Source organism: Labrus bergylta, chromosome 18, assembly GCF_963930695.1.
Source record: "Labrus bergylta chromosome 18, fLabBer1.1, whole genome shotgun sequence".
In the NCBI taxonomy this organism is placed as follows: Eukaryota; Metazoa; Chordata; class Actinopteri; order Labriformes; family Labridae; genus Labrus; species Labrus bergylta.
In genome coordinates, this window is record NC_089212.1 from 13,028,891 (window position 1) to 13,574,171 (window position 545,281).

Genomic DNA, 545,281 nt, shown 5'->3' on the forward strand with positions numbered 1-545,281 from the left:
AAACATAGCCAGAGATCAATACACAGGAGGCTATCTTTGGAGATAACATCTATCCATTACTGTCTTCAAAGTTGGACACACTTAATTCTGCTTTCTAACTCAAACATCTCACATACAAACAGCCTTTTGGGAGAGGAATGTTTTTCTTGGTGATGCAAAATACCACCTCAAACCATCTTTATAAATAATTATACAGAACGATCAAAGAATACATATAAATCCTACTGTTTGGGTCAATAAAATGTTAAGATAAGCGTTAAACGAGGAGAAAAAAATGGGGTTCAGTCAGGGGCATTAACTCTGGCAGGAAAATAAAAAAAGAATTCCAGGCTTCTGTTTATCCCATTTCCTATACCATCTTTATGTATCTAATATTTCTAATTTACCACCGTCCAGGAAAAGTGACACAAGAAGCCATAAATTCCCTTCTAATTCCAAATAATTCCGATTACATGGACGAGTAGTTTTCAATCAGAAAGATAATCTGGATGATAGATGGTGGGATAATTGGCTGTCTCTGCCACGTAAATATTGTGTCGTTCTATTAATCTTGCTGAATGAAGTGTCAAGCTGTCACTCATTCGTCAAACTGAATTAGGAAATATAACGAATAAATAAATGCAGGCGGGTGGCGGTGGCTGCGTGTGTGCTTTTTTTTGTGTGTATTTGAGTGTGTGTGTCTGTGTGTATGTGTGTCTGAAAGAGGGAGTAAGAGATAAGATGAGATGAGAGCAGATGAGGTTGCCCAGATTCAAAGTGAGAGATGGGGGAAAAGGAGACTCAGAGGGATGAGTGTGCTGGATTTTTTTGGTTTGTTAATGTTTAAAAGGAAGTGAAAGATGGAGCAAGATATAATATTCAAACATAGACATGTGACTGAACCTTTCCTCTAGTGAGTGTGGAATCATGTGAGGCGTTCCAGTTCTTCTAGTGTGTAACAAAAATCACTGCACTTATAACATCTTTATGTATTAAGTCGAGACGTCCAGAATTACATTGTCTTCTTTTGTAACAGATGTGGAGAATATATTCTTATAACAAGTAATAAATGTTTACCTGCTAACGGAAAGCAGACAATAACATGAAGCAAGCTGGGAAATGGCTCCTTTTTAGAATTAATATGTGGGAGATGAGTCGAGAGGTGATAAATATCTTATCTACTCTTTAACCTGTAAGACAGGCAGATAAAAAAAAATCAAGCAGTGACAACCTCTTAATTTAATTTATAAAGATCATAATTAACGACCTGCAGGCTGCACGAGACCCCATTTCAGACCGCAGACAGAAAGGGCCTGAGCCATAAGAATAAAAATGAAGTTTTCATTGAATTCGGAATTAAATCTCAAATATCAGTAATTTCACAGAAAAGGTCAGCTCTAATGGAGTGCCTCCCTTTTTTTTCTTCATATCCCATATTTCTCTTGAAGGCGTCCACCTGGTGTGACGTCAGTCGCTAATTGTGGTTCGCTTAATTAATGAAACCATCAGGTGTTTGCAAAGGCAAACAAAGAGCAGCGCGCTCCTAAATCACGGCTGCCCTTCGACATGGTTATTATCCGGCAGCAGGTGAACCCTCGCCTTGGCGCATGACAGATTAGATCTTCTCAGCGGATGGGCCGTCCATTTATCTGCCTGATAAACTCAGAGCTTCTCTCCATTTTCAATCATCAGAAAGGAAATGAGATTAACAATCTAATGATGCCAGTGCGCACACACTCACACGCACGCGAAACAATACTCATGAGCAAATGTCCATTTATCGAGGCTATGATTATGAGCACGGGGAAATGCGTCTCCTGTGATATATGATCAAATCATAATTTATGATATGTCAGAAAACACAGAGCGTTTTTTATTTGATGCAGGAGTCCTATTGTCTGTGTTCCTGTTAAACCACACAGTGCAGCACGGGCTCACACAGAGGTTCCGGACCTGTCATTTCACAGCACCCATGCCTCACACCTAAATTTACAACACAGGGCTTGTGTACCTCCCTGTACTCCCCCTCTTTGTGGGTCAGCCCCTCCCCTGCTGTCCCTGACACGCATAGCAAGCATCCCAGCCCTCATAAAGCTGACATCTTCACTAAACTATGCTAACAAGGCTGTAGTGATTTGTATATGCACACCCCAGCGGCACATGGCGATGGGGGCTGGGACACAGAGGAAGGGATCACGGGTGGAATCTACATGTGTGGCTGGGGCAGCTAATCAAAGTGCCGCCACATGCATCGGTTCCAGTGCACACCGAGGCACACAAATGCACCAACAAAAACACATATCTGAGGGATCACATGGTGTAAGGTGACAAGAGGCAACCCGAGGGGTCCAGGGAACATTTCGGCTCCGCGGTAGGATTTATAGACTTCAGGCTGAATGGCTGGTGCAGGTGCAGAGAGCAGACAACTGCTCCGCTCTGCCGATGCAATATATTACTGAGCAACAAACATCAGCCAGGGTGTCAACCCGAACAACTCTTATTATTTAAGGCTGTGTCTTTTAAAGGTGATGAGCTTGAATGGCTGGGATGGCGCAATCAAGTGTGGGGCCTCAGTGTTGTTCACAATATTTACGAGAACTGAGGGGTCGAGAAATTGAATTAGTTTGTTTTATTCAGCTCATATGGATTGAGATTAACTAGAAACCAAACAGTTTCCTTTGCCCTGGAGCGTCGATAGATACAGTGTGAAAAAGCAACTGATAAAAAGGACTAATCACACACAGGTGAGCACGTTATTTGATCAGTAAGAGTCTGTTTGTCATCACGCCTCTGCCTGGGTCTATTAATACCTGAACACGGGGGGGGGGGGGCACAGACATGTCCACTGCTCACTCGCTGGTGATTGAAGGCCCTGCGTGGCCTTTTACTAGCCGACAGGTGAGGCTTATTCGAGGGCATCAATGAGAGCAGCAGCCCAGTCATGACCCAGTCGCTGCTAATTTGAGAGACTCACAGTTAAAATTATATTACACTTCATTAAAACCGTTTCTTTTTATCATGGCAGGAATGACATTCAGGAAGCGCTTGGTTAATAAGATCATGCTGCTGAAAGATCCTTAACTTTGAAGTGAATGTATAGCGTGGTACAGAGGCAAACCTCAGTTGTGCAAATAGGTCTGGAAAGCTTTAAGTATTTTTCTCACTTCACCGTGAAAACAACCAGTGTGGAACTTTTTAGCCATGTAAGAGGCTCTGAGGAAGACATTGCAGGTCTTTTGGGTCAGTAATCCACCTCTAAATATGTCAAAAATATTTGTAAGGATTGCCTTGAAGTTTTGTATAGGCATTCTGCAGCTTACAGCTACAGATGCTTACCTAATCCTTAGTCTTAAAATCTGCCACATAACCATTTCCATGCATGCTTTGATGTATGCATGTTATATACAACTTAGTACATTGGTAGAATATACACAGCAGTTATTTAAAGGGATAATTAGGATGTTTTTAAATAAGGTTGTACCTCTCTACAGTGGCTGACAAATGCAAACAAGCTGCAAAAGCCAAAACTATTTTCACTATTCACAAAAAACAAAAGCAACAGAAAGGCGCTGCAAATGAGAAAAATGACACTAAAAGCCAAAACAGAACTGTCAACATTCCAATAAAACACACTGTCATCTGCATCTTTCGCCTGCTCCACTTTTCCCAAAATGTGTGCTCAAACAGGCTGTTTGGAAATGTACCCTTTATGACATCACAAAGGGTCCTCGCCTAGGTGGGTGACACTCCCACAACTAGGAATTTATTTATCCTTATGAGTCTGCTTTCTCACCATACCCAATAGGGCATGGTGTAAGAAAGCCAGCACCAGAGGATAGACACAGCTCATTTGCATTTAAAGCTACAGACACATAAACAGCCTGTTGTGAGCAGGGCTGAAGTAGTGGGGTTTATAGACATGATGAAATAAAGGATCACAGTTTATTTTTGGCAAGAAACTTCATGATTTGTTTTGGGAATTTCTGAGACTTATTTAAACTGGTTGAAAAGGAGGATAATATGTGACCTTTAAATAACTGCTACTACTTTGACAGCGTGTATTAGCACGAGTTTATTCCTGTTTAACTAACCAAGAAGAGAAAGAGAGGCCACCATGAAAGATGTAGTGCAGATACAGATTCAATGAGTGCAGACTGCAGATTCTCCTTGTATTGTTTTTCCTAACACCTTCCTACATCAAGAGTCACATTGCATTTATAAATTTGACTTTTCAGATATACTTAATAAAAAACAACTGACATTAAAATTATGTCAAGATCAGAACTCTGCAAAAAGGCTTTGACCTAATAATCATTTCACAAAATCATAAGTCGAACAGAATCTTTGATAGGCCAGTTGCCAGTTTGCTGGGTAAAATATTATGTTTTAAATTGCATTTTTCGCTTTTAAATATGTATCTTTCTTAAAGATAACATTATCTTAATGCCGGTTCTGCTGAATAATTTTGATCCTATCAGTCAATTATTGTTTTCCGTAAGATAAAGACATTTAAAGACACCAGATTATGTTTGTTCTTTACAGGTCACTCTCCCTGACTGTACAGCTCTCTAACCGTCTCCCTGCCCGGGGTCAGCAGTAGAAGTAAACGAGCGGCCGCCTGATCTGCTGCGAGCGAGGCTGTCAGCGTGGCCCTGAGTGGGCTGTATGGAGCTTCTGTCAGAGGGTGTCAAATTTCCACGGTCAACACTGTGGCCCTCTGTCCTGCTCGTGGCTTCATCTCAATGGGCCCTTTGATGGGCCACCCGAGGCCTTTCATCATGCACCTTGCCACAGGGCACGAGGACCAGGGAGGGGGATCGTGCTGCACAACACCTGGCAGGTATGCAAACCCACGTGCCCAAGACAAAACAAAAGACACTCTGTCAGGCGTTTATTGGAAATTAATTTCCTCTCCCCCATCTTTTTGCATTCATAAAACTTAGGACGGAAGAGGACATGATTACAGGGGGAAGTACTCAAACACAAGAAGTCACAGAGGACTCGAGCAACAAGTTCGGAAAGAAATCACAAGACTCACTGGCATAAAGTCAGTTTACAAAAACAGATTATTTTTTGCACAAATCATCTAGATATTTCTGTGTTTGAATAGATGTGTGCTATTTGCTAATTACATACATTTAGCAAATGAGGAAGAATAAATACATGATGTAATAATGGATAAAGTAAGAAAAGTAAACCATAAAAATAGCCATTAAAGACGACATCCATTTTAAACCAGATAAATTAAAGAGGGAACTGTAAATTGCACAGTTGCATCCCATGCCTTATCTTATTTGGCTTTCTTGAGTTCCACTACGCCTGCCCCAGCTTCTCTACCCTTCTACCCTTTTGCCCCTGGCCCATCCTCTTCCTCCCTTATCGGCAGTTCAAAGCCTGATGACTGAATTATCTCCGGACGGTAAGAGAGAAAGGAAACAACTGTCGGCAGCTCTCCGCTGGCCGGAGAGACACTCTTCTCCGACAGCTGCTTGGTTAGCTGGCCTTTACTGCCTAATCCTGAGCAGGAGGGATGGGAGAGCGGTCTAACGACACATCAGCGTCTGACTGAGACAAACAGGTCCACTGTTTCTACTCAGAGAGAGCGGTGTCATGGGATAGTGGATGTTCTTGGCTAGAGCGGAAGCAGAGGTCTCAGGTTTGAGTGGCCACAGAGAGCGCTTGACTGAGGTGTTGAGAGGAAAGGTGTGGTGTTCAGGCCCACAGGAGCCTAGATTATGCTGCACTATAGGATGAGTGGAGCCTATTGAACCCAGAACACCTGTGGTCCCAGATCAAATGTAATGTCTTCTTGTCCATGGTATGGTTCTAAAACAGCCACACTGTCTTCATAGTAGCTTAAGAGACGCTTAACTTAATAATGTTGATGGTTAGAAAACACCTGTGTCTGAAGTACAACATTTAAATACAATTCTCAGAGCTCCACTTACATTTCTATTGGTACATAGTCAGAAACAGTAAAATAAAACAGGACATACAAGAACAATGAACTGAAAAAAATGTAACTGAAAATTGATAACAAGACCCAACCTTTAAGTTAGACATAACTAAAGATGTGGCCAGATTGCCTGAAATTCTGCAGATGCTTACTGCAAGTAATGCAAGTATCACACATATTAAGAGGTATACTGACTGACCAACTGGTGGTAGGAATTGGACCATTTTCAGTCTGCGCCATGATCAGTGAGTGGTTAGTCCTCTCTAATATATCGGATTCTGTGCCGATCTCAGATTAACAAACACGAGCCTAAAGTATCATTCCACGGACACAGTGACACAGACATTAACTCAGCACTCACAAACACTAAAAACCTCTAACAAGTCGGCATGTAGTGTTTTTTTTATTAATATTCCTGAAATATTATTCCGTTTTGGAGGGACACTTATCATTAAATGATAAAATTTCAGCATGGGAGCATGTGTTTAAAAAGTTTGACCTGGCAATCGATGCATTACCTTGCAGGACCATAGATTATACATATTGATAATTAATGGATATGAAACAAGATAAAAACTCTTTGCAGCCGCAGATAATGCTCATCAAGGCATTGAGAAAACTCAGAGGCAAACAGGTAAGAGACTTCAAGCAAAGGCCAAATAATCTAATCATAAATTTGAGTTATTTCATGTGTAATTCATAATCCCTTCAGGAGTCAGGGAGAACGCAGCTAAAGACACTAAAGGTTTTACTTCACATGTAACCTGGTGCAGTGTTGATGTGTTTTTGAATGAGCAGTAAGCCTAATTCATTTAACAGTCAGTGTTTGATGTTGAACACGCAAATGAATTTCTATTATAGAAAGTCACAGGCAACTACACGGGGACCACCGGCGTCCCTCTTCCTTCTTAAACAAGATATCTGGCTGTAGTAACGAAAAGACTGCTTCTTTACAATCATCTGATGCATTTCATTCTCCAGCTGCTCACCCTCCCACCAAAGATGTTGGCGGGCCATAAAGCTGCAAGTTCACTTCAATCCACAAGCTCTCTTCTCTTCTTAGTGTGTTCAACAAAACCGCTCCAGTAAGCTCCCAACACCAACAGAATCCTATTCAAGAAGAAACACTGTATCTAACAAGCTTACAAGGCAGTTCATGAACAGGCCCGGAGCATAAACAAGAGAACTAAATAGTATAACTCAGAGTCCACCAACTTCTCACTCCTCTCATACTCCACCATCTGGTTTGGAAAATCTTATACAAAAATCTTATACAAATTGTAAAGGAAAAAGCTGATATAAATACATCACACACAAACATCAATGACGTTTCCATTAACATTTTCTTTACCTGAATCATACATTTCTGCTGTGCTGTTCCTTTATGTTTAACCATGACCAGGTGATGGCCAGAAGCATATTCATACACATTTAACCCAGCAAATTAACACTGACGACATCAACATGACCAGTCAGCATTAACACTCCACCACCGTATGGCTCGACCCTTAACTACAGTATGGCCTGTTAGATACAGTTGATTTAAAGAAGCCAGAGTCCTCCACATCCACATAGATCTGCCCCCCCTCCAGGCCACATCGTCTGTCTTGGCTCTCTGGCACACAAGGTCATCCCCTAGCCAGTCACGACACTCCAATTAAGGCGACTGATGGACGCAGCTAATTGGTAGGATTTATAACCTTCTTTTATTATGCTTTATGAGGAAGGCAAGTGGAGGGCATTACCATTTATAGGCCCCAGGCTCCATGCTGGATCACTGTCATCCACCACTGTCCGGCCGACTTCTGAGTACCGCAGAGGAGGAGTAGCTGGAGCTGGGACGTCCGAATGTCTGTTCCTCTTTCCTCTTTGATGTTGTCTGAGAGAATAAGAAAAGGCTGTATGAACGTAAGAAATAGGAAAACCTAACTGAAGATGCTGGACGATTGAACAGCACAGAGTTAAAGATAGGGTGAAGTATGGAGGGAGGCTCCACGGGGCAGGAAGGCAAGAAGGCAGGCAGGGCTCCCATAATGAGTGTGTGGTTATTGATTGTATTGTCAGGGTGGCTGACCAGGGTCCCGTGTGCTACGGGGCCCAGTCCATCTGTGGACAATGCAGTCAGTTACACCTCACTGCTCCGTCTAATAAAGAACAGGCAGATTGATGTCACTAGTATGGTTGAACTCTACCTAACACTCAGCAGCGCCGCTCAAAACACACACACATATACACACATATATGTACGGAGGGAGAGTTGTTTTATTTCCCTAAGAAATAAAATAGGAACTGTTGTTTACAGTTATTTATATTCTTAAATACATCTGCAACAAACAAATGTTTTATTTGTAATTTAAGTCAATTATTGAACTATGATTTTTTTAATTGTTTAGCCTATACATAGTCATGAAGAACATACACAGAAATGGCTTATTTGCAACCAGTCCGTGTAAACATCTGCGGGCTACTCTATTGCTGAAGCATGTTTTGAAAGCACAACTTTTAGCAGCAACCAACATATCAGCAACCTTCCTCATTCTTCACTAACTGACTGACATCATACCAGGTCAGGACCTTTTAACAAACGATGAAAAAACTGCAGGGGTAATGACGGCTCTGTGTTCTACTGGTTAAAGTTGCCTCTTTTAGGAGGAAGTCAACACCTCCACTCCACCTGAACATTTGGCTGCACTGGAGCCCCCCCCCCCCCCCCCCCCCCATAGCCTTTGCAGTAGCAGCAGCAGTGGCAGCACGAGCGATTACACCTGCGCAGCCAGCCAAAACACAAAAATCAATAAACAATCTCAACGTTTCTGAGGGCCTTTCGTCTGACTTAATAAATGTCTCAATCCACTGTTATGACTTCATTTTGCTTTAACGTCTTCTTCATGTGCATCTTTTGCTGATCAATTAGAGAACGCAGTGCCCCTGCTGTCACGACACATGGCCTCCATCTACTGCTGCAGCACACAGACAATGACACACACTTAGCATGACAAAGTACAAAGTGCAATTCTATTTTAATCCCTGTAATCAGATAAAAAAAATTCAACAACCAGTAGTCCCAAAGATTTAATTATTTCATGTTACTCTACATCAATTGCTTATTTATTATTAATGTTTCTTGTCTAAATAGGTAAGAATGTTTTTTTCCTGGTAAAGATGTTGGCCTCTTTTGCATCTGACAGAAAATATTTTGAGCAGCTTGGTCAGCCTCCAGGTCTTCATGGACCACTTGAAGAAACTGGCTGTTTCCAGCTCGGCGTAATTGTCAAAGGGAGAAGGAGTGATCTGACATTCCAATCCTCCATTAACATTTCCCTGTTATTTTAACGGAGCCAAAACCCAGAGTCTACTGTATTTGCTTGCTTGATTTTACCAAGTCCTATCTGGAGTCCTATGTGACATTTCCATGCTGCAAAAGGAAGAAAAAAAGGGGGTAACTGTGCATTCCTGATAAGAAAACAAGTGACATTTGTAGTCCTTTTCAGTAACTTGTTATTTTTGAGTTTGTCACATCTATGTAGCTTAAGTGTGCAGGAGAGGCACAACTTCCTTTCTGTCAGTGACGATGACAACCACTGCATCTTCCTCTTCGAGCGTCTCTCGCTGTCACAGGCCCTAATCCTGGTGCAGCGGGGATGACAGGTGAGTGGTGCCAGAGCCTCTGGTCTGTGACTGGAAGCTCCTGGAGAATTTCACGTGCACCCCTCTCTTGTCTCCCATCGATTCTGCCACTTCCCATTATTGTCAATCAGAGCGCCGGCGTCTCCACGGGAAGGAGCTGTACAGCAGGCGATTGCCAGGGCAGCGGGGTGCAGAGAGCGAGCAAGCTGCCATTACGCCAGCACGGGGACCACCAGCGCCCCTCTCAAGGGGGCTGGCCAGGCAGGATGCCAGGACTAAAACTGAAACCTTTTGCCTTACAACACCTCATGCACATGGTTAAAAAGCCTCTGGAGCGGTTCTGTGTAGACAAAGGAGCAGCTGAGGCCCCTGGCTGCACACATAGTTTTAAACCACTGTCAGCAGGAGAGAAATGCTGCTCTTTCCGAACCGAACGCCTTGTTAGAAAAATGATATAATAACAATGAAAGGAATAATGGAACATAAGTGTGCTGCAGGTTAAGAAGGGGTTTGGGTTGTGGCAGCTCTCTGAGTGATCTTTCAGTGTGGCCATATCCCCTTCTGGCTCCTAACCCTGAGTGGGCCACTAGTGTGGTACTGTGCAGGCGTTGTGGTCAGGTAAGGCAACCATGCAGCAGCTATAAGCCCCGGAGATTGATGGGAGCAGGGCCCTCCCTCCCTGTGCTGTAAAAGATTATCCGCTCACCCGCTGGAAACAAAGCTGTGATGGAAATTCGTCTCGCATCATCAGCAACAAAATATCTACACAGCGGAGCGGGAGTCTCTCATTTTTCATGGGCTATATATTAAATAAAAAAGAGCATTAAAGAAAAAGGGAAGGGGTGGTCTGAGTGATGGCACTAGTTAGTGTTTTTTTTTTTTAAATGGGCCACTTGAATCAGGGAGATTATACAGTTTTTATTGGCTGTCAAGAAACACAACTTTCTGCGTACTTCACCCGCTGCAGCTCGTAACGCTCTGATTAGAATGCCAGCAGAAATGAAAAGGGATGGTGCTGGTGTAAGGACATGAGAAACCGCAGGACAAGCACAGATGCCCTGAAATCTGCTCCCCCTCAAATACACTAGAGGACCATGTATGCACACACCAATGAAGCAGAGTGAACAGGCCACACACCCAGAATTTACAAACCAAGTTTCACAGTCAGATCGGGTGTAAACGACGGAGCAGTGCCTTTTCTGAACCAGATACAAGAGACACATCAAGCAACAGTGTTATCGCTTGCTAAGTGAATATTGCATTCAGCTGATATGTGGTATTTGAATTTTCCATTAAAGAGGGGTATATGTGTCGGAGTGAAAAAGCTCAGTGATGCTTGCTCATTTCAGAGCAGGCAGTGAAAGGAAACCTGGCTTCACAGTTGCAGTGTGTCATAGCGGTGATAAGGATGAAGTGATGGAGGGGGCTCCAAGGGGGGGGGGGGAACTAGTAAGGAAGCTGACTGCTGTTACTCACAGGGTCACCTACACAGGAGCTCACAAGTCGGTTTGAAGACTATCTATCATTTAAAAAGGAACTCAACTAACTCAACCTGATCACTGTGATCTTCAGCAGTGGTTTAGAAGTGTTTTGTAAAGGCAGAACTGATAACCTCACAAGTGAAAGTGGCAGATCGAATTCGGTCATTAAATCGACTTGAGCCACTTCAGTCTGTTCACGTCTGTCAGCTTGTTCAAACTCAGCTTTCAATTTCCCATTGCCGAGGGAGAGTAAGAGAGGGTAACATCAAACTCCCAAACATGACAGAGCTGGCTCTTTCTGACGAGAGGAAGCCATTGATTTTTCCTCTATTTCACCATCAATCTGGTGGAGAAGAGGTGGCTGCTGGTGCTCAGACAGCTGATGATGTGATTTGTAACCGTGGACCACTGGTGAGCAGAGAGAATTGCTCCGACTCTCAACACTTGGCCGAATGACTACGGCCGTCTCCAGCATTCAGTCGCAAGATTAACAGTGGGGGATCTAGTGATAATCTCCATCAGCCAAGGGAGTATTTTCTCTGTGAGCCACACTAACATCTGTATTCAGCAGGGCCGCTGTCAAATCTTGTGGGGTTTCTGTCACTCCAGGAGCAGCCCTATGGATGGTGAAGTCGGCCTGTCAGCTGTTGGGTCTGTCCACCTCTTCAGTCCAGATTAAAATATCTCATCACCTACTGGATGTGTTGCCATTATAATTTAGATCCCTATAGATTCTACCAATTCTTCCTCTTGTGCCACCATGAGCTGTTACATTTGTAGTTTAGAGCTAAATGTTTCCAAATCCAATGGATGTAGTGCAATGAAATTTGGTACACAAGTTGATCTTGGTGACACTTTTATACAGCTCTCGGCTAATTATATTCCTATGAACATCGACCGTTGACTTTTGAATGCTAATTTGCGAATGTTAGCATGCTAATACTTTTAAAAATACGGTGAGTATTGTGACCTTACTGTTACTTCTAGCGCAAGTGGAGGTAGTCAGCTAGGTCCCTGCTTAGAGATGCACACTACTAAAGGTACCAAACAAAAACTATTTCGGTGCATTCATAGAATTAAAGAGCAGCTACAATCAACTTTCTATTGAAACAATAACACACAACTCCAGTTAGCTAGCAGCAGCCTGTTAACTTAAGCGTATATTTGCGTAAGGAGCACGTCTATTACAAAAGTAGCTTACTTTAAGTACACACCATTAAGTTACAGTATTATGCAGTGGAAATTCCCTTTCTTCGTCGTCCTCATTGTCGTCTTTATTATCTTCAATGTTACGCATCGCACTGTCTCGCCTCGTTGGCAATCGGCATTCTCAAATTGGCAGTACATGAATCCGTAGTCACTTCTCCTTCATGATTAAAGTACCGCTGCCCACAAACAGCTGGTTGGCACCAAATTGTCATATTTCACTGAATCAACTTGGCTTTTTTTACTCTTGGACTAGAAACAGTTAAGACTGCAGTGTCTTTATATTGTCCCAAACTTAAAAACTCACACACAGGTACTCAAATTGCACAACATGCAGCACAGGTCAACGTCATCATCACTCGCCTCAATTTAACGTCACTGCGTAAATTAGGAGTAAAATCAGATTTACATTTGTTCAACATAATTAGAAGCTCTGTCGTACTTGTAACATTTTCACTCAAAGAATAAATCACACAATCATGATCAATCATTTATTGCACACAAATCAGCATTTGAAATAAATAGATACTGTAGTACTTATTCCTATAAATACTCATAACATGATTTCAACATCACAAGACATGAAGATAAGACATTACATCATTAGAAAAATCCTGTTGCATCACTTTGAAAACAGGCAATTGTCTAACACATTACAAACTTGAAACAGTTTGAACCCATAATAGCTCATTATTATGTGTATACAGCAGAGAATCAACCTCGTACTGACATGTATTTTGACAGTTCATAAACGCTGCACTGCAGGTCAGATTCCTTTTTTTAAATTTTAATGTCTCTCTAATATCTAGCGACAACATGCAGGCTTTCTGAGTGAGGAGTAATCCTCTTTAGATCATTTGCAAAGCAATTAGGCATGCCTCCGCTCCTATTAAATATAAAGATAACAGCCTGTGAGATAAGATGCTATTTGTACAACATATCAAATGTGGATAGCTGCCTAAGAGCACTGATAACATGGAGATATATTTAAATCCTTGTAAATGAATTTAAAATTACGCCAGTAAAAAAACAGGGACATAACTTTTATCTATTATTAAATTTAATTTAATGTCCTCAGCCCAAAATCCTCAATTAATGAACCTGTTATGATGCTTAAATACAACACATTTAAAACAGTGAAATCACTTTAAATGCACATCTCATAAATTGACTCTGACATTCAACTGAACAAGGCAGATATATACAGTTTTAGCTGCCAAAACACATTACATATTGTATAATATATTGATTCTTGATAGTGCTGTATTGCCACACTTACAGTCACCAGAAACCCTGACCACACAAGGTTGGATTTTATTGTGAGCAGGGTTTCCGGATCAAACTGGGATTCTTTTGAAACCCAAAGTGAGTTGAACTACGGTGACTCGCAACATGCATTTGTCAGCAGGAACCAGAGAGCCTCTTTTGCATGTGTTTCTATCATCACTACAGTCTACACAGCAAGAACAAACGCCACTGACAAGAAAGGAGCTACACACACAAAAAAAAAAGCAAATTCCCCACTGACCTGTGACCCTGAAGGGGACCGAGGGGGCTGCCCTGCATGCATACAGAGGAGGTTCAAACAGAGTTTATGACTGCATTATCTCTCCTCTTCCTCATCACTTCTCCACCCATCAGTGGACACTACCAGCCACGGTGCTGGAGCAGACAGACCAGGCATCACTCATTCACTCGCCTCCTAGGTGCCTTTGTCAGGTGATTGCTGGCGGAAAAAGGAAAACAGATCAATACATCTCCCATGGGCCTGACAGGTAATCTTTACCTTGGATGAAATATGAGTGGTACCAAGCCGCTGGATTCCTTAACTGTAACAGGGCAATTGACTGGCTGTGCGGAAGCCATTCTCCCAACTTCCTGGCCATTGGAAATTCATTTTGGGGGCATACAGTCTGTCTGAGATGTCGATATGGTGGCTGCTAATTACCTGAGAGGCAGGTGAGGTGTTTCCCATGCATACTTCTCATGTAACACCATCTGAAATGCTGCGTCCTCCTCCCCTGTCAAGGCTTTGTCACCGAAACACAGACTGACAGATAATGCCACAGCAAGAAGAGCTTCTGAAAATACCATACAGTCAATACCTCAGCATCAAGGGGCATATGTCTCAAAGAAGTCCCCAATATATTTATCAAAATCTCTCGTTTTTTATTTTATTATTACCACGATCAAACGTTGATATTTCTATCAATCTGCTGTGTTTCCTGGGCTGGGAAGAGCCCACAATCGGACTCCAAGGTCCAGCTCGAGCAGCAGATACATGAAAAGTATCTTGGGCAGGAGGGGGTGGGGGTTGCTGCCTTCCTCTACACTTTGACTGATTCCTGTGGCAGGATGTCTTGTGTGAGGCATCCATTTAGACGAGTGTGCACACACAGCATTTATAAATGTCATCCCTGGCCAACATGATCACATAAAGCCTTCTCAGACGGATTATTGCAGACATATAACTCATGTTAATTGGCAAATCTCATTCTACTAAAGAGATTCTTCTCTTAAATAAGACTTTAAGGTGTCTAAGAAGACATGCAGTGTGCAGCTGAATGTAATACGGTTGGATTCACTAAAAAGGTTTCTTATGCGCTTATTATAGTAAGTGCTTACCTGTGTAATATGTACTAGGAGGATTTTAGATACAAGTTTTTTTTGGGGGGGGCATGTTAAAAAAATAACACAAAAAAGAAAACGGCTGCCCCTGTAAAATACTTTTCAGGATGATTGCAAGCAAGCTGGCTATGTGCAGAAGTAGCACTTCTGTTTTTAAAAGACTTCAACACTTATCACCTATACTGTAGAGTCCACTTTACTACAATAAAAAAAAAAGACTCTAAAAATGCGGCTTGTTTTCCAGCTTGGAAAATTGTTAGCGTTTGATCTCACTGTATGCTGCCATTGATCCTTTAATGCATCTGATGGGGCACGAGTCAGAGAAATGTATACCCCAAGGGTAGGTGAAAAGACGGTGTACGACTCTCCTCGCTGTCTCCAGCAGCTCCTCTGACTCCTTTTCTTTGCCTCTCTCTGCACAGCGCCAAAAGCAACTAATCCACCACTACCGAAAAAAAAGGCCTGTTCAAACGGATTTGCAGCCGGCCTTGAACTTAAATGCATTTGGGCAAAATTTGAATATGGAAGGTAAGCTGAGGAGAACAGAGGCAGGCCTCCGAGGATGGCGACCACACTCCCTCTGTGTTGTGCTAATGAGCACCTTTGTACACACTGTAGCTTTTTAAATCCATGTTAATAGGAGGCCTGTACTTTGTGTGGCTCTCTACCGGTGGTTGCCTCTCTGAACTTTGTAGCAGCATGTGGCAGCTAAACATTCTGATGCTCAAATGTGTCTGGAAGCTAGCTACGTGCTGCTGAACTTAGAGCAAAAAAAAAACTGCACAGCCGCCAAACATTTACCTGACCCCCTTCCCAGTGTTCCCACTGACAATCGCTGTGCTACTAGAGTGGACATAATTGCTGTATTTTATGGTAGCAGGTGGCCTGGAGACCATGTGTGTGGAAACAGGAGGAGCTGTCAAGTCTTGAGTCAAACAAGGGGCCTCTTGAAGCTGCTTTCTTCCTTGAGGAGATGGCGGAGGGTTAACAAGGCTTGATTGCATTAACATTTGTCATGCTTAATATACTAGCAGGAAAGAGTGGATCTGGCAGTCACATGCTGATTTTAGGAGAAATGATTGTATTTTTTTTTTGTCTTTAAGATTCCGTAGGAAGTGGAGGATCACTCTTTTCTTCCTCTGGTTCTGTAGCTTTGCTTTCAGCACGCTCGTCCAGACTTAGGTGTGTCTGTCCAGCCTCGTTTATGGTCCCCGCTGTAAGAAAAGATAAACTCTCAGGATGTGCAGAGGTGAATGACTGGGAAAATTTGGTGTTTGGTCCCACAGCCTCTTGGGTGGAGGTGTTGCTGGCTCCCTGTGCCTCCTCCCCCTGGTGATCCTTATGAAATGGGTTGCTAGCTGCAGGGAGATAAAAAAAAAGAAGCCCATATTGAATTCTAGACGTGTAACACAACACAAAGAACAAACAGTAAAAGATAAGCACATAAATCACATTTTCAATGGACAGCCTCTCAAATAAAAATCTAATTTGGCCCACGACTCATGGATCGCCCATTCTTTTAGGTATATTAAAATAAAACTTTGAAGCAATCCTCATCTAATAGGTTAAATATTAATGAGGTTTTGGTCAAGTGAGCCAAATCCAATTTGGCCCCATATGACTTGTGGACATGGTTATTAAAAGGCCAATCTGTGCTGCTCTTATGGCTTAACTTCCCCCCTCTCTGGTTATGGTGTGGAAGAAGCTGTAGGTTTTTAACTGTTTTTAACTCCATTCATCACAGGTTCACATCTCACTGACCGCACTCTTTTTTTTTTTTAACATCCTCTTTCTCTTAATCTACCTCACTTTTAAAGCTTTCAGTCATTGAGAGTGAAGGGAAATATCTGAAAGTGAACCAGAGCCAATTTTGCAGCAGACAGAAGAACTCTAAAACAATTGCAGTCCCTAACATGCCTGATAAATAAATCTTTCCTGATCTCGACCCAAAAAAGAAGTTCGCGGCGGTCACACAAGACATTGGGGAGGCGGTCCCGGGAGCAGAGGACGAGGGAACTAGAAGTGACATTGTGGCTCTGGGCTGTCTCAAAGGATTAGGCATTACAGCATTCACTGGCATGTGCTTTTGCTCCTTCCCATTATATCTGCTTGTGCCTCTTTCCAGATGACTTCTTCCCCAAACTGATCCGGCGGGCAAGATAATTGATTAATATTTCTTGAGGGAACGATGACTAACCGTTGCTGAGGTTCAACCCAAACACTCAGGTTAAACAGAGTCAAAGGCTTGGATCAAAATTCAGCATTTTTCTTATTAGACCGATACAAAGAAGAGCCTGTTAACATTTTAGTTTGTGGGTGTGTTAACATGTACAGGGCAGAGCAGATAAGAGCATCTGCTGTAGTTCAAGGTCACCAGCAGGACACAGTATGCATTTTTTCACTGAAAGAATAGACAAAAAAAACTTTTAATGATTCAAAAAGAGAATGTCATAATTTAATATCGTTACATTATTCCTGCTGATTGTTGGGCCTGTATTCAAGTTTCTCTTGCGAAGCTCTTTGTACAGTGGAAAACCGTGCGCGTGCTATTCTTGCGCAACAATAGTAGCAATTTAAATATGGTACGTCACAAGTAAGTGTCCTGCACTCTCTCACATGTGGTTACTGTTTGTATTATAAAAGTGCTGAAGAAATGGCCCATGTGACTTGGTGTATTGATTCTTAATTGTGTTATGTGATTTTTTAACTGATTCATGCATGGTTAAGCAGCATTTAGCTTTTTTGGAAGGTTAATTGTGGTAGTCTGGTAACTACTTCATTCACAATGATGTAGTTTTATTGAATGGTTTCCATGATACGTTGGGAAATAATCGCTCTAATCTTGTGAAATCACTCTTTGGGCTTCAAACCGTCTATAAAATAAAACGGTCTGAAAATCTGAAATTTGCAGAGTAACAAGGACACCAACAGGCCCAAATGTTTGAGGACTACTTGTTTCATTTACATTGTGTTTTAATAAGAAGAAGAAAAATCCTCTGAAATGAACCAAAGTTGTAGTTACTAAAGCAGCCAGTAGACGTTTAGTGAATAACAAAGTGCAATCTAAAAATACACTCATTTACACTTAAGTTAACATACTTTGTTCCTCTGCTATTTAAAAACCCATTTAAGACCTTCACATACACCATCTCATTACAAATATTTATCTTTTTATTATAAGAAACACAAGTGATGAACGTTAATCAAACGCTTACATAAAAGATGGCCAGAACACCTCCACTCAACTGGTTTCACATCAAGGTCAATAAAGACATTACAACGTAAAGGTTTTCTGTCAATGGGAGAATTACAGTACATGCATTTATTGTGGGTGATAATGGGTGGCTGAATGGAACCATCGTACCATCTTAATAAGCTCTCGCGTGATGCTCTCTAAAAACAATCATTACAGGCCTTCCTGGAGCACTCCCCTTCCCCCTGTTTATTAATCAGCTAATTACACATTGACAGTAATGGGCCTGCTGATTCCCACACTTAAATGAACAGGGTTGAATAGCTCTTTAATGATTAGCCTTTGTGTTTCTCTCTGCAGCTCGCTCTCCTCGGCTCTCTCTCTCTCTCTCTCTCTCTTTCTCTCTCTCTCTCTCTCTCTCTCTCTCTCTCTCACACACACACACACACACACACACAAACTAACGAGTGATTCCTTAAACAGCACAATTGACAAAATAGGACGTTCAAATCAGACCTCCTGGTGAGAGGGTCTGTTCCCAAACAAGTCAAGAAGCACCTGACAGCCTGAGCTATGATTAAACTCATCTGGCCCCTTAAATATGAAACAAAACAATTAGAGTTGTGACAAAAGCAGCAAAGCCCATGGCTACACTATGTCAAATTGGGTGTGGGTCCCAGAGAAAAGCTCACCCTGCAGCTACAGCTAAAAAAAAAACACCGTGAAAGTTTGGTGGAGCAGCGCAGGCAGGTGCAGGTGGAAACGGAGGAGATGGGTGGGGGCGAGGTAGGGGTTTTCTTTGAAGGACGCAAGCAGGGTGTGGAGTGGAGCCGGAGAGGGCGAAATAGTGCGGTGGGCTGCATTTCTGTCAGCAGAAGTGATGGCTGAGTGGTAGCGTTATTTGTCTTGTGCTGCCATACGGCCCCTCGCACCAGCCTGGGCATTAATGAGAGGGGGCCGGACCGCCGGGCAGGAACATGGCGGGCCTCCGACGCAGGTGATCTGTCAAGCAGCCGTCTTGCTCGGGCAAGGAGACACATGAAGAGAGAGGGGAGAGGAGAGGCGGACCGAGCTGACCGAGGGGTCCGGCCTCAACATGTGCACCAGCATGGGGCTCTGTTCCGACATTCAGAGATAACGCACTAACAGTCTGACGAGGTCAATCACACTGACTGCAACCAGCTTATTAAGTCCAAACTCTAACTCTGACTGAAATACAGCACACGGGATAAGTTCAAGTTTTGGTTTATTGCCATCATCCCTTTATAGAGATAGAGATGAAGGGCATTATCAGCGACAGCAGGGGAGGAGTAAGATTGCAATAATTAATTAGTCTGTGAGCGAGATCAGCCAAGGCTATTAAAATCCATCAGGATCTTTACACTCACTGATTCATCTTTGCCTTATAAATAACTCTTCTCAAACCACGGTGAATGTAAAATTAATTGATTTTATTGTAAGTTATTTGGGAAACATGTTGTTTTCTTCTAAATTTTAAAATATATAAATATTCGAAGAAATTATTTCTCATGGACAAATTGATCTAGCTAAAGTGACAATTTTAATCTGTACTTTTTAAAATAACACCTGATAACACAGAACATGAAAAAATTTTTGTTCCAAATCTAGTCGGCACCTGTTGGATTGAGTTGGATTGCTGGATTGATGTTGGTGTGAAAAGCAGAAAACAGGCAATTTAAGGCTGAGAAATGGAGCGGTGATCTAATCCAAACAGATACCTGGCTTGATAAGTGTTTTTGTAGTTTTTCTTTTCTCTCACAGCCAGCATCAGCAGTGCCGTGGAAGTGCTAAAAGGGTAAAGAAAAAGAAGACGAAGCAACAGCTGGGTACCGCCTCAGTAATTCCCAACGGAGCCCTGTGAGACACCTCGCACTGCAGACTATTTTCACTCCTGATTACAGAGTTTCAAATCAACCACTAAAAAAATACAACAATCCACTTCCTCTGGCCAACTCAAACAAAGACTCAGCTGTCGTATTCACTAAGAGCAACACAGGGAGCCATGCTTTTCTGTCTACAAATTGGAGTCTTTCTATGCAAACAGGATGTTTACCAGAAAAAAAAAACCAACACTAATAAATCACTGAATGTGATTTTTTTTTTGTTTCTGTTCTGTATACATTCATGGCAGAATGGCAACAAAAAATAAAATTTGTACACGGAGAGTGAAAGCTTGTCAGAGTGAGGGTGCATTTCCTGGTAGTGTTGAGATTACTGAGGAGAGACATGGTGCAGCGGGCTGCCAACGTAAAGATTTATACAGAGCAGTTGCAGCTACAGAAACTGACATTGGACGACATGGGATGCATGATAAATCACGGTGGACAGGGGGCACTAGACTCGAGGAGCAGGAAAACACTCTGAGCGGGGCTTTTGGTGTGTGTGTGTGTGTGTGTGTGTGTGTGTGTGTGTGTGTGTGTGTGTGTGTGTGTGTGTGTGTGTGTTAGACCAGGAAATCTCTTTATGCAAGTTTGCAAAAGCATTCTATTTTTGAAACTTACACCAGAACACTGACAGTAAATTATCTTATAGGACAATCCTTTATAGTCAAAGCTTTCCATTTAGCTTTTTCGGCATGATGACAAAAAAACATATTTCAGAAGAAAATGAATCAGGTACCTGTTTTTTTGATTTTTAAAGCGTCCCCCCAACTTCGTCACCCTCTAACACCTTTAACAACTGACTCTGGGTCTGTTAACTGTCGAAAAACTGAGGGATGCCCCTCGCACCGCATGTTGAATATGAGGGGTCCTTAGGGGCCAGGGGTGAATCCTTTTTTACTTTTATGGGAAGTGGTTGAGCGCTGGGGAGGTGAAGGACAGAGTCGCCAGACGTTCCATCACTCAGTGCAATAAATGGATGCAATCTGTATCCAAGTAAAGCATTGGCTGTTTTTAAATTCCACCTCTTTTATCCAAATGAATGATGGACCCTGGTACAGTGCACTGTGCAGCGATATTAATATACATCACAGGTCTGTAGCCCTCACTAAATCAGGGAACCACCAGCATTTGTTATTTAAATGACAAACAGAAGCTGGAGCATGGAGAGGGGGCACGGAGCAGAAGAAGAGGTGGACAAACCAATTCAGATTTCAATCCGGGAACGACACAAGGCCCCGAGCTGTGACTCTAATGAAAAAAGGCAGCTTCACTGGTCCAAACAGACACAACAGCTGCTGCTCAGTGCCACCTCAAATAGGGTGAACTCCACATCACACTATTCTTCTTCCACATTACAAACAAACGGAACACAGCTAGCAAGTCGAACGGTGTCTTTTCCTCTGCTTAAAACGTGTTTCTTTTTATTTTTTTAAGACTTTACTTCCATGCCTGCTCCGCTAACTGTGCTGTGTGGGGTTGCACAAGGTCAGAGTGACTGTTTGAGCTAAATGCTAACATCAAATGCTAACATCATACTTTCTTACAGTGATCACATTGTTAATATGATCTTCTATTAGGTTAACTATGTTAACCTGCTGGGTCGGCTAATTGTTTCTCAAACTTTTTCTGTCATGGTCTCCCTTTAGAGTGGGAACAATCAAGCCACTACAACCTGCAAATAATCAAATACGTATGTTAGCAAAATAGCTATAAAAAAGAACTCTTGCTTGTGTTTGTCCCCCACATGATTTATTTTCAGGCGTACCCCCACTTATTAACACTAATTTCTAATGTTCACCAAATTAGAATGTTAATACTTGCTTTACACGACTTTTGACCCGATGGTGGTGCCTAATAAGTCTATATTAGAATGGACTTTTATCAGTACTTACACTATGTGAAGTGTTGAATGAAAATTGATAATAGTAATTCCATTGAGAGGTATGGAGAGGCCAGAGATTCAATAGTAGCTCATGTGTGGATGGTGTTACCTGATGTTGTGGTAGTTGCAGCTCCTCTTTCCCTCCTCCTGGACTCTCCTGTGCTCAACAGTCCCAGAGAGACGTTAGTCTGCCTGGTGGGACACAGAGATATAAAGATTAAACGATACTAACCATATGATAATGCTGCACCCACAAGTTCCAATTAAACATATAGAAATGTTATAATTTCACATAAGTCAATAAACGCAAGTGTTTCTAATCACTACATTTTCCCTCAGTCTGGTTCATATTTTATTACACCTTCATTTTCCTTCATTAATACATGTTAACACCAAAGGGACTACTGGATGAGGAGTGGTGCCTGCACAAATCACACCTGCTCTATGCCTCCTGTGTCATATGTCAAAGCCCTGAGATGGGAAAAGCCCCCTCACCCCCTTAACAGCACTGGGTTCGGAGATGTAAAGTTAAGGTCAAGGTCCGTTCCATCACTAGTGGGGTGTGGGGGGGGGGGGGGGGACAGCTGATGTGCTGGGGTATGTTTGTGCACAGGAGGTGGAGTGAAAAGAACAAGAAACAAGATGTGATGGCAGGAACAGAGTTCCAATATTGCACGTTAAGATATAATAAACTAGAAGCTAGAGAATGTTTAAAAAACAACATTACGTGCTGGTTTGAAATGCATAAAACAGAACCTGTAAAAATGAGTTTATGACAGATTTCAGAACAGAAGAGAGCTCCTTGTTAACCAGCTCAGCTTATCTTAGTCTGCAGGCTACAAAGAGCTCACAGCTCTAACAGACACATGCTCCAATCAGGCCCCGTCAGGGCAGCCTCTTAACAGGCAGCGCGTTCTGTGACCTCAGCACCCATAAATCACATGACGGCTGTGCAGGCACAGGGTGTCGGGAGCTGTGCCGGGCATGCTTTGAGCGAAGTCTCTATGTTGTATAATCAATAGATATAAAAATAAATGGCGTGACCGTTATTCTCTCCCTGCTACCCCTCTCTAATAAAATCCCAGTAATGCATATTTCATTTACTTTTATACTTATTGATTACCTGTACTCCAGTTAGTAAATCACGCGCCTATCGATCCCTCAATCGTACCTCTGTCGGACAGCACATAACCAGCCATTTGCGCCCCTGATAAAGAGCTCAGGCATTGAACTCCCCACAGTAAATCTTTGCAAACTAACTTTTTAATTCCAAAATCGATCGACGTTTAAACGTCGCATTATTTCACGAGGCACGCCTGAGGTATTAAAAGTAATACCCTGATGCATTTGGTCTTAATGTGTGGAGGTCCATCCCTCCGTCTCCTCCCTCATTACACTGAGGCCGAGTGGCTCAGGGGCCCCTGCAGCCTGGAGGGAGGTGAGGGCCCTCCCCTGCTGCTGAGAGCTGAGGGGTAGAGCCGCTGCGGGGCCACCAGAGCCCAGAGACGCTCAGCACAATGCTAATCAAACATGAGAATACCATCAGCTGGCTCATTAACCAAGGCAAAACACCACCATTCATCTCTGAACAGAACCCAAAGGCTTTTTATAAGCTTGTTACGCAGCTCAGTGTAAAACTGAGACAAGTTGTAAAAAATGAACAACACTGTTTTTATATTTAACATCTGTTCCTTCATCACTTTTAAAAGCTCGACAGATGTTGGCCCCGTTGTTTTGTCCCCTTAATATACAAAAACTGTGATGAGAAAACAAAGAGTGACTCAGAAGCATTAAGCGATGAAAAAAACACAGCTCATATGTAATGAAGACGGCCAACAACAACGGAATTCGAAAGACACAAGGACACTGAGGAAAAAGTCTCCAAGATGGATTTTTCAGGTCATATGAGACACTTTTAAATGCTGTGCGGTCCCTAAGGGTACAGAGTAAAACAGCACTGACACAGGGTCAATTGTAATTTTGGCAGCCACATCCAAAAGCAAATATATCAATTAAAAATAATAAATCAAAAGAGGAGTGAGATGCAGTTACAAAATGGCCATCTATTTTCATTAGGGTACACAGCGCTTCAGGTGTGAGCAGGATCTCAAGATTAATAGAGGTATTCAAATGAATCAGAAAGGATTAGGGTCTCCAGGGAACATGATCAATAGCCCCAAATCAATAATCAATAGGCCACTCACACCAATATACTTACTGCTGACACCGAGATCTCACAATTAAAATGAAAACTGGGAAGGGAGTGGCGTAAGACTATGATTTATCTCACAGCACAAGTGTCATTTAGAAATAAATAAGTCAATAGATAAAAGCTGCTGCTGCCTGGCTCAGGTGGGAGGCAGTTATGCATTTTAACGTGGGCGCCGGCCCCGAGCATTACAGCCAAATCCCACAAAGCATGGCGCCCGTTCACAAGCCGATATGAGGATAAACAGCATGCAACCTCATACAGCCTTTATCACTTAGCATCAAATCTCTGATTGTGGCCGTCAACCGGCGGCAAACAGGAGATGACAGCTTTTATTAATACAGTATCATTTCAACCTGGCCGCAGTACAAGATTAATGCTTACACTCTGCCCACGGAGGAAAAATCTTTTCTATCAGGGGTGTTTGGAAACAAAGAAAATCAAATATAAGGGAGCTTAGTAGACCTGAAATGGATCATGCAGGGAGGGCGCTCTGATGAAATGAAAATATAGTTAACTTAAATCAGGAGTGGACGTTTCAAAGTTTATTAAAAGGAATTGTAACACTATTCGTTGTCATGCAAACACATTTCTTAATATTCTGTTGTGTTTGCATGCGAGTGTGTGTTTTGGAGGAAGTTAAGGTAAAGTTAAGGAAGTGGATGGGTGCCATGTGTGCAGAGCCGGGTTGTGAGGACAGAGACGCTCTCTCACTGGAGAAGGGATTTGAGCAGCTTGGGGAGATGGATTCAGCTTGTGCCGTCCGACGGGACACATCAGAAGCCCCTCTCGTCAATCCCCCCTCTCTCTCTCCCTCGTTCATTTGGGAGTATGATTTATACTTTTTGAAGTGAAGGGTCTTGAATCCCACTATAAAGGAATTAAGAGGTCTCCCCTGAGTCCGCCATTCAAATGAGAGCATGGCAGGGATATGAGGGCTTTTTAATAGAGAGAAATTAGTATTCACAATGCCTCAAACTGGAATCTGAAGGAACCTTTCAGGTGGAGAAGAAAGAGGCCAGTTTAGAAAAAGAAAGCCCTAAGAAGTCGGGGGCTTTTCATAGCAGTCGTGTTTTTGCCCCTCATCAAGGAGTGCTGGAGCTCTCTGTAAAATAACCCAAGAGAGAGGCGGGAAAAAGAGTGTGTGAAACAAAATTAAGAATGCACCATAAATAGGCAGAGTGAAAACAATACAATGAGGAGTCCTGCAGTCCTGAGGCTGAGGGAGCTAAGCGGCTTCTCAACAGTCCCCCATGCAGATCCAACAGATCCAGGGATGACTGGGAGCCATGAGATGCTTTGACAAACACCTTCTGGATAAAGATTATTATTATTTTTTTTTTTTTGTGCAGTCCCAGAAATACAGGGTTCTGAATCTGCATTACAACTATGTAAACACAAAGTATTTCTCTATTTGGGAACACTGACCTTGAGAACTATTGAATTATTGTATTTGACTGTAGCTGTCTGTCGTAGCTTCAGTTTATACTTCAGGCCTGGATTGACATTACACTTATTTTCTGTTCGGTGTCAAGGAGACCCGAGGGCCTCTTTAACAGCTCAAAAACAAACTTTAAACTGTTCTACTGTTCTCATAATGCTCAAATTGACAAATGAACACACCATGCATTACTCAAATGTTGGTAAAACATGAAACACTGCCTTTTTTGGAATCCAAATCGTGTTTAAGGATCAATACAACATTTTGTCACCTTAATAAAATGCAAGTTTATTAAAAAAAGGAAGACTAAGAATTGCAGAAATGCATCTATTTGTAAAATATAATGAATCAAGATGTTTGTGTACACACATTCTTATCTGTTTATCCATGTCAATTATGTACCACTGCATGGAGTATGCATCACATATACATTTAAAAATCCTTCTTTAGTGTATTTAACATGACTGTCCTTATTTTAAGACATAGATTGATTACACTTCATTCTGCAGCAAACAGGACTTACAGTCAATCTCTGAAGTTGTTTAGTCTCATGGACTAAAATTTCCCTTTTTTTAAACTTCAGAAGGTCTACACTTTTATTTATTTTTATGCACAGGTCTAATTTTTCCAATGTTCCTTAAACAGTTTATAGGTTCCACTTAAATTGCGCGCATATATATATATATATATTTTTTTTTTTTTCCTGAACGGGGTTATGTACATTTTTCTTTGTATTAGTCTATTTTAATTGCACAGGTTTCATTTTATTTCATGTAGGGGCTTACTTACATTTTTGTTTCGGGTTAATATATATGTATGGGAAGGGGGACAGCGGTTTTATGTTTATTGGTAACAAATGCTTCATGTCGTGCATGTCTTTTGTAAACTGCTACTGGATGCTTTAAATTTGCCTCGGGATAAATAAAGTATCTATCTATCTATCTATCTAAATAAACATTTTCAGTCCTTTACAACTAACCGACTTCCATACACAGAAACACTGAACAAGATTGGTCTAGTTAACAACAACGTGTGCTCTGCTTCATTTGAATGACACAGCAACAGCATGGTCCATCAATATATTGAACTTTGATTGAAAAAGACTGAATGGCGTCTCCAAAAGGCCCTTGATTAATGACTTTGTTTAACTAGTCAACTACCTGTTTCTGCAGACTGACGAGGGACATCTGAGACGGGAGCTCTCTGACATCATGTCAATAGGACACAAAGGCTTCGACTGGAAATTGAGAGAATCAAGATTTAGATTTTTAAATGACACCATTTAAGTCTGAAAAAAAGTGAAAGTAAAATACGATATAAAAACATACCTGGGATCGTTCTCGTTTCCCAACAGAAGGCAGCCAAAAACTAAAAGAAGAAAATGGAAGTTCAATTAAAAAAGAAAACAGATGAATTTAATAACACAATAGTTCTACTATGTTTTAAAGACTTTAAGGCAGTATATCTTACTCTCTCTGGTACGAATCTTGAGAAAAGTGTCGGAGTCTCTTGACAAACACTGGCATGCTGTTTGCCTATAAAAACACAAACCAACAGCCTGAGTAAGAAACAAACACCATAAAAACTGAATTGTTTTATACTAGCGAGGAAGATGTCTGCTTGCTTTAACCTTGCTGGGCAGCCGTCTTCTATCCTTCCTAATGCAGCAGGAGGCAGCGCCAGGCACTCGTTTCAGGTGTGAATGATACCGATTCCCTGGAATTGCAAAAGGATCAGAAAAGATGTTTCAGAAATACAGGAAAAACAAACGCCTCTGCCACTGATAGATCAAGATGGCTCTGCAGTCAAGTGATGACTTATACACAAAATAATGTGCAGCAAGGTCATTTTTTATCATGCAAAGTAATGTTCTTGATACTGGAAGCGATGTACTAATTAAAGGACAAATCCAACATGCAACACCTGGCTTGCTTCTTCTATGGAACAACACACACATTTCAACTACAGTAGTCCTTTCCACTGCCCTCATACAGTACCTCTCTGAGAGGGCCGTGCAGGCTGCAGGAAGGTGGGCGAAGGATTATCCTCAAGGGAAAGCTGGTTGTCTGAGTCCCAGCTGGGCAGCAGGCCGGCCACACCAGCTCCAACTCCACAGTCCCCTTCAAAGAACCAGTCACTCTGCTCGTCATCGCCTATGACAGGGGAAATGTTGTGTCAGCCCACGTCACTGTTAAAGCCTATTCATACTCAACAAACCTAACTTTTCCTACAATAAAAAACTCAAGGCTTCACATGAGTCATGGCAGCACCCAAGACACATCAATTCACCAAGTCAGTAATTAAAATGCTTGTTCAAAATGATTCCAACAAGTTTTGGATAATACAACACAACTAATCTCTTTCAGCCCAAAAGTCTATCTTTAAGCAAGTAGTCTTGTCCCTGAACTAACCCCAATTTGAATGCCATCAGGCAGGCGCTACAAAGTCCCTTTGGCCTGGAAAAACAAATACAAAAATCCTGAATTCCCTCTACAATAACTGTCCTGAGCAAAACAAAACATCATAAAAACTACACGGAAAGATAGATTTAAAGCTCAGATAACAATCTTTCAGCCGAAGAAGATTTTTGTTGTTGGATACAATATAGCCCCTTCAAACTTCAATATATTTTAGCACTTCTTTGAGTTATTAATATTAAGGTAAAAGTCAATCGGGAAAACCTGAACTGATGTCTTGTCATGGTTTTAGCTGTGCTAGCTGTAAAGTAACACATAGCAACTATCTAGTTGTAACCTGATAAAAAAAAAGTGATGTGTGGAGCTGCAATCAGATTTCTCTGCTCCATTAGGCTAACATTCGGGTGTTTTGTTGGTTAATGCAAAAAGTGATAAAGCTTTGTGATAGCAGGGTGTGTTTTTAGGAAGTCAATAGAAGATAAGCTTCTATATGTTTGGTGGCGCCTCCGAGAAACTTCAGGGGAGCTTTCACTGACACGTGTGTGCACAACAAACTGCAGCCCTAACACACTACCAGACCAGCAGACAACACCCGTCCTGTCCCCAGACAACCAGCCCATATCAGACCTGTCAGTCAGCAAAGGAACATGCAGGAACCATGCTCCTCACAGTCAAGGTGTAGTGACAACTGTTAAATCAGAGGCCGCCTGGCCCCACCACAGCTAATGAGATTAGCAAAGGCTTCAGCGCTCATTAACACGACATGACAACGTCTTATTAGAGTCGCCTGGGTGCCCAGCAACCAGACAATTGTATGGAAGCCTCCCTCTGTATAGCCTCAGCATTCCCTCAGTTGGGCAGGGTGTCATCCAAACCTGACAACACTTCATCTTTCTCTCAATGATCAGGAAGCTCAAAAAGTGGGTTCTGAATACTCAACATTAGATCAAACTGTAAAACCCAGTTTGAACAAAATGAAGAGATCAAGTTGTTGCGCTTTGTAGTTCCCCTTATGTCGGAGTTGTTGTTGTTTTTTTATACCTTGTCTTCCCTCATCATTGGTGAACAGGCCGGGGTCACTGCTGCATGTGCTGCTGGTTTCCCTGAGAAGAAAAAAAAAAACACCACATGTGAATGATCTTCGCTGACCTGTTTCTTTGATCTGAATGACATTTGAGAATAAAGACGTTTTGATTTTTCATATTTCAAAGGATTGAATCTTTGGGTCAGACAATGTTATAGCATCTGAAAAGTGAACAATGTGAATCTTAGATTTACAAGCCCCCGTAATGTCAATGTTTAACATGTAACATTCAATAATAAAAATAATGAAGAAGTCCAGAGCTAGAGGTCGACATAAATGGAAATGACACAAAAAGACAGAACCTGGCGTGTTCTCCCTTGTCGCGATGGCAAACACAAAGGCATGAGGAGAGGCTCTGATCGAAGCCACTGAGTGACATGCACAATCTAATTGAATATCCTCCGCTGTCAGCTCCAATCTAATCTGGCCTGCGTTGTGGAGGATGACAGGAGAGCGAAACACACTCCCCCCTGCCCGCCCCCTCCCTCTGGGTGTGCCCCACACACAAAGTGGCCCACAGACGTGCCGCTTCCACACAACTGGCCAGCATCTGCTGTGTGGGCTGTCGCTTCTTCCTGCCTAGACTGCTCCGTTGCCGGCAACCCCCGGGCAACCCCTGTTACACTGCCTCCTCACCCTCTGTGCCCCCTCTGCTACCCGAGACCACCCGGGGTTTTTCAGCCTTTCTCACACCTCTGTCACCTTGAACAAGGACCTCCAGACACTCCAAGGTCATTTGAAGGATGGGGGTGGGGGGTGGGGTGGGGTGACAAGAGCTGGAAAAAACAATGTCCTGTCTTGAGTTATACCAAATTGTCAAATTGATGTCTTTGCATCCTTCAAAAAAATGTAACAACAAGCACATCTGTTCAATAAATATCTTAATAATCACTTTGTGTTCTTTAAAGTTCTATTCTTAATATCAGTCAGCTTAAAGGACAGCTGACAGGATAATATTGAGGTCCTTCATTGGTTTATTTCCACTCACTCCTGTACACAGTATATTTGATTCTCTCTAATGTGTATTGATCCGCAGGTGAAAATAGTAACCAACAAACGCACTCTAAATCCAAAAACCGAGGTGCATAGCTGTGAATTTTGAAGTGGTTGTTTTATTAAGAGTGTGTCTAAACATTATTTTATTCTTTACTGATCTTGACATGGTTGTTTTACCTTCAACTGTATTTTATTATTAGTTATCAGATGTAGAATAATGCCAATCAAAACATGAAATAAGGCTCATTAAAACTTCTCTTTAAAATAAGTGGTGCCCGATGCTCCTGATTGCCTTGCATTTTGCTTCCTGTTGATCAGCGCTGACCTTGCTCACAGGAAAAAGCTGGAGGGTCAGATATGCGCTGATACGGTGCTTTGCCATATTGCAAAGGCCTGCAAGAGACGGCAGGATCAGAAAGACGTCCGTAAAGCGTACACGTCGTCTTTCTGGCCAGATGGTCCTGCATCATCTCCCTCTCACATCCGAGAGAAGCAGATGTGAGTGGGAGCCGGCCTCTCCGGGGAATCTGGAAGATGTCTGGCCCGGCCGAGTCATCCCAGGCTGATTCCCCAGGCCTCCGCTCAGCTGGACCCAACCTCTGGACACATTGGCTGGCCACTGGAGCACACAACACTCCAGCATCAGTGTGAAAAAAAAAAAAAAAAAAAAAAAAAAAGGAGCTCTTTAACAACTATCACCACTTTGTGTCTAAAGATTTTTGACCTGAAGTGTGACATCTTCTTCGACTTTCTAAGTTTGAAAAATATGGATGTGCTTCTTTCTGCAAAGTTTGAAAGAAGAATCACAGGTATTAACAATTAATTAGAGACAAACATTAAGAATTTATCCGTATTAAAGGTGTAATGTGATGTCGCTTGGAGCGGCACAGGGCCAATGTGAGACCATTTCCATTAAGTACTACCTAATTAATGCCATGAATAATTGAGACCACCATTTTTCTTAGGGACCAAAAGAAACATCTCTGCTTTCTTCAGCAGTGACCTTTGGCAAGAAAAGTTGACAAACATTTAGGGCAAACTTAGTCTTTCACGCAGGCATAAAATAGTACTTCCCCCCCCTTAAGTCAAAAATAAGATATTCTATTGTGGATTAGTGCTACAGAAACAAATAAGTCTTAATTAGATAAAGCACCATATGTCCATGGTGAAACAAAGCCAAGGGCAAAAACTAAAAGTGCATTCCAGCATTTTAGAGCCGAACCCCACATGGCTCTATTGTCTCTATACAAGCCAAAGAGGTGAAGCAAAACACAGTATCCAGATGAGCACTAATCATTAGGATATAATCCCCAGCTCCTGGGAGAGGCAGAGCAGTTTGCACAGAGATTACAGCCTAGCCGCCATTTATTGAGCCGGGGCTCATTCTACAGAGGAATAAAGAAGAGGCAGAGACGGAGGGGGGCAAAGCGCTGATAACAATGGATCTGTGGGCTCTTCAAACAAGCCACCCCAACCCGAATCCATGCCCTCTTCCATGGGCGTCTGATTATAAGGTTATCCCACCATCCCTGAGCAGCAGTAATTGGATTAGTCTCAGAGATTTATGAAAATTAACTTCAGCAAATGCTGCACTGCTTCCCCCCAAAAAACTCCTCGTAGAGTTTGCAAAATATACATTACAGCGAGACGAAGCTGAGTGTGAGAAAAGCACACACAGGGGCTTTTTATTTTTTTCTGGTGGCAGGGTTGGAGTCACCAGTAGCAGCTCACATCTGGAGACGGACGCTGAGCCCGGGACAGCGTCTACCCCACAGGTGAGGCCGGCTTGCTGGGCCAGCCTGGGCGCCAGGTGGCCTCACTGCCAGCAGGCTGGGCCAGGTCTAATCAAGGATGTGGAGCCCAACTGGAGCTGCCAACATCTGCTCTCCTTGCACTCGCGTGGCTGTAGGCAAAGCTCGGCTCAGTAAGAGGAGTGACCTTGAGGAGAGGCTGTGGAGACCGCACACTCCTCATAAAAAAGGTAAATAAAATGAATGGCATAGAAATAAAGAGTGTTTTAAAAGACATTTCAACAGTGGCATCGGAGTCCAACATCCACTGGACCATACACTGTCTGAGTGGAAATACTTCTGTTGTACCACTGTCAACCCCTCATCACTGCAGCCATTTGTTCATTTCCTTTGCCCCTGCCTCAGTTTAACCATTAGATTGTTCAGCCCTTTGTTACTGTGGCAGTCTACTGAGCAGCAATCAGGAGCATTGGCCTGGTGTAAGTGAGAAATGATTGACAGCATGCCATGGTGTTCCCATTTATTTCTTCTCCGGAGCTGTTTTCTGTCAGAACGGCTATTGATTTTTCCATAAAGTAAGAAAACAAGTACCATTTAGGGGCTGGAGAGGTCAGCACAAATTAAACCAGAAGATGTAAAGCCTTCTGTCTGTCCCATTACCGGTTACCTCAAATGTCTTCTTCTCAGAGGAAATACATTCGGGCCAGAGCACGGCAGGGCTTTGGGTAGTGGAGCTCCCTGGCTTAAAAGACTTATTGAATGTTATACTTACACGACTGCAATGCCCACCGGTTATTATCTGATTATTTTACATTATTACACATTTGGACCATGGGTGATATTTAAAGCCAAGAACATATTTTTGTACCATGAAAAGATACAACCATTCCCCTTGGTAATATGTGATGGTAATGATGAGGTCTGAAACATTTGAGGTTACCTTATCTTTGCCTGTTTTTATGATCCTTTATTAGTCAGTGTCATCTGTATGCAACATACCTGATTTGGACTGCTAAAATGTGTAGATTATTTGTTTTTTTGTTTTTTGGCAATGTCAGTCAGTGTGTTGGTCAATCACTATGACTGAAACATCTCAAAGTTTGCTCTACGCATTGGAACATTTGGTACAATCATTCATTCACACAAAGACTTTCTCATATAATAAGTTTGATTGAGCTTTGTCTTTCCCTCCAGCGCCACCATGGGGTTGAGTTCCTTGTCATTTTGTTCTCAGAGCCTCTTACTGTACGTGCATACTGAGCTGTGCTTTGCCTTTTAAGTGCCCCAAAATCAGAGAAATATTTTTGTTTTACAGACACTTCAGTTTGTCCTGCGAAGAAATGTAAGGGCACATAAGCAAATGCTATCATATGAGGGCACTGAACTTTAGTCTGTCAATAGATGTTTATGTTGCCAAAGTAAGCATTTAACTCAAAGTTCAGCCTCACACAGCAACAAAATTTAATTTTTGGGGGGATTATTTAACAAACTATTGACCAAGATGACTGTTCACTGGAAGATGCTGTATGAATAAAGCTGCTTTATCCTGCAAATTTAAGTCTTTTAGTTTTTGACTGTTTCTTTGACAAAACATTCAAAATTAAAATCTGATCTAAAGGATATAATGATGGGCCTTTTTCAAGACAACTTAAAAAAGTCATTGTTAGTTGCCGCTCTTAACAGTATTTTTTCTCTTCCTCATTCTACAGTATAACCTCTGCCTCACGGTGATGGTATAATCTCCCTATCTGCCAGCACTGAGAGCCACATTTAGTTTTACTAAGTAGAATGCACACAAGAGGGTGCACTTTGGGACACTGGGACAGGCCCAGCTTTAATTACCCAGCCCGAGACAAGAATTCATTTCAAAACAAATCAATAGCACACCAAGTCACTTATTTATTTGTGACAATATTTCTTGAAAGGAAATAATGAGCTTGCAGATGCCTGGAGGCATAACTATCAAAGAATCCTCCCTGGTGATCATTTCAGCTATAGGAGATGAAGATGAAGAGACTCTATCATTCATTTTTAATGTCTACTCCATACTTTAAAGTGGGCTGGTATGATTGTTATACTTTCTTTTTTTGTCTCGTTGAGGACAGGCTGAATATTGACAAGTGGCTCCATGAAGACAAGCAGTATAGATCATCTTAAATGTCGCCTTGTTTAATTGCCTCTGTCTGATTTTAGTTATGCCCATGACTTTTATGTTATGGGTTTAACTGCCTTTGTAACTTTCCATTTAAAGGGTAAAAAGGGCTTTTAGAGTTTAGAGCTCCTTCTCCAACATGTTTTTAATCTTGACTCTTTGCACATTGACAGGGTTAACTGTTGCTGAAATACAGCAAATCAAATTTAGACTTTTGGAAACTGGAACTGCTTATTTTTCACACATAATGCATGCAATTCATATTGATAAAACCTTTAAGGGACGCCAGAGGTGGATTGGATATTGTCTTATTGGGCTTAAATGTAACAGATTTATAATAAATGAGGGGTCTGGTTGCTTACTTAACCACAAAAAGATGAGGAAATCATGAATATACATCCTTGAAATCTAACATTACCCCTCAGACATGTTATCTTCTGCAGCATCTCGGTGTTTCTTGGCCATCTTCCTCTTCCACCACTCGTTTCCCATCTGCCTTGCTCCCTCAGTCTGGTGATCTGCAGCAACCCAACCACCAGACCTCTTCTTAGATCCGGAAAGATGCTGAATCCTAGAAGGCCTGTGTCTCCGCCTCCTATCTACACCTGAAACCTTCAACTTCTGCTGCAACGTTAGTGTGATGTCTGGGGTCATTCTTTTGACCTTTCTCCTCCTCCTGAGCTGCCGTCCAGGATTATTCTCAGTGAAGGAGTCAGACTCTGGCCAGGAGGGCTGTCTAGTCCTGACTGGACCTCTCATGACGGAGCGCCATCGGCAGGTTGATGTCACGTCATCCGAGTCACTGCAGTTGGCTAATGAGGCAGCGACTGTTGAGGAGGAGTTCCCTCTGAACACTCTGGCTTCATCCAAGCTGGACTCAGAGGCTTCAATCCAGTATCGTCTGTGCTCCAGAGAATAGAGGGAGGAATCCCGACAGCGCTTGCGGCCTCTGCGACGGCGGATTTGTCGGCGTCGCTGCAACGGACTCAGGACCATTTCCTCCCACAGTTTCCTCTGCTCTGAGGGCTGCTCCAGAGCAGACACCAGGTCCTGTACCAGCTCATCCATCATGGTGCTGGAAACCAAAGACACACGATATAACAGAATGAACAGAAGGGCACACTCACACTAAGCAATCCGTACTGTGCCCAAACACCTTCAACTCCCCAAAGTCCAATTTGAGTAGTTTGACTAGTGTAAGTGGTCCATACTGTGCTAAAGCATGGTACACTTCCTTGGCCCTGGCATGGTTGGAAAAAGTGGCTTTTGGGAAATTACAGTTGCAAGAGTACAAGCACGGGTTCACAATGTGTTCCTATCCACAATCACTTAAACAGTGGGTTCATGTCAGTCTGATGCAGAGGTCGAGTGTTAACTTCAAATTTGGGCCGACCGTTCAGAGTCAGTTGGATAAAACCCAAATGAACTCGGGGGTCTTTGGGAAAATCTGTGACCATCTAGTAAAAAGACTTGATGACGTATATGTACAAGAAGTAACTGTGCTCAGGCCCTCGTGCAATGTGAGTGCAGGCCAGCAGGGGACTGAGGAGGGAGTGCTTCAGCTTGGTATGGAGCAACAGGGCCTAATGTGGGTGCGCCCTTAATCATGTCAAGGAAAAGCTTTCAACACCATTGATGACATCAAAACAAATAGCAATATGCGAGTTTCTAGAGAGCACTGTCAATACCAGGTTTTCCATTACCAGTTAATAAGGGTCTGAACCTTTACACACTTTAAAACGTTTCTGAGGGGCAAGTTAATTTGGGTTAGTCCATAAAATTAGATCAAGAAAACTGATCGTGACATCACTGACTCCATAACCTTTTCATTACCAACGGATTTTGAGTTTCATTTATAGGCCAACATGAAATAATGATGGGACAGTATATCCAATTATGAAAAAAAAAAAAAAGGTTTATTGTCAGAAACCTTGCCATGCTGTTCCTTAAGTCCTTTTGTTATTTTACAGTACTCTGAGTCTCAGGGCAATGTAAGCAAATCAATAACAACACCAGTTGTATTGCCTCAGGTATAACAATACAATGTTTCATGTGATTTACAGAAAATAATAATGCAATATTTTTTTAAATCTCAACACATATTACATTAACTGTCTTCATAATGCTTATGTGTGAGCCTCACATCACCAACTACTTCTTTGTACATTGGAACTGCTGAACTGAACTAATGTGACATGACATGTCTCCAAAAAAAAACAATAAAGACCCTGATATTGAATAGACTGTGTTCTGTTGTTGATACCGGAGTTGACAGATTTTCCTGCTGCGGTGGTTATCTCTGGATTCAGATGTGACTACAGCATGTACCTCTACGATAGCGTTTTTTACGTATCTTGTAAAATATTCTGTTCTCGAGATGTAAGATTGTATAATTCACACTGTGAGCTTCTGCAATACAAGTTAAATATATATATTTAGCAGCTGTACAACATCACTGCTGGAGCACAAAGCAGAGGCAGCCTGAGCTGTCTGCATGCTGTGTGCAGGCTGTTACATAACAACATCTTACACGTGAGCGCAGCACAAGGACGGCGCACGCAGACGCAGACACACACACACACACACACACACACACACACACACACACACACACACACACACACACACACACACACACCTTCCTTCAGTTCACTAGCCGCGAACACAAAGAGACAGCTTAACAGCGTTTTACAGAGCAAACGTGTTTTATCGATAAGGTTCTTTCTATTTATATTAAAATGACGTAGGTGAAGGCATACAGTGTACTGTGAGCACTCACCAGTCGCAGCTCGTCTTGTTTTGTTTTCAGTACAGCTGGGACAGCAGACGCACTTCCGCCCTGCGCTCTCCAGCCAATCAGGTGTCTCCTCCTCTCTGTGACTCTGCTGCAAAACATCCCGCCACCTCTCCGCCGCGGTGTTCATGCAGATAGGAATGAAGTCTGCTGAGCTGTAGATCAGACATTTAACTTCCCCAATCGGTCACCATAACACTCATACAAACCGCTTTGAAATTATTATTCTACTGGTGAGAACATGCCTAAAATGCCCCGTATGCAGTTTTCCACAGGCCATGTATTACTGTACAATTCTCTTCAGTAGCTCATAGTCTCTAGTCTATACAGTTTGTTTCTGTAATGAAGACCTTGTAGGCTATTATAACCACTTGTATATCATTTAAACTATCAGACCAGTAGCTGGGATTGTAGCCAAATATATTTAGCCTATAGGCAATTTTAAGCCAGTCAACCCCTACAAAAGACCCCAGCCCACCTATAGGAAGGGAATTCATTTGATTTGTCATTTTGAGATGTGTGACTACATTTTCTGTATGTTGGGATAGAGTACAATCCACTGAAAAATAAAACCTTTTCTAAACTCAACACCACCAAATAAGCAAAGTGTCAGAGCTTGAGTTTCTAACTTGTGATTTCTTGCAATAAGTCCACATAGAAAACATCCTTTTAGACAACGTATGAGGAAATGACATCATGAGGACAAAACGTTAGGAAACAAGGGACATTTGAAATAAAATATTAAAGAAACAAGATCTTCTTTCAAACCCTCCTCAAAGCTACTTCTCAGTGACACTTTGTTAAACTTACCATGACACATTTTGTTGGAACCTACTTAGGTATTGATTCATTACAGTTAAAAAATGCAATCCTTTACTGTAATGAATGATCATCATTATCCTGTCAAGTGAAGCTCTTCCAATCTTGTTCAGTGCAACATGATTAAATTCACATGAGCAGCAAGAATGGGTTGTCCACTAATCACAGATTTAAACATGTACTAGTAGTTCAATCAGATCAGAAATAAGCACAAGTTGAGTCGAACCTGACAAACGTATGACAAGTTCCTATTACAAACAGTTTAAGTATTAATCTTATAAATCTGTAACATGCTGTTAATATCTTCAAACAAAATCTCAAACCATGTCAAGGTTCTGATACGTTTTTATTGCATTAATTATATTACCTTTGAAACATTTAAAACCCTGTATGAATTACTGTTTTATATGTAACAGCTATCAGTAATGAACAATTGTCTTTCAAAGCCGGTGTGATGCTGAATAAAACAGAAAGTCATTTAGCACTTCTTTATTCCTTTAGATGAAGGCAGCCCATATAAAAAAAAAAATAGAAGTCTGTGAAAACAAGCACAAAAGCCATTTAATCGCTCTCATCTTCCTCTTAATAACTGCAAATTTCCCCTTGGGCCCCTGGGAGAGGGCCTCTCTGTGCCTCTGCCACCTTATCTGTCGCCTCCATATTTCAGCATGCTGAGGAGCTCCCTCAGTACCCAGCCCCCGGCCCTCTCTCGCCGGGGCCTGTGGGGAAGCTGGGCTCCTGGGCCCGCCATTGTTCTGGCCTGGGAGGAAAGTCCGGAGAGAGCCCTGAAAGCTGGAGAGTGGGAATATATAAAAAAAAAAAAAAAAAAAAACTTGAGCCACTCCTTCATTAAGCAGAAGCCTTTCACAAGCAAACATATCTGAAACGGCCCCCTTTCAGAGGCAGTAATTAGCAATTTGGAAACCTTGCCCCCTCAGGATATACAGTTTCAATTTACTCAGCAGCTTTAGACTCCTTGGCACTTAATATTCATTGTTTCTGCCATCTTCCCAATTTCTCGACGTACATTGTCTAGTCTTTCACTGCCGATAAAGTGTTTTATCTTTCATGTAATTCTTCTTTTCAATGAGTCCTTTGCAGGAGAAGTTAATTTTTATAAATAATTTTCAAAGGGATTTGTGAAGAATGTGACGGGTGTGATAGCAAAGTGCTCTTCAGGAAGTGCCAGGCTGAATATCATATGGAGCTTGTGCTTGATTGATTAAGTCTGGCTGTAAATAGTGTGTTGGAAAAGTTCCGGCAACTTTTGAACCAAGTTTTAATACTTCAAAATCCGGAAGAACTGATGATTAAATAAAGGATATTTAACTTTGAATTGTAAAACTTGAAAAAAAGGACTTTCAGATATATTAACACTGAAAATTATCATGCTTAAAAAAATCTTAAGATTGCAAAACTTCTAGCTTGACTTTGCCTCTTTGTTACGGTGATATATTGATTACGCATATTCTACAAGTACTGAATTATGAAAACTCTTATCATGAATTATTTATCAGTGTTTGTATTGGCAGGGTAAAGCTTTTGCTTGAGTTTAACGGTAAATGTTTGCAAACTGCTTATTAAGCCAAACCACATATTGTACCTCAGGGGGGGAAAGACTGACACTTATCTTTGCCACCATGAAGCCTTTGTTTCAAAACGCGACCACTTCCATTCATTTCCAATCAGCATTGTCTAATAGAAATAATTGATTTTCGCCTCTTCTCCACAAATGAAAACGCTTGTGATTAAACATTTTGTCTCGAAATCTAAATTCCAAGATCCCCATCAACACTTGAGAAAAATAGGCAACTCATTAAAGCAAAAAAATGGGGGGAAAAAAGGGAGTAGCTGAGATGTGAAAAGAGGAGGCAGGGAATGAAATAATGAATGGAGTCCAAGTGAGCTATCTTTCCCAGGCAGAGCGCCACTAGGGATGCAAACTCTCAGCCACCAGAAATGAGCTACCTATCTGTGAAAAGAGTGACTGCTCCATCCTATTTGATTTGGCTCTCCTATCATCTCTTAAGAAGATGTCAGCCTTGCTTCTTCTATTGCTCTGAGCCTTTATCAACCCGGAGACGATTTCCCTGCGAAAGAAAAAAAAAAAAAAAGAAGAAGAAGAAGAAGAGGAGGAGGGGGAGACGCATTTGAGTGCCTTTCAGGGAGCAACACTAAAGAATAAGTGTTATGCGATAAAAAGGGGGTTGTTAAATAGATCTGTCTATTTGTATGGTAATAATGATCGCTTAAAGACTCGCAGCTCCGTGACTTGTAGAACAAGGAAACAAATTTGTATTCAGGTGTTGTGTTAACATGACTCTCCCGACGACCTTGTGAAACTTTCATACAGTAAAAAATGAGTAGAATTCCTGAGTTTTTTTTCCCCGTCTTTGTTTGTCTCTTTCTTTCCCTTTAAGAGCAGAGGGGACCCACTGAGCAGAGCTGCCCAGCTCTAACGACGGCATCTCTTTGCATTTTAAATGATCTTTGTCAGAGTTGTTACTGACTGATCTGGAACAGATTCGTCTTTTTCGGGCTTTAATTCAGTATATAGGCAAGAAAGGAGTAACAGAGGTCCTGGTAGTCAGATGTGTTTGGATGTCTCTGATGTTATGGGTTTCTATCCCTGATCTTCGCTTCACATCAGACACCATTCCATAAAAAAATCTGTTTTTAAAAATCTTTGAAATTGGTTTTGAACCAAGACAATTATGGACAGGAAGTGATAACAACCCTTTCATAGGAGTTACTTCTAGTTTTGGAAGAAGTTCTAGGATACTTTATCTCAGAAAAAGTAACAATGCCACAATGACAAGACAATATACTTAAACTATCAAAAGTAAAAGAACTCATTACTCACAGTGTTCCCTTATAAAGGATATATTTCTTATATTTTGAGGCAGATTTTTAAGCAGGAGAATGCAGTCACTTTTTTACAAAGCTTTGGGCATTTTAATTTATATGAATCATACAGTATAAGATAATAGTATGTTTTGTTTGAATTTGTCGTTTTAGTAAACAAGAACTATAGCAGTCAATTATGGTAAAAGGTATTTGAGTTAAAAAGTGAATTATATCACAGAAAATTTTAAATAATAATAAATAATTGCTACTTCTATTCACACTACAATGATACCTGCTATGTGTCAAAAATCAAACCCTGAGGTCTCTCGTCAGGATCAAAAGTTTTCTGTCATCAGTTTTCATAAACTGTTTATAAAATATCTGGAAAGATGAAATAAGAAAAGAGAAAATAAAGCAGAAAGTCTGCATCACCGCTGTGAGTAGCCATGTTGATCTGCGGCTATAAGGTGCGTCTGATATGTCGATTTAGAAGGAAGGTCGACGCTGAGTCTGTTTAGTTGATCCCTCATGTGCTATTTTGATATCTGCATGTATTTCATGGTACATAGTAACAGTTCAGCAGAAAAAGTATCTCCCATGATGATGGGAGCAGTGCAATGGATTTTAAAGGCACATCAGCAGAAGGATAGATATTAGGGCGGTTAAACGAATCAAAGTTTTAATCACAATTAATCGCTAAATTTCAATAGTTAATCATGATGAAACGGGTGTATGAAATTTGAGTATTTTGCATTTAAAAATCAAATTTTTTTCGGCTTTTAGTTAGATTTTTTGTACTATGTATTTCAAAATATAGAAAGGACCTATAGTAGAAACCATCTTGCAAGTCGTCGTTATCAAACAAAAACCATCATCATTACCATCATCATCATCATCATCATCATCATCATCAATAATATCAAGACCATCATCATTAAAGGGCCCATATTATGCTTTTTCTGGTTTTATATGCTCTTTAGTGTGTTTTCCATGTGTTAACTTCTGTAGCATGCCCACGATATGCCGTAGCCTGCGGTAGCGCAGTAGTGCTAAGGTGCTAATGCTTTTGCTCCCCGGCCCTCGGAGCCAGAGTGGCTGAGTGACTGACCAATTACGGCAGAGCTGACAGGCCGACTAATCAGATCAGACTTGGCACACGTGGGGACTCTGAACGTGGGCACTTCAGAGCCTTAGAGAGAGAGAGAGTCAGAAGCGAGCCGGTGCATGGAGCGGCAGTAAACGTAAACAGACACTTTTTTTGAACTTTAGCTATTGTGAACATACTTTAGTAGGTACATAGATTAAATATATGAACCCTAAAAAGGGCATAATATGGGCTCTTTAAGTTAAGTTAGTAGGTATTCATGAAAGAGCTGGATCTTTAGCTTTTTCTTAAAGGTGCAGAGGAACTCTGCAGATTGAATGGAGTTTGGAAGTTCATTCCATCACTAGAGGAGAGTCTAGTCAGAGACTTAGGACTCTGTTGTGAAGGTTGGATCAGGCGCCTTTCATTGGCAGAGCGTAGTGGGCGGGAGGGAGTGTAGACCTGGATGAGAGAGTTTAAGTAAGGAGGAGCCGTTTTTGTCGCTGTTTTGTAAGCGAGCAGCATTAACATTACATTAACAAAACCGAGAAAAAGGAACTCGCTAAGGATCAAAAACTAAATGAAAATAGCTCAAAGGTAAAAAAGGGAGATGTTTGATATAAAATGGATAGGATATGAACACAAAAGCCTGGAAAATCTTATATAATATTAATATATATATATATATGATCCCCAGCTGAGCAACATGTCCTTGGGCAAGACACATAACCCCGCATCATACATCGCCACTGAAGCAGGGGGTACTTCAGTGGCGATGTATGAATGGATTAGTGTTATACTTACTCTCTGATGTATGTCGCTTTGAATAAAGCGAATAAATAAGTGAATTGTAACATTGTGACATATTGATTTTTTTTTATTAGTTTGATCATTTTTGCTGTTTGCATTTCAATGCGTTACCTTTTTGGACGTCAGTCAATGCAACTCAGAAGCTAAACATGAGCAACACCAACCAAATGAAACAGGATGCAGAACTTATTCAACAAAGACAAGTAGGCATTATTTAAGGTGACTACAAAGACTCTCGCCACTTACAAAGTCATCACCATATTTATTTTGTGTTCCTTTCCCACATCTGTAAATCTCTTCACATTGCCCTCTGCTGAATAGAGGAAGGAGGATGCAGAATACGCGGAGCTATTCAGCACTAGAGCCAGACTGATTAGCGTGCTCACTTCGGCTGATTAATCAGGGTCTGTTAGGTGGAAACGAGCACCATTTATGGCTGATTATCTTCCCAGAAGGCAACATCTTCAGGTACAATCCACAGAGGAACTTTTCAACCTCCATTTAAAACCAGCTCTTTCCATTTAGTACTTCAGTAAAAAAAAAAAAAAAAATGCTGCTTACACCTGCTTTCTCTACATCTAATCCATAAATGTATTTAGTTAAGTGTTTTCCTCCCACATTAAGTAAATATAAGACCATAAGACATCTAAATCCCTTACCAGTCAGAAGCCTTCAGGAATGAGCTCTTCATTATTTCAGGATTTAGGCTCCTTAGGTGGCTGAAGAAGATCCTGCATGAGTGTTCAAATTATTAGAATGACAGGTGATCATATACATGATCTTTTGATTTGTCTTTAAAGTCAAACACATTTGCTCCTGATTAATCTTACTTTTTCAAATATCTGTAACTATATTAACTATATAACTATATTGTTGTATTGTTTGATTTTATGGAGACAAAATATCATCAAGTGTACAGCAAACGTTTTTATAATGCATGAAGTGAAAGAGAACATGCTACAAATGATCAAATAGGTGAGATATTATGCTCTTATATGGATTTATGCATTGACTTTGTTTTACCTTTATTCAACCCGGTAATTAACCCATTAAGATAGAGATCTCTTTCACCTGGACAAGAAGGCAGCAGCACAAGTCATAACAAACATTACATGATTAAGAAATACTTCACAAACAATTAAAATGTGATTATTGGTTCACAGACAGAGTGCAGAAGTTGTGATCACAGATTACAGTTAAAAAAAAACACACAGGCACTGTCCATGAGGTTTTATTGTCTTTAAGATTGAGCCAAAGGATTCAAGGAGATGAGATCTGCCAGTTTCATTCTGGAGAAAGTTTGCTGCCATTAAAAATTAGAACCTATACTCCAATTAAAAAATGATATGTTTTGAATTCACATATTTTCGTGTTCCTACTCATTCTGATTTAATATTTTTCTTTCTGTTTGGAAGTACAGAACACAGAATTCGCATCATTATGTAGTATCTCAATCTTAAATGCAGAGCAATTCAAACATTCTTAGTCTCAGAAGATGTTTTTTCTGCTTTTCTCTGTATAACATGATCATAAACTGAATTTATATTGCTTTTGGACTTGTTCAACACAGCCTCTTAGACTCCTAAAGACTGGGACTTTTAAAATCAAGATAGTAATTAAGCTGTGCTTCCAGTCCTTTAATGACTGGTTTTACATTGCATCATAAGAAGCTACAAGACAGCAAGAACTAACTAACTTTATGCAAGTCGCTGTTACTCTTTGCACTGCAGTGAGATGGATATTGGGAGTAATGCTGACACTTGCAAAGTGAAGAGTGAACACCCATCAATCCAAAGACACAACTGCATTCACACTTTTCATCAGGTGGAGTTCATTCTGAATGGAGCTGGACCGAAGTGTGACTTCTACTCTCCTCTCTGTCAATGGCATGGGTTTAGTCTTATCCGCTCATATTCTGTTTTAACGAAGATAAAGGTTCATTTGTCACAGATTTTTCTCTATACAATAGGCCCTCTCTTGTTCCAGGCCCCTTGTTTTTGTGTGTTTAATGTTCACCCCACACCTTGTGCTATTGTCCAGCCCTGCATCCAGTGCTCGACTCCAGAGTGGCCATCCTCAGCCTGGTCACTTGATTCCATTTATCTACTGGGATAACTATAAAAATCTGTCAGGAGCAGGGTGGGTTCTTTCGCTCAGCTAAGCCTGGCTGGCAGATTGAGAGCCCCCTGTAATGCACAAGTCTGTTTTTATTATTCTTGCTGGGGGAACACTATTTCATCAAGTGCATGATTCCACAGAGGAGAGGAGATAGCCCCAGCCCGGCTATATTTCTTCCAATCAAACATTCCAAGGAGAAAAAATGAGTGGGTGCCATCAAATCCCAGAATAATGCTGCCAGATTTTATGTAAAAAGAAGGACTGATGGACAAATACAGGAAGGCAAGACAAGTTTAATGACGTGTGTTCAGGAGCTGAGATTGGAAAACTGACAGAGAAAAGCAGCCTCTTTGCCAGAATATAAATTGTTGTGCGCTGTAAAAAGGCTTTTATCTGGAGTGAATATGGGACGAAATACACAGGTCAGGGTTAAGTCATTTTCTCCGGCAAGTTAAGCGAATAATGAAGGCGAGCCCGCGCGGAGAGGAGCACTGCTACTGCCAGTTTGTCTTCATTTATTATGCCAAATCTCATGATTTTGGCGTTGGCGCAGTGAGTGCTCTGGCGCGCACCGGTGGACGACATATCGCTTAATTTACACAAGGTAATGAAAGCAGGGAATGGGAGGACAAAACAATTTACCTGCTGACACGGGAAGAAGTGATTTGCGAACATGGGGGGTGAGCAAAAGAGCAGGCAGAGGGCTAGGGCCAAGGGGTGGAAGAGGAGCAAAGATAGGGATGGGGGGGGGGGCGGGAGGCAGGGAGGAATAAAGGAGAGGGAGGTGGAGGAAAAAAACAAAAGGATAAAAACTGACAGACGGAGAGGCAATTCAGGCTTCAACCTCCGCTCGTCAGGTGATGATGATGGCTTCAATGAGGCAACAGTAAACTCTCAGTCTCTCCCTCCCCCAGAGACACCAACACACACACACACACACACACACACACACACACACACACACACACACACACACACACACACACACACACACACACACACACACACACACACACACACACACACACACACTTGCAATCAGGGGGCGAAATTGACCTCAAATCTGGAGGGTCTGTGTTGACAAGGCCCTTGTTTTACTCCTCCTTCCACAACAATTGTAATCACTTATCAGAGAGCCACTTGAGGGGCAGGGACAGTTGCTTGAACATCATTCTGGAGCCGCAACAGGTATTTTTGGCCCAAAGAGCAAATCTTTGACAAATTTTGCTGACCAGTTCTAGTAATGTACGTTAATATAAGTCAAACTGGCATCATATAAGATTTTTTTTAAAGGGGGTTTATTTGCCATGCAAAGTTGGCACCAGCGAAAATATTTTTTTTTAGTTTCCACATACATTGTAATCTTAGTCAAAGAAGTTATCCTTTGGATATGTGTACAAATAATCCTAATCTAATTACTCAATCAATTTCAATGCATTGATAGATGCATTGAAAAGAGAGCCCGATTGGCCATTCAGTTGATGGTCTTCAACAGAACAGAAAAGAGTCTGGATGAGACTACCTGACAATACAGCTTGAGCAGCCCTGTAATTTTCCAATCACTGGCCCTTCAGGCCGGCCGCTCCTTGGGGCAGTAAGATCAAATGAGCTGCTGCATTCTCTTTTGCAAGAGTCCAAACTCTATTTGTCTGCTCGCAGGAACAAAAACAATCAAGGAGCTGAGAGAGAAAGTGACCAGCTTTTTGGTCTCTCTGGAGAAGGGCCAAAAGACAGCGCTGTGGTGGGGGGGAGCCGAGTGGGGTGACACAGATAACAGAGAGCTCTCCCCCCCCCCCCCAACACCCCCCAGCCCCCACTCCCATCTATCCCCCCCGCCTGTCCGCTGTGGGTGGTTGGTTTTGGTGATGATGAACGGGGGGACGTGGATCAGCACCAGGTCCCTGCTGTCAGGGCTCTCTGCAGGACGAGACAGAGAGAGGAAGTGTCACTCTCTGCAGGCCTGCTGGGCCAACCTGGACTCTGCTGGGTCCTGCTGCTCGAGTCTTCACAACAAATCAAACACCATAACACCCACCCCCCCTCCCGAAACACGGCCACACACACAGCCACACTACCACTGTCTGGAAGAATGTGTTGGAAAGCATAACCAGGCTGTTAACCATACTGCCTCTGAATATCTGCTTCTGTTTGTTCAGTGTTTGCTGGATTTCTGCTGATATTTCCAAGAGAAACTCGGCCTTGTGCTGCGGTTGTAACGGGGGGGGCTTCTCCGTCCCCCACCCTCCCCTGGCTACAGCCCTCTCCACAGGCTTATTTCCCCTCACAATGAGAGGTGACAGTGAACAGTGAAACTCGTCAGTGTGAATAACACACAGTCATGCTTGGTGAGACCCTCTGGTGGAGCGCAACACACACACACACACACTCGCAAATGGCGGCACACATACACACACTGAGGCTCAAGGGCTCAGCAGTGGGCGCCCTGTCAACCTCGGTGCACTTGCCTTCCATAACAGTTTAGCGGCGGACAAATTGAGCAATCCGAAGGGTTAAATCTGACAAGTTTGCCCGTCTGACCTGTGTCTGTTGTACAGTGGAGCACTCCAACTTCAATGAGCTGAAAACAGTGAGCTCCACCACTTAAATTGAGTTCTTCATGAATGCAACCAACAAAACAAAAAGGTCAGAGTGACACTTTTCAAGTTGACAAACTCAGCTAAGCTCACATTACTGTACCATCAGGCGTCCCTCAGCGATGTGCTGTTCTCTTGAGTCTTGCCGTGTCCTTCAGTGGCACCTTATAAGAGCAGTCCATAACACAAGCAGTGGTCAGGCTTAATTTACCCACTTTCTCTGTCCACTGCCCCATCAGCATATAGTATCACATAACTGCTAATGGGCTAATGGAGGGAGGGGGGAGGGAGCGGGAGGAAGACAGCCATAGTTAGGGAAATGGTGCTCAGGTTCATCCAAACATTTAATAACTTATCCAATCCGGAGCTTTCACCTCTTACTGGGCTAATTATATCATTTAACTTGCCTGGAAGAAGGGGGCCCAGCGTGGACGCTCTGTCTTACGGTGTCATCACATAATTATGACTTATGCCAGCGCGGCCCAGCAAGCTGGATGAAGTCAGCTTGCCATAAATTTTAATGATCACTTCGACAATACGAACATTGGAAGAGCTTCGGCGGTGTTAGCACAGAGCAGACGCAGACGAAAAAGAGGTTAAAAAGGAAGGAGGATGTCATAAGAAGCAGAAGTGGAAGATGTCGGTGTGACACGTTTGGGAGAGTTGAGTTTAAAGCTGGCAGACGCAGGCGCTTGATTGTGTGAGATCAGGTTCTGTGGTCAGCGGGCTGCTTAGAGGCCGATGGCAGGCCTGTCAGAGGGCTAAACACCTGAGTATAGTCTGCTTCAATGGAAAAACAGCAGCTGACACTCAATGCTTGTGAGCTGACCTCATTCTACGAATAAAACACACTGGACGAAGGGCATGTTAGAAGGCCTGGCGCGTCTAACATGGAAACATTTGTTCTTCAGTGCAGGAGAAGTTTGAATAACTTTAAGATGTCTCAAAAAAAAAAGAGAAAAGACAATTATCGTGGGGAAATAGACAGGGTATAATAAAAAGTGCTCACTGTCCTTTTTTATTGCTTTAATATGGCTTTAATTAGACCAAAACGATTGATCATTGTTGGAGTGTGTATCGGGAGGTTTGAGTCTCCTGGGCTTTAATAGTTTAGTGGTGAAATAATTTCACATTTCTGGAGTAATTAAAAAATGTCCTGTGACCTTTGTGACCTTTGAGTGTCATATGTGAAATTATTTTTAGCCTGGGACTCACGTTTTCTTATAAATATGACATTTATATAAAACGTAGCTGAGCAGTTAATATACGAGTGTAAACCTATACTACAGAAAAAGGAATATTGATTTGAAAATGCAGGAGGCCCAGCCAGATATTATGAAGAACAGAGAGCAGTCAAAGGAGAATCTGATCTCTCTTTCACTTAATATTAATGTCTGTTTTGCTACTATCCTGTTTCAGAAGGACCCTGCTCCTGCGGTAAAGGGATTGAATGACAAAGATTACCTGTTTGGAAAGCCTCACCAGACAGCTGATTGATAATGCATGACACAAAAATGTTTTTGTTTACCCACAGATGTGGCTGTGAGCCGGGTTTCAGTTTCTTGTTTTCTTTTTTTTTTTTCTACACAAACCTGATTCACGGGCCAGAAGTGGATTGAGCGGAACGTCACGGGTTAGGATGTCTCGGCTGGGACTCCACTGCGGCGTCTGGCTCCATCTCTACCTTCTCAACCAGAGTGGGGGCGGGGGGGGGGGTCATCCACATCATATTCATCCCATTTGGCCTGTGTTGTCCTAAAGGGGGATGTAACATGAAAACATAATCTCACACCACAATTTCATTCCTCCAGCAGCTTTAGATGAGATTGAAACTTCCCTGCACACTTCCTTGGGACTGTCAAATGAGCTGTCAGTCATGTGTCAGAGGCAGCCCCTGCTCATTTGCTCTAATACATCACACAGCCTTTTATATGGATCAGTATGAGGGGGACTTTCTACACAAACGGCAGCAGCTTCACCACTGGGACGCATGGTGATTGATAACATTTCCCCGGCTCTTCACACTCATGCCCATTTGTATAGTAGGTTGGAGAAAGGGCCCCTGGTCCACTGACATCTACAGTGCCCATCACTGCCTCGCCGAGAACATGACATCAGCCTCGGAAACGCCGCGCCGTGCTTTAATACGTGCCAGGAACAAGCAGCTTTCCATTCATAAAGTACAGTCTGACAGCCATTGACAGATCGCTTGTACTACATAGTAATATTTGTATTTCTCATCCAATGAAAGCAATACAGGAAGCTAGCCCAGGTGCCACTCGAAATTAAAGACGCTGGCTATTAACTCCCCCACTTAACCTTCATATTATCACAGTGGATAAATGTTTATTGCTCATTAGTATGTGCGTACAGTTTTAATGCTTTAGAAATCAGCTGCTGACTTCCAGTCTGAGTGTTGAAATCACTGAGGGGAATCCTGGGTCTGTTTTTGTGTAGCGTCATATTGGCATATTGGTCGGGCTAATGGCCACTTGGCACATAGACAGCTATCCATCCCAATCTCAGCCTCACTAATCCAATTGAGGCAACCTGCTTGGCAAGAGAGAGACTCATCTGTCTTTACTGTTCATTAATGGGGCTCCTCTTCGAGCTCAGAGCCCATTCACATTCCTTCGAATCGGACCGCGAGCAAACCCTGTCATAAAGACACTGGATGTTTTCTGGAGGAGGGGATATATAATCACTTGTGAGATACATAATCACTGCTGTGTGTGGTAAACTATCTGTAAATATGAGACCTGCCTAAGGGTTGAGCCACATATTTTTTTACAGAGAGCATATAAACACTTGCCTATTCAGGTATTTGATTCAGCTCAATATAACAACCACTACACTCTCTCCGTCCTGAGTACAGAGCTCTATAAAGATTGTTGTTTTTTACCCTCTCCACGGCAGAGCTTTATGTCTAGCGGTGGAATGATAATAATGTTTCTAATCTTGTTACATAGCACAAAGAATTGTCTTCCATGTTAATGATGGACTGGCCCCCTCCCTGCTCCACTGAGATGCTTAGTTTCAATTTGTGTACTGTCATCTCCCCGCCACATGGCTGAAATTGATGCACCCTCTTTCTTTTAATTAAATCAAAGACAGTCGGGGGTCCGGGCAGGTGGGGGTCCTGCTCCCGTGTACAGCCATCACAAAGACCTGGCTGACTCCTGGATGAATCAGAGATGTGCCTGTTTGTCTTCCTGTGTGTAACTGTGTATGATTTTGCTGCAAAGCTATACCATAAATACTTAATTTTAACGTTTAAAACTTAAAACACAAGAAGGATTTAATCAAGTTAAATCAACAAAATTTTGAATCTCAATCTTTTTAACTATTTTGGGCACCACTTTAGTCTAACTTTCTCATAATATTGATTTCAGTCAAAAACATGTGGACATTCTTCCAAGTAAATACAAAAATAACAATCCTAGAAATTCTTTCTCAGGTGGGTTTGCCCCCAGGCAGAGCTGGAAACGGAGTCTAAGAAATAAGAGCGTAAAATTCCCACACATTAGAAGGTGGATAATTGGATTTCCTGTGTCCTGTACGGTGGGCGGTTTGGTTCCTGCAGCTGTGACATTATCAAGGTAACATAACCTGAAGGCTGCGGTGTAGCAGCACAGGCCCCGCAAGGCCTGTCCTCCAGTTCCACATCACTGCCTGCTTGGCTATTCATCCTGTAGACCCTGCAAATGAAATTATGGGAGGAAGAGCAAAGGACATTCTTTGGGAATTAATCCCATTTATGCCTAAACTCACTTCAGATTTTTATGGTGAAGCCCCTCTTTTAGATGTAAGACGCATTTACAATTAGACAAGGCCTCAGAAGGATTGAAAGAAACACAGTGTTTTGGTTTGTTTGGTGGGTAACTTGAAGACACAGACAAAAAGGAAACGCTTACAGGAATAAAATATACCCAGTTATTTTGAGGGGAAATATCTGTTGTCTAAAAACTCAACTAGACCAGTGTCTAAATGATTGTTTTATTTTTATACTAGAAAATAACAGACACAAGATCTAAATAAGAGATGACCATAACTTTCACAGCCCCACTGACAAACTAATCAAATAATTTCATCTGAAAACAGATAATCCAAAAAGAATTTTGTCGAGTTGATTATCACAACAGCCGTATTTCCCAGAGTTATTGTAATAAGATAGAATAGTAAAGGCATAATGTGGAAACTAACCCTGGTGTCTCCAGTCAAATCTCATGCAGCGCTGACAGGAGCACATACACACTGTAATGTAAAAAGAAAATCCATAAAATACCTACTATAAAATGACTTCCATACTATGTCATGAAATAGTTTTCTTAAAATGCCCAAGCATTTTTTTTTTCTAAATTGTCAGAAAAAAAAAAATCGAAATGTTAAACAACACTTTCCTAACTCAACACTCTGTATGCTGTAGCCTTGAGATTTACACTGACATTAACTGCTATGGCAATTTCTTACAGAGCAAACAAACACGTTAGGTGTTCAGAGAAAGTAAGAACAATAAAGTTTTCAGGGCAAAACAAAAACAAAAACAAAAACAAGGAAAACTGAACCATTGGCTGCCTCATTTACTGGATATTTTGTTGTGTTTTCTTTAATATGACTGATATCTAATTATTGTTTTTTGAGCAAAGGGCTTCAGTCTCACAGGTAAGAGCTTTGTATTCCTGAAAAAAAAGGTACCCCGACTTTAACAAAACCTCTATGAATACTGTTTTAATGTAACAGACAATCAAAGACAATCAGCGTTTATACTAGCCTTCTCAAATGTACCTTAAAAAGGGTTTAAGAAGTCGTCATAAGCCCAACACAATGTGAAAATTCAAGTGATAAAGTTTGAAAAAGCTTACTCGTTGTTTTAAAACCTGATTTTGTCTCTGACACAGATGCTCTCGTACAGTATTTTTGTTGTAATACTCTGCTTTGAAACTCTGGTAACCCTCACATCTAGAGAAAGCACCTGACATCAATTAGCCCCGTCTGTCTACTCTCGCGATTTTGCAGATAAACACTGCCCCCTAGTGGCGACACGGGAATACAGCTATTTAAACTCAAATATAGTCCACCACCGGTTTGTAGACGCAAGTGTAAAGTCTATCGTTTTTGAGGATTTAAAAAAAAGCCTTTATTGGTTTAAATTTTAAGAGGGTTTTTTTTTTTTCATTTTTGTCTCCTCAAAAATAATGAACTCATAAACCAAAAAACAGGAACTGATTGTTTCTCACTTTCACATGACAAAATTCAGATGTTTGTTTTTTCTTTAAAGATCATATTTAAAAAGAAATGTGAGTTGTCCATGCAAAATGTTTAATAATACTGGTTTGATTATATTCTTAATGTATGCTCTGCATTCGTATCAAATGAATACATTGGTTTTTCAGAAACCTGGAGATTCAAATCCTGACACACACACACACACACATATACACACACAACATCCAGGTCTTAGTACAAGGGCCAGGCTGATTACAGCTCCTTCAATGTCCTCATCAAGCCCAGCGCAGACCAGTCAGAGATGAGAGGCCCCAAACGAACAGACACACAGAGCACATACAATAATATGTTCTCTACACTGCACACACACACACACACATACTGTACATATAAATACACACAAACAAACAGAGACAAACACACATGCTGTAGGAGCCTCCTCAGGCAGCCTCAGAGCCCCGGCAGGTCCCTGCCATTATCCCGTCCTCTACCCTAAACACGCAGTTTTAATTTCAAAGCTCTGATTAGCTGATGATTGCATGACAGCCGCCGACCAGGTTCCCTTTTCGCCCGGCTCCCAGACTGCAACTCAATCATGCCCAATTAGTGGGTCCCCAAACACTCTCTCTTATTAGAGGACTCATAATCGACTCATTGTGTCCTGATTTGGCAAATAAATCACTCTGGAGGCTGCTCACTACCGCCCTTCTTTCTCTCTCCCCCACTTCTCTCACCCCGTCGTTCACTGCCCACTCCCCTTCTTTTCCTTGTCCAGGGGTTCAGTGACAACATTTTCAGGCATGCTTTTCATTGGAGCTGACAGCTTGAGCAACGCCGGACTCCTTTTTTTTATTCCCCCCGAAGAATGAAGAATAATTTAGCAGCTAAGGCAAGGCAGGCAGCATGCGGGTGTCCTTGTCCTACAAGGTTAAGAATCCATTCCATCTGAGAAAGAAAGGAGTGAATTAAAATAAATGATGGCCAGATATTTATTGCGAGTTTTTAGATGAAACCAAGTCACTTTGGTGGACCAGTGGGGGCCTCTGCTGCTGGTGGCTCATTGTAGCCGAGTGACCTCTCTACCTCAGCCTGCATTACAGGGGAATAACACTCAATGTCACATTACTTCTATCCGGTATTTAATATATTTATTTATTTTTCTATACCTATCTATATCTAGAAATGCATTTATTACAGAGAACACGGTAAATACAGTAAATGAGATAGCAGGACTTATATGAAACTATGCGGTTGGTGGAGGCTAAAAATAATTGTAATCTGATTGAACGAGAGGGAAACGGAGATTCAAAAAAACCCAGACAAGGAGATCCTGAATGAGACAGGACAGGAAACATGGAGACATAAATGTCCTTCATCTTGGAGACACATAACTGAAGGCTGCTCTGACATGTACTAAATGTGTTATGAAGTTTAAGTTGAGGAACAGCTGCTTCTTTACACCCAACTTTTTCAGCCCGGGCCGTCATGGCAGATGACTGTCCATCAGTAAGTCCGGCTTTTGTTGAGTTTTCTGCCTGTTAAAAGTACATTTTCTCGGCAACTGCAGAAGAAAGTGCTTGCACGCTGGTGGATTAATGTTGGGTCTGTGTAAATAAATGTCAATTGATTGCTAAAGTTTTAAACGACTAAAGGGGCCCACAATTGGAAGGAGCTTTTACAATACCACTCTTCCCTCCAGAATTCATAGCACCATACAGTTCCTTAGGACAGAGATCCAACATGAGAACTCTACAGACTCAGTGGGTAGACCAGTTTAAGCCTAGGGGTTCACAGAGCAATGGGAGTCCTGTGATGTCTCGCGCATGCAGGAAACCGATGGACTGTGATGTTGTGGACTCAGAGTGAGACCCAAAGAGAAGCTTTAGCAGTGTCCCGCTGTGACAGTGAGCTCACTCTGCAGGCTCAAACAGCTTCTCCTACAGTAGCAGATCCTGGGAAGCAACCTGAGGACGCTGCTTTCCTTTGTCCGAACTGAGCTTTTTCCACCTTCATTGTCTCCCCCTCCTCCACTGTGCTGAGGGCTATGTGTTTAGTGTGTGTGTGTGTTGAGTGGTCATTAGTCTCTGTTTACAGTGGAGAGAGCCTGGCCAGCTGGCATGTGACGTGTGATGTGCCGCTCTGTGGTCTACCACTGTGAGACCCCCGTGGCAGAGTCGAAGAGGCCCAGCTACCCACTTCCCCAGGCGGGCCGCAGAGACCGTGTCAACCCCCTCGGCAGATGGAGCCTCCAGCGTTTCTCTCATTTCTCTTCTACGAGCTAAAGGAGAGGTGAAGCAAGCGCTGGAGGTGGGACTGGCCCTGGCCCCCATCACAGATGCCAGGAGAAGGCTGAGACTCTGCGCGAGGCCCTGCTGGGAGGGTGCTGGGCCGGAACAGGTGCAATCTCAGCCCCCTCGATCCCCCTCTGTCAGCACCTCAGTGGTGGAGCCCGTGCTCTCTTCCTGTCCTCGCTCCGTCTCATTCACACACCTCGAGAGGTGTCGTGAGGTTACATCAAGCCCCTCCCTAACATAACTCAGACACCAAAAAATTCCAACCAGACATCGTTTTCATGCTCCCAAAAGACCAAGACATTAAAAGTACCGGACTTAAAGTACAGTAGCAAAAGGTGTGTATTTGTGACCCTCAAAGGGCAAACATTGGAGTTTTGTTGGCTCAGGTGTTTTTCCTCTTCCTGCCTCCTCTGCTGACCTCCTCACTGCTGGGGGGCCAACACACCCAGTCTCCCATCAGCCCTTACTTTATCGCCAGTGGCTACAAGACAAAGAGGTTCTGCTGTGTACCTGGCTGCAGGCGGCATTATGTATGATGGAAAGAGTTTATGACAGAGGGGGGTGGGTGGCGAGGCCCGACAAGCCACCTTGACCTGCCCCTGCACACAAGACCTTGGTGAACCCCCAGCCCCGCACAAGCGACCCGACCACTCCAGCCGCCACTGAGTTATTATCATAATTTCCCGGAGAGGCATTGCAGGGCCTCCACAAGCAGAGAGGCATCCGTGTTTTACAGAATGTTTTGTGTTTTATTGCCTTTAAGTCACTCATAGGCCAGCGGAGAGGGCCCACAATGATAAGAAAACCAGTCATGTGAAAAATGAAGGACCTCGCCAACAGGACTGAGAGGTGAAGAAGGGAAATAATAAAATACATGACAAATGTGGAGCTCAGCTGTATTTCATGTTCAAACCCCCATCCCAGCCTCAGCTTCACTAAAACATATAAGGAGGAAGCAGGAATAATAATAATGAATTCAGCCACTCTCAATGTTGCAAAAAAGAACAGAAGCTTTTTTTTTCTCATAGCTTGTACTTTAAAAAAAAACCTCTGAGCCCTCTCACTCCCTCTCCCGGGTAATTTGACAACATGACGGCTGTAAGATGCCCAGGGGCATTCCAAGCTGCAACAGTCCCAGCCATTTCATGTCCAAGCCCACCTGGGGTAAACAAAAAAGGACTTGGAGCGATAGAATATTAACTAAAGAAGAGAGGACGAAATACTCCTGACAAAACTGAAAATACTTTTCAACCCGTCAAACTTTAGGTCTTAAAACACACCGCTTTCATTGTGTCTCTTGTGGCGCACTGCGCCCTCCTCTCCCATAACCCCCTGCGGTGTTTTTTTTTTTTAAAGTGCCGTGTATCTAATGAAAAATAAAACATCTGTCTAATCTAGCTATTTCAAAAGCAAATCCCCTTTTGATCAAAAAATGATATTGATCTGACTGCCTTAGTTGTGTGTGGCAAGAATTTCTCCTTTAAACTTGAAATATCATGGAGTCTTTGAGGCAAATCAATACTGCGGCTGCTTTTTGAGGCTTGTTTCAAAGGGCACAGGATCCATTTGAATACAACTGATGATATAGTTGAGTTAGTGTTGTTATAAATTAGTGTGTAAAACATGATCTGGTCCTGGCTTAAAAGGGGGATGTTTTTATTGTCCTGCCATTTCTCCCTAATGATTATAACCACCTCATGGTCGGTTCATGGCATCTGACTGATGCAGTGATGACCGGGTCAGCGACAGGGAACTCGTGACAGGCACGCCACTGCTAGTGAAATGAACTGGTCCTAATACTCCTTGAGCTTTAGCATGTCTGTCCTCACCCCTCACTCTGTGTCCACGGGGCCCTGTCATTGGGCCCCAGCTATCTCCACATCTCCCCATTTTCTTTAATTACACCTCAGCATATTGCTTTTGGGCCATATGGAAGGCAGATATTGAGACCAGATAAGATGTATAAACTTCTGTCAACACCACATCATATTGGCTGGAACTGGAAACACATTATCTCTAGTCTATCCTTCCAATTAGCGCCCAATATCAAAATACATTAAGGCGAGCCAGGTCGACCAGGAGCAGGAAAAACATTATATAAATGATGCCTGCGTAATTCTTTTTAAAATTTAAATTTAATAACTTCCTTGCACATGTTTACTTTGCCAATAAATGAAAAGTCATTTCCCCATGAGACTTGATAAAAACACAGATAAATTACCCATTCACACTCAATGGCCTGAATTAGCTGTGCTCACCAGAACCTAAATTGCCTTGAGGTTTTACAGTGGGCCTCAAAAACAAACTATACTGCCTTAAATATAAGCACGAGTGGAAACTTCTTTCCCTACATATTTCTGAGATTTGTTGCAACATGCGGCTGCATGTGTTCCATCAAAACCGAACGGTTACAAGCGTTGTGTCCTTACTGGAACACTTTGGGTGAAATATCGGATTATAGATGCATGCTTTGTGGTTATGTGGATTCTTGCAGCAGAAATGGCTCCATTATTTTAATAGAAAAATGTCATGAAAAAACAAATGACACCCCAAACCCATGTGAGGCCTGTATCGTCTGATCTGATATCCACAGCATCAACTCACCTCCCATTGACTCTGTTCATGAGAGCTAACGCTATAACCAAAAAGCTTTCGAAGAACAAAACTGTATATATTGTAGGTGCTTTGACTTGATTGAATTTACTGCACCCAGGCAGTGAGAGGTCATTGAAGCCTGGCTGCAGCATCAGGATGTACTGTATACACTAAGAGACATGGAGGGAATAAAGGAGAGGATTAGGCAGTAGAGAGAGGTCACTTTGAGAAGCTGGATGCAAGCACATGCCAAACAGCGTCTCTGGATCTCTCTCTCTTCCTCTAATCCCCTCTCTGATCCACCGACGCTTGGGCCAATCATTTGAGGCGGCACGCAACCCGTGATCACTGGGCCCTAATCTGAGCCCTCGGCCCATCCGCAGTCCACCTCAGACAGCACCGGCTGACTGCCAGCAGAGGAGTGGCAGGCTTAGCCTTCTCCAGAGAGACAGCTAGAGGTTGTCTCTACATGGATGGGCACTTCGCAGCTCAGCGGGGGCGGGAGGAAGGGGCAACATAGCAGCTGCTCCGGGCATATGGGCAGAATTCATTAAGTCTGGCTAAATAAGCCAATTGTGGAGGCGGTAAAAAGTGTGCGTTTGTATGTCTGATGGAAAAACAAACAGAGATCACTCACAGCGTTTGAGCACTGAGCTCAAATATTCCTCCACACACACAATTATTCTGAGTACAAATATCCCATGTGATGGCTTCATCCTGAGGAACTACACTTAATGAAGTTGATTCAAGGCCCAACAAACGAAAAAATCTGGATCTATTTGTGATGGGCTGTGATTGAGCTTTTAAATGCAAAGATTATGTGTCCTCGAGGACTATTCGCTGTGCATCTCCAAATGTCATGAGATTGCTCTCTGCCTCTGAAATAAACCTAATCACAATCTGTAAATGTTACAGCTGTTTCTCTAATAGACCTGGTCAGCATTGGAGGCCAGCATTTATATTCACGCACATGAACTGAAGACAAAACTGAATGCTGATACATGTGACAAGCACGAGCTGAGGCCACAGTATACAACACATTTCATACGAGATCAAATTCTGTGCAAATTTGCCTGACCCAATGTTGACTTTATATTCAGAGCTGAGAACACACCCCGTCCTGTAGCCTGTCAGCTTTATATTCAGTGTCCTCACATTGTTGAGAAAAATGTGTGTACCTTCATTTTAAAGAACTCACGCCTGACAACAGTTTCTGTCTTGTTTCAGACCTACATCCATTCCACATTATCCAGTAAAAGGTATAATGTATGCTAATCCCCCAGGTGTCAATAGGAACTCTGTTCAATGCATTTGAGATAATAGTGAAGAAGGGGTTGCTCCTATCGAAGACCTGGAAGATAAAGTCAATGGCACAGTCAATAACAATAAGGTTGTAGGCTTTAATGATGAATGTTAATTTGAACACAATCAACTGGATTTCAGCTTAGCTGATTATCAACCTTGGACTTGTACAAGGCTGTTGATAATGCTGGCAGTACAAGGAGGGCTTTTTTTTTTTTTATCTGTGACAGCTTCTTTTAGAGGAGCTTTCCACACAATATCAGTTTGCCTTTCAGCTGTTTTAAGTTCAGAACTCTCAAACAAAAGAGGGTAAAATACCACACACCTAAACAAAGAAACACTGTTCATCACACAGTGAATTTTATTTAGAAAATACAAGACACACTTTACATGACATCAATTCACGATAAGAAACAGTAATTAAGGATACTGTAACCAAAGTCACTGGCCATTCTGTGTTATGGACATTCACCAAGTTCCCACTGGAGTAATTTAAAGTCTCAGTCCAAAACTCCTCCTCATGTTACAGGCAACCCAGCCTGCTCCTCATTCTCTCCTTGATCCCATTCCATCAGCAGCTCTGAGGACACCTCTGTAAACAGATGATCCCAGTCCCAGCGCACATCATCCTGCAGAGCAAAAGAGACACAGAAGAGGGAGGGAAGAAGAATTAAAGAGGCAGAGGGAGACAGACCAAGAAAGAGAGCACGGGGAACAGAGGGGAGTATTGAGAACAGAATGGGGAAGGAGAGCAGAGGGTGTTAATGTACACATCATAAATCTTGATTACCTGGGAGACAAGAGTGGCAACCTCCCCTGGTGCTCTAGAAACAGCTGGACAGGTCTTCTCTGGGAGCTCACAAGCTATATTTACTAAAAACTGACTCACCTCTTTCACCTCCTGCTCCGGCGCTAAAACCTTGGTGAGGAGCTTCAAGTCGATCTCTCCATCCTGAAGAAAGATAGCAGTAAAATTCAAAATTAAATGGACTACCTTGGTGAGGAAAGAGGCAGGAATATTAAAAAAAAGGTATGTAAAAATGAATGTACTGGACTTACTAAGGTCTGGAACGCAGAGTAATACTTTAGATCGTTGTCCAGATCTCTGTAGGTCATTACTCGATTCACCTGGACACTGACAGGATGACAGAAAGGCAGAAATTGATTCTGAATCACTTGCAGATTAGTATTTCAATTAAGGAACTTTGTCACATAAAAGAAGTAGCCAGCCTGACTGAGATACTTTCATGCAAACCAAGAATTAAAAAAATGGCTTTCCAGAAGTTTTAAATTGTGTGAAATGAAGATCCAAGACTTGAAGCAAAGACCACAGAGAGAAGGAGATGGTTGCCAAGTGGTAAACGCTTCAAATTGAAACCCAGCTGCTTATCTGTGGGTTAGAATTAAGTGGGGGGGCTCTCAAAGTGGCCGGGGCCTAGCAGTGCATGCCAGTCCTACTTACTGCACATTACACGCTACATTGCCCCCGCAATGAGTTCAATGTGGATATTATCTTGCACAGAGAGCAAGCCCCAGCCTAATAACCTCCACCGCTGTCATAGCCTTGCTACATATTCGACACATGTCGGCGTGTCTCTCACTGCCCTGTAAATCAAAGGGCCCGGTTACACAGGACCCTGTAACAGAGCTGCATAAATCACATCCTACTGTTATTTCTCCATTTCAGCCCAATAAAGCAAGACACTCTGCAATGGCACCAGTGGAGGACAGGTAAGTATCAAAGTCACCTGAGAAGGCTACTGATCTAGTGTCCTATGCACGGACATAGGTTAAATAGGTCAGAATAAATGTGTGCGCGTGCGTGTGTTCTTCTAGTAATAAGAATGAACTAGAAGAGTTAAAAGCTTTCACTACTATACACTGGTGGAGCTGCAATTTGCATGGTGAGATCCTCTTCCTGCACTTCATCAAGGTCTGGAATCACTGGGATATCTGGAAAAAAAAATTAGAGAGAGACCAAAACATTAAACCAATAACATCATTTTTATCAGTATCAAAAGTATCAAGTATCAAAATCCAGATTGGTAGCCAAATGACAGGATCATTTATGAAAAATAAAGCAAACCTCCTGTGTCTGCTAGAAGTGCATATTTTTGTGTGAGTATGTGTGACCATGTCTGTGTTGCACTTCCTCCCTCCCTCTCTTCTGCTACATCCTCTTAAGAGCTGCCCTGTCACAATAGCCATGCTGCCATGAATATTCAGGAGGCAAGGCGGCAGCTCTTCCTGCTGTGAGAGGGGCGCTGGCCAGGGGCTCCCCATAAAGCACCCCCTGCTACCTTAGCATTTGGGCCCTGTCAGCGCCGCCCACCCCCAGGACCTGCAGTGGCCGGTAGGCCGACCTCCATGTCCACTCTGCCACTCCGACTGGGGCGGCATCCAGCCATGTGCAAGAGTATTTGCTTGTGGGCCCATCTGTGTGGGGTCGGAAGTCAAAGTGCGGCCTGGCAGGAGCTGCGGTGCCAGGAGCCGCCAACCCGCTGCTTTAACAGTGGGAACCCGCTTTAATTGGCAAAACACAACAGGACAGAGGATGGCTCCTCTCCCAAGAAGGACAGGGCAAATTTTCAATGTTTTCAGATAGACATTTTTTGGAGCAGGGTATAAGAGAGGCTGAATAAGCAACGCAGAGAGATTTGATGAAAATAAGCTGAATAACTGAATTTGATTAGACACTTATTCAAATATATTTAAAGACTTTCACTTTTGGTCTGATGAAAGTTATCATCACAAGTGACAGAAACAAAAGAGGAATGTAGGATACAACTTCAAAGAGGAAGAGAAATGATCTAAGTTTTATCAACAGTTTACTTTACTGGCTTCTCTTAAATGAAATGTGTAGCACTGGTTGTGATGTAGCTTCCCTGAACAATCTTTACTGTTTGTAAAACAGCCTGAGCATCCATAATAACTCTACAGCTGAGTACTGACAGTGAAGGAGGGAGACAGAGAGAGGGAGAGAGGAACAGACAGACAAAAAGAGAAAAAAAGAGAGCTGGACTGCTTGTAGAGGGGTGTCAGTAATCTCTAACCACAGTACTGCACCCTGAGGGGAAAGTCAATAGAGGAGCTAAATAGAGGTGAAGAGATGGAAGTCTGCATCTGATGGGAGGAAATATCTTGGCATCTTTATCACCATTCCTTGAAAATTACTCCTGAGAATAAACCGTAGCTAGGTAAGTACTAATCTTTGTCAGAACAATACATTTTCTAAAGTTTAAAAGTTATGGACTTTGAGATGAAAAGAAAGTTATTTTGATTCTAAACATATTTTAGATGGACAAAAAACATCGGAATACAACTTGTTCAAAGGCTAACCCATCAACTTTCAGTCGATAACAAAAGCTCAGCCTCTGTTGATAACTTATTTCTTTCTCTTTTTTTTAATTAAACCAAATTAAAAATGCCACGCTCGTTTAGCCGCTGACAAGATTCATCTGTGTTTCTGATATCCAAATAAATGCGGGCGCTGGTATTTCATATTCATGAGGCCCCGGTGACACTTTGTCCTCTCATTTACAAAGCACAGCGTTCAGCAGAATCCGTCCCCCCTGGACCCCCAATCAAATTTAATGGTCTTAGTGCAATGACATCAAAAAGCCTTGCCATCCGGCTCTTTGCAAACAGATTCCTGGGGTTGTCTATTCGTCCATGCTCACCCTTTTTTCATTTCAGCCAGTAATACACTATTAACACACTGCATGAGAGTTCAATGTGAAGCAGAGAGTCAAATGTTGTTTATATGCAAACTCTATTATTTAGTGAAGAAGAAACAACACTTTTAAATGAGCTTTAAATGCAATCCATTACTTAAGGTCAAGTGGGGCATCCAAGCCGCTGAAAACAAGCGAGTGTTTTCTTTTCACACAGAGGGCAGTTCCATCAGAAAACATTGTCTCTCCTCAGCCATACACACATCACCTACACTGACTTTCTTCCCTTGGCTGGACATGAATCAAGGTGGCTTTAGTCTGGAAGTGAGCAGGCCACGTGTATCCTTATTACACAGCCCCATCTAGCTTCCTCGCTGAAGCATGTAAATATCAAAAGTGGATAATTCGCTGTGAGCGTGGACATACTCCCGGCAGGCACCTGCCAGTCAGCGACTTTAGGGAACAGGGCGTCTCTCCACATCACTTCAATAATCTGCGTGGGGTCCGGTCAAATGATTACCGTAGCACAGAATCGATTTGAATGGCTTGTGGGATAATATTCAAAACATCACCAGGTACAGAATAAGACATGTAATAGATGAGTGTGTTTGCGATACTGGTGCTATTTTAAGTGAGCAGCCAGGAGGCTGTGGGGGCAGCTAATGGGAAGATGGGAGCAGGGGACTGGGTGAGCCCCCTCCCTCTCTTTTTTTCTCTCTGTGCTTGTAGCCAGTGGACATAAGGGATAAGGGTAGGGGACATAATCAAGATCGCAGGGGCTATCTCACTAACCCTCAGCACTGTAATTTCCACTGCCCCTGCCTCGGGCTCTGTATTAAGAGGTCTCCCTCCACAGAGTAATAATCTTTCCGGCGGCATTAACTGCGAGAGAACCAAACCTCTGGATTCTTCATTCAGCTGGCCATATGAGCCAGTGCATGCTACACAGTGACAGGCAACATGTCTGTGTGCAGGTGAACATAAATGTAACGGAGACACACACAACACAGATAAATGGATTTGACAGTACCTTAAACTGAACAATTCATTCTAATTAATCAACAGATTTTATTTTATTGAAAGTCATAAAAATACAATGATACCTTTTCTTTTTAAATGATATTTTTCCCATTTCAACAGAAAGCACCGGCAAAGCCGAGTTTAAATACAGAAAGAAATGTTAATGTTGCAGGTAACCACAGCAACATTTCGAAGAACTAACTGATACGTCATTTTTATTTCTAACTTGAAACATGTACTTAAACTATATCTCAAATTGTAATTAGACAGTATTAAAATAGTTCACATAAAGTTCTGAAAGAAGAATAATAAGTTAAATAAAAAAAATAATAAGTTACATTAAAAAAAAACATTCAAATCCATGGGTAGTAATACATCATGTCATTGTAGGTTTATTTTGAGTTGTAATTAACTTTTCATTTATCCTCTTGCTATTCCTATGCTAAAATTTTGAAAAAAAAAGCACAGGCTCACATATTTTTAAAGTCGAGTTAAGATAAGCTAAAATAAGTATGTAAACGGTTTGATTAATACAGCATTTGTTCATTTGTTCATAATCAGAATTCTTTAATACTACCTGAGGTGCTGATGTGTAGAAGTCTTTCAGTGTTGTCGAATGAGCGTTTTATGCTTCTAAACTATCTTTACTGAGGCAGTTTGACCCCATTTCCCCAGCTGCCTGCTGCTGCAAAATAGAACAATTATTCTAGGCAGCGTTTACCTTAGATTTCCCCCCCTCAGTCCTGACATTGTTTGTGGTGTGCAGAGTTGGGCCCTCAGGTGATGCAGTTAAAGCTACATCTGTATTCAACAGCACCTGCCTGACTCCCTGTAAGAGTGAGTATATGTGTGTGTGTGAGTGTGTATGTGTTTGACTAACTGTGACAATTTGGGTGGTGACGGAACACTTAAATCGTGCCATACACTTCTCATTTCACTAAAGACCTTGCCTTAATTAATGAGCATATTCAATGTCATTTGCAGAAAAAGGGCCTTGTTAAATGGTGTCACACACTGGTCAAAAGGAAGAGCACTGGTCAAAGGCAGAGCTCGAACACATGAATCTATAAAAGGTTCAAGGAGAAATATGGTGTGAGCATCAGTGGAAAGTGATGATCTGACTGCCTGCTTATCTGCTCTACTTCCACAGGATAAATGTGGCGGGGAGGCACCGGAGGGCTCTCTGCCCATGAGGTGGAGACACAGAGTTGGGGATAGTCGGGTGACTCTTACCTCCTTCATCATCTGATCCCTGGGGTGTTTGTGGTCGAAGGCGGCGGCTGTAGAAACAGGAAGTGAGAAAGGATGAATTATTTAATACATTCAAAATGTAGCTCAATAATGAGGTCATCATAGGGAGTGAGTGAGGTTGCTACTTTGCCTCGAGAATTTTCTCGTTTTGTATCTTGTCTCTGTGATAGTTAGGATACTTGCTTGCTCAGTCTGAACAGGTTCCTCAGACGGGGCTACGGGACATTGTTGAGCTGTATGGGTCTCCAGTCCGGCAGCCTTAGACAAGATCACCTCTATGTTTTTTTTGTTTTTGTTTTTTATATTCCCAGCTGGAGAAGCAGTCTGAATAAGTTTAACTAAGACAAGGTAGTTGTGACAAAAGCAAAAGATAAGGGATTTCTGCAGGGGCACAACTTTAGACACAAAGTCAGTGGCTCACTATACGGCCAATCAGGCACCAGACCCCGACTGCGATGATGAGTAAAACACAGACAACTGCGTCCTCTACCTGCCTCTCCTCGTGATGTCTTTCTATTCTCAGAGTGATGTGGGGGCAAGGGGAAAAAACTGGAATAACAGGAAAACTTGGCTACCAATAGCAATAAAAGTGATGACAACTCAGTCACACTGTTTTTTAATCATGTTAAGTGATTGTTCTTGGAAGGCAAGGATTAGCTGCAACCAAGGACAATCGGAAAGCACAGCGCTATTTCCACTTTACTGCAAAAGGAACAAACATTTTAACTGAACTATTTTTATACAAGCATGCAAAAATATAACTGTCGTTGCATACTATTCACAAGTGCAAGAATACAAAGACGTATAGACGTGAAGTAAAGTGAACGTACTCTTCAAGGTCTTCAGCTGCAGGCCTCCTCGATGATCTATAAGGGAACAAAAAAGTTCAATATCAAACTGAGACTACAGTATTCAGTCCTTCAATATACCATACATGAAAGCACAGAACTCAATTATACATATAGAATTTTGTATTCCAGGCACAGAGGTATTTTGATGAATACCTCCTCCTCCTCTATATCTAATGATAGTCATTCTGCTACATCAGACACATTGGGATCTACAATGGTTGTTTCACTCCTCTCTGTTTTCTCAGCCTCATCTCCTGCTGGATCATGCAGCTATTTTCAGACTTTTCTCATTTACACAGCTCAGCTTGAGCAGAGCATGCCAGACACCAAAATACTGTGTTTGACACATCTCTGCCTCAGCACAGTATTTTTAGCATTCAGTGTCTGTTTCAGGAAAGGTAGTAATAACACCTGACATCAGGGGAAAAATAAAACACATTACCACATCATTATATGAGTATTAAGTATTTATCCAGATCAATAACCATATAATATGAGTAAGGGAAAAAAGCACAATACACTTTAAAATGTTTGAATAAATAACCTTCTGAAAAGTGTATAAAGGTTCTATCTTTTTTCAAAATGCAAAAAGGTTTTACAACTTCTCCTGGTTAAGTAGTGCCCCCTACTGGTGTAAAAATGGAGAGATCCAGCATTGCAACACTCCTTTCTTGCTGTCATTTTCATTTTATTCTGCCAATTATTAAGACATAGGACCTGCCAAGTACATTTATATATAATAGGTTAATTTTGTATGATCATACAGTTCAACATACAAATGAGAAAAATTATATATAATATATTTCATATATATTTCCAAACCAATGCACATCAGGGCATCACAGGAAATGTATTCTTGTCATACTGTACAAGGCAATACAGGGGAAAAAAAACAAGAAATTTTTGAAGACTTTGTGATGTCATTATTTTTTTCTCACAACACAATTAAGTAGGAATTGCCATAAAGTAAATTAAAGCTCCTTTATCCAAAGTTACACCTGTACACCAACCAAAAACCACTACCTTATTTCTGATAAGGTTGTGGTTACCTTTTGTTTCTTCCTTTTTTCTGGTCATAGATTTGCTGAAGATTATGCTACAAAGTCTATTAAGCCCTACGTTATTGTTGTTATTGCCTCAGAATTTTGATCCAGGACTTTAGGCCATCAAGGCTCAAATGACTTCATTATCAGTGCAAGCAGTAGAACAATTTGGACGGGAAAAAGTAATCCAACCCAAAAGAAAAGCAGGAAAAAAAAATCCTTAAGAGAAATGCCCTTTTGAGTACACGGCTAAATCTGAATATAGTCATCACATTAACTGTCATTAATCTAAATACATGCAGACATTTAAGTTAAGATGTATTTGTTATGTGCAACAGAAAAGGGGGGAAGCTAATCAATTGATTGGTCTATTTCAAGGAGGAGAGAATGATATAAAAATACAATTAACTGACAGCCAAAAATGTTTACGCCTGTATTTTGTGTCTTAACCACAAATGACCTAAAAGGTGCCAGAGTACAACCAAGCAGGACGGAGAGGAGCTGAGAGAGCCTACCTGCCTGCCCTTGGACTGTGTCCTGTCTGGTGGGTGGGGGTGGCGACACTTAAGACACATTACAGACCCCTTGATTAAGACTCATGTAAGGCAAAGCGATAGACATGGTAAAACTGTCTGGAAAAAGTTGTTAGGGATAAAATATATTGTGACAACCTGGTTTCAAAGGTTCATCAATAAACTGACAGATCATTTAGTGTCAATTAGAAGTGATAGATCGACAAATCCCGGGATTTCTGCGCTGGGATTAGTGGGAGGAGGGCGGCGGTGATTGAGCATGAGGGGTGACATTGAAGGGAAAAGTCCTTGCCGATTCCAGGGGGGACCATTACTTACTTTGTTTTAGAGAGGATCAATGCGCGTGCAAACCCCTTTTACACCTCCTGTATTTCAATCGCTTTGAGACTGGGAATCAAGCTGGTTCGCAAAAGCAGAAAAGCGACACACTGACCTTCTGTGAGAAAGGAACGATCTATTGAGTTTGCTGTTTTCCCTACTTGCACTAACGGTGCAGTAAACTACACAAATAAGCACAATTGACTCAGCCTGTTCACTTCAGCGAACCTCCTATAAAGAAGTGGCAGATGGAAGAGAAGACAAGAGAGGTTGTTCCAGAGTACAATAAAGTCTTATGCTGATGCATACATGTAAAGCATTTAGATTTGGAAACAGTTATTTGTAGAGGCAAGCTTTGGCCAAACACTTTCCATCTGTTCCAAATATTTTATAAATTCTCCATGTTGTGCTCCCTGTGTAAAGAGCAGAGTGCGGTGGTAAGGGTTGATTAAGTGGCTTGTACCCCTGTGATGAAGTGGCTAGCTGACTAACAGTGCCCTCCTGTGGCTGATGCATTAACCATGTCAATTACCGCCTTGCTCACAGATGAAGACGAATGGAGAGTTGCCTGCTCGGACAGGCTCCCTCTAACCTTGTTGATACACAGCCGTAGTGCCAAATATGCACTGATAAATAAGCTCATTCAACAGCATGAGAGTTCATTAATAACATATAACTCGAGACCACGGCTCACAGCCGTCGCCTTCAGTGCAGCCACTGGAGGCGGAAGGAAAGGTGAGGATACGTACTTGGCCGAACCAGATCCAGAGCTTTCTTCTGCCCAGCCGCCCTGACGCCGGGCTGGTTTCGGGGGAGGGCCCTGAAAGAAGAGATGACTATGATTGTAAACAGCTTCTTCAAATGATTACTCAGTTACATATAAAATAAAAAAAGCAGATTGTTAAGCATTCTATGAGTTATCAGGCTATAATTCTGGAAATAAAGCACAAAAATACCATGTTTTTATAAGATATGGCTTAAAGGTTTTATGTGTAACAATTTGCCTGTATTGTGTAAAATATAAAGGTAGAGTCTAGACCTCAAAAACCAAAAAAGAAAGTTAAAGTGAAAATGAAAAAGTAGTTGACTCTCTTTCCAAAGGTCAGAAAAGAAATAAATCCCTCCATAATGGTAATGTAAAGGTAATATAACAAGTATAATTGTCCCGCTAATTCTGCAGGGACAATTCTATCTGAAGTTCAACTCTGAGCCTATACTCCAATCATCAAGCTACCACAAAGCTCCTGAACAATGAACAATATGTCTGGTCTATGCAGCGGAGTCATCCATATGCACTGCACTCCATTGTTTTGTTTATTTTACCTTTCAATACAATCAATTTCCTTTCAGCTGAACATATGCAGCAGAGTGTGGGAACTGCCAGGACTCGTGAGTCCATACCGAAAATAGATCCCCAGGAAAAAAATGACCCTCTCCCTCTCATTCTTTGATTCTGAAAATAGTAAACTGAGTATGCATTTCGATCCTGAGACCGGGACCCTGAGAGCAGCACTTGAATGAATTGAATTCCTCAAGGCACACAAGTATGAGCACTAGACAAATGAATTAGGAGGGGGGGAAAAAGGCACAACATTTCTCATTACTAACTTGGGTCTGCAGAGGACAAAGTGCTCGTGAAGAATTTCCTTCGTTTATGATGGAAGAGGAAATAATCTTTCATGGCTGGTTCCTTCAGCAAAGCCATTTATAAATCTGAATGTCACCATTAAGCAGGCCAGAGGGAGGGGGAGCCACTCTGCTCTGTTGTATATTACCATTAATCGAGAGAGCTGAGGCTGAACTGGCTCCCTCAACTTTATGTAATTAGTAACTGTCTCTTTATTTACAACAAGGGGGATTATAATAATGACAATTGAGTCCTTTTCAACAACATTACAAAAATTCCTTCAAGTGATATGAAATCCCTCTGCAGTTAGTGTTTGGTATTTCTGACACATGAGAAAAGAAAATAAGGTCCAGTGTCCTTGAGTGTTAAACATTCTTCTCCTGATAGTTATTTAATTCTACAAAATTGTAGAGGAACATGAATATCCCGGGAAACAAAATACACTTGAGCCTCCACTTCTTCATGACCAAATATGACTTTCACAGTTGTAGTAAAATGTTTATGTCTGTTAAGGTAATTAGCTCAGCCCTCTTGCTTTCTAATTTAGGATTCTCTGATAGTCCCTAGGGCAAAAAAACTTGTGGTGGCCCAACCCTATGAGCCTATAAAAGATATTAAGTCTTTGTTTAAAAGGATTTCAGGAATGTGACCAATCAGTTGGGTATTTTAGGCCAAAGAGGCAAGGGTTGATAAACTAAGACTGCAAATAAACCCACCCAGTCGCACAACACTCTGAAAAAATGTATTGCATGTGCACAGCAGGTCAGAGAGGGCGCGAGAATGCTGGTTCATACATTGGGAAGTTGACCTAATTTGGGAAGATTAGCCTAAAGCAAAAGAATAGCTTGAATTTTTTTTTGCTTTTGGAATGTTGGATCGTTTATGGTTTGTCAATCAAGGATATGTGACTGATTCCATAAATGCCAAAGATAGTGAAGTGCAATTATTTGTTCTATTTGAAAGATTATCTCTAATTTGACCTCGCTCATATATTTTGTGCACTATATTCAATCCAAAGTTAGAAACACTTACTCAAATTTGTTTTAGGAGGTAAGGATCACTGAGAAAACGTTATGGCAACATCTCTGTTCAGACTTAAAATGATTCCAAAATAAGGACAGAATTTATGAAAGTTGTTGAAAATGTTATAGAGACATCAGTGATGTATGTTGCTTATTTAAAAAAAATAACGTTTTTTAAGAGATCAACTGTAGTGTTGTGTGATTGTAAAGTATAAAAGAGTTTTAGAACTTCTATGAAGTAACACTTCAAAACATCCCATGCAAGCACATGAAATCCAATGCACACAGTACAATAATGAAGGGCGGTCACAGTTTTAGAACAATGACTGATTATGCTGTAAAACACACGAACATAATATATAATAACTCAAAGTCACTACCTAAATAATCAGTCAATTAAAACTTAGAATCATGTGTATCAAGATGGTGTTGGTGTGTGAACTACAACATGAGAGCAGCTGAATCTTAACAGGCCTTGATATCTACTTCAACCAGACAAACTCAGGCAAAAGTTTGGCAACTTGTATTAACAGAGCAGTTTTTTTTTTAAATAAATAAAAACATAATGTCTGAAACATTAGCAGCAGAAGCCATGCAAAGTCATCTGAGCATTTTTCATGCTACCTACCTCGTTGTCATCCTGTGATTCATGTATGAGGAAAAAAAATGTATATTGATGAAGCTTATTGAGAGAGTAAATTACAACATGCAACTAACAATCAACTGTCTTTGTTATGATCACATACTTCTCCCATTGCAGCTGAGGTGGAGGACTTCCTTACATATCTGGTATCTTCAAACGATGATTGGTCTGCTGCCAGGCGTGCTCTTCGTCCAGACTTAACGACCTAAGAAATGTTCAGGATTAAAAAAATGGTAAATTGATTCTGGTACCATAAAGGCAGAAGCTGGCATTTCCAACAACTATCAAGGACTTTGTGGGTTTGCTTTGCCATATGATGAGATGAAAACATGTTAGATACACATTATAGTAGCAATTGACTCTACCACTGATTAAGGCCAGAGCAGGCAGCACAAGAAAACATTGAATCCTCAGCAGACCTTCTACTCTATACCTTTGAAAAAAATACACATTTGGTTACTTCTATGTCAACACAAATGAAGTAATATTTATTTGTCATCGATGAGAACTGTAGTTGGTTTTAGTAAATGTCTTCTTAGGTCATGAAATAGTTTTCTTTGCAAGTAGTTTCCAACACTACACTATCCTTCTGTAAACACTTTGGTCAACATTATTTAAATGTGCACCAGAAATAACGTTTTATGACAATAAAGGGAACGAACTTCCACTAATCCCACGAATAGAGGAGCGAATGTACCCTCAAGTTTCCTAGCAATTAAAGCCATGCCATTGCATAAGTCGAGAGTAAAAAATACATCATTAGAAAGTCGTTATTTTTAAGAGAAAATACATGATGGCATGTATACAGTAAATGTGAAATGTTATGGGCGTTTTATATAAGTTTTTGATCTCGAAAGGGCGAAAACAACTGTGGTCCTAACAGATTACACGTCAAAACATTGATATGTACATGTCGAAAAGTAGCTAGACACACTAGCTAGACGACAAGTAGACACACTTTTCTACTTCTGTAACTCAAATCAATGTCCCATTGCTAGTAACGGATAGGTTAAAAAGCTATCCTACCGACGCACTGGCTAAAAAAGTACGTTTATGTTAACTTAATAGCATAGCGGCTACCATTAGCTGCACTTCGTCGGAACGTATTCTCACTTAATGTAACGAGCAGCACAACAAACATACGTTCCCAGTGCACTTGCTGCATTGCACACTGCGATTTGAACAAGTTACGTACGTTTCTTACCGACCCCGCATCTCTAAACTGAAAGTTATCGTCCATTTCTCGTGCTACGTGCTAGCACAAGGACAACGCCATTCTGGATAGCCACCAAGCGTCACTTGGCAACGCTCTCCATGGTAACGCCAATCAGAAGCATTAACAGTAGGTACGTAATGCCATGGAACATGTACGTCCCAGTCCACGTTGGGTAAATACAAACCTACAGATGATTAAGTGTAATACATTGACACCAGTTAACGTTAGTCTTACTGGAAACTTTTGACAGTGTTGATGATTAGAAATGCCAAAGTTTAACTGCGGTGAAGTTGGTTTTAAGTCAGATATTCGACAGACATTCACGCTGGGGCCAGCTACGTAAACCTCTCACTCGGTAACTTCCTCTCCCGGAGCCCTAGCCGACGGAGACCGACTTTAGGGACCATCAACAAATTACTGTTTCATAGGGGCAAAATCCATATTTTAATCATTTTTCTTCAATAACTTCCATATTTTATGACTGACTATCCTCAAATAAATATTTATAATTAATATACACTTGGAGGAATATGACACACCAACTGTTCTCCAATTTAAGTGGTTTTATCTTATTTTATTAATATTTTACTATTAATAAATAAATATTTTCAAATGTTTTCTTCAATAACTTCCATGTTTTATGACCGACTGTCCTCAAATCAATATTTATAACTAATACTCTCTTGGAGGAATAAGACACACCAACTTTTGTGTAATATTAGTGGCTTTGTCTTTTTTTTATTAATATTTAACTATTAATAAATCAATATTTTCATCATTTTTCAATAAAAAAAAGATAAAGCCAAAAATATTGGAAAAAAGTTTGTGTCCAACTAGGCTACATCTGAAAGCTCATGCCTACAGTTGCATTAAAAGGGTGGGCCAAATACTTTCTCAGAACTGGGTCAGTAAAAGATGAGGACGGGCACTTGGGGATAGTAAAAAATGATGTAATCTAAACAGAGTTTGCCTTTTACCAAACAAACAGCATCTTTCCCACAACTCCCTCATCCTTAATCAACTAAAGGGCCCCACACATTATCTCATCTGCTGCACTGGCCTGCCACTGTCACTATGCACAGACAGCTGCAGCAGTGCAAGAAAGGAATGGGAAGGAAAATGTGACCTGACGTTTTCCACGATGCCCACTAGATGTCGCTGTCGCACGTATTTATGATATGAGGAGAAAGTGAACGGTAGCATCCGCTAGGGGATCACAGCAGCTGACTGGGCTCCCAGTGCACCTTCAGGAACTCCTTTGTTAACTTTGGCCTTCCATTTGCATTTGATTTTCCTCCAAGATTTTGTCTTGGATTTGGTCAATATTGTCTTCATACTGTCTTTCTTACAAAAAACGTATGATCATTCCAGTCTGTCATGGTCCTTAAATGATTACACTTTTTGCACACTCAGCATGACGCTTTGCTTGATTGTGTTCACGTCTGTTCGTGCACAAAAACACAAACAAAAACAACAAACTTGTAGTGTCTCCTCTAAAAAGAAAGAAAACAACAATGTTTATTTAACAAATCAGTCTGAGTGCTTTCTTAATTTGTGAAGCACTCTCGCCTTGCCCGATCACAAATAACCAAACATTAAGCACGTTTTCTGAAGTGTGACAAAAAAAAAGTCGAAGTCTTGATAAATGCATTTGAGAGTACGATCGCTCTCACAGTCAGAATTGAGCCTCTGAATTGCTGCCCCTCCCTCATATAAACGTCACAGATCGTGGCTATAAAGTTCAACTGAGAGTAGAAGGCGGTGAGTGTCTTTGAGGCTGGACTGCAGGAAGCTTGCCGAGAGGCGCACTGACTCCACACGCGCAAGTGGATGGAAACAGCCCAGTGCAATGGATAAAGTAATCCGCGGTGCAGACATCGATGTCCTGTAAACTCGGGAAGGCAAGAGGAGAAGCGTGCATGAGACAAGGGGAATGAAGAGTAGAAGAAAGAGTTTTAATGAAGAGTTGAAAAGATTTTACAAAAATGGCACGGATTTGCTCTCTTGCAAATGCGCATTTTTCAAAGATGACATAGCACTTGAGAAAATGGGAATCCTCAAGGAACAGAACTCACTCACTACCTGAATGAAAAGAGAAAAAGGGATTCTACTTAGATCGGGAGTTTAGTTTTTTTTTTTGTATTCTTCTTTTACTTGACAAGCCTGGGTTGTAGGTGAACGGAGAGTGAAATATGAATCTGGGCAAAGTACTTCTGTTTGTCCTCCTTCTAAATTGTGTCACAATGACTCTGTCGCTGTCCACTTGCACCACTGTGGACATCGACCACATCAAGAAAAAGAGAGTAGAGGCGGTCCGGGGACAAATACTCAGTAAACTGCGGCTGACTAGTCCGCCCCAGACAACAGGTCCGAGTCAAGTGCCGTTTCAGGTTCTGGCCCTTTATAACAGCACCAAGGAGCTAATTGAGGAACTGGGGAGGAACAGGCATCAAAGTTGTGGACAGGATAACACGGAGACTGAATACTATGCCAAAGAGATTTACAAGTTCAACATGATCACTGGGACGCCGGAAAACAGTAAGTGCATCGTTTTAAATCCATGTCTTTTTCACCCCACCGACAAGCCTTACTTATTCTAGATTAAAGTAAATCAGCGTTTACGCACAGACGCTCCCGTTAGCCACGCGCAATGGACAGGGCAAAGTAAACAGTCTAATTGGAATGAGCCCCATTCCTCATACATACCTCACACCAAAGCCATGGGAACTCCAGCCTAAGTCTGACACATTCCTAAGCGGGGAAAATTCTCAGGCAGTTAAGTCTAGTATTTATTGCCAAATGCAATACCTCATTTCCATTTTCTGGCCGTGAGTTACCCAATCATTTTCATCCATGAGAATCTCTCTCACTTTTATTCCCCCCTCTTTTGCTCGAGTAGCACGAGTGTTATGATCCAATGCCCTTGTTCATCCATATTTGTATTTCCTGTATAAACTATGGTCCATTAATTGTTCCAGAAATCAGAAACAGAAGCTGACTAGCAGCAGATGCTCCAGGGAAAGTCCCCTTTTTAAGTGGAAGAGTTGGATTTGTGCCCATTCAAGGTCAAAGAAGATGGTGGTGGTGTTACCATTTTTAAATCAACAGGTGTTTTATGCTGCACTGTGACATAAAGCAGAGCTTCTGCCGTTTCCTGCATCAGCTCTGAATCAAATCCATTTCACGGGTCCTACAAAGTGCTTCCGACATTCAAAAATACACAACTTGGGGGTTTATCCACTGGTCAGAGGTAGTCAGAGCTCCCAAAACAAACAGAGGTCTAAGGAGGGGGATCAGTGATGGCCATGTGCCCAGGACACATCAGGCCGGCATCCCATTGTACAGTATACTGTTGGTGATAAAACAAGATATTACCCCTACCTTACTATTGGCTACACTTTATGCACCAAATAGCTTATCCAAGGAGGGTATTCATCAAATTAAACCCAGCTTCCAACATACATTTATTTGCACTTTTCTCAGCCCTTCCATTATGTAATTTTAAAGAGCGCAGGCCATGTTGCAGTATGTACATGTCTGTCACCTCCATAATTTTGCAGGGTAGTTCATTTTCATTCCTGCTGGACATAATGAGTTTTACATTCACAGTTTTTGGAAGGTGGGAGTGTTTGGGAATATTGTCAAAAGTTTGGCTTTTTTCATGCTGAGTTGAACAGTTAAACAGAAACGTTTCTTTCCACTTGCTGCAGACTACTTTTCTCAGACACTTTGTTCAAATACAAATCAAAGAATTAGCCATTTTTGATTGGACTAAGCATTACAGAGACTGGGGAGCAATAGATCTCCCTTTATGGGTCATCATAAATCAAATGCTGTAAAAGAAATGGTATAATTGCATAATTGAACTAAGTGATGACCTTTGGCACAATAACATTTTGAGGACCTGCTGATGCTTAATTTAGAACCATGATGCACTGCACACTGAGGCAAGATTTCAAGCCAATCTTTGACTCAGTGTTGGGTCAGTAAAAACTAGTGCTGAGGACAGCGGGGTATCTGATCTATTGGCAAGTAGAAAGATGATGTCATCTGAAAAAACAAAGACAGAGGTCTCTTGCCTCTCAAAGAAACAGCCCCCCCCCCTACATACACACACACACTCACTCACACACACACACACAACTCCCACGCCTTGACCATTTCTTGCTTCCTCATCCTCAATCAAGTAGGAAAAAGTGTTTTTCTTCAGAGCAGAGCTGTATCCCATTATCTCATCTACTTCAGTGACCTGCTTCGGTCAAAGTCTTGCCTAGTAAAACGTAGAGAAATCAGACTCTCTTCTCTTACAAAAGCTGCATCTGGAATCTGTATTATGAAACTAAATAGAAGCATGATGCAAGATACTTTTTTAACTAAATAATAGGACAATCAAATAACATTTTCTAAGAGTTTTCCGCTGTCTTCCATGAGAGCTAGACTTCTCTGCAGCTGGCCTGCACCTGCTGCCTTATGCTACCTATTTCCTGTGTTTACCTCAACAAAGCTCTGGAGAGACTGACATCACAGACAATCCCCAGGGCAAGAGGGCAAAAAGAGGTGATTCCTGGGAATTCTTTTTTCAGGGAGTTTCTGTGTCATGAGAGGAGAGGATCCCAGACATAGGAGGGTGAACCTATTTTTGAAGTTGTGGTTGATAGCGTCTTGGTTACGCACTTAATGGGAAGGCAAACCCCTGTCACTAGAATTTGTTGTACAACTTTATCTCTGAATCCCTTATTCTAAGCTCATCTAGATTAAAGCTTGTAAGGGTTAACATGAGAACGAGATTCAATTTAAGTCATTTAATCATCCAGGATTTTATATGTGACTAAAAATACAGTTTTGCGGTCATGTTCATTAGATTTTCCTACAATAAAACACAATTCTCTGTTCAGCATCCAATCTCAGAATAGTGTAATTAACTAGATCAGTAGTCATAACTGTGGATTAATGATGTTTATTCACATTAAATGTGGCTTCTATTTTACACTAAAAACTCACATTCAAAGTGATTTTACCTTTAAAAGTAATAATCAGAGAAGGTTATCAACATTTACAGTATATCTGCTTGTTTGGAAAGTATATGAATAAAACATATGTCAGCATCCACTTAAAGAGCCGTCATCTAAATGCATGTCTTTTTAATTGTGCGAGCAATCCCCCCCACTAACCAACTTGGAACAAATTACCCTTCAGACCTTTGGCAAAAATAAGCCATAATGTGAAATCCACCTAAAACCAGTGCAATGGGAAAAAATGAGGTCATCCAAAATGGAAACGAAAGACTTGATTAGAATTTCAAATCTCCTCTTGTAGTGGGGCTTTCCACCTTCCGTGGGGGAGGTAAAGGGGGGAGGCTTGAGATGAAGCAGTGAGTGAGGGGAGGAGAGAGAGCTGCTGATATTTTGTCCTTATAGATTATGGATGTGGAAACACTGGACAGATATCTGGCAGGGGATGAATGAGGCAAAGGTCACCTATAAATAGGGAAAGTTGAAAGAAGAACTTTATGGAAATATCAGATAATGACTTGGATGACTTGAACGGGATTAAGGGTCAAATGAAGTACAGATACTTAGAGATGTATGAGTTCCTTTTGCGTGACACGGAAACAACAGAGCTTCTGAGTTTCCACTTTTGTCAAAACAACTCAGGGTGCAAATCAGCTAGAGTGCAGTGCCCCTTTCAGCCACCAGCAAATCTCAGACTTGCTAATAAAGCTCAAGTTTGTGGTGATAAATTAGCCATGGCTTGGCTGTAAATGACTATTTCCACTTGGCCCATAAAAAATGTGCTATGTGCTTGTTTTGCTCGGCACTGCATGTGCTTGGCCGGTTAAATTAATAAACTGTACAATTGTATTATGGTATAAAAGAGAGGGGACAGGAAGCTTTTCAGATAGCATCACAATGTGACCATTTATTAAGCTGATTCTACTAAAGGTCACAACCACACACACACACACACACACACACACACACACACACACACACACACACCCCCACACACACACACCCCACACACCATGTATACAGTTACCTCTTGTAAAAGCATGCCCTTGCATTAATAGTGTCCCCCTCCTCAGTGGTTTCTCAGGTATTGTTCTGCTCCAGCACATGAGCCCACATGCTCCTCATGGTTCAAGGGAATACTTGGCTGCTGTCCGAGTCCTCTGAGCACCTGTTGGGCTCACGAGGTGGAGGGGAGGAAGAGGGGGAGCGCTGCTGTCCCACCGCAGCCTGTTCCACCACCACATGGGACATTTGGTTTTCATTTCATGACTTCAATTGTTGCTAACTTGGACCGCATAAAGCACAAGCAGATGGCTCACACTAATGGCCCATGTCCCTCTGGAAAGAACTAGAAAAAGTTCGAAAGAGTAAAAGTCTTTTTATCTGTACACTAGCTAAAGGTGAAAAAGGGAATCCTCATAAAAAAATAATCAATATCCAGAGGGTAAGCATGTCCACCTCTGTAAGGATGTCAGTAGAAATACACACAATGAGCTAACAGATGGATTACATATAAAGGAATTCTTACAGACAGAGTTCCAGTATAAGCTACTTAATCACTTCATTTCCTCTTTACCTGCAGATGACCTCCCCTACTGCCCTAAGGGTATCACCTCCAAGGTATTCCGCTTCAACGTCTCGACCATGGAGAAGAACTCCACAAACTTGTTCCGAGCCGAGTTTAGAGCCCTGAGGATCCCCAATTCCAGCGCCAAGAAAAACGAGCAGAGGATTGAGCTCTACCAGGTGTGTGAACTGACCGTTGCCGACCGCAGGGGGGGTAATGTCCCCTGTTTCTCCCCCCGAAGGCCTGTGTAGGTCAGCGAGAGGGATGAAAACATTCATATTAGAATGTCCAACTCCCTCTCTCTCCTCTTTCGCATGCACTGATCATTATTCCATGTGCATACAGTCAAATGGATTCCACATTAGGATGAGTTTAAGAGCTTGCACAGCCTACTTCAAGAAAACCGAGATTACCATTGGGCAGTTTCTCCTTTCGAAGCCGTCAATCTCAAAGCAGTTGTCCATCCTTGTTAGATTAAGTAAAGTGTTGTACTTTCGACAGGCGGTTTATGGATCTGCACTTGCATTTGTGTGTTTATGATCAATTTTTTTGTGAGGTGTTAAAGAAAGGATCTGTTAGATGTCTGAATGTGTGTGGGATGGTATGAACAGATTTTCTCCCCCTTTGGTTTCCTTGTTAATCTCCCGTGAGAGACTAGGAGTAATGATCAGGTTCCAACATTTCCTTTCAGGGAGACAAGCGTCTCCGGACTACATACCCCCTCACCAAGGCAAGGCTCTGGCCAGCGCTGAATACAGACTGTCAAGGCCCTCTCAGATTGTTTCCAGGGGTCTAGGAGGAGATAGAGGCAGGGTCACCCACTGGGGGGAGTAAATGGAGCCGCTCACTTGCTCGCCCCCACACTTTTCAGGCTGGAGCTGATTGGCAGAGGGCTGGCGCTGGCGGTCCACTGGCCCCTCATTCCCACAGGAAGCCAGATTAGATCCTGACAATGTTCAGGAACTTGGTTATCCATAGCACTGCTATGGGGCTAAGTGCTCATACCAACCATCCAAACACACACATTTCTAACTACTGATAAACACCTTTGTTCAGGGAGGTCCTGATGGAGATAGGATTGTAGGAATGTTTTTGAGTTTCACGTATTTGGGGCCTCGACCCCGTTGATCCAGTTGGGACATAAATGCCTGTGAAGATACCTACAACTTGGACATTTTTCAGGTTTTTATCTAGGAGCCGGGGTAAAGACAAAGTTTGAACTGCTGATGTGAAGGACATCCAGGTTCTTATTGGCAGGAGGGTAACACACAGGCATTAACTTGCAAAATGGGGATATCAACACAGGGAGTCACTTTTTCCATGAGGAGTAGACATTTGGCCCAAGGCATACTGGAGAGTCTGGCTCAGACAGACAGCTCTGGTTCTGCACGTGTGTATGTGTGTGTATGTGTGTGTGTGTGTGTGTGTGTGTGTATGTGTGTGTGTGTGTGTGTGTGTGTGTGTGTGTGTGTGTGTGTGTGTGTGTTTAAAAGAAAGAGTTTTTGCAGCTGGGTCACATTTTCATCTTTTCCTTGCAGATCCTCCAGAAAGACGACCCCAAAGCCAAACAGCGCTATATTGGGGGCAAGAACGTTCTGACCAAGGGAACTCCTGAGTGGGTCTCCTTTGATGTGACAGAGACAGTTAGGGAGTGGCTGATGTACAGACGTGAGTGTGAGACCTCAAAGTTTCCTCATATCACACCTTATTACATGTCCTTTTTACATACCGTTTAAAGGGTTACGGCTGCTTTGAAATGAAGAAAAATGGCCTCAGGGGGGAAATGTCAGCCGCTCACATCCCTCTGCTCCTGATTCCTCCCTCAGAGACCAATCTCGGGCTGGAGATCAGCGTGCACTGTCCCTGCCACACCTTTAGGCCTAATGGTGACATCATCGAGAACGCCAATGAGGTTCTTGAAGTCAAGTTCAAAGGTAAGACTGCAATTTATACCTGTGATGTGACAGAAATAAGGAATGATAGGAACTGTATCAACAAGAATTGTTGTTTGCTTGTTATTAGCCTGACTTTCTACAATATACATACTATATACACATTTGCTTGGTTTCATGAATGTGTTTAAATGGCCAGCGCTCAGCCTTCAGCCCTATGAGGATTTCCTACCAATTCCACTCATAATGTCACTACCTTTACCTCCTGCTGTTGATAATGACATAAATAAGGGTATCATGAAAATAAGTTAAATGGCCAAAGATGTTCCTTTTCAGGGGCATTTGTTTGTAAATTCTTCAGTTATTTGGATATTGTGATGCATCATTATGATAGTCTTGCGAAATATCAATATTCTCAGATTCGCTACATCTCAAAATGATCATTATCGTGGACCATGTATTGTATTGCACTTTTTCGCGAGTTACCCTGCAATTCCAACCGCTACTTTTGAAGAGGTGACTTGAGATTCTTTGCTGTGATATTTAGTGAGTGCTCTTACTCTTACTGGCAATTCCTCAGAAACCAAAAATTCTGATTTCTTTTTGGGCTTTTTATGCCTTTATTAGAGACAGGAAAGTGGATGTCGAGTGGAGTCGGGGAATCAGGGAATGACATATGGCAAAGGATCCACAGGTTGGAGTCGAACCCGGGCTGTCCGCCTGAGTACCTTAGCCTCTTATCGTCTAGTCTCTGTGGCTAGATTGTGGTCATGAAGTCTGCATTTGTTTTGGATCCCTCTCTGCTTTTGATCTCTCATAGTTAAAATACACTCTACCAGTTTGTATTCACAGATAACATTTACCTTTGTGTCATTTGTCTCATGTTCCAGATAGGCATCTCATGTTTGTTGAAAAATGTGGTTTATTCTGATTAGCGGTGTTGAGGCAGCGCTCGTTTTAGGATGATTTGCATTAGTGGGTCTAAGGAGTAAGTATAGCTGTTAGACAAGGAATTTGTTTTGGGTTCCCGTTTAGGCTTATAGTGATTGTCTCAAATGTTTAAAACATTTTTTTTTTCATCTGCAATGGTTTTTTTTATCACTAGTTTTCTGTGAAAGCTTTTTATACCGTGTGTTGATTGGTGTACAGTACTTGGCAGGTGATTTGTTTACCTTTGAAGTAAATTGTAATAGTTTGTTTTCTAGATTTGTCTTTTTTTAACTGGAGAAAGGCTCAACAAAAGTTTTTTGTTTTATTGTTTTTACTGCCAAGTTAAGTCACTGTGGAGGGTATGTTATTATGCAATGGTTCCTTGCATATGTCTATTACACAATAGCACTTGGAATACTCTCCTTATTTTAAGTATAGTCTTGAAAAAAAAAATGTTTCTTTTCATCTTCATGTTCCTGCGGCAGCAAAGCCGTATTGCGGTCTTTTTGGTAAGATAATGGGTTTCCTTTCTAAGAGGAAGAGCAAGACACAGAGCATGGGAATACAATTGATCTGGTATCTCACTTAGCACAGGGGCCCTCGGCCCTGGGAACACTCTTGACTGGCTCGGCCACAAGGAATGTGCTGCCACGGCGCTCAGACACTTGGCCTCGAATTAAAGAGAGGCGTACACATCCACCAGCAGCATCTCTCCTGAGATATCCACTGCTTTAACTATCAGGGGCAGATTGGATGAGCAGACGTAGGTTAAGGGGGGGGGGAGAAGGAAGTTAGGGACCTGTATTGAAGGGATGAAAAGTGATATAAGGAAAGTTCTGCCTGGATATTACTGTAAAATTGACAGTCTTTGTGCAGTTTTTCTTTGTATCCACCAGACTAAACTGACTTGCTCCTGCAGGTATGGAAGCTGACTATGACGACGTAAGCCGTGTGAAGAAACAAAAGGAGCAGCTGTACCCCCACCTTATCCTCATGATGCTCCCACCCCACAGGCTAGATGCCCAGTCTTCCTCCCGCAGGCGCAAGAGGGCACTTGACACCAATTACTGCTTCAAGTAAGACACAGTTCCTTCCTTAATACACTATATCTAATGCTTTTTGGTGATTTCCTTTACAAAACAGTTTGGCTAGATGCACCTACAGTATTTGGCTGGTAAAAGTATAGCCAGTTAAAAGTGGCTGTTTTTACTGTCTCACAGGCAGGGGAGTATGTTGTTATAATAGCATAACAGCTGAGGTGACATGAAATGGAAATATCAGCTGTCACATCTCAAATAGATGACATCGAAGAGTAGTACATGGGCATAGAACAAAGTTGTTAATTGCTTTGAAGAGCATGACAGCTGTATTAGCTGATACATGTCAGGATCCGTCCTGAAGCTAGCAAACCCTACCTCCTCTTACATGGCGTCTCCTCAGCCTCGATTCCCTCTGTCAGCCTGACAGGCAGCACCAAAGACACCTGGGCGGACTCCAAGAGGGAAAACAAGGGCACACCTAAGAGTGGAATTTCTAAACGTGTCTCTCATCTCCGGCCGTGGGGAGGAAAATGTATACAACACTTAAAATATTCTGTCATGTGTGGAATGAAGTGTGTAACCCTTTCTGTCTTCTCTTGTTTTCAGCAATTACGAGGAGAACTGCTGCGTGAGACCACTATATATCAACTTCCGGCAGGATTTGGGCTGGAGGTGGATCCATCAGCCTGAAGGGTACTACGCTAACTTCTGCTCCGGTCCTTGTCCTTACCTCCGCAGCGCTGACACCACACACAGCTCGGTGAGACGAAGCACTAAAACATGTGATGAAACATGTCATAAACTTTATAAAAAGATGGATGACGTGAAATAAGATAGAGGCTAAACATTTGGAGCACCTGACTGGCTGCAGTATATATATGCTCCGCCTCCTCCATGTTTACATATGGTTCATGGGTCAAATTAGACAAGGTTAAGGGTACACACATCCAAAGAATAAAAACAAGGGTGTTTGCTGTTTGCCAAAAGTTAAATTTGTGTTTTGATTAGCAAAAGGGGTGGGATGTGAAAATCATGGCAGAGTCTACAGCATCACTCTGGCTCCAAATGAAGTCACTAGCACACTATGTTAGCATCCATCGTGGGGGGTATTTTGGCTTCACTTCTATACATGGAAGAAGGTGGCGATTTGTTGTCCATAATTATATATAGTCAGTTGGACAGGTCATGAATCTCTGAAGGAAGTTGGGTTCCTTATGATTATCTTCATTTTTGTTTTTATCAATAGCTGCTGAGTCTCTACAACACCTTGAACCCCGAAGCATCCGCCTCACCCTGCTGTGTACCTCAGGACTTGGAGCCCCTCACCATCCTCTACTACGTGGGCCGCTCCCCAAAAGTCGAGCAGCTCTCCAACATGGTTGTAAAGTCCTGCAAGTGCAGCTAGACTTCAGGGCTTTCAGGGCCTGACGAGAGATATGGGATGTGACTTCTACCGGCACTACTCAGGAGTGGGTACGAGGGGTTGTTCCAGTTCATTCTCCAAAACCCCTGCTTCAACCTCCACCTGAGCTCTCATGATTAAAAAAACAAAAACTTGCAAAAAAAACAAAAACAAAGATGCAGACCACCGCTCAGCTACATAATTATGGCAGCGTTTGCCAAGAAGACTCATCAAACACCACTTCACTAACAGTGCCCTCAAATCCATCAGACCTCATCGCAGTCGCTTTTTCTCGTGTTGTCATTTTCCAGCATTAAGAACAGCACGTACCTCAATGTTGGCATTCAAGGCATGTTGTCACTAAAAGAGGAAAAGAGCAGCAATCCTGCAATGACCACTGCATTCTTAAAGACATCTAATAATGAAGCTAAAAAGAGAACAAGAGAAAGAATGCAGACTGAACTCAGCATGATAGGAATATGTCAGAGAGGGTGAAAGAAAACATCCTTGTTTCTCACCTGACCTGAATGTGCACACCATGGCTCCTGACACTGTTTGCTTATGATTGAATGCTGTTGAATTAAAATGACTTTAGGAAAAAAAAAAAAGAATACATGCTGGAAACCAACGTTTATTTCAAAGTAGTATTTCCATGGTTTTGTTTACCTCTGTAATACAACAGGAAAGTGATTCCAGGGATTGTTTTTTTTTTTTTTGTAAAGTGAAGCCTTTCTGTTGTATGAGACTTTGTATGTCACTAAGTGAACACTTAACTAGATCACAAACTGTAAATCTTTTTTTCTTATTACTCTTGGAAACACCTTTTTTTTAATTAAAAAAAATGGACAGTTGGATGGAATTGCTCTACTTTCTTGTTTTTGATCTTTTTGTATTAAGTATTTTTTAACACTTTATTTACTTGAAAGGTTAATACATTAAAACCAACTGGAGGGGTTAAACATTTAAACCAAGGTCCAGTGAGTGTTCACTGCACATGCTGTACACTGGAAGTTGTCACATTTACTGATATGATATGTATGCTTCATGGTTTCTAGGTATAAATGTCAGTGGGTTTTTTTTTTTTTTCAATAGACTGCCAAGATTATACCAAAAATATTACATTTCCATGCATGTGTTGCAAACAATTGGCAACAAAGCAGAACAAAGGACAAGGCTGTAAACAACTTTGTATCACCACAGGAGAACATCACATGGATTTGGATTGTACTGTTGTATTCTTGTTAGACAGCATGCACTGGCTTTAACAGTAGAAATCCACAACATGACTGCAAGATCACAGTCACAGAAAAAAAAAACATACAAGTGTATTAAAACCAGTTCTGTTGTACTGCATTGAAAACTAGTCTGTGCAAAATCCCTCTGATGATCATCATCAGTTGCTATGACAAAGACATGCATAAAATTCAAGTATTTCTGACAAAGTCATCATAAACATTTACAGATTTTTTTTTTATAAACATCCAAGATAATTAACACACCCTGAGTGAATCACTATAAGGTCCCAAGCAACAGGTAATCCACAAGAACACTGGTCTGCTGGTGCAGCTTTAACCCTCATCATAGGAGAAGGCTGTGCGTAACCATGACTCCTCGTCATGTTATGCTTTCAGCTACAGAAACTGCTAAAACTGACGTCTGTTGGACAATTTACAATAAATAAATACTCATATAATAACAATTATTTACCTAAAATTAGTAATAAATTTGGTCCATCCACTAAAAATCCACATTAGCATCTCAACAGTAAATAACCACAACTATGATATAAAGGGCCAGACACCAGTGCTACATTGTCCTTCTGATGAGGTAACAAGGCTGCAACAAATCAAGCTCTAACAATCACAAACATTCTAAGCCTATAGGAAAAGGATGCTGTACTTTAACACATCATTCGGCGATGTTTATAGAATCTGATTTGGCAGCATTTTGGCCTCCAACAAGGACCAAGAGTTGGAGTGTTTAATGCCAGAAGCCACACATGAAAGAAGCGTTCTTACCATTGATGGAAACAGAATGAGAAGCTGCTCAAGCAACCTCTGCAATACTTATCAAAACCCACATTTTTCCTGTGTTAGTAACTTTTTTAAAGACAAACATCAAACATCGACTGTGCATATGCCACTACATGAGCAAAGAATAAAATGTTGAATCCTGTAGTTAAAATGCTCTGTGGGGCTTAAAGAACCATCTGCTGAAGGGCATCTGTCAGTGAAATCTCTCTGTGGCATCAGTAGCACTGAGAGAATGAGGGCAGACAACTGTTGGTATATAGGCTGTGTGTAATCAAGGGGGAAGGAGTGGAGGGGAGTGGGGCAGGGAGCTGAAAAGGCCAACTGATGTTGAGCTGCGGGAACAAAATCCCAACCTGCGTCAAAGCTTGGCATTCCTGGCGTCGCAGCCTCTCCTCTCGCATGTCTGTAGCTGTATCGCAGCGAAGTTCATAGAGCCCTGTTCGATGTCTGGCATGCTTTCATCTGCGTCTGTTGTCCTTTCCCAGAATACATCTCTGTGGGGATGTGGTTACATGCAGAGACACCTGTCAGGCCAGCAGAGGGGCAGGACGCGCCTCTGGTTGCCTTCTTGTCATCTGTGAGCGGGCTCCTGACTCTGGAACAGCTTTTGGTACACAGAAAGACCTGGGAAGCAACAGATGGAAGTGAAATAAGTACATTTGATTGAGAAGGTTTCTCCCACAACACCCACAAAGAAATGTTGAAGGCCAACATGAAAGAGTCTCACATCAAAAAGTGAACCTAAATCCTCCAGGTTCATGTTTTTGTTGATCTTTGAATTATTCACAGTCAAAGTAGTTACAAGCAGTGCTTAGTGCTTTTGTCCATCCGTCCCCTCCTCCCTGATCAAGGCCAAGCATCCAGCAGAAAAAGGCATTCCACGTACAGTTAGAGCTGCCGTGTTTGTGCTCTCGAACAGTATTCCCTTTCATTCCCCCCTACGCACACTCTGTTTATTTTGGTGCTCTTTTACACCATGGGGCCTGACCGAGCAGGAGAACGAAAACATCGCGCTGACTTCCAATCTGATGACAAGACCGCTGGAAGCAGCTTCCTCTCGAAGAAAGATAAGGGGCAATATTCTCCCTAACATATCACACTCCAAATGACACTACCATAGAGGAAATGATGTCAGCAGCCTGTTCACTGGACATTTAACCCCAAAAGGTCGAAAAGATTTAACTGTAATATATTGTTTAAAGAAAATGATTCTCCAAGAAAACATGTACCTGCTTTGAATCAAACGTCCAATAACTTACATAACACACCTCAAAAGGGGATGACAGCCAATAACTATCTTTCTTTCCCAAAAAGGCACCACAGTCTTGTTTCGACAGCAAGAGGGGCCTAAGCTATCCATCCCGACATAATCAGACTCCCATTATAAAAGGGCACAAGTGCAATAAATGCAAAAAAAAAAAAAATGAAAAGAAGAAATCTCATCACAGTCGCCCTTAGAACTAGGAGAACGCATCAAGGGAAGCATTGTAAAACACATGTGGCTGATATAATCTGGGTTTGTAAGCTCTGATCGGCCTCGCATCATAGCACTCGCCCTCGTCTTGTTTCAAAAAAGCTGAGTTCAAGAGAAGAAGTGGGGAAGGAAAAGAGGGGGGAAAGGGGTGAGAGAGCAGTTAAAAAAAAAAGTTTTCAGAGGATAAAGGGGGAGTTGTGTGCGCAAAGAGAGGAAGAGATTAAGAGAGAGAGAGATAAAGGGAGAGCGTGATTAATGATGGTTGACAGCTGATCATAGAGAATGCTCTCCATTTGGACCCGCTCTATCTCCCTGTCACAGTCGATCAGGCGAGCTCAGTCATCTCGCTACAAAAGGTACACTGGGCAGGCAGAAAGACCTGACGCACTCCTAAGCTCCACAAAGGCTGTGCCCCTTCTAATAACACCCTCCTCCCTCCTGCAAAACGCCACACTGAGTCTCTGTTCAACTCCCAGTCCTTTTCATGGCTTAACCTGCCTTACTTACTGGTGTTGCTACTGGGATTTTTTTTCTTCTTTGCTTCAGACAGTCAAGAGTGATACATCTCTCCCCCCCACCCCACCCTTTGCGCCCTGAACGTTTGGAAAAAATGCATTCATGAAATTCAGAAGCTTCTCCCAACAGATCTAGTTACAGTAATTGATGAGTTTATAAGATGTTTGTTAACCTAAGCCAGCCTTGCCGAGTTTGAGTGTGTGTGTCTGTGGCCAGAACATTTCTCTTCATTCTTCCCACCAATTTTTTTTTTTTTGAGGGGGGGGGGGGGGGGGGGGGGGGATTTGGGGGGTGGACTGGGTGTTGCCCAGCTACCGTGTTTTTCCGACAAGCTGATCTCTGTGACACTCATGTGATTTGATGAATGGTATGATCTGCTAATGCTAATGTATGGTCGGCCCATGGAAAAAAGGCCCCTTGATCAGACAAACAGATGTGTGCATCAAACTGCTTAATATCACTGTTACTGCAATAAGCTCAACACTTTGCTCAGAATGGAAACAGTTGTGGAAATAGGGCAGGATGACAGGGTGCACGTGAGCACATGTACTCACAACTGCAGAGCATAACCCATAATAAATCTAGCACAGAGAGAGTTACATTAGAGTTCCCTTACTGTGATTTTTTTTTTTTTTTTTGGGTTGCAACTTGCCAGCACTTCTCAGGGATTAGGACTGCATAGGATTGACCTATACATGGAAATCCCCTGAAATGTTTTCCATCACCTGATCTTCTCACAAACGAAACATCACTAAAACTGTCATAATGCAATGACTCTCTGTCCTGCTGCTGTAATCTGACCTTCATTCTTGGACAAGTACATCCGATATGATTGTGGAGCACTAACTGCACTTGACAGCTTGTTTATGTCTATTTAAATCCGACTGCTTCAACACAACTTGCCATAAATAATAATGAGGGTCATGACACAACTAAATGCTTTATTATAACCAATTAAACTTCACTTGCGCTCTTCTAAAGATGTTGTGATTAAAAGCTGTACTCTGTCATTATCATAACCATGCATTTAAGTCAATTGTGTGCAAATATATTTACACACACCGCCGAGCATCATGAGCAGGCTAAAAATATCTAGTGGTGTTTATCAGCCGTCCATGGGGAATGTCCACGATGCCCGGCTGTAATCACTGACACCAGCATACAGCGGGCATAATCTCTCCCCCTTCTTTTGAGCATCAATCAGGCCAAGTTACAGTGTGGTACAGAAGTGTGGTGAGAACTGCAGCATACCCACCTGTTTTACCACAGATGGCATCGTATGCTGTATGCTGGCTGCTAGACACACTTCCACTCGCTGAACTCTCTGCTGACGTCTGCCTGTAAATAAAAAATGGGTAAAGTGTCGATTAACAGCAAAATAAAACATTTCCAAAAGGGCTGACACAGTGACAAATTGTACCTGAAAAGCAACACTGTGGCTTTATCCAAGTGAATTGTTCTATTTCAAGCTGAATATTTAAACAATCATGTAAGGACGACTGCTTTGATAGCTTGGGATTGTTTTCAGTTCATTTTTGGAGCATGGTGTCTGATGAGTCATCTTCTGACAGGAGAAAAGTGGAGTCAATTTCAAATAGCCTCTAGTCAGCGGAGTCTAGTGGGGGTTAAGTGTTTACTGAGTGCCTCTCATGAGCTATTGTGACAAGCAGGGGGCAAATTCTTGCTCCTTGTCCTGGGTGATGCGATTTTCTCAAACGAAAGATTACTCTGGTGATTATTGACTATCTGGACCTGTGGCCAATCACTACAGAGAGAAACAGAAAAAACATAAACATACTCAGTACAGTGGTATATATCTTGTATGTTTTAGCCCACAGGGTTTCAACAGAAGTCTTGAGCTCATAGTCAAGGAATTACACAGCCCTTTTCACATAATCACACAGCGAATACAGTGTTTTCACAGAGTAAACCATTATTAGAGCTACTGAGGCGTACAGCACACGCACGGACACGTCTGTAACTTTATACATTAAATCTGTTAAGCATTTTTTAGGGGGAACAATAAATAAAGCTTAGCTGGCATTAACCTCTCGCCTCATAACAGCAGCTTGCCAAAGGAGCATTAACAAGGTAATGAGGGTACACACTGCCTCCTTGTAAGGGGCTGCACAGTTGTTCTTTCATAGCATTGCACAACCACAAATAGAACTGGCCCACTTTAAGCGTGGCATACCTCGACAGGAAGTGACCCCTTTCGTATTGAAAGTGAAAAAAAAAACAACCTAAACACTTGACCTCTGGGTTCTTCACGTCACTGTCTTTGTCAACAGTTTCTCACTCTGTCATTTTAAGAGGCAGACAGCACTGCAGCTGAAAACTAAATCTGTACTTGTACTACCTCAGAATGATATTTAAGCCTAAAGTTAAGGAAATGTCACACTTCTCAAAGAGAGTTGAAATCCTTATGTAAACATAGCTGATGTGCATGGTTTTTTTTGTGTGCTTTCAAGGTAGCTAATAAGTCCTAATGTTATTCAGACTTGCCAAAGGGGTCTAAGTTTAACCATAAACACACTTCTGGCAACTTCTGAGTATATACAGTATCCTGTGAAAATAACTACTGTTGTGGCTGATTAATAGTGAGCGAAAGCAGTGGCGGGCCTGACATTAATGGTGCTGCTGTAATTGTCACCCTATTAGTAATGCCACACGACAGCCCGCGTTTCCGTAGTTACAGCTATGTCTAGCCAAACCTTGCAAACAAAATACCAAACAGGCTCATTTATTTGTGTTACAAATTGGTCCTTTCAAAGCCTTCATTGAAGTCATACCACTTGAGATGTTGCAGCCCCTCCAGTTGGAAGCTGTGGTGTGGTGATTGACCAGAGAGCCCTGCCCTGCTGACTAGATACCAATGAAAAGAACATTTTGTCCAAATGTAGTGTTTTGAATGAAAGATGAAGTTAAAAATCATCATTTATTTATTCAGATCCTCGGAAAAACCCATTGAGGAGAAGAACCCTAATTTACAATTATGCCAAGGCACAGACAACAACAAAAACATACAAATACAATCAAGTGGATACAAATGCAATCATCAGAGACGGCTAGGGGTAGCAACAAGGTCAAAAAATGTTGAAAGCAAAAAAACAATAAAAGTCAATTAGTCAGAAATTAAAACTTTGAATAGTCTCAATGTTATGAATGTGGTCAGTTTAAAAAACTGCAATCTCTTATTATTGCTAGAGCAGGAAGGCTAATTTTTGGTACACAAGACAATGATGAGTCTCATCTCCGGTAATGAATCTGAGGGCAGAGGGATAGAGTGCATCTAACGGTTTTAGAGTAGTACTGGCCGCAACTACCGTAACCATCACCAGAATCCAAAACAGAGGGGAAAACTGCACCGGAAATTATTTTCTTGATAATAATGAGACAATATCATTAATAACTAGGTAAGTGGAAATAGTGCTGTGCTTAGGCCTGAACCACAACTGTAATGGATTAAATATGGACAAGGGACTCAAGGACAACATAGTTTTGAAATGGGATGATATTTAACAAGAACAGAATTACAACCATCTTTTGAAGAGGAAGAAAAACTGTCGGGAGTAATGAGAGTTTAACAGTGAATGGCTCAGGTTTATCATCACAAGTAGTTTTTTGTACATCAATTTAGCATTTCAGTCACATAACTATACATATGGATATATGGATATTGGAGTCAGTCTAAAGGATTGGTTTAATCCAATAATTGACACAGGGAAAGATGGCCTTTGTTTTTTCAAAACATGTTTAGTATTATCACCAAGGCTTTCAAATAGATGATCAGATGAGGCAAACATATTGTTAAAAGCAGTGCAGTTTTCATTAATATCAGCTATCTAACACTGACCATTTCCAACATGGGTAGTTAGCGTAATGCTGGTTTTCTTGGAGGTAGATTTGACTATTTTCCAGAATTGACCAGGCTTGAAGGTCAGGAAAGTCTACCTTGTTCATCCAGGAGGGAGAGTTGTTTTGACTGCACTGAGGCAACAGAGCAAAGTTCCATGATCAACTCTCCTTAAGTTCACTCTGCAGATTGGTAACATCGGCCTTCAAGTGGGCAAAGGTAGGATGGCACTACACTCACACAGCCATACTGGTTGATAAGACCATGTCTTTAGCCACTGGGTTACAACCTGGTTTAAGTCCAGTAGCTAACCTGCAAGCCTACCACACGGCTTAAAAACAACACGGTTAGGCTAGCAGGAGCCGAGGTAGTCCAGAGAAGTAGAGGGGACGAGTAAGACCAACAGTAAAAAAGACTTAAGTCCATAAAAGCATATAAAAGCTTAAAACCAACTGTTTAAAATTCTTGAGCAAGGTTAAAACAATAAAATATTCTTAGATCATTCCTAACATGAGGGATGAAAATCAAGAAAATCTAGCCACCATGCTAAAAACAATAAATAAATAAATGAAGAAAAGGCACTGTTTATCAGAAATCCTGCAAGTGTGTCCACTGGAGTGTAACCTTGTATAGTCCAAAGTGAGGTACATCTTTAATCTTCAGTTACAAATCGAGCAAACTCAGTCCAATAAATGGACACAAGTCAGCAGTTTAAGGAAAATGTTGACTGTATAGCACTATTCCAGGAGTTTTCAGGACTGCAAAGAGAGGAAATCATTTGCCTGAATCAACAGAAATCCTCACGCCATTTCCTCTGCTAAACAGGGCCGATAAAACCGCATGTCATTAAGATAAAAAAAAAAAAAGCTGTCTGTGATCATCAGTAGTGTTTTACTATGAGGAAAAGCCAGTGCTAGTTTGTATCAAACAGCAGTTATATAGTCAAACAGCTGGCTAGAGGAAGACGTTTGGAGGACTAGATAACCTTAAACCGTTTAAGTTCACCCATCTCAGTGATTCTATACAAAGCTGGAAAAGCTCAGGCTGATACTGAGATGTATTTCAGATGTGATTTAAATAACTGAGGTATTGAGTTGCCCCTGAAAAGAGTACTGGAAATAAAGGGAAGCAACTTATTATCCCACCATTCTCTGCAAACAATCATCTTTTTTTTTCCTCTCCTGGACAGACTTGACTTTTCAATTATTTTGTATTTTTTTTCTTTTCCCCTTCTCTTTATTCTTTCTTTTCATTGTTTCCATCGGTGCATTTTTGGTCCTGAAGCTTCCGTTTTTCCCACACTCTCCCCTGTCACACTGGTCGACCACAAAAATGCAGGACATAGGAGAGTGTGAGGGGGCTCTGGAATTCCACATGCAGAGGGTAAACACAGCCTCTGCCAGGAAGACACACACACAGGAGCAAACACAGCACCTTCTCGGCTGCCCTAACCTATTCAACAACCCCTGAGCTGCCCCTACTGCACTCTAAACTGTTTTTTGCCAGGTACAGTTTGTCCGGTCGAGTGTGATGAAAGCATTGAACACGTCAGTTGAGTTATAGAAGGACTGCAAAGTTACAAGAATTAATAAGAGAAAGAAATTAATGATGTAAAAAAATGTCCAGTTGTGCCCTTCCTTTAATGCATTAGAGTATTTCAAAGAGTCTTTCACAACTGCAACTGTGTGCTTAAAAAAACAACCAGCTCTAGTCACAAAGGTTTACTGTTATTGTGTAATATTGCCAGATGCTGGAGTAACAAAGCGCATAAAGTAATTGAGGGAAATAGCTAGCAGTTTAGCAGTGTTTCATTCCTTTCATTTTATTTTCTTCTCTGTGCTCCTCAGCTTATCTCCAAACCAAACAGGATCTAAACGACGCTTGGAGCCGGGGCCCTTTCACTGAACCAATTTTTTGTTTATGGTTCAGGCAGAAATCAGGCCTGTGATGAGGTTGTTTACCGAACAGGCAGATACACCCTGAGGCCAAAAGACTGTGAGCACTTCACTACACTCATACTCAAGATCTCATTGGCTTTGGCTGTGTCAGCTTGAACTCCCCAAACCCATGCACTTTTTGTCCTTGATCTACAAGCATAAGCTAAACAATGCAAACCCCCTGAAATGTAAATGTTCCTCAAATTAAATGGCAACTTTGTTAAACTCTTAGGTATAATTATAATAGGATGCATCCAAAGCCAGAAAGATAAAAATGAATAGTAAATCCACTCAGTTTTAAGGGTTAGTCTTACTTGATGAGGCGCTTGGTTGCTGTTTTCCTGGTGGGTCCCTCTCTGGCACTGCTGGGTGGCTTTGGGGTGTGAACAGGACTTCCACAGGTTTGGATATGGCTGTGACCATGACTGTGACTGGGCTGAAAATGAAAGCCAGGAGGGGGGCAGCTGGATGAGTTTGGGGGAGCCTGGGAGTGTGGAGTCTGGTCTGGAAATGGAGCCTAAAAAAAAGAACAGCTGTTAATAAAGTTCAATATTATTGAGAAAATCAAATTACTTAAGACACTTTACCTAAGTTAATTTACAATGATAACTAGTTAGTTCAACAAAAGCAGCTACCTACAACAACTACTCTCTCATTGCATCACACATTTTTGATCCAAGAACATGTGTACACAAGCTGATTTTTTTAATACTCATTGTCAATCAACAACACAACATACTTCAGAAGGGCTTCCAAAAGGGATTATTTAGGTTAAGCTAATTTCTCAATTTTTAGAACTTTCTGTTCTGTTATGGACTCAACGTGGAAGTGAAAGTAACCACCTGCAACTGACTGGTGTGAATTTCTTAAACTCATCTCAACTAAGTAAAAAAGTGTTGCTACTTGAAGAGTTAGAGCCAAAATACTACTTAGGACCACTAGTGGTGAGAAAGCACAGATTACTGAAGTGATACCAAGAAACGTGTGAAAATCCGTTGGACAGACATTTTGAAGGCAGCATTGCTCTGCCCTAGCAATGTCACCTAGCGTATCACCAACTATTATTACTGGTACATTTAAATCTTTTTGATATGATGATGTCAAACATGTCCTATAAGAAGTAGGAGCTCTAGCTTTTGGCGTTCCACAAGGATCAATCCCAGGACCGTTTATTATTTGCATATACATTCTTGGACGAAAAATGCTGTAACTGAATACCTGACAATCAAACTTTCTTAAAAATCTATGTAAGATGGAAGAAAAGCTTTTGTGCATCTATGTATCAATCAGGCAATCAAGTTTATATAACTTACACTATGGTAAGTTCCCAAGAGCTTTATAAAGGGGATGTAAAAAAAAAAGTTTGTCCTTGTCTAATGAGTGTATTTCTAAAGTATTTAACAAAGCTCTACTATTTAGGACAAAATAAAAAACACAATTCCAAAAGCGGAATAAGGAAGTGCAATCACTTTTGCAATGGGTTTGTCATGTGGAAAATATGTAGCCTCTGGCCATTAAGGTGAAATACCAAAGTGCTTGACATGAATTAAAGCAGATATAAATGAAATGCCAACCAGTATCAAAACAAGCTCAACATTTTTTTCTTGCAGTTGGCTGCACTGAGGAGGAAATTCTTCAGATTATTTATTTGTTTTTACAAGATCTCTTCAAAGGCTTGGGAAGGTTGAAAATGCCGTTTTCTTTCTGACATAATATTTAAGAGCCACATTTCACTCTCTCCTCTCAGCGCTGGGGAATGCTTTTTATAAATTCTTTCCACATCTCAAGCCTATGCTATTTTCTCTGCAGCTTTATACGGCTATCTAACAAGCTAACGGTTTTCCAGCTTCACAATGCTGCTGTTCAAAGGGCCGGCATTGTGACAGGGAATATCTGATGTAATTTGTGTGTTGACAAATGAGAAGTTGAGTTTCCAGGTTGCAAGGCCTATGGCCACAATTCAGTTTGAGCGGGGCCAGGAAGGGCACCTTTCTTTGGATGCCAGGTGGCCTAGGGCCAAGCCTGTAGAGGAGCCGGGGAGTCTGCACCCAGTAACTGAGCGTGGAGTGGACTGCAGGGCTGAACAGCCCCCTGTCTCTTTCTCTCTCTCATAGAAAAACACACTCTTACACATGTTTTTATATGAGCACTCATATTAACTGAAGCACTTCCTTTTGTGACTTCGGTTAAATCTTAAATGATTTATTAATTTTCCCATGAGGACAGGAAAGCTGTGTGAGATCATTGATATTTAAAGAAAAGTCAAGTCAGGTTACTAACTCTTGGACAAATCTGTGTCAATGTGCTTCAGAGAAAGTTTGAGACAACTTCCTAAGGACTGTCGTATTGGAGTAATAATGACGATTAAAGGGAAGGATGTCTTTTTCTGGTGGTGAGACAACTTTATTCAGTGTCACGCTTCTGATGACCTCAGTTTGTAAAGGTTGGACAGTAGACTGACTCTTATATCAAGATCACATTCAGTTCTCAGCTCCACAAACCTTTTCCAATTGTACTAGATTTTCCTGGCCTGGGAGGCTGGGAGTTTGATGGGACATGTTACTGATAAGAAAAAACTTGGTAAGTGTCTATCGACTACAGAACAAGGTGAAAGGAAGCATGAACCAAGGGCATGATAAAGGATCACTCTCATAAAGGTCTTTGCGTGAGGCTGAAGGACCAAGTCAAGAAAAATATGACCTTAGCTGCTTTAATTATGGCACAACCAAGATGATGAAAAACTCCAACTGCAATACTAACTGACTGACCAGAAAAAAAAGCAGGTGTATCCTGTTATCCCACTGTGTAAGCTCCCAAATGGCACTTTACAGTCTCAATTTCTCTCCATCCAAGGAAAGACTTCATAAATCCTCTGAAAGATAGAGAAATTCCAACTTTCTCATAAAATTGTCTTTTTAAAGCAATGTATAGAAAGATGGTATGCCTTGATTTGACTTATGCTATGCAGGAACCTCCGGTTCAGATCACTCTGCAGAGTAGGTTCCCCCGTGTAAAAGAGACTCGCATTGGATGCAGTTTTGACTCCCGGCCCTGATGCTGTGTGGTGCATCACATCCCTCATTCTCTCTCCTTACATTTCCCGTCTCTCAAGCTGTCCTGTCTAATAAATGCATAAAAAGCAACCCCCCCCCCCCCCCCAAGATGAAATAAAAAGTTAAAGCAATAAAAATGTCGTGTGACAAGACCACTCTTTTATCAAATGTCCATCTTAAACCAAACCAAGCCAAATCACATCTAGTTAGGCATGACTAAAAGCTTTTTAGTCGCTACATTACTTCTCCTGAGAAAATCAAACCCAAATTTGTATTTATGTTTCACTGGGAAAACAAATGGAGCTCAAATCTGATATGAACTATAATGGGAAGACTTCAAACCTATAATAGACTTTTGTACCAGGGTCTCTCTAGTGCCCCCATTGGCAGCATTCCATTATTATTCAACTTTCAATATAAGCCTAGACAAGTCTCTCAACCAAACAATGTACCGGTAATCTATAAGCTAGGAGTCATTGGCTCACCAGGAACTAGCTTCTGTTGAGGATTTTCCCACTGAGCACTATTGTGTTAAATGGTTTGGAAAAATATTCTCAAAATAGCTGTGCAACTGCTAACATAAAAGCTTTCCTCTTGACATACGTGTATTTTGGACTATTTTGGACGGCACTGTGCTTAAGTAAGGGAATATTTTGTACAGACACAAATATTAGGGTTTTCCTGAGTAATGGCTCAATAATTTCAGACATATTCAGTCTTCATCCAGGAAAAGACATCAAACAAAAGATGTGCCACAACCCATTTCTCCTTACCTTTTTACTAAAGCAAAATTGAACATTGGAGGTTTTAGCAGGAATTTAAATAGTATGAACTACAAATCCCAGAAACATGATTCTGTTGAGACTCACAGCTTTTAACACCAAAGGCAGTAATGAGAAAGAAAGAAGAAACTTGGCCTTTATCTTAGCTAACCATGCTCTATGGACGAGGTGTTCTCCTTTAATTATAATCAAAATAATCATGTATTGTGAATTAATGAGGGGTTGAGGCATACAACATCTGTACTATACCTGGTGTCTGCAATGGCTTTGGTCCTGAAATTGTTGAGACTGAAGTCTTTGCTGTTGTAGTTTCTGGATGGCAAACTGAAGCTGGTAACTTCCTTGTGTGGGCTGGTAGTGCTGCTGAGGGTTCACCCCGGTCACCAAGCTGTAGGCATTCTGCATCTGGACATCCCAAAGACTCTCTTGATCCTTCACTGGCCTGTGGCTATGAGAACAGAAAAGAAGAGAGAGGTCAGTGAGAAATTTCAGAGAATTAAAAACCACAGACACACCTGTTGCACTGTAATATAAATATGTATCTTTTTTTTTTTTTTTTTAAAGAATTTTGGTTGAATTGGGGAAAATGCTCATCTTCTGTCTCGACGAGAGTTTGATGAGAGGATCTATACCACTTTAATTTATGTCGGTTCAAGATGAAGCTTTAGCCAGCTTGTAGTTTATTTAACTAAGCCAATAAAGATGAGGCAGCTGGAATGGCTCTGGTCATGCTAGTAGATAGATTTTGATACCTTTGGACTGAAGAAAGCTAGCCGTTTCCCCCTGTCTGGTATTTATGCCAAGCTAAGATTATAAAAAAACTTTATTTCCAGTTCTATTTTTCATCTGGTAATTGGCAAAGAAGTAGAAGAAATTATTCAAAAAAATGTCAAACTAGTACTGCCTTACACCTTTATTTGTAACTATTATGACTACTAATAGTATTAGTAGATAGATAATAGTTTAATATAGGGGGATGAGGGTTAATCATTTTTATTTGAATTGAGAGAGAAAAGTACAAGCATAATGTTTAAATGATGACATACAAAAGTATTTCTTCTAATAAAATTATGAGGTTAGATGCTGGCAAATTAACAAATGCTGCTCTCCTTTCCATAAGGTTCTTCTAGAACAGACTGCTGGCTAAACAAATGACCTATATTTACCGTTGATCATAACCGGAAGTATTACAAGATGGTGCAAGCTCAGTGGCAAACATTGAGTCATAATAGTAGCACAGTAGTTGTGACAATCTTTTCCTTCTCAGTTATTCCATCATCCAAAAAAGTGAAAAGACAAGACAGCTCACAGCATCCCAGTCGGTGGCTACTGAAGCTTCAAGTCAAAGTGTGCAAATCAGAGTCAAAGTGGAGGGCAAGCCCGTGGCTTACATCAGCTGAGCTTTAAACCTTTCCTTTTTGCCTCAGCGCTCCCCGAACTTCATGTTCCATTCACATCACAAAGCCACAACCTGGAAAGAAAACCTTTTGACGAGCTCCACGAGTTTGTAACTGGATTATCTGTCATTAGAACTAAGCCTGTTTCAGCTTCTTCTTTTTTTTTCATTTCGGCCTCTGCTGAAGCAGTGAGGTGACCAGCTTCCCCCTCAAACATGCTGAAACTAAGCCTATGTGGAGTCTGGTGTGCTGCTGTAGATTGACCACCTCACCCAAAAATAATGCCATAGAAAGCCCTGTATCGGGAATTGCAAGGAAAATATAAATTAAATGTGAAAAAAATAGGGATAAACAAGAACAGCTGAAGTAATGGCAATCCTTGGGGATTATATGGACAAAAGAGATCATGGAAATTCCTTCTACATTACTTGCAAAAACATTTTTCTATTGGTCTGCAGTAAACGGAAACATTGTAGACTAAAATAACAATGGCTGCTTTATTTTTAGAACCAAGCCATGATAAGCTCTAAAATTAGAATTCAATTAATCTTGAACAACAATGCCCACTGTGGGATAATAATCCTGTGTCACTCAAGTGAAAACAGATTCCTATCCTGTGTGGCCAGACAAAGACACAAGGGATCTTAAGCTCATGTGAACATGCTATCCGCCCATGCATTTCTCAGTTCACAAAATAGCATATATATTACAAAAACAACTGGTGTGACCAGGGGCCAATTCATTTTTCTGGAAACAAAGACTTGTCTGTGAACCTTGCAAGGCCAGAGATCCTGGAAATGCCAGGAGACAAACAAAAACTGGTTCTTTGTTTACAGCAGTCATTTCCTTCAGCTTGGCTGCAGTTTGCACACTGGACCGCAGGGACCTTCAGTGCTACCATTTTATAAGTATACGGCCTTAAATGGAATCATTTTTCCGGTCAACAACATATGCTTTCTGTGAGTACAAGTTCTTCTTTTGCAGAAGGACCCCAAGGAGAGATCATTTCAAACTGCGACTGTCAACACAACACCACGCAAATAATACTACGGATCACCATTGGATGAAAAAAAAACAGAGAGGGATCTTAGTTCTACAAAGTGACGTACAATTCGTTAAAAGAGGTGATAGAAAAGAACAGCTTCACATCTGACTTTCTCATCACAGCACATGTGTGGAGCTCCAACTATCTGGGACTTCCCTTCCTGCCGGACTTCTGCGAGCTGGTGTCAGCTTTCTCCCCGCTGCGCTCCCGATCCTTTAATATGCTGATATGACTTACTGTAGAACAACACAGCAGTGCGAGTCGAGCACATGTGCCGCATCAATCTAACTCAGCGTGAATGTGGGAAAATGGACAGTTTGCGATGACATCATGCCACAGCTTCTCAAAGCCCTGCCTGCATGGTCAGTGTAAACATCAACTCGCCAAAGAGTATGATGGTATTTCCAAACATTGCCCAGTGTTTGCTTACCTTGTTCTAATGAAATTAATGACACCCAATAGAACGATAAGAAAAAAGGACCAAAGTTTTGGGATTCATTGCGGCATAAGTCTAGAGAGATGTTGTTGGTTTAGTCCTGCACTGAGCAAAATGGCATGCTAAAACTTCCAGAGGCCTGCATCAGGTAACAGGTTTACGGAGTTATTAGGATAACTTTACTGAGTAAAACATAAATTCTGATGATATATGAATAAAGTTCTGATGTCAAATGACCATTTCAGGGTTTGATGCAGGGTAAACAAACAATTGAAACTAACTTGCCAACAAGACCCCTGTAGATTGAAAAGTATAGAAAATATTAACACATCTGAACTTTCAACCAATCAATCAATCCTGAAGTGTATAGCACCAATTCATAAGAAAAGTTATCTCAAGACACTTTACAAAAAGAGCAGGTCTAGAATGCAAAATAATAATAATAATAAAATAATTACTAATATAACAAAGAGTATGGCGCAAGTGTTAAGATGTTTTTACATAAAGTGATGTAAATATTTTCTTCTTAGCTTGTACTAATTCACTCTGAAAATTCCAAAAACAACGGCAACAACAATATTATTCATGAATATAGCTTGATCTCTAAGTTATTGGCACTAACTCTTAATGTATCACTTGGCCCCTGAAAACAGTTTTATTTGAAAAATGTACAGCTGTAAATGCTGTAGAGACTAACTTCTCTTTGTACTTTCTTTTTTTTACTGAATCACAGTACAGATGTTTCCTTACAAGTCACCAGTTTTAAAGTTAATAGTTTCTAAAAAATAAACTTAGGAATGACTTAAAAAAAAAAAACCTTACGTCTGGCTTAAGCAACTCATGCTTAACAACAATACTTCACACTGGGATGTACTGTGGTGTAGGTGCATGTATCTGCTGAATAACCTAAATCCATTCACTGGAATCTCACCAGTTCTTACCTTAAGGGTTCTCATCCGTTCAACCACATCTGGTTCAAATCAATGTGAATGAAATTGTCTTTTCGTTTAAATCCAAAGGAAGAGACACATCAAACCAATTTTGTGGAAACTTTCTCCACCATCAAAGACGTTTTAAATTGTCGCCTGATTAGCTGAGCTGTTGGTTCTGCGAATGGGCTGTTATAAAATCCTTTGGAATGGTAAATCCTTTTTAAAATTCGACCAAGTCAAACAACAATGTACCAAAATATTGAATAAGCTAAAAATACCTTGCACAGGCCGAGGTTCTGGTACCTCTTAATGTGTTTGGGGGAATGTTGCACCGCAGAGATGATAGTTACCGGTCATTTGTACGTAGAGGGAGAAGATAATAGGGGAGGCAATTTTTATGTCAAGGGTGCAGAGAGAAGCAGCCATGTCCTGCTACTGACTTTATAAAAGACAGACTTGGAGCTGGAATCCACAACTGTATAAGCAAACCAAACCATTCCAAACTGAGAGGAATAAGCCAAAAAGAGAAGAATTGACTTCTTAAAACACCAAATTATAACAAAGATGAAAGAGTTAGTGTTGTAACTGCTCAAATCATGAAACAAGTGGGTTGAATAGTCATCACCATAAATGTAACACAAGGCCAAACACCAGATAAGACCCCAGAGTTTGGTTGTTGTTGTATGAAGACGTGCAGAGGTGTGAGGCAGCAGCTCTCAGAGTGCTGATGCAGCATACCTGCTAGATCCTGGCAGCGGCACTTCAAAGAGCTGTGCTCCCCTTTGAAACCCATCGTACTTCACCCCTGTGGTTGCTTTAAGAGCCAGTGTGCTTAACAGTTTCAGTATGTTTGGCACAAACCCTGAGCCTGAGTGAAGGAGGGGGGACGACTCAGGAAATTCTGTGTTATAAGAAACAGCGCCAAGGTGAAATCAAGGCAATTTATCCTTATATCTTATTAAAAAACATTTCACTACAATAAGAGGTGAAAGCCAAAACCTTTGCTTGCTTTGTACGGCAAGCCAGTGACTGATTGGAAGATGTATGGAGCTATGGATTTTTCTGGACTGTTTTAAAATAACTGAACTGCTACTGTATGTAACTCCATCGTTGATTTATTAGCCTGAAATTTAAAAAGCTGAAAGCTGTACTCATTTATTCTCTGATTTATGAAGTGTCAAAGCAATGTATGTAGAGAATTTTTTAAAGGGAAAGACTTAATACAAAGATGAAATAGAGGATCAGGAACAACAGAGCTCTAAAGTTTAAAAGAAGTATCATATTTTAAAGCTACAAAAGGTTTTCTTTGAAATCACAAATTCTATAAAACAGCTTTTTTTTTTTTTTTTTTTCGTTTGTGGAAATAAAAACGTTTTGAAAAAAGGAGAAGGCCAGACATTCCAGGAATTCTCTGACAGCTTGATACACAAGGAAGAGCTGAACTGGAAAAACAGAGGCCAAGATCAAGGCCAAGCTGTCTGAGACTTTGTCACTCAAATATCAAGACGAAAATAAAAAGGGAGTAGACGCTTATCCTTCAATGAATTACACTTTCAGTATCCAATAGGTTTATTATCCTGGCGTGGAGCCGTATAGCATGACCGTGGGATCACACTCGGCCCTTCTGTTTCCTTCCTCCTCTCTTCAGAGCAAAGTGAGAGGGGTGTGAGGGGGTGAGAAGAAGGGGGAGGGGTGGGGTTCAATGGGTACTGACTTTGTCCCCTTACTAACGCCTCCACCCCGTCAGCATGCTTCACACACTCCCCCGTACTCAGCGGCCAATTCTACTTTTACTTAACTCCAACAAGCAGAGTTGAAAAAGGGAACAAAACGCCAGTTTCCATAATAGTGTTCAATGAGTCTGCCCAGAGGTGTGTTGGCACCCTGGAGTTCTTTTCCAAACACTAATAATGTCCAATCTAAAAAGTCGTCAAAGACCATTTAAAAAGCCTTTACGTTCTATTGAGTGTGACCAAACAGGCTTACACAATCTGAAATGGGTAGAAAGTTGATTACACAGGAAGTCTTCAAGACATTAGTTTGGCCAAGTGAATAATACTTAATGGATGAATATTTTAATTCTCACAGAGAAGACACAAACAGCAGCTCCCCTGCAGTTTAACACTGAACTAGAGCACCTGAGCTCTGCAGACCTCACTGATGTCATATTCTTAAAGAGAAAATGTACTGTGTTTTCAAACTTCATTGTTGGTGTAGTTGTACATGAGCAGGTCATCACAAACTTTAAGTTATAAGACCGAGACTTCAGCCGGAGAGTCTGTTTGCTTTTGTGTTTTGTAGCAGGAAGGATGGTGTCCCTGCTTTATGTTAGATCTTTCCAATATCATGTTCTCCCATATTTTTTCCCAAAGGAAACATAAGACATGGCAGTATATCTATGCTGAAGCAGACAGAAGTATTTTTGTATTATGCTTAGGGACATTTTGACTTATATAGTACAGCTGATGAGAGACAAGAAATGAGTAGAGGAAGGTGGGCGTGACGCATCAAAGGTCCGACATGGAGAGTCAAACCTGCAGCCGATACGTCATTCTATTTATTATGGAGCTTTCAACTTCTCTGTTTGAATGATTTAATTAAAAAAGAAAATACCCCGTTTAAAGAGCTGATTAAAATAATAGTTTTGTAGGTGCAGTATTGCTTAACGTATGTTTTCAATTCAAATTTATGAAAAATATAAAGTCCCTTCATATGTTTTGCATAATGCGACATGTTTTCAGACTCACCTAATGCTGCCACAGAGATCCTTTCCAGAGTGAACAGCTTTGACTGGCCGATGGGTGGTAGCAGTAGCATGCCCCACTCGGTGGTTTAGTGTGAAGCTCTCTCTGCCCAGCATCCTGTTGGCCAGGTTCAGGTTCGTCAGCTGTGGAAGGAGGAGGAAAAACTTCAACAAATGATTTAACACAAACACTGAGTCACTTCTATCAAACAACAAAAACTTCTAGGCGTCTGAATGTCTAGAGCAGTGGACATGTATGATGAATAAGCACTCATATGCTGTTCCTCCCTACGTCCACCATTCATTCTCCTGTGTCTGGGGGCTATGTGAAATGTACACACAGCACATGGCACAGCTAGTCTCCACTCAGCACTAAATCCAGGTGGCCCCCTCCCCGTTCTCCATCTCGAGCAGGATCAGTTATCATGACTAGCCAGCTCAAAAGTGTTTACAGCAACATCAGGACTTCTGTAGCAACTGCCCCTCTGTCCTGCTCTGCACTGCCGTGTGAATTATGTGCAGAGAAATCTAAAGGGAGAATGAATTATATCGCTGTGGCATTTTATTTACTTTATTTCCTCTGGTGCACTTAATGGTGGATTGGGAAAGTTGTAATGCTGCCAAGCCTTGTACAATGTGAACAATCTGTAGATTACTTTTAAAAGGTAGACCGGTTGTATTAAAAAACTTAGGGTAAACACACATGAAGGTGCCAATATCTCTGTGTTTTTAGACAGCATCTCATATGTTACTGATGGTGTGGTGAGATTGAATTGTTATAGATGAATGTATTTATAATATAGCCATAATGTCCTATAATCTAAGGTCACATGTACCAGCCTGTGAGACCAAAGAGTTACACAGGTGTCTTCTACACAAAGCAGCCCAGGAGTATATTAATTTTATAAGAGGTGGCAATGCCTGGCTTAACTCAATTTCACGTTTTGTATACATGTGGCTTAGCATGAGAGAAACTAATTACTGAAACCTCAGAGGTCACCTACTTTAGTGCAACAGGGTGTTGTTCATGTTTACAAAGTTCTCCATTTAGTGCAGCAAGTGGTTTATTGACTTCCAATCTGAGCCCTTAAAAAAATAACACAGAATGTACCCTGGACCTATAAGTGCAGAAACACTAGATTATATAACTACCCAAAATAAACTGCTGCCAAGCCCTGGATTAAGTATTCATTTGAAATACAGAAAACACCCTTCAGATAGACAGAATAACGTACAGTCAGAAGGGAGCCATAAAATCAGCAGTATGTGTGGTCTGGTGCCATCACACACACAAAAAAAAACTTTGACAGAAAAAAAAACCCAGTGAGGAGGAGAAGGAGGGAGGAAAGTTTGCAGGGCTCCCCTGGCGAAATGACAAACCTTTGGGGAATATAGGAGGTGGTGGTGATGGAGCCAACTGAGCTGCCGCTCCTCCGCTCAGTGCCAATTTGCCACATTCCTCTATTTATAAGCATTAATTACCACAAAAAAGAGGCTGCTTTTTTAAGTATCAACAGAAATCACTCCCCCATGGTGAATCTGATAATGAGACCTCACACGGAGCGGAGGCTTGATGCGGCTCACCACTGTTTAGGGCCAGCCAGCTACAAACTCCCACTTCCAGAATCCCCCCTCATCCCCCACCTTCCTCCTCAACGGCTGGAGGAGGAAGGTGCACGGTGCGAGGCACTAGACCCTCTGGCTCCAACAGGTCTGCTGAATGAATGAATGAGCAGCTAGATGCGGCGAATCAGCATGGGGTCAGAGCCAGTTTTTACACATCGACAAAGACAAATATCAGAGACCTCACAGTGAGAGACTACTGCACCAGGGCCAGTTTCTTCTTCTTTACAATAAACATTACACATCTTGATTTACAGGTCGTTTAATATCTCTACATTCCTTCTTATTCTTGGCTGTTGTCTCAGGTTAGAAATATGATGAACTCACATGCTGTGTCAGCAGGTTGATGTGGCTGGAGCTGGCCGAGTGGCGAGCGACCTGCTTGTTGGCCAGCTTCTGCAGGGCGGAGATGAAGGCCTGCTGGTTAGACTGGGCTTGGGCAGACAGGGAGTTTAATTCCTTGATCGTCCCGGCTGAGTTTGACTTCAGCTTACTGGAGCTGCCCCTCTTGATCACTGATAGACAGAATAACAAATGTGAGAACATGGGATGTCATAAACAACTGCAGGTAGAGTAGAGAGTTTATATTTACCTTGTCCTGCTGAGGTAGGTCTGGAGAGCTTCTGGCTGTAAATGTGTGAGGCACTCGGGAGGGACGAGCCTGCTCCAGAGCTGGCTGTTGATGAAGTGAAGGACTGAATTCTCCGGAGCACCTGGGTAGGTTGCCCATTAGCGACTGTGTTAGAGCCAGAAGAAACAGCTGTCCACACCGCTCGCGGGGGCTGTGTTACCATGACCATAGATGAGTACGCAGGAGGGTTGGAGAGAGCCTCTGATAGACAGAACTGAGACTTTGCCAAGGACTGTGCATAGGACGGCGGCTGAGGAGGTGGTGGCGGCGGCGGACAATGCAGAGGCTGGGATGTTTGAGCCGAAGAGCAATGCTGATGATAAATATGTGTGCAGTCTAAAGTCGCAGGAAAGCTGGAGCAGTGCTGGGAGGCCTGGACCTCCGGCTGTGATTTAACCGTTCTGAATGCTGACTGATCTTCAGTAAGAGCACAGACAGAAGGCTGACTCTCAGCGACCTTGATGTCTAGGTCACTGCTGACTTTCCCCGTGGAGAGCGATGACTCTGAAGCGCTGGAATCCTCTCGGGCCACAGGAAGAGCTGTTCAAAGGAGGAGAGAAGCCAGAGCTCCTTTATCATTAGTTAGCCATTCTTCAGCCCTGACATACATTTGTTTTCCCTGGGTGAGTGCTAATCACTGTAAGATGACCTTTATCTTCACTCTAGATGACTCAATTTTTTCCTCTTTACTTTACAACTATAAACAATTCCTGTGTACTGTGCTTGAATGATAAAATATTTAACATAAACCAGACCTACAGTTAAAAAAAGAAGGGGAAAAAAACAGAAGTAACTCACTTTTTGGAGTAGAACTGTTGCCTGAATCTCCTGCGGCATTGACTTCATGAACCTCTCTCTTCACACTCCTCACTTTTGTTCCAAGGAAGACGGTGGCTGATTTATTTTTTTGGGTGTAGAATGTCAGTACTTCCTCAAGATCGTTTTCACTATATTAAAAAAAAAAAGGCGACAGGGGATACATTTGTAAAGTAGATTGAACTGACACTTTCATCAGTAGCACACACAACTGGAGGAGTAAAGATCCAAGAACCGAACAATGGTAGGTGTGCTTGCCAATTCACTAACCTTGCTGTGGAGATGTACTCTTGAAAAACACTTGGGTTTACACAATGCTCCTCTTTGATATCCTCTTGTTTTTTCACCATACAGTCAGTTTCCTTAGAAGATGGGAAACAACATGACAGCAGGTTAGCTCCATATGCCCAATGCTTTGCATCTTACATCACCCGTTAGCATCGTGGTTCTGTGGTTAAGCTGTAGTCTGGACATGCGTACCTTCTTGTAACAGTGAATAAACTCCCCTAGTTGGTCGGACAGGATTCGTCTGCGTTCTTGGAGTGGAAGCTGGCGGTTGGGCAAGAGCACCTTAATGTCTTGTTGGAGGTTACTGGCTGCTCTCTTCAGGAAGCGAATCACGAGCTCCTGTGTGGATGGAAAACATCTTTTACTATCACTGCACTGAATCATTCATTTGTCCTGCTGCTCTTTTTTTTAAGCTGCCTCTGTGTGTGTTTTCTCTTTTCATGGTTTAAAGCCATTTAAAACATTGAGACACTGAATTTAATGGCCCAGAGATCCATTTTGCGAGTTTAAAATTGATTTTCCCCGAAAGTTTGAGGTCACAGACGACGATGACGACGATGATTTATGCCGTTACAATGCAGACTTTCCAATCAGGCTGACTTTAACAGAGACCACGTTTTCCTTCCATGGAGCCAGACGGATTTGTTTACATTTCACCTACAGCCAGGGTACTCATGAGTAAGTGGACGATAATAAGGGGAAATCTGGTTTATCAGGAGAGGGGGGATAAAAAAATATCATCACTGTACCATTTGGTCATTGTCCTTGTCTGGCCATGCTGGGATTGCATTTTCTCTGCTCTCTGCCAACAGTCTTTGCTGAACTCGCTGCAGGTAGGAGGAAAAGGCCACCCGGGCCTGCACTTTACTGGAGAGCAAAGGAAGAGAAAAAAAATCATCAAGAGCATGAGCAGGAGAAGGAGTGAAAAAGAAAAGACGCAACAGTAGATTAAATTGACAATAGGACTGAATTTGCAAAACATCTGTTACAAAAGAAATACAAGCAGTCGTAGTCTTTCCACTTGCTGACATATCCTGCAGAAAAGCGAGAGAAAACAAAAACAGGTATGTATCACCTGCTGCCAAAAGTTTTTTGAAACACAGCGTACTCTGTTCTGCACTGCTATTTAAATGATAAGCTGTCTTTGTGGCCCAGGTGAACTTGGAGGGAGTACTGTCAGAACATTGTAGTAAAAAAATAAAATAAAAATGATTTGGAAAAAGCTGTCAAACGCAAACAATGATGATGGCGTACTATAATTTTCCTGCTTCACGCACAGTCCTGGCAAGTGCTGAGGAATTTATACAAAGTCAGACTTGTTATTGTGATTCTTTCTCAAATTATAATTTGGGGCACATTTTTAAAACAAACATTAGACCACATTCTTTGTTCCTGTTACTTTAAGAAGTATGTTTGTACACTGTATTGTATGTGTTAAACAGTATATAGCAAAGCTCATCAATAACATCAACTACTGTTGCATATCAAATGTTCTTAAAGCTGCCTGATCTTCAGCAAATGCAATGGTGGAAACACATAAAGAGCTACCTCTAATTGAATCCCAGTTGTCCTTGAAGTTATGTAGTCATAGAAAATAAATAAAAAAGCGCACCCGTTTAAATAAAAAAAAACAATAATGCTATTGAAAATAAAAGCAAAAAAAATAGAGCAGATGGAATGACAATGAACAACGGAGACAATCTTTGTAAAGAACAGATTAATAATACAAAGTTGTTTTTGGGAGAGATCTACAAGATAATGGATGGAAAATCTGTATCTTTTTTCTTAATCACAAGAATGCTGCACACATGATAAAAGGAGGTAGTTAATCATTCACAACCTCTTTTATACTTCCTATTTAATAGGGAAAGGGAGGGAAGTGGGGGCCGAAAAAAATACAGTAGGGGAAGAAGATGAGAGCAGCAGCCAGCTTGAGCAGCAGCCCAGAATACCGACTGACCTGAGGTCCCAGCCCTGCTGAAGGATGTGGAGCAGGTTGACTGTGGGCCTGGCATTGTGCGCCGCTGCCTCTGAGCTGGACGGAGCCTCACTGTGGCAGCGCTCCAGTGGTGTGGCCACTTGTTTTCTTAGCTCTGCTACCAAAGCCTTGTGTGAGCCTGGCTCTAGACCTCGCTTCACCTCCTCTCCCTCCTGACTGCCGCTCGAACTCGGGGAGGCCTTGGCTTCTTTGCCTGAGGTATGCAGCATTTTAAGGAAAGACAAATGTCAGTTGCATCACTGGCATTTAGAATCAAATACACACATGCACTCGAAATAGAGTTTTTATGTTGCTGCAATGAAATGAACTCACTCAGAGTCATATTTGGCTAACCTTACAGTGACACAGGGGAGTTATTTATTGGAAACAAAAGTGCATTAGCGTGTGATGTTGTCCCACTTAGCTCTACAATCCTCAGTATTAGAAAAAAAAAGCAGTTTCCTGAATGGAGGCAGAACACATCAGGGCCTACCAGATTTCTTCCTCTCAGCAGCAGAGCGATGAGTCAGGTGGCGCCGTCTCCTCTTACGTGCCTCCAGAGATAGCAGCTTCCTCTCGTACTGGACAACATGACAGCCATGGACGGCGTCCACCTGCAGCTGCACATTCCCATTCACATTTCTAAAAGAAAGAGCACGACACGTCAACACAGTGATAATAACAACAACATGAATGATTAATAAGTGTTTCATCAACAATTACAAAGCCATAGTTACAAACTCTAACTGGAGCCAGTTGTGAGACAGTGTGGTTTAGTAGCTCTTCCAGAAGCTGACGTGAGAAATAGTGATGGTCCAAAGGAGAAAGGATTAATGGTAAAAAAAATAACAGCAACCGAGGTCTTAGAGAAACAACTGTCTCCATAATCTGGCCAGCTAATGAATATGGAAAAATCATAAACAGGCTTATTCTGGGGACAAATCTCCATAAAAAATTGTGCAATAGTAAAAGCTGTGGTTAAAACTTGAAGGCCCGTACTCATTCAAATAACATAAACGCATGTTGAATAGCAATAACACAAATGTGGTTCAATAAAAGGAACTGCACATTTACAACTATCTCTCCCCCTCTTGCCCCCCTGAACTTGACGGAGCAACGCCACATAGACAAGCTGGAAATGTTGACTGTGCAACATCTCATCAGCTGTTCCTCTCACCTATCCAATGGACAGACCAAACAAACGCCACGTTAGAAACCAGTAGTTTCCACAAACTGATGGAGAGATTTATTCCCTCAAATCCCAACCACAATGGAAAGCTCACCTTCCATGGAAAAGTCGGTTTGCCAACATGGAGTTCATTGATGTCTTTGACTCCAGATATCCGCTGAGGGAAGAAGAAGACAATCAGCAAATGACAACAATAAATCATCAAGGAAGGAGCCCCCCGATTAGATTAGAACACATTGTTTGCAGCAAGTGTGTCAAACGAATGTCTGTGACATAGCAGTAAGCAGCCATCTATTATATCCTACAAGGCTCAATAATATGCTTTTACAAATGCCTGCTAATAAGATCAGCCAATCAGGTACCGGTAACTAAGGGTCCAATCAGGTGACAAACCTCATATAGGTACACAAGCACAGAAAGTTATTGGAACACATACAGAGTTAAATCAATGCCAACTATGTTTCCATGTTAACCTGGTGGTTCAATTAGTGACAAACAAGAGGTGTCATGTGTCTTCTAATTACATTTGTTTCTTGTTGAATCAAGCCGCTTGCTTGTTTTGTTCACTTTTTTTCTCCTATTATTAAAAAAAAGATTTTATTTTTTACTTTCAGTTTAGAATGGTTTTAAATGTTGTGTTTTTCTCCATGTGATGTTGTTTTGTCAGTCTCTTTGGGCTGCATCCTTCCATGACATTTTCTTTACAAAGTTATTATAGTATATTTTATAATGAAAGGGTCTAGCTGTAGGTATTACAGCATCCATTCAGTCTAAACGCCCGACTTATCTAAAGACATATTTTAATATGAGTTTCTTCATAGAATCATCCCTTGGATCTTGCAAGTGATCCGTCTGTTCCTCGTTGGCTCAGCTTACCCGTAGAGCTCCCACGTTTCTGCGGTGGGAAAGATCCTGATGAAGCCTCCTCGTCTCTCATACTCTTCCTTTATCCTCCTCAGCACCTTGATCTGAATAAGTCAAAGACAACAAAAGACTCATTATGAAGCAGGTTTAAAGAGTCAATGTGCTTTGGATATCCAATAAGGTCTTAATTCAATCAAATCCACAGTCAAGGCTTTACCTCCTCAGCAGTTAAGCTCAGGGTGCTGTCTGCTTGCTTGCCTTTGGAGCCCTCTGTTTCTGAGTTACTGGCTGATGCAGGCCTCTGGCGCTACAGGGGAGAGACAATGTCACTCTCAACTAATGCAAACCATCTATAATCGTTCCTCTTCCAGCTTAACTTGAGCTAATGCTAAAAAAAAAATAGTAAAAGTAACTTTAAAATTTAAGCTTGTAGGGGAAAAATAAATTCATATATTGTTGGTAAAAAAGTGTATTTCTGAAAACCAACAAATTGGAAACATAATTCCTATTAACATATGGAAAATGTTGAACCTACACAAAACACCCTCCCTTCTTTTCTCTCCGTTACATAAATGGAGCATTTTTGTTGTGCACTGGCATTCCTGGCTGCCTCCACGCTGCATGTACTACCAGGCTGTGATTGACAACTTTGGCATTTGAGTTGAAACCTGGCCCAGCCAAGGGGGGGCATAACCCCACAGGATCGCATACAGAATTTGTCATCCAAATAGCAGGGGGATTACATTTAATTTGTTCGACGTGGCTGGGGGGATTCAAAGGACGCCAAAAAGTGACAAGGCCTAATCCCTCAGAAAAAGACCCAACTGTTGGCCCTCATCAAAAGTAAAGGCAGAGGATGGGTTGTCTGAAGGCCCCTGGAGTGCTCAACATGTGTGACAGCTGCTGCTTCAGTGCCAGGCTTGTTTTAGGTACATCTGAGTAACTGACTGTATGAATAAAGTTTCTGAGTTTTTAATCAGGAGGTGCATTGCAGTATTAAAAGCACTTTCTTTATTAAGGCCACTAATGGAATGAGAACTCTCAATACAGCATTAGGAATCAATATAAGCAATCTGTCTGTCACTGTGAAAAATAGCAAAGCCACATAATCAAATAAGCAGAAAGCAGAATGCAGAATGCAATTTCTTACCGGCAATGTAAGTGGCATCAGAAGGGTTGTAAAAAAAGGAACAAGGCAAAAGAAGATTAATATGTCTGAGTCTGAAAAACTCACCATTCTGCTGTGTGCACAGGCTGTGGGTGCAGAATGAGGTTTCTAAGAGGAAATAGGTGAACACAATGAGACTTTGACGTTAATGTTCCTGAAGGCAACATCAAACCCCAAGCATGCTACATTTACATGCAACAATGCCGAATTGTTCCTGCATGTCTAAATAGGCTCTTTACACAATATAAGGTGGGGTAAAAATCTGTCTGATTTAGTTATCTCCCTCCAGCAGACTGTGCGCCAACTCTGGGTGCAGTAGTTAAGGCGATGGAGCCAAGTGCATTTGCTGTTGTGGCATCATTAGGCAACAAGCCCTACAGAGAGCATTAGTCATTTGATTAGAAATGATAAAACAATAAGTCACAGAGCGTAGCACTTACAAACTGATGTCACTCAAACAAGATAATTACATTAGCAGTTGTTTTGCATTACAGTGGATTTTCCATGAGGGTATGAGAGGAGCTCAATGGCAGTGGCAGGAATGTAGTGTAAGCAACAGAGAGGTGAAGACAAGAATGGGAATGTTTCACAAGGAAGGGTGAATGAGTGCAGTGCTTGGCCTGGGTCTTTGCTCTGTGTGTGTGGTGGGTGTGTGTGTGTGTGTGTGTGTGTGTGTGTGTGTGTGTGTGTATGTTTGGTGTGTGTGTGAGAGCATCCAGTACCTGTGTTCTCTGGGCTGCTGGGTGCTTCATGCTGGGGTCCAGGGTGACTCGTTCAGAGCGCGGCTGTCTCGACAGGGGGTCCTGACATACAAAGCCTGTGGAGACACACAAGAGTTATAAAAGCGTGTATATATATATGACATCAGATGTTAAATATGTTACTCATTCTGATGACCTTCATGCATTGCATCAGTTTTTACGACAGTGGAGGGAGAGAAATAGAGCATTTTACATGGACATAGAAACGTTAAGAAATATAATTTGAGTTTAAAAACATAATCATTGTTTCCTTAACTTTATAGAACAGGAAGAAATATGTAGATGTGGTTACATATTACTGCCTGATACAACAAAATCCAACAAACATGAACCCCTGATCTTGCTTAAAGGGAGGGTTCAACATTTTTGGAAAGCACTTATTCCCTTTCCTACCAGTAGTTCGAAAAGAGGATTGATATCACTCTCCCATCTGTACATTTAAATGCAAAGCTGCATCATGAAGTATGCAAGTTTAGCCCATAGGAGAGGTATCGATCTTTTTCGCTCTTTCAGAAAGTACATTTCAAATATTTACCAACGCTTTGAACTATTCTTTAACTTTGTTGTCAGGTTAAGACGGTACCTTTATTTTGCAGCTCAACCCATTTACATTTAAGTGCACCTTTGTTTGTTAATAATAGAGCAGGAAAATTTTTGTAATTCCCATTTCCCACTAATATGTTTGCCCTGAGAACTATGATGAAAAATCTATGATGTTGTTTAACATTTCTCAAACTTCCTTGAAGCTAATTTGTTTAAAAGTGAAATGCTAAAGAAGAACGTTCATTTTATTTCTTGCAGTCAACACTCCAGTCAAATTAATTCTATTGACAGCTTGCAGCTTGAGGCTGTTTGTTCTACATCTTCCAAGCCGTCAGGTAAGAATCAGGCCCCCGCCGTGCTCTTGCTGAAATACTGCAATTATTACAAACATGGGTGACACACGGCTGACAGCTACACACAGGCAGAAAATAAATGCTAATGGAATGCTGTCATTATTTACAGGTCTGGGATGCAGCCCAAGTGTTATCAGCCAACAGCGACTTAGTTTGTTGGGTACATAATAGATGTGCTATGTTTTACATGCCACTGCTCATTTTCCCCCGACCCGCTGTAACGTCTCCGTCCAAAGATAACTGGCAATTTATGATTCTACTCTTTCATTTAATGAGCCTGAGGGGAGGGTTTCAAGCCACAGCACGGCCTAGGCTGAGACGCACATGCATATTTGCACTCTCACGCACTCACAAACACACAGACAACAGACAATATTGCCATTCCTATAATATCATTAGCCTGGAACCGCATGATAGATTTACAGTCCAGTGTCAGTTTAGATGGACGCCTGCAAATCAGGTGGCTCCATGCATCCTGTGAACAGTAACAAGGATCAATCATAGGATGAAGTGAAGTTAAATAATCAAGAGATGTGGAGCTTTGGATAATGTTTACTTCATGTTCACTTTGGACTTTCATCTACGAGGAAAAAGAAAAGATCTGACTGTCTGTGGTAGTAAAGAGATTATGAGATTTTCCTCTGTTTTAACTAGCATTTCAAAAATATTAAAAGCTCTTCTTCTGCAAAAGAACTGAGTAATTAAGAGGGGAGACGCAACAGAGACACATCTCGTTCCCTGCTGCAACACTTCAGTGTAAACAGTATTTATCTCTGCCTTGGGCCCGGCAATTTAATGTCTTCATGCTAAAGATTGCTGCACTTTGACAAGTCGGATCCAGTTTCTCAAGAGAGCTTAATGACTTCAGAACAACAAAGGCCTCTGTCAGATATTCTGTCCGCAAGTCATTAACTGTCAATTAATGAAGGCTGTGGTTTGTTCTCTCAACACTGGAGCTACAATTATGAAGCCGTACAGCTATTATCTACAGTTTGCACAAACTCAACAAGGGAAACATTACACAATGCACAATGGACGATTGTCTACACCTGCTTTAAACCTGTTGGTTACAAGAAGGGAAGACTGGAGTTTACAGCTTTGGAGTGAGGCTAGTAAAGAAAAACCTGCTTTAATTACAGCCATTTTTACAGAAAACAAAACATTTCCAACATACAAGCTAATATTTATTCTTAAATGACAAATTCCTTTTTTTAAAGTTTATTTTTGGGTGCTTTTTATGCCTTTACACGAGACTCGATAGAGTCAGAAATCATGGAGAAAGAGAGTGGGGAATAACATAGGGGAAAGGAGCCACATGTCAGATTAGAACCAGGGCCAACCACTTGGGCGACTATAGCCTCTGAACATAGCAAGAAGCTACCGACACACCCCCAAGAAATGTATTTTTAAGAATGGAAAAGACTGATCATTACAAAAAAATAACTGACTCTTCCATTACTCACAATGTTTTAAGTTAGTTCTACATTCTGTTCATTTATTTCAAATGTCTGTATTCGGATGAGGATGTTTATTTGTTAGGATGATGATGATTTCATGTATAAACCTTCTTCTTCTAACATTTAAGTGTGGTTCATGACAGAACAGAAAAAGTCAAAGTGTAAGCTTTTGTGTTCTCAGATTTTTATGGTTCAGTTATTTGATATTCAGCATTATACACAAGCACATAAGTTACAAGTGTTTTCAGAAACATAACACAGCTATAAAAAGTGAATTTATACAAAGTGAACTTTTATCACGTGCAATCATTGTGCAAAACTTTGGAATCAAACTGCTTTGAGTCATTGTTCCAGCATGCACTCACCTACAAGCGATAACATGTCTGCAATCATGCTGGCCTTTATCTTCAGATCCAATGGAGCATCACTGTAAATAAGCAGAATTCTTTTTTTTTTCAAACGAGGCAACAAAGAAGACAAAGATAAAAAATGACAACACATACACAAGAACAGTGGAGAGCTGAGGGTAGAACTGTCATAGAGGTGGGGACAGATTTCTTGTTTCACCTTGAGCAGCTCAGATATAACATCGTTTTTTTTAAGAAAAACAACATTAGTTTGTAACAAGCAAAACACAAACAATCACATATTCTATTAAAAATGTGTAGAAAGTCCCCAATTTCCAGTAGCTGAGTAGTAACAACAGTTTCAGTAAGGAAGACTCTTAAAAATACAAAATGAAGACAAAAACAATCACAACAGTGTCACTCACCAGGCCAGGGAGGGAGAAAGGTTCACCTCTAACAACCAGGGTTTGAGGTTGGAGTCAATGAGCACATCAAAACCATACAGCTCTACAAAGGGAAACACAAATTAATCAAGTTTTCTACATAAACATGGCAACTAGCAGAGAGAGAGGCAGAATTAAAAAAAAAATATGTAATAGCAGCTAACTCAAATGAAAGATGAAGGGTATCAAAGTCACAAGAAAGCATCGATGCTCTGTTATGTTGAAACATGGCCTTTATATCATTCTGCCTTTCTGCTACTGATTACATGCACGTTATATATCCAATCACTCAAGAGAGGAATATTAAACAAAGCCTGCTACCGAGGGACTGGCTCAATTACATTAACTAAGTACAAACACATTTCATCTGTCTTAAGACTGCTCACGTAAGAAGGCAGATCAAAAACACCCCGCGGCGGTATAGATGTTTCATACATACAGTCAATAATTTTCTCATGTCAGTGAAGGTTAAACAGTCCACATAATGTCAGTGCCTATTAACAAGAAGGACCGTGCAGTGTATGGGGACCAGATTAGTATTTTTCCCTCGACATAGAAGTAGTATCTTGTACAACTAGTGCAATAAAAGCTAGCTTTCAGAAGCACAACGTTGAAAATGTGACAGTGTGACCCCAAGGACAGAAATCAAGGGAAGTAGAAAACCTTGAGCCATAAATTGTGTAACATATGCCTTAGCATTAAGTTACACAATAAAAGGCTTTTAAGAAAGTGGTCAAAAAGTTCCCTGTATAAAAAATACACCCATTCTATTCCAATTTTGCCTCTCGTTTCACTGATATACGGCTCCCTGCGACAGAGCTGGCTTATGTGCCCTATGAAAGCACTCAGGCTGCTCTGGGGAGTGTCACCATATGAGCCAACGACCCGCCGGCCCGAGCTGCAGCGTGCAGGGAAACCACAATATTTTACTGGGATAGGGCAAAGCCCCACCATCAAGCCAGGAGAAAAATCCTTATTGCACTTCAAAAGAAAAGACTGTGTTGAGAACAGGCCAGGGGGGTTGGGGGTTTCAAAGCTGCCAGAACCAGCGCTGTTTGTTCAGGGATCTCAGGTCAGTGCCAGTGTTAAGCATACAAAAGCCAGCGAGACAGGGAGCTATGGCTTGATACTGCACTAAGTTGAATAAAGGGGGCTGAGGAATTGTAGTCAAGCACAATAACTTAACATTTTTTTGAGAGAACAAATCTCCACCCTGACCATAAAGAATGCGGAGGCAATGCAATAAATCTGTAAGTTAAATTGTGCGTCTTATTCTAAATGAATCTATCTGGGGCTACACGGGTGCTGCTCCAGAATTAATGACCAGAATTGCAGTTTAAGTGCAAAACAGATTGTTTGCACAATCAGCTACTTTCAAGCTAGTTGGATGCTTGGTCAAGTCTCTGCAAGTAGTTACATGCTATTCAAAGTCTAAGGCCACATTATCTGACTTTCCATTCAACAAGCACTGATTTTACACAAAAAGATTAGTTTACTCATCATGAGAACTGAGAAAACGGTTAGCCGATGATGTCATCGGGGTTATCTCATCTCAAAGACTACAAACCTAAACCAGATAGCCTGTGCTTCATCGAGTTTTAGAGGCATGGGCACCTACCAGACAGGGAGACTCTTACAAAAGATGATATCTTACTGCACTCAAGGAAATTTGGATCCAGTTTTTGTTTCCAGGCTACTTCCATTTAGACCACTTGATTTTCTAATCTGTCTCTTGTGAGTCCCCAAATGTATTGGAGTGTAATATTTAATCATGTGACTGTTCTTTTAATACTTAAACATATTTCCTGAAACCTTAACAGAATGTTTTTTCTCCAATTATGTTTTCATAACACGTATTATGAGAAGTAGGAGAAAATACACATTGCATTATGTTCAATGGTTTATATTACATGGGTCAAGAGCAAGTGCTGCTATTATGTGAGGTCCAAATTGGTGTAACTGCAGACTTTATTTTTATGATGGAACTGAAAAAAAAGTTAGCCATACATCCCTGAGCCAAGACCTGCAACTGAATCTACCACTGCCATCTTTAACTTCTTTAACTCCCGAGGATGGACTGGACTCCCACTGCTAAGCTGTACGTGCTTAAGCAGAGCACTCAGGTTCTATTTTCCACTTGCAGGTTTATCCCTTTCTATCCAATTCTAGTATAAAAACAGAGAGAGAGAGAGAGAGAGAGAGTTTGTGTGTCATGCATTAGTCTTAAAGAACGGAGAGGAGAAATAAGTGGGCTTGAGCCTGCAGTGCCTCACCAGTGGCACCACAACAACAGGGGGAAAATAGGGAGGTGTTACGCTGCCTCACCAGCCCTCCGACAAGCAGGCTCCATGTGCCGTGCATTTTCCCCCAATTAGGAGCAGACGCCGCTCCTGCCCCATGAGCCTGCAGAGCCACTCGCTGCTGCTAGACAAGTTTGTTCTACGGCTCAACCGCTGCGGGGGGAGCGCTGTTAAATGTGCCCGCAGAGAGAACCACAACAAGCATCACAGACAAGGAGAGGAGAGGAGAGGCAGCGAACATCTACATCACACCCATTAAAAAGGGAGGTAGTGAAAAAAAAAAAAATGTGAGCTAGAAAAAAGGGATGATGAAGAAGATTTTTTTAGATTATTGGATGGGCGCTGCTGGAAACTTCACCACAAGAGACAAACGCCCAAAGACAATAATCTCCCCACCCTTGCCATGCAGCCTGTTGGCTCAAAACAACATAAAGAATCTCCTTCAAGTGTGTTTTCTTCATAGGCAAGGACAATTGAATTACTCTTGCATCATGCAGGGGTAAATGATTGCTGCTGAACTGTTTCACTGCTGTTTCAGGGAGCAGCTTGGAGCCACAATCATTTAAAAACACTCTGAGAACAACAAATTAAAGCTACAGCTAACGCTCTACAGTCTTATTATGATAGCGAGAGCCAATCCATTAATCATCCCTGAAAAGATTTTTGAATAATACAGCAGCCACACTGTCATCACAGGCACACCAGCTCTGCGCTGCAGTGAATTGTGGGAGTATCTGACAAATGTAAAACAGAAAGAGTGGTGCACAGACGAGGGATTCGACCACACTCAGCACTTAATGAAGGACGTTCAGTGGAACACAGGACCAGTAAGTGGAATGTTTTGTGTGTAATAAAATAGGCCTTTGGCTTGGCTAATCAGATCTTAGTCAAAACATCTCGTAATCAGCATCCCTCAGCAGAAAGCCTGTCCATTAATCACACTGCAGCAGCAAGGAGCTGCATGGGTGGCATTTTCTCCCCACAGACACACACACACACACACACACACACACACACACAGAGTTCTTACCAACGCAACACGAAAAAAATGTTTTTATTTCTTCCCATTTGAGACATTACAGAGCTATAAAAAGATTTTGTAACTGTATGCCCATCTAGATACAGATGTGTGATTTACGCAAAGGGCAGAAATCCCATTTGAAAACAATAAACAATGTATTTAAGCCATTAATAGACATAAAAAGGCCGGGTTTAATTTGCAGTAAATTAAGATTAAGGTGATTTACCATGTTACGTGGCTCCCTTCCAGCAAAGGCAGAGTCTGTATAAAAACAATAGCTGCTTTGATCTGTGCATTCACTGCCCTAACACACATGTACACACTGCCCTACATTCTGATGCTTTACCTGTTTACTATTACATGCAGCTGTTGAGGCCAACCGTTAATGCTGGGTGTACTGTGGGCTGTAGGAGGAGTGGGACCAGTAGATGTAGGAAAAGTGCAAGAAAAGGAGAAAGTGAACATGGCTCCTTGGTGGTTTTGGTGGGATTTATTTAAGAGACAAGAAACAGAACACAAAGATACTAGACTGGACTCCCTGAAGCTTAGTCCAACCTGCTTGTTTGTAAAACCGGGTTTTTTACACTGGTTCCTACATGTCTCTGTATTCATACAGTCCATACATTCTCACACGAGCACGGGGAGTTTGCATGCAATGGGACCACACTGTAGGAGGAGAAGGGTGGTCCTCTTGAACCGTCAATGTCTGTCTTTGGAAACTTAATCCTGCAGAAAGACTATGAATGCTGTAATTAACTTGCCTGGGGCCATCTGAAGACAACACAATTACACCAAATTCAATAGTAAAGTGATATGATTGAAGTGGGGTAACGTGCATGTTCACAGCAGACCACGGTGTATTATGTTCATAGTAAAAGGTGTAGAGCCTAATTGCTTTTGTACTTCACAATGACATCGCGAGAGTATCTATGTCTATACATGTCCCTTTAGGCTAACATATAAGATGTCAGGGTTGTTCTGCCAACACAGACATAAAAGATGGCAACAGTGCAACAACGCCCGTAATCTTGACTCTTTTAATCCATGTTCACAACCTTTCATTCTCCATTTTAAGACTTTTACTTTGTATTAGCTTTTCTACAGCATCAGATGTTTTTTTTTTTATGTAGAAGAATTTAGTTTAGTGAAGTATCTAAAGGTCATGCAGTGTGGAAATGAATATGGTATGACTTAACACCCTATGAAGCATTTATTTTGCGTGTAGGACATGTGTGTGATAGCAAATAAACCAGGCTATCCAAGTGAGAAACTGAATGAAAAAAAGAGCAAACTTGTTTTTCCATTCTTGATTTGGACTCTTACTCCAAAGATCTGCATTCCCTTGTTTATTCATGCCGATGAAGTGCGTATGTGATGAGCCAGGTGGAAGCTTGGTAAGCCACATATCCCCGTAAATACCAGCATGGTCAACTTTCACACTCATTGCCCAGGCTAAAGTATGTTTTTCAACCTAGCAATGATGCTCCAGGTGCAGATAACATCTATATGCAGGAGAATGTCTGATGGTGTGAGTCAATGCTGCTATGCTCACAGCATACAACCAAAACAATCACCAATCATGGGGGGCTATTATGTCTACAGAAGCCTGTCACATCTGCACAGCCCTTTATTTTTCTAACACGTGAGAGGTGAAAGAGAGTGTGAGCAGTGGAGTGTGGACAATAAACAAACAGAAACAGCAAGAAAAGAGGAAAAAGAGAGTGAAAGAGAGACAGCAATGCTGAGGGAGGTTTGGTCAATGGGCTTTGCGAAACCCCAAATCTCAGAGAGACCGCCAGACAGAGGGGGAGAGCGCAGACAATTAGTGCCAACACTAACATGGGTAATGGCTCCAAAATGGAGTTCACACGAGCCTGCTGCGAGGCAAGAGGAGCCAAGAAAACAGTCAGCCTAAATCAGGCAGACCTGAATGGCAACAAAGAGGAGGAAGCAGATTCCTGGTTCGGTCAATAGGCTCTCTGCAACCCGGCAGACAGTCAAAGGGCAAGGACGGGCAAGACGGCTCCACACTGAGGACTGACTGTCTGCGAACTCAGCTCGGCTCAGTGGAGAAAAAGTATAGAGGGACTGCTGGACAATGAATGTGAAACTGAAAGGAAATGAGAGGGGTGTTGCAGAATGGATGACTCAGGATGTGTGTCTTTGAACTGTGAGCAATAGAGGGAATTTGTGCAGAGTTCAGATTTTAATCAAAGGAAAAAAAATCTTGTAAAGCTGACTTTTGCAGGACTTTTAATTATCATGTTCCTGCACAACATGTTTTTCTTACTATCAGTCTACTCGCTGAGGGCTAAGAAGAAGGTTTTCTAACCACTAGGTCACAAAGGTTTCAGTAAAATTCGGTAAAATGAATAAAAAAGGATTACCAAAGCAGTTTGTCTTGTGAGGAACAAACATCTTGCAGGCAGTGGCGATCTGTAGCTCAGCACTCAGTACAGCTTTGATGATGAGGTCCTCCACCTGTCTCATCAGCACTGGAATAGACGAGATTAAGAGATTAATATTAATCAAAGACTCCTGTTGAGCAAGGACTGATAGAAACTTTGAAAAAAGTAGGTGTTAGAAACAGCAAACAGGAGAAATGTTATTTTATCACAGAACAAAGGAAATTATGAAAAACTGAGAAGGGAAGAAAAATGAAGAGTTGACTCACATGTGGTGTCCTTTCCCTCCTGCTTCAAATACCTCAACACTGCACTCATACTCCACTTGTTCCCATAATCCTCAACTTCAGGGTCATCGCAACTGAAAAGAAAGAAATGCACTTCAAATGGTCCAGTTATGATAAATGGATGAGTCTATCCAGCTTCCCATAACAGCTGCACAGTGGATGTATGTTTGATGTCTGATGGACATTACCTGACATAATCACTGCTCTTCTTGTTCAGGCTGTAGTTAGTCAGATGCATGAACGTGTTCTTTATGTTCTTTGCTGTCCGGTCATACTTGACTGTAGCAAATCTAAAGACAGAAATACATTTTTATTACACATCTATCTACCATAATGACCACATCCAAAAAGCTGACACTTGTTTTTTTTTTTTTTTTTGATAGGGGGCACTTTGGGGAGACATTAGTCTCTGGCAGCATTTAAGAGGAGTGGATGCCACATGTGCAATAATGAGAATTCCTTGGCACGCTCTGTGTACCTGAATACCAACACAACCCAAAGGAATGTCAGGAGATAAAAGTGGGATTCAGAATTTGGCTGTGATTTATTGCTCGCAGCTGATAATCAAACCAGCAAACAAGAGGGCGGTGGCACTCTGTTTCCAGCACGAACCTCAAGCCGACCTGTCGTCCCATAAATCATCCAACCTCTCCTGACCTACCTGCGCCTGTCAAAATAACCCCTCTAGGATGAGTGGATTACAGTTTCACTAAATACCAGCAAACCAATAAATAATATGCAATCACACAAAGACACGATCAGAAATATTTGTTAAGCACATCCTGAAACTGGAACAATAGAGCGCTTTGTTTTAGAGTCCCCAACACAGTGCACACTTCTCATCAGCCAATGTGAAGTGTTAAGGCTGCCCTCTGCTGGGCACTGAAGGAGCACCTGTGACTGTGCCTTAAGTGCAGGAAACATGGACTGTGTATTTAGCTGTTGGACTCAATAGTGAAGCCAATGTAGAACTGCCTTTAACCTGCCTTTCTTTAATGGACTGACGGGAACACTTCACTGGATGAAAATAAATAAATAGTGTTTTTCTATTGAAACAGGAGAAAATTGTCCAACTTTTGTTTCTTATCGTATCCAATCATATCAAATGATCCTACTTTTCGGTCGATCCAATACATCTGTTAAAATTTTCCTAATGAGTTGCCTTCAAGTCCTCAGATCAAATAAACAATACAGCTATATACCTGTAGGGCATGTCTGCCACAGATTGAGAAGAAGCTACCACAGCGACCCGTCAACCATGATAGAAGGAGTAGTAATATGTATTCCCCTTATGTCGAGGTGACCACACAGTGGCTACATCCACTTCTTTTTATGTGTAGTCTTTGGTATGAACCAGGTAGATTCTAATGAAAAACTGCAACATGACTTACTTTTAAAGGACCAATATGTAAGATATCTACTGAATTAAATCATAAAAGTGAACTTACTACATCAGACATTAATGAAACACACTATGTTGCAGTGCTGGCTTCTCTGACAACAATGCAGCAGCCAGTATGTCCTCCTTCTAAGTTTCGAGAGGTTAGATCGCAGAAAGGTTTCAAGACCAATGCAGAGCTGGCTAAACACTGAAGCTTCTGTGTCTGCAACATGGCAACCTGCGTGTACATCGACTCTGGAGGGAGGGGGCGGGGGGGCGGGGGGGACAGCTCTCTTCAATGTTTTGAAATTGGACTGCAGTACCAATATCTAAACGCTTCATGTCAGAGTCACATATACTGTAGCTCCTTTGATCCACAGATGTGCTGTAATAAAAAAAAAGTGTAGTCTCAGGTAACTTCACGAGCAATGAAAAAAATCCAAACGCAGGTCACCTGGCGAGGCCCTCCTCATACACATAGATGAGGAGTGGATCGTATGATGTCACCAACACATACAGCCGCACATCAAACTTGAACTCTGTAACCAGAAAAAAAGAAACTTTCAAACTTCAGTCAGAATCCAAAAACACTGCTAACAAATTGAGCTCTGTCTGAGAAACTCACCATCTATCAGCAGTGGATTGTTTATGTAGCGAGACACCAAGATGTTTTCATCCATCGCAATCTGATTTGGCTGCAAGTGACACAAAAACAAATAGAAGAGAGAATAATAAGGCAGTATTTATTATGATACATTGTCATCAGTTAGACAAGGTTAATACTTGTATTATTATTGACTACAGTAATTAGGTCAGATGACACTTTCAACTGGACAAGTTTCAAGAGCGCCTCACAATCTAAATCAACAGTATTAATAGTATGTCTCTGACCAATGCACTGTTTTGAATGTTTCCCATCCCTCCACCATATATTCATATAAAACAGCATTAAATACTGAATTCCAAATGCATGATGTGACACTGCTGTTAACCATTAACATCCAACCTTCATTACATCCAGAAAAAGTTGGAGACTGCAATGACACTGGCTATGGCGGGTCAGCATTCAATAACAGCCTATAAAAACACAATCTGGTGGTGGGAGAGGGGTCATTTATGAGGTTGAAATGTGTTGCAGGTGGCGAAGTTGAGAGGACATGTGATGGGGGAGGGGAAGGGGGGGGGGGTGCAGTGTAACCTCAGTGCTGGCTACAGTTCAGAGAAAACCTTAACACACACCAAAAAAAATGAGCGTATTTCTTCCTTCTTCTCTCCAAATATCGCTCTGACATTCTTTCCACTCTTTCATAAAAATGCCTAAAGAGAAGAAGAAGAAGAATCGTGCACGTGTTTTCCAAGAGTGAGAACCTTGTTGAGCTCCCCCAATAAGCCCGGGCCTTGGAAGAGTGTGATTTACTCCACAAAGCCTATTAATGTCTGAAACACTAGTTGATATTTCTTTCAAAGACAGCTGCATCTGTGCGCCCCCATACAAACACACACACACACACACACACACACACACACGCACACACACACACGCACACACACACACGCACACGCACGTAACATCTGGCTGAGTGACTGTTTCAGTTCACACAGTATTTTTTTAAGTCTGCTAACAGTTAACTCCCTCTAGGTTTATCATTAATGAAAATCTGTGTTAAAGCCTGAATTAGGGGGAACATTAAGCTTATTGACTCAGTGAGTAATATTTAGTTAGTGTAGCTTAGCATAAAGCTGTTTCCTGTGTTTCCTGTCTGCGAGGACCTGAGCAAACTGTCTGCTGGCTGTAGCTTCAGGGTTATTCCAAAAGTATGTGAGTGGTATCAAACTTCTCACCTCACTCTCCATATGCAAACAAATAAGCGTATTTCCCTTTATGTCAATTTCTTCTTTGAACAAACAGCTTTACACATAAAGATCTCGGTATGGACCCTTACCCTTCCTCTAGTGTTGTAGCACTCGACATCTGTCTTGGTCTTAAGACCGGTCTCGAGACCACTTTTTGAAGGTCTTGGTCTCATCTCGGAATCTTAAGCATTTTTACTCTGTCTTGTCTGGGACTCAGACTGGGCGGACTCCAGATTTGAAATCAAGACCACCACTGACAGGTTATTTTTCCACGTCTTTACTGTGATTAGAATGAAAACGTCGCTTACAAAAAGAAAAAACATATATTTTTAACCCCCGGTTACAGCCGCAACTTCCCCTGTTAAGGTTTAAGTGACACTCTGCTGCACACAAGATGATGCATTTTCAGTGACATTTATGGTCTTGGTCTTGTCTCGATCTCTGTCCCTAAATGTCTGGGTCTTGTCTTGGTCTCGGAGCACTCTGGTCTCAGATATGTCTTGGCTTCGGTTAGTATGGTTTCAACGACAACACTACCTTCCTCTCAACTCGTTTTTCTATTTCTGTGTGTGTGATAGTTTGCAATGTGTGCCATTTTACATTTTACATGTCAGTCAAAACGCTCAAACCTCTAACAGAGGTCTGCATCCGTGTTAAAGAGGAGATAGAGCAGTGCTTCCCAATTATAGTATGTATTGAAGAAGCAAATGTAGCCACCCTAAAGTCACCCAATGGTTTGAGGACTGCTGTTTAAAGCCTCAGCTCGGCATTTGTGCTGTCGACATGTTTCTGTGGAGCTAGAACTAACAACATTTAAATATGTTTACTTAGGTAAAAGAAATAAGTGTAATTCTCTTGAACAATCTTCTAAAGGGTTCAGATTTGTAGCTTGTCCTTGTTTTATATCAAAGAAAACTGACATAGAAATGATCTTTATTTATCAATATTACTATTTTCTGCTCACGTGGGTGCCAAAACTTACAAGTTACTTGAAAAAAACAATAGGTTGGTTGATCTGATTGTTGGTAAATTAAGATAAATTTCTGCCATCTCACAAGGCACCTTAAAAATCTTCATATTAAACATCCCAAACCAAACAAAAAGCTCTCATCTGCAGAAATAATCTGTGATGAGGCGTACACTACTTTCATTTTACAAAAGGCTCAAAGAACTGAGAAGTCCAGTGCCTCAAATCACTCACATTGCTGACCAGGTAGATGCCCCGCCCTCTTGAAGATGCTACTGGTTTAATAATCCAAGGGCCTTTGTCCTTAGCAAAACAATCTGAGAAAGAAGAGAAAAGAACATTTATCAGGTCTATGTTTGGACTGGATGTGGACGTTTCATAAAGAGAGAGGTAGAGTTGGTGTGAGGTGTCTTACTGCAGAACTCCTGGTATTCAGAGGGAAGCACAAAAGTCTGAGGAACAATGTGGAAGTTTTTGAAGCCATGAGTCTGCTGCATTCGCTGGATGTTTTTATAGAGCCGGTCTTTGCGCGTCAATTCATACGACCTAGAAAATGAGCAGAGCTTCAAGTTTAAAATACTCCAGCAATCCGATAGGCAGCTTTGAAACTGACAGAACAAAAAGAAAAGCACACATAACAGCAATAGATCGCCCTCTGCCTGACAGTATGATTCATTTCATGTTTCAGAGAGGCACTGTTCCAAACTAAATGCGCTTTGCAGTGGAAGCCAACAAACACATTGCCTGAACTGAGTGGCTTAGAGTGGCTCAGGGCTGATATTTATAACACAGAAAACAGTGGCAGTGAACTCATACATTGGAGCTCTCTATCGTACCTGGGAAAGTGGTTGACCTTCTGAAAGTCTTGAAGGCTGCGGAGAATGTAAGGCTTGAGGTGGGATCCTGTCCACATCAGGTTAAAGTCATTACTGTTTGGGTGAACCTGAAACACAGACAGATGGACATGAAGAAGAAATATTTAAAAAAAAACATGTTTTAATATCATCAGAGAAAAGGAATCACCTTAAAATGACAGCAGCAGTATATTCCGATGTCTATCAAAAATGGCAGCTTTATGAAATCAAAGAAACAAAACAGACACTCTGACACCAACCTGAAGAGATACTGCCTGCTCTTCAGAAATTATTGCAAAAGGAAGGCACACTTGCAGATTTTCATTGCCCTCATATTATCTAATCAGTTTTGTTTTGTTTTATTCCAACAATTCCTTAAGGGGCGGAGCTAACACGGCAGCTCAGTGTCATGGGGAGAACCAGATGTTTGCAATAAAGTCTTATTAAGTTTGGCTCAGTCACGGCCGTGGTAGACACTCGTCTGCCTTTGATGATGGGTTAACGGGAGTCAAGCAGCATTGAAGTGAAATAAAAAGGGAATTATTGTAACTGCTTTGGAAAAGAAAAAAAAAAACGGGGATTTTGTGCCCTCGTGAAACAGGATTAATGCTCTTGAGGTCATTTCGTTTGTTTTTTTTCCATGAGTGCATTGCCTGGTTTTGACATCGACATTATCAGTCAAAAGAAATCAAAACAGTCCTACTATCACTGATCCTACACAGCAAGGAGGCACATAGATATCAGGTTTAGTGGAGAACGTTACCTCACTGAATCCATGATTGGCGAGTATTCCTCGTACCAGGCGGCTTTCTGTGCGCACAATCTTAAAGGCCAAACTGTATCGCTCTAGGCAAATGAAACACATGGGACAACAAGATATTCTTAGTATCCAACTTTTTGAAGGTGTCATATTCTGATGGTGTTATTATTTGTTTTCATTTCGGTTGTTTACCTCCAATAGAGCAGATCTTGCCATCTTTGGAAACGGCAGCTTCAGGGACAAACAAGAGAACTGGAATTTTCTTGCTAAGGCCACACCAGGCGATGCAGGGATGGTCTCTAGAGAAATAACAATGAAGTCACAGTTAGAGGCAGATTTTCTAAATGTTCCATAATAATCTGATAGGAGAAAGTTTTCACTTGGATAAAGTTCCCTGTAACGATATCATAGAGACGCATGCCGAGGTGAACTTCACAGCTTGAAATGTTTGGCATTCATTCCTGGATGATGTGAAATAGCTTATATGGGTGGTTTACCTAACGCCCGGGGAATGTATCCTGAGATGCTGTTTGTTTCAGATGGACAGATAGAGACAGAACCACACACATTTTCTGGAGCTGCTGGGCAACAACAAATTTATATGCTGTACGAATAAACATCCTTGTTAACCCTCAGACTATCTGATAGTACCAGACACAGCCTGCTTATCTAAAAGCTAAAAATAAGATAAGGTAGCATTATGATGGAGTAGCGCTCAATCAGGCATGGACAATTGTGATAAGAGGGAGAAGCATGTAAACAATTGCTGCCCCTAGCTGAGGTATCCAAGTATGACTGACAATATGGCAGCTTTTTCTTCCTCTGTGCTGGTTTTGTTGCAAGCCCTAGAACACTTCTGTAACATTTCAGCTGGTTGTTTGATTGAATATATAACAACATCAAGACTGTTGAGAGACTATGCACAACAAATGTTTCAAGTCTTGACAAAAAGGCCACATTGTTAGCAGCACAGTAATATTAATGCAGAGCTGTTTGAAATGTGAATGAAAAGAAAGGAAAGGAAGGAAATATGTGTAACACAAACACTAAGTGTGAACTCAAAGGTGAAGAGAAAATACAAGATATTTTCCAAATAGTTCTTATCTCAAAATCTTTGTACTTCTTTGATGTTTGCTTACCGTAACACTTCAAATAAAAGCTCATCCCGATTTAAGGCCCAGTCTTTTTAAACCAGCCTGGTGTTGCTGCAAGTTTTGACAAATAAAGGCAGCTCTCTCAAATAGATGCCCACTATGTATTTAGAGTTAATTCATTTGCAGATCACAATTAACAAGAGTGTCTCCCTCTCTCACTCACAGCGCAGCAGCTTTATTGTGGGTGGGCTGTCTTACAAAGTAACTTCAAATCAGTGATTTGTGAGTTGTTTTTTTCCCTTTACCCTAACTTTGTACACATTTAAATGTTCTTTTATTTAAATGTGTACAATCTTAGAGTCTCTCCCATCTTTGCAGAGTTTTGTTTGACAGTAATTAAAGGCCTATCTTCTTTTGATGCATGTCCCAAATAAAGGCAGGGTCATTTTATAGACCGTTGTAAATAAAAGCACAGGCTATTAATTGAAGGTAGTCTCAGCTCCCGTGTATATTATTATGCCTATACAATTTTAAACAATATTCAAGTTAAAATGCCAAAGAATGCCCTGATTCCAGCAAAGATATGCTTCTTTTCCGTTATCAGAAATATCCTTTAGTTTAAAGACTCTTGTTCTCTACTTTGTGTTAATCTTTTCCAAAATAGTGCCACATTAGTATCCATTACAATTTTTATTGACTGTTTCTGATATTTTAAAGAAAACAAATACAAATAATGTGAATACCAGATGTGCTGTGTTCTTTTGGTTTACATAAAGGTCTTTTTGTACATGTGAATTATTTTACATGTGTTTGTCTTTATGTGTGTAGGGACCCTCTGTATAGGCCTGTAATGCTATATACTGAGTAGGTCTTGCATTATTCAGAGATGTCTGTTGCCATAAACTTTCACCTTACATTAACGTACACTTATATCAGCTCTTCCTAATGAATCAGGCAAGAAAATAGGAAATAGCCTTAAAGTCAGAGTCAATCAGAAGGAATCAACATCTTCTGCAAGGGATGTGTGTTTGCCGATAAGATGGACAGGGTGAACTGTAATATGCAAGTGTGTGAGTAGATATTTTTTGGACAAGCTCATCTACCGACAGTAGTATTTAAAAGCTTACCAGCCACTCCAGTTAAAACAACACTGGGCACCTGAAGGTTAAACCCTAATACTAAGCAATCCACACTAATTCAGGAGATGGAAATTGGCTCAAAAACAGGCACAGTCAGCTCTCACTAAGGTATAACTAAGTGTAGCTCAAGTGGTGATTAGACCAACTGCTGTCATGATCCAAAGTTAGATGCTTTATAATGTGACATTACAGTAGAATATTTTGAACAGCTGCAAACTTGGGAGTATTAACACTCACTCTTGGTCGTCATCTGAGGAGGACTCGGAGTCTTCCTTATCCCGGGATACAGCCGGCATCTTCACAGTAAAAGTGGACGAGCTGCCCGGTGAAATGTCCCAGTACAGGCTTGTAAAGGCTTCTGCAGCATGGCACCTACCATCTCCAACTACAAAAACAAAGGTCATTGAATAACACTGCTCAGTTTAACGCCAAGTACATTCGTGCAAAAGATAACATTATACCCACGTTACTAAGGCTCTCTAACAAAGTCCAAAATAATGCTTTTCAGAAGTCAAAAACAACCGCTCCTAAAGGACTCTACATGTCTTATGAACGTAAATTAATTAACAGTATATTTCAATTAAAGGTTACACTCTAGTTAAGATGTAACCAAGACAGATATCCCAACAAACGAATATGAGACTTCACCGAGGTTACCGACGTGTTACCTTAGGAATGGGAAGCTAACCGGGCAAAGTGTACTTATTTTGAGAAGGTCTCATTGCTATTTTAAACGCCGTAAATAACACCAGCGTTGACTTATATCCGACAGCATGCTACCTCCTAGCTAGCTCGCTAGCTGATGTCAGCCCAGTTGATCATCGCGGTTAATCTTCCTGGTAACTACAACAACTGAGTAGCAACAGAGGACGGCGCATGCGCAGTGCGCACTCGTGGACAATTCTTTATTTGGCCACTTGACCAAACTGAACACTGCGTCCTGTAGGTGGGTGGCTGTGACTGTTTTCAAACGGCGAATATATTCTCTTGGATAATTTGAATTGTGTGCAATATACTGGAAGTAAATAACAAACCAACCAGCTTAAGGCAATGTGGGAATTATTTTTATTTTTATGACGGCTTGATACGAATGTTTTTTTTTAACTAAAGGAGCCACGGAGATTAAATAAAAAAGTAAATGATGAACGAGAACATATGAAAATAGAGATTTAGTCCTTGAGTTAAGATATCATATAACAAGTTAAATCAGTTATTTATGTAAAAATATCATATAACAAGTTAAATCAGTTGTTTATGGTGTAAACATATCATATAACAAGTTAAATCAGTTGTTTATGGTGTAAACATGAATTCAAAACAATTGAGTAGGACTCGGGCCAGGTCTTTACAGAGAACTCTCTCGTTTCACATGTACTCTTTGGTTGAATGCAGCCTAGTTTACAGTCTACAGGTGACTGGGTTTTCTAAAACTATTGGCTGACGAAGAAAATAGGCGGAACCTAAATGCCAATAAGGGCCAATCATATAAATGGTACGATTTGATGGAACCATTTCCTAAGCCCTGTTATTGGTCAGAGCCACAGTCCAAGCTTGACATGTTTTATTGTGACTATAACACCGCACACAGCTGGCCCGAGTCCTACTCAATTGTTTTGAATGCATGTTTACACCATAGTTAATAGACACTGAAAGGTAAATATACGAACCATTCATCTTATTTTGTCACAATGTGTCCTCTGGTTGTACCTACCAGGTTATAGCTGTCATGTTAGGTTTCTCAGTGCTGTATTACTATGTGAGCTGACAGTGACTGTGATGTGTAAGTAGGTCTGTTATTCTGGCTGCAGCAGAACCAGCTGCTTGCATAAGCGTTCAGTCTGATTGTTTTTTTTTTTGTTCTGCACTGACCACACTGACTTTTCCTCAGGTGCGTTTGACAGAAAAAGATGAGTCGCTTTCTGAACGTCCTGCGGAGCTGGTTGCTGATGGTGTCCGTCATCGCGATGGGAAACACCGTGCAGAGTTTCAGAGATCACAGTTTTCTGTCAGAAAAGCTTTACACAGGCACACCTGAGTTTGGTGAGAAAAACCATGTTTGACTGACCATATTAAAATGACTTTAAAGGGTGCCACTATAAATAACACCATATCTTTTTTTTAGGTCAATGCTTGTGAGATTTAAAATGATCTGATTTGATGTTGTCTTTGCTTGAGCATATAAACATACACAATTAGATAAGACTTTTTAAAAACTATATGCATATATGACTTCATTCTAAAATGGACCATTGAGTCTTGTTTTTTTTATTACCTAAGCAGATTGATTGGGCTCTTATGTTAAAAAAAATGAGTTATGGCTTATTTCCCCTATTATTTATTCTGCTTTATTTGAACTCTTTTCCCTAACCCCTGCCATCCTGACTTTCATTTTCTTCCAATTTCCTTAGTGAATGGTCTCCAAGCTCGAACTTTTGGTATTTGGACGTTACTGTCATCGATCATCCGCTGTGCATGTGCCATTGATATCCAGAACAGAACGTAAGACAGTTCTCAATTCCTAGGAGCTGCTTATGTTGGCAGACGTAATGTGTTCTTACTTTGTGTCGCTCTGGGTCCTGCAGGCTGTATCACATCACATTATGGACGTTTGTGCTGGCCCTGGGCCACTTTCTGTCTGAGGCATTCATCTACAAAACTGCACCTCTGACGATAGGGGTCATGGCACCTCTTATTGTGGCAAGTGAGTGAGGAATGAACACATTTCCAGTCTTTAAAAGGTTTTACCACATCTCTAAAAAATCTTGCTGTGTTTCTGTAGGTTTCTCTGTCATAGGAATGCTGATTGGATACCAGTGTATTCCAGAGTCACAGGAGGAAGTCGGAGCAAGACAGAAGAAGCGTAACTGAATCTGGGTTGTCAGATTTTCCTTTGGTCCATTGAACCCACCTCCACAATAACCACTGGACACTTGTGGTTTGGTCCCACTTTACTCCTGCTTGTTGCCTTGAAGAACATCAGATCTGGATGAGGATAACATCTTAAGACTTTGTACATCTCTAGCTGGTCTGTATTACATGTTTTCCAAGTTTTGCTGCTGCAATCAGAGAGCTTTTTGTTACAGAAGCGTATGTAACACGACAGTAAACAATTTGTTCATCATGAGTTCATTCTCAATTTTGTAATATGTAACGAAGTTTGTGAATGTTAAAGTCATTGCTTGAATGACCTTCATTCATAAATAGTTGTGCTCATGGTTTCATTTTTATTTAATTGTAAACTTTTGGATTTATGGAAATGACAGTGATGTTTTTGTTTTATCAAATCATACAACAAGTTCATATACTTAATTTTATTCATGATTTTCTTAAGAACTCTGACAACTTTACAGTATAAAACTATGTTCTTCATTACGAAGACTCACATCTCTCAGCAAATTCTTTTCATGTTTGATCTGTGCTGTAAAAAGTTTGTAAAACCTTTAAGATGACCCACAATTATTGTTCCATAAAAGTTTTATTTAGTGATGTGATTTTTGACATATTTATTAACGTTGTGAACAGGTTGTGAGACATTTTTATTTCATTGGTGTAGACGAGTGCTATGCACCATATTAGAAAAAAAGTTGTTATTCTATGCTGCTCAGTTCTCATATTTGGGTAAAAGTAAGACGTTTTACTACATGATTTCTGTCTTAAAACTCTGGATTTGGTTTAGGATAGATTCAAACGCAGTTAAGAAGTGCACAGTGTTTTATCCAAAGATACAGTTCAAATATTTTAGGCCATCCAGTAAAATATGGAGCAAACAGACTCCAGAAGAATCCTGTTTTTAATGTTGTCTTTTTAAATACTTGACTCGTTTTCTCTTCTCTGTAAAATTCAAGAAGAAATAAAACAGTAATCTCTATGCAGTCTAAAATAAATCTCACTGCAGCATGAACTTCTTTATAAACTGGGTAGAGGGTGTAGAAACCTTTTTAACAGCACAGTAAAATGTTCTAAAGATGCCACGGAAAATATGGCACCTCTTTAAATCACATAAGTCAAAATAAAACAGGAACTAGCCACATCAAGCAAAACATTGTACACAGCATGAACTACATTTCTCAGTAACAACTTTACCATCTAAGAGGATAATGCATCAAAAACATTTGATTGTGCAAAAATGATGATCAGAGCATGCTTTGCCTGATCCTTTAATCATGTTTGTGCTGTTCTGATATGCTTAATATTCCAGACACTGACATTGTGTTGATCCACTAAAGATCCCTTACAGTCTTACAAGGACATTCGCCTTTCAAAATTGTGATCTGATGCATTATCATCGTTCATATTTAAAATCAGCAGTTCACAAAGAGTAAAAACATCCATGAGATCCTGATCATGAAAACCATGACCGGTCACACTCGACAGTCTGCGTTAGACTTGCTCCTTCAAGCAATGAAACGACAGAGGCCAGTTACACAAAATATTGGTCCACTAATAGGACTTTAAATATTGCTAATTCATTTCAAGAACACTCTATAAACAGTAATCAGAGTAGGTTGGAAAAATCTTGGGAAAAGTCCATTTCAGTTATTGAGTGTGGAGTCATTTGGAGTCAGTGTGAAGGCATCTGCACAGCACTAAAACGTATCAAATGTCGACATTAAATAAAATAATAAAATAAACATTTACTAAATATGTTGTTTTAAAACTTGTGTAGTTCCAAGTGTGTTTCCCTTACGCATGATTGACTTGTGCTTGCTTTGGGATGAGTTAAGTTGCACTTGGGATATCAGCCTGTCTCTCTAGTGTTAATGCCAGAGAGGCGAGTTGTACAGTACATTTAAAGCCTCACACATCGCTGCTCAGTATGAACTCAGTCTCATGTGCTCAGTCTTCACAGCAGCTTCTATTTGCACATGTATGTACATTGACGTGTCAGTGTTTGGATTTTTTTTTTTTTTTAATCTGTGAGTGAGGTAGTGTCCTCAGAACTTCCTCTCATTCAGGGTTACAGGTGCAGAGACGCCTCCTTCTTCTTCTTCAGCTGTTTTTGTCTGTAAAGGACATAAGACAAAAAGAAACTATTATAAAAACCCACAGTTCAACAAATGGATACATTTTCTTTAATAAAGGACACAAAAATGTTAATTTATCACAGAGTTCAGAAAGACAACAAAACAATAACAACAGTATAGCAATAAGTAAGGTATTTTACCTGCTTTTTGTAACATAACAAAGAGTAAGGTCTTTTTACCTGCTCTTTTGTAAAGTGTCTTGAGATAACACTTGTTATGAGTTGACGCTATACAAAATAAATTGAATTGAATTGAAATTGAATAACGCGGACAAAAATTCAATAACATCCTATTCCCTTTCACAGTTCTTACCGTCATTCATTACAAATGTCAAATGATCTGTTACAAAAGTTTTTTTGATCAATGCAAAAAAGCTTTGAAACAAAATAACTTGAAACTGCTAGAAACATTTTTTAACACTAATTTTATCTTTAAAGCTCCTGTGAGGAATTTTACCTGGTTATGAAATAGACCGAAACAAATTTTGATTCTTGTCGACGGATCATGTTTTATTCCACAGTAAAAGCAAGTGATGCTCTTACTGAAAACCTTGTTATGAACTGAAATACAATTTAACTCTTTTTAGTAGAAATGAACATAATGCCTGTCAATTAATAAATATTTTTTTTGTAAATTCAAACACATTGTGCTTTGTAACTATTTAAAACCATGGCAACAGGTTCTGTGGCACTTTGAGAAAAAAGTGTAAATTGTGCCCTTGTCCTTTATATGTGTGTATATAGTTTAACTACTGCAGCGTGTTTGTGCCCCTACCTTCCCAGGTGTGTTTTGGTTTTAGTGAGCTTGTGGGTTTATGTCAAGACTCCCGTTGCCAGGTGGCACTGCACGTTGTGGCGCCATAGTCCTGTACCGACGACACAGAGTCTGTAGGCTGGAACGATAGCTTTGGTGTCACACCTCTGAGAGCCACCTTCATGATCCTTCACACACACCATCTCCACTTTCAAACTGCCTAACTGTGAAGCATTACTGCCGTGCGACATGCACTGATATGTTGTTCTATCCTTTCATCACGCAGCAAATCATGCAAAATATCACATCATTTAGGTGTACTTTTATTTAAGGTTCTCGTTCTCATTTGAGTTCTGATATTTTGCAGGATTCAGCTGCTTTATTGTTAGAATTGTACGTTTTTGAACAGGCAAAGAAACACAGCAGCAGCTTTTTTTGAGCAAGGCAAAATGTGAGCAGCAAATTTGTTGTGAGAACATTAAAGGCAATCGTGAGCAGCTAGATGCCACTTAGTTTTATTTGGTATTACTTAATTTTAATCGGAGATACAAAACATATCAGCTATTAACAAAAAACATTAATCATAATGCATATATCCCAGATTAATTAGATTAAACCTCTATTTTGTATTAAAGGTGTTTGTTGGTGTTATTCACATAATTTTAGTGACTTATAAAATGGATCATTTCAGAGTACTGATCTGATTGACAGCTGGCAACCGCACCCATAAGAAAGAGCAACAAAGCTCGTCTTTGCAAAAACTTAAAACAGAGTTTGGTTTTCACAGGAAATATATAAGAAACACGCTGTTATAGCCAGTGGCAGAGCTGTCAGACAGAGCAGAATTGTGCGTTCTGCAAACAGTGTGTGAGAGGATGCTTTTAGTGAGATTAGAGGAAAGGTTTGAACCCGTGCCGCAGTGCCACCCTGCATTCCCAAAGACTTTATAATACAATTTATAATACAGTCTAAGTGCATTCCCTGGTTTGCATGCTTCAGCGTGAGGACTGCTACAGCGCAGAGTCAGGGCGGCATCTCACACGTTCCCTCTCCACAGGGATGTGAAGATCCCACCTCTGACTTTGTGTAACACACATACACACATGTACTTACACTCGCTGTCTGCACCTCAGCCTGCAGGTTGGCCTTCTGTCGCCTGAGGTCAGATTTGATGAATCCTGTGGTAAGAACAGAGGAGAGGGAAAAGTTTTATGACTAATTGTGTTTAATTTGTAATCGAAGAAAGAAAGCCGATGAGTGATGACTCACATCTGCAGTACAGTGTATTTTAGGGCTCAGAAAGGTTGAAAAACAGAGAGGAGGCTGGAAAGTGCCATGCTATATCTCAGTGTTACGTCAAATTGCAAAGTATCTACAAAACAAATTAGGTCTCCTCTTTCCAAGATAGTTTAGGAGCCAAATTACAGCATTGATGTCAATAGCTTTGAAAGTGGTAACTAGCAGGTTGTTATGTTAAAGAATATCACCGACATTAATCATAGGCTTTGGCTTTAGGTACTAGTAAAAAGTTTCAAACGTTATACAGAAAGAGAATAATTTTGGAAGACACATCAACTCATGTTTGCAATTCAGCATGAACAAAAAGGTAAGTGACTATTTTTATTGACTTGTGCCTGTGATAAATACTGATCCTTCTTTTGGCCACTAGGGGGCAGCATTGTCATTAAAAATAGATGAGACTCCATGTGTAACTTGCTGTAAGCCCTAAGGATTGTGAGGATTGTGTTTTGCCCAACCTCTACACAAAGAAATGTTATTTCTTAGTGCCTCTAATAATAATAATAATAATAATAATAATAATAATAATAATAAATTAGATTTATATAGCGCTTTTCTAAATACTCAAAGACGCTTAGAGAGAATGTGACATGCTTTGTGTCCACAGCTGCTGGTCTGAGGTCAAAGTTCACTTTTGTTTGGGATGTCGTTAAGTGTAGTTTAGTGGAAGTGTGCTGAGGAATTAGAGAAAGGTTAATATCTTACCTGTCATTACTGATCCTATCAGCAGAAAGACGCACAGGAAGATGTTTCCAGTTAAAGTACCCCATTTATCAATAATCTTCCCCTGAGCGATGGTGAAAATGATTCCAAAGATCTGAAATGAGAGATGAAAAACATGGTATCCGGTCATATGTTTAGTCCACACTTTCATTTTTTTCACACTAAAAATGCTAATAATGCTAACCTGAGCTGAACAGTTAAGCAGCCCCGATGAGGTTCCCTCTGATTCTGGATAGGTGAGCTCTACGGCAAATTCAAAGCCCAGGGGGAGATATCCTGTCATGAAGAAGCTACAGACAGACAGACAGACAGACAGACATTTTCATCAAAAGCCAGCAACAGAAAATCAGCTCTATTAATGTTAAAGTAGGCCGCGTGTATGTTCCTGTATAATACATTCTGTCTGAGTTTCATGGAATAAAAGCCAGACAGAGGATTTGCTATGGAAACCAGCTCTGGACATAATCAGTTTACCACAAATAGCAATCATTAGAAAGACATGGCAAGTAGACTCAAAAATGATTGGAGCGATAATTGGGCTTTGACAAAGTAGCACTAATGCCAGATGAGGAAATATAAAGAAACATGAGGTGTACCAGAATATGTTTATAATAATGACAGAAATCTCTTAAGGCATTATTAGTCAAATGAAGATCTTTACGGATCAAATGTGAGAGACAGGGGTGTAATTTTAACCTCCAGATTAGAAGGCTAAAGATGTTCATGATAAGTGTATAACTGAACCCAAAAAGTGAAGCTCCTTATTCTGTCAACTTTGAAAGCTATATATCGAGACCTCTAGTGTAGATTGACCATAAGAGTTCAAGCTTTAATATCTGTGTCGAGCTGGCTAATAGTTTCCCTATCTTACTCGAAAATGTTATTTAATTTCATGAATGGCTTTAATATTTGTCCAATTCAAGGACTCAAAAGTGTCATGATTTAAATTTAAAAAAGGGGTGTTTTTCACATATATTTTGAAGGACCAATATTTTGCAAAATACATTTTAGTTTTTTCAAACATTAATATGTGTCCCTAGTCAGTTTTTTAAAAAAAAATTATGAGAAATGTCCACACTCTCCGTCTTTTGCCTGCTCCACGTAACAGAAAATGTGTGCTCAAACAGGCCATTTAGAGATTTTCACTTTGTGACATCACAAAGGGAAGTAACCCCTCAGCCAGGTGGGTGACACTCCCACAGCTATGCATTTGTTCTGCCATCTAAGTCTACTGCTGCATTCATGTGGTGTTGGAACACATTGGAAAAACAAGTTTCCGAGTTCTAAAATGCACATGAACACCTGCTCAAGTCGGAACAACAACTCTGAAACTCAAAAGAATTAGGTGCCTGACTTCCCGACTTGACATCAGAATCATCATCACATAGGGGGAAAAATATGTTTTGTTAATGTTAACCACTTTTTTATTAATTCACGTATTGCACATCAACTTTTTGCTCAAATATAACTTACAATATTCTGACTTTCCAGAACTGAAATCACTTGAACACACTAAAATCAGAAGAACAACTTCCCAACTCGGAAACCCGAGCAGCACATGAATGCAGCACACTTTCTCACCGTAAACAATAGGGCATGGAGCAAGAAAGCCAGAGCCACATCCCCCTACAGAGGGGTGTGGTCAGACCCAGCTCTTGCATTTAAAGCAACAGACACAGAAACAGCCTGTTCTGAGCAGGGCTGAAATAGAGGGGTTTATTGAATTAATGAAATATAGGATCAGTGTTTATTTTTAACAAGAAACCTCACAGACATGGTTTGGGGAGCTCTGAGACTTATTTAAACTGGTTGAAAAGCAGGATAATATGCAAGCTTTAAATATAATGCCCATTACTATCTAGTATTGTCTGGAAGTTTTACTTGCAGGGGTTATTTTTTTTTACAAATATTTTGCATGTTAAATTGCATGGTTTTGATGCGTATAACATCTGTAATGGTGACCTACCCTAAAAGTCCTGCCATGATGAACACCAACCACAGGTGACCCAGGTTGAGGGTGACGGCGTAGACCAGCATCCCAATCAGAGAGAGGAGATAAATGCCCAAGGTGGTTTGTCTGAGGAGACAGGAGAGGAAAATGCATGAAACAGTGACTCTCCAGCCGAGATGAACATTGCTTACAGTATTTCTGTGTCAACACTGCAATACTTTACTCTACAATCATTAAAGAAATCCAACTCAATCTGATTTTATCTTAAAATAAGAGTTTAAAATCCAATTTGTTTGCTTCATGCCTGGAAAAGATGATCAGGATAAAGAAATCAGTCATGAAAAAGCTGTTCTGTAAAAACATGCACATATCTGTAACGCCTTTTGATTTCTAAGGGGAAAAATATTTCCCTCAATGTCATGAGTTCTTAGAAATAAAAATAATGTAGACCTCAAATTCAATCTGGAAGACACTGAAATTGAATAGCATGTGTAACCTCTAGCGCTTCTCTTTGACATTCAACATGCATCATTTCAATGTTTTAAACGTGTAGAGAGAATTTTACAACACAGTAAACAGATGTCATAACTACAAAAATCCTGCATTTTTTTCATGAAAAGATTACAACGTATCAAATGTGTTTTTCATTATAACTTCATGGTGAAATGCATATGTAATGAGCAGTCCCTTTCTGAAAACTCAACATCAGAAATATTTCTGAATTGCTGGAAACCCCTTAACATAACCCAGACCACCTGCACAAACAGGCTTACTCTGGTGAAGCTCTCTCTTGCACAACCATGCGTAGAAAAATGCTGCAAAACATTTTCGTTCATTTAATAAAGTCTTTGTTCTCTATTTGGGACAATAGGAGTGTGAGGGTGAACAACATGGATCTATGGGCTCGAGGGCTTAAACAGTCAAGCATCCTGATGGCATTTAAGGAATCTGAGGACTGAAGAATTGTTTTCCCAGTCGTATTAGTTTGCATGCCAGTTCACTGAAGGTAGTATACCATATTTAAATGTACTGTATATTACTAAGAAAACAGATGAAAATGAGCCGTTGCTCTTAGGAGAAAAGTAAAAAGTATTGAAATTGATGATCAAGAGCAAAAATATAGCATTCATAATCAGACACCAGTTGAACATTTCAGATATTAAGATTGAATTATTACATTTTCAATGTTGAATGGAAATGCAGAAAGGCTGGGATCCGACTTGGGAGGAGCAGCAGAGTAAAGCCTGTCAGTTCAGATAAGCCGAGAGCGACTTCAGATCTTAAACGCAGTTCCGCAGGATTTCTCATTCGTGCGCTCACTTTGAACAAAAGCTTGGATTCACTCAGACATCTCACAGTGAACGGTTGATTTAAGACAGCCAAACAAATGTAACAGCACAGTTAACAATGTAACAGCACAGTTCAACCACTTCCTCAGAATTTTGGTATCATAGATTCACTGGAAGTACATGAAGCAAAGTTGACTTTTTGACATGTTAGTAGTGTGGATGGATTTTTAAACAGACTGTTATGGTCCCCCAAAGGGTTGATCCTAATGATGTCAAAACCATGACCCTTTCCTTAAGGACCATCAAGTATTAGACATTAGTGTAAACTTTTTTTCATTTTGAAGATTAGCATCATTCCAAGCTTGCTTTTGTATTTAACTTGATGCTCTGCTTCAAAAAGCCTCTTGTCTGCCTAAGTTTTCTTCTTGTATTAAAAAAAATAACTTTGTAGTTTGCAGTACTATAAAATATAGAAGCAGATAAAGTATAGGCCTACACGGATGCTCCAATAAATCTCTGTGGACACTCCCTTTATGAAATTCATAGGTTTGTATCCAGCCTGAAAGATGATAAGTTATAACAATTGGAAACCCAGAGGTATTTGTATAGCGGACCTACTGAATATACTTTAATGGAGAACATATATAGTTTACTGATATTTCCCCTATTTCAATGTAATGGATGTAGGTGCAAAACAGTAAACTATATACCAGCTGTTAAAGGATTTTTCTTTTGTTTCTTTGAGGCTTTCAGGAAATGTTGGGAACACGCTCCTCATCTTTAGCCTATAAGTTTAAAAAAAATAACAGTTTTATTTGCAATGGTGATCACAAAAAGATTGTGAAGAGCATGTACACTAAGTATGATTCGTGTTTGGGAAAGTAGAAAATTCATAACATCTGAAATGACTGAGATTTAATAATTAGATTGAAGAAGAATGTTTGAAGATCTGGTATCTTGTACTGATTGTTTTCTCTCACTCTATAGAGAGAGAAAACTCTATGGAGAGTTTGACTGAGTCTTGTTTCCTTCTAACTGCATTTAGGTATTTTTAAGCTCAGTTTGGGAAAAAAAAACATTTGACCCTTTCAAAGTGTATGGTTTAAAAGTAAAAATGTATTTTAAAGAAACATCTTACTTGTAGGTTTTGGTCTTGTCCAGCCAAAGTCCACATATGAGCGACCCTACCATGCCAGCAATGACTATTGTCAGACCAATTCTCCCAGCATTCACCTCTTCACCCTGAGAGGAACGACAACGTGAACCACATTAGAAATTTCTCTACCTACATTCATCTTGTCCTAGAAGCTCTGAGCCATTAACAATGAAAAGTCCCAGACCCCTTTTATCTGTGTCAGGGTCTTCTACAGTGCAGCTTTACAGTTATTAGTGTAAAGAAGATCAAACAAAACGTCAGCCAGCCAGGCGTGACACTGAGTATATGAAAGAAATGAATTAAAAAAACAAGGTAAAGAAGCTAAGGAGGCATAAGACTGTAGCACTTTTTTTTTTTTTTTTTAAAGAGGGACACACTGGGACTTACAGGATACTGTTCAATGATCATCCGGTTCAACAGTGTTGAAACAGCATAGAAGCAGCCAACGTTCAGACCTGCAGACAACAAACACAAAACTATTATGAGAAGGCCTGAAACACAAGGACAAGGTCCAAATGTCTAAGTGATCCATTTGTAAAAGTTCACATTTCTGTATTCTTCCTATTAGCAATCATTTACATGACGTCATTGTAATGTGACCTTTGAGCAAAGAGACGTGACGACTTAAAGTCACACATCGGCCGTGTACCAGATGTCCATGTGTTACGATGACACATCCTCATATCTGTAACAACAGTTGATAAAGACGATGTGTTTACACATGTTTGTGTAAACGTCTATTTTGAGTCTTGTATATCTCTATTACCTTTCACCTCAATAATGCTCCAACATTCCAGCCTGGATTAATGATAACATAGTCATCAAAAAGGACCTCCGCCTTAAACTTTTAGCATGAGCGCTTTATCATGATCAGGTAGGAAAAACCTTCCACTTCACATATATTATTTTATCTATGTATTAAACACTCATTACACTTTATTCTACTTTGAGTTTATTTGAAAATCTTGTTCGACAGGTGTCTTCTTTTTAAAGAAAATGTGCTTTATTAAAAACTGCGAGGGGACATTACATTTTTACGCCGTGTTAATGACACATGCTACACACACAAAGGCTGAAATACACACACATGCACAAACAGGATGCTGCAGACATGCACTAATGGAGAGATGTCAGAGGGAAGGGGGCTGCCCACAGCGGGGGAAAAGGTGCCTTGCTCAGGAAGTGAACTGGCAACTCTCCAGCTACCAGACCAATTTCCAGACATGGTCCACACCGAGAATTGAACCCGCGACCCTCCGGTTCCAAACCCAACCCAGCCAAACCCCTAAAGCACCTTTCGTTTGCCTTCACAGAATTCATCCAGCTCTTATTATGGCTGCCACTTGTTTACTTTTGGGTCATTTCACTCAGCTCTGAAGGGGTCAAAAAAAAAGAGACTATACTTGTCTGCAGCATGTGAGATGTTGTCTGACCTGCATGTCACAACGATGTCATCAAGACACACAACCTCCTCCTCTCATATCTATGTGATAACATTTAACATGACCTTCATATGACCCTACAGCGATATCACGCTATCTTTGGAGGTGATAAGACCTAAGTAAAGTCGTGTATGCTTTGATATTACTTCATCCAATGTGACGTAGGATGTTCCTCTGTTACCTGCTTCTCACATGTGAGGTTCTGTTTTTTTTTCTGTTTGGGATCATTATGACTTTAACTATATGACTTAATGACTTATTATCTCTAAGATATTGACTGATAGAAAGATAAAAACCGACTAATGGTGTCATTATGGGACGGATATTTTCTTTTTTTTAAACTATATGGCCTTACTGACTAAATAAATTAATAAATAATACTGTAAATAAACCATTAGAGGCACAGATAGACAAGTGTGTAATGTAGTGTGTAACATTAACCTAAAACAAGTCTGTAAATAAAATGGAGGGGCCCACCATAGCTGACCACCAGGAGCATGAACGGTTTGTTAGTCAGCAGTCTCAAGATAGAAGCCATGTACGAGTAGTCCTCAGGGGGGATGTTCCTGGCCTGAGCCTGGGCCTGAGTGGGAGGGATCTCCGGTCGCTCCTGAAACACTGGATAAAACACACACACACACACATATTTCACAAGATTACTTTTGCGTTAAAGATATAAGAGGTTTATGATCTTAGAGAGAAAAGTATTCCTTTCATTTAACTCGAAGTGATCACCTGTTCTCTTATGGTAAAGAAACTGGTGGGGGGAAGGAGGACGAGGGGAGCAGCTATTGCTACATATTGTGAAGTCATTTGTAATGCTTGTTCCTCCGCTTTTATAACTGATCTAATGAAAATATAAATGTCTACCTTCAGTGTCAATGTAACCTGGCCCAGATTAGCTTCTGCACACACAACACACTCAACATAAACATTTACAAACATAAACTCCCTAATGTCTTTAGTGTTTTCACATAACACTACAGTTGCTGGATGACAACTGAGCTGGATAAATCCACACTGAAAGACTATAAGATGCAGTAAAAAAGCTTCTAAAATAGCTCGAAACTGGACTCGGAGTTAAATTAACTTATCTCTGCTTCAATCCCATGTGAGTGGTTTCAAATGTAGACTATTCACTTTGAAACAAAGTTTTTCTTTCATTTATTATAATTCACTTGCTAAATCTGTTTGCAGTTCTTCCTCATTTTAGAGTCTCTCTGGTTATTAAAACTTAGTAAGTAGTCATGAAAATGAAACTATGTCTTGTGTTATGTTTGGAGTCTTTAAATGGGGTTTATTAATCATAGAGTCTTGAACGCAGTGAGCAATTCGTAGCAGATTGCAGTGTTTCCCCTAGGTTTACAGCTTTGGGGGGGTGGGGGGGAGGGGACACACACGCCGACGCGAACACTTGAAGGAATCTTGGTGTTCATGCGTTACTTTTAATGACAGCTGTCCTTTTCTATCGGAAAGGTATCCTTAAATGACTTCTTTCCCTGATTTCTGACTGTATCCACTATCCTATTTCTACAATAAAGGCACAAACAGCCCAAAAATAAATCTAAAAAAATATATATAATATAATATATAAATATAAAATAATATATAATGGTAGGGTTAACACTGGATTATGTATAAAAAAAAACTGCAGTTACATTTACTCAAACTCCGAGTCAACATAATGTTGTGTTACATACTTTAATTGTAAATGGTAAATGGACTTGAGCTTGTATTGCGCTTTCCTAGTCTACGGACTACTCACTTTTACACCGCAGGTTACACCTACCCGTTCACACACTGATGGCAAAGGTTGCTACGTAAAGTGACCATCAGTATTGACTTATCACATTCATACGCATTCCGAAGCAGCAGGAGCAACTTGGGGTCAAATGTCTTGCTCAAGGACACATCGGACATGAAGCTGCTGGAGCCAACTGAGTCACAGCCTCCCAAAACTTCAAAAAGTTCAGTTGTCTGGGGAAGGTAACTCTTGTTTGTATACAATACAATAAATCAAATCACTCTGAATAATATATTAACATAGCACAAGGGTTACGGTGCAACAATGAATCTGACCAGTGGCCCTTTTACCTTAACCAAGGATCTTTCTCTGTAACTATCAGGAAGAAAAACTCTCTAACTCTGTCAGTGAGTTTTAGTGAAAGGAGGATTTATCTGAGCTGAGGGGAAAGATGATTACATAAAACACTTCCATGGCTTCCTGACTCCTTGCTTCTATTTCACATTGTGTCAAAGCACATCCCATCTAAAAAGGTGGACAATTACAGCAATTACTGCAGCTGCTGCTCTAGTGAGCTGCAGCGATGTGGAGCTTTCAGTAGAAAGCACAGCTCAGCGTTTCTTCAGCGCTGCATGAACAGGCCAGCAACCAGACAAGAAGCTGGACCATCAAGTAATGAATGACACTGTTAACAAAGAAGACACCCTAAAGCTGCAAAACAAATTCACAAGAATAATTTGTTGCCTAGATAATATTACAACACAAATTAAAAACACAACAGGGTTTATTATATGAAACTGAAAGGAACATGCAGTCCTACTCCCCCATACTCCCCTCAGGCCACAGATACAGATCTCTCACTTTCCGGACTAATCGAGCCATGTCAAGCTTTGCTCCCACATCTATCAGGCTCATAAACAAATGATCTATTTCTTATTTATTTTGTAAGACCACTCATTTAACCGCTCATAACAATTATTTATGACCTATCATGCTTTTAATAGAGCCACTTGTATGTCTGTGTTTCTGCTGTTGTTTTTGTGTCTAGCTGTATGTGTACTGATGCTCTTTTACACAAATGAAGTTCCTAACGGATAAATAAAGTTATTTGAATTGAGTTGTTGTTCTTGGCATGAGTGAGCAAAGAGCTCTGACTGCTCTGATCTACTCTATGAGCCTGTATGTGAATGGATCTATATTCAGCTTCACGCGTGGACTTACCGATGATGACAAGGATGAAGATGACGGTGGCCACTCCTGCACTGATGTAGAACATGATTCTGATGTGTTGTGCTAACTCATCCATGTCGTCCACATTAGGCACAAGGATAGGTGGGATCAAGAACCCAATGGCAATACCCAGCTGTAGGCAAGAGATAGAAAATGTAAAAAAAAAAAAAAAGACCCTGCACTACTAGCTGATTAGTACACACAGACACACAAACACACAGTAACAGCAGGTAGACAGCCTTAGAGGGAGAAAGAATCATTACAAGTTCAGAAACAGCAAACATATAAACAGAAAAGTAGTAACAATCACAAAAGGGATGTGTTTGAGTCTCTGTTATACATAATTTGACATTATGGAAGGCATGCTTATTACTTGGGGAGGTTTATGACTCTCACATCTATCCTTCAGTTAAATGCAAACAGTCAACACTTGACCTCGGTCTGTCCATCGCCTGCAACAAAAAATGATTTTGTAATGCCATGAGGAGATGAAGTGCAATGAATAACAAATATATGTGTACAGATTAGATATAGTCTACTGTTCCTTTGTCTTACTGCTGTTTTACAAAGTGCATATGGTGTGCTGTTCTTCTTCAGGGCAATGCATAGTATAGCCCACGTAGTAATGTATCCATCTGATAAGTCAAATGTTTGCATGCTGACTGTGGATTAATGGAGTCTATTTGTTATTTAATTCAGGTAGTCTTTTGCAATGTGTACATGTACATGTCCTTAATTTGATCATCAATCTTTAATTGTATTGCCAATTCATAACAAATGCTATCTCAAGACACTAAGCAGGTAAAAAAAGACCTTACTCTTTGTTATATTACCAACAAAGACTTAACATTAATCCATCATGAGCACAGCACTAAGCAACATTTAGCGAAGTTACAGTGGCAAGGAAAAACCTCTAACAGAAGCATACTCAGAGGAACAGCCATCTGAACTGTGCTGGGCTTGAAAAATTTGGATTGACGGAGGGAGATGCAGGATGATGTGCGTTTGTTGTGCAAGCCTGGTCCAAATGTTACAGGATTCAAATCAAGGACCCGCATCAAAACATCATGGTCAAATGGAGGGAAAACAAAACTATCAGTTTACTCTTTATGTAGAGATACCAGACTTTCAACAGTGACAATACAAATTATTTACCCCTCCCTTTAAAGGTGCTAGGAGGTCAATTTAGTTTCAGTTGGGGTCTGTTGGGACCGATCCTAATGCCAATCTAAGCCAACAAGCTGTTTCAATACGTATGAGAAAGGCAGCAACCATCTCATCACCATCTCAACTCTGTCAGAAAACAAGCTTCAAAATGCACAGATAATCCAAGGGGACATACAGTATGGGTTGGGACTAAAATTTCCAAATTTGAGTACCACATGAGTAGTGCCAACTTCCTCAGCTTCCTACAGCCTCGAAAACATTCCAGAGGGGACACCAGCCGTGGCCCCTCTGCTCTGAGGGAAAGGGGAGGGACAGAAAGGGCTAAAAGCTGACAAGAAATGTTCCTTAAGGTGTGTGCAGGAGGGTATGTTACAGCTGCCCAGATATATTGACCTGTCACTCGCTACAGCAAAAGGACACATCAGAAATTTTTGCTATATTGATGTTATGTGTCAATGGCTAAATGAACAATCATGACTTCACCCTGTCGCCGTTTGCTAGAGATATCAAACCGTAATTGTAAAGTCATCTGTTTAATTATAGTGACGTTTTTGAAGGGAAAGAAAAAGACAGCATTTCCCTATTCTGAATGAGTAGAGCAAGTCTTGATAACTTGTCCTAAATGCAAAGCTTATTCTTGCCTCTTTTATGAAGTTATTTTTGGAACACAAACCCTCATTCTGTCTGATCTTCAAAGCTTTGCAGAAATCCTGCCTACTCTCTGCTAATGTGGACTACTTATAAACATCCAAGTGGATATGAAAAAGAAAGGAATAAAGTCTTGGTGGGCAAGTCAACAGCATCAACCATGTGCCCTTTTGTCTTAAACAGCAGGGTTCAGGATTTAGGGACAAAACAAGAACATGTGCAACAATGAGCGGTATGCATTGTTTGGACTAAGGCAGGTGAGAGAGGACAAACTTCAACGGAAGGGAAAAAAGGTTGACGAGGTTAACGACCATCAAAGGCTTTATGATTATGGTGCAACCACAAAAACAACAAAACAACTCCTTTCGGTGGACTGTCACTCTACTGCAAATTGTCTGCATCCTCTGCATGATCTTTTAAGTTGAAAGTCATGTGACACCCAGGTTTTTTCCATTCCCACAGCAAGGTAAACAAAGTTCTACATGTGAAGTTGAAGGAAATATGACCTCAGACCACATTGACATCAGTCCTGGCTAGCTTGCAATGGATGTAGCTTTCAAATTTAATCATTATTTTACCCCAACCATGGAAGCGTCGGCGGTCCAAGCAGTACACTATACCTGCCATAAACATCTCCACTTGTTGGGGAGAACAAAACACACATACACAAACAAACTTGGGACAATCAGAAGAAACATCACCCTCTCATCTAACTCTTGTTTGAGTTTGGGGAAGTTTCTATCACACACCTGTTCTCCCGTGTTCTTAGGGAGTGTTTGAAGAAAGAAGACCTGACATTTCTTTTGTCATATAGGAGGTAATGTTCAAACTGTTTTACTTCAAGGAAACCTTTGAACTCATTCTGTTAAAGCTTTATTCATCACCTTGTATTATACTACATGTGGTAGGGTACAGTAAAGTAATCTGAGAAAGCCTGAGGCAGTTGTGAAAGAACTGATAGGAAAAATTATGAATGCTTAAACTGCTTGCCTCTGCAAGATGGCATACTTATAAACCGAGGTAGACCCCATAAGCACTTTGAACACATGGACACTTTCGGCCTCCAACTGCAGAGAGAATGGTTGACTATGATCAATGCTGACTCGTGACTCAGTCAAACATTCAATGGCAGACGCTGACATGTACTTGCCTGTTTTAAACACACTTACATTAAGATTCAGGGTAAAGCGTGTTAAAGTTGAGCTCTCTTTCACTCTACAAGATTTTGAGCCTCAAAGGTAAGAAGACACACACCTGGCTTCCCAGAACTCCAATGGCACAGGCAGTAGATACCTCCTGCTGCCCAAACCACAGGGAAGCAAGTTTGGATGGGATCCCCAGGAGATAAACGGTTGATACTGAACACACAAATTGTCCGAAGAAGGTCATGGCGAACATGCTGGGGTGGGCTGTGCTCGTCTTGATCCAAGCTCCGATGCAGTTGAAGGCCGAGCCGACCACAACCACATCCCTCATTCCCCGGTTGTCGAGCAGCCAAATGACGGGCAGGATGAAGGGGATGTAGGTGAGGAAGTAGATCATGGAGAGCCAGTCGATGGCCATGCTGTCGATGTTATAGAAGCGCATGAAGATGTTGCTGATGATGCTGTACTGCAGCCACATGAAGGCGTTGCTCATGGAGTAGGCGCTGAAGATGAAGAGCATGACCCATCGCCGCTTGTAAAGCTTCGTCTCCATCAGAGGAAGGAGCTGTGTGGTGTCCGCAGCTGAGGCCTCCAAACTGTCCTGCAGAGGCAGTTGGTTGTATTCTCCCAAACTGGTTCTCTCTTTTGTAGTTGTCCAATCAGTGTCTCTGGTTTTGACACATCCATCTGTCCACTCACCAGAGAATTCATCTTCAGAGCTCATAATGGAATGCGTCCCAGGTCCTCCAGCCATCTCCTAACTGCTACAGGGAATAGAAAAACATTTCTTCTCGGTTGCACACTTTTAACACTGTGGCAGTTTACCTGACTAACCCCTCCCACCCAGCAGGTATTTCCTTCATGCTGATCAAAAACAAGCGCTCCTGCTGTGCCTAAAGTGGAGATTACTGCTAATTAGTCCTTCTGAGTTAGCAAAGGTGGATCTGGTGTGCAGTTTCAAATATAATGAGAGGTGTTGGCAAGTCATCAGCCACAGACTGAAGCTGACAACGGTGACAACGCTCTCCTGCCTGCTCTGGTGTTCAACACCTCTTTAGTCATGTGATTGGTCTCTTTAGTTAGTTTCACTCCTCCTTTCTGCTTATGTCATGGATTCAACTAGTACTTGACAACAGCTCTCTATGTGAATCTGGAGGGACAGTCAAAGAAAGCAGCTTGATTTTATTGTAAAGGTAAGGCACATGGTACTCACACACAGTCCCAGAGATGTGCAAAGGAGCTAAAGTCCATTAAGCAAAGACAAAAATGATCAACTAGAGCCTGAGACGTTTGTGGTTGGTAAAGATGCAGAGCTTTCAGCCACATGTAAATAAGTGAAAATATGAACCTAAATCTGCAGCAGTGTATACTTATATTAAACCATTTAATCATGAGAATAAATCTTTATGTTTCAACTGTAGATTTAAAAAATGTAAACAATCATCTTAATACACTATAAAACAAGTTAATGATTTGTGTACCAGTGCATGTCTGAAGAGAGGAAGTTAGCCTCTTTGCTTAAACAGAAGATGACAACATGTGGCTGTTCAAAGACCAGTTATTAAATCACAGTGTTTGTGGTTCATTAATTGGATTTAATAATGCCCAATCACTTCTTATCACATTGTTTGTCAAGGGCGATAAAATACTGGCAGAGCTGAGGCTAACAGATTTTTAAAAAAAAAGTTGGATTATAATATTTATGCTGTCAGGGAGTCTTGGCACAGTGGCTGAATTTTTACTCTTTTGGCTTCAGTGCACTGATTAAAAAACACCCCAGGAATAACACTTAATTTGACCAGATTATCAGAAAGGAGCCCTTTTATATGCCGTCCTCCACAATCCTACATAACAGCCATAATCAGCCACAGTGATGGAAATGCTATCCCTATTCCTCACGTTTTAATTCCCGCAATAATTATTTACAGGCAGGATAGTTAATTTAAGCATGAGTACCAGACATATACATGTATATTATTAAAATAATTATCATCACAGGCATAATTAGCATGCTATTTATGGAAAAAGTGACACACTGCTGCTTTATGAATTACAATAGGCCTCTTCCATCAAATACACTATGTATTCCCTGTATTTATACTGTATGCCTGATTACACAAAATGGATTGACTTGGGTAGAAAGTCAATACACTGACACGGTTAGATGAAGACAGCAAGTGCAAGAAGTCACTGATCGTTTCAAGCATTCGGTTATTGTCTTTCTTGTAGATAGAGACATCAGACTGATCGTTGAACACTCTATAAAGAGGTTTTAAGTACTGAGGTGTGAGAGAGCATGATCAGAGTTTGAAATGAGATGTTGTTGTGGTTCTAAAGGCTAAAGTGCGGAAGCGTATTGCAATCATGTGGGGAATTATTTTTCTCTTGGTGTCTTGTTATGACGAGATTTTTATCTCGTAATAACGAGAAAATATCTGGTTATTACAAGATAAAGATCACGTTATTACGAGATAAAGATCTCGTAAAGATCAGGCATCTGAAGGCGTTAAGGTTGTTCAGACGGAAAGCAAAGCACACTCTGACCTACTTGACATAGCGTTATTCTTCAGGAGCAGTTAAATAGATATGGTATGCTTCACCGATATAAAGTCATGCATCTGAATTGCATTCAAGCTGGCTATGTGGTGTCTCAAGATACGCTTAGGCATTTACTATAAATACTTTAACCCCATGAAAAACAACTGCGGCGCTGGAATCGCCTGCTATGGTGTTTCTACTAAAATGTTGTTATGAGCTGCCACTGGTGTACTGTACACTCCTATAAACAAAACCGCACCTCTTCATCACCACCACCCTAATACTTTTCCAAAAAAAAAAATTCCCCACATCAATGCAATATGCTTCCGTACTAAAGTGTGGAAAACAGTGAGTCAATATCAAACAGAGTGAAAACTTATTTTTCATGGATATCTATTTCTTTGTGCAGGATTACCACTGTGGTAGGATTTAGGATACACACCATTTTTTTTAAGATACATTGAGTTAATGTTGACAATACCAATCAATCATCAAATATGGAACATTTAAAATACCTCGTATTTCTGACTACATGTTCATTCTGCAATAAAAAGTTCATTCATTGATTACAAAAACAAAGAAACAAGGGAACGTTGTAGTCCATTGGAATTACTAATCACTACAATACAGCTTTTTCTATATTGTGAATTTGACTTAAGTTAAAAATTGTCATTTGAAAATGCAAGATTTTTACAGGATATCTGATTTTTAAGGATTATTATTTTGATAATTGTGTTCTTATTGTGAACTCAAAGAAAGAACAGTTCAATGTACTTAAATAATGGGAACAATATGTGCTTGTAAGTTATTTGGAGTGGACATTCATATTTAGATATTTTTCTATCTCTATTCAGAGTTTTAAAAGAACGGCTGAAATGATTCTGTAGGCATGTGTTTTCTCTGTTGTAGCTGTGCCTGTCTAAAAAAGAAGCTTAAACTGACTGAAAGTTTCCGATTGGCAGCAAAGTGCCCCTGCTGCCTGTAGCCCCCTGCTAGACCACGTCTACCTGCATGGAGCCATGAAGCCATGAATGGAGGGAGTGAAGGGAATAAAGGGAGAACCGAACAATCTCTCACACAGAAACTGCAACCCCAAATCCACATTATGTTAACTATTCTCAGAAGTTTGAAAGTGAATTGCTACACCAGGAGCCTCATTATTAAGTCCAGGATACAACATATGTTGAAGGCGGAGTAATCGCTTTGTTGGCAACCTACTCGCCGTATTTCCGCCAAAACAGCGCAATAAAACGCGTAACAACTGCAGATAGATCGATCGATCATAAAACAATGTCATGCTCCTTAAACTCCATAAGCCTATCTCAAACACTGTCGCTATCTGGGCTACAAACTTCCTCGCGATCATATTACCCTTCCTGAAAGTCTCATGAGTTGTAAACATGGCTGCAACCCCCCCACATGCTACGACTTTATGGACGTTTCTCCACAATAACACTCACAAAAAGGTTTAAAAAAAAAGAAACGTCAGATGACCATACCTGGAGCTCGGCAGTAGCCTATTTGACTTACTACGATACACAAACATTACGGACTGTGCTAGCACAGGATGACTAAGGTGTACACGTCATTTCCCATTTGGGTGCCGGCCTCAAAACAAACAGGCATGGTTTAAAGGAGTTAGAAACTGGTTTCCAAAATGCACATATTAAGTCCTACAAGTGAGGGCCTTTTGTGGAAATACAAACACGAAAAAGAAAGGAGACCCGGGGCATTAACAATAATCACTCAATGCGAAAAGGGAGAAGTGCGTAAAATCAATGCGCAATCTGTTTCCCTCGCGCTTTCTCTCTCTCTGAGTGACTTGCTGTCTGTTTACAGGTGAGAGAAGTCATTCTATATGATGACGTCATTATATGTGCTGGGCGAACTCCTATTATTATTCATTCATATGAATTCTGGGGACTATTAATAATTATTAGTAATACTTATTAGCAGAAGCTCATACAAATTTCGAACATTTAATTTTACACTTCAACAGCCAACAAAATTCACACTGAAAGTTCGCACAGACGGGTCCTATCATCAGTTTATAGTTTATAATAATAAGAGCAGTGAGGGCGCAGTCAATGCGCGCTCGTCGCTGGTTGGGGCTGTTTGGACAGCCTCAGTCTGTTAACAGTAACTACAGTCTGCACTGAAGATCACACTCGTCTCTGGTAAACTAAGTTACATTAGAACAGACGATTGAAGTTTCTGTTTCATATCTCTCCACCTCTGTGCGCAAAGTTTCAGTGTCCCTCCACCTCTGTGCGTAAAGGCACACTCTCGTACCCTACTGAAGAAGTGCTAAGTCCAACCGCTTCAGGATCATGGTGTATGTATGTAAGAAAATATTTTTAAATGATATCAATGTTAGAACTTAAGACCCAACAACATGACATATTAAAGGGACTTTGACAGTGGATTACTCAAAAAGTACACAGTTAAAGTACTTTGGTGCAAGTCGTCTAAGTATTTAGTCCAACCATGTCAGAGCCATGCTGTACTGAAGGAAATATTTTTTTAACAGAAAGTTCACAGGAAAACTGTTTTTCCTGTGAATGTAAACACCTTATTTTGAAGAAAAGGGTGTTACCGCAGACTCACACTTACTTCACCGGAATTCGAAACCATTCCTTGTACAGTATTTTGTGTGCTCCCGTTTCATATACGAGAATCTCAGTTTTATTCCTTTGGCCCATTTGCAGATGTCTGATTTTCTTTGGCAGTTACATCAAAGAGAGACAACCTCTTCATTTCTCAGAAGAAAAAACAAGTTAGGTGGCCCATAGAGGACTAGTACTTCAGATTAGCTCTACTTGGATCAGCTGAATAAAATGCTTATTAAATTGGACTATTGGTGTAAAAAAGACTATCAGTTACAAGGGTTTTTTTTTCTGTTGAGCTTTGCTACTTGAAGTACATTTTGTTGTTAATCCATCTGTTCTTAGGTTTAATTCGATTCTAAAAAGCTGACAGGATTTGTACTACTAACTGATTGATTTACATTTGATAATAACTGCTTTGCTTAAGTAAAACCTGTAAGTAATTCTTCCACCACTGAAGAATGTTGGGCTCAACAGGAAGTCAGTGCAATGCTCCAACAAATCCATCCGACACAGCCCACCAAACCAAGGGAAATTCATAAGCCCTGATAAGCTTTTTCAACATAAGCAGGCATTGTGAGTATACAGATAAGCTTCAACATGTTAGCTTGAATACACCTGGCTGTCTGTTTCCTTACCACAGACTATGAGCAAACAAAAGTAAAACATATCCGTTAACTGCAGAGGGATTTTACCAGAATGCATTAAGGCTCAAATATCCCTTGAGCTTATTCTCGCTTGATACACATTTACTCCAATGGTGAAGAATAACAAAAAGTTAGGCAGTAATATAGATGTATCAAAAAATATTAAAAGTCAAGAAATATGGTGACAGCGTGATATACAAACTTTTCAATATCAGACAAAAAAAAACAATTGCTTTATAGAAGACTGTAACGCATTTAAAGGGATGCTCCAGCCTCACACTTTACTCTAGGATCATTATGCCTCAGTCATTTTTGGTAGATTATCCTAAACTTCAATATTTCCCAAATGTGAGGTCAAAGGATCACTACAGATCTTTTTTTTTAAAGGAATCTTCTTTGTTAGGATTACAAAAAAACATTTTGAATCAGATGAAAAGCACAAATGGGTGCCCTGTTCAGGTTTGGGTAGAGAACTGGGCAAAGCAGCAGCATAAAAATCAGGTCTTGCGACCATTGATGTTTAGAAGAATTGAAATTTTTAACTTCTTAGAATATCAATTGATTTTGAGTCGATTGCATTAAGTGATTGCAATATCGACTGGGTATTGTCCCATCAAATAGGAACCAGTCAGTTTCTGGGTGTCTTGGTAAGGGTGGACGGTTGGGGCCAAACAGACAACATTTGCCCGAGGCCCACTAAAAGGGTTCATCCAGCCCTGGGGTTTGGTCTACTTAACGCTAGTCTGGTTGAAGATGCACATTATATAATTTCCCTTCTGTTTTTTGGAACCGATAATATACATCAGAAAAAAAAAGTTGTGAGTCACCTGATTTCCAAAAACTCCAATTGAGCAGGCTGTGGACACTTCATCTGCCCCAAACCACTCGGACGCCAGGCGGGAGGGCATCCCGAGGATGAAGACCTGGCCGAGGGAACTTGCAAACTGTCCGAGCATGGTCACCCAAAATAGGTTGGGATTTGCGCTGGCCACCTTGATCCACGTCCCGGCGCAATTGAGCGCGTTGGCAAGCAGTGCCATGACCCGCAGTCCCTTCTTATCCAGCAGCCAGGTGACTGGAAAGATGCAGGGAATGTAGGTGAGCATAAAGATCATGGACAGCCAGTCTACAGCGAAGGCTTCCACGTTGTAGAACCTCATCATGATGTTGCTGATGATCCCGTACTGGATCCATTGGTACGCGTTGCTCAAGGAGTAAGAGCTGAACAGGAGCACGATCATCCAGCGCTTCTGGTATAGACGCGTTTCCAGCGGGGGACTACTCGCTCCGTTTGGGATGCCGCTGCATTCAATGTGGCCAACTGCCTCTGGATCCTTCGTCCCCAACTGTGGACATGTATCCCCCGTCTCCTCTAGGCCCATGTCCTTTGTAAAATGAACATTATCTTCCATTTTTCAATTAAAAATAGATAGACAGAAGTCCTCCTCCACTGTGAACACCTACTTGGAAAAATGTTAAAACTTTAGTTCCCCTAGACAGTCCAAAATCATCCAGCTCTCAAAGCCTTTACCACAGGACTGAGGTAACTTCAGGTTTATCAAATGCTTGCTCCATACTAAAGGACTGACCTGCTCTCCAGAGGTTCATTTAATAGTCGTGTGTGAGCAACCCCTACACAACATGCATGAACTAGGTAGAAGCTGATGACTTTTACTCCACCCAGCTGCTGAGAGAAGACATGACAGCAAGTGGCACACATTTCTATATCAGTGAATCAAAACAGACAAGTCAAGCTAATAGACAAAGACAAACTAAAACACAGATTAGGTCGCCTGTGGTACAACATTTTGTGACTATTTTCACCTGTTTCAATGTCATCTCCCACAGTAACACGGTCGATTACAGATGTTAGCATTATTCTATACATATTGTAAACACATTATATGTTTAATCAGTTTTAATGTTACTATTAATACTGAAATCGAAGTCTACAGTCTAACTTGTTCCAGTAATCCTCTTCTTAATGTCACACATGTTTAGCACATGTTTCTAGGACTCATGAAGTCAAGTAAAAAGAAACTAAACATTTATTTTTGAGTGGAAATACAAAATGGGATTTTTTTTAATAGCTTATATGCTTATATAACATCATATACAAAAGTATAAAAAAAAACATAACTGGCAGTAACAATATGGTAACAGAAAATAAAGTACAATGTAACCAGTTCATATATATGTGCATACATGACGCCTGCGCCAAAACATAACAAAGAAAAAAAGATCAACTGCTCTGAAAAAAAGAAATATTAATGTTTTACCTGTGGGTGTAAGAACTTCCTTTAGAAATATATAGACTTTACTATTTTTTTTGAAAATTTGAAAAAAAATATGTATGTGATAGATAATATACTAGAAGTTATTTTTGAAGTTCTCCTAAATGTATCTATTTAGTCCAGTTACCCCAAACTGCCCTCTTTGAGTTGTACTTCAGGTATAATTCCTATGAGACCCAGAAAGTATTGTATCAATGGCAAGACAATCCAAGAAATGTTAGCAACTCCTCATTGAACTAAGATGATGATTTGTAGTCTGATCCCATTCAGAATTACTTCACTATTAAGTTGTCACCAACTATCTCACACAGGAAACAGTTTTGTTCTGCTGTAGAAACAGGTAGATGTAAACTGAGGTGTAACAACACGACAATACAGATCTATAACGGCCATAGGGTAGGTTCTGTAACTTATCCGTAGGATATATGGGCAAAACTGGATCAAGGGGAGTCTTCACTGAACACTTATCCTTTCATTAAGGCACACATATCTTGTGTTGATTTCAAACTATGAATCAATCCTATGACTGACAATTTAATATCATCCATGTAAAGTAAAAACATTGATCTGTATTCTTATCTGTAAGAAATGCCAACTGATACATTGGCAGATCATAAGGAATTTACATTTTCTTTTCCTTATATTAAAAAGAATAAATCATCTCTTTAAATGCCTTGATGGGTTCAGTAACTGATCACATTAATGTTGTTGTTGTGAGTTGATACAAATGTAACTGATTGTATTGAATGGGTTTAAAATACAGAAACATTGTAACAACAGGCTCCCCGATTGAACTGAATCTTTCTTTGTGTTATCTTTAAGATATTAGCATATAAAGTATTATTGTCTAAAGAATCAATACATTATGCTATACAGATACAGTAACCATGGCAGCGTAATCTTTACTGCTATTTGATCAACTCAAACTGGCTATAGCAGGTTTGATTTGTTGTTTTTTTTTTTGTAAATCTGCAAATAATTCACAGAGAAGGAAGCTGACATTACCCTTCTGTGCTTTTGATTGGGGAGATTTTACTGCAAACAAACTTCATTTAAGTGTGATGTAAATATTTTGAAATGATACCATGCTAGCTAATGGCTAAAGCTAAGCAAAGACACACGTAAAGAACCTATGTAACACAATACAGTGAATGTTTGAAATGTAAGGTCATCATAAGGAGTTGTTGCTTTCAGGTTCACCTTCATACTGATTGATGCTTAAGCTCTGATGATCAAAGTTAGAAATAAAGGGGAAAGCAAGAGAGGAACAAAAAGAGTAATGTCCGATCTTATTGGATCTACATTTTTTTTTTTTGGTATAATGCTCTTTGACTTAAGGTTGGAGGATTTGGCTGGTTTCTCCTCCGTGACCAAAGGCCAAAGCTAAGTGCTGTTTTTCGATTCTTCTTCTCTGCTGTAAACTTTACTTGGCCTCCAGCTGCTGCAGCAGTGGGTTCACCTCACTCTCCGGGGTTTTGACGCTATCAGTGCTGACAATACAAGTGGGGCGATGGCGGTTCAACATGAGGATCAGCTGCTGTCGTTCCATCTTCAGCTCCTCGATCTGGGCTTTAAGGTCAGAGTTTAACATCTCTAGTCTCTCTGATTCCTGCGAGAGGAAGGAAGGGGAAGAGGACAGAAAGACTCAGTTAAGCAGAAAGGTTATTTGGGGATTTTAAATAGAAAATAATAAATATACAGTATAAAGTTGAAATTACGACTGAATAATACTCCAAGTATGTCTCACCTTCTGTAAATAATCGGTCCGTTCTTTCTTCTTGTTTCGACATCGAGCTGCAGCCACTTTGTTTTTCTCTCGCCTTCGTTTCCTCCTGTCATCCTCTTCATCTCTCTGAAAATCAGAGCATGTCCAAAAGTTTGAGGTTAAAGGTGTGGAGGACTAGGCTTTACTTTCTGTGACTTTCAGTGTTTCAGTACAACATTCTGGTAACATTTTCAAAAAGTATCATTTTACCCTCTTTAAATTACATTTCCACAAAACTATATACTCATTGGTTAATTTTCCTCATATTCAATTTTTCTTCTCACATTATTTTATTCTCATTCACTGTATGCAGTAAAGCACTAAACTAAGTGACCCATTAAGTTTATTATTGTCCTTTTACTTGCTTTGTTTGTATCACCACCTGCTTACATGTGAACAATGGAAACACAAATACTTGAATACACAAACACCAAGCAAAAAACTTGACTCAAGCAGAAACTCCAAAACTGTGTGGCTGCATCCTGGCGCTCTCTCATACCCGACTCAGAATATTCAAGGTTATCATGTCATACTCTGTCCATTAGGTGTCCCTGTTGACTAAGACAATGCTAGAGTCTCTCAGTTCAAGCAAACCTGTTTCTTATATATGTGAAACATTTTGAAAACATTTTGGCCAGAATCTGATAGATTAGTTCAGAAAACTGAACTTTGGTTGTTATATCTGTGCGTCTCACTGTGACTTAATCCCGTAAAAATATGGAAGCGACTAGTGATCAGAATTCAAATGATAAAGCTGAAACGATACACATTTTTTGACTAAATTAAAATGAATAAAATTACATCTTCTTTTTCGTTTTAATTTAGTCAAAGAACGTGCATTTTTGAAGTTGAAAACTAAAATGCAAATTAGATAAATTAGTCATCATTTTATTTTGGAGTCAAATAATACCCCCCTATTCTGAAAATTAAAAAGCATTTCTGTTAATGCATTTTCATTTTCAAATTAGCTTTATCATTTGAATTCTGATCACTAGTCTCTTCCATAGTAAAAAAGACCAAAAATCTTCAAACCCAATTAGGTAAAAAAGCAGTTTGATAGTGTAAAAATCCAAACACGTTGTCACATAAATATTCCTTATCAGCCACTTGTTTTTCTTCCTTTACCTCTGTCTTGATGACTAGGGGCCTCTTCCCCAGACTGTCCAGGAAGTGCAGCGGTGACAACATCGTACTGAACTCTTGGAAGTCACTGAATTTGAGCTTGTCAGTCAGCGTGGTGGCTGAGATCCCAGCCAGTGGGCCAAGGCTGGGCAGGGAGCCTGCCGTCACCGAGGGATCTGGAATTTGTCCTGGCATCGTGTCAGACTTGGTCGTGACCACAGCTAGGAGGCAGAGGGAGAGAATGGGAGTCATACTCAAGACTGCAACGAACCAGATCAATGAAAAACACAAAACACCCTTTCTTCAGTTTTTTTTTTTTTTTGTCGTACAAACTGGAGCATTATTTAATGCTTGAAGCTTGGAATAAACATTGAAATCAATAAATTGGAGGCAAACAGATTTGTAAGTGTGACTTTGACCCACAGTCTGTTACAGGGCTTCTGGAAGGTATTTGCCTGAGGTGTGCTGCCTCTTTCCATCAATCAGACTCACCTCACTCTGATGAATTGCTGGTCTGTGTTAGGAGCCAGATACTGAGGCTGCTCTCATTAAGTAATTTTATTATTTTGCTTATTTTTCTGGAATGAATATACTACCATTTACAGACATCTTGGGGGAAAAAGTACCTTGTGTGTACAAAGAATTCTCAGACAAATTCCCCTTTATATAAAGAGAACGAAAGCTAGCCTTTGCCTAGAAATACCCGCTGCACACAGTGGTTTCCTCCTTATTAGACTTAATGTCAGGGGTGTAAAATGGGGCCAAATTGAGCATAATGTATTCAAGTTGGATCCCCAGTACTTGCTTTGTTTAGCGTGTCAAACTGAAGATGACACTGTTTACTTGTGTTTATGTTTTGGAACAATTTTGAATAGTTCCACCTCTGTCTTAACAGTCGTCTTAATTTTCAAAATGCTGAGCCTCAACATTTAAATATGTTCAAAACAATGCAAGAGGAGTGTGCACAAAGATGGCCAAAGGCACAGGAAATGACTACAACAGGTCAGCAGATCTCCAAGCCACATGATGCAGCCAAAAAGATATAACGATCTGAGGCCAATTACAGACCTTTAGCCTCCACTGCAATCAACAGACTATATCTGATAGAGATATCACAATGAAATGAACACACCTGGTAAGTTAGCACTTGCAAAGCTGATTCTAAAATTCTTTTGAATTTAGGTCTAATAACGTATGCGTATTGTTATGCAATGCACAGGAACTTAAAGACCACATGAGAATTACTTTCAATTTTAACACTTCCCCAAAAAGGTCCAAAAACAAAAAGTTGATCTCTGCATGCTTTTTTAGCCCATGATGGCCAAATGCAAAATTCACCTTCAAAGAGGTGCAAAAACAAAAGGAAACTTGAGGCAATGTGTATTTACGTGCTTTAGAATTTCTTTAACATTGGCCAAAGCAAAATATAAAATGATTGTTCTTCAATATTTAGTATAAAACGAAAACCCATGTATGCAATTATTACTAATAAATGATATCCAAATACTTAATGGTCCACGGTGGAGATGTGATTTTAGCAGCTGTTAATTATTCTCTTAAAGATCAACTTTATTGAACACTCATAGTTCAAGAAACCAATGCACTTCCACTCTGGCTATTATCACCAGAGCTGTCCATTCAGGATAGTGAATAACAAAGACTTCTCAGCAGTTCATAAACACGTGTAGAGTCATCTTGGATCAACTGTGTTGCAGCATGCACTGAAGCCAATTGGTCAACGTGAAAGCGGAAGTTTTTCTTCAGTGCGGCATTCATCTCGACGTTACGTAACTTTGTCATCCCATCAGAGAGCTGCAGTGATAAAAAAAACGTTACAGCTTCACGTTCAGAGGCGATTTCTCCTCAGAAATAAATCACATTATCAACGATCAATGCACGTCGTCATTAATAAACGACAGACAACTCTGAATAAGGACATTTTGTTCTGATATGTGCACGCCGCTGGTCCGCTGCAAGAAGCATGCAAACAAAAGAAAGTGGTCTATGTGAAGCATGCTCAATAGCATGTCAAGACTGCCTGGCACACCAAAAAAAACGCGTTGAACTCTGAGAATGGAGTTAATAGTAGTTTATAAGTGATAATATTACAGACGTGCTTGCTGTCTGTTCACAAACTCTGCTCGTTATGACCTGTGCGCGGCGCGGCAAGAAGCTGTTTACTATGCAACAAATATTCAGCTCTCGACTTATGAAGTTTGGTGTACTGACCTGACTTTGATCCCAGGTGCCAAAACTGTCCTTTCTTGTGGTCAGCCGAGGGTCGAGAGTAGATTTTAAAAAGTGGAAATCGTTGCATCAGCCCGATTTAAAACGTGATCCCAATCTGGGAGGATTTGGGAATGCGGAACTTGTGCTATGCCAGCCAAACGTAAGCAGGGATGTAAAAAAAAAAAAAGTACATAGTGGGGGCAGAAGTGGGGAAGTCGCGCCGCTCCTCCCATACAGACACACTGAGGCTGCGGACAGCAACGACATAACGAGGCTCAGATGAAGGCCTGCAATAAAGATACAGTGCAGTACACTCCAAATCCTAAGGCACACGTCAACCAAACATAAAGCTTGATCATTTCAAAAATGATTTAGTGACAGTTTAAGTTACTCTCATCACACCATGTCATCCTTTGTGTGTTATCATGACATTATACTGAAAGCACATAGAACTAATGAACATTTTCCATCTTGATTTCTACAAAAACAAGCACCAAACACCACTCTGAATGTAGGTTTATTTTAATTTTTCAGCAGCTTAGGTAAGCAATCAATGCTCATTTCACTTTGAAATTTAACAAATAAGTCAAAATCTGAAAGGTAAAAAAATAAATGATAAGTTACATCTTGATAAGATATATATATATATATATATTTATATATAGCACTGGATGTTTTCATGGAAAACTTTCAATGAGGTCAAACCACAGTTGATGACGTTGAGGTATGCAGGTACTCAAACATGAATGAATATGTAAATACATTTACTGCAATCAATACACTGTTGACACCAAAACACTAAACCATACTGTAACATTAAGTCTCACATAACATCTTAGATCTAGTAACAGATCAGATATATATAAGCTTTGAAAATTACATGGAATTTCTCTGCATGCGTTTTTAAAACGTACTTCTGTCCCTTCTGTAAAAGCAAAAGCCATGCTTTTAGCTACATCACTTTGTGGGCTATTAAACTGGAGGAAGTTTATGAGTTTTGCTTCATCATCCACAAGACATTTCAGGAATCCTTCAAGTGTTGTAGCACACCGTGATATCATTTCAAAGTCATGAACCTGCAGAACAGAGAAACCAGAGAGGTGAGACAGATCACATCCCCCCGTGCATTATAAGGCGAGGAGAGTTGGAGAGTTAAGAATATCAACAGATTCAGCTTTGCCTCCTCCACCTTTATGGCTGTCTAGTCCCTCTGTGAGAGAGTCCAGCTCAGGACATGCAAACGTGAACACCGACAGGTAGCTGCTGCAGGTGGGTGTGGAGGTCACCACGGGAGTGCTGAGAGGCTCCAGGTCGCTGGAAACAGACTTGTACAGGGTCTCCCAGTCCGAGACCCCGAGAGAGCTGCTCAGGTCTATGTCTGGCACAGATCGAGCCGTCTCCATGGGGGTTTTATCCTCCAAAATGGGCAGCATATTCTCCAGGAGCCCTTCCTTAATGTCCAGAGAGGGCTCCATATCCCAGAGGTTGATATCAGCACTGGCACACAGGAGAATATTTGAGTTCCCAGAGATGGCTGTGGAAGGATCGCTGGGAATGTCCATGTCCTGGAGCGAAGGAGCTTCCTGGATGCCATCCTCTGGAAGCCGGTCGTCGTCTGGACTGGGTGGTGGCTCTGGGGACCCCGTGGGCTCCTGGAAAATAGACTCCGGCTCTTCTGATATCTGGCACATCGGTTTATGTGTAGAAAGCATACATTCAAGCCTTTCTTTCTCCTTGAGGAGGTTTGCTATCTCTGTCTCCAAGGCTGCTTTTTCCTCCTCCAGCTTGTCGGTCTCCTTCAGATAGATGAACATCCAAAAATCATCCACATTGAAAAAAAAAAAAAACACAAAAACAGTGTGGTGCTAAATCACAGCTGAGAAAGTGCTTCACTGTTTACTTACAGCTTGCAGTGTGTCTGTGAGCTCCCTTCTTCTGTTGCGACACTTTGCTGCGGCCATTTTATTCCTCTCCCTCCTTATCCTCTTTCTCTCCTCCTCCTCTGGAGACAGCTGGGATGTGACAGAAATAATTCAGTTATTACCTTGAAGAATCCAGCCATTTCATCTTCTAATCCGCTACATCCGTTGCCAATTCCCCCTCTGAAGACTGGCAAAAGCATGTTTCGCTGCAATGCATCTAAAAATAGACCATTGTTGTAGACTCTCTGTGACCTGAATACAAATTGAGTGCCTAAGGAAGGCACACAGCCGGCGCACACTACCAGAGCGGCATGCACAATAGCACTGTTGCACACAAGGAATTCAGATTGGCATATGTAAATATACACTATTGACTCTTCTGTCCAATAGCAGGTAGACTTCATCTGAGCAAACCTACCTGCTCTGTTTTTCCCTTTCTGACAGCATTTTTCTCCTTACTCCCGCCCTCTTTGGGTGTTGCCTGGTGAGAGCTTTGTGCTTCATTGGCTTGCTTGCTACCTAGAGATGAGGAGACAGCTGTAATGATCGTAGGCTGGACCATCCACTGGAAATCTGGGGTAGAGGAAATTGCAGTAACTGTTGGCACAAATGGAGTGTCTTCAACGCTCATGTCTCGACAGAGCTCCTAAAAAAAAAAAAAAAGGGACATATATTGACATTAGAACTATAATTGAGATTCCTTTTTAAATAAATACATATATTTCAGAGCTATTGGTGGATTCAAATTGTTCTTGTTGTGAGATCAAACATCACTAAATCATCCATCGATATGTTTAGAGGGTAAATCAGAGAGTGGCCTGCATGGTTTTAATTGCGTCTTTAAATAAACCAAACCAAAAATAGCCTTCTCCAGATCAATATTTGACTTTATCATTGTTTCTGACGTCAACACTGACGCAGAGATGCTGTGGAGTCTCCTGAATGGATTTATTTTTCTCAATGAACCGCTGCATCGACACGCTCACATTTGGTCCCAGGACGTCGGAATCAAAACAACCTGACCAGCGCTACCATGAAGTCACGTCTCCATCTAACTTCACATCTAGTGTGACACATCATCAAACGTGTCAAATAAAGAAAAGATGTTACAAATTTAAGCGCACCCAGTTAATTAAAACCTTATCAATCAGTAACCCCCCCCCCCCCTCCCCCCTCCCCCCCACCATGGAAAGCATCTGTGGATCACGTTGAATGGGATATTTCATTTGCCTGTCAAGTGCCCCCTCGGCTGCATGTTGAATACATGAACATCAAAATCCTTCCATACCTTTGCATTGCTCTCTGAGGAGGGAGCAGGGGAGATCGTCTCTTCTGGCGTCTTCTGGCAAAGTGTCCCGGTAGGAGATTCTGTTTGGCAGGTGGGAGAGACTGAATCCATGTCAAGCGTCAGGTTATGATGCATCACGAGGAGAACAAATATCACTGATCAGTGATAAATATAGCTCTGGCCTTCCGCTGGGCAGAGCGGCACGGGTCTTTTCTCCAGGTATATACCTGGTAACTGGACGGCTAGAATGCAAGCCCCTCCTTTTATGCTCTGCTAGAATTTTATGAATGAACCAAGACTGTACCATCGCGGAGAAGGAGGGAGGGGGGGGGGCGGTAGACTGACGGTCACACGGGTCCATATTTCTGAGTAACAAAGCAATATTTTTTTTACATGTACGCCTATCGTCTTGGTTTATTTTTTTCCTCCCCCCCTTTATTTACATTTCTTGTTTTGACACATTTTGTTTTCATTTGATTCGTAACGTCGTCAGAGCACGACAAGAACCTTTAACTCCCATTCACAATTATCCGCTTAATATGAATGCATGCGAGGTGAGAAACGTGAGACTATTTTAAACACACATGCGACCATTTCCTGTGCGATTGGTGCATTCATCAAGTCAAAGGTAAAAAATGATATAAATAGATAGTTAATAAATAGTTATTATTTAATTGCGACTCTTACCACCATATGTCGACTATACGTATTTAGTTTACAGATCAACTTATTCCCACATACATATCTCCATATCGGTTTTTATGGGGGGGGGTGAAACGTGCTGCATTTTTTTTTTTTTTTTTTTCAATTCACAGTCTGGCACATGTCTCGGTATAAGCTCAGCAATTTGGGCCTTCCTTTCTTCAAAGATAGGACTCGATGGCTGCTAGCAGACATAATGAAATGATGCTGAGTTGTTTACTAGGGGAGGAGGTGGTGAGGAGGAGGAGGAGGAGGAGGAGGAGAGATTGCACATGTGGGGGCGGAGATGTGACGCGACCAGACCAAGAACTGAAGGGGAGGAGGAGGAGGATGAAGAGGAGGAGGAGGGGGACTGCCTGTGACAGGAGCAGCATCATCCTTCACCTCCCTCACAATAGAAAAGGGATTAGCACCAGTCGAGACTTTTCCCCCCCACTGATCTCTGTCCTTTTCACAACTGGTGTTCAATGCACAAATCCAACTGTCGACCAACTCTTAAAAATGTCTTCAGGAGGACAAAAAACTAAGACTGTTCTTTTCACAGGTAAGCAGGAAGTCAGCGAGCAAGAATCTAAAAGTGATGAGAAGGTTCTTGTGTGGCACATAAACAAATGACAAACCTGCTCAGGTTGTCATGCAATGTTCAAGTCATTCATTCCTGTCAGACATTTGGTCACCGCATCCTCAATGACAGAGACATTCTTGTTAATATAAACTCTCTCTATCCACTTAAATTGAATACCTTTTTACCAGAAGCCAAATTACAAAGCTCTTTCTCTCTTAATAATAAACTATTTCATAAAATTCAGAAATAAATTGTCAATACTGATTGACAATTTTGAGTACAGTGTATTAATCCAAACGGGCTCCAATGCTTCAATGCCTGCTGACAATTGTGTCAACAGCAAATAAGATGAGGCAGAGAAATCCCAAAATCGAAACACTATCAATACTTTTCACTCTTACAATCTCTTTGCCAGATAGCAAGAGTAGAGGAACGGATTCCTCTTACACCAGGTGCATTTAAGACATTTTAAACGACATTCTCCAAGTCATGAGCGGCAGAAATGTTCAACACAATAAATGGAGTGATATTCAGTGCTTCTTGGCATTAAGAAACAATTGAATGCATGTGAGCTTTCCTGATTGAACCGCTGTATCCTGTCCTAACCAGCTTCGGCCACTTCAATGAGACCTGCTTTTTGAGTGCACATATTCCAGACAAAGAAACTGATCGATTGAAATGTTTGTCAAGAAAACCAGAGGCGTAAAGCTTTGTCATCAAATGTGCAGCAATTTTTTTGAAACATTGAGACGATTACCACAATGCACACTTTAGTATTTACCTGATGATAATGTCATCAATGTATACTTGTTGAAGTCTTGTTTTTTATGAGCTTACAACACAAGGTGTTACTCATTTCTGGTTATGAAGATCACTCCGTCTTACTTTGAATTTGCGGTTGCTTTATTAGCACACAACATTTTTTACACTAAGACTTTAGGGCTTTGTTTGAAGTTTTCAACCATTTGAGCCATTTAATGTCACAATTCATAAAAACTGCATATTTCATTTAAAATGTATACCCACTTATCTATCTCCATATAGTTTCCATGCCTTATATAGTCTTTTCAGCCTTCCGAGGTTGGGTTTCTGCAACTCCTGTAAGAGAAAGAGTGCTGAGTCACCACTTCACTGCTTTGCTTTACAATAACCTAAACACTACATTTAACATAAAGTCAGATGTGCTCCTCCACAGTTGTACCTTCTGGTCTTTGTCCAAATGTAGGATGTCTACTAACGGAGCAATGGATGGACGACCATGGGCACACTGGAAGGGCAGCTGGCATGAGGACAAGGACGCCACCAAGCTGCAGCATTCATCTCTGCTCAGGCTGTCATTGAACTTGATGGCACCTGATCAGTGTGTACATGTTTAAAAATGATTTGCATGAAGGTTTCAGTTGGACACTGACCTATGACGAACCACAAGTGCACAAACAACAAAATGAATGAAGTTGAGGCGTAATGAAAGCTTACCATGGCATGCTATGGAGGCTAGCACCTTCAGCACAGTCAGAGGCAGGGTCCCTTTTACTCTTCCTGTTGTGCAAAGTAACTGAGACATGGAAAAGAACCATGGAAATAAATAGTTATTGTTTGTCTTTGTTGATTTATAAGATACTTTTCAGTCAACGAGGTTAAGAAGCTCAAGAGACTTTTCCAGCTTACCTCTATCTGCTCTCGAAGATACTCCTGATTCCAAGGAAAAAGCAGAATGTAAACATGAGGGCTCGAGTAATACAATAGATGTTCTTCAGACGGAGGTTTCAGAAGTCTTACCTCCACAATAGGCTTGATTACAGAAGGTCTCCCTCGCCTGAGCTCATTACTCTCCTTTTCCATGAAGCACAGAGGTACTTTCCCAACAAAAACGTGTGGAGCTACTGCCCCGGAGAACGTCACTTCCAGGCCCAAACTCCGCAAATTGGGCTGCCAAGACCTGTGAGAACAAGGGTCAATGATACGTTAGCGAAACAGAATACACTGCTTGAAATAATGTCCGTAGTGTGACACAAAAAGGTAAACAAAACAAAAACATAACAATGGGCAATTATAACCATTTTGTATGTAATTGTGTCTAGTTATTCCACAGAATTGTAACGGTTGAACAAAATAAAAGGACACAGACATGATGAAAGTGCATTCAAATGATTTAGAGTCAGGGCGCCTGCTGAGTTTAGTTGGTGGAGCAGGCGCCCCATGTACAGACGCTTGTAAGAACAACACTGAAGTACTCTGGAGTACTGAAGCTACTCAATGATGGCATATGAGCCAAAGTGCCCCACAACAGCTCCGAGTTAAGACAGGGATGAAATGAGGCTGCGTCACTACACCCACTCTTTCTGTCATCTTTATTGCTACCATCCTTCACCTCATTGCCAAAATCTTCTGCTGGCTGTCTCGGATGTTGTAAAGAGGGGATTGCAGGCTCTTAAATCCCAATGAGTTTAAGACCAAAATGCATGGTCAGTAAATCCGTGAACCAATGACAATACAATTAAACAGAAGAAAAAAAAAACAGATTTTTCTATACACCTTCAACAATTCATAATAGACTGTAGTTCCCGAACAAACAGCAGAAGGCAAAGATCCTGCATCATTCTCATTTAAAGTGAAAATGTAGACTTTTCCCCTTAAATAGGAAGAATACTCTGTTTAAAATGTAGTCCTTTTCTTAGAGATTTGGTTAAACAGGGATTTCCATTTTCTTGTTGCACTTATTGACATATTGAAGACCAACCTGAGAAGCCTTAGCTCCTCCTCTGTAACACTCATCTCAAGAGGTGGAAAAATGGTCGATGAACACAGACGTCTCTGTCCTGGTGCATCTGGATCATCTTCATATGAATCTATGAACAGACATACCATTAAACATTATATTCTCATTGTTATGCTTGCACTATGCGTTTGTTTTTTTTTGTTTTTTTTTTCACCTGCAACTAGATTTTCAAGACGAACCCTCTCGTGTGCAGCATGTTGATCCACCAGCACCAGAAGGTTTCCTGGGATTTCAAAATAAAAGCGCATGAGATGTTGTTTGAACAAAACAAAACAAGAACTGTGAAGTTCTTCTCCATACCTTTCGTTTCAGTAAGTGTTAATGGCTCTTCTTCTCTCTTGGTTTCTTGCGTATTGATAAGACAGGCAAGAAACTTCTTATCCACTTGATGAATAACCTATAAGGGTAAAACAATTAGGTCATGATATAAATGGCAAAAGGGCGTATAGTAAAAGAATATTCAATAGAGAAACACGCCTTCATTGAGAGAATCATGTCCTTTGAAAAACGGTAGGGAAACAGGATGTTGTGGACTTTAACAGCTAGTCCATCAGCTTGCCTGCTGGATATGTCCACACCAACCTGTCAATACAGCAGATGTTACAATGTCAAGAGTCTCTGTCCTCGGAACACAAATAAACAAACGCATTTTGATAGTACACACAGAGTTCTCATTTACCATAGGAGGGCGGATGAACACAGGATTATTCCATTTCGAGTACAGTGAGGTGAGTGAGTTTTCTGCACTGTCTTCTGTTAAAACAGAACAGATTATAAATGAACACAAACAAGCCAGAATCCATCTTGTTAACACGTACTGTGTCTTATGTTGGCTTCCATCTATCGTCTATCTAATCTGCCTGTGAGGTACCTCTGTCATCAAGCCCTGAACTAATCACTCTCTCTCTCCTGGATTTAGGGAGGAAGGGCAACACTAGATCCACCTGAAACGGGTAACACCTGTGCTCCATCCCTACAGTTTCAGGAACAACAATGACAGTGACAGTGAATGTGTTTTGATGTAGAGATCTAGACTTTGTTAAGACGCAGAAAAAAAAAAACTACTCACCCATTTCAGAGATCACACTAACTGCCATATTGGTGACATCAGATGTACAGCGCACTTGTGTTTCTTCAGTATGTGGGTCCGTGTATCGGCTGAGCCCGGTCACTTTGTTCACGTAAACCATCTTTCCCACGGACTTATCATAGTGATGAAGCCAGTCTCCAGATTTTGTGGCCTTTTCTCTCTCAGCTAGCAGGGGATTTGTACTGCAACCTGGCTCAGGGTCCAGTGCAGAGCACCAGGGATTTTCATTGTCATTGCGGTCTTCGGTGACGTCATTACTGTCCTGTGAGGCGGTCTTGGACAGTTTTGGAGATGCATTTGAATTGTCTTTTCTGTGTCGTTTCAATTGGCAGAGTTTGGTTGCCAACGTTTTCTTGGTTTCATTCTCGCCTGAGACTGGTTTTAACTTGGTGAAAACTGAAAGGGCTGCTGGACTTCCCGTTTCTTCTTTTTCTTTTCCTATAACGTCACCATCTTGCTGTTCTTTCTGGCATACATACAAATTCTTGGAATTTGGAGCAAAGCTGTTTGTCTCTGGAGGTCCAGCATTATTCTCTTGCCGAGTCTCTAGAGAAGGTAATTTCGGTTCGGCAGATTTACAATACTCTCTTCTAAACTTCTCAAGAGATCCAGACTCCTTACATAAAGATAACTTGTGACTAGAACCAATCCTGGGAATCTTGGAGGGAATAATAGGAACAAAGTCTCCGCATCGTTTCTGACAAGATTGGTCATCGTCTGCATCCAGTGAGATTTTGTGTTTTGATACAAAGGCTCTAGCTTCACATTTTCTCTCTAAACTCTGCTGCTGAAACAGGAGTGCGTACTTTTGGGATGAACCCTGAGTCTGTAGACTTTCATGAATGTAAGGATCACTTACACTTATCTTTTTGTTGCTTTTAATAGACTGTCCTTTAACCTGGAAGTCAGGTAATAGTCGCTCAATTCTGTTTAAACCAGGCTGAATTTGTTGAGTGATGTTATGTTGTAAAGTCAGATTGTTGACTGAGGTAGTATTCTTTAATTGTATCTCTCTGCCACATATTTCACTTTCTGGTTGTCCGATCCGATTAGACATACATACATTTTGAGGGTCTTCTCCAGCCTCACTAACCGTCAGCTCCACTTCTTCAGTAATGTTTCTATAAGATTCAGGTTCCACTCTGTCCGGATCACCACCACACTCTTTGTTCCCTTCACCTTTTTCCCTTTCCAGCCCATCTGCAGTGACCCTTTGCTGCCCTATTTGCTCAGTCTCTTCTTTTCCCTCCGTCGTACCAGACTCCTGGCAAACAGTGTCTTCAGATACACTTTCATCTTTGTGCTTACGATGAACAGACTCAGATACCAGTTTCATCCCAACACTGCAATCTAGTGTGGAAGAACTGTTAGCTTCTTGGCCGCCATTGCTATTTTTTTGTCCCTCTTGGTCTAAAGTGTGAGCGCCAAACAATTTGGGAGATAAATAATCCACGTCATCTTGAGAAAATTCAGCCACCAAGTTCTCTTTACTCAGGAAAGCTTTCACCGCCTGCTCCATGCAGAGCAAAATGCCATCCCAATCGCTGAACTCTATTAGAGTTTTGGCAGGCTCAAGACATATGTCATACTCTGAGTAAGAGCATTTAATATTGATGATATATACTCCATGCTGCTCTTGGCTTCGTTTGAGCTTTGGACTCCTTATGGCGGACTGCCCATCTGGACTGTCATTTTTCTTACTTGAGCTGCTCAGCCTGCGCAGGAGAAAGTTCAACAGCTTGTGCAGCCGTGTTTTCAGGAGCAGTCGGTCATTAACATACAAGTACTGCAAGCTGTTGTTGTAGTGGCCTTCTCTGCCTATGTAGCCAATCACTTCAAACTGTCCATGCGTGTAGCTGACTTCTCCAAGTTTCTGTGCTCGCCCGAGGCCATGCACCTGAACAAATCTGTGGTAGGTGTTTCTGGCTTTAGGAAGCTGCACCATCATAGCTCCTGTGCAGTCATTCTTCAAAGTGAAAGACACCGTGGGGTGCATCAGAGAAATAGCCTCCACTCTGTGTCTGATCCTCTCACCCTCCAGGACAGCATCCATCCTCTTCCTGCGGACTGGCATGTTGTGGAAGAAGCTACAAATGACAACAGTCGTCCCTGCAGAGGGTCGACTATTCTCGGCTTCGAACACCTCCATGCTCTTGCCATCCTTGAAAAGTTTGACGTGAGTTTTCACTGATGATCTTGTCCGGGATGAGATTTCCACAAGGGTGGCTAGAGACACTAGACTTGCCAGGGCTTCTCCTCTGAACCCATACCACCTGAGGTGATCCAGGTCTTCAATGGCGCTGCATTTGCTTGTGTAATATCTGTTCCCCAGATTCTGCATATCTTCAGCGTTTATCCCAGATCCGTTATCGATGACCTGCACCTTTAAAGCCTCCATGTCCAGTCTGACCCCGACACAGGCCGCCTCTGCATCAATGCTGTTGAGGATAAGCTCCTCTACGCACTGCTGCAGGGAGGGCACGGCGACCCCGGAGCGAAGTTTCCCCTGAATCTCTGCAGGTAAACACTTAATCATTGTATCCACTGGGATTATCACCTGTCCTGGTCGGCTACACAGTAAAGGTTAGAGAGTGAGTGAAGAGGAGCTCGACATTGTTGTTAGGTAACTAATTCCATTAGTGCAAAAAAACCGTTAAACATTTCAAAAAATACACACTTAAAAACGAGTTAAAATATATTTTTAAAAAATGGTACCGTCGAAAAACCTAAACTTAGCTGATGTTTACAATCAACGTGAAACAACAAGAGATACCCGAAGCAGCGTACAGGCGAAACTAACAGTGCCCCCGTCTGGAGCGAAGGACGAACAGCGTCTCTTCTTCTGTCTGTCTGTCGTTGTTTGCAACAAGCGTTTAACGTCTACCGCCACCTAGTGGAGCAATGAGGGACCCGCTGGCTCTTGTTATTATGGTTTACAGGGACTTCAACTTTTTTTTGTTCGTGTGTTTTTAACCGCCACTGTATAAATGTATTTACAAGTTAAATTGTGTTGAATAAATTCGTGAATCAATATCAAGTCGATCAAGTTTTTTTTTTTTTTTTTTTTAGATGTGTCATATTATCAGTTTCATCCTTCGTATAAACAACACAGTTTCCAAAGGTCAACACTTTTATTTTTTACATTCAGGTCTAATTACAGATTTTTTTTTCCTCAACTGTTTATAGGTTCCTGTTTAAATGTCACATATTTTTATGTACATTTCTTCTATAAGTCTATTTTTTTATTGCACAGTTTAAGTTTGATTCATCTAGAGGTATTCTTTAAATCTTTTTTTTTCGGGTTATATATATATATATATATATATATATATATATATGTATGGGAGGGGGTGGGGGGTGTCGGTTTTGTGGTTTAATTTTTAACAAACGTTTCATGTCATGTACGTCTTTGTAACCTGCTACTGGATGCTTTGAATTTCCCTTGGGATCAATAAAGTATCTATCTATCTATCTATTAGTATTCAAGCAAGTTAATGAGAAATCACATACATTGATCCTTTATCTTTGGCTATTTTAATCAGACTTTTTTTTAAATATCCAGCTGCAAAGCTCATTCCTTGCCAGAGGAGGGCAGCAGGATTCTGACGAGTATTCATTCAGCAGGCGCCCACATCTTCCTTCAGTCAGTCTTTGTAGAGGCAAATGAAGACTCTGGTGACAGACTTTGGTCATACTACTGCCTGTTTGTGCAGAGAGATGCTTTCTGGTATAGCTGCTCAATCTAGGTCTCTATCAACCCTTTTGTTATGCTAAATCGAGTCATTTGTGCTGATAAAATAAACACTCAAACACTCCAAACACTTTGAAGTATTCTGGAAGCAATTCCTCATTTATTAGTGTAATTACATACTGTAGATGTTAAGGAGGCCTAACATAAACAAAATCTTGAGCTGCCGTCCAACCAATAAAAATCCTAAATAAATATTACATCTTCTTCTACCCCAATATTATAAGCAAACTGTATGGGTTATTCTATTTTACAACGTTAAAAGATGAGTGTTCTAGACTTTCAACTCCTTTCTCGTTCTTGAACTCAGCTTTGGTTATGTGTGACTTGGGGCTCCCCGTGGATCTCAACCATTCTTGCATTTCTTTCACCTTGCTGCTTGGCCCTTGTAGCTGCCCCTGGACCGTTCCTGCGCCAGTGTTTTGGACCCATCCTACGAGGCCAAGCTTCTTCCCTTGTGCCTGGAAAATGAAACAAAGTGAACAAGAAGATCGGCGAGATGGGAAACTTGGAAGAAATAAATGTAAGAAAAGTGAAACTGGATGGGTATTGAATTGTAATCATTGCTGTCATTAAGCATCATAAAGCCTTAAGTAGCCCATAGGTCAAAGACTACTTGTATTTTCCAACACATAAGAAATAATAACCGAAAAGATGCCGAGCAAGAAATGTCAGGCCCCTACTCTTGTATTTACATCCTTATTTCTTCATTACCCTTTAATATAAATCAGTCACAACAAGGACACTCCAGAAGACCATGAGATAAGATGTAAGCTTCAGGAAAAAAGCGTGTAAGTAAACTTGATATAGCCTAGGCCAGGGATGGGCAACTTTGGTCACAGCAAGGGCCGCATTCATTTAATTCTGACTGCCAGGGGGCCAAATTGTAGGATACAAAAACGATAACAGTCAATTATGTCTCAAATTTAACTCAACATATACCAGTGAATGGAAATATTTCTGGTTTTCATGATTTCATGGCAGATTTTGTCATGTTTTCTTCATGTTTTGATATATAAAAATGGACCTGAGGGCCACATAGAGGGGTTGACGAGGGCCGCATGTGGCCCACCCCTGGCCTAGGCTATACACCTTACTGCTCGAAAACTACTTTTACCAAGGCCACATATGTCAAAGGCTTCCATGTCAAACTCACTTGAGTGTATTTCCGAAAAAATACACCTTGTACTTTTCCAAAAATTTCATAATCCACTGAAATGAGGTCTTCGTTGGACATACTGGACCTAGAAAAAGAGGTGTACGTTAATGACGGTGTTGTACGATGCATGTTATTTGGTCAATATTAGTCTACATTGTATTCGCTACTGCAAGCTATGCTAACGCAATTTCTGAATGCTAAAACGAGTAAAAACCTAAACTATTCAAACGCGCAGCTTCATATTCGTTGAGTTTTAATGAATAACACGTTTAATAGCCTTAACTATTATTCACCTGAACGCCGTCTAGAAGCAGTGAAACAAGGACGCGGCTCCGAAAGATCTCAAAACAAACGTGACGGTGCTTCCGGAAGTGATGTTACATAGACCAATCAGAGAAGGTCTTTGGTTTCTAGGCAACGAATGCAAACGGTGAGGAAGAGAGGGAGTCATCACTGTTAGTAGCCTATAAACATATACCAGTAACCTATATATATTTGAAGCCAGCTTAAATAAACGTGTTCAGCATTTTCACAGACGACAGACAACAAACAAATCGGTAAGTGTCGGACACTCCAGTTGGGTTTAGGGGACATATTTTGAGTTCTAAGTATTAGCCTACAGCTTATCTAACATTGACCTGACATTTGGCAAGTAGCTAAATAGTATAACCTACATGAATTACAAGGATGGATGGATTAAACATGTAGTTTCACATGCCTGTTTTGGGGCTAAATCAGACCTACTGGGCTATATTGCAGATATCTCATTTTGTCACTGAACTACAAGACAACAACCTTTCAAAATGCTCTTACTTCCATATTTTGGTACTTTTGAGCACATTACATGGTCATCATGTTCAGAGCTTCATCTAAAAATGTATACACCGATAACACTTAAGCCAAAAATGGCATTTTATTTGGTCAAAAGTTACAGACAAAGTTGTGAAGAGTTTTGTTAGTTGTTTGGGTCAAGAGAAAACGGTCCATTTCAACCTAATGCCCTGCAGAATATTGTATACGTAGCGCATGCTGCATCATCCAATCAGGCTTCCTTGTTGTCAATCATTATTGGTCAACATTAGGATTATAGAGATTTACCTGAAATTGCTTCTGTAGCTTGAGACTAAAGCAAAGTACTTCTCATTCATGTGGCCTTATTTTATAATCAGTCATACATTTCAGCTCTGCCAACCGGCAACAGTTCTCTTTCTCCTTTGAACTTACTTTATTCATCATTTTGTTCTTTCTTTATTATCCCATAAATTATACAGGAATGAACCTCCAGCAGCTGGTTTCATCCGCAAAGATCCTTATACACCAACAGCACACAACCTCAGAGATATGATCTTCAGCAACTGATGAAACCATGAGCACATACACAAGGAAAAGACACAGTCCTCAAGGGCGACTGCATGGCAGCATCTACACTCAAGCACAGCATGGTGTAGTAGCTGGAAGAAGAGCAGATCAAGACAGTCAGCCGTTTACAAAAAAGCCTGTCAGCCACAGAAGACCGAACAACCCCAAGACACAAGACTCACATGATCTGTCTGATTTTGAAAAAATAACTATTACAAAACAATCAAGGGGCCCTTTGCCACCCCAAGAACGCCATTCAGATGGTAGAGACACCACCGGATCCCGACATCCAAGAAAAGACTCACACAAGCTGCCCAGTGGAGAACTGGAGATGACTAGAGCAATTCATGAAAAACAGCTGGTGCTACAGGAGAAGCTGTGGAGGGTGGAGGCAAAAGTAAGACAAAAAATCCAGAGAGCCAGAGATGATGCTGCTCAAAAGGATGACTATGACCAGGGACAATCAGAAAGGGGGAAAATTCAGACAAAAACCAGATTTTTGGAGCAGCAGAGGAGAGAACCAGTAGGAAGCAGAGGGCTGATGATACAAGACAGAGGACAAGAGGCTGTAAAACAGCAGATGATGAGGGACAGGATGAGACATGCAGATGAAGAAGAAAGGGCATGGAGAAGAAGAGAAACAGAAGTTGAACAGTTTGAACGAAAAGGACGTCAAGGCACTCATGAGATCACAGTTCGTAAGCAAGAAGTGAGAGGAAAGCAGAACCAACCGAGGTGGGACAATGTGAAAGAGCATACTAGAAGAAAAGGGAGCTTTGAAAGGGATGACGGCAATTGGGGGGAAAGAGATGGAAGGTCAAAAGAGAAGGCAAAAGAAAGGCAACAAAGTACTTCTCATGGTGATAAAGATTGGACCAGAGAAAAGAAATATAGGGAAGACATGCAAAGGGGGCTGTATAATTCAGACAGAGAAGATCAAATACCTAGAATAAATCAACACAAAACTTCTCATCAAACTGCAACACAAAACCACAGAGGTGGAGAGAGAAACCTGTACGAGGAACAACTGCTCCCGCCAGCTTCTAGTTCGTCTTATTCCAGGAGACAAGAAGAACAGGAGGTCAGCCGCACAGACGGCGGCCCCCAGCATGTTCCTTGCAGAGTATGCAACCGAAGGTTTACAAGCCAAAGGTTAGAGACGCATGTCCTAATCTGTGAGAAGATTAAACAATCAAAACGCCCAGTCTTCAACTCCTTCTCTAACAGAACCAAGGGATCCGACTTAGGGGAGTACCTGAAGACCCACTACAGCTCAAGAACTCCTGAGGTAGGTCACTAACACTTTTAAAGCAGAGGTTTATCTTAAAGGTGGACTGTGAAGTTTCAAAGATCTTTACCTTCCACACTCTGTCTTTACATTACCTTTTATAAAGTATACGGCTTGGCTACTACTTATTTTTTTATTAAGGCTGCGTCATAAACTGGGATGTTAGGTAAGAACAGTATTCAATATCTGGGGAGAGTTTAAAGAGAAGATGCTACCTGGGAAAAGAAAAGTAGCATTCAGGGACCAGATAGCTTGGCCAATGTTTTGTCAACTTCAGCTATTTGTCCTTCCCCCCCCCCCCCAAAAAAAATTCTAATCCCAACTACATTGGGACTAAATGCTAAATTGATCATTCCATGTAAAAAGTTTTAAATGTTTGTGTTTTTATTCAGGTTTTGAAGAAAAAGAAGCAAAGGCAGAACAACATGGCAAATACAAAGACACCGCGTGAGGTCCGACTCCCAGCTGGAACTTCAAAACGGTTCAAGTGAAGCAACCCAGACACAAACGTATACTTTGTCCTGTCTTTTTGTGATATACTTTGTCTACATTATTTGAATGAATTCCCCGTCACAGATACTGTCTAAGATAGTTTTTCCTCTTATAAGGATAGCACGTTACATATAAACAAAGTCTCAGAGCAACAATATAATGTAGCTCACAGAGGGAAATACAGACCACTTGTAAAATAAGACAGCGGTTGGTTTTATTTAGAAGTCTTACACAAAGAATGACTCAACAGTGCATCTGTGAAAGGAGTGTTTATACAGTTGATACATCTCCACAATATCTGATTAACTGTGAAAACAAACCATATTTTGAAATGCTGTCAACACATTGTGTATAAAAACAACCTAAGGAGACCCTAAGGAGAAGCATTTTTTCTTTTACACTTATTTTGGTTTCAATATATTGTTAAGGCATTGTAAATAAAACAACATTTTACTGTGTGAAATACTGCCAGTGTTACATTGTTGACATCTGACTATTCATCGACCACAGGTCAACAGCTTGTACGCAAACTGACACGTTTAGAACACCCAAATATCATGACACATTTCTTATAACACATAACACAATAAAGACAAATAATAATAAAATAAGATATCTGCTTTAAAAAAAATGATGCAAAATACAACATTATTCAAAAAGTACCACGGACTACAATGAATGAAACGAAAGAATGCGAGAAGAAACAATAATAATGCAGCTTTATGGTTAGCTGTATTACTTTTTTTTTTTTTTAAAGGTTTTTTGTGCTGCAGGAACAAGAATTCAAAAGAATTCTCAAAAGAAAGCTGGAAGAAAAAGTAACCACAAGCTTAAACATGGTTTAAAAATGAATCAGTAGTTTTGTGTTTCACTCAAAGACTTGTATATGACAACAACAACAACAAAAAAAGCAAACTTGCACAATATTTGAACGATAATATGAATATGTTCGTTACAACTAACATGTCTGACAAATACAAAGAACATTTTTTTAGAGGCTGTTTTGTCTTTGGCGCTTTAACTTTTCAATATTATGAAATAAGAAGGAGAAAAAATTATACCTCAAATCGAATGTTTCCTCAATGGAAGATGGTGCTACATGAGCTCAAATAAATCAAGACATCATGCCGGCTCCACGTCTCTTAATAATTAAGGACAACAAACAGAATCTTGCATAAATCAGCAAACGTTTTCCTGATAGGAAAAGCTCTTCTGATCTTTTATGCTATAAATACTATTATCTGAGGCACTGATGGCTGAAACCTCGATGCTGACATCCCTTAAAGCCAACACTAGTACCACCTAGACTTTGACTTTAACATTGCACAGTAACACTATGACCAGTAAATGATTTGTCTCTCGCAGGTCCGATCCGTCATGTTGAATCCAGCCAACATTTGAATCCCTCCAAACAGGTGTGCATGTAAGAGTTTACAATGTCATTTACATTATTACTAATGCAACTATTTGTAATCATCCAACTCGTGGCTCTGTCAAACACTTATACTGTAATGTAACAATTGTGACTGAACTGAGGCAGCAACACTGATCCCCTCCATCTCCTATCTACCCAACTTGTTTTATTCCACAAGTGCTAAATGTTTCAATGTTACAATTCACCCACGGTGAAGACATGATTTAAATCTCACACACCGGCTCCAGCAGATCGGCCTCCATGATGTGTGAACCCACCCCCTTTTCCCCTTCCATCACGGGGCATTCCATCAGAGTGAGTGTTCCTGTTATTGTCACATCCTGCATCTTGCAGCGTTGAACGACTGATTGCTGCCAAGAGCCTTTCATTCTCCTTCTTTTGCTCGTCAACCTAGACACAGCAGGAAAACATGCTCAGGGACAAACGTTAAAATTAGAACGGGTCGTAGGGTTATTTATGTGGAAAGTCTCACCTGCTTCTCAAGCATCTGGATCCTCATCTTTTGTTGAGCCACTGTTTCTCTCAGCTGCAAAACAAGTTCTTGTGTCAAACACTACGGATATGCACTGATTGGATCATGGTGTGCACTGTTATTGTGCAGATGTTATACCTGTAAGACTTCACTACTTTCTTTACAGCAAGCACCAGATTCTTCTTCTTCTTCTTCTATGTAGAAGTCAGCCTGCAGTCCATTGACTTTATCACAGCTCATTCGTTTAGTCTGTTGGAAAAAAAAAAAAAAACGTTTCGGAACACGGATGTATTTCAAAAATGCAGAATGAACAACAATATGCATATACTTTAAAATCTTCAATTTGGTATTACCGATAGGCCAGTGTTAAAGCTGACTGCTGCTGCTGCTGCTTTCAGCCCTTTCAGCTCCTCATAAGGAAGAGTGACGCTCTCAGAGTAAGAAGGGAGCTGGTCAGGAGAGGGCAGATCTGAGTCGTGTGGAATGGGGATGAACTCTGCGTCCTCAAGCTCCTGTTGGATGAGAACCTCTCTGAATGAGAACACTGCAATCTACATTTAAATGTTTCTGTCCTATGACATTTCTCTACTCGTGTTAGATTTGAACAAACCCTTCTAAGCCAGAGCGGGCAGGAGCTGTCCCCAGTCTGATTTGCCCCAGACATCGTCCCCATGAAACACTCCTCTGTATTATCTTCCATTGTCCCCCCAAGACCCCTGTCCTGACAGTCTGTTTCTGAACCAGGTTCTATGTCCAGATCCACTGTGGATGTTGAAGCCGCCTGGTCCGGTGCTGTATACAAACACACACAAAAACAATGTAGTCTTGTCCCCGATAATCAAGTCAAGCTTATTAATCAATATACAAAGTGACAAAAGAAAAGTATTTACCACTACCGACTGATAGTCCACTGCTGTTTGATCGAATAGTCTTGGAGTTGAGCACTTTCTCTGCAAAGAAAGATGAAAATGTATAAATTTATGTGTTTGCACCAGTTAACTGTGCATGTGTCAGGTTGTGATCACAAACCCATTATGATAATAGTGTGCCAGCCACGGCAAGACAAGTCTGGTACATGGTGGAGGGAACCGAAGATGGGCCTTGGCATGGCAGGGCACACCTCTGATCCAAATCCCTTATCAGCAGGCATCCCCAGGCGCCCATTTCCTGCATTTCCCCACGCAAAGATCTGATTGTCTACAAGAAACAAAAACACATGATGATAGTCAAGACTACAAATGGCTGGGGAAGTGAAAAAAATGGACAAAAACTGTGACATGAAATCAAAACTATATACAGTTGAAGACTGTTTGTATTCTTACCTTCAGTGGCTGCAATGGTGAAGCCGTCTCCACAAGACAGTTTGTTCACAATCTTCCCCCCAAAGGGTCCAACAAGGACTTGGACACCCTGGTGTTTCTTAAAGTCCTTCACACCCAGCTGTCCATACTTGTTGCAACCAAACGTGATCAGACGACCTCGTCCTGCAAAGAAAAAAAACAACCTTAACTCAAGGTTTTTTTTTTTTTTAAATAGTTATAATTGGAAGCTAATTATCAGACTATTTTTGTGGTACCATCAATTGCAGCTGTATGAGTTTTTCCTGGAGCTATGGCCTGAATCTTGAACCGTGATAGCTGCTTTGCCAAGGTCAGTGTGGTGATGTACGGAATCCCCTGGTATGCCTGGTGTGATGGCAAGGGAAAGGGGGTAAATCAATAGCTGTATCAGCTAAAGTCTCATTATTGACCGCCTTAAAGTGTAACCTAGTACCTCTCCAAGGTGGTTTTTGAGACCAGAGATTCCCTGGTTCAGTCCAAGCTTATTGAATTCGTTGTTTCCACATGCCAACACTTTGCCAGCTTCCGTCAAAAAGAAGGTTCCATCACTGCCACACGACACAGAGGAGATTGTGGCGCCTTTAGGGATTTCCACCTGGGAAAAACAGATAAAATAAAGTAATTGAAATTACTATATAAACTATTCTTTTAGAATGCTTAAACCCTGAGCAATGTAAAGGCTCCTCAATGATTTAGCATCTTAACATAGAGTCAACAACAAGCAAGAGCAGGAAACAAAATCTGACCTGCATTGGAGAAGAGAAGTCATCCTCACATTCCAGCCCCAGACGCCCTGCAGCAGGAAAATAGAGCCATTTTGACTTGGAAATCTAAGTATGACTGTACTGCACACTAACAAGGTCTCTGTCTCCATCTCCTGGCTACAGTTAGAAGGAGAAAATCAACCAGGAACGTGCTCACAGTTACAGTAAATACAGGAACCCTTCGTACCATACTCTCCACAACCCCAGGAGTAGATGTCCCCAGTCTGAGTCAGCACCACCACGTGGTTGTCTCCGCATGAAACCTGACGCACAGGCCGCTCCTCAAAAAACTCCAGAAGCACGGGCTCCAAAATCTCACTGCCGAGCTCGTTCTCCACTCCAATGCAGCCGTAATAGTCCGACCCGAACATGTACATCTGGTCCTCATCTGCAAAAGCAGCAGCAGAACAGCTCAGAGAAACGATGAGTTTTTCTTAAAAAAAAGGTTCTATTTTTTTTTTTACAGAACGTTTATCTCACCGGTGACACAAGCAGTAAAGTCAGCCCCACATGCCACCTGTCGGATGGCCTTCCCCTGCAGCTTCTCCACCTTCTTAGGCTGTCGGTAAGAGGCCTGGTCTCCGTGCCCAAGCTGGCCCACCATCTTTGCTCCACATTGGACATTCTGAAGGAACAGTTGGAATCAGTAAAATGCAACAACAACTGAATCCAGTAAACCCACCCCCCTCCCTCCAAAGTGATAGATCAACACTCACAGCCCAAGTATACAGCTCTTTTTCCACTGACACCACCGCGAAGTGACTTTCCCCTGCACACACATGTTGGGCACTGCTGCCTCCTTTAAACGCATCCAGTTTCTGGGGGGTGAACTTCCCACCACCCCAGAAATATACCTCCCTTGAGCGTGTGGTAACCACAGCAACAGGGGTGTCAGTCACTGTGCTCAGCCTTTGGACAAGAAATGGTTTTAATAAAAGTACCATAGACATAAGCTTTACAGTGGAGGATATTAAACAAATGTTTACAACTTACTTTGGTTTTTTCATCGCTGAATTCAGCAGGGCAACTCTCTCTTCATGCTCCCTAACAGAGAATTCAGTTTTCAGTTGTCATGAAGTTTTGAATTTCATGGCAATCATCAGAATGTGAAATATTTTCCTATGTGTGAAATAAAAAAATAAAAAAATAATTCTTCCCCCTTTTCACCAACTCACTGTCTGTGGCAGGAGATGAATGGCTGGTCCAGAATCTGCTCCCCTGTAGGTCTCTTTGCAGGATCCTGCAACAAAAAGGATCACAAAACTTAACAGTGAGATATTCTTAAAGACTTATTTTACTATCTCATCTGAACCAACACAATTCTCTGATTAGTCTCTTCACTCACTTGATCGAGACACTCATACACCAGGTTGATCACTTCAGGAGAATAAACATCTGAGTTCACGTCCATGGTCCAGTTGCCCTGGACTATTTTAACACAGAGGTTCAGAGGGTTCTAGTGGACAAAAACAGAAGAATGTATTATTCCTAGTGGGAAAAAAGATCTACATTTTACTGATTCATGCCATCAATAGCAAATATATCTTCACTCTTACCGTTGCATCAAATGTTCTTGTGAGAGTTAAGACCTCAAAAAGTACACAACCCATGGCCCAGATGTCTGATTTGAAGTTGTACTTCGATCCCTGGCACAACTCAGGTGACATGTAATATGGAGTTCCCACACACTGGATTTACAGAGGAAGAAAGGATAGAATAACTCAGTGTTTCACGCTGATGCTGAAGGAGGGATATCAAACAACTGTGAAGTGGAACATGACTAAACTAGCAAACTATCTATAGTCTGATACAATATGTGATCAACTCCACCATCTCAAATCTCATCATCCATGGGGATGACAAAATATTTACTGAATCTATGCAGTGTTGTCTTCTACAAAGTGTGTTTTCAACTGATATTGGGAAAAAAAAAAAAGAATGCACAAACCAAAGACCATGAGAGTATTTAACCATATAAGACAATATGTTTAAATAAAACATCTTAACTTACAGTCTCCGCCATTGAGAATTCAGAGTCTAGCTTCTTCGCAAGGCCATAGTCGCCCAGCTTGATGAGGTCAGTCTTTGTAAGGAAAATATTCAGAGTTTTGATATCTCTGCAAGAAAATGAGAATTAAAATGTCAAGGCCCGTCACATTTCTTCTTAAAGGAAGAATATGCAACATTTTAAGGATAAATACAGCAGAAATCAAGTGTATCATCCTCTGTAAATATCTCTCTGAGTCATGACTGTCTTCAATGAGAGAGAAACGCGAGTCTCGCCAGCTGTGTTGTTGTCGGAGCTGTGTTTACATCATGTTTACATGGACGGGACGGCCTCGTGTATAAAGCTGTTTTAGTGAAGGACTAGAGAAAAGAAGAACAACATTTCCTACTCACTGCTTTTTGGGATGTCACGTTAAGTGTCTTTAGATCACGGTAATTCCGTGTCCATTTATGTGCAATATGAAGCTACACATTAACCAAAGTGTGCTAACATTAGCCTGCTAACACAACAATGAAGGCCACTGGCAATTGCAACTCAAGCAAAGGACAATTTTGTCCGCCGCTTGCGCTTAATGGTGCTTAATTATGGTGTGTTAATATTGATAACTCCTTTGTGCGAACACGAGTGGAGAGGGGTTGGAGGTGTTGCGCTGGAGGAGAGCGGAGGCTTCAGAATAGGGGAGGTGTCGCCAAACAGCTGTTTGTTTTGGTCAGTGCTCAAGGGCAACATCTACGGGATCAAAAAGTTGCACATTCTTCCTTTAAAGGCAGGAAACAAGCTGAACATCTAACCTGTGTAAGATCCCAGCCTTGTGAATATGGGTCACTGCTGAGGCAATTTGGTACAGGTACCAAATGACAACCTAAAGAAACATGTTCAAGGTAAATATGTCGCAGTTAATCATCTGTTTTGCAATAAAATTCATGCCTTTCAATGTTGCCACTTACATCTTCACTAAAAAGTTTCCCCTCCCGATGGATGATTCTGTCGTAAAGATTTCCTCCTGTGGAGATAACACCATGTAACAATCTGTCACACATGATCAACTTTCAAACGTATCCTAATCACCAGTGGACACAGTCACAGTATTCACATACCATTGCAATACTCCAGCTCAATGAAGAGGGTGTTTTTATCCATGAAGTGATTGAAATAGGCTATAATGTTGCTGTGCTCGAGAATGGACAGGATGCTTATTTCGTTCATAACGTCTCGCCGGTCCTTGTCTGAGAGCGAGTTCAGTTCCACTTCCTTCCATACTACCAGAGAGTTGTCCTATGGGAAGCAAAAGAGGACACATAACACAAGTGTGAGCCTTAATGTAGTATTAAAAATCAATGTGACAGTAAAACAGTCTTACTGTCATATGGACAATAAGTAATTACTAAATTAATACAACATACATCATTAATTGTAAGTGGAACATATTTATACAAGACAAAAAAAAATCAGTATATAAGCTTTAATATGTAAAATAAATGTGCATAAATACATAAATTAGGATTAAATAAGGAAGCTGAGTTATTAATTCAATGGAGAGGGGATGGGATTAGATCAAATTTATGCTTTCTTCCCACTACTCTTTAAACATGTAATTAGAATGACGTGTTGTCTTATGCACTTTTCTTTTCTTTTGTTTGTTTTTTTTGTCTTGAAAAAAAGGCACAACAATCAATATTTAAATCGTAACACTGTTGTGAATATCATGAAAAGAAAATGGACTTGAGTGTGTTAAGCAAAGAAACAGCTGTCACAGGATAAAGAGGCAATGTATGGGAAAGGTATGCATCTTGTTGCGCTGAAGAATTTCTCACAGGGGCAAGAACACTGAGGAACACTGAGGAGTTCAGATATCCGGACATTATCTTCTAGCCTACAGTACACAGTAGGCATTATTACATGTAATAATGAGCCACCATTTAAAGAAGGTGTGTCACAATTAACAGATTTATTATATATCTAATTTAAAAAACTTAAATATTCTATATGTTATAAAAATAACATGTCTGAACAGAAAAAAAAAAAAAGTTGTGGAGAGTTTGAGAAGTTGCAGGACACGTTTTCTTATGAGCTGCATCTTTAAAGATACATTTTAACTACTACGTGCTGCATGGCATTATGCACGCTTCTTTGTACCTGGTTAGACACAGACTGTATCTTACCTCTGTTCTTCTGTACAGGGTTGCTTCACCAAACGCCCCCCTCCCGAGGATCCGGATAGGAATGTAATGCAGCTTCTCCTCTTCGCCATTAAACGTGCTCGACGCTGATCGCTCACTGACCACAGAGCCGCCGTCCAAATCTGAATTCAGCGAGTCGAAATGTCTTTCATAGTCAGTGAGTGACATTTCGGTTCAGGAACTTGTTTGCCCGTGGCCGTGATGGAAATAACCCGCACAGGCCTGACGACAACTTCTCTCGAAAGACGTCTACAAACCCGCATACACGTCTACCATGTTACCTGTGTCGTCTGACAAAAAAAAAAAACAACAGTCTGAAGCACAAGTATCTACTGAAGCCTTAAGGCGGCTCTATATCTGAAAAGTAAGAGAAAAAACAACGTAGCAAAATACGTGAAACTGTAGTAGTTAGACTACTGTCAAGCATGTCACAATAAAAACAGGACGGTTAGTAAACCTTTTGAACTTTCAAAATAAAAGCTGCAACCTCACACGTGTGCCGGTGTGTTTTACTGTGAAGGCAAACAAACGTCACTTCCTGTTTTGTCTTGTTAGTTACATGTTAACTTGAATGTGCTGACAGTCACGTTAGGAAGACGGAAATACAGCGCCGCCTAGCACAACAAAACACCAAACTAAAACTTTTATCCCCACCAAATTGAGTCGTTGAGTCTGCAGAGTGATTTGTTAAATATTTCTGAAACATGGTGGTCTCTTCAGACACTAAAGGCAACACAACGAATACCTGTCTCTACTTTCCTCAGCTCAAACCCGGAAACTGTCAAATAGGTCTCCTCTCCGTTACATGGCAGATTACATTTTTTAATATACTGTCCTAAATGTATTTACATTTTTACAGTCTATGGTATTTACATAAAAAGATTGAAGGAAGTCAGTTCCATTTCAGGTGCATTATTGGCATGAATGTAATAAAAGAGTACCAATCATTGTATAACAACATTGAAAATACAATAAGACTAATATTAGGCAAGTTATTGTGATAATAATAGTAGCAGCCCAATGCAATTCATATTCAAAAAATATTAAAAAAATCTTCCAGTCATACAAAACAACAAAAATATTGCATAAATATTGAGTGGAAGAAATGTAATTCTTCAAATTTTGTGTTCAGGGGTTCCAAAAGTGTCAAAACACATCTGTCTAAACATCTGTCTAAACGTCTTATGTCGTTGTATTGTACTCTCTGTCATCTTTATCTTTAGTCTTTGTTTGACTGTGCCGTTATTCTTTTATTCTGTCTTCTTTCTGTTCATTGTAGCCTCTGTGTCATCTTCATGTTTCAATGTGTCGTTGTTATTGTCACACTGTGTCGTTATCCCTTGACATTCTGTGGTTGGGTTGTTGTAATGACATCGCTGCAGAATCACAGGATATAACGACAAGGCATGACAACACATTGAAACGACACAAAGAGGAGAATACAAATGTTTTTACAGATGTTTTTTTGGCAGTTTTGGAACACCATAATAGTTTTCCTAATTTTCTCTACTCATGCAAAAATAGGCTACTGCAGGAAGTTAAATAATTAAAAAAATGTATGGAGGCCTTTCATACACATAGCTATTTCCGTTTAACTATGTAAGGCTTATGCGACACAGGCCTATAATTTAAAAAATGCCATGAGTTTGAAACTCATAATATGAGATGTTGAACTAAATGGATTAATATAGCCTATTATATTAGCCTATAGCCTATATATTCATATTTTGCATTTAGATGTATCACTGTTGTAAATCTTTACTGGAGAATTAATTGAAAACTTTAATTTGAATTAGATCATTTGGATCACTCCGCCAATGTAATCCTTTGCCTTCGCATTGATGTAGGCTATTGGTTGATTTATTTAGTGAAAGTGAAAAACTAACCAGGTTTGTAGGTCAAAACCAAACCTTCAAGACATATCTTAGGCCAGTGGTTCCCAAAGTGGGGGTCGGGAGACACTGGGAGGGGGGTCGCAAGGTGCCTTCCAAATACAAATATAAATTTAAAATGACTTAAACTTGCATATTTTACCCATTATTTTTAAAACGTCCTTAAATGAGATTTGTGCTGAAATGAAAGTAAACAATTTGACTGTAACACTGTAGGTACCCGTGTTGCTCTTTGTCAATAAAAATACACAAAGACACACTGAAATAATCTAATTATTTTAAGGCTGCTGTGTTCTTTTGTGTTGTTCTGTTGTCAGTGTCTGGATAGGCCTATTAGTGCATGCTGCTGTGTGCAATGTTAAATACTTTAATCATTTCCAGGGACAGAGGGGGTCCCCAGTACAATTATTATTTTGGGGGTTGCTGGATGAAAAGTTTGGGAACCCGTTTGGGAACTTAGGCTCGGTACACACACTGTAAGAGGCACTTTATCTAAACCAAAACTTAACACACACACACACACACACACACACACACACACACACACACACACACACACACACACACACACACACACACACACACACACACACACACACACACACACACACACACACACACACACAATTGCAAACTTGCAGTTTTGGATTATTGACACAGCAGATAAAAGTGACAAGCTGTGGAGGTTTTGTGAAGACCCAAGAGTTATCCAGACATGATTTTAAATTGTGACAATAACGTTGATGAAACTACTAATAACCCTGGAAACAAAGGTAGGCCCAAATGATCAAAACTGCCATTGTCATTATTAACGAATATACTGTATTATTTTCCTGCCGTGTACTTTCAGCTCACAGTCAAGGGTCTGTTTGTTTAGGATCGATGAGCAAAGTCAGAGTTGGGTCCAGAAGTTTCCCACTGTATCCAGTGGTTATCGTCAGTTTGGGGCTGCTTAACACTATTCTGATGTTAACTGCTGTTGTTATTGGGATTTACTGTGAGTACAACCAATCCAATGAAGGTGTTGTAGTGCTTATGACCTTTTAGAGTCACTTTGTGGTACACCATGATTAACAATTTCATTATTAATCTTGATATTAAACTTTCAACAGGTTTACTAAGCTTGTATCAACACAAATCTATCTTTATATTTCTGCTTACAGGTGGTATATTTAGTGAGGTGTCAGCTTCAGACCAAAATGCACAAACCCTTATAATAGAGTTTAAGACACTTTGTGAAATGTTTGCCGATGTAATCCAATCCCAAGAAGAAGCCAAGCAAGCATTACAAAAGGAGCTCAGAAACAATGAAAAGAATAAACTGCAGATGGAGCAGAACAAGACTCTTTGTGACCGACTCCAGAGGCAGATTGAGAGTCTACATGTGGAGAAAGCAACACTGCAGTCCAAGTTATCGGATATACGTGAGAAGCTGCTGGATTCATTCATGTATTCTGACATAAACTTCTCTTTGATGATGTAACATTATTACTCTCCCATTTTCTCCAACAGAAGACAATTGTGGACGATGCCTTCCAGGATGGCTATTAATCAACCACACCTGCTACTTCCATTCTATATCGGAAACCAGTGCCCTTAAGAACTGGTGGGATAGCAGGGCGGACTGTATCAGCCGGGGGGGCAATCTTACTGTGATTAATAGCTTGGAGAAGCAGGTGAGTTTAGTGTGCTCTGGGTGGATATCAAAATAAAGTGAAATGGTACAACATATTTATGTTAAAGGAGCTACAATCTGTTGGAGCTTTTATTATTTTCCCTTCTGTAAGGAACGTTACTTGTTACCTGTGGTTTAAAGACATCCTGTGTGAGTTTTTTGACTATAGGGCTGGATAGTATAATGTTTAAAATGAATGTCCTGCACTGTGTATCATTGTTGACACTTACAGCAGAAGTCATACTGTAAATGTGAAGCTGTTGTACAGACACACAGAGCAAAAGGTGTTTTACAGGAAAAACAATTTATCATGTCAAAGTGTAACAGGGCAGGTGTTGACAATGAAACAAAAGGTGGCTTAATTCTAGATAACAGTGTAAATTGAATAACTTAATGTAGATTAACAACCGAAAGCCCCTAAAGCTGCAACAGAAACATGGGGATGTTTAGCTGTTTTTAGGAAAATGAAGAAGCCATTTTTTATGTCACAGGAAGAGCATCATAGTCCAAAGATACAGAAGCTAAATCAAAATGTTCAACGATAAATAATCCTTTATGGACCCACCATCTGTAGCCTCATTTTCTGATGTTCTAGATAACAACAGTCTAAATGTAGGACAATGCAGAAGTATAAAAAAATGCAGTTCCTTAAGTGTCCACTTGCGACTAAAGCAAGTGAAACCACATTACAACCAATAGTAAGTACCCATTTTTACAGCAGCATTTAAAACGTTCACCGCCTGGTTAAGAAAAAAAACGGTTTTGTTTGAATAGCTAATTTCTTTATTTGTAACAGTGAATTATTTTTTAACTCAGTTTTGATAATAAAGGCTCAGAATTATACATAATTAGGGATTAGTTGATTTGTCTGACTGGTAGGTGTGTTTTAGCTGTTAGCCAGGAGGCTATAAGCTTTAGCTAAATCCAGTCAAGGATTTCAACTCAATCAGAGTCACTCAACTCCACCTCTTTGCCCTGTTAACAGATCGGTCAGAAGTTAATTAACATCATGAATGTATTCTGTTAAAAAAAAGCTAACGTAACTTGTGTTTAAACCCTGTTTCTACATAGCTAAATCTTCACGAGTTTCTACCAAAAGGTTTGCAACAAAGCAAGCACAGGGGAGCCTGGATTGGCCTAACATATGATCGGACAGTGCACAGATGGGTGTGGTCAAATGAAGTGACTCTGAGCGATCAAGGGTAAGAGCTCTAAGCCACTCTTTGCATGTTTGGAAAAGTTCCTTTGTTCCCTGGAATTCTGTGTTCCCTAGATTTATATGGTTCATGGGAACATGACATTGGGGTCCTATTTTCCCCAGTTTAACATACATGTGCTTTACCAAGTCTGGGTTGTCAACCTAAATCTTACATCGTGATAGAAAGGGACACCAACCTTTTCTGTTTGCACATCTCACCATTTTGTAAATTTGCCACAAAATACATAACAAAAATTAACAAACATTTTCCTTACTTTATAATCCATTCATTACAATAAACTTAACAGTTTTTTTTAGGTCAACCCAGACTTTGCCAGGAAAACAACGTGAAGCTAGATACTATTTACAAAATATTTTCACTTTAAACGCGTCAAATTTGACCCAAGCCCAATAAAAAGTTTAATGTGTGTTAACAGAACATTGAACATTGGAACCCTCCCTTACTGTGCCTGTAGCCAAGACATAGTATCAGCATGTAACTTCTTGTTTAAACCATACTTTTCGTGTTTCCACATGTTGAGTTAAACTTTACAAATGCTTACAAGTGAGCTTGCTGACTGGCAGCCCCTCGTTAGCCCCCAACTTTATGCTAAGCTATTTAGTGAACAACCTTGTGGAATTGATATTGTCATTTACTCTGAACATTAGTATAATCAGACTGTTTCATATCAGATGACTTAATTAACTTCATAAACTGTAATGATCATGAATTTTGTGAATGATTATATGAATAGTTTTAAAATCATGTATTCAATTCAAACACAAGTTGATATATAAAAATGTATATATACCGATATATACAGTATGTGGGTTTTATATTAAAGAAACTCACACATATGTTAATTGGAGAGATTTGCTTTATTAAAGTGGACACATGTAATTCTTAGATGATGACATGTTAATGACCAGCAATGTTAGCAAAGATTTCAACTTAAACGATATATTATAGACAGTTATATTATAATTTACAGTAAATAAATTACTGTTTTTACTTTACTTTACTTTATACTTTATTTCAGACCCATAGGTCCATATCGTTTTAAAAAGCACAGATAAATAAATACATCTACATGTATTATTCCATTCCTTTAGGTACTGGAATTCTGGGGAGCCCAACAACCAAGAAGCACCAGATGGAGCCTGTGTGGCAATTGTAAACAAGAAAACCCCGACAAGAACGTGGTTTGACACAAGCTGCGATTGGGAAAAGGAATGGTTATGTGAAATGGAGCCAAACTAGTTGTGGAGAGAGTGATGGTCAGGGTTTAAGTCTCTCCATTACATCAAACAAGCTGGGAAGAGAAGAAACAGTCATTTTCCTTTCTTTATTAAAGGATGAATTGTCTTCAAGTTTCTTTGTTTTTGAATAAATATATGGACCACGTGAACAAATGTGGTTTCTTATTGCAGTTGTGCTGTTTTCTGAAGGGGGTAATTTCAAAGATATAGAGGAGAGTGGTATGGAATGACAGTATCCCAAAACGGACATGCATTCATACATTTTATCTACTTCATTTTTCTGGTTGTTTTCTAGATATCTTTTTTTGTTGTGTTACAAATGTTGGTTTTTCTGTGATAATGACATCACTTCAGTTGTTTTCTTGAGACCTCATATTATTTTCCTAATTTTCTCTGGGTAACATGGCTGGTTTTCCCATTTAAATGGATTTGGTTATCTAGTTATATCAGGATAACAAACGTGAGTTCATTTGTTGTAATACAGTTGTAAGGTGTATTATCTATTCACAAGGTGCCAGTTGAAATATTGCATGTTAAGTAGTGAGCATAATAAAATGCTGATAGCATGTTATTTACCATCAGACAGTCTAACTTTCCTGCGACCTTATGCTAAGCTAAGCTAGCCAGCTGCAGGTTCAGAGAAATGGGAGTGGTCGAAAGCTGTTGAAAGCCAGTATTTCATGATTATGAATCAGCATCTCAATACAACATTTATCTGATGTTTATCTCTGTAAAAGTTTCCAATAAAAGAACATAACGAAGGTTACAATAATAAAAAAAATGTCCAATGATGGGAAAAAATGCATTTAAGCTTACAAACACGGTTGATAATGGTGTAATATTTTAGGACTATCTTATCTTTTGATTTGAAATCATATGTACCACAGCTCAGCATATATTTAAAGTTGTATCATTTGTTACTTAAATGTGTTGCTTAGATGTTAAGGTAAAGAAGCACTGAAAATAATCTATATAACCTACAATATTTAACATTAGTTAATGCAGTAATAAGCCTTAATTAATGGTTACTAACGCAGCCTATCATCAACAAATAGACACAAAGGTAAAACAAGGGTTAAAATACACACACACACACACACACACACACACACACACACACACACACACACACACACACACACACACACACACACACACACACACACACACACACACACACACACACACACACACACACACACACACACACACACACACACACCTTATCACTGGTATAAGCAGGGGACGAGCGGATCAATAGTAACTGTTTGCACCAACATAATGGAGGAGTTTAAGTCGCAGACAGAAGTCGATGATAACGTTTTATTAAGACAGACGATTTCTCGAAATTTCAATCACCATGAGCATGCAGGCTCACACCATGGACTATTTGGAGGTACAGAAAACCTTACAATTTAACTTTTCTGCAGTTTTTGACTAAAGTCCACCTAGATTAACGTCTGCGTCATTCTACTTTTTCTCTCTTTTCTCTTGTAATCAGATTCTGAGATTTCACAAACTTTAATTACTTTAATTACACATTTCAGCAATGTTCAGTATATCCATGGTTTTAGATTTCACATTGTTGTTTATAATTCTTATCAAATCTACCAATTTCTCTATCAAGAGGGTGAATAGTCATCATGCTGATGTTCTTAATCTGTAGTTTTAAGCTTTAGTTTAATATTAAATAAACATTTTAGATGTTAACTCAGAGGACTGTTATTACTGTCTGTTCACAGGAGGAAGCTGTTTTGCATTACCACACCATCGACTGGTCATACTGAGTCTCGGCTTGCTGAATGCTGTTCTGCTGATAGCTTCTGTTGTCCTGGGAATTTACTGTAAGTATGAACGTTTGCAGAAACTGCTGCTTTCCTGGAGCACATTTCCGGTTCATCTTTTTTTTAATTAGATGACTACGATAGTTGGTTCATGTAATTCAATTCAGCCCGGTTTTAATGCAATACAATTTGATGTGATACTGCAGGGCTGTGTAACTATTTACAGCCCTGTATCATATTATTTCAGAATACAGGGCTTATTTATACATTAAATTCATGGTCCAATATTATGGATAGTTAAATTAGACAAAACATAAACAAATACTGACGTTTCGAAAGCCTTCACTAAAACAAGCACTTTAAATGCTTAATAAATCATCCAAACTGTTATTTATATTCTGCCAGTCAAGTACTGGATTAATGGATCTTTGAGCTATTTCTGTCAGCTCCTCAGTGGATGACCAACCAACAGACCACTATAGGTGCTTGCAACCCGCATCTATTTGACCACATCTCTTTCTGTTTGTTATTTTGTGTTTCGTGCCTCAGGTGCCAGAGCCAGCTACTTTCAGGTTCCTGTTTCAGCTGCCACACCCCTCATCATTGAGATGAATTATCTCCGCAACCAAAGCGGTATAATCCGAGCGACACTGGAAGCCAGGGCGGCAATAGCAAAAAAGCACACCGATCACGTTCAACTAAAGCTAGAACTGAAGCAGCACAAGATCACCATGGACAGACTTCAGAGACAGATTAAGACACTGCACGATGAGAGGGAAAATCTGCAGTCCAATAAATCTTCATTAGGTGAACAGACTAACAAGTTTTCGCTGGCTGCAAACAGTTCAATATCATGATTGAAATGATGCAACCTTTAATGTAGTGTATAACAATATTTAAATGTATTATGAAACAGCCTACTGTGTGACAATAAATCACTTTTTGTTTTTATCGAATCTCCTTTTGCATCAGAGGATAACTGTGGCAGATGCCTACCAGGATGGAGACTTCTTAAATTGTCCTGCTATTATTTTTCTTCTCGCAATGAGTCCAACCCCAAGAAGAACTGGCTGGATAGCAGAGCAGACTGTGTCAGTAAAGGAGGAGAACTGCTGGTGATCAATAATAGGCAAGAGCAGGTAAAATAACAAACCAGCATTAAAAAATAAATAAAACTCAACTGGAATTGAAAACAAATGGTGTTAACAAAATTAAAATAAATACTAATTAAACATTCAAAACTATTCTAACTTTGTATGTAACCCGTTGAGCATGTTTGGGATGCTCTGGATCGGTGTATAAGACAGCGTGTTTCCAGTTCCTGCCAATGCCACAGTCATTGAAGAGGAGTTTAGAGTTTTTAGAGTTTAAAAAAAAAACGGTTTCTATTACTCTGTGTGTATTTGAGGTATACCCATCTTAAAGTCTCTGAAAGCTATATTAGACCAGGTTTGTTTCATATTTATATTCATTTTTAACACAGGATTAAATTAATTTCTTAGATTTTTTTATTTCAACTCGTGAAAAATCAAGCAAAAACTATAGTGTTGCATTCATATTTTTGTTAGTGTATGTATGTGATAAGACAATAAGCCATTAGAGTATAAACTCATGTGTCTGCTTTCTACAGCAACTCCTCTCTGCCAGCTTTCCAACCCAGAGCGGCAGTGGTGAGTGGTGGGAGAAAGGATTTTGGATCGGCCTCACTCATGTGGCTACAAATGGAACATGGGTGTGGGTGAACAATGTGACTGAATTGGAAACAATGTAAGTATCTTACAAGAGTGTCAGCACATTTTATTTCCTTATAGTGTTATGAAATATCCTCAACTACAATAAATAAATGGGAGATAAATTATTATTTTGAATGATTTTCATTTATAAAAGTTACTGGAGAAGTGGACAGCCAAAGACCGATGGACCTCAGAGTGGGAACTGTGCAGCTTTGTCTAACTTGTATGACACCACCAGGATGTGGTACAATGGGAACTGCCAAGACCATCAATATAACTGGATATGTGAGAAGCAGCCAAGCCCAATATAAAATCAAAAGAACGGCAAGATGATATGTACCAGTGCAAAATCTTTGAACTGCACCTTACCAAATTAGCATTCATGTTGCATTTTTGTTTATTTGAATTTTTGAGGATGTGTACTACAGACATTTGTGTTCAGTGCTAGTATATAATAGTTGTCAATGGAAGGAAATATATTTGCCAAATAATCATTTTATGAAACCCTGCTTGAATAAATAAAAAAGTGTCGTCTGAATAAATGTCATATCATGCTTGAAAGTTTAAATAAACAAGGAAATAATAATGTGTTCAGAAACGGAATCCGCTCTCCAAATTGCCTCTGCGCCCTGTAAATATGTAACAAATGATCTAGATCTTTGTGTTTGTAAAGTAACACGCACACACTCTTACACACAGGGCAATGTCCTAACATATAATCTCTTTTGGACAAACACAAGAGTCTGCCTTCCAGTTTGCAGTCAAAATGGAGGACAGAGAAAATTCAGGTGGTAGTTTCGGTGGCAGATTCAACAAACTGATAAGTGAACATGAATTCAGTGCAGATGAGAATACTCCGGACTCAAACCAGGAGACGCAACAAGGTAAAGACAATGAATTAATCACTGCTAATCTCAGGAAGAATTTGTGCATTCTGTTTTTATCTACTCATACCAGGTCTTTAAATAGTCAAGGAAAACACACAATTTACTACTTTATATACCATTCTTAATATGCATCCTCGGCTTCCTATATGGTGTTAAATGCATTTTTTTTTTTGGCAATTTTTCATTTGTCTTTATATTAATTTATGGATGTTGTATTGTTACAGTATTATGATGAGGTTTTGGCTCTCATATTGATTCACCACTTCTCTGTGTAGTGTCCATGTCAATGGTGAGGCCTGAATCCAGTCTGAAACATTACAAACTGCTTGCAGTAAGCCTGGCAGTGCTTGCTGTCATTCTTCTAGCAGTTGATATCAGCCTTGGCGTCTCCTGTAAGTCACTGTTCATTTATCTATCTTCAGTGCCAGGGTCTAGTCTCACTATATTCCAGGACCAGATCTGAAAAGTCCTTTCAGTTTGCTGCTCGCTTTACTTGGAATGAATTACAATAAGACCTGAATCTTATAGAGCTGCTGTCAATGCTTTTGAGCTGATTTGGAGGCAAGCATATCTAAGTGTAGATATTCCTGCCTGAAATATTTTTCAATGTGGTCAATATTTGCCGTTTATCCTTTTTTTTGTAAAGAATATTTAATATATCACGTATAATTGTTTGTCAGAAAGTTTGACTGTGCTACTGACTGTCTTGAACACTCTTGAAAAAGAGATTTTAAGTTTAATGAGTTTTATCCTGGCAAAATAAAATAAAAATAATTAAAACACTCCTAGATTTACAATATTGTTAAGATATTGTGGCGTTAGATGGATATGTATAGACATTTCACTCACAATCCACGTCATTAAAACTAATGTTTCAGACTTTGACTCAAAGGTGGAGCAAAGGTCATCTTAAAATAGCAAAAGTTTGCTCAACAAAAGGAGGTGGTCCTACAGTTAATAAAAGTTTGATTTAAAAGCTGTAAAAGAAATACAATATGTGCTCAATTAAGACTGCTTTCATCACGTAACACTTACATCAGCGGCAAAAGACCCTAGATCAAAGAGCTACTGTTAGCTACTCGCTTAGCATCAAACAGCAAAAAAAAAAAAAAGTGAAGAACTAGATGGTGAAGATATTGCAAGATTTAGCAGATAAAGAGTCAAACACTCTCATAAGGAGTTGACAGAGACCAAACAGAGCTTAAAATGTGAGTTCAGTTGTCAAAACCTACTTTAAAAAGTATGTTGATATTTCTCCATGACAGCTAGCAAATGTTTGCTAACAATAGTGCTAGGATAACTTTATTGGACAATACAGTATGTCGGATTAAAGCTAGATTCCACTATCCTCCGTATGATTGAAAAAAACACAATATCTGAATGTATGAAATATTTAAAATAAAATGTGAAAATATGAATATGTATCTACATTTGCAAGAACCCCACATAGCCTATCAACAGCTCAGTGTCACACCTGACTACAAACTCATTTTCTAGTGCTCTATATGTCAAAATAATCTTGAATGACATAAAGATGGGAAAGATATTAATGTAGGAAGTGAACTGTAAATGACTGTATATGTACATTTTAACTGACAAAAACCTAAACTTGCTGAAGTCACACTTCATCTCTATTATTTACAGATTACAAACTTACAGATGGGCTCTATCTAGTAACGGACATCAACAGTGAGTTGGCCAAACTACATGCTTCTTACAACACCGCGATCCAAAGACGAGATGAAGCCAAGAAAGAGTTGGCCAATACAATCAAAGAGCAGCAACTTAGAGAGTGGGAGAGAGAACACCTGGCGAGTACACGCAAGTCCTATGAAAAGGAGGCCGACAACATTCAGCTTGAAATTGCAACGTTGAACTCACACCTGCCAATGATCAGTGAGATCTTTTATATCTTGTATGAATGCATAATCGTCACAGTTTTGTTACTTGACCAATAACACATCATCTGTCCACTCTCTTCGCCAACAGGGGAAGGCTGCAGACACTGTTCAGCAGGATGGACTTTCATGAACTCAGCGTGCTACTACTTCCCTTTCTCCAATGTTTTAGTAAGCAGATCATGGCAGGAAGCCAGGGATTTCTGCAAGAAGCAAGGAGGCGACTTGGCAGTGATAGATAGCCAAGAGAAACAGGTAAGACTCTTCAGTTCGAAAAAGACATTAATATTCCTGGAAAAACATCTGCAATTCAATTGTTGTTATTTTTGACAAATGTGTTACCAACTCAACAAAATAATTGAATATTTGTGTGTGTGTTTGTATGTGCTTGTCTGTGTGGATATGTTTCTGGTGTTATCAGCTTGCATTAAGTGAGTTGATAAATAAATATAGTGCCCTTGCGGGGTACATGGCCCTAAGTGGTTTCTGGATCGGACTGAGAGATGTGGATGAGGAAGGGACTTGGAAATGGCTTGATGGAAGAAGGCTGACTGTCAGGTAACCAGACAGTTACCAACATATTCCTATATTCTTGGTTATGTAACTATTTTAAATAAAGACGTAATAACATTTCTTATATGGAAAGCATACTGAAGTGTTTTAACCTACGTTTGCAAAAGTATTATTTTAAACGTGACCTGTAATTTGCTTCAGCTTCTGGATCACTGGAGAGCCCAACAATCAGGGTAACGAGGACTGTGCAGCTACGTATCCCAGAAGCAACCCTTTTTTTGCCTGGAACGATGCTCCATGCAATCATCACCTTAAATGGATTTGTGAAATGGCACCAAGGTTTGCCAGTTAAAGCTTTTATTTAATAAATAACCTTTCGTGTAATTCTTTAAACCTCACTGTTTTAGTTACATTCTTCTATATTGTTCTTTTTATTGTCACATCCACGTTGTCGACACTACAAAATAACATGAGTACAAATATGAAAAATACATTACATTTATGAAATGACCTATAAAATCTAAATTTCCTCATTCACTGTAATAAATTCAATTTTTACCTTTCCAATATAGACAGTGTCTGTCTCAGATCTGTACACTAAGTTACCAGTTGATCATAAAAACCCACCTTCACATAAACTGTTCATTATATGAAAAAATCAGATGACGTCTATCAATCCTTAAAGGGATACTTCACCTATTTGCATTAAGCTTTGTATCATTAGAAACCTGGTAGTATTTTTGAATGGTCGTGCATCCCGCCCTCATTTTCCCGAGATGGGAAATCTTTGTATTTCTAAGTCTGAAAAGCAGCTTCCAGTGACACAAAATGACGATTTTTGCGTCACTTGAAGCTGTTGCGGTTAGCGGGGTGAAACTACAATGCTAGTTCCTCATATTTTTGACCACTGAAGCTACAGACCAATCACAGATCAGTGGGTGGGAACTCGCTCCCAGAATCGAAACTTAACGTCCGCCATATTGCTTGTAAGCTATGCTAACTGGCTCTATGGAGAAAGCTGATAATGGCGAAAAAATATAAATATAGCAGTGAGACAGCTGCTGCCGACAGGCCGGTCTTGTGTTTTGGCTGCTGCAGCCGCTGCCCGCGGAGGCCGCCACTGACCGCTGACTGCTGCCTGCCGACCGGGGGCCACTGCTGGCATAGAGTCTGTTTTCTGCCAGGAATTTCCAAGATACCAATTCCTTCTGGAAGAAATCTCAGAATCAGTTGAGGAAATGGCCTCATGTGTTGAAGTAAATATGTCTGTAAAGGTTTTTATTACTATATTTCTACTGCTATATTGTATATTTTGGAGAAACTGTAACGATCGAATTTCCCTCTGGGATTAATAAAGTATTTCCTTAGTGGGAGTGGCCTGCTGTGCTGTGCATTCTGGGATTTGGTGTCTTTCATCCACATGAGCCAAAAAGACACTTTCTGCCTTTTCTCGGCCAAGAAGGCACCAACTTCAAAATTTATTTCACATTTCTACTACATATATGACCCAATGTCAATACAGATTCATGTTTCAACGGGTGAAGTATCCCTTTAAAGTTGCAGATAGTTATAATTCAATATTAGGTTATAAACCACTGGATCATTCAGCAGTTTCCGTTATTTACCTCTTCAAGGATTCTTGGAATTGACTAAGAATGGTGCAAACAGCTGAGATGTACCTGACAGTGGATTCTGTAGGTAAGAGCAAACGTAAATGCTGCAAATGAAAAATACATGCCATAGAGGCCAGTCATATCAAAATTACATAATTTTATCTAAAAGAGCACCACATGAAACTGCGCCACAGCACATTACACTAAAGGAAGGTGCTACTGATACGCTGGTAATTTAGTGAAGACACCATTTATACAAAAAACTAAAGAATTTGAGTGTCTGACTAACCTGCCAACCTTCAAGCCTTCAAGTTTTACCTACCATTGCACTTTCCCTGCTCTGTGTTAACTTTCTATTCAGACCACACCTTGCTTTTTAAAGAATGCTTGTCGGTGTCTCACAGCACAGCGAAGTGCTGCCGAAGCTGCCGCAGAAGCTGCTGAGTGTCGACGTGCTCAGGAAAAGAGTCCTCAGACTTTTGTGCTGCAGTGTAGCTGCCCTGAAGGTCTCCAATCTGGAAACAAAGACACAAAACATCTCTTCAGCTAAAGGAAAAAAAGTATAATCTCTATGAATCGGTCTGCTACTGTACCACTTAGATAAATTGATAACTTAAGTAGTATGACATTACCTTTTCAGTGAGAATGGAGAGATTGTAGTGTGGCTCATACATGTGAGGGGCTAGTGATTCAGCAGTCTGCAGGAAGGCTTTAGACTGTTGGAAAGGAGAAACAGTCATTGATTTTTAACTCTAATATTAGATTACATTCTGAGAAAAAAAAGGAAATCTCACAGAAACGGTGCTATTTGCATCTCAAGAGCGTGATCCCACAACTTTTGACACATTTCACCTCATTTAAAAGTCAGAAATCTGTTTTCAATTCTGACATCCATCAGAGACATAATTGTTCCATTTTGTTAAATGGGAAATGGACAGGGACTTTTATAGCACTTTTCTAGTCTTCTGACTAATCAAAGTGCCTTTACACTACATGTCAGATTCACACACTGATGGCAGAGGCCGCTATGTCTCTGTTGGAGCTGTCCAACAGTACTACTCCATTCACCCACATTATGCGTCACGCATTCATATCAGACGTAGCAGAAGGAGCAATGCTGGGTTTAATGTCTTGCCAAAGGGAGGACCCATTGACATGATGGCTGGAGCTGGGGATCGAACCCCAACCGTCTGATTGTGAGATATATGACTCAACCACTGATCCACAGCCACCTTGATCACTCATTGTCCGTAAAGGTTGACAGCCTTCATGGCATGATGCCTTGTTGCAATCAGCATTTCAAGGCAACTATTATGGATCCCATTGCAGCAAACACTACACTAGGTAGAGAAACACATCCTTTTTTATTAGCAAACTATTTAGCTTGAGTTAGCATGCACTGACATTAAGCTAAGGATGGCCCCTGGCTACATTTAAGACTCATGACCAATTAAGAATTACTATTAAATTTAAACTGAATCATGATAATGACAGTTTAATTGCTCTAAACAAATCGGCTGTGTTACATCGTATTAATTAGAGGGCCATAAAGGACACCAATGATCGTATACCTAATTTTATTCAAAGTGAAATAAAAGCCATATAAACAATGTTTTCACCTGTTCAATGCGACCTTTGCGCAGCTCCAGCACAGCCAGGTTGTTGTAGGCCTCAGCATGGTCATTATTGAAAGCCAAAGCCAGTTTAAAACACTGGTAGGCCAGAGTCAAGTCCCCAATGCCCTGTAAAAAACGAACAAACACATGTGGACTTCTTGCCAACCTACTTACATCTATCTAATGTTAACGTGTGAGTTCTATATGCTAAAAAAAATCTATATTATTTTGGTCTTAAATAAATTAAATAATTGTTATTCTAGGCTGTATTAAGAGATCATTTACTCACCACAGCCACGTGTCCAATGTTATACCAGACATCAGCCTGCTCTTCATCGTTTGCCACCAGAGCTAGTGCTCTCTCAAAGGAGGAAAGCGTCATGTCGTACTGCTGGGCGTAGAAGCAGGACAGGCCCAGGTTGTTGTACAGCTGACAGTTATACACCCCCATCTGGAGCAACCGTCTAAAAGTGACAGAGAAGCTCATTGAATCACAGATGCCAAACAACTTCATAATACACATACGGAAACAATGAATCACAACAGTTGTGTGAAAATGCTTGTCTGACCTGTAGAAACGCAGAGCAATCTCAGGCTGATCAGTGTAGAAGTGATTGCTGCCTATGCAGGCGATAGCCTCAACATGAGTGTTGTCCTGTTTCAGGACATCTTTGTAGTACTCTGTGGCTGATGAGATGTTGTTCATCTCCTGCAACATTTGCACAGTAAAGACAGTGCATATGGTTTCCTTGTATCTGCACTCAGGACTCAGTGGACTCTATAGTAAGAACTACGGTGACATTAAGTACCTCATGAATGCGGGCGATTCCTGTTAGAAGGGTAACCTCACCAGGAAAGTGATCCAGGCCTTGTTTGAAAAGGTTGAGAGCTGTTATTGGTTGATCCAGCCGCTGATACACCTACGGGAAAGCATGCCAAGGTACTTTATAAAAAAATATACAAAGAGTATTTTCAATTGTAAAAAAAAAAGTGATTGACATGAAGTGAAGTAATGATGATCCTTACCTTTGCAAGATAGAGAAATGTGTCCACCACCTCTTGCTGGTTGAGGGCTGATCTGAACTGTTTTTCTGCTTCCCGATATAAACCTAGCCTACAAATGACAGAAACATTTATTTCATCCATTACAAAACATTACAAGAGTAAAGAAATATTAAGCTAACTAAATTTGGACTGCGGTTGAGTTACTTGCCTGTAGTAGCATTTTCCCAGCTGAACCTTCCACCACCAGTCTTTGAACTGAGCATGCTCAGTAGCTTGAGCAGCTAAATCTAAAGCCTGGACAAGAAAGACACATTTTGTGTCACATGGGAAAAACTTATAAATCTAAACATGTACTACAACCTTTTTCTTTATAACCCAGTTTTTGGCAACACTTACATTTTTCACATCATTTTCATGATGGAAGATGTACTCAAACAGTGTCTGGGGAAGAAACAATATGGTTACTTAACATGCATGGAAAAACCCAGTGATCGTGACAAATTTGTGAAAGTCACAGTCTCAGTCTTACCCTGGATAAATTAGGCTTTTGGGAATACTTGGCCAGATTCAGTCTGGACAAGTTTATAAATGGTCCTTCTGGATTGGTAAGCATTGAAGCCTGGAGAAACAAAGGGAAAAAATGTAATGATATTAAACTTTCTTTGCAACCAACACAGTAAAATAAAACATGCAACATTTTAGAAAAGTTGCAAAGATTCAGTGCACAAATGGAATTTCTCTAACAGTATCTACTGTTTATCATAAGATATAGGGGACAATACTATAAACATAAGTCAATGAAATATAAATATTGTGAAAAAAAGTATTAAATTTGCTGAGCCTCTTATTAGAAAAGCATGATTGTGTTTCATATGAAACATGTTTAGTCTGTGCAGAGACACAGACATATTTACTCACTGTTCCCAGGCGAATGTATCTACCCGAAGCACTTGTAACAGGACGCGCCGTGCTTGCAGTGCGTGGGGTTTTCATAGCCTGCTCCATTGTCCCAGGACGCCCTGACTGTGTGCTGGGTCTCACAAATCCTGTGATAGGACGCCCAGTTTGTGTCATAGGCCTTCAGAAATCCAGACAGAAAAATCAGATCTATCTTCTCATATATTTTTCTAAATGTCAGCCCTAATACAAATTCTGAAGTATTATACAAATATTGTGTAGTACCTGACAGCTTGTGTGGGACCCCCACCCTGACTTGTGCCAGGAAGCCTAAGTGATGTTCCAGGTCCTTGAATAAAGTGAAGATGTATTGATCAAATAAATTCAACCATTGAATAAACAAAACCATAAAATACTGACAGGAGTCTTAACTCACGTGCAACTTGAGCAATTGAGCTTTCATCCAGCATCATCTCAGCAATTCCTTCCTGGTCGACCTCAATTTCATCAATGTACACCATCTCTGTAAGAGCACGGGTTTTCATGCTCCATGCAGCCTACGAAACACACACAATGTCAATGGTGAAGTTTGTCCACGTTTTACATGCAGGAACTGTGTTGTACTATCCACATGAAAAAGGATGACAACGAAAAACAGTATGCAGTCACAGTTACCTCAGAGATAGGCAAGGAGGAGTCCTTAAATAGCATGCAGTGAGTTAGTGAGAGAGGAAGTGAGTTGAGGACAGGTATAGAGAATGAATGGAAGAAGGATACAGAGAAAAACAAATGTTTGAAAAAGTAATGCAGACTTTGTCCATGCAACAGTAAAGATGTATTTTGGTGCACAGAGCAAATTCAATATTAGTCACACTACATTTAAATAAACTACAGTGACTCGACGAGACAGGATTATACTGATTCCGTGCGATAATGGCAGCAAACAAACAGGCTTTCTCGAATGGATTATCGGTAGCATGCGAGGCTAGCCCTGCTAACCACTCCACAGTACCTGGTCGTACGGGTTTTCTTGCAGAATTTTTGTGCAAATTTCTGAACATTGCTGGAGCTTTCGCCTCCTGAAATAGCTCCAAGCCAAAAACAAAGGGTCCATCGTCACCTCCATTGCTTATCACAAGCTGTAAAGGTCGGCTAACGAGCTGCTTAGGAGAGCTGAAATGATGGTGACACCTAAGCTTCCTCTGTTGCTCGGCAACGGCAGAGGAAGGCGGAACTTTATTTCGTAGTTTCCGCTGATTTAAAAAAAAAAGAGCAAAATACATTCGAATAAAATCTAACATTTGTCAAAATATCGTACAAAACTCTGACACACAAAGTTGTTTTGTTTACATATTCTTTAATAAATTATGAAAATTGGAGATATTTTGAAAAATAATAGATTTTAGGAAATTAAGCCTACCCATATAAATAAGTGGAGCTGCAGTGACTTATATTTTTGTTTTGGGATTTTTATGCTCTGTAATATTTACAGTGTATGGGTCTTACTCTGAACTAATATGCATGTTGCATTTTCTGCTGTGAGTGGTCAGGCTGTGACTCCATAAGCCTACTGGGTCGTTTTTTGTAGCCCTTCCCTTGTACCCTGTAACTGTAAAATAATAGTCCTGTAGTCTATTTCAATATTAGCATACTGCAAAATCTGGTTTCCTTAGATAAAACAGTCCAACATCACAGATATAGGGTCTTCAATTTCCAACACGAAGGTAATTGGGGTTTTGATTTGCAAAATAACAAATGCAACAGTTTGTGATGCTGAATGTATAATGAACAAGAGGATAAAATATTTATTTTGTTAGTAGAATACTTCTAACATTAATATTTAATGTAAAGTAAAAAAAGGATTTATTTTACATATTTAAAATACATTTAAAATCATCACTGTTAGACTAGCAGTTCAACGCTGCTCGCTGCCTTCAATGCGACATATTGCACAGCCTGACTTCATATTTTTCTCTCGTCTTAAATAGTGCAAAAGGGAGTTTTTTTTAAACAGGAATGTTCTAGAAAATTAACTTTGTACAGTGAACTGCTGACAGGAATAAGTATTGTATAGGGTGCCCCCTTTGATGCAATTTCACTGAAGAAAATGTGGAAGTCTGCTAAATGATGCCTTTAAACAGCTCAGACAGCTGGAGTTAGCTAGTTGTATTTACAGCCATCAGCATTTTGTTTTAGAACATATCTGAAACAAATCAAATGAAAGTTGTTTTTTTTTGTTCATTTCGATTTTATTTACGAGACATCTATTTGGTTCCTATTGTAAGAATGTCTGTGTTTGAGTTACTAAATTTAAATGGAAGAAAACATGTATTATTCTTTGAATTAATGATTATAATAGATTAATTATGTTGTTTTTTTATTATAAAAAACTAATGTGGAACTGTGGTTTTTCTATTGTAAAAAAAAAACAACTAAAGACATTACTGTGTAGCTAAATATCCCACAATTTGGGTTACTTGCACAACAATGAATTTTGAAAATTAAAAAAGTTTTAGGCCGATCACAGTCAAACTTTTATACAGTCTATATGTTTAACTCATGGCCTATAATAACTTGTTTTAGTGTTGATTGCGTTTATCTCTCCTCCTTTCGCCTTTGGAGGATAAGTTAAACGATTTGATTGGTTGACAGGCTGATCCGTCATCTTCGAGGGCGGTGCTTGCGGAATAACAGTGCCGCTCCATCTTTGTAGGATTTGACAGGAGCTTTGACCTGTGTCGAAGAGGACCACGAGCCCGGGGCTGAGGAAGTGCAAGACGATTCTCACCATGAAAACAGCCGCTTAGAAACCTGTTTCTTCACCAGAGACAGAGGCTTTTCATCTCGTCAGACAGCGAGACGTTGAATTCACATGACCCCCAAAAATTGCACATTTCAACGCTCGAGCCGGACTGGTGGAAATGCAACGGAACTAATGGGACACGCGGGCTTAAAATAAATCCTTTTTGGTGAATGACACTGTCTCAGAAAACCTACGTGATAGCGACAGAGAGACAGACACGGAAGTGCGGACATGGCTGACAGGACTGCTCCCAATTGCCACCTGAGACTGGAGTGGGTGTACGGATACCGGGGACATCAGTGCCGCAACAACCTGTACTACACCGCTGCCAAGGAAATAGTCTATTTTGTCGCCGGTGTGGGAGTTGTGTACAACACCCGGGAACACAAGCAGAAATTTTACCTTGGGCACAACGATGACATAATCAGGTAGTGTAACCACTCATGCACGCATACAACAGTTAGTTTCAGCACCTCGGACAGCAGCAGAGTATGACCTGATACTGTGTTGTTGTCAGTGTATAGGTGCTGGTGTCACCTTGTGAAATGTAATATGATGTGGTGTAGGTCCGTATATAGGGAGCTAAAGGGGGCACCCACCTACACAGCAGCATCCCAGCAGTTTTTGTTAGGGGGGGGGGGGGGGGGGGGGGGGATTCAGGGTCTTGTAGACAATCTGTAGCCGGGCAAGTACTCCCAACAAGCTGTGCAGATTGAAGAGTGGTTTCTCTCACTGCCTTAGATTGCAACATTAACCCTTCTGTTTTCTCCTTATGTAGTTGTTGGCCTGCCATATTATATCAGTAATAATCATCAAACATATATTCCTCTTTTTTTGTGCATTAAATAAGGAATTATCAATTGCCCAAAAGCTTTAGGCTTTGAATTGAAATTGCTGTTTTTCCACAAATCAAAGAAAACTGAAGCATATTCTACTTTATAACGATATGCAGTGATAAATACAACAAATCCACCTGTCATATAATGTATTCAGAGAGAATATTGGCTGTTATGCCTATAAGAGTACTCTGACATTTAATCCATTATCAATAGCGTTTTATTAGCATTTATTTCCAGGAGAGTGTCTCATTGATAATTAGTTTTTCTCTCGAGTAGTTTGAAAAATATATATTTTCTGCCACTCCTGCTTTCACTGATATCTTGTACCTTGCACTTCTCAACATCAAACACATTTCTTAACCAAGGTTCAGAGGCAGAATGCTACCTTCATGATAAGAAAGCTGAAGAGTGTGGAAACATGTAGCAGAGAGAAAGGAAAAGGATGGATGAAATGTACCAAATAGCTAAAGTTAGTTAAACCTGAGGACATTCCCTGTGTAAATGTGGCGCCTGCGCTACCGACTGACCTACAGTAATCCTGTGCTCCACCTTTCAAAATATTTTAAAAAGTTCCAGAACCAGCAGCCTGATCTTTACATTGTTATTATTCTAAAGTGCAGCCCTGAAAAAAAAAAAACCCCAAACATAGGTGTCTTTGAATGGATCCTTTGCTTTGAACGCTTTCTGTGGGTTATGGAAACACTTCTCTGTGTGGTCAGACAAACCTTGAATCACCTGCCTCTCCCTGATAACACACAGTCGAGTAACAACTGTTACATCACACATGAAACAATCCTCCTGCAGTTCTAACTGCTCCTCAGCATGCTACGACCCGTGTCCAATGCTTCAGCGCTTGCATTGACATATGTGTGTGTGTGTGTGTGTGTGTGAGTGTGGGTTGGCCTGGAGATGACGAGCATTATATAGTGTGTCGGTCGTCAGCTGGACTCCTGCTCCATTATTAATGGGACAACAGAGATGCTTACTAACCCTGGGCTGCCCTGTGGGTGAAGAGCCGGAGTTCAAACACTTAGACAGACGAGTCACTGACAGAACTGAAGTGTTGTGCAAAACTGCAGCATGAAATTGAAAAACGAATGAATATGCAAAAAAAATGAATTGGCAATCCATCAAATTGGCCATCTGTACATCTGTGCTCACTAAGGCAAACAAATGTGTAAGGATTCACTTCGATAAGGTACCTTATGGTGTCAATTTAGCTTCTGCTGCACCCAGGTAATTTGAAATACTGTACATATAATTTTTTGAGGGAGCAAATTGAAGTATGCTTGACACTTGCCAGGTTATTGTCATTTCTATCTCAGACCTCAGATGAGTTCCTTTGAGGCTCTCATAAACACTTCCTTCGACTCCTGAGCAGATTCAGAGCTGAACAACTGCTGGTCGGCTCTCCTCACGTTGCACTAACTCATGTGGAATGGATGCAGCCCCCTCAGATAGCAGAAACCTCCCTCTTTCTGTCTCCCACTCTGTTACTCTCTACTTTCCTTGATCTATATTGGTTGATGCTTTATCTTGCCTGTCTGCCACAAACATTGGTGTTTTACTTATTTAATTGCCTGTTGTTGTTTTTTTTACCGTCCTGGGTTTTTTGTTGCCCTGCAACCGCTTCCAATTGGTCTCCCTGCCTGGTTTTCACATGAATTGAAGGCTGAGTAGTCCATGGCAGCAGACATGATGCAAGATTGTCTGACTTTCAATTCATGGCCATTTAGAGGAAAATAAATTCACAGGTTGCTGGGCAATAACTTAATTGACCAAGGATACCAAATTCTCCTTGAGCCATGTTAGTTTTCTGTCCTACCATTTTTCTGCACACATTCTCAGATGTATATTTTCTAAACTCAAATAACCCAAAGCTACCGCCAAAAACCTGCAGGAGTTTTTTCTGCATCACAAACTTAATCCCTTCTTTTGCAATCATGCTGACATGCCAGGCATGTACGCAATGAGCCGAACAATGCACACCAATACATTCAAAACACAGAAATGCCCATAAAAAAAATATAATCCGAATTACACAGAGATGCTCCGAGTGTGTGATCCCATTGAATTCCCATGACTGCTGCAAAACAGCGAACACAATCCAGCTCAGAGGAGGAAGGGTGAAGGTGAAGGGGACGCATTCATGCTATCATCTGTGAGTAAAATGAAAGGGGAGACCTGCACTTAAACTTTTGGAGCTGACAGAGCTGTGTGTTTAATATAAGGTTGGATTCTTTTTGCTTACTCAATCAGAAATGTTCTTACAGTTTTATTCATAAGAGCCCTACCCAACCCTGAGTTTGTGTTTGGCAGTTCTTCACTGCACACGGCGACACGGCTTATCTATGTTCTTTGTTATTAGAAACAGTGGGGATTAATAAGAGGTCGTTACAAACACAGAAATAAAAAGCCTGCTCATAATCTATCAATAAAAACATCTTGTTCACTTTATGACCAGCCAGAGCTGGAATTATGGATTATAGATACCAGACAGAGGCTGGTCTTGTGTCGGTGAACGTCATACTGCTTATAAATCATGTTTCCTTGTTAAAACCAGCAAGAGGGCGCATACAGACTGGGGTTTGCAGACAAGAGTCTTGCACCTGCTCTCTATACGAGCCACTGTGAACTAACTCTGCATATTAATGATGAGTGAGTTAGAGTCAAACCGTGTTCTGTAAAGTCGTTCTAGTGTGATTAAAACCCATGCTATATAGTGTGTTTGGGTTGAAAATATTGCTTTGAAAGGCTTTGCGTGTGAAATGGATGACTCAGGTGCATATGTGGGAATGTGCTTTGAGCAATTACTGTTGACATCAGCCTTGGGAGCGAATAGATATGAGTCACTCATCCCTTTTTTTGTTTACTTGCATTCAATCCACAAGTGTATTACTTTATAATCAAGTGAGAATCACATCATACCAGTAACCTATACTGTTTCAGTCTGCGTCCTCCTGCGCCTTCTTTACCTGTACACATGTTTCCAGGTGTTCTGTGTCATTATGATGCTGCGGTATTAGGTCCTGTCATCACTGTGAGAAGCTGAAAACCTCTCAGAGTAGAAGGCAGCTTGGTCTCTAAAGAGCAGGTCTGTCTTCTCCCATTAGCATCCTCAGAGGGTTCACTACAGTTACTTAGCTCAATAGAATGATTCAGCATCTTTGACGCTGGCATTAAATACATAAACTTGAACAGACGTCTCGTAAGTGGTGTAAATGTTTTACAGAGATGAGGTGGAAGCAGCTCTGATGATGTTCTCAGATCCTCACTTTACACTCATACAGAAATAACAAAGATGTAACTGTTAATATAAATAAAATAGACTCTTTAAGATTTCAGTGTCAATATGTTGTTGTTCAAATACATTTATAGTGTAACTATGTGTGTATGAGATGATAACTTTCACTCTGAAACAAATTAAAACAATGAAATAAGTAGAGGTTAGAGTTAGCATTATAGAAGCAATCTCAGTCAATAGCGCTCTCTCTCTCTCTCTCTCTCTCTCTCTCTCTCTCTCTCTCTCTCTCTCTCTCTCTCTCTCTCTCTCTCTCTCTCTCTCTCTCTCTCGCTGTCAAGTTACTTTATGGTGTGTGTTGTGAATGTCTGCCTGAACTTGAAAAGGCATAGAAGGTGACAGAGGACGCTGGACAACTCGACTTCTGTTCCATGGATTTTGATTCCATTGTATTTCTTTATACAGTTCTTTATGCAATCCTTTAGAAGCAGTGTGTGTGTGTGTGTGTGCGTGTGTGTGTGCGTGTGTTTGTGCGTGTGTGCGTGTGTGCGTGCGTGCGTGCGTGCGTGCGTGCGTGCGTGCGTGCGTGCGTGCGTGCGTTTCACATGCTCATATAATCATACAATTTAGAGAAGACCACAGACACACCATAAAGTAACTTGACACTCTCTCTGTCTTTGTCCTGACCCATCTTCCAATTAAAATCAAAATTCCATAAAACTACAAAATGGTCACTTCTTCACTGCCACAGAAATAAATCACAATATGTTGAATTTTGTATAAACCAAATAAAAAGGATCTAAACCAAAAAACAAAACAAAAGTAAATTTGATATTTTATACAAACTACATCTGGACTATACATAGACTGCTTTTATACAGCTCAGTGCAGTTCTTGTGCAGTATCACAAGAACGATTCAGGTCAACATGTTTGTAAAAGTAAAGAAAATAAATTGAATCATCATTGATGTAAAAATGTGCTTAAATAACAACAAGATGTATTTATTTATAACAGATAACACAAGATTATAAAATACTGTAAATTGGTCAGAATGCAGGGAAGGTAATGTTTAATGCTGAAAGTATTCTGATGGAGACCCAGAGGCCCCCTTACCTGATGATGCCAACTACTAAACCCAAATATTTAAATCTCTGATGACATAAACCAACAAGTTGTTGCTGGAAACAAACATGAACAAAATAAACGTTTAGATGGTACAAAAAGTACCTCCCTTTAAAAAACAACAACAACAAAATCCAAAAACTGTTAAAAGAAAACACCTTTTTAAAGTTGCCGTAGTTCACATTATCAAGCCGATTGTTTTTGTACAACTAAAAGCTATCCAATTAACATGTTTCGTAATAAATGACCAAACAGATTACCTCAAATCAACTAATCAATTAACTGATTAATCTTTTCAGCTCTCATTCAGATAGACAGTGTTTACTATGCCAGTGCATAGAGCAAGTGGCTCTGTAGTGGTCCTCAAAAACCAAAAGTATTGAAGGACTAAAAAATGTATTTAATTGAGCTAATATTCTCTATTTTACGCACACCATGCATATTAAACCCATAACTCAAGTGAAACACAGCTGGGGTTAGCTAACATTCTGTGTCGTGACTAAGGGTGACATTCGCAGGGTGAGGTGTTGCAGATGACTTTATGATGGGCGCCTGGCTTAAAAACAGTACAATACGTGGAAATATCCTGTATAGCCCTTCAGTATTGTGCTAATCCTCTGCTCCTTTTTAATCCACTGTAGGTAGATCAAACAAAGGAAATGACTGCAGGGGAATGTGAACCTAAGTTGCTTTGGGACTTGTCATCCCAGAAGGCTTTATCATGATTTCTTTCCATATGTAAATGTCTGCATTCATGCTAAAAATAGCTCGCTTTACCACTCATGTTGAAGACAACAAAGTGTTTCATGCAGGAGTGATTAAGGATGTTTCTATTTGATGTGACTGATTTGACCACCGTGTCTTCCTGTGATCCATCTTTGCATATTTACTGTGAGAAATCAGCTCCTCGGGCTGTTTATTCTCCTCGTATCTACATGAAAACAGGCTGTTTAATTGCTGCAGTATTTGGCTACTATCGTACAACAGGAGTTTGCAGATGGGAGACTGCTGCATCAAACGGCCACAGTCCTTCTCGAACAGGGGAACTGTGGTGGAGCACTGCAGGCTAAGTCATTAGTGATGGCATTTAGCAAGCTCTTCAGCTGACAGAAACAAACGTAATTGAAACAGGGATCTTGTAGTGCTCTCAAAGACTGCATTGCATAACATACTATGCATATCAAACCCAGTATGATAGGTAACAGAACTCGAGTGAAAGAACAGATGAGGGTAAGTGTGTCCTGCAAATAATTGTGACCTCAGATTGAATCCATAGTCGTTGGTGATATTAAACTGATTTCTCGTGCGTCGCTCCCTGAAGTTTTCTCTGCCGTGTCTTTCTAGATCTAAAAGTCTTCTGATCATTTTTTCACTTCATATGATTGCTATTTTTAGCTGATTTGCTCTGATTATATAATTCGGGACAAACATCTTTGTCACTGGCATTAAAAACATCAACTTGAACGGACGTCTTGTTTTAGTGGTGTTGTAAATGTTTTTACAGGTGGAAGCGGCTTTGATGATGTTCTCAAATCCTCACTTTACCCTCATATAGAAACAACAAAGACATTACTGTTGGTATAATTAAAATAGGCAATTTAAGATTTAAATATATAGATTATGATAGATCTCTAAGTCTTATGATCATTTTTTCACCTCATTTGAGGGCTATTTTTAGCTGCTTTGCTCTGATTATATAATTCGTGAAAGGGGAGATCAGAGATTGTGCCATGTTGGAATAGGGTTTAATAAAGAAGGTGGAGGAAGAGGAGGAGGAGGAGGAAGAGGAGGAGAGAGGGTTGAAGGAGGGCAAAGATCAGGGCTGTCACATCTAACCTAACCCAGCTGTCTTAAGATCCCATCAAAGCTTCCTCAGGTTGATTGTGACAGAGTGTTGATGGTGCAGATGAGGTGTTACAAGCGAGACAGAAGGGACAAAGTCATGAAAAGACAGGTATAAGAGTATGGCAGGGTCAAAGTGGAAGCTCTGCGTGGACTCAGCAGGTTTTTTTTAGTTGCCCTGCCTGCAGTCTGAAAACAAGCCAGGATTAAATATTCTGGAGAACAGTTGACAAAACAGGCAGTCCGATTATAATGGAGGGAGCGCCATCGCAGCATGAAATATATAGGCCAGGACAAGGCAAAAGGAAGAATTGCCCAGTGATTCACACAGGCCTGCCCGGAACATGACTGGCGGCTCCTGAAAGGAGGGGCGGAGCAGAGAGCGAGAGGAGAGAGAGTGACAGCTTTCCACAGCGCGCTGTCGCTCAGCTGTAGAGTGGGAATTCTCGTAGGTGGTGGGAGGTACGCGTGAAGGGGAGGTAGGATGGGATTATGTAACAGCCTTACAAACGTATGCCTGGCGATGAGAGGAAACCCCAGATGAATAGGAAAAGGTGATACTGGCAGAGAAGTTCAAAGGATGCAGAAAAATTGGCAAAAAAATGAGAAAAATCGAATTCACAGATTCACTCATTCTAGCTTTTAAACTCTGGAAACACCCTGTAGGCATGCGTGAAGCCAGGCTGTGTTTGTATGTGTGTATTTGAGCATTACCGTGGTAATTGAACCATGTCACCTCATCAAGCTGCCTCTCTGCCTCCATGTTCAGACCCATCACAGATTTAACATGTTCATCTCATCCCAGTGGTTTCTGCTGGGAGGATGAATCCATTCACCGTTAGACAAGCATGCAAAATAGCCACGCTAACCAGATGTTTTCCCTCTGTCTCTCTCTCCCTTTTTCTCTCTCCCTGCACAGTTTAGCTCTGCATCCTGAGCGTGTGTTGGTGGCCACAGGACAAGTGGGCAAGGAGCCTTATATCTGTGTTTGGGACTCGTACACCGTGCAGACTGTCTCCATCCTCAAAGACGTGCACACACATGGTGTGGCCTGTCTGGCCTTCGACCTCGAGGGTCAGGTACAGTTGTCAAACAGTAATGCTGTTGTTTAAATGATGAAAATGAACCAGGGACTATTCCAGGGAACTGACTGTTTAGCGTTGTAGAAAAAAAGTTTAGCGTCACCAGAAATGCTCATTTGGAGACACAGAGAACTTCAGGCTGGCTTTTGCAGCCTGCTTTTCCGAATGAGTTTCTGAATGACACATCTGTGATAACTCCACAAGGGTTAGCTGGACAGCTGCACACAGACATGCTCTACTTGGTAGATTTTACAGGAATAACTGTCAACTGCAATGTTAAGTACTGTACATTGTGAAGTTCAGTAGACCTGGTTGAGTTTAATGTTATCTTTTTAGCCAGCTCTCTGCCGACTTGCTACCAGTTAATATTTACACACTGCAGCCTCCACCTCATGTTGATTTGGACTATAAAAAAATCAATACAGTGCAGAATCACCACTAGGATTTCATCTTTGCACGCCTATTTCTTCCTCCCGTAGGAGCGCTCAGAGTGGAGTCATACCTCCTGTATTTTGCCATAAGACACAAGAAGATGACCCCAGGCTATTTTCCTGCTCGGGTGGAAACAGGGGATTTAGATAGACTGTGACAGAGTTTAAAGCCAGCGGAGTCAAATTCACTTCTTAGTTTAGCTGCTCTGTTTACTCCAGATTCATCTTCCTGGACCATAGGAAGTCAGGGCTAAACTAAGACAATCCAGAGGAATCCCTTGTTCCATGACCCAGTCTACATTATCAGACATGATTAAAACACCTTCGTAGTTCTGTCTGGTACAAAGCATATGACTCATGATCTTTGCTTTATTTTAATCTTGTCCTGTTGTCTGCTCTGGAGTCTCAGTCTAGGTTGAAGATAAAATAAAATGTTATACGTTTAGTTATGTCTTGATTGAAAACATGTCTGTTCAAATGATTACCCAGAATGTTTTCGAATTCAACCTGCATTGGCCCTCAAAAACAATTAATAAAAGATGTTCTTTTTTTTTGACATCTCAGCTGTGGCATTTAATTAACGCCAACATTTCTCAGTGGTATAAATCAGCATTTATAATGAAAAGTGCTTAGCGAGAGTCAACAACTCTTTACAGCTCTGGCACAGTGGTGTTTGAGTTAAGTGCTAATGTCTGCATACTAAGATGCATACTTGCAATGACAATGCTAATGAATTTAGCAGGTAATGTTCACAATGTGTGTCACAAACTTCTGCTTCCACTTCTTTGCATTCATTTGCACACAAACCACATAAGCTGGAAAACTTTTATCCTGATCATAAAGACATTCACTTAAAAATAACTTCCATTGGTCCTCGATGTAGACTCAATGATCACCAGAGTCACAAGGATTCGTCATCTGGGCAATATAATTATTGGTAATTTCATTTACACCATCTAAACATTTTAAGAGATCTTTGGGTGCTGGATAGCCTGTTATGTCCCACACCCTATGTACAGAGGCAATAGTCCTCATGGCAGCGGCCCTGGGTTTGAATCTAACCTCAGCCCTTTGCTGCATGTCATCCCCCACTCTCTCCTCCAAACATTAAGGCAAAATATACTTTTTGAGAGATCCATTAGTCTAGGCCACAGTGGTGGCCCAACTAAAGACTAACATACTCAAAGCCAAAAAACTAGCTTGGCTATTTTTTCTGAGTTTTTATAATAGTAAATAAAAATAGAGACTGCTCTTATCCACGTTAAAACAGTTGAAATGCCTCACCAGAGACTTTTATCCTCAGCCCAACGCTGTGGATCAAGAGGACATCCTCAAACATGTAAAGCAAGCTGCGGAGTGTTGAAGGATTACCATACGAGCTGCTCTCTTCTCTTCTGCTTCACTGCTGCTGCTGCTGCTGCCTACTCACTCAGTCCGCTATAGGAGGCTCCTCAAGCAAAAGCATTCAAACATGCTCACTGGATGTGCCAGGGGCCGGGCAGCTACTCTGTTCTGCTCCGTAGCCGTCCACAGCCCCTTTAATTTAGCCTTGCATGCTACAGTGGAGGTGGTTAAGTTTCTATCGCAATGATTAGTGCAGCAGAGTGCATCTATGTACGTGTGTCAATCTGTGATGTGAGTTATTTCTCTTTACTTTCTTCACAGTGTCTGGTGTCCGTGGGTTTGGACTCTAAAAACACAATCTGTGTGTGGGACTGGAGGAGAGGGAAGGTTCTGGCAGCTGCTCCCGGTCACACAGACAGGGTGAGCTCTTTCTTCCTTCTCCTGTCTTCTTCATAAGCTCAGTATCGAGCGGTTCATTAGGCGTACAAGCAGGATAGAGTACAAGACCCAAAGAGGACATAAACAAGTTAGGCCTGATTGATTGTGAGCTTCCCAGAGACTGTCTGAGATGCTGCCCTGCTAATGAAAAGGAATTTTAAAAAGATGAAGTACAGGCAGATGTTGTTTTCTTATTTCAGCCCACATGCATTATAACAAAAGCAGGAAAAACACACACATGTACTTTTCTCTACTCGTTTCCCTTTTCTTATATGTGTCCTTTTGTAATAGGCTTCTGATTAATTAGAATACAATAAACTCATTTGAAATCACAGCAATAATTTGGTAAATGAAGAAACAATATGATGTATGTGAAGAAAATATATTGAGGTGGTTTTGTAACCCTGTGTCATTATATAATGCATGTTTTTCCCCCACAGATATTTGACATATCATGGGATTTGTACCAGCCAAGCAAGCTTGTAAGCTGTGGTGTCAAGCATATCAAGGTAAAGCCACTTCCTGGTCATTTCACATCCCTTAGATTACAGCCGACTCTTGAGAGCTGCAGTTCTTGTGCCTCATTTAAATAATATCTGAGAACAGATTATCATTTTTTTTTGTGGAAGTTCTCAGAATCCCTGGGCTCTGTGCCCCTTTCCTTCCTGCCTTCTCTGCTTTATCATCATGACCATATCAAAGTCTTAAAATAGATGTATGCAAATACATTTTATTCCAGAGTTCATGGTTATTAGGCACTTTACATAAGTAGGACAGGCAATGACTCACAGTCTCTTCCCTAAAAAAAAATGCATGAATCTGCTGTGCAGAGAAGAGAAGAGTTGTCTTTCTGTGGGGAACCCTGGCTCTGCTTCTCAGCTCCCCATTTCAGCTCCCCCCCATTCAGCTTTTAAAAGACCCTCTATTTTACAAACTGCAGCTGTGCACGCTTCACTCTCCAGGCCTATCTCAATCACTTCTTTTTCACAGAAAAGTGGTGCTCATAAATCTGAGATGAGTTCATGTGGGGTGTATTCGCTAAGCCTTCCTTTGGGATATGTAGTAGTTTTGCTTGAGCTGCATGGCCATTAGGACACAACAAGGAGTTCAGGGCCTCAGATGATACTCAATTCCAAAACATTGGGAGGACAGGGGATCATTCTCAGATGGAAAACCTGCCTGGTGGTGCTTTTTCAGGCACTCTTTAATAGGTTTGATGCAAGCAGGAGGTTTAGCCTACTGTACGTATTCCTCAGTGGTGTTACAACTCACTGATGACTCCCTCATGTCAATCCAGCTTGACCTGCTGCCTCTCGTAGTAATTCCCCCTTGAACTCTTCCTCCACCAACGTGGCGCAGAAATCCCAACCACGCCACGGCACACAACCACTCCGCCCCCCCCTTCGAGTCCCAGCTGAATCCTGAGTCTTCCCCCCCCCCCTCCTCCTCTTCCTCCCTCTCGTCTCATTCCCTCCCTTCTGGTTTTCTGATGCCAAGGCAATCCAGCAATTGTCCCACATAATTCCCCTGCCTTCACCCTGCGGACCATGTGACATCTGCTCCCTAGCCCTGCGCTCGCTCAGCGATTATAGCACTCAGAGCATCCAGGAGATTTAGTCCCAGTAATCCACTCACTAGCAGGCTGAGGAAACACAACCTCTATGACGAGAACCGTGGCTGCTGGCAACGCTCTCCTTCTCACGCAACTCCGCCCAGCTAATTAAACGGTCATTTGTGTTTTGATTAGTTTATGTGAGCTCAGATCGTAGCATGGCCACCACACACTAAGAAACAATATTGTCATAATGTTGAATAATAATATGAATTATTATGTTGAATTCTTCATGCTATTTACACACACACCTGAAGAGTCAAAGTCATTGACTAAATCAAAAGATTGAAACACTGAGAAAAGAAAAGCATCTTAAAAATGGAAACTTTTGTAAATAACCTTTTTGTATAACAGGAATGTTTTTTGGTCTCTATGTTCCTAATAATACTTACACTTTACTAGTGCTGTTTTGCAATTGTACTCACTATACTGTATGTACAGTATAATTGTGGACTGCCGGGTGATGATCAAAAGAAAAATATAAAAGCTTTTCTTTCTTTTTTTAAGTAAGTTTAAATAAATGTTGTCATTTGAAAGCCCTCCAGTACTTAAAGTGCGTCTCAACAGTTCCTGTGACAACTGCACGACTGTCTCTAATCATTGACTCTATAATCATTGTCTGTATGTAAGTAAGTGTAAGTGTTAATACTTTTAAGTATGCAGAGGTAGAGCAGTGAACACTTTTGGAGCCAATCAGTACATTATCCTGCCAAAGTACAATAATATTGACAAATATTACGTTAGCACAGATGGCTACGTGTGAAAATGTTCATGCAAACTTTAATACGCTAAATTAAACACACATCAGCATGGTCCTTGAAGGCGGTTTTCATGCATGTCCTCAAACTTTAAGAAAACGTTGTTTTCTGGTGCTGTTGTTGAGAGTCATCAGACTTTGTTTCATTTGAGAGGTGTACAACAATACATTCACTTCTTTGATGTGATGGTTTCACATTTACACAAACTGACTGAATCTATGAGTTTAAAGGAATTACCAGAAAAAGTTGTCTTAACCCCAGTCCAAAATCTAGACTGAAATGCTCCCATTGGTCCTTCCACCCGCAGAATAGCCCACCAGTTTGCTTCTTAAGAATGAGTTAATATAACATCGGATAGGTAAGACTTTTCAAAAATGATTATTTCATGGTTGGGATGACTTTTCTCCTTGGAAGAAGATAGTGGACTTTTTTTAATTGAAAAATTATGATAAGCTTAGTTTATGGGGCGTTGAAATGGAAGTTTTATACATGTAGACTTCTGCCTCAGACATCTTACCATCATATTCGACGTGCTGCTTCAGACAGTTGCTTGCACTTCTAACTGGCCTTTTATTTGATCTGTTTATTTCCAATCTGTACAAAATATTTTCCTGCATATAACTGGAATTGGTGTCCTGATTACACAGGAGTCTAATATAACAAGAATTACATCATTATAAATAACTAAATTACTAAACAATTAAGATAAAAAAAGTGAGTGGTTTGTATGCTGCCAAAGGGTTGACTTCTGTTAGTGTAGCATTCAATGCTCCTACTCTATTCAGGCTCACTGTAGTCTGAGTGGCCAGATTTATGGGTTTGATGTTAAGGGTGAGGGGGGTTGTAGCTGTCTGCAAAAAATTGACATGTGCAAGATTTTCCTTGGTTTGTATTTGGAGGTGACCAAGCTAATGACATACTTCTAATCCTCGTTTTAGAGGAGCACGTTTTATGCCAGTGATATCTCTAGAGGATGTTTGAAATGTATTCAGAGAAAGCGACACTGGAAACCAGATCCTTATTTCATTTCCAAGTAGTCTCATGTTCCAGCACATTTTCCCATTTCTACTGTTCCCCCCGCCCCCTCTCCCTCATTGACTTTTTTCGCGTGCCCCTGGCCTCTTCATAAACCCCTTCCAGCATCTCGTGTCTTCTCAGTAATTCAACAGTAAAGGGCTTAGCCAGTGCCCGGGTCTTGCTGCCTTATCAGTTGCGGGCAGGGAGGGCTGCGCAGTCACGTCTCATCTATCCCTGCTACCTCCGCAACAGGCCGGTCCACAAATCCTCTTCCCAGCCCCTTCCCTTACACATTCCACACTTGACACGATTACACCTGCAAATACACCTTTCCATATTACTCACACATCTGTGATCTTTTCTACTTGCCACTCAGCTCAGACAGACTGTGCGTAAACTCGAGCAAATGCAAATGTTCACTCCGAGTCGAGGATTAGGAGACCTGTGCTCTTGAGGTGTGTATGAGCGTTTGGTGTTCCAAGGCAGGGCTGTATCTCAGGCTGTGATGCCTGCCTCTGATAATCGATCGCTCCTGTTAGCACACAGCAGCGCTATCAGTCAGGAGGATGGTTGTTAGTGAGGATGTGCCAGGCTGTCACAATTCAGGAGCTCATTTGTTCATTGTGTGGTTGTATATCAAGCCTCTGCAGATAGGTTCTTGTGTGGTTGAAAACAGAATCAAAGTTTCCCTAAAATGTGCTTCTATTTGGAGCAGATGCACATGTTTCAATGTTATAATAGCTCACACAGCATTTCTTTTATAAATGATCACTTCTGGTAATGCACGGGTAAATTCAGTTTTAGATCAAAGTTGTTGCTCAGTCAATTCCCGGCTACCTGCAGGTGATGAGTGTGTCTCTGTTTCATGTGTGAACGGCCGTGTCTCAGTATTCCAGACAGCCTCCCTGAGCTCTCCCTCTGTGATCTCATCTCCATGCAGACAGAGCGTCTCTCTTTCGTCCTCTCCTCCTCCGTTTGATGGATTTAGCCCTCAGACTGGGCCATGCCAGTGCATTCCAATGACCTTGTTCATAAATGATGAGCCCCCATGTGTGCGTACGTGTGTCTGTGTCGGTGAATGCTAATCAGGTGGTTGAAGCACTGACCCCAGCAAGAGTCCCCAGTATCACATGAAGAGGAGGGGGAGTGTTTGCATTTGACTTTACTTTCTTTGAAGGTGTTTTCTCATTGGAGTTACTCTGTTGTGTGTGGCTTCAAAAACATAAATGACTGGATGTTTTTTTTTTTTTTCATTTTTTTTTTTTCATGCAGTTGTATTCAAATGTTTAATAATTATCCATTTGCTCTTTCAGGGACAGGATTACATTAGGGATTAGCCACCATGCTTTTTCACTCTTTCTGTTTGTGTTTGCAGTTTTGGAGCTTATGCGGTAATGCTCTCACACCCAAACGTGGCGTTTTTGGCAAAACGGGGGATCTCCAAACCATCCTCTGCCTTGCCTGCGCCAAGGATGAGGTCACATATTCAGGTGCCTTGAATGGGGACATCTACGTGTGGAAGGGGATCAACCTGCTGAGGACAGTGCAAGGAGCTCATGGGGTGAGTCTTATAAGATGTGTGTTTTCTGCTTTGTGGCCCTGGTTGATTTCCAATATTTACAGTTTTTCATCACATTAAAAAATAACTGAAAGCATCCAGTAAACTGAACCAGGGCTGAAGCCATGCATTCAGTAGAAAAAAGGATCAGCCTTTTACTCCACAGGATTAAATGATATCTATTGGATCAACAGCTGGGTGAGGGGATGGGCAGATGGGGGAGGGGATGATAAGTACAGTGCCTGTTCATTCCTGCTTTTTGTCCCACCAAATGTCTCACTGAGGGTTTAGGTAACTCATTGTCTGCACAGAAAGACAACTGAAGCAGAAGTAGAAATAGAAGAAATAAAAAATGACACCTCCTGTTTCCTCATTCTGTGTTATATTAAGGCACACTGCATTTTTTTTTTGTCATTGTAAAAACCTTGTTAAACAAATACATGGTTGAGCAGCATCACTATACTGAGTTTCTTCTGTTGTCGCTCAGTTGTCATGCACATCCGCACTGACAGTCTGTCATTTCTTCCAGTCAGGGATATTCAGCATGAATGTCTGTGAAGAGGGCTTCGCCACTGGGGGCCGGGACGGCTGTGTCCGGTTGTGGGATCTCAACTTCAAACCAATTACTGTCATTGATCTCAGGGAAACAGACCAAGGATATAAAGGTGAACTCAAACTGCCTGTTTTCTCCTTTAAACTGAAGGTCGCAGGCCAGACTGTGGTCTCCTTAGGCACTGAAAGAAATGTATAAACCCGCCATTTCTCTTCTTTTACTAAATGCATCTTTCTTTTCTATCCCTCATGTCGTTAATGTATAATCTTGGATCTAACAGTAGCTAGAGGTGATAATAGTCGAGGTGGGTGATGTTATAATGGGCAGTGCTTAATGAAATGTCTGTTTGTAGAAGTCTCCATATTGTTCTGCTAATCCTCTTGTTGTTAGTAACTCCAAGGTCTGTTGCCGTTTTTATGCCGTATACATATGTTATGTTTACATATGTATACAGCTCATGCTTTTCTCACTGTAACATCAGTACAGTTAATCACAGATTGGATGTCACTGTATGATAAATCCATCCTAGGTTGCCTGCAGTTGGCTATTTACACCTCCTGTCTTTATCAACCCTGTCCTGTCTCTTATAACGTCTGTCTGCTTTAATGTCAGCATGCGTTCTCCTTTTTTTTCTTGCTGATTTTTGAGGGTAGTTGTTTCTTTTGTTTTTCACAGGGTTGTCTGTACGCAGCGTGTGCTGGCAGGGGGATCACATCCTGGTGGGCACGCAGGACAGTGAGATTTTTGAGGTGGTGGTCCATGACCGCACCAAGCCCTTCCTGATCATGCAGGGTCACTGTGAGGGCGAGCTGTGGGCTCTAGCTGTCCACCCCACCAAGCCTCTGGCCATGACTGGAAGTGATGATCGTTCAGTCAGGTGAAGCTTCAGTATTAACCCCAGAGATGTTTTGTGACAAAAATACTGTCATGTTTTGGTGATATTTAACATATTTTGTCCATTTTTGGAATTATTCATCAGTTTCATCATTTGTGTAGATGGACACTTGTTAAAAATTACGAGACAATGATCTCTTTTCATTAAGATTAAGTTTTTATCCCAAAACTTTACTTTTAAAATATGATTCTAAGGTTATTCATGGGTTACTTCTTGTCATAAAGTTAGGCTAAAAGAATTGAAGGTACATTTCACCAAATTCACAGCATTTATGATATGTTCATTGATTGTTTTCTCATGGATTTGTTTCCAGGTCAAAGGGGTTGCACAAGTTGTTTTTACGTTGATGAAATGGTTTTGTAGCTGTCAGTATGCAGGAATAAAACAAATATATAACAGGTCAGGCAGCACAAATATTATTGCCCTGGTCCTTTGACTCAATGTAATCTCATCACTGCTCTGTCTTTTCATTTGTTCCCTCTCTCCTCTGTGTCTAAAGGATTTGGAGCCTCATAGATCACGCACTGATAGCTCGCTGTAACATGGAGGAGCCAATCCGCTGTGCGGCCGTGAGCACTGATGGAATTCACCTGGCGCTGGGAATGAAGGATGGCTCTTTCACCGTTCTCCGAGTCAGGTGTGTACGCAATCCAAAGGACAAATGGTAGAAATTTGATGCTCTGTGAACTCAACTTTAGTGTCCATTTTAGCTTCTAATTCAATACAACACCTCCGCTTCCCTCTACAGAGATATGACAGAGGTGGTGCACATCAAGGACAGGAAGGAGGCCATCCATGAGTTGAAGTATTCCCCCGATGGCGGCCATTTGGCGGTTGGCTCAAATGATAATTCAGTAGACATCTATGGTGTGGTGCAGAGGTACAAGAAAGTGGGCGAGTGCATCGGCTCCAACAGCTTCATCACACACATGGACTGGTCAACAGACAGCAAGTACCTCCAGACCAATGACGGCAGCGGCAGGAGGCTCTTCTACAGGATGCCAAGTAAGACCATGTTTCCAGGGGAATATCATTAACAAAGCTATGACAACATGATCTGTGTTATATACTGCCAATGATTTATTATTGTCTAAGAGCTCCTTTGTGAGATGAAATGTTTGTGTCTTTGGTTGAGGTGGGAAGGAGGTGACCAACAGGGAGGAGCTGAAGCTGGTACAGTGGGCTTCCTGGACATGTGTGCTGGGCCCTGAGGTTAATGGAATATGGCCCAAATACTCTGATATCAATGACATCAACTCTGTCGACGCCAATTTTAACAATCAAGTCTTAGTAACAGCAGACGACTATGGAATAGTCAAACTTTTACGATACCCGTGTATAAAAAAAGGTAAAGAAAGCTAAATTTTAAGGAGTGTAACTATAGTTGTTCTGTTAATAATGTATGCTTTGTACTGATATTTGTCCTCCTGATTTCAGGTGCAAAATTTAAAAAGTATTTAGGTCATTCAGCCCATATAACCAACGTGAGATGGTCAAGTGATTACCAGTGGGTCATAACTATCGGTGGGGCAGATCACTCTGTGTTCCAGTGGAAGTTTGTCCCCGAAAGAAAGGCCAAAGAAGCTGTGCATATAGCGCCACAAGGTGAGATGATTCCTCGCAAAGTTGACTGTTAAACCAAACTGAGAGCGTTTAAATATATAAAATGTACCTTCACATTCGATCCAAATAGAGATATTACATTCTGGCACAGAACGGTGACTTGAATTTACTGAGATTACTCACTTCACAAAATCCTCGGTTCCTGCCAATATGACATTTTCAAATTAAACAAATTGGAAATCCCCGATAGAGATGCCGATGTCTACTCAACCTCCCACTCAAATATTGCTGAACAAAGAGTGAAGAAAAACTAATTTAGGAAGGAATAGATTCTTGGTGGAATACAAGTGTTTGCTTTCCTACTGAGGACTTGCTGATGAGACCACTTTCATGTGTATTAAATATGGATGTGTAGCCAGGGGGCGCATAGCTCAGCTCTTCTGGAAGAAGTTGAAAAAGACGAGCTTGGTTCTCTCCAAAACTTAGAAATATATGCCTACAACTGCTGCCAATGCTCCATTATTTACATGTTGTCTAAACAACTAAGAGAAAATGGAAATAGACATATTTGACTATTTCTAAAGGAAATGTTTATGTAAACGCCTGGCTCCATATCTGAAGGACTCTGGTCAGCGTCTTTGGGGAAACACTTTGGTCTCTTTATTGCCAATGATTTAAGGAGAAGATCAATACCACTGTGAAATTTAACCAACATCCTTGATAGTGGCTCCAATCGTTTTATTAACTCACACCAAAGCTAGCTATTGTATTTCCCATCATGTAAAACTACTCCTTTAAGGAAAAGTCTTGTAGCTGTTAGTGGTCTTGTCATCTACCTCTCAGAATAAAAGCAAAATAGCTTTAAGAATTTTCCCTGAAATGTCTATTTCTGAAGAAAAAATGTATCACAAATATCTGCCTGGGAGTGAGATGATTTGAACAGTAACTGATGTAAACCCATTTAGAAAAGTTAGAGGTCGTAGTACATTATTTAGTTACCTGTAAGGGATTGTTTTCTGGCTGTTACATAATGTGCACCCATAATGCTCCTACCATCCTTATAAAATGAATGTGCTGAACCAGTGGAGTGCAATGTACTAGATTGTTTTGTCCGTAATGTTTTTCCCGAGCTCCCATTTCCATAAAGCTCTGCAAAGAAACAGCCATCATATTAATTAAAACAGTTCTAATAAAAGTGAATGAAGCTTGGAAAGTGTAATTGCATTGTCATTCCCAAGTCATATTATTCCCAGCGACAGAGCCCAGCTGTACTTTATAAAATTAAAGCACATACTAACTGCCTTTCCTTTTAATTTTCCTAATGGATCTTGTGAGTAGCCGCCCTTAGCTGCCAGTTCTGCTTATTGCCTTGTCCTGGCACGGCTTTCCTTTGCTGCATCAGCATTTTTATACATTTGTCTTGAGCAATGTCACTGCGAAGCATGACTGCCTGATGGATAGGAAATGTCACAGTATTATTACATGGTTGACCCTCATCCTTGCTGCAACCCAACAGTTTTTTTTTGGTTTGTGCAGTGGGAGATTTGTCTGATTTAGAGGCAGGGAAGGACTTTACTGTCAATGTTTAATTTATCCTTGTTTCTGCCTGCAGAGAGCTTGGCAGACTCAAACAGCGAGGAGTCGGACTCTGATCAGTCTGACGTACCTGAGATGGACTCAGAAATTGAGCAGGAGACACAGCTCACATATAGACGACAGGTTTGTGATCGAAATCAAATATGATCCCCTTTAAATCATGTTTCTCTATAAATTCCGTTTGATATTAAACAGAACATGTGCACTATTTTCTTGACGTATTTAGGTTTACAAAGAAGATCTACCTCAGCTCAAAGAGCAGTGCAAAGAAAAACATCGAGCGACGGCCATGAAGAAGAGAGAGAGAGCTCCGGGGAGTGGGGTGAAGCTGCACTTCATTCATGGGTAGGCTTACTTTTCAGCATCAGAAAAAACTCTGGAATGGCTAATATTTAAGATGACTTTTAAGAAGTAGAGAGCAGTTACTTAAAGCCCTTCATATCAATCATAGCCTTGTTATTGCTTTTTGCTTGCAGGTACAGAGGTTATGATTGTAGGAGCAACCTGTTCTACACCCAGACCGGGGAAATTGTCTACCATGTGGCTGCTATTGGGGTTGTATACAACAGACAACAGAACACTCAACGTTTCTACATGGGCCATGATGATGACATCCTTTGTTTGGCTATCCATCCCCTAAAGGACTTTGTAGCGACCGGCCAGGTAGCTTTCAGTACATCTTACATAAAATATTCAAAGGTTTCTACAGATCAGTTTCTGGATGATCAATGATTAGCTAAGGTGCTGGAGACTTTTACTCAACATTCTCAAGTTTAAATGATTTTTAAATAAGAACCCTGAGTGTATGCTTTGATTTTTTTTTGTCTGTCCAGGTTGGCAGAGATTCCTGCATCCACATATGGGACACCGAAACATTAAAACCCATGTCTGTGTTAAGGGGTTTCCACCAGCTGGGAGTGTGTGCCCTGGACTTTTCTGGTAAGACTTAGAGCTGTTTTGTCTGACTGCTTAAGTCCTATCCACTCCGATTCAACAAAACCTACATTTTGTATGTACAAATTCTTCCAGACACCCAGGGGAACAAAAAAGAAAAGGAAAAAAAAGCCTTCCATACATCATTTAAAGAGGTTATATTAACATGATACCATTTTGCAAGAGACCGAGAAACCTATTTCTGCTGCCATTTATTCACAGCAGTCTGACAGCATCAAGGTAGACCTGTTCATCTCGCTTCCTTTAATTGGCCCCAGACAGAGGCAGAGTGGTGATCTGTATGTCAGAGTCTGTGAATCACCTGCCGTACATCAAACCCACTGGGCTGCTTTCATGTTGCTAACGAAGGGCCAAACTTCACTGAACCAAAGCAGGAATGGATTCTGTCTGTGCTCAACTGAACAGTTCTCGTTTTTCTTCCACAGCGGACGGCAAAAGGCTGGCATCAGTCGGCCTGGACGACAATCACACCATTGTGCTGTGGGACTGGAGGAAAGGGGAGAAGCTTTCAGCCATGAGGTAAGTACAGTCACACCAGAGTCGGCCCTTTCATCACTCAGCACCAGCATGCTTTGACAAATCTTCCATTTAATTATGAAGATTGTTTGAGTGCTTTAGTTTAAATATGGACAATTATTGATGAGGGCTAAATTGAAGCTACTTTGCCAGGCTGGGCTGACAGCGTGATTGATGAAGGAGAAGAAAGGAATGGAATTACTTTTTAGATTGCAAGGCTGCGCCGCTGAAACACTTAACCCTGCTGGAGTCTGAGCGGTTAGAGCAGGAATTTACCCCTGGGCCCAATCCTTGGATCCATAATTAAAGGGAATTACTTTTCATTTACATCTGCCGTGAGCTTATCTTATGGACTCTCTGCTTAATATTAGAGAGAAGCACAATATTAGATGCACAATGAGGTTCTGAGGTATTGAACAACATAAATGGGTTTCAGTAAAATTCAAGCCAATAGCAAAAACAAGAAAGTAGTTATTACCACACAAATCCCACGACTATGCCCTGATAAGTGAAGCAGTCTGGACCAGCAAGTGTAACAAACTGATTTTATTCTATGGTTGTGTACAAAGCATGTTAAATATTTATGCAGCCAGATGTGGTGCAAAGGTACATGTCTTGGTCATTTGATGCAAGTGGATTACCTCAACAGACATGCATTGTGAAACACATTAACTTGATCTGAACAATGCAGGATTTCCAATTTCCCATCAGGATCAATTACATAATCCTGAAACCAGTAGATACAGAAATATCTTACTGGGAAACATCATTAACCCAAAATATCTCTGTTTAGCTTTGTTAAGTGTCCTACTTGATGCTCATTTTTAGTCTCTACTCCACTGAAACTCCCCCCTGGCTAGTCTGAAGCAGTGCATTGCGGGTTGCTCTCCTGCCTGTTGTTTGTAGGTCTCTCACTGCAGCTCAGGGACAGCTTGGAGCTGCACTAATCTCCTTTGCAGACCCTGGTGGGCAGTGCAGTGAGGCGGGCGTAGGGAAATGGGACCTGACAGAGCTGAGCTTGTGCACCGCCACTGTCTGGACTTGTCTGGAGGAGGAGTGGGTGTGATAGGGAGACTTTTAAAGAGGGTGTGGAGTGATTAAGAGTTGGAAACATGCAGCGACAGCAGGGGGGTATAAAGTGTTAGGTACAGTTTAATGCTTATGAAAATCGGTCCTTTGCCCAAGACTTGAAAGACTGCAAACACATGAAAGTCAAGTAGCACAATCAGTAAGAATAAAATACAACCATATAACCAGTCCACATTTTTCAACACTACAGCAGCCAGTCATACAAGTTTTAATTGTATTGTGCCAATTCATAACGAAATGTATGACATTTCACAAAAAGGGCAGGTCCGACCTTACTCTCTTTTTTAAAGGTGTTGCCTTTTTATTTCGTTTTTTAACTTCAGTAAATCATTAATGTTCATGTTGAAATGTTGCGTTTGTGTGGCTGTGTATAACTTATGATCAGAAACACTTATAAATTCAAAACCATTCCAGTAAGGCATATTTCTTCTATGGTGAAAAAGCCTCAGTGTAGCCTGCTGTATGCACACTGCCTTTGTCTCTTTTTATTTTTTATGCTTCTAGAAACAATAAAAAACATTTTTTACATTTTGAGTCAAAGTGTATTTGTCCTTCCAACTGTAAAAAGTAGAGCCAAAATAAAAGTCTGTTTCTCTTCACAAGAACTATGAAGGAGCCACAGGGTGTGGATGCATCACAAAATGTAAAAATGAGATGTTCTTCTTGGTGCATATTAAGTGATGCTGAAATTGTTTTTCAGGGGAAGCAAGGACAAGATATTTGTTGTGAAAATAAACCCCTACCTCCCTGACAAGCTCATCACAGCTGGCGTGAAGCATATGAAGTTTTGGCACAAGGCTGGTAAGACTTCTCAGTTCTTCTAGTGAATAGCAGAAACTCTAACAAGCAGAAGTCCATCTCAGCTGTTGTTCTCACCGACTGTCTGTTACTCTTTCAGGTGGTGGTCTAATTGGGCGCAAGGGGAACATGGGGAAGACGGAGACTATGATGTGTGCTGTGTACGGCTGGTCAGAGGAGATGGTGTTTTCCGGCACATGTACCGGGGACATTTGCATTTGGAGGGACATGTTCCTGATGAAGACTGTCAAAGCTCATGACGGCCCTGTATTCAGTGTCCACGCACTAGAGAAGGTACCAGGGGGGAAACTGTGTTTTCTAATACTAATGAGAATTGTTTTTTAAGGAGGAACTGGACAATAAGCACTAATTATTTTTTGCCATGAATGTTGTATTTTCCCTGACAGTTTCTAGTTTGAACTAACAGGAGATCATTTCAGGGTTAAATGTGCCTAAATGTTGTCCCTGTAGGGATTTGTGACTGGGGGAAAGGATGGTATAGTCGCTCTGTGGGACGACACATTTGAGAGATGCCTCAAGACCTACGCCATCAAGAGATCAGTCCTGGCTCCAGGCTCTAAAGGTAAAGAGGTCATCCTGTTTTTTTTTTGTCCTCCACTGTCCTTGTTTCCAGTTCCAGACATGTAATCCATCCATTCAATGAAAATCCTTTTAAGATATTCTATGCTTTTAGCTGAAATGAACATTTCCCCCAGCGTCCTGGTTCACGCAAAGGTCTCTGACTTCATGCTGTAATTCATCCACTCTGCAGGGCTGCTCTTGGAAGACAACCCCTCCATACGTGCCATATCTCTGGGCCATGGACACATCCTGGTGGGGACCAAGAATGGAGAGATCTTGGAGGTAGACAAGAGTGGCCCCATCACTCTGCTGGTCCAGGTAATTTCCTGATCGAAAATAAACCCTAAATATGTCACTAATCTAACCATTTAAGGCACCTAAACTTCAACATTCCAGGCAACATTCAATTCATGTGGAGGCTGGCTGTGGTTTTTTACATCATGAGCTAAGACGGGGAGGTTAGCTTAATAAGCATCATCTCTGAAATATAATTGTTGTATTGCATTTGATAAAGTTGCAGGACTGAGGAGACAATATGTTCATTTTATTTATTTATTATCTAGCGCATGTTTCAGGCTGTTTCAGGTGAATTATTATTATTGTGCCAAAATGAATTAAAAGCAACGGCTGCATAGATGGCTAAAACATTATGTGAGATAATGTAATGTTTTAGCGAAAATGGGATGTTTTATGTTCAAGATGCTGGGTGCTAAGACTCATGTTGTTTCCCTTACACTATAGAGAAGCGTCTCAAGGTGTACGTTAGATTGATTGCACATTTTGTAACACAGATACGTGTTATTCTATGAAAACTGGACAGCAGAAATAGATGCATATACATCCTGATGACTCATGTCTGTTTCATTCAGCAATGCAGAATTATCAGGGAGGTGGCCATAAATGGTGATGAATTATTGCTGCTGGATGTGAGATTGTTAATTTACCTAAGTGCTCCAGACAGAGTGAATGTTATTGATCACCTATTTCAATTGCTTTAAAACATGCAAGTACAATTTGATGAATAGGATCAGTTGATGAGATAGATAAAGGTCATCCTTGGTTATCTCTTATTTAGGTAACAAGCTAACTTTGTAAGAGAATTATAATGTTGTTTTCACACAGTTATTATAATTCATTTAGCCCATACTGATGTCAGATAGGAGAGAATTATACTAATTAGGCAGAGGATGTTGCTGTAGTCTATGTATATGAACAAAAAGCTCCTAGTTTTTTATTCACTTTGAAATCTGGCCTGAAGTAATAGAAAGCATGAAGAAGCACAAAGCATAATTTAATAGGAAACTGTGTTTAATTCATACCTTAGACTTGCCTTTTTTTCATAATACCCTCGTTGTCTACGGCGACACTTTTTGCCCTGTAAGTGAAGTCAAATACCCTAAAGTGGAAATGAATAAACAAAAGAGAAACGCACACTCTTGTATAATTTAAGTAGTATTTTTATGTATCTCATAAACTTATCCTCAATTACTGTTCAATGAATCAATCAGTCACACAAGGGGTGAAGAAATACATTTTTCCTAAACAGAATGCATCAAATTCATGGCTAGCACATTATTCTCCCATCAGTTTTTTTTTGCTGTATCCTAATTTCTAATTGAAGAATAAACTTGGAAATGTTATTCTATGTGTCTGCAGGGTCACATGGAGGGTGAAGTGTGGGGCCTTGCCACTCATCCCCACCTCCCTCTCTGTGCCACCGTCAGCGATGACAAAACCCTGCGCATATGGGACCTTTCGCCCAGCCACTGCATGCTGGCGGTACGCAAACTCAGAAAAGGTGAGTCACCGTTCAGACACTAACAGATTATTTTCCGACAGGATGTGCGCAGGTCCCAGGGCGATAACAAACACATTATCCTCCACAGGCGGCCGTTGTTGCTGCTTCTCCCCTGACGGCAAAGCATTGGCGGTGGGCCTGAATGATGGCAGCTTCCTCATTGTGAATGCAGACACTCTGGAGGACCTGGTGTCCTTCCACCACCGCAAGGACATCATCTCTGATATCAGGTTCTCTCCAGGTCTGTGGTCCACCTTTACACTTTTTAAACATTTCTAAACAACCCTAAATCCTTCTCTATATGATAAGCAGGCCTATAAAATGTCTGTGCATCTTAGTGTTTGTAAGATGCTGTGAATAAGTTCAGCAGTATAATCCAGTAATACATATGTCTTTCCTGCTGCTGAGACAGGTAGATATTGCTGGAGGCCTGACCCAAATTAATATCTTTCTGTCATAGGGCAAGACACAGTGACGGCTAGAGCAGAATGGGAAACAGTAGTGGTGGATTAAGTGGGAGCAAGAAACTAAACTCCTTTTCGCCAGGACACTTAACCTTCCACACTGCAACAGATCCTTTTTCTCAACCCAACACCCATACATCCCTGAGGGCCTATATCTTAGAACAGCGGTCACTGTATGGAGCAGTATAACACTGAGCAGGACATAGACTTTAGTATGGTTATTAAAGTAGGAATAACCAATGAAACTCCTTTTTTACTTTTTCAAAGGTAACAAGCTAAGAATCTACAGTCATGCTAAGTGTTCTCTTAAGTTATATCTTTACTGAATCTGAGTAAAATGATTTAAAAAAGACTTCTCCAACACATAAAGAGGAGTGGGACCATTGAACCCAGATTAGGTAGGAGAAATATGCTGAATTTGAGCACATCACGTTTGTTGCCTTGATGCTTCCTGAAGAAAAGCAAACAATTTGCCACTCGAAAACCTGCTATCCAAAGATTTCCTTTGTTCTTTTTACCATAAAGAGTTTGTATAATGGTGTATGTATACTATTTCAATTTATAATGAGGCACATGCTGACTTTAGCTTAATGTACACTGATGAGCCTGCATATATTAATGCTACCATGTTTTTTCAGATATAATATCAAACATGCATACCATCTTTGTTTCACATTTTAAGGATTGGACAAGGCGTTGATTTTCTGCACAAAATTACATATTGTTTTGAATGTTTCACCAAAAAGTACCAAAATAGAGACCTGCTTGCAATGCTAGAGAAAAATTCAGGTCATCACGCTCATCATTGGGGTTTGTTTTGCACTATGAACATCTTTACAATGTTTAATGCCAATCCATTTAGTTGTTGTTATTGACAACAACTAAATTGAAGAAAAAGAAGTGATGGGATCACCAAAGACACTATAGAATGAATTAAACCATAACTTTCGATACAGAATTTCTTCCAATAATTGCGCTACTGTAAAGCATCCTTGGGTTTCTTGAAAGGTGCTATATACTGTAAATCCAAGCTATTAATAATTGTTTGGAGATCTCAGCCACAACCATATCAATTGATTAAACAACAAATCTGTTGATCCTCATTTCAAATAGATCGTGGGAATGACTGATAATCCTCTCTGTTTTTTTGGTCAGGAACCGGGAAGTATCTTGCAGTAGCATCAGGAGACACATTTGTGGATATTTATAATGTAATGAGCAGCAAACGGGTGGGTGTGTGCAAAGGATGCCTGAACTACATTACACATCTCGACTGGGACAAGAGAGGTAAACATATTTCCTTGTATACTGTTTTCTTATCTCAGGAAAGTTGCAAATGAGTGCTGAAGGATCAACCACAAACTAAAAATGTCTTTATTAAAGAACAGTTAAGCACCTCTATTCACTGGGCCTTTTTTTCACAGGAAAACTACTCCAAGTAAACACAGGTGCTAAAGAGCAGTGGTTTTTTGAAGCTCCTCGTGGCAAGAGGCAGACCATACCAGCTACAGAGGTAAGCAAGGAGAGAAAGCACAAGAGCAACCATGGTTATGGAGCTGTTGCCGGATGTATTCCCTTTGGGCTTAGAGTGGGCTCAGGAAGGGCAGCACAGCATTAACACGGCCCACTTTTCACCAATTCATTCTAATTTTGGCAATGCAAGTGGGATATCGTTTGTTGCCTCTATAATGCAGAGTGACATTCAGACATCTTGCCAGGCACACCATGGAGAGGTGCATTAAGAAAATAAGGCTCAGAGATGATGCTTCTGGGTTGTGTCTGGCTGGCGCCCAAGACAACCTCTCTCACCTTTTCTCTGTCATCCCATCATTTATCAGGATGCATTAGCTTTCCTTCAGTTGTCCCATCCATTTCACTCTTATCCTGTTCACTTGATTATAGGATCCTTTTTGAAAGGCTGAGCAAGTGTCTTAACCAATTTTGATTGTCTTATATCTGTTTTATAGTGTACTTTTAAAGTATTCTTTAATGTTTTGTGATGGTATTTTCTCTTACTTTTAGGTAAGGGGTGCCTCAAGGATCTGTCCTTGGTCCCATTTTTATTATGGGCTACAATTAAATTAATAATTTAGTTATTTTTTTAGTTTTATGTAGTGATATCAGAAGGAGAGGAGAGGCTGGATATAAAAGAACTAAATAATGGCAATGTTTCGAAAGCACAGTGTTGACTCTCAATAATGGCTGCCAGCAGGTTCAGGTTCAAAAGCTTAATTCAATATTTTAGTAATTATCAATTATGTTCTTTATGGTGAAGCTCCTGAGTTCATTTATGAATTGTTTTCTATTTTGTTGCTCTTGTGTTTCCCTGTTTCCCTGTTCCTCTGTAACCTTTTAAAGATAAAGCTTAATAATTTTTTAACCATAATTCCTTGTCAGGTGGAAAAGATTGACTGGAGTACGTGGACATGCGTCCTCGGAGCGTCTGTTGAGGGCATCTGGCCTTTGATCAGCGAGGTCACAGAGGTCACCGCTGCCTGCCTTAGTAACAACAGGAAGGTGCTAGCAACAGGGGATGACTTAGGATATGTCAAACTCTTCAGATACCCTGTCAAGGTAACAAAGCATATTTTTTTTCCTATGATCTTGTGTGGGTGTCTTACAGCTTAAGGCTTATGGTTAAAAATTATGAAAATGTTATGTTAATTTTTGTATTAAAGTCACAAATGTTAAGCAAATGTTGTCTTCCTCCCCCAGGGGAAATATGCAAAGTTCAAACGCTACGTGGCCCACAGCACACATGTTACCAATGTGCGATGGACCCATGACGACAGCCTCTTGGTGACTGTCGGTGGGGGCGACACGTGCCTCATGATCTGGGCCCATGAGCCTGAGGGCCACCGGGAGTTCAAGCAGTGTGACAGCGAGGAGTCAGACATCGAGAGTGAGGACGATGGAGGTGAGGGATAAGCTTCTTCTTCAGAGATTTAGTCTCCAAATCTTTCTCTTTCTAATGAGGAATCTGTATCACGTTTTCTCTTTTTTTTCTCCAGGATATGACAGCGATGTGACAAGGGAGAATGAGATCACCTACACCATAAAGGCCTTATCTACAAACATGAGACCAATGACCGGCGTGAAGCCCCACTTGCAGATGAAAGAGCCCTCTGTGGATGAAAGGTATTCCTCAGTTTCTACCTATCAAAGAATGAGAAGTGAGTTGTATCTGTTACACCAAACCTGAATTCTTTAGTCAACATATCTTTTCTTTTCCTCTCCTGTCCTTTCCCTTTTGAAATAACTCGGCCTTTTCTGCTCTTCTTCTTTCCTTTGATGGCTGTCCATCTCTTATTATGATGCTTCCTTTTTTAATTCCACTTGAAGACAAGGCGTGGTCAGGTAAGCTTTGTATTCACATTGGGTTTTATCTGTGGCCATGGTTGAAATATGTGTAATAGGATGAAATGAAGGAACAAATACAGTATCGAGAAATTTCTTTAGCTTGTTGCTAAATGAATCTGTGAAGCCTTTGCAGTAAAAATTCCCCATTTTCAGTGATTCAGCATTTTTCCTGCACATACAAACCACGAAGCCATTTTGGGTTTCTAGTAGGAATTAATTTGATTAACTGTAATTGGTTGAGTGTGCACTTTAGTAGTGCATAGAGAAACATCTGAATGGGCTGTACAAGATTGTTTTTACAAGTTAAGGACTCTGGGGTAGTGGCACGATTAAAGAGAATCTCAAACATCAATCCAGAAAGAAATTAGGAATTTACACATGTAAAATCCTCTGACAAATGTTTTTTAAGCTGCTTTTAAACAGAGAGTATCAAATGTTCTTATAATATTAATCCATCAATGTGTCAAAGACTTTGGGTGCTTCAGGTTTATTGATTTCTACTGGAGTTTTCTTTCAATATGCAAGTATCCATGCAGCAGTTGTCATGGAAATGGACTTTAGTTGTCATGGTTACAAAATGGTGCTGACTCTTGTATTTTATGTCCTCAGTGCGTCTGCTGGGCAGCAATGAATGCTGTGAGAAGCCTTTTTTGTAATCCTTGCTTTTCTTTTATTTATAATTGCTGCCATGAAGAGGGTCAAGGTAAGATCTTTACTCTCTGGTTCTTTTATGACTTCATAAACCACACACAGTTATGGTTAAATAGTTTCTTGTTGTACCATAGTCTCTGAGTGTAAAAGGTCATGCTCACAGTTTTCTACATTTATTCTTGCCTTCTTGCGTAGTTTTTCCAGAGCATTTTCTTTAAACAGGCCTATTTTCAGCAACTATAGAAACCATTCCCTCCAAAGGAACCACGGAAAGATGAAATCAAGCGGATTTAATGAGTTGAAAACTTTACTCAGGTTATCCTAAATTACAGACGAGGGCATTTTATTGCTGCTTCTCCAGAAAATATATTTGTTCAATGATGAGGTTTTTGTATCTCTTGATGACTTATATTGTTTATTTTATTTTTTTCTTTTATTTTTGCTTTGTTGAAAAAAAACCCGGACTAAGTCACAGTTATTCCATACTGATATTTCTTTTTGATTTGACTTTTAACTCTTCATGTTATTCAGCTCTCAAAGTAATTTCCCCCTATAGTCACTTTTCAAACTGGGCTTATTCACTGCTTGCTTAGCTGGTTATTCACACTCTGAGCTCACTTTGTAGACAATAAGCCTTCAAAACATCTCTCTCTGTAATTGGCTTTTTCAAAAAATCCTCACACTTGCATTTCTTTTGTAAGTAAACTTCACATACTTGTGAGCGCATAAAGGCACATATTTGTGAAACATTTTAATCCATAAACCAGAAGAGTAAACAGTGTAAGATGAATGTCTTTATCATTATGATTAGCATGATAAGTAGCTGTGTGGTAGACGTCTTATCCCAGCTGTCTGTTTCAGGCCTCCTGTCAGCAGAGCGCTGCCTCAGCCGGAGAAGCTGCAGACCAACAACGTGGGCAAAAAGAAGAGACCCATTGAAGTAAGAAGTGGGGACGCAGGCAGCCATTGAGAAAAACAGGCCCGAAACTGATTCTAAAGTTTAAAATAACAATTTTAGCCATAGCCAATCATGATACCAATGTTCTTCTTAAATTCCTTTGTGTTGCTTATTTTATGTTGTTGTCAATTCCCCCGTCGGGGAACAAATTAATAAACATTATAAAACAGTGGTGAACATTATCTAAGTAAGTCAGGTCTATATTACACTAAGTTTGTGTCATACAAGTCTACAAAAACACATTTAATTGTATATCTTTTTAATAGAAAACACTTTGTTTTTGACAAGAACAACTGCTTTAAAGTCTCTTTAGCCTGCTTTCATTCTGAAATTCAGGGATTCAGTTATTACACAGCCCAACAAAAACCTCCAAAACATAAATATTTGAATATTACATTACATTTAAATGCATAAATCATTAGAAAGTACGTAACATGAGGCTAAAACATGGAGACTATTAGCTAATAATCTTTAAATTTGAGTGAGGCAACAGACAGGCAATCGATGTAAGCCAGTCATTTCCTTACTTGCGTCCTTACTTAAACACAACAAACTAAAATAATAGTGAAACAGTTAATACACCGAGGGATTCTTGTCTCTGTCAGGGCAGCAAAGATTCAAAGTGGTGCTTCTTAATGTGATTATTTGTGTTGAAGACGCTGTGTGCTCGTCCTCTCTCTGGAGACTCTGATGACGCTTTAATCAAATAATGACCGTCTCCATCAGCTCTGCACATCTTGGTTGTCATGGCGCTGACCTTTCTGACTTTCTGACTGTCTTTTTTACCTCTCCCTCAGGACCTGGTGTTGGAGCTGGTGTTTGGTTACCGCGGCAACGACTGCCGTAATAACGTGCACTACCTGAATGAGGGGGCGGACATCATCTACCACACGGCCTCGGTGGGCATCGTGCTCAACCTGACAACCTGTAAGCACGCCGAGTGCAGACTAGAAGAAGCTCAATTCTCTTTTTACTGCCTACAAAGAAACATAATGTTATTTCATATGTATTTCATTAAGAGACTCTATGTCATGTGTGTGTGTGTGTGTTTACAGCTTGCCAAAGTTTCTATGTGGAACACAGTGACGACATTCTGTGCCTGACAATCAATCAACATCCCAAATTCCCCAACGTGGTGGCTACTGGCCAAGTAGGTATGTTTGTGCGACGTTGACCTCCTGTGTCAGCAGCTGCCCCGCTTCTCTTCCCTGTTTCTGCTGTAGTTTATTGTGCAGGATTATTGTTTATGACAGATGGCCTTCCTCCCCTACAAGCTTGTCTGTACTTTATAGAAACTAACGAGCAAAATTAACATTTTTCTGCATACATGAATAGTTCAGGGAGTACCACACATGCTGCAGTTCCTGGAAACATATAAACAACCCTGAAATGTAACAACAGAGTATTTGCACAGATTCACGTTTAAAAACAGAGTTTAAAGACATACACACATGTGATTTTACATAACTGTTATGATTGACGGTGGAGGCCTTTGTTGATTTCAACCATTTTGGCTGAAACAGTCCCCAAAAATAAAATGAAAAATAATTTGTTTGTTCTGTAAATAAATTGGATTTACTTTCTTTCCAGGTGATACTGGTGACATGTCAGGTAAGGACATTACAAAATGTGTCCAAAATGTGCCGTCAGCCTGATAAAGAAACATGATGTTAATTACTTTTTAAAAACTATTGAAAATCTGTCCGATTTAATTCATCTTCTTGAGGTTACTGCCATCTAGTGGCTGTTTGATTAAGAGTCTATATCGCTTGAAAAAAATGTCTCTTTTAAAATAATCAGTTTGGAGTAATATGGCTTTGTGCTAGATACTAAAAATGTAAACATCATTTCGAAATTGAAATTGTAGAAAACGAACAAACAAAGTAACCAAGTAAGGATAATTAAATAGCATCTTTGCATATTGTTATAACATGAGTCTGACAAATGTAAGTCATTAAAGTAGTTCAATCTAGAGAAGTCCTTTTTTTTCTCTCTCTCCTCTGTTCCTCAGCCACGTCTCCATCCATCCATGTGTGGGACGCAATGACCAAGCAGACGCTGTCTGTGCTGCGTTGTTTCCATGCCGGTGGGGTTTGCTCTGTCAGCTTTAGTGCGACAGGAAAACTGCTGCTTTCTGTGGGACTGGACCCTGAACACACCGTCACCATCTGGAAGTGGCAGGAAGGTAAAAAGAAAAAAGAATCCTCATTTAAACACTCCCAAAGTCCCAACGCCTCAGAGAGTTCACACTTTCATTGCATTTTGTTTTTCAGGTGCCAAAGTGGCCAGCAGGATAGGTCACACTCAGAGGATCTTTGTGGCTGAATTTCGGCCTGACTCTGACACACACTTTGTGTCAGTGGGGATCAAACATGTACGTTTTTGGACGTTAGCTGGCCGAGCTTTACTCAGCAAAAAAGGCGTGCTGAGCACCATCGAAGATGCCAGGATGCAGACAATGCTGTCTGTAGCATTTGGAGCTGTAAGTGACTTCCAATTAATATAGTGTACAGTGTCTAACTTATTAATTCTGACAGATAATATGTTACATTTGCTCTTCAGAATTGTGCTTGTTCTTAACTTCATCATATATGTTAATTTTCATGATTCACTTTCACTTATCATATCTCAAACTTTCTGCTTAAATGTGCTGTGAATTGTTCTTGCCTTGCTCGCTCTGCTCTTTTAGGCCACTAGATTAGTGCAGATTTGTTTTCTTTTCAGAATAACTTGACATTTACAGGTACCATAAGTGGGGATGTGTGTGTGTGGAAAGAACACGTTCTAGTAAGAATTGTGGCCAAAGCTCATACGGGCCCTGTGTTCACCATGTACACCACACTAAGAGACGGCCTCATCGTCACTGGAGGCAAAGAAAGACCGTAAGTGCTGCTCAGTTCCTAAACTATATTACAAATAAGAAAGCTCACATTATGTAGTCGTGTCATTAAAAGGGTTATGTGGTTAGAATAAGGTATTGTAATACCCTGACGTTCAAATTCTGGCTACTAGCATCAGTATTTGTGATCATAAGCCTATTCATGTTTTACCAATAAGATTTTGAAAATTGGAAAGAAATGTATAAAAGAAGTTAAGACAATTCATTTTCATAGAATGAGAGGAAACAATCATCTGTTTTTCTTACACAGGTCAAAGGAGGGTGGCGCCCTGAAGCTTTGGGACCAGGAGCTAAAACGCTGCCGAGCGTTCCGTTTAGAAACTGGCCAGGTCATTGACTGTGTCCGCTCCGTGTGCAGAGGAAAGGTACAGTTAAAGCTGCACTCAATGAAAGGTCCAGCTTGTTCTCAAACTTCAGCTGTATGTTGAGATGTTTCGCTCATTCCTTTGTCAGGGTAAAATCCTGGTGGGGACCAGAAATGCAGAGATCATTGAGGTAGGAGAGAAAAATGCAGCGTGTAACATCTTGGTGAACGGACACATGGACGGACCGATCTGGGGACTGGGCACCCATCCCTCCAGAGATGTATTTCTGTCTGCTGCAGAGGACGGCACTGTTCGTCTATGGGACATCCCTGAGAAGGTCAGCACCGTTTAGCCTACCTATCCCCACCATTGCAGTTCTTCCCAGTACATCAAAGTTTCACAATTTTTTTTTTTCATGCTGATTCTATATTGTAACTAACCAGTGTGTTGCTTTTCTCGTATGGTGGAGAAACAGAAGATGCTAAATAAAGTGAACCTGGGTCACCCGGCGCGCACCATCAGTTACAGTCCTGAAGGAGACATGGTGGCCATCGGCATGAAGAATGGAGAGTTCATCATCCTGCTGGTAGCCTCGCTCAAAATCTGGGGCAAGAAAAGGGACCGGCGCTCTCCTATCCAGGATATCAGGTAAAAATAGCAGAGTAGGGCACTTTACACAGGGTGCTTTTAGACTATCGATAAGTTAGAGAAGTGGTACATTAAGCCAATATATTGGTAAACCAACATTATCTGGCCAATATAGGCCCATCAGCCATCACATTACATCTGTATCAGTATTCATTTTTTCCATATAAACTTTTATGAAAAATTTTGAGAGTATTTAAACAATCGTCAGTGTAATTAACAAACACTCTCTCAGCACTGTCTACAGCCCACGCAGCAATGTATCATAGCCAAGCAGAGGTGGTCTGCACTAGTAATTGCTGACAGTACTGTATGTCATATCAAACTTAAAGAGCATAAAGAGTACCATTGCATTGTCAAATGTGGGCTCATTTCAGATTGAAAAGGTTTATTTTAATTACAGTTAAAAACTCCATATTGTTCATTGTAGAATTTCCCCCTCTCAAATATGTAAAATTTACATACAAATCTACAGACTAAATTGGAACAGATCTACAGACTCTGCATATTGAACGTTTTTTTGTGACATTGAATGTCTGTCTTACAGGTTCAGTCCACATTCGCGCTACTTGGCCGTAGGCTCTACTGAGAGTGCAGTGGACTTCTACGACCTTACCCTCGGCCCACAGCTGAACCGCATCAGCTGCTGCAGGGACATCCCCAGCTTTGTGATGCAGATGGACTTCTCTGCTGACAGCACCTACATCCAGGTAAAGACTTCACAGTGTGGTGAGAGGACATGTTTATGTCAGACAGTTGCTGGCCGTGAGATCTCCTAATAATGAATGCCTTGATACAGATCTCCACAGGATCTTATAAACGACTCGTGTACGAGGTGCCGTCTGGGAAGCAGGTCACAGAGCAGTCCCATATCGACAGAATAACCTGGGCCACCTGGACAAGGTTAGAGGCGCAGCGTTACGACTGAGACAAGTGTGCCGGACAGGTAATGGTTAACAGTACACTGAATATCAGAATATAACTCCTCTCTCTGTCTCCAGTGTCCTTGGGGACGAGGTGGTTGGAATCTGGTCCCGTAACACTGACAAAGCAGACGTCACCTGTGCCTGTGTGTCGCACTCAGGCCTTAACATGGTCACAGGCGATGACTTTGGAATGGTTAAGCTGTTTGACTTTCCATGTCCAGAGAAGTTTGTAAGTATGATTGTTAAATATTTTTATCACTGTTTGTTACTTTGTCAACATTTTTGATTCTTTATGATGTTAGGATTAACATTGTTAGCCTTTGTCTGACGATGTATACTGTATATTTGACATTTCTCTCAGCACTTTTCAATGTGATAAATGTGCAATCCCTAAAAATGTTAATGTGTTTAATGCTATAAAATCATCTTGTTGCACCTGTGACCATCATTCAACATTCTTTTCCATTACTGAGACACTTGTTTCTCTGACCACATGATGACTAACAGACCTAATATCATGTTTATGGCTGATATTTTGTCCATTGCAACTGAATGTAGCATATCAGTTTCATTCCATTATCAGATAAATCTGATGTCCCTTGTTTAAAAAATATACCTCATTAATGATGTGCATGTGTCCTCTTTCAGGCCAAACACAAACGTTTTCTGGGCCATTCTGCTCACTTGACGAACGTGCGCTTCACTAATGGAGATCGCTATGTTGTTAGTGCTGGTGGAGACGACAGAAGGTAGGCTCCAAATAAAGCCATAGATAACGACCTAATTAGCTTTCAATATTATGCCATTGATCCTCTCCTTTTGTGTCCTTTTTAGTGTCTTTGTGTGGAGGTGTGTCCATGCCCATCACTGAGAACAACACTTGGACCATTCTGCCTCAGAAATTCTCCCAGCAATGCTCCTCAGAGGAAAAAAAAAACTGCTTGAAAAGAAGAAAAGAATGAGAAGAAGAGGAGAGACCTGGCAGCTTGTTAATGAGTCGATGTGTTGATCTTACTTACTGCCTCAAAACTAGGTGCATGCATATGTGCAAGGCTCATTTTCATGACAGCATCAGTTGTGATTGTGAACAAAGACAGAGAGCCTACAGCCCTGCTCCTACTACATCACATCTTCATTAAAAAAAAAAAAGAAAAAAAAAAAAAAACTCTTATACAGTACGTGCATATCATTACAGTGCAGGTTTTTTTTAAATGAGTCTACATGTCCTGAATGGCAGTTTTTTTTTTTGCCACTTGGAGGTCTAAGAAATTGTGTTACTGACAATGCCATTTTTGAAAAACATGTAGCAAACTGAATTGGCCTTATCTGAGTGTTCAGTTTTTGAGGGTTTGGATTTCTTTTGTATTCTGTTGGGGTTATTTTTGGAATCATGGAGTCAATTGTTTATTCCATTTTTACTGGTAATTCCAAATCCTGTGGCCTTCCTCCTGAATGTAACATCCACTGTTATGTTCTGGATGTCAGCATGCCAAAGCATACTATGCACTGTACACCTGACCTGCTCACTGTGTTACCCTGACGGCTCATTTATGGTTTGTTCCTGTGGTTGTGTTGTTGACTGGTTGACCTCAAACCTCCCTCGGCAGTGTTTCCTCCCATGACATGTTACACGTGTGCATACCTGTATGAGGATTTGTTTGTGGTTAGTGGGTGTGCATGGCTTACTGGAAGACAAATCCGTCCGGACCAAATTCCTCAGAAAACAAAAAAAGAACAGCTGTAAATTGATGTTTCAATGCACTGTTGCAAATCTTTGGGTCATTTTTCAGTGTGCTGCTATGACGTATTATTGTCGCATTTTCAAGAATATGAACAGTGTGACTTTTTCCAATAGTAAGCTAAATGTTTTGTGTAATCAGATATTATACTTAAATGGAATGTTTTATCAGAGAGAAATTATGAAAAGTGCAAAACATTTTGCTTCTAACTACAGACTAACTACAAAAAAAAGTTGCTGCATATTTTGATTTACATTATACCAGTGTAAATAACATTTGTACATATTCTTTTTGTATATTTTTTGTGAGATGTTTCTTAAATTCCACTTTAATAAAAAAAAAGAAGCAACCTTGACCCTGTGTTTTAAACTTTGAGTGACATAAAATCACAGACAGTGCCAAGAACATAAATCAAGTCCTGTTGATGCAGGAGAGAAAACAAGCTATCGGTGTGCATACCAACCTTTTTCTCACTTATCACGTAATTAGAAACATTTCTTGGCTGCCCTTTGATTATTCTAATTTAATTAGGAAATGCCCCATGTCACCTCAGTAACATGATTACTTTTCTGCTTGAAATGAGAGACGAATCATGTGTCTGAATTTCAATCAATTTAATTTTCATGAAACAAATACAATATAGCTTAGCTCTTTTTATTCATACATATGGCCTATTTACATTTTTTTTTTTACATACAAATGAGAATCTTATCACTGAACACTGTGACTGCACCTTTTCTCTAACTACATGACGAATCACAGTTAAATATTGTATTTAACTGATTTTAGCTTGCTGTAACAATAGGGGTAGTTAGTAATTTTAAATAGGAATTCAAAAATATCAGGGATAGTCCAAAGTAATAAATTACCCCCACTTACCAGCTTAAGAGGTACACTTGTACTTTTAAAGACCATAACATATAATTTACATTTTTGCTGTCTGTCATTTCCAGGGTCACTGTTTAGGCAGAATAGATTTGAATTCAGTATAATGAAAGGTGCCTGTAATTTTCTAAAAAAACAGGCATATGTGGGTAATAAGTTATTTAATGCAGTTAAGTAAAGTCATAGTTTGACTGAAAAGGAGCTTCCGCAGGAGCAGCCGTGATCGGCTTGAGGATTCTTGAGCACCAGGAAGGCCGAGCGGATCAACTCTTGGGTAAAGTCCAGAGTGGCTCCTTTCACAAACTCCAGACTGTCCTGGTCTACGATGACGCCCACTCCTCCCTGTTGGAAAACCCTGAAATGCAGAGCAGGAGTGGAAGCAGGAGGAAACAAGAGTTGACTGGTGTGATGAAAAACAATGACAACAATAGAGCGAGTTCCAACAATATTTGTTTACCTGTCATCTTCGCTCTTGTTACCATCAATAGAAAACTTGTACTGGAACCCAGAGCAGCCTCCTCCCTCCACATGTATCCTCAGGTACTCTCCCTTCCCCGTGATCTCACTTAGTCTCTGTTAAAAGAGGGACATAAACAGGATGCAGTTATGACTTTTCTTTTACAAGCTTGTTGTTTTAACTCGTCTAATCAGAAGTACAAAAAAAAAAAGGTGCTTTGTCACTGGTGTCTGCTCACCTTCACGCATGACTCAGTGAGAACTACTGTTTCTTCAGGTGGATTTGACTCCGCTTGCATCTCCTGGTTTGAAGTGCTGTAGCGCTGAATCCCCGCCTTGTTAAGGGGTAGTGAAGTTGGAGGAAGCCGGTGGCCCACATTGCTGCCGTGGAGGAGAGTAGATGCCCTACGAAAACATACACAACGTGATCACATGACAGAAGGAGTACATGACTCGTCACTGGCACTACAGTGCTAGCTAGTTACATGGTAGAGTTAAAGGCTAGGTTGCTAAATAAAACCCTCGGATAAAACCCGTCTTTTTCCACCCCCAAACAATAGTCTGTCTTTGTTTTCTACGGAGACCCCTATAGATGCCTACGGATAATAAACGTTACCTTGCCAGGCTCAATACTTTTGACTTTGACGCAGCTATCATAGCTCTTGCGGCGAATGACATCTTCCATAACAAATGTAGGTAAACCCCGCCCCCAACCTTCGACGAGGCACAGCTCGCATCGCTATTGGGTAAAAATGTTGCTCTAGCTCTGGAAACACCCAGATGGGGTACAACGCGGTCATTGGATTCGTCAATCTACCTGCCAATCACAAATATTTTGCGCTTCTCATGTACGATATTTATACCTGGGTTTTGCCTGTCAGGCACAACTTCCCCATGTTGTTGTCGCACCCATGAAGACCAAACAATTAAATGTTTACATTGAGGTGTAGATTAGCAGTTACTTAATTCGTGTACTTCTTGATATTCTGTAAATACGGAAGGGGGGGCGGTCTTTGCACTGAGGGGGATTCCTGTCAGGCTGTATTTCGGGCACAAATAGCAGTGGTTAGTCATAAATGGGCGTTACTTGGGTCTTGTGACACAAGGAAATAAAAAGTGCCAAGCAGATATCATTCTCACTCAGGAAACCGACGGAGGCACCTGTTAGGTACAGTTTGTTCATTTTGAGTTATATTTTTATTTTTTTACTTGTGTCTACTCATTTTTTTAAGAGAACATTTTGTATTTGCTCATCAAAGTGCAAGGTGGTCGGAGATTATGTATCTTGTTGTTGTTGTTACTTTGTAATCACTGCTGCTCACTGAGTCTTCTCGGGGCGCTTTGGGGGGGACAGACGGGAAGTCACATGACCTCCCCAATCGGAATGGTCGAGTCGTCTGAATGTCCTGACTTCTTCTTTCTTTCCCTTGTTTTAGGGTCACGAAAGAGAGAAATATGGATGTCCAGACCGGTTTCATCGTTTTATTCTGCTTGATGTCGTTCACCTGTGCGGAGCCGGTGAAATTCCGTGACTGCGGTAAGTTTAACCTCTTTAGTTGCATAAAAGTGTTTGTTTTGATTGTTTCATGTCAATAGTTGACCTCAAAGTGTTGTCTGAGTTGTTGTTGTTGTTAACTAAATTCAGAAGTGACTGAAGAAACATTGTTTGATTGTCAGAAATGTGTAGCATATATCTATCATAACTGCCAGAATCTGTCAAATAAAATGCCTTGTTTTAACCAAGTCGTCATTACTATAACAAACAAAACATTCAATGATATTACATAGTGAAGGTTTCTTTAAGTTGCATACAGTTTTGATTATCAAATGTGTGTACTACTTGCAAGTACACCGTTGAATGTCCCTTCTTCTTTTTTTTTTATTCAGCATTTTATTCATGGTTCAACAGTTGTTAACCAAATGTCATCACGCATTACATTTTACAAATACCCTTCACATTAACAACCACAACATTTGCAAATTGTTGTGGTTTTTCAGTGCGATTTCCTATGAAATTTAGAGAACTGTGAAAGACTTGAATTAAATGTTTAAAGTTACACAGAAGGGTCCCAGGGATCCTGACTTGGTAGTCTTCAGTTTGTGTCAAGTTAAAAAAGGATTCTGAAAAAAAAAAAAATATATATATATATATTTTTTTTTTTTAAATCTTCCCACTGGGCCACAGAAAAGATTATGAGGCTGAGTTGGACCCATGTGACATGTTGCTTGAGCTCTGCTTTCACGTTTTACAATGCCTCTGTTTATCTCCATTGATGTCTACGAGAAGCTTAACTTTTCATTTGTGTTTTGCAGCAAAGCATTTTCTAAATTGTCTTTCTAAATTTGACTTTTTCATAAATACATTCTAATCATTCTTCAAACAGAGCTGTCACAGTAGTTTGAACAGACTTTCCTGTCATCAAACGTTTCCTCTTTATGAGATGTGAGGTATCAGTTTCTGCGGTAAAAGTGACGCTCAGTACATTTTAAATTAGCCTTTTATAGAGAATGTCAAGCGGCCATATTTTTTTCAAAATAACAAAGTGGTAATGACTCGCTTTAATCTTGAGTAAGGTTTTATTAAAGTCGTTTTGATTGTTGGTATGTGATGTGTTGGTCACCTGTTTAAAGCTCCTCTCTCATGTTTCTCTTCAGGCAGTGCCACGGGCAAAGTGGCCATTGTTGACATTAGCCCTTGTGCCGTTCAGCCATGCCAGCTCAAGAAAGGAGAGTCCTACAGTGTCAATGTGACCTTCACCAGTGGTAAGGGAGCTTTTTAAAAAAAAAATAAAAAAAAATAAACTTTCTCCCAATATTAAGTGGATACAGTTTCTAAACTTTTGCTCTACATCTATCTTGTCTAGATGTAAAGAGCTCGACAAGCACGGCGTTGGTTCACGGTATTATTGCTGGAATTCCTGTCCCCTACCCCATTCCCAACGAGGATGGCTGCAAGTCTGGAATCACGTGTCCAATCCAGCCGCAGCAGACGTATCACTACCTGAATGCTCTTCCTGTGAAGACAGAGTATCCTGCAGTAAGTACTTTAAGACATTAGCAACTTCCCGGTTTTGAGTAGTTTTGTTTAACTGTCAATAAATTACAATGTGTCAGTAAACCGCTTTTCTAATCCTCCATACTGTAATTAACTTCATATTTTCTATTAATGTCTGCTGGTCTAAATGTTGTAAAGCCTAGGAACCCACATGTTCAGAAACGTTAGCTTAAAACGGTTAAGAAGTGTAAAAAAAAAAAATACAATGAATGAGTACAATAATAAAACTTCTATAAGACTTGTATAAGATTTTAACTTTTAAAATGAGATCATGTTTTGTACTGAGTCACATTCCACTACTGGGAACGGTACAGTGGTGATCTCATCTAATCTCGGGACCATTCTATATATGACTCTCAAATTGTGTCGGAGGAATATAGGTTGTCACAAATTTTCTTCTTTGCCTGTTTTAGATTGTATGTCACATGTTCTAGTCACACTTTGTTCACTGACTTCTCTTCTGTATTTTGTAGATAAAGCTGGTCGTGCAGTGGGAACTGAAAGACGAAACCAAGAAGGACCTCTTCTGCATCTTGTTCCCCGTGCAGATTGTGAGCTAAAGAAGCAACAGTGCCTCTGATAAGTGTTGTGTTGTTGTTGTTTTTTTTTGTTTTTTTTTAAAAGGGATTCAGCTTTGAGTGAAGAATATGAATGACTCTGAAGATCATATGTTATTCTTCATTAAAATAGATTTTTAAGATGTCTGTCACTGGAAAGCAAGACTTCCACACACCTTTAAATCCTGCTAAAAATGAATAACAGCTCTCTTTCGCTGCAATCTTGAGTCATTTTTTTTTTTAAGAGTTGTGAAATGATGTGGCTCCTTTTTCACTGAATGACCCTGAACTACATTCCACTTGAGTGCAAATGTCTTGTCTTACTGGCTGCTGTGTAGTCTGTAAAGGTACACGATTAATTTAACCTTTTGTAACATTTCCTACTAAACTTGTACTACTGGAAAACATATCAAATTTAATAAAGACATCTGAAGTACCACAGTCCCTTATCTTTGATTGTATTGTGGCAATTTTCAACTGATCCCATGTCCTTTTTCAGGCATTGTCTGATCGATGATGATGTCAGAAAACTTAACTGGTTTATCTTTCCTGAAAGTGTGTTGATGCATACATTGGCCATTTAGTGATTTTTTTTCCTAGTTTTAAAGTAAAATTACCTTTTCTAAATCTACTTCCAAGCCTCACCTGAGATTAGACTAAAGTGACTTCTCGTCTATCATGAGGTAAAAATGGAGACTGACATCTTTCTGAGACATTGTCCAATCAAAAGGACAACGGCAAGGACTAGAAGTAGATTTCAAAACATGGAAGTATCGGGATCCTAATCCTGTCACATGTACAAGAAACAACTTTTTAAAGCAACTAAGCATGAAATCTTTCTGACTAGTTTAAAATGTTGCTGACCAACAAATCAGTGTAAAGTCACTGCACTTGAAAACACATATAAACCTGTTGGTAAAAAAAACTAAAGTATAAAGATTAGTGTCAGTATGTATATATTTCATGTAAAATGTTTTACATTTTCAGTTGGAAATGGAAACTATTAAAGGGTTGATGTAAAAAGAGGTAACCCTCTAGAAGTTGGTGTATATCCAAATACTTCAGTCAAGTGCAAATTTGCACAACATGTAAATACAGTAACATTCCAGCAGTGGAAATTCTTTACATTCAGAGAGATCTAATCAACCTGACCAGTAGTGTTTGACTTCCTGTATGATAGTGTGTTTTGTGTTCAAGATAATCAAATGTGTTTAATCTGACTGACTTTTGGGAGAGTCTGTGGTGTTCGTTTAAACAAATGTTTCTTTCACTTCCACAATCAACAAAGCTGACTTTTGCTGCGATCTTCCACTTAGTCAATCTGCAATAGTCCAGGTTGAGGAACGAGGTCTGCTATATTGTTTAAAATTAATTTCACACTCGAGGTTGTGCTGTTACACTATAATATACTGTAAGCCCTGCAACTATGTATTACTGCTTAAAGGGATGACCCTGAACTATGTTCCACTAGAGTGGAAATACCTTCAGTAAAGCTATGGATTCTGAAAAAGAAAAAATATATAAAACATTTTTACGAAACCTGAGCGATGAAAGTGATGTCTTATCTACCTGAAGACATTTATGGAGTTAAAAATGAATACTGACAGACATTTTGAGACTTTATTGGTCTGAGCAAAGGCCAGCAGCAAGTATAACAGTAGAACTTAAGTATCTGGATTATAGCCAGGTCACATGACATGTACAATAAACCAACATTTTAAAGCGGCTCTAAAAGTGCCAACAAATGCTGTGCAGCCTGACAAAACAAATTAAAAGGTTGAAGACAAGACCACAACAAAAAAAGAAACATTTCTCAACCCCAGAAAGGATAAGATGTTGCAGAAACACCTTAAAGAACAAGTTTGAGATTCACAGCACTGAGTAGTATCGAGAACAGAATCCAAACACATATTGAAACTTGGTATTGCATACAGAACCAGCTTAGTCTCAGAAAAACATATTACAAATGTTTAGACAAAAGAATCCACCTTTCACGACAGCCCCATAAAATACCTTTTATCTTTGTCAATAAACGATTAGGAAATGATTTTTTTTTTTGTACTTTTCTAACCAAAAGTCAGTCATTAAGGCAGTTTCTATGAGTAACACTGAAATATTTGAGCTTTGGCTCTTTTACACTAGCTGAACATGACCCAGTTTGTTTCTATATTTGAGCAGTTATAAGTTCAGAGCTTTAGCACAGGCAGGGCAAAGGTTGGAAACTGGATGAATACTTTATAAAAACATGCTGCTTCTTTCTCGCATCATTCTGATAAGTACAAAAGGTGCAGAAATCACAGTTACAGAGGTATAACACTTGGAAGCGGGAAGATCTTTTCCACAGTGAAGTCAACAACACGATGTTGCAACAGACCCCGCACAGCCAATCCCAAGCAGTCGCTAAACTAACCATCACTGGATGGTATGAAAATCAGAAGAAAGCAGAACTGATTGGGCAGCGGGCCCCTCTTTGAAGTGGCAGATAGACAGGTAAATGTCACATAGTAAGCTTGAATAACTATTTTCCACTTGACGCACAACTTGATCCTTCTATTGTCCGTTTTGCTTCAGCATCTCCAGCCGCTGGAGCAGAGCATTCCCGAAGGCTTCTCTGTACCCGGGACTCAGCGTGTCCAGAAGCGAGTAAACAGTCTCGTGATACTGCGTGCTCAAATCCTCGTCAACGTGATTGAAGGCATAGCCCACCACCTGTGTGGCAGAGGGAATTATTGTCTTTAATAACGTACAAAGGAAACCATACAGGCAGTCATAAACTTTCTGTTTTAGTGTATCTTACCCGTAGTCCTGCCTCTGTGAGCTCCAGGCAGTACCGGTTTCCCTCTCTGGTTTCCACGTTTATGTGGGCCACATCGGACGCACTGTTGAGACTCTGTGACACGTGCATTTCGGCGACGGCAAAAAGTACATCATTGACCACTGCTTCTGCCTCCAATCTCATGTCCTTGACGTCACCAAGCGCGACACAGTCCTCATCAAATGAAGAGACGAGGGACTCCTCAGGCTGACAGTCAACCTCCATCCCCTGTGACAGAACGGCAATGTTATAAACTCAGCTGGACCCCAGATTTTCAGTAAGTGTATCCTAATACAACTTACTGAGTTCTACCTGGAAAAAGTAAGTTTCACTCTGGCTGTGCTAACAACAAGCAGCTCTTAACTACCATGGCAACGAGCCAAAGTCGTAGGACTTAACCCTACTGATAATTACAATTACACTGAAATGACAGAAAAGAAAGATGATGCCTTTAAAACTACAAAGTAGTAATCTTGTCATAAACATATTTGTTTGGCATGAAGCAGCATTTTAAACAGCTGCGGTGGTTGCATTGTTTCTAAAAGTGAAGAAAAAGGAGAACTGGGACAAACTCATCCCACAGATTCTTGTCTAGTGCTATTTAAATATTTTACTTCCTGCATTTTCATTGTATGAAAAAGTTAAACCACTTTATGAATCAACCACGTTGGACCTGCGTTAGTTTTCTTTCCACGAACGTCAGTTAAATAATTATACATATGAACAATTCAAGAACTATTTCTCAAAAAAAAAAAAAACAATCAAATTCAACACAGAATCGGTGAGAAAACTCTCACAGACGAACAACTTAAAGACTAATGTTGTCTCGAGTGCCCAGTAATGCTGAGTTCACTGCACTTCAGTATTAGCTTTAAGAAAAGGATCGTAGATTACTAGCACATTGATGTTGCAATGTGAACTCCAGTTTGTGGCTCTGCAGCTAGATGAAACTGTAGTCCTGTACAGCATTCTATCCTGAAAGCGTCTGCATGAATATAAAAATGCAAGAAGAAGCCAACTACAGTAATCATGAGCAGGGCATACAGTGTAACCCTTTATAACAAACGAGTCAGCTGCTCTGTTTCTACACATCCACCACATGTGCTCCTTTGTTGAACAAGTTCATTCTTGTTTTGCCCCATGTATGTCAAGTAGCATTCTGTGTTTCATTCCTTCCACTACAAGTCTTTTTCTGCATTTCAGCTATAGCCTGTTTGTGTCATCATTATGTTGGCTTGATGCCTTCAATGTGCAAGGAGCCCTTGTTTTTATGTAACAAGTGATTTTAAAGAATGCAGCAACCTTTACATAACCTGGCCCCTCCAACACCTTGACATTTATCTGATGTGGTTGTTTAAGTAAAATAGAGAGTGAGACATTTTGAGGGAAAGAAATGTATTGGTGTTTAAAGCATAACACAGAGTAAGAAATGGGATACCGCAAGTTGACTGAACCACCACAAAAATCAGATTAATAAAAAAAAAAAATGTGATTAGCCCAGATTAGGATTTCATATTGACCGTCATAAACATTTGGCATTCCTAACATTTTCACGCTGGATATATAATGGCTAAGATTGATAAATCTAATCAGGCTTAATAGAGAATTACAAGTTTTTCATGTAAGTAAAAACAGCAATACCACTATGATTGATAATAAATGAGAATAAAAATCACTGACCAGATTTATTTTACATTAAGAGCAGTGTTATCATGAAGTAATACTGCTGAAGATATGAAAGGGAGAATAAAAGTGGCCCAATGTGCACACAGCATGTTGTATTGGATGATTATTATTGTTGCATTAATGTGTAATGTGCAGTTTGAATGTTGATCGAGGTGAAGCTGATTTGAAATATTTCCTACAGCGTTTAATATTTCAATATGAATCTGAAAATATGAGATCATGATTTAGTTCAAAATAAATATAAAATTGTAACTTACCTTTAAAAAATAGCTTATTGTGTAAACTGAATATTTTCATCAGATAGTGGTAAAAAGTAGAATGAAATGAGCTCCTAATGTAAGTCAACTTTGTACTGAAACGCAGTCGGCTACTAGTGTAAATGTAGTTTTTACTTTGGCAATACAACATCTGTATCACAGTCAGCAAGGAATGCAATAATGTTAATACGTTTTAATTCATTCAATTTTAGAAAATCAACATGACAGCGACATCTTGAGGACACTGCCCTCCTTCTGTGGAAGACGGAGGCAAAACATGTCATATTACTGAAGGTACAGCCTACAGATAACATCGTCTGTATTTAATGTGTGAGTGTCATGCAAATGTTATAAATCTGCGAATTCATCCAGAAAGCTAAACCAATCTAGTGAAGTAAACTTGGATGTTAGCATGGCTAACATATGCTACATTAAAGGGGTGAACTCAGGGGAAACTAAACCTCTGCGTTAGTAAAGACATTGACGGCCATGTGCGTAGTTCATCAAAAATGTTCACATTGTAATGTAATGAAAAAGGTAATCAATGATGCTCCGAATGTGATGAAATGATCATGTCTGACATAACTGCGTTCATTTTGCTCACCTCCTCGCTTGTTGTGTTCTTCCGGCTTGTGGAAGCTTCGAGCTCACTCGTATCTATTCGGGAAGCTTCGGGGCTCACTCGGAACTATTCGGGAAGCTTCGGGGCTCACTCGGAACTATTCGGGAAGCTTCGGGGCTCACTCGGAACTATTCGGGAAGCTTCGAGCTCATTAGGAACTATTCGGGAAGCTTCGAGCTCACTCGGATCTATTCGGGAAGCTTCGAGCTCACTCGGATCTATTCGGGAAGCTTCGGGCTCACTCGGCTCTATTCGGGAAGCTTCGGGCTCACTCGGATCTATTCGGGAAGCTTCGAGCTCACTCGGATGTATTCGGGAAGCTTCGGGCTTACTCGGAGCTATTCGGGAAGCTTCAGTCAGAGGAGCGTTAATAAGATCAACAACCGTTCAGGGTCAAATTTGTGCAATAAAAAAAAAAAAAAGCTAAAGATACATTAACGCACGTCGGGCCTTTGACTTGATCGTTCCCGATTTATTTCTAAATTACTAAAAAAAAATAAACAAATCTTTGATCGTCCCACGGGCTGCACGGTTCCGCCATGTTATGACGTCATCGGCTAATCCCACCCAGGAGCGTGTCGGCTCAGTGCGGAGTCATGAAAGTGTTTGTAAACAACTCTGTCAGAAGGTAACTTGTTAGCCGCACTGAAACAGTCAGCTTTGTCACGTCCTCACGCGTGTCAGCAACTGGTTGGTTGTAACTGTGTGTTGTGATTTCTGTCAGTGTGCATGTTACATGTGAAGGTAGATAACTTGAGATGTGTTGGGTTTTAGGGGTTACCTAGCTAGCCAACTAGCAAGCAAGTCCTGCTACAAGCCTAGCCTGACGTTTGCCGGCTATGCTAATTCTGCCTTGATTTGCTGGTAGGAGTGGTTAATCTACAAGCTAACTGTGCTAGTCGGCTAGTTAGCTAAGTGTCATGCCTTTGTCCAGGCAGCAGCTACCATTTAGTGAACAACATGACAGATCTGATTTAGCAGACATGGCTAATGGTAGCTGTTGACATGCTAACAGTTATTTCGCAAGTGCGTTTGTCTTTACTAGAACATGAACAAGTGCATGCTTGAGATAACAACAACGTTATCTGGACTGCTATTGCTATTCCGTTAATGCAAGGCTATTGAATGCACACTTCACAAATTGAAGCATTGATGGAGCTTGTTGATTTGGACTGTGTTGTAAACAAATGACAAAGCAGGCACCGTGTGTTTGTCTGTCTACAGGCGAAGCAAACTGGAGTCGGACCCGGACCATTTCCCACACATATCCCTGAGTGTTAACACATCCTCTAAAGTGTCCCTAATCTTGGGATATGAAGGGTGTTTGAGTACACACTCTCTCAGTGTCTTCAAGCCGACAGGATGACAACACCAGTGACTAAATCGAAGCTGTTGCAATAGTTGTAGCATTCTGGTTGCAGAACATCAAGATCCCTTTCAGTACCTGTGCCCTGCTCACCTGTTGAGTTAAGATGCCTTGGCCATTTTCTGAGTCTATCAAGAAGCGGGCATGCAGGTACCTCTTGCACCGGTACCTTGGCAACTTTCTGCAGGAAAAGCTAAGCCTGGATCAGCTCAGTTTAGACCTTTATCAAGGCACTGGGTCCCTTGCACAAGTGCCACTGGATAAATGGGTATGTGAAGTGTCAGCCCTGTGGCAGATCAATGCAGCAGATCAATGTCTTTGTTTTATGTGCAAAATCCACCTGAACAAAAGAGAAGCTTCATAATTATTTCTTGTTCTTTAGTCCCTCAATGAGCTCCTTGAGACAGCAGATGCCCCTTTTGAGGTAATCGCAGGGTTTATCCAGACAATTTCTCTTACTGTCCCATGGGCAGCCCTGCTACAGGAAAACTGCGCCCTAGAGGTCAAGGGTTTGGAGATGGTGCTCAGACCAAGGCCACGAGTGGGTAAGGACTCCTTACTAAGGAGACGCTTTTTCAGCTGTGAGAAATTGTTTTTGTGTGAACAAATCAATAGATGAATTCAGTTGACAAGTAAATTACTGTTTTACTCTTTCAGCATCTGGTACTGAGCCAATGTACTGGTCCAGTTTCATGACCAGTAGCATGCAGCTTGCCAAAGAATGTCTGAGCCAGAAACTCACTGATGATATGGGAGAAAGCTTCCAGCCTTTTGAAGGGTTAGAGAAGTTTGCAGAAACTATAGAGACAGGTATATTATGTCTGTTTAACTGTAATTACTTTTAAACAACATAAAAAGAAGTTTGCAAAGCTAGTATTGTTTATAATGTGTTGTCCTTGAACATCTTGCAGTTCTGAGAAGAGTTAAAGTGACATTTTTGGATACTGTTCTCCGAGTCGAGCACATTCCAGAAAATTCGAAAACTGGAATCGGTCTTGAGGTTCGAATCAACAAGTAAGTTTTTTGCTGTCAGTGAGACAACAAACACTTTCAAAAGTATTGTAAATAATTCTGCCATCACCCATCATTTCACTTTTTTTAATGTATAATCTATAGTCGATCCAAAAGAAATTGATGAAAGTGAAACTGCTTGTTATGCTAACTGTGTTCTGTGTTTGCCTTTCAGGATTGTTTACTGCGATGAGACAGGCGAAGAGAGTTCTAATGTGAACGTGCACCAGCCGACAACATTTGCACATAAAAACTTGCAGATGGAAGGCATCACCGTGTTTTGGGATGAGTTTTCAGATGTGTCCCGTGTTGGCTGTAAATCTTCACCCACTCAAACGGTTGGTGAAGCATGTCATGAAAACTGTATCCAAACAAAGGGGAAGGTGAAGGCCTTCAAAAAAAAAAAAAACATCTCATTTATTTTACAGGAAACCGAGCCAAAACTCTCGCCTAGCTGGAATCCCAAAATAATATGTGAGCCTCACCCCCAGTTCACAGAGCCGGTATCCTCCACAACACCGTTTGAACCAGTGCAGATTGGGAGCCTCGGTGGTAAAATCGAGTTATCCCTCACTCTGAAAAACAACCTAGCTATGCCTGGAGCAAAGGTAAATGAACCATCTCTTAAATAGGAAACTTGTTAGGCGCAAACGTTTGTGATTATTATTGATGATTATATTATGAACTGCAGGTGATTGCTGTTACAAACAGTGTTTTGCACACTCTGTTTTCCAGCTGGATGTTGTTGGACATATTGATACACTTATTATTCTGCTGTCCCCGCGGCAAGTTCATCTTCTTCTGGACTTGTTTGGAGCTTTCTCTGGTGGAGGTAAGCAACCCCTCTAATGATAGATGAAGGTGAACAACAACAATGTTACAAAGTTTTGTTATTTGGATATAAAATACATTTTCTTTTGTTCTTTCTGTAAAGCTGCACAGGAATGGGCAAAGGATAGAAAGAGCCGACCCATGCAGCAGGAGGATGAGTATCGGCTCCACATGGAACTGAACCGCTGTCTGAAGAAGGATAGTGCTGTTCCAGGATCAGACCCTGACCTCTTTGAGAGCCAGACCACCAGAACCGTGTCCAGTCGAGGTTGGACTAAAACAACATATTCTAGCTGACCTTTCTCAACAATTAGATGTGACTGTTGCATTAATTACATTAAGTTTTAACCTTGCGTTCTCCTTTTTTGAACACATCCGTGGGTGGTGTAGATGACGTGTTCTTCTCCATGGCGGATATGGACATGTCTCACAGCTTGTCATCCCTCCCTCCTCTGGGTGAACCACCCACCGTTGACTTGGATTTGTCACTTAACAGCAACTACTCTGCCTCCCCGGGAGAATCTCCTTCTGGGAATGCAACAGTAAGTTCTCACCCGTTTGGTTTTTGACTTACGGACAAATGAAAATGTAATGTGGGTGAATGTTTTATAGAGAGTTGTCCATTTACTCTCTTAGATCATGAGAAATCTCATTTCAATGAATATTTTACAAAAGGATTTTTTTGTTTTTGTGTCAGCTTTTCTAACTGTCTGACACCAAATCAATGTTCGCAGGGTCTGTGGGATGATTACATGGATGTACCTCGACAAAGAGAAAAGCAGACTAATGAAACTCCCTTCCAGTCGAGGGATTCACAACTCCCTCAAAAATTACTGAGACAGAATTGTAAGTATCACAATATATAAACAAACACATTTTCCTGTAAATGCCAGTCCCTGTGTTGATATTTACTTCAGAGAGTGAAAGCAGTTTGTGGCTTTCATTCTAAAAAAACGACAACATCAGCATAATCACTGATAAGATCTTTATCTGTTGTCGTAGAAATAATTGTCAGTGAGATCACCTGGTGAAGTATTTCGCTCTATGGGAACAGTAACACTAAAGTGTATCTGAATGCAGATCTGCATTTGTGTTGTGTTTCAGCCCATCCATCCAAAACACACGGGGATGAGTCGAGGCCAGAGCTGGTGCTCAAGCTGACTCTGAGTAGTCTGGCTGTCTCAGTCCTCCACATCGACCCGCTGCCACCTCCAGACGCTGCTCCCAGTCCACTCGGTCCGATGGCGGCACACTTCTTCAGCATGGTGGGCCCAGGCGGCCTGGCACCAGCTGCTTTTATTCAGTCTCGGACCATGTTTAACCAGGCCTGCCCCCATGACCACCTCAGGTTTGTTTTCAATTCCTGTTTTGCACGATTACAATTGGTGTCCTATAACCTCGCATATCTGTATAATTTGTGATTTCACTTTTAAATGTGTCTGATCTGGGCTAATATTAACAGGTTTGTTGGCCAGGGCCTGAAGATAAACTACGAGCACTGTCAGGGGTCCAGTCTGCGGACTTTCAGCACTGACGTCTCCCTTAACCAGATGGAGTTTCTGGAGTGTCTGTTCCCCTCGGAGACTGTCTTCGGTGGCTCCCAAAGAGGCATTCAGTACACTGAGGTCAGCATTTTAAGCCTGAGATGTGCACATTTTGCACTGCACTGAATTCTGTACTATTTAAAACCACATACAAATTCTATAGCCTGTCTATTGCTACTGGCACGACGTTAGGAGTGTGTCTCATTAGCAACTCTGTCACACTTCAGCTCCTGACATTTGACACCCCGTCCAGTGCTGAAGTACCACTCACCACCTGCCTTCACCTGCTCTACAAACAGGCTGAGCGCAGAGGCCCTCAGGTAACGTATAGGTCCAATTTTCATCCACAGCACTAACTTTTACATCTAAAATCAAACTTATTACTGTGTCACCTTCATGCCTCTACTCAAGTCCACCTTTTGGTTCTCTGCAGGGAGGCCAGGTTCGCCTCAGCACCATCCCCAGGAAAGCTGAGATCCAGGTGGAGCTGGGCCCCGTGCGCTCTGAGCTCGACATTAGCATCGTGGATCGACTGAATTCTTTACTGCAACCTCAGAAGCTGGCAACTACAGAGCTGATGGCCTCCCATTTATACACATCATATAATAAACATGTCAGCTTGGTAAGGAATCCTAAGATATGTTAATGAAGATTATAAGACATTTTAGACACATAATTGTTTCATATAAAATATTAAAGTGTAGAGTGATGGTGTGTAAATTGCCACCATGTCATACTTAAAAAGGCAACAATAAATATCATACTTATAGACTCATGAGCTAGTATGTTCTCTAAATATGAGTCTCTTTAAACTCATTTCACAGCATAAGGCCTTTACAGAGGTCTTCCTTGATGACAGCCATACTCCAACCAACTGTCACATATTGCTGACTGTCAGTGCCCCGATGCTTGGCCTTGCAGTCCGCTTCCCCATCCCTGACCTGCGCTCGGATCAGGAGAGAGGGCCCTGGTTCAAGAAGTCTTTGCAGAAGGAAGTTCTCATCCTGGAGCTGGAGGACCTGGAAATGAAAACAGAATTCATGGGTGGCAGCTCACCGGACCAAACCAAGATGGAGCTGACCTTCAGAGAGCTAATTTGTATGTTGACTAAAGGAGGGAAAACACTTTCCATGCATCATTTTAATCATTGCCCTAATTTGTTTTTGTTGCCTTGCACAGGTAAGTTTCAGGAGGAGCCCGATCAACAAGCAGCCCGTTTCCTCAGAGTATCACACACCATGGACGGAGACATGACAACATCTGAAAGTGTCAAATTTGATTGGCCGAGGTAAGTTCAACAAACCAAACTCAAAGCGACGTCTACTTTAGCATCATCTCTCAGTGATATTACACCTCTCTGAACAGGGTTGTGCTGAAGATGAACCCCACTGCGGTCCACTCCATTCTTGAGCGGGTGACGGCTGAAGATGACGAGGGGGCTGAGGACCATTCTCTAGAAGAGGAGGAGGAGGAAGGGGCCGCTCATTCACTGAAGGACGTGTGCGACTTTGGGAAACCGGAACCATCACCCTTTTCATCACGAAGGGTTATGTATGAGAATGAAGAGGTAGCTCATGGCTTAAGGAACACATCAATCCAAATTCTTGACATCAGGAAAATATTTCATTTATAAAAACGTATCTTGGTGCTAAATTGCAGCATATCTTCTTTAAAACATGAAATAACTGTTTAATTTTTTTTAATGAACCCAATTTAGAACTCTTCAAAACATCATTCCATAGATGTGAATGATATTGTTGCATTTCACAAAAAGAAGTACACACATTTCCTAATATAAAAAAAAAAAAAACTCTTTAAAGGACCAGTATTCAACTCTGACACGTAGCATCTAAAATCTACAGTCCAAATTCAAAACATTGAAGGGAGCTGTTTCTCCCTGCCCCCTCCTCCTTAGAGCCGATGTGCATGCATATTGTCCTAAAGCTTCACTTTATCTTCTCTATCTCTTAATTTCCAATATGAATCCTACTTTTCCCAGGTTCCTGGTGGTGAAGCTTATTTAGAAAATACAGAGACTTTTTTGCCCCGGTAGAATCAGTTAAATCTGAACCTTGCCCGCTTATATTGCTGCCACACCTGTTGGTTTGCTATTTGCCTGTCAATCTAAGGGGTGAGAGGGAAAACTGTGGTGTTGGGGTTGCGTTACAATCACCTGTCTTCTCTAGTCGAAATAAAAGCAAACCTCTCCAGAATTGAAACTTAGGAGGACATACTGGCTGCTGCACTGTTTACAGAGAAGCCAGCACTTCAACATATCATGCTTCTTTAATGTCTAATAATATAGTAAGGTCCTTTAATGATTTAATTCAGTAGATAACTCACATATTGGATCTTTACATTTGCTTAATTGTCAAGTTGTTTTTGCAATGTCTATGATGTATTTGTGCAGCTGCACAGATTTGCATTCAGAAGAGGGGTATCCTCTGAATGATGAATAACGATGAGTGACAGATGCATCATTATGCAAAAAGCAACACGAGTGCTGCTTTGCATCCTTAACCTGTTGACAGTGAAGATGGTGATGAGCCCCTGTTATGGAAATCTGGTTTTCTGTGTGCCTTTTTAAATCTAGATGGTTATTCCTGGCGATGTCGCAGAGATGACGGAGTTTCAGGAAAAAACCATGAACAACTCTCGCTTAATTCTTGAGTTGTGTTTCCCCAATGTGCAGTTAGTTCTTCCCAACAAGACATTCTATGAAAAACTACATAACAGGTATGGAATTCGTAAGATAGATTTTTGTCATAAAAGATAGAAAATGTTTGAGAAATACTGTAGGCCATAAAGCAGTTAGCTTCTGAATTTCTTTCATTTTTAAAAATGTGCTTTAAAGTCGTTGAAATAACAGATTACCTGCTGTCTAAGTTTTTGTACCATTGAATTTCCCGATTGTATTGCATGAAACATGCTACTCTTCAGTTAGATACGTCTTATTGACAGCCATTAAAAATGAAGAATAGAGTAGACTTTAACAAGATGCCTTCAAGGATACTAAACCCCAACCTTGTTCCAAACCTATATTCTCCATATCAAGGATAAACAATGACCTGCTGCTGTGGGAGCCCACTGCTCCTTCTCCAGTTGAGACGGTGGAAAGCATGCCCTATGGAGTCGGACTTTCTGTTGCCAGTCAGCTGATCAACACTTACTCCAAAGACAGCTTCAGCCAGTTCCGCGCCACTGGTCCCGAGGGTGAGGCCGCTAAAAACGTTTCCCATGTGCCTGACTCTCATCATATGAGTACAAATGTGTATAGTGCAGTCACTTACTGAACATGCTTAATGTTGTGCTTTCAGATGAGACCAGTGGCTCTGAGGAGGAGACCATGCACTACTACTGTCCTGCGTCTGACCTCGGCCCCAGGTCTCGCAAGAAGAAAAAACCCAAATCCCAGTGTAAGACCTCTCAGAGCTTGTTCTCTGTCGTCCTCAGTGTCAATCATGGCCTTGTGGCTCTCCAGACTAATGCAAAGGTGAACTTAAATCATGTGTTTTTTTATCACACCCTCAGCAAGATTCTAAGCATGTAAGCTTGTTTTCTGTAATGGAATTATTTTCTGTTTTTTTTTTTCCTAGAAGGAGGATAAAACTGTGCTGAAAAACAAACATGGCGAGTTCTGGCTGGAGGTGAAGAATGCTGTGCTCTTCAGTGTGACGCAGTACGAAGGCTATAAAGATCAACACTACATCTGCTTCCACACTAGTAATGTCTGCATGTATCATCAAGGTAAACTGACTGCATATTCACTCTTATTTCAAATGGTCTTTACATGATATTTAGTGATAACCTGTCCTTAAAACGTATAGATTACTACTGTACATTATTTCTACATCCCTGTTGTAATGACACTTCTACACAAATACTGTACCTATTTTACTAAAGTCTTCCTCTATTAATCTGCTCAGGACTTCTGGATGGAGGCACCTCCGTCTCAGAAATCAAGTTACCATACAGGACACACCCACACTGGTTAGAGCCGACTATCTACCAATCAGAGACATCTCCTGAGAGATCCTCGACACCCTCGGAGGGCATCGGTCTGGAGGCCCGCAGCATGGTGTCTGTCGCCGTGAAAATCTCATCACAGAACGCAGAACGCAATGTCAAGGTAGAGTAAATGAAATCACTGACAGGTAAACAGGAAGTATGATAATTTTCCCCATAGAGCAGTTATCTGATTGTAGAAGAACCTTGTGACCCCTTGGAGTGACTCTAAGCAGGATTATTATTTTATTTTTAGAGAATTTATTGAACTAACATGAATCCACATATCAGTAAAATGCATCTTTGTTATGACTTCAAACCTCAACAGACCATTATGTGACCACATTAGCCCTTTGGGTGGGTCTGTTTTCAAATGGAATTACTTTAATTGATTAATTCTACAACCCAAATTCTGAGTCATGAGTTCGTATACCCATGTGATAGCAGTCACCAGTCAACTGAAATATACCTAAATATACATGTTTTTAACCCATTCAGCCAATCATTTTCTGTATAGCCCAGATTTTCTGTTGAAAGTTCATCAGGCAGCCCGATGTGTTCTTTTTTATGCAGGAGTTTCTGATTGCTGTCGGAGTGAGAGGAGCCACACTCCAGCACAGAGTGGTCCCTCCCAGCCTGGGCTGGTACGACCAGGTACGAGCTACCACTTACCTGTCTCTCTTATAGAATCTCTTTTCAATCAATCTTCAATCAATGCTCAGAGAGAACTTGAGGGAAATATAATGGATTCAAATCATCTAATAGTAATCAATGTGCAACAGATCGTTGACTTTCTGAATGTTTCGGATGAGCCTGTATTGGGTTACGCCCCTCCCACGTCCGTCACCACCCTTCATTTACACCTGTGGAGCTGCTCCCTGGACTACAGGTAGAGTCAACTTCAGACCTCCCTTTAATCAATGAGCCATTTGTTATCTGTGTGAGTGTTCAATTGTGGCATTTCTCTTTCTCTTGAGCAGACCCCTTTACCTGCCACTCAGATCGCTGCTGGTTGTTGAGACTTTCAGCATCTCCAGCAGTGTCTCATTAGACCTCTCTTCATCAACACTCAGGTATGAAGGTGCGGCTGGTTTCTTAACTGAAACTACGTATCCAGTAAAAGTAGTCTTTGCTGAGTGTGATATTTTGTGTGCAGGATCATTTTGGATGAAGCAGCTCTGTTTCTCTCGGACAAGAGTAACGCTGTCTCCGTCAATCTAGCACGTGGTAGGTTGACTTCAGTAATGGTTATGACGGAAACGTCTCATAATGTTTACCTGCAGCTTTTAGAAATTTTACTTTTTTTTGTAACAGACTATGTCCAAGTGGTTGACATGGGAACACTGGAGTTGAGGATTACGGCAGTCAAACCTGGAGTGGATGGAAAATTGGTAAGCAGTACCTGCCCCTAAATTAAATCAGTGATTTAAACTGAATTTGTCCCTTAAATTTTGTACCGTCTCTTTGGTTATAGTCAGAGCCCAGATTTGAGCTGCGATGCTCCAGTGATGTTATTCACATCAGAACGTGTTCGGACTCCTGCGCCGCCCTCATGAATCTTATCCAGTACGTCGCCAGCTATGGAGACTTACTGCCGCCTTCAGAGCCGGAGACCAAGCACAGCAGCACTACACAGAGAACCAAGGTCAGCAGGGACACCAGCACGAGTCAGAAGTACAAAAACACAGGTGATGCATGCTTAAATTGAGTGTGTGTGTTTGAACAGGTGGAGTTTCCTAGCAGGCCCACATCTCAGACCCCGCTGCTTGCTGAGACGGAACAGCAGATGTTGCAGGATCTGATGAGTGAAGCTATGGAGGAAACTGACGGGCAGCATGCTCCAGGGCTGCAACAGAATGGTGAAGACTTGTTTTTTGGTATTGATGGAAGTTTAAAATCCATAAATGATGTAACTTTCTCTCACTAGATTTCCTCCTTTTCCACACGTCTGTAGGTGCACACGAGGAGCGGAATCAGGACCAAGACGCGCCTCGCTCTGACCTGTTCTTGTTCCCAGATGAGAGTGGGAATTTAACCCAAGATTTAAGCCCCACCTACCCCATGCTTCACTCTCCTCTCATCACTCCTGTGCCTACACTAGCCCAGGAGACCGATGACTTTTGTATCCTAGAGACACCAGGTTCAAGAGGAGAGGTCAGGATGGTCTCCTCTAACTGTTTTTGCTGAAGCTGAAGATCTGTGTAAGCTCACTGTAAGTGAAATGTGTTTCAGGATGTTGATCAGGAGCCAGTGGTGAAGAAGCTTACTTCAGAAGCTGTGGAAATCAAAGACAATCACTTCAGCCCGCCTCTATATGGGAGTGACTCCAGTCGTGGAGCCGTGAACTTTCCGATCCCAGAGGTGCGATACCTCATCAAAGAGATCTCTGTCATCTGGCACCTCTACGGGGGGAAAGACTTTAGTACTACTTACACAGTTTCACCAGCTAGAAGCCACGGGTAAGTCATACACTTTGTAACAGTGAAAAAACACTTTTTTTTTGTGCAACTAGAGAAACAGCTTGTCTACATTTTGTGATATTTTCTGTTTTGCAGGACTACACCCCATAGCTCTCCCTCTCAAACTCCAGTGAGGCAGGTCAAGACTTCAGGACGCACAGGAGGAGGCAAAGGGAGGAACCCTGACGTCCTGATGGAGATACAGCTCAGCAAGGTAAAAGGTTCATACTGACACACTCTTACAGATGACATCTTTGGGTCCTTTCTCTACAGAAATACAGCTCTTCTCTCATCTTTTCCTTAGTTGAGATTTCAGCATGAGGTTTACCCGCAGACTCAAGTGGCTTCTGGGCCGGCGATGGATCATCCCGTCTCCCGGCAGGTGTTCGTTGTACAGGACTTGGAGATCCGCGACAGACTGGCTACCTCACAGATGAACAAGTTCCTCTACTTGTATTCAAGCAAGGAAATGCCCCGAAAAGCTCACTCTAACATGGTAAGGAAGACAACACATTCCTGTAACGCTGTGAAGCCTTGGCCCTGATGTAACATCTCACAAGATGTTTGCTTTTGGATTTAGTTGACAGTTAAGGCGCTGCACATGTGTCCCGAGTCAGGCCAGGCTCCCCAGGAGTGCTGTTTGCGTGTTTCTCTGATGCCTCTTCGCCTAAATATCGATCAGGTAAGCGACTCTGATCAGGTAGATGTTTCCAGGGTGTGAAACAAACAGATCTGCATTCTCATTAACTTTATGTAACCAACAGTGACTTGTTTTTCTGTAGGATGCCCTTTTCTTCTTGAAGGACTTCTTTACTAGTCTTGCTACTGAAGTTGAGTTTTTTTCACCGCCTGTCCAAGAGGGTAACTTTCTTTCATTATCCACAAGTGACAGTAGCATAACCCCTCACTTTCAGTTACTAGCTCCTGATAATATTTTCCTCCGCAGCTGTCTGTGTTACCACAAAAAAAGCGTCCGCTCCAGAGATCTCCTGCAGCTTCTCCAAGCACGCCGGCAGCAGCCAGGACCCGGCCCCAATCATCTCAGTACCCGCTCAGAGGCGCCTGAGCCACAATGGATTCTCTACGCCTAGCAGGGAGGAAGGGAACGACATCGACACCTCTGCTGCTCCCTTCATAGATCAACCAATCTTCTTTAGGTCAGTGGAAAATAACTAAAAATATATTCAACTCCTTTTTGAAGGAATCATTTTAAAAACTACTAGTCTGTTCTTTTTTTTCCCCCTACAGGGAGTTTCGATTTACCTCTGAGGTTCCCATTCGCTTGGATTACCATGGAAAACACGTTTCAATGGAGCAGGTGCATATTCAGTCCAGCTATGTATTAGTCCCACATTATTTTTTGTGCTTTATGATCATTTTTGGACTGCTCTTTTTCAGGGAACATTTGCAGGGATCATCATCGGGTTGACACAGTTGAACTGTTCAGAGCTGAAACTGCGTCGCCTTTGCTATCGACAAGGGTGAGTTTGTCTCAGTAATCTATATCAGGAGACAGTAATGCTAATTTGTTATCATAAATGTATCCAATATGAGAGAAAATGTTTTTTTCATACCATAAAAACACATCCGTAACAAGTTATTCCTATCTTAAGAAACTTACACTTGTCTTGTTCTTGTTCTCTTGTTGTTTTAGATTATTAGGTGTGGATAAGCTATTTTCATACGCAATAAATGAGTGGCTAAATGACATAAAGAAGAACCAGCTTCCAGGGTTATTGGGTGGAGTGGGACCAATCCACTCTTTGGTACAACTAGGTGAGACCAACACATGTTCTGAATGCTTGTAGTGATACCTAAATGTCATTGTGTGCCTGATTTATTATCATTTATGGTAACAAATTAAAAAGTTAAATTAAAGCAAATGTGTAACTCATGATTTCTGTCATAAACTTTGTTCAATTTTCTGTTCAGTTCAGGGATTCAGAGACCTGGTGTGGCTACCCATTGAGCAGTATAGGAAGGATGGTCGGATAGTCCGAGGCTTTCAGCGTGGCACCGCCTCTTTTGGGACTTCCACTGCTATGGCTGCTCTGGAGCTCACCAACAGGATGGTGCGGACAATCCAGGTAAACTCACCTTTCCATTGTCACTAAAATGTCCCATTCTACTAAAGCAGGCATCAAACCTATCCATTGTTGTCTTGGTATTTATCAGGCAGCAGCAGAGACAGCATATGACATGGTGTCTCCTGTCCCCGATGAGAGGGATATGAAGAGGATTAAACGGTTCTCCCATTACAGACTGGCTCATCAGCCTGTGGACCTGAGGGAAGGTGTAGCCAAAGCCTATACCGTGGTAAAAGAGGTAATAAAAAAACATGCATAAAGCAATTTCAATTCAATGACAACTAAACAAAAGCCGTTTTCACATATGCACTCCGGATAATATCTAGATAATTACAGGAGGACAGCTCCGGAGATTCTCCCGACCAAGCCGTTCACATATGCTCCTCACAGCGGGGGGGCTATATCTGTCAGAGGGGAGGGGGTATCGGGGGATTTCCCGAGGTAAGACGTGACGTAAAAAAACAACGTGGAAGTAGCGGCCGAAGCAACAGAGTCAGCGGACTCTCCTGCTGACTCTGACGACGTTATAATGAGAATATTTGCCTTTATATCAAAGCTATGTGTAATCCAATGGAATGACAACATCCACAAAAGAGCGGAGAACAACATACTGACGAACAGAAAACATAATGCAGCCGTTTAATTATGTGATCGTAGTGGTCGCGTGCAGACACTTTATGCAGTCACTGTATATAAACGTCACTAGGGTCCCATTGGCTCGAATTGAAATCTCCGGAGTATATGCTGCCGCGTTCAGACATCAGCTCACTCGGACTTTCTGCGGATAAAATACTAGGGGTCTGGCCGGAGAAACTCCGGGTAAAGTCCGTGCGAAAAATGCGGCTGTTTGCATTCACATATAGCCTAAAGTCCCTCCGGATAGCCAAATCTCCGGAGTTTTTCAGGAGATTTCCATATGTGTGAAAAGGGTTTAAGAGACTGTTAAATGAGGATGTTTTGCCTACAGGGGATCACAGACACGGCTCTGACCATCTATGACACAGCCACCCGGGAACACGAGCAGCGTGGGATGACGGGGGCAGTGGGTGGAGTTCTCCGCCAGCTCCCACCAGCAGTGGTCAAACCTCTCATAATGGCCACTGAAGCCACCTCCAATGTCCTGGGTGGGATGAGGAACCAGATTCACCCTGATGCACGACAGGAGGAGTCTCAGAAATGGAGGCAGGGTGAGGAGTGATTCTGGTTGCCACGTGGTTCCTCAAACCATGACTGTTCAGGAGCCACAACAAATGACATTGCAATTTTTTTTCTTCATGAAGACATCTCAGAGGTGCACTAAACCCTGGTGTAAATAAGACACTGTTCATCTTGTGGCAAAATTGAGCAACTGTGATTCAGCTTGTGTCAGTTCCCTCACAGTGCCTTCATGGTTATCACTGCACGGTTGATCAAAGGGATGTGTGAAGAGTGATGAAGATATGAGGCACATTTTGTCAATATGTGGAGAATTTTCAGTCGTTGGATAAACAATATCATTAAAGATTTAAATCAGAACAATGAAGGAATAGGCTGCTCTTATGAGGCACAAACAATAGCTCCATTCTCAAACAGCAATGTTTACAGATTGTGTTGTTGTTGCGTTCTATATCCTAATTGGACTAATATTCTAGTTATAATAATCCATCATTTCTACAAACTGCACTGTATGTGGACTTTGTTATTATTGTATAAAATCCATGTGCAACATGTCACGCAAATATGAGAACAAGCATAAAATCTGAATGTGTTTTTGCTGTTAAGTTCTGCAATCAGCACTTTTAAGTGACTACAATGGTTACTCCGTTAAATTAATGAAAGATGGGAAGGTCACCTCAATTTTGTGAAAAAGTTTTGCAGTTTTATTTTGAGTGGTGATAAATGTTTTCAAATGCTGCTGATGTGAAAAGTAGCTTGTAAACTTAAAAAAAAAATGTTTCATTATGTCAGTTTGCTGCTCACATGTCACACTTTTGACATGAACATGTTGACTCAAAATCTAGAAGAAAAGTCTTAAAATACTTTTTAATTGTATGTTTTGAATATTGATATCTGGCTTGAAGTTGCAGAAGGTTGGTTTGCCCATTTTGTTGTTTGTGTGGTCAGGAGAATCTTACTTGTACATAGGTGTACAGTTCAAGTGATGAATTTGTATTAAAAGCATGAAAGGGAAATAAAATCCATGAGAGATAAGTGTGGCTTGGATGGGTTCCTGTGCTTCCAAAACAGCTTAAATGTGCCCTTTTATTGATTCTGCAAGACACTTTAGAGGCTGATCGGGTCAAAGGTTGTCACTTCAAACAACAAAAAGTAGACAAACATATCCAAACCATGACAACAGAACATACAGGTTCTGGTTAAAGCCAGAATTACCCTTTATTTACGCATCCATAAAACACTTAGTGTAAGATTCAAGTTCAACCTTATTTAACCTTAAGAACTCGCAAAGACTTGAAATATGTTGGGGTCGGAAGTTGTCATGTTGTCATAGAAACAGGTGGACGAGGCCGATTTCACGCCAAGCTCGTCGGTTCACATCTTGAAAGTTTAAGACGATGGTGGACGTAACAGCTGGCTTGGGCAGTTTTTCTTTTGAGACTGGACTGTCCGAGGAGGAGAAAGAGTTTATACATCTTCGTGCACGCGCCGCTGGCCTGACATTTTGCGGGTGCGCGCACGCGGTGTTCCTGTGCAAACTCGCGCAATCGCTGAGGTAACGTAGCCTTCCTTTTGGTCTCTTTTTAAGTTTCTCTGAAACCGGTGGCAACTCTACAATAACACTGACGTATATTTACGGTACTGATCAAAGTCCCTCATCCTTTCTTAATGTGTTTTTCCTTATTGTCATTTAAATTTGTGTATTGTTTTGATTTATGTTGGGAACCCCCTTTAAACGAACTTGTAGGCCACATTTCATAATACATAAATGATCAATTATCAAACTCTTATTGATTCACATTTAGATGTATGATCCGAAGTCGCACTGCAAACAGAGGCTCACTGGCATCTAAAGAAGACAGAGACCTCTGTGTTGGGATTCTGGGGATGGGTCACCTTGGAAAACAGTTGCTCAAGTCCCTCCTTGAAAAGCCCAGCATCAAACCTTCAAACATTAAGATCTCCAGTAGAAGACCAGAATCTACAGGTATACTGCTGCCAAAGTCAGCCAATAGTCCCAGATATGACAATAAGTAGCCACATCATAACATGACTGTAAATATTAAGTGGGGGGGGGGGTTGCTCATCATGTTGAGTCAAGGTTTCTATAGACCGGGGAAATAACATTGAGTATTAAAAAAAAAATGATGGGGATGGAACTAAATATTTAACTATTTCATAACAAAATACCACAGTGACCTGATTTTAAAAACATTCTCCTGCTTAGAGTTTTTATGTTGAGATATTTAGGATTAAATGAAAAATGACTTTCCTAAATTGTGTCTTAACCTACCATGAGTGTTGAGAAAGTCCAAATGAGATGGCTTCTGAAGTGTGTGCTGTTTGTTTATTTTCAGTGGAATTTATGCCGGCCGGGGTTGAATGTTTCTTCAACAACAGCAGACTGGCAGCAGAGGCCGACATATTATTCCTTTGCTGTCTGCCCTCTGACCTCCCTAAAGTTTGTGCTGATCTCCGCTCTAATCTATCAAAGCACTGCCTTGTGTACAGCTTCACTTCAGCTGTGCCTGTCTCGAGGTAATACCCCACTCAGAAAGTATTACTTCATGTTTGTTGATTATCAGTCTCTAAATTCCTCTGTTTTTATCTATTTTTCAGATTGGCACAGCTTCTTGGACATGACTTTATTCTCAATCCTCAGTATGACTTTGTGACTGGTGATGCTGCAGAAGTGTGGCGGTCCTGCATTCATTTAAAAACAGTCTTCACTGATCCTTTGTTGATAAGGGCTTCCTGTCCTCTTACAGGGAGTGGTATATTATTTTTCATTATTTAAAAAATACAAATCTTGAATTTGAATTTAGCACTTTAAATCAGATCGTATAAGATCTAAGGAGACAAATGTGATGCTTTACCCATGTTTTGATTTTGTATATTTAAATGCAGTTATATTCCTCTTTATTCAGGCGGCATTTCTCTGGGTCTAAACTGGGTGTGTGCAGCGTTGTACAGCCTGCTAAATATCTGCACCGTGGCCAGACTGGGATCTAGTGACGCTCTCTGTCTGATCAACAAAGTCCTTCAAGAGAAAGGGACTCACGCTGTGGAATTAAATGCACAGAATTTCATAAGTGCATCATGTGCATCTTCTCTTCTATCAGGGGAGTAAGTGCTACTCCAGAACATATCATGTTTACCTCACTTCTGCCAATTGAAAAAATGTAAATCCCACTCAAGGATACAGCAGGTTATACTTTCATGTAACGATGAAAGACAAAATGAATAGAAGCTTAAGTTGAAATAATTACATATTGTCCCTTATTTTTTTTTCTTTCAAGGCCCTTCCCCTGGATTTCTCTCACTGATGCCCAGACCAAAGACACCCCACTGCAGTGCTTTCTATCAAGAGACAAACCTATGAGACAATGCATCTCTGCAGTTTACAAGTTACTGATGCAAGATTAGACCACACCATCTCTGAGTATCTTCCAAGATATTGTCTTTGTAAAAACAGTAAAAAGCAGAAATTGTCAACATCTCCTTCAATACATTGCAATGCTTTGTAAATAAAATCAGTTCATGGAAGAAGAAGAAAAAAAAAAAAAAAAAAAAGCACAATTCATTCATTGCATAAGTGCAGATTTAACAGCAATGTTTACATTACATGAAATATAAACACAACTAAAAACTTTTACAAATGTTCTACAAAAAAAAAAAACACCGAAATTAAAAGTGAGCAGAGGACCTCGGTACTTCACAATCGCACATTTTCGGCTACACTCGAGAAAACACGGAAGTGTCAAAAATACGGGACTATTTTTTTTTTCTTCCCTCACACACAGAAACAACCCAGTGGATAGATCCGTCTCATGATTGTGATGTGGAGAGGGGTTTTCCCCCGATGGCTTGCTTTCGACTAGTGGAAGTGAAATCTAATCAAACTCTCAGATTTCCCGGCGTCACATCGTGGTAAGACTAGTTTTTAATCTGTCTGCCCTCCGCCTCGCCTCCACTTTCTGTGTTTGCTAGGTAGCGTTAGCCTTCACGGATGCTAACCATCGAGCCGGGCGGCTACAGGCAAATGTCCGATTATGAAATTGCAACCAGAGGAGGATTCAATGTACATTTCAACTGCTTGAGAAGTTGTGTTGTCGTTCATGTGACCCTTTAATGTCTGACAGGAGTTCGTGTGCATTTCGAGGTTAGCTTTCAGTGCTGTCATCTTTTCCTCCCTCCGTGTTTGGAGAGGGGCGGGGCTTCATCTTTTCCAGCCACGCAGACTGACTGAGGTGTTTGTCTTTACAGCCATGGAGAGATTAGAGGCCACATCAGAGCTTCAGTCGCGGCTCTCCTCTCTGTCCTTCTCATCTTTTCCTGGAATAACATCTAATCAGTGCGACGACCGCCCGCAGGACAGGTAAGAAAGGTAGCCTGTTGCTACTTTAGGTCTTTTTTTTTTAATAAAGAATCACTGTTGATAGTTATACTTCCTGCATTCTGATATATTTTTTTTTTTTATTGATGACACTGTTTGCTCTTCAGGCTCCAGAATACAGACCTTTCACAGAGCTGTGTCCAGTCCAAAATCCAAGCTGATATGGAGGAAACTAAGGAGGATTCAGGACCATATACGGAGGTAGTTAATATTTAGGAATGTGTGGAAAGCTCTCAATGGTTGTCGATAAAAGAGAAGTGCAATACTGTCTGATTTCTTAGCTGTTATTTAGTTTGGTGTCTGTTCATTTTTGAGGGTGATGAAGAGGTCCCTGCTGAGGTGGCCCCGGGGGAAGGCAGCGAGGAGAGCAACAGCTCTGGGAGCTGTCAGCTCTCCGCTGAGATGAAAGGTGAGGGCCTGCCGATTGTGCCATCATGACGGCTGCTTTGTTTTTTTTTTCTATGATTAGGATCCAGAGTATTCATACGTGTGTTCACAGTGAATTACAGCTATAAAAACATTCATTGACTGCTATATACACGATTCTTCATGTCACTTGTTCCTCCTGATTGCAGCCCAGATGCCGCCCCTGAACCCCCCATCAACATGGACATCTGCTGCTCTGAAAGAGCTTAAGGCGAAGCTCCGCACGGAGGAGGACAGCATGGTAACAGTTTACCGAGGCGACATCATGACCGTTCACGTGCCCACTGTGCCCGAGGCCAAAAAAGTGTGCTGGGAGTTTGCTACAGACGGCTATGACATTGGCTTTGGCATTTATTTTGACTGGACTCCCGTCACAAGCCGGTCCATCACTGTACACATCAGCGAGTCGAGCGATGATGAAGAAGAAGAGGAGGAGCTTGAAGGTTAGTGTTATCCTGACTCGCACTGTCTCAATCATCACTACTTTTTCTATCAAACACATTGGTCTTTCTGTGTCTACAAAACACACCACAATGCTGTTTTAATGTGTTTTCCTCTAGCTGCTGCCTGAGCCAGTGTCTTGACTTTGTGCTTTATGTGGTTTCTGTTTCAGGGCCTGTCAGCAACGGAGACATCGAGAAGGGCTCCAAAAGTCGTTCAAACTCAAGCCTGGGGGAAATCCTACCTGTTTACCGCCAGGACAGCCACTTGTCCGTCCATGGGGGGAGCCACGACTTTCCAGGTGAAGGCACTTACCTCCTGAAGTTTGATAACTCCTACTCACTATGGCGAAACAAAACTCTTTACTACAGAGTTTATTACAGTGCCTAAGATGCCAAATTATTGTTTATGAATGTACTCTTTACTTTACAGAAGTATACGACTCTGTAGAACAATGAACTATTTTTGATTCCAAACATGGAAAAAGATGAAGTTATAATATATAAAGGTTAAATATCTATTTTTATCATAATCAGCTTGTGTTTATTTCCATATATAGTCAGATAGTTTTGGAGACAACATTTGCTCGAGTGTCTTGCTGATAGTTATTTGAAGAAGCCGTGCCATGTTCCCATGAATGCACTGTGCTATTTGGTCATAAAACATATATCGTCTTCAGTCCCACCATTTCTATGGTAGCAGTGATCAGGGAATACCTGCACAGGATATTTTTCACCTCGCCAGGTGCTTAATCAGCAGTGCTCTGCAGAAAATTGAAAATTCTCTTGTTGTGTGTGTGTGTGTGTGTGTGTGTGTGTGTGTGTTTGCGTGTGTTTGCGTGCACATTCTATGATTATGTTGCCACCTGTATGTATCCTTCTGCTTTGTAGCGTAAGTTATTTTTTGATCTGTGTTGAAATAAACCATGTGATAATGAAGAATATTATTATGTGTTTCTGTGCACAGAGCTGTCTTCTGTCCTAGTTGTGTGTTACTAAATGATGTAAGTTGAATGTACTGATAACAGTTTTCCGAAGTGTGCTTTTTTTTATGACACAAATAAAAGTCAGCCCTTATCACAAAACACTCTTATTATGTAATACGTTCAATATTTACATTTGCCTCACTCCCCCTCTAAATTGCAGGGTCACGAGTAGGGAGCGGTTGCAATATTTCATCTAAATGTATTCTGTGCACAAGTCTATGGAAACTGAGATCATCGTGTTTCTTTTTGAGTTTCCTTGATGTTTAGGGCATACATGTGTTCAACAGCTTTGTTACATCCTGTTTCTAATATCCATGCCTCTACCGCATTCAGCTGTGCGCATGCTTCCCAAAGATGTCACAGATTTGGCTGCTCAATCTGTATACAATGTAACCGACTGTGTTTAAGTTGCCCATGTTTAATGTACTGTACCCTCACTGTAAGTCATGATGAGATTCGTTATATCCCACAATAAAGAGAATATTGTCTATATTTTTTTGTGGTTCATTTTGCATCGATTCTGTGTAGGGATGCAAATTGCAATATTTTTTATTGTAATTGTATTGTTTGGTTAATCTATAATACTTGGGAAATGAGATGCAGGTAAATGTAACAAGACAAATACTGTAAGTCAGTTTTGTGTGTTGTCTCTAACCAACCAAATCCACTTATTCCACCTGAGACCCTATCATTTCATACCAATGTCAAAGCAAGATCCAGGATTAGATAGTGCTTGAGGGGATGGTCCCCTGTGTTTCCATTAAATTGTGGCATTAGGGATTTGATGTAATTCTTAGAGGTACTGATGAAACCAAGTTTTATTTTTAGCCTCCCCAAAGACCAGTCAGAATACAATTGCACTTGTGTGACTCACCATTTTACTTGATTACTTGAATAATAATCATAGTCTTATTTACGTTCATACAGTTAGACTCTAATGGTTTTCAATAAATCACAACGCTGTATTAGATGTATTAGAGAGATTCATACTTTTTTGTATTTCACACTATCAACAATGAATAAAATTTCAACTTAACAACATTTTGTTGCACGTTCTCTGTTGGTAAAGGTAGATGTGAATCAACAGTACTGTATAGACAACAAAAAGTTCAAATAGCCTCACTCACTTTCCCACTTTTCACACAGCTGGAGAAATCATTTAATCAAAAAAAAAACATGCGAGATCAATTTACGCTTTAAGACATAATAATAATAATAATAACTTTATTTATATAGCACCTTTTAAAAACACAGGTTTACAAAGTGCTTTGACAAACAGCAAAAACAAGAACAAAGCAAACTAAACCAAACACAGAAGAACATTAACAACAGTAAGAATATAACTGATGCAAAATACTAAAAATAATTAATAATAATGATAATTAATAATAATACCCAACAGACATATATAACCCGACCATCACAAGAACCATTATAAGAACCCAGGCAACACAAGAACCCAACAACAAGAGCTGAGACCAAGACGACCAAAGATTTAAAAATATGTAAGAAACCAAAAGAGCTGAAAAAAATAAATTAAAAGATAACAGCAATAAGAAGGTAAGAGCAGTAAAAGAAATAGAAACAAGTGGTTAAAGGATCAAAAAACCCAAAACTATAATAATAAAAAAAAAAAGTAAATATAAATATGAAACATAAATAGACATAGGCCTTCTGTAAATCATTATTACAATGACACTGTATGAAAGACCGTATCTAAAACCTATTTGTAGTTTAACACAACAGCTATATTGTGTGTTTCATTAGGCCTAATTTAAAGCTGAGGTTTCCAGGTGCGCCTTCTCTCTGCGTCCTCGCGCTCAAGTCAGCCAATCAGATGCGATTAACCGAGCTCCAGGTCACACCAAAGTGCTGCTCGTGGTTTGAAAGTGTACACTTCTTGACGAGAAGACTTTGAAACAACATGGGGAAGCAGAGTTTCTATGTGCTGTGCTCCCTGCGTGACGCTCCCCGACAGTTTATTAGGTAGGCCTTAAAGAAATACCGGTATGTAGTCGCTTTAACCCCGAAACAGCATCTTAACCATGTCGTCTGGGATATTCAATCTGCAGCAAATCCAACCGAAGGTGCTTCCAAGTCCACGTGCCCCTGCCTCTTCCCAAACAGCTGGTGGTGTTTGGTCTTGGAGAATGGAACTATAATGAGACAACAATCTCTGTAGAGGTTGTGGTCAGTGCTGAAGTGCAACAAATTGGGACCCTGACATCTCAAGCGAGGTACGTTGACCACTTTCTGCAAAAACACTCGACACTGAATGGGTAAAATTGACCTTTTTGAACTCAGGTGCCTGACCTGGGAGGGGGAGTGGAGCTCTGACATCGTCTTAGTGGCAGCAGAGAGAGGCAGGAGAGGAGTTTATGGAAAGATTGTGCTAACAGTGTGTGGAGAGGTAGGATGGTTTTAGTTTTATGTGAAGTGGTAGCCTAACAGCTCCCTGTTAATATCCAGCATAAGGAAACCAAACATATTTTTTATTTTCTTCAGATTTAGAAGGCACATTCACCCTGGGTTAATATTGTACATTTCCTCTGTACTATTTGATGCAATGTCATTGTCCTTGAAGCAGGCACAGGATAAATCCAGTGTCTTCAGCAGCACTCCTCTGGTTCAAAGGAAATGTCTGTTCCCAGACAAACACAATGCCACTGATCTCTCTTCAACCTTAAATCAAAGCATTGCAAACGAAACGGTGAGATGTGTGAAAAAATATTATTGGTTTTGCTTTTATTTGTTCCTTTTGTGTGTGCAAATTGTCTACACTGTCCTGCCTTTCAGACAACTGCTGATGTGTCACACTTGGGTGAAAGTGCTTCATATGCAGACATCCAAGTAAACAAAGTTGACACCAGCATTTTCACTATGGGAAAGAAACCCCACGTTTGGCCTACGGTAAGAGTCATGCCTAAGACTAACTAACTGCACAACTGTTTTCTCTAGTGCACATTTATTTTCTTACTACAAGTTATTACTGCACTTTAATCTGAACAGTAGCTGCATTTAACTTGTTACAATTTAAATGTATATCTTTTTTAGCAATTAATGTCTTTCTTAAAAAGAACCAAACAGTTCAAATAGGTTTTATTTTTGAAACATGTCGATGTTGTCCTGCCTTGCAGATTAATGCTGATGTGTCACACTTGGGTGAAAGTGCTTCATATGCAGACATCCAAGTAAACAAAATTGACACCGGCATTTTCAGAATTAAAAATAAACCTCCAGTTTGGCCTACGGTAAGAGTCATTCCTAACAATAACTGCACATTTGTTTTCTATCATTTAATGTCATTCTTATGTAATATGTATGTTTCCAATGTTAATGTTGTAACACCTTGCAGATTAATGCTCATGTGTCGCACCTGGGTGAAAATGTTTCTTCGGCAGGGATCCAAGTAAACAAAATTGACACCGGCATTTTCAGAATTGAAAATAAACCTCCAGTTTGGCCCACAGTAAGCCAAACAATTAACTGTATTTTAATTGATTATTGTAGTTTATATCACTCATTATTAAATTGATATCTTCATATCTATTGATATATATCTTCATTTAAGAAGTCTTCTGTGTTTCTTTTAAATTGACTCTATGGTTTGAAACCTGCTATTTAAATAAGCTGTCTTTCCTTGCCTTGCCTATAAGGAGAAGACACCAAAACGTACAGTTATCAGTAAGAGAGGCCAGCTCGCATGGAGTTTAGAGGACGAGGACAGTGACAGCCTCGCAGAGGACATTGACCAAGCTTCCACCCCCAAGAAAATGAGGATGTCCAGGAGGAACAGTCTAGAGGAAGTGATGGCGCAGATAAAGAGTGAGAACAGAGAAGGTCAGAAACAAACTTTTACAACCAGTGCATTCTTATCTGAGTCTTATTTTCACAGTGATCATGTTTAGTTTCAGCATGTCCATCGAAGCGCTGGAGCCACACAATGTGTTTGAGTGACCCTGACACCGCCATCCTCATCGGAGGAGAGACAGCAGAACAAAACTACTGCAAGGACTCCCTGTGGAAGCTGGAGTTAGGTCAGTATGATATTAGTATATTTGTGCTTTTACAAAGAACTTTTTTTCTTTTCTTTTAAACATTTAGTTTCCTTTCTGACCCTTTTTTTTTTTTTTTACAGATAATGACTTCTGGTTCTCTATGAACTCCTCTTCTTCTGGACCGGTACCCCCATGTGCTCGAGGACACTCTGCCACCTATGACCCAGACTCTAAATCAGTTTTTGTTTACGGAGGCCTGAGGGAAGGTCAGCGCTACAGTGAGCTCTACATCCTGAATACTCAGACCTGGAAGTGGAAGCTTGTCACTGTAGGTTTTTTTTTTTTTTTTGCAAGCTGTCAACATGCTGAAGTTTTCCTTATCAAACGCTCCACTAGAGTTTTTGAAATGCTCTCTTTCTGCTTTTTTTGTGGATTTACCCCTTTAGGCAAAAGGGAACATTCCTAATTTGGCATATCACTCTGCAGCCTTTTATAAGAAAGAGCTTTTTGTCTTTGGTGGAGTTCAGCCGAGCCATTCCTCAGCAGATAAACCCTGCAGTAATGCTCTGTACATCTTCAACCCAGAGTTTGAACTCTGGTACCAGCCCATTGTGGAGGGGGACAGACCTCTGCCTCGGTTTGGGTAAGCCTTCTTTTCAAAATCCCCTACAGTGAGTTAACTTCCATCCAAATATGTTTCCCTTCCGTTAAAACATGAATCTCAAGGTTATGTTTGTGTTAAACAGACATTCAGCCACTCTGATGTCCCATAAATTGATGATATTTGGTGGTCGTAAGACGGCCACCTACCTGAATGATCTCCACGTGCTAGATCTGGGTAAGAGGAACATCAGATTGCTGCACTAGGCAACGCTTTTGACTCCAGCTTTGAAATGATTATTTATTTTCTTAATGAGGAAAGGATTCATGGAGTACACAGCTGTGAAGTGCAGAAACATGCCACCGCTGCCTCGAGGGTGAGTACGCATCTACTGATCGACCTTGAGAAATGTCATCCATGTAGCCATCTGGTCTTTTGGGTTTAGGCATTTTGGAAGAAATGAACTGCATTTGAATTTCATGGTTTAAACACAACATCTATCTGAACTCTCCATTTATCTTTACATGAAATGATAGAAGTCAGGTGCTTTAGTATTCTGTAGAAACTGGCTTTACAACATTAATGTGAAAAGTGTTCTTGACTGTACATGGACAGGTTTCATGCAGCTGTGCCGGTGTCAGACAACAGGATACTTATCAGCGGCGGCTGCAGTGCAATCGGAGCTCTGAAGGATGTTCACATTTTCAACACTGGTGACTTTATAATTTGTTTAATGCACTGTATTTTATAAAACTATATCAGCATGACCGATTGACTTCTCACTTTTTAAATAAGTAAAACATTTTAGGACCATTACAGACGAGCTAGTTTCCATTGTGTCACAAACTGTTCTGTGATTTTCCTTCCTTTCAGACACCAACATGTGGAGCTCGGTGGCGTCTCCTCTGCTCTGCTCAAAGCCTCGTGCAGGACACAGTATGATACATTTGGGATGCTCCAGCCTAACGGAAGCTGAGAAGTATGAACAGGGCAAAAGTGTCCTTGTTGGGTGCAGTTTGCTCGTGTTTGGAGGATCAGACTGCTCTGGCACTTTCTACAATGACATAGTGAAGTGCTCAGTGGAGCTCTCTGGTTAGTCCGAAGTGATGATTTTGAGATCCAAACAGGACGATTGGTTTTATTATTCCAAAACAGTACAAGTGCTGTGATCTGTCCTGATGATGTGACAAATCAGTTTCTCAATGTTTATATATATATATTCCTTAAGGTTATATTTGTTGTTTTTGTGATTTATTCTTTCCCCTTTAACTTGAATATCGCTTCTTTTTAGGAGTCTATTTTTAAATAACCATCACAGAGATCTCATGCTGCATGCAGTGAAATGAGAGGTTTTGTGATTTGCATAACAAATCTGATGTATTTTACACATTAGGTTATGACCTTAACCTGTCCCCATACCAGTGTATTGAAACAAAGTGCTGGACTGGGTGAAATGGATGAAGGCAAATGCTAATAAATGTTTTTTACTCAAAGTTTCCTTGTAATTCAAAGTAACTATACTCCACTGTATTTTTCTTTCAAAGCATTTTATTTAACAAAGTACAAAGTTGCTTGTGTTATTTGAAACTGTTGAGTTCTATGCACGCAGGTCAGCAGGTGTGTCTGGTTGGTTAGACGGGTGGCTTACTTTGAAGGCATCAATCTCAAGTAAGGTTTGATTTAACCTTTTGATAGTGGGGTACTGCTCCATGTCCACTTTGAATCTGCACAGATTAAAGACAGATGGTATTTAAAGTGAAGAAGGTAAATAATGTTGACTCCAGGTTAAGAAAAGTTCTGAATGAGTTTATAATGAAGTTCTATTTTTAATGTCTGATCACTTACCTCTCTGCATTGTAGACTTGTGGAACCAGACAGATGTCTGCCATGGAGATCTAAAAGAGACAAGATGGATGTTTTTTTTTTTTTTTGTTTTTTTTTAATCAAACTGTGGTAACACATTATTCCATGGTCAGGCTCTTACCTCATCACCCACACAATATTTCCCTGCTGTTTCCTTCAGAAGCGGCTCGAGAGCTGGAAGAGAGAGTGCACATGAATAATATTGTAAAAGAAGTCTGGAGAAGAAGGAATACAGTGGATGGTAAACTGGATGCGCTTCCACCAACCTTGAAAGCCACGATCAATGAAGTGCTGAGACCACTGCACCTTTTCTGCTCCTATTTTCTGAATGACGTACAAATTCTGAAGCACAGAAGTTTTTTTATTTTTTTAGTAATAAGTAACAAAAGCTGACTAATCATTTGGACTGTATGGTTCATACCTGCAGTGGCTGAATCCCTGAGGCAATAATATCACTTATGATCCGAACATGTGCACGCTTCTTTGGGTCTGCTGGGAGAAGCCGAGCCCCTGGCCTGGTCTCATCAAGGTACTGGATCACAGCCAGCTTTGTGAGCAGGAAACCATATATCCATTACATTTCAAGTGGATAAAATGTGAATGATTTGCAAGATTCACATGGGTGAAGAGTTTGGTGGACTCACTGACTGAGACAGGGTGATCCCATCGATTTCAACTGCAGGCACTTGTTGCATGGGGTTCAATGTCTTGTACTCTTGTGTACGCTTTAACACAGGTTTTTTTTTTTTATTAGATTAGTTTGGGATTCTCAAAAGCTTGCAAGAAATAAGTAGTAGTAACTAGTCTTATATCAGGGTTTTAGAAAATAGATCTCCCATGTTTTCATGCACAATCATTTTGTGTTTATACACAGCATGAGAATCTAAACTGTACCTGCTGACCTCCATCTTTGATTAGGTTGACTGGGACCTGGTCATATTCAATACCTTTGAGAGCAAAAGCTGTTGCACAAAAAAAGTAAATGATCGTTTTGCAGACATCAAAATCCAACTAAGCAGACACATGCTGAGGCATAACTTACCAATACGAACCCTCCAGGAGCAGGAACTTCTGAAGTACCCATGAAGAACAGGCTACAAAGAACAACAACACCAAAAGCTTTTAGTCCATTTACAAAAGAAAACACATTTTTCCCTACGCAGATTAAGTTTCTGTCTACTAGTTCACCTTGGTTTGGGTAGCCATAGCTTTTTTTTGCCTGTACTGTTCCCTTCAACTAGACGGAATCAACTATTGAAAGCAGATATTCCTCAAGTTCACAGCCTCTCCATCCTCCAGCAACCAATAGCATGTGGCCCTAAAATCCCTCCTACTTAATCTTTGGTCCATGACTAAGCAACAACTGGGCTCCATATGGTTCACATTAGCGACCCAGTGTGCACACACACATTACACTTTGAACACAGCCAACAGTGTTTTTACTGTACCTTGGACATGCAGGCTAAAGACAAGTGCATAGTTATGTCTGGTATGCCTGTCTGTCAAAATGACGTCGATTAAATGTTGCACATTGCGGAGCAAAGTGCCACTTCCTGTCTTCAATGATAAGAATTTAATGACATATACACACAGCTTGGCTAGGATGTAATTTCTGAAGCCTGAGAGAAAACATTCATTGACTTGAGCTAGCTTTTCACTTCAGCTCAGGGTTGCGCAACACCGATTTGATCTTTTAACCAATGCCTGAGCGGCTTCTAACTCTAAGGCGGGATTAGCTAAAATGTCAACTAGTGATTGGATAGAATCCTGATTGATCCCGTTAGACAGAAGAGTCCTGATTGGATAGAATCCGCCAATCAGGCTATGTTATTGATGGGAGTGCGAACACGGAGCGAATAGCAAACCTCAGATGTCCTTTACACCCGCCCACAGGTAATACAACTTTATTAAGAAGAACTGCGAAAGCTGTCTTCTTCTGGCCACCGTCCTACCTGCAGAGTTGGTCAAGTCAAGTCGACCTGCGCGTAATAACATTTCCAACATGGCAACAACAGCATTACGATCCGTACTGAAGGCAAAGGTATGTTATGAAGCCGATGTAGGCCTATTTCAAACTCTGCTCAATTGCAAACGACGTATGCAGATTTGACAGCTCACATTGTTTACAAAGTGCAATGTATTATGTGCTGCAGGATACAAGATCCTTGTTCATTTACACACTTGTATTACTCACACAGAAGAATAACTGAACCTGTTTCATCTCCTCAGAGGACTTGTGATGATTGGCTATCACCTGCAGACTTTTCATATAGCACCACCTCATATGAACTGATTCATGATTCAAACAAGGGGCCTGCCCTGAGTTTTTCTGTGTGTTTATTGTACTATTACTAAAAAAACTTGACCTCGTTAAAGGCTTGTCACTCTGCCCCTGTTGGCTGGACTACATTCATTCTTCCAGTCCTCTTGACTTTGTCCCCTTCAGGCCTCCTCATGAGGCCACATAATGTAGTTGCTCATTAATCTGGTTTTGCCATCAGGCTGAAACTGGAAACAACCGGCATTGTTTAATAAGTGTTAGATGTAATATGTAAACCAAACGTAGCAGTTACTTTTTGGATGGATAGTATTTTTGCATTAGATTTTTGACTCCCTGTTGTGTTATTTCCTCAGGTCCCACTGAGAACTGGCCGCATGTGCTACTCCTCCTCAGCGGTGAGACAACGTACACCCACTGTCAGTCTGCTGTTACACATTACATCAAATGTCCTGCATGGGTAATTAACATCATGCATCTCTCCTTGCAGTCTACAATCAAGCTGTTTATTGACGGGAAGTTTGTCGAATCCAAGACGACAGAATGGCTGGATATTCACAATCCTGTAAGTGTTATATTGAGAAATGGGACACCTTTTGTTGCTGCATCCAACCATGTAGTTATCTTAAATAAACCTGATGTAACTGGATCATGATGCTACGCTGTCATTTGGTAACTCTAACATTGATCAGGTCTGTGCAGATGTTTAACCTGTTTTGTGTTACATCATTTTTTGTGCCTCTGTAGTTACAAACTAAATTTCCTTGCAATATAAAATCATATGTTTAGTTCGTATTTGTGTTATAAGCTCATTGACGGTATCTTTCACAGTATATATATATATATATATATACATGCAAATATATTATACCAAATCAGTCTGACGGCTTGTAAGGAATACTTATTAGAAATCACTTCAACCTGATGGAATTCCTGTTATTGGTTTGATAATCTCTGACCTGCAGATTTATGAAAAGCCATACATGTCAGTTAAATATCAGCAAGGTCTCGAATGTTTTCTGAACTAAAACAGCAAATGCTGATTAGAACAGACTCATGGCCTCCTCCTCTGCAGGCTACCAACGAGGTGATCTCCCGCGTACCCAAAGCCACCCAGGAGGAGATGTTAGCTGCGGTGGAGTCCTGCTCCAGAGCCTTTCACTCCTGGTCAGAGACTTCCATCTTGGCCAGACAGCAGGTCTTTCTGCGTTATCAGCAGCTTATCAAGGACAACATTGTGAGTCAAAGGGTCAGAAAAGTGTAAGGTGTATCTGAAAACATGAAGCAGAAAACGAAGGTGTGACATAAGAGGGGTCGTCTTGTGTTTCAGAAAGAACTTGCAAAGTCCATCACAGTGGAGCAGGGCAAGACTCTGGCGGATGCAGAGGGGGATGTGTTCAGAGGATTGCGTAAGTTTACCTCACAAACACACACACACAGAGGGGCTTTACTGAGGGAAACATAAGAGAACCTTTGCATGTTATGTAGGCTTTGACTTTTGGTAAAAGGGAAAGTTAATGAGTTATCCTAGCTCCATGTGTGCCCTTTAAATCATTGCTGCTAGTTGTCAACTTTGCCTTATATTTGATAAAGAATGAACCAGGGCTGGAGGCGCTTATAGAAATATCAGCCTTCTTTAACTCTCCTACATCTCATCGTTAAATATGAATGTACAGCTTTCACTTGAAATTCTAACACACAGAACTTATTACACACAATGTTAACACAAAATAAATTTGTCTCAGTTAAGCAAATCATTCACACATATCCAAAACTATTTCAAACCGAATAACTTACGGTGTATGTGGCATGTTGAGCTTCTTCCTTCTCTTTGCAGAGGTCGTGGAGCACGCCTGCAGCATCACCTCTCTGATGCTCGGTGAAACTCTGCCCTCCATCACAAAGGACATGGACACCTACACCTACCGCCTGCCCCTTGGGGTTTGCGCTGGCATCGCTCCCTTCAACTTTCCTGCCATGATCCCCCTGTGGATGTTCCCCATGGGCTTGGTAAGTGGCAACACCTACCTGCTGAAGCCTTCAGAGCGGGTGCCGTCCTGCGCCATGCTGCTGGCCAAGATGCTTCAGGATGCTGGCGCTCCAGACGGGACACTCAACATCATCCACGGCCAACACGATGGTAAGAGTTGGTGTCTTTCGCTTTTAGCCAGTGATCGACATGGGTTTGGTGTCTCTTTTGTGATTTTGGTGTCTGAAAGAATTTATGTAGTGTATCCACAGCAGTGAATTATGTAAAACAATATAAAACATGGCAGATTTAAAAGCCATATTTATAAAGATATTTCTGAGAGATAACAGAAAGATTGATTCCCCCTTAAAAGATGAATCTAAAAAACGTTTTACTCGGTCTTGTCACAGTCTTAGACTTGGTGGACTCTGAATTTAAAATCAAAACCAGTCAAGACCACCACTGATAGGCTATTTTTTCACGTCATGAGAAGTAAAACGCTGCTTTCTAAAAGAACAAATCCATTCATAAATTTTATTTTTATCCTCTGGTTATGTCTGCAACCTCCCTGGTGTTAAGGTCTATGTGAGTGAGATTTTTCATTGATATTTAATATCTTGTCTCGGTCTCGTCCTGCCTTGGTCTTGGTCTTCACTCGGTCTAGATCCCTAAATGTCTTGTCTCGGTCTCTGAGCACTCTGGTCTCAGTTAGTTTGGTCTTGACTACAACACTAAACGCCTCAGACACATTATGAGGAAAAATCAATTGCTCAATCAGACTGTATTCTATAAAATAGATGTCTTTGGATGACATTATGTTGGACATACAGTAAGTTATTAGCTCATGTCATCTTGACTCTCATAAATTATATGAAAAGTAAAATAAAAAAGGTAATTGATGTGTTTTTGTCACAAAATAAATAATAAATACATACAGGTAATAAATACCTTGATTTAAACAGATTTATAAATATATAAAAATGAGGAAAGATGCTAATCATTCATTTTTAAAGGTAGTTAAAGCTCATTTAATTTTGCTTGGTGATGTATACCAAGCTCATTCATTTTCTTAAACCTTAATAACTAGTGTTACCTCACAACTGAGAAGTATCTATAAAAAGTCTGTTTCCATAATCCCACATTTTTTATCAATTATTTCAGTAGTCGTGTAAAATTGAGTGCAAACTAGTATTTAGAATAGAGGTTATTATCTACATTGTTTGGTTAATTTATATTTAAGATGTTCTTTGATTTATTAATTACATTTTTGGATACATTTCCTCCACAGCTGTGAACTTTATTTGTGACCATCCGTCCATCAAGGCCATTAGCTTTGTCGGCTCAAATCAAGCTGGGGAGTATATTTACGAGAGGGGATCTAAAAACGGCAAGAGGGTCCAGTCAAACATGGTGAGTATGAGATGAAAGTGCAACATGATCTGACTCCTGTAAATGAACACAAGGGGGCAGCATTGGCCAGCAGACTCTTGTTTAAGGTCACTGCTCCTCGTACTGCCTGCTGAACGGAAGAGAGAGAGTGCAATACAGAGATTTCAGCTGTGCATCACTGCTTTGGAGTCAAGTTGTGAATAAAAGATGTTCCCTCTATTTCATGTGTCCATCAATAACATACGGATTAAATTTGTGTAATGTGGAGGTTGATTTTATGTTTCTCTGATATTGAGATCAAACAGCAGAAGGCTAACCACTTCTTATGCACTGTAGGGAGCCAAGAACCATGGTGTGGTGATGCCTGATGCAAACAAGGAGAACACTTTGAACCAGCTTGTGGGTGCAGCATTTGGAGCAGCGGGACAGCGCTGCATGGCTCTGTCCACAGCCGTCCTGGTGGGCGAGGCTCGGAACTGGCTGCCGGACCTGGTGGAGCGAGCCAAGGCCCTACGAGTGAACGCAGGTACCGCACCCCGTCACTCCACCCTTCACCTCTCTCCTGAGCCTCTCTTCCCCCGAGGGCCTTCGGTTTAGTCATCGCTGTGGCCACCCACGCCGCCTTAACCACACCTCTCGCCTTCTGCGCTGTTGTAACTCTGTGCTGTGCTGGAGTCAGCTGGGAGAGACGGCCGGTTGAGTCAGCCATGCTGCAAATTTGTGGCCAGATCTGCGGCTCAGACCTAAACAGCGGTTCAGAGCATCAAAACCTTTTCAGAAAAAGGATGGTGTAGAGTAAGATTAAGAAGGATTTTCCCTGTTTGCCATGATGCCACTCTAATTTGTGTCATACACAGGAAACCCATAAGTATCCATTTTTGAGGGTGTGCCTGTAGGTGCCCCTCGTCCTGGCTTTTGCGTGTTTGTGGAAAAAGACATATTTGAATGTCAGTGCCCCGTAATGTGCTCACATCATGCGAATGCCATGCTATGTAACCTTATAGCTGGTTGTTTTTGGGGCCCTGCTAGGAGACCAGGCTGGAGCAGACGTGGGGCCCCTGATTTCTCCGCAGGCCAAGGAGAGAGTGTGCAGCCTAATCCAAAGTGGTGTGGACGAGGGAGCCCAGCTTCTTCTGGATGGCAGAAGTGTTAACGTCAAGGGTTATGAGAACGGCAACTTTGTGGGTCCCACCATCATCAGCAATGTCACAGTACGTAGGTTTAGAATCATCTGGTGTATTTACCTTCCGAGTACCTTTTTGAAAACGTAACAGTAAAAGTGTTGATTTTTTTTTGTGCTCCACAGCCTGGCATGAAGTGCTACACTGAGGAGATCTTTGGTCCCGTGTTGGTCGTCCTCGAGGCAGATACTCTGGAAGATGCCATCAATATGGTCAACAAGAACGCCTATGGCAACGGAACAGCTATCTTCACCACAAATGGTGCCACTGCACGCAAATACACTCACGAGGTGGACGTGGGCCAGGTGAGTGGCTGCAGCCTCCAAATGTGTTCCTCAGTTTTTAGAGAAAGGAGACATTCACATCAGTCTGTCATGTCTATACAGCATCTCAAGCTGGAGGCTCATCGCTTTTCTGTTTGTAAAACCTTCACGCATTAAAAAACAAAACAATTATTTTCCATGTCAGGTATAGACTTGTTTGCCCGAAACCTAAAATAAACACCTTCAGAAACCCCTTTCCCTCCTACAAATAGCAATAACAAATATGAGTCTTTACTGAAAACAGAGGGACATAGAAACATTTTTCCGGGTAGTACTCGAAGAGGGAAATCTTAAATTAAGCTCAAAAAGGGATTCCTAGGGTCCTGTTCATTATCTTAGCGTAAACATGGCCAGCTTTTACCCTGTTTGTTTGCCTTTGGATCCCAAGTTATGCCCTGTGTTTGCTGTTCACATGTCGGGGAATGCTGTGCAGGCCATGTGCTGTACTCCTCTCCAAACCTCGATGCAACAAACATCTACTTTTCCTTTTTTTTTCTCCTCCCTGCACCTTCGCCAAAAGGCCTTAGTGTTCCAAACCTATTCCGGCTGTTTCAAACATTTAAAACCAACCATGCCAAGCCTCTACTGCTTTCATAACAAAATGTTTTATTTAGTTTTTTCACGCCTTCAGTAAGAGCATGCTGTGCTTTATTATAAGCCAGGTTTAGCTTTGTTTAGTGCCATCTTGTAAGCTTGATTTTTAAAGAACACAGATATACCACTTCTCTCATCTGCATCATAGCACTTCAACATCTGGAGGAATTAGTTTTCAAAGCTCACAGTTCTGTGAAATTAAAGGATAAATACTTGTTTCTGCAGGTGGGAGTCAATGTTCCCATCCCGGTGCCACTGCCCATGTTCTCTTTCACTGGATCAAGAGGATCCTTCAGAGGGGACATGAACTTCTATGGAAAACAAGTACGACCCCAACAAAAGCATCTTAACGTTCCAGGTGTAAGAATAATGTATAGTACATGTGGCAGTGTTTGGTTTTGATGGACATGTTTTTGTTTTCTCTCCAGGGTATCAACTTCTACACACAGATCAAAACTGTAACCTCGCAGTGGAAGGCAGAGGACGCCACTTTGAAAAGTCCTGCAGTTACCATGCCAACTATGGGACGCTAAATACTCCACAAGTGCATTTGTGAAGTCTTAATTAGACAGACGACACGCTTCTTCCACATACAGTATATAAAACAGACTAATAAGTTCAATGTGAATATTTTATGACTGAAAGTTTTTAAATACTTTTATGTGAAGATACTTTCTAAATACAACCACTGTTGCCAATAACTATACAAAGAAGATGTACAGCTGAGGCGATGTTTTTTATCAATGTCATCATCTCCAATACAACACCAGTATTTAAACTCTTGTGTTGAACAGTGTAGTGTGTATAAACTTCATAAATAATGGATACTATGAATACACTGCATGGTATTCCACTGAGCCAGCATCCACTGATTGTTTACAGATTTTGTATATTCTCTGGGGCATAATTTGGTACCAGATCTTTGTGGGGAGAAAGCAGTTTTTTTTCTTGAGGAAACATATCCTAGAAATAGATTAAAACACACATCATATATGAAACAGAATACTCACACTGTATAAACATGCATGGTAGGATATTTATAACAAGCACAAACAGACTTTTGTGTCCAAAAGCACACATGATTGCCACACTGTGAGAAGCACTTTGATGTGCACTACAGAGGCCAATCAGAGGTCATGTGGTGCGTATATCCGGTAGGCTGTTTGGGTTTGGGGGGAGAGCGGGTTCAGGCGCGTCTGTGATGAAGGTCGCTCGAGATGGCTCCTCTTTAATTCTGAAAGACAGTCATCATTATGCAACGCTAAGATGCAGCTGTCTTGATAAATCACATGTTGGCACTTATGTTCACACAGCCGATGCTTTCTAAGCTAAACATGAAATGTGGGACCAATAAATCTGCACAGGCCTCTTAATTGCAAAGATTAGGTAAACTTTTATTCTCCTACATTCCTTGAGTTTCTTACCTGGCAGCATGGCTGTCGATGAGGCTCTTCTCAGAGGAGGCAGACAAAGCCAGATGTTGGTTAACTTTCCTATCACAGAAAATGCAGACTTGCAGTTAAACATAGAACCTCGAAGTGCAAAGCCATGTTTTAGCACATAGGTGTCTATTCACTCGGGCCTGCAGCCTGTCTTGGATAGAGGGGGCCACCCTAGGTCAGCACGATTCACATCGACTTCAATGTTGCTAACGGACTCTGGAGTCGCCAAATGTTCTCTGTTATTCTGCAGGACTAGGTGCCAGACCACTGAAAACATGAATATACATCGCTGCCTGCCATACCCCCATACATCCAGATCCCCTGCGCACTCCTTCCTGAAAATCATGTTACCAGCTGCTCTTTGACCACAAGTGTTCAAAGAAAAAAAATAAACAGCTAGTGCACGTGAAGAGGGGCCAATCGGCTGAAAGCAAATCGACGTGACCATATGTTTGTTTCCAAGCACACGACTTTGTGGCTGGGCCTATTTTTACTATTGTGCCCAGACTCTTTCTTCATTCTCTTTAAGCAGCTGGATGGAAAAGAAAATTGGTTGAAGCCTAAGTGATGTTTTATGGTATCCTCTTCTTCTGAGAAAATGGCTGTTTAAAACATTAAAAAGAGGGAGGAGTCGTGAACTACTGCTTGGGTCACTTCAGCTTGTTCTTCAGAGGTTAAAACATTCAGATTTTTCTGTTTATTTTTCGAGGATTACAAGTGTACTGTACAGGAATATTTGAGATAAAAAGCAACCAGCAAGACTTTTCCTGAAACAAATACAAGATAGTAGTTTGGAAGTTGTATTACCTTACAGTCTGTCCATTCATCTTAGCAAAGAGAAGTCTGAGAATGTGTTCCTTCTGCTCCCAGGTGAGATCTGAGATTTCAACCTTGCTGCCTGGCTGATGAGTCCTGTAAAAAAAGGCAAAATGAAACCAAAGTCAATTTGACCTTAACTGTTTTCTTTTCCATATATAGTCTGCACTAAGATGAACCACAGAGTGTAAGGTTTGAGGACCTCTGATTGAGCTGAAAGTTACTCTGCTCTGATAAATATGAGGAATTAAAAACAGACAAACTGTTGTAGAAGTCAAGGAAATGATGGGAAGTGGCCCTACCACTGTGAAGCTGCCTCCATGTCTGAATGCACAGAGTTGGTACTGTGGGGGATTTTATGAAAGGTGCGGATGGGTGGGAACCGAAGCTTTCCGGCTGTAGCTTCTCTCAGCCTCCGGTGATAAGCCTGCAGCGCCTCCTTTTTGTACTGCAGCCTGCTGGCCATTATCTCCTGCTTCACTTGGGCCAAGGCCTCGTGGAAGAACTGCTCCAGCTCTGTACGCTGTTCCACAATGGTGCCTGCTAGCTTCTTGATGTGCTGCAATTCCCCTTCTCGCATGTTCAGCACTTTTTGCAGCTTCACCAAATCTACCTGGCTGGCCTGGGTCATTACTAGGGTCTTCTCTTTCTCCTTCTCAATCTCTCGCTGTGATTCCCCCACTTTTACCTCGAGGGCCTTCTCCAATGACACCACCTTGGCCTTAAGGTGAGATAGCTCTTCTTTCTGGGCCTCCATCTGAGCAGCATTCTTCTTTACAATCAACTCAAATGTGTTCTGCGTAAGTTAACAGAAGAGCAAAGTGTTAAAACGGATGACATTTAGCTAACATTGGAAAATATTTCAATTTCATGCCAATGCAGAGCTGAAACAGATAATGGTTTGTATGCTGGCTGCTGCGCTGCTGAGTGAGCGGCCAAAGCTTCAACAAGGTGGATTTACTCTCTGTATTTACTGTCATCATCACAGGTAAGATTAATGCGCCCAATATTTATTTGTCTTGGAGAGTTGGTGCCAGAAACCTGTGAAGAAGAAGCCACTAAATTTGAACCTATCCACCGGTGGAAACTCACCACAACCACTGACCACTGAGAGGCTGGGTAGTAGGCAGGAGTTGGAGGGGAGTAAGGCCACAAGCAAAATACACAGGGTCAGCACAAGTAAACAACACAAGGGGAAAATCCACCTGAAATATATTCTAAGCAGATCTGACAAGTGCTCCATAAGTGAAGTGATTGAAAGGTGATGAATGGCGTCTATCCAAGCAGTCCCGGTGCCTCATAGTAACATGGCTGTTTGCTGTCTGATGGTTCAAACACACCTTGTCCAGTTCCAGGGATGCATTTTCCTTTGCCAATGAACTTGTCACTTTCTGAAGCTCATCTGCCTCCTTTATGTGATACTTCAGCGATTCATTCAGACGGATGTTCTCCCTGAACACAGACCGCAAGGAGTCGTCCAACTGCCTAAATAGTTTACAAAACAAACAGAAATTATTATTCAAACCTACATTGAGTCTTACAAATAGAAAACAAGGCTTTTTGATAGCTGAGGTTTTCTATGATTCAACAGGTTAAAGGTTTTGCATGTGAGGAGATTTAGTTCAGATTATGTAGAGCCAATCTAAAGTTTCTTGGTTAACACACAGAAATTTCAATTACCTTGGTCAGAGTACTTGGCATTTAAAGACAAGCTGAGTTGGTTTTAAATTCAATAAACTACTGATGCCACGACTACACCTGCATGATCACCCAAGTTCAAACTGTAAAGTTTTACGATCTGCAAAAATAAACCCAGCAGAAATGTACATCAAAGGTAATAAACTGTGGCTTTCCACGCATACATTACCCACTCTTCTTGAGCCAATGAAGATGACTGTTGGCTTTGCTGATGTACACCAGTGGTGTGAGTGTGTGTGTGTGTGTGTGTGAGTGAGTATTTACATTATATATACATATGTATAATGTAGTGTGTATGTATGCAAAAAGATTTTTCTTTTCTTTTCTTATTCTGAGCACATCCAAGTGGAGTTTAAAGACTAAAGAGTAAAATAAGATTAAAAAAGGGAAAGCGAAACACGCTCACGCAATGGCTTGATTGTGGGCCTCCTTCACTACCGCAGCTATCCTTTTCTCAGCTTCACTCTCCAGCTGAGCCTGCAGTGCAAACACATTTCAAAACTCACTTGATGTTTCACAGGGACAATATCAACCACTAACTGGTTTTTAGGTGATTGTTAAAACAAACCTTTTCTTTTAAGAATTTGCACTCCATTCCGTTCAAGTTTTCCCTGTGCTCCTTTTCAGCTGCATCCATGCATTCTCTGACCTACAGAAAGAACATTGGTTGACTGAAAAAAACAACCACTTTCTAATCGGGACCCTTTTGTATTGTGTTTTTTTCCCCCCTCACATCACTGAGCTCCTGCTCCATATGGAATTTTGTCTTCTTAAACTCCTTAATTTTCCTCATCCCATCCTGGATCATGTCAAAATCGCTGGACTTCTTTTTGAACAGATCCTTCATGGCATTGATTTGAAGTGTGTAATCGTCCGCCTGTCAAAACCAATCGTATATTTAGATGCATAGGATGAAAAACATTTTACATATTTAATAAATGCCTTAAGTGTTTGAATGCCTCCACCCATCTATATAGATGCAACAAAGTTCCCATAACTGCGACTTGTATAAGTTGGGGATTTTTATAGCAGAGTTCACACGGGCCATGCTCTTCTGCAAAACCAACTTAAGCACAGATCAGTCAGGCTAAATACCTCAAGATGCTACTGTGGAGAAGCCAGTCAGGGCAAAAATGTGACAAAATGACCAAAGTCATGAGAGACTGGCAAAACAAGCACCCACAAACATATACATGACGACTAAATGAGAGGTTATCGACCATCTGATTACAACTTAAGGCCTAATCGTTATTCTTCACATAACTCTGTCTACATCAATGGACCAATCAGCCATATTTCTTTCAATCTGTGTGATCTGACAAAAATCTAGCTTTTTAAAAATATATCAAAAATTGTGTGTGAACATGGCTTTTTGCTCAAGCTGTGCAGAAACTGCAGTCTGGAAAGCCTTTATTGAGTAATGATTTGAAAGACTGAGTTTCTTGACACTTTCATCATGATTTCATCATTTCTTTCTTTTGAGAAAAAAACAGGGCATTCAGCGCCTTTAATGGGGCTGTTTCCATTAGCTAATTTAATTTTTAGAATGAGAATGAGGACTTCTTGAAGTCACATCTTAAGAGTCAACCACAAAACAGTATTTTTTTTTCTCAGTGACTGGACCTATGCGACAGTTGTCTAAAATAGAGATGTTTCAAGCTTGTCCAGACCATGCCTCTATTTTCCTCCTCTTATTGGACTCCAGTTTACCAGCATGAAGTAAGAGCTGGAAGATGGAAAACAGCTGCTAGCAAAAGAAGCAGAAGTTTTTTTTATACCTTTTATTTTGTCCAGTAAAGCCACTTGAATTTTGTCATGTCAGTTTGATAGCTTGATCTTAACAATGAAGAGCAGAGGTCAGTGAGGATAAAAGGAGTCAAAATAAGTCCCTTTTGGTGGGTACAGTGTTATGTAACTTAAACTGGTATTTTAAAGTAAGAATCTGTGTGACAAGTGAAGTATGGTTAACACATCAAGACCAGCAGTGTGACTTTTCCCGGCCAAGCACTTTCAAATTAGGCTACGCATTTCTCCTGTGGCCACCGACATAGATTAAAATAACATTAAACCATGTAACTCGGAATGTGAGGGTTTGTTTTTTTGTTTTATGGTCGCTTTGTTTGCTTGTTGTTTTCTTGCATAATAAATGTCAACATAATTACACACAAGACAGCTGCTAAGACACAGCGCAGCACATTTTTCAGATGCAGGTTTGAGCTGCGCATGATAAATCACAGCCAATGGCCATAGCCTTACTATGAACCATGTTTTATGTCCTGGATGGAAGTTGCATTTCTTTTCTTGTCGCTGTGTTTTTAAATGAACTCACCAGTTTGTTTTGCTCTTCACGGGCGAGTAACTTTTGGCTTTTGAGGCTCTTCTGCAGCACATGAATCTGTCAGAATGGAGAACCTTAATTGAAATGGTTCAGCACTGATTGTGTTTATCAAATAATTCATGCAAACTTGTTGTAACCCTCCGTACCCTCTCCTCTTTGGCTGCATCTTGTCTCTTAAGAAAGCCAGTCATGTCGATTGTGTCCTTCTCCGCGCGGAACATTTGGTTGGTGAGCTCTTCATTTGCGCATGCCAACTTGCGGCAAGCCTCGCGGTACTGCACGAGCGACTGGTCGGTGACCTGCAGCCTCAGCTCCCAGAGGGCAGCGTTCGCCCTGGCCTTCTCCACATCTGACTCTTTATCCGCTTTTGACTCCTGTTTTGCTTCTTTTTTCCCTTTCCTGTCGGGAAAATACGTTTTTAAAAAAACAAACAAACAAAAAACGTGTTCGACTGTACACTTTTAAGTCAATGCACACGCCAAATGTAAGCCCAGGACTATGCGCACTTACCCGGCCTTGACCCTCTTTACTTTGGCGACTTTCTTCTTCGGCATGACTGGAACTTTTTCAGGCTAAATTGCGACACAAAAACAACACCGTGCTCCCTACAAGGTGAAGTTGTTCGGTAGGCTTGATTACACCAGTTTCAGTTCGGCTATCTGTAGTCCCAACATTGAATGTTTGTGTGGTGTTGTTGCTATGGAGACACTGTCACACAGGAAAGGTCAAATTTCCTTGCTACGTAACGTGACCGTTCGTTTTACATAGGATAATAAATAATAAATAAATATCTGATAGGCGACACAAAACAAAACCAGATTCAACTTTTATTTTTGAAAGGCAACGCATGACAACACATTCGGCTATATTACAAAAGAAAAGCACAAGAAAAGCCTAATAAATGTGCCTTAACTGAGATAGATAGATAGATAGATAGATAGGCTGCTTTATAAATATTAATAATCAAAGCCTATTTTAAGATGAGCAGGTTATAGCCTATTATGCAACAAAATAGAGAAAAGTTCGGTATGCACTGTAGTCTATAGGCTATAGTCTAACAAATAGGTTTGATAGGCCTATATACTATTTTTTTTTATCTTTTTAGACTGCATTAGCCTATTTACAAATGTTAGGGTTTAGACTGCAGCTATGTCTCGTTATTTAAGTTATAACTAGGGCTTGTGTTTTCAGACTGTTAAATAGGCAAAATGGTGAAGAATGCACCTCCTAATTTATATGCTGCATAGTAATGTCAAAAAAATTGTCAAAAAAAAAACAAAGTGATGATTGTTTGTTCCCAAAATCCACAACCAACAGCTGTGCATTTCAGAAATAGAGCCGGCAAATCATGTAATAATCCAGTAACAATCAATCAATTATTAAAGGTTGTTGACGAAGTCTTTCAATTTTCTTTTATTGATAAGTCAATATAACCTCAGAAAACCAACAAATTACCTTCAGAATAACGCTGGCCTCGAAACACCAAGATGATCAAATTTGTTTCAATAATTAACTTGCTGATAAAAAGTATTGCTTTGAACTTTGTTTTGCATTTTAAGTTTTTATATAATTACATCTACACAGTAGCCTTTGTGTACCTCTTGTATAAACACAGGTTTAATCAATCATCAACCAATCATTGTTTAAGACAAATTGCTATACATGTGTGTTCTGTTCAACAGGCTCTGGACTGACACAGATTGGCTGTATTTGTCACTTGTCTTGTAATTATAGTCCTCTCATGCTGGGCTCTATCAAACAGGATCTGTTTGCACATGATCTCCTCCCACATGATGACATGAGAAACATTTGGCTCCTGTCAACAGTATTGTCCGTGTTGTCCTGAAAAGAACCATGTGTGACTGCTTGCCATCCCCACAGTCGTTGTTTGCTGGAGTTATGGGAAAACCACTAAGGTCAATGAAAATGCACTTTGGCTTACATCTTCGAAGGAGCTCATCAAAAAGAGACAATGTAGAGTTAGCATAGGTCATAATTCAGGCTCAAAACCACTGAATTCTCCTCCTTATCTTGTTTAGTTTTCTGCAGGAGCTGGAGTGTGTCCAGTGCAGATTATTCGTCAAACAAAAAAAAGGAGATATTGCAAAAGTGTTGGGTGTAGCTACTGTTAACTGAAACATATAGGGTCGCTCTCTGCTCTGCCATCATGAACAGAGTTTGAAGACTAAATTTAAAGGTAATTACTATGACAGTGAAAGGAGAAAACTGAAATAACCCTTAGCTTTTCAAAGCTGTCATTATCATTGGAATTGTAATGACAAGGTTTGGGTCTCTTCAATAGACTTTCTGGGGTAGGACACCCACAAACATGACATTCCTGAGGGCCACATTGCAGCATATTAATGATATATTGTGCAGTGTAGATTATAAAGCTGGGGTCTCTTCTCATGCTTTACGGTTTCAGTTAACTTGAAACAAAATACCAAAAGTACCTCTCTTTAAAACATTGTGTTGACAGTGCTGTGTCATGCTGTAGAGACGACCTTTAAATACAATGTTTCAGCCATGCATGTTTTACATGACATGATTTTGCAGCATGCAGACTTTCCAGAAGATTTATTTTGAATTCAATTCAAAAGTCAATATTCAAAACACCTGTTGAGTAATCTGACTTTTTACATTTAACTTTAACGGTTCCTTTGCATCAAACATAAGTAGACTGTGTGTCTTTAAAACTGAAACATGCATTACAGTTAGTTTAAAGGTGGATTATTGCTTCATTCATTCATCCATTACCTTCATGATTTTTTATTAACATTTCCAGTCAGAGGGCAAGGCAATTAAGTAATGATATGAAGCATCATTCATACATAGAGCAATTCAAAGTGCTTTAAATATTCAATATTCATATTCAAAACAGAACATTAGGAGCATTAAAAAGATCTGATTGTAAGTAAAATAAGACATACTTAAAGTGTATTAATATATATAAACAAATAAACAAACTGTGATTTAATTACGAGTTAGGTAAACGTCGATAAAAGTCATTGAACTTAGGGTAGTCAGAAAACAGACAAGAATGATTTATAAAGTAAAACCCCCTAGCAGACAAAACATGACTTCTCGTATACGATCTTGTATTTTAGGACATTTTTATTCAGGGCTTAGCACTCACCTTATCACACTGTTAACCAGTGACCAAGGCATCTATACAGGCACAAGTCAGTGAGAGGTCCTGCACATGTACGCTTTGATAGGGGCGAACGACCATTCTGGTTAACCACAGGATTTGAAAAAAGTAGCCACAGTATTTAGAAAAAAGGAAGGAGGAAAGAAAGTCCAATATTTTTAGTCTAAATTACAGTGTTGGAACAGTGCTTTGCACAGTTGAGTGTCCTGGGAGTGGAATGGCATGATGGGTGAACATTGGTGCCAAGCCCCACCCTCCCCACATTGTCCTCTCAGTGGACTTCCCGCACTCGCTCGTGCCCATCTGCAGGACCTCAGCCCCCCCCTCCTTACCCTTCTGACTGGGCTGGCTCGGTTTCTGCATCTCCTGCCTGCTGCATGAGGTGAGACAGGCTCACATTTAAGCACATGTTAAGTTGGGGTCTTTGCAGGGTCAGTCCTCCAGGGATGCCTCCATTGCTAGACTACCAGCGCCTGCTGTTTCAGAACTGTCCTTATTTTCTGTTGATACAAAGTGGGTGGAAAATATCACAGCAAAGTACAAATCTCAGTTCATGCAAGGTCTCTGAGTTGCTGTGCCTATGCCCCTCCACTGTGGGATACCCTGCATGTAGCTGCATCCTTCTCCAAATCCAGAAACATTACATGGTGAAGCATAGCTGATACAGTGAGCATGGCGTCTGTGCCAACCGCCCACCTAAAACTGAGAAAAAGCCACTCATGCTTTTCATGCATTCTCTGGTGAAACGTGCCATGCTGCCCAAATATTTTTCATTTGGAAAGGCTGCGGTTAACACAGGGATGAGTGGGAGTAAGATGATTGCAAACATTCTTTTAACTTTTATGCCAGCTGGATGCAGGTCACATTTGCAATTTAGAAGGTTGGTGAGATCTGCAGAGGATTTAATTTGGAGAATATTGTAGGAGCATTAGTATGAGATTACAATTATCTTTGTGTATGTATGATTAATTCCAGACACTGAACATGATTTTGTAGATGTAGAAATAAAACAACCACATACGGTACACAATGAGTCACATTTTCAGTCTGAACAAGGAGTTTGAGTCTTGTGTTAAATGAATGTCTCCCTCATAAACCTGAGGTATTTTAAATTAAGCAAGACACACAAGAAACCCACGTTGTTAAGGTTAATTCCAGCGCAAACATTGGAAAATCTTAACATTTAAGCTGATCTATATAACTCTGAAGGTACAGCAGCCGATTGAAACTTGCTCTTGATTTATGCTGTTGTGAAACGAGTTGCAGGATGAAGGATTTTGCACAAGTCTTAAATTCACCCATAAAAGTATTTTAAGACCTTTTCTTGAGTTTCATTTTAAGTGTGAACCATTCATTTGACTTCTTTAAAAACCCCTTTCTCCTTTCCTTTGGGGGATTTTTTTTTTTTTTTTTTTTTTTGGCTCCAGAATAACCAGTAAAGATGAGGAGGGGAAAAACATAACCCAAAATAGTCCTTTTCCCTGAAAAGGGAAGGGAAAAAAGAAAATGCAGTTGGTAGGCAGGTATTCAGCCTCTAGCCCAGCTCCCAGGAGGTGGGGGGAACTCCTGATGGAGCTGGGATGGACTGTCACAGGATTGGTGGATGTCTGCTCCCGATGTGGCCTCATGCCAAGCCCTTATGTCTTTATATACTGCAAACAGATGACCGGACAGTCCTGAGTGTGCATCGCATCCACTCTGCCTCTCTTCATCTCCCCTGCTCTCACCCTGTCAATCGTTTACTCCAGCATCCACCGAGGCTTCTTCTCCTTCTCAACTTTTTTTTTCTTTCCTTCTTTTTTTGACACTCCAGTTGTCTCTTCTTCTGGAGAACAATGGCCGCGCCGAGCCTGATCCTTACTTTCACCGTGTGGCTCCTTGCTGAGAGCCTCTTAACGGAGGCGACTTACTACCGGCACCACCGCTACGTCCCCCACTTCTATCGCTACAGGGAGCACTCGGCCAACACGGAAAACCTCCTCCCAGAGGTCTCCAACCCGGCGCCTGAAGTGACGCAACCACGCGTGCCGACTTACCCCGAGATCCCCGAGGTGTTCCACCCGGTACCCGAAGTCATCCACCCCATCCCGGAGGCTTTCAACCCGGTGCCTGAGGTGGTGCACCCTGCACCTGAGCCTTACCAAACGCCTGAGGTTCAAGAGCTGGTGGCAGAAGCCTCCTCCCCCGTCAACATGAGCCGCGTTTTCTACGGGATCATGTTCGACGCAGGGAGCACAGGCAGCAGGATCCACATATACAAGTTCATCCAGAAAGACCCGGGTAAGAACCACTTCCCCTCATTCACTAAACCAATAGTGTTTCATTGCACATGCTGCTGGCTCCCACTCTGTCTGCTTGCTGTTAGGTCATTCAGTGTGTGGTGTAAGGACAAACATGCTCAGGCAGAGTGCATGGGTAATACAGCTTCTAAAAGTAGCTGAGGTGGACTTTAATTTCCCTGTGTGACTCATCTGTGTAGGAAGCAGACCTCTTAAACTGTGTCAGGATGTAGGTGAAGAGCTGCAGTCTAAATATCACCAGTAGTAAAAGAAAAGCCATGCAATTACATTTGCTTTTGCCTTCCTTTTTTTTTTTTTAGTTGAACTGCCGGTTCTGGATAATGAAATGTACCACGCAGTGAAGCCTGGACTCTCTGCTTATAAGGACAATCCTGAGGAGGTATGTGTGTGTTTGCATCAGCACTTATTTATTGTCAGGTGTAGGAGTTTTTACCTTTTTGCAAAACACTAAGCCACTGGGATTTTCTTGGGATTGGGTTCAAGTGATGATAACTCTGGGAAATTACTAAAATGTCTCATGATGCTGCCCACTGTATTTGAAAGACTTTAATGACTGAAGAAACATGATGTTAATGCCTTCTTTCCTGCAGGCTGGCAACTCTATCCGCCAGCTGCTGAAGATCGCTAAGAAGACGGTGCCAGAAGATGACTGGAAGAGGACCCCCGTAGTCCTGAAGGCCACAGCAGGTCTGCGTCTGCTGCCCGAAGACAAGGCCAAGGCTATTCTGACGGAGGTAAGGCACGTTTTTTACTCTCTCTGCCCTCAGACAGTTTGGCACAAACACCGCCCGTCCCGCCACGGAACGGGATGAGAAACCACTAAGTGCTTACAAGTGTCACAGAAAAGAAGAAAAAGGCAGCAGCTCTGCCCATTTGGTGGCTATCATGTTGCAAAAAAACAGCTGTTGTGGGGTTGTGTGGAGTAACCATATTTGTCATTTAAAGTATTAAATCCAGGCTTCTGTTCCAGCCTTGCTTGTGGTTGAGTTATCTGTCAATCTAACCCTGAGGAGGCGCAGTTTGTCTTCAGGAGCCTGAACACACTATGTCCTAACTGTAGTAGAGTATTATTGTTGATATGTATCATTGTATAGCTTCAATTCATATCCAGAAGTTTATTTTAATGTAAGATTATGTATTTATTCCACAGGTGAAAGATGTTTTTGCGGAGTCCCCTTTCTTTGTGCCAAACAACAGTGTGTCCATCATGAACGGAGCAAGAGAAGGTAGGTCATCATCTTGTACCTTGCAGACAATTTACATTTTTTTTTTTAATCATTATTTTATGCAAAAAAGAGCAGGTGCCTCAATTACTGAGGATGTTTCAAACAAAACTGGTGTCAAAATTATTTTTTACAAGACGTCTGCTCCTCCCTCAATGAGACAAATAAATATTCCAGTGTGAGTCGCCATCCCACGCCCAATAATTTAGTGTGATCCTCCACACCACTCATTAAGACACCCTCGTACTGTGTTATGTTTCATCATACAGAATGTGCCAGTCATTATCCTCACTTTATGAGTGCCATAACTTGACATCTGAGACTACTGTAATTAGCTGGGTTTGTCTTAGACTACAACTTTGCTAATTTGATATTAGCTTAAAAAATCATCTTAATTAAAAAGTCATCTTCAGTTCTAAGTTTAGCCTTTGTGGTTTAAAAGATTCAAAGAACTTCATTTTCGCAATCACGCTAATGCAGACATTCTCCCCCCCCCCCCCCTTCCCCCTTCCCCTGTGCTGTTTTAGGAGTCCTAGCCTGGGTCACAGTGAACTTCCTAACAGGTAAGACATGACTTGTGTTTTGCTATGTTGGTGTTAGTGGTCAGGAGGCTCCATATCTGAGGCTCCAGTGTACACAAAAGTCCGGCAGTAAGAGACTCTTGTCTCCTGTCTGAGGTTAGGAGCTTGAATCACTGGCCCCAAACAGGTTACAAAAACAAGCAATATTTCCTCAAGTTTTTCACACAATTATGAAATCACATCTTTTTAAAACAACAGCCGTAAGCGTGAAACCTAAAGGGTATTTTCCCTGTTAGTGAGGAAAGACATGATTAGTATGAATGCACATTTCTGACATGTGTGGTTGAAAAGTTTTAAAGCAATCTCATCAATACACCTACAGAAGTGTCCTTCACGCTCATTCATTTATTAAACTTTGGGCTTATTTTCCACAGGTCACTTGTACTCCAACACAAGGAGGACGGTTGGCATCCTTGATCTGGGTGGAGGGTCTACACAGATCACATTCCTTCCAAAGTCAAAGGTGAATCAATATTTTATGGCTTAAATTTGTCTTATTTTGAAGGTCTAGCGGTGTCGGATAGCCTAGCTGTTATGTCATGCATCTCATGTACAGAGTCTATAGTCCTAAAAGCATGTGGGCATGCCACACGTCATTCTCCACTCTCTTATAGTTTCACATTCTATTCTTTGTCCTCTACATAAAAGGTATTAAAAGCAGAAAAAAGATTAAATCTTAAAAAAACAACCACTAAACGTGTTTTTATCCACTAGAAAACGATCCAGTCCGCTCCCCCCAGTTACATCGCCAACTTCAACCTCTTCCAGAATACGTATCAGCTCTACACACACAGGTGAATAACACACAAAGAAGATGCTCCACCCTCTTTAGAACTGATTGGGTCATTCAAATTCAAAAATACATATTCTTTTGAGTGAAACAAATTGTTTTATGATTGTGTCTCTACCCCATAGCTACCTTGGAAATGGGCTGTTTGCAGCTCGACTGGCGACTCTTGGAGCACTGGGAGCTGATGGTAAGTATCTACTTCTTTTAATCACCTTTCATTATGTTTTTTTTTTTTTCTTTGGGTGACAACAAACTGTTTCTGTTTTTCCCAGGACTAGATTGGAAAGTCTTTACAAGTTCCTGCCTCCCCAAAAAGTTCAGAGAAGAAGTAGCTTTTGGAGGAGACACCTACAAAGTTAGCGGGATTCCAGACGGTAAGATAAAAGCAGCCTGAGGTTTTGATTGCCTTCCCAGGGCATTGGATGCAGCGATCTGTGCATTCCATTCTCTGTGGAGAAAGGAATGCTCTGTGGAACACAATAGAGTACAGTACGAAACAGCCTGAGAACATTTATGCGCTGAAGTTTCTGTAACCTTGGCGCCAAACTCATGTTTTGTCATCCTCTCTCTCTCTGTCCTCCCTCTTGAACAATTATGCTGCAGTCAACCTTGTATTTAAATGAAAAGAAAACTGTCAGTTAACTTCACAAATAAGGCAGTCACTCCCATACCACGGTACAAGTAGCCAAGAGTGCTGGGCTTGTCCCTGAGTTGTTATTTTTTTTGTGTAACGAGTGGCTTGATCTTGACCGCTCACAATTATGTGGTAAAAATAGACAGCCCAACAGGGCTGCACTAACTGCCGCTCTTGTCAGCACATGGTTTTGCCGGCACAACTGAGCTGACCATACTCATGGGGCTGTGTGAAACTTGTCCTTCTGGGGCTTCCCTTGTATATTATATGGTGAGCCCCCTGCTTAAACTTATGGCTGACCTCAAAACTGATGAGTCTGGAGCAATGATGCTCCAGACTCGTCTCATTGCATTCCAACCATTGCTGGCTCCCAGCACCTTTAACTCATTGTATACTCCATCATTCAAATATGTGTTTGAGTAATTGACTAACCACAATTGCATTTGCTCCCTCTCTCTCCTCAGGATATGCAGGCTACAAGCTGTGCTACTATGAGGTTATGAAGGTAATCAAAGGAAAAGTGCACCAGCCGTATGAAGTCAAAGGCAGCAGCGTCTTCTATGCCTTCTCCCACTACTACGACCGAGCTGTGGAATCTGGCCTCATCGGTGAGTGGGCACAGACCAAACAGTCACCTTCCTTCCAGAGGCATTATCTTTCAGGCTAATTATCATCTTTTGTACAAAAAAAGCTATTCAAATTGCATGTTGCATGTTTTTCTCTACTCAGATGGCAGCCGAGGTGGTGCAGTGGAAGTCAGGGATTTTAAGAAGAGAGCCAAAGAAGGTAAGAGTTACATGTTACCCTCTCCAGAGTTGGAGAAGCTTGTATGTAAAAACCCTCAATCTTTCAAGATACATAGGTATAACTCTGCTAACCATTGAGATATGATCAAACAGATTCCACACTGTAAGAAAATACAGAATCACCTAACCATTTTGAGCCTAAAGACTATGATACAATATTTAAACTGCTACACCTTATCACTTGTCAAGTCCGTGTATAACCAGAGTAATAGCTAGCCGAGGTTGGTGTGTTATGTAAGGCTGTTTGTGTTGTGAGAACACTGTCACATGGTCTCGAGGAACAGTTCTGGCTCAGGTCAGGCTGGCAGCTGAGCTGAAGACGTCTGTCTGGCCCAGGCAGGAGGGCACCTGACAGCCACACACCACCCGGGGGTTAACACATACTGATACACACAAACTGTGAGCTCGGCCACCCACCCACACCCGCAGCCTTGAGCTGACCCTCAGCCGATCTCCTCACACCTCCCTGTTTACACAGCCAAACAAAACAGAAAGGTCATCTTTTAATCATGTAGCACAGGGGTTAGAAAATATGTTTTTTTTTTGTTGTAAAAACATGCAACTTGACTATTGTGATGCATTAAGAAGTCTCTGTTAAATAGTTATTGTCAGTGATGTGGAACCTGTGTTAATTCCTAAATCCTGTGGTTTTGTGTGTGTCTTTGCAGTGTGCAACAAAATGACAAAATACCGTGCAATCAGCCCCTTCCTCTGCATGGATTTGACATATATCACCTGTCTGCTAAAAGAGGGCTTTGGCTTTAAGGACAGCACTGTGCTGCAGGTGAGCGAATCATAGCCAAGATACCAAATTTGCAAAGCAACATTAATGTTCAGTCTGTATAACATTTCACCAGGCTGAAAAAGTATTTTTTTAATAGAGATCTTTTTTTTGCTCTGTTCAACAGCTGGCCAAAAAAGTAAACAATGTGGAGACGAGCTGGGCCCTGGGAGCAACCTTTGACTACTTCAGAAACCTCAACATCCACTAAGGCCAGCTCGCTGTCTCTGCAGCCGGCACTGAGAGGGACAGTCTGTCACTGTGGGGCTTCCCATCCTCTGTACACCATCGATTGGCCCGTCCCCTTCACAGACACACTTGCCCCCCCCCCTTGTCTTTCACTCGACCTCAGCACCTAAGAACTGATGAAAAATAAGAAATCACTATATTTTTATAAGGCCAGCTATTTCTACTGTATGTTGAGCTCATGACTGGTGGGCTGACTTTATTTTTTGTTCAAAGGTTTACATTTTTTTTTTATTTCTTATGGGTGTCCGATCAGGTGTGAGATCTTTCTCACTGTAAGTGTGAAGAGGATAGTTCAGAAACAATACGACCAGTCATGGTATTTTGGTGCTTACTGTGGTCCTGGTGTGCACAACAGTGCAGTTGTTTTATTTACAAACTGGTTGCTGGAAGTGCAACTGTAGTTTTGCCTGTAAATGCTTAAATATAAATCTCCTTTTATACTCAGTAAATTATTTTTAAAGACCCTTATGTAGTGGGAACTGTACTCCCCTCACCTGAGAATTTGTTTTGGAAATAGGGGCGTATGATAACCGTACTTCCTACCCTCAAACTTCACACATTACACTTTAACCGCAGGTATTGCAGCTAAGACGTGATCAGTTACTTTGATGTCGACTAAAGAGTTTTACATATTCATAATAAAGAAGCGTTGGAAAGTGAGAACTGTATAGAGAAGCCTCTCACAGTCTGAGCTGTACATGTATGAGGGTAATGCCTGTACTTTACAGTTCAGCACATGATTTCTTGTTGTGTCTACAGTGGAAAAGACCTTATCAAGCACAGCTTAATTGCAGGTGCCTCAGGTCTGAGCTGTATTTGAGACGAGCAATGGAAAACCTTTCATCAAGACTAGATAGTGCATCCAACAAGATAATTGACAGCCATTAAATGCAGCGAAAATGAAAACAAAAATTATACTCCTTTATTCTCTGCTGGTTGTTGCAAACATTAGCATGATTGAATTCTGTGTTATTTTTCTTGTGAAATGTACAAATATTTATATAACTGGATGTTTTTCTAATGTAGAATATTTGAATTATCCTCTTTATAATAACTCCTGAGCTTTCTCTTCTATAAGCCTTGCCTCTGCTGTTTTCCCCCCGTAACCAACATGTTCAATAACTACTGCTGTAAATACTTAATGTCAACTCCTACTCGACAAATATTTTGGACAAGAATTGCTTTTTACATTGCAAAAGAGCTTTATGCTGCACCACTGCTAAGAAATGCCTCTATGTATATCAAGATGATTCATCTGATTACTGACAATATGTAAATGGTTGTTTTTACTAAATCCAGTGAAATGTGTGTATACTATACAGGTATGTTTGAATAAAATATGAAAAATATGCTTTGTATCTATACTTTCTTAAATAAAAACAGACATGAGGAATTCAATGGAACGCAATAAGGTGCACTACTGTCTTATAACATACGTACAACCTTTTTGAATAGCTTAAAACGTTTTATAATACTATTTCATTTAGTTATGCATATTTTCTTTGTGCCACCAGCGGCCCTTAGTTCTGCATATTTTCATAAAAAAATAAACAGTTTATGATTTTAGAGTGCTGCTGTATGCTTCTTACAATGGCAAGGTGGTGCACTGTTTTTGTTTGAATGGCACCAAAGAACAAATGAGAAGAAAGAAAAGTCACATAAAAGTTAAAATATATCTTTAATATTTTATTTTTACATTCAACATTTTTACAGCCTTTAAAGGTAACAGCCTCTGGACATCTGCCAACAGCTGCATCACTTGCTTGCAAATGCCATGATCTGCTCCTGTGAAGGTAAAAAGAGACATCAACAACATCAGAAACCCGCTCACCTTTGACTCATGCTTACTAAAAGCCGCTTTAAAGAACCTGTAAACCAGCAAACTCAAAACATTTAATATGGAAAAAAGGCCACGTCTTACTCCGTGCCTCCATAGTGAAATGCCTTTTAAACCTGTTACAGTTGTGTTGGTCTGAATCACTTAGTAGGGTATAAAGCCATTTCACATGAGTGGTCATAATAAAAGGGGTGTGAAAACACGAGCCAACACCGCTGTCCGCTGCCCCAGGGCCAGCTCTGCACCCCACCCACACACTTTTGGTAACACTAAATTTGGGGCTAAACTTAGATGCCATAGTAGTAGGTTCAGAACCCTGGAAATTATAGAGATGGCTTAAGTAAAGCTCCGTGTAATCAGAAAAGAGGGTGAAGGGTGGGGTCGGCCTGGAGGCGGGACTTAGGTTTGACAGGTGGTTGATGTTATCTGAGTGATGGGCAGGTTCACTGAGATTCACAGAAGGATTTGTTCAGGCTTACCTTCATCGTTGGGAGCATGTTGGTGGCCTGCAGACCGAAGGTGCGTAGGAGGACGACAGGAGCAGCGTTGGTGGAGTAAAGTCGTTTCATGAGGTCGATGGCAGCCATCATGGGCAGATTGTGTCGCTGGCGTTCAGTTTCATATTCTAACAGGTGCTGCATTGCTCCTACACAGACAAAGGGTTGAAAAACACAGTTTAAGTTTGTCATATGTTTTCTAAATGAAGTCAACACACTGGTACTAAGATATTTTTTGGGCCCATTTTGCCTTTATTAGATATGACAGCTGAAGAGAGACAGGAGATGTTGGGAGTAGAGAGTAGGGGATGACATGCAGCAAAGGGCTGAGGCTGGATTTGAACCCACAGCGGCTGCGCATGGTGCACGCGTCATAACCACTAGGCTATCAGCGCCCCCAGGAATTCATTTTTTGAATGAAAAGCAGCTTCCATACAGTGCCTGGCATAACGAACAGCAAAAACAACATCAAATAGATGTTACCGGAAAAGCTGCAGCTTTTTATAATTCAGGTCAACAGCATGCGCTTGAGCTGGAGTTATGGAAAAGAGCTTAGAGTAAACCACTGCGCCTTGGTCGCAGTGTTTGTGTCTGTTGAGAGTTCTCACTGACCCAGGTCCTTCCCGTTGAAGGCCGCCTGGCTCAGGAGCTGCGTGAGACAAGCCACATCCCCGAAGCCCAGGTTGGCTCCCTGACCCGCAAGAGGATGGACACGATGGGCTGCATCCCTGCAAAGACAAACATTTCCCCTCTGTTGACTCACAGTGTGCTATTTTATGCTGAGTGCAGGATCACTGTGGGAAGTTCCCTTACATGTGAGGTAAAACAACAACAGCTCAAAGTAATGCTTCAAAAAGATGGTTTATTGAGAATTTATCGACAGGTATCTTGACTTTAAATCTTACTACAGAGTTCTTTGCTTTTGTCATGACATCATTAAGTGTCTGCAACCTGTCATGTGGACACATTTTGAACGTCATTCCTTGAATTCACTTACATTTTTTAGTGAAAGTATCTTTCATATTTTTTCTTTACAGGATACATTATTATAAAACCGTTGAATGCACATTAAATGCCCCTAAGTCATGGTTTGATGGCTGACTTTGTCTATTTTTGTTCTTTAATGTGAAGCTCTTTATGCTGCTGTCTTGGAGTTCATTCACAAAAGATTTTGTACCTCAGTGGGAAAATTCCTAAAAAAAATAAAGGTTAAATAAAGGTATAATTGACAGTTTTACCCGATGAGAGCGACCCTGTGCCTGATGTACTCTGATGCATGACCCATGCCCAGAGGAAACATGACCCGTGTCTTTGGGCCGATCCCCGCCACACTCGGGGGAAGCTGTCGGGGTGAACCTGCAGATGGCATAATGGCCGACAGGGCACTGCGGAACAGCGAGCCGGCTGTCTCGATCAGCTCTGACTGGTTCTCATTACTCCACTGTAGGTGAGAAGACACAGACACATCACAGCGAGGGAAAATGGTCAGACAAGAGAGAGAAAACAGACATTAGCCTTTCGAGTGGTCAAAGAAATTAGCTGACATAGGAGCTAAGCTGAACTCCATGCCAGAGAAAGTGCTTTTTTCCCCTCCCTAACCAACTGGTTTGGCAGACCTGTGTGAGCTGGGCTAATTAAAAGAAGATGCTGGCCAGGCTATGCTGTTGAATTAGCTCTGTTTGAAAAACATTCCATGCAGTAATGGTCCACACTGGGAGACCACAGGTTTAATTAGCAAACCAGGCCTGAAACCAAACGTGACTCAACCGTGGTGACCCTGTCCATCAACAGGCCCTTTAAAAATAGCCAGCTTGGGAAAAAGGAGTTTCTCCAAACACAAAGAAACGGACAGTGAAATATTAGAATTGTTTATAGTTTGGGCCCAACAATGACATTATTGTTTGTATGAGTCAGTGAAAACAGCTGAATTGGTCTATGGGGTCTATGGAGCACCCCTGCCACATACCTCACAGTGCCCAAAAAAGTTATGAACATCTCTCTGACTCATGGTCAATCAGAATTTAAACACAGCATCAGCATTTTGATGGATAGAGGGCGACTCACAAAGGCAGAGTTGATTGCGTCAACAAAGCTCTCCTCGTCCAGCTCCAGCAGCTCCTCCGCGAGCCGATGGCTAGTCGACCATACGAGAGAGCTCTCGGTGTCTGACAGCTGCAGGCACAGAACGAGGACACTAATACCAAATACTTAAGTGACAGACGGATATTTAGCAAGACAAGAATTACAGGAGAAAAATGAAGATATATTACCGGTAACATCGCAATAGGCCCAGTTGGGAGGAACCTCTGCCATGCGACATTGTTCTCCGTGGGCTGGCAACACATAAATCAAACACTGAAATATTGTGGTATTGTATTGTATTGCATAGGTGCTAATTATATATACTGCACACCAAAACATGATATAATAAAGTGTACTTCTTAGTGGGTGTATCGTTCTCTGCATGCTGACAGATGTGACAACAAAATGACTGTCATATTCCAAACACTGAGTACATTCACTCAGTACAATACAATGCTGTTTGCTGAAAGTATAAACACACATTACAGCAAAAAAAAAAAAAATCTGTTTTCTGTAATCTGTATGGATATGATGGAGGGGATACTCACCTCTGATAGGTGCAGCACAGCAACCACAGCGGACTGGTCATAATTCCACTTGACTGTTGGTATCCCCAACTCGCGCCTTACCATTGAGTTTGGACCGTCTGCACCAATCTGCAAACATATTCAGACATAAAAAATGAAACAAGAAAGCAAAGACACATGAAAGAACTACGAGTTGAAGGGTGAAATCAAACTGACCAGCAGTTTGGTTTGTATAGTCTCTCCGCTGGCCAGTGTGACCTGCACCCACGGGACAGACTCTGCTGCCTGGTGAGACATGGGCCATCTGTACTTCACCACCTTGGACCTGTACTTCACTTGCACGTCATCTGATGGGCAACAAAGACATAGAAAATGGTGACTTTGGAGTCTGCTAAACAAGAACAATAAGCAGTAGTCCTTAAAATAAAACTGGTGTGACTCTCTCACAACAAAGGGATCAGTCGTGGTCCTTTGTGTGTATCATCACACGAAATCAGTGCTTTGCAACTGTTTCAGTCCAAACGCGAGGATGGTTTGCCTTGCAGCCAAAGCAGTGGAAGATCTATAAACCACCTCATAAAACACCACTGGTTTTCCTCCCTGGCACATGCAACTGCTGAAGTTCACATTTGACAGTCTTCTAAATGGCCTTGGCCTGTCACATAGCACTGACTAATAGTGTTTATCTACAAGAACACCACGCCACGCTTTACACATGCTGCCAGCTGCCAGGAGTTTGCACTAAAACAGCCCCTCTGCCTAAAATATCAGCTGCTGGTCCTTCCCAAACATGAAAGGATCTTGAGCTACGCTGGCTCAGGCTGACTTGGAGCAGGACCCGTCCACAGAACTGCTACTGGTCCCTGAACACGACATAAAAATTTGGTTTTCAGTGATTGGAGAGCATGGTAACATTGAAAACAGCTGGCCTGGAGCACTTTTCTCGTACTGCGCTGAACACAACAGCACCATGGGTAAAGAGAGGAAATAGAGATAGAGAGAGAGAGAGAGAGAGAGAGAGAGAGAGAGAGAGTGGAGGACAAATGGCAGGCACATGAGGCAAAAACGTGCTGCAACCACACATCCGTTGTTTGGCGCAAAATGTTGAAAACTGTTTATAAATATGCCACTTTAACTGTCAAGCACATAGCTGAGCAAAGTTTTATTTGCGAACCTCACAAAAGTTGGTCTAATGTCAACAGCAGAGCGGCACTAGAGACCGTCAGCGCTTTCGTGTCTTTAGAGGTGGAGAAGCTCGGGAGCACATGACGGCTTTAAATAGGTCACTGGACCACTTCACGTGTCAACAGAGGGTGCCGGGCTTTTGCAAGCTCCCACAATGTGAGGTTTTGATTGAAATTACAGGAAAATAAACATAAACGCTTCAAGAGCTTTAGTTGTATTTTAAAAAGGCACCAGGAGGGGGAACAAACAAAACACAAATCTGGGGACAGGATGGAATAAATGTGGTGGCATTAAGTGCCAGACTCAGCATCTATTAGGAAGATGGAACAGGACTGAGAAGGTTCTTACAGAGTGCTGCTACTGTGTGAGGATTCATGTTTTAATCATAAGATGCTCTGCTTACCAGACAGGCTGTCCAGCTGCTTTGTGAGCGCAGCCACAACGACGTCGTTCTCCACGATGTACGCCATCTCCTCCTGCAGATTCTCCTTATCGAAAGTGATCAGGGCATCCGAGCAGGCATCCCAAACCTAAATGAGAGGCCAATTATGCATGTGGTCTACAAGTCTATCCTTAAATGCATCCCCTTTCCCTATATATAGCTGGGCAGAGAAGTGCTGCTTCGCTTAGCTGAACACATCAAAGTTTAGCTACTGTTGGAGGTTGGCACAGCATGCATACATACACCACCAGGGTCACCAGCACCCCTCTGGCTGGACGTTTGACTTTAACTTAATGGACATGACATGCTGTGATGTGGATTTTTTAAAAACATTTTCTCGGAAAGGCAAATAACAAATGACATGTTTGTGTACACACAGACTGAATCAATATCTACCCGCAACCAAAAGCAGCAGGTTGAGATTTAGTTGTAGGCTTCTTAATTTCAACCCTGGACGCCCATTTGAGTTCAACATGAGGGGGTAAAAAAAAAAAAAAAAAAAGTGTTTCTACAAGATTAATTCTCTCCTGACTTGTAACTATGGTGACACAACCCATCATTGTGCAGTAATATGCTGATGTACTACTTCTTTCCAACTTGCCATAAAGTAGGGGGATATACTCCACAGAAAACCACTAATGGCAGTGGGTTTGCAGCTTGTGATAAGTGGTTGGGAAGAAAGATTTACTGAGACCAGCCCAAAATTGTTTTGGGTTTGTTTAACGTGAGGTGAAATGATGCAGGCTTTTGGATACTTTCTGTGCAAGGTTTTAAACAATACACATCCTTGCAACGTGAAAGAGAAAAGGATTGTGGGTGAAAAATGATTTGTTGATAGAGAAAAACAGCGTTCAACTTTTATTTCAAATCTAAACCTCTCAATGCTAAATGCTCAATGTCTAAGGCGGAAGAGCATTTTAAAGCATGGAAAGAATGTTATTTCGAGTTGTCCTGCAGTACATACTTTCCAGTGCTTTGGCTGAGATGGATATGACTACAATTCAATGGACAAACAAGCCAAAACAGTGGTGGCAGAGAGAAGGTATAATGGGAGAGGTACACTACTATAATCACTGGAAGGCACTGCAAGATGACATCTTAGGCCCAGAGAGAAGCCCTGCGGTCAGGGTTTGGTACACGCCGACCACATCTTACGAGAGGGCCTGAGCCTGCGCCCACAGCCATAAAGCCAGTTCACTCTGCAGCAAACAACCATTCTCCTAATCTTTCATCTTTTTACCATTGTTCACATGAATCTTCTTAATTAGAAGATGAGAGGAAAGAGTAGCAATTTAAAAAACATCAAAATAATTGACTCTCTATTAAAAAACATGGCTTTAATAAATAGTGTTCATGTTTAGTGCTTTGAAAACGTCAGGAGATGGCCTTCTTTTAAATCTCCCTTTTTTTCCTTGGAAATCCTCGTGCGAAAGATCCGTCAAAGCTACTGAAAGCCCTTAAATTCCACAGAGGAATGAACAAAATGCATGCTACGTGAAACCACCCGTTTGCCATTTTAATGGGAACAATTACATACCATACACATGATTATATGATACCGTATTGTGTTGCTTGTTCATTAAGCTGAATGACTGAGTAGACGCTGAGAGTCACAGATTTTGCTCTCCGCAAATTGCATGGTGCCATGATTGATGGATGACAGAAATACATACAGTAAGGCTGTGAATTAGAATGTCTGGAGGACATATGACGGAAAGCTCAAGATGTATAAGTTAGAGCCATACTGTTGCAGTAAGGCTTTAGTGTATACTTTCATGGAACTTTCTTTGAACTTTGTAATTACTTAAAGCATGTGTTGCCCTACTTTCTAAAAAAAGAAACTTACTGTTGTAGTGAACAGGAAGTCAACATACCTGCATCTTTTTATACGGCTTGCACCTCATCTTTGTGATGTTGTCCCATACTCCTATACCTGAGCGTGCACAAACACATTTCCAAACAGTTAAGAAATGTAGAAAGGTAGAATTAGGCAAATAATGTATTCAAATTTTCAAAAAAGAAATCACATAGTGAAAGTCAAAACACGTCTTTATTGCGTACATGCTGGAAGGAAATCAATCTAATGAGTCAGTGTGATCAGGGTCATGTTTTAAAGGAACTGGGCAGATTGAAGCAGCACTGGGAAAGAATTAAAAAAAACAGAGAAACGTCAAGTAAAGTGGATGAGTTTCCCTCTGTTCACCTGAAGGTCCGAAGTAATACAAATGTTCGTCTTTAAAGGAGGAGACATATTTCTGCTGCTTAAAGATGTTCTGACACCATTTTTCCTTTTTGACAAATGGATTTGATTACTGATTGTCAGAACATGCTGATAACTAGAGCCCAGATGATATAGTGCAACGAAAATAAACATATAATTTTACTATCACAGACCGTAGTCTGTCCTTCTAACCCTGTTTGATAGTGATATGTTGCTACCACTGGTGTCTGGCCTGACACATATGACTGAAGAAATCCTAAACTAAAACCAAGCTGAGCCAACGTTAACTGCAGACTGGCTAACAGCTCCTCCTCACGTCATGTGTCAGCTGAAGAGGAGAGGAGACACTTAGATTTGACATAAAGTTGCTTTCATTTCTGGTTTTTACAAAATCAAATGATAATCATTTTAAATAAAACGTAAGATATAGCGTTAAAAAGTGTGATTTGAAAACATTCATAGCTAGCATTTTACTTGCCTTGACTGACTCACTTTTTTTATTTGCTTCTATGAATAAACGGTTTCTAGTTGCAGACAGAATGTTTATTATTCCTGTACATGTTTTAGTTTGGAGAAGGGGAAAAAAATTGATATTTGGGGATCTTAAAAGTTGTGTTTATAAGCCCCATTCAAATCATGCATTAAGTACTTGCTGATACTCTACAGAGCATTTAGGAAGCATCATTGACATTTCCTAATCTGATTTTTTCAAAACTGATTTACTGATCCTATCTGCTAAATCACAAGATAAATAGTGAAAAACACAAATACATCTGGATTCATCTTTATACATCTCTGACTCAGTGCTCGCTCTGGTGCTACATACCAGAATTCAGCATCCACTATATTAAGTGGTAGTGGGCGATATCCTATCCAACTATATTAAAAACCATAAAAACAAGAATTTAACATCTTGTGTAAAGTTGCTGTAAAAGATAGAGTAAACATTTTCCATTAGCATGAGGGATATATGTACCATTTTCTGTTTATCCACATAACAGTTTGAGGCAATTCAATGTCACAGCAAAGCACGATGTTTCCAATCAACTTCTTGCGCGGCACTACTGCTAATGCAGAAATTCTATGGAATACTCCAATGAAACTTCAGTGTCAAGATTAAATAAAGACTTTGATCAGATGAAGATAATAAACTGTACAAATATAATGCAAAAGACCAGCGTAAGGGTCTGAGCCTAATGTAAACTTGATGTAAATTCAGACCTGATTCAGGGGAAATGTGGATAAACTTCACTGTAATACGGACAAACTGTTTAACCCTACGATTGTTTTCTACACAACAACAACTACTGTGAGTCACTGTGTTTGCTGTGTTCATGTGTATTCTTGGGTCAGTAAGAAAATAACAATGTAAGCGTTCAACAATGAAAATGTATTTTTGATGAGAAATAACAGTGCAACAGTGGATCATAAGCCAGTACGACACAGTTTTGAATCCTGAAATAACAAAAACAAAGGACCAGACTGATAGTCACAACTATCTTTATGGTTTCGAGACCTCGCATGGTGGACTTAGAATATAGACCATGTCACACTTATTAGTCTATCAGGCCCAGATTAAGTTACGCAACTAAATGTCCAATATTTTCGCTTTCCTTAATCTCAAACATTTAGTTATACTTTTAACAAAAGTCTCATAACTACGAAAAAACGTAGTGTTAGGAAATGTCCAGGTTGACGTATCAGATGAGGACCAATCAAGGTCAGATATGATCCCTCCAAAGCCAAAGAGTCTGGACAGTGTCTGATCCCTGGCTTACTGTGTGGGCGTTTTTCTAAATAGTCTCACACCTCAAGCCTCTCCCAGGAAGGGAACTAATCACCACAGAAATAACTTTTGAAATCGTCCTCTAAGTTGCACAATGCATTTCATCCCCAGATATGGAAAACAAGTGTTTTTGTGTGTCATGTTGTAAAAGTAGATAAACTATACCACTGAGAAGGGTCGCAGAGCCTGGGCTGATGGAGCTGACTCTGGTGCTGTAGGTGTCAGGGACCTTGTCCATCACTTTCTTGTTACCTGCCTCAAGCAGGAGGATCTTCTTACCGTCCAAGTTAGGATCCATACCTAATATAAATCATGCAATTATTGTAAAAAAGAGAAAAAAGAAAAGCAAACACAGCACAGCACACTTTTGTAGACAGAGTCTTAATCTTGTGGTGGACAATCTGGTATGACATACATGAGGACAGATCCTTATTAAAGTGGTTTTGTTATTTTTATTTTAGATTTAGCTTTTAGCAAACACCCACAAGTCAAACACCCACATGTTGACAGTCAGTCTTAGGAAAGCCTCACTCACCTAGAGAACATGCCATTGCAGATCCAACCATTCCTCCTCCGGATATAATAACATCATAAACATCACTCTTGTCTGAGTCACCCCCATGATCAGCACTAACTAATCCTCGTCTGATGATTTTTATAGCAGATGTATGCTTTTCTGCAATATAAAACCGACCAAGACCGTTTAAGGCCAGCGTTGCCTTTGTTAACTTGTGCATGGTTTAATCTTTCTTCATTTAGGACAACTCTCCAATCAAACCAGTCCGAGTACGAAGTCTGGACACGTTCATATGGCAATCGAAAAGACGTTTCTCCTTGATTGTGTCCTTAAAAACAGCGGCCGTGTCTCTTCTGTAATCCTGCCATGTTGTGTTGACAAGCGCTCCAAAGGAAGTACTTCCGGTTTCGTGACCAATCAGAGAAGACGTCTGTGGCGACTGGTGTTGCTGCTGATGTCCACAAACGGTGCTAATGCGATCAAAACAGAGGAGTGAGTTTTAAGTAGTTGCTTCCTTTCACTAATAATACTAACTACTGTTACATTTGTACCATCTATAAATGTCATTATCCTTCCGAAAACATGGCAGTGTTTCATGACAGAGCAAAGTTAAATGGGTTTGGAAGACGCTTTGGAGCCAGCGAGAAGCTCGTCTCCTACCAGGGTTTGCTGTATTCATCATAACTTTCGCTTCAAATGTCGGTGTATTGATGGTTATCATGCTTTTAAGTGGCGGGATATTAGAGCGGAATTGAATATAGGTTTACAGGTAAATGCACGTCGAGACGTATTTCAGCCACGAACTTAACAATAAATAAATAACCTACACGTCCCGAGTGCCCGAGGTGAGGTTGCCATGGTAACCCCTTTTTCACACAAACTGAATATGGAGTTGTCGGGAAGTTTAATGCGCGGCATTTTTAAAATATAAACACCTTAGCATACAATAAAAAGGGCAACTTAATGTTAACAAAATGTGTGTTGTCATTTCTAGCCGTCAAGTTTGGTTTACATACCATTCAGTCATTGTTTTTAAAATATAAATACATGAAGTGACATGAAGAAGATTGCAACAGTTTGCGTGACTGGTAATATTTACAGTCTTTGGTTGGGACCAGGTTGAAAGAGCTCATTTGCAAAAGTAGTTCCGTTTAAAAAAACGTTTTTATTTATTGTTTATTTAAGGTAATATCACACCACAGGTTTTGTGGCTTCCCCTAAGACTGTATTGGGTTTGGATAACCTAACAGCTATATTTAAAGTTCTGTTTTTCAGAATGGGTTTTATCTGTGTTTGCAAATTAACTCTTCATTTACAGTCTATATGTTTGGGACAATATAGACTGTAAAACGTTTAATAATATACTGCAAGATAAAGGTAAACAAGAGTAATCTTTTTACTAAATGTGGACTCAAATTGGCTTTTATTAATTCTTTTTTTTTTTTTTTAGCAGTCTCACAGGTCAGAGGAATATGTCAAAGCTGGAGACCTTTCTGGAAGAAGGACTCAGATCAGAGTTGATTCTCCAGCAGCAGCTGAAGACCCTGAAGGAGGCTCTCATGAAGCAACTTCAGGAGACACAGAAGGAACAGAGAGAGCAGCTGGAGAGGAGAATCCATCAGAATACTCTCTTGTCCACATATGATAATCAAGAGTCTGGTGACAAAAATAAAGTAAACCAGCATGCTAAGTAGGTTTTTATTTTTATTGTGTTCCACCCTTTTTATTATAAATTATATAAATACATGTGTGTGTGTGTTCCTAAAGGCAAGGCAAGTTAAAAGTCTTACCTAGCAGGTATACACAGGTACGCTTACTGGTCCTGCTTAATCAAAATACATTTTGTATAACAATCCTTCCACGAAGATCTTCCTGATGATTTAGGCATACAGTCTGTATCAGGTATAGCCTGATACTCCCCTGAGGACAACCACAGGGGTGCTGTTGTGGTGAAATCAACCCACAGTCTTTACATCTCAAAACTTCACCAATTGTCAGTGAGATCTCTAAATTAATTAAAATAATTGAACAAAATTCATTGAATTAATTGATTAAAATGTATATTCAAATAGAAAGATTCATTAAAAACAACATATTTAATATAGATTTCATCAAAATAAAATACATTGCTCTTTCAGCAACATTTAGATGAATTGCAGCTGTCTGATACATTTTTAATTAAGACCTGTAATGACACTCTTTGAATAATATAGTATGCTAAAAAAAGCATGAAAAAGTCGTCATTTTTAGACATTAATCCTTTGTTCATCATATATTAAGGTGGTAATAGGCAGATTTTGTGACTGTTCAAATTTAGATCAGAGGCCATAATAACACCTACATTTGGAGTCAATGTACTTTAGTGTTTCTTTTTTTAGGGACAAAGACAATTATAATAGGAGGTAACTGAGAAATACAGTTGTGTGTCATCTGCATAAACATGGTAAGAGATGTTATGATACTCTAGAATCCGAGCAAGCGGCAGGATGTAGATATTTAAAAGAATGGGCCCCAAAAATGGATCCTTGGGCCACATATTATATTTCTATGCCCAGATTTAAAGTAGACAAAACAAACAAAATAGTCCCTGCCATGTAAGTTTGACTTGAACCAGTTCAGTACATTACCAGAAAGTCCCACCCACTGTTCCAGTTTGTCGAGCAGTATGTTATTATGTTCTAACAATCTCTGCTGTTGTTTTTTTAAGACATGGTGATCTGAGAAGATCTACATCTCAACGTCAAGATACTTTTCACCATCCCAGACAGTCAGAGAGGCCAAACTCATCTCCTCCAGCATCTGTTTGTGCAACAAGCTGGAAGCATTTTCCGGACAGGACCACCTTTACCCCTACACAGTTGAGAAAAGAGAGGGAGGCCGAGGCTGAGTGTCAGAAGAAGTTCTGTGCTCTCCCAGTCCCAAGCCACGTCACTCAGCCCCTCTATCAGGAGATGATGGAGCTGAGAGAGAAAGAGAGGAAGCAGGGTCGTGAGCAGAGGAGGGACTTCTTGCTCTCTATTCAAAAACCTTTCAACTTTCAGGAGAGAGAAAAGGAGAAAAAAGAGAAGTTGATAGCAATGTCAGACCAAGTGTCACAGGATAATAAAAACAAGGTCGCTGCTGTTAAGAAACCTCCAGATAAAGAGGCTAAAGATTTGCTAAAGACAGATTCAGAACTGAAAGGTGGGTTTTTCTTTGCTGATGGTAAAGCTCGCTCGTTTAAATTTAGAATTCATTGATAACATCAAGAGATCAGAATCTTTAGCTTGGAGTGTGACTGTCTTCTGCATGACCTAGGAACTGGGGGCGGCAGTAGCTCAGTCTGTAGAGATCTGGGTTGGGAACCAGGGGGTCGCCGTTTTAAGTTCCAGTGCGGACCAAAGTTGGCCCCGAGTACTGCCAAGGTACCCTTGAGCAAGGCACCAAACCCTCAACAGCTCTGGTGTACTCCGTGTGTAGCAGCCCCACTCTGACATTTCTTATTAATATATGTCCATTGGTCCGGTTTGTGTCGGGCCTATGTGTGTTAGAAACATGTCTCTAATTAACAGAGTGTAAAACCAGAATTTCTCTTGGATTAGTAAAGTACATCAAATTAAAAAATAAGCAAAACAATACCTGAATCAAGTTGATAATGTATGAATTGTGACTGACTATGAAAATAATAGAAGCCCTAACCACAAATTTAAGGACATAACAAAATTAAAGTTCTGTGTATTGGGGCGTGGATGCATAAAAGAGATAGTGGTTAAAGCCTTTAGCTGCATAGCTAGAAGTTATTCTAATGCAAACCTGAGTCAAAAAGAAGTTCACAGCCTGCTCTTAAAAGAAGAAAGAGTTTTACTCAGACCTAAAGTGGGAGATTATTGACAGGAGAAGAGAACCAGAACTTTGAAGAGATGCAGTGGTTCACAAATTTGATAGTATGCAGAATCCAGTGTGCTAAAAACAACACACACTGCTCATTATGTTCCTGAAATCTGACCTACATTGTATTTATATTTATATTTTGCATTTATATTTTTTTTTACTTTTCCATTTTAACTTTATAAAAACATTCAGCGTTGTTAAAATAAATTGTATTTTAAATGTATATAGATTAATTCACTTCTGCCTTTTTAATAGCCTATATACAAATGAACGTTTTTTTTTTTTTTTTGCAGTAGATGAAGTGAAATGGGATCTAAGTGTTGAAAGACAAAAATATCGGATGTTGAATTTGTGTCTCTTACACTTGCGACGTTACTAAATCATATTTTCTGCCTCTCTGTTATTTTGGACAGACCAGGAACTTTGCAGACAAGTTGCCACTCTGACATCAGTCCAACGAGAGAGTCCTGCTGTGTCTGGCAGCACCAAACTTCGCACTGCTGACCGCACCAGGAAGGAAAAGTTGGGATTCCTAAATGAGAGGCCGAGCTTCCAGCCTAAAATCAACCATCAGATCCCTGATTTCAGCAGGATGCACAGAGCTTTGCAGACACAGGGGCTGAAAAAGACACAGAATAAAGACGGGATAAAATGTCAGCCCTTTCATCTGAGGACAGCAGCGCTGCCTGCGAGGCAAAGTAGGATAAGTTCTGAACCCTTACAGGTAAAACATTTTCAATACCTCAGAGATGTTGTTTGGTTTACTTTGAGAATTGTGGAAATGGTTATTTGGTTAATATTTTAGTTGCTGCTATTCATTTATTCATATCCTTACAGTTTGGTTGGAGTTAACACAACCGATAGGAGCAATTTTAGTCAAGCTTTCTTTCTTTTTTTGATTACATGTTTGGATTTTTCTAGCGTTTACAATTCTTTACACACTTTAGGACAGAAATATAGTTTGTGAAATTCATCACATTTTTAAAACTAATATGGAATCTTCATTCAAATGTCTTCACATGAGTAAAAATATTTACAGATGTAGTTAAATAAGCATGTCAGTAATTAACACTGATCCAAAGTGATAAAAAGAGCCCTTTTTTACCCTTTTTGACTAATGTTCTCACTCAGGTATTATATAGTTACTAAAGAGGAACTTAATTAACTCTGTCAGGCATTTAAAGGCTGATTCTTCTGTCTAAGCTACTGTATTTATTATCTATATTTAAATTTGTGTTTGAAGGTTGGCACTCAAAGACGCTTCTTTACAGAAGCGTCTTTGAGTGCCAACCTTCAGTTTGTAGATCAACAAACTTGGGTTATAGTACTAAATTACCTCATAGTTGATAAATGTATAGCTGATTGAGCCATGGATGGATTTAAGTGTATATTTTAAGTATTTTTAAGGTTAAGGTATGTAGGGTGTTATATTTTGGTGTTCTGGGTTCTTATTTATGAAATCATTTATTGTGGGATTATAATGAGAAGGCGGATAGCGGGTCACATGGGTATGGGTATATTGTTGACCGCTATTGTTTTTGGCTCACTTTGATTACTTTTTTTTTAGTTAATGCACGTCATCATAAGTCCGTTTATTTTTGTTCATTCATAAAAAGTCAAGTGTATTTTTCGTATTGCAGTGATTTCTTTGGTAAGCCCATCATACAAAATACTAAGCCCAACCTCAGCTTCTCAGCAGCTTAATTGTTCTGGAAAGTCGCGACAATAGCTATTCTATGTATAATACAACTTGTGGTGCAACCTGGTCACATCGGCAGTGATATACCCTGATACCCTTATCATCTGAAAACCTCACCAGAAGACCAAGCAGGTGGGTGCTCAGGCCCCAACTTCAGTCCAGGTAGTCCATTCTGTCATGTGTCACCCCTCTTCAACCAGAGCCATCAGGAAGCTGCTTTGAGGATATTCCTGATGGAGTCCAAGGATCTGGTGAAGAGACTGGCCTCCAAAGCTCCTACAAGCCACTTCCACAGGCTAACAGCAGTCCTTCTTCCCCTGTCACTGACAGTTGGCTACATGATATACATACTGTGCTCTGAGCCTCCTTTAATCTGTCTGTCTAAGGGAAGCTCAGCTTGAAACCCATTGCTTAGACTCCCTGGACTTTAGGACCATGTCAGGCCTGAGTGTGTTGACTGCGATGATGTCTGCCAGTGTCTTGCTGAAGTGAACAGACTATACGAGCTGGTGGAGCTTCTTCTCACTGGCTCTACTAAAGCAGGTTGTTGGATGCTTTCAAGGCCGGCCTGACCGGTCTCCACTGTGCCAACCAAAATGCTTTGCCGCAGCCTTTCCTCAGCTCGCTCTACTGCATCTTGTTCACACCACTTCCTTTCTGTTCTGACCTTGATGAGGTGAATTTTGAGTCAGTGGAGTCTCGTAGAGAAGTAGCTCCCTGTCTCAGATGATCTTGAACTCCTCTACCAGTCTGCAGCAGGGAAACCACAGCTTGGTGTTTCACCAGCACAGGGCACTGCTGCTCAAGCCACCTGTGTGGGAACTCTCTGAATGATCTTTCTCTCGAAGCCTTCCATGATGGTTCGTAGACTTCGTAGATAAGCAGTGGCCAGAGGAGTAGAGGTAGGATATGTGTTTTTGGTAAACCTAGAACTTCAATATACCATAGAGCCCTGACTTGTCTGCTGCGGTGAGCCAGGTTAGAGGTCGAGAGGGCCAAGAATTTTACACGTAATTTATGAGTCAGGTGTTGCTCTTCTTCCTACTGATCGGTTTTATTTCTAAGTTGATATATTCATATTGTTCCTTGTGTACAGATACCAAGACCAAGTCAGCTCTGTAGAAGCAAATCAATGGGGGCCCTAACTTCACTCTCCACAGACACACTCCCCACATTTATAACAGATGCCGTCAGGAAGCGCTGCATGGCCATCAGGTGATTTTTAATGCCTTTGTTACTTTAGACAGTCATTTTTTAAATAAATGTATTTTACTTTTACACTAAATAGTTATATCCTCTAAAATTACGATTTTTTTTTTTACTCTTCAGAAAGTCAATGGAATTGAGGGAGAGCAAGAATCAGGAGAGTGTGGACTGGTTAAGGAAGTTCCACATGAGGTCCCAGGTCATGCAGAAGACGGTCTCACTCCATGCTAGGCTGCTGGACCCACACAGCAGCTTGAAAGAAGTGTGTCATGAGAAACTACAGCAGCATTGGTGAGTGTCAATCAATTGAGGCCGTTCATAGTCCAGTTTTGGAAAATTTAAAAGTCACATCACGACAACCACAACTGCTGGAACTGTAATCTCCTCCAACTTGAAGGGAAGCTGACAATCAGCGGACGAGAGAGTACATGAAGGAGTTACGGAACATGAAGGCACGCGTCAGTGAACGCCCTTATTTGTTTGAACAGGTGACACAGGTGAGTAGCACAGTAAATGAGCAGATCAAACCTTGTTTTAAATGACAAGCCTGTCCAGTATAACTCTTGAGTGTTTACTGGCAGAAAAATGCAAAAGCTCATGCAGAGCAGACGTACAGGAACAAGCTGAAGAAAGCCGGATTAAAGGAGCAATTTGTTGAAGAAAAAGGAGAGGCAACATCATCCAGATCAGATGAAGACATAGACGAGAATGACATTCAGAGCAGGTAAGCAGGGTGGGATTTTTAAGCAAATTTGTTTAACATCCACCATAACATACCACTGTATCCAGTAAAAATATGAATAGCACTAGTGCTTCAGAGCCAAGGACTTCATGTGGTTAAATCATTTTACATTACATAATTTTCTGAGCTTGCCCTGCAAGTCTTCAGTGAAGAAAAGACAAAAACTGTAGCCAAGCAAAAGTTCGACATAATTACAATATAGTCATTTTCTAACCCAACATGTCTGATTTAGGGATGAAAATGTAGACGACGGGGAGAAAATTGAAGATGTGGATGAGAAGAGCGTGAAGTCCAAAGGAGAAATACCATGATCAGAAGGGTTAAGGCGGCACAGAGTTTTTGTGGCTTCACCGCCAGAAAACAACAGCGTCCTCAAAAATGATTCATGTCACGGCTTACTGTCCGCAGCAAGCGTTTGGTTGTTTAAGATGTTCAACTATAAATTATGAAATTATAAAACGTTCTGGGTTTTACAATCGGAAATTTTTGCAATTACAAGTTATAGACAGTAAAAGTTTATAGAAGTGTATACGTTCTAGGTTGTAAATATTTGTATATGCTTTGAGTTTAACACACATATCATGACATTTCAAGGAAAATAAATTAAACGTAAAAAAATCTGCGTTTGGTTTTTTTAGACCACAGTTTTGCTTAAGAATAAAAACTCTGTAATTTAGAGAATTATGATACTTGGTTACCAGAATAAACAGTTCAACAACAACATAACATTAAATTGCACCAATCATTGTTGTTTGACCCACACTGAATCAAGAAGCTTTTGATATCAAAATAAAAGATTACAGGGTACATACGATCTCTTTCTCTGCTGAATCTTTGAAAAACAAGCAATGGTCATTTTTTGATTGGGCAGGTCCCATAAGGACATTTAATGTCTGACACAGGCTTTTCTCAGATGCTCTGGTTAAAGTTCCCAGTTGTTTCTTTTGCCACACTACCTAAATAAACATCTCACTGAGACCATTTAAGTGGTCTGCTCTGAGCCCATAGACCCACATCAAATACACTCATACACTGGCCTTCACTGTAAACCTGTGCTTAGAAAGCCGACTTCCTGGAATTTTAGAAATCATTTTTACTTACAAACCACACGAGAATGTCTTTCTTAACCATCATAATCAAAATGTCATTATGAAGACACCAGTTCATACCAGAGATAATACTTTTCTGTAGGCAGATATGTCATGCATTGACGCTAAAAGCAGTGTTTGAACAACTTTCAATCAGAACATAACAGTAAAAGAAATCCACATTAAATAACATTACTATTTGTCCTTCCTGACTTGTGTGCATCACTACAGAGAATGGCAGGGAAAGAGAGTCTGTAACAGTATTTAGCTGAATATTTGGAATATTCTTTACAAAGAAAAGACCAAAAAGTATAAAAGCTAAAATGTTGTCAAATAACAACTTATTTATATAATAATTAATCCTAGGGTCTTTTCCATGAAATATCAAACATCACATGACACCTCAAGGGCTCTAGCCTGTCAGGTTGTCATGGGAACCGTGTTTCCCTCCCCACTCGGCCTTGTCGTCCCTCAGGAGAACACTATGCGACTCTGATTCCCCTGATGCACGGCTGAAAAAACAGAGCCAATCTCTTAGCATATGTCAGATAATATCCAAGTGAGAAGCTTCCTCCTGCTGTAGCAGACTCCTGTGACCTGTCTTGAAACAAACTGAAGTGGAACGCATTTAGAAGCTGAGAGAGGGAATAAACATGTCTCATTTAGATTAATGAGAGGCTGTGTGCTGGGCAAACAAATGTTCAGATCGGGCTAATTGAGTGGCCCTGTTTGGCAGATGAACAATATATTTTTACCAAATTGGTGCATTTTTCCCCCAGCTGCTTTAGGATATAGAAACTCCCACACGTTTAATTATGTAAATGCATGGGTTGCAAATATATGCAGCCGAGGAAACACCGTGGAATAGATCCTATCGCTCTCAATCCTATTAACTGTCACAATGACAGAGTTCTAGGTCTAATATTTGTGACATATTTGTCTGATATTTTTTTCTGACATGTGTAGACTCTCCTGCCCTTCAGTTACCCCTGAGCTCCCTCCATTCCTCATCACCTGACGAAACCCGCCCACCTGCCCACCTGTTCCCACATCCTCATCAGCTCAGCAGCTTATATAACGCTCCAATAACCCCCTGCCTGTGGGGCTCCTTTTCATGATATATATATATACATACACTTTTTCTACTGAGCCTTTAAACAACTGCAACTGCTCTGCAATACATGCATATGTTGTGTTTCCTTTTTAACCATGTTTTATTCATTTCTTGTGCATTTGAATTGTCTTCTTATTGAACGCTGAGTATTTTACAGTGTAAGCACAATGTATGTTGTGTGTGCATGTTCAGTCTGTGTTTTAGTCCATGGTTCACCTGCAGGAGGAGCTGTGGCTCGCTGCAGCCTCTCTGAAGCAGAAGAGACGGATCCCTCTTTTTCTCCTTCAGTGGCATGAATAATATCATCCCCGTGCAGGAGAGAGAGCATATCAAGAGGCAAACGGGGAAAGGGAGAGAGAGATAGCAGCCAGTGTGACAGATAAGAGCGTGGCACAACTCTCCCTGACTAGCACTGTGGGCCAGGGAAAGATAGAGAGCAAGTGCACCAGAGTGTCAGGCAAGGCTGCAGCCTGCACACACACAAACACACTCACACAGACCCCAAAGCCTTGCTGCAACAGAAGAAGTTCAGAGGGAAGATTGACTCCAGGAAGGTACAGTATATTTGTGCATCCCTAGCTGCTGTTTCTCCCTTTGTTGTGGAAACATTGTTGGTAAAATCAGCTGTTGCGCTTCTTCCATTGTCCACTTTGTTTTCCAGGTGACAGAAGTTTCCTCCTTGGATTACCTCACATGTTATGGATTTCCTCACACTGCCCCTTCTTGTCCTGTAGAGAAGTTGTTTGTCTCCCCCCTCTAGACAAACTTGCCTTGTGTTTACAGCCTGAGGGAGGATGGAGGAGCTGTCAGGGAAAGACAAGGAGCTGATACGAGGAAGCTGGGAGAGCCTGGGCAAGAATAAAGTTCCTCATGGTGTCATCATGTTTTCCAGGTAATGTTTCACACTATCAGCAAAATTCAAATAGAATTAGACAGTGAAGAATGTGTTAAAGGAGGAGAACATCTATTCTGTGCAGATATCATTTCATCTAAGCAAATGCTTTCCTTAAGATAGAAGTATCTTGCTGTTTTTCTGCTGTTATTTAAAAGCTGTGCTGGAAGACGTAACCAAGGTGTTGAGAGAGAATCAAGCTAGATCTTTTGCTGCACACTTTCACCATGCAGGGACCGGAAGCTTGACTTGTTGCCTGGCGACGAGCTGCAATAATCCACAATTTACTCTGAGACAGCTGCCACTAAATCCATGACAAGCACAAGAGATTTGTAGATGCAGGATTTACAGATTGATTGTTATGGATGTGTATACACGTATAGAACAGTGTGGTATTTGTCTGTGGTAGACTGTTTGAGCTGGACCCTGCGCTCCTCACTCTTTTCAACTACAATACAAACTGTGGCTCCACACAAGACTGCCTCTCCAGCCCTCAGTTCCTGGAACATGTCACCAAGGTGAGCTCTGTTTACCACACTCACAAACTCAAGTTGCACTCTATGCCTGTGCACGGTTGAAACTCTCTCTGCATGTGCATTTGCATGTGATCGCAGGTGATGCTTGTGATCGATGCAGCAGTCAGCCACCTGGACGACCTTCACTCCTTGGAGGACTTTCTGCTCAACCTTGGGAGGAAGCATCAGGCGGTTGGAGTCAACACACAGTCATTCGCTGTAGGAAAAAAATTAAATGGAACAACTCTGGAAAAGCAATTACACGAGTGAATGAGCTGTGACAAATATGGGGTAAAATATTCTCTGTGTGTGTGTTTTGTGCTTTAAGGTGGTGGGTGAGTCCCTCCTCTACATGCTGCAGTGCAGTCTGGGTCAGGCCTACACAGCACCACTGCGTCAAGCCTGGCTCAACATGTACAGCATTGTGGTAGCAGCCATGAGCCGAGGCTGGGCCAAGAACGGGGAAGACAAGGCGGACTGAGGCACACGGCAGGTGCTGCTGAGCAGTTGCTGTCAAATCACTCGACATGGTTGCCATGGAATAAGGCTGTGTAACTTACAGCATTGTGGCTTTGGCTGCTGTACATTTGCTCTGTGAGTGGGGTCGCATAGCGTAGCAAATGTTCGGTGTGGTTACTATTGGATCAACCAATCACAGAGTTTATTTTCTTTGCTGTGGATGTTTAGCTGCCAGGCAATGCTGCTGTTAAGCTGTGAGGACCTGAGCCAGCCTGCTTCACTTCCTCCAAGTTTCGGACCTGAAGTCAGAGCGCCTCTCTATGAGATAAAGGATAACTGTTAAGTCTCTATGTATATAATGAGTTGATATATCTACTCAAATTATAACAGTGACTGTAGTGGTCTTTGTGATATATCTTAAAACAGGTGATAGATCATATATTTAGGCATCACACACTACACTGTTGTGTTACTGTGGCCAGCATGGGCAGCTCTCTTTCTAACTGGAACACAGTGATACTTTACAAAACATCTTCAAAGTGTTAGGACATATGGAATATACAGAAGAAAATCCTATCCAACTTAAACTATTACTGTGCTTTCTATTATTATTATTATTATTATAACATATTCGTACTCCTTTTTTTTTTAGTGTAAGACTTTATCTAACAGTAACCCATTGATAAGCAAATTAAAAACATCTTTATATACTGACAAGAACTGTTATACTCTGATAGCTTTCTTCGGAGAACAATGACTGTTAAGGCGTGCAAGTTCACCTCACTCAACTCAGTGTGTGATATTCACTTTAGTAAAGGCTGTGAGTATTCCCATAGGCTTCAGCTGACTGTTAGACTCTTAATCATAGACTGTTATGCGACCTTTATAACGTTTTAAAGTAAAGGGCATCTTAGAGGCAGTATACAATCTTTGTTCTGTACCTATCCGTCTCCAGTCATTGTATTGAAGTAGTAGATTTGTTGTACTGTAATCGCTTCTCTCAGTATTGCTAATCATCCGTGTTATTGTGGCTACAAACATACTATAGCTTTAGCTTTGGAGGTGAAGATGAGCAGCTTAGTGTTAGTTATTTGTTTTTCCTCCCACACATCGTATCCTCATTAACATAAAGAAAATGTGAACATTTGTTTTTGATTATAAAACAAAGACAAACTGAATTTATGAACAAAGATTATTTCTGCCATTCTGCCGTGTGTATCATCCGCAGCTCTTATTTACATTCATAGTCATAATGCCAAGTAACTTAGCAACAGGGTGCCAGTTATAGAGAATAACAGCATACAGTACAACTGTTTAATCCAAGTCTGCGTTTACTTGGACAAAGTTTATTTTTATATAGTATGAAATATTTGTGTAGTTAAGAGCGTTGACTTTTTTAATGTGAGTACATCATTCAGATGTTTTAATTTGTTGACCCTGCTTTGTTTATCCTTCATGTGCAATTGTTAGAGGACATTTAAAAAAAGAAAAAGCTGAGTTTTATTGAGCATTTCTACCCCTGCAGATGATGTTAACTCTCCAGTCTGCAGGTATAATGTTTATTAACTCACTGTGTAGGTGGTGTATTTATAGCAATTCAGTACTCAGCCCAATGCAGGTTGTCGTTCTCCATGTTTTTTTGTTTTTTTTTATAACCTGACATTGCAGACATGACTGACATCTGGCATGTTATCTTTTTAACACCCAGCTCTGTACATATTGCCTGTGTCACTGTCTACCTCATCATTATCAGCTGCTACTATACAACGATGACTTCACCCAGTTATCCTTCAACCAAAAACGCACAATATTGTTATGATTATTTAAAGTGTAAATGCAATTACTCACTCTTTGTAAGCTGAATTCCATCCTACACTTAAAAAAAACATGTTTTGTGCTTACTTGAAACTAAATAAAGTGATATGTGGATATTTTACTGCTAAACAAGGTCAGTGTGTTTTCCTCTGGCTCTCAGATTGTTTTTCACAGGCCGATGATGGTTACAACACAGTTGTCAGCATTTGAAATCAATCACACCATGCTTGATTTTCCTTCCCACTGACTGCCCATGCTCCAGTGTTACATAAGACCCAAGCACCGAATGACTTATCGCTCTCGGCTACAGAGACGAGGGCGACATTAGGCTCATCAGCCCACTTACTCATGCAACTGCACAATGTCATCCTGGTATTTGCTTCCTGGTATGTGGACATTTTTGTTGATATTTTTCTCAAAAAGCAAGTCAAATCTTTAAGAGTTACATGTGTGTTTCTGCTTGAAACCAAAATTAGTGAAATGGAAAAAGGGAGGTAATATAATGAGCTATTTGAACACACTGCAAATTTCTCCGGTTGATACAATTTGTTTATATCATTGTAAACGTCACATCCATGAACTGGCTGTCTGTTCTGCTGTTGGAGCAGAGGCTGACATGGCCCTAATCTGTCTCTCTGCACTTTAGATGTTATCCTCATTCTCTCTGTCTCACTGACAGTATTTTTTCACTGCTCGTCTCACTTCAGCCTCCACAACAACACTGACCCGGAGATGTCCAGCAACTTGACTTCATGGAGACTCTGGCCTGACCTTCTCAATTCAAGATTACCACAATTTTCAATTAATGACTGCGATACACAAGGGGTTAATTGCCCTTGTGGTAAATCGTTAGCCGGCCCCTAGAGTCGTACAGGCTTACCTTGTAGTGAACGAGGGTTTTCTCTGAAGGCTGTCGTCTGGAGAGGAGTCTGTGAGAAAAGACAACGCACATTATTTTTAGAAAGTCTGCATTGGGCTCAAGTATGGCGGAGTATCCAATGTTGTCATGGCAACTGGAGAAAAAACAAAGGTATTGCTTGATAACTCACTCATTATAAATCATACTGTGAAGAGACATAGGGGTTGAACAATGGCTACATATACACACTAATAGGGTTTTCTCTGATAGCTCGCTCAGATGGAGACAGCAACCCAACAGAGGGAATGAGCTGTCTATCAACACTTAGTTAAAGAATAAGGTTATATTATTCATTTCTGGCTGTAAGCAACTTTCCCTACCTTAGAGAGAGTGATGCAATAACTATTACTTACTGAAGTCTCTCTCCTGTATTTGTCTCAAACCATTAGTCTCCACTCCAGGATGTGTATCTTGTAGGTTTACTGTACAAAACACTTAGATAGTTAATTTATTTTATATCCCCACTCAGATCTTTCTCTGTATTTCTTTTAGAAATAATGGAGTTTTTACCTCAAGGAATCCGGTGAAGTGGCTTTACATTTTTATGACCTTTAACTGTAGAACAGCCTCCCCTTCGATCTTGGAAGGTCAAAATTATCTTTTTTTTAATTGTCTTTTAAGTAGGGTTAATCATGGTTTATCACTGATTATATCCAAGCTGCAAAAAGTCTTATCTTCACATGCAACAGTGAATTGCTTGGCTTCTGAGTGATGCTTAATGTGACATACACTCAGTACTATGCCTGCGCACATTTTACTTAGACACATAAAGATTGAAGAGGCAGCTGCTGCCTCACTTCCATGCTAGCTATGCTTTTGCTACTGTTTAGTTTTAAAGAGAAGTAATGAGAGCATGAGCATGGTGTATGTGGGGTTGACTGAAAATAAACTTCAGTGCCCAACTTCATGTTAATGACAGAATATGTCACACAGTGCAACAGTGTGGCTCAATCGTGGGGTTTACAGTGTATTTAGACAACAATGGAACTTCCATCACAGACGAGAAAGCTTGGTTATTTCAGGCCCTGGCTATAAACAATAATGATCGGTTGGGATCCATTTATTGATGGGTTTGGTCTTTTTGGTCTGATATGCTGACGGCATGAATTTATATTCCCAGTATCCTTCTTGAAGTTTCATTTTTATTCTACCTATCTGCCTAAGAGGGTATCTAATATCACCGATTGACTACTACATCCCTGGGCTATAGATACTAGTTTACTGAGGGTTTGTATCTGTATGTGTCTGGTTAAAATGCTATATCACTATAGTGATTTCAGGATTGTAAATGCTGGTAAACTTGTGTTGTGTTTCACTTTTACTGACCACCATCTGGTGGTCTTCTAAAATTCACAGAGCCTGACTGATGTTCTCACTTATTTCTACCTCCTATGCCACCTGATTCATTATAGGTGCTGGTTTATCTTTGGTGTTAAACTTAGTGTTTCTTATTTTATGACTTCATCTTTACCTCGAAGGATGCTTTAAGTGCTTGAAGTAAAGAAGAAGTTGTGTAATTTCTAAAAAAGAGTCTCCAACTGAGTTGTTGTTACCAATCAAGTGTATACAGGCTCAAGGGAGAAACATTTTAACTTTGGAGTTCACTACTGGACCTTTATCACATTTCCTAACATAACGCAGGTCACATCGGTGCATTTGTTGATATTATGTGTGGACCTTCTGCACATGTTCTTCATGTTCTGTGTAGCCAGGAATGAAACAGTCATCGAGACTTCACAGCACCTTTTTACATTACTCCATTAAGGACATTAAAAAAAATAGGAAAAGGACTGTGTGACTGAGCACCTAAATGAAATCCTCTGATAACTGAAGAATAATTGTTTTTTTTGTGGTTCTGTTGGGAGTTCAAAAAGTGTCACGCTTATACGCAACATTTGTGCTGCTCCCGATGCAGCATGACCTACAATCACCTGATCTGCTGCATTCGATTGCTGCTTTTAAACCTTTTAGTTGAACATCATTAAAAATATGAGAATAGTTTTTGCACAACTTTGATCCACAATATTATGTAAATATAAAACACATACACCTAATAGAACAATATTTGCATGCTAAATCTAACACATGAGTAGGAGCATGTTTGCAACAGGAGGAGACATTTCCTGTTGCATGTATTGGGGTGGGAAAGGCGAGCGGTGCGCCGTGCACCCAGAGGAGTTCACCTTTCACTGAGGAGCATACTCGCAGTTGCCAAGGGTGACAGAAGAAATGTCAGGGACCTTTCTTTCTTTTTATAATACACTTAGCAACGAAGAAGAACCGTATATAATAGAAGGAATGAAATCTTGATTTTTTTTTTCTAACATTGCAGAAAATGACATCCATCAATTCAGTGTGAGACACTATTTTTTTAGAACAAAATATACTAGCTCTCTTTTGCTGGAACAGCATTTACCATTGGCTCTGTGGTGCCACAGCTTTATTATGTGGTTTGGATGAAAGCAGATGCTCACACAATTAATTGCCCCTTCCACCCTTACATGTGGTTTTCGGGACCAGTGAGGCCAGTTTAGTATTTTCACAGGCCTGACCCAAACCTAATTCATGTACATACATAATTCTTCAAATAAGCCAGCATGCACCTGTATTAACAAGTCAGGGCGCTGTGAAATGAGGGTTTACGGTCTGTGGTTATCTTTGGCGAGATGGTCTGTTAATTAGTTCACTTATCGTTTTACAGAGTTTGACATTTTGGGACAGAGTTGGGATGACTGATAGTACTTTCATGTCTGTACAGTTACTAGAAAACTAAAACCAACAAACTGGGATCAAAGAATAGAAAAAGAGGGAACCAGAAACCATGAATTTGTGAGCTGTAGCAAAGCTGGTACGCACATTTTGTTGCTTTCCAACAGAGCTAGGATAGCTGTTTTTCCTGCTTGCATGTTCTCATGCTAAGCCAGCATGTTGCAGGCTTCATGTTCACAATTGTGATTGTGTTCTCATGAATTAAGTTAATTATGCAAGTTTAAATTTGACAAACTCAGAGCAGACAAAACGTGCCCCTGTAGTGGGGCCTGGACACCAGGTTAGCTACTACACCATCAGCCATTTGCTTATTATTTTGGAGTAGGGTTTCACATTTGCCATATTGTGTGCTTGTTGTTGTTTTTTCAGATAGAAGTGGTGAAGTTGCAGGAACTCTCAATCGCTGGTAGCTGAGCCCTTAAAGATATGCTACTTTATTATCTTACTCTAAAGGGGAAATTTTCCTCCTACTACAAGAAAGAAGTCTAGATACTATTTGATTGAGAAAATCACCTTTTTTAGGACAATGTTTCCTGAGGATTAATCATTTGAGAAGAAAGGTCATTTTCTGATCCAATTCCATCCAATCGGAATTGATTTTGCAGCCAGTGAAGGCACCGCCTGCTGAACGTTTGAAAAAGTGCAGGTTTAAGGTAATTCTCTATTTACTGCATGTTTAAAACTGACTATACCAATAACTCAAACAGTCTACAGTGGTACCAGTCCGCCAAAATAATCTTGGCAAGAGAGCATAAGTGTATTTTCAGAAAATTCAAAACATTGTGTTAAAGAATTTTCTTTTTTTTTTTTTCAAAAACCAGTGCACAATAAGCTTTGCACATTAGGCATTGTGTGCACATTCAGTATTGCACTACTACTTACCACATGAAGTCTGACTCACCGCCTTTCAAAAACCCTTCATCACAGACCACAGTAGATGAGAGCAATAAGGAGGTCAAGCCACAAGATGAGTGGATTGGGATGAATTTGTTTTAATTTCAGATCACAGCACTTCACTTTGAACAGATGAAAACTTGTTAGCCTGACAGAGATCAATCTGAAACGCAGACCATTCCCCAACCTCAACCTTCTTCTCAGAGATCAAACAACCTAAGCAGTGGGCTGCTCATATATGACATCGAGAAGGCTAGTCATGATACACACAATAAAAAAACAAAGAGCAAAACACAGTTGACATGTCTGGAAAGCTCCAGTGGCACGGACTAAACCTCAGAGAGTCAAGCTGACTGAATGTCAACAGACACGACAGGACACAATAAAACTAGGTAAGCATCAAATGGACAATCCATCCTTGCAGGGCCATTAGAACTAAAAATACCCTAATAATTTTTATTAGTATATTTCAAAGGAAAGTGTGTTTAATGATCTGTGAAACAAGCGTTTCCAAGAGAAAACCACAGGATATGTTGGCAAAGAGAAAGAAACTCTGAGAGGCTCTTTGATGTTTTTTTTTTTTTAACCGAATATACGGGACTTCTGAATTCTCTGAACTGACCACTTCGTACTCACTTTACTGCCAGCTTCCATGTGTTTAATGCAGCACGAGCAGCTTAGGTTTAATTCCTGTAAAATGGAACAAATAAATAAAATTTTATATAATAATATTCCATCAATTTTGCAAAAGTACGTCTTGGGAAAATGATAATTAAGTCTACTTCAAACACAAAACAATATTCAAATTCACTCTTCAAAGCAGAAAGAACATCTTTGCCTCCTCTGAGAGATGATTGAATGCATCACTGTCACTAGAATTCAAACATGTCAGTAAATTAAAAAAAGACAAAAGAACTGACAGAATAAACTTTTAAATAAAACGTTGATCAATGTAACATAAATGATCTGTAAAAAGAAGAACACAGCAGGTGAACTGAAAAATATGGATTGAGTTAAAGAACAAGGCACAGACAGGCCACAATGTATGCTTTAAAAAACCTACAGAAATGCTGTAATGTAAAGAAATGCTGAGTGAAAGTGCTTGAATGTGAAAAAAAAAACTACTCAAGGTCAACTTGCTAGCTTTTTCTTGAGCTTTTGCTCTTACAACATTGTTTTCATCAGCAGACGATGTTAGCTCCTCCACCAGTCATTCATGTGAAAATGTTCAAACTTTCTAGTTTACTCTGATTCTACTACTACACACGTCTATGTTGCAGTGCGAGCTTCCTGTTACAGTTTATTCTTAAAATCTCATTAAAAGCTAATAAGTTGCACGTGCAGATTGTCAACTGAACTTCTTTTCCAAGGTGAAGAAGTAGAATCCTAAACGTGCAAAGAACTGAGGAGGGTTTGGGCATCGACAGATCAGTAACCATCACAAAATCATGAAGCCCCAGAAAAGTTACCACTGGGATGCTGGGTGAAGATGTAAGTGGAAGGAGCTCAGGGCTTTGAGGACTAAATGTAAGCATGAAAACATCACCACTGATTGAAAATTACTGCTCGGGTTTGTTTTGTGTTTGTTATCAGGTTGGTTTTATCTTTTTGTTGTTTCCCTAACTCTTTAGTTTTCAGTCCATGCAGCATATTTCGGGCCATGCTGGATTGTCTTACAAAAGGGAGTGATTGTTAAAGGCACAGCAAGAGACATGAAGGACTACGAACCACAATCAGTTTCCATTCAGAGGAAGTCAAAATGACCCAAAATACACAACTCCCAAACACACACATACACACACTCGCACACACAGACTAAAAAGCAAGTTTAGTACACGTGACACTGGACCTCAAGGATGAAGATATGAATGCTCATTTATACAATGTAGAATAGTTGACATGCATTTTAGTGTCACACAGAATAGGGCAATGCAACTGACATCCTCGTACAGGTACAGCATGGTGGTGATCAAATTGGACTTTTTGTATTTATATTTGGAACCAAAATTAAAGTAATTTAGCACAATCATATTTCATCAACACTTGTCAGATATATAAAACATAAATACGTGTGAGCCATCATGGAAAAGGTATTTTTATAATATTTCTGCTTCTAAACATTTTTTCGTTTTAATGACATTGGAAGTAACACAATCACTTTCAGACTTTTCTTACATTAAAGGGAAACATCTGGAGATTTTCATGATGGTGTCTCGCAGTGAGAGAAAAACAAGGCTTGTGCTTCCAAAGTTGTAATGGCTCATTGAACTTGTGAGCTTTTCCTGGTTAAATAAAGATTTTAATAGAATAGCAATATGAATAGTTCTTAATTGCCAGAAGAAAACTTCTTTCCTCTCTTGCAGAGAGATGGATGTGATGATTCATACCATGCCCATATTGTCGGCTAAATGTTTTGTTAGGTTTACTGTAAACAGCCGGTTAGCTCAGTTAGCTTAGCGTAAAGACTGGAAATGGGGGAAAAGCTTGCCTGGCTTTCTCTTGTAGTCCCAACAGGACACCTTGAAAGATAATTAAATCCAGAATGTAGTAATAACTCACAGGGCTTATTTGTGTTTCTGGCACGAGGGAGCCTGTTTCAACCATAGACTGTAAATATTACAACCTGTTTTTATGCTATGCTAAGCTAATGGGCTGTGAGCTATGAGCTGTAGCTTCATATTTACTATAGAGGAACAAGAGTGGTTATCAACCTTTCATTGAATTCTTGGCAAGATAACAAATTACTCAGTTAAACAGTTTGTTTAAAATAAATACAAAGGGAGTTGGATTGAATACACAGCTCTGTAAATCCAGGACCATTTTGCAGTTCCCCAACCCAAAACCAAAAGCACAACATCAACAACACCACAAAATACCGTAGCAAAAATAGCAACTTCAACTTGATAATAGTTACATCAAGCTGCTTGTGCCTCCTCGGAGAACGTGGACATAAATTACAGCGCGTCTCTGAGTTACATTCGGCCCTCCGTCTGTCTGCCCTCTCACTGCAGATGGCTTCACAACTAGCTGCCCTCACGCTCAGCCTCCCCGAGCTCTGCCGTAGAGGAACCAGAAATCACCCATGCCCAGACCGCGGTGTCAGTCTGCCAGGGCGAGCCTGCTCACACCACCCACTCTGACGGGAACTTTCACCTCCACTCATGTCCAAGTGGCACCGCATGGACAGAGTATCTCTGATAGCAGCCCAAAGGAACTTCTTCCCCAGTCACTTTGATTAGTTTAAATATTTTCTAGTTTGCAAATGAAGCCTTAGAAGCAAGTAAAACCCTCTCCTGGATCATTCAACAGTTTAACCAAAATAATCTGTACATTGAGGGTGCATGTTTCTATCTCAGGGTTGAAGTTTGTGTTCAGGTTTAGGAGATTTTTTGGAAAACTCCTGGCTGTTAATTTGACGTTTTTTTTGTCTGCTTTCTGTATTTTTAAGCATCTTTCCTCGTCCTGTTCTTCATCCTCTCTGACAAGCCCAATCTATTCTCAGGGTCCCAGGCAGCTTAGTTGGAGTCAAAGCTCAGTGGCAAAAATGCAGCAATGTAGCCTTCAGCAATCTGTGTTCCCCAGTGAAGGATAGGATAAATTAGATTAGGGGGATTTAGTGTTACTGGTAGCCAACTGGGCTGTCCATGAGTGGGCTGGAGCAGTAGGGTTCTGGAGGGTCTTGGAGCTCAGTTTCATGGGTCTGGGCGTGGTCTTCTTCGCACTCCTCTTCCTCCGCTGGGCCATGGCTTGAACTCTGTGAACTGGCCATGGCGCCGTAGCTGTGGTGTGCAGGGGAGGGCATGGGGGTCAAAGCCAGCTCTGGCTCCAGGAGCACGGTCGCCACAAAGAGCTGTTGGAGGAAGAACAACATAAAGTTTAAGATGGTGCCAAACAGTAAATCACTTGATGCAATTAATGAGGCTGGTGGTGAGGCTATGAGATAAAAATGGATTTTAATTTGGGTTTGTTTTCCCATCCAACACTAGATCATAAATGGATCTATTTACATTCAATATCAAATGATTGTGACATGATATCTTTGCATCAAAGTCAGGTTCTTAACAAATTAATAATTAGTAATCTGGATATAATCCAAAAAATTCAGTAAATTGCAGAGATTATGAATTCCCAAAAATGTAGACGATAATGAAAGTTATTTTGAGGACCATCCTGTGAATTGTGCATGTTTAACTCTATGATGGAAGATGTTTCCAGATCCTCTAAATTCTTTATGTCCCTCCCTCCATCCTATTGTCTCAGCCCATCAGTCTGTGGTAGTTGGGTGTTCACCTATGAATCTGGTTCTACTCGAGGTTTCGGCCTCTTGTAAGGAAGTTTTCTGTTGCACTTGTTGCTAAGGATTAATGTTTGGTCTCTTGAAATGAAATTACAAAGAGTACAGTCTAGACGAGCTTTTTATGTGAAGTGTTATTCAATAACTTGAATTTTAATTTGGTGCTCATGAAGATAAAAAAAAATTAGCACACTATTAATAAAATACTGTATATATATATATATATACTGTATATTTATCAATGTTCAGCAGCTGACTTACTAAAATAATTAATTAATAAAATACTGTATATATATATATATATATATATATATATATATATATATACTGTATATTTATCAATGTTCAGCAGCTGACTTACATGTTTGAACTACCAACATTTAAAGTAAATGCACAGATGTGAAAACTCAATTTAACAGTAACAACAACAAAAAAGTAAAACAATATGCTTTGTAAATGTGTTAAATTCAAAGAAGGAAAATGTTGCACTGTACACTGGAGGCAGTGGTGGATGTTACAGTACTCCTGTCTGCATCGGTGAACGTCCCCTCTGCTGGCTGATCGGACATCTTCAAAAAAGGAAACATACAAACTATTTATCCAGCATCAGTAGATCTTCAACTGAACTTCATCTGAGTGAGGTACGGAGTAGCTGACCTGGTAGCTTGTTGATTTGTCTGGATGCTTCCTAAGGCACAAGCGGAAGAGGGAGAAGGCAACAGAGGAGAGCAGGGACATGAAGGTGAAGAGGGTGATGGGATGCACTGGACCTGGGACAGTAAGGGGGAGAAATGACAAGGTCACAATGTTATAATGTGCACTAAACCATAGAATGACAGCTACTAGGACGGTGACAGGACAGAAAGGGAAGTGATAAGGCACCTAGTCTGAGCACAGAGAAGAAGAGCAGCCAGAACATGCAGAAGATTGGAGCCACGATGACCTGGCTGATGGCTGCTCTGTGGATCCTCTGGTTGAGTTTGGTAGGAACGTATGCATAGTAGATGTTGTATCTGTCGACCATATGCTTCAGGATCGCATAAAGTAGACCTGGAGGGCACAAAAACACACACACAATGAGAAGAAATATATGCACAAACAAAATACAAATTTGCACAAATAATGGGAATAAATGGCAGATAACAGCAGGGAATTGTGTATGAAGAGGCCTCTTTGGACTGAGAATTTGACTTCAGACGTTAATAGGAGCTTGGTGTGCTCTAGACAGAGACAGGAGCAGAGTGGGCGTCTGGCTCGCAGCTCGCTGTGTCTTGGTGTCTGGGACTACAGCAGCAAATTCACACAGTCTGCATCGGACTGGCAGGCAGGAGAGGAGAGCGAGGTCAGAGTAAGAGGAGCGAAATCGCTAAACAGGGCTAAGAGGGGATGTGATGGGATGCAGAGGAATGACAGAAAAGAGGAGACACAGATGGTCACTTCCTGTTGCTTACCAAAGGGAGTAATAATGGGACATGTGATGCTGTAGGTCATACTGACTGCAAATATACACATGGTCCAGGCATACTCCAGGCCAAACTGGAACTCGTAGGCCTGACTCTGCAGAGGCAATCACAAACAGTGAGAAATTCACATTTAGAAAAATTATATAATCTAATGTACCTGAAAAGAAAACAGCGAGATAAGCACGAGAGGCTCAGTTTACCCTTTTAACGTGAATGCGCTCGGCCTGGGACTTGGCAAAGCAGAGTCGGAGGGCGTAGACCGTCAGCCCCGGGATACGAAGCAGCTCCATAGAAGTGCCGATCAGACTGGATGTGATGACATAGTTTACAAAGAATGCACCGTTGTCTGGAAGGAACACACACCTGAAAAAAAATTAAATAAAAACAACAACAAATTAATAAATAAAGATAAAGATATTATTACTTTTTTACAAGCTGGGTCTTTTTGATGAACTTTATTTAGACAAAAAGAGTTCTCTTACTGGAATTTGACTTCTTTTTCATCCAGGAAGTTCACATCAAAGAGCCATGTGAAGAACAGGTCAAGACTACAGAAGAAAAAAATAGTTAGAGAATTGACTCAAAACAATTGCAAGAATATATGAAATAAGGAGTATTGTGTGTGTTCTGATCTGCTCTAGGTGTACCTGGATAAACCAAGCGAGGGCAGGATGATGACCATGAAGACCAGCAGTAAAAAACACTTGTGCATTGTGACTTGGTTCTCCCCTGACCTAAGAAACATGGGATCGTAAGAATATCATTATGGGAAGCCTATTTAGCTAAAAATCATATTTACAAAGTTCCCTTCAACCACTAATTTATTCTAAGTCAGCTGACTCTACATTAACTGGATCATTGGATTCATTAGCATAAACTACGCTTTGCACTCCAGTAAACAGTTGATTTGCATTCGCTGCCTCGCACATCGCTCAACACGTAGAGAGGGGGGTAGTTATGTAAAGAAAAGGGTGCTCATAGGTGCTGCGTGAGGATGTCTCCCTATGCACAGTTGTTCCGCTCCTCCTCCTCCTGCTGCTAGTCACCATGTGCTGCTCCTCTGCGCGCTGTGACTACTGTGCATATCATTATTCTCACATGGAGATCTCTATGACAACCTGCCCAGAATAACAGTGCAGGGAGAGTGGCGGGTGGAAGGAGGGAGAGAGTAAAGGAAAAAAGTGCACCAGGGTGAAAAAGAGAGAAATAAATTAGACAAGGATAAAAAAAAAAAAAGGAATGCTGAGAGTTGAGAGGATGACGGACAGCTTCACATGAAGGGTTCGTTTAAAAGGTAATTCCATTTCTGAGGAGAGAGGAGAGAGGAGGCCGATGGCTGGTGAGTACCTGGTCCAGTGGGACTCAAAGAAGGCTGAGTAGTAGACGATGAAGGGCAGGAGCACGGAAAACGCCCACAGCAGGAGGGTTGGGAAGAACTGGGTAATGACCGGGCTCTGGTTTGGAGAAGAAGAAGATTACTAAAGAGAAACTTAAAAAGGCAGCTTTAAGGTCACAACTTAATGTCAAACTCTGACCTGCAGACTCTCCACAGGCCTTGTGACGTTGAACTTGTCCATGGTGTTGACAATGATGGCAGGAGTGGTGAGGAAGAAGAGGAGCAGAAAGAGGAGGATGTTGAGGAGGACACAGCGGAGCCACCAGCGAGAACCGCACACTGACAGGTTCTCCCTGCAAGGTGACGGGGGAAATGATGTGTCTCAATTCACAGAAACAGACAGGGCATTTAACACTCTTCCTCTTCTCCCGACACTCCCGCTCTTAATGTATTGACATAAGCCTGAAATAGCTTGCTCAGTCGCCTCTCATATGCGAGTTGTTTCCACTCTACTGGACAGGAGAGCAGGTTGGACACAGCACACTTCGGTGCTCTACTTTTAATTAAGGAACACAAGTACCTGCTCCAGTCGTCTAGTTGGTGCAGGAACACATTCATGCATTCCGCAAACACTGCAACCAATCAGACCCTGATCATCTCTTTGGTTAGTCTGCTATACATATGCAACATTCGTTATATAATCTATCTGGGGCTGGGCTTTGCCTTCTAATAGAAAAAAGATGCATTATAGGGAATTGTATTTAGAATAGGGAATGAGCTTTAAAGGGTGTTTGAGGTCTGAAACACCTTTAATGTTTTGGTTTTCTTTCAAAGCTAAGAAACATCATTATAACAGTATGTGTCTCTTGCCTCAATAAAAAGGCTCCATCAGGTCTTTCATTAGTCACAATCCAGGGGTCTCCAAATATGTCAGGGTTCATTACACGGAAATGTTTTCTAAGTGATGCCTAAAACATGTCACATTGGATATCAGGCTCAGATTATGTTTCTAAGTGGGTTTCCTCAGGGTGCTCTGGTTACCTCCCACAGTCCAAACATTAATAAAGTTAATAAAGTGATTCTACTGTAGGTGTAAGAGTGAATGTTCGTCTGTCTGTGTAACATACAGTTCTCCTATTGCCTGCTGCAATGAAACCAAAGACATGGCCTTTCTTTTGAAATCTTGAAAAGTTCAAATGTGAAGACTTCTGAGGCTTCTTTGAGACTCGAGAGAGGTTTTTTTTTATTGTTTATACACCACTGTTTTTAATCTCCTAGTATTTTATTCACTGTCTTATTCTGCCACTGTTTGCCTGATGAAGGTCTAATACCGAAACGTTGCCAATAAGAGTTTGTTTGTGAGTTAGACAGTGTGCGGGGGTTTACCTTTAACTTTTTGATGGACACATTGCTCTCCTACGCACCTGTTTTATGGAATGGATGTGCGAAGGTCTATTTTGAGCTATCTTGAAATGTAACCTTTCTAATCCTAACTCCTGTGTTTCCTTATCACAAATTCACGATCCAGTTTCCTCTGTTTTACCTAGTGAAAGGATTTCAGGTGCTCATATTGTTTTTATTTATGTAAAGAACTTTGTGTTACATTTTGCTTTGTATGAAAAGTGCTCTAAAAATAAAGTCTGGTTGGTTTGATTGGAGGAATGAAGAGGACTAACACCCTTAAAGTACTAACCATATAATGTCACTGGGAGCAGGTGCGTAGCTGACCCCCCACTTCTGTGACTGCACCACGGTGGTGATGCTGGACTGCTGGGGTTTGTGGCGGCAGTGCACACGACTGTAGTCCTTCACAATGCTGGAAAAACAAAACAAGATGTAGAAACAGCCAAACCTATGTCTGCTTTCATGCCCCCATGTGTTTTATAGCTGCTCCCTGTTGTGCCATGGTTTGATGCGAGGACATAAATGTGATGTCATGCTGTTGTTTACTCACACAGCAGTCATCCTCTCATCACGGAAAGTCACAAAGGCAATGCCTAGCCTCTTCATGGTGATGCGGTTCTTCTCAGCGTTAAACTCGTCCGTGCGCTTCTCCTCTAACTCGCTGTAGTATTGCTCGGCATCCACCTGCAGATCAAAAATTAGAGCCTTCAGTACTCACTGCATCTTCTACCCTCAGATTAATCCACTGATTTACAGAGCAAGACATGTTACTGTTGCATGCACCTACTTCTGGATTGCAGTGCCATCCAGTGGTTACATACTTTCTGTGCAGCAGTCAACGTTCTAATTCAAATGTGTCTGATAAAAAAGTACCTTTTCAAAGCCACAGATGTCACAGCAGAAGATCTGAGCACAAGGGTGAGTCTTGATCATAATCTTTCCCTCCTTCTGGGCCTTTGTGGCAAAGTAAAGCCTTCCTTTCATCGCCTTGCGCCTGCAAAACACAAAACGTGACACCCTTTAGACAAGTGGCTCACACTGATGTTGCAAACTGAGCAACTCTAATCTTTAGTGTTTTTTTTTTTTTACTGTACCTCTCTAAGTCCAGCCTCATCAGCTTGTGGACATCAAAGCAGAAACGGATATCATTGACAGTACAGCTGGGATAGGCCTCACTAGTGAATGGAACAAAAGGAGTAAATCATAATGATGGTGATGAGAGCATCTACAGGTGTGCAAAAAAGATAGTCAGGGCTTCCTTTGCTCAAATCAATACAAAATAGAATGAAATAGAAAAATGTGTACTGAAAATGTTTGGTGATGAGTCCTGGGTCAGAGATCTCTCTTGGTATGCAGGTAATCATCAGCGTCCTGGCTACCTGTGACACAAAATGCATTTAAAAATAATAAGTTACGTTAGGTACATCCACCTCAATAGAGTCTATGTAATGCATGTCAGCCCTATGTCCAAATATAGTCAACACTGGTTCCAAAAACCAAAGATGGTGAGAATCACAAACTGAGGACTCATAAAAGTTGTACACAAACCAATGGGTAACGTCATCATGTCGAGTCCACTTAGTTTATAAAGTCTATGACAGTAAAACAGTTAATGGACTTGAGCTTGTATAGCGCTTTTCTAATCTTCTGGCTACTCAAAGCACTTTTACACTGCATGTCCGCAACAGGATTTGGTTGCTGCAGGAGCTGGGGATCGAACCCTCCAGTTGAGAGACGACAACTCTACCAACTGAGCCCCAGCGACCCCAGTGCATGATCGCGATGTCTTTGATCTCTTATCGTCTGACACTTAAATTGAGCACTCCTTCATGTTCCCCAGAGTGTAAACTCTACTGTGATGATCCGTTAAGTCTCCAAATAATGCAGCCAAAGAGATAAAATCCTGCTTGAGTTTTAGTTTATGATGAAATAGTTGTAAAAATGGTGAAAGTCCCATCAGCCTTGGCTGCACTTTGTGTTGAGTGCTAATTACCATGCTTAAGTGCCAAAGTATGAAAATTGACTGGATGTTTTTCGCAATGAAAAAATAGCCAGACCATGATATAAAAACATGTGTTGGGAGACAAACCTTCTCATCCTCTCTGTACTCCAGCCGTATGGAGTGGTGAGCCATACACAGCACTGTGATGATGAAGTAGACCAGAGCAAAAACGCTGTGGAGCCACAGAAAGCTGTCCCTGTGAGGCACAAGAACACTGCTGTAATATAGACGGATAAAGATAGTCCAGTGTTGTTCACACTGCTCTGTGCTCTTTCATGAGATTTGATGTAATTCATGGAGTGTTGGACTTACTTCGCGCTAACATTAGCCAGTGTTGTTCTTCCAAAGTTCTCAGGACTGTCTCCTGTAGAAATAATGCAACATGACAGAGAGCGAGACTTTACATTTTTAAATGACTTCAAGGAGACTTCTCTTTTGTCTGGAGGCTGAAGCAATGGAACTATGTCGAGAAAAGCATTTAATTAAATCTCTCTCATCTCAGCGACACAAAATTCAAACACTGCAGTCTTGCTGCTCTAATTGGGGCACCCTTTGTTTGCTGTTGCTGTGGCAGCCTGTCAGAGGGTGTTGGTTTATTTAATGACCGGGGTGACACACTGGCCCATAAGATGACAGCCAGCAGTAATAAAAAAAGTTTCTGTGGATAGCTCTGCTCTTATATTGGCTCCTGCACTTCGTGCAGTCATGGAATCACTTACTCAACACTTCCAGCAGAATAAGCACACTGCTTCCAAAAGGCATTTCTATTTGTATTTAGCAGCTAATTTTCTGCTTCATCCAACTCCTGACAACTACATGTGTATGTTAAAAGGAAATGAAGCACGTTCTATTTTCACAATCCTACTTGATGAATTGCCACTGACATACTAGAAACTCCCATTAGATGAAGTGCAGCCTTTGTGGATGAAAATAGTAGTGGTTTGACTTCATTATATCCTTGTATGGGTCATTTAAAGCTAAAATTATATTTAATCTTGTTTCATGTATGCAAAATGCTTTGTCTTTTTTAAACTCGGCTGGACCGCAGACTGTATAAAGTTAAAGTTTCTTTGCATTCAGCCAATAAATCCTTTCAAGTGTAGCTGTGTGTGATTGTCTCTGTGTGGCCTGGCTTCTCTCCCTGTGAGGTTCCCCGATGTGTCTCTCCTGAGGTTAAGGATATCCTTATGCTTTTTAAACAGTCAGGCCAGCTAGACCATCATGTAGAGGACCAAAATACCCTGGAGGTTCCCGGAAAAGTTGACCGGCAGGATAACGGCCAAAGACAGCAGGCAAACCACCGTCATGAGCAGGATGATGTGGCGCTGGAAGGACAGGTATGTTACAGCATCAACACCGCATTTACTACGGATCTCTTCATCCCTGCAGAAACAAAGCGGAATACAAGAATAAGAATCTCTTCATTTAATCTGAGAGATACTCTCTTTTTTTGTGTGACAAAATCAGAAACGCTGCAAACTGAGCTTCAGTAATTCACTCCTTAAGTCCTTAACTTGTATGTAGCTCTACTGTGAGGACATATGGGCCACTATACCTCATCATGTTTAAAACGGTGGCACCCCTATGTTGGTGCCAGAAGCTGTGGCCACCAGGCAGGAGTTTCAGGAAAACCAGTCTCATAAAGTAGAACAAAAAAAAAAAAGCACGACAAAAAAAGAGAGGTGCATTCTGGTCTCACGTCGGTAGCCCACACATTGCGAACTTGCAGGGTGGGTTCACACTTTCCCAGGGATCCCTGGGTGAGCCAGTGGCATGAGAGCTAAAAAAAGCTGCACCCAAACTCCACCATTATACTATGGAAACCATGGACACCGTGAACATCGCCTTTTTTAAGAGCCTAAATCTGTTTGTGTGCAGTCAGACTCGAGCAAGTGCAAATATTCAAGTGGAAACCTCGGCAGGAGCGGTCACATGAGCTCAGACTTGTTTGTTTTTCCTGCTAAATGACATATAACACAGGGCTTTACATTCAACGGTGACATTAACTTTGAAGACAGAGCCAATAAAAGGATAGGAGCTAGCATAAAAGTAGGGTGAACTAATTCGAAGGGCAACGACTTTGTGTACTTACTTCATTTGGTAAAGTGATGAGAGCCAGGAGCAGAAACCCTGCACGGAGAAGACAATCATAAACATGAAATAGATGTGTTATTTAGGAAAATGAATTACATCTGTATGCAAGTCTGTGCGCACCACATCTGGATATTTGCATGCATCCGCCATTAGCATAGTAATAAGGTCTGCAGAGTGACAAAGAGATGGAGATTTAATAGGTCTAGCCTGCAGCAGTAACCACTTTACTGCAGCCTCAGCTCTGTGTAGGCACAGTGCGATGACTCCAGTCTGAGTCTCTGTCTTACACGGCTGTAAACACATAGGGAGTGACCTCAGTCTGTCACACAGGTGTCACAGAGTCACAGGCAGCCCGGCTGAGTCATGATCTAAACTTTCCTCTTACAAATGTTGACATAGTGTCAACTTGGACAAGAGGCTTTATTGTAAAAGTGCATCATGCTGCATTTTTAGACATTTATACAGCACTGACAAATGAACTGTGACAGCAACCGTAAATGAATGAGAACATGATCGGGAAGACTACTATACATTAGTGGAAATGTTGAGACATGTTGATTGTTCCTATAAAGTAATCTATGTAACATTGTGCTCTGCAGACAACCGGAGTGTGTCAGTCTCCTCCTCAAATGCAATTCCGGTTAACTTGAATCATCCTGTTTAGTTCTTATAGGTGTCCTGTGGAGTTTCCTCCACTAGTAGTGCTCTAGAGCAGTTTGAGGATAAGCAAGTCCCTTTATTCAAGACTTTAACCAGAATATGGATGAACACTTTATGCAAATGCTAAATGAATATAGGGTTGATAGTTCCATTCTGCATACTTGTTTATGTAAAAACACATCTTTTAGTTTCCTTTTGACGCCTCACAACCTTGAATTGAGCATTTCAGGGAGTTCCTAACAAAGATAAAAAGGGTCTTTGTGCAATGATGGAACCAGTGGATGCAGTGCAGATTGCCATCGCTGGCCGCAGCCTCTGTACAAATGACCACATTGCAAAGGAGCCTTTAATCAAGGGCAGATACAGGCGGATACTTCTGCTATATAGTGGGGTAACAGTGAGGCGTCAGGGGACTAAAACAAGTTAATTTAATGGAAAAGTTGAAAAACTTCTCATTATTTCTAAAAGAGTGACAAAACAAAAGGAAGGAGTTTGGACCAAGAAATAATTCCATCTGTTTTCACTGCAGGTTCCCAAGACATGTAGCTCTCTCATACTACAGTCTGCTCCAACAGCTTATACTAATGAATAGATGCAGTGATTTACACATCTGGCTAACCAGGAGTAGTGTTAGCATTTGTTAGCAGTTGTATTGTCAGTAAGTCCACTAATAAAAAGTTTACAGTAAGTTGCTTTTTGCTTCCATTAGCTTGTTGCTCATTTTTTCCTTCCTGCTGTCTGATGCAAAACAGAGAGCAAATATTATTATCCTCTTTTGCCAACACATTTGACTGCTATGGTTTGTAACACAACAACGTTAAAACAATGAGCTCAGAGACGCTCCACAGCCAAAAGGGACTGCAGGGTAGAATGAGCTTTCTTTGTGCATCAATCACTCAGTGGGACTTCCTTTTCATTATGGCTATTTAATGTATTGTCAATAAAACTAAAAGTATCAACTGCAGCTTCTAAGTAAGGCGGCTGAAAAGGATCTCGTTCTGATTTTAACATTGTAAGTGAACAATGCAGTTTCCTGGGTTAGAGGCGGTTAGGGGTTAGGGTGCAGATTTTAACACAAAAAATAGAAAAAAGAAAAACTGAATTAGGTAAGAAAAGCATTCAACACCTCCGTTAGACCTTTGGGACATAGAGAAATGTATTTAGTTGAGGGAAACTGAGTATAAACACAGCAATGTTTTTTTTTTAGGATGAAATCCACAGAGTAGTGTTGCTCAATCTGAAATGCTGTTAAGAGGTTCATCTCTACTTAAGGAGCTGATTAAAATGTTTACACTGAAAAATTGTTAAAAAAAAAAAAAAACACTCACCATGTCCTTGGTGTCAGAGTCAGAGGGGCTGGACTCAGAGGGAGACTTCTCTTTCTCACTTGGTTCTCCATAAAACAGGGAGGTGAGACTGGATTGGAAGATAAACAACAAAATAACAAGATATCGATTGTTTCCTGACACGACCTTATGAACACTCTTTGATTGAATTCATTTCAGGGCTGTAAAAGAGAAAAACAACTCAAACCGAATGTCACTGCAGCAGACAGCCCCCACAGTACCTGTCTGACATAAATCCCAATGTGTGTTTATACAGAGAGAAGACATAAAACAATACAATACAGTCCAATCTAATAAAGCCACAGTGATGATCGAGTTTGTGGATATTTCTCTATGGGCCGCAGTGCTGACAGTTCAACAGCATGTCAAATTTAGCAGGATAACTGAATTAGTATGAGAGAGAGCTACGTGGGAAAGCACACAGATGATGCTCGCCCTCGGGTGCTGTGAAGCGGCTGCCGGTCATCCAGAACTAATCGAGCCGGCAGACCCAGGAGAAGAAACATTGCAGACTCATGCTGACTGATAGGTGCACTTTGACTTCTTTGTAACCTTAACAATATCGAAATAGACGCTGGAAAGGTCAATTCAACTTGTTGATCAACTAAATACTAATTTCTTTGTTAAACTGTTAATCAAATACTCCTAAATTAATAATCATCAAAACTAACAGTATGTTCTGTGCAGCCAAGGTTTATTACTACTGCCTGATGCAGAAAATATCCGCATGCATCAAGTGTGTTAATCCGCATCTGAAAGTAGTTCCACACAAAATGCTTTATTTTCTTGTGTTTGAGCAAGTGCCCAGCTGTTTAATTAGTGAGAATTCAACTTTTATGTGAACTTTAGAAAAGACGTATTAGACACAGATAGATATACGATATATACAAGGCACTACTGGAGTTGACTCAGACAGGATAAAAATAGAATCCTTGCAGGGGATTTGCTGACAATATCAAAAATATATAGAATACCACAAGCCCTCTAGACTTGACCTTTGTGTATCAAGAGAAAATACCAAACATTGGCTGCAGCAGGTTTCTTTTTATGCATTTTATATAGCTTTACACTGAACATCTTCTGGTACTGGTACTCAATTTAATTTTTTTTTTTAAATTAAGGGCAGTTCTTTGAAAAATAGTGATGGAAAAGTGACGTTTTTTGTTATTTGTTTTAAACATATTTGTTTTAAAGCTCATGTGAGAAGTTTTTAGCTTACTAAAATAAATATTGCTGCCTCTTTATGACATTTAAAAGCAAACAAGACCACCAGTGTGGGGAAGGTGTTGGATGTCAATGGGCGATACATTTGACTTTCAACAAAGATGGGTGAGATTTTTTTGTTAAAATAATTAATAAGCCTACACGTACAGGTCAAATTCAGCAAAGGCGCGATCAGTCACAAGGATAGCCTAATTCAAGACACACAAACTTCCCAACAGAGGCATTAAAAAAACATTTTATTAACCTTCAATGGAAGTAATAGTTAGTTGCAGTCCTATTTTTTAAAGAGTAAGGAGACTAGTTCATCCAAACCACTCTGTTCAACATCCTCATTGAATATGTAGGCCTCCCTCTGGGCTGTATTTAAATTCATTTCAGTGTTAACAAAATATATTTAAGCCTTCATTTTTATCTCTGTTTCCTGTGCACTGCCAGCAGAGGGAGCTGCAGCCTTCAGGATCAGGACTCAGGAGGGGCTCTACTTTGAATTATTTCTCCATCTTAAATGTGGACGTGGCTCAAGGATCAGAAAGTGCACAAGACAGCAGTAGATAGATTCACCTGTCGTTCTCCATCAGCAGAGCCAGGCGACCGTAGTCCCATGCAGCTTTCCTCAAACAGGAGAAGATGAGCAACAGGAACTGAAACACAGAACACAAACATTTATAATGAGCTACAGGAGATCTGATTCAAACCATCACACACTCACTACGTAGTCATCTGCAAAACCTTTTCATTTATTTGAAAGCTGGAGCCTATTTCTGCATCCACTCATACAAAGCCTATGAATAAAAGGTTGAAAACCTATAGCTCCATCTTCTTTCTTTAGAGTAGTACGTGGTTGTCTTGGAAACAACCGGAGACAGGTCAGCATGCACACAAGAACACATGCTTAGCACTAATGAAGAATGAGTCTAGTCAAAGGCAAGAATAAATCTGAATAGACTCCACACTGATGAATAAAAGGAGATAAAAACATATTCAATGACATATAACAGTTCACAATAGTGGATTCATGCTGATTAAATGAATGCCCAAGAGCATAACTGGGGGATGATAGATGAATATTGCCAAATGGAAATTGGGTAAAAGTGCTGATAAATGTTTAATTTTAATGCAACATTAAATCATTAACTCATTTGTGGTTAGGAGACATTTGGTAGCAGTGATGTTGATATAAGGAAAGCTCTACTCAACTTTGAATGATTCATGTTTTAGTGATTTAGAGCCATGCATACACAATCACGGCATCCTTGACTAAGATGTAGATGATGAATGAGCGTGCGCTGCATTCACATTTTCAGGGCTCAAACTCCATACTTGAATAAGAACCCCTCCATCATCTCGCTGTCTTTCTTCCTGTTGTTTTATTTTATTCTATTCCAATGCATGGGCGTGTTCTCCACAGGTCCCACAGATGATTTTTTTTTTCCCTGTATGATGATGGAATTGATGCAGAGGCGTGCTCTTGTCATCTGGGGGGGGGGGGGGGCATGCTTTGACTCATGCCTGTCATTAAGACACAGTGCTCAACCCTCAGTGTTGTCTTGGCAACTGGGCCAATGATAAAACGAGCCAATTAAGGCACGAAGGTGTCAGATTGAGAATGATGTGAGTGCAGAGATCAAACTTGACAAGGCCTGACAGAGGAACCGAGGCCCCTGACAAGTGAAACTGAAGCCCTTTATTAACTGGAGACAAGAGCTTAAACACAGAACCATGTTTGCTGACAGTGTTTACATAGAAAAGAGAGGTGAATCTAGATTTCATGTGGGGGGGTTTTGTTGATTTATTTTTGAGATTTTGTCTGTATTTGGTGGGGCAGTGGATAGAGTAGGAAACGGGGGAGAGAGAGTGAGTGATGACATTTAAGGAGCCACAGGCCTGACTTGAACCCTGGACGCCTGTTTGGAGGACTATAGCCTCCTATATGGGGCACGACCTTAACACCAGGCCACCTGTGCCCCAGATTTGATGCGTTTTACGCGTGAAAGAAAGATAAAGCATGTATCTTTTGTGAAATCTGATATACATGACATGCACAGACTGCTTTCAAAGGCTGCAACAAGAAGGAGACATATAAAAAGCTCTACCGTGCTTGGTAAGGTGATAAATGTTCCTGGATCAGCAGAGAAATATGTAACTGAATGAATGTAATATATAAAACAACATTTTTTTGGACTGTTTGAGGAATATCAGTACCAGCCCAACATTTGACTACAGGATATTCTTGTCTGGAGTTTATAACCATAACCACCATGTACACAACATCTGCAGTGCTAAAAAAAACAAACAAGCTGTTTCGGTAGTGTGCTCTCAATCAACTCGTCTGACATATACCCAGCGGCAGCAGTCTGAGGCATTCATTATAACTATGTCGAAATAAAACAGTTTTTGCTGATGGTCTTGTTTGCTTTTTTAGAGGCATTCAAATACATTTGTAGTTTTTGTTCAATAACATTTTAAAAACCACTCACAGGAGCTTTGTGTTTGGAGGAGAGATGTGCAGTGTTTACAGCAGGTCCAAACACTTCATTCAAAAATGAAAATATTTGTAAGAACAAAGTTTGTTTGCAGTTTTTTTTTTTTACATATGTGTGCTACACTCCTGATGCTGCTGCTGTACTTCATCATTGTCAAGTTCAGAGAGAAGCGTTTGAGACAGCGTATCCATTAGATTCTTTATTTTTACAGTAACAGCCCTCTGACAATGTGTCACCGTGCGCTGCCAGCTTGTATCAGGGTCTTCATTACATCTCAACAGGGTGTTGGCAGAGCTCTGTGTATTTTCAGGAACCTTGTTGTCAAGACCAACTGAGCCGCAAAGGTAAACAAATAGGAGTTGATTTGGTGTGTAAAACATTTAAAACAGCATTCCCACTAACTTTATATAATTGCTTATTTGTAAAATACATATTTAATTAGTTAATCTAATAAACTGACTCACTTTTAGGCCGTTGTTTCGGTGTAACATTTTAGGACATCAGCATGGTTGGTGAGAACTTGTAAGGGATATTTTGCTTCTGAAATTTTTAAAATGAACCAATTTAATGGGAAATTAATAATCAAATGAATCAATTGTAAATTAAGTAAATTCCTGATTTCCATCTATATGAGCAATTTCAAAAGGTTATCAAAGAACATGGGACTTTTGGAAAATTATACAGAAACATTTTCCAATCAGATGTTAACTGATCATGTCTTTGTGTCGTAATTTTATAAACTGTGAATATTATGAATTATGTCTGCGTGTGAATTCTCACCATCCAGAGCACCACATTAATGGCGAGGACCGTGGGCACCCCTCCAAACGGAAGCCCCTGTAGGACGCTGCTGCGGGAGTGTGAGCGGTAGCATCTCTCAGCCGTGCTGTTTCCGTCTCCAAACGAGTCCAAGAAGCTCAGAACATCTAGCTCCACAGACCTCCCTTCCACAGGGGGCGCTAACGTCTCAAACAGCTCAGAGTGTGCCATCAGGACTGAATCATACCTGAAGAGAGAGAAATAGACTGTTAGCCAAGACAAGTTAGCTGTTTCACACACGTTGCAATTTCTGAGTCAAGGCAAGCTTATTCATAAAGCACCGTTGATACATAGTGGTATTCAAATTGTTTAAAGGATTAAGATAAGATAATAAAGTTAATCCTGTATCCCCATTACTAATAAATGTGACGATATCGTTAATCATCTTCAACTGTTGAAATAAAACTGATAATTTAACTTTTGCAAAACACGGACTACTACAAGTGACAATTTCCAATTAATGCTAAATGTTAGCACTCAGTACGCCATTTGTTGCTCCTTTGATTTTAGCTAAACTACTAAACTGTTTTCACACTAGCACACGGGGAGAAAAGTCATGTCAACCAAACAGGTTCAAACCATGGAATTCATTTGAAACCATTAAGCTACATATGAAAGACTTTTGTCTTGGAGACATTTGGCAACTACCAGAGACTTTTCACAGATTCAGCATACCTTCTTTCTTTCTCATTAGCATCTCCATCATCTCAAACGTCTCAGACACAAAAATACATCCCATCTTGATCAGTGACCATATCCCTGTGTCTTTCTTCCTGAATATCAACTACAGCAATTCTTCCAGTACAAGACAATGTTTTAATACGTCTTTACTCAAAGATTCAGGTTTTGACATTTACAGGGCTGCACAGAGCGGGTTAAACCATTATCAAGAATTATTACCAACAACATAATGGGAAACGATCGAAGTAGTAATGAGAGAAAAAGTTACATCATATTCACCATACAAGAAAAAAAGAAATGAGAATTGAAAATGATTTGCAAGAACAACTTAAACAATTGAATGACTCCTATGCTAATACAAACTAACAGGAGTTAAATTCCAACAAACACAATTCATGATAGAAAGATTAAGAAGTGAGAAATTCAAACATGATAATTCTGGGAAATACAGTACTTAGCAAAACAACTCAAGCGCAATAAAGACAAGTCATTCATCTCAGCATTGAAGGGTTCAGCAGGGAGGCTAATGCAAACAGCTGAACACATTAACAACACTTCCAGATCATTCTATCGTACTCCTGCGACCCATGAACTGGAAGCATCAGACATTGACTCGTTTCCGGAGAATCTTAACCTTCCCAAATTACCAAACGATCAAGCAAATGACCTGGACAAACCCCCTCACACACGATGAATATTTTAAAGCACTCAACCAAACGTCAAACAATAAATCAGCAGGTCCAGATGGCTTCCCTGTTGAATGCCTCAAACATTTTGGAGGTAAAATTTCACCATTATTCTTAAAAAAATGTGTCAAGAAATTAGGCATACCTCCAAAACTCCTCCACATATGAACACTGCCATTCTGTCATCGCGACCAAGGACAGACAAAGACCCAACACAATGCCCCAGCTAATGCCCGCTATCACTTATTGACACATATATTAAAATAATTAGCAAAGCTCTTTGCATTGAAAAACATAATCCGTCTAAATTGGAACAACAGTTATCATAAGTCTGCTCATGTAAGACACCAAAAGCTACTCGTCATACCAAACCACATAAAGCCCCCCTATATATCCATAAAACCTCAGAAAGAAGAATGTTTTTGGTTTTTAATTTGACTGTTCATTCAATTAGAGAAAGTTGTTAGAGCGCGCGCCCCATGTGCGGAAGCCATGGTCCTCCAAGCAGACGGCCTCGGTTCAAATCCAGCCTGTGGCTCCTTTAAAGTATGTCATTCCCCAATCACCTCTCCCATATTTCTGACTCTATCCACTGTCCTATCTCTGTAGTTGAATTGTTTTACTTGAACCTAAAGTTTAGAGCCTGAGACATTTCATTTGATGCCACAGCCCCCACATTCTGCATTCCTTCTCAACCAAAACCTCCTCTATTTATATGGAATATGTTTACCAGTATTTGTGCATTTTCATTGGACTAATGAATGTTTATAATAAAACCTCTAAAGTGGGATTTATCTTTTTCTTTCAAACTGTTGTGGCCTATTCTCTCAGACAGGCTGCCACCCTTTTAGTTCAGTTAGCTAGCTTCTATAAAGATCAGTCTCATGACTTACAGTCCATTAGCAGCAATTGATCTGTGGCTGTTTTTGTATGTGATAAATGTGAGTGAGACATCCCATGAAAGAGACAAACTGATCGGATGACAGATATACTGCAGGGGCTTTAAAAGCCTTAATATCTAACAGAAAGAGGCTAATGAGCCCATTCACACATAAACATATTCAAATAAAGACTTGGAACAAGAGTAAAGCTCAAGCTGTGTACTCCCATGTCTTTTCCAACAGCTTGTAGAGGATTGGATGTTATAGCCATATTCTGATGCATGTACAGAATATGATCATTCACAGAGCCGTGACCACAGAACCATCTGTCCTCCAGCAAACACACACTCTCCTCACTTTCAATCGATACAGTCCTGAATCGCAGCTGCACGGCTTGTGTACACTCCGAACTGAATAAACAGTCTGAGGGAAATGGAGCAGCGACAGAGTGCTGACAAAGCTTTGCATCAATACAGCGATTACACCTGAGCTAAAGACATCAGTCATCACATGCTGTCAAAATGAGCTTCCACAACATAATCAGAGATGTTATGTTTCTTACATAACAGCATGCTCTGTAGTAAACACGTTGTGTGCTCTGTGGCCAAGAATGCATCATTACCCAACTCTCAGAAGAGCTGTAAGGTAACACGAGACAAAAGCAAGTGGGAGAAAGGAGAGGAAGCTTAAGGCCTCCAAACTGGCACACATTACCGAAACCCAACCTTAGTGTGATTTATCGCTGTGCCAGCGATGTCACTTCCTGAGATGCTAGATCGCAGTTTTGAGAAGGATTTACAAAGCAGCAGGATGTGGAGTGTAGGAGGTAAGCTGATCAACTGCAGATCTGCTGGACTGCTGTACATCTCACTGTCAGAGTGGTCTGCAGAGGTACAAAAATACAACACAGAAATAATTCAGCAGCTCTTTCTGCACCGCAAGAGTCCCTCCTAGTTCTGTTAGCTTCCAATCAATATTCCAATTCTGTCAGATAGAAAGCTTCTGATCCTCCTTGCAGTGACAACTGAGGAGGAGATTCCCTGAGGATATAGATCACAAAGCAAATCCATAATAATCCGGTGTTATCAAAGAGGCAGACGTACCATACATTTAGCTCAGGAATCATTTTGCAGTTAAAAATGGCTTCATAATAACACAGTCTAAATGTGCAGGAAGAGGGCATGCAGAGCTCTGAGGAAAACATTTACATTGAGGTTTCTCTCATAAAAAGCTTGATAAGAAAAATAATATTACTTCAGTTTAATTGTTTTTTCAGGTTAACAATGGAATTTAAGACAGCAGTTTCTTTTTACTTATATCAAATGATACATTTTTGCATACATGTTCATCAAATTGACGAACAAATAAATTAAAGAACAGGAGATTTAGAATGTGTGAGATCAGAAAACAATTAAACAAACTATAAACTTTTTAGATTAATGCATAACACATGGCTTGTAGTTCTGTTTTTAGAATTTGACTATAAATGTATTCAATCGTCTTGTTGAAAAGTCTAAAACTGATTGATGGGTTGATGGATTGATGGGAGTGGGATTTAACAGTCAGACAATGACTAATATTTGTCTTGCATCATAGCACCTCCATTTACAACACAAAAAGTAATCGCAGTGGAAGCTACAATAAAGTAAGCCCTTCTGGGCCTATTTTTATCTCCCTGAGATGAGCTGATCAATAGCAAACAATTCAAAGAGCGGCTCTGAGAGAGAGCTGTGACATAGCAACAGGAGCTAAATCAAACAGAATTGATGCCTTACTATAAAAGAAGTGAAACAATTGGGCTGTAAAGTGGAAGCACACTGAGCTCTAACAGAGCTGGACATGCAGAAGCTTTAACAGACCTTTAACGGCTCATTGAGCTGCTCTTCTGCATACATCAGACGAGTCATTCACTATGAACACTGCCGGCTGCTCTTGCTAACAGTGACACTCTCCACCTCCAGAAGCGAGTTGGATACTGAGGGATACACGCTGACTGGTGTGGTTTCACACAACATTTGGACAAATTTTGTCACAGCATGACTCAGCAGGTTTAACCACAGGACTCCATGGATCTTCTCTTTCTGTCTCAGCCTTGCATATAAACAATCAAACATGCGCACAGTTATCCCAAAAATATCCATTTCCTCTGCAGTTTATTGAACTCTGCTAATCTGACGTCCCTCTAATCCTGTCCCTATGCTCATTTCTCTCCTCCTCCTCCTCCCTGAGTCAGGCTGCCAAGCCTACACAGCAGATTACAAACTGAAGTCTGGCTTGGAAAGTAGCAATGGGCCTCCATCCAGCAACGTGAGGAAAATCTCTCCTCTGTGCAAAGTCATTATGATCACAGATGCTGAAGTAAGTACAGAAGCCACTCGTAAGTGATGACATACACCTGAGTTTGAGTCAGAGAAGCAGAAAAAACAGAAAACTGTGAAGAGGAAACAACTAGCTCAGTCCAGCGGATCATTGCATTAGAAAAACAGCTGCGGTATCTGTGAATGTGTGTGTCTGTGTGTGTGTGTCTGTGTGTGTGTGTGTCTGTGTGTGTGTGTCTTTGTGTAGAGAGAGTGAGAGAGGTGATACAACCCCTGAGGTGATTGTGATAAAACAATTAAACTTTAAGTCAGAAGATCGATAACTTGCAATAAACCCTGACTCAGTCCACATGACTGATCTCACTCCCTCATAATTATTAAATATACCATAAATTGTATACAAGCTACTTGTCATTATGATTTATAAACTACATTAAGAATTTATTATCATACAGGCTGTACTGAGCTTGAGCTAAAACATACTCATCATTTCGGCTCACACACGATAACAATGCTGATTTAGCATTTAAGTTTTTTTATAATGGTCGCTATCTTTGTTTAGCATGCTAACTTAAGTTTGTACATGCTAATTCTACTGATGATGGCACCAAAATAAATATCAGGGGGGGATGTCTTGCGACATGGATGTGATTGGCTGTCTTCCATTAGTACAGCGATCCACATACAGATAACAGTGACATGATAAGTGAAACCAATATGACCGTTTTTTAAGCCTTGAAATATCAACTTGCACTGTGTTTCCACCATATTTGTGCTGTAACTGCAGCAACTCATTGTTAGAGCAGAGAAGACGAATCAATTTCAGAAATAGTTTCATGTGATATCCAATACAAAGAGTTTGGTTGCTAGCAGAGAATATAAGCTTTATCACTGTTAGCAATAGGTCGATAATTCTGCAAGAATTTACCTTGGATGATACCACAAAAAAAAAGAATAAAGTGTGCATTTTGCAGCGTGCTTGTTTTGAGGGGTGTTGCCATAAAGGATTGGTAGGCCTACGCCTGTGAAATAATACTTTTTCTTTAATTGCTTTGGAATCAAGTTCTTGGTTCTGGCAATTACACTAGTTCAGATATTGGAGTCAGAATTGTAATGGAAAAAAAAGGTATCAGAACATCTTCACATATTGACAGAAATTAATGTAAAACAAAAAAGCAACAAAATCACTTTTGTGTGCACCACAAATTGTAAGGGGACCACCACATTTATCAGGGTGTATCCTCTTTGCTTCATGAACATCAGGTCCAAATGAAATGGCAATGCATCACATACTTCAAAAATAAAAACAAATCTTGCTGTTTGTTGTACAGGAAAGTGAGCGGTCAGTATAGTTCATTTTGCTTGTACACATAATTCAAGCAATCCAAGGTTTGTTCAGATATTTTATTCTAGGTGTAAGTGGCAGGCTTACTGACTTTGTGCTGCTAGCTACCTAAAAAATGTTGAAGGATAGAAGGGGGTGGTGTGCAACAAAGTGCCCTGGAAAGATTCAAACAAACAACTGGGCTTGAATATACAATTGTTTAAACACTTCACCCGTCATTTGATCATACCGGTAGAAGAAGCTGAATTTGTTATCATGTACAAACATGACAGAAAACAACTGCTGCTTGTAGGATCGTAATTCCTCATCAACAACATAAACCATTTGTTGGACAGCGGCGGAAGAGCTTTTCCTCCCATCGTCAAACATTCAGCTAGATGAAGACACATCACCTGCCTAGTGGAATGAGAGAGAGATGGGCCTGTTTTGCCAGAGAAATGAACCATAAATAACGTGTGAACTTGCGCTGACATGCAGACCTCTGCACCTTATCAACTGCCAGCTACTGTGAGATGAAAGACTAACACCAAGGACAACTTGCAATCACCATAAATAAAAGAACAACGTATGAGCTGTTGTATCTCTTCCTACGAGCTGCAGTTTTGTTAAACACACACTTTTCAGGTAGCTGCTTTTAAAGTGCTGGAAAAGACAGTTCTCCATACTTGAGACAGCGATACCTGCAAAGACAGGAAGGGTTTGACATTTCCTCTGTCATAGCCTTAATCTCAAAGGCACAAAGTGCTACATGAGCTACTTTTAGCTGTGCTCTGCATGCTAATGTTAAAGTGAGACCCTAATTATGGAAATCCTGCTGTTTAAAAGGAACTCTGTTAAAATCTCCTCTAATGAGCTGTTAATAATGAGATGATGACAGTGATATGAGGAGACACACTTGAAGCTGATCTTTTACAGAAACTCACACGTGCAGTTTGCTTTGAGGAAATAGGAGGTACTAGAACGGCAACAGAGAATAGAAATTATAATGAAAACACATCCTGAATGATAAAAAATTGTAAAAAATTTGCTGGCAGGTGGGAAGAAGACATCACAACGACTAATATTCTTAATTTTCCTTAGAATAAAGTACTGAATTTGAATGAGTTAGTAAAGGTTAATTTCTTACACATCCAACCGATTTTAAGGATGCATTTAAAGTCATGTGTCTGGCCATCATACAAATTTCAAGTCCAATGTTCACCCTTCTTTTACCTCCGTTTTGGTCTCCACCAAGTTCTTAGGGAAATAGATGGTAGATGGAAGTGTGGTAAGTTAAACACATTGTGTGAGTATGTCATAATGAACAGTCACTTTCATATTACAAATGGACCCTTGATCTGTTGATATGACAATATTAATAACTGCAGCTTTAAAGCAAATAAATCTAAACTGCACAACTGCTACAGTATCATGTTAGTTAGCCTTACATCCCATTGTTTCCTGTACCATGTAGGCATGTCATGTCTCTGTCGGTTGACTTAGTCTGTTAACGAATGCATCTATTTGCTGATGCAGTTGGTTGTATTAAAAATTTGGTTGTGCAAATTTCAAGACTTGCGCTTTAAATTTGTGAAATAATTGTGTACTTTCTCTGAAATGGCGCTTTTCTTGTTGCATCATGAAGCCCTAAATGGCAAGCCTCTTTTAAGGCTGAAAATGATGAAGTTTAAACTTAAATGGCAGCAGTTTTAATTCTACCATGATTTTTTTCCACAGGGAGTTTATATTATTAAACCTTTTAGATTTTTTAAAACTAATTTACTCTTTTCAGATTACAGTTCTACAATGGTCTACACTTGACCAGAGAATGAATAGTTTTTATTAAGTCTTATAATAGCTATCATATAAACAGAGTTGATGGGGAGTTTTCAAAATCCCATGAGGACTTTTTTTACTTAATGCTCTCTTTCTGTCAGCTACATGACAAGAGTGTACCTTCACGTTACCATTGGTATGATTGCTGCGCTTCTACAATCCAGAAATGTAATGTACTTCTCAAACAGCATGTAATCCTTTAGGGAGACTTTTCCAAATACTTTTTTGCATCTAATCTATCTTGTCTGTCATATAGTTGGTGTATTTTAATTGGTGAACAATGTGTGAGTGCATCTTATTTTCACTCTTCATGAGCTACAAGCCTCTGCTGTGATATGCTTGGTGTTAGGTTGGTGTTTGGGGGTGTGTGGATGATGGGCAACCCTCATTAGACCGAGAGTGGGGGGGTTAACACAATCTGCTCACCACCTGTTCAGTAAAAAAGGGAGGGTGCTTGCCTCTTTCTGTACCTCACTCTCTCTCTATGGCTCTCTCTCTATCACATGCAAAAACACAGTTCAGTGAGGTGTGTCTGCTCAGGGCACATAGTCACTGCTGCCTCTTTCTGAAAGCTGAATGGGCCTTAGCATACATGCAGTTGTGAATGCACAATTCAGTACAGGCTGTGGTTCAGCAAACCTTACCTGCTTCCTGTCTGGCTGCACATGCTCAGTAGGCCCCCAGGGAGGAGCTGTGTGTCTGCTGGGCCACACTGGTGGGCCTTCATTGCTGGGCCTTCCTCATTAGACCACCTGTCATCGGTGATGGCTTCAGTGTAACATGTGTGCTGCATGACACTGATTTACAAACAAGCCTAATCTGGGATTTCTCTGCATAACTCAGAGCTTCTGGAAGATTCCACCTACAGGTTCTTACACTGCTGAAGCTGATCTTTATAATGGTCCTGTGAGAAAACCTGAGTCAAAATTACTCCTGCCCCCGCATCTATAAAAAAAGTGCAAACACTGCCAAGCAAGATTCCTTTAGAGAAATATCCACCGTCTGAACACATCTCTAGAAAATAAAAATGACTATCAATCCAAATATAACACATCTCTGTGTACTGACATAATGTATCATGGGCGTTCAACAAAACTAAAGGACAGTAGGAGCTGTTATCAGCAGTTGTGTATGTTTTTGCCAAGTGAATGTGTTCTCGTTCTAAAACTAGTCGGACTGTAAACATTTGTTTTTTAGTGTTGCTTTCTAATAAACTGCACCTTCACTGGATTTCTTACTAAACTCTTTATTTAAATTGGACTAAAAATATAATCATATTTTTGAAAATACATCAACTAAAAATTAAAGGGGCACTTCAATTCAATTAGTTTGCTGCCCTTTGGATAAGGATGCATGCAGGACTCAAAAACTATTTTTTTTAGTGACTCTATTGTGAAGGTATAGTTCTGTTAAACCCTGAAACAAACTCAAAGGCTTTCCTGCATCTAGAAGTCATAGTATGAGTTTTACGACTGATTTTCTACCTGTGATGAAACTAGTGTTTTCCAATCATTTGTAAATGATGAAGTCTGAACTTCAAGTATGCTCTGGAGTTGTTTATATGCTGTGGTAATGACTCAGCAGTTTTAACAGAACAGTATTATTGGTAGTTTGAGGATCTGAGATTTAAGGAACTGAACAGCATCAAACAGCAATGCCAAAAAGAAGTAGTAATCAACCAGTAGTAAAAAAAATGTCAGTCAACAGTAGCCATCACAAATCATGCAAAACCAAGTTATATTTAATTTGCTTTCAAAAAAGATTAGATTAATTTCCTTAAGAGTTGTACATTTGTATCCTTACATCAGAATAATAGATCATTTTATGATTGTTCGAGCTCTTATAGGAGGAATATTTAATTTGCACTTAATGAAGAAAAAATGCAAAACCACCATGGGCAGACATTTAAAAATGACTGCTATAAATTCTGCTTTATAAGATGAGACTATTAGCCTCCCATGCATATAAAACAGGGGATATAAAATGTGTGAAATGTGAGAGGATAAGAAAGTCTGACAGCTGTATGTGGCTGTGAATATCTAACACTGCTCCCTTGTTGTCTGGTAAACTTAAAGCTGCATTTTAGTTGCAGGAGGACAGGATCTGTTTACATCAGTGACAATGCTGCCTGTGTCTGCATCGCTGCGATGGACCCCTAAGGAAAAGCAGGAAAGATCACAGCAGGAATCTCAAACAGCATGGAGCCTCTTCCCCATCCAAGACGTGAAAAGAACAAAGCCCGGCCTATGGTACATAACTGCTGTGTTTAGATATGCCACTGGAATACAAAATGGAGGTGTCACAGGTAGCAATGATATCATCTGTGACTGTTTTGTTCAGATATCCTGTTTGTGTTCGATTTTTCTGCCAGGGGAGGGGAGGGGGGTTTCACCAAAGTGTTTTCTGACATTTCTATTCACATCCTGCAGCTCTTGACGTGAGATGTGTCAAGGGAGATGACTCACAGAAATACAACTTGCGTATGATGCGATCTCGGATAAATTTTACACTCTAACACACACACACACACACACACACACCTGCAACGCACAACTCAACGTCATCAACACCAACCTCACCTTCTACTATAGAGGGGGAAGATTTCTATATGTGTGACACAGAAGTGAGGGCGATGTGTTAACAGCATGGGTTGATCCTCTCAGACTTTAAATCTGAGATCAAGTGTAGAATGAAATCACATTCAGTACAGCAACACAGCACTACTGTATATCTGCAGTATTAGCTTAAATGACAATATAAACCATTACACAATAAAAACATGTTTAAATTCAGTGTATGAGACATGAAAACAGATTTTACAGCTTAATTACTTTCGATGGTTTTTCACTGTAAAGCTTCTGTGAGGAACTTTCAGTCTGCATTGATTTTGGCACTCCCTCAGAACAAAGCGGAAACTTCTTGTTGTTAATCTTGTCCTGTTAATGTGTGCATATTTTTTTTCCGATGAAAAACCTCATCCCACTTTCTTCTAACAGTTTAATGTATCAGTCACTGTCAATCTTAGAAAATGTAAACATGGGCTGTTTCAGCAGCACAGTGTCACCCACTTTGACACCAACTAGGTTTTGTATGTTATACAGAGGCATCAATATTCATTTTCAGCTTTTTTGTGAGTGTTTATTGTTCATGTTCATTTTCATGAGCTCTTTAAGAGAATATTCGATTCTATTACAAAAAAATGGATTAAAAATGTTTACATTTAAGCCACTAAATTAAGCTCAAGACTGAGGACACACTGAAACTACCTACTGGTCAGAAGACTTGACTTTCCTGGAGCTTATACCTTCGACCAATGGACAGTTTTCATCTGCACAGTGTTTATTGTTTGACTCGTTTGATGTGAAGTGGAGCAGATTATGTGATTTCAAATGCTTTGCACCATTAGAATGAAACATCAAAGGCTCTGTGCCTCTCGCCTACTGGATGTTTGATCATTCAGGAGCTGTCCAGCTGCCCGCGGTGCTGAAACAAACTCTCCACATAAAGTAGATCCATGGAGGTAGGTTTACGTTTGCATGTCACACTCTGTAGTCCTCGTGTTCAGCAGCTGGTCGATGCTGTGCAAGAACATGAGATCCATGGCTCTACAGCAAGCCTTTTTTTCCAATCACAGCGTAGAATCTCTTAAAATATTAATATCTGTGTTTCCCAAAGAGGACCTGCCTTGATTTGCTCAGTTTTCTTGGAAGATTTAACTCTCATTTACACAGTGTCATATCAAGTGATAGTTTTGTGAAAATATTTTGACTGTCACCAAAACTGATAAGTCACTGAAGTGTGAAAAAAAACGTGTATAAACAGTATATAGCTTCAGAGAAGACAAGCCAATCAAAACACCTGAGACCAACATAGTTCTATTCAGTATGATAAATACATTTTATTTTGTGCAAGAGTTCTTCTCTCTACACCTAAGCCACATTTCCTACAAGGTACCTGTAATATATTACATAGTCAGGGATGTAAAAGGTCACAATTTAACTTATTATACAACCTCTTTGTGTATTATCTTCAATATCGCTCCAGCAGATTCTAATGTTTTCAGTTTTAGATTTCTTCCAGCCGGTGCATTTCAAACCGACAGCAGACTTTAAAGTGAGAGTTTAAAGACATGAAACCTTTACAGAGATTCAGGACTTGAACTGAAATGCTTTGCCTCTTTTGTTTTACATCTCTAATTATGGAAAAGCCATAAATGAGACTGTCCAAAAATGAAAAAGCTCCACTCTGATGAATGAACAACACTCCTGTCGTTAATATCATCTGGACCTCGGCTTACATAATATTACTAGAAGAGGACTCTGTGTCCTCGTTCAAATCCATTTAAGCACCCAAAATATTACTTTCCTATGATAATTAGACCTTTTCACCACATGTATTCCTCTTTTTGAAACTCAAAACAGTGGCATGACGTATTGAAATGCTCTGCTCCAGTGACCCACTGAAATGCCAGAATCCCTTTTATAAATCTGTCATGTTAAAGGCCACTTCCCTCCATTATACAGGTGCAGATGTCGGGAGGAGAGAGTCAATATACTACAATGCAGTCTGCCTAACATGAGTTTAAAACGTACAGGACCACAACTAAGAGGGTTCATAACACCAAATATTGTGATAACGTGAAATGAAAATGCAAGACTTGAATTGAAAACAAACTTAGTATACTCGCGTCTATCTCCATTAATAAAGACGAGACAAATGTCCTAGCGACTATGCAGCAGGATGAGCGTGAATTCAACAGGTCACACCAATAACTCATTAGACAAATGTCAGCTTCTGTCTGTATAGATCCATCAGATTTAACAACAACAACAGACTAAAACAGAGAGGAAAGCATTTTCACAGCATTGACAGGAATCCCCGAAATACCACATTTACACATTTTAGAGTATTATTCCAGTGGGAACCCTAAATTAGAGGCGAAGGTGCTCATTACAGGTCTGCCACCCTGTTCTTTCCACGAGGAACAATGGGTGTTGTAGTGAGGAGCAGGAATGTCTCTTCTGTTTTGGGTGTAATAGTGACACGCTGCCAGAAACCTCCGCATGCTAACCAACCAAAAACAAGACTTTCCCACAGTGAAAGGAGCTTTTAAACCTTCGTTTCGAATACAACTTTTAATCTTTTTATAGTTGAAAGTAAAAAAAAGGAAATTCGCTTTTTAACCAGACCCGTTTTTTTGGCGACTCCTTGTTCCTCCGCTCACTGCAGCACTCACAACAGTCTGCACACCCACCCTCTCCTCATGCTCAGTAACTTGATGGAAACGACTGCGCCATAAATAGCGCAATAAAGCTCCCCAGCCCGCTTTTAGATCACCGAAAGGCTATTTTAAAATTTACATCGCTCACCTTTGGGCGCTTCCTGGTCGCTGGCGTCTGCTGCTGATGAGGATGCTGCTGTTTTTTTTCCTCCCCCCCCCCAGCACTAAGAATCAAGAGAAACTCCCACCTACTCAGGGGCCGTCTGACAATTCAACACCTGAAGGCTGCTTAGGGAGCGTCAAATAGCCTAGTGTTTCAGCTCCCATTTTTTTCCAGTAGTAAATTCAGCATACTGGCATAGTAATGAATCATTGTACCGAGTGTTTATACGTTTCTGATCAGCTTTTCAAGTTAAATGACAGATTTAGTAGATTAAACCATATTTAGATTTTTTTAAACTTAAAGCAACCATTCAGGTGGTGAGGAAACATAACAAGCTAAACAAAGTGTTTAGTTTATTTGGTCAACACACTGCTGAAACACTGCAAAACATAAAGAATACCACCATGATTTAAACACTTTGACTTAGAGGTAAAATATTTAAGGTTGTATTGCCCCCTACTGGAATACTGTCTGTCCTGCAATGTTCCAACTTCTACAGACCCAGCTAATTTATTTTTTTCATATAGTGTCTTTAGACTAGAATTTTATATGAAAACTGAACTGCAATTCAGAGACTATACGTTTTGTTCTCCATATATTCATTTGACAACTAATATTAAAACTAAAAGTACAGTTTTTTCTCATTCACTTTGGCTCAATTCTCAAATGATTCAAGCATTTTGCAAAACAGATGTACTTATCTTTATTTGTAAAGCTGTATTGATGGTATGGAATAATGTTAAAATCTGGATCTTACTGTAAAAGCTCAGTATGATACAGAATAAAGCTGTATTCAGGGAGTCAAAAATTAATTGTAGTACAGCGAGAAGTCAGTGTCAACAATAAATGCCAAATTTTTTTTGAGATTTTTACATCAGAAATGTTTCCAGGGCTGACTGACATGGTTAAAAAATAAGATGAACATAGGCTGACACATTTTGACCAGTACGAGTACAATCACAAACCTTTTTCATCTTGAGGGCAGTGCCAATAAACTGAAAGAAAGACTGATGTACCATGACACTGTTATGACAACTATATTTACAGTTTAGAGAATGTTAAGACTGATAGATAGATAGAGATAAATAGATAGATAGAAACACTCATGAATATGAAATATATTCTTTCATTTAACAACACCCCCGGTCCCCCCTCCTGTATGTATGTATTAACCCACACAAAAATGTAAATGAAACCACTTCAGAGATCAAATTAAACCATAGGCCTACATGAAAGAATGAATGAATGAATGAATGAATCCTTATTTTCGTGTCTGGCCTCAGCACTGCCCATCCCTTATGGTATTATCCAGATAAAATGTAAAACATTTCCAAGTGCAATCAGACAAACTGAAACAAAACAAAAAAAATATAAAATGATACAAAGATAAAGTTAAACATTCAACACCAGAAACACTGGTATAACTCAATAACTACCTTATACAAAAAGAGAGGGCAAGAGGGGAGAGAGAGAGAGAGAGAGAGAGAGAGAGAGAGAGCGAGAGAGAGAGAGAGAGAGAGAGAGATAAAAGGTGATATATATCAAGAAAAGATAGTTCTGCAGATGGCTGTTCATCATGAGTCTCGTTTGGCTTGAGGTTTCTTCATTTTAAAGGACGTTTTTCATGGCCACTGTAACTTGATTGATCTATTGAATGTTTTATTAAACCAATGCAGGAACAAGAATACGAACATACAAACAAATTAAATCACAGATTAGAATGAGACCTGTACACATTACAGGAGACCTATCTTATTAAGCTGCGCAGCAGCATTTATATGTCAAGGTTCAGAAGTGTTTGTATGGAGGTAGTGCACATTTAAAATGAGTATGTGCACCCTTTAAGGTTAATTTGTGCTGATATATTATTCAGTAAGATATTAGACACTTTCAAAGAAGCACTGAGTGCACTAAGTACATTGATTTGATACTTTCAATGCCAATACTAAGCTACTTCTTATTATTTTTATTAATAATAATATTATCTTTGTGATTATTATTGTCATCATTATTGTCATTATTAAAAGCGGACGCATCCAGACCAGCAGGTGGCGGTATTCGGGGCAGTAGTGAGCCTCGGTAATGAGCAGAGACGGTGGATGTGGCTCTGACTGAAACACCTTGAGAGCGTGTGAATGAACGTGCTGAGCTCCGAGCCAAGGCTCCGTGGTGCTGAAGAGACAGCTGCTCCAACCTCTGAAATCTGCAGGTAGGACAAGATTAAGATGCTGCTGTACGATGATCTTTTCCCCCCTAAATGCGTCAGCATGTAAATGATTGTCGCCAACATTAGAGACATCACGGAGGAGAGGAAGCTGCGAGAGTCCTTGATTGAGCTTCTGTCTGTCATCTTGGGCTTTCGTTGTCATATAGAAGAGCTGCCCAGGGTTTTTTTTTTTTAATGCTGGGAGCCCCTCGTGTAGAAATCAAATTGACCCAGTTTTCGTCTGTAGGAGCTGCTTATTGCCTTCCATCATGTTGTGATGTCACTCTGTCATTTCACATCTGCTCGTGCTGTAGGTTAGGAGATCACAGAGAAGAGGCTGAGATATTCTCGGTATTCTCAGTGGCCCTTCTGAGTCCCCAGACCCTACTTGGTAGAGAAATTAGTTTTTCTCAGCAGCAGACTTAAATCCTCTTTATTTAATGAGATCAAACGATATTTATAAAATACGTTTGCTTAACAGAGGATGTGTAAGTTTCACCTTGATGCTTTATGTAAATAGACTCAAACCACACGTGTCATTGGAGGTGTGTTTGCTCAAATGCTTCTAGTCTAACTGTTTAGGTAATCTGCAACAGTCATAATAAGAAAAAATGATAAAGTATATGTTCTGATACATTATGATGATGAAATATTGGGTAGTTCTTCAATTTTGCCTGATGGTATTAAACCCCATGCAGGGACACACAGGTGATTTTTAAGGGTTGGAGCTGACCTCTGACCTCACCACTGCCACACTAACATTCATGATGATATACAGTTCACGGGATGTCTGTTTAAATATTTTATTTCATCAAGAACACAGGCAGCTGGATTACAAAGTTACTGTCGAGGATGCTTTTAAAAATGTCTTACATTGCAAATAATAAATATTGAAAACTAGGAGTCTGAACGTCATGTTACTCATCATTTATAAACACGGTTAGCTTGAAGCTGTTTTCATTGCTGTGCTGGAACTTTGTCAACATATTACTACTCTTAGCTTTTTCCCCCTGTGTCTTCCCTCTCTCACAGACATGTTTACCCGGATGTTAAAACTGAGACTTCTCAATGCTGTAGCCCCAGCGTACTTCTTCATCGCTACAGCAGTCACTTTCATCTTACACTTCTGCTTCTTCATCCCAACCATCTTCCCAAACTCAGACACATCCCTGAAGAGCTCCACAACTCTTCACACAATTGTTTTCCTTTTCTTGATGTTCAACGCTTTGGGAAACTACATAATGACTATTAAATATCCTGCCGAAAGCGCCAATGAGACTGGGGTGCCGGTGTGTTCACCGCACTGCTCGGACAAAGTGGACGCTCACTACCTCCTGAACAATCGACACTTCTGCAAACTGTGTAAGAAAGTGATTCTGAAGAGGGACCATCACTGCTTTTTTACGGGGAACTGCATTGGCAACAAAAACATGCGCTACTTCCTCATGTTCTGCATCTACACATCATGTATATGTATGTACTGCTTGGTCCTCGGTGTGGCTTTCCTCACAGTGGAGTACGAAATCTCCTTCGAGAACCCACTCACCTTCCTCACTCTCCTCCCCCTCTCCACTGGTTACTTCTTCATGGGTGAGTTGTGTCAGGATATTTAAAAAGAAACTCCTCACTTCAATTGGAATTCCTGTATTTTTTAACCTGAGACATATTTGTATCCACCCTAACTGTTTTGAAATTGCTCAGGTAGATTGTTTCAGCAGGCTACAATGTAATTACTTTGGGGGCAATTACAGAGCAGCAAGTTCTGTCCCGTATCGGTGTTTTGTTTTGACATGTACAGGCTCTGTTTGTTTTTCTTAGTGTCTTTCAGAACCACTAAAGGAATCATTTCAATATTTGACTAAGAGTTCAATCTCACCCAGGTGAAATTCTTGCTTTTGAGTTTGGCCATAAGGGGACTTGTTACAGGAAGAGAATGATTAAAAAAGTAGCGACTGTGTGATCTTCTACATGCTCCTGAATACAACTGTACTTTATACAAACAAGCTTGTGTTGTCAGGTTAAAATTTCCATCACAGTATCTTATGTGTATGTATATAAAAAAAATTTCTGTATGGCAATTTTAATGCTTATTATATAAGAACAAAGCCATTATGACTGGAAGTGAGTGATAACTTTACTCTTTCTATAAGCAGACTGGTTCATATAAGTAAATGGCTTTAGCTTTATTGTCCCAGAGATTAGAGGTTAGAGGTTATTCTATTGTTAATAGAATAACAACAGAAACCTCTAGGCAGCTGGACTAGCCTGTGATTGTCTCAAAGGTTTTCATTGTAGCTTCTTACAGCAGTGTTTCACCTGCAGGATGAAACAAATAAGTAATACATCAAAAAAAAGATTGTACATCTGGTCATTAACACACCAAAACATAGAACACTCTCTGAAACAAACAGGAACTTATAAGTTACACATTTACCTCGTGTCAATTTTCCCTTAAATGTCTCTCCACAGGAACTATCTCAGGCCTGCAGCTGTTCCTGGTCCTGATGCTCTATGTGTGGCTCGGTATCGGCCTGGTCTGTGCAGGTTTCTGCTGCCAGCAGGTGCTGCTGGTGGCCCGGGGGCAGACCTGGTGCCAGATGCAGAGGGGGCAACTCGTGGAGAATCGCAGCCCCTGGAGAAGCAACCTCAAGGATGTTTTCGGCACCCGCTGGATCCTTGGCCTGGTCCTGCCTCTGCAGACGGTGGAGACGGGCGCTGAAGACACAGACGCGCTGAAACAAGACTGAGTGATAACAAATGCGTCTTCTTAATAGGTCACACAAGAAGCATGACTTGTAATAAGTGCTCTCTTGGGATCCATGTGGTGATTGATTTTAAATTCTAAATGGATGCTTTGTAACCTTTAAAGTAGAACATGAAATACTTAGCTGTTAGCACACATTCCTTTAAGGACAGGAGCCATATCTTAGTGTGAACTTTTGGATAAGTGCATAGTATAAGTGACTTCTTTAAGTAAGTAGCTTTTGGCAAGGCAATATTAGGACATGTGAGTTGGTCATTTGGGACATCCAGCAGTTTCTCCATGCACTACTACTCGCTTGCATCAAAATACAACAAATGCCCTTTTTGCACAAGTGCATGCATTCAAAGCTTTGCATTTTTATATTACATCATGCAGTGCTCTGAGATTAACGTTCAAGTGTCTTGTTTTGCTGAACTTTCTTGTAGGACACTTTAATGCACGGACAGGACACTTCCGGTAGTTTCTGCAACAATAATTGACTTCATTGTTAAGGGCTAGCAGACCAGGAAACTACAGGAGCTGAAGCATAAACTGCCAATAACAATAACCTGTGAAATGTTGAGCCTGATGTTTTTTCTACTCAAATGAATGTGACTCATACACAGTGTGACTCAGATACAGTAACATGCTCCTTTGTAAGAGTGGGATGGGTATGTGATTGTGATTACCATATTATTATCCAGGGTATTATTCACTATGTGCCATGAACTCATGTCTTACATGCTTACAGAATACCCCAAAAGAAAGGGGTATTGCTACATTGCTAATGAAACGGCACCTTTTAAGGGTGCACTCACACTAGAGACCATCCGTACCCAAACGATATCGGAGAATTGTGTTTGTTTATACATTCTCTATTGTGTGACATCAATTTAATGATGATTCTATTGAAAAAAAAGTCCCAGAGTGCACTTCAGTATGGTGATGAGGTATGTACAGAGGTAACTGTGCTCAGGCCCAGTTTGGCCTGGAGCGGTGTGAGTCCAGGCCAGCAGGGGACTGGGGGAGGGGGGACAATCGGGCTTCAGCACGGTATGGGGCAAATGGACCTAGTGTGAGTGCACCCTAAAAGTAAGGACTTTTAGGAAACCACTGAAATGTTCAACCTCCTGTGAAAGATGTTTTGGATTTCAGTAAATATATGTTAAAGAGCTATTTTGTCTATTCCTGTAAAACCAATAAAAGCATTTTAATCACAGCATGAAGCCATTCTTTGTTTTGAAAAAAATAAAACCACACAGAATTAGAGACTGAGAGGTAATGATGTTTAACATTTTATGAGTTCATCATTAGTCAAAGTGACTGTTGCTAAGGAAACAAGACAAGTACATTTCACATCAACAGGAAAAGCAATCTCCAAAAAGAAATCTTAATAAAGTTTTGTAACCCTCTTTTGCCCTTTTAAATAAAGGCTGATTTAAATATGTCTTAATGTTGTTGTTACTCATGTTATAGAAAATGTTGCAAGATAAATATTCCAACTGTTGACCTAGATTTAAGACTAAAATTGACCCAATAACGGCTGAACTTGTATTCAAGCTATTCTCTAAAGAAGCAGATCCTAGCTGGGATCTGTACTGATTCAGACAAGAACACAAAGTCTTTGGATGAAATGTAGGACATTCAACTTCCCTTCACATGAAACTCACAATCTAAGCTGCTCAATATTGAAATGAAGTACAAACATTGACATGTTCAGAAAGGCACAGGAACCTAGATTAGCATTTATATTCACATGTTTCGAAACAGAATGCTCATTTAAGGACACGAGTCATAACATCTGTCTAAAATGTTGTCAGTAATCGTATAACTTAGTGCAAGTCTGTGATTTGAAGCTAAAATAAATGTTTTAGCTGTCATTTAAAGTCTAGACTTAATAACATTTACCTTTAGCTGAAATGAACATGGCAGAAACAAAGTAAGTGCAGACATTAGTGAAGTATATGGCTACATAACTTCACTTGCTACAGTTTAAGCTTTCAGTTCTTGACACCATCTTTTTACAAAAGGAGCTTGCTTTGCAAACATTTCCTCTGCATGTGCTTAGTTTCCATCAATGACATGGCTTTAGTCTGGGTCAGAAACATGATAACACATAAATGATACTTAGACCACGTAACAAAATTATATAAAAACAATGTTAACATTTTTCAGTCCATCTAAAATGGTGCTTTGAGCTAAACAGCTATTCTTTGAGAATACAGGCTGTCAGGATACTCTTTCATTAAAATAAGACTTCGGCTCATGCAGTTTAGTTTACTGAGAGTTCAAAACAAAGTAAACGAGTTAAACTGAACAAGACAGCGCCCAGTTGATAAATAATGATTTGGAGGATATTGAAAAGCAGGGCACGTGTGTTCACTCCGGTTTTCTGTTTGATTTAAAACTCTAAATCTTTATCTCTACAGTAATCACATTCAAGGCATGTATGTGTCCTCACATGAGCTGTAAGGCATGCATTTTATGCTATCAGAAGTTCAGGTTATAGAAGCCATAGCCCTATTGCAAGTGATTCTTACCATTTTGAAGCAGGAAAGGCAAGAAATATACTATAGGCAAGGGTTCAAAGAGTCAGCATGCTTTTAAACCTCCACTTGGTAAAAGTACTGTAGGAGTGCTTCAGCTTCAAATATCTTCATAAACCTTGAAATTGAGCTGATTCAGATGATTGTTATAGATTTAGTTATAGTTTTAGTTGTAATGCTAAATGCTGTCATTTTATGCGAAGAACACTGTTATTGTAAATATTTGATATATATGTTTTCAACCTCAACAAATCATCTGGTGACCCTTTGATTTAACTGATGGTTGTGTCCATCATTCATTTATACCAGGACTCTCTGAGCTTTAGCTGCCCATTGCTCCTTGTCTGTGTGCTGCAAAGACAGCTGCAGTTTAGTCCAGAGCTGTGGGTCTCCGCTGCTCAGTGCCTCCAGAAGCAGAGCCGTTTGCTCCTGAAGCTGTTGCAGCTGGCCTTGAGTGCGCTTATTATCCTTGATCAGCTGCTTTGTGCGCATGGTGATCCCCAGTAGGCCAGATACGTTGAGGATGTTGTAGGTATTGCTGAATCGTTTCAGTTTCTCATTGTCCATGGAGAAGGTATCCTGGTCTTTGTCGTTGTACAACATGTTGGTGTCAATCTCAGTCCTAAAATCATCCGTGTAGGGGGGCAGAGAGCTGGCCCCTGCCAACACTGAGAGAGACATATCAGTGAGTTGCTTTTGACTCTCCGCTGCCTGTGCTTGGTTGTCTGCAGCTTTAAAGACTGAGATGGGTTTGATTGTACTCTGCAGTGCTGACTGCGGGCTGGGAGAGGAGCAGAGCCTGTGGCCACGATGATGCCTCCTCTGTCTCTGCTCATATGTTGAACCCACCCTCATCCTGGAGGATCCCACCCTCTTAGTTGGTGTGTCTGCAGGTTGTGGGGCAATTCTGGGATATGACTTGAGGATTGGCATGTGGCGTTTGGATTGTTTTATTTTTTCAGGACCAGTCTTCGAAGAGCTGCTGCTGCCGTTTGGTACCATAGGCTGCAAAAGAACAACCTGTGACTGAGGCACCACTTCCATGGGAGAGGGAAAGCCCCACTGTTTTTCTGTGTGAGTCATGGCAGAAGGCTAAAAACAGACAAATAAAAAGACATGAATACCATCATATTATACATTTATAATACAGTACAGGAATCAAGAATCAGTATACAACTATTATAATAACAGTAAAACTACAAGGGAAATGTAACTATTTCTTAAATTACATTTGCACTCAGAAAAAAAAAAATATTGCCGACTTCATACTTTATCAACTGACAGGGTGAAACATGTAAGAGGCAGGAAGAGATGGCAGAAAAAGACCAAAGGTTATGAGACTATTACAACCCTCCGAAAGAAATAATCAAACAGTGCCTGACAGAGGCAGACACCAAAGCTTGTATTTTACCTGCTTTAAGACAAAATTGTTCATGATGATCATTGGAGATAGTCCAGCGTATGAGCCTCCCATCACAGTCACCTGAGGCCCATTCGGGTCCTGGCCGGTTGTTGACCCATTTATGCCTGCGTCCTCAGAGTCAGTCAGATCGACTGTACTGAGGTACTCCGAGCTGGCATCTGAGAAGGGGAAAGAGAAAACAAATGGATCTCATCATGTTTAAAAGCAACATGTTTACCCTTTCTAGTGTTTCTGAGGGAGATCATTAGCACTATGGAAACAGTGGCAGACACAGGTAAGCTTCTCCAGAGGGCTTTGAAAAGGATACCATTAACCTGATAAAGACGGCGAAAAACAAATCGAGGTAGGTCAGCGCTTATAGAGTATATGAGTCATCACAAATACAGACCAAATGGAAGATAGCTTACAGAAAAGTGTGACCTAGATCTCTAGATTGATAAGTGTAGCGGCGTTCCTGAATATGAAGCCGCTGAGAGGCTGAGGTTGGGCCTGATGTATTTGTCCGACGCGCTTTCAAAAGAATACTGTGATACGTAAAAATAAGTTTGACTTTTTTTATTAACGTAAAAAAGATAATCAACTTAACTTGTAATAACGTGCATTAACTCATAATCACAGTGAGCCAGAAACAATAGCGGTCAACAAAAAATACAGCAACCCAGCTCACCCCCTCTCTTCCACTGAGAACAAAAAGTGAACAGGTGAGTTAAATCAATACAACTCTGCCCATACCCATGTGACCCGACATCCCCCCACTCAACACAATCCGAATAAATGATATAATAATTATAACAATTATATCAATCCATGGCTCCAAAAGTAGTTCTCTGTAATCATGGACATTCTTAATATGTACAATTTAAGAAACATTGGGCAAACACAAAACTTAAATGTAACTATAAAACTATATAACTATAAAGCAACATAATTAAATCGAACCTGAGAAGCCTGAATCTCTCTCCTGGTCAGGCTTGGATGAGCCAAGGTGTGTTGTCCTGGAGAACTGGGGTGTCCTATGTCGGTTATGCCTGCTGAAACTGCTCATGTTTGTCGGCTCTGGAAAAGGGATTTCATTTTAGAGTTAAAAGCTTAACTGTGGAAAAACTTAAATTTTCATTTGCCTTGTATTCAGGGTTTGTAAAAGGCAAAAATTAGAATAAAGGTTGGTTAGACGTGAGAAAAGAGTACAATTTCAAAAAACACTACTTGTAAGCATAGAGTTGCAATTTAGTTTGTTTCGTCAACTTGTTTCATTTCAGTGTCTTCATTGGAGGGAATTGTTCAACTCAGTTATGGAGATCATTGCCCTAAATCAATATTTAGTCCATGCTTACATAAATTAACAGGTAACTTAGTACTGACTGGGTAGTAGGTCAGTACCATCTCCTCGGACAGTCTACTCTACCTAATAAAGGCTCACAAACCAGGAACACTAGATTCTGATGCCTAAACAATACCTCTACAAATATAAACACCGTTCTATTTAAAACCAGAACTTTAAAATGTTTTTTTATACCGACTGGAGTGTAAAGTGCGTTTTAAGCCTGTCATTGTGCAAGTGTAACATTTGTCATTACAATGAAATGTGTTTCTAGCATCTAGATGACCTCATTAAAAAAAAAAAAAAAACTCTCAAATAGGATAAACTTGAGTTTAAAGAAACATTAGATTACATTATTAAATATATATTTATATTTTTCTAAATCCATGTTGGTGTTTTATTAGCCTGTCAGACGAGTTGTACTGTCAGTGTGAGGGATGCTGAGCCGGAACTTTCCATTATTTATACATCATAGAAATCAGCAGCTGATTTTATTACTGTGTTGTTTACAAAAGCAACTTTGACAACACTTTCTTTCGTGGCAGATAACTTACTGGTATTGGCATACACTGGTAAGGAAAAGACGCTGCAACATGTAAAATGATATTAATAAGTAGAAGGGAACACTAGATGTTGTGTTAAGGTTTTTGTTTACCTCCCGTGAGGTGTTAGCTCAGTTAGCTCGGTGACGCTAACTGTTAGCTGTCGTCGCTTCAGCTTGTCCACTCATTCAGTTCACTATGTGGATATTTGCTTTTCATCAGCTATTTAGGTAATGGTTTTACTTTTTCATACCTTTTAAAACGTCGTTTGCTTGAAAAAAATATCCGTTTATGGTGCCATCCGACAAGGTTAGGTATAATAGTTATTTTGTACTGCAGTCTGGTTCCAGTCTGTTTTGCTCCTCCTCTTATTTTTCTTCTTCCCGAATGTTTGACTGCAACCTTAATGTTCATTTACTGCCATCTGGTGGTGATATATGACACCTACAGTCAACTATTATCACGAATATTTTCGGTTTTTTTTAGATCATGTCCCTTTAATCTGATTTGATTTATTTACTGCTGCTATCAAGGCCGTGTTCTACAATTTCTAGTACCTGGAAATGTTCACAAAGACCCCCCTTGGAGTTATAAAAGGGGGCTCATATACCTGTTGCAAAGAGGTGGCCATGGTCAGCTTGGAAGATTTTCTCTACATGATTGAAAGGAAATTAGTGCTTGTTTTGGGCCATTGTGTGCAGCCTTTTAGATATAAAAAATTATATATGATATCAGAATCTAATGGTGACTCTTAAATGCTGATGTGTATCTTATTATTAATATTAAAGTCTATAGTTGGGCTATGCATTAGTTTAGCTTATCGTAATTGTCTGTGCTTTAATATATTAAAATGTGCAGCAATGGCAGCAATTATTTAAATATAATAAAAACGATTAATATTGAAACATGTGCCGTCTATATAAAAATCAATCACAAAAGTCAAACTTTCAACCATAACAATTTAATTATAAAATAAATATTCAAATGAAAAAAAAAAAAAATACTAACACAATAGAAAAGTCACTTATTACATTTTCATAGATTTTCTTTTTTGAAGCACATGAAAAACAAACAGACAAAAAACAAAAATAACCACTTTACAAAACTTCTTCCACTGCAGTGTTTTTTTTTTAAAAAAAAGACAGAAGAACACACCTGTGATGAGGGCTTATGGGAGATTTGTGTCACTGGGTCGGACAAAAAATGAGCGCTGCTTTAGCCCAAAGCACAGAAATGTTTTTATGTCTGTGAAAACTTTATAACCACATTAGATGATGAAAACTAACTAATAATTGATACTCTTTAATTGGGATCAATACCAAATGAACACTGCTTCATTGTATTGATGTGGTATTGATCTTGAAAATCCTACTGGGCTTACCCACTTCCTGGTGTGCTTCAGACAAACGGATGTGTCTGTGTAACTGAAAAGCTTTTTTCTCTCAGACCTGGATACAGTATTCAGAGATAAAGCCACTCACTAGGCAAATCTGTCTTTTAAATTTTGAAAGGATTCAGCAATGATTAGACCCTCTATTAATATTGAACATGTATAATGAACAGTGTATCCCAACCCTTCATAACAACAGAGAAAGAGGGATCGATCCCAGAGAACACTTCATAATTTTGACAATTTTCATAAATCACATTTAGTTATTTATACAAAAATATCTTTGGTCATGCCTTGAGATGTTAAAAATATCTGATAAATGGTATTCTTCTTTAGGTCTGAATTATCATCAAACTCATGTCTGGTCATATTTTTCTTTGAAAAGAGGTTTGACTGTCCATATCAGCCAAAGGCGGATTATGTGACTCAAACCTCTGTCCTAAATCTAATCTTATTTATATGATTGAAAAAGCCAAGGAATCATTTCCCGTGGAGCACTTTGGAACACTATTTCAATAACACAAGAGGGAGACATTTCATTATTGCTTGCAGGAAACAGCTGCAACATTCTCTGCTATGATGAGTCAAGGCTTCTTGGATATTGTTTGAACAAAATGTTGACAATGCTGTCCTTTCTCTGTATTAATAAATATAGGCTCTTAACATCTGTTACCACCTTTAAATACCAAAGAAATGTCCACATTACAATAACTGACACTGTAGTGATATAAGAGAGAAGTCGATGGTCTGTTGGGTTCTACATTGCACTGGCTCCCAGGCGTGTCCATTGCGTCAGTTGTGTAACAGCAGTGTTTCCACCGGTCAAAACAAACTTCCTGTTGAAGCTTATCATTATTAATGCTCTGCCCGTCAGCAGGAGGGCGTGTCGGCAACACAACCCAGCAGTTTGAGTCTCTGGCTGCAGACACAGTGTTAGTGAATGAGCGGAGGACACTCTGGATGCTGCCACTGGGTTGGAAATAAATTATGAGCCACACTGCAACAGGAGGTTTGGTTTGCCACAACAGTTACCTGCGGGGGATCTGGCACCTGAAAATCACAAGGGGGAAAAAATAAACTGAAGTTTGGGTTTTTCATATATATATTTGAATTTCTTCCCCCCAAGATGATTCAAGATTCCTTTAGCTTATAGTTATTTCGACTCTATATCAGACAAGTACACAGTAGAAGGAAAATCCGTTGCATCTGGCTCAAGACGCTAAACAAATTAAAAATATAAATATGTATAAATAATGTAAAAAGGTCATTAGAAATTGCCGTCACCTGTCACATTCTTTTGTTTTTTGCCTCTCCTTTCTCTTCCTTCCTCTTCCTCTTTGCCTTCTCCTGAAAGAAGAACAGAACATTACTCAGGCTATCTGGGAGTCATCTCTGACATGGATTTTATTATTCTTTTCAAAAATGTTCAAATTGACGTTTCAGCAATATACTGTTCTCACCTTTCAACTTTAACAATAGTAGGCTTCTTGATTCTGAGGAACAAGTGTGAAAATTAGAATGAACATTGAGTGTAATAATCATAAGCCAACCATGTCCCTTAGAAACTGTGAGTAATAGCTGTATTCAAATTACTAGCAACTTTTTTCATCTACGTGAGGAAGTGCTACAGTTTTATACCACAGACAAGTCACGGCGGTGGGGGGGGGGGGTGGATTTGTCAGATGTTCATGTTCAGGCAATGAATGTGGTTCAGTTGTTTTCATTTTTTTATATATTTTGGCAGCATCTGTTTCTTACTGGCCTTTTTTTAGCATATTACTCAGATAAATCTCTGAACTTGTGTTTTAGACATGTCTGCCAGAATAAATTTGTTATTTTATAAAGTATTTTTTGTTTTCTTACCTACATTCACATGTCCGATGCACCACAAACGTCATCTCTACATATTCCTGGCCCGGCTCTGATGGCCTGATTTTCAACAGCTGAGTGATCAAACAAGTTATCTTTGTCAATAGAAGCTCTGGCAGTACACACAGTAATAAATCACACACAATGAGACTCACTACATCACACTATGTGCTTGGCTACCTGCATGGTGACATTTGTTGTTTGAGTGGGATGGCACTCTAGGTTTTCATCTCCACAGCAACCCGCACACCTCACCAGCGGCACACAGGAGGGGCTGTAGATGTGCTCCACCTCTGACGGGTACTCCTGCACCACCTCCACCAGCTTCTCTATGGTCCGGCAGAAGCTGCGACCCCACACCTCCTGGAACATCAACACTACGGAAGAGAATGGGAGCCTAAGTTAGTTTAGGGTTACTTTAAGAAGACTATGGGTGGGTTGAAGGTTGAGCGGCCTGATGAATAAATATTTGATTTTCTGTCCACATGTATATTTCTAGCCTACTTTCACAAAGCAAATTATAGTTAAGTTGCAACTTATTTTAGTTTGTGTATGTGAAGCTCAATTACAAATGACAGAAGGGAAAAATATATTCGTACATCTAGAGGCAAACTGCTCTGTTAATATTGCCAAATGTAAACAGTATCAGTCATTTTTCATAATCCCAACAATGACAAATCATGCACACAGAAACATAAAACCAGTTGCGATACGCCACTGAGTATCCTGTTTTCATTTCGGGATAAAAAAAAATTGTTTGTGTAATGTACAGTACGCTTTCCTGTGGGAGTATATGTGTAAAAGTGTTCCAGTTGCACAGTCTGTGGAGGAGGAACAGGGACCACTATGGCAGAACAAACAGAGAAGGAAGAGAAAACAAACATTGGAAACATAGCCACGAACAGAGCTCTGCTGGAGCTGGAGCGGGGCTGCCCTGCGGGCACCTCTGGGACTGCTGTGACCCCCGAGGTCACTGAATGGAGCCTGACAGCACAACAGCTGTTTATAAGAGCAGACAGGCTGGGAGGGGACAGAGGGGAAGCAGCTACAGCAGGGGGATGAGGCCATGAACTATGATGTTGTACAGCAAAGAGGGCCAGTTCACTGACCAGCTCCAGCTCCTTCAGCTGACTGTCTGACTCCTGGTTCTCTAGCGTTTCTGTTAGATATTCTCTAATCCTCTAAAAGCTCCATCTGCTATTTACTTCTCTTCTAGCAGCATTAATAAGTTGGTTTATAGTATATCGTATAGTATATATTTTTATTAAAATAGATCATTAAAAAAAAGTTTGAATGATTACTACAAGTCCAGACATCTTTGTAAAATCACAGAGGAATTTCAATACAGGAATACTTTTTCCTCTCCTGTCACTTTTGTCAGCAATCTTGCTGTAATATAAAGAATCATAAACAACACTTGAAGAAGAGTTTGAGATTTTTTTAAAAGCTTATATTCTTACCTTCTGTTGTACTGTTTATGCTCGACAAGGGTACACTCTGTAAAAAGGAAAAAAAGTCTTTCAGGAAATTTACATGAACAAATAAACACAAATTCAGTGAATAGATCAAAGGAGATAGAGATAAGTCACTGGATCACATGTATACACTCCTCTCAAAATATCTACCACATAAAGATAACGTCATCCTGCAAAAAAATACTTATATCAGTCAGTAATGTATTTTGTTCCCCAGTGGTGAAAGCTGGTACTACAGCAAATTCAAGCATTAATCAAACCTTCTTGCTATAGTGCGATAGAAAAGCGTCTCTGACAGGCAGCAGATCCAGTCGCTCATATTTATCTATCACGTTCTTCTGTTCGTCCAACTGTTTAGCTTCAAAACCTGCTTCCTGTGGTGTAAGATTCATCTCTATATTTATTTTCCCATTCATGGTCTCCCCCCTTTCACCACTCTGTCTTGATTTTTTTCCCAGCATCCCATGATAAACATAGTGCATTTCTCATTGGCCTGGGAAAACACAAAACCTCTTGCTGACTCCTTCACAGGAAAGGAAAAGTAGGTTTGATAAGATGTCCCCGAGAGGAAGAACAAGAATGACGAAATATAACCTGCTTTGACAAATCTCTGCTCATCAATGTCGTTAGGTGCTGTGTCACACGCCTCATGACAGTTATGATGCTAATAGTAAGACTTAACGGAAGATTGTTACATAATAGCAAACCAGGCTTTCCAAAATGATGACATTAAGGGTTGCTGTTGTTTTACACAATGTATCAGTCTCTAAAATGCATCGCATTCCTGGTATAAACCAAAATTACTGTCTTTCAGTACAGTGCTACTCTCTGCCTTATCTACCAAATAATGTGATTAAAAAGGAATGTCCTGATTTTTTGATAATGATACATTCACTGTCGTGCAAAAATGTCAGAGGCCACTGAGATCAGAGTATTTGGGACCGATCAGTCTTCCCTGCAACACCATGTACTCTACAACAGACTTGACATAAAGAGCTTCCAGTCAAACATTCAGGATCAGTCCTCCCTGTGACTGGGGATCCGTTAAGACATCTCCCTTTCCTTCAAAATTGGTTGGTCATCAGGCCAACATGCACAGCTGTTCCTCAGATGGAAGAGTTGTTCTACAGAGAGGCCCTTTATTTGGACTGTTTTGTGAAACATACAGATTCTGATTGTTAAAAAAAGTCGCTTCATTTCGAGGCTCGGATTTCTTTTCTTCTTCTCTCAAGTGATGTCAAGCGGATAAAATAAATCCTTTCTCACTGTTACAGTAATTGCCATATGAGCTGCCCTCTATCGTGTAGCTGTGTCGGGGGAGGATTCTGTGACCTCAGCCTTGGGTTAAGCTTCGACATGGTGTGGAAGCAATCATTGGCACCGCCTGTGGTTGAGCATGGAGGAGTGCCAAATTACGAAAAAAGGCTGCATGAAGATCCTCACGTAGGTTTTTCTATCCCTCTTCCTCCTCATGCACCTAGAGTGATTAATGGATGTTGGGAGGTTACTTTACATCAATGTGCATAAACTTGTCTAGTTAATCCCAGAAGCAGGACTCATTGCTAAGTAATCCTCTCAAGGTTTTTATTTTTCGACCATTTTCGGGGAGTCTTTTACTCCTCAGTGCTGTGTGTCTTTTTCATTTGTTGTTTTTATTATGTGGGTGTAAAGACCTTTGAGACTCACTGTGATCAAGTGCTGTACAAAGAAACTTGACATGACTTAACATGACATAAACTCTTCTCTTTTCTCTGACTGGGCTGGCCATTGTGTCCAACATCTGGGTTTAGAAAAAAACTGCTATGAAGCCATTGAAACCACTCCAACACAATACAAACTAATGACATAACAACCTTCTTCTCATTGTAAAGAAGCCAGAATATCTCCACACTGCAGAATTTAGCAGAATCCTGTTACAACCTGAAACAAACTATAGTGCTGCTAATGTTGATTTAAAAACCAGGGGCTTCATTGGCAAATACACAAAAAAGGTCTTAAAAGGGAAATAAAACAGCTCTTATTACTGCTTTATTATAATAATAATCAACATAGTGGATTTATAATCAGGGTGCAGTTCCCCCAGCCTACTCAGACAAGATGTTTTCAGCTCCTGACATCTGGTTCTCACAGACGTTTAGCTTAGCAGTGCAGTGTATGACTTGTCTTTGACCGCTAGTTTGAGTAAGAGGGGTTGGATTGAAACATTTACAGCAGTGAAAGAAAAACAGTTCTTTAGGGATCACTGCTTATAAAACCAGTCACTTCTGTTTCTGAAGTCTCTGGTGAAAGTTTGTCTGCAGCTCGCTGAGAGTTTGCTCCGTCCTTTGGGTCACAACGAAGGACCTGTTGTGTCTCTGGGCTCCTGCTGTCAGGCCAAAGAGGCTCCGGGCCTCATTACTCTCCACTCCCACACAGCTGAACTGCGTCATCTTTAACCTCTTTGCTTAACTCCGTCTGTCAGAGGAAGGGCAGCATGTGTAGAGAGCAAAAACAAAACTTGATGGGGACCCAGAATAATGGTCATAAAGGATTTTAAACTCTGAGGTTCAAGCTGGGAAGGGGGGCCCGGGTAATTAAACAGCCGTACTATGGTGAATAGCCGAAAAGATCAGTGGACAGCAGCCAGGAAACACTGTGACTTAGACCTTAGATTTACACATGAAGAATAGAAATATACTGATCCATTTTTTTGTCAGTCGAGACTAAATAGACAGAACTTCTCCTGGCTGAATGAACAGCAAAATGATGCAGAGACGGTTAAGACATTCTGGCATCCAAGTGAGACATGTTTTCTTTAGTCTCATGTACACCATTGAAAAAAAATTGAAAACATTTTTTTTTCTCCAAAGGATTTAGGGGTTAAATTGCAATTGCAGTCCTCAACGATTGTTATTGACGCACGCTATAACGAAGGTAATCAAAGTCCATAAAAACGTTTTGTTCCATATGAAACTTGGTAATATGTGCTTCTTTAGAGTGCGTGAAATTGCTTGCATAGATTGTAGATGTTATGTCAAAGGATTGTTTCAGAAAGTGAAAAGACTTAAAGGAAAATGAGAAAACATTTCATAGTTTAAAGGTAATCAAAATAGCTTCGTCCTGGGGTGCTAGATTGCAGTTATGTCACGCGCACCAAGTGCTGAGGCTATAGTCCTTGTTGCATCAACCGTGGGTTTGAATCCGACCTCGGCCCTTTGCTGCATTTCATCCCCCACTCTCTCCTCCCAACATTTCCTGTCTCTCTTCAGCTGTCCTGTCTAATAAAGGCTTAAGCCCCTCCCCCCCCCCAAAAAAAACAAGTAAAAAGTGCTTTGTTAATTGATTGAAATATTAATTACTTCTTAAGGGTGAATAAATAGACTATGAATGAGCTGCATACTTGCTGTTTGGTGATCACTGTCAGTTACATTTACTCTTGAACAGAGTTTGGTGATAGGGGGGATGTATGTAGAGGGGGAAAGTAGCTAAACAGTTGTTAAAAAAGCAAAGTTGGCAAAGATCCCAGCCATAATCCAGATCAGGTAAACATCTGCATCACAAACTCACTGATAATATAGGTCACAGAGGGGACTGTGTCATGGTTTTGGCCTGCCTGAAGCTTTACTGTGAACACAGGACCACACAGGACAGAATGCGCTAAAGCAGAACAAGTGAATACAAACACAGAGACAGCTAGACGAGTGAGAAAACAGAGCTACCTCCCTGTCTCGCTGAGCCTCTTCATCCATCCTTTATCGAGAGCCAGATTCCACATCATCAACACCATGACCACAACATTAATTCTCAGGCCTCTCACGGGGGCCTGCAGGTCACTGTATCTGTTCTCCACCACTACAAAAAGAAAGCACGGCTCTGTTTTGTATACACACGGTGGGTGGACCTACAAGGACAGCAGTGCTATTACAACTCTGACAGTATCCAGCTGGGTCTCTGGGGGTGGTCAGGTCAGGCCTTGTGATCACAAAGCACTGCCAAAACACCAACAGACTTAAACAGAGCGTGTGGTAAATGTGCCACAACAATCTGTTGAGTAATCTGGGTGAATGGAGCCTTTGAAATCCAGAGTTACTCTACAGATTAGAGGACAGACACACTTTTGGTTTGTGTGTCACACAGGCTCAAAGCCTCAAAGTAGCACACATAAACAACCGAGTAACTGTCACAGACCTTAAAAAGGGATTAAAACTCTGAGAAAACACAACGTAGGAACAACACATTTTGACTAATATGCACATAAACTGTCCTACTGAGACTTAGATACAAAGTTTGATACCACTGAAGCGTGAGTCAGCACATTATGCTAGTTTAGCTAAGTATGACGTCTGGAAACAAGGGGGAAACAGCTAGCCTAGGACTCAGTCGAAAAATCCACCTATACAGTGTTTTATTCACCATATTCACACAACAGCCACTTTTGATTCTTAAGTTATTAGTATTTATTTTTTATTTTTTTATTTTTTATTTTTTATTTTTTACCATTTCCTGATTGATAAGGAGATTAAAAGACAATGGTTTGTAAAAAGTCAATAAGTACCATTTAGCCACTTTAGCAACTGGCTCAATGCTGTTGTCAGGCAGTAGCTAATGGGTTCTCTCATTTAAAAAAAAAAAAAATTAAGCTCACTGCCCCTCCAGATTTAAGTGTCATATTTGCTGCATTTATATTGCTTGCAACCCGTGTAAAGCAGTATGACAACTTTAGTACATTCTGCCCTGAGCTTTATGTCAGGGTAACGTTTCTGTTGTGTGAATATGGTTAATAATCACAGGTTGTGGTTTATTTTCTTGCTGTGTCTTCCAGGAGTCTCTGCTTTTCATTTCTTGGCCAGTTTACTGTTGCATGTTAATTTATGCTAACTGTCTTCTTTTATGCAGAAGAACAAGCACAACTTTGATCTTATGATCTACTCCACAGCAAGGGATGAGTAAGTATCTCCTCAATAATGTCAACATATTTGTCCAAGAATGCTTTTAAGACTTATTTCCACTTGAAGATAGGAGTCTTTATTTTAAAAAATTGTGTCTTTCATGGAAACATTTCAAGAAATGTTGTTTCGTTGATTAGTAGACTAAAAAACTTCTGGTTGCTGGTGGCCTATATTGGCTAGCATGCGCGCCCCATGAACAGAGGCTGTCGTCCTCAGAGCGGAAGGCCTGGATTTGGATCCGACCTGTGGCTCAGTTCCCACATGATATTCCCCAGGCTCTCTCTCTCCCTGATTTCTGATTCTATCACTGTCCTGTCTTTCAGATAAAGGCATAAAAGACTAAATAAATCCTTACAAAATAAAAAATAAAAACTTCTAAGATTTATTGAGAAAACTTAAAGTTGTCTAGTGACCAGGAAGAGGTAAAGGTCCGTAAAGATGTTGATTTAGATAAATGACAAAACGACATTTCCTCAGTGTAAGTCAGTTAATGCATACACAAATGTCCCCCTCAAGACTCACCAACACACACACAACCACTGTAGGCAATAAACCATGCATTCTGTCTACAACACACACACACACACACACACACACACACACACACACACACACACACACACACACACACACACAACACACACACACACACACACACACAGACACACACGACATAGGTCTTGAGATAAGGCTGACCGGTGGTAATTGTGGTCTCTATTACAGTAAACGCTGTTCTCCCTGTGTAAACCACAGTAAATTACATCCAGATGGGAGATTAAAGCTTGCTGAGTAGACGGCTGCCCCGAGCGCCACTGCTCCTCCTCCTCCGCAAGAGGAAGGAGAAATCCATATTTCCTGATTGCGATTGCAACCTTCCCTTGGGTCAGGACATTACAACTAGAGAGAAATACCACAACAACGCAACAACAGCCTTATCACTCAGCAGGTCAGTCCAACTGTATGGCCTAGCATTCAGACAGCTGAACAAGAAACACACAGAGAGACACTTTGACTGTTTGATCGCTAATGAATGAGATGCATCTTGTCAAAAACGGTGTCTCTTAAATTCTGAGAAAGCTTTACTTGATCTTTGCTGTTGATGTTTTGTATTTTAAGAAACCATCTGCCTATGAAACTCTATAGTAAGTACTGGAAATGTGATCTCTTGCCATCTAGACTTTGTTAAATAAACAAGAATTTTGATCACAAAACACAGACACGTGAGTGAAACAGATGGCCACATTCAAGTATTGTTTTGCTGCTGGTGATGATGTTAAGGAAACACCTGTTAAATGTCATGTTCTCACACATACACACACAGAAACAAGTGCAAAATCTTAACTGTGAGACATTGGAAACAAATGAGTTTGGCCACATCTATGTATTTATCCAAGGAACATGTTCTATTCTTTTCAAACTCAGATAATTTCATAACCTCATGCCAAAGAGGCTTTTCATTTGTATCCTTCACTGAACATTTTTGGAGTTGAGGAGTCTGGACTCTGGTGTTTCTTCCTGGAATCACTGAATAAATTCAGTTAAGGTCTGGATTCGTTGGTGCAAGATTTCAAGTGCATTTTTTATACGTACAATCACGATGGGCAGGAGGCAACAAGTACTGCACATTTTGGCACTGATGCCGTTTAAACACACTCCTACATGCGCAGTGTTTGAGATAGAGAACTGAATAGACAAGCAGACTGTTGAGGAATGTGGGCAAAATAAAGTGTGTACAGCGGTTATATCATATTCTTCATTAGACAGTATTAGTGACAGGGTTAACGAGGGTTTACTATTGTTCCAAAGGGAATACCAGGTGCTTCCACCCACTTGCATGAGTCATGTGTGCATGGAAACAGAACTGGTGAAAGAATTAATAACAACAGAAGGAAATAAAAGCCCACATGATTTAGATCATACGAATGGGACATTAATAATTCTCAAAGACATTTTGAAGCCATTTACTGCTGTATTACAAAAATTACCGTTTCTATACAAAAGCTTGGATGCCCTTTGACATTCATAGTTTATAAATGGTCAGGCCTAGATGCATCATTTCATACTCATCTGCGGCCATCTTCTCAAATTTCAACATATTGATGCTTGTACTTGACCTTTTCACGTACAGTAACATTATTCTGATTTCAAAGTATACCAACAGATTAAACAATCTAAACATAATGCAAAAAATAATGCTTGACAGCATGCAGGACCACAAAGATCATCTGCCTTGTACATGCAGTGAATCCCTGAGCAGAAAAAGATGGAACCAACCCCAACCTCTCTTGGCCATACTTCACATTTCATGAACGTGAATGATTTCATGAGTCACAAGGCCTCTGATGACAACTGCAGCTGCAACAGTGGTGAACATCATCATTATGAATTAATGGCACGTGGGTAATGACTTGCAAAGGCAAACTTTTATGAGGAGCATTTCCAACCACGTGGCCACTGTTTGATTTTTCCACTCTGTCACGCCAGTCTGACGGTTTACTGAGGGAACTGGCAGCACACACACCTAGAAGAGTCTCAATTTGTCAATAAGGCTCGAAAAGGGGCTGCAATGGCATGAGTGGCTCTTGATTTAATAAAAACTTTGCACTAAGGCATGGACCACTTCCTTTAAAAAACGTCAACATAAAGCATTAAGGGAAATTAAAAGTAAGAGAGAGACCCAGTAAGGTTGATGAATCTCACTGTCAGTTTTCTGACAGTTCAGGTTTCCCCATGTCTTTTAACCTGCTGCACCTTAAGGACCCTGGATTTTGTCACTCATACTTTTTACGAGCAAGCCTTGAGCTTATTATCAGGATTAATAAAGATGTGGGGATCCCATGCGTCTCCCACCCACTCTTAACTCTGAAACAGCTGCAAAGTCTCCGAATAGAGAATCTGGATTGACTTGGAGCTTTTTTTCCCCAATATCCAGAGCCCAAGATTCTATATGTGGACTTCAGTCTGGCTGAAAAGGAACTTCTGCAGTGAAACTTTAACAGCAACAGTGTATGAAGGGTGACAGTTGCAGTGAATGGCCTGGTTTTGCATTAAACATGAGAACCATCAGAGATCGCTGCCAGCCTTCAGCCACCTCAGGACGAAATCAGAGACTGAATGGATGCAAGAGAATGAGAGTTACTTGGCATATGCCCGGCTGTCCAATGGCACATCCACTAACAAGTGTGTCACAGGTCTCTGAATAAGTTCTCAGCTTTGTACTGTTCTGGCACTATTTCATTAACGGACTACAAAATAATGCCAGCCAACAGAGAACAGAACAGCTTTTTGTTAATTCACTGCCAGCCTGACAATGATACGACTGGCCTGAAATCCAATTCATTAAAATGTTTTTGGAATGACATGGTTTCATCTTTTTACCCCCATTTGACATGCAGATCTACTGAGATAAAACAAAGCCATGTGCACTCTAAAAGGAAAGAGTGAAAGATTGTAAACTCTCCTGCCAGTTTTATTTGATGCACTGCCATGACTTTCTGTCAGACCAAGCAGCTTGCAAACTTTTGAAACTAACCATTCAAATGTGTTATGAAGTTTCCTCATTGGAGGAATTTCCCACCAGCATGTGAATTCACAGTGTTTCCTTAATAGAAATGTACACTATAAACAAGGAAAGGAATAAAGATACCATCATTCAGAAGAGGGAATAATCCATGTCAGTGAAACTGGCTTGTAAAGTATAATGCGTCTGTAATTACAAGCTTAGTATGCTTTGCCAAATATAACAGTGAGTCACTTTGCATCCAGTGTTCCATGTGGAGGGATGCAGTTTGTCACGTTCCATCTTATGAATGAGTGGAGCAGGATAGAGCTCATTCAAAACGTATGAAGGTGTCAAGGGACAATAATTATCACTCGTCATCAACATACTTTCACTAACTCGATAAAGACCATTGTCACATACTATTTAAAACTCGAAAAGAATTGCCATTATTTCACAACTGTTCAAAAGAAAGTAGCCTAGACCTATAATCGAGTTAGAGTATTGAAAATCTTTATCATTGCGGTACTTTTACATTCAATTGACAGAAGTCCCATTCTACATTTCCTTAGTATAAAGTTTCACTTTACATAACGTCCTACCTGTGCAGGTGAGAGCAGCAGATAAAGCGTCACCGCAGTCTGGATGACAAAACCGACTTTCATTTCGTGATGTCTGCGAGTGAAAGACGGTGCTGATGGCTCCCGATGAGTACAACAAAACAATTCAACCAAAGTCCCAAACAACGCAGACAAGAGAAAAGAGATGCTGACCGGGAATTTCCGAGTCATCCGCTGCCGGCTGAGAGTGAGTGCAGTCACGTAGCTCCTTCTGCGCGTGTAACCTGATGATGAGGAGTGAGCTTTGTAATGAATAAGGCCCCAGAGGCGTGCTGGATGAAGCTTGGGTGATTAAAAAAAAAAAATACAGTCAAGAAGAAATTGTTTTAAAGTCTCATAGTGAAAAAAGAATTGAAGCACACAAGTTGATTTTAAGTCTGCCGCTTTGACAGAGCATTTTTCCTGCAAAAAGTAAAACAAAAATAGCCTTTTTCAAAATCCCAAATTCGCTCCAACTCTTCAGTCCTGCTTCTCTGAGCTCCGAGCTGCAGGAAAACACACTTGCCTCTAATTGCCCCACACTACCTTTTCACAAGCTGACCATTTAAATCTCCTCCCCCTGTTCAGTGTCCTCCTCTCTCTGCCTCATCTGCCTGCACAAATCTCAGCCGCTCTTCTTTTTTTTTTTTATGGCCACATTAAGCTGTGACATATAGCAGTAATTTATGAGATGCTTTCAATGGTTATCACAGAGATAGTGACTCATGCTACTGATGCTGCATTTCTGAGTTCTAGACTATACAGCACGGCACAGGTGATTTACGCTGTAGATGTAGAGTATACTGAGAAACTCAGTACTGAGTGTTTGTGTGAGGGCTATCCAGGCAAGGTAAACATTTAGAGATTCTTTTTCTTTGGTGACATGCATGGTAAACTCATTGCTTGGCTCTGGGATGCACAGTGATTTTCCTCTGCGGTTTGAGTCAAGTTTGAAGAGACAGAAATGGGAGATTCCATTACTGTTGACACGTAGAGATTATCTTCAGTGTGGGACTTCTGTGTTTGGAGAAAGCCTGGAACGAAAGGATTCCTTGTGGGCTTCCACACATTCCTTTAACACTGCTGAATAGCTCCTCTTGCCTCCTTCTATTGTACAGACCACACTCAGGAGTGTGCAGTTTCTAAACATCTCAAGCACTTCAGGCAGAGTGAGACATCCCCCCATCTCTATCGTGCTGGATAGAGCATCAGAAAGTGCAACCAATCAGGGTTTTGAGAGACATTTCCTTTAATTATGCTGGGCAGCATCACAGTAGTTTCGGCCTAAATTGTATCTCTGCATGGCAATGATGGATGCTGTTGGAAATTCAGGGAGACGACAGAATGGAAGCAAAGCAAACTGTGTGTTCTTCGAAGGAACATGACTCTGCAATTACCTCTGTTTTAGCTCTGTCTCTCCAGCTGTGCTATCATTGTCTGGGTGGTGAAAGTTTTATTTTACAACAGTATCAATCTACTCTTTATTCACTGTCTAGTTAGCCGTCTTATTGCAGAAGTTCAGAAAATCTATGGACCAAAGATTGTTCAGAGTTTGTTCTTAGCTTCTAAGAGAATATATAAACCTAAAGTCAAAGCAAAGCTGCAGTGTACTGATATAGCTGAAGCATTGTTCAAGTCTATTTAAAAAAAGAGACAGCTAAACATGGTGTTGACAAGGGCGAACCAGTAGCAATGGCGCAAAAGAATTAAGATTGGAGAAACAGGCTTTAAATACAAATAGGAGGACATTTCAGAGCACATAGACATTTAAAAAAAAATGCAACAACAGAAAAATTGCAACTAATTTAAAATGTTGCAAACAGGAATGTATACTTGAACATCCCAAAAAAACTACAATAACAAACTATGCACAGCAAACGACCCATCAACCCAGAAATAAGCAGCAGTAAAACACAACATAGCAAGTCATCACGACAGATCTGTGTCAGTGTGTGTGAAGTTGCATTGTTTCTAAATGGGCTTCTAACCGCAGCTAATTGCTACAAGTTTTGCTCTGCAGAACAGACAGAGCTGATCCCTGCCCATCATCTAACCGTCTGCTCAGTGATCTATCTGTGTTTTTTTAACCTGCATTGGCTGTTAGAGCCAAATGAGAGCACACCAAATGTTTTCACCGTAAATCCATGCTGACAAGTGACAAGACAAGCAAACTGGCTTGACTGATAGTTATATTCTAGAGGGAGATGGATGGCTGTTGTCATATTGTGAAAAACCTTGCAGCTGCTCAGTGACTTTGCAAAATACTCAAAGTTGAATATCAGTAGCCATGAAACATAGACAAGGACGTATCATTTCCAAGCTTTATTCAAATAAAGCTCTATCTATTTAAATGAATGAATCAAGTCCTAAAAGCACCAGTGTTAGGGGTCTTTATCCTGCCTCTCCAGAAAATGTTTATTTTTTTCATCATTGATGAGAAGAAGACTTATTTCAAGTTTAGAAGATTAAACAGATCTACAAATACAAAAACATCACTAAAGCTCCTCTCTAATTTGTTTTGTTTTTTCCGATGAGGTTTTCTAAATGAGCCCTTGAAGTCTGCAGTGTCTCTTGATGTTGGGAAGACCAAACCGTTTCTCTCAGGAACTGGAGTGCAAAAGTACGCACATTTTCCCTTTTTTGCTGTTGACCCCTCATTTTCCCAGATTGCTGAGGAAAAGGTAAACAAATGAACAACATTAATGATGTCCATTCATCATTGTTGGGGCAGCTAGAGGTTCCTCCACAGTGGGGCCTTCAAGGGGAAGGTAGAGAGCCCCTCGCTGTGAGGATCTCAGAAAAGTTAGAGCCTTAGAAGTGAGAAGGGCATTTATTGTCCGTGTGCTATGATTTAAATTAGTGGATTACCACTACATAAAAACATCTACAAGCTAAAGTAATGAAAAGTCATTGAGCAGACAACTTGAACAGGAGGGAGATGATGTAATATGATTTTGGTCACGATGGAGCACCTGGACAGCCGACCCAAACAGGATACGACAATATTTAACACCAGACCCTTACTTCCTGTCATTAATTGGACGGGACATGCAATGAATCTCTTCCTCCTGCACTGACTGTATTATTGTAAAGAAATCTATATTTAAATAAGTGGTAAATAGGAAGTGCTCCAGCCATGAGTAACAAGCTGCTTACTGTTGCCTAAGGTGATTAGTATTATATCACAACAAGTTCTTTCATTTAAAACATGTGGAATCCTGTTTACATGGACATGCTCTATTTTTGTCGCAGACATTTTTTTTGTTTCAAGGTTGTCAGGTGTCATCCTGTTTTCATGCCCCGTCTGCTCATGTTTTGCATTGTTTCATTCTGTAGGAAGTTAGCATGTTAACAGACATTTATAAGTTATTTTTAGTCTCAAAATACCATGAATCAGTCACTGCAGAAATCTCCAGATACTCTTTAGCTTTATGCAGCTGTCTTGGACATCACGATGTCAGATTTAGTTTTGGGATTTTTGTGCCTTTAATGTAGCGATAGGACAGTGGATAGATTTTGCTGGAAATCTGGGAGAGAGAGTAGGGAATGACATGCGGGAAGGGAGCCACAGGCCGGATTTGAACCTGGGCCGCCTGCTTTTTTTGGAGGACTGCAGCCTCCAAAAAAGGGGCACGTGCACTAACCACTGCGCCACCAGCGCCCCATGATGTCAGTCATGTTGCAGTAAATGTAGGCTATGAAAGGATTGCATTATTATGTCAGTAAAAATATGCCTAGTTTTTCTGTTTATTTTGAAAAGCAATTCTAACAAACCATATGCCATTCAGTGTTAAACCATAGTTTAAAATGTTAGACTTCTGCGCTCTTGTACAGCTTTAACATTATTGGATATAAACTACCAAAGATTGCATGAAATTAAGCATGAAGTTAGAGCTAAGACGTGGCTAGCATAGCCTAGCCCTGTGGTCTCCAACACATCGCTCGCATGCAACAGGGCTTTCAGTATAGGTCTCCAAGAGGTTCACGGACTGTGTGACCCAAGTGCTTGAAAAACCCTCCCTCCTCTAATTCAGTGAAACACAGAGATGTCCCACCCCTCAAGGATAAAATAATAAGATAGGCCTTATCAGCTGTAAATAAAAAGGTGACACATCTGTTACGTTGATAAAAAAAAAATATCTGTCAAGTTTGTGAATTCCTGAACCAATCACAACAAATGTAGCAGCAACCTAAATTGACATGTCGGTTAAGTTCAACTGTACGCTGAGCTTACTGAGGAGGATGTGCCATATCGCAAGCCTGTTTAGCTGATGTTTAGCAGATGGACAACAAAGGTGGCCATGCCAAGAAAAAGTAGAAAACATGCTATTTTCACAATTAAGGAGTGGGGAATAAGTTTCTTTAATGAACATAAAGGACAAGTGTGTGCGTCACTCTGAAGTCCATAGACACTTTGCATGGGACTACAGGTGCACACCCCATAAAAGAACAAGAAGCCATTCAACAGCAGTGGTGGTATCATGGTGAAGAAGGGCATCATCCAGGATCCATAAAAGTAAGCCTGAAATAACATCCGCTATTGCTGATGTACAGCTTGGTGCTAACACAGTGTCACATAGAGTATCTGTGCTTCTTGCAGATTCAGTGCGGCAGCTGGAGTGGGACATGACCATTTACTGTTGTAAACACAGTCTCAGTGATGTCACCTGTTGGTTTCCGAAGCCCAATTTTGAAGCCCGTCAATGGGGGTCCCAATACTGAAATTCCAACTCAACCAAATTTTTTTTGTTCAATATTAACGAGGTGCAGCTGAAGCGGGCGTTAAGTCTCAAGACAAGTACAAGTTATAGAAAAAAATGTACCCCTTTTAAAGTGTTTGCAGGTAAAATAAAGAGCTATTCAGACCCCGATAAAGCTCTGTTAGTATTGTTTTTGTAAGTTTAAACTCACATGTAAAGATTACAGTCTGAGGTGTTTTGGCTAATTGTGTGCTAAAGTTATTTTTGCGAAAAGAACTGATGAATGGACTGTTAATGAAGACTTTGTCACCACACATGGGCTTCAACATTCTTTTAAACCACAAATTGTGTATTTAACATTTCAGTTTGGATTATGCTGTAGTGTTCATTGGTGGGCTTTAGAGGTGTTGGTATGCTGATTTCCCCCTGCTTCCAGTCTTTAAGATAAGCTAAGCTAATCACCTGCTGACTCAAGCCCCTTACTTAGCATACGGATGTTGGTGGTATCAATTCTCTAATCCCACATTGCAGGAAAATGAACATGTATAAAGCCACATTGTGCTTTTGATCGTGGATTTAGTCACTTAAGAATCTTTTTGCTAACAATAACATACAGGCTTGTTAACTCTTGCTAACATCCCCAGACTGACAGACAGGATATAGTAGAAAGATCTCTAATGCTGTTAACCCCCAAACAACTGAGTGAGGTGACCAGGAGCACAGCAGCAGCAGCTCTCCGAGAGGAAACACAGTGTTTATCTAAGATACAATTACCTCAACTCCACAAGCTTGCAGTTGGTAATATACTGTAGAGAAAGAAAAACAACACTGAGAGTGAGTTATCATGGCTTGTGTCATTTCTGGTTGTAAAAGCTGTTAGCTTTATAAATGAAGAGCGAGTGGTGGAAACTGTGCCGAAGTTGTCCGCAGTCAGGGAGCAGGTTATAACTCAGGCCTGTGGTGATATTCTAAACTCCATTAAGAGGTCCCACATGTGGAGCACATTCTCAAGTTAATGGGTGGACGCTGTTGGTGGTGGTTCAGCCTGAGCCATTAAACAGATAAATTAGATGTTTTTAACATCTCTCTCATGTTCAAACATTTTCATTAAATTATAACAACAAGATGATGTTGAATGTAAATAAAATGTACATTTCTGTGATCTCCAGCAGGTGTACTGCAGCAAGCCTTGGATTCCTCTGTAAACACACACCCTTGAACACTAGAGGATTTCTTTCAGTCTTCTGACATGTTAGCAAAAGAGTTAAAGGAGGTTGACGCTAATGGAATGAACCTTTAAATAGCTAATGTTTGCTCTGAGATCGATTGGAAGCCAGCTTAGATTAATTCCTAGAAAAAAGAGACATTAAAATAAACATGAGCTCAATTAGGCAGCGAGATTTACTGGACTGCAATCGCCCCTCAGTGCTGTTGTTTATTTTTATTTTATGTGTAAGTAGTGTTTTTAAAAAACCTCAAATTAGTTTATCCTCCCTCTGGAAATATGTATAAGACTTTTAAAAGGTTTTCTCAGAAAACATTACCATCAGCCACAGTCACAAAGTGAGTCCAATATAACTAACAGTAACACTTCTGCAATAGCTTTAATAAAGCATTACACTTAAACTTACATGAGTTTTGAGCTTTTTTGTGGCGATAAACTTAAAATGAATGTTTTCATTGAAGTTTTAATGTTTGTCTTTGCAATGGAGCACATAACTAATCCTATAAAAGAATTCACATTTTGTTTTTTTAAAGGATTACACCAATACTTTAAAAATATTATAATTTGCTTTCAGGCTGACATTAGAATTGAAGATCAATGAATGCTACACTCATGATTGTTGGGTTGAAATGAGTATGCATACGGTTAGCCGAACTTAGCTTAGCTTATGTTAGCACTAAGGGAAAAATTACAGACTTATTTTAAGGTTACAAAATCCATCTATCTGTCTTTATCAGGCCGGATTTGAACCTGGGCCGCCTGCTTTTTTTTTAGGACTGCAGCCTCCAAAAAAGGGGCACGCGCACTAACCACTGCGCCACCAGCGCCCCACGATGTCAGTCATGTTGCAGTAAATGTAGGCTATGAAAGGATTGCATTATTATGTCAGTAAAAATATGCCTAGTTTTTCTGTTTATTTTGAAAAGCAATTCTAACAAACCATATGCCATTCAGTGTTAAACCATAGTTTAAAATGTTAGACTTCTGCGCTCTTGTACAGCTTTGACATTATTGGATATAAACTACCAAAGATTGCATGAAATTAAGCATGAAGTTAGAGCTAAGACGTGGCTAGCATAGCCTAGCCCTGGGGTCTCCAACACATCGCTCGCATGCAACAGGGCTTTCAGTATAGGTCTCCAAGAGGTTCACGGACTGTGTGACCCAAGTGCTTGAAAAACCCTCCCTCCTCTAATTCAGTGAAACACAGAGATGTCCCACCCCTCAAGTATAAAATAATAAGATAGGCCTTATCAGCTGTCAATAAAAAGGTGACACACAGACTTATTTTAAGGTTACAAAATCCATCTATCTGTCTTTAAGCACATTTTCACACCTATACTGTAGATTGTTTGCTCTGGTCTGAATCATGGACCAATTTGTTACATTGTTGCATAATGTAAGTTTGGGCTGTATTCACAAAGTGATATTTACGAGAAGACCAAAATGTATGATGTGCTCTAACAGGTCAGAATTTCTTGCGGGAACCCCCCCCCCCCCCCCCGAAAGTAAACACAGTAAGTTGACTCCTTGGCTGTGGCTGCTCCAAAGCCTTTTGAATTTCAAAATGGACAGACAACTACACGGTTTTATGTTGGTTCTGGTCATTGGTTTATATATGTTTGCATTTGTCACTGTAGGCAAATGATACAGTTTGAAAATGAGGTGCAACTGTGGCTCCAAAATAATATGTTGATGTACTGTAGTAACCGAACGTGCTTATAAAGACAGTTCAGGAGAAGGTGCATGCTATTCATCCTGAACCACGACCCGCTCATGACTTATATAGTCATCCGACCAAATCCAGGGTCCAGGGTTTATCATGCTGCTGTTATGGTAGTGAAAGACTTACAATCCTCCCCATAATGCACTGCGGGACTGGCTATTTTAGCTTGTTTCATCCCAATACGTGCAATGTTTCCTGCAGTTAGGTCAGATTGAGGTCGGTTCATGTTCTTACTATAAAGGAACCAAAGCAGAGTGTGTCTAGCTATGGTTGTTTCGTCTGCTCAAGGGTTCGATTGACAGCTTTCACATGAACAAACTGAACTAACTTGGCAAATGGGCTTGAGTTTGTTTTAACTGAAACAAACAGGCTAGGTGTGAAAATGCCTTCAGAAATATATAATGTATAACAATGACTAAAGGATTCTTTCCCCAAAATGCCATACTAATAAAACAACACGTGCTTAGATCCAGATGAAAATAAGTATTAGGAAAGATAATCATACTGTGATTGCTCAAGTCCTGATTCTAAAATCCTCAACAGATAACAAAGCAGCCACAGTCATTCTGTCCAAATAGATTAAACCCACAGAGGAAAAATTTCAAAGGCAAAGATTTCGAGATCTGATGGTGAAATAGGCTATGGTCTTTCAGAGGACGAGCACTGAGAGGAAGAGTACAGAAGTAGGCCATGGCTCGACAAGTGTTAGGTGAAGTTCATCTGTGTGCAAATGTTTACACAAACTGAAGCCAAGCAAAATTGTGTGTGCAGATTTATTTATGTGTAGGGAAATACATTTACTCAAATAACTATAGGTTGTAAGAACAAGGAACAAGAAAAATGGGAGCAGGGCAGGGAGCGGGTGGGTGGAGGTCAAAGAGCAAGGGAAAGTTAATAACTTGAAATAATAAATAATACAGCCAACTGATGGGAATTTGGCTGCAGCGCCTTTCATGACAACCAGTCAGCTAACTTTGGTTCTAAAAAGCTCCTCATTGCTTGATGGCTACTGTGCACTCGCTGGGACAAGAGAGATCATTACTTAACACATTGTGCATGTTTGTTGATTGGCTCCTGCAATTAAGTGTCAGGACTTGAGGTGTTGCTCCAATCCTGCCAACCTCAGATGGCGCTGTGCCCAAAGGGGACAACGAGACAAATGAGGACCACCAGGGAGTATAAACACCCCCGCAGTAACTGCTAGTCTGCTGGACGAACACCTTTATAGTAAGTCAAAGGACATGCAACGGAAAAAATAGATTTTTGATCACTAATTTTATAACTTGAATCTGTGAGTTGAGCCTTGGTTTTCTGTAACACATCTGCTTGCAAAGGAAACATTTTAGCGACATTGGCTGAAGCGACATTGGCTGAAGCTACATTTTCCATTACCCTAAAAGAGAAAATAATCAAATAAATACACAGTTTCCAGGATGCTGCTGCTGAGTCTGTGAGAAATGAGAAGCAGTCATAGGGGGTTATTTTCTTTCGCTGCAGTTTCTGATGTCACTGCAAAGGAACAAACCCTTGACCAATCAACTAATATCCCAAAAACATTTATTTCTTACCGGTTCAGTGATTGAATTTCAGTGAATTTCAAGTCCAAATAAAAGCTGATCACTGATGTTGATCTTCAAGTCTTTCACAGCTCTAACTTTACACCCATAAGATCCTTCAATTTCCTCATTACATTTGCAGGGATTCCACCAATGCAGCGTTCTTGGCTAAAGGATCTGCAGCAGAGCCGAGACTCTTACTGTGATTTTTTTCCAATATGTCTTGGATGAAGAACAGGACACTGTCTGTAACACTGTGATATCAAAGAAATGCCAAACATGATTACAGGCATGATAGCCTTAAGACTATACATAACAACCTTACATATAGTGTATACCTTTTACCTTTTTAATGATCAGCTTTGGAAATAATCAAAAGCTGGTGTTTGACAGTTCCCGCAGTAACAACAACAAAGATGGAACATGGGTCATGTCTAGGAGCAGATCAGGCATCGTGGGGCTTAGAAAGTGTTGTGATAAGCTTTGAACCATCATAGAGTGATCTGGTGTTGAATGAATACAGACTTCTAACAGGTTCCCAACACACCCAGAGCTCTGAACGAGTTAAAATGTGCAGCACTAATCAGGAGAAAATAAACAGACCAGCACACCACTGGCGTTGTGCTAGCGAGAGGAATGAGACCGACATCATGAGACATCGTCAGCTAAGTTTTATTTTCTAAATCATAAGAATTTCTCAATTCCCAACAAAGTAAGACCAGCTGTATGTGGAAGCAGTGATCACAATTTTTTAATAACCTGTGCGTGTTGGGGGTGCTTTGCAGGTTCACCCACTCAAATGGGTTCCTCTGGATTAAAGCCAACAAAGCCTGAGGGAGCATGCCTACAAATGGAGAGCCTCGGAGAAGCCAGCATGCTCTGTCTGGGGGACTCCATCCTAATCTCAAGGATCGGGGGAATTTTCCCATCGAGATGAGAAGCAGATGTCTCTGCTTCTGTCTCGCCCTAGTGCTGCCGCACCAACTCTGTTTCAGTCAGACCTGGCCCTCTGTCCCCCGAGGGACAGGGGGAGGAACATGAGCACCATGGGAAGGGGTGGCCGTCCCCTAGCCGGATCACATGACCAAGAAGGAACTGCGCTAAGCACAGAGCTGTGAGCTCATGGAGCCGTTCCAAGATCTCCCAACTTTCTCATGGAAAAACACAAACAACATTTTGATAACAACGTAATGTTTGGGCGATTCCCACTTTTTTGTAACTGTCTTTTAAAAGTCGACTCAGGATACTTTGACTTTACCACTTAGTTTCCAGTGTTGATGTAGGCTGTGACCCCCGACTTGTGACAAAAACATCAGACCAGAGAGACTGTTCAACTTGTCCTCTTCTCATCATGCTCCTGAATTTCACAATAAATCCTCAGACTCTTAAGATGGGCTTCCTGCACCTGCAGCTCCTCAAAGGTCCTGGATTCATGTTCCCTAGAGCCCGAGCCCTTGACTCCTGTGGCTCAGTTCTGACGTGCATACTTTGGCTCTCAGCGTAAACACACAGAGACCAACTGTTGGCCAGTCAACGGGTGTTTGGTGGTGTACAGTAAACAGATAGGCAGGAGCTCCCAGAGGAGATGGGACTTACTGACTGTCCTGAGGTGGGAGAGTAAAGGAATGAGATACATGCAGGCTTATATGGAAGCCTGTTTATTGTCCATGTTGCTGTGCCATCAGCCAAGATAAATTGTTTGGTTTGAGATTATCTAGGCAACTTTGATCTAGGACAGCCTAATGATCATCCCTCAACCAAATCAATTAGGCTACAGCCCTTGACCAAACCTGTGTCTGTGGTCCAAGACTATAAAAAATGGGCTTTAATCAATGTTTTGACAAGTCAAAGAATAACTGGAATAAATACAAGACCTCATTGCTTCTGTTTAATTGATTTTGATACGTTAAGAAGCTTCAATTTGACGTTAGTTAGACTAATGCTAAAACGGTGCTGCAATCTTTTAGCAACTGGAAACGCATATCCTCAACAGCATTCAAACTCTGTAATCTAAGGTTCATGAACATTATAGTTGGCATCTAAAAAGCATTAGAAACTATTTTAAATATGTAGCCAATAGATTGAAGTTTCTGGAATATTTCTTCATATTTTGTTTTTGAATTGTGCATCATTGTAAAAATTACACAACAAACTGCGCAATCCGATCATAGAACTTTTCACATGGCAGCTAGACCACTGTTAAGACATTAAGCATAATATTTGCACAAAGTCTTGATAGCTGCAGGTCTCTAATCTCGAACACGATTTACTGATTTTAGCAGAGTTTAGAGTTTAGGTCCCTTCTAATGATGACCTCTCTTCTGCGGTGAATGTTGAGCGTTGGTGTATGCAGTTTACCTCTATACAATTAAGGAACTAGCGAGCTATCATTTACGATTGTATTTACAGCTTCAAGGACAGCTAGGTGCACCACAGTTAACGTTGTAGGTGTAAGCTAACTGCAAACTGTGATATGCATTTAATAACTCGTCATTCAGTTACCAGTTAAAATGAATATATCTTTGTGGGCAGTTTCTGATGAGACAACTCACCAACTCACAACGCACTGTTGTGTGTGTGGAGCTAGTTCCATACCAATCAAAATGTGTTAGGCCTCGCCCAATGCCTCAAAAAGCTATTTTTGCCTAAACTGTACTTCGATAAATAAAAAATGATCTTCACTCAGATTTTTGTGGATGTTTAATTATACATTTTTAACATCTCAAGACCCCTTCCAGCCGCTTTGACTGATACAAGCTGGAGTGTACAGTATTATGTAGAGATAGAGATCAACCCTGATATGAAATTGACGTTTTTTTCAGGTTTTTGTTAGAGTGTGTTAAAGTTATTTGTTCTTCAGAACACCAGAAACATCTGGACTTTATAGAAACAATGTTCAGAGTTATAAGCTTGAGACCCCATTTGCAACCCTTATCGTCTTGATAACATTCCTCTAAACAGCTCACCTCGCTCTTCTCCTAACACGAGTCTCTCAAATCCCTTTGGGAATGAACATATTTTAAATATTTTCATGACAGTTTAATCCCTGTGCAGTGAGACTTGCCAAATATTGATGTAAATTGAAACCACACCAATCAAATCTGGAAAATGTGGACGATAAACTCTGCATAGCTGTACTAATGTTCTAATGAGCAAAGCAGAATGCACATCTGAGGGTGAAGCCTGAGTCATGGTGAAAGGTTACTGAGGAAGATTACCGAGTCTGGCAGTGTTAATAAGGCTATGTTTACATTCTGTGGCTCCATGTTTAAGCAGACCTGAATGACCTGGGATTAACGGGAGACTAGTGGCAGTTTGGTGATGACCACGCACACACACACACACACACACACACACACACACACACACACACACACACACACACACACACACACACACACACACACACACACACACACTCCACAAACACACACACTCCACAAACACATACACACACCAATGAAAAAGTGGTGCCAATAAGGGTTCGATGGTACAGAGTGCTTTCATATCAGCAGGATTGCTCGTATGGAATGCGTGTTCAGAACAGACAAAGAAATGCAGCCTCATTAGTTAGACTCATACAGTAAACAATAAGTACCTAACAAACCTTAAAAAACTCAAAAGTACAAATAAATACACTAAGAAACTATTAATACTTACATTACTTAACTCTCTTAAAACATAGTTCAGATCAAAATTGTATTTTAATTTTAGCCACTTTCTCACATGTACTGCACTCCAGAAAATCCCTGTGACTGGTTGTGGTTGTCCTTGTATGTGTAAATGTACTTGGCAATAAAATCCGATTCTGATTCTGATCATGATAATGTTTTTACCGTGGAAGCAGAGTGAAACAAGAGGGATCCTCGAGCATGTAACAAAGCTACTCCATAAACATTTCTGTTTGTCAGCATATTTCTTCATCATTTGTTATACTGTCAGTATATGAGAATACTGATATATAAACTAAGACTACCATCTTAGCGTCAGAGTCTGCCATCTTGGATATGTTGTAAATTTTTGTCTTTAGTGTTTTTTACATCTTGTGTTGCTTTCTAAGACCCCCACATTGAGAATGTAAATCTTCCGCTGTGACGGATACTGTATGTGTAAAAAAGAAAAGGGATCTCTGTAAAATGACAGGGGTACAGGCTGTCCTGAAATTATCAATACATTTTCAGACGTGAATGTGTGAAAGGGGCTTATGGCAAAAACTTAGAGGAAATACTCCATTAACTTCATGCATAGTTTTGATTATTAGGAGTATAGTTAGCCACCATTTCAAATAGGTCACATGTTAAAGAATTTGTGCAGGTTCGACCCTCATCTCAACTGGATGCTGCTGTTAAACCTCAGAAGAAACAATGAGTAAAAATCTGCTTTTAAACGAAAGGAAAAATATCTTACAGATGATAAACAAGGAGGAGGATATCCTAATTTGTCAGACATTTATCCAGGAGTTTGACAATCATTATGTGTCTTTGTTCCTGTGATCAGAGGAGAATCACACTCTTTTGTTTACACCTGATCCTGTATTCTCCCAACACACAAAAGCGAGCACTTAGCACTGACCTAATCCATCATTCTGACATATTTTGGAACTGAACAATTGCCACTCTGCTCTAATGTTCCTCTGTCTAACCTCGGGGGTGCCTCCACTCACACTCCACTACACCTGTGTGTAAAGAAACACCAGCCCACAGGCACCTGTGCAGCCGGCACGCCACCGATGGAAAGATTAATCACATGGTGGATGAATGCTCGTGATTAATGGGAAACCGTGACAGTGTGGTCATAACAGGCAGAAATGTATATGCGGGACGGCCTGGAGACTAAATGCTACAACAGGAGACTAAATGGGCCATTATTTGGAATGCAACACTAGGACTCAAACTAAAAGGGGGGGTTCCCCTGACTTTAAAGGAGCAGTCCCACATGAACGGCCTTTGATGGTGCAGTCACAAATAATCCCCCCCTCCCCCCTCTGCTCCCTACTCGTTTTATTCTTCCTGAGAGGACATTCCCACACTGTGACCACAATGAATCTATGTCCTCTCTGTCATGACTGCGTCCACTGGAGCAGCAGACGTACTCAGCAGCTTTATGGCTTTGCTGATAGGGGTGGGAGGTAGAGGGGTAAGGGGCTCGCCATCCCAAGAGACCCCTCCTAGCTCTCAAAAGTCCTCCACATAACTGATAAACTCTGACAAATGGGATCTGGCAAAAAAAAATTGCACTCACGTGATATCAGCCATTAAAGCTCTCTGCACTCTGCCCCACTTCCATCTCCCCAAGTCTCCTGGGGGGGGGGGGGGGGGTCTTATCAATGTGAAGAAGCCACTGAAGGAAATGCCAACTTAAGTCAAGGAGTCTGCACACTGTTATTCATCTTCTGTTTGCAGTGACGAGGGATTTGGGGGCCAGGATGTCCCGAAAGCATTCGGCAGGGAGTCTGGTGGCACTCTGGATGTTATGCGACAGGATCTGGTACAGGATCAGATTACTGGCATAGTGCAGGACGCAGAGCATGGAAGCAGCAGGATCCGGCTCCGGCACAAGCATGGGAAATGTGCTCATGGATCTACAGACCATTTTCATTCTGGGCAGGAAACGCAAGTTTGCAGATGTTAAACAGCTGGGAGACATTAGAAAGTGGTACATGGGAAACAAGTGTACATGAAATATAGCATACAGTACACACACACACACACACACACTGCTGAAATTTTCACCTATATCTATCTATGCTGTATGTATTGCCACACCGAAACAAACAAAGTGGATATCTGAAAGGAAAAGCACATCTTCATTACCTTTTTCTGAGAAATTAATTAAACCTATCAGTTAGAGAACATTTGTTATCTTGTATCATCCTGTTGAAATTAGCTAGAAGAAAGTGGAACTCAGGAAGAGATGAAATCAAGTTTTTAATTTCAAAGATTCAGCCTCATAGGAGATAAAATACTACACTCACTATCTTGTCCAAAGCAGATGGTATCTGAGATGTTGTGATGCATGCAGGCCAAGAGCCAGTCTCCAGAGAAACCAGTGAAAACACTCAAACTAACAAGATATGGTCATTCCCATGAACAGGCAAATGGGAGAAGAGGTATTATACAATTTGGCACTTTTCTTGTCAGCTGTCACTTTTACAACTGATGTGTCTTTGATAATTAGCTGAAACAATGTGTGCTGAGGGATATTTAGTTTGATGCCAGAATCATAAACATCTGTTTTACTCTGAATCATCCACTGCTCTGAAAACTGAGATTTTAAGAACAAGAATTTCCTCCGGTTTTTGTCCGTTCAGCAGATGTTATTGATTTTGAGTTTTTAATTAGAGCAAAATCCCTGCAGATGCTTCAAACACATACCTTTCATTTTAATATAAAAAGCAAGCAACAACTATGTGACCTCAATGGTGCATTCACTTCAATAGCTTCAAAGCCTTTGAAAGCAAGCAGCTGTCATGTCAGCATGATCAGTCTGGTGAAGCATTGCTCTCAACATGTTTTCTAACTTTACAATGAAAGAAAACACATATTTAATTATTGCCTACATTTTTAACATATATAAATAAGTAGCCATCTGGGACTGCATGAATTTAGAGGTCCAGCCGTAGAGCATATTTTATCATTCCTTATAAGGTGCAAAAGATGCTACAACTCAATCAGGGAATAATGTTTCTTCCTATTTATCAAGTAATAAGTACACAAAATGTCTTGGACCCAATCTTTTCTTGTTCAGATATGTAAAAAAATTTAAATGGGACTGTCGAGTGATAAAAGTAAACAAACATTTAAATAGACACTGGTAGAGACTGCATGGTTCGGCATTGTGTCAAAGTCTGAAGAGCTGACAAAAAAAACACTGTATTAAGTTAGCTTTTTATAAACTCCATGTGAATTCATACAAGGAAATGAAGCCAAAAAGACAGGCGGACTGACTTTGAATATTTACACGTAGTCCAAATGTGTCACATCAAAATTAGATTTGAGAAGTTGTTCAATGGAGGATAATTTCTGCCTTTTAGTCGGGGAGATTTGACTCTATTTTAATGTAAATAATATTTTCTGAATCATTCTCGGTTAGTTGCACAATATTTTATAGAATATAACTGTCTAGCTCTGTCAGAAGTAATATTGAAAATTTGTTGTTGAGTTTCATACATGGCATGTGAGACAGATTGCATCTCACTGTCTGACCTTACAAACTGAGGATTGGACTCAGATAGACTCCAGGAGACCTGGCAATCTCTACTTCATCTGAAATGTCTCTTAATCTAGGTTCCCAGAATGCTGTTGAGAAATCCAGTCTTTCTTAGCAGATGGGGCTCATCGACTCTTTCAGCAAGTAAATTGTGTTTTTCATGAGGTGCCAATGTAATTATGTTTGGCATGTGTAAGAACGTCTGTTAAATTCACAGGAAAGACTCTGCAGTGTGAGGAGAAGCTGCTGAGAAGAAGCAGACTGAGTCATCAGACTACTGGATATGCAAGTCAGATACATTTGCTTCTAGCCTCAATTCAGAAGGTCACAGAGATCGTAGATATATTGAGTCTAATAGAACAGAAGGCTAGATGTCAAAATTGGATAACAAATCCCTGAGAAATAAAAATACAGCCGATTTAAAGGTCACATATTATGCAAACTGCATTATACCATGTTTTTCTAACACTAATATGTGTCCCTAGTCTGTCTACAAACCCCCCAATTATGAGAGAAGTCTATCCTCTGTCTTTTGCCTGCTCCACTTTTCAGAAAAGGAGTGCTCAAACAGGCCGTTTTGAGATTCACTTAGTGACATCACAAAGGGAAGTAACCCCTCCCCCAGGTGGGTGACACTCCCGCAGCTAAGTGTTTGTTCTGCCCTGAAGGTGAGCCCACCTTCCCATTATAAACAATATGGCATGGAGCGAGAAAGTCTGAGCCACCAGAGCCCTTCCAGAGAGGGTCATACACAGCTCTGCATTAAAAGATACAAACACAGAAACAGCCTGTTTTGAGCAGGGCTGAAATAGAGGGGTTTAAATGCATGCTGAAATACATGATCAGAGTGGATTTTTGGCAAGAAACTTCACAGACATGGTTTGGGGACCTCTGAGATTTCTTTAAACTTGTTGATAAAATGTGACCTTTAAGGTAGAATCCTGTTGCTCGAGCAGGCTATAAGTTCCTTAAGTCTTTGATTTGATGTTTTATGCATTGTTCTGTCTTTACCGAAGTTATAACAGCTCTCACTCCAGCTCATGACATGAAAAATCAAAGCTTTCAATCTAAACCCCACAAGGGATGTATAAATAGAAAAACACTTCAGCCAGACACTGTCTCTGTGTCTAACAGTGCATTACTGCTATTCTGTGTAGAGTTGTTTTAAAATAATGGAGACCTCCTCCACTCGGACTTGACTGTCATGTTTTATTCATACTCTAGCATAGTAGTAAAGTAGCATAAAATGAAATAATCATGTCTGTTACAGATAACAACTGTCAGTGTCCTGAAGAGTTACAGATTTTTGTATATGGTGAGTTTTGTACAACAAATTTTTACTATTGATAGTTGATTAAAAAAAAAGGTGAAGATAAACATAATAATGAAGCTCTTGTGTTCCTTAAAGTGATATGTTTAAAAATATAAAATGTGTACATGAAGAAAGGTTTAAAATCTCTAAGAAGAAAGTGGACATAAAGTCACCTTTTTGATCTGTTTGTCAGGAAGCTCTCGTTTTAATTTCAGGCCGTTAGATGACTCTTGTGTCACTCTAAAGGCAGATCTCTTATTTTACATTGAAATATAACTTGCTAGAAACGTTTCAGAAGAATGCTATCTAAAAATATACTTTGCAGCTCAAACAGGAAAACATTTCTTGCTTGTGAATATTGCATAATTTTCACCTATTGAAGTCACTGAGTTTAAATGATTCCTATATTCAATTTAGTGCAAGTTAATGCAAAAAACATGCATAAAACATCAGACAAACTTAATGGTTTATATTTTGATGCAATGTGCAGCTTACAGTTGATGTGTTAGATGTTTGGCATCATTAGGAATCTGTTCAAAATATGCACAAAACAGTCCAAACCATATAGAGGTATGACTCACTCTGCTTCCTTCATCTTGAGTCTGAGTGTTTGGAGCATCTGAGAACAGTTCTTGTTGTGTGATTAGCAGGTTGGCCAGAAGGTGGCACTCTGGTAACAGCTGTAAACTGATGGTAAACAACATAATATCTTGTGATATGCAGGGAGGATCATTTACAGCATCACACTATGTAACCAGGACATATTTAAGAAACTACATTGGCTCCAGACCAACTGTACAGCCCTGTCCCAACTACAAGGCCAACTGTAAAAACCAGAGAGTTGATCGAGCTTTTTCCAAATGTTTGTTTCAGAAATAAGACTTTTAAAAAATCATGTAAGTGTACATATTATTCATTAAACTGTAGTAATCTTTTTTTTTACCTATTTCACATTTGTCCAACACAAATTTAACATCAGATATTCTGCTGACACAAAAGTTTTAGCATGATTTTACATTTACAAGAAATAATTAATAAAATATGAATTCAAGCACCAGTTCCTTAACAGTGATAAAGATGTGTTACGACACTGATTCAGAAGAGGAAAGCACTTTATTATACAAAACTTAACACAGTCAGTGTAATCTTTCTAAGGAATGATGTAGGGGGACTCTGTGTTCTGTAACGTTTATATACTAAATAAACATATAAAGCAGTATATGTTTCCTTACATCAGTACTTGACAATCAGTTATGTTACAGCGAAAATAACCTTCACAGGCTAATTATTCATTAAAGTGAATGGGGTGACATGTAGTGTAATAGTGATGGTTGCATTGACTCTGAGTCTGTTCTCATTTTTAATGTTGAATTAAAGCGTCGAGCTAAAAAGAAAAGAAAACAGCTTGATTAAAGATCTAGCTGTGTTATGAATCCCTACCATTTGCAGACATTCACTTCTAACAGTTAGTGTTTTAATTTTAGGAGGGAGATTTGTGTGCAGTGTAATTTAGTATAATTCATATTTGCAATGTTGGAAAGGTTTTGATATAGCCTTTAGTAGTTAAATGTCAGTTTAATGTTTTAAAACCATAGGTCTTGCAACAAATTATCTGTAAAAGGGGAAAAAAAGAAAGAAAAGTCTGAGTTTCTCTTTCTCTCAGGTAGTTATGGGTTTGTGAGATCCAAAAAAAGCTACATATCAAGTGCTGTAATACCCATGGACTCTCTAAAGGGAAATTATAGTTGATCAAGCCTTGAAGTCAAGGTTTAATAATACAATCTCAATCAGGTATCAGATCAGTGGCTGATTGCAGAGCAACTGCATTTCCTGTGTCATCATTCCAAAGAGACTCATCAATCAGATAGCATTGATCCTCTGTAATCCCCTCTCTGCTAAGACAGTGACCATGTGAGAGTGACCCTGCTCCATTACCGACAATTACATTGTCAAGACATGACAGAAATGGGGGCATACTGGTGAGTGATCAGGGTCAGAGGAGTTTAGGATCAATATTTATTTTTTCAAGATTGACAACCAAGAACCCTTACGCAATTTAAAAAAAATGTGCATGCAGATGTGCAATTTTTGCTTACTTAGCAGTCTTAAAGACTTTTTCATTGAGATGTTTGACATTATTCCAATATAACAGAAAATACAGCAGTAGCTGCTAGATCAAACGACTGATACAAATTTAGATAAATAGCAGAGAATACAGGAAGTATTATGCTATAACCTGGCCAATTTTCTGACTTGCACAGTGTGATTACAGTTTTCCTTTTGGAAGTGGCCCTGTGTGTTTGAAGAACCATAAAGAACCAGCTATTTAATAGAAGACATAATATAACAACTGAAACTACTGTAAGAAGATAATTTAGTTCAGACACACTTTTACCACACCTCTCCCTGCACACCAGCCACAAGAGACGGGTCTACCAGAACAATGGCAGCCTCCAGCACCAATCTATACTAAAGGACAAATTACAGCGACTGGTGCAAAAGGGCTCAATGGAGCATTTACAAATCCCTTGACAAATCTCCAAGTCTATATCCAACTTGACCTTAAATCCCCAATGTCAGCATGCTTGTAATGCATCAGAGTTCAACAAGTTCAAATCTGAGAATTGAACCTTCTGAACGATATCCCCTGTATTAGATTGTACCTAATGAGCTGTGGGGGAATAGCTGCTGGCTGAGAGTTCAATGGGACCATTAACCTGCCTGTGGAGTAGAACAGGGACACCTATCCCTACTACAGTGAAACAAATTAAATGTAGCTGATATTGTGTCCCAGATGGAGCATACTAAGGTGTTTACCTCATAAAATAAAAAACTACAGTGAGGTCAGCTGTGGTTCAATCGCTGCTGTGTATTGGATTTATGATTAAATCCTAACCAATGTCTGTTAAGAAAGATTGTTCTTGTTAACTGCTCCCTGTGCTGATATCCTTGTGATTAATTGGATATGAGTGGATACCTGGGTTGTTTCGGAAAATGATAGGGAAACTATGTCTCTCATGTTTATCTTGTGTCTCCAGCTTTGGCTCAGTGGTAGAGTTGGTCATCTCTCAACTGGAAGGTCAGGGTTCAATTTGGGGTGAATGTATACAAATGAGAATAGTTCATTAGAATGGTCACTTTATGTAGCAGCCTATGTGAATGTGGTGTGAATGGTTGAAAGTAACATGTAGTGTAGTGACACTACAGTGCAGTAAAAAAGTGTAGTAACACTTTGAATACTTAGAAGACAAAAAAGCCCAATAAAAGTCCAAGTCCAATGGATTAACATTTTTGTTTTTTTTTGTTAAAGAAATACGTTGAGCATTTCAGTCGTAACAAGGTTTCCGTAGGTGAGCCTGCGGAAGGATCATTACCGGTTTGAGATCCCCGCACCCGAGGCCGCGTGGCCCCTCGGTGCTGGCGGCGGATCATCAGGAAAACATTTCTCCCATTAACCTTTATGTTGGTGTGTAACATGAACCCTTAGCAGAAATATGGAAAATGTATTGATATCTGACCACTGTGCAAGAATGTATGACCACTGAGGAGAATAAATTATAAATGTTTGAAACTCTGGTGTTGACATCAGCGGTTTTGAGTAAAATGTCTTACTGAATACTGAATGGATTGCCAAGACATTTATTTGTCCCTATGGTATTGTGAAAACTCTATAGGCCCCTGATCCTCTCAGTAGCCCCATGATCAAGTCACAGTTTCAGTTATAAATCAGACCCCAAATGGACCATCTGAAAAATGGAAAAAAGACCCTACAACCATGAAGCCATGGGGTAAGGGATATACCTATAAAAAGGGTCTGACATGTTTTAGCCATCTGCCAGTCTCTTGTATTCTGCTATGTTTCTGAGGGTACCTATTGGACTAGATCTGCATAGAATGATGAAGTTTTAATCAGGGCTTGGCAAAGGGGACAACAACTTCATCCTCTAGGTCAGTGAACTTGGTGGGGTAGGTGCACAGCAATGGAGACAGTCCAAAAGCAGTCAAAGCAAGCTACCAACTTTCACCAGTGAGAGTACAGTATGCCCTCCACATGTAGGACATAGGCCATATTGATATACCTGTACTGTAAAGACATTACTTTCTTTGTGTCTGACTTCCCCAGTACATCTGTGGGACAGGCCTGAAGAGCCATGGCAAAGAACCCATATAGACTTTGTTAGACCGCTGGAGAATAAAATGTAGAGCAAAAAGAGAACAATTATAGAGCTCAGATCCATCTTCAGTTACTTTGGTCTACCACAACAGCTAGTTAGTGATAGCGACCCTAGTGTCTGAAGAGTTGGAGACATTCATAGAAAAGAATGGTATTCAACACTTAAGTCTGCACCTTATCACCCAGCAACAAATGGACTGGCTGAGAGATTTATAGACAATGCGGCAGGCTCCCACATCCTCTTAAGATACAAAGTCCCAGGCACAAAGTCCTCAATGCTTTCCACCTGTTATACTGAAAACCGTTTCATGCTACAACAAAGGTGTCTCCTGCCTCAGCTTTGTTAATGAGGCAATACGAATTCAATGTGAACGGATTGCCAAGGCCTGTGGGGGAACCTTGGAAAGCAGGAGGAACTGAATCTTTACCCAGTAACATCCTGAAGACCAGTTAATGTGACTGTTGTGGGGTTTTTTTAGGTAGAAGAACCTCAGTGTAATGTCACATGTTTGAGTATAGTACTATGGATGTCAAAACATGAAAGCTCACATGCTCAGTATGTCCCTAGGCAATATCAGCTGACAAGTTGCATAACATGAGTGACCTTGCAGCAAAGCCATCCAGAGCATTCACTGCTGATGGTTTGGATGGGGGGACAGCAGGATGGTGAGCCTCTTGGCAAAACTCGAATCCATTAAGCTGTCATTAACTCCTGAGTCTTCAAGCACTGGAGGACAGAAAGTCTGTGAGGAAGTGATAAACTGCACTTGGGTAAGAGGTTAAGATGGGGAAATGAGCAGAAAGTTGTGTAGCTCACCTGCACCTCTCTTTTCATTGTCAAGCCTTGACTTCTACGGGCAGATAAGCAAAAAATGAATAAATCAATACGAACAGCACTAGTTTTTATAAACTGTCAAGGTGCCAAACTCTATAGTGTTGTATACCTTTGGTGAAGACAGCATGTTAATGACACCATTGAGAGTCTCAGAGACTGCTAATATTTCCATCAATGGAAGCATGTAAGTTGGCTTCCTGTTGCTCCATGAGTTTCCCTATCCAAACTGTAAACAGCTTGTTGTAATGGTGGCTGCCAGAAAGCCAGTTTGTAATGTATCAAATGGTTCATACACAAGGGGAAAAACATGACATGAAGACAAACCTTATGCAAAAATGTAGTCTTCTCTTGTCAAAATAGACTCATACATAGGTGGTCAGTTAACTGTGATCTGTACATTAGACTTTTTCATACAAATGTTAAACTTGACGCTTTGAAACATTTGCTCATTTAATGGAGGTACACGATTTTCTATTGTAAACAAAAACAGTGCCTTAATAAGAATATGCATGAACATTTCGGCCTACTGTTCTTTCTGGTCTTCCTTCTATCAAATCCATATTGGTGCAACTAAAAATAAAATATCTGTAGTTCCAACTGTTAAATGGCATCTGAAATCATTTAAATTCAGAGCGGGTGATAGAGCGAGGCAGAACCTCAGCTAATATCGACAGACTATTACCGACAATCCCGCCTGGTCAATCAGATTAAATGTCCCGTCCTTGCTTTTGCTTCCCAGCCTGTGCTCCTCAGCCCTCTCACTCTTGTGGCCCAATCCATCATCCTGACTGCAGGGAGGAGGGAAGCGGCATGCAGAAAAGCTACGCAGGGGGATTTAATTTTGTTATCTCTAGAGGCTATAAATTTACAGCAGTCCCCTCCTAGATTCAGCAGGTAAAATCAAGTCAAATATCATCCAGAGGAATACAGCCTATGTCCCCTTTATAAAATGCAAACAGAAACACCCGGCACAATAATTGAACACGCGCCGTACACATTTATAGATATCAGGGAAAACATAAAGATTACATGACATGTAACAACCAGTTTTCCTCAGTCAGAATTTTACATTGTTGTATTTTGTTGTCCTTAGGTTATCTCAAATATTAATGGTTTCCTCCCAAGTCAATTCGTTCTTGACAAACAGTGTGCTGAAATGGACAAAAAACCTTTCAGCCATGCCTAAATAGACTAAATTTTATGCCCAAGTATTTAGCACATAAAGCCCCCTCCACTCAAAAAAATGTGCTTTTTCACAGTGCAGACTGCTGTATATGCAATGTTTGAAATTACAAGACCTTTTTTCACATACATCTGAGACTAAAACAATACAAGTCCAAAATCTGTCTAACACATGTGTGATGTGGTCACTTAAAAACACAAGTGGCCTTGCAATTAGGCAGGGCATTCTGTTATAAAATGGTATTATATATTCGGCTATATTAAATAAGAGTCATTTTTTCAGAATTTTCTTTGATTTTCGATTTTTGTTTAAAATAAAACACCTGAGAATTTTTATGAGTTTTTTTGGTCATAAAAACTTTAACTCTTACTAAAATATTGGATTTGTGATATTCCTTCAATCACCTTCAAATTAGAAACTTAAACTGTCACATTATGTATATACACAAAAAAAACATATTTGAGCGTTTAAAAACAGAAACGATTTTCAGTATTTGAAGAGATCATATAGCTAAATATCATATCTAAATTTAAGCTGTGACACAATGGTTACTAACCTCAATCTCTTGGAACCCCCCTTTACTTGCATCTAAGAAAAGCTGAGTCCGCCCTAGGACCTCATCATCCATCCATCTATTTTCTTCCGCTTATCCAAGGTTGGGTCACAGTGGCAGCAAGTTCAGTAAGTCAACCCAGACTTGTTCTCACCAAAATACATTTGTATTATCCAGCAGTGGGCTTATCTTGATTTTAGTTATTTGTTTATCTTATTCTGACAACCTTAGAGCAGACAAAGCTTCAGGCCCCCACTGAGTTCTTTGGGTATCCCTTAGGGAGGCCTGGACCCCAGGTTGGGAACCAATTATTTTAAACATGTCTCTTCTACTAATGATGATGGCAGCCCTTGCTTTAAACGTCACAGGCATTTGGATTAGTATATTGATTTTCCTTCTACTTTACAGTATAAGGGCAAAGGCTAAGTGCCTTCTCATGCACAAGCCACGTGTTGAAGACAGTTTTTACAGCGTCCTTCGTCAGGCGAGCAATAAAACGTGTGTTTCTACTGTACAGTGCTTGGCAACATGTGGAGATGCTGACCTTCAGAAAAATGGATACCTGGACTTTTGCTTATGAAAATTGCATGTGCACAAACACCTCCTAGTAGGTAGGATATTCTGGCTAATTGCCTACTGGGTTGGATATACGGTACATGTGACAGTGGTAACCTCAGCACTTCTGTGTACAAGAGTTTGGAGTGTTTACTGAACATAAACGATTAAAATAATGTAACGTATTTAAATCATGTATAAAGAGGAATGAAACATGACAGGGAGTGAATTGGCGTGACACAGACTATGCTCTGTAGGTCGTCTATTTTTAAAAATGCAGTCTGGCCATGGTATGTTTTATTTATATGCCACCTGGCATCCATCAGGAAAAGAGGGAAAGCGAGCATGTTTGCCAATTGCCTCCTTCGGGCAAATCAACTTTTGTTCTTCAAGAGAGACAAAGAGGAAATCCTATAGGCTGCCTGGTGGGGTGTACTCGGTATGTTTTTTCTTTGCATGAAGACAACAAAGAAAGGTCATGTGAGGAAGGAGATTATGACATTTTATCTTACACAGTCACTATGGATAAATAGTGAAGTAAAATCAAGTTTGCTGTTGTTGCAAAAGACAGGCAGACAGAGATTTATCACATTTCTTTTTGGCATGATCACACAACCTTTTTGCTTAAGAATTTGTTTATTAATCCTGTAATTTTGCTCCATTATTATTTATTTTTCAAATTCCTTTTCCTGATTGAACCCATTCTTCAACACAGAGACTTAGTGATCAAAGTTATCAAATATTTACCACGCTTTCAAACATGACCTTTGCAGGCCAACATGCCATGCAGCCACAGTCAAGCTTGCTATATTCAAATGACAAATCCTGTCTTCTGCCAAATAGCCCTCTCTCTTTCTCTTTCTCTCTCTCTCTCTCTCTCTCCTAGCTGCACGAGCCAGGTTATCTTTAGTGCACATTGAATATTTATACAGCAGGTGGCTGGGGAGTCGGTCACTGATCTCTAAGGTGACTTGCTGAGCCTCTGTGGGGGTGCTTCTGCGCTGATGGGGTTGGACTAGGATGAAGTCACATGGGACATATTGTCTCCTCGGTTGTCCTTTTATTCCACTTAGGCAAAGGATTATATTTTGGAGTTGGATGCCTATGCCACAACATAAGAACGGCAGAGAAGAGTCAATGAGCTATTAGAGCGAGGTGAATGGTCAAAGTAGCATTTGATTAATCTCCAAAAAAACACTTAACTCTCAGCATCAAAATCAGAAGAAGAATCTAAAGATAGAAGATGCACTTTTGAACACTAATTATTCAAGATACACAGAATAAACAAAAATTTCCTGTAACACCATATGTGCAAATAAAGGGTTGACCATTTCAATGATGAAACTTCGAGTGCCTGTTAATACTGCCAAGTTGTAGGTGTCAAACAAGACAACGTACAGCACGCTGAGGACACAGCCTCTTTTTTCCCTTTAGATTTCACACAGCAAATATTCATGACGAGTGATACATTTGACTGGTTAAAGAAAGCAGGATGAAATCTTCTGTCAGAAAACACCACTAACACATGTACAGGGAAAGATCCGCAAGTAGTGAAATGTGTTGTTTCGTCCACAGGGGGCGCCAAAATCGAAACAACGTGAGAGTTCGTCATAGGGGCTTCAAGGCTAAGATCCTTTGATTTATTCTCATGAAATCAAATAAATTAGATCAGATGAAGGCAAGACAATGTTTGTTGTGCCCAGGATTCATGTCACGCCAAGCTCTAACTGCTTATCATGTCGTCTCATAGTGGGAGTCAACAAAAAAAATATAAAAGAAGTTACACAAACTGTACATCTTTTAAGATATCAGAAAATGGCAGCATCAGGCCTCACGGTATAGTATATGTGCATTTCAGATAAGAAAAGCTACTTGCATTGTCACAGCTCATGCATTAACTGTTTTTATTATGTGAGTTATGAGAAGATTTCAAATGCAGCTGTCAGAGAGTAATTTTCTCTTTGAGTTCCATGAATTCTTCTTTAATGCATTATCAGCCTGTAGAAAATAATAACTAAAACGAGTACCTGAAGGAAAGCAGTCAATGCATAATCTTCCAATACAGATGTATATGTATCGTGTTGCATAAACTATCCAGAAGAGTACCGCAGCAGAAGTAGGCGACAGAAGGAAACTTTTTTGGACTGGAGCTGCACAGACTTGTAAGAAAGTGTCCAATAATAAATTAGCATTTCTCAAGAGCCATGGAGAAACTTTCTGGGCACTGGCATTTCATTGTTGTAGCCACAAAGCTGTCCCTGAACTGAATGTGTGAGATAAGTGCTTTGGAGCACAAACAAACTGAAACAAAAGAACATGAGGTGGAGATTGGTTCAGTAAGTAAGAGAGGGGGAGGAAGCACTTCTGGCGTCCAAGGGCATCATAAACCCCGGCATGTGTCTGCACAACAATGCCAACAGGGGCGCAAATTCTCCACACACAGGAAATCGATTTCACACGCAGAGTGGAGGACTTGGAAAGAGGCGTATCGGAGAGACACTGAAATACTGCTTCTTGTGTTATTGGATTTGAAACCCAGTTTTTCAGATTTTTTTTTTACTTTTTGCAGCCACTTCAAGCTGGGGGATCCAGTCAAGTGAGGTTTCCAGGAGGCAGACTGAGAACCTGTGGCAGAGGAAAAGAGAGGAGAGAGGAAAAGAGATTGTTCTGGGGTTTACTTCAGAATCATATTCATAAGTGCTGGAAAATGATAACAAAAACTTTATTTGCTAAGGCGTATTATAATGTGCACAAACTTCAGCATCTTTAAGCCTTTATATTACACTTACAGGAAATGCCAAAAATAAACACAACACTTGCGGTCATACATTAAAGTGTAAAGAGGATTCAAAGCAGTGATCTAGTGTGTGAGAAGCCACATTTGTTTATATATAGAGCATACTGCATACTGTTTGTGAAAACCAATAGAAACAGACGGTGGGGTCAAGAAAGAGAAGTGTGATTCAACAAATGCAGCAGACATAAAAAGCTGTGAAATGAGCCCGAAAATAGTTTCTTTGTGATCTTTTTGTTACCGTTCTGTGATTGATTTTGAGATGGAAAAAAAAACACAAATTAAAGTCTTCTCAACATTTTACAGCAAAAATAGTTTAAAAAAGGCCACTTCATAATCAAAAGGTCACACTTGTTAGAATATAATGTTGCAATCTAACAGGAACATCATGGTTTTAAAACTATGAAGATTAATACAACAACACAAAACTATTTAGCTAAAGATATATCTTACTGCTCATTTAGAGATGTCTGAGTTGATTTAAATGCCATAATAGTGTTTGTTTATTGGGGAACTTGTTGTTATGCTGGCTGTAATGAATGTTGGCTCCTCTGCTCCACACTGCTGATTGCAGCCAAGTTCTCTTCCTTGATCTAATTGAATTCAATGCATGCGATAGTAGTGACACGCCCCCTAGTGTTTGATGTGTGGCAGCCTCCGAGAGTTTGATAACCTTGCTCTGCGTCCAGGAGCATCACTGAAGGAATGTGAATGTGGCTGTCCTTCTCTTCCTCCTCATCTTCCTCCTCTTGTTGCTAATTGTTGCTGCCGCCCCCTGGGGTCTCTCGTATGTTGATCAGGGCTCATTCCCGCTCTCTTCTCATCTCTGTCCGCTCGGACCCGCAATGACAAGCACCGAAAGTGTACAGGAGAGTGGAGACCAGCCCTGCGACAGGATGGAGCCCGTGAAGAGTACGCACTTGCCGGGCAACGCGACGCCGACCGGGGGCAGCTGCGCGGTCCTCATGGGCAGCAGCCCCAAAGTGACGGCCAACGGGGTGCACGACATCGAGGACCGGATCCTGAGGATCACCGGCTACTATGGCTACAACCCGGGATATTCAAGTCACAGAAGTGAGTGAAAACTACAAGTGTACTGATGGATCATGAGTGGATGCCACACATGTTCGACTTTCAAGCAGGTGTGACGCGTCAATTAAAGAGACAACCCATATACGAGATTATTTTGATGGGAAAAAAATTGTAAAAATAGATTTTACTCTGATAGGCCGCACACACACACACACACACACACACACACACACGCACACACGCACACACACACACACGCACACGCACGTCAAACATGTAATTTAAGTGGTGTGTGGAGACAGATAATACACGCATCATCAGTCTTTGCAAATTAGTTTACATTTTAATCAGGCTGTTGCCAAATCTGCTAATCGAAACTCAGCTAACTGGGTTTGAAATGGTGTTATTTTGAAATTGCCTAATGTCAGTCACTGTTTATATGGGTTGGAGGCTATGTTAAGTTGGCCCTTCCAGCTGTGGGACACAACATGAGAGAGAGAGAGAGAGAGAGAGAGAGAGAGAGAGAGAGCAAATCTAACACTTCCAGGCTGTTTATTTACAAAGCAAAGTGTCATTTACAAAGTAACGTAAACTGTCGCCTCATGTCCATGTTGGTGAACTCTATCACTTACATGCATGGCCGCCTCATATTGAATTCCAAACAAATAATTACAACAATCAATTTCCCGCAAATTGCAAACACAGCAGCTCTCTCTGTGATGCATGTAAATATTGCCTGCTATCTCCAGAATATAGCTGCAGTTCGTCAATAGCTCTGCGATCACTTTCATTTGTCATCGCGCTTTGATTTGTAGAGCAATATAGAGTTTTGCTGACACAGAGACAGTGGCTGGGATTGGAGAAGAGAGCTGATAATGCATCTGGTTTCAGGGGTTGGTCTTCAAAACCTGGCCCTCCACATCAGTTCTGTACAAGTATTGCAAGTCGGATAACAACAGCTGAAAAAAGGGACAACCATTGTAATGCTCTGCACGCTGCCAATTAGTGTGTTTCTTACAAACTGCTGAATCGTAATGAAGCAAGGTGTGTAGAGCAGGATTTCAAAAGCTTCATTGCATAACAGAAGTTAAAGGTTATTTATTAAAGGTAGGAAAGAACGGGTACTATTTATTAATAAATACCATGACTAGTAATTGGTTATATTCATCTGAGAGTCTCTTGTCTTTCACACCCTGATGCACTTCAACCCAAATGAGTCAAACTTGTCACATAAGCTCCCATGCATTTCCCTTTGGCGCTTACGTAAAAGCTCAACTTCAAATTCATGACGTCAAATGTTATGACGTTCCTCTAAAAACCTACTACTCAGCCCTTCTACTCTGACATTATGCATTACTGTGACAAACTTGTTTAAAGTCTCAGAGGAAATGTGTGTATGCAGATTCACACATACACATACTCAGTTTGGATGAACTGAGAGCACCTCAATGTGTTTTTTTAGATTGAAGCTGAGGAAAAGGAAATGAGTCTGTCTCTCATTAAGGGCCTCCTGTTTATCAGAGGTGTCAGCTGCAGAAGATTAACCATGAATGCAATTCCATGATTTTCACTTGAGAATATATCTATGTGTCAAGATTCAGTTGATAGCAAACTAGATTGACAAGGGACACTTCATTCAATGAAAAACAGACTGAAGAAGTAAACTTATGAAACAACAGCCATGTTACCATATGTGATAAATACAGGATTTCTGGCACTGGTACAGACTGCAAAATAGGTGTTTTCATGATGTGTAAATGTATGCTTAAAACCCATTTTGGTTTGTCTTTAACAAAAGGGCAGTGAAATAGTCTACACGTCTGGGGGTTGTTTACAGTGGCAAACTGCTAATACTTCAAATGTAAGTTAGGTCTGCTCAGTAAGGCCAGGGTTCCACAGGTCAGAAGGATGACATTAGGTCAATCTGCCTTTTTTCAATTACAGCTTTGCGAAAGTGGAACAAACATTAGAGACCCGGAAAGCTTTGCAGTATTTAAATCCAAGCTTAAATTCTGGCCAAAATCAGCACAAAATTGTAGTCACCAATGATTGCCTCGCATATACTGTTTATCATGCGGATCTACTTTTTATACTGAAGGACATGTCTTTATGGGCCTGTTTTATGTAGTGTATGTTCATATTTATGACTTCTTATATATGTGATGCCTTATAAAATGTTATGTTCACAAGAATGGACTTTTACGTTTTCTGGTGTTTTAGATAATGTACTTGTTATGTTATTCTTTGTCTACCTGCCCGGGGACAGCAAATGCAAATTCGCTGTTAAATAACTCTGGTGCAATTATATTTAATTGTGCCCTGCTCCTGTAGAAATAAACAATAAAAAATAAAATGAAAATGGATTGCATCATCGTCATTTTCCCAATACACAAGCAGTCTTAATTTAAAGTGGAAAAAGGACAACTAATTTTATGTAATTAAGCAAAGCTTTCCACACAGCATTTACCTGTCAGACAGAGCCCTGGGTACAAAGGCAAAACTTATTAAGTCCGATATGAAGCTCAAGCTAGATAACAGCTATTTTCAAATTAATGGCAAAGTTAATCTAGTTGTACAATCGTGTCTAGGAGGACAGTGGTGTCTATCCCATGTCCGCAGATTGCTTTTAGCACTTTGTAAGTTTTGCAGTGTACTGGAGTTCTCCCATGAGGAATGCACATGGCTTTACAATATAAGTAAGTTACACTGCAGTCCATCTCAGTAAAGTTTGAAAGAAAAGCTGAGGCTAAGAGACTGAAGAAGTCGATGACGGATGAAGAAGAGAAAAAGACAGAGTGTACATCAAACCCTGTAGATGGTATTTATAACAGATCTCTTTATTTAATATTGTTCCAGATAGGGCTGTGGCATTTAGTAGATTAATCCATTGGTTGATCATCAAAAAGACGACTTCACCTTTTCTGATAATCAATTAATCATTGTGGAACTAAAATGGCGAAAAAAAACATTGATTTGGGTTTTTCGTATATGTAATGATTTGCTGTTTTTCTTACTATTCATTATAGTAAACTAAATATATTTTTGTTTTGTACTGTTGGTCAGATGAAACAAACTTTGAATGCAATATGAGACACAACGGATAAACAGTATTGTAATTTGCAGCTAGTTCCCAGGATACAAGCCTTTGTCTGTCCCTTTTCATAGCTTTCTGTACAGTGAAACAGAGGGAAATGAAAGATGGGGTGTCATCTGTGATGTAATTTCAGGTGGAAGGAGCAGGTGCGGATTGTAATAACATCCATAGCAAGCCTTTATACCAGAGTTTCAGCAACTGGAGGGATTATTTGATTCAAGAGTCATTTCCCATTTCTCTGATGAAATATGCCATCTGTAGTCATTTGTTTCTCCTTCTATCCATCAACTGATTATTGCATGTCAGAGTCAACAGAAGGTATTCCTCAGGGCAGCGTACTTGTCTCCATATTTCTTGCTTGCACAGCTATTAAACATGCTGGTGCTGGTGCTGTCACTGTGAGGGAGTGTGACTGAGCTGCTTGTATGCTCACCAAATCCTTCATGCTTCATACTTCTTTGAAATGAGAATGAGAAAAGTCACTTCATTTAAAACACTTTATTCATTCATTGTTTTCTTCACCCTGTTTTCTTTACACTGTTTACTTTGAGGGAGTATCACGCGCCCCTCAATCTGTTGATTTTCCATAAAGGGTAAGACAAAACAGCACATTAATAGAACAGTAAACTCATCATGCCAAGCCTATGGGGTAATGATATATTTAGCAAGATTTTGATGCCAGCTTATTATTGCCACTTGCCATCTGTGTTGTATTGGAAGATAGCTCAGAGGGGGATTTTGGACTACATTTGGTGACAGGGTCTTGGCTGTAAAGCATACAGAATAGATATGATTTAAAGTGCTGTGATTATATATGAAAACAAGAAGATAAATGTATTTTTTCTATTACCACACCCCTCATATTTCAATCATTACTTCTCAAACTGTGTTTAATTCAAATGTTTTTTTAACTTCATTGCAATTCCATTTTTGATACTGGTATGTTTTTATTACTTGACTCTAGCTATAGTATCAGTCTGCACCCTTTACATATCAGTAAATATGTGAGAGTGCTGCAGAGGTACTTGATAATTAAAAAGTAACTAAAAGCTTGAACTAAATGTGAAGCATAGGGGCGTGTGCACAGGGGGTTGCAGAGGTTAGCATGGCACCCCTGAAATCAAGTATAGGCAACTCCATAATCCTCAACTATGATTGGTTTCCAGCTTTGTCAAAGGTGGGACTTACGTTAAAACCAACTTATTTGAATTGTAACTATAGCTACTTGTACCTTTGTCCCATTGCAATATTGCATTTTTTTAATTGGTTCTTTTTACTTGAATAAACTTTTTAATTCTTAAAGCAAGATTGATAAGAAAATGGATATGTTGCTACTCAGAGCTGGGCACATAATAATAAAAAAAACCAAAATATTATTGAAACCTTTAACTTCCTGTAAATACAGTTTCCGTGAATGTCCAAATCGCGCTCTTAATGGTAAGATGTGTAGATATTCTGAACAGGAGCATACCGCCTCCTGTACTTTAAATAGCTTATTGAATAATGGGCAAAATATCCCTCTCTGCCGCTTGGCACTTTTCTTGTGAAATATTGCTTGAAGGTACTTCAGAAGCATCACAAGAGTGAAGACAGTAGTGATATCTCAACTAAAGTTTCTGTTATTTGTATATTTTCAAAACAGACGTGTAATTTTGTAATTTTGTGTAAGTCATCATCAAGTCACCTCTTAAGAACTCTAATCTATTGCCATTACAAAAAGCTGATGTGTTTGTTGTGGTTTTTTGATAATACGGGTGTTACGGTTTAAAAAGTTACCATGTGGGGTGCTGATGGTCATAGTGTAGCGATTCCCAAAATGGGGCACATGGCCTCTAGAGGGGGCCCCGAGGGTATGACAGAGGGGGTGCTACAAGGCTAAATAAAAACAATACACAGCGTTTTGTACTGCCAGCAAGGCAAGGCAAAATGTGTGAGATGACTTTATGGTAAACATAGGGCTAATAATGTATCTAGATTTCACAACTACTGAAACTTGTCCTCGGCTACCCCTGTAAAGAGGAAGAGAGCCACACTCATTCCTTTTGCCTCATCCAGCCTGTGTGTGAGAGGTTTTTCTGCAGTTGCCTCTATCAACACAAAATCCAGATCAAAGCTAGACACTGATCTAAAATTGGCAGTCTGCTACAACCCAAACTTGAGAAGATCTGTGGCACAAAACAAGCCCACACTAGTCATTGAAATGATTGCAGGGCTGGAAGTATAAATCTTCTTCATGTTATTATTTTTGGGAGTTATACATCTTTAGAAAGCCAATTTAAAATAAATCTGTTTAGAACTATGACTCTTAGAAATGTGGAGGTTTCATGTTGCAGTGTCATTTTTAGTTGCTTCCTCTGTAAAAGAAGCTTCTTGTTGTCGGACTGAAGTTTTTATTCTTTACTTTTTGCAGACCATGTGAGATGTATTCTAAAAATATAGGAATTTGTTAGCAAAGGGCCTGACTGACGCAGGGTTGGGGGTGCTTGAAAATATTTTTTATCGGCAGGGCCCAGCAGAAAAAGTTTGGGAGTCACTGGCCTAGTGGTTGGTGTCACGTCCTGTGTACCGAGGCTATATTCCTTCAAGTGGGAGGCTTGGGTTCAAGTTCAACTTGCGGCTCCTTTCCTGCCTGTCATTTCACTACCAATCATATACAATCTTTAAGTCTTTAACTATAAACACTGACGCATTCAGCTGAAAGTCGCCAGTTGACACCGTCATTCATTAAACTGTAACACTGGTAAAAGTTAGTGTTATCTTCAGTTAACTAATAACTTAATTAAATTATTAACTGCTGTGAGTTAATGTCTTGGTTAACAGATTAACGGTTAATGCAGTAAAAATGTTGCTTTACTGTACCCACCTCTGTTGCCACTTAGTTTTTAACTTTTTTTTAATGTAAATAATCAAACCTGCATGTTATCGTAATGTTTGTAATGTCAGATAAAACGCTGAAAGGAATCCACTTTAAAACAGGATAAGTAACACATTTTCCAACAGCAGCCTTCTGACTCCTGGTGGAACAAATAACAATGGTGAGTGCAGTATATACCTCCTCAGCATCTCCCAGAAAACCATTACAATAATTTGCTGTGCACCTTGTATAATTTAGAAATAGGCAGGTCTGTAGCACTGGCACTTTCCCCGCTGGCTAAAAAGGTACGCTGAAGGAGAAGTGACAGTCCCACTCAGCAATGCTCCTGTGTTTTGTTTTTGTTTTTTTACCGCCGGCATCACAGCAAGACAACAGCGAACACACACTGGCATCCAGAGAGAAATTATGAAGGAAAGGCATGCAAAAGCCGTCATTTATCACGATGGGATTTATTTTTGTGCACTTCAGTCTGTGGGGATATCCGAAGAAAAAAGACATGCCTCTAAATTCTTTCATGCTTGCAGTGATTGGTTATTCACTTTGTGATTTTTAAAACCATTTCTGTGCACTGTTAACAGCAGTTTAAATTCACTTTCCCCCCTCAAACATTCTGTATGGGCACGCACTTATTTTGGAGCGTCCCGTTCCTGCACACTCAGAGCTATTTATAACCCGCCTCGTGTCGAATGGGATATGAGCTTTGCCTGAATGACTACTGAAGTGCTGCGAGGCTCACATGCTTCTGGGAATGAGCAAAACCAGCCCGCCAGTAATGGGTGCAATATTTCTCTAAAGCAGTGAAAGAACTGCTGACCTGTACTCATGCCACTGTGGGTGAAATGTTAACACGCTGACTGTCAGAGGGCTAAATCTTTTTGGCTGGCTCCTGCAGGTCATTTCACAGTTGAGATGTTGTTTCACTTAAAAAGTCTTCTGTTGTCCTTTTTTAAGTATGACATCGCAGAAAGGCACAATTTGTGAAAGGATTTGAATGGCCTTCTCATCGTGTTGATTCTGTCCAAAAGTCTTATCAGCAACCTAGCACTGCCCTCTTGTGGCCTGTCAACCCACACATCAACCCAACAGCACATCCTCCAGTCATGGCCTGACATTTAAATATTCATGATGTAGACTACTACCTCCATGTTTAAAACACCTTGAAGACAATAAATACAAATTTAAACCACAACCTGTGTGTCTACAAAAAACAAGATTTTTATTGTTAAAAATAGAATAAAATGTATGAAAGGTTTTTGAATTAAACAAATGTTTCACCTGCTATGTTTTCAAGGTAAGGTTAAAAAGTTATGTCATAAAATTACTGAAAAATATTTATATTGATTTACAAAGCTACTGAGATGTGCTTGGAGCAGCGGCAGCTACTTGTTCACCTGACACTTAGGAGACTCTAAGGGTCCCAAAAGCCTCCCAGGTTAACTCAAGGTTAGTTGTTTTTTTTATATTTTAACTCCTAATGAACAGTTACTACGTTAGGTTGATCCTGAATGATTTCCTCATGTGTTATAGAGGAGCCCAGTTTCAAAATCTATTTTCATTAATGACATTATTTCACTTCATGTTTTGCTCACAGTCGACGCATTTACTCATAAACGTGTTTGATCACATTACCAAAAAGGAACATATGTAGGGCCAGGTTATATTCCAGTTACGGAGGAACAATTTACCTCTATAGTAAAGAATTCCGCTGTGTGCCATGTTTTTAATCAGTGATGATTTGGAGATGAGAGCATAAACATACGCAAACACAGCTTAGTGAAACTTGCTGTAGCCTGCAAGAATATTAAATTACTTAACGGACAGTACTACAAAGTTTGAAAGCTCCGTGCCATGTGTTCATGCAGGTCAGCAGTTCTGTGACTCCTATAAGGAAATATGGAAATATATGGCACTGATTACTTGCGTTTTTGCCTTGGGGCCCCAGCAAGCTGATCCAGCCATGTTCTTTCTAATTACATCTGCGACACTGAGGAAAATCAACACATGTCACTGTGAGGAGTTTTCATCAAGAATATGTTATATATGGAGGATGAAGGCCCCTATGAAAACTGTCTACAGTGATACACAGAATAATCCATCATTAGCTGTTTTCACATATTCACTCGAGGACATTTCTAGACAGATTGTACTTGGAGGCTGGCAGAAAAAAAAATCCTGGTAAAATACTCTGTTTACTTTTACACATGCACAAATTTCAGGATATGTTTAGAAGTTTTGTGGTGTTTTTTTGTAAAGCATGTTTTGGTTGTTTTTAGAGCCACATAGACAACAACTCTATTCACTTCGACAGGTGGCAGTAAATTCATTAAAACCTCTCCCCATCAAATTAAAACCATATGAATAACAACATACCAAATGGTTTGAGGGAATATCTTCATTCATTTATTCATTTATTCATATCACCCATGCCTCCTTAGGTCACTATCTATGCACCTGTAATTCAATCCATCACCACTAGGTGTCATCATCTCCTGGTCTTCTAACTAAATTGAGTTAAGTTGATGAGCTGGAAACACTTCTGTCATCCAGAAGTTGATTCATGGTCCATCCAATCACTACTGGAGCTTAAACTAGCTGCAGTTTTCTCCCTCTGCCTCTTCCTGTCATCTCTCGTTCTCCATGTTTGCTCCTCGTCCTCTTTGAGATGTGATGAGTAACAGAGAGGGAGCAAGGACAAAGGCGCCTGCACCAGAAAACTGAGGAGCTTGGGTTCATCTAAATGACAAAGAGCCTGAATCAGCTGAGTGCGTCAGTATATCAGAGACCCTCTGTTGCTATGGAGGTGAACAGAGAGGATGTTGCACTATTTGGTGCTTTGATGTGGGTTGTAATAGTACTATTGTGTTACAGTTTATGCACTCAGTTCCTGTTTTTAATAGAAAGTCGTGAGTTTGTGTTTTTTATGTGACTTTTTTAGAGAGCCACTGATTTAATAAGATGGTACATTTTTGGGCTTTTTTTTTAGATAAGATAAGACAGGTAGTGAAGTAGTAATAGGGTTTATATTTACAGTATTATTGGTAGTGAAAGTGAGAGGTAATCAAATACTTGCATTTGATCATGTCTGACATATACATGTTTTTAAATTCATTTTTTTTGTGGGGCTGTTGAATTTTAGTTTTATAAAGTGATGTGTACTAGTTTGGATGTTGGATATGAGGCTGATCGGCTGCAAAACTCTCAAAAAAAATAAATTATAAATACTTTATTTTCAAACTGTAAATATGCAGGACATAAAAAGTAAGTGGATTTATTGGACAGCATTGTTTTTGTGATTTGTTTAGCTAATGTCAATAAAGACTTAAAACAGAAAAAGATACAATAGAAAAAGGATCAATTGCTTTTAATCCAAAGACTAATTTTCAAAATTGAACTTTGCGATCCTGCAGCCCTCCAGGTTTTTCCTCTTAATCTGATAGCGATTAGCATCCCGCGCTCTGCTGACAAGACTGTTTCTCTCTCCCCTCCCTGTCTGGCTGTTGGCTCCACTCAGCAGAGCTATTTTTAAGTTTAACCCTCCTCGCCTCAGGGGGATTCATACCCCCCCACCCAGCTCATCCTCTAATTACACCTGACCACACATTGGTTTCAGACATGCTTGCGTCACACTCCTAATGCACAAACATTTTAATCAAGCCTCAGTCTTCAGACATCACTTAATGCATTCACATTAGTGCTGCACTTATTCTGTCCCACTGAGGGATCATGGGAAATAAGTGTGCTCAGACAGCAGCATTGTCCTTTAAAAAACCATAACCGTGTTTCCTTTTCAAAGCGTCTCCTGAATATTGAATTCTGCTTTTAAATAAACACGTAATACCGCGGTGTTACTGGAACGTGGCCCTCCACTTTTTCATTGCAACAAACAGTCAGTGTGCTGACTCTCTCAGGCTGAAGAATGCACAGAGAAGAGCTCTGATCTGCTATTCTTTCTGTAGGCATGCCAGAACCTTGGCTGATAAGCACTGGAGAGTACAGACAGACAGTGAGAGAGGGGCTCAGAGTGAGACTGATTTAATGAAAGAGATCCTGAAAAAACAGGGCTGCAAAAGAGCACCAATTTCAGATGATATAGAACTCTACTGTAAAAATGTTGAATCATATTGTATGTTTACTTTTTGTTTTGTTTTTCTGGAGCCGTGGCGCTTGTTTTGTTCCATTCTTGGCTCGTATTGATTATAACAGTGAGTGAGCATAGCAAAGCACAGGTTATATTAAGATTATATTACTGGCTGCAAGGCCTCATGCATCTGACTACATACACTTTGATACACCGATCTGTTGTTGATGTAAACGCCAGAGTCATATTTTATTCCATTAAATCCCTGATAAACCACAGCTTGGGATAGGATAGCCGGAGATGGAAACTCCTGAATCAAATGGCCCGAGCTGACCCTCCTCACGTCCACACTGGATGCTGATGAGAGGGTTTCCCCTCGGCTGTGCAGCAGTGACAGAAAAAGTATATGAAATCTTTATTAAAGGGGTATCATTATTGTGTAAATATTTAATGTAAAAACACTCTGTTGACTATAAACACCCTGCTCAGAAATGTTTGCAATAATGATGTTAAAGAGAAGCAGCATGGGTAAAAAAAAGTGCTCAGAGTAAGCATGAGGGGTTAAAGTAATGAATCATTGCGTTTGTGCAGACAGAGCAGCATTGCATCTGAATTAGCTGATTGGCTTTGTCATCCATGTTCTACAGTGGTGTCTGTCCATCAGCTAAGTAGCAATGAGCTGTCATTTCATATGGTTTTAAAGTGAACTCTTTTCACTTTTATGCTCATTCACATGCTGTTTGCTACAAGTTGTTACAAGCGTACGTGATATTTTGGGCCTTTTTGACTGAATTAATATTTGTGTGTGTGTTTATTAAGAGGGGATTTGTTCACCCTGAAGAATCCATCTTGCTGCTCAGATTCTTTACAAGCAAAGCCTTTTTCCTCTAAAATGTTATTGGCTCGTACTGGAGAAATCGTTGTTGGTACGACTTGGGGAGTTCATTAGTAAGCCTGCGTATATACAAGCTATTTCCTGGTCCACATTGTTTCTGACAACAAAGAAAGGATGGATGCCTACCTTAGCCCATCGGATCGATTAGTCTCCTGCAGGACATATTTTCTTGAAGCTGGATGATGGGAGCCATATCTCCCTAAAATCAACATTAAAAATAAGTTAATGTTTTCATGTTTATCTAAACAAATAGGTTGAACTACCTCTGTCTAGTTTAAAGTCTAGCAGTCAAAGCTGAATGTAGCTTTAGCACTATTCTTACTCCAACCCATCAGAAGGACTTGGTGAGATAAATAGAGGCCTGGTCAGCTCTGGAATGTGGCAGTGATGCTGTAAACTTTCATACAGGAAATATCTCAATATTACTTCAAGACAGTATTTAATGTGTCAGGAAACATGCGTCTCAAGAGACAGCATCATAACATCAGACTGGCAGGAATGACTAAAACAAATTGCATTCTTGTTCACTTGTTCTTCATACCAGCTTGTTTGTGATAAGATCAATGGGGGGCATTCTTGATTTAAAGTTGTTAACATAAGAGTTAAAAGGATGCTACAGTACAATTCAAACAGAAGTTAAAAAGTACTCCTTCATTGCAATTTTTTAGAGATGAAGACAAACATATGTAATGCTGTTGTGTCTTAGTGGTAGTTGTGTCTTTTTCATAGTTCAATTGATAAATGATGCAGTGGAGAAAGCTACTGAAGAGAGCTCTACAAATAATCCGACCCTCAAGGAGCAGTGAAGAGCAGGAGACGTGCCAAAAAGAGACAGAGTCATTTGAAGCCAGAGGATGAGAGGAGATAGATAGAGACGGCAATGGATGGAGTGAGAGGAGCACGGTCAGGTAGACAGGAGAGGAGAGAGGAGGGGGGGAGAAGCTAACGCAGCATAATAAGCCTGGGCTGCTTGGTTACCTTCCAAACAAAGCTGCTGATTTGTGGAGCAAAAAAGAAGAGGAGGGGAGAAGCGAGAGAGACAGAGAAGAGAGGAGAGGAGGAGGAGGCGGAGGATAGATAGAGAGAGATGGGAGAGATTGCACCATGCCACACACACTTGAAGCTCAGTCTCCCTTGGAGACAGTGGCAGCTCCGGATCACGGCATGACAGTGCAACAGTAGAGATTCCACTTCAGAGCACTTTCACTCAGATAACTCCACTGAGCTGTGTCACCATTCAGATACACAGAGGGAGCACCAGTTAGAGCAGCAGCACGGGGAAGAGGAACAGAGCGTCAGGACATAGGAGTGCTGGGACGAGGACCGAAGAGTTGACAGAAACGGAGAAGAGGAGGAGGAGTAGGAGGAGGAGGAGGAGTGGGCGATCAAGAGCCTGAAGCAGAAGCAGAGGAGTCAGGAGTCTGAGGATGGACGGAGCGAGCAGGAGGAGCTGCTGAGCGTGCAGCCAGGGCACTATTACACACTCACACACACACACACACACACACACACACACACACTGATATACACACTTCCCAGGGAAGGACAGTGTGTTGTAGCCCCCAGTGGAGGATGAAGAAGCACTCAGCCCGAGTAGCTCCTCTCAGCTCCTACAGCACCCAGGTCCTGACCTGCCCCATCTCTGAAGGTAAACTACAAGAACCAGAGAGACCAGAGACGCCATTTATACAAAACTGTGTGTGTTTGATGTTCAAATGTTAAAACAAGCTGAGTTATTGGCAGCATTAGCTCAGTTTGGCTGCTTCCAACTAGGTGGTACTTTTATCTATTAATGGGCCAGCTTTTATAGAGGTTGACTTACTATTTCCCATGATTCCAATCAAGTTTCAAAAGAAGAAAGATCTAATATACCTCAGAAAAATCTGCACAGAACAGCCACCTAATTGGGCTTACTTCACCAGGACTTTTTGACAGTTTGTTCCTGCACATTGTAAAATATACATTTTTTAGCAGTTTCTTTAAGGCTAGTTGTGTGGGCAGAAAGTGCAGTTGTGGTAGCTGCATCATTTTTATGGCAGCACTTTAGGACCAAGAAGTGATGTAAAAAAAAATGTTTTTCCAGTCCTGTGTTTGTTGTATAAACCTGTAGGCCTTAAACTTCACCTTAATCCCTCCACTTTTTAATCTGTGAGTGCAACCGCTAACTATCAGCATCAACATAACCAAGCTACACTTTGATTGAGACTTAGAGTTCTCTGACACGTAGAAAGCTTGCCTGACAATGCAGACATGAATGTGGGCTTTATATTGGGTTCAGCAGGCGTCCATCCATCAATGTCACCGGGCATGCAACGTCAGAGGAAGGAATAAAACAGGATAGATCGAAATAAGAGGTTCAAGTAGCATAGAGTGTCACGCAGAGAATATGAGCCAATGTATGATCCTATGCAGCACTCTCATATCTTTAATGAATTGGCATGATGCTAACACTTAAAAATAATCCTACAGTATACATTAAGTGGAGCTCTGTAGGGGAGAGCTGAAAATGAGCTTCTTTCAGCTTCACATTAAATCACATACTTTAAGTAGATATTCTTAATCTTGTGTGTGTGTGTGTGGGGGGGGGGGGGGGGTGTAGTTGTGTACAGAGTACATTTAGTAAAGTAAATATCCTTGTGTAATTTATTGATTTGTGAAAGCTGGATCTTAATGATTAAGTTAGAGTAATTCAAGACCTGGACTCTGAGCAGTTTTACAACAAGTCAAACTCTATAGCATCTTTTTTACATGACTGCATGACTGTGCTGACAGTCTGTGTTTTTTCACGCGGTTATTGTTTCCTTTGCAACTTTTTAGCAGCATTATTAGTCAGCAATAATACTGTCTGTTATGAGAATACAATTCTGGCCACGAAAGCAGCTTTTATGAGACAGGGGAATAGTAGAGTTATAATATTACTGCACCTTGGCACCAGATCAGCCTGTAGTGGCTTTCACCTAACGACGGAAAAATCCCATACCCAACACTAAAAGCTTCAGGTTTTTGTAGGTGCAATGAAACACAAAACCATCCTGCTCTGAGGAGGTGGAGAAGCTGCTTCTCTCCCCTGCAGAAACTTGGGATCTCGGTTTTCCAGTTAGAAAGCACCAGGCTCATTAAGTTGATTAAAAATCTTTGTTGTGACAGAATGTAATTAGAACAAATCCCTGAACGTTCCTGTGGAAAAGAAAGTGTATTGATGTTAAACAATCTGCTTTCACTTCTTACTGTTGTTCTGCTCCCAGCTGGGACCTAGTGTAAGTTGATATATTTTAATTGAGAGTTTTTCTGAGAGAGTTTCAAAGGGAAAATGTGCAGTCTGAACTAAAATAGAACTGTGAGAGTATCGTTAGTTTGACTCTTTTTGAATGCTAGAGATTATTCACTTTCACTGAATAGTTTTTCTGTGCTACAGGAGAGACATCATTGTTCTGAAGTGTGAACAGACTTAAGGCCAGTTGCACTTATGCAGTCATGAGGAGAATAACTCATTCCAAGTAGGCTACATGTTTTTTTTTTCTATTTGCATTTGGTGCTACTTTATATTTCTAGTTAATTCCCATGGGAAATATTTTCATCTTACTCCACTGCATTTATCAGACTGATGAAGTTAATAATTACTCTCTCTATGAACATTTTACCCCAAAAATATGAGACAATTTTTTAAAGAAATGTTTCTTCAGAACTTCTCATTTGATGTATATGTACAATATTTTTCAATAACTATTAGATAAAAGTCCACAATTAAACAAGTTAGTTTCCATACAGTTTGTCTTTTCCATCACAACTTCCATTTATCTTTTGACGACCCCACAGATTTATCTTGTTACCCAGTGACACTATTAAGCTTTTGTACAAATAAATGGTCATGTGGAACTTTGTATTATTATACTACATACAGTAAGGGCAACTTGCCCTGTGTTAATGCATTTATACCTGAGACACAATGTACTGTATGATATTTTATTTCTGACTTTTCTGAAGGATTACTTTTACTGCGAATAGATTTGACCTCCGTCCTTTACTCGTTTGAGATGATAAATGCAGGGCTTCTACTTGCAAAAGCTACTTGATGGGAATACTGATGTGACTTAATATTCACCATTTCGCTCTCAGACATCACTTATCTTTAATACTCTTACTGGGTGCCAATAATGATCTCATGCTTTCATTGGGATTATAAAGTAAATTTGGAAACACTGCGGAGTTCTTCTCTTGATGAAAGAAGTGTCCTTCATGAAAATTGACTTTCATAAAAACACTTTGTGGGAGAAGCCTGGTGGCAGAGAAACAGACATCTTTAGATATTAGAACGTGAAATCTTTCCTCTCCATAAGCTTAACACAGCGCTAGATATATTTTTATTTAAAAAATAAAATAAAAAGGTCTGTGCTGCAGAAACATGGTAACTGTTTTCTTTGGATGAAGGAAAGTACTTTTAGTGAAATCCTAAGATGTCAGTTAGGCCTTCTCTACTTGTGCTACCTTTGCTTTTATGTCTCATCACAGAAATTAAAAGACTATCAGATCAGATGCAATAGTACGAACCCCTGAGATGCCCTGCTACTGTAGAGGTGAGATACTATGGGTTCAACTGCTTTCAGGGCTCTAGTGTCTGTAGCCATGGTGGAAAGAGCAGAGCTTCATGTGCTGAGGTAGCAGACATCCGGCACATGTCATCTTTTATTCCTGCCCTAGTGTAAATTGATCACACTGGTGAAAGTGAAAGAACGGATCTGAGCTCTCTCCGGAAATGCTCGCCCACTCAGCCCTTCACATATTACATAGTGCAGTCCTGGTCCAGAAGCCTTTTACTACCGCAGTCTCTTAAGGCACAGGGCCAGATCAACAATGCACCACTGTCCTTAGATGGAAAACAAGTCTATCTATCTATCTATCTATCTATTGTGTCTAATATTTTAGAGCATAGTTGTCTGTTCATAAATTTCCCAGTTAGCCCATAAGGTTCTCATTTCCATATTGTATCCCAGAGATACAATTTTCAAAGAAGGGATGTAGCAGCAGTGAAAACAGTGGCAGCCAAGGTTGAAATGACTTTCTTGTGGAATGTCATGTGGTTAGGTTTACTCTTGCTTTCTGGGAGTCAGGTTTCTGTGCACACCTGGCTACGAGTGTTCAGTACCTGCTGCATCATGAGGCGACAAAGCTATTTATGACATGCACAGCCGCAATGCTAACTCAACACAATGTTGACATTATTGCCGTTACAGCAGGAAATGCTAACTTTGGTAGAGAGGTGGTACTGAGGGCAATTGATCAGCTAAAGCGTGTGTGCTGGAAACCAGCCAGTGAGACACAAGCTACTTATTAATGTGCTTTGTGATATCAAGTAGATGCAGTTTGGATACAACAAATACTTGGAAAGAAGGCTAAATGCTTATATGTACATGCAAACTTCTAACATTGACTGTCTGGCGGATATTAAACAGGTATATTTTTACTGTGCTCACCATCTTGAGTTAGCAAGGTAGCTAAGTCACTGTGGCCATGCTGACGAGATAATGCTAAGTGACTATGCTAACAAGCTCATGTTAATCAGATAAACTGTTTACCATGCTAACCAGCTAAGATTAGCATGTTAGTAAAATCGATGCATGCGGAAGTGCAAAATCCTGCAGTTCCTCCAGTCTGCTTGAGGCTGGTTGCAGTAGCACCAGATGTCACATACACACCCATTCAAAAAAAAAATTTGAAGCAGAAATCAACATGTTTACAGCCTGGTTCAAAAGATGAAATATGTCTACTCGCTCGGCATACATTGTACGGGGGAGGAATTTTTAATGACTTATTCGTTTTGATTTGATGAAGGATAAGCATTATTCACGATAAGGCGCATAGCTTTTGGCTGCTCTCAGGCGGACCAGAGGACCAGAGTGAACACACGAATGTGATATTTAGGGGCAATTTTACTGAAATCTAGAAGCCTTATTACATTTTTTAAACATAGTGTTAGTTTTTCAAAGTAATGATGACATGCACGAGACCATAGTTTGTAAGCACAAATAAATGAGTCTAGTGCGAAAATATGTCTCATTATTTAAAATGAAATATTACATATTTATTATTTCTAAATGTTTTGTGAAAATAGTTACAAATAAAAAGGTGAAATTCATGCCATTATTTACTGTTACTATTGATCCTCCTTAGGCATTGAGCTGCAGGTTTTAGTTGTGCGACAGCAATGACCTTACTGACAGTGGGTGGGGGAAAGAAAGTAGAGTCAGAAATGTTTTTTTTAACCAACCGACTTACAAAACTTGCTAATGTTAAAATGTTTACCGTACTCACCACTTTACATTAGAATGCTTGCAGCCTAACATTTGACAACTTGCACAAATCAAAGGAAACGTTGAGCACTAAGCAAAATGAGACTTCACATTTTTACCACAAAACAGTAGTTGATGACAAATAATTGGTTAATCGGAGTTATTTATATTAATTACATATTGATACCAGTACATTGAGATGTTTCTCTGGCATGGCATCAGATCAGAGAAACAAAATGTACGATATAGCAGTATGCAGCTATTTCTGCAGCTAGTTCCAACATCCAATTCCAATGGCCTGTATTTTTACTTAACATTCAGAAGTTAAGTTAAATACTGACTATAGAGTTGTTTCAAGCGGATTCAACTCAACATCAACAGCATGTTTGCTTCATCAACAGTGCCTATAGACCCACCCAGTTCAAGTTGAACATGAGTGATTGTCCTGACCTGAGTAATAAGTCAGATGGAAATCAGTAAGAAGGTAAGGAGTAGATTTGCCTTAGAAAATAAAATATAAGCTTGTAGTTTTGGTTGTCCATTCAGTGGTTGCCAATAAGTTAAACTTACAAGCAAAAAAAAATTAATTAAGTATTTGTTTTTATTCAAGGCTTTCTTATTTGTTGTTGAACAGGAAGTAGAGCTGACATGAAGATTTCCTTCAATGCATTATTGATGTTTTTTCTGTTGTCTCCCACCAGGAGAAGACGGCTCAGAATCTCATGCAGAGACACCAGGCAGCGAGACCAGTGAAGAGAGTCGAACCTTTCAAACATGTACCAACACAGCTCTGAAGGTGCTGGGTGGTCTGCTGATGGTGCTGTGCATCTCCTCCTCTTGGGTAGGCACCACTCAGGTGGTTAAGTTGACCTTCCAGTCCTTCTCCTGCCCCTTCTTCATCTCTTGGTTCAGCAGCAACTGGAACATGCTTTTCTTCCCCATCTACTACTCCGGACATGTGGTCATCACACGGGAGAAGCAGACCCCTATTCAGAAATTCAGGTAAATGACCAACAAAATTATTACTTTTTTCAAGTATCATTTACCGAAGGGAACCACAATATCTACCCAATTTAAATTTCTGATCATTTGTTATGGTAAGCTTTTGCGTACTTGTAACTTATACTGTTACTGCATAGCTATAGCAGACAGATGATTAGAAAGCATTGTTTGCATTGCCAGCACCTCAACTGGCCCCTAGAGGCCTTATGACTCATTACACTCAACTGTTATAGATTTAAATGACTTGACTGTCTATGAGGAACCAGGCAACTAGTCAACCAACATTTCCATTCCTAGATTTTAATGGTCTCATTGATAGCAATGCCAAGTTCGAACACAGCCACTGTTTCATGAGTCAAAACAAGTTGACCAGACTTCCTCTATACTTTTCTGTTTCTTCTTGCTTACAGGGAGTGCAGCAAGCTTTTTGGGGAAGATGGGATGACTCTCAAGCTTTTTGTAAAGAGAACAGCCCCCTTCTCAATCCTGTGGACTCTGACCAACTACCTGTACCTCCTGGCCTTGAAGAAGTTGACCGCCACTGATGTCTCTGCCCTGTACTGCTGCCACAAGGCCTTCGTCTTTCTCTTGTCCTGGATCGTTCTCAAGGACCGTTTCATGGGTGTCCGGGTCCGTATGAAAACCCCAACACTGACAATAAAACATTTGAGGTCTATTTAAGTATTATAGAGTATATATGAAACTAATTGCTTTGATTGCAGATTGTGGCAGCCATAATGGCCATCACAGGTATTGTAATGATGGCATATGCTGATGGTTTCCATGGGGATTCCATTGTGGGTGTGGCATTGGCTGTTGGCTCGGCCTCCACATCAGCTCTCTACAAGGTAATGCTTCCAAGGATACAGTCCCTGAAGGCATTGTAAATTAGTCAATTGGTGGAGTATAAAATGATTTCCTTGATATCCAGGTGCTGTTTAAGATGTTCCTGGGCAGTGCCAGCCTTGGAGAAGTGGCTCACTTCCTCTCCACCATGGGCTTCTTCAACCTCATCTTCATCTCCTGTGTACCACTCATCCTTTATTTCACCAAGGTAGAGCACTGGGGCTCACTGTCTTCACTGCCCTGGGGATACTTGTGTGGACTGGCAGGACTGTGGCTGGGTAAGAGTGCATATACATCTCTGAAGAAAATAAGGACGATTTATGTCCATGAACAGAGTATGTTTTTATTTTTTGCCTGTATTTTTTTTTACATTTTTGCCTGTATTGCTTAGGACAGCTAAAGAGTGACAGGAAATACTGGGAGGAGAGAGGGGGGATGACATGCAGCAAAGGGCTGATGTTGGATTATAGCTTCTGTATGTGGGGCGCGGGACATAACAGCTAGGCTATCCGGTGCCACACAAAGTATTTTTCATTCAGAGGCTAAGTTTACATTACTTTTTTCCCCAAAAGCCAAAGTAATCAAGCTTACTAGAAATCTAATAAGACAAGTTATATGCCAGGGCAACTACCACAACACACATACATCACAATATCATATTAACTGAAGAGTATAAAATGTAAAAAGGTTAAGCACAGGATTAATGTTCTCCTTTTATTACACTGTCATCTTCTTCTTTAGCCACTTACCTTCTGTTCATTTTACACTCACATGTCATGATGCAGTAATGATGCAGGGAGTCAAATTGCTAAGGAAATCTGCCTAGAGGGTCATATTTTTTTTATTCAAATATCTGTATTCGGCACCAGCGAATTGATAATTTCAACACACGAGTCAGGTCAACTATACATTGCTTTATCAATACTTTGTCCCACTCCTACTCTGAGCCTTTGCATTGTCAAATACCAGCACTTACAGGGGATGTAACTTTATCATGCTCTGTTGCCTGTAAGTAGTAGGTTTCTGCAGGTTTCCCTTTTGTGGCTGCTGGCTGAGTGGTCTGCTGGTGTACAGCACTTTAAAACCTTTTTGTAACTGTTAGTGATTTTGACCCTGAAATATGTAAGTAAAAAAGTAAAATGAAAAAGAAAAGGTCTAAACTAAAGTGATGGACTGACCAACTCTCTGACTGATCTTGCCATCCTCATAAGAATGCTCCTGATGTTGCTTTTATATCAGGAAATTCTCCTTTTTGAGAAGTTGGCTAACTTGGGGGCTTTTTACTGAAAAATGACCTAAATCACATATTGATTTATAAAATGTTTGAAATTATAACAACTCTGTGTTTTCATTGATAGATTACTTGACACATTTTTCCAGCTCTAGTTCATTTGTACTTGTGTTCAGCCTCTCTCTTGTCCTTTACAGTGTTCAACATCTTGGTCCATGTCGGCGTGGTGCTAACATACCCTATTCTCATCTCTATTGGGACTCTGCTCAGTGTGCCAGGAAATGCAGGTGGGCTTCTTGATTTGATTGAAGTATTGCATCTGAATGACTGAATAGTATGTCTCGATTATTATGTTGAAATAAACTGATTGTTAACAAAAAGAGAGCCACACATTTTGTGGTTTTGTATTGAGATGGTCAGCACTCCGGGCCACAGTAGCAAATAGATTACACAGCAAGTCTGGCTCTCTTGTTCTGGAAACCCAATCATCAATGTGCCTAAACCATTCTCTCGCTGAGGGAGGATCAGGTTGCCAAGGCGACACTAAATGCCTGCAGACAAGTACTTTTCTTTAACCATGATGGACTATATGAAGGTCAGTGGGTTACCGCAACTTGTCCCTGGGCTTGAGACCGCAAAGACACAGGGGATTAAGTGGATCGCCTGTGCTGATTATAAGCTGTATTTTCTTTACTCATCCCCCTTAGCTGCAGTGTCCTGTGGTTTATCTTACTTTATCTAATTAATCTCAATTTGTTTTTGTTTGTCTCTTACTTAACTACCTTCCTGTCCTGCTCTCTGGCTCCCTCTTTTGTCTTTTTCTGTCTCTTACCTGCCGTAGCCGTAGATCTTTTGAAACATGAGGTCATCTTCAGTGTGGTTCGCCTGGCAGCCACCTGCATCATCTGCCTGGGATTCCTACTCCTGCTGCTGCCAGAGGAGTGGGACTCGGTCACACTGCGGTTCCTGGCCAACATCGCGGACAAGAAGGCAGAGGACCACGGCGAGGAGCTCACAGAGTCCAGCATCAACACTAGAAGCCGCAGTCGAGCCAACGGAGCGGTCTCCATCCCTTTGGCGTGACAGCTTTCCTGGCCTCTGTTCATTTCATAAGGACCTCTCTGCTCATGTTCCTCTGATGCCCACTGAGGAAGTGTGGCAGGATCTTCTGTCAACATGGACTCTCTATCAGGAAGGCAAGAAGTATCGTCTTGAACTTTATGAACTTCACTCTGGAGATCCATCTCTATTTCTGCCACTTCACAGCAGGAGGGGTACACAAGAACATGTATGGACAATACATCGCAAACTAAAAGGGTGGAAAGTGTTTTTTACTTTCTTGAAATACTCGCCACGCGCAGTCCTGTTCCTCGCACGCACCTGAACCAAGAGCTGCCTGACCTCCCCAGACCTGCTCTGCAGACTGTATTCTGTGAATATAAACCATGGAAGGGCCACTTTGGCTTAGTATTAAAACTATTTATGATATTTATTTAGAGCTGTATCAATAAGATATAAAGAATATTACTTTTAAGTTTTATTTAATTATATTATGTACAAGAATGGCAATTATACTATGCGTAATGTACAGGCCCTTTTGGTTTTATAATAAATGACTTCAAACCCTCATTCATAGCAGTGGTCTATTTGTTTATCAGAAGCACACAGTATGTATTAGGAACATTTTACAGTTGTTTTTAAGTTATTGCAGATATCAGCATCAAGAAAGCGGCATACATAACTGATAAAGCTGTCAAAGCTTTACAGGCTCTTTCCTTTATAACAGCAGGTTTGCACTCTGTCTGTTCCGGACGACAATTTACGATCCTGTGGTCGTGCCTTTGGTGGTTTAAAACAACATTAGGGAGAATATGGGTAAACCTAACAAGAAAACAACCATAAATTAAATACAATAAACCAATTTTAAAAGGACAAATACTGACAAGAATACTGAAAAAAACAAAAAAAAAGGATTCCTTTTCAAGGCCAGATGGACACTCAACATGTGCTCCTACACACAGAGTCGACAGGAGAAGCTGCTTAAGAGGAGCTGTGTGAAACAGAAAAGAATCTCAAACTTGAGTTGTGAATGAACAGTACATACACAGATACATTTAAATAGGCGTACAGTCAAAGCTATTTACAAAACTTGAAAAATCATGAGTTAATTGAGCTGATTCTATCGTTTAGGACTTAACGTCGACCTGTTCAGCATCGGTTATGGACTAGCTCTGGATATAACAGCAGAACACATAGGCTCAGAAAAGGTCTAAAATCAGATCATTCAAGAGTTAAACATTTTGGACGTCATCGTCTTCCCCTGATGAGTGCCGGACCATGACATTGGTTATAGTAGTATAGTATAGTATTGTCACACAAAAACTATTTTTGCTGCTTTAGACAAATAAATGAGCAAGATGTAGAGGACACCTTAAAGTAGAAACATAATTAAAAGAAAAAGAAAATCTTTGATTTCTATAAATATTTTCAGTTTATATGTTGTTGAAGTGAACTCCTGGAGCTTTCCAATAATATGGCAAATATGCACATAGATCCAATTTAATCTGCTCTAACTCTTTTACAAAAAAGTCACTTAATATCATTGAATCTAATGTGAGCTTAGACAATTATTCTGATGTTATATATAAGATCATGCTTATGATCTTATCCTTTATGTTTTCAATCTAAAACTGTTTGAAAAAAGTCCTATTAGAACATATAAGAGCCACTCTATTTTTGCTTCACCATTACATAGAAGATTGATTGCATCAAAGCCAAAAACTTAGCAGTGCCATTCATAAATATTAGCAATCAGTTAAGTGCATTGCAATGATTTAGCAGCAATGACTGCACATTTCTCCTTGCTATATTATGAAATGCTTTTCTGTGCTGCACTTAGCTGTTATTTACTGGCACACATGCATCCACAGATATGTATGAATGTGCTAACTGAAGAAGATTTAGAATGATTGTTTCTACTTGTATTTATCCTATTTCACAGATGAACACAATCCAGAGTTAAAAACCCTGTGGGAAATGTTCAGATGTGGTCATGTGATAAGAGTTTGTCAAAATGACTCTCTAGTGTCACATTACATGAAGGCAAAATTACCTGCACCTTCGAAGCCGAACTGAGACGACGGTGCAGTTGATATGATGAGGGTATGATCAGAAGTAGCAGTGTCTTTCTACTTCAGTCTTTATAACATGTATACACTTGCACACACAGTCCCAAGAATCCAACAACACAGTGCTGTTACGGTTGCATCGTGCAGTCACTGAGAGAGTTGAGAGACCTCTAATGAAGCATTCGCTGAGGCGAGTGCAGTGGCATTTTAACATAATAAAATAAATCAGCTTGAAGAAGCAGCGATTATGTGTAATGTTTACAATTTAAGTCAATGGTGCAGTGGTTTTTCTGCTCCCTCCAAAAGTGCTCAAACGTAAACTGCAGCTTTGGCCTGAACAAGTGGGCTAAGAAAGAATTCTGTTGACTTTATTTTGGTGTAGGAATAGTCCTATTAGATAGAAAGGTTAGACACAATATAAGCAAATATGCCAAACTAGAAATCACACAAAAACATATAAAAACCAAGGCTAGCAGATCAGTTCATATTACATGTGCGATGCCAATCTGCGTCATTTGCTAAAATGGGTTAACAATCAGCACTTTGAAGAGTAACATGATACAACTTATAGTGCTCCCAAGAGACCAAAACCATGTCCAAACTAAAGATGCATTTAAGAAAAAAAAAGGCTGAATATATTATACAATAACAAGGTAGCCATGCAAACAGCTTTGTGGCATGTAGCAACTAAATGCTAAAAGGTCAAATGACATGATAAAAAGCTGAGAATGCCAGCGTGTTGATGTTAAACAATTACAATGATTACCTTCTAACTCATTAGAAACAGTTCGAATGACCAGCACAATATAATCCTGATGCAGTGTAGGCCATTATATAGATGTGGCTAATATAACAACCAGCTGACATGCTCCTTATAAGACCAACCTTTGTACAGTAACAGTGTCTGTTTCCCCCCCCTGTTGTCTCCTGAGCACTCATCAAGTCCCATCTCTTACTCAGTTAATTATTTCCCAGAGAACCTGTCTCTACCCCTCTGGAGTTTCAGATATGGGAAGAGGCGCAGGAAAAAAAGAAACAAGTTCTTTCAAGCATTAACTTATGAGTTACAAACTAACCTGTAGGGAGAGTTGCCATAGAAACCCTGCTCATTATAATAAGATAGACAGGTTTGAAGGCAGGGATGAAGTACACACCTACTTTTTCAACGGCTTACAAAAGTGTTTGTTGCATTTTTATTTTGGCACCAGACAGAGATGCTTCAGGACAAATGGTTAGTTAGCCAGCAGGGAAGATATGAGGACGAGCAGATTTGTTTGGGAGCAACTGCAACGAATGGGGCCATTGGAGAGTGGATATTAAAGGTGATGTTATTCTGTAACTAACTAAGTCGTTTTATGGGAGAGGCCAAAATTACTCTGAGAGGTGAAACATGTAAGCAACATGGCAAAACCAGTGGACCTAGAACACAAGAGCTCCAGGTAGAGACATTACAAGCTGAGATCAGTAATTATATTTAACACTAAAACTGAAGAAAGACAAAACAATTCGATCTTCAGCTTGTCAGCCTAGGGACAGGGACAATGGGCTCCACAGGCTCCAGACCCAGGCTGCATAAAGTAGCTCCATGTAGCCTGCAAGAAGAAGGGGACAAGCCAAAACCTCAATGGACCCTCCCTGCCCTGCCGGTCAGTGTGGAGCAGCCATCTGAATCTTTGGGACATACGAAGAGAACCTTACCTCCTCTGAAACAGGAAATATCTCTTTCCACACTCTCGGGTAAGTACGCCTCCTGTCTCTTTAATTGTCCTACTCATTATTTTGTGTGTTGTGATTCTGTCTGTCCGTGTGTGCTGTATAAGAACCACGTATTGCAGGAAACTTCCCACCAAAGCAAAGCAACCATTCAAGCATCATTCACTCCCATCCACCCAGGAGACCCCAGGTTAGCAGAGCAAAATTAACTGCCTAATGTTGTTTATTAACTCCAGCAGGGGATTCCTGTTGCCTGATTCATTATAAGACGTTTCTCATCAGCTCAATCCTGTGCTGGGACTCTGACTGACATCATTTTACGTTATTGTTTCTGACTGGTTGTGATTTTTTTTTATTTTACTCAGACATCACATCATTATCTCTCCTCAGGCACTGCAACCACTGGATGTTCAAATTGGCCAACCAAGCAATGCCAATCAAATTGCAATGGTAATAGAAAAAAGGGAAAAATATAGAAACTGACTATGCCAACACCACCTCCCATGTGACATCCAAAGCATTATAAAGTAATTTCATGTTTGTTTTTGTAGGGGAGGGGCTGCAGAGATGGGGGTGTCCAGCAGTTTTCTATAACAAGACGCAACGGCCCCGGTCGAATGACTCAGGTAAAAACATCTTGACAAAGTACCTGAGAGCTGAAGTGCATCTGTAACATCAATAATTCTTTTTTTTTTTATTGAGGGAAAATTAAAGTGCGACGCTGTGCTTAAGACAGATGGTGGGAGGATTGGATGGAGAGACAGAAAGGGAGCGGGAGACAAATGTGTGCTGTAAGAATGGGCTTTTCCTGTCCCTGTGGGTTTGGGTAAAGTGTCGCTGGATTAGAAAGTAGTGTGGTCTATTGCCATAACAAGTCCTCGATGGTGTCTGTTTCCAGGCTACAGGGGGTAGACAAGCCCCCCCTGCCGAAGAGGCACACACATAGACGCAATGGAGAGTCACATGACTCCTGCTTCTGAATGATTAACTTTAAATCCAGTCAGTTCATAGGAAATATGGCTATAAATCAAATAGGTGTGCTGTTATCTACATGTCTGTACATGAGTAAAGGTTAATTTCTCAAAAGTGTCAATAGATCCATACATAAAAGTTCATTTTGTCCTGCATTCAAAATCCTGTACATTATTTTCAGTGTATTGTATCATACATAAAATTACTTCTGTAGAGAGATCCTCCAATGCCTGGTAAATTCCCTGTAATACTGATTTTAAGATGCTAAATGCAATGGGATAAAAGTATCCACAAAATCTACTCCAATGTAGAACAGAAGAGAAACAATATTTCCCTCAAAGAGGTAGCAAAGAACAGGGATAAAGTTGGATAATATGTAAATACTCTCCCCCTGCTGTCTCTCTTGTGGATCTTGTATGTCTCCTTCTTATTAGGCAGGGTTTCTGGAGGCCCAGACAGCTCTCACTCAACAGGATCAGCAACAGCAGCGAGCTCAGCTCCGACAAGCCAGAGAGCTGAGAAGACGTAAGGTTGTCTACACAGTTAAAGGTATGGCCGCAAATGATTATTTTAAGTATTTTAATTGGACAACACACCAGTGAAGGGAGGTCCCCACTTTACAACCCCGGGGATTTCCAGGCTCTTGTCACCCATAGGTCCACACAGTTTAGTTGTGGGGGCCAACAGGAGTCAAATGATAGGGTAGGTAGTATTGAAGTTGTAACTACCTGGCTAGCTCGCATAAACAGAGCATGAGTCTACTGAGGGTGGCAATGCTGCTTTGTTTGCGGTGGCAACTAAGAGCCATAAGGTTTTGTAAGTTATCAGAGCGTAGTGGCATAACTAGCATGAGGGGTTTCTTCATGGAGCGCTTATCCTTTCATTAGGGCAAAAGTATCTTGTGTTCATTTCAAATAAGCAAACATGATAAAATATCTATCTACATAAAGTCCATCGATTGATCCAGCATTTGGTCATTTCATTTGGCTCTTCAGTTGGGAATACAGGAAAGAGCCAAGGGCCGAAACTTGTGAGGAGACCCACAGAGAGGGACATCTTCTGGGATGAGACCACAGGTGATAGACTGGACCTCAGCTGCTTTCTGGACCAAAAATCTCTGCCTCACCTTGGCCTGCCGTGCAATCAGCTCCGGAGAAGAGGACGGGGTGTGAACCAGAGGGATCAAGCTCAAGGCTCAAGAAACAAATAAAACAAGAAGAAAAAGTGAATGGGGCCTGAGTCTGCCAGTAAATGTCTGGCAGGATATGGTTTTGCAAGGAGGATCCGGGATTATGAACTGGACTTGTCTAGCAATCTGGGTAGGAAAATAATTAAAAACATTAGGTCAGATAACACAAATTATTCACCAAAATGTCCAGAATCTATCTTTTATTTAAGTTTCCAGAAAGAAGGATTTTCACATACAATGTTTTCTTTTTCAAAAGCCTCCAATCAGAAAAGACATAATTCTTGACTGATGTTATGGTGCCCTCTAGGGATGAAAGTGATGCACTAAAATGAGAAAACTTAATGCTCACAGTGGGTCGGGAGCTTGTTTGGACTTCCAACAATATCGATAGCAAACAACCAAAAACCCTTTTCATATGTTGAATTCAAAGTGTTTTGGATGAAAATCATCCACCCTGATAGCTCCTGATCTATTACTGTACAACCGGTATAGAAATGAGTACATAACAATCTTAAGGTATCCAATGATATCCTTTTTGTTTGAGATGTGTGACTCTTGACAAATAATGACATGGAAAACAGGAAGTTCATACTTCTACCGTCACTATTCAAGTGGTCTCCCTGAGTCAGGCTCTTACCGGGTTTAGAGGGTCTAGGAGGAGCTGGAATCAAACCAAACACCTGATGCCACAGTGGTGGACTACAGCCAGGTCCTGAGGCACGGCGTGCGTAATGAGCATAGCTGGGATCACATCACACAGCAGGGGGGCAGAACAGGAATTAAATAACAAAAGATTGACCCACAGGGGTTAAGTCAAAGTCTTTCAATTGAAGAACAGAGAATGAAACCACATTAAAGAAAAGAATGCTGTCGAACATAAACTTTATTGTGATCTACCACTGGGTGTCATTATTGGGCTGAGGGACAGGAGTGACCTCTCACAGCTAAACAGAAAACACCTGCAGTGTTTCTTTAAGTGTAACAATTTTATGTTATTTGGTATCTGGGGCACATTTTGACACATATGGCTATGCTACCTCATGATCTATTTAAATGATTTATGACAATCCACACAGAGGCTTTACTTTCATAAATTGCTTCTGGCCCATGTTAGTTTTATTTTGCTGATTATTGTACAAAAGTGTTAAATTTATTTTCTTTATGCGAGAATGAAAGTTGAAACAATGATGAAATAAATACACCAGTCACGATTGTGGAAAACACTGTGATATTAAAGACCCAAAGGTATGATCTGGAGGCACTGGTGCAGAACAACACATTAAAACAACTCCTTGTACTTAGCCATTCATTCAATCAACAAAGCAAAGTCTGCCAGTGAGAGGCCACTGACTGCAGACTTGAGGAGCCAGACTGACCACATATTGGGATACTGAGGAGATTTAGAGTGGCCCAAGTCTTCAAAAAATCTTCTACTTTTCCAGTTCGCTAGCTACACACACTGGGCATTAAAGCCAAATCACGGTGGAGGGGGAGAGCCGAGAGGTCTCGGTGTCTGCCACTCCGTACTGCTACATAAAAAGAAGGTGAAGGATGCCGTGTGAGCAATTGGTTCCAATTGACAGAGGATTGGTCATGGTCAGCCTTCTGAGTGGAAATCCACGTGAGAATGTAGCATTTGGACCAGCAAGGGGCAAAAGAGGCCAACATCAGACAATGAGGGCACTCAGAGGAGTCTGGCTGCTGTGGAATAGTGGGCCACAATCTCCTCTGATTTAACCCTTCATCTGCTGGTTGTGCTTTCAACTTAAAACACTGAGGTGAATCGTTCACAGTGGAAGTGTAACAGAGCTAGTATGAAAGGTATCATAGTTTAGGTGAAATAATAAAAACCGAAAAAACATACAAAACAGAATAACCAGAAATCTTCAGTATAAAGAGAGGTTAACCTTGAACATTTTTGCGACACAAAAAAAAAACATTGAAAAGATTTAATTTAAAGTTTCACGTTAATTGAGTTGAAGCACCTGTGCACGCTCAAGAGGCGGCTATCTTTGTGACTTCCATCCTTGTGACTTTTTTCACTAATTAGGCAGGTACAGCTCTCTGAATGGGACCGGCTGCTTTCAAGTCTCTGAGGGCCAGAGGGTCAGCGCTCAATCACAGTCTGCTTTGAGAGGCTGTGTGTTTGAACTAGCCACTAGTTGACAGGGCGGGGATGGGGTCAAAAAGGGTGGGGGGTGGGGGATGAAAAGGGGGGGGGGGGGGTGAAAAGGACTCCTGCCAGCTCTAAAAGAGTAGCCTTTTGTAGCCAAGACACTGGCCAGAGCAGTCTAGCCTTTCACAGCCCAGCCGCCCCTCTCGTCCAGCTCCACAACAGCTGATGACAAGGCCCCAGCTGCTAATTATCCGGCTGATGGAGAGTCACTGAAGTGGGACTGTCAGAGCGAGGGGTGGCCCTTGTGTCTGCAATGGGATAAATTTAAGGGAGGGTGAAGACTGGGGGATGAAAGAAGTTAGGCTACAGGGGAAGGTTTTTGAAGAAAAAAAGTATCCATCCGTCAACGGATTCTGAAAGCCAGAAATCTGCACATTGAAGCTGTTCTGAGTGAAAGCTAAATGATTTCACATGTAGGTGCTACAAATGTAAAATCTATTCAATATTTTCACTATTTTTGTAAATATTTTTCCTATTACTAAGTTACCCAGTAACAGCAGGATTGTAACACTTGGGTTTTAGATGGTTTCATTTCCAGTTTGTGCCTCTGATTTGAATAGTCCTAGATTCTACAGCATCATTTGCCCTGAGGATACCGGAGCTGTTCCTGTGGAATTCCATAGGAAGTACTCTTTGGATAGAAGTTCACGAGCTGAAAATATGACCAAAAGAATATATTGTAAGTTTCACATTACGTGCATACAACAAATATTCTGATAAATTAAATCAAGCTTACATGTTGCAATCCGTGGTTTGGCAGAGGAATAAACTTGCACTGAATGCTGGTCCACACAGCATCCGGAGAGCGTCATGTCAGGCACTTTGAAATACAACTGTGCAGACAATGATGGCAAGTGTTGATTACTAATTGCTATTAATTACTTATTAGACCTAATCTTTATATACTACAAGATCCCTTGGTCTTTGGACAATATCCATCAGAAATTAGCTACATCATGCAGTCCCTTTTATTGAAGAAACTGAATCATGAATGAGAAGTCTCTCAATCATGTCCTTAAAATGATCACCACAAACATCAACTTACTTTGACATAAGCTGTGAGTCCAATGCAGAGGGGGTCATTGGGTCCTGGCGTTGGCCCAGAAAAGCTGATCTTGCCTTCCAATGTGACCTCACGTGATTTAGGAAACTTTTGTCCTAAATATCGGTGAGCAAAAAACTATTTTTGAGTTACATTTTCAAACAGACATATGCATTAAAAGGGTTTCTATTTTACATGCATTCTCACAGTAGCACAGAACCTACCCAGACCCCAGATCAGCAGGTTCTTCTCCTTTGAAATATCCAGTTGTCCTGAGCTCACCTTCACATCCACAACGCCCATCTGATCCCTGCACAAGATGCAGAACCCATATGCAGGAGTTAGTTCAACCATACTGGTTAAAGTCAACCATTTAAACCAGTGATCAACACAGACATAGCTAATGAACGCAGAGTTGACCCCCAAAAAGGGCTTAAATTGGTTTTATCCTCTCTACTCTGGAAGACAAGTGAAAGACTACTGTAGGTGCATTTCAATAAATAACTTCACTGTTGAAAAGTGAAAGGCATGTGGCTGAGTTGTGTTTGAGACTCGCAGATTAAGATATAGTGCATTGTTGGGTTATTGGGTTTATTACTTTGCTGTTGAAAGGATTCATTCATTCAGCTAATGTGAGTTGAAGCATTGAATGCACTTTAAATACACCAGCACATTTACACTTTGTGTGCACATTTGTGTGTATGCATCTGCATGTACATATATGTGTATATATACATATATTCTTTCATTTAATCAGTATATTGGTGTAAAGAAAAAACGGGTTTACATAGATTATATGAACGTTCAGTTGCTCAGTATTGACAGTGGTAACCACCAGGTTAGATATCCTAGTATGTTGTACTTACTAATGGTAATGATAAGTACTAAACCAATAATGATAATAAGAAGTGTGACCATTCTAATAGTGGAAGTGATGATCATGATGATGGTAGTGAAATAATAGTAAATATTGTTGTGGACCCCAGAAGGAATAGCTGCAGCAATGTTAAATGAATGGGATCTTAATAAACTAAACTTAAGTAAAGTTTGGATGCAGCCCTACCCATTAACATATATGTGTGTACATAACACTGTTCAAAATTGAGAGATTAGTGTTTTAAGGAACTTAATGTGTCCAGTTTGTCATAAGGAGTCAGATTTCCTAATGCTGTAAACCCATCAGACCTAAAAGTTAAGTGTGATATTGAAAATAGAGGAGGAGGGAAACGCTGAAGGGACTTATTTACACATTTTATAAACATTTCTAAGTGTAACAGATTAATTGATAATACGGATAATTACTCACTGCAGATCTTAGTTCAAATAAAGATAGACATTTCTGTAGATCATCTTCTTGAAAATAAAAAAACTCAATGAAAACGTGCTGGTTGGTGAGCGCTAACACTGAGATGTGCAAAAAAAATCTAAAAGACAACATCATCGTATTACCTGTTAAAAAATGGCAGGTGTGCTTCACAATACTCAAAGCTGTTCTTCACACTCTCATGAAGCTTGAGGGTCACTGAAACACGCAGCTGGTTTTCTTCTTCCTTCAGTTGATACAAACCCAGGATAGGTGGAACAGGAACCTGATGAAGAATTGCAGGAAGTACTTGCTTGAGGATTTAGCACTCGTGTTACTTAGAGGAAAAGTGTGTTTTTATGCAAGTTTTTTTTTTTTTTTTTTTTTTACCTGAGATGTGTAACTGCATAGTCTGAAAGGCTCCAGAGGAGGAGAGAAGGGGAACTTATAAGGCCCTGAGAAAGCTGAGCCGTCATAGTTATCTACGCTGCTGGCAGTGAGGATGCTGGAGTCCAGTGAGGTGACACAGGGATGAACCAGGATGTCCTGTAGCGGAGAACCATTTGGTGGAAGTGTGAGGGTCACCGTCACATTTGGGAGCACACCTTCTACTTCACACTGTTGACAGTAGGACAAAAAAAACAAAAACTGAATCAAGCCAAATAATCAAAAAGGTCAACATTACAGTTTCTTTTCTGTTCACTGTGCTCTTACTTTGCATGTCACAGTGCCATAAACATCCCACAGGTCCTGTCTGCCGCGGTTACCATACTGCATGGAGCGAACTGTTTCTACTAGTGCTACGTTCACCACAGCTCTGCCTCGATGGAGCCCTGTCTTCCAGGCTGGCTGCTTCTGGTTCCCAGCAGGCCCAGGCACTGTGGGTGAAGCCGGTGACCCCAGTAACGGCACATCCAGGGGTGTGCCAAGTGGACAAATCTGCGAGAGTACAGAGGGCAGCATGGCCAAACGAGAGGCCAGCCCCTCAACGTCAGTTTTGCCTCCAGAGGACAGGAGAAAAGCCTGCAGACCCGACAGAAGTGTGAGGCCCTGGGAGACAGACAACAGGCTAGAAAGGGGGGGTCTTGGCTCAGGAGGGGCATCCACAAGAGGCAGGCAAGCTAGGATGAGAGGCCCTTGTGAGATGGCCAACACTGGCCAAAGTACTCCTTTATCAGGACTGTCCGCATGCAGCTCCAGAGCTGGTGATCGCGGACAATTAAGGCAATCATCTCTGACAGCTACATAGGACTTATCTGAGTCTGAAAGCCCCAGCTCAGTGAGCAGGAGATGCAGCACAGTGCTTTCGTCTGGGACTGCAACATACGAGGAACCAGCCAGGCGCTTTGCACGGTGCTCCACAGTTGCAAACCTCCTGTGGGGACAAAAGACGAAACACTCGGTAGGTTGCAAGCGGCGTCACAGATTATGTTTAAAGAAAGAAACACAAGTCAGACACACACCTTGAAAAGCGTATCGACACATTGTCTCCCTTGTCGTGCGAAATAATCCACAACGCACGCACACTCATCTGTCCGGCTGCATAAAAAAAATAAAAATGTAAAGTTCGTTGTGAGATTACGGTATAAATATTTACATTAAATCATTCGACTGAAATGGTCAACATACTGATGCGAACTCGGCGAACTACTTCCTGCTTCTTTCTCGTCATGTGACCACACACATACACACGCAGCAGTCAGCCGACCTGAGCGCATGCGCGCTTTCATGCAGCTATCCCCACCCTTCGCCGCCCCATACAGGAAGCTGTGCTGCTAACCAAGCTAGCTGTCAACAAAGGGCAAAACTGTGTGGAAATAGTAAATCAATGTGGAAGTCGGCGGTATTCCTCTAAAAACTGACTTCACGGCGCCGCTGGTAGAATCTCTTGGACATGGCAACAACCGCTCAGCTGTTCGAGGTAAAAATAAAATAAAAAATGATGCTGCACGGGAGAGCTGTGTTAGCTGGCTGTCAGGCTAAGATGCTAACTACCGTCTTCGTTCATCTCCAATGTAATAGAGAATAATTTAAGAACCACACACTTCTAATGGGAATAAGTATGCATAATAAGTAGCGGTTTTATGAGTCAACAGGGGAAAGTCGGCGCTTCTGACTGTTGACAGTTCAGTCAAATACAAAAGCTTTTAGTCGCTCTAGTGGATTGTTGTGTTTTTCGTTTAGTTAGTATTCGTGTTTAGAGTCGAAACGCGGTGTTTTGTTGTTGTTTCGGTGTGAAGAAATCATCACAACAATGACTTCCTCCCGTCTCAGGAGCCATTTGATGCAGATGAGTACATTGAAAGGTTGGCGTGGAGGACACCTGGAGGAGGCTCCAAAGGAGGAGCAGAGGCTTTCGACCCCAAGAGGTACTGAAGGAGCTTGTGAAATGTGATGCACACACTTGTCTTCCCAAGAACTTAAACGAGTACTAAAGTTAACCACATTTAACCTTGACGTATAGTTGCTTGGTGGGTAACTTGGTTGCTCATGGAATAACAAAATCTCAAATTTGTTTAAAGGTGACACAACATTTTTACATGCACATTTACTGCACATTGCACATACTGCAGAAGTTTACTTTTTCTTTAAATGTTATTTTATTTTATTTACCATTTTGTACCTTTTGCACAATTTAGAATTTATTACTGTAAATATTATTTATCTTATTTTTACCTCATTTTATTTGATCTATTTTACCTTATTTTGGTTGTATTGCACCGTGGGACGGAGACAAACGCAATTTCGATTCCACTGAAATTTGAAATTGACAATAAAGTTGACTTTGAGTTTGACATTTAGCTTGTTTGATGTTATGATATCGACAACCTTATTTTTTTTCCCATTTCATGTAATATAGCACCTTTCTACACATCCTCAAGTCTCAACCTTTACAAGTTTCACTGATTGCTGAACAGATGTGGACATCAGGATATTTCTTCTCTATCATGTTAATTCATACTTGTACACTAGTAAAAATATATCATTTTAAGGGGTTTGTTGCAGAAATATCATATTCTTGGGATTATTTAAAAAAAATAATTGCATTTTTTACCTCAAGTCCTTCACTATATATTAAGATTTGTTTATCTACTATTGTCACTATCAACTTGCTAAATAATCAGAGTGAAGCTGTGTTGCCCCTTTGCATTTACGAAAGCTCATCTTTGTGTCTCCTATGCTAATTAAGTGTTTCTGATGGTTGAAAAAAAAACAGGAAATATCCATGCTGAAGATTTTTTTTTCATGGTATTACACTGCTTGTTGTTGTTGTTGTTGTGTTTACACTTGGGGACCGAGTTATTTCTCGTAAGCAAAAATGCCATAACAGTTTAACTATACCGCGGATCCGTCCCGCCTTATCTACTTCCTCCACAAAACTGTTGCCACCACCTCCTCGGAAGCTCTTAGCGAGGAGTCAGAGACAACGTATCTGTGGAGGCCACCACACTGTGAGTCACCAGTCAGGGAATGAGTGTCTATTGGAAAAGGGATGGGAGATGTCTTTAAGCTGTAGCCAGTGCCGAGGGAATTAGTCAAGAGATTATACACTCATCATTTTGGGATGTTTCCTGCTCTGTGAAATGTGGTGCTGACTTAGAACATTTGCTCTGCAGTCCTGATGGCACTTAAAATGCAGCTGACGAAGTTGCTAGTTTTCAGAGCTTCTTAAGTCTGGGGACCCAGGAATTAATCTTGAGGGAATATTCTGTAACTAACTATATCTATGGCTGTGAGGTCAGTGGGACAGATTTAAACTTGTGGTACCCAATTACCCCTCTAGAATATAGAATAAGAGTATTTTTCTATGTTTTACCTGTTTGTTGAGAAGTTGGCTGACCGCTGATTAGCCCTGGATCAATATTGTTTCATTGTCTGTGATAGGTTGTTGGAAGAATTTGAGAACCACATAGAAGAGCTAAAGCAATTGGATGAGAAGATTCAGCGGCGGGTGGAGAAGCTTGAGCATCAATGTCATCGTGAGGCCAAAGAATTTGCCCATAAAGTGCAAGACTTGCAGAGAAGCAATCAGGTATATTTGATGATCCATGATGTTTGAATCCCCCTGTTATTTTTCTTCATTATCATATGATAAATTCATCCCTGTTATTTTTCAATCCAGGTGGCCTTTCAGCATTTCCAGGAGCTCGATGAGCATATCAGCTATGTGGCAACCAAGGTTTGTCACCTTGGCGACCAGCTTGAGGGGGTAAACACACCTCGGCAGAGGGCCGTCGAAGCTCAGCGCCTGATGACTTACTTCAACGAGTTCTTGGATGGAGACCTACGCAGTGATGTCTTCAATAACCCAGACAAGGTGAGGATGGTGCATAATATGTTCCTTCCATTTACATCAGTGGAGGGGTGTGTGTGTGACCATTACTTAGGACCCCCTGCTGTGATACAGCTGGAGGTGAGAATGAACAGGATTATGAGGTAAACCTTCCACATTAATTTGTAACGTTTATCCCTTTAGTTGGATCCCTCGGCTAATTTGGATTAATAAACTGTCATTTACTCTGTGACAATAGCTGGCTGATTGACTAGCATGGATGTCAACATGCTCATGTCAACCCTAATTGCATTTTACAGGAGGTTGTCTGAGCAGGAACTTGGTAGGTCCTCAGCTTTGTGAAGCATTATAGCAGCAAAGCGCTTGTGGCATTATGGGACATGTAAGGGCGGTGATAACATGCATGCAGGCAGATGAGATGCACACTTTAACTAAGTTCCTGCCTACACAGATGACATATTGATGTTGGACAAGTATCCCCTAAAAGTTTGATTTTGCAGTTTTATAAGTGACAGCAAAGGGATTGGGACGCTTTAGATTAATTCCTGTTAGTAGCAACATCATTAGTGGATGCAGAGCAGCCGAGTCTGGGGGTCAATCCCGAAGACGAGAGCCGGAGATGGAGCTGGTTTTTCTGGAGAGGCATGCAGAAATATCTGGCCAGATTCCTTTTTCCTGAGCATACCTCGAGACGAAGGGGAAAGAGGAAAGCTGCAAGTGAATAGCTGAAGGGGGATGGCTTTGCTAATCCTTCTGAAAGGGAGGGCTGGGCCGCCAGCGTGGAGACAAGTGCTGCTAAACCCTGACTGCAGGGAGACGGCTACATTACTTACATGGGATTTAGCTAATCTTAGCTGGGGGACAGATACTTAGAAAACCTTCGCCGAGCAGAAAGGCTGGATCCTCCTCACGGGAGCAGAGTAATGATGTTAGCTGAGGCAGGCATCTGCGGGAACAGAGGAGTTGCGGACGGCGGGCCTTTCGTAGGTCTGGGGCTTTTTCAGCCAGTGTGCATGTCAGGAGGGGCGGGGGAGGGGGGTTCTCGACAGGGCCCCCTTTTTTTGAGACAGATATCCCTGGCCGGACAGATTATTGAAAGCGATTTAGAGTCCTGTGGGATTACAGCCCATTCAGAAAAGGCATGCCAATAAAGAGTTGGATGTGCTGCTAAGTCAGGACTGCTGCTGTTGCTGCTGCCGATGCCCAGGTGAGCGCAGCCTGTCTGTTATCAGCTCCCTGTTCAACATGGGGAGGTGGAGGAGGGCTGCGCTAAAATGATGATCCCCCCAAGTGGAGACACTGCCGGCGGCCTGCTAGCTTTTTGTCTGGATGTCCACCTCTCATGGTCCTGTGGTGCTCTATCTCATTTTGCCTCACCTGACTCTCTCTCTCTCTCTAACTCCCACACTCGCTCGCTCGCTCACTCTTTCTCTCTCCCTCAGATTAAAGAGGCTGCTGATATAATTCAGAAGCTGCATCTCATTGCCCAGGAGTTGCCATTTGACAGGTGAGTCAGTCGACCTGGAGGCAGCTTTAGAACAGAGCACTGTCAAACAAAAGAAAAGGTGGTGACTTAGTGATTTAGGCAATTAATCACAATGTAAGCCCCATGCAAGACTATGGGGTTTTATAGCATCTCCAAAAAGTAAAAACACATACTACTACTTTTTTGTATCTGGATATTATTTGTAATTGTATTCTTAAGGATTCATTATCTCTCTTTTTGACAGATTTGCAGATGTCAAGGCAAAGATTGCAAGTAAGTTTATGGTAAAACTTAGCATCTACTGAAGTCTCCCCTAAACAGTCCTCGTTGATAAGACTTTAGGAGTTTGTTACAATTGATAAAAGCGTATGATTTAGTTTTGTTTGCCTTTCTACCCAGGTAAATACCATGACCTGGAGAGGCAGTTAATCCAAGAGTTCACTGCTGCCCAGCGCAGGGGAGAGATTGGAAGAATGCGAGAAGTGGCAGCGGTTCTTTTACATTTCAAGGTGACATGACTGAGTCATATTTATGATTTTAGGCCAAATTGAATGTAATCAATTGTGACCAAATTTAATGTAAATCTAATGGGTCTTTAGTGTTAAGTGTGAGCATTGGGATAGTCGATGGCTTTATGTACTCTGTACTAAATGCAAAATCCATATCTGGGAAGTTTCTCTTTGTCTTCAAATGCTGCTTTGAATCTTCGGCTCAGTGATGTAATCTGTTGTAATCTCTTTTTTTTTTTTTTAAGGGCTACGCACACTGTGTGGATGTCTACATCAAGCAGTGTCAGGAAGTAAGTTTGGGTCTTTTGAATTATACTCAGTGTTACTTTGCCTTTGATATCCACAGAGCCCTGGTTAACTCTTTGTGTGTCTATCTAGGGGGCCTACTCGAGGAACGACGTGTTCGAGGACACAGCAGTTCTCTGTCAGAGGGTCAACAAGCAGGTGGGCGAGGTTTTCAGCAGCCCAGAGACTGTTATGGCCAAACTGATCCAGAACATCTTTGAAAACAAATTACAGGTATTCCACTTACTTGTCTTCTTTTTTTTTTTTTTTTTTTAGTTTGACAGGTTTCTTTTTTTTTCACGTTATAACTAAAACTTTTGTGACTGCAGGCTCACGTCAGAGAGAAACTGGATGGGACTCGACACTCAGATGTAGAACAGTACCTCAAAAACCTTTATGACCTTTACACCAGGTAAACACTTGATCATTTGATTTGAACTCATTTCCTGTCTACACAGTAACCCTAATGCCAAAATGTCAACCCTCTTTTTTTGTACTTGATATCCAGGACCACATCATTGGCTACCAAACTGACTGAGTTCAACCTGGGCTCAGACAAGCACACGTTCCTGTCCAAGCTTATAAAGAGCATCTTCTCCTCATACCTGGAAAGCTACATTGACATGGAGAGGGAATACCTTCGCACTCGAGGTGCATTGATTCTTCAGCGCTACTATGACTCCAAGAATCACCAGAAACGACTCATCGGGACTGGCAGGTCAGATTTCAAATCTCGCTTCTTTTTTAAACACAAGAGATTATGGGAATATGTAAGTATGCAGAAGGATAATATTTAGTTTGGTGACCAATAAATCCTGCTCTGTGTATACAGCATCCAAGAGCTGAAGGAGCGGATCAGACAGCGCACCAACCTCCCTCTTGGTCCCATCATTGACACCCATGGGGAGACCTTTCTGTCCCCAGAGCTTGTTGTTAACCTTCTGCAGGAGACACGTCATGCCTTTGAGAGATGCAACAAGGTGGGTCAACTTAAAAGATGATTTCTGTTTTGAGAAATGATGCTTTCGAGAGAAAATCCTGCTAGTCTAAGAGAGGTGACCTTTTGTTTCTGGTTGGTGTGACGCAGCTTTCAGATCCTTCCGACCTGCCCAAGAATGCCTTCTCAATCTTCCTGCTGCTTGTTGACCATCTCTGTGTGGAACACATCGATTATGCCCTGGAGATTGGCCTTTCAGGTACATCCATGCATTATAACCATATTTTATACTCATTTTACATACATATAATGAGATGAACACAGACTCTACATACACTGTAAAAAATAGTGCCGCATTTGAGGGCCATACGGTTGTGCACTTTACAGAACTCAAAGTCAGGGCTCAGCCAACAACTACTCCCTAGATGAAAAAGTCCAGCTTTATAGAGACTAAAACTGTGCGTTGTAGTATTCCATGTCAACATATAAAGGAACATTTCAAACACAAATTAAAGGGTTATTTTGCAGCCCTTGTCAAAGCACAAGTTCTTTTGCCTTACATAAACATTGCAAGTTACCCATAACTGCCTGAAGGCAAACATGAAGCGGTATGACATAGAACTATTATATTTCCTGTTGTGGTGAGTTGACAAGACTGCCTGAATGCATTATTGACTAAAACTGACCTAAGAATACAATAAAGTGTCCTCCAAACCTCGGCAACCTTCAGCAAATCATAACTTTACTTAATGTCTAAATGCAAAGACAAAGCCTCATTTGTCTGTTGTGTTTCACTTGTTAAAGGTGACCTTTAAGAAGTTGACATGTCTGAAGAGAAAAAATACACACTATAAAATGGACATTTGTACTTTATAAAACAGAACACTTAAGTTACATGTCGACTCCTTTTTTAGGGTTAAGCTCTGTCAGGAACCAGATGAATCTTGTTGCTATAAATGCCATTCAGATATCTGACAGAAAAACAGCAATAGACGAAAAAAGGGAACTTAGATTGACGCAAAGCATGTTGTGCCTTTGATGCCAATACTTGTCAGTTTTGTCTTTGTTTCGGAATATGAAAGATATATCATTTTCAGGCAGATGCAGTGGAATTAAAAAAAAAATCATCAGTGCTAATTTATTATATTATTATAATATTCTTTATCAAAGGAATCAAACACCTTTCTGTACTTTGAATTCTTTCTCCCCTCTGTTTGATGCTGAAGCAGAACATCTCTGTAAAGGCTTTTCACGTTATGTTTCTGTGGCTTCATCCCAGGAGAGCAGGCATCAGTGCTTTTCTGCCCAACATGTCTTATTGATTTATCCTTTCACCTACTTTTGGGTTTATTGTCTGGGCTTATTCTCTCTTTCTTTGATCTTCAGCGATTCCCTCATCAGATGCCAAGAATGCCAACCTGTACTTCCTGGATGTGGTTCAACAGGCAAACTCCATCTTCCACTTGTTTGACAAGCAGTTTAATGACCAGCTCATGCCTCTCATAAGGTCAGTTCTGTGTCAAAGCTTAAAGTCACATATACTGCACAGTATTCAGTTGGTACTGCCTCTCATCCACACATAGTTAGTAGATAAAAGGGAGAACTCTGATTTTCCCTTTTTTTTTTTTTTTTTTTATCTGTGGCTGCAGCTCATCTCCAAAGTTGGCCGAGTGCCTGCACAAGAAGAAGGAGGTGATTGAACAGATGGAAGTCAAATTGGACACAGGAATAGACAGGTCAGTATGTTTAAGCAAGGTGACAAACTACTCTCTCACGTGATATGACAACAATGAACAGTCTGTAAAAGGTTTTTTACTGATTTGTTTTCTTCTACGCATAGAACACTAAACTGCATGGCGGGGCACATGAAGCACATCCTTGTGACAGAGCAGAAGAAGACTGACTTCAGGCCTGAGGACGAGAACAATGTCATGATCCAGTACACTACAGTAAGTGAAGCCTGACCTAAGCTTCTACCACAGAGCTCACATGCAAAACAAAAACAAATCAGCAAATGCAATGACAAACCCCCTACACCTGACTGGTTAGTTGTTTGTGGAATAAACAGGAACGTTTTTCTAGGTTGTTTTTGTATGCTTTTTTTTTACATTTGCATCTGTCTTCTTGGCAGGCCTGCTCCAAGGTATGTGCCTACGTCAGTCGGCAGGTGGAGCACGTGCGGAAGTCCATGGATGGTAAAAATGTGGATACGGTGCTGACGGAGTTGGGCGTTCGCTTTCATCGGCTCATTCATGAGCACCTACAGCAGTACAGTTACAGCTCGATGGGAGGCATGCTGGCCATCTGCGACGTGGCTGAATATCGACGGTGCGCCAAGGACTTCAGGGTGAGCAAGGGGGGAGGGGGGGGGGGGGGGGGGGGGGGTAGGTCCAGGATCCATTGATCCCAGAGTAAAACATGGCTCTCCATCAGAGACTCAATTTATGTTTGTAAACATATAAACTTGTTAGGAAAATAAAGGAAGAAGCCGAACATTTTTGGTAATTTTAACACAGATATGAATAGAAAAGATGGCCTTCATTAAAAAATACAGGTTTTCTTTAAGTTTGTTGCCTCCTAACCCTAACCCATATTTAACAATAAAATTCAATAAGATTTACATTTTTTAAAGCAATTATTTAGACAGCCTTGCATGTATGCAGATAATAACTTAGTCTATCTAGTTGTGTTGTTTACAATAGAATAACTTGGGTCTCTCTTTATCCAGGTCCCTCTGGTGTTGCAACTCTTCGACACCCTGCACGCCCTCTGTAACCTCCTTGTTGTCGCCCCTGACAACTTAAAACAGGTATGTTCAGGCGAGCAGCTCACTAATCTGGACCGAAACCTCCTGCACGCCTTCGTCCAGCTCAGAGTCGACTACCGCTCGGCCAGACTCGGCCGACACTTCAGTTAATGACTGTTTTTACCCCTTCGTGCCCTCCGTCCAGTAACCTATGCTTTGATGAGACGATGCACTTTGGAAAAAAAAAAACATCCCTGCTTCAGAGAACGCTGCAGCCCGCCCCCCAGAATACAGACTTTACTGGGATTTCTTTGTTGATCATCTTGGAATGTGGGAAATGTGCATTTTGCCTTTTTCATTGTTTGTTTCTCCCAAGCTGAAGAAATATACATGTCTATTGACTTGAGATGTGTTTTTAACTACTAATCCCCTGTCAATCCACATGACTAAGAATTCTGATTAATTGAAAGTAAATGGAAATAATTGATTTTGTACTCGTATAAAAAGAGAAACTTCTTTTGATTGTGCCAAATATGCAAATTCTGCAGCTGCACTTGTGCATGGGAGTAGATCCCAAAAGCTGCAATAAAGAGAGACGGCTAACAATCACACTGTTAAGTCAGACATCAGGCCTGCAGTGGCACTCAGTAACAGGAAAAGCCTCTCGTTATAATGAACTGAAGGGGTTCTGATTGAGAAGGCCCCACCAAGCATGAGATAGAGAGCCCCTTCTGGCTAAGAGAGACACATGACCACCTCTCTAACCTTTGAGCTCTGACCACAAAGTAGAGGTCAAGAGGCCGTTGAAGTAAAGTGTGACCAGAGCTACAAACAGGTCTGAGAACCTCTCTGCAGGTCTGGGTGGTCCCCTCTTCTGCTCAGATGATCAGTGTGATGGGTCAGTGAATATGTGTCATTGTAATTAGACAGATCAACACTTGCTCGTCCAGCGGTGCACACAGTCCAAAGACATTATTGGCTGGATCTGCAGTGTTTCTGGGTCAGGGGACATTAAAGTCTCAAACTAGAGAGATTGAGTCTTCACAGAGGGTTTCTTTGACCCTCTTGCTGTCTTCACTAAAAAAAAAAAGAAGGCAGACCATGTCTCTGATGCCTGAAATATTCTCCTACGTAAAGCTGCTCCCACTGTACTGCTGTTTACCTTAATTTGTAACTCATTAAAAATATGTTGCATTTTATGATTGCCCTCTTCTGGAAATTCTTCATGAATGTGGAGCGGTTAATAGAAAGTTTGGCAAGTTTTCTCTGCGAATGTCACTTTCAAAGTGAAATGAAACAGCGTTCCTTTTCTACAGAAGTCATCAAGTATTCATGGGAATTCTTGCCACCAGAGGAAAGTTCTTTCTTCGACTTCAGGAAGTGAGCAGAGCCAGAGGGGATTAGATATCTACGAGTTGATGAATTGTGTGCAGTAGTCATGGACTGGGGGAGAGCCGGGGAGATAGAGACGCCTGAGAGCTCGGTTCCAGCTCCGGCTGGTTAACGTTGTGTAGAAGGTACACACAGTGCTGTGCAAGTTCAAACAACATAATTAATTAGGCTAATATTAATATTATCAATGCCACATAAATTCAATTCTCCCAGCCCTAATCACAACTGGATAGCTTGTAAAAATTATTTTGTTAGGCCCTGATGCAAACAGAGGGTCTTTTCCAAACATTTGAAAACTATTTGTTTTTGCGGCGATTAACGTGCGTAGCACAGGAAGGGGTTGGGGGAGTGGAGCCGGGCCAGCAACGATAACTGGTGTGGAGACGGAGGCAGAGGCGTGGCCCAACCCCAGGGACTTCCAGCACAGGCGCATGGAGGAGGGGGAGGGATGTGTTTTTTGGGGTGTCTGTTTGAGCAGGTGGAGGGGATTAGCAATACTGTCAACACTGGAGAGCTGGATAAGACTGTCCTCTCCTGCTCATCTGTTTCAGCAGCTCTTGCATACACATTCAGACACATAAAGACGAAAACACATACAAACACAGGAGTGTCATACAGGAGAGGGAAACTTGGTTCATGTTCCACCTTTGATTTGACCGCTTGTCCAGGCTTTTTCCAGCTGAACGAGTTATACTTTTCCAAATCCTTCCATTAGATCATCATTAGGCAATAAAGCACTTCAGATGCTGGGAAGCCTTTTTGATGTTAAATTGATTACCCATGTATTACTACCTGGTAATTAACCTCTATCATTTCACCTTCAGTGAGATGTACGTGCTCTGTGTATATTACCTGTGTATTATAAAACCTCTTTCTGTCTACTATGTCTGGTGAGTACATTTTTAAGACATTTTGGACACATTTTAAGCTCTAATGAAATGATAACCCTACTGTTTTAAAGCTATACTCTATGGACTGCGATTCATCTGATCCTAAAATAGAGAAATTAGCATTCTTAGACTTCAAAATGATGAACTGACCATGTTCAAGTTAAGAGTGTTTCTGCCACTGATTCATCTTCTCCGAAGGCCACAAATACCTCCAATTGTTGCATCTCCCTTGCTTCGTCCCCGCCGCCAAATCATCGGCCATACTTTACTGTATTTCCACTCTGTTCACACCCAGCTAGTCCTCCAATATCCCATAAATCCTCGCTTTCGGCGCATTGCTGCCACCCCATCTAGGCCGGCCCTCCCTCTGCCTCCTGGAGCACTGACAATAAAGCATTACAGCAGTCAATCCATGTCAACAGCAGCTTTGCTTAATTCCTACTAAACACGTTTAAACTAAATCTTCACCTAATGATGCATAATGATTTGCTCTTTAGTGCGCTGGCGGCTCGTATCAATTTTGGTGGTTTAATTTAGCCGCCATCCGAGGGATGACTCAGGTGGTCTGACTGTAGTTGACACACAGGGACAGTATTAAGGATCCCCCTTGTTAAAATTAGTCAGGCTGTTATGACGAGACACATTGCAGAGCGCGTAGACCACATTGTCTGGATTCTATATTTAGGTAAATATATTTTTAGCTTCATATTTACAATTGAAACAAAGTTCTGCATTCATAGATCATACAACAAGTGTGATTTGTGCTATGTGTTTGATATTAATCCAATAAACTTCACATATCCCAGTATATATTATTATTATTATGTAGTATTACAGCTACTTTGCAGTTTACTTCGGATAAACGTATCTGCAGAAAGCGCTTCTGTCTTTTTTTTAGAATGTATTCTTTCAGACATTTTCCTGACAGACCCTCATGATGCGGCACACAGCCAGGCCCTCTGATGTGCTGCAGATGTTGCCCTGGCCTTGACCTCCTGCCCATTCTCTGCTGGGGCCAGAATGGCACAGGTGCCGCCACACCTTCAGCCTCGGGCAGCCGGGAGCTGCACTGTGCAGGATGTGAACGCTGCCAACTCTGCTCCTTTGCTCACTTTTCTCATTATGAACATCTAGTCTGACAGGGCTTTGAGAAACTCTCCCTCGATTCATTCTGATGACGCTGAACAAGTGTGCTCGTCCCTTTTTTCTCCCCCTCCCACCTCTCCTCTTCTCTTATAAAAACACTATTAATTCTCTGCCATACTGGAGTGTTTTCCAGTGCTATTTCCTGGCCCGGTGCCTATGCCTCGCTCTCTCTTGGCTGGGTTTGTCTGGTTGACTGCTCCACAGGAACAGACTGGCACTCTAGCTGAGGGCTCCAGGGTCTGCACACACAATCCACTAAACATGTCTCTGTGTGAGGAGAAGCTCTGCTTCCCAAATATGAAGTAGGTATCCTTATTTTTAACATATTAAGCCTATTAATTAACTGTTGTTGCATTTTTCTGGTTTAATATCCTTTATTATTATAATTTTCTGTTATTTCATTAGTTTTGGTTGTAGTAACAGTTACACACCAGTAAAATCTATACAGTTAAATGCAAAAAGGCTTACTGTTTTAGTTGATTTTAATTAATATATGCGTACACAAGAAATTGGCTGTAGAATTGGCAGATGTACAAATACACATAAAAATGCATACAGTGTACACTACATATTAAAATGCCTCAGTGACAGTATAAAGGACAAATTGATTGTGATGGTAAAGGGACTTCAGTGCTTGACACATTCACTCACAGTGCAAACAAACATCTGTTACGTTTGTAAGGCCTTTGGCCCTGCTAACCCACTGATGTTGAACCATGCCTGCACCCATGCCAGAGACACAAACGAGGTCTCTCTCTCCTCCACTGAAGATGAAACACTACATCACCAAAGCATGTGCGTTTGTCTAATCAAGCTTTTTGCCCGCGGCTACACTGAATGTAAATGAATAGGCCTGTGTGTGCCAGCCTCTATTTCTGCTCATTCTGGCTGCTGTTTGATGATGAAATGATGCAGGAACATTAGACAGAAGGGGGCACTAGTGCTCCAGTGTTGCTCTCCTCCCCTGTGGAGCCCTCTTCTTCCTCAGAGCTCCTCACAATGGGGATCTGCCTAAGGGGGGAAATGTTGCTTTTTTAGGTCTGTGAGCCCATATCCCTTAATCCCCAGCCATGATTGACAATCATGATTTAGGGTATATGGTGTCCCATTCTAATCCACGAGCAATGATTTCATTTGCATACCTTCCGTACGTGGCCTCATTTTAGAGGAAACGGCTGCCTTTGTAAGTGATACAGAAAGAGAGAGGGAGAGAGCTGAACAGAGCGAGAGCAGGGGAGAGAATAAGGAGGAGAAAGAGAATAGATTGGGGAATGTTTGTGTTTTTCTCTTCTTTTTTTTTGCCAGAAGGAAGATGATAGCAGTCTCCATGCCTAAGCAAACATTCCAATATATATATATCTGCCTTTCCTCTGCAGCACTTTCCCCTCTCTCACACACACTCACACACACACACACACACACACACAATGCATGGGCATATTTAAACTCTGAAGCACAATCGCACGAATATTCAGAAATGTAAAGATGTATGGAGACGCAGGGAGAACACACAGAGACGCTCCCTCACACGATGCAAAACTAAATTGCTATTTGCTCATTTTATAACCAAGTCAGGCTTAATTATAATCATGGGAGTTTGGGAGTTACCGTATAATCTCTAGAAGGTATTAAGAATTACCCAGAGCACGCCACAGTGAAAAAGAAACAAATACAAATACGAACAATTATTTCCTAGTCATAACACCCAGGGGAGTGTGAATCAAATAACACTCAGTGTTTGGTTTGCCCACAGAGACCATTCATCCTCACTTTTATCTACTAAGGAAGAGGAACATTGGATAAAAGGTCAAAGGGGTCACATTTCAGTGTAAGGTAAATGTATAATTAAAGTAAGAGATGTTGAATCTTTATATTTAATCTAATACAGGATATCCAAATATATTTACATTTTGTTTTTTGGTGATAGGATCTTGGCTTCAGCCTGTCTTTCACACCTAATTACTAATATTTACAGCAGTACATCAAGCTATTCTTATTAATGGGGAAATATGTATAACTGCAGATTTACCCTGCTCTTCATTTGTAGTTTAAATATAATATAATAAATACTGAGAAATTAAATTTAGTTGTACAGTTAAATGTTATTATAAATTATGTGGTTCTTTTATGATGTTTTCTAATTTTGATAGTAAACATTTTTTTAATCTCAAATTGCATTTAGCTAGATGCAGAATTTGGGGTTATATATTGTTTTTTAATTTTCACTTCTTAACAAGCCAGAGGTAAGAAAAACTCTATAATGTCTCTGTTTGAGGATTTTTTGCAGCCATAAAAACATGAAGTCATGGAACATTTCTTTCAGTGTTTGATCTGCAATATATATTTTTTATAGATATACAGAGGATAGGGATGAATGGTTTCAATCAAAAAATTGATAGATTAATTTTAATTTGATGAATTAAACTCTCAAAAAAACAGAATAAGATGATTTTAACAAAGCTGCTCATTACTAACTTAATATAATTTAAGAAAGGTTTGCATTCAAATCACCTTATATATGATATATACTTATAACAGTGATAATGTACAATAAATGTCAAATATAGCTCATCTATATTTATCTGAGATTTTTGTCCCCGAGGCGATGCTGCCAAGGTTAGGTTTACTAACAGCAGAGTGAAGAGCTACTGTAGTGAGAGATCCCTTTCCCCTATAGTCACCACCATCATGGAGACATTATAGTGTACCATCCGTCTATCTATCCATCTATTCCTCCTTCCTCTTTGACTGACTGAGCCTGGCCAGGTCTCTGTGACAGAGCACTCCCCTCTGGAACAATACCAGTCTGATAATCTGCTCTTATCTACAGTGTGTTTAGTGCCTGGTTAACAGGCTGTCGACTTGACGGCTGTCTCTGCCGTAGGGGGAATGATGGTGTCAAGATGAACCTGGAAAAAAGAGCAGCACTCGATGAATGAAGGGAGGAAAATGCGTGTTTGGGGTGTCTAATAGTGTATGTTGTAGGATGAGTTGTAAAAACAAAAGATATGAACAATACTGAATTTGCAAACAACGCGTGTGTCTCTTTTAAGTGTGTGAATACCTGTCCTGCGTTCCCTCCCCCTGTGGCCCACTCCTGTCAGTTTAAGAGATGGAGAGGAACTCTGCCGCCCGAGGGTGCGAGCACCTGAGCATCCCTTCCGTCATCCCACCTTCATTGGCCATCCCACCCTCTCAGCTCTGTTTACCAGGCCCCAGCCTAATTGATTCCCTCTCTTTATCTTTTTACCTCCCTAATTTTGTTATTAAGTGTGCGGGTGAGGCGCGAAAGCTCCTCTTTTCCCCATTTTGAGAAATTATACTCTTGTACTTGATCCAGCTAACAGGATTTTCTTAAATTACTTTATAAAAGACCATCTTTTAACTTTCTTCTTTCTCTCTCGATCCATTCATTAGCAGGTCTGCCTCGAGGCCTGCTCACATCAATTTCTTGGGTTAAAGTTACAAACTTAGGCAGCTCAGCGTGGCGCTCACGGTGGTTTGCGGACGACTGAGGAGGAGGAGTGGGGGGGGGGGGGGTCTGGGGGTGGAATGGGGACGAATGATTAATTTGTGAAGTATTAGAAAAATAAAGAGATTGAATTAAGAGTATTGGTCCTCTGTTATCCAGCATGGCTAGCCTCAGGGACTTACTGCGGTGGAGGACATTATGCAAATGCACTCCCCCTCTCTCTCTCTCTCTCTCTCTCTCCAATGCTGCTATCATCTATTCTCTCTCTCTTTAACTGCCTTTTTTTTCACCCTGTCTCTGTCTCTCTCTCTCTCTCTCCCTTGTTCGTCTCTTTAGCAGTCAATCTCTGCGTCTCATAATCTTTCCCTCTGTGTGTCTCTGTCTCTTTAATCTTCATCAGTCAGCAGGGACAGAGACAGTGTAGAGAGAGTGTCTCCTGTCAGAGCACATCCTCCCTGGCTTTCTCTTCTTTTCTATCTCACTCTCTCACTCATTCATGAAGGGTGGTTTCCAAAATCTGTGAAAGAAAATTGAAGGACAGAGGAAGGCTAACACACACACACACACACACACACACACACACACACACACACACACACACACACACACACACACACACACACACACACACACACACACACACACACACACACACACAGAGCTCCTTTAAAACTAAATTAATGTTTTAAAGACGATGGAAACACCGTCCCCTTCTCTGTAAGTTTATCAAGAGGTGAATTTAGGTAATAAATGCAACATGCTGTATACTCTAAGGAGGAGCTGGAATCTGGAAATGTAATATTACGGCAACAGAATTTTTACTTCCCTTGTTGCTTTGAATGTTAGATCATGTGTGTATTATCAGAAGGGTTCTTCAAAAGGGAAATAGAATCTCAACGTGTTTTTACAGGTCAGATGAAGTGCCGTTGTCCATATAAAACGTGTTTGCAGCCTTTTTTTGGCTCTTAAAGGAAGTTGTGTGAAATCTACTAAACCGCTCAAGTGATGTTTTTCTGTATCTAGTTCCTCTCCTGTAGGACTGTGGCTCTGGGCTACATTAGTGGATAATTGTAGCATATCTACATTTTTAACTGAAGTGTTTGGATGATGAGGTTCATTACAGTATATACAGTAAGTATCAAGACTACATCACTGGGTCTGTGTCATCGTGGTTTGTCATCTTTAAACTCTCCATCCTCCACAGTTCTCTTTTAGAGGTGACATTGTTGCGTCTATTTTCTTTGAAGGAGAAGTTGACTTATGAAGCAGGGGTTAGGAAGAGGGTTGTTTTAATTAATGATGTACATAGATTGGTGAAAGAAAAAGAAAGTTGAACAAACTTCAAAATCCACGTGTCCTGCATATGATTACTGTTTGAACGCCCTGTTGTATTATAAACTAGATACTGTTATTTTTTATGTAGAAGTGAAACAGAGATTAAACACAGCAAAGTGTGTTGTAGGTTTTAACCGATTTTTAAATGGATTTCCTTTGCATGCATGTTCACCTATTTATTTACACTATGGCACATCTGTCATTCAATACATGATCAAATGAACATTCAGAGAGATGCCGACAGCTTTATTTGTTCTTTCTTATTCTTAATCTTTTTGTAAATGTGCCTTTTTCCTGACTGCCGCCGTAATTATCTTCTGCTAGTTATTTATCAGTCACTGTTACATGATCAAACAAAAACGTACCTGAAGATTAGAGTAATATATATAACAAAAGTTCTCATTTTGCACAAGTACCAAAACTTACTGCTATGTTACAATTTTTACATTTGTCTGTAAACCTTAGACTTCTCCTCAGTGTCAAAATAAAAATACCAAAACATTCTGAATACTTACTTTTTTAGGTTATACCTGTAACTACAGGTCAAAAATAGTCATCATCATCCACACACACACACACACACACACACAGAGCCTCATCTGACAAGCAAAACTTTGGTCAATATTGATGTTTATTCAAGGCAGCTGATGAGGCCCAAGTCCTGTTAATTAACCCTGATAGAGGAGATAGATGAAGAAGAGGAAGGGGCAGTTTGGATGGTAATAGGAGGTTGTAGTGAAGAAGGAGGAGGGCAGTGAGGCGTAGTGTCAGTAACAAGGCTGGTAATCTTACAGCAGGAGGGGGAGAGGCTCCCAGCAGCACGGGCGGCGAATACAGTACTAGAGGCAGAACAGACAGGTTTGATGTTAGCAAATATTAGCAGTGTGCAGGACGCGGGGCGTACTCTCTTTAACACACTCATTGCATATTCAGGGACAGATGTTTCCGAGGACAAGAGCAGGCTGAATGAAAGGCCTGAGATGGTAGAGTTGCTCTCGGAGGAGCAAGTAATTGGCCCCTCGACGGTAGCGGCGACAGAGAGAGAGAGGCACTTACACACACACATCCTTTTTTCCCTCCTCGCTTGTCTCCTCTGCCTCTCTTCCTGGATCTGATAAAGGTAAACGTGTAGCAAATTTGTCATTTGATGAGGGAGGATTTCCACAAACAGAGCTGACATGATGAGCCTGTGATCTGCCTGTATGAGAGTCAGCAGGGGCCCAGGCAGGCAGAGATCTCAATCCTCCCTCTCTCCCCCCTCCTCACTCACACATACACACACTTGGCTGTGTTCACATGGAGCTTCAGTCTCAGTAATTGCCGCCTGCCATCCATATCTTTCCCCTTCTCTGTCTCCGAGTCCCTCGCTCTGCTGCCGTCTATCTCTCCTCCTCAGAGACATCCTCCTCTTCTCCTCTTTTTTTTTTTTTTCTCCATCAAATAAAGGCTCGGCCCTTGCCTCAGCATCACACTCCATTTCTGACTCTTTCACTTATCTCTGGGCTCCATGCCTGCAGACTGCTCAATTATCCACACTCACCTAGCTGCTGCTTCTTCTTCTTCTTCCTCTCGCCCATGCAAAGAATAAAATCAAATATTTCCTGTGCTGTATTGACTAGTCAAAGGGGTCAAGAGCTGAGTCGTAGACATGAGGCGAGTGACAAAGTTGCAACACATTCAGGTGATATCAGCTACTCTGTAATAATACAGGGGATTTATGAATGGGGTTTGGTGGGGGCTTGTATCAGATGATTCAGGCAGACTAAGTTAAGTGAAGTTTTAAGCGATCCATCCTGGCCCTCCATTACCACTATCATTTTCACCAAAGAAACCCCTCCTTAGAGATTATGAATAACTCTTTCTAAAGTGATCACGAGACCCTCCTTTGACCATAAAACACACATCTACCCCGTGCCACCTCACCAAATTGCTCTGCACTTCAGCAATTCTCTTCTCCTCCTTCCTCTCTCTTTCTCTCTCTCTCTTCTCTTTCTGACTCTCGTTCTCTCCGTCTGATGTGAGAAGGAGTCACTGAGTTTGAGCCTCTCCACTCAGAGGTAATGGTGCTGCCTTTTGCCTAGTCTCATGACTCTAATCCTGGGACTCGGGACCCGAGCTACTACTCTGCTCCATGCTGCCTGCTCAATGCCCCTCTGTGTCTCTGAACTCCCTCAGCACATTTAACCCTTTAGCAGGCCCCTGTATGTAAAGTCATTGTTAAGTATCAATGAGGCAAACAGCTAAAAGCAACAAATAGAAAAGGTAGATAAAGTTACATCAAGGTTTATTAAATGTCATGTTTTCGATAATAATAAGATGGCACAAAGTTAAGCTGGCACAAAGATTACTCCCTGTTAGTTAGATATGACACATCTTGGCATGATGACATCAGCTCAGGAGATAGAGCAGGTTGTCCACCAATGTAAGGATTGTCAGTCCAATTTTGGTTTTCTCCAGTCCACATGGTGAAGTGTGTTTTGGGAGAGAGACTGAACCCAAAATTGTTCACCGTCTATGAAGTCATCCAGGTATCAAAACTTTTATTTTAAGTACTGACCCCTCTGGCCACCAGTCCCCCAAAATTGGTGGTGAAAGTATGTAAAAGTACAGAGCAGAGAGATGATGTTGATGTTCTCAGACTTTAGTAATACACTTACAGTGATACCATAAGGCCAAGACTAGAAAACAAACTGGAGTTCTCCTTTAGACTTGAACCAGGCCTGGAGCTCCCTCAGTCTGTTTGCTCTCTTGTGTACTTTCCTCCTGGATTTTTTTTTTTAAGGCATAGCACCCTGAAACATCATCAGAAAAAAAAGCTGTGTTGCCTGGGAGAGGTCTTCTGTGGAGGGAAAGGGGGGAGAGGAGAGAGGAAGAGAGATGTGGGGAGGGGGGGGGGGGGGGCAAGAGGAGAGCTGAACTTTGTTAATGGAGTGTTTCTCCGTGCAAGTCACTCAGCTTTGAAAGCCAAGCCCCCCGGGTGAGGACTGTGAAGCGCAGGAATCAGACATGCACAATCAGTTCCACTCCTTAAATCTCCTTCAGAATCGTATCTTTGTGAGCAGCCTTTCCTTAATTTATTTCTCTATCAGTTAGTGGGTTGTGATCTGGCGAAGTGCTCCGGGAATAGGAGGCACTGCTGAATGGTGAAACGGAGAAGGTTCCTCTCTTTCTGTTTTCTGCTCCCTGGCTGATTTGCACACACACTCGTACTTCCCTATCTCTCCCCCTGTGCCCTCGCCAGCCATTTAGGCAGCGCCTCTGACTAATTTGCCCATCACGCTTGCTGTCTGGTCCTTTACGGTTGGAGATGTTTTGACGTGTCTCTCTCGGCTCGCTCTTTCCACTGGCACTGTCTCCACTATGATTAAGAATACTCTGATAATAAGCAAATGCCAAGAAGTCACCGAACGGCTGAGAGAATCTGGAGTGCCACAGCGTGAGAGAGCGCGTTCCTCTGCATCAGTGGAAAAAATGTTTAGAGCGAGCGGTGCACGCACAGCATTTCCACTCAAAGGAAATGTAATCCAAAGTGCAGAAAGAGTGGGGCTTCTAGAGGGCACATTCTTTATGCTGCAGATGAAAGAGGTGCACGCTCACAATGTGCATTTATATCACCAATTTCACATTACGATCAAGGACAAATGCAGTCAGATCTCTTATTAATTACAGCTGTTTGGGAGTTGAGGTGGATTTGGGTGCCACATGCACGCACCCACGTGGCCTTCCTGTCGGGCCTGAGTATACACCTCACTCCAGAGGTCGCCCTGTTTGACTCTTCCCACAATCCCCTTGGAAAAAAAGGGCGTGTCACTGACAGGAAGAATGTGCAGGGCCACCATGGCAGCCCCCCTCATGCAGCCCCCTGCACCCCCCACCCAAACCCCAAACCTCCACACACTGGACTCTCCAAGTGATTAGTTGGGGATTAAAATATTTGCTGGGCAAATATCTGCCTTGGCTGTCTGACCCAACATCATAGTTCAAAGACACGAGCTTAACCAACTTTTTTCTTTACTTGACAAACCATCGAGACATCTGTAGACCACACCCAGCACACAGACCACGAATCATTTATAATCTCTCCACAGAGAATGAAAATAAATACCCTGATTTCATGTAAGGCTTTGTGTGTACACTGTGAATCATGTGATCACGCAGAATGTGCATGATTGGTTTTTGCACTTATAAGGAGCTGAAATGCTGAGAACGCATGAGAAGTGTTGATGGGTCATGTGCTCCATTGAAAGTGAGGTAATTAGGAGAAATGTCTAAAGAACATAAACACGTATATTGTGGTTTTCTGGAGACACAATTGAACTGGCTGGCTCAGAAACACATATAGTATCCAGTGGTGGTAATTTCACCATTCTTAGGTGTAAACAAACTTACAATTACAATTATTTCATTACAAATATAGGAAGTATAAGAGTAATTCAACATTTAGAAATATAGTGACCATGCAAGTATTTAGTTTAAGTTTCTCTTTCAGGTCCATAACTTCTGATGCATTGATGTATTTGCAATGTTGTACAGTGGCTGGCCAGATGGAGCAACATTATTGAAGTGTTTCATACTCTGTTATATTGTTTATTCTGTAAAAGACCTTCCGATTTCTTTTAACACTAGTCATGATTTTAATTTAAAGTTCTCATTTGCAAAAAACAACAACGTATAAACCCTTTATTATTGTTAGTTTAAAGAAGGGTGGAAATAATTAAGTAAAGCAGAAGAACCTTAGACTTGGACATTAATCACCGTACAAGATTAAAAGTACCTCGTTGATTTCCTGCAGTGACCTTTGTGAAATCATGTGACATTTTCACTTTCATACTTTCAAAATGTATCCAGGACATTATGCTTTTAGTATCCTTCAATTGTCCAAAGAGCTTCATCTAAACAACAAGCTTCTTCTCTTACTTCTTCTTCTTCTGTGTTGTACGTTTGATATGTAGCTGTAGCTATTGTAGTTGAATAAGTGTTATAACCACAAACAAAAACTAAGTGTTGGTGGCGCAGTGGTTAGGGCGCGCGTCCCATGTATTGAGACTCTCACCTCGAGCGGTAGGCCCAGGTTCGCTTCCACCCGGGGCCTCTTTCCGCATGTCATTCCCCGCTCTCTCTCCCTGGTTTCCGACTCTATCCACTGTCCTCTCTCTGCATTAAAGACACGAAAAGCCCAAAAAATAAATCTTAAAAAAAATAAAATAAACTAAGTGTAATGATAAATTCATTGCAAAATGCCAATACTTACATTAAATAGATGAAATTTATTGAAAATATGAATAAAAATGAAGTGGAAAAATGTGGTTTACAGGGCTGCAACGTGCAATGATTTTGTCTCTTGATAATGTTAATTAATATTTTTGATTGAGGGATTAATGGTTCATCTTGAAATGTTTTTCCAACTAGCTGTTTTCTAACACAAAAGGGCAAATTTAAAATGATTGAGTCAGTGACAAAGCAGGCGCTGATAAGTTTTCTGTCCATTGACTAATATCAACTTTAAATTTATAGAAGACATTCTTGAGAGAACAAAGTTCCTCTCTCTTAAAAAATAACAGTTCCACTGCACAGTCGTTACTAAAGCAGCTCTATTCGACTTTTATTTTATGAATATATTTATCTAGAAATCTCTCTGTGTTTTAAGCTTGCTTTAATAGCAGTGTATGAGTGTTAAGAAACTTTTTTTTTATTATTTCCACATAAAGTGCTGAATGCAGGGAGAGCATGGAGAAGCTGCCAAGTACATTATTACCCCTGAGGGCCAAACAACACGCACCCTGAGGGCTTACATCACTCTGCAAATTAAGAGCAGGCTCTGGAGCGGGGGCCTCCACCTCAGCAACCTCCACCTCCCCACTGAACAATACAACCTGCACCGCCACCGCAGAGCCTTCATCTCAGCTCCACGCCTGCTCCTGTTATTCCTTTATTATGAGTCCTGGCTGCTTACTCAGGGGGCTAATATTGTTTTGCTTCCGACGGTCATTTGGCACCGAGTGTTGTTAATTTCTTGCGCCCCCTCTCTCCATCCTACCTTTTCTTTGTGTCTCCTAAGGGTGCAGGCGAAGGAGGCATGTCGGTAAAATGCAAAGGTTTAATGACTTTTTGTTGAATTAATTAAGGAAGGAAAAACTTGTTCTTGGGGAACAAAAGTGAAGTGGAAGTGGAGAATGGGCGTGGGGCACAGAGAGCGTCACAACAGCCTGGCAGCCTTCAGAGGATTTAATTTAGAGTGGGTCTCCTGGAGGGCCCATCTACCGAGGCCCAGGGCCCCAAAAGGACCACTGAGGTGGGGGCTCTTATTGGTACCAAGCTCACAACTATCCATCACTGTCACACCACCCTCTGAAAACCAGGCAGGCACACTGCGCGGAGTAACTTGACACTTGTGGCATCAGGAATCTATGAGTCAGGAAGCTTTAAACATGAAAAACTCAACACCAACTTGTTCCTGCGCCCGCAGACGGTTAGCTGTGAGTTTGTGACAGTCCTCCAAGTGAGAAAAATGTGACTCTAATTTGTTATGTTACTTTGATGCATAGCCCCGAGCTGCTCCATTGACAGAACAATAACTGAATGTGATGATGCATCGAATGTTTGAGTTTTTACACCCTGAGGGCTGTGAAGTTTAAACCAGAAAATGTACGTGTACATATACCAATGAAATCTGACTTTGTACTGCAACAGTGGCACTAAAGAATAAGAGGAAAAGAAAACTCTTCTTTCCGCTTTATGACCAAAAAGTGACATGGTATTTGTTTCATGTAACCAGTTCAACAGAGGATGAAAAATTAGAAATTGTAACAATAACTCCTACTTTTAAAACAATTCCACAATTCACCCTTTACAACCAACAACTGTGTTTGTTTCTATAGAAGCATTAACCTTCAATACAAAAACTGTTAATTGTATGTAACTTTAATGAGCCGCTCTTCTGCCAGTACTGCTAAAAAAAATAAAAAATAAAAAAAAAAGCTGCAGTACATGTCAATACCTTTGACTTTTATCTGTTTGGTTGTTATTTTTATTTCCAAAAAGAATGTCCCGGTAGAAAACAATTCAGGTTCAATACACAATGCAAATATCTGACATAGTTCAACACATCTAATATCACTCTCTTACTCCTTCATACTGGATCAATTTGTTAATGCCAGTTACCTCTCACTTTAATTTTGATTTCCCATTTGTGTTATGAACTGGTGCAGACCAGACTAATATATAACCCTTTTTAATTACTTAAAGCAAAAACAAGTATGACATAGTAATCAGTTATATGCAAAGTAACCAGTTTCATATTCCACTTTACATCTTAAGTTCAATATAATACCATCAGTTTAGGTAGAAAAATGTGTGAAGAATTTGCCCTACATAGTTAGTTTGATACTGACAGCCAACAGATGCAGCCTATTTAACACCAGCAGCAGCCCGATTGGTTGTTTATCATCGTGCCTTGATTGCAAACAAACCCCTCCCCCTGTTAGATAAACAGCTGTGATTGGCCCAATATGGGCCAAGTTGGCAGGGGACTCTACGCTCTGTGGTCAATACCAAAGTAAAATCAGTTGTTGTCTTGTATTGCATGTTGATAAAAACAAATTTAAACTTCTGTAACCATCTAACAACTATAGCCATATAAAATCTAAATGTTTCATTTTTTTTAAAACCTCTGATGCTGTCATAGTAACAGGAGGGGAGGTGGTTAATTCATGTTAAAGGGACTGTGTGTACAGTAAGGTATCTCTGGGTGTACAAATAATATAATTTCAAACTTACATTCACAAAGATTCAGGCACCTTTCAAAAAATAGTCCTAATCTTTGGATCTAATATGTTGCGGATCAACCCTTGTCCAGTTTTGTTTTCAGTTCTTCTCATTAATCTGAATTCATTTCGCTCATATAGTATGTACTGTGAGCCTCTTCAACCTGGTTTCATTTACATACATACTTAATAATACTTACCCCTATTTTTATTTATACTCCTGTCCCTTTGAACTGTTATTTGCCTATCACAATAAATGTCCAATAAAGACACGAACATGAGATTCTCTCAAACACATGAGAAGATACTTAGCTTGGCAACCGAGATAACTCCACAATGTGTTGCAGTGTACTTGTTTTTTTGTGTTTTTTGTGCTTGTAGCAAAGGGGGAGGGGAAGACTGTTTGAATACTACATCCAAAGTGTGCATGACAGAAATATCACCAAATTAGATGTCTCTAATCCCTGGGGAATATGAATTAGCCTGGAATGAATCAGTCCTCAAATGAGTAGGTGTTTTGAGGAAAGAGAGGCACTGAAATAACACGCTGGAGCCAGTAAACAACAATCCACAATGAAAATACAAAAAGGAAAAAAGCGAGCCAGGCTGCCAGAGGAAGATGCCAATAAGATCTGAGACATTACATTCAGTATCACAAACAATGAGGTAGCAGCTATTGTCAAGTGAGGATTTTTAAGTCTCATGTTTCTTACCTTTTGGCTCCGTGTGAAAAAAAAATCTTGTGTAAATATGGCACAGTTTTTGCTCAGCTTCTTGGTGAGGGTTTTACTTTTGTTTGATTTGTCAGAACATCTAATATGTGAAGTTTTCCTTCCAAAAAGACATTTATAGACACATGGTGAATGCTACTTTGTCTTTTTAAATAGAGATGGATCCTCGCTTCGCCTCGCGCTGCTCAACTTCTTTGATGTTCAGAGGGGGAAAAAAATGAATTTGAGTTTTTGTGATTCAGTGGAAGTGGGTTAAAAGGAAGTGGTAGATATGTTCATGTCGTCACTGCCAGTGATTCAGTGATCAAAGCAGCTACTTCTGCAGCCCTTGGGTTTGTCACCGTGTGGTGTGTGTGTGTGTGAGAGAGAGAGAGAGAAAGAGAGAGAGAGAGAGAGAGAGAGAGAGAGCTGGTGCTGAACTAATGCCTACCATCGCTGGGGTGTAGAGTTTCTCCTACCGGGTGGCCATGCAGCCCCTTAGCTCTGTGTCTCTCTGGGTGTCTGCCCACCCACAGTATGGAGGTGTTCAAATCTCCAACGGGACAAATCTGCATCTCTCTGGCCCTTGGCTCTCTCCCTCCTCTCCTGCTCCTTCACTTTTTTCCCTCTCCCTCTCACAAGCTAGCTCAAAGTTGATCCTTTGGAGACAATTTGAAGAGTTTTGTTTTGTTAGCCAACACCAGACAATAACAACACACTACGTGATAGTTGACCGAAAATAACATGAAAACACCTCCACAGAGAGAACTTGCACGATACCATCGGTGTGATTGATTTAACTAAACAAAAAGATGACTAAGCTGCTAATGAACTCAACAGTTACAGCTTAAACATCGCTTGATGCACATAGCAGCCATATTGGATCTGAACTCGGGCTACTGAAGATTCTCTGAGTTTCATAGTTGTAATTATGACTTCAGGGGACGTTCCAGTTGACACTTCCGACTGGGAACTCGGAATTTCAGACCTCCGAGATCAACTGGAACGCAGCATTAGTCCATCCAGAATTAGGCTGGCATTTTTGCGATTTCTGCAACCTACAATGCTGTCATATGTTTTTGTAATAAAATAGCTGTAATGTACAGGCATACCACAAAAAAGTTGCAACTGCCGCAGTTGCTCATAATAACCTTACCGAATTATAACATTTGGAATACAAAAGTTCTCCAACACATGCTTTTTTAATGCTGAAGTGTAATTTGCAGGTATTCCTCAAAGCACCAACATCTTTTTAGTGTAATGACAAACCTTTAAGAAATGTTCCCACCTACCCTGCAACCATAAATAATTGCTATCATTGTCTGGACGAGGGTGCATGTTTGACTTTTTCCTGCAAGCCCTCGGAGTACAATGAGCAAAGTCAGGTTGAGCCGACATGTGAACATAGCAGGTACTGGTCTGGAATATTTACCGTAGGTGAGTGGGGGGTAGTGATAACGTCATTCACAAGTTTCACTGCTACATTCACTTGACTGCTCGCCTGAGTTGCAAATACATTGTGTAATCTATAATTTTATTGTAATACAGAGATGTATTTTTTCATGTTGTAGGATATTAACCAAGAAAGAGTCACAAACAAGAAAGACATCCTCTTGCATGCTCTACTAAGCTGTCTTCTTTACAGCAAAAAAAAAAGGAAGTCTCTTGAATGCACGATCCTTAGATATTAAAGATAGAGTGAATTATACCCCTCAATGTTATGATACTTCCTATATGTTATATCATAAGAAATTAGTTAGGTGATGTTTATGGTAATGAACAACTGAAGTGGGTAGTAAAATTTTGACAGAAAAGTTGGGAAGACTAGATAAAACTGCAAAATGGCACATATTCATAGTTTTGTGTACAGACTGAAACCTCTGTCCTCTTCTTCTTCTTCTTTATTCACAGATTTATACTTATAATACATCATCATACCAGAAGTGTCCCTAAAGTAACACAGGAGAATTTCCTGCTGTGGTCCTCGGCCATGCTAATGATTAAAAATCTGTTGGCGTAGCCTGTAAACTAAAAGTGTGCACCTTTTTAGACACCATCTCCCCTCTTTAACACACCATCAAGTTGTAAGATCAATAAAGCTTAGTACTTAAGCTCTGTTTTATTTTAGGAAGGAAAATGGATGCAGTGTACTCTGTAAATGTTCTTACTGGCACATGTGAATTTCTTTGCACTCAAATTAAAGAGGATTAAGGAGGAGGGGGGGGGGCACAGAGGGACAGAGGGGGGAGCACACAGCGTCTTCAGACTGCAGCTCATGTGACAATAGAGGTGTGTGGTCAGCCAGAATGTCTGTTCAGCAAGGCAGACATGGGAAGTACAAGGTTTGACAAATACGAGCAGCCGTGGTGTTCATGAAAGTTATCTTCTTGTTGTAAAGTGGGATTATTTAGTTTTGCCTTCACCAATCAACAGAAAGATATACTTGCAGCCCCTGACATGTTTTTTTTTCCTAAACAACTTTTGGAGATAATTGAAAAAATACATCTACTATGTTTCTTTTGATGACTTTAGTTAGCTAGCCAACTTGCCCTGTAGCAAGATGAAATCTCCTTTCTAGATACTTGATCGGCTTGATCAATTATTTCTCCAAACAGTCCATGGAAACACAAAAACATCAGGCAGGTCCCATCTGAGAAGAATTGTCCTCATCAGGTATTTTCATGATGATAATCTCCATGAAATATGTCTGTCTACTTATCTATAAATGGTTTACCCTTAAAGCACCAATGGGGAGCTTTTAATTGGTTATAAAACAGAATTAAATTAATACTATCACCTCTATATAACCTGCAAAAGAAAAATAGAAAATCATAGAGAAGATTGATCATTTCTATGTATTTAAAAAAAAAAAAATTAAATGCCTGTAACCTCTGCCACTGGGTAAGTGTCAGACAAGGCGGTTAACATCATACCGAATAAGTAACCTGTTTTTTTTTTCCTTTTTCCATATCAATGAATATTCATGAGTGATATGTTTTAAACTGGTAAAATAAGTAGGGTGAGATTTTTTGTCAGAAAACACTACTTATGCATGTACAGGACAAGTTCAGCAAAGAGCTAATAAATACCACTTTGTCCACAGGGGGCGCCAAAATAGACACAAACCAAAAGTTCCTCACAGGCGTTTTGAGTTTTTGGAAATCAACTTTAAATGTTGTGTCATCAGTCCTTTGCACATATAAGACTATCACTGTCAGAGGGGAGGGGGGGTGTGGGGTCTCCTGAGGTAAGACGTGACGTTAAAAAAACAACGTGGAATTTGCCTTTATATTAAAGCTACGTGTAGTTCAACCGAATGATTCTAGAGCGAAGAACAACAAACCGTCAAACAGAGAACACAATGCAGATGTTTAATTATGTGCACGGAGATAGTAGTGGTCGCGTGCAGACACTCTATGCACCATGCAGCAGTCACAGTATAGAAACGTCGCTGCCCCTCCTATTGGCTCGAGGTGAATTCTCCGGATAATATCCTGCTGCATTCTCACATCAGCTCATTCAGATGTGCCGCGGAAAAAATACTAGGGGTCTGTCAGGAGAAACTCCGGATGAAGTAGGAGCAAAGAATTTGGCTGTTTGCCTTCACACATACAACTCCACTATGATATATGAATTTTTTATAAAAGTCCCAGGCTATATTTTTTTCTTTTAAAGCTGCTCCTTCAATTCCCTTCAGGAATAACATATCATCACTATGGAGAAACAGACAGAACCAATAAGATGGACTTGTGAGTTATTTCAACATGTTGGGAAAAATATACCTGGTAGAAAAAAGTGTGACAAGTTGGTGTGACAGACATGTACAGAAGCTTATTGTTGGGTGAGCTTTAAAGAATGGCGAGTGGTTTTTAGAGAAACACATTTAGCAGCTACGACTCTCAGTGAGGCCTAATTTTTACCTTCCTTCTCTCTCAGTTTCTTTTTAAAACACATACACACACATAAACACTCATAGACATATCCCTGTATCATGTTGACCGAGAGCAAATGAAAGCAGGCAGACTCAGAGAAAGGATGAGGCTGCGGCCACAGTGTGAGGAGGGGTGGGGGCCCCCGTGTGCTGAAATAGCTCAGTCTCCAAAAGAAATGAGATCCAGGCACTTATTTGTCAGGGTGTCTGCCTGCTCTTTCCCCTGCTCTGCACTGTGTGAATATGCATGAGGATTTGAGAGGTATAAATAGCGGAGGTGTCCATATTGCTACTGCGTTTTCCATCAGCACAGAGAAAGGCTTTAATGGGCTTATTATGAACCGCATTACATCACCAACAGCAAATTACAAATTCCTGTAGGGAGAGGGAAAGGGAGAGCTTACTGTGGGGCAAAGTTTATGCAGGACCAGTCACATGGCCTCATGTTTTGGTCTAAGTGGAAATGGAGCTTCTATAGGCTGTAATGTGACATTTGTATCAGTACCTGTCAGCGGAGACCAATTATACTCCAAAGAGTTATTAGATTCAAGTGAATATATCTCATTTTGTGACAGTCATCTCTGAAATTTCTGCCTCCACACAAATACAAATGGAGGTGATTGATACATTCATTTGTGATGTTCACTGTGTCAAATATTTCCATGTTATTCCAGACGAGCTACAAAACCTCATGGTGAAATATTGAACATGAACTACTTACTACAGAAGAAATGGAACATTTAAACACTTGTGTTTTATTTGGATTATCCAAAGTAATTGGGATGATTATTCAGAGAAGAAGAAAATTCAGCCAAAGTGATCAAAATCAAATCAAAACAATGTGTCTGTCAAGATTCTTTAAGAGGTCAGTGAGAGGATTTTTGACGTGTCATTATATATCTGATTCAAGTCAACCTTTAGCAAACAGTTAGTTACCACACAGGCACAGTTAAAGACACTCTTTCAGGGACACTCTTACAATTAAGAACAAGACAATCAGGCGCTGTCCAACCTGTTAAAATATGTGTACATTTTCTACTGAAGCTCTAAGTGAGTTTTCTCTCAGAAGGGCTTTATGGGTCACATTTTTAATGATAGTAACTGAGGTGGAGAACAAGAGTCTATTGGAGGTGCTGTACAGTTATAGTAATGGATACGTACTTAGTCCCTGGGGTTCAAGTTCAAGTTTCCTGATTTTTCTACCTAATACGAATTCTGATAGCAGATTTGATGTGGTTTTAGAGGCATTTGAATAGCTGTATATGAACATCTCTAACTCAAAGTCATCATATCTCAGCATTTGCGGCAAGTCCTCCTTATTCATAGAAGTGTGTTAATAAATCTTTCCACGTCTCTACTACATCCGAGTCCTGATTTCTCAGGGAAGAAATGTGTGACTTTGAGTGAGTGTGGCAAAAGAATATTGAAACTCAACAGCAGTTTTTATTTCGTTGTTATTGGTGTTTCGACTCTTGTTGGCGCATCCGATCCCCCTGTGACTTTCTGAATACAATCTTTGCATATGGCGTTGAATTGGTTTAGCAGCGTGCACCCTGGCCCACTTCCACCCATAGTTCTTGATGGGGATTCACTCAGTCAGAATCCTGCTCCACTTTCTCCTCACAGTTCTGTCTTTGACCCACTTTGATTTCACCTCAGACTCATCGGTGTCCTGTTAGAACAAGAAACGTTTCTAACAACACTGGATGAAACAATACCTCAGCAATTATGGACGTATTGGGAGAGATAATCTATACAAACATCCCTCTGGGGAATAAAGCGATGAGGTTTTGTCATGAGAGGATGGAAACCTCGTGGTGATCAGTGCGTTCAAGAAGAGCACAGAAGGTCAGAAGCAGAAAGCCCCCTGTATGGCTGAGGAGAACGAGATTAACATGTAAGATAGAGCCAGAGTGGGTGTAGGAGAGAAAGAGAGAGTGAGAAAACTTGAGGAGGGTGGGTGAGGAGGAGATGAAGCGGTGGTCTCATGATAAGCCTGATAGAAAGAGGGCTCAGAGTCCTCCCGGGGAGCGGGTCGAGGGAGGCAGACCGATGCGGCAGACGGCACATCAGGCACCCCTGCCATCGGCGGAACCCGGCGCCGGCAGCGGGCCCGCGGCCACATTGGTGCCAGTGCAGATGCAGATGAGAGCACGTCAGTGGTGAAACAATTGGGCAGAGGGCAGCAGGACGGGCATGAGGGGAGGCAGATAGAAGCAGAGAGGGAAGCCTGGGAGAGGGTACCATCCCTGCTGCTCTTTATCGCAGCCATTGATCGTGGCGTGTGTGCATTGATCCAAGTCGACCATCTGCTAGAGTTAGATAAGCGTGCGAGGGCCTGGGCATTGTGCTGTCACTCATGGAGTGTGCAACTAAGAGAGAGAGGGAGAATGAACGAGATAGAGGGCGAGCGAAAAAGAGAGAAAGGGAGTGGTGATGTTGAGGAAGGAGGGGTGCTTTGGCTGCAGGGAATTATGGGGGCAGGATTAGCCTCCTCACTTGCAGGAAACAGAATTTTAAACGGCTGTCTCCTGGCTCCCTCACACACACACGCACGCTCACACACACACCCCTGTGTCTTCTATCCCTGCCCCCACCCTGACTCCTCTATTACAGTGAACTTCATCAGAGCAGCTTCAGTATTTGTGTGTGTGCGTGTGTGTGTGTGTGTAAACTCCGAAGGCCATACATACATTGGATGATCTTGATGACTTTGGCTTTGGCCTTCATCTCTACTTCTTGCTTTAGTGACTCCAACCAGCTCCAACAAGGGAACTCCACTTCCTCAACATGCCTTCATTTCATATTCAAGTCTCATCATCATCATCGTAATCATCATCGTAATCATCATGGTGACTCTTTTCAGATGCCAACGCAATACATCGTCAAGTTCCTTCCCTCTGATGCAACTTGGTTTTGAGAGATGGCTCAAAAAGACAAGATAATGTGGGTAAAAGAATCCCGCGCAACTATATCCTGATTACAAAGACAAACAACCCGTCTGTCCCTTGTGGAAAATCCAAGTAGGTGACTGTTTTTTAAGGCGCCTGAATGAGATTCATGTTCTGTTGATCATCCCTTAAAAATCACTTTTGATCCACCAGCAAAGGGACTCCATGGAAACTCCAATCCCCATTTTTTTGAGTTGTTCACATTTGGCTGCCTTTTTGTTATACTGGCTAATCCAGCATGATTTAGTGAGAAACAATATGGTGTATCACAGTAGGTATTTGTGTACAAACGGTAAGCCCATGTGCATTCGTCTGAGTGGCACCTGTCCCCCTTCCCCATGGCTTGTAGTCTTTCTAGAAAATGGCAAGAACACAGAGGATTTGGGATATTTTGGTTGCCAGGGAGACCCTATAAAAGAGCAACCGTAGCAGCAGCATCAGGGCCCAACCTGAGGGGAGGAGAGTGGCAGCAGGGAGGGAGCCTTCCGTGCCCCCACCCTCACCCCAGAGCCTGCCCCATCTTCTGTGCGAGTGTCTTTACGTCTATTCTGCTCTGTTGTTGCAACTTTTTCTTTGCTCCATTTTCCTCTTTTGAATTTGCACATTGGGGTCCAACGCACTAGGCCTCTGCTTTGTGGGAGGGTGGGGGGTGTTTTTGATGTGAAGGCGAAAGTGGTACGGAGGGATTAGTGTGGCCGGTTGGATCATCTTACAACCGCCGACCCCCCCTTCCCACCTCCCCAAGACTCGTGGACAATGGGGATTAAAACTTCTCTTATTCTTCAGCCCCAAACGGCAGGATGACAAAGACAGTATTCCTCTGGGTCTTTTAACACCGGGCTGCACAGCTGAAGTTGTGGTCAGGGCGGAGGGGGGGTTGGGAGGGGGGGCTGGGCAGGGGTCTTATACAGAAAATTAATCCTATGGAATTTTCTCCTCGTTGCAAATTGAGATTTGTAGCTTTTGCCTTGCTATCTCGGCCAGTCCCACATCAGTGTCAGTGAGGATCACAGCATCTGATGGAGTGAATCTTGATATCTATGAGCCAGACACAGCTGATGCATATCTACATCCAAGCAGCAGCTTCAAAGGGAAGGTGTCAATGGCTCATTTGGAATATATGAAAAAGATTCATTATGGTACACTCAGACCGGCAGCCCACAGCACTGCCTCTTTATGAGTTACTGTACAAGGCCCAAGCAGCAGTGTGTGCAAAACGCTAAACAGACATCAATTTTTTACCCATTTCACTCAGCATAGCATCATGGAGAGAGGGTGTTTCTCATCAGAAATTGACCATTAAACATAATGATATGTATTGTGCATGCTGGGTCATCACACAAATCATCTGAATGTCAATCACCTGACTATTATAACCTGCCCGAATCCACCACATGTCAACAAAAGGCGACTCTAGGTTCAATTATGCCAACATCACGATGCATTGTGATGTTGTTGTTGTAGTTGTTGGTCGGCTTTATCCCACCAGAGGAAACTCACAATGTCACTCCGTTCTCTTTCTCTGAAGAATGGAAAAATGCAATGTTGTCTTTGGGGAGTTTACAGCGAGCAATTTACACTAACAAATGACAAACTACACCCTCCTCCACCCATGTGTGTGGAAAAATGGTTTCTCTAATAAAAAAAAAAAATGCATCTTTTGATTGTGAGGGTTGGGATGTTTTAAATATATGCATATTATCTTTCTCTCTTTCACCCTCGCCTCTCTCAACCCATCCTCACTCTCTCTCCTCTCTCTCTTTTACACTATCTCCTCCCCTCTCTGTCTCTTGCTCTCTCACTCCCCCTCTCTCTCCTTGCAGTAAATAAAAGATTAAAATGACTGTTCTAAAAACACCGACTGGTCACCAGAAGATAATTGTTTCAGCTTTGTTTACTGTGCGTGAATGTTTTCTCCCTTTTTAGTCCTTTTTTCTTTTGCATTGTGTCCATAATTAAAATTCCTTTATTTTCAAAGTAGTTCTAAAAGAGGGAGCTAAATTGCCTTTTCTGTGTTTATGTTGTCATTGGCCCACTGTCGAGAAGGGTAGAGGAGGGGGAGGATGGGAGACAGCAGGAGTGTCCTTGGGAAGCATGGAAGATCAACTTGTATTGTATAGTAAAAGGGATATATATATTTATACCCCATACATGTGCTATAGTTGTTGTACATACAGTATATGTCAGGTATTTGTATGTGCATTCAGAGTGGCACATCAAATATTGTGTGCTCATTTTTCTGCTAAGATCTACAAAAAAATATGAATTCCCACCTGCCCTCAGGGGGAGGTGTGTGCTGCTGGGCTAATCTAATATCTTCAAATTGGTCATTATGCGCAATTGAGGTGTTGATGGATCCCAACAACAACAGTATGTAAATGTGGGTGAAAATTACAATAGGCTCTCTAACACTTTATAATGAACACAGTGTCTGCTCAGAAACACACTGCACAAACACTGACCTAAAACATGCTTATCTGGCTCAGGCGGCAGAAATGAATTTCCGGAAGCCTGACTTTCATGCACATTGATGAAGCCACAGTGTTACTCCTATTCGCCTCCCACAACCGAGCTATAAGACAACACCTCCTCCTCCTGCTTTTTCTCGAGTAATGTCAGAACTGAGAACACATTTGATGATCAGGGAACTCATTAGAAAAAGGTGACAATGAGGTTTCACAACTTGTAACCAATTTTCCACGACTCCCTTTGCTACCCTGCGCATGGCTCGGGAAGCCGACGTGAACTGCCTTTGAATGATCCGATGAGACTCCTATAGGAATAGATCAGAGGGCCTTTTGCCCCGGATTCAAGCTTGCAAGGTCCAAAAGCAACACAACATTATAAGCCCTCATATATGACTCTCCCAAAGGTCCAGGACCAGGAATGTTCACGCATACATACACTTCACACACATATGGAGAAACATATACACGCTCCTCTGTACAATCACAGTCCCTTCACCCCTTCTGACAGTGCTATCCCTCTTCTGCTTAGCCAGGCGCCCATAATTGAATCTCAGGTTGGGATTAATTCTAGGGGCTGCACTTGACTCGGTCAAAAACAACTATTACAGGGAGGCAATGTATTTTTTACACAGCACTTCACATTGATTAGGCAATGTGCAGCGATGAGAGATGCATTGGATTCTAGATGACAGTCATTTGCATTAAATGAGGGGTTTTCCGCATCCAGGGGAGAGGGGCCGCCTGACACCAAGCGGAACAGACTGAATAGCACTTTCCATAATGCAGGGAGAGGAACACACACACCTGCATGCACAAGTGCACACACAAACACAAGCAGATGCACGTCTCTGGATGCTTACACACATGCTAATGGTATGTATTACGCACAAAAACACAGCTGGTTATATTGCATGGAGGTAGCTATGTGAAAACGGATTTCAGGAAGTTTCAATATTGTTTTGGGGGGAGATGGGTGTTTTTTGACCCACCTGATTGCAATGACAAGATCAAAATGTCTCCAAATGTAAGTTCTCTGTTGTCTTTCCAAGGACAAGCTCAATGAAAGGTAGTGTGATCTCAGAGGAGCAAGTAGTCCAGGGAGAGCTAAGGCCTGTTTCATTTGCAGGCTGAAAAGAAGAAGAGGGGCAAAAGGATGGAGGGAAGGCAGAAGGGGTTGGTGGTAGAGTGGTGGAGGTATGGTGGGGGTGGTGGGGACTGAAAAAGGCCCTCTTTCAGTTTTGAATGAGAGCAAGAGAACGTTTTTCTTGCCTCCTCCCGTCGTGCTGTCAAACTCGATCAGCAGTGAGGAGCGGTGACGCTGCTCGCCTCCCAGACTCCCCCTCTGCACAATGGAGTCTGCAAGGACCCACCATGCATTTCACATTCAATTTAGCCCTCCCCAGGACATGGCTGTCAGGGTCAGCATCAGCAGTATGAGACAGGGCTGGGGGGGGTGGAGGCCAATGTCTTGGACTGAAACAGGTTTGGAGGGGAGGAGGGGTGTAATGACAATGCTGATGGGTTTGGGCTCAGGGTACAGAAAAGGGGTGCTGGTGTCGGTCAGATTGGAGGGAGGTCGGCGGGGACAGAAGATCCAAAGAGAAAGGACAGGAGATTTGGGGTGAAAATGGGGGTGATGGAGGGTGGCCTCTTCCCAATAATAAAAAACTCCAAAAGAAAGGTCTGGCCAGGGCCTTTATTCGATGGAGCTTATGCTGCTTTCCATGGGGTCCTCAATGGGAGCTAGGAGACTGTTACTCTGCTGAAGCCCATTAGCCAGCATTAGGAGCGTCCACACATCCGCACAAGGAGATTTGAGACAAACCCTAAACAGCCCACAATAACCGCGAGGTACAAGCCTTGAGCCTTAAGACCTCGGCTTGGCCCAAAAGAGCCTTGAATAGACGCGCCCCAAATCATGTTGTTGAACAAATCAGGTATTAAGGAGTGAGGAGTTTGTCCGAATTTACTTTCCCTAAAGACTTTAGTTAAGCTAGTTATTGCGGAGATTTAGTTAGGCGTCGGTTTGCTTGTATGTGATTGTGTATGTGTGTGAGGGGACATGATTCTTCAGACATCTTACACTATGACACCCTACAACCCCCCTGCAACATAAACCCTTCCATCTTTACCCCCTCACATGTATAAACAGGGCCACACTGAAGCCCAAATTCACCCACTCCAAACAATGGACTGCTTTTGGCAATTAAATGGCATTTGGTGATCCAGGGTGCAAGTTAATGGTATTACTGCTGCAATTCTTCTGCTGAATAGCAAAAAGGATTTCCCTCTCCACCCATAAAGCACTACTCACTGTCTTACCAGCATTACATAGCTTACCTTGGGCTTATGATTCACGGCCTTCCGATTACCATTTGAATATTTCCTTTTCTCCAAAGCGCTGGCAGATGTAGTTGAAGGTGCTGCAGGGCCTCTGGCTATTCATGGATGAGGAGGCCGGGCTGTCGTCAACCATCACAGGCTTGTCGGTCAAGCTGGCCGGTGCTCTCCCACACTCCATCACTGCACAACCACCCAGGTGGATGCTGTACTCCTCCCTTGGATTTGTCACTCAGACCCATAGAACCTTTAGCATCAAGACAAACTTTTAAGACAGCATAGCAAAAGGTGTAGATGCTTTCAGATGTGATTGATGCTTTACAATAAAACGTCTTCAACTGAATATAAAAGACTTTAAGTCAAAGTTTTTTATTTAAGTTTTTTACTTTGAAATGTCGTATTTATAGCATTAAATGTCACCCAATTTTCCCCATAGTGTTATTTTCTAATACAACCAGTAGAATCATGGAAAAGTGGGAAACATTTTATTTCCTGTCAATGGTTGAATAATTTTCTTCCAATAGGTTCCTCATCTCTCTTTTTCACACGTCTCTTGTTTGCCCAGGGATCCGGTTTGGCAGGCGCCTTTTCTATGGACAAGATGCTTTGAGAGGAATATGAAAAGCAAGATTTAAAGGTGACGCCTGGTCAAAGGGGGAGGGAGAGAGGGAAAGAGAGAGGCTGGTTATCACAGCTTCCCTCCCGGGCTCACCCTCCTCTGAAATGAAGAGAGTAAATGCTAAAACTTAACAAAGTCACAGCGAGAAAGGTCTGCTCCTGACAAAGATGAATGAAATGATGAAAGGACTGAAAGCTCAGGGGAAATATCTAATGTATTTCTGCACTGCTCTATTCATTTACTTTATTCTGAAGCACAATCTCACGATATGTAGTGAGCGTAAAACTTTATCACAGAGCTACCAAAAAACCTCAAACGCATGTGTGTTGAAATATAACCATTCCTCTCCAATATGGAACAAAGAATTGGCCATTTTGTTATAGGGGGCCAATTAAATAATGATTCCTATTGAAAGGGCACGGATGATGGCAGGCCAAGGACAATGCAGTCGGAAGGGCTCGCAGATCATTTGAGGGTTTGTTTATAGATTTGGTTCCCACAAGCACTAGAGGGGCTCCCTTAACTTGACAGACCAAACAGATCAGGCGGAGAACAGAGCAGGCCCTGTCAATAGTGAGGATTATGGGAACGGCTGTTTGGCCTCCAACCATTTTGCCCGCCAGAAGACACAAGAGGGCTCCAGTTTGATTCAGTTCCATGCTTATTGTCAAGTGTCTCTGTAGCTAACAGTCGCTAGCAGACGGACTGACAGAGATTTGGCCATTGACCTGCTGCAGACTCACACTGGTATTCTAAAACATTTGAATGACCAGTTGATTACATTGTGTTAAATTATCAGTGGTATAATATCTTAAATAGATAATCATAGACTACATAAACATGCTAGCCTTTTCCTCTGCTCAGTGTTAGCAGCTCAAATGCTGTTATCATTTAGTGCTGTTTTTTCAGGTCCATTATTTGAGTTTTGGGTTTTGACAGTCACCTCAGATTGATCAGAAAACTGATAGACAATAAACAGTCGGCATCTGGAGGGACACTGGGCCAAATTTGAAATTAAAAACGACTTGATAAGCCATTAGGTATAAGGTATATGGTCAGTGAACATCAAAAGATAGAATCCAGCCATTTACAAGATAATACTTCCGTTAGCTAGGAAATGGCTAAAGGCTAATATTAATGTTTGGTAGTTTTTACATGATACATAGAGAATGGATTCAACTTCTAGCTCCTTAGTTAGCTTTGAACAAATAACTAGTACATTTACTTACTAGCTAAGTTAAGGCAGCTATGGGTAATCAAATAGTGTTTAAAATTGAAAAGTAACTTGATTTCCCTTGAGATTTTGACTTTCAATATTCATTTCAGTTGCTTACTTTTTGGAAAGGAGTTATACAAAAATGATTGTCATGTACTCTTTATACAGAATACAGAAGTATCCTATAACAGCATGTAAGAGGGATGTCAGAGGAAAATGGTAGTCGTGTGATTATGGTGGCTAAGATTGACTTTGCATGAAAACACACATCTGCGTTCTGGGACTAGTTCTCCTTTTTGCTTTGTTAACCTCTTTAAATGCAAAGAAAACATGTGCAATCATGCACCCTACTGCCTTTACCCTTATCGTCTGTATGTTCATTCATGAGCTGCAGAAAGATGCCGTCTCACTGGCATTGTTCCATTCCTCAGGGACCTGACTTTTATTGCACTGCAGTTTAAGCCATTTCAGCCACAGCTATGATCTTAATTAGCTACACCTAAAGCCCATCTCTTCCCCAGACAAGTCTAATTAAGACCAGCGCCTTTCCCCAGCCAAGCCCCTCTGCTGGCTAAAAGGGAGCCCACAATCTCTTGTCCAAGGATTACAACCTGGGATACATCACAAGCAATCATCTCCCCCACAGCCCCAAAACCCTTGGTTGCTGCCCTCCACCCCCCCAAAAAAGCATCCCTGTCTCATGAAAGACACACAATACTATGTCCCTACTAATTTGTGTGTGTATAGAACTGTCTCTTCACCCACATCAGTGAGGAGAATCTCACTAACAGGAGTCTTAACAAGTTCAGGGTTAGCTAACTGTGTAGCAAAGAGCCGTGGTTCCTTTGTGCATGGCAGCAGTCACTCAAGCTAAACAGCCAGATATTAGCAGATGGGGGTGTAGCTTTCGCTTAGCTTAAGCGAGTGTCTTTCTCAGGCTCCAACTTTGTGTGAATGCATTGAAAGGCGCTTTCTTAATTGGATAGTTCCTTTAACCCTGCCTGGATCTTTGATCCTTATTGTAAACTTTCATTGTTGTCCATCAGTCTTACGGCAGCTACTGCAATTGCTGGGTCTCATCTTAGCATCCTAAACTCCTTAGTGTTAGTATCAGCTCAAGCTCTTAGCGCTGGATAAGCCCTTGCTAATGTCATAATGGTGATGATTTGGCTGAGCCCTCCGGCGTTATGTCAATTCAGCCGAGGGAAGTAAGAGCCACAATTAACAGAAATTAGCTAAATGCTATTGAGTGGTTCTGCGTATTTGAGGGCAGGGCACTGACCCTGGCAACCCCACACTGTGTTGCCAATCAATTATATTTTTTCTGCTGCAGGCCAACTTCATGATTATGAGCATCAGGCGGAATTATTCAGTCAATTATCCTAATAGCTGTTAGTGATAATCTCTGGGACTTTTTGCCTCATCATCATCTGAATAGATATGAGTACAGACTTCTACAGAAATGCTACGAATCACACACACTTTGGCCTCAGAATTTCATGAATGTTGGTGTTGAGTAATACTTCTGTACACCATAGAGTAAACCGAAATGTTTAAAATGTAAAGGGAAATCCTATTCGAACCAGTGGGGCAGCTGTGGAAGGTTTTATTGGCTGAACTCACAGTTGAAACAGCTGAAATGACTCCCTGCACCCTGACTTTGAAGTTCTTTAAGAGTCTTGTGGGTCAGACCCCCTGAGGAGAGAGAAAGACTCAATTCATCAGGGTGTAGTAGAACTGAAAGTAGAAAACGCTTCGTGTCCGATAACTGGAGGGGGGGCCTGAGGAAAAGCGAATGTGTGAGTGAGGGTGAATCTGCTGCTGGAAAGAGAGCAGAGCTGAGGAGTGTGTGTGGATCTCCTGCAAGGAGACCAGCCCTGGGTGGTTCTCACTGAAAGCCTATTTGTGGATGAAAGTGCGGCTGCCCTGGGGTCCGCTCGCACAGAGAGACGAGGCCAGTGATTAAGGGGGCGTGAGGGCAGGACGGCCCTTTAATTTGGGGGCTGCACAGTGAGAAGGGGGGTACAGGCGCTGGTGTATCTGTAGCCAGACAATGGCGATTACCTTCCTCTTTATCTGGCGGAGAGGGGGCTTTGAGAGAGCAATCTGAGGAGCGGAGGAAATGGCACGACACAGGATTAGTGGCACAACAGGACGGTAAATTAAATGTTGGAGATGAAAGAATGAGGCTCTGACATGCATCAATAGAGAGCATTTGCTGCATTCTAATAACAGCAGCCGAGGAGAAATACCTGTAGAGATTAGCGTGTGTAAGAGAGGAAGGATACACAATCGTGACTTTGGACATCTTTTGTCATGTGACAACCCTCAAACAGTAAAGCAAACAGGAAAGGTGCATTTGTGGCCATGAATGTAACTCTGCACTAAATGTGACAGAAATGGTGCAAGCAGGTCATAACTGCATAAACACAATTAATCTATAAATGTGACCCAAATAATCCAAGTGGCAACCCATGTTAGAGTAAATGTATCTGGTCAGGTGGGATTTAAGTGGCAGTTTTACAAAGCTATCACTATTGACAAGGTGATCACTGGTTTTTACTTTTCTGCATTTCATGATGATCCCCCAAAAAACAAAAGGAATCTTTTTTCTTCTTAGAAAATGAACGGAGTACAAGTCACACATCTGACATCTGACATCTGACTTGAAGTAATTCTGAGCACCTTGCTTGATTTATGCATTCTGTCAACATTCTGAGTTATAAATTTGATAACCGTCATTAGTACAATTTTTTACCTTGAAAATCAGTTTTGACCGATTCCAACCATTGCAAGTTGAACACAGTACACAATGTGTGAGTGTGGGTATATCATTATGTATCTGGCACCTTCATATATATGTTGCACTGGAAAAAAAAACACAACATCTCCAGAAGCACAAGTCCAAGTCAACTCCCACATGGCCCCAAACACAGTCTCCTATGCAGCACTGTACCTCCAGTCTGCCCTCAACACTAGAAATTGCTCGCTTTTAAAGATTACTGAGCATAACGGTACAAATGATTTGATGTCTCTTGGCATCCTCCAGCAAACGTGGCTCAAAAGTGGATCAAAACAAACAAATCAAATAATGATAGTTCCAGCTTAGTTTTTTCCTCAAACAGTTTGAAAACACAAAATAATTATCAAACATATTCCAGCCATCATTAGTAGTGAATTAACAACAAATGAAATATCTCATTAACATCTATGGTGAATGACAGGTATTATAGATTAAATGTGAGAAAATAAAAACAGAGACCAACAGAAGGGGAAAGAAAGAGGAGAAACAATGTGCGTCTTTGGTGCATCAGACGTCGGCGTGAGCAGGTCCTGAACGCAAGTGGAAATGATTCAATCAAAGAGTAGCTTTATCTAGGTTATTACTACATTGAAACAGGATGATGAAGAGGAGGCTTGCCTTAATCTCAGCCACAATGGAAGGGAACAAAGGCGTACTTACAAGCACTATCAGCCACAAATATCAAATCAGCTCGAGCAGCACCTAATCCTGCCAGACAGCATTGTTGATTCAGTGAACCTGCGGTCAGAGACATACACAGCTATATGTGCAGAGAAGATACACACCGACTCACACACACATATTCACACAGATGGTGGCAGTTTACCTCTCATAAGGTGAGAGGTACAGTGGGTTTCTTGTTATGTCCTGCCTTGTTGTAAGACTCAAAACAGGAAGTACAATTGTTGCTGTTACTTCGCTTCAATTAATCTCGATTTATGTCAATTTGACTCGTGGTGTATGGCGATCATCTTCTCAGAAAGTCTTATTGCACTTACTTTTCAAGAGCTACAGATGCATACGTACATCTGCTCCAATAAATGAGCTGAGCCTTTTTTTCCATGCATTTGAAATATAAATAAATAAATTCATGAATACCTCAATAGATCCATGGATATACAGATGATGCATCCTAGTGTCCAACACAAGGAACACAAGAAAGAAAACGCCTGTAGCCATGGGGAGAGGCTTATTTTGTAAAATTTTCCCCTTATAAAACTCATTGATTGATAAAGAGGATGACTAGTTCATATAAGGGGCATTCTACCGAATTAGTTCAAAGTGCAGTCCCATTACAGAAAAAAGGGCATTAAATGAGAGTGATAAGCTGAATGAATAAAAAAACATCATTTATAGGGTACTTTCTATTGAGAAGTAGCTGTCCCCAATCCTGACCCCTAAATTTCAATTTATGTAAATACCACTTAAACCATTTTTTTGATTTGTTTCAAGTGTGTAATTTAAAAGATGATTAAGTCAAAGGTTGAAAGACTGAAAGGATTTTTAAATTAAAAAACTATGCTCAAAAAATCATGTCCCTTGTTTTCATGCCACTAACGAAACACAAGAGTTTTAGTGGCTTGGCTGAGCCTAGATTTAAGCCACACCCCTGAATTTTTGACCAGGAAGTGACATTGCATCCCTGTCCCCCATGGCTGCATGATAAGCAGCTAAATCCCATAATTTTTAAATAAATGTGTTCCCAAAGTCTGAAAATTAGTGTGTAACTTTAAAAATTGTCACTACCAAACACACATTCTCTTCAATTATGAAAACTTTTTGGGGTTTTATGCAAATTCTCATGTTTCTATGGGTGTACACCTCTGCAAAGATGTGTTTGCTACCCATGTGCTTGCTAATCTTTCTTTAATTATGCTCAAAATTAGGTAGAATTGTCACTACCGAAACAGTCACTACCGAATCAAATGGTCAAGTTCGGTAGTTGACATTATCATTTCAGTAGTGACAAAATGGACTGGTTAGCAGTTAAATCTCATCATTTTGAAATAAATATATCCAAATGTCTTAAAAGCAGTGAGTTTCTTTAAGTATCATCATTTCAATCATCTATTTACAGCAAATAAGCAATTGATAAGTAATATTTGTACTATAAATGGTTATGGATGAACATTTTTCTTAAAAAATAGATTATTTTATTGACCACTAAACATACGTCCTTGTAATATTCCCAACATCAGACATGTTATGAGTTAATATTAAGCAATAAGGTTGAAGGAATATGATAAAACACTACAAAGAAAGTACTGGTCACTAATATTGTTTTTATCATAGTTTGATACTATGCTTCATTAGTGACAAATTTAGGGAGAGGGAAAACATTCCAAAAACAGTCTAAAAATACAATATCAAATTTGACGATTCATTTACTAGATAAGTGTACTTCAGATATGATACAATATAAGATAAGTGTACTTCAGATATGATACAATATAAGATAAGTGTACTTCAGATATGGTACAATATATATAGGGAAAACATTTTGGGAATAAAACTTCCAACCTGACTTTGAACCAATTCGGTAGAATGGCCCATCAAACTGATCAATCTGACTGCATTTCATGTCGTACTGATAAAGACAATACGACTGTATATAATGTATAACCTTGTTTTTGCAGAAAAATATTTCTCAGATTCATTATATTTAAAACAAGATAAACAAGTTGTTTATTTTTTTAAGATTTATTTTTGGGCTTTTCATTCTTTTTTTTTAGATAAGAGATAAGAGTATAGGAAACCAGGGAGAGAGCGTGAGTGGATGTGGATAAGGAGCCGGGGGTCGGACTCAAACCACCTGGTCCACTTTGAGGAGCGCAGCTTCTGAACTAACCAGTCAGTAAAGTGTCGCCTTGATTATAAAGTTGTTTTTAATCAAACAAACTCACTTGGCAAACAACTGAATTGAAGCAAATACCCTGTTATTTAGTCAGCAACCTGTTAGCTAAGCTAACACATTGTCATACAGTATCTCCGAAATCCACCACAACAGAGCCGTTTTTTTACGCACTCTAGGCAAATTTCTGACCGAAATGTAACGTAGGGGAGGAGTTCATCAAAGAGATTTGAGGATATCAAATATGAAAGACATTCTCATAGGAATGAATTAACTTTTGAGTGACTCACCTTAAAACACATACGTAAGTGGAAGAAAGGCGTTAATCATGGTGTCCTTTGTTGATGTTTTTAATGCATTTAGGAACATTTCAGAATTATTTTCTTGTGGTGGTCAACTTCTACATGAAAAAAAAGACAAATTTCTTTTAGCTTGTAATATGGACCTGATGCTGAAATCAACCACATCATGTGTGTCAACTCAGGTAGACCAAGGATTACTGATGAATTTACTCAATGCCAGTTTTCTTACCAAAAAAATCACCTGTGTTGAATAGAGTTGCCGTTCCTGTCATGATTACATCAATAATAAGTCAGAAACAGTCGAATACTTTATGACACATGACCTAAAAACAATTCACTTAAGCGCCCTCTCTTTTTTACCTGTACCTTTACCCAACTCCTCACTCTTTGTCAGTCCTTGATTATAGTGATATAATATACAGACATGCTTCCGCTTCCCCCTTTAAATCCTTAGACTCAGTCGATCACTCTGCTCTTAGATAACTAGAGAGATCCCTATAACGCTCGTTGTATTTTGTGTAACAAAGCTGGTTGGTCTTCTCTGGCACATCGGTGTCATAAACACTTTCTTTTTATTGATGAATCTCTTATTGGACTACACATCTGACTGTTTAATACTTCAAGTCCCATGTGCTCACTCTGAACTAGGATAATCCACCTTTAACGTTTTTGCTTCAAACGTGACATTTTTATCAACATACTTTTGAGATCACCAAGTTCATTTCTCTTGGTCTATTATCTCATATTACTTCACAGTGTGCAATTGTTATCTCTGAGTCCTGTTCTCTGTGGTTTGCTTTAGTTGTTGTAATCGGAAATTTTTGTAAATGAGGGAAAACTCATTCAAACTTAATGATTTTCAAGGCTTAAATAAAGGTTGATGATGAAATGTTGCTTACAGTTTGCTGCCACTAAAGCAGAAACACTACATAAAAAAACACACACAAAACCATTTGGCCAGATATTCACATTACCCATATTTTATATGTTCCAAATACACACAAAAACACATCGAAGTTGAAAGAGCTAAGAGCTTCATGATGAAATTGCACAACCTATATAGCAACAGGAAACACTGTAACATATTTTGACTGGGACAGGCACATATTAGTGTTTATAACAGTGGCATTTTGCATTGGGGTACTCCAATGCCAGATGTTAGGAGCTCATACTCAGAGTAAAGAATGTAAGATGGTTCTGACAATACTCTCTATGATTGCTTGAGAAAAATAACTATAAAATAATACTATTGAGAGGAGAGATTGGTGTTAATTTCTTCTCACAACCTTCATGGCAGTCTGAAGCTGTAATAATGGGAAGAATGTGAAAATGTTGTACACTCCAGGGCGTCCTAACGATAGAGAAATGTCACCGTGGGGCCAGATGTTTAAATTACAAATGACACCTCGCTCACAGGAGTGTCTGTAAAATCTAAAACTGCAACTTTATCTTGTACTAGCCCCCAACAGCTCTATGACACCCTTTGTGACCTCTAACCTTCTCAACTCCCCCATCCTCAGGGTGCTGTCCACACTAAAAGCAGCAGCAGTGTTGGGAATGTCCTTGTTCAGGATGGCACTTGGCAGACGGAAAAGGACACTGTCAACTTCATTATCCCACAATAACAGACTAATTATTGTGTTTGTTAGCAACAAATCAGAGCACAACAGACTGCATGTCCCTGTCCTGTTTTGAGCATCTTAATTACTTACACCCCCCCCCCACACACACACACACACACACACACACACACACACAAGCACACAAACACGCACACACACACGCACACCCTCCTTCTCTCTGTTGCCACTGCTGCTGTTGTTATTTAGCATATAAAAGGCAACAGCTAATTGTCTGGACTATAAATATTCGGCATGCAATTAGCGTCCTGGCCTGCCTCTGCGTTGTGTTATCACCTCGCTGTTTGGTACGTTAGTGCAGACCGCACACTCAATTCTCCGTATCTAATGGGAGTTTGATAGCAGTACTGAACCTTTGTTTCTAAGAACAAATGAGAGAGAATGCGTCCCTGTCGGCCTGCCCCTTCACTTGGCTTTGAGGAAAAAACACATCCAAAACAAACATCCACAACTTCACATGAATAAGGAAGCACTAGAAGGTTAATGCCACATAGATTATATTTGGAAGCTGTGCTACAAGGGGGGGTTTTGTGTAGAAAAATTACAAAGTGGAGTTGAAAATGTAGGGAAAAAAAGAAAAAAGTTAAGGCCTAATGAAAAAGAAAATAAATCTTCCTTTCAAAGGAAATTTAAAAGGTCACGCAGGGTCGTGTTAAAAAAGGCCCAAGAGAAAAGAAGAGAAGTCAACAAGAGAGTCAATTGGGGAAATAAGGACACATATTGTTGTATTCTGAGCAAAAGCAAAACAAGGTCATATTTAAATGGTATGTACAAAATTATTTCTACTACTTAGCAGAGAGACAACATAGAAGTTTTTTACAGGTCTTAGTGACCAAAAAGTCTGCTCTGCCTCTACTGAAAAGGAAATTATTTCCCACTGGCCTCGGGGAGAACGCAAAAGCATGAGAGACAGGAGGAGGGGCCGTAGGAAAAAGAGGAGTGGAAACATCAGGGTATGCAGTGCTCTCCTCCACCTCACATAAAATCAAAGAAAGGAGAAGAGAGGAGAGGTGCATGAGAGAGAAAGCCGGTAAGAGAGCCTTCACGGATGATTGCAGCCCAGTTTGAGCTGCTAAAGTGCAGACGTGAACTTCTTTCATCTTCCTTCAGGGTCACTGTCCATGGAGCAAAGGGTCGTGTCATCCTGCCGACACTTCCCTACAGCAAGCTTCTCAGCAACTTGAGATTTCCACCCAACAGTGCTGTGGCACCCTGTGAACGCTCAGCAAACACAGCGGGAGCATCGTCACCCAAAACCTTTGGAGCAGAGCTACGAGCAGCAAAGTGTTAAAGCATCACATGGCCTGAAGTTATTGTTGGAAAGGAGGCCATTAAGAAGTTCACTTTAGGACGAGTCAAAATGTAGAGGAGATCCAGAGTTGGGAAAAAATGTGTAATTGGATGGAGCGTGTGGAGTAGAACAGAAGAAAAAGAAAGTGTGGGCATTTTTTTGTTTGTTTAAACTAAAATACGTGGTGATTAGTAAAAACACAAATGAAAACTCTTCAGATGACTGCCCTCCAAAGTGGGGTGAAGCCAAAAATGATGAAAGAAAGACAGAATAAAGCAGGTGGAGATTTGAAGTCAGAGAAACAGTCTAACTGACCCTGGTCTGTGTGGAGAGGCCGACTGGAGCCTCGAGGCTTGTTAGAGGAGAGACCCTGAGGGCTCCTAATTGGACTGGCAGTCTGAGAGAGAGAGAAAGAGGGGAGTCAGTCTCAAGATCTGGGATTCTTTTTTGGGGGGTGGGGGGGCTAGAGGGAGTTAATGGTGAAGGAGGCTTTCCAAGTCACATGAAAGTTTGTGGGGATGAATGTGCCATAATTAGATTAATAAGTAGCTTAATTTATCGCAACAGAGGATATCAGCGGCTCCACATTAGAGGCAGGCCCAGAAGATTAGCCTCGATCGGCGTTTCCAAAACACGATTAGCCCCCCGGCACAAAGACCAGGCTCTTTCACAGGTTCCTACCACCACAAGGGCCAGGATTAGAGCAACATGTTGAATAATCAGCAGTACTCCTGCATGCACCGCTCAAGTCTGCACCGCAGCCAGGGGTCCACCGCAACCCTGTGCACCCTCCCTGTCCTGCTCACAACACCTATCAATTAGACCATTACTGGCCCAATTAGAGTGAAGAGCAGCTACACTAAAAGTCGCCTGTACCATGCTGGTTTCTGATTATCAACTTATTTCTGCCACTTTATCTACCTGCACCATGAACAATAAAAAAGGATGGGCAGCGCTCACCCATTTTCTCATAAGTCAAGCCCAGTCAATTAGAATCTTCTTGTGTGTATGACCACTAAGTCATTTGGATATCCCAAGAGCCCCTGGGGACAGGCAGCTTCAGGGCTAATTGATTGTCCCTCCAATCTCCTCCAGAATGCCAATAAAGACCTCAGCATATGCTCGCTCAAGCCCCAGCCATCAGCCACATGCACTATGAATGCAGCGCTCGTACTGAGCTCTAGATCCCTTGATCCTCTACATCCTTCACATCCGGACTCTTGTTTGAAGAAAAAAAAAAACAACAGTGGTTGGGGAAAAAATGGACGGGCTGTGAGCCAAGATCTTTGCAGAGTAGCCCCATCTATGGTAGAGAGGTTGCAGCTGTTAGTTATCTCCTGAAAGGGATTTGTAAAACAAGTAAAATGCCAGCAATGCCCACAGGAAGATGTTTTTAACAATTGGACACTTGACATGTCTTATTTTTCTGTTTCCTGGTCAGTTTGATTATTAGGAAGGAAAAGGGAGTGAAGAAGCATCCCAGGTGGGATATTTGAGGAGTGTTTAACTCCTAAACAGGGACACCTTCTAAGTCAGCACCACAGGGCACCACAGGAGCACATTTACAGCATCTAATACCACTTTTACTGCAGATGAGCTACTCTTGACATGGACCATACCGCTAAGAATGGCAATGTTAAAAATATACCAAACTGAACAGAATTTAATACAGCACTAACAAGATGCTTGGTTATGGGATCACTGGTGCAGATCTAGTGGGAGAGGATGTCCCATCATGAATATAGACCCTCTCGCCTAAGGGCATGTTTACAAATCACACACTTGTCACCACCTCGTCAGGAATATGAGTCCTGTTTACCCTTGAAAATACGGCAACTTTTACATTTCTATCTGCTGTGCCACCACTGCAAGCCAATTATCCTGTGTGACTATGCAGCGCCACGCGTTGGTGATAATGTGCACAAAGTCAACAGTCCGACAGACTGAGCTCCCTGGCAGGGGTTTGCCTCAGAGTGGCCCAACGCACCCTGCAGTACAGGTCATATCAGCATGGCTCGCCTCTGTTAGCTTAACTGGGGGACTGTGTGAGTGCAAAGGTGTGGACATCTGAATGTATCTTATTCCAGCAGCAGTCTAGAAACCAGGTATCATTCATATATTCCAGAAAGAACATGTGATTTCTTTACTGTATGTAATTTCCTTAAGTCTTTCAGCTACTTCAAACTTATCCTTGCCTGCATTTTATACCAAATAAAATAAGCATATTTCTGCTACAACATTGCAAATTCGAATTTTAATCTTTAAGTAAACAACGTCAACATAGTTTGAGTCAACATAGTTTGAGTCAACATAGTTTTTTGCATATTTCCAATAAAATCCCTCATATTTTGAATTTTAATATTTTCACTCCACCAGAAATTTTAAGCAAATAAAGCATACTAAAACTTGAATATAATAGTATATTTTAAGCTCATTGTCCGTGCCATTACATTTCTGTAAATAAGTCTTTTTTAAAAGTGCTCTACAGTGTCAGCAGTTTCTTATCCTCCATCGGTCTTAACTAAACCTTTAATACTTACTTTAATACTCTTCATTCCACTCTTTTATATGAGTCGGTGCTTTAAGCAGAAATCAGGCTTACTTTGACTTTTTAAATGAGAAAATTGACCTTTGAAATCCCTCTGTGGCATCAGATTGTTACATTTTTAGGGTTGGCAGGAGTTGAGAAGATGATTTACCTAGCTGGAGTAAGGGCAGTTAAGATGTAGAACGTGTTGAAACAATGTCAGGAACTTTTAAATACTACTTTAAGTGAAACCAAAAGGGAGGAAAGGCGCTTGGATGGATGGGTTGGTATCTACAAGTCAGCATTGATCATATCCCAGGCCAGGACTGCCTGTGTTGCCAGCTTCCCCAGCGGTCACTCAGCTCTCTCCAAAAGCTCACCCCAGCATCACGGCCCGGCTCTTTCTCTGCACTCTGCTTGTTAGATAGCAGCTGTTTCACTCTTTCCAATGAAGCAATATCTGTTGCCGAACAAACGAGGGAAAAACAAACAAACCCCGGGCTCGATGAGGGCCATGTGCAAGTGTGCGGGGTGTTGCACTCCCTGCTCCGCTCCGCTAGCTACCCCGGCAGCTAGCCTTCGCCATGCACCAAATTAGAAAGCCTCGCCATCAGGCAGACAGCTGGCAGCCTTCCCCCAGGGATGCCAATTAAGTTTGTAAATCATTTAGACAACAAAACTGTACAAGAGAAACAACATCCCATAGAGGCAAGCGTCCCCACAACTCCCAGCAGTATCCTCACCACAACCTTCGCTGCCCCCCCCATCTGCAGCAGCCTCAGGAAAAAACACCTCTGAGCATACACAGGCCCCAGAGATCAGCAAATATGCTCAGAGAAATACATGAATAGCAAATCAAAGCCATTGATTTTGTCATGCTAATGTGTTGTTATAGATAATTAAGATGTGATGTTTTATTAATAAGTTGGCGTCTACTCTGTCACAAAGATTGGCAGCACAGTCTTCACCTAATCGGCCACATTTTTACAGACAGCTCCATAGTTGTATTTCTGATCACTCTTTTTGACACTAGCAGACATGAACACCTCAAACAATCCATTGATGCTTTCCTATACCACACAAGGCGCTGCAGAAACTTAACTATGAAGCTTCAAACTTCAGCAACACATTAGATCAAGTGTCCAAACTGGTAACCTGAGTTTTTGGCCTCTGGGGAAAAAAAACTTGGGTAGGGATTAGAATAATAGCTAAGAAGCTTTCTGAAAATTGAACCCTTGAGTAGGAAAGGAATATGTCGGCCTTAGGCAAAAGTGTGACCCACGCGCTCCTTGCTGAATGCTCATGCGCTCAGACTTGTTTTTTTTCCACAGAGGCGGCCAAATCCACAGTAGTTTCAGCGTGACACACCAGGATGTGACAGACAGAGTGACAGTGCGACTAACTAATTGAGACGGAATGCAAAAAAAAATCCTCTGAGCTTTAAGTAAATGGGAGTGGGAGTATGCCCTCGTCTCCCATCACCCTGAACCCCTACAACACACACACACACACACACACACACACACACACACACACACACACACACACACACACACACACACACACACACACACACACACACACACACACACACACACACAGAGCACGATCCCTGCTCAGGGCATCTCTATCAGCGTTAATAAGCTGAGAAATTATTAAAATGAAAGCTAAATTAAGTTATTTTCAAGTAATCTGCATTTCCTTTGAAAGATCAGTTGTTAATACAACAGAGTTAGCGTAAGAGGGGAGAGGTGATGGAACATAAAGACTGAAAATCAAGAAAAACAGCTTTGAAGAATAAAGTGTGATAATTACCTGATAAACCTTTGCTCATAAATGTCCATGGAGGTTTAATACTTTTTGCTTTCTACCACCACTTTCTGCTGTAGGCTCTTATTAAGATACACATTTAGACAAACTAGTATTAGTCGTTTCACACTAAAACTGAAAAGCAGCAGGATATATTCAGGAAAATTCAACACATAAGGGACAGCTGTTCTCACATACGCACTTCTGAAAATTTCTAGAAATCGATTCATGTCCGACGGTGGGGGGGGTGTAACGGCTCAGGAGACAAGATTTGATCTAAAAAGAACGATGCAGAAGTGGCAGACAAAGCAACAGAGTCCCGCGCTACAATGAGAATTTTTCCCTCATCACAACTGTAGTTTGACACATATTCAAAATATCAACAAAAGAGTAGAGAAGAACATACAAGGGAGCAGAAAAAAAACCAATGAAACAGTCTCATTACATACATGGACCTAACCCTGCTCATGCATATAAAGTCTAGGATCATGCGCCAGTTACAGGATATAAACATCATCTCTTGCGGGGAATTTTACCTGGCAAATTCCGACTGCGTTCTCACATAAGCTCACCCTGACTTGACAGGGGAAAATCTACTTTTGGGGCTGACACCAAAAATCCCAGGTAAAGCTAGAGTGAAAAATTGGCTGTTTGTATCCCCACATGCAGCAAACCCAAAGAAACTGCAGGAAGTTTTTAGGAGTTTTTTGCTTTCAATAGTGTGAAAGCACAATTGGTGGAAGATTTCAGAGCAGGCTGTCCCTGGAACTTTCAAGACATTTGCAGGAGTGCATGTCGTAAAAAAGCAAAGTGACAATTTTTTATGCAATTCAGTTGTAGGTGTGTCTTATGACAAACCTTATAACAAGTTGAAAAGCTGATCATGACATTCCTATAATCTGTATTTGTTTACTTTGTGAGCACTTGTTATTGCAACCAATTTGACTTGAATCCATACGATCTTTGTTTTTTTTATGTTGTAGCTCATGTACCAAAAACCATGTTTTCTTGAGGCTCACTATGGGATAGATATTTTCCAGCATGCCACAGTTGGTTGGCAGTACCCTAAAGCTTGAAAACCCACAAAGGGACACCGTATTCAATCTGACCATGTTGCTCTCTGCAGACTTGTCATATAAATCTACACACATATCCTTGCATATTAAACAAAGATAATTTAATTTAAACAACAATAAATAAAAAAAAGCAGCAGACATTGTTATCACTGTGAATGATTAAGAAATCATCAGTAACATCAGCATTTACTCACAGTACTGATATACAACATTCACCAGCTTTTTGCTAACAGGGGTATAATCGGCATGTAGCCCACATTTGGTTTATCTGAGCTGAAAGTAGTCACGTACAAACCATGACAGCAGGGCATGAATACAAACACATTAGCTGAAAACTCTAGAACACTATAGGTCTGCAGAGGTGAGTGAGTTGCTTACTACCAATTACTCCCGACCCTTCACTTATGCATTTCTCTTTTTTTTTACCCATTGTGAGGAAAATATTTACCTATCTATAACTGTATCTTAGTATTTCCATTGAAAAACTCAGGAAACCTTAAGTGGGGGGTTTCAAACACTGATGGCTCTTCCTCCTTTGAGGTGTGACTACCAAAAGAAAACTACATATGGCTTTAATATAACAGCATTTCAAACACCTCACTGTCAGCTTTGACTACTAAACCTTATGTTCAGTCAAAATATAAGACTAGCTACCAGCAGCATTTAAACAGGCTAAGTTAACCACATCTGCCCAATGAAAAAGACCACATCTACAAGATGAAGCCAAACATCAGCCGCTGGAGGCAGTGCAGCACAACGTCTCAAAATCTAACTTTCCAATGTTTCTGCTCGCTTGAAAATCAAGAGCAGCAATCAGTAGATTAAACTGTCCCCATTGTCAGCATCTCTCTGCCTGATACTCTCCTCCTCTCGCTCTCATCATTGCTGCTATCAGATGACCTCTCTCCTCCACGGATGGCACCAGAGCAGACACTGACAGCTCCTTCATTTTCCTGAACAAAATGCTCCGTAAATGATCACTTTGCCCCCTGTGTTAGCGGCAGGAGAAGACTGTGTGCTTCATCTAGATATAGGTTTATTCAGAAATGAAAGCTGGTCATTTAAATACAAGCAGTGTTAATGCACAGACAGCTAATGGAGTTCCATTTTAGAGAGGTCTTTTCCTATTTGGGGCTTTTAATATCTAATCTCAGTCTATTGTCAGGATGGTCAGGGTGTCTAATCACTCTTAACCTTGTATCACTGCCATAACCTTCTTTTTTCATTGCCCTAAGAATTTAAACATCATTTTCACATAATAACAAGACTTTTAGCCTCCTAGAGACTGTACCTTCTACCATAACCACCACAACTAATGGGATCTAATCTATATAATAAGGGACATTAATATATATGCAAATCAGCTGAGGCTACATCTCTCATGGGGGAGATAGACCCAGTTGGCATACACTTGTATCATTTCTGTCACATGTGTCACTTAGTTGTTAATTACTGTTAACATTCCTAAAATGCAAATACGTCGTTCTGCAAACATGGCAGCACATGTATCCTTAAGTAATAATGTTCCTGGAAGGAGAAAAAAAAAAAAGCCCCACCTTCCCCCCCTTGAGGTCCAGCAGTGTGAAGGGAATTTGAGGCATTGGGGGTTGAGGGCTGCAGGTCGGCTGTTCAAAGCCACTCTGTGCATTGTTGGGTAGTAAGGGATTAGGTCTCTCCAGGCTGCAGAATTTGCTTTCTAATTAAAAGGGATAAGATGTTGAAAAATAGTGAGGGGCATTACTACTGTAGAAAAGAACTGGGGGAGGGTTTGAAAAGGAGAAATGCTGAAAAGAGGGGATAGAAGTTTGTAGTGTCACAACTGGTGTTTGATCACAAGACGAAGCAAGAGTAACCAACCTCTTGTTCTGACTCTCACTGCCCATTTTTCCTCTGTTTGCTCCTTCTGCTGCCTCCATGTAATTAACTGGCCTCACACTGACACACTTCTAACCTAAAACTAAGACGAAACTCTTGTTACATTTGCTTTCCACTTGTTTATGATGTGGAAACAGAAATGAAACTACTTTTTTTTTTTACTGTTCAAGACATTTTGTTCCTAAAATTTAAACATAAGGTGGAATTAAATACGAGTCAATTATCCTCCTATTAATCATAGTAATTATAGAGTTAACTTAAGTTGCAAATGAATAGAGCTCTTAAATATCGGTTTGTAGTTTCCGCAACTAGGGCATTTTTTATTTCACTACAGCATCTCAAAGATGGCATGGGAAGTTTTTATCTGATTATGGATAAGACTGAAATTAATACTGATTCCTTTAAGTGACCTACAGAAGCAAAGGCGTAATTCTCAAATTGAATGTTAGCAAGTACTTAGTTGACCATGTTTATGCCTTTTCTGTCCTATTTTATAACAAGTTCAAAGGTTAGCTTATTTAGGAAGTGGCTACATTTTATCATTAGCTGTTGTCTTACGGTAGCTAAAGGGTAATAATGATTTTTTTATTGGGTTAAAATAAAGCCTGCTGTCCCTTGGTTTCTGATCTATTCAGAAATGACAACGATTTATAAAGTTTTCTACATTTATAAGACTTAAGACCTAAAACATAAAACAATATAACATCTGAGCTTACTACCCTGAGCGTGAGATCGGGAGAAAATGGCTGCTGGGTTCATAAAGTTGATAGCTAAATTACTTGAATTTACTATTTTAAGAGGGAATCATTGAGATGTTTTAAACACTACATTTAACTGACATACATGTTTCATTCCCAGATTAGTGAAATGCAAAAACATATGACCCTCAAAGATAAGAACATCAATGAGAGTATTCGGTGAAAGTTAAGAGTAAACCTTCAGAATATTGAAACACTTAATTTGAGCCTCTTAACTGTTTATCATGAACCCAGGGGGCTGGCCAGATACCCAGCATGTGTCCCTCTTTAACCCCTTACAGCAGTGTCCATCACTACTTCATTCAGCAGGTTGCTGTTTTGTTACCTTGTCCTCCAGCGGGGGTCCAGCTCTTCCCAGGCACCCTACAAACGAAGCCTGCCTTTAAAGCACAAGAGGAGGCTTGCTTATTTTCCCCTGAGCCCTAGGAGGTTAACGACATGCCAACGACATGCCAGTGAAGAACAAGACCTCCGCCTCTCTCCCCTTCTCTCTTGGCCAAACCCCTTACCACTGGGGTTTTTGTGTTTGTTCTGCAACAGCACAAACCCTTGTAAAACCTTCAAACTCCATCTCAAACAGAGCTTATTTCTTGGTAGTGTCTGGTTGTGGGAACAACCCCCTTCCCATACTAACACAACCACACCACCTCCTCTATTTTAACCAAGCTCCATGAAGCGCTCACCTTTTACTCCCAGGCAATCCGATCCTATTTGGAGTGTGTGACGAGGGCCATTCTCCATCACCTCACTGATCAAGAGCCCCCCTGTCAAGCGGGCCCAGGGATGAGTAGGTTCAGATTTGGGAAGAAGAGAGAGTGGGGCATGTATTGAAAGAATCTGCAGTGAGCCAAGGAGAAGATTAAACGACGGCTAACCATCAGGACTCCCTCTAAAACCCCCCCTCCCTCTTCTACTTCACCGGTGTCCTGAGGGGGGAGCCACCTGGGGAAGGGAGGGGAGGAAGAAAGTGAGGGGAGGCCGATAGCACAGTGGCAGCTGAGCCATCTTGTCATCATAGCAGGACAAGCACATTGAACCGTGTCCTCTGTACCCTCCCATCTTATTCCAGACACTGCATTGCCCTCCGCTGAAATGCGTCAAAACCCCCTCTCAACCCCTGCCCCTCCCTTGTTGGAGGACTTCTCTCCGCTGGTGTCTTTTCATTTTTAAAAGGCAGAGATGAGTCCCCGGCTCTGCAGTCTTTCCAGGCGTCCAAATTAATTTGCGTCTGGGCAGCAACATAAGCAGCACGGGGCTATTTGATGAGAGTGTAGGGCAATGACATGCACTGGCAGTCATGCCTTGATCTCTTGCTTTCTTTCTTCGTCGCTTTCCACCCCACCTTAGTGCCAAACTCATGCCAGCCTTGTCCACATGGGTGGCACACACACCAAACCCTGTATTTGAAAGAGAAGAAAGAACTGGTGGTACTTCAAACCTCTGCTCGAGTGTTTGTGGTTTCATGTGCAAGTATCAAATACCCTTCTAAATGCAATCTTAAATTCACAAAACACTAAAAGCCAACAAAATCCCCCAAAAAACACACAACTGTTGTCCTCACTGCAAATAAAATGAGGATGCGCACACTGGATGAGCAATTTCTGAAAATCCCTCGGCTAATTTTCCGATCAATACCTCAAGAACAGATCAGTTTCATAATAACAAACACACTAAGGACATCTACAAAACAGCATTCCTTTAGTTCGATAAATGGTCGTCAAAGTGAATTTAATGCAATTTGACATGCATTTGAAGTTGTGATCCAAAAAGAGGGACCACAGTTAATGCCTAATTAGCGTCCCTAAATAATAAAGCAACTTAGACTAATAATTATTGCGTGTAGCCATTCTACCAGTTGCACTGACAATTAACCTTCCTCAACTGGTGAGTCGCATTTTGAGTAAATCCTGTTATCAGCAAATATAACACATGGTGTACACACACACACACGTACACACATTTCAAACAGCACTCAAGGAAATCTATGCAGTGTTTACGGTCGGGAAGCAGAACAACAAAACAAACAGCAGATATTCACTTTCAGTAAACACCACCCAGCCACTTATACAGTATCTTTCCAGTGGCTTAGAGTGGGTGGGGAATCAAGTTTAGGTGGCTGCTGTGAATGTCATTGAACTACTTGTGTTTACCAAGGCTTAATATTGCTACGACAAGGTCTCATTAAATATAAAACCGCTATACAGAATGTATCAGGTCAATTCTGCCTGAGGCTGCAGAGTTACAAATGCTGCCAAGAAATCAACAGTTTTAAAAAATGAATAGCCTAAAGAGAGGTGGCAGAATTGAGGTAACATGGCTCAGTGGCAAAGAACATAACGAAACAAAGTGTGGTTGTCCTTACTGACCACTCATCAAATCTCAAACGCAGTCCAAGTCTGTGATATTAAATCAGTGGAGCCAGAAACACGATTAGCCCAAGACAAAATAAAGGTGAAAAGATTCAGGAGTAAGCATTCTCCCAAAATGTCTCTCCCTCATCCCAATTTGGCAGCACTTGGCCTGTTGCCCACTCACATTGTGTGGACGGTCCTGCCACTGTTGCCATGGGGATGTGTGGACCTGCGCAGGGCCCTGAAGGCAGAAAGGCCCTGGTGGTTAAGGTGGGGGTTATCATCAGCAGCAGAGTCTGTTGGGCCCCCATCCAGAGGCCTGGGTGCAGCTGAAGAGGTGCCCCCTCCATCTCCACTGGGCCTCTCCCCCTGTGGGTGCTGCTGCTGTTTTCGGAGGCTCAGAGATGGGACCCGGTGGTGTAGGGCTCAGGCTCGTCCACCGGGGGGTCGGCTGCCTGACTCTCATAAGCCCGGGCCAGACGGGGTGGGCTGGAATGGGGAGGGGGCCAGGCGAGGCAAGCTGGACCACAGCCCAGTGCGGTGACTGCCTGTCTGCCCAGGCGCTGGGCCACGCTGCCACTCTTCCCTGGGCTCGTGCCCCTGCACTTGGATTTCAAAGGGATGTAACGGGAGGGAGGGGGTGACTGGCTTCCCTTCTTCATTTGCAGGGTCCCTGCCCCACCAACTTCTCAAAAGTCCCCCTCCTTAAACGGTCCTCTCTCCCAGCCCCCAAAATGCCCCTCGAACAGCTTTACTGTTTCAGCCATGAACCCCAGCTCCCTCTCACACTGTGCCATTCCCACCACTGCTGCCTCACATTCAGAAGGGGGGAGGTTGTGCTGCTACACTGCACCCATCTGCCCCATGTCTTTCCATGCTGTGGACCATGATGCTGCAGCATGGCTCTCTGGGCGCCGTAAAGACTTTGGCAAATACGCAGGGCCTTCAAGCAACCCCTCCCTTTGTACTCTCCCTGTCCGCCACATGCACACACTGATGCACACCATCTGATATAAAAATCAAAAACTGGTGACCATGCTTATGTTTAAAGACAGATGGTGGGTATTACAGATGCATGATTCACTCTGAAACTACAATAAGCATAAAATACATTTTAGACTTTACTTCAAGCTACCTCACTGAAGGCCAAAGATCTGAGTCAGATGCGGTGCCACCGTGTCTGTATGGCAACCAGCTTGTTCTGCAACTGGCCCATCATCAGTTAGCATCCTACAAAACCAAAAATGGCTCTGACAGGCTGCGTTTCAATTGGCTCAGATCTCCTTTTCTCCCTCTCCTTCTTTCTATCTAGGTTCCTCTCTTCATCGCTCCACGCATGGCATTTCTCTGGCAGGTTCTCCAGTAAAAATTCCTACCCTCTTGGTCTCAGCATTCCCGTAGCGAGCCTCCCTCCCTGCCCAGAGAGGAGTGGCTGGGGGTTCGGGTGGGATGGCGCTCCCCCTACGAGCTTAGCTTGTCCTGAGCTACAGCTAAAACTCCAACTCACAACACATTCCTACAGCTACTGACCAGTAGCCCCAGCAACCAGGAGAGAGGTGAAGAGAGGAGGGGATGGAGGCTTAGTTATGGCTTGTGTTACATTATCTTCCAGGGCTCCTTAGGCTCAACAAAGTGGCTTAAAATGAGCACAAAATACCTAGCAGGAAATGCTTTTACCCATCAATGTTTTTCACTTTGGGAAAATCTCTGAAATTATCTTGAATGATCAATATCTTTGGATTTTCTCCTACAAGGTTCAGTTTTAATGAAAAGCCTTCCCAGTGGTTCCCTGTTGCTCAACAAGGTACAAATGGAAATAATGGGGTGCCCATTACAGTCTACTCCTGCACAGCTCAAGCAGCAGTAACACAGGAGCCGGACGGTCCCCTCCTCCGCTCCCCTTCCACTTTCTACCCCCAAGCTGAGCCAGGCGCTGTGTTTACTCTCCTAATTACAGGGGAGGGGCCGGCTGACAGGCGAGCCATCACAGATTCCCCACAGGCCTAGGGCTGGGAACGCCACAAACACCCGCCACTGTCTCCCAAATGTGACGGCAGTGATGTCCAACTGTCACGGGGGAGCCTTCACTGGCAAAACCCATGGGCCCAAAGAGAGATATTAGAGACATGAGAGGGATTGGCAAGGTTGGCACTAACAGGGGGTACGCTTGAGAAGTCGAAGTGGGGAGCTGGTGGCATCGCCAAAGTGTCATTCAAAGCAAAGTGGGGTTTGGACAGGGCACAAACACTGGTTTACAGACACACACTTGAACACACCCACACACACATACACACATACACACACCATTGCACTCGCTCTTATGGAAACCAAGGCGGGAGAGTTACATGTACCAGACGAGAAATCCAAGAAGTGGAGCCACCAAACCATGTGATGGAGCATGTTCATAAAGAAAGTTAATCCTCTGGATAACATTATTCACTCTCTCTCTCTGGACTGTCTAAAACACCAGGCTGCTTTCTGACTTATACTTCTGATATTTAAAAAAAAAAAAGAATCACCCTACAATTATTGTTTTTTGTAAACACACACAACACTCATTTCTAATGCAAAGATTCAAGGGTGATCTCAAGTCCCTCCCCACTCCTGAAAGTATGTTCTTATAGTACAAGTCAAATATATTTTTACAAGAAAGCGTTGCCTTCTCTGAGAGGTTTGTGCATGCAGAATTTGATGCTAAACAGCTGTTTTCAAATGTATTTGTTAACAGAAAATGTTGCTCTGCACTCAACTTTAATTTCAGATTTCGTGACATCACTACAAGTCAGGAAGTCAATATGGATCCAAGATGCAACTTAGAAAAGTGTGAAGGGAAAGGATTTATTTTTGTCAGTGAGCAGGAGATACCTTATGTCTGGCTGTTTTACTTTTTGGATTAACATTTGCATATTCATAGATTTCTGATTTTTTTTTTTCTAAATGAGGCGGGACTAGTAGATTTAAATCTTGGCAAAAATTGAACTTTTGGATAGATCATTTGAGAAGGGTTCCGTTAAATTTACACCTGCATATATTATTTTATACTTTGCGAGAAATATATAATGATTAAGTCCCGCAGTTGTCTGTTAAAGACAAGGAAGCATCTTAAAGGCAAGAAAACGTTTTATTAATCTATGAGTGTGTCTTTGAATATACACTGAGTTTTTAAACTGTACTTACACTGTGTGTGTAAGACAATGTGTGTACACTACTAACCCTCCTCCCAGGGAGGTATAATCCAGCAGAGGTTGTAATACTCCTGTCCTGTTGGGGGGTCTCAGAGACTCCCAGTGGAAGCACAGTGGCTGACCCGATCACATATTCAGGTCAAATACATAAAAACAGTGTTGAGAGAAAGGTTAAAACTGAGGAGCTGTCTTCATCTGAAAATGTCCCTTAGAATCTCCACCGACAACACACACCTCACCCCCGAGAGGCAAGACAAGAAAACCATTTGATAAATCATGAATAGTCACAGTTGTGCGAGTGCTGGGACCATTTCTAAAAATTTATTATGGGGATTACACACAAAATCACACAATGTAACATTTTCAAATGTGTTATGAATGCCTCCCAGAATCCAATTCAAATCCTAGGTTACCAAATAAGCCTGAACAAATCCCCCTACATTGAGTTCTTCCTCCTTTGAAGACTTGAGAGGTCCGGTCTGCAGGGCAGGTTTTACCACGCCGTGCAGACACCTCAGCACACACAGGAGGAGAGGGCTACTGAGGTGGAGAGATAGAGAGTCAGAGAGCAAGGTGGAGGTTTGAAAATTAGTCTTTATTTGAAAATATATTCTTTATTACTTTCAAGACAGTTTGGCTGACAGAGAAGGAAAAACTTGATTTAAAAAGAGTTACAAAAAGTTGTAAAGATAAATAAATAAAAGAATAATTAATATGAAGCCCAGCTAGTGTTGAGTGTTTGTAGGACAGTCCAGATTGGAAAAGAAACCCAGCTCTTCACACAGTTCAAGTGTAACCTTGAGGCGGCACAGTCTCCTCATGTCTTTTTTTTGTCCTTGTATGTTTTTCCAGCAATCTTGACTTTGCCTCCTCATTGATGATCTGAAGGCGTGTGTGTGTTTAATTGCATCCGTTTGTTTGTTAGGCGAACTCCTGCGAAAACAACACAAACAATTATGGCACTAATTAAAAGGCATGTCATATTAATGGAAAGAGCAAACTTGGCAAACACAAACAGCCGTTGACTTATTGAGGCAGCATATTTAAATTCAGGGTGAAGATGTGTGGGGGAAAGAAACCCAGAATTTCATGATCAGCACACGTTTGCGTTACAGAAGTGCAGCCGAAAACGTAAGACTCATTCAACAGCAGAGGCATAATCATTTTAAGCAGAACTTTAACCAAAACTAAATTAGTAACATTGTGTATAATTGTAGAGATAAAACCTCAGATGCAGAGTGCAGCCTGAGGATTCTGTCTGTGTGCCTCTCTGTCTCTAAACTCTTCCCAAACTGACTCTGAGGGGTTTTCTCCCCCTTTAATCCCCGGGGAGGAGACTGAATGTGTTTTGATGACCCCTGGGGTCAGTTACATGTTACATTACACAAAGGTTTAGCTCCTTTGTGATAAGGGGACAGCGTGGGGAAAGCCCTCTGTTTAGGCACCTTGCTCACATACGCAGTGTAAGAAGCAGCAGCAGCAGCAGCAGCAGCAGCGGTGGTGGTGGCAACGTATCCATCAAACCTGCTAGGCTAATTAAAATACAGCCTGTGATTATCCTACTTCAGCTCATCTCGCTCTCTTTCTCTCTGTCACCCACACACTCACAACCAAACTCACTCTCTCTCACACACACACACACACACACACACACACACACACACACACGCGCACATACACGCACACACACACACACAGGGCATTTCTATAGACAGTAATTACATTTTTTGGTGTAAGAAATAAAAATTATTTTTAACTTTGTTGACCAACAAATTAATAAGATACTAAATTAAGTAAAGGTTTCACGATAGCTTTATGAGAGCTTCTATTTTAAAACAGGTGATTCTGTTTACCAAGATTAACCGTGTTTGCAGATTTTTTAATCTAAGTTTAAATAATACTTTTTGTTTAATGTAAAATAAAAGTTACTTTAAAATAAATTCTAGTTGTATTATTTTAATGTATACTGGTTCATTTGAATCCTGGAGGGTTTTCTGTCTTGACATCAAAGATAATCAGCATTTCTATAGGAATTGGCTTTAGTGGATTTTATTCCCTTTTTTTTGGCTCTTTTTTTTAAAGCTCAGAATGAAATCCACCAACACATTCCTCGTCTTCAGCCATGCGAGTATCAAACAGAGAGGGAAAGAGGCAGAGGAGAGGATAAGAAAAGCTGCCTAAATAGTGAGAGGATGCATGTGATGATAATATGCAGCTCTAAATTCAGAAAAACCCACAATCATTCTGCAAAAAAAATATTCAAATTATGGGGCTGCTATGTTTTATTTTCTCTTTTTAATTCAAATATATATATTTATGCGTGCTTTTGATTAGGCTAATTCTTGGCATGTCTGGATAAGGTTCAGAGAAGGAGAAGAGGGCTGCCTGCTCATAATAATCCAATCTTGAAATAAGATTTTTTTTTTTCTTTTAAATGCTATCAAACAAGGGTCAAACATTAGGCCTGTCCAATGTATTAATAACGCGTATAGGCTCCGCATTAGCTGGTAGGAATCACAGGTTGGAGCAGGCCTGCGGAGCCTCTCCCTCAGGTTGAGAGGAGCGGAGGCGGAGATAAAAGCGGCGGCGTCAATTAGCCGGGAGTCAGAGGAGCCAGAGGCGTTTAACTGCTGCTGTCTTTAAACGTCCTTTTAAGATACACAGTCCCCGCGGAGGGCCGGGCTCTACACTTTCATAAATTATTTAGCTATTTAAACGCTCAGACCCAGCAGATATTTACTTCACACGTCACGATTTTACACGCTGCTGTGTGAAAGTCTCATGTTAGGATACATTACAATACAGCTGCGAATACTAAATGAGGACATATTCACTGTTTTTTGTGGGGTTTTTTTGTGTTTTTACTACTGCGTTCCATTCTGATACTTAAAAAATTGCCTTATACAAAATGTAAAAATTTAAAAGGGAGTCTTGGAGTTTCAACTAAATATGATTATTTTTGACAGGTGTTCAGTGGAGTCTGTTGCGGTTAAAATAGCCTAATGGTATAATTGTGATTTATGTGATGTTACAATTATAAACCAAAATAACTTGTAAACTATTGCAACCATAAATCCATCTGTAAAAAGGTTTAAAGTGGCTTTCTCTAATAAATGACACTAATTTATTTCCTAAAAATCTAAATAACCACATCAGATTTTCCATTTTTATCAGATTACATCACACATGCCCATTATCCTGAAGTTAAAAAAAATGAATAAACATAAATAAATTTAAAAAAAACATGAAAAGAAACAAACTAACTACCTGGATGTGTTGCAGTCCAGCTCCACCAAACAGGAGGATCCACAGCAAAAGTTTTCCTCTGCTTTGATCAGATCTCATGTTTGGTTGTTAAAAGAAATCCAGAGTTATGATCTATTCATCCGCTTCATGTGATCGACACCTGTAAAAAAAAAGAGATGTCACTGACTTTGTGCAAAGTTAAAATCAGGCTGTGTGATCAGGCTGCATCTCCAAGTGGAATCCAGTCCTCCCAGCAGCTGTCAGAGCACCTTTGACTCTGCCATGGCCTTCAGCACGAGCCACACAGAGGGGCAACATGACGATTCATACAAACCCTCCGCGTGCCTGTGTTTATAAATCTAAATCAATATTCAAATCTGTTTCAAGTGAGCGGGTGTGTCCGTGCAGGCGCGCAGTATGTGTGTGTGTGTGTCACTATGTGTGTGTGTGTGTGTGTGTGTGTTTGTGTGTGTGTAGGTGTTCCACAAAGCCTCTTAAGATGATACATTTACCAAGCCGTGACAAAAACCCTCGACACATTATTTTGAGATGGGCACGCGGGTTCAAAATTCAAGTGACACAGAGGAGGCTCATTTGTCCCACGCAGCCTGAAGGTCTCACATTAAAAAAAAAATAATAATATGACGTTTTTAATTATTATTTTAATATGATTATTTTAATAATTATTATTATTATGTTATACAACTTACAATGTTACAACACATTAGCCTATTAAAACCTCATTTTCTTTAGTATCGATTGAATAAAACAAATTACCTACCATTATATTTGGCTTTTATCTTCTTCCTCTTGCAGAAAATCCTTCATGTAAAAGAATTGAAAGGCTAGCTACATCCGGCCTATGTTGTGCCTTTCTCCTGTCATCTCTCCTCTTCTCTGAGAGCAAACTGCTGCTCTGGGTGCCTCCATATCCTCGGTGTCTGTCGTTGGGAATTTTCCTTTAAAATATTGTGGGGGTTTTATTCAGTTCAGGCCCATGTGAGGCTGCATGATGGGGGAGCAGAATGACTGGCTCTGCGGACGGGAGGACAGTTTTAAGAAAATAAGTCGTTCTAAATCCCCTTTTTTAAGCGTCGCGCAGGAATGTGAGAGGATGGTGCTGCCTTCATGGAGAGACCGAGACTTAGTTCAGGAGACTTTTTCCTCTTGTCTCTTTTGTCACACATTATTTTTAAATTTACAGTCACTGTTTTAATCAACAGACTTGCATTTTTTTTTTTATTAATATGCTAATTTACTTCTTTTTTTTTTTTTACTAAATTTGTATTTCAATAATCCTTAATTGTCTGGAACTTTTTTTTAATTGTTGCAAATCGATTTAAAATCGATTTTTTTTAAATACATTCCGAGTACGTTCTATGTGCTCTCAGTGAGCATAAGTAATGCGATGTAAAAACAAGTAGAATGAACACAGTAAACTGAATTCATTTAAACCTTTTTGTGTGCGCAGACATTTTGCAGACGGATTTTGCGCACAAATTTGCCCTTTTTACTTGAAATTTTGCATCCACTGGATGAAATAAAATAAAAAATATATGGCCATCTGTCTTTTCCTGGTTTAAACTGCACTTGTCGTCATCCACTGGTTATTTATTATATGTTCCCTCTGTGCCCTGGGATGGGGATGTTGTCAGTCGCCCTCGCTCTGCCATTGGCTGAAAACTGTGCGTCAAAAAAGTAGCTGGAGACATTTGTTTCCCAGAGAAAAAAAACCCCTCATCCTCCCCACCGGTGTGAGAGACGGAGACAGACCTCAGCTCAGTCCTGCGACTCTCATTGGCTGGCACTTTGTACAAAATCCAGAAAAGCACTTCACTCACAACACACACCAACAAATCCTAAAGGCGTTCATGCAGCCTCCTCCTCCATCACTGCGCCGCTGTAGCACCGCTTCTCCACCCGATGTAACCGCTCAGCGTTTAACTTTTCTCCGCACTGTTGCTCTGAATCTGAAGACGGCTGCTCCTTTTTTCTGCTCCTCTCCTGCTTTTGGCTGCTTTTGTGCTTTTTCATGCGCCAGGACGTCGTTTTTCTGTGCTGACTTGAATATTTCTCCTGGAGGAAACCGTACAAACAAAGAACTTTACAGCCGTCGATAAGGGTAAGCTTTACCTTTATTATCATCATTATTAAAAGACTAATATCATTAATATTTCACTATCCTGATAATAAGCCTATATCGAAATACAGACCGCAAAGTTAAACAAGATCACTTAGGAGCAAACGAGAAATCCCACCTGTTATCAGACCATTTCGAAAAGGTTTACAAAATCACATTTTGAATGGAAATTCCTTAAAGGCTTTATCCAACTGCAGATGAAGGCTCTACACTCAGTGTTTTACTTCATAGTAGCAGACAGAGACATTAAGTGTGACTGCTCATTAAACCAATTCCCTTCAAATTTACAGAAATCTTAACGACATATTGTAAGATGCAAACGGATGAATTACATAAAGGATCTCTGCTGAAAGAAGCAAACACGAACTCAACCAATTAAAACTCTTTTTGAAATGCAAGTCTCCGTTTAAATAATATAACACACATTCTCTCACTGACTGAAGCCAGTGCTGCAGTGAAGACACTGGGTCCATATCCATGAATTAAGATTCTACTTAAAACGAAATTATGTTATCATGCAAACTGAACCCTACCCAAAAAATAACAGATAACATAATTCAGTATTAATGGGACATTTTTGAGAACTGGATATGAGAGGATGCATTCAAAAGAAGAAGTATTTAGGCCTGCTTTATTTGGGAAATGTTTCGGGGCCTTTTTTTTTTTACTCTCTGCTGCCTCCACTTCCCTCCACACAGGAATAATGTAGAGACAATAAACCAACACGTCACTTTTAATATGTCATCTGATGGCTGATTGTATTTTTGCGACTGAATTTGGAGTTCGCCCTATTTAATGAACCTTTCTTAGATTTACATTTCCTCTTTTTGTTTTAAAAATCATACCAGCTAATGAATGCCAATTAAATTTACGTACGATTTAAAACATACGAAATTCCCCTCCAACAGTAATTATTAAAGAGAGAACCGCTGCTAGTTTACAGCATCATGTCAGGAGCCTGGATCACTTAGAACCGCTTGATACCAAACTGCTGCTCCTGTCGTACCTGCCACTTGGATTATCTCGTCAATTCATCAACAGAAAAAAAAAAGAAAAAAACATTTATCATAATTAATTTTTGGACAGTGGAGTTATTATTGAACGGGTGTGTGTGCAACTGGTTGACGGGTGTGTTTTAAGTGTGACAGATTGGGATGAGGGGGTTAAAACCGTTGGATATTGAAAAAAGCAACTAATCAAGACGCGCAGTGGGGATGACGGCAGAGGGTCACTGAGGTGATGTGACAGCAATCACACATTTACAAATCAATGTCAACGACTATTTATTACTGTAAGAAACAACGGAAATGACTACGTGTTCAATATGGAAGCATCTCTGCTTTTTTTTTACTGCAGTAAGTAGTTTCTGCTGCTGCAATAAAAAACAACTCCGTGTTTGAAAAAAGATGGTTAAAGAGCGAGTGTTTCTTCTCTAATTTGCCACAAATGCTGATGCCATTCTTGTTTAACAAAGGAACTTGACGCTTTTTGGATTTAGATTTTTTTGACGTGGGACTTTTTAAAAGAAAAATTCAATAAGATATGAAAAGTATCTTTCTCGCCTACTTGTTCTACAGTACCAATTTTCCCGACGTCAATAGGTAAATTCCTTTTTACACTACATGGTTTTCACTTTACATTAAACGTATCAAAACTATCTGGAATGGAAATTAATAACAAGGCTAAAAGCATTTTGTTTACAGTGGAAATAGGTGTAACTTTGAGGTTGTTGTGGAGTTAGAACTTCAATGTTCTCATATTTAATTTTAATAAACGACAGATACAGGAATCAGTGTTTTTAATTAAACTTTCAATCGACATGTTGCAGTTGCAGTCCGGGTTGTTGCTTTTTGTTTTGGGGTTGGAGGGAGGGGGTAAGAGGACAGCTGGAGATGTGTTGGCTCTCCTTTTTTTTTTTTTTTTTAGGAGCGCTTTGCGTTTTTTAAGAGGTCTTATTTCACGACGGATGTTAACAGATCCAATTTCTCTTCACAAGGTGCTTCTTCATCGATGTCTTCCGCTCTTGTCGTTATGGAACAGGTTCCTGGTGTAACACGGACCACACGGCCTGAAGAGGAAACCAAGTACGCATCGGGAGCTCCATCAATTTTCAAGATTTTCTCCAACTTCAGCCCTCAGACAAACATTAGCATGATGTCGTATTTAAAGCAACCACCTTACACAGTCAATGGGCTCAGCTTAACTACTTCCGGAATGGATCTTTTGCATCCATCAGTGGGCTATCCAGGTGAGTTTGAAGATTTTAAGAAAAACTATATGAGATAAATGAACATTTCAGCTACAAACCTTAAGGACAGGGGATGCTACAGAGAGTATTTGAATTCCTCAAAATGTAATAATTGCTTCTACATTTTGGAAAATACGATAAAATAAATATTGACTGTTCACAACTTAATTGGTCAATAAGCCAGAATCAATAAATTGGGTTGATTAATTTTGAAATATCATTGCTCACACATTTGAGAAATCAGAAGTCACATCTTATGTCATTTCATTTTTAAGATTTGCTATTCGAATGAATTACAGAAAACTGCTTTGATTTTTTTTTTTGCAAACTGAATCAATTTATGGCACATTAGTGTAAGTGCGTCAAGTGCTACACTTTGCCCCAGGCGTTTGAGTCTCACAGGACTCGTGCGTAATTACGAAAACAGTAAACACACTCTGCGATTCTGTTACAGATCTGCCTTTGATGACTTTTGATCTTTTTCGTTGCTTTTTAAAATGGATGCATGTGACATTTTAATTTATTTCCAATCTCCTTTAATTTGCAGCAACGCCACGGAAGCAGAGGCGAGAGAGGACTACTTTTACGCGCGCACAGCTTGACGTTTTGGAGGCTTTGTTCGCAAAAACTCGATATCCGGACATATTCATGCGCGAGGAGGTGGCCCTGAAAATCAATCTACCTGAATCTCGAGTACAGGTGAGTGAACCAAAAGAACTGCCATGTTTGTAAAATGATTGTTGTGAAGAAATATTTTCAGCATGAGAACAAAAAAAACCGTGATTATTTGTGAGTCGCCGAATAACTAAAATATTTGATACCAGATATGCTTAAATTTATAAAAGCCCAAATAAGCGAACTAAACTAATATTAAACAAAAACATATCTTACACCGGGACTGACTGTAAATAAAGCTCAGCATTTGGTCTGCCTTAAGGGAAATAACTTTTGTCAGGTGGCTAAGATATTTCCATTCAACTAAAGATTTCTGTTTGGAAAATGTAATCAATGAAATTAGACCGATCCGTCTTGGAATGAAACCTGGTGTGAGAGAAATCAAGAAACGCCTTGATTTGTTTACCCATAGGTCTGGTTCTTTTTGGAAGTGTTATCTCACCATCTCTAACTATTCGTCCTCTGAGAAACTGAGAATTGTGGTTAGATTTTCACTATAAATAAAGGATTTCGTCAGTAACATGAACCACTGTGTGCCTCTTCCAGGTCTGGTTTAAGAACCGGCGGGCAAAGTGTCGCCAGCAGCAGCAGCAGCAGCAGAACGGGGGCCAGAACAAGGTCCGACCTGCCAAAAAGAAAAGTTCTCCGACCAGAGAAGTGAGCTCGGAGAGCGGCGCCAGCGGCCAGTTCACGCCCCCCACCAGCACCACCACCGTCCCTGCCATCTCCACTAGCACCGCCCCGGTGTCCATATGGAGCCCGGCGTCCATCTCTCCTCTTGCAGACCCCCTGTCTACCTCCTCCTCGTGCATGCAGAGGTCCTACCCCATGACTTACACGCAGGCCTCGAGCTACAGTCAGGGCTACGCCGGCTCGACGTCTTACTTCGGCGGCATGGACTGCGGCTCTTACCTCACTCCCATGCACCACCAGCTGTCGGGGCCTGGATCGACCCTCAGTCCGATGAGCACGAACGCGGTCACGAGCCACCTGAACCAGTCCCCGGCGTCCCTCTCCGGCCAGGGCTACGGGACGTCCGGCATAGGCTTCAACTCCACGGCAGACTGCTTGGATTATAAGGACCAGGCGGCGTCCTGGAAGCTGAACTTCAATGCCGATTGCTTGGATTATAAGGATCAAACATCCTCGTGGAAATTCCAGGTCCTGTGAACAAAGCAATCAGGTGTTATTAAAAAAAACAAAGTGCACAAAACAGTGACGATCACCCCACAATAAAACACACAGGACTGGGTTACACGAGGCAGGGCTCTCTGAGGCCTCGAGATGGTCTTTGGTCCTCCTAAGAGGAGAGGTTTAATTTATTTTAGCACTGGCAAAGAGATTTTCCCCCTGTCACAAGTTGTAGCCCCTCATCCATGTCTGTCTGTGTGCCTCTGTGCGTAAAACACCTGTTGAAGACAAAGTTACACCACAGCCACGGAACTAATGTTTATCCAAGAACAAACTCAGTTCATTCTCCTTCTCGGGATGAACAAACTTTTCACACAACTTTGCCCAAACTTCAGGCAGAGACATAAGGATGCTGTGTGGACATGGATGCACTACTTTATTTAAGAAAAAAAATGTTTATAAGGAATCAATATGTAGTTTCTAAGAGACAATCAGTGTGTGTCTTATATAAATGGTACATATGTGTTTTTTTTTTTTTTATCTGTGCTAGCCTTCGAAACTGTGATCTGTTGTAACGTATGCAATTTGTGAGCCCCCCTCGCATCAGACTCTCTGCTGTGATTTTAATAGATTTCTAACTTCTTTTTTTTTTCTGAACAACGAAGAGATGCTGACGGTTCAGTTCCCTGCATCACAAAGAGAGATGAGACTTTCCGAACACATGGTAGTAATAAGTAAGGGTTAGAACCCCACTGGAAGTGACTTTCGGGCCGCTGAGAGCTCCACACCTTTGCTCCCCCTCCATTGATCTCAGCACACGGTGATTGTGGATCCTTCACTGGCTCCAAAGATGGTGTGACCTCACCGCTGAAATGACATGAATAAAGGTCCTGTGAGCTTAACTTTGTCATCATGAGACGATCTGTGTGTGTGTGTGTGTGTGTGTGTGTGTGTGTGTGTGTGTGTGTGTGTGTGTGTGGTGTGAAGAGGGGGATAATGAAGTTAAACCTTTGACAGGCAATGTGTAGAAAATAATATGGGATTTTTTTTAGCTTTCATTAAAAAAAAATGTCCATGCACAGAATCCTATTAAAAATAAATTATTAGAGACAAAAATCAAACAAAGCACAATTGACCTAAATAATGGTGATTACAATTTTTGATAATGACTTTCATCTTTATGTTACAGTTTCCTGATTCAAAAAAACAGTCATTTTTACCGAAGAATCGAAAATTAAAAATGTAGGTTTATGTTAATTTGGTATTTTTACAACTGTGACGTCAGCAGTATTGTAAGTGTATTAATAGTAATCCTCATATTGACGCACAAACATCAACTTGTGACAAAAGCCTACATTAAAACAGGAATATTAAGCAAATCACTCGTATGTTTTGCAGTGTGACTAATAACTGATTTAAGAGCCATCCAGTGTTCATAATAAAGCAGAAAATATCCCAACAAATCTGTTCATGGACTGTGAACGGTATGATACAGAATCCGCAGTAAATCAATGAATATGGGGTCATAGTTTATCCTGGTTCCTCTCAGGTGGTGGAATTGAAATTGAAATGATTTTTTTTCTAAGTTTCCGGTTGCTCAGTTCACATTTTCTCAACAAAGAGAGTGTTCGCTTTGTGAGAGCACTTTTAAATCCAGGCCTCCAAGAGATGTTAATCCCAATATTTGACCGCCGGGGTTTTCTATGGGGCAGCAGTGGTCTCTTTCAAAGCCCACACCGCGTGGGTTTATCCCCAAATGTGCGCAATAATACAAAGCCTAACATATCATCTAAGAAAAAAACAAGAACACGTTGATGTTTCTTTTTTTTTTTATATAGGCCTATACCAATTGACAAGGTGCGTTAAATTGTGTTCATTACATTAAGTTATGTGGGCCGTAAATGCACCGGTGGCTTTTAATATGAGCAATAAGCCTATTGGAGGAAAAATACAACCCAATGTTTACTGCTGATCATCGTTTTGCTGATTATATGTTTTCAAATAAGTGATCATTTCTGTAAATAAAAAATGAGGTTCGTGGATTATAAATAAACTTGCAGAAAGCCGGTTCTAAAACCTATAAATCCTTGCGCTGTATTTTTGAACCTTACCCCAATAAAACGCACGATAAAAAAAAAAAAGAAGACAAATTTACATAGGCCAATTTAAAATACTTAGATTATCTGAAAGCAGGATTTTTATTGGCTACGTCTGTATGCATATTAATGGGTTTAGTGAAGGCAAAACGCTCCTGAAAGTTGTTTCCTCGTTACACTACTGAATGGGCCAGGCTCCTTCAAATACATCCGAAGCAATCAGAAGGCTTCATCTGCATTAAAGGGTTTGTCCGCGATTACTTTTCGTTAAAGTCCAACGTGAGAGCGTCAGACTGACGACAGGAGACGAGGCAGTGAGTGAGAGCGGCAGTGGGATGTGTAATGAGTCGACATGGCTCTGCAGAGGGCTAATTGTTAGAAGTCCAACATTCAATTAGCATCCTTGACATTGCCAATAATCTCTCTTTCATTGGAGCCTCCGCTAAAGGAGAGCTCTAATTAAAAGCGTTGCTTGAAATAATCGAAGCGTTAAAGAAAAGAGCGACTTTGATTCCACTCCTGCGTGGACACAAAAATAGGTGTGTGCGTTTCAGTGCGAGTGTGTGTGTGTGTTTAAGAGGGTTGCATTGTACTTTTGAAAGACTTAAGAACACAATAGCCCGTATCCATAACTTATCCAAGGGTGAAGCAGAAGTAGCTGTTTATATCCGGGTCCTTTCATTCATCACACAGTCTGATTTTAGCGTTATAATATTCAAGAATCAATTATAATATCTGCGCAGTGCAACGCCAAGTTCAGCACCATGCATATACATCATTATGGCGACAAACAATGCAACAATTGAAAGTTGGAAACAATAGCTGAGGCTGACAGAAGGCTGAATATTCATGAGCTGCGTCTCCTCTCAGTGTCAACAGCTCCTCCAGCCAGACTGCAGCAGAAGAAGACGGAGAAAAAGAGAGGGAAAAGGCTGTTTCAGACTACAGGGTCACTTTCAAAATGTCAACTGTAGAAACTATTTTCAATGACTGGCAGAAAGGCGCATCCAACTGAGGGAGAACGAGGGTGAATCTAAAAGTTTGCAGAGGAGAAGAAATCTGGACTTTTATCATCTTTGTGTGAATAAATAAATTGTCAAAAAAAATAAAAATGTCATTAATTATTTCATGAAGGCACACAAAGACTTCATTCCCAATGTTAAATGGAAGCATCTCCAAACGAACTTTGAAATCAAAGCAAATTTAAGCTTCAATGCAGAATTTTTAAACAATACACACAGGCTTACTTGGCCCTAATCAATGCTAACTGGTAAATCCAATATCAGCTGACGCACAATGCGCCATCCCGCTTGTTATTGTAACCTCTGAGCCTCGTGCCTCCAAAAGTGCACAAGTCATAAGGAGGATTAGACATCTCCACGATAGGTTACTTCAGACGTCCATACAATGAGTTTTAATCAAGAGCGAGGCAGAGCTGAGGAGCATATGGGACCAACAGACGCGGCATTAATCCTTTTTGGTTTGTTTCTAACTGTGCCCCCTTGTCCCCCTTGTCTCTGTGATCGGGTCCTAGCCTGGTCCATCAAAAACATCTTCCAAAAAAAAAAAAAAAAACCCTCACAGGCCTGATCAGAGCTGCCGGTTATAAGGCCCTATGGCCTGAAGGGGTTAATTCAACGAGAAAGTAGTGTGATCATCAGTTGTGAAAACATGAGAGCAACATGAGCCAACTAGCTAATTAATAAAAATATATAATAAGAAACACTAGAGCCTTCCTTAGTTACTGTGGTTATTAAAGCCTTCAACATTTACCCTGCAAAAGTCTGCAGGTGTTTTCCCTTCAAGCCACTCACACCTCATCCTACTTTTGATATTCCATTTTCAATAAATAAATTGCTCAATTATGGGTGATGGAACTACAGCAAAGAAAGTCATTATCATGAAGAAAAAGAGCAAAACTAATAGAGATGGATTATAAAAACTTCCTAGGAATGTGGGACAGTTTGGGAATATGGTTAAAAAAAAAAAAAAAAAAAAAAAGGATTTATAGCACTGATTAAATCAACCACAACATGTTTTAGAGTGTGCATGAGAGGCTGCTTGATTTAAACAGTGTACGCATGTGTTCTCATTACATTGTCATGAAATTCAAAATAAAAGAAATCTTGATGTGGAAAAATGTGCCAACAACTAATAAATAAACAAAAATTAATAATATTTTTTAAGCTAATCCAGCAGTATCCCCTTGAAAGTGCTGATCCGGGCTTAGTCGACATTTTCCTGAAATTATTTAAGTTAGTGACATCATCAATGAATTTGATAATCTTGTCAAAGATTAAATTAAAAGGGTTTTGTATAGCCTACATAATAACAGATTTAGATGTTTTTAAAACATGAAGTCTAAAGAGATTTGAAGTAAGCGCAGTAAAAAGCATGTTATTTTAATTTCTCAGACTGCTCACACAAATCCGTGGATTTACACAGATCCACAACTGATAATGATACCAGCAGCTCCAAACGAAGTCTGTTGAAACGGGAAAAGGGCCACACATTCTTTCTCTCTGTATCACAGAACCTGTAAGATAACCTTCAAACCATGAACTCTATATTTCACCGGGGTTTTTTTTTTCTCCAGCTGGTCCTTTGCCCTCGTATGGGCTCTTTTAAAAACCTGTCTTGCCAAATATGCCCAAACATTTGGCTTATAATGTTCATAAGCCCCACCGGACACAGAGGGCTTATCAGTTCATTAGCCACTTGATGGCCTATTTCAAGTTAAAGTGAGAGGGAGGAGGGCGATGGATGAGGATACCACCATCCATTACTGAGGCATATTTTGTTAAGCTATACAGGGGCACTGGAAAAAAAAAAACCTCAAACCCATAAGAAGATTACCAGATCTCAGCATATGTTAAAAAACACATTATTACTCTGCTTATGGCTCTGCTTAATACCTAGTTAGTTAAAGCTCACCTAGTTAGTATGAGAGAGGACATCCATTTAGAAGAATGTTTTCATTTTGACAGTCTGGTCAGGTCATCATATATTTCTTTTCTCCTTGTAATTGTTAAAATATTGAGTTTATATTTGCTGTTCGCAGGGACAGTAATAATGTAATAAAACCTTTAAATTAAGCTTTAATGTTCCTTAAATGTACACGTTTTTCAGACTCCTTGGATTAAATATTCCCCGACCATAAATATAAATCGCTTTATGATACACATGGGAATATTTTTAATAGTGGATTATTCTTTATCCTAATGGTGATAACCCACACACAGTGCAATCGCCCTTAACTGTTGACTAGTATTCATTAACAACATTAAGGGAATTAAATAAAAACACACATTTGGCCACTTTGAATTAAATGGAGCAACAGTACACTTTAAATCACATCATGTTGCTTTCTATCCTACAGTACATGTGGTGTGTGAAGTCAACAGAAGAGTTATATCCTAAACCTGTGAAAAATATTTATGTCTGAGTAAAAAAAAAAAAAAAAATCCTGCTACTAAAAAAGAACATTTCAACCAGAAATAGGTTGACCTAGAAAATCCTCAACCAAAGTCTTACTTACTTTTTTAGTTTGTGAAATTTTCCTCCCACGTCATTGGCCTCCCTCAGTGGATGAAGGAGCTCAGTTGTCATCTTGTCAAAAGATGTGGCTGAAATCACAGGAAACAACACTTTGAATTGGACTTCATGTCGAGATATTTTAAGCTGCAGTTTCCAAGGTCAAGAATGAACGCCGGAGCTAAAAATGTTGTTTAGAGTCACAGCAAAGCAAGGATTTTCATGCATCCAATATGGGCAGGACACAATACAGCATGAAACAAACCTCAGCAGTGCTATGAAACAACATTTAGATAGTAAGCTTTCTCTCTTGTGGCTTATTTCTTACTTCTAACTCATATTTGGGGGAAATAGCAGGAACAAGTGACATTTGACACTGCATGTAAGCCATGATCAAACTCCATAGTTAATGGCCTCAAACACACCTTTTGATCACAAACAGCTTACAAATTTAATGACTTCATGGTGAACGGCGCCAATTTTTTTCTCTTTTCTGCCAATGTTCTCACCACAGGCTACACGGTGAATCAAAAAGTAGTGCAACAATGTCGTGTACTTATTTCACATTAATCTCTGGTCGCATGCATTCTGCAACATCAATGAATGAACTCAGAAGAGACACAATTTCTCTACGCTCAAACAGCCATAACAAAGCAATACTTTACAATAATAACGTAGGATTTTCTTTGACTTGTGTGTAGACTCTATGAGTACATTTTGGTTCCCCAGTTATTACACTGTAGTTACTCGTGAAAGACCCTCTTCTCTCCTCCTCACCAGGCCAGGGAGACTCCTCATTATAACAATTAACACAGGTACCTGTGATGAGGCCGCGCTGATCATTTACACCTTCCTAACAAACACTCTATCTTTTAATCTCCTGCAAACACTCTTCTCTTCAGAGACAGGAGGAGGAACCAGAAATTAATTAGCTGCATCCAACAGATTAGAGCCTGGAGACCCCTCCTCTGTGTAAATGGACAGCACTTAGTCAGACTACAGTTCAGAGAGGACAGGCAAATCAGCCCCAGAGCTTCCTTTTTTTGTTTTTTTTTGTTGCTTATTTCAATATTTCATTGAGTGTTATACATCAATGAACTGTTTCAGGGTGCCGTCATGCAGAAGCTAAGCCTTTGGAATTCATGGCCTGCAAGCGTATGCCTTCACCCAACGTGCTCCGAATACAGGAAAAGAGGCGTCTGCATCACAGGAGTTCAAAAACATAGTTGAACTCCTGGTAACAGTACATCCACAAGACTGAGAAATGTCTCTTTAAATTGAGGTTGAATATAATACACTGAACATCTAACATTATAAAGGTCGCCCAAAAACCCAATACTCTTATGATTTGAAATACAGTAGATGACAATTCATAAGGAGAAATGAATAAGATAGTGACATGGAGCAAGAACTGATAGAAAGAGGGAGGGCTACAGAAAGCTGTTTCTTAATCCTCCAACATCAAGTTGACCTTATGAACTAATCTTCATATGAACAAGATTGGTGTGCAAGTCGGATGGTCTATTAAAGGACTTAGCAAAAAAAAGATGTCCCTAGATTGATTGGATGTCACCCTACTCTTTTAACACTCAAGTGTCTGTCTGTCTTCATTAGCTGCTGTAAAGAAAAAGCATAATAATGCAAAAGGTTACTAAATATTTTATTGGAAGAACTACACTTCTTTTTGTTGAGCCAGAATCAGGGTAATATCTACTGCATGCTGCATTCACTGTCATGGACTGGGACACTTGATGGAGCTGAGCCATCGTTAATGAAAACTGTGTCACCTGCACTTTCTCGTCAAAGTTCACTATCTTCACCTCCTTTGTTAAACTGTTTGAAACTTATTTTACATTCTGAAGACTAATGACCTTATTCATTTTCTTTAATCAAATCAACTCACAGAAAGTAAGCTTAAGTGAGAGGTTCATTTTGTGGAAAATTTCAACTATCATGCAGAATCAGCTAATGACCTCTTACCCGTTGTACATTAGTCATAATTGTAGTGCTTCCATTCAAAAGGAATTTTGAGCTATGGGGGAAATTGTCAGGAGATGCCAACCTAGCTATGAGTGATTACAATGACTTAAAAGTATGTGACAAAGCTCAGAGTGCAAAGCAAGGACTCTATTCAGTCTGCAGCATCGTGAGTGTTGGTTCATTACTATATCTGATGGCCTAAAGATGACTCGCAGCTGTCCCCTTAAAAAAGAGTCACGTTTTGCTTGAAGAGATACAACACAGGGGATATGTGCATTTATTGAAACAGATTTTTTTAGATTACAGCATCAACACAAACGGGCAGCAACAGTTGCCTGTTGAACATATGATGCTCCAGGGCCTAAGAGCCAATATGGCAGACCTAACGAAGGCCAAACATTTGATATGGCTTAAGATTTAAGAGTCTCCTCTAAGTGAAATCTTCCAGGGATATTCAAAATCTCTTTCTGTGGTTTCATACAGCTAATTTGACAGTTTCGAAATCCCTCTATCCTTTTCTGATCAGTTTTTACCTCCTTTTACCCCCCACCCCCTCCCCCGGCTCCCCCTCCACCTGTTAGTCTGGGTGTGCCTGCGTGCCTCCCTCTTTCCTGAGAGCATATGGGGCTGAGGCTGACCCAGGGAGTCGTTGAGTGTGGGGACAGATGCAGCCTCCTCTCTCCCCTCCCCCTCCCTCTCCCCTTCCTACGCATCCCCCCTCTTGGTCCACCCGCCACCCTATCCACCTGTTTGGGTCACAGACCAGGGGGACGAGTGGCTGGTGCGCGTGCCACACCAGTGGCTTGGCCACTGCGTTATTATCCCACCCAAGACAAAAGGGTATTTAGGGAGGCCGGCTGCCCGCCTGAGGGGGACACAATGCCATGAGGCTGGCAGGCCTTAGGACTCAGGGCCATCGATCACGTGCCCGCTTTATGTGAATGAGCGTCAGGGGGCATCTGGTGTGTGTATGTGTGTGTGTGTCTAACCTGAGGTATTATGCCAGACGAAGGGGGCAGGAGACAAAGAATATGACGTGTGTGCACTTTTGTGAGTGAGGGTAAGAGAGAGGACAAAGAGGGGGGTGCTTTAAAACAATTGCATCTATTATAATTAAATGAGGTCTGTACTGGAATACATTTTGCTCTGACTAATAGCAGGTCAACTTCTGCTGCTAATGACATTCATAATTGAGTACTTTCAATTGTTGCTTCATTATAAATGCGTTTAACTGATTGTAACACGCAATTAAACACTACTCAGAATTCAAAATGTTGTTTTCTCAGCCTTTAGATGGAGCATTTGAGTGTAATCTACATAACTTTATTTCTTATGATGACTTAGCATCAGGCACTTTTCTGTACACTTCAGGTGACTGATAAATGTTTTTGTTTTTTTAAATCAGTTTTACTTCCAGTAAACACTTGATGTGGTCTATGTTTTTCTGTATGTTTTAATGTTTTACCTGGTGGGGAAACAATTTTTGCATCTGTGACAGTAAAGGTGAAGTTGATTTAGATCTGTCAGAGAATAAAAACAATTCATTATTTAACGTGATGGAGTTTAAAAAAAAAAGCGGAGTTTTACAATAAACTGAAGTCACTAAATAATCTACTCTAATTAAAATATTCAACATTCTGGCTCCAATGAGTTGTTGTAAGCACTTGTTTATGTCCAGTCTATGCTCATTCATATCAACTAAAATCAATAACATTGATCATGATCATCTCAAACAAGCAATGATTATCTTTTCCCATCTGTTGCCCAGTAATTTTGCTGCTGTGTAGTTTATTAACTCAGAGTCATTTTAATTACCTGCCCCTCTAATTGATCACTATTAGATGCCTGATGATGATTAATTATTCCTTAAAAAACTGTTTATTATTAAACTTTTGTTCAGACAAACACATTTACCAGCACTAAGCTGTTGTAGATTGGCCGTAATAGCTGCATTTCATTTATGACATTTCATTTTATAACATGGTGTATTTTGGCCCGCTCTGAAACTCATTTAATCATGTGTGTTTTTCTTCAGTCTAGACTATGTTACATCATCCTGGCAGGGGTGTTTGTATGTTATTGTGTCTATTGATGCTTACTCCATCGTGTCATGCTCTCTCGTCAGGCACGGTTACACATGGCTTGTGGCGCCCTGACCTACAACTCCCCCTCTTGTTTGTCAGAGGTTGTTTGGCCTACTTTCATAAGGACAAATACAGCCATTTGTTTTGTTTTGAATTTCCATGAAAATGGATAAACAAATGGCAGCGGTGGGGGTTTAGTTGGAGCAAACTGCGTGTGTGAGTCAGCTGGCTTGTTGGGGGAATTAACATCTTGGAAGAGCAACTTCTGACCATTAAATCAAAAATATATACAGTATATATTTAATTTTTAAAAAGCTGAAAAAGCACATAACACCCATTTCATTTTTCTTGCTAAATGTTTCCTGGGAAAAAAAAATTTACATTGAAAAAAAACATACACATCCTAATGGATTACTCAGTGCTACACAACTTGATTTAAACAACAATCAGCAGGAAAACTATTAATTTGTTTCTTTATTTTTCACCTGAGTGGATCTGCCCTGACCTTCTGGGCACCAACTGAACCACGAGCCACCAGTTCAGACTGTCACAGTGAATCAGCCCCTCCCTCTCATTTTCTCTCACTCCATGGACAGTAAGGATGCTACAGTTCATTAATGAGTATGCTCCATAGCTCTTTAAGAGTCCTTAATTAGTGGCACAGTGACATTGGAACCGCCATGCAGCAGGAGGGGCATGCTGGGAAGCCTGAGAGGTGCACTGGGGGAGGGGAGTTTATCTCATTGGCATTACTGTTCCTTTAATATATCTTTTCTATTTCATTAAAAGGGAATCTTGCTTATTTTGAATTATCAGCCACCAATTGGATTCCTAAAGAAAATCAATATTTTTGACATGAGGAACTTGATCAAACAGAATTGATTCAGTGTCTGAGAGGGTGTGACATGGATAGAGTTCTGCGGCGAGGCGATGGACTGTAACAAACACATGTGATTGAAAAGCTTTAAATGGGTGTCAAACAAGCAGGGACATAATGTTTGACTTAAATTATCAGCGGTCCCACAGGGGGCTTCTGGGACCCGCTCCCCAGAGCCGGGGGTGTGTGTGGAATACAAACAGGGGATTCACTGGTGACCAACGGGGTCAGCTGCCTGGGAGAGGGTCGGGTGCTGGGTTGCTCCTGTGGGACTTGGCGACATTCCTACAGCAGCTTTTTTAATTTGCTTGACATGACCCCTGGCTAGCGAGCACTAACAGGACAGACAGCACTTCAAACATACAGACATGGTCCCTCGAGTGTGCGAGTGTGTGTGTTTTTGCTGGGCAGGTGGGGGCAGGGGGTGTGGGCTGTTGTAGGGTCCCAGATGGGTTAATGGGGAGTTTAGCATCAGGATTACAATGCAACTTTCTGGATTCAGATTGAGTGGTTCTTACCCCAAGCTCACACTAGCTTCCCCTTTCAACTGCATACAAACACCACTGTGACGTGTTACTGTAAGACATACAAAAATATAAAATACTACCTTTGTATTGACCAATATTACCACAACATTTTCAACAATATTATAATTTCACTGGTGAATTGGACAACTTCAAACCAGAAACATACTGATCTAGCCAAAAGTGCATTACATCCAGTGTATTTTATTACATTTGTGAATGTATGTTGTACGTTTGCTACCATTTTCGGTTGCTGAGTCTTGCCGAGATTTGAAAAACACAATATTCTCCCTCTTAATGTCTATAACTGGTTATTACTGTATTTTAAAGTAAATATGTATGCTTATATGGTGTGTTTAAGCAAAAGTGCAGTCTGTTTTTCAGCCCTTCTCTACTCCATCCTTCCCCCTTCTCCATCAGGGTGCTAGACTAATCTGTTTGTCAAAACGTGTCTTGCCTGTGCACCCAACATCCCTCCTCCCCTCCCCTCCCCAGCTGCTTGCCATCACAGGTCCAGCTTCAGCTCCAGCTCCAGCACCGCCAGCCAGCCAGCCAGCCAGCCAGCCCAGGGAGATTGAAATGTTAAGGGCAGGGACGACAGCTTCACTAATTAAATTCCCCAGGTTAATCCCTGCCGATCCCCTCATCGCACTCTCCCACCAGGCTCTGCAAGGAGACAGGGGGCAGAGACCGAGGGACAACAAACAAATACTCAACATCAACAATGTGCTTGAAAAATTCAGAAAACATAAAAAAATTTGAATATTTGAAGACGGACGGACTGCAAAGGGTGGAGGGGCAGTTAAAAAAAAAAAAAAAAGGCAAATATGTGGACAAACAGCAACTTTGTGAAGAAATATTGCCAACAAACATTTGGACAATTATCTTCATCTAAGCTGTCCTGTCATCCATAAATATGATATAAAAACATACTCTGGATAAATGTATTCTGTTTATTTAGGGTTTTTTTTCAGATAGACTTATTAAACCAACAGCTAACTCTCGTGCTGACAACTTGTTCAACTGTGGCCTCACATTCCAAGCAGCAGCCTCAGACCTGTCATCATCTCAGCATGTACAGTGGCCTCATGTCTGACCCTGTGCCACTGTACTACAGAGGACAGCTGACACACTGACCAACAACCAGCAACTATGTGACCTTAATAACATCAGAAGCGGTGATACATTCACCTACTCCCCATATTGCACAAGCAGGGGAAGCAAACTGCTCGAAAAACTGGTCTTAGAATCACGTTTCTACCCTCAGGAGGCAAATGAACGCTTCATTTGCTTCTCACCAATCGAATAATTCAGCAACAAAATTGTTTAGCAGACAAAATTCTCTAATTTACACACACTTACATGTTGCAGTATGTTGAAAATGTATGATCAATCTGCATGCTTGCCACTTGCATTACCAAAAAAAGGCACTACAGGAATAAATATCATTCTCTTGTTTTCCTCCGTGGGGATGAATGGATTTAGTGTGTGCAGAAAGGTGGATTTAAAATGAACTGAATTGTGAAGGTGCTTTTGTACATTGTGGGTGTGGTGTTGTGGAAGACGTGGGTGTATTACACACTGTAGGCGTGCTGCGTCACACAGACCACGCGCCTGCGTTGTGGCTTCGCTCAGAGGTGTAATGCCTGATTAGGGGATTACAGGAAAGTGCTTCTTTGCAGTTCTGTGAGAAACAATTATTAACATGTTGGTGTCTCTAATCCTGGATAAACACAGCTTTTCAAGAACAACAGCGAGTCTTTCTTCCCCTCGTCTTTTTTTTAAAAATCCGTGTTTAAACCCAGTAGTCACTTGAACTCCAAAGCCTAACTAATACTGGCGGAGGAGACAGGCCAGTCCTGTGGAACAGTGTCGTTACAGAGGTTGTGCTCTTGGTGGATGACGCAGCTGGCCAGCAGGCCCTCACATCAGAGGGGGGGAAATCCAAGTTTAGCTCGGGGAGAGAAAAGCATTGTGCTGAGCAGTGCTTGTTGAAAGGGCATTAGACTGAAACATGTTCACGGCCTGTAATCTGTCATTTGTTTGCACACTTTACTAATGTAATCTGCTTCCTACTTACACATCGACCATTTCCTAAATCATGTCGGGGGAAAAATCCAGGTAACATCACAAAGAAGTGTAGCAGGTTGAGGCTGCACACTACTGACTTTAACATGTTCACATTTTCTTCTGGCAAGACGGTAGAACTCAAAACAAGGATGCTGATTACTTGAAACCATTTGTCATGTACGAGAGGAAGAACAGCACCTATGGGATGTTGTTGTGGATTATAGACCTTTAGTTTACTTGTTAAACTAATGCCAGTTCGTGGCATTTTAGGCTAACATGGCGACTATATCAGACATTCTTGCACAATAAAATCCCAGTTTACACATCTGTAATAACAACCCTTCAATATGATTAAACTGGATTAAATCACGCAGATCATAAATGTGTGCATAAACAAACAAAGTAATACAAACACAAATATAGTCAATTATTATCTCAACTTAAGACAATTTAGGGGCAAATGTTTGTGATTAAAGTTGAGCAGGAGGCAATCAACACACTGCTGATTCCTGAGCCACCAGTATACCCACACACACGTTCCTGCAAACACACACACACACTATCATTTCAGTCTTGCCTGTGGCTCTGAAATACAGCACATCAAAACAACCTGTAAAACTTTCATTACCGATACCCTTGAACCTGCTGACTGGCCATTCTGTGCACTAGCTGACACTTTGAAGAGTGCCTCATCACATGTTGCGTCTCCGGCCGCCATCTTCTGTGGTCCTGAGAAGACATGATTGATGATACATTCACCAACATGGATGTTATGAAGAAAAATGTCATGGTACATTTCAAGCTAAGGTTTGGATGTGTTAGGGAAGTTTTTAATATAACAATTAAGGGTCTCTTTTAAATGCATGAGGCTGTGGACTTCAGAGTTGTAGTTGGTCATGTTTTATTGACCTATTAGTCTGTTTAGAAGCGTACCAGTGAGTCCATGGTTCCACAGAGGAAGGGGGGCAGGGCGATTTGCAGTCCTAAAGGTGCTGGTGTGCGATGTTGGGGATGTGTGCTGCCCATCTGGCAGGGCAGGGTTTAGCCATAATCTCAGAGCCCCTCGGCAGGGGAGCCCCAGACTGTTGATCACTCGCCCCCCTGCTGGCTCTTCTACACTCCTAACCTCCTCAGCACACAAACACACAGACCCCTACCACAAGAAAACAAGTCTACAGTCAGTATCCGCACATAAACTGCACAGCTCCATGAAGGATTATATTCCTATTCCACAAACCTCTCATTTTTCTGGGCATATGTCAATATTTGAGGGAGAGTTTTTTTGTGTGTGTCCGGTAGAGACATACAGGCTTAGGGAACAGCTCTGGTACACACGGTATACAAACAAACACCATGAATGACAGGAAGAAACTGTGACCCGAACCAACAGGAAAACAGAGAAACATATCCACACGCATGCAGAGGGCGCAGAAACTTGTTTTTGTGAGGAAAGGGAAAATAACACATTTATCACACACACAAGTAGAGCGAGTAAATATACACACACATAATTACAAAAACATAGACAGATAGGCAAACACACAAAGACACCCAGAAGCAGTCACCCAGCCATACACACCACACACCTAACCACTGATAATCCCCTAGACACAGGAACACACTCGCACACACATACAGTGTCATTATGTTTATCACTGTGAACCAGCCCACCGACACCCATCACTCTAATTCCATTTGTCTGTTTAGATTCGTTTTGCTTTAATCCTCCCTTGTTTGTGCACATCTGCAAGCACTGCAATAGTACAGACACAGCGAGAGCGGGAACGAGAGACAGACAGAGTGAAAGAGAGAGAAAGAGAGAGCTCACAGGGAGCACTCTCCCTCCTGACATCCTGGTTCCCGTAGCTCCAGCAGAAGGGGCAGACAGGCGTATCTCCTTGCCCAGGGAGAAGCTCCCTGTCCCAGCCGCGGAGCCGCCGCCAGGCCCGCAGGCCTCTGTAATCACTGCAAACAGTCAAACATCAAGTCACACAGGCTCTTACACCAACACAACATTACAGGCTTTTTACACAGTATTACACCACATCTTATTATCCCATTCAAGTCCCTCTATTAGCTCAATTGGATGGTGGGATTTTCGTTTGTAAATTGGGGGATTTTAGATTAGCTCGTCTGTCAGCGATGAAATGCCCCCTGAGACTGTGAATTATGTGACCAATCACATATGAATCGATGCTTACGCATGCTGCAGTGAACAAATGGAGGGTGTCAGCAATAGGAGAGGAAACAACTTCAACCTAGATTATGTAGTGTATACTACATCTCAGATTGTATCAATGTAAGCATCACAGATGTATAGCTGCATGGTCAAAGATTAGATCCACTATAAAAAGGCTATATACATACATATGAATTAGATTTAATGTGACAACAAAAATGTGAATGACACAATTTTTATGGAGCTGACAATGAGCAGTGTTAGCTTTTATATGGCAAATAATATTCAGGTCTAATAAGAGAATTATTAGGGAGATAAATATTAGCTGCTATACACACCTAGCAGCAACATTATGCAGAACTGAAGCTGGTTGGTTGAAAGGAGGCGAATGAATTACCCATCTCCCTCCCCAGGCCTTCCATTCAGACACGGAACGGGAGCGAGAGAGGGAGGAGAGAGGAAAAAAGGCACCCCGAGCTAGTCGAGAGACCCGGCAAATTATGAAAATGCTTCTCTGTGTCCTAAATGGAGGCCGAGCTTTTTAATGTGGCACAAAATTAGAACCTGGGGGAGGAAGTGTGGCCCGCTTGATTGGCGAAACTCCTCCTGGTCCACTCCCCCCCCCCCCCCCCTCAAAGCACACAGAGATATTATCCTGTGGCTGGTGGCACTCTCTTGTAGGGGGGGGGGGGGGACTGAAATACCCAAGAGAAAGCCCAGGGGCATCCATAAAGGTGCCTAATTTGTCAGTTTACTCCTCAATTATTTAAATAGATCTAAGAAGAGAGCGGAGAATGGGCCTTTTTCTGCCTCTTCCCAGTAAAAGCAGAGAGAGACCTTTCTCCATGGTAGCCATTTTCAATTTGCGCTCTGTACTGCTGTCTTTGATATACTGAAGAGCGCTAGTGGAGAGGGGCTGTATCAAATAAACAAATGTGTGTACACAAGATAACAACAGGAACTTGGGGATGATGTTCCGCTTGCTCAGAAGGACTAAAAAAAAGTTATTCCGCGTTTACAAATTTACAGATTATTACAAACTTTACACATTTTTGCATTCACATTACAGAGACAACCTTTATCACGAATGACTTTAGAAATCTATCAGTGAAGATTTAGGAGAGGTTTGGGTAGAACAGCAAGGACTCCCATCCCTTTGCATCTTCATTTATCCCCACAATCAGGTTATAACCCCACCCCCCACTATCCTATCAACACCCCACACCCAGCAGGAGCACCAGCTCACACAGCCTGGCAATGCCAAACCTCAGCCAGAGAGACCACTGGAGGTATGCAGGGCCTGGGGCCGGAGATTAACAAGTGATTGAAGATTGATCCTGGAAATGGAGATGTTGCATTTCCCATCCCTCTGACCTCTAATCCCTTACATATCTGCCTCCATTGTTTGCTTTGTTTTTCTGCATGGTTGAGGTTGTCCTGTCTGAGGAGGGTGAGGATGCTGTGGGGGAGGGGGTCCACACGGGGTCCTAAGGTGACCTTATCTATCTAATGCGTCTGGCTGCTCAGGTAAAGGACCCTTTCTATGTCTGAATGCTTTACTGAAGACCCCAATTGAGATGAACTTTCATCTGTGCAACAACAATCACTTTCAATAAGCTCTGTATCAGCAGTCGTGCCAGCACTGGGTCCAGTGTTCGCACAATCGTCTGGGTGCGCCTACACAAAGACACGAGCAACAAGACAATAGCTCAGTCTTAAATTCAGGAGAAAAAAAAAAAAACTAGAAACCACAACAAAACACTTCTGGCCAACCATTTTGACAGAATAGACACAAATATCGACCCAGATACAAACAGGAACACAACAGAGAATACTACAAACATCTGGACAAATAAACTCAGTAAACCATGCAAACAAACAGAAGCTACCACACACTGAGAAACACACATCTAGAGTGATAGCAAACAAAAACCTAAGACAAGTCAATCAGGACATCAAGTCAACACAGACTGACACTAATGGGCCTAATTCTACCCAATACACACCCGTGAGCTGAGAGGAAAAATGTGATTAGAGGTGTTTAAAACTCCTGAAAATATGCAGTGAAAGACTTATAACAACATTTACCATTTCACATAAACCTACAACTTAGTTCTCTAGAATAACTACAATTGAGAGCTACAATTGCAATGGAGTTTGTTAGCAGGCACTGGCAACCTTCACAAAGATGGGTGGCACCTCATAAACATCCTCTAAACAGGTTTCTCATGCTTAGGAAAGGGATCTGCAGGCAAAGTTTTACAGAGAGTGAGATTCTGCAAAATCTGTGGCCAGCTCAGTATATCAAGCCTCTCACACCCTCTATTCTCTTCCCAAACACTAACCAACACACCCAGCCCTCCGCCTCCCTCCACTCCAGCTTCCATCCAGCCAGAGAGAGGAGTGGAGAGGAGAGGAGATAGGCCCAGTTGCTAAAGCTGTCTTTTCAGCCCCTGCTCCCGCTCGGTCTATCTGAGATACACAGCAAGCGGAGGTGTCGCTTTTCCGCTGGCATTTCGGACAGTATCTACTTATAGACGGGAGAAAAAGAGAAAAGAAAAACAGAAGGGGTATTATCAGGGAGGGATGAGAGCAGCAAAGGCATTTTGTCTTTTTATTCCCCTCCTAAGCCCTGGGCTTTGCTCCCAATCCGATTGGTCGATACGGCCAGGGATGTAAATGAAATGCAAAGAGGAATAAGGCTGGCTTCCCATCTCCAGAGTGTGCCCCCCTAAGTCCTCCGCCCCTCTTTCTCTGTCTTGCTCTCTGGGCTGTTTATGGTGTTGTGTTTCTGTCTCCCCATTCACAGACTTGGTGCTCTCCCTGTTTCCGTCTCACCCTCGTCTCCCCCCCCCCCCCCCCCTCCTCCTCGCTCCTCTCTTGCTGCATCCCTCCCCTCTTCCCTGGCTGGGCTCACAGCTCTTATCTCCTCAGACGCCCCACATTCCAGCGTTGCCGTGGCTCCCTGCCTGCATCCCTGGTCACGGCGATTCCATGGGTTCCCACAATCCTCGGCAGCTTGCTGATTTAGGGTGGGCAACTGACTCAGAGACAGGGAAGAGGAAAGGAACAGAGGGGTTAGGGGAAG

At 40.7% G+C, this 545,281-nt stretch overlaps 37 protein-coding genes and 2 long non-coding RNA genes across 65 annotated transcripts in view; 19 read left to right on the forward strand and 20 right to left on the reverse strand.

The window, feature by feature from the left end:
• The window catches only part of LOC114920140 (uncharacterized), a 28,528-nt gene extending 20,669 nt beyond the window's left edge, over positions 1–7,859 (reverse strand). Inside the window, exon 1 of the long non-coding RNA XR_010669127.1 lies at positions 7,681–7,859. This is a non-coding gene — a long non-coding RNA (uncharacterized lncRNA). The remainder of the gene's footprint in view (positions 1–7,680) is intronic.
• Positions 7,860–12,726: 4,867 nt separating this feature from the next.
• On the reverse strand, positions 12,727–36,805 carry LOC109981342 (G patch domain-containing protein 2-like). Its single transcript, XM_065966492.1, has 10 exons — positions 36,686–36,805; positions 34,325–34,981; positions 28,965–29,026; positions 27,504–27,659; positions 27,137–27,222; positions 26,977–27,041; positions 26,835–26,874; positions 26,667–26,743; positions 21,966–22,048; positions 12,727–16,235 (listed from the first exon to the last, which is right to left on the reverse strand). The coding sequence occupies exons 2-10, from the start codon at positions 34,975–34,977 to the stop codon at positions 15,976–15,978; spliced, it is 1,482 nt and encodes a 493-aa protein (XP_065822564.1). The 5' UTR covers positions 34,978–34,981; positions 36,686–36,805; the 3' UTR covers positions 12,727–15,975.
• A 21,922-nt stretch (positions 36,806–58,727) lies between these two features.
• On the reverse strand, positions 58,728–71,794 carry LOC109981251 (intraflagellar transport protein 43 homolog A). 4 transcript variants are annotated; one of them, XM_065966657.1, is made up of 10 exons: positions 71,576–71,794; positions 70,474–70,576; positions 70,357–70,376; positions 67,829–67,899; positions 65,165–65,200; positions 64,317–64,363; positions 60,270–60,342; positions 59,449–59,524; positions 59,279–59,341; positions 58,728–59,018 (listed from the first exon to the last, which is right to left on the reverse strand). In XM_065966657.1, the coding sequence occupies exons 1-10, from the start codon at positions 71,609–71,611 to the stop codon at positions 58,908–58,910; spliced, it is 636 nt and encodes a 211-aa protein (XP_065822729.1). In that variant the 5' UTR covers positions 71,612–71,794; the 3' UTR covers positions 58,728–58,907. The 4 variants fall into 4 exon arrangements, with proteins under 4 accessions (XP_065822729.1, XP_065822728.1, XP_065822730.1 ...); XM_065966656.1 differs by having other exon boundaries at positions 71,567–71,792; XM_065966658.1 differs by lacking the exon at positions 70,357–70,376 and having other exon boundaries at positions 70,475–70,576; positions 71,576–71,788.
• A 1,547-nt stretch (positions 71,795–73,341) lies between these two features.
• tgfb3 (transforming growth factor, beta 3) lies at positions 73,342–83,761 on the forward strand. Its single transcript, XM_020630043.3, has 7 exons — positions 73,342–74,125; positions 78,182–78,345; positions 79,705–79,834; positions 79,993–80,100; positions 81,908–82,064; positions 82,635–82,788; positions 83,275–83,761. The coding sequence occupies exons 1-7, from the start codon at positions 73,780–73,782 to the stop codon at positions 83,431–83,433; spliced, it is 1,218 nt and encodes a 405-aa protein (XP_020485699.1). The 5' UTR covers positions 73,342–73,779; the 3' UTR covers positions 83,434–83,761.
• Positions 83,762–84,045: 284 nt separating this feature from the next.
• ttll5 (tubulin tyrosine ligase-like family, member 5) lies at positions 84,046–131,068 on the reverse strand. Of its 4 annotated transcripts, none has more exons than XM_020630039.3 (32): positions 130,826–131,068; positions 130,395–130,542; positions 128,117–128,223; positions 127,928–128,010; positions 127,147–127,253; positions 126,726–126,856; positions 126,545–126,627; positions 124,115–124,184; positions 123,944–124,028; positions 122,297–122,398; positions 122,091–122,182; positions 121,804–121,911; positions 116,078–116,159; positions 115,671–115,732; positions 112,914–113,008; positions 112,258–112,299; positions 111,241–111,330; positions 111,036–111,127; positions 110,254–110,316; positions 109,464–109,612; positions 108,953–109,184; positions 107,742–107,859; positions 107,185–107,331; positions 106,975–107,066; positions 106,687–106,835; positions 105,850–106,428; positions 105,585–105,772; positions 103,639–103,778; positions 97,331–97,529; positions 93,561–93,763; positions 88,709–88,791; positions 84,046–86,087 (listed from the first exon to the last, which is right to left on the reverse strand). In XM_020630039.3, exons 2-32 carry the CDS (start codon positions 130,451–130,453, stop codon positions 86,035–86,037), a joined length of 3,885 nt encoding a protein of 1,294 aa, XP_020485695.1. In that variant the 5' UTR covers positions 130,454–130,542; positions 130,826–131,068; the 3' UTR covers positions 84,046–86,034. The 4 variants fall into 4 exon arrangements, with proteins under 4 accessions (XP_020485695.1, XP_020485696.1, XP_065822451.1 ...); XM_020630040.2 differs by having other exon boundaries at positions 130,938–131,052; XM_065966379.1 differs by lacking the exon at positions 130,826–131,068 and adding an exon at positions 130,623–130,772.
• Positions 131,069–131,670: 602 nt separating this feature from the next.
• On the forward strand, positions 131,671–134,041 carry erg28 (ergosterol biosynthesis 28 homolog). Of its 2 annotated transcripts, none has more exons than XM_020629993.3 (5): positions 131,671–131,810; positions 132,046–132,197; positions 132,566–132,656; positions 132,740–132,858; positions 132,937–134,041. In XM_020629993.3, exons 2-5 carry the CDS (start codon positions 132,065–132,067, stop codon positions 133,023–133,025), a joined length of 432 nt encoding a protein of 143 aa, XP_020485649.1. In that variant the 5' UTR covers positions 131,671–131,810; positions 132,046–132,064; the 3' UTR covers positions 133,026–134,041. The 2 variants fall into 2 exon arrangements, with proteins under 2 accessions (XP_020485649.1, XP_065822528.1); XM_065966456.1 differs by having other exon boundaries at positions 131,806–131,937.
• flvcr2a (FLVCR choline and putative heme transporter 2a) lies at positions 133,454–157,136 on the reverse strand. 6 transcript variants are annotated; one of them, XM_065966448.1, is made up of 12 exons: positions 153,766–153,915; positions 149,838–150,492; positions 146,760–146,901; positions 144,272–144,412; positions 142,740–142,807; positions 142,335–142,438; positions 139,923–140,033; positions 138,141–138,246; positions 137,939–138,050; positions 137,048–137,112; positions 135,956–136,073; positions 133,454–135,160 (listed from the first exon to the last, which is right to left on the reverse strand). In XM_065966448.1, the coding sequence occupies exons 2-11, from the start codon at positions 150,480–150,482 to the stop codon at positions 135,999–136,001; spliced, it is 1,569 nt and encodes a 522-aa protein (XP_065822520.1). In that variant the 5' UTR covers positions 150,483–150,492; positions 153,766–153,915; the 3' UTR covers positions 133,454–135,160; positions 135,956–135,998. The 6 variants fall into 6 exon arrangements, with proteins under 6 accessions (XP_065822520.1, XP_065822521.1, XP_065822523.1 ...); XM_065966449.1 differs by having other exon boundaries at positions 149,838–150,489; positions 153,766–153,852; XM_065966451.1 differs by lacking the exons at positions 149,838–150,492; positions 153,766–153,915 and adding an exon at positions 156,347–157,136.
• A 413-nt stretch (positions 157,137–157,549) lies between these two features.
• On the reverse strand, positions 157,550–163,149 carry jdp2a (Jun dimerization protein 2a). The gene is made up of 4 exons (XM_020629975.3): positions 162,930–163,149; positions 160,704–160,921; positions 159,561–159,665; positions 157,550–159,422 (listed from the first exon to the last, which is right to left on the reverse strand). The coding sequence occupies exons 1-4, from the start codon at positions 163,015–163,017 to the stop codon at positions 159,237–159,239; spliced, it is 597 nt and encodes a 198-aa protein (XP_020485631.1). The 5' UTR covers positions 163,018–163,149; the 3' UTR covers positions 157,550–159,236.
• Positions 163,150–163,433: 284 nt separating this feature from the next.
• On the reverse strand, positions 163,434–168,491 carry fosaa (v-fos FBJ murine osteosarcoma viral oncogene homolog Aa). 2 transcript variants are annotated; one of them, XM_065966454.1, is made up of 5 exons: positions 168,433–168,491; positions 166,140–166,219; positions 165,270–165,497; positions 164,834–164,941; positions 163,434–164,725 (listed from the first exon to the last, which is right to left on the reverse strand). In XM_065966454.1, exons 3-5 carry the CDS (start codon positions 165,480–165,482, stop codon positions 164,057–164,059), a joined length of 990 nt encoding a protein of 329 aa, XP_065822526.1. In that variant the 5' UTR covers positions 165,483–165,497; positions 166,140–166,219; positions 168,433–168,491; the 3' UTR covers positions 163,434–164,056. The 2 variants fall into 2 exon arrangements, with proteins under 2 accessions (XP_065822526.1, XP_020485725.2); XM_020630069.3 differs by lacking the exon at positions 168,433–168,491 and having other exon boundaries at positions 166,140–166,762.
• mlh3 (mutL homolog 3 (E. coli)) lies at positions 166,908–174,231 on the reverse strand. Of its 3 annotated transcripts, XM_020630070.3 has the most exons (12): positions 171,255–174,231; positions 171,057–171,158; positions 170,865–170,938; positions 170,663–170,767; positions 170,486–170,582; positions 170,340–170,408; positions 170,147–170,255; positions 169,186–169,345; positions 169,075–169,098; positions 168,883–168,961; positions 168,608–168,759; positions 166,908–168,504 (listed from the first exon to the last, which is right to left on the reverse strand). In XM_020630070.3, the coding sequence occupies exons 1-12, from the start codon at positions 173,809–173,811 to the stop codon at positions 168,433–168,435; spliced, it is 3,600 nt and encodes a 1,199-aa protein (XP_020485726.3). In that variant the 5' UTR covers positions 173,812–174,231; the 3' UTR covers positions 166,908–168,432. The 3 variants fall into 3 exon arrangements, with proteins under 3 accessions (XP_020485726.3, XP_065822518.1, XP_065822517.1); XM_065966446.1 differs by lacking the exon at positions 171,057–171,158 and having other exon boundaries at positions 170,865–170,935; positions 171,255–174,230; XM_065966445.1 differs by lacking the exon at positions 171,057–171,158 and having other exon boundaries at positions 171,255–174,229.
• Positions 174,232–175,410: 1,179 nt separating this feature from the next.
• LOC136183268 (zinc finger C2HC domain-containing protein 1C-like) lies at positions 175,411–179,425 on the forward strand. Of its 2 annotated transcripts, none has more exons than XM_065966453.1 (3): positions 175,411–175,546; positions 177,454–178,829; positions 179,222–179,425. In XM_065966453.1, the coding sequence occupies exons 2-3, from the start codon at positions 177,549–177,551 to the stop codon at positions 179,318–179,320; spliced, it is 1,380 nt and encodes a 459-aa protein (XP_065822525.1). In that variant the 5' UTR covers positions 175,411–175,546; positions 177,454–177,548; the 3' UTR covers positions 179,321–179,425. The 2 variants fall into 2 exon arrangements, with proteins under 2 accessions (XP_065822525.1, XP_065822524.1); XM_065966452.1 differs by lacking the exon at positions 175,411–175,546 and adding an exon at positions 176,590–176,739.
• Positions 179,426–179,575: 150 nt separating this feature from the next.
• On the reverse strand, positions 179,576–187,963 carry LOC109981322 (serine/threonine-protein kinase Nek9). Its single transcript, XM_020630055.3, has 23 exons — positions 187,503–187,963; positions 186,438–186,615; positions 186,288–186,343; positions 186,132–186,202; positions 185,344–185,449; positions 184,889–185,020; positions 184,678–184,788; positions 184,508–184,572; positions 184,326–184,376; positions 184,049–184,241; positions 183,813–183,957; positions 183,520–183,720; positions 183,315–183,361; positions 183,002–183,163; positions 182,805–182,913; positions 182,551–182,712; positions 182,258–182,425; positions 182,119–182,178; positions 181,839–182,020; positions 181,582–181,740; positions 181,367–181,477; positions 181,229–181,282; positions 179,576–181,146 (listed from the first exon to the last, which is right to left on the reverse strand). Exons 1-23 carry the CDS (start codon positions 187,686–187,688, stop codon positions 180,967–180,969), a joined length of 2,889 nt encoding a protein of 962 aa, XP_020485711.2. The 5' UTR covers positions 187,689–187,963; the 3' UTR covers positions 179,576–180,966.
• Positions 187,964–190,043: 2,080 nt separating this feature from the next.
• LOC109981270 (CD209 antigen-like protein B) lies at positions 190,044–194,641 on the forward strand. Its single transcript, XM_020629978.3, has 6 exons — positions 190,044–190,185; positions 190,290–190,409; positions 190,576–190,836; positions 190,925–191,088; positions 192,159–192,289; positions 193,399–194,641. Exons 1-6 carry the CDS (start codon positions 190,128–190,130, stop codon positions 193,544–193,546), a joined length of 882 nt encoding a protein of 293 aa, XP_020485634.2. The 5' UTR covers positions 190,044–190,127; the 3' UTR covers positions 193,547–194,641.
• Positions 194,642–194,776: 135 nt separating this feature from the next.
• On the forward strand, positions 194,777–197,604 carry LOC109981263 (C-type lectin domain family 12 member B). The gene is made up of 6 exons (XM_020629971.3): positions 194,777–194,941; positions 195,288–195,389; positions 195,879–196,136; positions 196,302–196,468; positions 196,960–197,096; positions 197,217–197,604. The coding sequence occupies exons 1-6, from the start codon at positions 194,827–194,829 to the stop codon at positions 197,371–197,373; spliced, it is 936 nt and encodes a 311-aa protein (XP_020485627.1). The 5' UTR covers positions 194,777–194,826; the 3' UTR covers positions 197,374–197,604.
• Positions 197,605–197,681: 77 nt separating this feature from the next.
• LOC109981403 (CD209 antigen-like protein C) lies at positions 197,682–200,931 on the forward strand. Of its 2 annotated transcripts, XM_020630167.3 has the most exons (6): positions 197,736–197,946; positions 198,225–198,341; positions 199,594–199,845; positions 199,939–200,102; positions 200,269–200,405; positions 200,562–200,931. In XM_020630167.3, exons 1-6 carry the CDS (start codon positions 197,829–197,831, stop codon positions 200,710–200,712), a joined length of 939 nt encoding a protein of 312 aa, XP_020485823.1. In that variant the 5' UTR covers positions 197,736–197,828; the 3' UTR covers positions 200,713–200,931. The 2 variants fall into 2 exon arrangements, with proteins under 2 accessions (XP_065822690.1, XP_020485823.1); XM_065966618.1 differs by lacking the exon at positions 198,225–198,341 and having other exon boundaries at positions 197,682–197,946.
• Positions 200,932–201,082: 151 nt separating this feature from the next.
• Positions 201,083–206,699, reverse strand: ttc8 (tetratricopeptide repeat domain 8). Of its 2 annotated transcripts, XM_065966616.1 has the most exons (15): positions 206,504–206,699; positions 206,167–206,190; positions 205,928–206,048; positions 205,777–205,840; positions 205,513–205,672; positions 205,124–205,213; positions 204,991–205,035; positions 204,803–204,888; positions 204,616–204,703; positions 204,399–204,509; positions 204,159–204,298; positions 203,879–204,053; positions 203,593–203,715; positions 202,606–202,689; positions 201,083–202,488 (listed from the first exon to the last, which is right to left on the reverse strand). In XM_065966616.1, exons 1-15 carry the CDS (start codon positions 206,615–206,617, stop codon positions 202,372–202,374), a joined length of 1,542 nt encoding a protein of 513 aa, XP_065822688.1. In that variant the 5' UTR covers positions 206,618–206,699; the 3' UTR covers positions 201,083–202,371. The 2 variants fall into 2 exon arrangements, with proteins under 2 accessions (XP_065822688.1, XP_020485775.2); XM_020630119.3 differs by lacking the exon at positions 206,167–206,190.
• Positions 206,700–208,213: 1,514 nt separating this feature from the next.
• Positions 208,214–246,225, forward strand: eml5 (EMAP like 5). Its single transcript, XM_020630050.2, has 45 exons — positions 208,214–208,722; positions 216,259–216,418; positions 218,518–218,616; positions 219,075–219,143; positions 223,397–223,582; positions 224,109–224,244; positions 224,413–224,436; positions 224,808–225,009; positions 225,527–225,664; positions 225,776–226,032; positions 226,163–226,375; positions 226,465–226,632; positions 228,203–228,309; positions 228,413–228,531; positions 228,663–228,849; positions 229,020–229,125; positions 229,566–229,659; positions 231,446–231,546; positions 231,644–231,837; positions 232,015–232,126; positions 232,316–232,443; positions 233,782–233,923; positions 234,012–234,164; positions 235,543–235,674; positions 235,812–235,900; positions 236,785–236,961; positions 237,103–237,304; positions 237,399–237,525; positions 237,730–237,744; positions 238,442–238,450; positions 239,260–239,338; positions 240,154–240,283; positions 240,412–240,510; positions 240,947–240,967; positions 241,368–241,541; positions 241,630–241,838; positions 242,081–242,238; positions 242,506–242,620; positions 242,709–242,897; positions 243,036–243,208; positions 243,753–243,915; positions 244,005–244,108; positions 244,207–244,360; positions 244,780–244,880; positions 244,966–246,225. The coding sequence occupies exons 1-45, from the start codon at positions 208,526–208,528 to the stop codon at positions 245,000–245,002; spliced, it is 5,949 nt and encodes a 1,982-aa protein (XP_020485706.2). The 5' UTR covers positions 208,214–208,525; the 3' UTR covers positions 245,003–246,225.
• A 244-nt stretch (positions 246,226–246,469) lies between these two features.
• isca2 (iron-sulfur cluster assembly 2) lies at positions 246,470–247,940 on the reverse strand. Its single transcript, XM_020630008.3, has 4 exons — positions 247,828–247,940; positions 247,451–247,616; positions 247,213–247,328; positions 246,470–247,110 (listed from the first exon to the last, which is right to left on the reverse strand). The coding sequence occupies exons 1-4, from the start codon at positions 247,887–247,889 to the stop codon at positions 246,936–246,938; spliced, it is 519 nt and encodes a 172-aa protein (XP_020485664.1). The 5' UTR covers positions 247,890–247,940; the 3' UTR covers positions 246,470–246,935.
• A 303-nt stretch (positions 247,941–248,243) lies between these two features.
• Positions 248,244–251,259, forward strand: LOC109981293 (NPC intracellular cholesterol transporter 2). The gene is made up of 5 exons (XM_020630009.3): positions 248,244–248,379; positions 248,648–248,748; positions 249,867–249,974; positions 250,076–250,248; positions 250,740–251,259. Exons 2-5 carry the CDS (start codon positions 248,667–248,669, stop codon positions 250,824–250,826), a joined length of 450 nt encoding a protein of 149 aa, XP_020485665.1. The 5' UTR covers positions 248,244–248,379; positions 248,648–248,666; the 3' UTR covers positions 250,827–251,259.
• A 1,170-nt stretch (positions 251,260–252,429) lies between these two features.
• gskip (gsk3b interacting protein) lies at positions 252,430–256,333 on the reverse strand. Its single transcript, XM_020630010.3, has 3 exons — positions 256,186–256,333; positions 253,621–253,866; positions 252,430–253,532 (listed from the first exon to the last, which is right to left on the reverse strand). The coding sequence occupies exons 2-3, from the start codon at positions 253,861–253,863 to the stop codon at positions 253,374–253,376; spliced, it is 402 nt and encodes a 133-aa protein (XP_020485666.1). The 5' UTR covers positions 253,864–253,866; positions 256,186–256,333; the 3' UTR covers positions 252,430–253,373.
• Positions 256,334–256,690: 357 nt separating this feature from the next.
• atg2b (autophagy related 2B) lies at positions 256,691–271,696 on the forward strand. The gene is made up of 43 exons (XM_020630026.3): positions 256,691–256,831; positions 257,428–257,837; positions 257,952–258,114; positions 258,227–258,379; positions 258,481–258,583; positions 258,756–258,918; positions 259,009–259,188; positions 259,316–259,412; positions 259,515–259,679; positions 259,802–259,953; positions 260,146–260,257; positions 260,516–260,759; positions 260,874–261,036; positions 261,183–261,275; positions 261,389–261,577; positions 261,780–262,053; positions 262,135–262,243; positions 262,321–262,522; positions 263,549–263,691; positions 264,011–264,168; positions 264,273–264,448; positions 264,552–264,702; positions 264,882–265,084; positions 265,534–265,614; positions 265,743–265,849; positions 265,941–266,033; positions 266,117–266,187; positions 266,275–266,351; positions 266,435–266,605; positions 266,687–266,819; positions 266,915–267,114; positions 267,193–267,419; positions 267,516–267,633; positions 267,724–267,915; positions 268,000–268,101; positions 268,202–268,280; positions 268,366–268,576; positions 268,668–268,737; positions 268,818–268,900; positions 269,074–269,195; positions 269,352–269,506; positions 269,595–269,744; positions 270,474–271,696. The coding sequence occupies exons 2-43, from the start codon at positions 257,676–257,678 to the stop codon at positions 270,702–270,704; spliced, it is 6,228 nt and encodes a 2,075-aa protein (XP_020485682.2). The 5' UTR covers positions 256,691–256,831; positions 257,428–257,675; the 3' UTR covers positions 270,705–271,696.
• Positions 271,697–271,905: 209 nt separating this feature from the next.
• Positions 271,906–277,401, forward strand: tmed8 (transmembrane p24 trafficking protein 8). Of its 2 annotated transcripts, XR_010669126.1 has the most exons (8): positions 271,906–272,216; positions 272,467–272,648; positions 273,019–273,199; positions 273,281–273,435; positions 273,589–273,787; positions 273,961–274,591; positions 274,928–275,048; positions 275,165–275,192. XR_010669126.1 is itself a non-coding variant. In XM_020629962.3 (6 exons), the coding sequence occupies exons 2-6, from the start codon at positions 274,930–274,932 to the stop codon at positions 276,312–276,314; spliced, it is 810 nt and encodes a 269-aa protein (XP_020485618.1). In that variant the 5' UTR covers positions 274,388–274,591; positions 274,928–274,929; the 3' UTR covers positions 276,315–277,401. The 2 variants fall into 2 exon arrangements, 1 of the variants encoding a protein (XP_020485618.1); XM_020629962.3 differs by lacking the exons at positions 271,906–272,216; positions 272,467–272,648; positions 273,019–273,199; positions 273,281–273,435; positions 273,589–273,787 and adding exons at positions 275,373–275,466; positions 275,633–275,926; positions 276,097–277,401 and having other exon boundaries at positions 274,388–274,591; positions 274,928–275,039; positions 275,165–275,258.
• A 1,296-nt stretch (positions 277,402–278,697) lies between these two features.
• Positions 278,698–283,023, forward strand: zgc:163014 (uncharacterized protein LOC100038766 homolog). 3 transcript variants are annotated; one of them, XM_029276643.2, is made up of 15 exons: positions 278,698–278,895; positions 278,982–279,146; positions 279,214–279,319; positions 279,494–279,619; positions 279,706–279,819; positions 280,047–280,160; positions 280,265–280,378; positions 280,566–280,734; positions 280,818–280,946; positions 281,048–281,235; positions 281,354–281,550; positions 281,654–281,745; positions 281,830–281,884; positions 282,124–282,221; positions 282,382–283,023. In XM_029276643.2, exons 1-15 carry the CDS (start codon positions 278,834–278,836, stop codon positions 282,603–282,605), a joined length of 1,953 nt encoding a protein of 650 aa, XP_029132476.2. In that variant the 5' UTR covers positions 278,698–278,833; the 3' UTR covers positions 282,606–283,023. The 3 variants fall into 3 exon arrangements, with proteins under 3 accessions (XP_029132476.2, XP_029132475.2, XP_020485797.2); XM_029276642.2 differs by having other exon boundaries at positions 279,497–279,619; positions 280,566–280,749; XM_020630141.3 differs by having other exon boundaries at positions 278,699–278,895; positions 280,566–280,749.
• A 13-nt stretch (positions 283,024–283,036) lies between these two features.
• On the reverse strand, positions 283,037–285,026 carry gstz1 (glutathione S-transferase zeta 1). 2 transcript variants are annotated; one of them, XM_020630106.3, is made up of 9 exons: positions 284,820–285,026; positions 284,414–284,465; positions 284,266–284,333; positions 284,016–284,096; positions 283,793–283,918; positions 283,638–283,713; positions 283,493–283,545; positions 283,354–283,403; positions 283,037–283,232 (listed from the first exon to the last, which is right to left on the reverse strand). In XM_020630106.3, the coding sequence occupies exons 1-9, from the start codon at positions 284,847–284,849 to the stop codon at positions 283,106–283,108; spliced, it is 663 nt and encodes a 220-aa protein (XP_020485762.2). In that variant the 5' UTR covers positions 284,850–285,026; the 3' UTR covers positions 283,037–283,105. The 2 variants fall into 2 exon arrangements, with proteins under 2 accessions (XP_020485762.2, XP_020485763.2); XM_020630107.3 differs by lacking the exon at positions 284,820–285,026 and adding an exon at positions 284,560–284,792.
• A 233-nt stretch (positions 285,027–285,259) lies between these two features.
• Positions 285,260–291,969, forward strand: aldh6a1 (aldehyde dehydrogenase 6 family, member A1). Its single transcript, XM_020630149.3, has 12 exons — positions 285,260–285,412; positions 286,006–286,047; positions 286,140–286,214; positions 286,725–286,886; positions 286,980–287,058; positions 287,487–287,789; positions 288,907–289,028; positions 289,344–289,533; positions 290,037–290,218; positions 290,314–290,493; positions 291,331–291,429; positions 291,534–291,969. Exons 1-12 carry the CDS (start codon positions 285,374–285,376, stop codon positions 291,636–291,638), a joined length of 1,578 nt encoding a protein of 525 aa, XP_020485805.2. The 5' UTR covers positions 285,260–285,373; the 3' UTR covers positions 291,639–291,969.
• Positions 291,970–292,165: 196 nt separating this feature from the next.
• Positions 292,166–298,087, reverse strand: bbof1a (basal body orientation factor 1a). The gene is made up of 11 exons (XM_065966429.1): positions 297,910–298,087; positions 297,546–297,798; positions 297,391–297,456; positions 295,795–295,938; positions 295,630–295,710; positions 295,468–295,538; positions 294,704–294,848; positions 293,666–294,159; positions 293,355–293,459; positions 292,530–292,598; positions 292,166–292,339 (listed from the first exon to the last, which is right to left on the reverse strand). Exons 1-11 carry the CDS (start codon positions 297,951–297,953, stop codon positions 292,240–292,242), a joined length of 1,572 nt encoding a protein of 523 aa, XP_065822501.1. The 5' UTR covers positions 297,954–298,087; the 3' UTR covers positions 292,166–292,239.
• A 3,910-nt stretch (positions 298,088–301,997) lies between these two features.
• Positions 301,998–309,263, forward strand: entpd5a (ectonucleoside triphosphate diphosphohydrolase 5a). The gene is made up of 13 exons (XM_065966313.1): positions 301,998–302,830; positions 303,150–303,229; positions 303,441–303,584; positions 304,001–304,076; positions 304,601–304,636; positions 305,029–305,117; positions 305,369–305,448; positions 305,570–305,631; positions 305,717–305,818; positions 306,543–306,686; positions 306,808–306,864; positions 307,553–307,668; positions 307,793–309,263. The coding sequence occupies exons 1-13, from the start codon at positions 302,386–302,388 to the stop codon at positions 307,874–307,876; spliced, it is 1,515 nt and encodes a 504-aa protein (XP_065822385.1). The 5' UTR covers positions 301,998–302,385; the 3' UTR covers positions 307,877–309,263.
• Positions 309,264–309,573: 310 nt separating this feature from the next.
• On the reverse strand, positions 309,574–319,374 carry coq6 (coenzyme Q6 monooxygenase). Its single transcript, XM_029276644.2, has 12 exons — positions 319,027–319,374; positions 318,657–318,791; positions 316,359–316,417; positions 314,446–314,572; positions 313,074–313,204; positions 312,879–312,986; positions 312,519–312,581; positions 312,313–312,420; positions 311,487–311,689; positions 310,861–310,976; positions 310,231–310,397; positions 309,574–309,699 (listed from the first exon to the last, which is right to left on the reverse strand). The coding sequence occupies exons 1-12, from the start codon at positions 319,226–319,228 to the stop codon at positions 309,670–309,672; spliced, it is 1,449 nt and encodes a 482-aa protein (XP_029132477.2). The 5' UTR covers positions 319,229–319,374; the 3' UTR covers positions 309,574–309,669.
• Positions 319,375–319,401: 27 nt separating this feature from the next.
• On the forward strand, positions 319,402–329,527 carry fam161b (FAM161 centrosomal protein B). Its single transcript, XM_065966312.1, has 10 exons — positions 319,402–319,500; positions 320,459–320,698; positions 321,716–322,191; positions 323,292–323,602; positions 325,674–325,792; positions 325,907–326,074; positions 326,181–326,280; positions 326,365–326,507; positions 326,758–329,281; positions 329,389–329,527. The coding sequence occupies exons 1-9, from the start codon at positions 319,463–319,465 to the stop codon at positions 326,834–326,836; spliced, it is 1,674 nt and encodes a 557-aa protein (XP_065822384.1). The 5' UTR covers positions 319,402–319,462; the 3' UTR covers positions 326,837–329,281; positions 329,389–329,527.
• A 7,541-nt stretch (positions 329,528–337,068) lies between these two features.
• Positions 337,069–369,333, reverse strand: tmem63c (transmembrane protein 63C). Its single transcript, XM_065966578.1, has 23 exons — positions 369,211–369,333; positions 356,077–356,302; positions 353,375–353,454; positions 351,572–351,659; positions 349,582–349,619; positions 348,730–348,872; positions 347,802–347,853; positions 347,577–347,685; positions 346,793–346,866; positions 346,582–346,662; positions 346,361–346,481; positions 346,038–346,171; positions 345,777–345,899; positions 344,283–344,436; positions 344,095–344,201; positions 343,395–343,481; positions 343,230–343,295; positions 342,948–343,110; positions 342,736–342,841; positions 342,167–342,334; positions 341,942–342,054; positions 341,779–341,853; positions 337,069–340,840 (listed from the first exon to the last, which is right to left on the reverse strand). The coding sequence occupies exons 2-23, from the start codon at positions 356,284–356,286 to the stop codon at positions 340,610–340,612; spliced, it is 2,523 nt and encodes an 840-aa protein (XP_065822650.1). The 5' UTR covers positions 356,287–356,302; positions 369,211–369,333; the 3' UTR covers positions 337,069–340,609.
• Positions 369,334–371,290: 1,957 nt separating this feature from the next.
• Positions 371,291–374,479, forward strand: zdhhc22 (zinc finger DHHC-type palmitoyltransferase 22). Its single transcript, XM_020630125.2, has 3 exons — positions 371,291–371,434; positions 372,464–373,021; positions 373,901–374,479. The coding sequence occupies exons 2-3, from the start codon at positions 372,466–372,468 to the stop codon at positions 374,176–374,178; spliced, it is 834 nt and encodes a 277-aa protein (XP_020485781.2). The 5' UTR covers positions 371,291–371,434; positions 372,464–372,465; the 3' UTR covers positions 374,179–374,479.
• Positions 374,480–375,456: 977 nt separating this feature from the next.
• On the reverse strand, positions 375,457–380,400 carry cipca (CLOCK-interacting pacemaker a). Its single transcript, XM_020630123.3, has 4 exons — positions 380,260–380,400; positions 379,083–379,199; positions 378,132–378,301; positions 375,457–377,812 (listed from the first exon to the last, which is right to left on the reverse strand). Exons 2-4 carry the CDS (start codon positions 379,186–379,188, stop codon positions 377,021–377,023), a joined length of 1,068 nt encoding a protein of 355 aa, XP_020485779.1. The 5' UTR covers positions 379,189–379,199; positions 380,260–380,400; the 3' UTR covers positions 375,457–377,020.
• A 534-nt stretch (positions 380,401–380,934) lies between these two features.
• Positions 380,935–394,382, reverse strand: pgfb (placental growth factor b). Of its 3 annotated transcripts, none has more exons than XR_010664663.1 (7): positions 393,770–394,381; positions 384,726–384,762; positions 383,446–383,642; positions 383,264–383,339; positions 382,857–382,889; positions 382,681–382,743; positions 380,935–382,446 (listed from the first exon to the last, which is right to left on the reverse strand). XR_010664663.1 is itself a non-coding variant. In XM_029276645.2 (7 exons), exons 1-7 carry the CDS (start codon positions 393,956–393,958, stop codon positions 382,425–382,427), a joined length of 450 nt encoding a protein of 149 aa, XP_029132478.1. In that variant the 5' UTR covers positions 393,959–394,382; the 3' UTR covers positions 380,937–382,424. The 3 variants fall into 3 exon arrangements, 2 of the variants coding, with proteins under 2 accessions (XP_029132478.1, XP_020485768.1); XM_029276645.2 differs by having other exon boundaries at positions 380,937–382,446; positions 383,260–383,339; positions 393,941–394,382; XM_020630112.3 differs by having other exon boundaries at positions 380,937–382,446; positions 383,260–383,339; positions 393,770–394,377.
• A 27,845-nt stretch (positions 394,383–422,227) lies between these two features.
• Positions 422,228–444,557, forward strand: slc35f4 (solute carrier family 35 member F4). Of its 2 annotated transcripts, none has more exons than XM_020629980.3 (7): positions 422,228–422,662; positions 440,551–440,851; positions 441,262–441,481; positions 441,574–441,699; positions 441,783–441,975; positions 443,126–443,215; positions 443,770–444,557. In XM_020629980.3, the coding sequence occupies exons 1-7, from the start codon at positions 422,434–422,436 to the stop codon at positions 444,009–444,011; spliced, it is 1,401 nt and encodes a 466-aa protein (XP_020485636.2). In that variant the 5' UTR covers positions 422,228–422,433; the 3' UTR covers positions 444,012–444,557. The 2 variants fall into 2 exon arrangements, with proteins under 2 accessions (XP_020485636.2, XP_020485637.1); XM_020629981.3 differs by lacking the exon at positions 422,228–422,662 and adding an exon at positions 434,625–435,210.
• Positions 444,558–444,569: 12 nt separating this feature from the next.
• Positions 444,570–450,231, forward strand: LOC136183250 (uncharacterized). The gene is made up of 6 exons (XM_065966156.1): positions 444,570–447,793; positions 447,877–447,959; positions 448,160–448,219; positions 448,321–448,395; positions 449,176–449,290; positions 449,737–450,231. The coding sequence occupies exons 1-6, from the start codon at positions 447,598–447,600 to the stop codon at positions 449,949–449,951; spliced, it is 744 nt and encodes a 247-aa protein (XP_065822228.1). The 5' UTR covers positions 444,570–447,597; the 3' UTR covers positions 449,952–450,231.
• Positions 450,232–450,795: 564 nt separating this feature from the next.
• On the reverse strand, positions 450,796–456,135 carry ap5m1 (adaptor related protein complex 5 subunit mu 1). The gene is made up of 9 exons (XM_020629984.3): positions 456,081–456,135; positions 455,915–455,990; positions 455,166–455,826; positions 454,842–455,069; positions 454,598–454,737; positions 453,373–453,458; positions 453,152–453,264; positions 452,843–452,939; positions 450,796–452,758 (listed from the first exon to the last, which is right to left on the reverse strand). Exons 1-9 carry the CDS (start codon positions 456,121–456,123, stop codon positions 452,676–452,678), a joined length of 1,527 nt encoding a protein of 508 aa, XP_020485640.1. The 5' UTR covers positions 456,124–456,135; the 3' UTR covers positions 450,796–452,675.
• Positions 456,136–456,200: 65 nt separating this feature from the next.
• On the forward strand, positions 456,201–465,907 carry exoc5 (exocyst complex component 5). The gene is made up of 18 exons (XM_020629983.3): positions 456,201–456,372; positions 456,726–456,820; positions 458,337–458,484; positions 458,575–458,769; positions 460,188–460,252; positions 460,476–460,504; positions 460,631–460,740; positions 460,986–461,030; positions 461,119–461,259; positions 461,355–461,437; positions 461,534–461,743; positions 461,858–462,005; positions 462,113–462,221; positions 463,349–463,469; positions 463,612–463,698; positions 463,803–463,911; positions 464,094–464,309; positions 464,691–465,907. Exons 1-18 carry the CDS (start codon positions 456,346–456,348, stop codon positions 464,877–464,879), a joined length of 2,127 nt encoding a protein of 708 aa, XP_020485639.2. The 5' UTR covers positions 456,201–456,345; the 3' UTR covers positions 464,880–465,907.
• A 52,082-nt stretch (positions 465,908–517,989) lies between these two features.
• LOC109981387 (uncharacterized) lies at positions 517,990–522,268 on the reverse strand. The gene is made up of 3 exons (XR_002277878.2): positions 521,437–522,268; positions 520,677–520,815; positions 517,990–518,342 (listed from the first exon to the last, which is right to left on the reverse strand). It is a non-coding gene; the product is annotated as an uncharacterized lncRNA (long non-coding RNA).
• A 158-nt stretch (positions 522,269–522,426) lies between these two features.
• otx2b (orthodenticle homeobox 2b) lies at positions 522,427–527,751 on the forward strand. Of its 2 annotated transcripts, none has more exons than XM_020630145.2 (4): positions 522,427–522,777; positions 524,792–525,043; positions 525,591–525,742; positions 526,265–527,751. In XM_020630145.2, the coding sequence occupies exons 2-4, from the start codon at positions 524,806–524,808 to the stop codon at positions 526,886–526,888; spliced, it is 1,014 nt and encodes a 337-aa protein (XP_020485801.1). In that variant the 5' UTR covers positions 522,427–522,777; positions 524,792–524,805; the 3' UTR covers positions 526,889–527,751. The 2 variants fall into 2 exon arrangements, with proteins under 2 accessions (XP_020485801.1, XP_020485802.1); XM_020630146.2 differs by having other exon boundaries at positions 522,429–522,777; positions 524,836–525,043.
• The last annotated feature ends 17,530 nt before the right edge of the window (positions 527,752–545,281 follow it).

What these genes read in the sequence shown, in the direction of transcription:
- LOC109981342 (XM_065966492.1), bottom strand. Translation starts at nt 34,977, where the DNA reads ATGATGGATGAGCTGGTACAGGACCTGGTGTCTGCTCTGGAGCAGCCC. An exon ending in CAAGATTCGTACCAGAGAGA is followed by an intron (nt 26,875 to 26,976) that starts GTAAGATATACT and finishes TTCTTCTTTTAG; the next exon opens with TTTTTGGCTGCCTTCTGTTG. An exon ending in TGCAACTACCACAACATCAG is followed by an intron (nt 16,236 to 21,965) that starts GTAACACCATCC and finishes ATCTCCCTGCAG; the next exon opens with CTAGCAACCCATTTCATAAG.
- LOC109981251 (XM_065966656.1), bottom strand. Translation starts at nt 71,611, where the DNA reads ATGGACGATAACTTTCAGTTTAGAGATGCGGGGTCGGTAAGAAAC. An exon ending in CTCAGCTGCAATGGGAGAAG is followed by an intron (nt 70,377 to 70,473) that starts TATGTGATCATA and finishes TCCTCATACATG; the next exon opens with AATCACAGGATGACAACGAG. An exon ending in AATCACAGGATGACAACGAG is followed by an intron (nt 67,900 to 70,356) that starts GTAGGTAGCATG and finishes CTCTTCTTTCAG; the next exon opens with GGCCCTCCCCCGAAACCAGC.
- tgfb3 (XM_020630043.3), top strand. Translation starts at nt 73,780, where the DNA reads ATGAATCTGGGCAAAGTACTTCTGTTTGTCCTCCTTCTAAATTGTGTC. An exon ending in GGAGTGGCTGATGTACAGAC is followed by an intron (nt 79,835 to 79,992) that starts GTGAGTGTGAGA and finishes TTCCTCCCTCAG; the next exon opens with AGACCAATCTCGGGCTGGAG. An exon ending in CTGACACCACACACAGCTCG is followed by an intron (nt 82,789 to 83,274) that starts GTGAGACGAAGC and finishes TTTTATCAATAG; the next exon opens with CTGCTGAGTCTCTACAACAC.
- ttll5 (XM_020630039.3), bottom strand. Translation starts at nt 130,453, where the DNA reads ATGCCGGCTGTATCCCGGGATAAGGAAGACTCCGAGTCCTCCTCAGAT. An exon ending in TCCTCAGATGACGACCAAGA is followed by an intron (nt 128,224 to 130,394) that starts GTGAGTGTTAAT and finishes TTATTTCTCTAG; the next exon opens with AGACCATCCCTGCATCGCCT. An exon ending in CAGCAGCCCAGAGAACACAG is followed by an intron (nt 112,300 to 112,913) that starts GTACTGGATGCT and finishes ATTTCCTCTTAG; the next exon opens with AAACCTCATTCTGCACCCAC.
- erg28 (XM_020629993.3), top strand. Translation starts at nt 132,065, where the DNA reads ATGAGTCGCTTTCTGAACGTCCTGCGGAGCTGGTTGCTGATGGTGTCC. An exon ending in ATTGATATCCAGAACAGAAC is followed by an intron (nt 132,657 to 132,739) that starts GTAAGACAGTTC and finishes TGGGTCCTGCAG; the next exon opens with GCTGTATCACATCACATTAT. An exon ending in GGCACCTCTTATTGTGGCAA is followed by an intron (nt 132,859 to 132,936) that starts GTGAGTGAGGAA and finishes GTGTTTCTGTAG; the next exon opens with GTTTCTCTGTCATAGGAATG.
- flvcr2a (XM_065966448.1), bottom strand. Translation starts at nt 150,482, where the DNA reads ATGGCTGGAGGACCTGGGACGCATTCCATTATGAGCTCTGAAGATGAA. An exon ending in TGATCATTGAACAGTATCCT is followed by an intron (nt 142,439 to 142,739) that starts GTAAGTCCCAGT and finishes CGTTCCTCTCAG; the next exon opens with GGTGAAGAGGTGAATGCTGG. An exon ending in ATCATGGCAGGACTTTTAGG is followed by an intron (nt 138,247 to 139,922) that starts GTAGGTCACCAT and finishes GTCTGTCTGTAG; the next exon opens with CTTCTTCATGACAGGATATC.
- jdp2a (XM_020629975.3), bottom strand. Translation starts at nt 163,017, where the DNA reads ATGCAACGATTTCCACTTTTTAAAATCTACTCTCGACCCTCGGCTGAC. An exon ending in GCACCTGGGATCAAAGTCAG is followed by an intron (nt 160,922 to 162,929) that starts GTCAGTACACCA and finishes TCTGCCTCCTAG; the next exon opens with CTGTGGTCACGACCAAGTCT. An exon ending in CCCTAGTCATCAAGACAGAG is followed by an intron (nt 159,666 to 160,703) that starts GTAAAGGAAGAA and finishes TCTGATTTTCAG; the next exon opens with AGAGATGAAGAGGATGACAG.
- fosaa (XM_020630069.3), bottom strand. Translation starts at nt 166,274, where the DNA reads ATGCATCATAACCTGACGCTTGACATGGATTCAGTCTCTCCCACCTGC. An exon ending in CCTCAGAGAGCAATGCAAAG is followed by an intron (nt 165,498 to 166,139) that starts GTATGGAAGGAT and finishes TTTTTTTTTTAG; the next exon opens with GAGCTCTGTCGAGACATGAG. An exon ending in TCACAGACACACTGCAAGCT is followed by an intron (nt 164,726 to 164,833) that starts GTAAGTAAACAG and finishes ATCTATCTGAAG; the next exon opens with GAGACCGACAAGCTGGAGGA.
- mlh3 (XM_020630070.3), bottom strand. Translation starts at nt 173,811, where the DNA reads ATGATTAAGTGTTTACCTGCAGAGATTCAGGGGAAACTTCGCTCCGGG. An exon ending in TGTTCATCCGCCCTCCTATG is followed by an intron (nt 170,768 to 170,864) that starts GTAAATGAGAAC and finishes CTGTATTGACAG; the next exon opens with GTTGGTGTGGACATATCCAG. An exon ending in GAGGAGCTAAGGCTTCTCAG is followed by an intron (nt 169,346 to 170,146) that starts GTTGGTCTTCAA and finishes TTGTTCTCACAG; the next exon opens with GTCTTGGCAGCCCAATTTGC.
- LOC136183268 (XM_065966453.1), top strand. Translation starts at nt 177,549, where the DNA reads ATGAGCACATACACAAGGAAAAGACACAGTCCTCAAGGGCGACTGCAT. An exon ending in ACAGCTCAAGAACTCCTGAG is followed by an intron (nt 178,830 to 179,221) that starts GTAGGTCACTAA and finishes GTTTTTATTCAG; the next exon opens with GTTTTGAAGAAAAAGAAGCA.
- LOC109981322 (XM_020630055.3), bottom strand. Translation starts at nt 187,688, where the DNA reads ATGTCACTCACTGACTATGAAAGACATTTCGACTCGCTGAATTCAGAT. An exon ending in AAGAGCTGTATACTTGGGCT is followed by an intron (nt 183,958 to 184,048) that starts GTGAGTGTTGAT and finishes CTGTTCCTTCAG; the next exon opens with AATGTCCAATGTGGAGCAAA. An exon ending in GCTTTAACACTGGCCTATCG is followed by an intron (nt 181,478 to 181,581) that starts GTAATACCAAAT and finishes TTTTTCCAACAG; the next exon opens with ACTAAACGAATGAGCTGTGA.
- LOC109981270 (XM_020629978.3), top strand. Translation starts at nt 190,128, where the DNA reads ATGATTTTAAATTGTGACAATAACGTTGATGAAACTACTAATAACCCT. An exon ending in TAATAACCCTGGAAACAAAG is followed by an intron (nt 190,186 to 190,289) that starts GTAGGCCCAAAT and finishes CTGTTTGTTTAG; the next exon opens with GATCGATGAGCAAAGTCAGA. An exon ending in TGTTGTTATTGGGATTTACT is followed by an intron (nt 190,410 to 190,575) that starts GTGAGTACAACC and finishes TTCTGCTTACAG; the next exon opens with GTGGTATATTTAGTGAGGTG.
- LOC109981263 (XM_020629971.3), top strand. Translation starts at nt 194,827, where the DNA reads ATGGAGGAGTTTAAGTCGCAGACAGAAGTCGATGATAACGTTTTATTA. An exon ending in ACACCATGGACTATTTGGAG is followed by an intron (nt 194,942 to 195,287) that starts GTACAGAAAACC and finishes GTCTGTTCACAG; the next exon opens with GAGGAAGCTGTTTTGCATTA. An exon ending in GTCCAATAAATCTTCATTAG is followed by an intron (nt 196,137 to 196,301) that starts GTGAACAGACTA and finishes CTTTTGCATCAG; the next exon opens with AGGATAACTGTGGCAGATGC.
- LOC109981403 (XM_020630167.3), top strand. Translation starts at nt 197,829, where the DNA reads ATGGAGGACAGAGAAAATTCAGGTGGTAGTTTCGGTGGCAGATTCAAC. An exon ending in TATCAGCCTTGGCGTCTCCT is followed by an intron (nt 198,342 to 199,593) that starts GTAAGTCACTGT and finishes TATTATTTACAG; the next exon opens with ATTACAAACTTACAGATGGG. An exon ending in GGAAGAAGGCTGACTGTCAG is followed by an intron (nt 200,406 to 200,561) that starts GTAACCAGACAG and finishes AATTTGCTTCAG; the next exon opens with CTTCTGGATCACTGGAGAGC.
- ttc8 (XM_065966616.1), bottom strand. Translation starts at nt 206,617, where the DNA reads ATGGAGGTGACGATGGACCCTTTGTTTTTGGCTTGGAGCTATTTCAGG. An exon ending in ATTGCTCTGCGTTTCTACAG is followed by an intron (nt 204,054 to 204,158) that starts GTCAGACAAGCA and finishes TGTCACTTTTAG; the next exon opens with ACGGTTGCTCCAGATGGGGG. An exon ending in GCAAAGGTCGCATTGAACAG is followed by an intron (nt 202,690 to 203,592) that starts GTGAAAACATTG and finishes CCTTTCCAACAG; the next exon opens with TCTAAAGCCTTCCTGCAGAC.
- eml5 (XM_020630050.2), top strand. Translation starts at nt 208,526, where the DNA reads ATGGCTGACAGGACTGCTCCCAATTGCCACCTGAGACTGGAGTGGGTG. An exon ending in GAAGTTTTGGCACAAGGCTG is followed by an intron (nt 231,547 to 231,643) that starts GTAAGACTTCTC and finishes TTACTCTTTCAG; the next exon opens with GTGGTGGTCTAATTGGGCGC. An exon ending in AGACCATACCAGCTACAGAG is followed by an intron (nt 235,901 to 236,784) that starts GTAAGCAAGGAG and finishes ATTCCTTGTCAG; the next exon opens with GTGGAAAAGATTGACTGGAG.
- isca2 (XM_020630008.3), bottom strand. Translation starts at nt 247,889, where the DNA reads ATGTCATTCGCCGCAAGAGCTATGATAGCTGCGTCAAAGTCAAAAGTA. An exon ending in AAAGTATTGAGCCTGGCAAG is followed by an intron (nt 247,617 to 247,827) that starts GTAACGTTTATT and finishes ATGTTTTCGTAG; the next exon opens with GGCATCTACTCTCCTCCACG. An exon ending in AACAAGAGCGAAGATGACAG is followed by an intron (nt 247,111 to 247,212) that starts GTAAACAAATAT and finishes TCTGCATTTCAG; the next exon opens with GGTTTTCCAACAGGGAGGAG.
- LOC109981293 (XM_020630009.3), top strand. Translation starts at nt 248,667, where the DNA reads ATGGATGTCCAGACCGGTTTCATCGTTTTATTCTGCTTGATGTCGTTC. An exon ending in GGTGAAATTCCGTGACTGCG is followed by an intron (nt 248,749 to 249,866) that starts GTAAGTTTAACC and finishes GTTTCTCTTCAG; the next exon opens with GCAGTGCCACGGGCAAAGTG. An exon ending in CAATGTGACCTTCACCAGTG is followed by an intron (nt 249,975 to 250,075) that starts GTAAGGGAGCTT and finishes TATCTTGTCTAG; the next exon opens with ATGTAAAGAGCTCGACAAGC.
- gskip (XM_020630010.3), bottom strand. Translation starts at nt 253,863, where the DNA reads ATGGAGGTTGACTGTCAGCCTGAGGAGTCCCTCGTCTCTTCATTTGAT. An exon ending in TCACAGAGGCAGGACTACGG is followed by an intron (nt 253,533 to 253,620) that starts GTAAGATACACT and finishes TCTGCCACACAG; the next exon opens with GTGGTGGGCTATGCCTTCAA.
- atg2b (XM_020630026.3), top strand. Translation starts at nt 257,676, where the DNA reads ATGCCTTGGCCATTTTCTGAGTCTATCAAGAAGCGGGCATGCAGGTAC. An exon ending in GTCAAATTTGATTGGCCGAG is followed by an intron (nt 262,244 to 262,320) that starts GTAAGTTCAACA and finishes CTCTCTGAACAG; the next exon opens with GGTTGTGCTGAAGATGAACC. An exon ending in AGCTGCTCCCTGGACTACAG is followed by an intron (nt 265,850 to 265,940) that starts GTAGAGTCAACT and finishes TCTCTTGAGCAG; the next exon opens with ACCCCTTTACCTGCCACTCA.
- tmed8 (XM_020629962.3), top strand. Translation starts at nt 274,930, where the DNA reads ATGGAGAGATTAGAGGCCACATCAGAGCTTCAGTCGCGGCTCTCCTCT. An exon ending in GACGACCGCCCGCAGGACAG is followed by an intron (nt 275,040 to 275,164) that starts GTAAGAAAGGTA and finishes TTTGCTCTTCAG; the next exon opens with GCTCCAGAATACAGACCTTT. An exon ending in AGAAGAGGAGGAGCTTGAAG is followed by an intron (nt 275,927 to 276,096) that starts GTTAGTGTTATC and finishes TTTCTGTTTCAG; the next exon opens with GGCCTGTCAGCAACGGAGAC.
- zgc:163014 (XM_020630141.3), top strand. Translation starts at nt 278,834, where the DNA reads ATGGGGAAGCAGAGTTTCTATGTGCTGTGCTCCCTGCGTGACGCTCCC. An exon ending in ACCCTGACATCTCAAGCGAG is followed by an intron (nt 279,147 to 279,213) that starts GTACGTTGACCA and finishes TTTTGAACTCAG; the next exon opens with GTGCCTGACCTGGGAGGGGG. An exon ending in AACCCCACGTTTGGCCTACG is followed by an intron (nt 279,820 to 280,046) that starts GTAAGAGTCATG and finishes CCTGCCTTGCAG; the next exon opens with ATTAATGCTGATGTGTCACA.
- gstz1 (XM_020630106.3), bottom strand. Translation starts at nt 284,849, where the DNA reads ATGCACTTGTCTTTAGCCTGCATGTCCAAG. An exon ending in GGATCACCCTGTCTCAGTCA is followed by an intron (nt 283,919 to 284,015) that starts GTGAGTCCACCA and finishes CTGCTCACAAAG; the next exon opens with CTGGCTGTGATCCAGTACCT. An exon ending in CAGGGATTCAGCCACTGCAG is followed by an intron (nt 283,714 to 283,792) that starts GTATGAACCATA and finishes TCTGTGCTTCAG; the next exon opens with AATTTGTACGTCATTCAGAA.
- aldh6a1 (XM_020630149.3), top strand. Translation starts at nt 285,374, where the DNA reads ATGGCAACAACAGCATTACGATCCGTACTGAAGGCAAAG. An exon ending in AGCTTATCAAGGACAACATT is followed by an intron (nt 286,887 to 286,979) that starts GTGAGTCAAAGG and finishes CTTGTGTTTCAG; the next exon opens with AAAGAACTTGCAAAGTCCAT. An exon ending in CATCCACGGCCAACACGATG is followed by an intron (nt 287,790 to 288,906) that starts GTAAGAGTTGGT and finishes TTTCCTCCACAG; the next exon opens with CTGTGAACTTTATTTGTGAC.
- bbof1a (XM_065966429.1), bottom strand. Translation starts at nt 297,953, where the DNA reads ATGCCGAAGAAGAAAGTCGCCAAAGTAAAGAGGGTCAAGGCCGG. An exon ending in ATGGAGGCAGCTTCACAGTG is followed by an intron (nt 293,460 to 293,665) that starts GTAGGGCCACTT and finishes CTTTTTTTACAG; the next exon opens with GACTCATCAGCCAGGCAGCA. An exon ending in ATGAATGGACAGACTGTAAG is followed by an intron (nt 292,599 to 293,354) that starts GTAATACAACTT and finishes TTTCTGTGATAG; the next exon opens with GAAAGTTAACCAACATCTGG.
- entpd5a (XM_065966313.1), top strand. Translation starts at nt 302,386, where the DNA reads ATGGCCGCGCCGAGCCTGATCCTTACTTTCACCGTGTGGCTCCTTGCT. An exon ending in ATAAGGACAATCCTGAGGAG is followed by an intron (nt 303,230 to 303,440) that starts GTATGTGTGTGT and finishes TCTTTCCTGCAG; the next exon opens with GCTGGCAACTCTATCCGCCA. An exon ending in TGTGGAATCTGGCCTCATCG is followed by an intron (nt 306,687 to 306,807) that starts GTGAGTGGGCAC and finishes TTCTCTACTCAG; the next exon opens with ATGGCAGCCGAGGTGGTGCA.
- coq6 (XM_029276644.2), bottom strand. Translation starts at nt 319,228, where the DNA reads ATGCACAAGTTAACAAAGGCAACGCTGGCCTTAAACGGTCTTGGTCGG. An exon ending in GCAGCTGGACAGCCTGTCTG is followed by an intron (nt 313,205 to 314,445) that starts GTAAGCAGAGCA and finishes GTTGCCCATCAG; the next exon opens with ATGACGTGCAAGTGAAGTAC. An exon ending in ACATGCTCCCAACGATGAAG is followed by an intron (nt 309,700 to 310,230) that starts GTAAGCCTGAAC and finishes TTACCTTCACAG; the next exon opens with GAGCAGATCATGGCATTTGC.
- fam161b (XM_065966312.1), top strand. Translation starts at nt 319,463, where the DNA reads ATGTCCACAAACGGTGCTAATGCGATCAAAACAGAGGA. An exon ending in AAAGTAAACCAGCATGCTAA is followed by an intron (nt 320,699 to 321,715) that starts GTAGGTTTTTAT and finishes TGTTTTTTTAAG; the next exon opens with ACATGGTGATCTGAGAAGAT. An exon ending in GAGAATGACATTCAGAGCAG is followed by an intron (nt 326,508 to 326,757) that starts GTAAGCAGGGTG and finishes TGTCTGATTTAG; the next exon opens with GGATGAAAATGTAGACGACG.
- tmem63c (XM_065966578.1), bottom strand. Translation starts at nt 356,286, where the DNA reads ATGGCACACTCTGAGCTGTTTGAGACGTTAGCGCCCCCTGTGGAAGGG. An exon ending in CTGCTGATGGAGAACGACAG is followed by an intron (nt 351,660 to 353,374) that starts GTGAATCTATCT and finishes CTTCCAATCCAG; the next exon opens with TCTCACCTCCCTGTTTTATG. An exon ending in GATGAGAGGATGACTGCTGT is followed by an intron (nt 345,900 to 346,037) that starts GTGAGTAAACAA and finishes TTGTTTTTCCAG; the next exon opens with CATTGTGAAGGACTACAGTC.
- zdhhc22 (XM_020630125.2), top strand. Translation starts at nt 372,466, where the DNA reads ATGTTTACCCGGATGTTAAAACTGAGACTTCTCAATGCTGTAGCCCCA. An exon ending in CACTGGTTACTTCTTCATGG is followed by an intron (nt 373,022 to 373,900) that starts GTGAGTTGTGTC and finishes GTCTCTCCACAG; the next exon opens with GAACTATCTCAGGCCTGCAG.
- cipca (XM_020630123.3), bottom strand. Translation starts at nt 379,188, where the DNA reads ATGAGCAGTTTCAGCAGGCATAACCGACATAGGACACCCCAGTTCTCC. An exon ending in GAGAGATTCAGGCTTCTCAG is followed by an intron (nt 378,302 to 379,082) that starts GTTCGATTTAAT and finishes TCCCCTTCTCAG; the next exon opens with ATGCCAGCTCGGAGTACCTC. An exon ending in ACAATTTTGTCTTAAAGCAG is followed by an intron (nt 377,813 to 378,131) that starts GTAAAATACAAG and finishes GTCTGTTTTTAG; the next exon opens with CCTTCTGCCATGACTCACAC.
- pgfb (XM_020630112.3), bottom strand. Translation starts at nt 393,958, where the DNA reads ATGACTCGGAAATTCCCGGTCAGCATCTCTTTTCTCTTGTCTGCGTTG. An exon ending in CAACAAATGTCACCATGCAG is followed by an intron (nt 383,340 to 383,445) that starts GTAGCCAAGCAC and finishes TTGATCACTCAG; the next exon opens with CTGTTGAAAATCAGGCCATC. An exon ending in CATCGGACATGTGAATGTAG is followed by an intron (nt 382,890 to 383,259) that starts GTAAGAAAACAA and finishes CTTGTTCCTCAG; the next exon opens with AATCAAGAAGCCTACTATTG.
- slc35f4 (XM_020629980.3), top strand. Translation starts at nt 422,434, where the DNA reads ATGACAAGCACCGAAAGTGTACAGGAGAGTGGAGACCAGCCCTGCGAC. An exon ending in ACCCCTATTCAGAAATTCAG is followed by an intron (nt 440,852 to 441,261) that starts GTAAATGACCAA and finishes TCTTGCTTACAG; the next exon opens with GGAGTGCAGCAAGCTTTTTG. An exon ending in CAGTGTGCCAGGAAATGCAG is followed by an intron (nt 443,216 to 443,769) that starts GTGGGCTTCTTG and finishes TACCTGCCGTAG; the next exon opens with CCGTAGATCTTTTGAAACAT.
- LOC136183250 (XM_065966156.1), top strand. Translation starts at nt 447,598, where the DNA reads ATGGGCTCCACAGGCTCCAGACCCAGGCTGCATAAAGTAGCTCCATGT. An exon ending in ATCCACCCAGGAGACCCCAG is followed by an intron (nt 447,960 to 448,159) that starts GTTAGCAGAGCA and finishes ATCTCTCCTCAG; the next exon opens with GCACTGCAACCACTGGATGT. An exon ending in GGTTGTCTACACAGTTAAAG is followed by an intron (nt 449,291 to 449,736) that starts GTATGGCCGCAA and finishes TTGGCTCTTCAG; the next exon opens with TTGGGAATACAGGAAAGAGC.
- ap5m1 (XM_020629984.3), bottom strand. Translation starts at nt 456,123, where the DNA reads ATGACGAGAAAGAAGCAGGAAGTAGTTCGCCGAGTTCGCATCA. An exon ending in AGTTCGCCGAGTTCGCATCA is followed by an intron (nt 455,991 to 456,080) that starts GTATGTTGACCA and finishes TTTTTTATGCAG; the next exon opens with CCGGACAGATGAGTGTGCGT. An exon ending in TATGCAGTTACACATCTCAG is followed by an intron (nt 454,738 to 454,841) that starts GTAAAAAAAAAA and finishes ATTCTTCATCAG; the next exon opens with GTTCCTGTTCCACCTATCCT.
- exoc5 (XM_020629983.3), top strand. Translation starts at nt 456,346, where the DNA reads ATGGCAACAACCGCTCAGCTGTTCGAG. An exon ending in CCTGGAGATTGGCCTTTCAG is followed by an intron (nt 462,222 to 463,348) that starts GTACATCCATGC and finishes TTTGATCTTCAG; the next exon opens with CGATTCCCTCATCAGATGCC. An exon ending in CAGCTCATGCCTCTCATAAG is followed by an intron (nt 463,470 to 463,611) that starts GTCAGTTCTGTG and finishes CTGTGGCTGCAG; the next exon opens with CTCATCTCCAAAGTTGGCCG.
- otx2b (XM_020630145.2), top strand. Translation starts at nt 524,806, where the DNA reads ATGTCTTCCGCTCTTGTCGTTATGGAACAGGTTCCTGGTGTAACACGG. An exon ending in TCCATCAGTGGGCTATCCAG is followed by an intron (nt 525,044 to 525,590) that starts GTGAGTTTGAAG and finishes TTTAATTTGCAG; the next exon opens with CAACGCCACGGAAGCAGAGG. An exon ending in TACCTGAATCTCGAGTACAG is followed by an intron (nt 525,743 to 526,264) that starts GTGAGTGAACCA and finishes TGCCTCTTCCAG; the next exon opens with GTCTGGTTTAAGAACCGGCG.